Source organism: Xyrauchen texanus, chromosome 41, assembly GCF_025860055.1.
Source record: "Xyrauchen texanus isolate HMW12.3.18 chromosome 41, RBS_HiC_50CHRs, whole genome shotgun sequence".
NCBI classification, from domain to species: domain Eukaryota; kingdom Metazoa; phylum Chordata; class Actinopteri; order Cypriniformes; family Catostomidae; genus Xyrauchen; species Xyrauchen texanus.
In genome coordinates this window covers 5,556,536-6,108,953 of record NC_068316.1, presented here as the reverse complement: position 1 = coordinate 6,108,953, position 552,418 = coordinate 5,556,536, and the positions used below count along the sequence as shown (strand labels likewise).

General features: G+C 37.4%; 7 protein-coding genes and 1 pseudogene across 13 annotated transcripts; 6 read left to right on the top strand and 2 right to left on the bottom strand.

Moving 5' to 3' along the window:
* Positions 1–3,758: 3,758 nt before the first annotated feature.
* Positions 3,759–107,456, bottom strand: LOC127634454 (acid-sensing ion channel 1C-like). 2 transcript variants are annotated; one of them, XM_052114029.1, is made up of 10 exons: positions 106,902–107,456; positions 21,624–21,774; positions 19,347–19,474; positions 16,649–16,799; positions 16,051–16,107; positions 15,535–15,688; positions 13,572–13,663; positions 13,321–13,400; positions 13,126–13,197; positions 3,759–5,030 (listed from the first exon to the last, which is right to left on the bottom strand). In XM_052114029.1, the coding sequence occupies exons 1-10, from the start codon at positions 107,454–107,456 to the stop codon at positions 4,926–4,928; spliced, it is 1,545 nt and encodes a 514-aa protein (XP_051969989.1). In that variant the 3' UTR covers positions 3,759–4,925. The 2 variants fall into 2 exon arrangements, with proteins under 2 accessions (XP_051969989.1, XP_051969988.1); XM_052114028.1 differs by lacking the exon at positions 106,902–107,456 and adding an exon at positions 33,151–33,783.
* Positions 107,457–138,325: 30,869 nt separating this feature from the next.
* On the top strand, positions 138,326–139,064 carry LOC127634535 (late histone H2B.L4-like). The gene is made up of 2 exons (XM_052114139.1): positions 138,326–138,442; positions 138,828–139,064. Exons 1-2 carry the CDS (start codon positions 138,326–138,328, stop codon positions 139,062–139,064), a joined length of 354 nt encoding a protein of 117 aa, XP_051970099.1.
* Positions 139,065–168,397: 29,333 nt separating this feature from the next.
* On the top strand, positions 168,398–179,427 carry LOC127634583 (ankyrin repeat and SOCS box protein 10-like). Its single transcript, XM_052114199.1, has 5 exons — positions 168,398–168,829; positions 172,012–172,279; positions 174,085–174,589; positions 178,644–178,757; positions 178,979–179,427. Exons 1-5 carry the CDS (start codon positions 168,517–168,519, stop codon positions 179,162–179,164), a joined length of 1,386 nt encoding a protein of 461 aa, XP_051970159.1. The 5' UTR covers positions 168,398–168,516; the 3' UTR covers positions 179,165–179,427.
* Positions 179,428–182,770: 3,343 nt separating this feature from the next.
* Positions 182,771–184,832, top strand: LOC127634663 (homeobox protein GBX-1-like). Its single transcript, XM_052114293.1, has 2 exons — positions 182,771–183,227; positions 184,318–184,832. Exons 1-2 carry the CDS (start codon positions 182,792–182,794, stop codon positions 184,830–184,832), a joined length of 951 nt encoding a protein of 316 aa, XP_051970253.1. The 5' UTR covers positions 182,771–182,791.
* Positions 184,833–196,072: 11,240 nt separating this feature from the next.
* LOC127634269 (arf-GAP with GTPase, ANK repeat and PH domain-containing protein 3-like) lies at positions 196,073–413,667 on the bottom strand. Of its 4 annotated transcripts, none has more exons than XM_052113740.1 (18): positions 312,506–313,829; positions 303,374–303,432; positions 301,138–301,225; positions 291,426–291,511; positions 284,427–284,568; positions 280,502–280,636; positions 278,716–278,843; positions 277,106–277,261; positions 272,069–272,152; positions 264,233–264,337; positions 260,343–260,514; positions 245,041–245,193; positions 231,034–231,195; positions 216,842–216,996; positions 216,560–216,650; positions 215,813–216,035; positions 197,956–198,211; positions 196,073–197,636 (listed from the first exon to the last, which is right to left on the bottom strand). In XM_052113740.1, the coding sequence occupies exons 1-18, from the start codon at positions 313,827–313,829 to the stop codon at positions 197,433–197,435; spliced, it is 3,723 nt and encodes a 1,240-aa protein (XP_051969700.1). In that variant the 3' UTR covers positions 196,073–197,432. The 4 variants fall into 4 exon arrangements, with proteins under 4 accessions (XP_051969700.1, XP_051969701.1, XP_051969702.1 ...); XM_052113741.1 differs by having other exon boundaries at positions 231,034–231,192; positions 312,506–313,588; XM_052113742.1 differs by lacking the exon at positions 312,506–313,829 and adding an exon at positions 412,854–413,667 and having other exon boundaries at positions 196,078–197,636.
* Positions 413,668–418,802: 5,135 nt separating this feature from the next.
* LOC127634103 (craniofacial development protein 2-like) lies at positions 418,803–420,185 on the top strand (annotated as a pseudogene).
* A 7,531-nt stretch (positions 420,186–427,716) lies between these two features.
* LOC127634438 (RB1-inducible coiled-coil protein 1-like) lies at positions 427,717–450,602 on the top strand. 3 transcript variants are annotated; one of them, XM_052114006.1, is made up of 23 exons: positions 427,717–428,035; positions 429,329–429,456; positions 430,123–430,249; positions 430,606–430,776; positions 432,064–432,266; positions 432,929–433,364; positions 434,437–434,607; positions 434,696–434,880; positions 435,149–435,335; positions 437,421–437,502; positions 437,608–437,672; positions 437,776–437,879; positions 438,125–438,251; positions 438,869–440,790; positions 442,168–442,345; positions 442,752–442,860; positions 444,131–444,413; positions 446,037–446,085; positions 446,190–446,252; positions 447,255–447,313; positions 447,395–447,522; positions 448,891–448,961; positions 449,593–450,602. In XM_052114006.1, exons 2-23 carry the CDS (start codon positions 429,386–429,388, stop codon positions 449,668–449,670), a joined length of 4,869 nt encoding a protein of 1,622 aa, XP_051969966.1. In that variant the 5' UTR covers positions 427,717–428,035; positions 429,329–429,385; the 3' UTR covers positions 449,671–450,602. The 3 variants fall into 3 exon arrangements, with proteins under 3 accessions (XP_051969966.1, XP_051969965.1, XP_051969967.1); XM_052114005.1 differs by having other exon boundaries at positions 429,325–429,456; XM_052114007.1 differs by having other exon boundaries at positions 429,325–429,456; positions 446,190–446,237; positions 449,593–450,599.
* Positions 450,603–495,243: 44,641 nt separating this feature from the next.
* LOC127634491 (suppression of tumorigenicity 18 protein-like) lies at positions 495,244–549,678 on the top strand. The gene is made up of 22 exons (XM_052114078.1): positions 495,244–495,397; positions 511,256–511,371; positions 513,719–513,767; positions 516,985–517,015; positions 518,846–519,039; positions 523,770–524,468; positions 526,132–526,266; positions 527,508–527,598; positions 528,045–528,137; positions 528,392–528,591; positions 530,906–531,105; positions 534,654–534,899; positions 536,773–536,879; positions 537,092–537,154; positions 540,028–540,096; positions 540,479–540,541; positions 540,956–541,036; positions 544,743–544,964; positions 546,183–546,271; positions 546,505–546,608; positions 546,705–546,848; positions 548,499–549,678. Exons 3-22 carry the CDS (start codon positions 513,719–513,721, stop codon positions 548,637–548,639), a joined length of 3,021 nt encoding a protein of 1,006 aa, XP_051970038.1. The 5' UTR covers positions 495,244–495,397; positions 511,256–511,371; the 3' UTR covers positions 548,640–549,678.
* The last annotated feature ends 2,740 nt before the right edge of the window (positions 549,679–552,418 follow it).

Below are 552,418 nucleotides of genomic sequence, written 5' to 3'. Positions count from 1 at the left end.
TCCATCCATCCATCTAATGACATAACACAAAATCAACATTATGGATGACCAATATGTATAGTTATGATTTTTGTTTAAGGTTATTATAAGTTACATTTACATTTATGCATTTGGCAGACGCTTTTATCCAAAGCGACTTACAGAGCACTTATTACAGGGACAATCCCCATGGAGCAACCTGGAGTTAAGTGCCTTGCTCAAGGACACAATGGTGGTGGCTGTGGGGCTTGAACCAATGTCCTTCTGATTACCAGATTACCAGTTATGTGCTTAGACCACTACTCCACCACCACTCCATCTAAGTTAAAGTAGCTCTAACCCACACCTCCAATCTCGTTTTATTAATTAAATGCCAGGTTTGCCAACCCCTGACCCTAATTCTATGTGTCATAGAAGCACCACAAAAATGCATTTTTCATGTCACATTTGCTTTTTATAACACTATCGTTTAGGTTTAAGGCAAACTAAATTCTTAAAACTTCATCTGTTTGGGGTGAAATTCAGCTTGCTTTTAGAGCCACACAGTGGACATTTCACCTCAGAACTGCAGCTACAAGTGTAATGAACCATGTAATATCATTTTGCAAAACTTTTGCCACAGTCACATCATTTTCATGAGATACTATTTACTCAAAATTGGTTAATTCATTTTATTCGGATTAGAGATACACTTTAGTTAATCGGCCAAGCTGATACAGGACACATTTATCAGTCGATGCTGATAATCTCAGTACAAATGGTCAAATATTGACTCATTAATCTGCGTTAAGTACATGCATCCATAATAAGTAGACACAGACAACTGGTAAAGAGATGGTTAAATATATTGTTTATTATACTGGATAATTTGCATGTCACAGCTCTCTGGTTTAAAATTGTGACACATGTACTAGAAATACCATTGAAGTTGATATAAAACAATACAATAATACAGTGCAGCCGAGTACAGATAAAACAAGTTGATGGAAGTTGATGTTTTGTGATACTAGCCTATAATGTAATAATGCACTGAAGTGATGCAGAGTAGCCATAAAAACGTATTTGGACACTTAAGCAACACTTAAAATGTTTTGAATGTCACAGCATTAGATGACAAAATATCAAACCAAGTCTGCAAACAAATGTCACTTTTGTAATTAATTTACCAACTGATGCCAAGATGATTTTTAGTGAATAAATGTTCACACAGGTGTAAACACAAGTTTGGTTCATCACATTAACAATGGACATGTTCCAGTAAAGCTGGACAACCAGAAAGTGTCTAAATAAGTGTCAAAAAATGTTGCTTAAAAAAAGTGTGCTTATGCTTTCTTTCTTTAAAATAAATACCACTTAATATATTTTTATTTAATGCAATAACATTCATACATTTTGAATGGCTTAAGAGTCTAAATACTCTTTGGGACCACTATATGTTGTCATTTGTATATTTTATGTGTATGTGAGTGTGTGTGTGTGTGTGTAGTAACTCAGCAGGTGAGGGATCCATGCAGTAAATAGGAAGACACCTGTTCAGTTTCAACCTAACTAACAGGCAGGCCTAAACAAAATCTAAATTAACAAGTGATGGTCATGTAATGTATCAATATTCAAGAAGATTCCAAAAAATCTGTTCTACACTGAATTGTATCATCTAAAATTATTTAATATGGGAAACTGTGATCTGTGAATAGCAATTTAGGGACAGTTCAAGGAAAAATAAAGATTCTGTCTACATTTACTCACCCTCACGTTGTTCCAAATCTGTATGACTTTCTTTCTTCCATGGAACACAAAAGGTAGAATGTTAGGGATTGGTAGCCTCAGACACCATACACTTTTAGTGTATATATAAAAAAAATTATAATAATATCTTTGTTTGTGTTCCATGGAAGAAAGTAATGCGTCTTTTGAACAACACGAGTTTGAGTAAATGATTACAGGATTTTCTTTTTTTGGTGAACTAACCCTTTAAAGGAATATTCTGTGTTCAATACAAGTTAAGTTTAATCGACAGCATTTGTGACATAATATTGATTACCAAAAAACATAAATAAAACAGCAAAAGTCTGGTTTCCAGTGAGGCACTTACAATGGAAGTCAATGGGGCCAATCTGTAAACGTTTAAACACTCGCTGTTTCAAAATTATAGCCACAAGACATAAACAATATGCGTGTTAGCATGATTTTAGTATGATATAAATGATTACTAACATTTTCTGTGTAAAGTTATATACAATTTTAAGACTACGTAGCCATGGTGATGTAATGTCAACAAACCCTAAATCCCTAAAATGGTGATTAAAACAACTTGACAGCTCAATTAATACACAAGTTTTTCCAGAAGAATTAATGTAAATGCTTTTATAAAATTATAACCTTCACATTTCTGCCTTTAAACCCTCCAAATATTGGCCCCATTCACTTCCATTGTAAGTGCCTCACTGTCATCATCATACCCCTGTGTTTTTATAACCTCACATGACTTTCTATCTTTTTCTTAACACAAAGGGAGAAATTGTGAAATAACATTGTGCTCAGTGATGTCATGATGTCAAACAATGGCAGTTTATGGTGACTACCTCAACAAGCTTCAAAAGGACACAAAAGTATAATCCAGAAGTCTATTAAATAATGGTATACGACTCATGTCTTGTTCTGAAGGAATACGATAATGTTTGGTGAGAAACAAACCGAAATCGAACATATTATTAAGCTAAACTCTTGACCGACATTTGATCTCCTATGCGAGTGCATGAGTCTGCACGCGAGCTTTAGAGCTCCTTGCACGAGAGCAACAGTTACACTGCCGCTCGCGAGGTGGACCGTTCATGCGAAAACTCATTTTATTTAGCTTCAACGGGACCAACAGCGTTATTATCAACAGAAAACACAACATAGCTGCACACAAGAGAGCAGAACTTACAAAACATGTCTGAAGAGTTTGTAGTTGCAAAATAGATGCATTTCTATGCCCAGCCTTATTTGTTTGAACCGCAGTCCTCAATCAAACAGTGTCATGTGTCAGTCGGTAAGTGTACAATTCTCGGCCAAAATCAAGTAGTTTTAACTGGCAAGTGAGATGCTGGCTTCAATATAATGTTACCAGAATGATTTTTGTGCCAGTTCATAGCGGACAGGGGTACCTGGCGCGATGCCAAATATAGAAACCAAGCGATTGACAGAATGTCCTGTCAGCTGCTTACGACAAAAACTCGGATTAACATAGGAAAGATAACTTTTATTGCCTGTAGTTTGGCAGCTGAGTAGGACACGGTGTGACTGTAGCTACTCTCAGCCCCATCTCTCTGTTTGATTGAGGACTCAAACAAATAAGGCTGGGCATAGAAATGCATCTATTTTTCGACTACAAACTCTTCAGACATGTTTTGTAATTTCTGCTCTCTGGTTTGTGTGCAGTTATGTTGTTTTCTGTTGATAATAACGCTTGTGGTCCTGTTGAAGCTAAATAAAACGAGTTTTCGCTTGAACGGCCCACCTCGCGAGTGGCAGTGTAACTGTGGCTCTCGTGCAAGGAGCTCTAAAGCTCGCATGCGGATTCATGAACGTACACAGGAGATCAAACGTCAGTCAAAAGTTTAGCTTAATAATAATACGTTAGATTTCAGGTTGTTTCTCAGCAAACCTTTTCGTATTCCTTCAGATCAAGACATGAGACATAATTTATTAGACTTTTGAATTATACTTTTGTGTTCTTTTGAAGCTTGAAGAGGTAGTCACTATAGACTGCCATTGTATGACATCACTGAGCACAGAATTTTCACAGAAAAGAAAGAAAGTCATATGGGGTTATAACAACACAGGGGTGAGTAAACAATGGCTGAATTTTTATTTTTGGGTGAACTATCCCTTTAATGCTGAAGTGCTCATGTTTTGCAAATATGAGATAGGAGTTTATAACTCTTCAAGATCTCTTCCATGACTGTGTTGATAGAATTTCTACATCAACACATTGCTTACAGTCTTTGCCACTTAAATAATGAACCAGCTCTCATGAAACCATGTAGTTACAACAATTTGATTGACAGACTCAATCCTTGTATTCAATACATTATAGTTTGGATTTGAATGAATCCAGACAGTGAAGCTTCCTTGAGAACATTACACTTATAAAACGCACGATTCATACATTTAAATATCATTCAACGTCCTGTCTTGTCACTGTCTAGTGAGGTTGAAACAAATAGATAAATAGCATAATATTAGCCTGTCAAAATCAAATACTGAGAATAAGCAATTTGCTGGTCACTCAGGTTGTATTGAAAGCGTCTGTCTGTTTTCCTGACAGCTAATAATTAAGACTTGAAGGTAATATACGATATACATTATGCATATTATTGCACTAATATACACAAAATATGAATAGAGACAAACATTCTTAATGATTACACATTTGAGTACTATCATAGGGCTGAATTTAGTCAAACCGCAGCAAGTTCATAGTTAAAGCTCACGAATATTGTACAAAAAAAAAACCTTGGCTGAGCCAACTGTATTTATAACAACTTTTGTGCAATATTAAAATGATTTTTATATCTGTTAAAGGCGGCTTGATCAAATTAGGCCCACAGTGTTCATACAGTAGTCAAAGCACAAAATACTCTCTTGGATGAAATACTGTCACAGTATTTGTATGTTTTACATCATTTGAAAGATATGGCATGACATCTACCAGAATTTTCACAATGTCAAACAAACAATGGCCGTGATGTTGAGCTACAGTATGTTCATAAAACCTGAGTTTTGTTTTGGAAGTGTTGACTATTTGTACTTCATGATAATATCTACTTCTATTCAGGAGTTGATCGATTATTTATGTCATCTAATTAACATACATTTCGTGAACTTACACTTCTTTTGGAGTCTATTTCACAGTTTTCCGTCATACCCTAAACTGTCCCATCGGGTTCCCGCCAACTGTGCCATCAACAAGCGAATTCCTCAAAGTTGCCTATAGTCGAGTGACTAGGTAGGACGTTCGGCGCGAATCCGAGACTGTCCGAGTGACTCCGGAGTGTGTCGCATGTGCTCTGGAAAACAAGAAGTGGAACATTTGGGGGATGGAGATGAATTTTGGAGGTGAGTTTATGCCAATAACACATTTATAACAGAAAAAGACATACAGTATGAGCATGGAAGTAAACAAATGAGTGAAATGAAAAAGGAAAGGGAATGTGAATAAATGGGAAAATCGTGAACATAAGCCGTAAAACAGAACATCAACAGATGATGCGGTTGTGAAGAATCCATGTCAAATTGTATAAAAAAGGAGGAAGAATTTATGGATAAAGTTTGAGTGAAGGGGGATGGAGGGGGAAGAGGTATTCTTAGTCTTGATTTTAGATGTTTGGAATGTTGCAAACGAAGTCTGGTGCAATCACAGCTTAATGAAGCAGGAATGAGCATAGAAATAAATAAGAGCTAAACATCCCATTCCAGTGAACTGAGCCTCATGTGTTTATCAGTGGATGCACACTCATTGTATGTAGACCTGTTATGGCACAACAAATAGATGCATGTTGTGGTGTTATTGGCCACAGTTTTCATTACAATAACACAATGAAAGCCATTTTAGGTCTTTAGGCTCATTTTTTGGAACAAAAACAGTAAACCTGTGCATTGCACAATGTCCTTTTCTCTTGCAAAGCTTTAAAGGGAAAGCTCATAAAAATAAAAATAAGAAATTAATTTACCCTTGTTATATTGTTCCAAACAATGACTTTGTTTCTTCGGTGAAACACAAAAGGAGATGTTTTGCTGAATGTTCACGCTGTTCTTTTCCATACAAAGAAAGCATACCAGTGGCTCTTCAGTTCCAAGAAGGACAATAAAATGTGCACTATACACCAATGGGTGAGGAACAGACATCACTGTCAATCTTTTTTATTTTTTTAGTTAGTTTAAGCATGAACTTGAAAATATTTAGTAAATTCCACATTTGTACTAATTTAATTTTTTTTTTTAAAAATAACACTCTAGCTTATAAGTATATATTATTTATGATTATTTGTTATTTAAATGCATCATCGTGTATCAATCCTAAAGAAGAAAACCTTGTCATATTTATTCGCTAATTAGTGTAAATTTCACAGGTAAATTAAATAAATATATTTTACTAAACTTTTCAAAGCTGGTATTCCCAGCATGCACCGGGCTTGAATAATGAAAAAGCATAAATAGTTTCACTGTTTTCAAGTTGATTTACACCATTTTTAGGGGCCAAGCACCGAAAGTGCTGTGGCACATATTGTATGCGTTATTATTATTATTATTATTCCTCTCCAATGGGAGTCTATGGCAGCCCATAGAACCATTTGTAGGAAAATTATTACATTTGGCATACTGATAGGGGTAGTCATGGAAAGTCCCCATAGCAAATTTGGGACCCCTAGGAAAAACTCCACAGCGCCACCACCAGTTAAAAAATTGACTTTTCTTCTAAGAGACACCATTCTTTATTTTTTGTCTAATTACTCTCCTCTTGATTATTTAAATAGACCCCTTACATTAAAACTTTGCCCATTCTTTGATTATGATGTTTACAGTTTAAAAGTTTCACATCCTTCAGACTTTGTCCAAATTGTCCGAACAATGTCTTGAAATATTTATTGTTGATTTTGTTGTTATGTTTGGTAACTTCTTGTTTGGTGAAGCCTGAAGTTCATTTTCTTCTCAAAATAACCTGTTCATGATAAAAAAAATTATAATAATAATTAAAAAAAAGATCTGTTGATTGTTACCATATTGTTTCTATTGCAAGTAAAGCAAAGTGATGATGTCTAACACATATCATGCATTAAGCTTCTCTGTGGAAGGCTTTTTTCTTTTATGTAGATCATGTCTAAATAAGTGAAAAAGCATCGAAAAAGTAGCACACTTTTAAAAGCATGGCTCAATTCAATGCTACACCATAAAATGTACAAAGAGTGAGTAAAATTGACTTGAAACTGAGTTTTGAAAAGTAAAATTTACTTGAGAATTTTAAATTAAAGCCACCAAGAATTTTGTGTAGCCTTTCCCTGAAAATATGGTCTGTTAAATAATATGGTTACTAACAATTTCTACGTTTCCTAGTTTTTTGTTTTTAAGTAAACCTCACTCAGCTCAGCAAGGAATACTGGATACTGGATTTGTTCATATAAAAAAAAAATTGTAAAAAAAAACTGTATTATAGACCCTAAATTAGACCTTTTAATATTACTTGCAATAAGAAACAAGCGATAAATCAGTTTTTTTTTTTCATATTTCATGAGTTGAAGCTTGCAGACAGACTTACGAACAAAGTCTTTGGGTAAAAATAATTGCCCTGTCTGAAATTACCAGTAACCAATAAACTTGGCACCTTCCTCTGCTGAAAACTTTGGGTCTCTTTTTTCCTTTCCTTTTCTTTATGGCTAAAATATTCAAAGTAGATTCTAGATTACAGTCTAATACTTTGTGACTACACACAAATCTTTTAGAAATGTATTTGATGTGGGCATGTTAAAAATGTATGCAGTGAACAGCATTTCTTGGGAGAACAGCAGGGAGCCATAAAAAATGGAAACTTTCCATTTTAAGTCATTCTTTTTCATCATATTTCCACCTCATTTCATCATTTCTTGTCTTTCAGAGAAAATGAAGGGCCTTTCATCACAAGCTCTTGTATTACTTTCACCAAATGTACAGTATATTCTAAAGCCTGACCTTTCAATATTCAAACCATTCAATATAGCATGATGTTCTTGCAAGACGTACGAATAACATTGCAAGTTAGCTTTACAGAATAATTACAAAAGGGGCAAAAATGTATTCAGCATCCACCATAAAATCATCTAACAAGTCCAATGTACCATATAGGTCCTTATATGTATTAATTAATAACTAAAAACTCTAAAATAACAAGCATTACCTGTCTTTGGATCAACTCTTTACTCCAAAAGCCATGCCTATGTTCAGAGTGGAATACTACTGCTTACAGCTAACTATTTGTTTTTAATAGTATGCAACATAGTATGCAATATGCAAAAAATATATAAATACAAAAATAAAAATATTTTTTAAATAATTGATCCAATCAAATAATGAGTCAAGAAAATGATTTAAATTAATTACAAACTGCGTATTCTGGTACATTAATGACTGAAATATTAAAGAATAGCATACAAACTTTAAATGTAAAATAATACAGAAAGAAGATTATATAAGAATAATCAAAGCTCCGAAAGTATTGTTCAATGTAAATGTAGGTTAACTATTGCATTAACTAATAGGTCGACAAAAATATTGAATTTAATTACAAAATTCAACTAACTAATTATTTCTGTTTCATTCATCATTAGAATGCATTACATTGTGAAATACAGTGCCCAGCAAATGTAGTTGTAGGTCATATTATGCAGAAGGTATATTTGCATACTCTGCACAGTATACAGTACAAACTATATCCTGCAGAAATTGAAGGAGATAGCATCTCATTCCAAACACAGCTAATGTGATTCTGTTGCAACCATGATTAAATGACATCTAAGCCAATGAAATCCATGATAAATGCTCAAAAAGCTTCCCTAAAGCACAATTCATATGTGCTGTGTAGCTTTAATTGTTTTGGGGAAGCATATTCATAATGAACACACACAAAAATAGAATTAATGACAAAGGGCATCATTCAGGGGAAGAAGGATAAAACCATGAATTTCTGAGGAACAGAAAGAAAAAAACAAGTAAAAATAAAACAAAACAAGTGAGAGCTAATTCATACAGACAGGTTTTATTTTACCTGAACTTCTGCAAAACATCATCTCCATCTTGAAAGCTACAGGGTTTTGAAAAAGGTATCTTAGAATGCTTAAAAATGACATGGTTTCCCTGTCGACATGTAAAGTTTGTTTTTACACTTCTAGAACAACTAGGATACGTCACAAATGGAAAAGATTCTAAATGGTGTGAATAATGTAATGTTTATAGGAATGATTTTTAAAGAAGAACACAGTGAAATGTTTCTGCAATATTATTTATGACGTTGCTACCTGGGGACATGGTTAGGCGTGACACCAGGGCTGGTGGAATTCTCTGGGAAATCCTGGAATAAACATGATGGAAAGAGATGAAGATGACCAAACCCAAGCTCAGGCCAATTCAGTTCCAGTTTAGTCAAGACTGAATTTAAATAAGCGTGACATTTTTAGCCTATATGCCATTAATGAATGCTTTTGATTTGTTTTGAAACTGAATTGAACTTGACCCTGAAAAGACTTATGACAAAATAATACAGTGTTGAAAAGCAATGGTCCAACTGATTTTCGAAAATGAAAATTTCAAATATATTGTTTATTCTAATTGTTAATCATTTAATATATTATACTGGCTGTAAATAACAGAATATTAAAACAATTGTTAACACATTTTATGCTAAATTTGTATTTGTTAATATAAGTTAATGCATTGGGTAACATAAACAATTTATTTATATATATATATATATATATATATATATATATATATATATATATATATATATATATATATATATATATATAAATAAAACATGAAACAATATTGTTCATTGTTTGTTCATGTTTTGAATTAACTACAAATATTACTCCAGGTTCAATACAAGTTAAGCTCAAGCGACAGCATTTGTGGCATAAATTCGACAAAAAATACAAAATATGGCGGTTACAGTGAGGCACTTACAATGGAAGTGAATGGGGCCAGTTTATAAACGTTAAAATAAAATAAAAAATAAAAAGTATTTCCATAAGACTTAAACATTATATGTATAATGTAGAAAAGATTTTAATCATACTAATATATATATACTATACTTTTGTATGTATTTGAATGTTTATGGATTGGCCCTATTTCCATTGTAAGTGTTACTGTACGAGTCAAAGCTATTTTCAGTGGTAATCAACATCATAACCCAAATTCTGTCGATTGAGCATGTATTAAACCCAGAACATTCCTTTAATGAGACCGTGCACTTTTAACTGCATAATGTTAAATGCAAAAAATGTATTAGTTAAAAGTAGTAGGTAAAATTCTTTGTTAGTTCATGTTCCCTACTGTGTTAACCAATGTTAACAAATCCCATGAAAGTACTTTTACTTAAAAGTCACGTGCATACTTTACTCTCAAAGCTGAAGGTCAAATATCAATCAACCAAACTGACTTATTTTCTAAAGGTAAAGTTTGCGTTAATATTAGGGATGTCCAGATACAGATATTAGTATCGAAATCGGGTCCAAATGCTCATGAACTCGTCCTCGTAAAAATGCTCAGATACCAAAAACACACACCATCTGACGCACGAATGTCATTACATAAACAATCAGCACACAAATTCTAATCACATTATGTCCTAGTGAGATTATTTAACTGTAAAAGCTGCTATTTAATGAGATTATTTAACAGAAACACTGTATATAGTTTACTTTGCATATGCGGCACGCTTCAAATGTGAGCAAAGCACTAGTGAACTATGTGGAGAGGCCGGCTGCACCACATGCACCTTTAAAGCTCCTCCTTGGCTCATACTGGGAAAACACCATCTTGAGCATCAAGTACTCTGTTTGTTGCAAATGACAGCAAACAGAGCACAAATGCTTTGTAGCGCGAGGCACATACATAGTACAGACTTATTTAATTAAATAGCAGACATTTGCAGTTCAATAATCACTTTGAGTCAAGTAGCGCCCGGATTTTTGTGACTGAAAAACTACAGTCATCACGCAGAAACACGTCAAAATAAAAGCTCTGTCAAAACAAATGCTCAATTTAAATGAAAAAAGTATGACAGCAATATATCGCTACTGTAAAGTTATATAATATTCACTGTATTATTACTACTACTACTACTTGTAATAATAATAAATCAATTGTAACTGTATAATTATATTTTATATTTGTATATTTATATTTAAGCAGTAGCTCACATTTGTGATGTTCTGTATTTAAGCATTTTATATTATAAAAAATAATACAACATTACATTGCAAATTAATTTTTATATTTTCATTTGATTAAAGATTTAAATAATACATTTATTTAAAGACCATTTTGATGATAAAATTTAAATAATCTGTTGATATGGAGTTCAGTTTGCTAGCAGTTTGCAGTACAAATGTGAAGGTGCTCATAATGCAAGAAGATGTAATGAGTCCTAACAAGACAGTGACAAGAACTTATAGGGTATTCCATGATCTGAAATGCACAATGGTGTAGATTTGATTTGGGGGTTGCAGCGTGAAGCATTTACCCATGTTTCTATTGATCGTGGTATAAATAATGGGGGTGTACTTACTTGTTTTGATTACTCGGGGGGAGGGTTTATGGGGGTATATGGAAATGAGGACACCAATGGAAACACATAAAACTGTGTTTCTGGATAAAATATGAACCTGTCATGGAAACAAAATTAATCCCAGACAGGGTGAAAGCTGTTGATGATGTTTGGAAACTAGTAGAACCTAATAAAAATACTTATTTTTTTGTACTCAAGAGTTAACGTCTAACCTCTTCCTTTCAGATGTAGAGAGCCACTTCTTTAATTTAATAGGGGAAAAAAAGTCTTTATATCAAAATATAGAGGACATTCCAAGGGTGATATGCATGTAGCTGCATTTTTTATCTGATCTTTTGTGATCTAAAGAAATGGGTCTTACATACAGTAGAACAGTTACATTTAAAATAAAATCTTTGAGAAGGAAAACATATTCTAAACAGTCAATCTAATCCCTACAAGCAAACAATTACCATGTAACCCTGCTATAGTTATGTTGTGTATTTCTACTGATTAAAAAAAACAATAAAAAAACAACAGTAAATGGCTCTTGACTAATCATCTACGATTTGGGATTGTTGGACCCAAACCTGATATAAGGTTTATCACAAGAGAAGGGTGGTAAAAATGCTTAAAATCTCTAAAAGTTCCCTATGTTCAGCCCATTGGATATTTCTAAGGGTTCTCAGGATTTCAAAGCCTTCTCTGCTGGCGTAACGTGCCTAATAAATAATATTTTTTTCCTCTTTTCATTCTCATTCACCTTTTTGCCTATGTATTTTCAATCGCTTTCCACTTCTAATTAATCTACAAATGAATAGCAAAAGAAAATCAACTAAACATTTATCCAATCAGAATTAATCCCTCGATGCTTACAAGCAAAGTGTGACAACTGTTTCACAAATCGCATGCTCCTTAGTCGAAGTAGCGCGTGAGCTCCCCCCCGTCAAGCCTTCAGAATTTCCACAGAATCCCTCAACATTGCAAACGAATGAGCATCTAAAGTCAGATTGTCAGATTCATCAGCCAATCAGGTTGATTTATTTGTTCTTGGTGGGTGTGGTCTTTAGGATATGTCCCGGTCCAAGCCTTGTAGCTGGCCTTGAGTGACGCAATCACACTTTATGTGATGTACGTAATTTGAAAGCGAAAAGTGCGAGATCTTGCTCAAGAGACGTCCGTCATCACTGCCACTATCGACATTGAGAAAGAGATCCTTTTGGATTTAAAAACCTGAGATGTTCTGCATGATCGTGCGAGTGATTAATTAAACAGGAAAGGAGGACTGATTTTCACTTCAAGCTAATTGGTAAGTGTTTTTTGCATTGTTATAGCAACATCAGGAGTTTTCTAAGTGTAAATTAGGCTGCTGGAGCATTCAGTGTCGGATCAAGTTTTGAAAAGTAACCATGTAACCTTACAAAACAAAATTTATTGCAAGCAACATTTAAATTGCAAATATTAGAAGAGAGCTTTTTCTTCGTATTAGACCTTCTTTGTTTTGGCTTTCGTGTGTTTTTAAAATTTAAATTGGTATTTTTAGTCAACTGCTACGTTATGTACACAGTGAAACTGTGTTTTCTTAATGGCATGTATCGCACAGAAGGCCTAGACTTTGCATTTGCCTTTATTCAAACACAGGCCTATGTCTTTTGAGGAAAGGGCATCTTCATCAATAATTTCCCTTAATTCCCTTCTCCCAGACATAAAGCAGACTGGAAGAATGCAACACTCAGAAAAGCAATCCAACTGAATAGAAATAAAAAAAAATGGATAAAAAAAAAATATTTCAAACATATTATTGTATCATCACAATGAAAACATTATATACACATGCAGGGAAACAGAGGAAGCACAATTACCAGATTGTCACTAGCACTCCGATGTGGCTGTCTCTTGCGTAGAAAATAACCCAGTACTTTGTCCTTAAAAACCTGTGAAATGACAAAATGGTGCAACATTCAAATAAATTGTTAGAAAATTACTGTAATTATTTGGAGCTATTTCAGATGAAGGAATGTTCAGGAAAATTATACAGAAATAAGAATGCAACATACCTCATACAAGTAATCAAATATCTCCAATATTGTTAAGACGCTGGCTCCTATAAACAGACCCATCTGTCCCCCAATATCACCTGAGAGAATGCAATACATATAAATATATATACAAACAAATAATCAAATATATCAAAGCAGAATGACCCGCTTTAAAGAAGATAAACCTCAAACATGGCTTTACAATACAAGTAATATGGAGGGCAATTAGTGTCAATTCTCTAAATTGGTTGCACTTTAGATCTTCTTACCAAGTAATCCAGCAACTTCATATGCTTTCTTTTGTTCAATTTTCTCATAGTTCAGAGCCTCAAAAAATATATCCAGAACCAATATGTTGTCCCTGTAAAATTAGACAAATAAAATAAAAAATTGTTTGGGAAAACAATTTTTTATGTGATTTCAGGTTGAGGGATGGAGAGACATTTCAGAATTAATTCAAAGATATCAGAACAGAAATATGAAACACTAATACAACAGTGTCTTTTTAGAAAATACTGGAAAGTTAGATAATCTTTCAAATAAAAGCAAACCTTTAAAGGTGAAGTTTGTAATTTTTCAGCCACTAGTGCCGAGGAATTGCAAAAATAATCACTGTTTGCAATTAGGATCTTGAACACGCCCCTTCATCTACCATTGTTCATACAGACAGATGTATAACACCAAACTCACGCCATTGGAGCCAATGTTGCTGTGAATATCTCGTCCAACCCATCAAACAAACAGAGCAATGTTCTAATTAAATAGAGAAATGTTTTGTGCCACAGACCCACATTGTTTAAAATGGCTTAATTATAGTTTACTTTGTGTATTAAGCTGGGACACGAGAAAGTATTTTACAACCTTTATACATTAAGGTGCCAGTAACATGTATGTCATCTGAGGGGTGACTGAGGGTCTGATTTATATCAGGAATGCAATAACAGTGAATATTCATTTAACCCGGCTCCTGGATGATATGCATTCATATTGTACTGTATTTATTCACAAAAATATGTATCTGTTATAATTATAACATAATTAATCAACTATTCTATAACCATTTGATTCTATTTTAAGTCAACCATTAGAAATTGTATATGAGAGAAATATATATTTTAGTTATGATTTTATTATTATTGATTTTTTTATATGGTTCATAAAATCAACCATGATATACAACATCTCTACCTCATGTAATCATTTGAACTGGAACTTGAAGTTTCTTTATGTGAATATTTTCAATACAGGTGACAATGTGCTGCGTTTAGCCTTGTGTGTGTGTGTTCTTTTTGCTTTTCTCCTTGCTCTTTCCTAATTTTCCACAGATGGCAAGAGGCCCTGAATTCCATCAAAGATTAGGGAGAAAGACTCCTGTCCTAGAGGTGATAGCGCCTACCTATTGCAATGTCTAACTCATTCAGGATTGTTTATGGTGCCCTTTAACACGTGACTGCCATAGTCAAAAACCTCAAGGATTTTAATTGTTCTCCTTGATACTTTCTTGATAAAGAGAGTCATAACTTATCATAAAAAGTTGTTGTCATAACTTATCACTAACATTTGACATTTGCACATCAGGGGCCGGATTCACAAAATGTTCTTAAGAAGAAAATTCTTCTTAACTACCATTTTCTTCTTCATTTCTAATTTCAGAAAAAAGTTACAAATAATTTGTATCCCCGAAAAAACTTCTTCTAAATTCTACATATTGTTTTTCTTTCCTAAGATGGAAATAAATGAATTTTGACAATACAAGAAGAATATATAGTCAAGTTTTAGCACTAATATTTGCGATTACTCGCGATTAACTAAAGAAAATATGCAATTAATCGTGATAAAGAATTGTAATCAACTGACAATACTAATTTCTACATATTGTTTTTCTTTCCTAAGATGGAAATAAATGAATTTTGACAGAAAAAGAAGTATATATGGTGTCAAATTACAGCATTTTCAAAATCTGTTATTAATTATGATTAACAACAAAAAATAACGAGATTATTTGCGATTACAAATTTTAATCAACTAGCAGCACTAATTGTAACATTGAGAAAATTACACACTTCACCATTAACTTCAGGTTTAGGGATGGACAGATATTCTGGTATATCAATTAAGATATATTTGAACTATACTAGAAATTACATCAAAAATTGAGTCCCATTTGCAAAATGATGAAAAATATTTCAATACAGATATAAATTAAAAAATACAATTTAAATGTAAACTCACCCGATATACTGTTCTGTCTTGTTGAACTTCTTGGCAAGATATTTAGCAGAGGCCTTGCTGGGTATTTTTACCATGGACAGCTCTTTACCATAGCGAGTCATGTTGCAAGGAGTCTCGCAAACACAGTAATCATTGTCCTTCTCCACTAGAAAATCTGTCAATTATGACATCAATAATTCAGTTCAGATATTTTTTATGACACATCAAAGTGATCCAGCACACCCTATCCCCAGAATCCTCTATTTGTTATTATTATTTTTATTGAAGAAAAAAAAAGATCAATATCAAACACATTACAGTTATATATATTGGCATTCCATGTAATTCTAAAGTTTATTATAAAGCCATTATATTTATACCTGCAGGCAGTGGGATAGAAATTAACTGCAAATAATCTTGTTTAATCCTCTAGCAATGCAAACTGTGTCAGACAGTACCAAACTGCAAAAGTCTGACATATGATTACATTTTATTCAGTAGTAATTACATAATAACAAATAGTATTAAGAATCTTACCTAAAGCTGGATCAGCACAGTCTTTGTACTGCTCTGGTGTACAGACAGTAGAGGTGCCTTTGCCAGATATTAAAAATGAAAAAATATAAAATATAAATCTCACTGCTCAAAGTTTCAACTGGTAGTAAAACCAGGAAATGGAAAAAAAAAAAATCAAGCAATAAAGCAGTTACGAGCACTCTACATCTAAGGAAGCTATCAAAGAAAAAAATTAATTGAAGATTGAATTGGTGAAAATCGGATCAACACTTTTCATAAAGCAATATTCTCATAGGCTTTATGCAATAAATAATGACAATGGCATCCAAAAGCCTACTACTGAGACAACTACAGAAAATGCGTGTTATACAAATTATATTTTTGGTATAATTTGAGTGATTATTATGGCATGTTGCCACATAAGGTCAATGTGTGTTCAATGGGCAATAACAGTGAAACTTTCCCTACCCTGAGAAATATATTTACTGGAGTACTTAACTCACCCTGTTCTCCACAATATTCAAACTTTTAACATGGCAAGTCTATCTTCATGCTACATTCAAAGGGATGGTTTAAGTAGTAAAGGTAAAAAGGTATAAAAAATGGTCAGTGTCCGCACCTGGCATGTGCACCATTCTGCAGTTACAGTTCTCTAACAGATAGCGGGTCTCACAGTCAATGCGACAGCCCGTGATGGTGTATGTGGAGAAGAATTCAGAGTTCATCGGGGTGGATTTGCAGTCGCCCCATGGTGGAGGAAGATATTGAAGCTGGAATATAACGTTTTATTCATTAATGGCAGGACAGAGCTGTTCAATATCAAATCAAAACATACTGAGCCAATCCATAAAAGAGGGTGTAGCAATCAAAGGACTAACAGAATAGAGCATTAACTGAATATAATAAAACCCAGAGTGCAATAAGCCGCTTTGACAGTGAATAAATATTTTGCATTAGATATACAGCACACAAAGAATGTAACGAGTGGACAACCTGTTGGAAATCCCTGCTACATTAAACCTGAAGAACAATTTTCAGTGAAATGTGTTTTTAAGTGGTAAAACATTAATAGATGTAATTCGTACATGGGCTGGAATGAAGTGTGTCATTGCAAAGCATTTTTATCTGCTGTTTTTCTTCATGCCAAACTATCCAGAAATGTGATTAACAAGTGTGGAGATTAGAATCGAGGCAATTGCTCACCACAGTTAACTGCAACCCAGTCTTATAGAATGAACATTACTATAACTACATTTTTGCAAACCAAGTTTTATGAGCCACTTTCTACATTTTGCTGCAGTTTCCTGGTGAAATGAATACTAGGAGCACTACTACAATTGTGTGTTTTATTCACTTTGTTGCTCTGGACATGACCACTATGCACACAAGTCTACGAACACACCAACCTTCTCCACGCTGCAGTCCGTGCCAGGTTCCCTCTCGAAGCTTTACCAGCCTAGCTGTGTTTATTAAATACATTGACCATTGTTCTCCTCATTTGGATCTTCCTTCATGACAATGCTATTATATCAAAATACTTTTACTTTAACGAATCATTTGCAAAACGATACATTTTGAATGCTTGTACTGTATGACAGACCCACCTACATTTACACACTTACTCGTTATGCATTTAACTTCCGCTGTAACTCACCTGATAAGAAGAGTGTTGGACTCGGAGACCCAGCTTCGAGCCCAGCCAAGGATGCTCGAAACAAAAGTGAAGCGAATGTGCCATAGAAGCAACACGAAATTAGTGGTTGCTTCGGAAAATTTGCTTATCTAGTCGAATTTGCTTTACAATCAATTGATTAGGTTTAGGTGCAAAGATGCCAGATTTCATCACCTCTTATTTATCTTTTTGTACACTATTGGTCAGGTTTAGCTTCAAGTTTTAGGTTAGGGGGATACGTTTTACTCATTAAACATCCATCTGATATTGAGTTTAAAAACATCATCTGATTACAACATCATTTCACTCCTTTTTGGCACCCCCTGCTGGACATTTGACAGGTAAACTGCAGCAAAACGTTTAAGGAAGCACGTCATTTTGGTTTGCAAAAATGTTGCCAATGTCGTATACATTTCATGAGATCAGGCTGGTTAACTGATCAATAACTGATATAAATTGCAACTGAAAACATTAGTGTAAGTAAACAGAAATGTTCCTAACGTTTCTACAACATACTTACAATGGTACTGTGCTACTACAATAAAATTAAAATATAAAACGTTTCAGTCTATTTTTGAGATTTACACATTTATATTGCATAACAAATTTCCATGAAACTGAATTGAATAATCTTAATAGTGTACATATTATGAATTTTTAAACTATGCAAAGTTATATGCATATTTAAACTCGTCTAATTCAAACCACTTGTGTAAATCTTACTTTTGCTAGGAATTTTTATTTTTTTTTAGTCATGTCTAGTACTATGACATGAATAGATAAATAAATAAATTACCATTAAGTTATAAAACATAACCAATAATTTTTTAAGCTATTCAAATACACATGACTTCCATAGACTTCCATTGGGAAAGAGTAAAAGCTAATATGGTGAATGACAACAATTGAAAAGGAAGGACTGATCAGTAGTGTTTTTTAACAAGTGGCTTAGCGAGGCGGCAATTACTGGAAGCGATATTGATGCTCATTTCAAAGGCCATTATAATAATATTATATGCTTCTGATTAAATTTAAGAGCCAATTAATATGATAATAAGAATTGTATAAAAATAATAGAATTTTATATCATTTTGCATATCTAATGGAGCCAGTGGAGAAGAAATCCTGCTATAAAGTGAAGTATTTTTTTTCTGGTTGACTGCTAAAAGCATCATATGATCTAGCGTGTGTGATGGTTTCAAAGCCCTTTGATGTTAAAAAGGAGGAGGAAGTAGAACAAATGTAGGTCAATAAGTTAAGACAGTGAGAGCAAAGTTGCTTCCAGCACTCTATTATTTCATCTAATTGATCTATTGCTAAGAGTCGATGAATGAAGACATTGACCTTGGCCATAAGCGCTGCCTTTGATCCACTGAAGGCCACTTAAATAAGCACTTTTCTTGCCCTCCTGACAACTAGTACTCATGAGGAGTCACGTGACTTTAGTATACAAAAGCATGCATAAAAATAAACATTGCTTCCCTGGTTGTGATTAACTCAATAACAAATGCATGAATCTAAACTAGCTCTAAATATCCAGAAAAGTGTGCATGAGATAGATATGATGTTATAGAGTTAATATGTTAATATGCAGGTCAGCTGATATAAAAAATGTTGAATGAGCAATATGTTTAGCATTAGGTACCAGTTGTTGCTGACAAGACACAAAAGTTTGAAAACCAGGGGCCACTCCAAATCCAAGCTGATCGATGAAGGGTGGTTCATCCTGGCTGTGGATCTGAACTTTGATGCCTGCTTCATACGAAGTTTCATCTGTGGGAACAGCATTAAACAAGATTATTTACAGTTCATTTCTTGCCCACTGCCTGCAGGTATAAATATAATTACTTTATAATTACATGGAATGCCAATATATATAACTTTACAGCCTACACATTGCCTCTGGATATAAAGTCTCCTCCAGAGCCATTAAAAGAGCATGATTCATTTTTTATACACAGATGATATTTTGTAGCATATGGTGGTGTTACACATGGACATTAATTCTAAACAATGACATCATTCACAGCCGATTAAATCACATTTTGTTATTCATTACTCTTTTTGCTTCATACTTATTTTATGTGTTATGGTTATGCTAAAAAAAATTAAAAAAAATAAATACAAAACACTTGCCACAGACAATAAATCAGGCAGCTTGCATGGCAGAATGGGGGAAAATGTACCAAATAGAAATGGCCAAGAAAGTGACCTAATCTTGTTATCCCAGAATCTAAATGTTCTATCACATGTAAAATAATTTGGTTGTGACCTGTTATGGGAACATTATGCTAGTTCGTCAGTGCTGATAATCAATTATAAAAATTATTTTTCCAGATATGCTATACACTGATGAGCCAAAACATAATGACCGCTCACAGGTGAAGCAAATAATGTTGATCATCTCCTAACAAGGCCACATGTCAAGGTTTGGGTAGATTAGATGGTAAGTGAACAATCAGTTCATTCATGTGTTGAATGTAGGAGAAATGGGCAGAAGTAAAAGATCTGACTTTGAAAAGGGTCAAACTGTTATGGCAAGACGACTGGGTCAGAGCATCTCTGAAACAGCAAGGCTTGTTGGGTGCTCCTGGTCAGCAGTGGAGAGTACCTAACAACAGTGGTCCGAAGAGGGACAAACCACAATCTGGTGACAGGGTGTTAGGTGCCCAAGGCTCATCGATGAAAATTTTAATGATTGCTACTGGAGGAATGTGTCACAGCACAGTGCATCGCACCATGCTATGTATGGGGCTACAGACCGGTCAGAGTACCCATGATGACCCCTGCCCACCATTGAAAGCACCTACAATGGGCAACCAAACCTACTACGGAACTGGACCTTGGAGCAGCGGAAGAAGGTTGCCTGGTCCGATGATTCCAGTATTCTTTTACATCACGTGTACGGCCGTGTACATGTGCACAGTTTACCTGGGGAATTGATGGCATCAGGATGCACTGTGGGAAGACGGCAAGCCAGTGGAAGGAGTGTGAAGCTCTGGGAAATATTTTGCTGGGAAACCCTGAGTCCGGCCATTCATGTGGATGTCAATTTGACATGTGCCACCAACCTAAACATTGTTGCAGATCAGGTACACCCCTTCATGGCAATGGTATTCCCTGATGGCAGTGGCCTCTTTCAGCAGGATAATGTGCCCTGCCACACTGCATACATTGTTTGGGAATGGTTTGAGGAACATGTGAACAGTTCAAGGTGTTGCCCTGGCCTCAAAATACGATTGAGCATCTGTGGGATGTGCTGGACCAACAAGTCCGATCCACGGCAGCTCCTCTTTGCAACTTACAGGACTTGAGGGATCTGCTGCTAATGACTTGGTGCCAGATACCACAGGACACCTTCAAGGGTCTTGCAGAATCCATGCTTTGGTGGATCGGCAATGTTTTGGCGACACAAGGAGGACCAACAACGTTTTAGGTCATAATGTTTTAGCTCATCAGTGTATATCCCATATTTTGTATTTTTAGAATTCAATTTTCTGACTTAATGGGAACATAATTCAACCAAATAACTCATACTGTAAATATCATAGCTTATTAAAAATGTGGTAGCATTTCAACCCTAGAGTGATGTATCTCATCATAAAGTTTTCAATCACAAGAGTATTCACTTAAAGCATCATGCTTTGATATGATGTAACTAGCAATAATACACCACTGAAGAAACACCTTTTTTTGTGTCAAATGAATACATTTGCGTTATTTCATAGTATGGCTACTTTATTATTCGAAAATGTGTAAAACAGCAATAATAAAGAATGAGTAGATGAGAATTTGACTGGTTTTGTATCTTGAGTTATTAGAAGCTCCTAATAAATTGAGAAAAACATAAAAGTTTTCATGTAAGGAAGTTCATTTTTTTATTTCTTTTTAACATGCATAACACATTTACTGTATTGTTTACCTGTGTCACCCCAAACGGGCAAGTACTCATCCTGTTGAATATCCAACATGATTTCCAGCCCGTTTCCAGTTCCACCTTTTAAAGTCGTCAGCAATGGGTTTCCATCTAAACCAGAGTTGAATGTGTAACATTTCCCATATCTTGTGTAAATCTGTCAATGGAAAAAACATAAAAACATAAAAGCCATAAGTATACAATTACATAAAAAAAATTATATATAAAAGAGCTTTTATTATAAATTAAGCGACCCAGCACACTGGTCAAGCTCCGACAGTGTGGCTTTCGAACAGTGCTCACAGATACTGTGATATCATATATCAGTTTCTGTGAGGATATTTGCATTCCTACTAGGAATTATTTAATGTTCGAACCATGACAAACCATGGTTTACAGCAAAACTCAGGCAGCATTGTCTGGCCAAAGAGGATGCTTACAGAAGTGGGGATAAAATCTTGTACAATAAGGCCAGAAACACACTGACAAAGGAGATAAGAGTGTCTAAAAGAGCTTCTCTGAGAAGTTTTCAGCTACCGACCCAGTGTGGAGAGGCCTGAAAGACATTACTAACTACTAGACACAATTCCCCAACACCAAAAGGGAATCAACAACTGGCTGATGACCTGAATGTATTTTAATGTAGATATGAAAAGCCCAGTCTCACACCCACACCTGCTCTGACCTTCACTTCACACAAACATCAACACCTCCTTCAACCACCCTCCTCCCCCCTCCTGCTACTCAACCTGCACTTAAAATCTTTGAAGAGGATGTGTGCCAGGTCTTCTGGAAACCAAAGACAAGAAAAGCACAGGGCCAATATGGTGTTTCAACCACTTGTCTAAAAGTTGCAGTTCAAAGCCTTCACCATCATCCCTGTTCCAGAGAAACCCAAAATCACAGGACTTAATGACAACAGACCCATCGCTCTGATGTCTGTGGTCATGAAGTAATTTGAGAGACTGGTGTTGGCCCACCTGAAGGACATAATTGGACCCTTTCTGGATCCCTGTCAATTTGCTTATCAAGCAAACAGGTCTATGGATGATGCAGTCAACATGGGATTGCATCATATCCTGCAACATCTGAACAGACCAGGGACATATGCAAGGATCCTTTTTGTGGAATTCAGTTTGGCTTGCAACACCATCATTCCAGCTATTCTACGGACTAAATTAAACCAACTCTCTGTTCCCACCTCTATCTGTCAGTGGATCACCAGCTTACTGTCAGATAGGCAGTAGATTGTGAGACAGGGGAAATTCACTTCCAGCAACTGCCAGATCAGCAGGCACTGGTGCCCCCCAGGGATATGTACTCTCCTCACTACTCTTCTCCCTGTACACAAATTGCTGTACTGCCAAGAACCCCTCTGTCAAGCTCCTGAAGTTTGCAGATGGCACTACTGTCATCGGCCTCATCCAGCATGATGGTGAGTCTGCATACAGAAGGGAGGTTGAACAGCAGGCTGTCTGGTGCAGTCAAAACAACCTGGAGCTGAACACACTCAAAAGAGTGGAAATGTTAGTGGACTTTAGGAGGAACACCCCAACACTGACCCCCCCCCCACCACCAATCGGAACAGCACTGTGGCAGCAGTGGCATCATTCAGGTTCCTGAGCTCTACCATCTCACAGACCTGAAATGGGAGACCCACATTGACTCCATTGTGAAAAAGGCCCAGCAGAGGTTGAACTTCCATCGCCAGTTGAGGAAGTTCCATCTGCCACAGGTGCTGCAGATACAGTTCTACTCAGCAGTCATTGAGTCAGTCCTCTGTCAATGATTCTTGAAATAAGGGACAAAACATGTCCCCCATCAAAATGTTGCAATTTGCCTTAAAAAACAATAAATTACTTCATTTAAAAAGGCTTTAAAAGTTGGATATGAAAGACTTGTGTATGTTTAGAACCTTAGTTTTATGTATATGTATATTATTTCATAGTAATTTTATAAAATATCAGCACTGTACTATAAAAGCCCATGCAAATGAACTCGTCCTCCGTAGAGGTCACAGTATCAAAATGCAAAAAAAAAGTGCTTTAAAATGCCCAAAATGTCCAAATATGAATATGAGGTAATTGGATGGCTTAATAAAATATCACAAAATACTTAAAGTGAACATTGCATTATTTTATACATTAACAACAGCCTTTCAAAATCTGTCATCAATTCATGTCAACTCCGTCAGATATTTTTCAAATTCTAAATAAATCAGGCATATTTCGGCCAGCTTTAACCCTGAGGACCCCCTTTGACTTCTTTTTGTTGATGGATGCAGCAGTCCAACACCTGCTCTCATAAGTATTACATTTTTTTAAATATTTAGCAAAAAGTTGAAATCCCTGTGGTCACAGCTTTTATGTGTCAACACTGTCTTCAAAGTAGGGATGATTTTAATCAAGAATTTTGAAAAAGAAGTTGGTATTATGGTTTAGTTTAGTGACAGCTGGCAACTGAGGAAAATCAAAATGGCTGCCATTTATTAGACATGATTAAGTTGAAAAAACATGTTGTTTTGTCAACTCCGTCAGACGTCAACTCCGGCCAGATATTTTGTCTGACGGTGTTGACATGTAAGCTGACGGAGTGGAAAAGTGCTCCCAAATACTCATTAAGTAATGTATAACAACTACATAACATGATAATATGATCTAAGTATACATGTTGATTGACTTAAAATATCTTAATATACCCAAATGCCAAATAATAACTTTAATAAAAAGTATTGTTTTTATCTGTACTGTAGCCAGACATGGCTAGACAAAAACTGTCAGTGGAGGAGCAAAGAAAAAGAAACAGAGAGTACCAGAGAAAAAGGAGAGAAAGAATTAACAGTGACACAGAAAGCAGAAGAGACCAGTTAGAGAAGGAGAGACAGAGATGGAAGGACAGGGTCAAAACAAAAAAGTAAAACAAGTAGGAGAATTAGGACCAAGAGCAAAGAGGCACTGCAGAAAGTATTGGAGGAAAGCAAAGAAAAGGTCCAGAGCTATGCAGAATAGACTGCTAAATGAAATAAACACCCCACCAGAAAGTCCTCTAGAACAGACTGTTGAGGAGCCTACTTCAAGCAGGCGTGCCCTTGCAGCTGAGAGGGAGAGGAGAAAAAACAGGAAAAGACACGCAAGGGAGATAAAAGCATTGAAAGAAAAGGTTAAGAAATTAACAAAAGAGCGACACAAACTAAGAAAGAAGGAATGGCGGAAAAAGAAGGCTCAAATAGAAAAGTCAAATGTCAAACTAAAAGATAAAGCAATTGTAGATTCTCCACGAACAGAAACAGAGAGGATGTTAACGGGAAGCCAACTTCGGAACCCCAACATTAGGAGATCTCTTCTTTTCCACAATGTTCTCTGCCAAGAGCTGGTAAGGAATAATACAACTCCTGTGGCACAGAGACGAGCCATTGAAAAATCAGGTCACAGACAACTGGCATTATCAGGCAAGGTTCTAAAGAAGTATCGGCTTCTTCATAGGCTTCGCCAGTTTGGTGTTAGCTACAAGTTAATGAGTGACAAAAAACAGACGACACATAAGAAGGCAACATATCTCCAACGTATCAGCCAGACTGTTAAGGAGTTCATTGTTAACTCATCTCGCATGACAACTGATAAAACAGACACCATCACCAGGAACAAGATGAAACATCAAAGGATGATTTTAACAGACTCAATGCTGAACCTCCATAGTGACTTTCTCAAGAAGAACCCGAGTATGAAGCTGAGTTACTCATCCTTCTGTACTCTGAGGCCTTTCTATGTTACAACACCTAAGGCATCTGACAGAAGTACATGTCTGTGTCGTCATCATGAAAATGCAGACTTGATGCTTCAGGTTCTAAGGTCATCGGGTGGTCTAAAGTCAACCAAACTGGAGGATAGTTTTCAATTAGTTTGTTGCACTCCAGTAACTGAGGCCTGCCTTCTTCGCACCTGTTTACGGTGCAAAACCAAGCATACAGTTCTGGCTCCAGAGATAAGTGGAATCAGTGTTCAATGGAGGCAGTGGGAGCGAGTTCAAGACCAAACAGCCAGTGGGATCCACTTCAACATGAAACTCAACTTGCATAGTGGGAGTCTTTCAGAGTTGCTTCATCTGTATGAGGAGAAACTTAGAAGTGAGACAACAACACATGTGTGCCTGGTTCACAATCAGGCAAAAGCATACAGAGAATTGATTAAAACATGCAGTGAGAACACAGTAATTGTACATGTTGATTTTTCAGAATCCTGGAAGTGTAAATATGCTTCTGAAATTCAGGCTTGCCATTTTGGCCAAAACTTACCTCAGTTAACTCTTCATACTGGAATGTATTACACAAAGGGTGAAAAGGGGGCATTTTGCTCAGTGTCAGAGTCTAAGAGACAAGATGCAGCAGCAATCTGGACTCACATGGATCCTGTCCTTAGAGATATACTGGACTAAATATCCATCAGTTACTACTGTGCACTTCTGGTCAGATGGCCCCAGTAAGCAGTATAAGAATAAGAAGAACTTCTACCTCATTTCTGAAGTACCACCCACTCTGGGCTTCAGCAGGACCACATGGAATTATTTCCCAACATCCCACGGTAAAGGTGCCCCAGACGGCATTGGAGGAACAGTAAAAAGAACTGCAGACTCCTTGCTTCTGTGGGAAATGATGTTGTGGATAGTAAAGATTTCTTTGAGAAGATCTCCAACAGTTTGAATGGTGTTCAACTGTATCATATTTTGGAAGAGAAGTTGGAGACATATGACACACTTGTTACACTACACCTCAAACAGGTTCCATCAACAAGACAAATACACCAGGTAATCCCACATCAAAATTACATCTGCCACAGACAGCTATCATGCTTTTGCAGTGAGCCATTGGATTGCCAATGCTTTTCTCCAGCTACTCTTTGTATAAGAGACTGCTCAGAGGAGCAGCAGACTGATGCAAGGGCCAGGAAGAGCCAGTCCATTGGCCATGTTGATGGAGGAGATGGAAGACGAGTTGGGAGAAGCAGGGATTCAGTCGATGAAATGGAAGATTTGGTAGATGAAATGGAAGAGGAGCCATTGAACGAGGGTGCTATTGTTGATATAACTATCAACAGTATTGAAACAGGGGATTGGCTGGCAGTGGTGTATGATGATCACTGGTGGTTAGGAAAGTCGATTGGTGTAGATATAGAACACCAAGATGTGAAAGTTGAGTTTATGCATCCTCGTGGTCCCACGGCCAATTTTCACCCAAAACATGGGAGGAGGGATGTCTGTTTCTGTCCAGTGAAAGATGTCCTTTGAAACTGACAGGGACAGCTTGTCCCCTCCAAGCAAGCCGGACCAGGGAGCTCTATGCCATAGCCCCTGATGTTATGGACTTCATAGAGCATAGGCATGTTCAACACCTCTTGTCCAATGCCCAAGTCCCGCAGGTTAGACAAACTATCATATAATATTTAATGCTTGGCTCTACATCGAAGGCAGTAATGACAGATACAACTCTCTATATAGTTACTTACTTGTTGAGAGAAATTGAAGCAAATCATATAACTTACCTGTCTGAGGCCCTGTAGAAAAAAAGATGAATTACCTGTCTCAACCCCTGTGTTAAAGTATAATGTATCTAGAATTACAGCAGACATTTCAACCATTTTAGTATACAGAAACAATGACATTATGAGTCTGATTTTTCACTTTTAATTTTTTCAGTGAGCCTTTGGAAGGAGTTAGAAAATACATGGGGAGAATTCTGGATCCTGTTACACTTCAACATTTGAACACTTTTAACACTATTACATAACTTTCTTAGTTAGTTCTCAGCCTATTGTGTCCTCTTGCAAATCAGTTGTTAGATTTACAGTTTAGTTCAAATATAGATGACCAATAGAGGACCTACAGATACATTTAGCTTTTTTCTTTTGAAATACCAGGAACATTTTGAAATTTTCATGTGTGCCTTAAAGATCCTGTCAACAGGTACTCTTTGTTTGAAGTTTGATACTCTCTCCCTTTGCCATGTCAAAACTAGGTAAATATCTGTAATCAGTTTGATTCTCGATTAGTTTGTCAACACCGTCAATTGTGTGTCAACACCGTTAGTTGTGGGTCAACACCGTAAGATGGAGGTTTTTCATTTTTATAAAAAAATGTATGTTTCTTTTGTTAAATTGAGTGTGTTCATTCATTAAAACACCAACTTATCTACATTCATCAGTGTCTTGTGTGCCCAAAACCACTGATTGTATATATTAAAAATAAAAAATGTGTAAACTAAATGAAGGTAATTTAAAATGGCTAATTCGAAACAATGTAAAATAATATTAAAAGTGCATACAATGCAATTTATCACTTAACCTTGCTAAGACACACCATTTCTACCCACCTAAAGACTTTACAGTGTTGTTGAATTGATCAAACACACAAAAAACTATTTTCATGTGTCAGACGGAGTTGACAAATGTCAAGGTACTAAGTGAGTAAATGTCAATTTTTATAAAAAGTGGTTAAATAAAAAACCTGTTCCTTTTCATGGTATGATAGATGAGACCCGTGTTTATGAAGATATCCCATTCAAATTAATGTAGTATCGATTTTTTGTTTGTCACTTTTCAAAAGTACTTTTGTCCCTTATCTCAAGAATCAGTGCTGTACTTCTATAACTGTCTGGTTTGGTTCAGACATGAAATCAGACATCAGAAGAATACAAAGGACAGTTTGGACTGCTGAGCGGATTATTGCTTGCCCCCTGCCCTCCCTTCAAGAACTATACACTTCCAGAGTGAGGAAAAGGGTTGGAAAAATCACTCTGGACCCCACTCACCCAGCCCACTACCTTTTTGAACTGTTGCCTTCTGGCTGGTGCTACAGATTACTGAGCACCAGTACCGTCAGGCACAACAACAGTCTTCTACCTCTTTTGCCATTACATTCCCTTGCACTATCTGTATATAACAGATTTGTATTTGTTCAAATGTACACTGTTTGTCTTATTGTGTATTTCTATATATGCTTATATCTTCTATCCACTTTTTATTTGTATTCAATTTTTTATTATCTCTTGTTTTATTGTTTGTGCACTGAAAGCTTCTGTCAAGAAGACAGATTCCTTGTATGTGTAAGCATACTTGGCAATAAAGCTCATTCTTATTCTGATTTATCATACATGTTTTTTTTTATGTATTTTTCCCCTGAGATCAACTTATAATGTTAGCAAGGTTTACTGTGCTAAAAACAATAATATTTCAGTTTTTCCAGAACATAATTTACCCTATCATTGACCCTTAGAATTCAGCTAATCTTTTAATGTTGAAACTCTTTCTTTTATTCCAACTCAATAAGCAGAATCTATTATACGTAAACCATTTTCAAACCATTTCACCACTCGTAAACTGATACTAGCAATACATACAAGCCATGTAAAAATTAACTAGTAACATGATGCTATGAGACCATGAGCTCTATTTTCATGCCAGCAATATGCGCAATGCTAAGCACAATATCCATGTGCTACATCTTATCCAATTTCGTGAGAACGCTAATTCGAAGGGCAAAGCGCAAGTGGGCGTGGGTGGGAGTGTCTGTGCTATCTGTGGGTGTATGCACACAAATTGTGGGTGGATTCTATGTTAATTAAGCAGTGCAAAGCACAATTTGCTATTTTCCTAAGAAATAGGTCATTGTTTGAGAAGCACGTCTAATCTTGGTCCAAATCTAAAATCAGTTCCTGCATTTAAAGTTGTGAATTCAAAAATTCAAAGACACTGTATAGAAATTAATCATAAAGCATTAATAGAAACATATAACAATGGGAGAGAAGAAAAACATATTTCAAGCAGGTGAGACACAGGTGAACATAAATCACATACATCACGGTCCGAAGCAGTGCAGATGACAAACAGAGCAAAGGATGCATTGCATACAGCCCACTTACACTACCAAATTCTTATGAATAGGCTGTCTTCATTTATGTCGAAATTGCTTGGCATAAAATGGAATAAATAGTTGGACGCAGAGGGTGCAATAACCAGAAAAGAACCTCAGAATTAAACCCAGCCCATTAGCGCTTTGCGAGTGTGGATTCGCCAACCCACTTGCGCCTAGACTTCATAAAAACTCCATGGCCATGCCCACTGACTTTTTGCATATGGCGTTGCACATATAACGTATCGCATAGTACTGCGCTTGAGGCATAGTGCTCTTAAAATAGGGCCCCACATTGGCAGAATTGAAAGGATTGTCACTAAAAAATGGCAATCTCAGTTGACGTTGACATCATCTCACTGAAGGAAATTCCATATACCGACAGCAATTTAAGAATGGCCTTTATCCTTCTAATAGGTATTAGCTGTCTGAAATATGATGGTCTTGGCAGTGTTTTGACAGTGATGTAGAGAGAGAGACTGGCCACACAGAGGAGATCAGTCATGGCTTCATGATCCTGCTGTGCACTAATGAGCAGAAGACCTTTCAGCTCCAGCACCGTCTCGACTCACACTCTCTGCTTAGCTTTGAAAAAGCAGGAATCAAGCTAAACCTTGTCACCGTGCAAAATACCAAAATAACAGGTGAGGCAACATTTTGTCTGCTGCATTCCTGTAGGTTTGAGGAGCTTTAGCATGAAAATGATATATACAGAAAATACAGAATTACAAAGGACAAACAATGCAGTTAAAGACGACGTGGTTGGCTCTCATTAAGTAAAGGTGAAGATATTCTTTAGATTTTAAAATGCTTTCTCATATCCCAACTTAACATGCAGAGACTACTATACAGTAAGCCATTCATAAATGTATTTATGGACTCACAGAGCTTTTTTTAACCAATCATATGAGCTGTAAATGTCATGTGACAAATCACTCTATTGATTATCAATTTCCTATGGTTCCACTTGTGATGAAGAAATTACACACGTCCCCTTTAAAAAGGGACACGCCAGCCAACTAATCAGTGTGACACTATCAAGGCTACAATCGCAATGTTCTTTTCCTACATTTCTATCAACCATATGAATAGAAAGACGCAAGGCTAAGATTTATCTGATCTGAAAATCATAATTAACATGAAAGTGCTTAGACCCAAAAATTATACATTACTGTCAGCATGCGGAAGAAACAGAGGCATCGCATTGCTGTGCAGAGTTCACGGTTTTCCAAAACACACCGAATGAGCACATTGTGTAAGAACAATAATTTAAGCCTCTCTCTTTTCCTTGTTTCCAAAGTAATTAACTTCATTCATTCTACCGGGAACACATGACGCCACAGGCGAGAACTAATTTGAACTGTTATGATTCAAAGCAATGTGAATGTATAATCTGGAGGCACACAGTTTCATGGAAAGTAGTCATGTTGATATCAAATCAGTCTTTGGCTATGAATTTCATATGCTTAAAGGAATAGTTCATGCAAAAATGAAAATTCTATCATCATTTACTCATCCTAATGTTGTTCCAAACCAGTATGGCTTTTTTTTTTTTTTTTACTTTTGTGGACTATTAAGAACTCACAACCTCATTCACCATTCACTTTCATTTATACAAAAAACTGCAATTAAAGGTGACTGAGATTGAACGTTTTGCCTTACATCTCCGTTTGTACTCCACTGAAAAGAGAAAGTCATACAGGTTTGGAACAACACAAGGTAGGGTGAGTTAATGATGACAGAATTTACATTTGTGGGGGAACCATGACTTTAAATGCTGTAGGTATCTTGGGATCATACAAAGCATATTGGTTTTCTGTGTGATAATGATAAAAAGAGTATCAAGAGCAGCTTTGGAAGAGAGTTTAACTAAAGGCAGATTTTAAGCACATCTCGGCATTGAGCGCTTTTTAATAATTCATGCGTCTTCTACCCAGAAATTTGTCAGAGTGCAGTTTCAGTGCCAGTTGATGTTACTGAGATTTCTAGCCTCAGGGCTTCTTTAAACAGTCCTCAGAATCTGTCACACATACCTAAGAAAGAAAATAAGAATGCAGAAGTATGCTGCTGCTTCAGAGCAAATACTGAAAGACAAAAGCAGTTTAACATTTTGTAAATAAATGATTTGAACTGAACATTTCACTAACTAATACATGAAAGTTAAACTGGGTGAATCATGTATAAGAACATGTTTGGGTGATATTTTAACCCAAAATATAAAGAAAAGGACTAATACATTTTTTTGCATTGCGACATTGTGTTTAACACATTTTCCTTCACACCCAAAATTCATCTTAAATGGGTGCACCAACGTGATATGCTAAACAAAGCAGTTAGACACAGCATAATGGTCAAAGACGTCTGTCTATATAGAAAAAACTATTTAAAAACAGCACAGATGGATGCAAAAACCCAATTAGTGCAAGCAGCCTGGTCTCATAGAATCACGATACTGTACCAACCTTTTTGCAAAATGATTTTATATGGATCGTTTTACATATCACAGCAGTTTCCAGGAGAAATTGACACTAGAGGTGCTTCAACGGCGACTTTTATTCCCTTTCACCAAATCATGAGTAAAACGCAAGATTATCAGTTTATAAGTGCTTTCTTTTCGCCCTGGTCCTCACACAATGCTATTTTACGACAACTAAACACTTTTACTAAAGCACATGACTTATATGGTGATATACATTTTACTGTTTGCATTACATAACCAACTACATTTACAAACTTGTTCAAGTGCGGTCAAAATGTGCGGTCGCTCAACTGAGAGAGCATTGCACTTGCGATGCAAAGGACTGAGATATGAGTCCTGAAGAGCACTCAAGACAACACGTGAGCTAAAAATGTCATAGAAGCACCACAAAATGACATGGTTGCTTCAGTTTTTCATGTCATATTTGCTATTTATGACTTTATCGATTAGGTTAAGGTTTAAGGTTTAGGGTTGGGAGGTAAGTCTTGTTCATTTAAAAATTTCAGAGCTTCAACCTTAAAAACCTTATCAGTTTATTTCACCTTGAAAGTAAGGAAAGACGTAATATAATTTAGCAAAAATGTCACCACTGTCACGCAATTTTCATGAGATCAGATCGGATGTGAACGGCTGCTGACACAGTACAATACACAGTAATTAGAATCTAATGAGAATTACCATTGATAATAAGGGGAACTACAAAAATGGTCCTCAATGGTCCTGAAAAATTCACTTTATGCAAAAGTTTCTTTTGACTTTGTGGTGAAGTGTAAACTGGACAGGCTTTCGTGAGTTTCTGCCACACAAACACACAAATGATATTCGTTCTAATCTATTTCATGCAGGGAAAATGGTTTCGAGATCTCTTTTAGTAGCACCTAAACTGTTAAAACAGGAATCATCTAATTTGTAATCCATTTAAATACCCTGTCCTGCACTTTTCCAATTGCATTGATTAATTAGAATGCCTGGCTTGATTTACTTGCTTTATCTTGAGCAATGAATGTTGAAAACAAGTGGTACCTTAAGCAAGTACAATAGTTGACAATGCTGCAATTGTTTACACATTAGATGAGCTAATTAGTGTCTAAAAAGTCCAAAGCATGACCGATTTTCAGTACGTCCAAGGAAATACATTCATGCATGTATACATACAGGCGTGAAATTCTTGTAAGTGCAGTTTTCACCCCGAAACCTGCATGCCAGGAGCATGTCTTCTAATTGGTGGCCCAGCCTGTCAATCATCTCTGTCGTGTTGAGCCTGTGGTTAGGAGGTGGTGTGTAGTTGGAGAAGTCAAGAAGATGCAGCAGTCTTTCTCTGTGTCGACTGTGTTTGAGCATTGAAGCGCTCTCTCGGTTAACCGTATGGTTCAAGTGCATAATGTCCATCCAATAGCCACTATAGTAGAGGTCAGTTTTGGTGAGACTGGACACCCGGAAGAAGTTCTGGTTGCAGAACGTTACAGCTGGAAACGTGACGTTACGAGTCCAAACCATGTAGATCTTGGTCACGGCTGGGAAGGAGAGAAGATAAAGGATTCGATTCCAAGACCATGTGAAAAGAAGCCCCAAACAAACAAAGAGAGCCAGCAGCCAAAAACACCGTTGGATTTTGGATTTGTGTGGCGAGAATGCGTATTTTAGCCCGTGGACCTTGGTCCTAAGCACAAATGCCGTTGTAATGTCCCCTAAAGTCATTTTGAGTCTTCTCTGGTGGCTTCTTAATTTGGTTTCATCGATCAAAGAATCTTTGTTTATTGACTCCTGATTGGATGCTGACTTCTCCATTTTGTTGCTATATGCCTCTGAACATTGGCTGCAAAGTTTCAAAATGCATCATACTTCAATATATTCTCAATCATGGAGAAATATGCTGCTGTAGTTCACGATAACCAATCAATCAACCAAAGTAGTAGCAAAAATACCTTCACAAAAATGTCATTAATATTTTGCTTGTCTGTATTTTTGCCAGCCCATGCAAAAAGAAAAAAAAACAAGTAAATAAAGGACAAAGGATTGTACGTTACCAAGCTCTGGATCCAATAAAGTAAAAACCTAATTGCAATCTCAATTGTAACAAAGATCGTTTCTTTAGTTATCCTCAGGTTCTGTTGATTCAAGGTTCAAGTGAGCCCTTCAAACAAATCTGGTTGTTTTTGTGGATGAAAAGAGATCTTTCCTCCTCTTCAGGCTTCATTTTTTTTGTACAGAACAACTGTGTGAGGCTGGCTGCAGATTCCTATTGCTTTTCCCTTTGTGCGAGAGCCCAACCCACCCCGTTCCACTCAAATTATTCTGTCGATAGATTTGCAGCGGGCATATAGATTCATTTTTTCTCTGCTTTTTGCGTTCTTGAAATGAGAATCCGAAAGATTTTGATATTCTTCTTGTATTATAGTAGACAAACGATATCCTCCAATGCTAAGAGAGCACAGGAAATTCTCACAGGCATGAGTTTCTGAGATGACATTTATCAGGCACCATGTATCTTTAATGTCTTTACTTCACTGATTATTCACTACATTGATTTTAGATTAAGATTAATAGTCTTCTCAAGTTTCATGTTTTATTGTATGAACTCGAATAAATTTACATGGTTCAAAATATAATTTTTTTCTCATTTAATACATACACAGTTTCATCACTTGTGCCGACAACCATATTACGCATATCATAATCTACAATTTGATTTATGCATGATATATATGATCTATTACAGTATGCATTTTTAAGACAAAAGTCCCAGTTCTTTAGTTCCAGTTTTAGTCCCAGTTTTAAGATCTAATGTAATGGTTTGTAACATTTACCCACCTTTCCAGCCATTAATGCATCAACAGAATTATTTTCTCATCTGTAAAACCCACATTAAATCTTTAAATATTTATTTAATTTTTTATTTTGTTGTTGTCATTATTTTTTTTGCTATGTTCAACTTCCTTGCCTTCCTGCGAGGAAGTGTCCATAATTATGATCTATAAAATGTAAACTTAAATTTAAAAAACTTAATTTGTGTGGTTAATTGAGTGGTGTTGGCATAGTGGGCTAAAGCATATAACTGGTAAGCAGAAGGTTGCTAGTTCGAACACCACAGCCACCACCATTGTGTCCTTGAGCAAGGCACTTAACTCCAGGTTGCTCCAGGGGGATTGTCCCTGTAATAAGTGCACTGTAAGTCGCTTTGGAAAAAAGCGTCTGCCAAATGCATAAATGTAAATGTAAATGTAATTTCAGGCATCTATGACATTATCAGCTTTAGTTGTAAGTGTTTTGTTAAAGCAGTCAAATTCTCAATAGTCCAATTACTTCAAAAAGGGCATTTTGAAGGACTCTACCAAGCCTAGGAACCCTAAAAAACTGACTTCTTTCCAACTATTGATCACAGTGTTTTTGGCCACATATACGAATGTATTCGTGTCCACTCACCTTCCATTAAATCTTAGCAGAGCCAGAACACCAGCCCAATTAAAGATTACAATTAGTTCTTCCTAAAGAGCGCTCAGAACAACCCAGTGCCTAATAAACACAACAGTTGTCCAGGCAGAATGGTAAAAATCTGTGCACCTTAACTCCTGGGAATTGTGTATTAATTCAGGCAATCTGATAGGATCTTGAGAGTTTCACAAGTATTTTTCTTTTTTTTGTGTGTGTGCAATATGCATCAGATGATCAATTAACAGACAATGAGTGGTCTATAGGTGTGACTATAGGGAGGCCGAGACTATAGATTTTTAACATATAGCTAGAAGGCAGATGTTTGCCTAGACCAATGGTTCCTAACCCTGTTCCTGGAGGCCCCCCCAACACTGCACATCCCTTTTCTGACACACTCAATTCAGGATATGGAGTCTCTACTAACGAGCTAATGAGTTGAATCAGGTGTGTTTGATTAGGGATATATCCAAAATGTGTAGTGTTCGGGGCCTCTAGGAACAGGGTTGGGAACCACTGGTCTAGACCAATAACTAGTCACTGATCAAGTTGCCTCCGAATCTCCCTGTATACTCATTACATACAATCAACTGTACTGCCAACAACTCCGCAATCTAGCCTGCACGCTCCCACAGCTGTGGAACTAGTTAAATTCCTAAATCTTGAGTAGATTAAGCCTGACGAGATGAACTCTGTCATCTAATCAATAAAACTTTCAGCTGCTTTGGAGTTGATTAAGGTTAAGACACAAGACAAATCTTTATTCCATACAATACCAGCTGTGACTCTCCATTGTTTACTTTCGAGACTGACAAGGTATTGATTTCTGTCTTTGTTTCTTGGTCAGGTAGCAGGGTTTAGTTCAGGCCAGTCACAGTATAGATTCAGCTCCTCTCTCACTCAGGTGGGACTAATTTTTTAAGTGTCATTGGTCCTACAGTGAATGTTTTCTCATTCTAGGGTCATTAAATAATAGATTAACCTGCATTTCAGAGGGAAAACTGCAAGTAGAGATAAATTACGGTCTTTATCTTTTCTAGTGAGCTCAAATTATAACTTCTGAATTACTCCCAGACAGAAAAATTTCAATCATTAATATATATTAGGCTGTTAAGGAGCAAAACTAATGCAAATTGACCTGCCAAACTTATTTCCAGCTGGAAAGTAATTACGTTTTCCAACATCTTTGATGCCATTAGACCAAATTGCATTGATGATACCAAAAGCCATATAGCATACCATGGCCAGCCAATTGAAATGTAAGTGCAGCGTAGTTCTAGCGAGAAGACTAGCGGTAACCCCAAGCCAATCACATGTAAGCAATTGCTTTATAAGTCTGCTCACAATCTATCACATTGCTGTTTCAGTGCGCTAACACGGCAACCTCCACCACGCCACCACCACCAGTTGAGTCCCATCCTGTACGGGGGAAGGCTCCTCGCCCCTGAGTACTACAACTTCGGACCGCCAGACCAGGCTTACGCCAAAGAGAGACATTACATTTCTGTTTTATATTCATCAAATAAATGCCATCTTAATTTCTCTCAGTCTGCGGGTCTTCCTGCTAGAAATGACTTTATAGTACATTTCTATAGCTTTATATATAGTTAACCTTTACTACAGGCACAATCCGTTTGGAACAGCTCAGGGTTCAGTGCCTTGCTTAAAGATCTCATGAAATCAAAAAAGTAGTTTTCTTTTATGTCTATTACCTTTGAAGTCATTTTAATACAAGTCCAACTTTTCAAAGTTGACAAAATTGACTTCAGATATACACATTTAAAATGTTCAGTCGTCTGGCAAAACAGAACAAAATTATGACTTATCTTGTTTGCTGTGGCATACAGAAATTTGTATACAACAGAATGTTACAAAGATAAAGTCCATTCTCAGCAAATCACACTGTAAAATATGATTCACTGACCTTAGTTTATTTTTAAGGCAATCGGTTTGCATGCTTTTTAAAGTAAATGTACTCATTTGTCTCAAGTAAATTTATCTTAATTTTTTCTAAGTACCGGTAATGTTAACTACTTACAAGTAAACTTACAATTTCTGTGATTAAAGTATCATTGATTTTATTCAATTATTTAAATTGAGTTACAGCACGTCTTTTATAGTGTAAAGAAAATTATGACTGGGATCTCAGTTAGCCATATTGTACATTGGATTCTCCTCAGCACTTCTTAGTGCATATAAGTCTGCACATTTGTAAAGTACAAATGAGTAAAGAAGAATGGCTCTAATTTAACAGTTAACATTGATCACCCTGGTGACTTCACACAAATCACAACTATCAACCAGCTACAACAAAACAACAACAATTGTCATAATTATTAAGACTACACAGATGATCCAAAACATTATGACCACTCACAGGTGAAATGAATAATGTTGATCATCTCCTTACAAGGCCACATATCAAGATCTGGGTTGATTAGATGGTAAGCGAACAGTCAGTTCTCATAGTCAATGTGTTGAATGTAGGAGAAATGGGCAGGAGTAAAGACCTGAGTGACTTTGATAAAGGGCAAATTGTTATGGACATATGACTGAGTCAGAGCATCTCTGAAATGGCAAGGCTTGTGGGGTGCTCCCGGTTAGTAGTGGTCCAAGGAGGGACAAACCGGCAACAGGATGTTGGGCACCCACGGCTCATCCATGCACGAGGGCAACAAAGGCTATCCGTCTTGTCCGAACCAACAAAAGGTCTAATGTGGCACAAGTGGTGGTGGCATAGTAGACTAAAGCACATAACTGGTAATCAGAAGGTCGCTGGTTCGATCCCCACAGCCACCACCATTTTGAGCAAGACCCTTAATCCAGGTTGCTCCGGGGGATTGTACCTGTAATAAGTGCACTGTAAGTCGCTTTGGATAAAAGCGTCTGCCAAATGCATAAATGTAACTGTAAGTCGAAGAAAATTTTAATGATGGTTACAGGAGGAATGTGTCACAACACACAGTGCATCGCACCCTGCTGCGTATGGGATTGCGTAGCCGCAGACCGGTCAGAGTTCCCATGATTACCCGTCCACTGTCAAAAGTGCCTTTAATGGGCACGCAAGCATCAGAACTGGACCTTGTAGCAGTGAAAGAAGATTGCCTGGTCCAACGAGTCCCGTTTTCTTTTACATCACTTGGACGGCCATGTACATGTGCACCGTTTACATGGGGAAGTGATGGCACCAGGATGCATTGTGGCAAGATGACAAGCCGGTGGAGTGTGTGTGATGCTCTGGGCAATGTTCTGCTGGTAAGCCCTGGGTCCGGCCATTCATGTGGACGTCAGTTTGACACGTGCCACCTACCTAAACATTGTTGCAGACCAGGGTCACCCCTTCATGGCAATGGTATTTCTTGATGGCAGTGGCCTCTTTCATCAGGATAATATGCCCTGCCACACTGCATACATTGTTCAGGAATGGTTTGAGGAACATGATGAAGTGTTTGAAGGTGTTGCCATGTACTCCAAATTCCCAAGATCTTAATCCGATTGAGCACCTGTGGGATGTGCTGGACCAACAAGTCCGATCCACATCGGCCCCACCTCGCAACTTACAGGACTTGAAGGATCTGCTGCTAATGTCTTGGTGCCAGATACCACAGCACACCTTCAGGGGTCTTGTAGAGTCCATGTCTCTAAAGGTTGACACTGTTTTGGCGGCACAGAGCCCCAACATCATATTAGGCAGGTGGTCAAAATGTTTTGGCTCATCAGTGTATACACATTTTTAAATAACAATTATTATTTTTCTACATAAGTTCCTTTGTTTTGAACAAGCATGCATAATTTATTCAAGCTCAAGGGGTTATGGGTATTGCACACAGATGCAATTTTGTACTTGATAATTAGATAGTAGTGCTTGAAGCCAAAGTTTAAAGAATGTACAGTATATATTTCTGTTATGATTCCAAAATGTGACATTTCAAGTACTGTTTAATTAGGACCACTTAAATGTTTTTATTAATTACAATTTTAGGGTTTAGACAGTAATGGCAACTTTATTAAAACTAGTAAGAATAGCAAAAGATTAAGTTAACAATTTGAAATAAATATTAGTATTTATAAGCAAATCAGACCCCCCTAAATTAACCTTGGAGAGTAACATCAATACAGATTTATAGTCCTCCTTATTGAAGGTAACTGTACGAAATATAATGAACACTGATCAACAACCCCTTTTCTAAAGTATAAATGGATGTAAACACAGGCTGTGTCTTGTTTAGAAGGCTGCGTCCTCCCGAGGTCACATTTGTCGTCTATATATGTCATCGAGGCTGTCTCGTTTCAGAAAAGCAAGTAGGACACTTCAAATGCAGCCTTCGAATGGGAATTCGAAATCAGGGGAATTCGGAGGATGCATGAGGTGTATACTTCGTGGTCACTCACAACCCACAATTCTTTGCTTCAACAGAAATGTCTAAAAAAAATATTTGCCCATAAATATGATGTTCAAACACAAGGAATGTTATTTCCCAAAGAACCTCAGTAGATGGTGCAGAGTATATAATATGTATAATTATATTAATTTATAATTAAAATAAAGTGTTAGACTAAAAGTACACCATTATAACTCTCCTAAAATGTACCTCATGCGTTCCCTTCTCACTCAAAGTGCTCGCACTTGTTAAAGAGTGGCGTGCTGTCAAAGCAACCATGTTACGTTACGTTTCCGTTTGTTCTTGGAAGGCTGCCTCGTTTAAACGAGACTTGTTTAAAGGAGAACACTCGGTGTACTGCAGCCTTCAAAGAACGCGTGCTACCTAGCACGCGTCCTTTGAAACGAGACACAGCCGCAGTCTCATTCTGTCCTGATAAAGTAAGAAAACTTGTATTAGCTATATTTGCATTGCTGGCTCTTGTAAAGCAAATCAGTCTCTATTTCAATCAATTTCTGTCATTGCTGATTGTAAATATTTATCACGGTACTGTGCAATTACAGCAGGAATTTAGCTGAACTCCACTGGATCAGTGAGTGGCAAATGGTTCTGTTACATGGTGTATGGAACACTTGAGTTTTGATTATTTAACAAATCAATGCTCAAATTCCAAGTGCATAATTGACATATTTATAATCTGTCAACATATACAATTTATGACTGTTAGGTAATAAGCCACAGCTGTGCTCTTAAAAAATGCACTCCAAACTTTAATTAGACTGTTCGAGAATAAAAGTCCAATGATCTACATTTACAGAGCATTGTTGAGCTGCGATCTTCATTTGCTATTAAATTAACATCTTTTCTCAGGGTACGTTCTTCTAATGCCCCTTAAGAGATATGCTTGCTCTGTAGTGCATAATTTCATTTAAGTGGCAATTTGAACTTTATATGAGGTTTCATTCAATAAAACGCATGTGGTTAAGCGCTAATTTGAAAACAGAATTTAAACGAGCCTGAATGCTCTAGCAGTGAGTAGTATGGGTGCATCTCTAGAGAAAATGGCAGTATTCGTGTATGCAATGGTTTATAAATGTTTTAAAGGGGACCTATTATACAAAATTCACTTTTACATGGTGTTTGTACATAAATGTGAGTTGGCAGTGTGTGTACACAACCACCCTACAATGTTAAAAGTCCTCTTTCTTATATTTATATTAATCAAAAATTGTGTGTCAAAATGAACGGTTTTCGTTTCTGCTCTAAAGTGACGTCATGTTAGAGCTGGCTTCACCCACGACTGGTGACGGACTCCACCCTATTATCATAGAGATCCTCCCCTAAGTGATCTACACACAGTCCGCCATTTTTTCCAAGCTGGAGCAAATACAGTGAGAAGAATAATGTCTCAGCTTCGTAAGCATCATAACTATTCTGTTGTTGGCTGTAAAACGAACATAAGTGTCTTCATGCACTCCCGGCATCAGAGCCACTGAAGACGCAGTGGATAAGTTTTCTTATTGAAGGAAATGTGCCCCAAAACATACATTGTGTATGTTTGTGCAAATCATTTTACACCTGAAAATGGTTACTGTCATGTACTATTGTCTCTGATTGTATTCACAGAGACCAGATATACATACATACATACATATATATATATATATTCATAAATAACATATGTTTTGACTGAATGCAACTGCAATGTTGACCTACAGCCAATGAGAGGGCAAGAAACGGGGCACGGGAAGTTTCAGTGGGAGGAGTCCTGATGTACCTGCAATGGAACATCAACTAGCATGGCTGCGGTATCAATAAAGTCTCATTGGACTGAAGAAATGGAGGAAAATATAGTGGAACATTGGCAGGAGCACCAGTGCCTATTTGATGTTTCATCTTAACTGTATCACAACTGGTGGAGAAAGAGAAGAGTTGGAGAGAAACTGCAAATTATTTTGGACAGTCAGGTAAACAAATAGGTAGATTTTTCAGTAAGAGGTTATTTTTCATATTTAACCAATAAAATATATGATTAAAACATACATATTATATTCAGAGATGCATAACATATGATCATGCATTTGTTTTCGTATCTCGTATCACTTCTCGCGTGTACTCTGTTTTGAAACGTAATTTGGAGTCCAGGCAGAGTCGTCGGGGATTCGTCAATAGTGAAATGGTTTGTAATGTGTTCTCCCCTATCAACGAATCATTGTGTAGTTTTAAAAAGCTACGACTTTAATGACAAGACAGACAGTTGTGTAATATGAACTGTACCTGTACCTGTAACTGCAGTGTTTAGGAGGCATATGTTATCTCAACAACTGTAAAGTTTTGAGTTAAATGTCCATTTACACAAATGTACGTGGAATTCAAACATAGTTTAGAACTCTCTTAAATTAGAATCTTTTTCAAAAGCTGTTGGGTATCCAAGTGAACACATAAAGCACACTGGCATACATTCAATACAAGGGTATTTTTTTCCTAAATTTGAGCAAATCATCACATTTACTTACCCCCATAGTGTGTGCAATAATAGTGGACCTGTTAAATAGCATTTGTTTTTTAAGCTAAGACTTTAAGGTATGAAGAAACTGACCTTCACAAATAAACCTATTATAAGAAATATTTACTGGAGTAAAATGTGGGACAAATAGCCCCGGGCTTCAATGTATTACAGTTAAAGCAGATAGCAGTTTTTTCGGCCCAAGCTTCCAAATTTCAATAATTTGAAAGAACTAATAATAACAGTTTTACTGAGCCAATCAAAATAGTGCACATGTGTAATATGAACATTTTGATAGAAGCACCACTGCTTGCATTTCAACAGAACAGTCTTAAATCAGATCTGCTGGGACCACACAATGAGCTGAAAGAAAAATGTATTTTGAGGCAACTACTGATTTTTGCAGCTTAAGGGATTTTCTATAGATAGAAAAGGAGTTTTTATTTTATTCAGTTTTCATTTAAAAATAAAATCTGGAAAAATATAAAATAATAATAATTATAATTAAGTACTAACCCTCAACTAGCCTAGGGCAGTTAGCTGGTCTTATCTGGCCACCACGCTGGTTTCAACTGGTCAGGCTGGTCTGTTTTGATGGTTATAAAGGGTTTTGGGCAGTTGTAAACAGATCTGCCAGCCAAAACAAGATTGGTCAAGCAGGGAGACGAGCGAAACCAAGTAAGAACAGCAAAAAATGTGGCCAGGATTTTTAATATTTTTTTCTTTTTCTTTAGCCCAAACAACCAGTGTTTGTGCAACGTATGTACAATTAGAAAGGCTATTGTTAAAATAAATGTCATCTCTTTGGTGATGGTGCCCTCTTGTGGCCATAGTTCTCAACCATTACACGAAGACAAGCAAAGACAAGCAACTTGACACATTTGTGGTCATAAAACACTAATTTAATATGCCTTGAATATTCTGTATGCTGTAAAATATATATTTACCAATAAAATGTCATGCACACAGGGGTATAGTTTCCAGAGGGGATGGGGGGTGGGGGGTGGGTGGGTAGGTCCCCAATGTTTATACCATACTCAATAGAAACATGTAGACGATTCATGCTGAAGCCCCCCCACCCCCCCACCCCCAATATTCAAGCCAAATCTACGCCCTTGCATGCACATAAGATACAACCCAAACATTATCAGCAAGCATGTGTGTTCCCCAAGCACCATATACTGAATGTTAATTACTGCAATACACCATCTTTAGTTACAAATACAAAAATCAATGCAAATGCATATTTAAAAGATGCAAATGAAAGAACCAAGGAGTTCTGTCCAAATTATTTTGCTAGATAGAAGCCAGTGAAGAAATCATATGGTCTACACAGCGGCCTGGCAGCTCATGTATTCCCTGATTGCCATCTCTGCTGGGAGAGAGCAGTGTGTCTGTATCAGTAAATAACAGATGCTGTTGATTCTATGGCATACAGCTGTCATTACAATGCTTTTTTATGGTTTGTTCAGTAGTTAAAGGCTTTAACACAGCAGACATTTTAATATAGTAGAAATTTGTACATTTATCTGCATCTGTTTGGGAGATAATCATTTTATTTAACACAACGCATGGATTAAAGGAATGTTCCAGTTTCAATACAAGTTACACTCTGTCAACTGTCAGTTACTACAGTTAATAATTCAGATGCATCCTATTTACACTGGAACTTATTCACAGTAGCGCATCTTTGATTTTTTTGACAGGAATGACAACGAGCCTTTGAAGGATAAACTTACAGTCTCTACAATGGGTTGTATTATTGTTTCAAGCTGTTTCAAGCTAAAGAACCATTAAAAATTAGATGTGATTTACAAGCTTTACACAATTTTATATACACTGAAAGAAAACAAAGATAATTGTTCATGCTGTTCTAAACTAAAGTGTCTATTAGTGGTTACTGGCTTCATTTTTAAAAATTACATATGTTAGCCAGCAGGTGGTGGCAAAAGATAATTTTTGTGTGTAATATGAGCCAGTTGGTGACGTAAAGTGAATCCATTAGTCATTGTTTACATAGAACTGCACTCCATGATCACTCGTATTACTAATACATTACCAAAACTAAGAAATATCTTTAAACGGCTTTAAATGGACAACTTCAGGATTAAGGCTCATGCTGAGAGAAACGACTGACTGATTGATTGCAGAACTCAAGTGATTACCTTTTATCAGAGTTTCCACATTGGATACATACTGTTTAAAATGGTGAATGACTCTTGCGGACCGGCTACCGCGAAATAGAGAGGAATACCCCACTTGGACGTCTATTTTCCACTGAGAAAGCTGAGAGCATCTCTGATTGGGTGTGGCAACAGGTGATCGCACACACTCTCTCTCTCTCTCTCTCTCTACACACACACACACACACACACACACACACACACACACACACACACACACACACACACACACACACTCCCCGGCCTGAGAGAATGAGGGAGGAATGTGACAGGGCAGAGGGTGGGGCCGGGTCATGATTCCACACACCTGGTTCCTAATCAACTCGAGAGGGCTAATAAAAGCTGCCCGACACCTGTCTGTGTTTGTCTTTTTGGTTAAGTTTATAATTAAAATATTATTTATATTGTCAAGCCGGTTCTCGCCTCCTCCTTTCCATTAATCCCTTTACACCCTATTACTTTCTTTACTCTGTGGAACACAGAAGAAGATATTAAGAAAAATATTATGGAATCATCAAACTATCTTTGTTTTAAATAATCACATATTGGTATCAGCAATCATATTTATTGTATCGTATTTATCGTATCCCTAATTGTAACATATATCTTGGTGCAATGTCTTTCCCCATAGACTTCCATTGTAAGTCTATTTTTACAAACCAAAGGACAAGTTAAAATAATTTTCTGTTTTTTGTGGTAATTGCTAGCATGCCACATATGATGTCGACAGAGCTTAACTTGTACTGAACCTGGAACATTCCTTGAATGCGGTGCATTAATGTTTGTGTTGGCAAGCTGAGAGGTTGGCAGATCATTACATTAGTGTGTATGCCAGCACATAACACAACATCATGACAAATGTTCAAGAGGGCAATACTATTTTATTGCTCAAGAAATAGCTATTGATCAAATTAGGCTAGTGTCCATTGAATCTTATAGACCACAGCTGAGCCTTGCGGTATTAATATCAAACAGAAACAGAGATGCAGAGAATGGCCAATATCCGGCCTATTACCTCTGTACCCAGGGTAGCATTACCATCCTAGCTGCACCAAACACAAATTAAACGTTGTTAGGTGAGAACATAATCGGCAAATGTTCGACTCAGAAGTATTCATCGCAATCTAAATTAATTATAGGTATTTTTAAAAGGGATTTAAATGTTTGCCAATGCAATTGTTTTTAAAGCACTTACTGGTGATTAAAGATTTTCATACCACACTACCATTACAGTAAATCAAAAGGAAGTTAAACATCGAAAAGGAAATTAAGTTTTTAATCAGGCATATAAGAAAGGGCAAGCTGAATCCATAACATGTCTTTCGGGGAAATCTTGATTTACACAGAAGTGGTAACTGAATGCTGGAATGATGTTGAAGCTGCCTTGATAAGACTAAGCGATACTTGGTATAGATCTGTTACAGCATTATGGGAAATAGAAGCCCAGCACAGACAAATGTAATACGAGTCACAAGGTCATACTGTTTGAAAACTTTGGGAGAGCTAAAATCTACTACATTTGTTATTCAGAACAAATTATGCGGCATTAAAATCCAGAATACAATGATGAATGGCTCTATGAAAAAAGTTTTGAAAATTAACAATTGCCAAGTTCCAAATAGTAAAAAAAATTTAAGACGCAAGTAAAAATTACCTTGCTAAGTTTGAATATTTGATTAAATTTTGGTCTGTTACGGTTTGACAATTTTTTTCATTTTGCACATTATTTTACTTGTATTTTTTTTTTACTAAAACTGTTTACCATTTTAGACAGTAAAACTAATTAAAATAAATAGATATGACAATAAAATATTGACTAAATTTAAGATACATTTTTGTCAAAAGATGAAAAACTTCCATGCATGATTTTAGTTGAAATTTAAAAGCAATAGTCTAGTGGGTCCTAGGTAGCTCAGCGAGTAAAGACGCCAACTACCACACTTGGAGTCGCAAGTTCGAATCCAGGGCGTGCTGAGTGACTCCAGTCAGGCTTCCTAAGCAACCAATTAGCCCGGTTGTTAGGGTGGGTAGAGTCACATTAGGTTAACCTCCTCGCGGTCACTATAATATGGTTATCACTCTCGGTGGAGCATGTGGTGAGTTGTGCGTGAATGCCGTGGAGAATAGCGTGAAGCCTCAACACACGCTATGTCTCTGCGGTAACGTGCTCCACCCCCCCGGATTGAGGCGAGTCAATATGCCACCACGAGGAGCTAGAGTGCATTGGGAATTGGGCATTCCTAATTGGGGAGCAAAAAGGGAGAAAATCAAAAAAGAAAAAAGCAATATTCTAATATTCACTAACCAACACAAACAATTCTAATATCATACTTACAGTTCAATTTAAAACATATACTTTGTTGTAGTTACTTAAAAAGTTGGATTGTCGGTTTTAACTTAACTCACAAAGCCAAATTATACTTGCTTTTGGCTCTTGACGAGTGTTAATATACCGTAAAAAAACGTCTAAGCAAACAAAGTGCAACTGGCAAGCCTTCTAGCAATTTCAATCTGGAATATTCCCAGCAGTAAGCCACCAAAAAAAAAGGAACAAAAATTTACATTTGTGACAGGTGTGATTTACAGAGATTGGTGCTGCAGGTGACACGATGGTATGCGCTTTTTATTCCACAAATTTGCAAGAAAATGTTAAATAATAATAATAATAATACAAATTATTATTTTTTATATAAAATAATTAGTAGGGTTCTCAATATTATTTAACGCATTAATTCAAGGCAATTAATTATATACAAAATAACACTTCTTTTTATTTGGAGCAATTCAAGATTAAAGTACAACCTGTTTTCAGCAGGGGGCAGTAAGCAAAACTCCATCAGAAGAGTCAATGCGCAGCTGTACAGACAACAAACCACACTCACTCAGGCTTTGCTTTACACTGGCGACAGCACAAGATGAGATCACGTTCTTCCGTTTAAACAGCTGGATGAAGTGCAATTTTGAATTCAGGTATCTCAAGACGTGTTTTTCTAGGTTTTAAACTATGTTTAACTTGACACAATGACCTAAAAACATTGAGCTTCTGACGCGGTGCAACCAAAGTGAGAAGATCCAAAAGCATTCATCTGTGACGCATGTGTACATTGACATGTCCTTAAAAAAGCCCTTATAATTTGCATTTATAAAATATATTTTTATATTTATAATTATTTAAATATAATTGGTTATTAAATTTTTATATATGAAATTATTGTTATTTAAGGGTCTTTCTCAGTAAATATTAATACAGTATGTGTGATTAATTAGCTTAATTTATCAGCATATCATGTCATTAATTTGATTTAATATTTTAATAAATTGAAAGCCCTTAAAATAATGCAAAATATATTTTCATGTCCGGAAAGAAACATTAATGGGCAGTCCATTTTCTTAATTTGCTCGCCATTGGCAGGTGCGACAACATGCACATTTTGTACACTGTCTGAAAACTGACTGTAACATTCATTGGTGGTGAAACCAGTTCTCTGATAAATGCTTTTCTTTCCTGATGCTTTGCGGAGGCAGCACAGAGATATACCAGTCTATTTTTCACTTCTACGTATATAAACATATGATACTATTTTAGGTACAGAATGAAGAGAATCCATCATAATGATCCAGTTATTTATAACTGAAATTTTGCAATGAGGCATTAATAAAATAAACATTCTCTGACAATTTAACATATGGGTAATAAACTGGCAAAGGAAAGCCCTGAAACACAGTATTTGATTTTAAATTAGAATGATCAATCAAGATGTCTGGAGGCAGCGTTTGACGCATTGATCTGTAAAATTCAAAACTTTTACCAAGAGTACTTTACCTTTTAATTTAAGATTTAGAGAACATTTAATTGGATCAGTTTGAGCGCTTTTTGATTGTTAGATTAAGGCAGTATTTAAAATTCCAAACATATATGTGTGTGTGTGTGTGTATATATATATATATATATATATATATATATATATATATATATATATATATATATATATATATATATATATATATACAGTATAATGTAAGTATTTGTGTATACTCTTTTCAGACCGCATGAAGAAGAAATGCATTTTTGGTCAAATAAATCTGTCTTTCTTGGTGCAATTTTGCCATTCATCAAGAACTTGTAAATTGAAAGCGATTAGAAGAATCATTTAGTTCAGAAAAAACATTTGCCTGGTCTGGGAAATTAGCCGCATTTGTTTCACTGTATCTGTTCAGAGTGATTCACATTCCAGACTGGCAGATACAAGCTCATTAGTGTGGGCAGCTGTTGGGTCTGTGACTTAGATAGAAACGACAAACGAACTCACTAAATCTGCTTTTTATCTGCTCCATCTCTCCCTACACCACAAAATCAATGCCACATCCATTTCCTCCCGAAAACAGTCCATCTCAGGCCCATTACACTATGCCTCATCCTTATGCTACTCAATCGGAACCGCAGTGGCATTTTACCTCATCTTTACGCCTATTTCATCCCATAATACTCCATCTGGTACCCACCAACCTGCTTTCATTTGCAGAGCCACAGCTACAACCTATTATTGTGAGTTCCGATCAGACATGGACAGTGGTGGACAGTAACGAAGTAAATGTAATTCGTTACTGTACTTAAGTAGCTTTTTTGCGTATCTGTACTTTACTGAAGTATTTAAATTTGGGGAGACTTTTACTTTAACTCCACTACATTTCAAAGTCAAATATCTTACTTTTTACTCTACTACATTTTCAAAATCAGTCGTTCCTTTTTATTTATGAGTGGATAAAAACGTAACTGGTCAAACGAGCCACCAATCACAGAACAGCGCGCGCTTTGTTTTGAACTTGCCTTGGCGGCATCTACTAAGCCGAACCAGGGGTGCGTTTCCCTAAAGCATCGTTAGCCAACTATGGTCGCAAGTTCCGTCATTATCATCATAGTTCAACGAGTCGGTGATTCCCGAAACCATCGTTCCAACGAACATTCGCAAACAGCATCGCAGAGTTGTGTGGTTGGACCGACAGCTCTCGACCTGTGGTTATGAAGCAGAGTTTCTTGTTATTATAACATGTGGGCTTAATAAATTATTATCTTGAGCCAAATAAGCAAGATGACATTCAGTACAATCAGTATCTTTTATTTAGAAGACATACAAATGTCCTTTATGTCTTTTAGTTTGCCAATAGATTTAAAGCACCGTTTTTGAAGAGTGCGCATGTGTGAACGTGCTCTAGTGCGTAAGAACGAGCCTATGATTGAATCTGGAAATAAAGCAAATAACTGAGAAAAATATGAGATAGTCCTCAGATGACATGTCCGTAATTTATAGCAAAACATCTAGCATTAATTCGATCGCAAACAGATTCATTAAAAGTAGTTTTTACTCCACCACATGTGTGACATCATTAACCAACGTGGTTGAACAACCAATTTGAGACAATACGGTTTCGGGAAACAGTCGTGACTAGCAAATTGATTTCTTCAACAGTGCATCGTACTATGGTAGTGGAGCAGCAAGTTACGTCGTTGTACGGGAAACGCACCCCAGAGCCGTTAAATATGAGAGTTGCGAACATAGACGGTTGCAACAGTGATCTCGCCGCCGCGCGGTCACGTGATTCATGTAGCTCTCAATAGTTCCAAACAAATTGCTTTGCCAATGATTTTAAGCAGGGCAGAGAGCAGCAGCTATTATTGCAGCAATTATCGGTAAATATTGACGCATAATGTACATTGCTTATTATGTTGCCACTAAAATGACTTGCATATAATAGCATTTGTTTTTTTCTGGGGAGTAGCAGAAACACTGCATTAATACGTTTTTGTGTTTAATTTTGGAGGGAAATTGGCTGCTCCCATAACATATACACAGCATTTATATATATTCTATGTATGTGTGTGTGTGTGTGTGTGTGTGTGTGTGTGTGTGTGTGTGTGTGTGTGTATTTAATGGCGTTGTGCAGGTTTATGTGAATGTATCATAACATTAGGATGTTAATAATTATGACCATAGACACTCGAGAAAAATATATACAGTAAATACTGTAAATGTATTATACCTTATGGGAACAGTCCCCTTCCCTCCATGTATATATATATATATATATATATATATATATATATATATATACATACATACATACATCTGACTAATTAATGTCATTTTATTAATAGATTGATGTGCCAAGAGTGACATTAGTCTTCATGTAGACTGAGTTAAGCACGAGTCTTGTGACAAATTATAATAGGACATTATGGCCATAAAAAATCATAGTACTTGGATACTTAAGTATATTTGAAGGCAAATACTTTTGTACTTTTACTCAAGTGAATGTTTAAAGGCAGCACTTCTACTTTTACTTGAGTAATATTTTACCTTGAGTATCTTTAACTCAAGTACATGGTATGTGTACTTCGTCCACCACTGGACATGGATTTATCTCATGTCATACTATCTACGTTGAAATGTTTTTTTCATTCTAAAATATAATGAATGGCATCACCCCCTGAATTCAAGCTAAAAAGTCTACATCACAGTGCCTGAAGGTTGCAAGCACAAGAAAAATTACCATTACATTTTGTTTGTGAAATATATTCCATGACTTTTCTTTGGAGGTGTTGTGTGTCAGGCAAATAGTGTGTAAAAAATGTCTGTGGCTTATGTCAATTTTGAAATGAAGTATAAGAAAAGATGACTATTTAGACTAAAAACAGCAACATTAAACATGTCATAGTGCTAGTTAACCAGAAAACCTTGCATACAATAGCTTGACCAACATTAGTAGGTTAAAATCCGTTTTGTCATTGCATTGAATGGTGGTTTTTACGTATTTGGTCCACTGGGAACTACTTCAAAGAGTGCGATGGATTTACCGTGGTACATGTCCAGAACACATGGTACTCCGATGGTACATGTCTAAAAATAATACAACATAGTATTTTTGGTACCTTTTTGTTAGTGCTTTAAGGATATAAACATTGATTTTAGTGCCTGAAGAAACCAGAGCATCTAACTGTATTATGAGCCAAACAGTGCTATCCCATTATTAGTTGGCTATAATGCAGAGTGATGTGGCTGTAAAACAGCTTATGTGTCAGTTGAGCTGTACAGTCATACTGTTTTCCTTGCAAAATTACCCTGCAGTGATCAGAACATAAGCCATAATACTCTTACCACTGTTGCCTTGGGTACGCTCAGCTGGCAGGGAGCTAATATTTTGAGCCATTCTTAACTGACTAGCTCATTTACACATGATACAAACAAAGAATCCTGCTGGGCATGAAGTTTCCCACTGAAGCAAAGACGTAAACAGAACTATTCACACCAACATGTATTGCAATGACAAGTCTTATTTTGAACATACTACTGTTGGCTGAGTAGCTCTAAAATGCTATGTCATGCTAAGCTGGCTAACTAGCGCTTGGTGTGATTTGTGTTTCTGTTTTTAGCCTAGTAGTTTTTAGTCAAGTAGTTTTAGCTTGCCTAGCACACACATCTTTTTTCTAAAAGTACCCCCCAGTAGCTGGTTTGCTGGCTTTAGCTGTTCTCAAAAACTGGACCGGCTGGTCTGTTTACTAGCTTTAGATGGTTTTGGGGACTTGTCAGCTAGACAGGCTGGTAGACGGTCTGTGTGGGTCCTAATGCCCCAGTATAGTGACAGGGACACTATACTGTAAAAAAGGCACCGTCCTTCGGATGAGATGTTAAACCAAGGTCCTGACTCTCTGTGGTCATTAAAAATCCCAGGACACTTCTCGTAAAGAGTAGGGGTGTAACCCCGGTGTCCTGGCCAAATACCCCCCATTGGCCCCTATCTACCATGGCATCGTATTAATCTCCATCCCTGAATTGGCTACATAACTCTACTCTCTCCTCTCCACCAATAGCTGGTATGTGGTGGGCGTTCTGGCGCACTATGGCTGCCGTCGCATCATTCAGGTGGATGCTGCACACTGGTGGTGGTTGAGGAGATTCCCCCTATACTATGTAAAGCGCTTTGAGTGCATAGAAAAGCGCTATATAAATGCAAGGAATTATTATAATTATTATTAAAATAAATCTTTTAATAATCGAAATTTTTTTCGCAGCAGCAGTCAGATTGCTGAAAGCAGTCCCATTGAATTGTTATGGTTATACCATGTTATAATTTGAAGAACTTTTGAGGCTGATTAACTGAATAAATCCCTGTAAAAAACAAATGGTGAGCTTAGGCTGCTACGTTTGTTAGGCTGGTCTCTTATTATGGCTCTAGAAGGCTTTTTGCCACCAGGCCGACTAGCTAAACTGGTTGTACTAGTTCAGAGACCAGTTAAGACCAGCTCAAGCCAGCTAAAGGTGGTTTGTTTCAGCAGATATGTGAATATGGTAATCATTGAGTGAGCCTAAATATCGAAGTGGCATGGAATTTCCATCTGACACCATGAATGCACCATTGTACGAAGGTTAGAAACATGAAAAATCTCCACTGATCATGTGTGAACTAGATCAGTAGTAGCTGATGCAACTAATTCTAAATGTATTGCAACTAATTGCAGTAACTAATTCTAGTAATTATCAGAGTGTTGTCCTTTAAAAACATTATGGGACAACAGTCTCGTTTGCTACATTGATTAGGCTGCATCATACACTGTATATTGAAAGATATACAGCAGTTGCGCAACTCCACACTCCTAGATAAAACACGTTATGTAGACATGGTGAGTACTAGCAAAACACTTAGTCTCAAGTCTGGACGGCAACTTGAGAGACAATTTCATCAACATACAAGACTGCTATTGATCAATTTGTTTGTTGTGCTTTTGTCTGGCAAAAGTAATAGACACTAGCCACTTCAAACTTGGTATCTAATACAAACAGTTCTAAACTAATTTGGTATAGAAATGCTTCAGACTTTTTCTGATTGTTTTACACAAACCTTATCGACTACTTTATTGATTGGTTTAGTTGCATTTTATTTTAGTTTCTGAAAATGAAATGTTGGAAGGTGTGCATTGCAGTTGATTCAAACTTGCAAGATGAAAAGTATACAAAAAAAACATTGTTTCAATTTTGTTAATTTAGACGGTATCCAGCATTTCTGGCTCACTTCCTTGCTTGGTAATTTGTGCTTTGTTGTATTACTGCAGCAATTAAAAGTTCTATCAACTCTCATCTGCATTAGTGGTGGAATGATGGATATATTTTGTGCTAATGATCCCTACCAGAGTTTTAGACCCCCTTGCCTAATGCTTGGGAAACATATGCACTGGATGAAGGCATTCATACATATTTAATCAAATCCCTCTATACTTAGAGCTGACCGGGCAGCTTAAATTACCGATATTGAGCCGAAATCGAAAGTCCAGCTTAAGCAAGGACATGCAAAATCCATCATATCTTGGGTTCAAGCCCTAGACACAAAAGAGGAAAAGTTATATTTTGGTCCAAATTTACCAGGTGTTTATAAAAGTAACCCATTTGATCAGTTCTGCTGCTTCCGTCATGATGAATAAGATGAAGTTTTGGATAAAGCACATGAACAACTGATCAGTGCAAAAAACAGATTATTTTCAGAGCAACAGACCCTGTGCGCAGCTCCACTTTCATTACTAAAATCAATGGGCCGTATCATTGAAATGCAATCCTTCTTCTCTGGGCTTTGCTTGTGGTGACAATCACTCGCTGGCAGACTAAGATGTTTTCTAACATCATTTCCTTCAAAATAGAAGAAAGATATTATAATGTTACATGTATACACTTTTTAATTGCCTCAAAAGATCTCAGACAACCATCTTGATAAAGTCAGCGCACGATTTTGGTGAACTTTGGTGAAGTCTACACTGAATGCATATTTAAATGGTAGCAATGAAATCAATGGTCTTGTGAGTTTTTTCCCCATTAAATAGCAATTAAGCCAAACAGAAATGAACGAAACATGCAATGACCAAAGTTTGAAACTACCAAACAGCTCTACCAAATATTATTCTCTCAAATCAATAGAGGTTTAAAACAGATACTGTTGTATTTATATGATGATTGAACCCCTTACAGCAAAGGACCACATTTTTGAAATACAAGCCAACAGAAGTGGTTAAAATGTAAAACCCCTGTCCATTCAGTAGATACCTCTCCACCTAAAAAGGTGTCAACCCCTTTTACTCACAGTCGTGAAGTTCTCTGGACCACAATCTTTTCCACGATATTTGCAATCAAGCAGCATTTCGTCAATGCTGTGGCTCGTCCTCTGCACAAACTCCAGCATGTTAAAAGTCTGGCTTGGAAAGAACTTGCTCTCATCTGGTGGCTGCCCCAGGGCGGTCATGAAGTCGTCGAAGTCACTTTGCTCCACACCAAGCAATCCTGCCATCCAGAACAGGTCATTCCTTATCATTTTGGAGCGCCTGAAGCTGTTGTAGTTGCAGAGAGTTATGGCCGGAAAGTACATAACCGGACTGTCCATTTCATCCAAGATGGTAACGTGAGGATAGCGGTAGTATTCCATGATGGCTCCAGCCACCTGGTTGAGGAATATGGACAATGAGGATAGAAAGGCTGCTGCCCAGAGTAGACGCCTAAAGGTCACTCCTCCAGGCAAGAAGATGTGGCTCAGGCCATGGAGCGTACAATTTGCTCCAAACACAGTAATGTCTGATGGCCGCGGCTGCTCATCATCTTCGGTGTTACCCATAATTGCTGTGAGCAAACCTCCCTGCGAGCTAGCACTCTTAGAAGACCCTTTTTCAGGATTGTTTTGAACTGTGGGTGGTGCAGTCTAAGCAAGTTCTAGGATCATAACACCCTCTTCCATGTGGAAACACGAGATGCCCTTTTTTGCTGACAGTGTTTTCCGTTTTGTGCATTCTTGTAGGGCAAAGAGGGCCAAAGATTAGGTTTCATTGGGATGAAAGTTAGTTGGTGGATAAGGGATGAGGAGAAGCCCATGAGAAACCAGAGAAAATAATCAATAAAGAACTAGTCAAATATCCAATAGCAGCATAGAGGCAGACAGGAATGTCGGGCAATGGGGCTGAGGGTAATTAGTAGCTATTTGTTTTAAACCCCTAACACCAAGTATTAACTTATGATTTAATATACAGTATGTCTTTTGAACCGACGCAATCACTTTGGGTGAGAAACAGATCACTATTTCAATCCTTTTTTACAATAAATCTCCACTTTCACTTTTCAGAATGTGAAAGTGGAGACTAACATTAAAAACATATTTAAAATGTATCTATTTCCCCCCCTTACACCTATTATATCACTTCAAAAGATATGTATTTAACCTCCGGAGTCTAATTGATTACCATTATGCTGCCTTTATGTTGCCTGACAGGTCTGGTCACCATTCACTTGCATTGTATGGACCAACCGAGCTGAGTTACTTTTCTAAAAATCTTAATTTGTGTTCTGCAGAAGGCTGGGGTGTTCTGGAATGGCTTGACGGTGAGTAAATGATGAGAGAATCTTCATTTTTGGGTGAACTATTCCTCTAATGTCAAGTCTATTGTGTTGTGGAACGACATAAGGGAGAGTAAATGATGACAGAATTGAATTGGTTCAATTGTTCCTTTAAACATTAATCGTTCCTAAATTGTGTTCTATGAATGATCTATGAATAGTTTCACAAACAAACACACAACAAATTCACAATGACAGGATCAGAAGAGACAAAGGAGTTCGTATGTGAGAATGAGTGTAAAGATTGTAGAAAACGTTTACTTCGGCCAGGCGATTTCAGCAATTAATCTCCTGCTCTGCAATTCTGAAATCAGTGAAGCACAGCACACTCCCTCATATGCAGGCCGCAATCTAAATGTTTAACACACACATATCGGGGCCCAAATGCTTCTTCACCCCTTTCAACACCCAGAGAGCTGCATGCACACGTGTCCAGATTACTGATCGCAGCCGGCATGCTCTTTCACACCCCACAACCTGTTTCCCAGATATGCAAGAAATGTCAGCATTAGTATATGAAGACTGCTAAATCCACTTAGCATCTATAAAGGGGAAGTCTTAAACTGCTGGAGTACGGAGGAGCCAGGGCAGAAAATCTGTCAAGCAGAGGAACTCAAGAGACAGCAAATTTACAGTATAAGACTATGTAAAAGATTATTTAAAGAGATAGTTCCTCATCTTTAAATCACCCTCATGTATGACTTTCGTTCTTCCATAGAACACAAAAGGAGACGTTAGTCTCAGTCACCACACTCAGTTTCATCGCATCTTTTTTCCACACAATGCAAGTGAATGGTGACTGAGGTTGTCATGGAAGAAAGAAAGACACACACACAGGTTTGTAAAAACTTGAGGGTGAGTAAAGGATGACAGATTTTTTATCTCATCTTTAACTACTGTGTAATTTAGGAATGCTACTCTAAAACATATACACCAGCAAGGCCCATACAGAGAATCAATAAGACCCAGATGTTAATTATCCTCAAATCCAAGGATTTTTCAGCTTAAAAATGTGACATTTAACATTATGATCCGGGGACGTTCAATACTGCCTCCTGCTGGTAATCATCCCTGCTGAGTCTAGCATTCATTTTAATTAGAGCACAATGAGTTCACTCCAAGAGCATGAAAAAGACTTGTAAAGCCATATAAACACTGACCTGAATAATGCACATAGTAACAGGGGCCTCAAAAAGTATTCGGACACTTTAGATACAATTAAAAAGTATTTTTGTTATTGCATTAGATACAATATCAAACCAAGATGACTCTATAAACAAATGCTGCTAGACATTTTCTCAGAACTAACTTCACTTTATGAGCCATTTTTTCATTTCATTTAATCAAATGGCATCAAGGTGATTTTTAATGGGTGTATGAAGTCCGTTAACGACAGATGTAGTGCATCACATTAACTAAATTAATTAATGTTTGACAGTCTTAATTCTGAAGAGTATATATGTTGTTTTATCATTTAAACTTGATTGCAAAATGGATTGTTGTGGATTGTAAACCAGCGATAGGTTTAATTTAAATGATGTAGAAACAACAAAAATAATATATTGACTTCAAAAGCCACCTTTTGTATTGTCTATTCAATGATTTACCCGTTAGTTACAATAATATCTTTGAAAATCTTAATTTGGGGTCTTTTCTCAGCATATACTGACATTTCTGTTATGATTATTGCACAATTAATTACGATTAATCAGCATATCGTGTAACTATTTTGATTTCTTCCATGGATCTTTGACAAGTTTCAGCAACAGCTAGATGGAAGATGAGCCAGAACTGAAACGGATGAAAGAATCCCTTGGGCAGGAAGTTGAGAGCTTGTTAAAATAAAAAGCAGGTAGGTGTTAATGTATTCGCTCTACTGTACCTCACTGTCTACAGGAGCATGAGCCAAGAAAACAACCCACGTTCTCATTCAGTACAACCAGCAAGGTTTCAAGGCCCATCAAAACAAAGCCATATGCCCTTGAGCGTTATGAGCGGGGTGTTAAAATTCAGCCAGAAACCAAATAATGTGTCATAAATAACAAAACATGGTGAGTAAGAAACTCTTCAACAACAAATGGTGGTAATTATGAACTTCAGATTTGAAGTAATTCAGGTGTTTTAACAGAGGGCATAAATCTGCATTCATAAATGCTTAATCATTTACATCCAGCGTCAGTCTTTCTAACACAAACTCCCGTCGAAATATGCAAATGTACATTTAAAGCCCACTCAAGATGGAGGCTTTTTTGACTTCTGACTCAAGGTCCCAAAGGACGTTTAGACTAATGATTGTATCAAGTGGTGAATAATTTCTGACCTCTTAACTCTTAAAAAGAAAAGATAAAGTCTTTATTTGCATGTCTGACCATGGGAGATCACTCAATGTGAGTTACGAATGTGGCTATAAGTCAAAAAGTAGAGGAAAAAAAGTTATTTAATGGTTAAATAGTTGACAACTTTTAACGAAGTGAAGTAATAATGGATTTAGAATAACATAATGGTGAGAAAAGGATGACGCAAGAAGAATAAAAGATCTTTACAACCACATGTACATTTTGAAATGCATAGAATATTGTGACAGGGCGGAGGGCGGGCCGGGTCGTGACTATACACACCCGGTACATTAGTCCCTTATCAGGCTAATTAAGCCTCCGAGAGGGATAAAGGCCGACTGCGGAAGGTGGTGTGACGAGAGAGAAATCGTTTACGGTCAGCTGACCGTCATGTGTGTGTTTGTGTCTTTTGTTCAAGTTTCTCATTAAAGTATTATTTATATTGCCAAGCCGGTTCTCGCTTCCTCCTTGCCCGTTGATATCCCTTTACAAATATTTTATAATAAGAAATTGCTGCGTTAATTTCAATAAACTCCTGGTTGAAAACCCTGGGTTTGAGCCTTTCTTTTTCCCTCTTTTATGAAATGATGACCTTTGCAGTTACTTTGACTCAGAGTGTCTCTATTATAAGACTATAATACATACTGTGCATGAATGTTGCTGATTTATTGCCATGCTGCATGAAGTGAGCACCATTTTAACATGGTTCGTTTATCATAGAATTCCTGCATACCTTTACACTTACATTTAATCTTAGCAGGTAATTTCTTACCAATGCCATTTTACATTGACTTATATGAACAATCACGCAAGTGCCAATTAGTGTCACACATTATGAATCCTGAGGACACCATTAAAATGATGCCATTACATAAAAACTATTAGTATGGCATTGATACCACCAAAGCAGTAGTCTATCAGGTCAGGAAAAATAAGTTGAGTCACAAAACCCAAAAATAGCACTTTTACATTCATAGCAACCAGCATCAACTCTTAGTAAATCTTTACCCTCTTAAATATTTGGATAAATGTTTTGATAGAATTTTTTGATAGAGGTTAATCAATCAGAGTATATAGTTTACCAGTCAAAATAGTTTACTGTCACCAAACAGAAATCCTAAACTGGTTTCCAGAACAATCTCCACATCTGCCATTGGTTGGCAAAACAAATAGCCCCACCACAAACTTGTCACTTGTCGAGTCAATATTGCTCTGTTGGGCTGGGTGTGCAAATTTAATGATTATTCATCATGAAGTACTAAACAGGCTTCTCCTCTGAATCATGCGAGTGAAGCCAGGTTTCATGTGAGTGTCGCGCGAGCCACATAGTGATTAGAAAACAGGAGAGAGATGCGAGTGAGTGGGTATTTGAGGAGACAGACGAGACCGTGTGTTCTTCACATTGCAAGGGCAAAATAACAGTTAAAGGCAAGAACTTACAACATAGCACTTTAACAATGGATGACTGTAGTGTGGTTATGTAGTTGTATCCAGATAACAAAAATGCATTTTAAGTTACACCTTCCGTCCCTGACCACCTCCAAATGTGGTTTCAGTGATCCGATCACAATGCGTCTTGGGTGTCATTTAATGTGGTCAAGTGCATTCCGATAGAGATCCGATTACCAAAAACGCATGTTAATGCAAGGTGTAAATGGGGTCAAAGTTGTCTCTGCATATTAAGCTGGGATAGAAGTATTTTAACTAGGGCTGTCAGTTGATTAAAATTTGGAATCACGATTAATCGCATCTTTTTCATAGTTTTTAATCACAGATTTTGAAAGTGCTGAAATTTTACGCATATATATATATATATATATATATATATATATATATATATATATATATATATATATATATACTCTTTTTAAATGCACAATTTCCTTCTTGGGAAAGAAAACAAAACGTAACAATAATGCTTTATTAACATTTTCCAAACGAAGCCTTCCACAGTATAAAGAAATAATTGCAGTAAAATAGTACAAATTCAAGTAACATCAAATGTTTCACAAAGTGGGGGGTTGACAAGTTAAAAGAACTAGTTCCCCCATAGGCTGCATTTTCATTGCAATGCACATTAAATCTCTTAAAATCTCACCCTACACAATATTAATCAGCTGGCAGACTGTGGTAATCATGAAGCCGCGCTCATGATTCGCATCGGGGCATCAACACCAGTATCAAGCGCCACTTTAAACACTTTTAAAGTCTTGTTCTGCAGTTAAGACTTGACATGCTTCTGTGGTAATTAAAATGTGCCTTACAGAGACTGCAAAGTACTTGATTTCTGTCACAAGTACCATCTGGGCTTGTTTTGTACAACAAATAGCATTAAGAGGTCAATTCCCCATCACAGTGGTTCCCAACCCTGTTCCAGGAGGCCCCCCAACACTACACTTTTGATTCAACTCATTGGCTCGTTAGTGGAGATTCCAAGACCTGAACTGGGTGTGTCAGAAAAGGAAGATATACAAAATGTGCAGTGTTGGGGGGCCTCCAGGAACAGGGTTTGGAACCACTGCCCCATCATTTAATCACTGAGATGGCTGTTGTGTGGGTCGGATGTTTGTAGTGTGTGCATAGGGTTGGGGAGTAACAGAATACATGTAACAGGATTACATATTTAAAATACTAAATATAAGTAACTGTATTCCACTACAGATACAATTTAAATAATTGGTAATGAGAATACAGTTACATTTCTAATGTATTTTGATAACTGAAGAGGTTACTTAGAATTCTATTGTCATTTGTTTCATTTAATATTTAGTCCTTTCAGATGGAAAACATTTATACATGTAAATGATGTGATCCAAAGTGCATTTGAACAGTGGTGAAACACTTTCTTATGATGTGTTACATTCATATGAGCAGACAGAGAAGTACGTTTGAAGTAAGTTTGGAGCAGAAGAAATAGAAATGAACTTCGTGTAAATTGTTAGCGTTACGCTAAGCTAAAATGCTATTTCTAGCCATTTTACAAGCACATGTTACCAGACACGATCATATTTTTTTATCAAGAAAATTCACGTTGGATCATAATTACTTTTTCCTAGTACGACCTTTGATATTAGGGCAAAAATCATATTCTTGATAATAATGTTTGTATTGTTTTCCTGTAAAAATATCTAAACATCCTTAAAACAAGATCAATTTGATGTACCTTGTTTTAGAATCAACACTGCATAAGATGTTTAGGTTTTTCAGAGAATATATTTTTAACATGTGTATTTTGTCTTACTGTACTGGCAGAGTTTTTATAGTCATAACAAGTGAAAAAATTCGAAGAAGTGCTGAAGAAGTAATCCAAAGTATTTAGAATACATTACTGACCTTGAGTAATCTAATGTAATACGTTACAAATTACATTTTACAGCATGTATTCTGTAATCTGTAGTGGAATACATTTCAAAAGTAACCCTCCCAATCCCATGTGTGCATAGGTGTCCGGGCGGACAAATCGCAAAGGTTCCTTCCTGCTTTATTAACGATACATGCATTAATCGCGATTAAGAACATTTAACGAGTTTTTAATTAATCGCATGCAATAACTTTGAGAGCTCTAATATTAACATTAAAAAACACACAACACCTGTAAACATTTAATGTACTTTCTGTATTACCTGTAAAATATATTTGTAAATAGTCAAGCAAGCATTTGCAATAGAATGAAGTAAACAAAACGAAAATAATGAATGCATAGAAAAGCATGGATTGACTACAGTGCAAGTTTGTCTTGCTGCTGTGCCCCTCTGACTGATTTTTCAAAGTAAAAAATAAAAAAAAGAGAAACTGCAGAGGAAGCATAAAAGTCTGTAGATATGAAAAGAGAGCTGGGACCACATCACAAAGAGCAACACTTGAGTATTATCTAGTGCTGAATAATAATTTAACTTTATTTTCAAACTTATGTTGTTCTTAAATGAGTGCTGATCAAACAATATCTTGAACAACAAGGTTTTTCATTGTGTCTTAATCTCTGAGGAAAGTGTATTTCAATGCCAATTGAAGTATTACACACTACACTGTGAGATGAATATGTAAGTTCTAGGGGGAGAAATGTAAAAAAAAAAAAAAAATACTTTTTCAGCTGTGATGAGTCACCAGAATGAAACTGGTTCTTATCTGCAATTCTCAGTAGGCACATAATCAAGAAGGTCCTTTGGGGCCAAGACAAAGCTTTGTTTGATTCAAAAGAAAGTTCTGGAATAAAATCTCCTAAATACAGGGAGAAGCAAATGACAACGACAAGCATTTGGCACTAAGGTTTCATCAGTTTGTGAACAGGAAGCATTGAAAGAAACACGGACTGACAATCAAATTAAATGGAAAAAAATGGAAATGACTAAATCAAAACCAGCCATTCGTATCTTATTGCTTATAAATCTGAAGTGTATTACTTTTCCGATGTTAAAATACTTTCTCCTTTCCAACCTATACATATAAAGCACATATATAGCATTTAGAGCACATCATCCAATCAAAGGCTTACTTACAGATGTCTTTGCATAAAAATCTGTAAATATGCATAAACAACTATAAGTAAACAATTTGTATGTTGATTTACTCAAAAACTGTAATCACAGTGTTTCTGTGGTGTTATAAATATTGTTCTATTTGTTTGAGCATCTGACTGGCTAACACAGCAACATAGGCTTAGTTTGTAATCTGATTACAAACAAATTAGTTACTGTAGTCTAATTAATTTGAGCACAAAATATGTGTACTAACACTACATTATAAATTATAATCTTTTTGTGCTAAAAGTTGCAAGTTACAATTAGTAATCCACTATAATTAGTAATCCACTAAAATTAGTAATCCACTATAATTTATAATGAAATGTTACACTTCTTTTTGTGCAAAAAATAAATCGATTACAGCAACATAGGTTCAGTTTGTAATCTGATTACAAACTAATCGATTACTGTAATCTAATTACTGTTAGCACAAAAAGATGTGAAACTCTACATTATAAAATTTTGTAATAAGATTACAATTACTTACTCTTAATTAAGTTAATTACTTGAAGTATATTAATTAGGTGACACTCAAGTATATCATTTTATTTCTAAAATAATAGTTGTTATGTTTAATACATATAAAACATGACGTTTTTGAGTTTTGTAAGGGAAAAACATCTAGTGCTGAGTGTATGAATTGCGTGCAACAATAAGGAGAAAATATATAGACATTATTTAAAAAAATCTTGACTGGAAAAACAACATTTATATAAAAAAAAAGTGTTTTAGAAAGCAATAAGTAAAGTGATTACTTCACAATTAAGTGATGAGTAAAGTCAGTAATCTCATTACAATTTTAGAGAAATAATTATTTGAAGTGAATAAATGTGCAACACTGGGCATGAGTTTGGGGCGGTAATCTCCATTTGTTCAGTCAATGGCAGACGGGGGAAGTAAATGGGAAAGCTGTTAAAAACCAATGTTTATTTTTTAAATAAATAGTTTCTCAGATTTCTTGAAACTTCTTTGAGGTATCAGAGTAAATATGCTCACTAATATTTGGCTAGATCGGTTTCCTTTTTCATTTATATGGTCTGTGTAAAGGTTAAATGGTTTGTTGAGGGGAATATTGGGAGTGTCAAGGGACTTCCTTAAATCATAAAAACCTCATGACCTTCACCAGCTGTGTGCACACATATCTTTCTTCACAATAGAGCACAACAGTCTGGTTCCAGAAGTAAAAATCCCAATTATTTATCCCATAGAATAATTTATTTTCAACGATGACTTATACAACTTTTAAGATGTTGTTCGTCAATGGTATATGCTTCTATTTAAGCCATACATCTGTGTTATCTCAACTTCATTGTTTAAAAAATCACATTTGATAGTGATTGACATTACCCATGGTACATCAGAGAAATATCCACCAATCAGAGAACCGCAGGCAATGGCTAAACATTTCATCAGTATAAATCAAAAAACTTTTTTGGAATACAAGCCTTGACAATCTGCATAAGATGTTCACTTTAAGAGACATGCAACGGTGAGAGAGCACAGGACTCTGATCTGATTGAAATACTGTTGCATCCTGGGCTCTTTGTGCACAGTGTTGGCATGGAGGATAAATGGTCTTCATAGACCACTAGCTATCAGTCCTTTAACCGGCATTTAGAGGCATCCATCAAGACCTGCTTAGCCGCAGCAGGGTTACGATGAGTATATTTAGTGCCGTGGGCTGCTATGAGAGAAATATTTCCCCAACACATCAGATAATGGGCCCTGCAGATCAAACCTGCTGAGGCACACACATGAATAGATGAATATATGGGCATTTGTGCTAAAATGCTTTATTTCTTGTATTTTTTAGACAGCTAATGTTAGTGACTGTAGTAGAAGTAATAACCTATTTTTACCAATTATTAGTCCAATTTGGATACATTTCACAACTTTACCATAAAATAAACGGTAACAATGTAATTCTCTAGTTGATGAGATCAACTTGTATAGGGATACTTTACCAAAACATTTTTACAAATTCTCTCATCACCCTCATGACTTCCCAAACTCATATACATTTCCTCTGTGGAACACAAATGTATTTTGAAGAATGTATGAGGTGTTTTTTTAAAAGTCAATGGGGTCCAAAATGTCAAGCTTCATAAAGGACACATAGGCAGCATAAAAGTAATCCATAGGACTTGAATGGTTTAATCCATGTCTTCTGAAGCGATACAATCACTTTGGGTGAGAAACAGATCAAAATTGTTCTAAGAAAAAGGAAGTAAGACAAAGTAAGAAAGAAAGTCATATGAGTTTGAGACAGCATGAGGGTAAGTAAATTCCTTTAAAGACCCAATGAAATCAATTCACAAGCACAGTTTTATTTTCTTTATTGATGTATTTCTTATGAAAACAGGAAGTTTGGATAGGACATATTAAGAGGATAACAATAAGTCACAGCCATGACCCATGACTAGCGAATTGTTAGTCTCTGGAAGCGTTATTAGGGGACGGATGTCCCGTCATAATATGATGTCAAATGTTCTAGAGGGTATTTGATTGGACAAAGAATTCCAGTAAGAGTCAGAGTGTACATTTACATTTTTTTTATTATTATTTTAGGAGTACACTATCATATAGATGGATTCAAAGCTAACAAACACAAAAAAAGAGCCTTATTCCTCACATTTTTATTTCATGAAGTTACGTTTAACTGAGTGCAATGCTTTTCATTCACATATATGATGTGTAACTGTTGTATTTTAGACATTTTTTCCATGGTGACTAGGGACAGAGTAGCATGAAATATCTCCTTTTGTGTTGGAAATGTTGCATCTCAAATGATGCACTATACTATATGTGCACTTATACGCTATGTAATCGCCCATCTAGTGTATGCATTTGAAGGGTATAATGTCCCAAAAAGAACACTAAAGTTGTTGTTTTATTGACTATACAAAAGCATTCAAATGTCAGTTGATGGAATTGATGTTTCAAACATTTACGATGTGTTGCTACAAACTGTAGGATCTTATGGGCAGAAGAATTAACGATTTCTATGCAAAATGATTTGAATCCAGGGTTTAAACTGATATTTTCCTTCCAAGTTATTAACTAAGAAACAGAGGCCTGAAAAGAGTCCATTAAAAGCTGCCCTGTTGAGTGTCAACCATCTTGAGAACAAAGAGTTCTGAGGACAAAACCAAATTCCTCCTAATCCAGGTTGTAAATCAGGAATGCCCTGAATGTAAATGGTCATCACATGACTTAAAGACTACTCTTCTGAAGAAACCCAATGCCAGAAATCTAAAAGAAGTCCTTTTGTTTCATTCATTTAGTAACTCACGAACACTTACAAATTAGACATTTCCTGTGTCAAATGCTCAAAACGTATTACTGAGACACAGAGCTAAAGCAGACACCCTTATGAGACCCTCATGTTTGCAATGGAAAACACAGTTCCAATACTAAGACATCTCATCTTAATACACAAACATTTGCTGACTTAACCCTATAAAATGCACAGAATCTACCTTTTTGTACCAAAATGTACACAATACTTAGCCTTGCTAGATAATTCTGAAAATTATGTTGTTATGACCTGTAATCACTTTGCTAACTGACGAATTGATGATTATAATCTTAATCTTGTTTTATTCATGCCATATTACTAGAATGGTAAACATTCATGAAAAAGCACATAATGTTTACTATCGTTGAGATTCTTTCTGCATTTTAGGAATGTTTAAGGAATAGTTCATCCAAAAATGAAAACTTTCAAGTGATTGTACTGTCCAAAATGCATTTATAGGGTGCATCAAAATAATCCACACAACTCCAGTCGACAAAGAAAGTTCTTCTGAACCCAAACGATTAATACTACAAATGTTCACTTCTGTACGTCTCTGTGATGCGCACTCATGAGAAGGAAGACGTAAGATCGTTGGTAAGGTCACATGTCATGTGGAGGTGGAGGCAGGAAGTGCGTCACTGTTTACAAAATAATACAAATAAAACATACATGATCATGAGAAATTGATGCTCTGGCTTATCATGCTGAAGCTAGATATCAGTACACACCTACATTCTCTCAAAAGTTGGAGGGTGTACAGTAAATATTTTACCCATGAGGATTTCAGCCATCGAAAGAAACAAAGGGTCAGTATCTGAATTCATCGCTGTGCTCGTGCTATTTTTCCAGCAAACTCAAGTATGTGCGAAAACTTTGTCATATAGACTATATATTTCTATATATTAACTATAGTGAAAAACAAAACATGATACTTGCTCTACTAATAGGGTATCATTGGGTCTTTCTGGCCTTGAATGTCACTTCCAGTTTATTCGTGGCAAACTGAAAAACCCCTCTAAAATGCTGGGGCTCAGTAGTGGTGGAAAACCATTATGTTTGGTAATGCAGCTAGGACTAGGAGTGCTCTCACCGGCTGCATCGCTAATTATTTCCAACGTGGGATTGGTATGGTCCAATCGTGGCAGCACAGGCTCTCTGCCTCTGTTGGCATTTACTACATGTGCACCACCATGTCTCTATAGATCTCTGCCTCCCGAGACTTGTGATTGTGTCGCTGCTGCAGCCTCCTCCATCTCCCTCAGTTCCTCATCAGTGTATTCAGGCTCAAATAGGTAGGGTTGGGCAAAAAACTCCATCTCCTCTTCTCTTCTAAAATCAAAATCCTCCGACATCCTGTTTGAAATTGTTTTGGACTGTTCTGATTTGTGAACGGCGCTTGGTCTGTGGTCTGTGCAAGTTTCTCTTGTGAACGATGACCCACTTCCTGTCTCATCCTCCACGTGACGCGTGACCTTACCAATGAGCTTACGTCATCCCTCTCATGAGCGCGAGTCCCAGAGATGTACGGAAGAGAACATTTGTAGTTAAAAAGTGTATAAGTATTATTTTGTTTCTAAAAATATTCACTTGTTTGGGTTCAGAAGAACATTATTTGTCTTTATTGAGTCGTGTGGATTATTTTGATGCACCCTAAATATGCATTGTCAAAACATTCACTTGCATTGTTTAAAGAAAGAGACCTAAAATTAAATCCTAAAAATCTTAAATTCTATTTTGATGAAAAAAGAAACTCATACATCCATCTTGGATGGACTGAGGGTTAGTCAATTCTCAGCAAAATGAGGAACAGAAATCACCATGTGAACCCGCAAAAGACACATCTGATTGGCTCAAGACCCTTTGGGGTGCAGCCAACCACAATAGCACAAAGACTCCCCACCAAGGAAGAACTCTCTCTTACTTATGCTCCCCTCTTCATGCTCTTCCCTCTGGGCTCTTTGCCCATCTGCCCAGGATCCACACAATGTAGAGTCCAGAAAGGCTCAGAATGCAAAGTTCAGAGGAATCTTTTCTCTTCTCTGCGCTACAACTCATACACGTGACAGGGAGTAGCGAGTCTCCATTACTGGAGGCCTTGTTTCAAAGCCCCGCTTGGTCATTCTATCACCCATACATAGATGCAATAGACAAAGAACTATCCGACGTTCACAATATTAACAGATGTCCAATACATTGACAGAACAACCAGAACTTCCTACAAAGAGCCAAACAATCAAAGCAACACAAGGAAATGCAAGTACATCTCCAACTTTCGCTGAATGTATTGGTGTCTCTTTAAAATTATTTGAGTAACCCAATTGCAAATAAAGGTATTTATTCTAAATTAAGTATTGCTAGTTCTCAAGGCATTGTCTATAGACTCCATAAAGATCAATTTCTCTGCACAGATCATTTCATTCACCTGTTACAATTTACTCACCAACCTGTTTGTCACATTTGTCTATGTGTTTAGATTAGCAATAAAGTATTGTTTGTATTCAAAGATAATTTGAATGTGGTATATTTTGATAAATAAACTCGTAACTTCATTTTTAAAAAAGATCTGCACTCCAAAGCTCGAACCATATCTATATCGAACAATATATAACCATATATTTTCAATAGCCATGAGAATAGTATTTCTCTAAAGAGTTCAAAGCTGCGTCATATCAACTCAGTGTGGCCGAGTGATTAGAAGTATACAATACTTCATTCAATGAGTGACTTAATCATAATTCCCATGAGATAATTCCTTGCATATTAATTGTGACTGGATACAATGAGATTGATGTATTAGAGTTTAAATGGTGGAGAATCTTTATTCAGATTTCTAATCTGATTATTTGTCATTTATCCTTCTTAAAATGGTGGTTGAATGCGGCTAATTCCATTATACAATGTCCTTCATATTATTAGTGACGGTATGCAGGTGCTTCAATCCATACATGTACATTTATACTACCAAAGTTCCCTACAAAACTTTAGCACGTTAGCCAACTTCTGTCCAACACTTATATCTCAGATAATTCACATATTCACACAGCGTGGGATTATGGTAAATCTTTTAACTCACTTTTGTAAGGTGTTGTCTTCACAGAAGTTTCAGTGGTTGCCACTTTCACCATTACATTTCAATTGTTTGGTCAGCACAGCATTGCAGCCAGCTAGCCCCGCCCCTTTCCATTATACAAGGCAAGCCGCAGATGCCAAGTGCACAAAATGTTCCCCTTTCCACACTCTTTAATATTGGTTGAAGAAGTACATCATCTGAAAACTCTTAGTACACTTCTTTCAGTTGAATTTTCAGTGTGAATACACTACTTACACTAATAATGGCATAGAATAGTTCAGAAGTATGAGATTTGGGATGCAGCTTAAGTCACATGGATTTGGACCACATGAGGGTGAGTAAACAAGGAAAGCATTTTCATTTTTGGGGTGAACTACCCCTTTGAGTGAATGTAAACTGGTGGGACAAAAAAAAAAAATCTAGTGTGTTGGGAATGTGAAAAATATTTCCCTAACAATCAGGCAATGGCCTCCACAGAAAAATCTGCCAAAGCACAAAAATGATGGCCATATGTGCTAAAATGCTGTATTTCCTGTGCTATCAGAGGCTATTTTTAGCCAGCTGTAATGCTAGTGACTGGAGTAGAGGTAATTACAGCCATAGCAAGGGGCTCAGGTCTGCACTGCAATAATAAAGGTGAATGCTGCGTTTCTCTCGTGTGGCCACCGGGAACGGCCCCAGCCTGCGAGCGAGTGACTCATCGCCTATGACAGCTTGAAAATGGGAAATGCGTAATACAGCACAGGCCAACTTTCAAGAAAAAAAGACCAGATCATTAAATGGGATTGGGATTGAGCAAGGTTATGGATAGATTTCTCTGTCAAAAAGTTCTTAATCAAATGATCGACTCAAATATAGATCTCAGGTCTAGCCTTCATGTGTTGCATTATGATGTTTGGATCATGTCTAGACGTGGCTTAGGTGGAGAGGAATCGAATCACCGTGACTGAAAGAGAAATGTTTAATTAATCAAATGCAATCCTGGCTTCCAATTGTCATCTCTAATTTTACTATAATTTAAATTTTTTTATATTCTTTTTAATTTTTGCTTTGAATATCACAAGTTAAACTCAGTCGACAGCATTTTTGGAATAATGTTGATGATTACCACAAAAATATGTTATAGTGAGGCACTGTAATGGGGACAGTTTTTGGAGTTGTTTTTTTAAAACTTATAATTTTATAAAAGCACACAAATCTATTCTTCTGTTAAAACATGTTGTGATTAATTTGAGTTGTAATTAAACAGTTGATTAAGTGTTTTCTGCGTTATGTCGTAATGGCAACAAAGTTGTAAAAAACTTTAAACAGAAAAGTTAGTAAGTGATTTTATCACACTAAAATCATGTTAAAACACATATTGTTTATGTCTTGTGGCTATACTTTTGAAACAATATTTTAGCGTTTACTAATTGTACCCATTCTCTTCCATTGTAAGTAACACTCTGTAACCTTGACTTTAGCTGTGCCTCGTTTCTAACGCTGCATGCTAGCTAGGACACGTCCTCTGAAGGCTGCAGTATACCGAGCATCCTCCTTTAAACAAGCCTTGTTTAACGAGACAACCTTCATAGGGCAAACGGAAACAGAACTTATCATGGTTGCTATGGCAGCACACCACACTTTAACAAGCGCAAGTGCTTTGAGTGAGAAGGGAACAAAGTCCCTTTGTAAGGGAATGTATGAGGTAACTTTTGAGATATAATGATGTAAGTAGAAAAGAAATTATACATATTATATACTCTGCACCATCTATTGAGGTACTTCAACTTGGGAATTAACATTTCTTGTGTATGAACATCATATTTATGGGCAAATTGGCATCATTTTTTTTTTTTACACATTTCTGTTGAAGCAAAGAATTGTGGGTTGCGAGTGCCCACGGATACACCTCATGCATCCTCCTTCCGGACTATTGAGCGCACCTGAATATAAGCCGCACCCACTGAATTTAAAAAAATATATTATTTTGAACATAAATAAGCCGCACGTGTCTATAAGCCGCAGGTGCCTACCGGTACATTGAAACAAATGAACTTTACACAGGCTTTAACGAAACACGGCTTGTAACAAAAATAAATAGGCTTTAACGAAACAAGGCTTGTAACAAAAATAAATAGGCTTTAACGAAACACGGCTTGTAACAACAATAAATAGGCTTTAACGAAACACGGTGTGGCAGCGGGGGCGTGGTCAAGCGCCCTGTCCGGGAGAGAAAAGCGGTAAGGGCGCTTACATCAAGTGCTGAAAACTGTCACACTGGTGCCAGTGTGACAGTTTTCCCAAGGAGGACACGTGAAGCAGGGCACTTGACGTTCCAGGTAAGGCTTTTAATGGCCACAGCAATGTTTACAATCAATTTTATAAAGTTTCTCAATTCTTGGTCTTCTATGCGCCAACACTAGACTGACGTGTGTCACTCACTCACTCACTGTCTCTCACTCTCTGCTGCCTTTTTATGCCGCTCTCCCCATACTTACTGAAATTAGACACAGGTGTTAGACATTAGCTCAGGTGTAAGCGCCCTTACCGTTTTTCTCTCCCGGACGGGCGCTTGACCACGCCCCCGCTGCCACACACGGCTTGTAACAAAAAATACAAAATTAGCAGTAAACAGTAGCCTAGCAAGAAAGTCATTGGTCACAATCTTCCTCCTCTTGTGCACATGAAACCACTGAAGTCATCTCCTTCGGTGTCGGAGTTGAATAGCCTCAGCTTTAGTTGACTTTTTGCACTGAGTCAAATCCTCACGCTGCTGTTTCCAACGACTCATTAAGACCAAGCTCCCGTGCAGCAGCTCTATTTCCTTTTCCAACTGCCAGATCAATCGCCTTCAACTTGAAAGCAGCATCATATGCATTTCTCCGTGTCTTTGCCATGATGAGGGTGACAAAATGACTACTGTAATCAGAATTATGGGAAGTTTGAGCGCGCTCGATTTAATCTAAACAGTAAACAAAAAAGTTGTTTGACCTTAACCCGTTCGGCAATTTCATTGGTCTAATGAAAGCTTCATGCCGCCAAAAAACTGAGCACATCACAATGTTTTTTTTTTTTTTTTATAAAATTTGAAATATAATTTTATAAAAATCCATATATTAGCCGCGTCGTTGTTTAAGCCGCGAGGTTCAAAGCGTGGGAAAAAAGTTGCGGCTTATAGTCCGGAAATTACGGTAAATAATATTTTGTCTCTGCCATCTTGGAATTACACTGCCACCTAGTGGTGTGGATGCAGCATCATTCAAACACAATAGTTTTCAGTTACCGAAGCCATTGTAAAAATTCACTATTAACAGTCAGCCATGATAAATTTAATCTATGAAAGTGTCCAATAACAGGTGACTACTGAAATTAAGCGAGTAGTATTCAGCTAGTCATGTGATCCTAACATGATGGCCCCAGTGAGGTGACCCTCTCTATGTAGATTTAAAAAGCTTTTATGAAGTTACTCATACTGTAAGACTAATGCGTTCATGTCATGTGAATTGTCATGATTTTATACATATGTTTCAAAATGACTATACATTTTTTTGCCATACATTTTTTTTGAATATTACTGAATACAGTCTTCTTATTTTGTGTTTACTGTATATTGTATATTATTAGGTGTATATTGTGTTGTTTAACAGACGTGTAAACTGTGTTATGTTTAAATCAGATGTAATTACACATCTGTAAGGGGGTTAAGATGGGCAAGGAGGAGGTGAGAACCGGCTTGTCAATATAAATAATAATTTAATGAAAACTTAAACCAAAACACACAAACATAAACACACACATGACGGACATGGCCGTAATTCTCTCTCTCTCAAACTGTCATCACCGGCCGCCTTTATCCCTCGCGCGCCCAATCAGGCCAATTGGGGACTGGGCGTGTGACATTCCAGCCTGGTCCCGCCCCCGTCCGCTCCACACTCCTCCCGGCGTTACCTCAGGCCGGGGTGCCACCGGCATGAAATACACCCCCCTCTCTTTCCCTGGGGAGGGGCGTGCTTTGCGCCCCGTCAGGTCATCCCCGCCTTCCTTGACCTGGGAGGAGACAGGAGGGAAAAATAACAACAAAAAAAACAAAATAGGCGAGGGAAAAGTCCAACCGGTGTAAAAGAGAGAGAGAGAGAGAGAGAGAGAGAAAAAACTAACTCACCGGTTCTCTGATGTACCGCCGCGTGGTCCTCGAAAACTCCTCCGCCCCTGGCAGCGGCCCTACCACTCCAGGCGGTCGGGGAGTTGCTTCCCTCTTCCCCTCGTGGACGGCGGTCTTCCCTCGACCCCTCCACGTCTCTGGGGACGGCAGGGCACTCCTCCGCCCCCGGCAGCGGCTCCCTCACTCCAGGCAGATGGGGAATCCAGTCCCCACTTTCCCCGCGTCCGGGCATTCCCGTAATTCTCTCTCTCTCGAACTGTCGTCACCGGCCGCCTTTATCCCTCGCGCACCCCATCAGGCCGATTGGGGACCGGGCGTGCAACATTCCAGCCTGGTCCCGCCCCCCTCCGCTCCACAACATCTTTCATTGTATTTTATTTTATTGTAATTGCCATACTGCTATGTTGCTTGTAACCACACCCAAGACTTTCACCCACTGTTTGAAATTGTTGCACTTATGGTAGAGTGACAATAAAGGGATTTGATTTGATTTTTAAAGAGGGAAAAATGACTAAGTGCACCTTTAAAGAAAAAGAGGGACAAGTTGAAATATTTTTTTAAGGTTATCAACATTATGCCACATATCCTGTCAATTGAGCTTTGTATTGAACCCAGAAAAGTATTTAGGAATGCTCTTTGGAACGTTTTCGGGCAGCTCATATCATGCTAATAAAATGTAATTTTTCAGGCCGGTCCAGATAATGTGCATGCGTGCTCTCGAATTGAATGACAGCTGATACATGTATCTAAAAGGTGATTTGCTCTTTTACCTGTTAGAAGAGACTTTCTTTTCAGTATCCTCCATATTGGGCATTCCAATTTCTCCCATTCATTTTAATAAAAGTGCTTCGACTCAGGGCTAAATAGTCTTTGATAGCATCCAGGATGTTTTCAGAGAGATTGTAAATGACCAGTTTTGTTGAAAAGACCTTCAACTAAAGGCAATATTTGACCCAAAAATGTTTCATCTTCTCACCCCCATGTAGTTTCAAACATGATTTTCTTTCTTCCATGGAACAGAGAAAAGTTTTGATGTTCATGCTCCAAAATTCTTTTAAAGTTTGTCTTATGTGTTGAAGAAAAAACTGAAGAAAAAATATTAGGTTTGATATTTTTCTATTCCTTTAAATAGGCTTATACATTGATCTCCACCATATTGTGTTGGGAAAATGAAATGTTGTACACCCACTGGAAACAATCCCATGTCGGTTACGGCACATCTGATGTGCCCATAACCATTCATAACACTTTTACAGTTAACCTGAAATGAACAGATTCAATTTAAAGATGCAACATAACCTCTAAGGGCACTTCACAGTGGTTTCCAAGAGCCAAAACTATCACTATGAAGTGCAGACATTATATTCATAAAAGCGACTGCGTGAGACGGCACTCACTGAATAAAATCTCATCCTCCCAGCAAGAGCATTTTTCTACAAGTTTTCATTAAAGTGAACATTGAAGAACAAGGGCACTAGAGATGTTTTGAAAGGCGTGAGAAAGATACGGCAAGATGAGTAAAGTAAAGCGAGAACTATCAGGAAAACAGAGTGAGCTCACAGGGCTATATTGGCAGTGTAATTTGTTGGCTACAAGGAACCAGTGTCGCTCGTTTGACAGACTCATTTCCACATCTCAACATGAATCAAAACAAGTTACTTTATTCATTTAAAATATCTGTAAATATGTATTCATGTCTAGACCTAGTGCTTCTAGGTGGATGCATGAACATTATAGAACTTTATAGTAACTTATTACATGGCTCTATGTAATACTTCAATACCTGCAGCACAAGAGTAATGACTTCATTAATTTCTTTACTGTTAAAATTGAAATAATCAGAAATAAAATTTTAATGATGTAATCATCTGTCATAGCACCTCAGAAAACAGTGTCTCATAATATTCCTCAAGTGCAACTTCAATCCTTCCCTGTCATAGGTCATGAAGAGCTAATAAATCTTATTGAAACATCAAAAGCCACAACATGTTTGTTAGATCCAATACCAACCAAGCTCTTAAAAGAGGTATTCCCTGTAATCTCAGAACCTCTTCTTAATATTATGAACTCCTCGCTATCCTTAGGACATGTCCCAAGAAACTTGAAAATGGCAGTTATCAAAACGCTTATTAAGAAGCCACAACTGGATCCTGAAAAACTGGCTAATTATAGACCGATTTCAAATCTCCCGTTTATTTAGAAAATACAAGAAAAGGAAGTGTCCTCCCAACTATGTTCAATTCCACAGAAAAATAGTATATATATTAACAATTTCAGTCAGGATTTAGGCCTCAACACAGTACAGAGACTGCACTTATCAGAGTAACAAATGACTTGCTCTTATCATCTGATTGCGGCTGCATTTCAATTCTATTGCTTTTAGATCTTAGTGATGCATTCGACATGATAGATCACAACATTCTCTTAAATAGGCTAGAGAATTATGTTGGCATTTGTGGAGTTGCATTAGAATGGTTTAGGTCCTATTTAGCAGACTGCTACAACTTTGTCTATGTAAATGAGTAATTGTCAAACCAAACAAAAGTAAAGTATGGAGTGCCACAGGGATCAGCTTTAGGGCCTCTGCTTTTCTCCGTGTATATGCTTCCCCTGGGAGATATTTTCAGGAATCGTGGACTAAGTTTCCACTGTTATGCTGATGATACCCAACTTTATATTTCTTCAAAACTTGATGAGATGACTCCAAGACATTATAGATATTACAGTTGTATCGTCTGTTAATGCTGATCTTCTGTAAAGCTGCTTTGAAATGATGTGTGTTGTGAAAGGCGCTATACAAATAAAAATGACTTGACTTGGCTTCAATATCCCTAACCCTAACCACCATTCAGTATATAAAAAAAAAAAATGCAATGAGAGTACATGGTAACTGAGGCTGTCAGTCCGTAACCTTCTGCCTAACATCTCTTTGCGTTCAATAGAGGAAAAAAATAAGTGGTTTGGAACAAGATGAGGTGAAACTATACATTTTATTCTTAATTTTTTAATTAATTCTTAATCACTTGAATGCCACTTTGGTGAATTAAAGAATTTCGGAATTTCTTTCCTAAACAGCAATATCTGTACATTATTTCAAACCTTTGGCCACCAGTGTATTTGTTTATTTCCCTCTCTTCTCAATGCTCCCTTCTTTTTCTGCTTTCCTTCACTCTTTTCCATTTGCAAAAGGAAATATTTTTTAGTTTTTGGTTTCACACGCCTAGTTTCAAAACCCTCTAAAATGTTTTATCATTTTTGTGTATTCCGTCCTCAAGTAAAGTTTCTCTATGATCATATTTGCGTTGTAGCTCTTGGGTAAACAAGCAAACATAATCAAACCACACTGACATACATCAAGGCAAGAGTCAACTATATTATGAGGGCATATTTTAACCAAAACGTCTGTGTTCTTAGGACATGGAGCATTGTCCTGCAGGAAAAACCAATCCTCTGAGTTGAGGAACCGAACATTGTCAGAGCAGAACGAAGCTTCCAGGAGAACCTTGTGCGTGGCTTGATTCATATATCCTTTACAAAGACAAATCTGCCTGATTCCAGCCTTGCTGATGCACTCGCGGATCATCACCAATCCTCCACCTGGTCATCTAATGGTTAGACGGAGAACTGGAGAGGCCTTCAAGCCACTGTGTCTCACACCCACTGTGAAATTTGGTGGAGGATCTGTGATGATCTTGGGGTGCTTCAGCAAGGCTGGAATCGGGCAGATTTGTCTTTGTGAAGGACGTATGAATGTGAACATGATGTGAACCACAAGATGAGAACACGTTCATGCGTACAAACAAAGATTGATGGAGCACAAATCCGAATGCAAATATCTCATGACAAATTTTGTTTAACTTGACAATGCAACTTAAAAATGGTAAGTTTATGATGCAACACAACCAAGACATTCCAAAAGAATGTGTCCGATGCAGGTGTACACTGACACATCCTTTTTTAATTTTTTTATTTAATGACGTGTTTTATTAATGTATTGTAGATTAATCTGTACTTGCCATGTTTGTTTTATTTTAATGTATTGTATATTCATCTGTACAGCACTTCGGTCAGCTTTGCTGTGTTTGAGTGTGCTTTAGAAATAAATGTGACTTACTTACTTAAACAAGCCCTTATAATAAATCTCGGACTGACTGATGAATTCAGTAACAAAATGGATTGCTATGGACTGTAGTGTACACCAATGATAGGCTTATGTTCAATAATAACAAAGCAAACAATATATTGCATTCTAAAGCCACTTTTTTATTGTCTTTTTTAATGCTTTACTTGTGTGCCAAAATAATGCATTTTAATTATCTGTATTATTTTTTTATAATATATATTTTATTTAGAATTATTTAAATATAACTTTATTTAATCATTATATATTGAATCATTGTTATTTGAAGGGCTTTCTCAGCAAATATGTATGTATGTGATTAATTGCACTTAATTTGATTAATGAATCAACATACCATGTAATTAAATTAATTAAAAATGTTTAGTTCATAGACAGAGTATATTTTTTATGCTATATGGACCAGAAATACCAATATATTTCTGCCCTCAGCCTTTGTTGTCGCAAAATCAATACAAGTATATTTAGGATAATTTCAGCATGATGCATGTAAAGGCAAGTAGTCAGTGGTAATTTAACAGTCCTCTCGTAAACGGATACTGTGACTTTCAGACCCACATGTTTGTCTCATCGATTTGCGTCAGGCTCAAAGGCTTGGCTCACTCCCCACGGCATCCCTCCTTCCCATTCTATCGCCTCCCCTCAAAAGCTCACAGACACACGATGCAGAATACCAATGATATTTGATATTCAAATAGTCTTGATATTTGCACAATTCAAACAGGCTTCTATCTCGCAGGGGTCATGGTGGTGACAAATACATGCAAATTACCAGTGCAGAAAAATGTCAATTGAACGGGATCTCTACTATTCACTCATGCAGTCTACTGTTCTGCAAACCCCTGAATCCGATATCTGACAGAAATGAATGTACGCTCTTCAGTAGAACAATCAACAACCAGAGCTTTTGAGATAATGGATTAGGAAAAAAACAGACAAATGCACCACTAAACTGATATGTTGCTATCCTGTATAAAACAGCATCATATCCTGTTTGATTCCTTAATTGTCTCTGCTAGATAGGCTAATTGTTCTGTAAAGTAGAGTGCATGAATGCTTTCCTGTTGTTTGATGGTACAAGATATCACTTTATAGTCACTTATTACACAACTCCCTGGAATACCCCATTCTGATGGTTGAACATTAACTGAAGCTCCTGACCAATATCTGCATGATTTATGCATTGCATTGCTACAAGATTGGCTGATTAGATAATTGCATGAATAAGTAGGTGTACAGGTGTTCCTAATAAAGTGCTCACTGAGTGTATCAACTGTATTTTTTTAAATTGTAAAATACTAATATCACGATTTTGCTTTCTGGCGGACTGATAAAGACATGTGTACCCAGACTTTCAGAAATGGTGTCACAGTCATCTTATGGTATCTTATTTAGTGCTTGCGACTTTCACAAGTTCTTTCCAGTTTTGTGCATCAACAGTCCTCTTCATCCAATTGCAACTTGGGTTATTTTTTATAATTAATACATTCATAAATACCTAACACATCTGAATGACCATCATTAGCACTTTGACACAAGCACTGTTGCATATACTGCATGTTACCCGGTTAATGGCTTTCAATACTTCAGAAAATGTAGCTGGAGGAAGTGAAGTCACTGCTTAATTTACGATCTGGAAAATATCTCCCTTTGGACCTGAGTCAGCAACTGGTGAAGCATCGACTCGTGCAGTTTATTCTCGTACTAGCTACACTGGAACTGGAGGAATCTCAAAGCATGGTAATGTGATAAATCTGGTGATAAATTTGTTCTAAAAGTATTTAGTACCAAGTAGTAAATTACACGGTTTACATTTGGAATCCACTACAGACTTGTGAAGATGTGAATCTGAGAGGTTTTCACATGCTCCCAAGAAATGTAAATGTGTGCAAAATGAACTGTATCTGTATTCCTGGGTAATAACCATGCAAATGTTCAATTGCTTTTTAGTAGCCATTATCTTAAGGTATGTGCCTATAGACTTCAATGCAAGTTTAGCTCAATCAACAGCATTTGTGGCCAAAAAATACAATGATTTACTCATCCCTCATTTATTTATGTTTTTTAAAGGAGGGACAAGGCGAAAGTCATTTTTTTGTCAATCAACATTATGCCACTAATGCTGTCGATTGATCTTAACTTGTATTAAATGTCCTTTATATTCCTTTAACAATAAACCTAAGATGAGAATACTCACTCACATGAACTGTGACAACTAGATGCAATCTAGCTTAGATTTTTATACAGTACAAAGACAGTATCTACTGCAAAACCACAATGTTATCTTTGGAAATACTCTTTTTATAAACATCTTTCCATGGTTACTTCACCTGTTTCTGTTTTTTATGATATTCATTACTGGAAAATCTTCAGATGTCTCTGACAAACATAAGAACATTACACCAAAATACACTCACCTAAAGGATTATTAGGAACACCATACTAATACTGTGTTTGACCCCCTTTCGCCTTCAGAACTGCCTTAATTCTATGTGGCATTGATTCAACAAGGTGCTGAAAGCATTCTTTAGAAATGTTGGCCCATATTGATAAGATAGCATCTTGCAGTTGATGGAGATTTGTGGGATGCACATCCAGGGCACGAAGCTCCCCTTCCACCACATCCCAAAGATGCTCTATTGGGTTGAGATCTGGGGACTGTGGGGGCCATTTTAGTACAGTGAACTCATTGTCATGTTCAAGAAACAAATTTGAAATGATTCGAGCTTTGTGACATGGTGCATTATCCTGCTGGAAGTAGCCATCAGAGGATGGGTACATGGTGGCCATAAAGGGATGGACATGGTCAGAAACAATGCTCAGGTAGGCCGTGGCATTTAAACGATGCCCAATTGGCACTAAGGGGCCTAAAGTGTGCCAAGAAAACATCCCCCACACCATTACACCACCACCACCAGCCTGCACAGTGGTAACACGGCATGATGGATCCATGTTCTCATTCTGTTTACGCCAAATTCTGACTCTACCATCTGAATGTCTCAACAGAAATCCAGACTCATCAGACCAGGCGACATTTTTCCAGTCTTCAACTGTCCAATTTTGGTGAGCTCTTGCAAATTGTAGCCTCTTTTTCCTATTTGTAGTGGAGATGAGTGGTACCCGGTGGGGTCTTCTGCTGTTGTAGCCCATCCGCCTCAAGGTTGTGCGTGTTGTGGCTTCACAAATGCTTTGTTGCATACCTTGGTTGTAACGAGTGGTTATTTCAGGCAAAGTTGCTCTTCTATCAGCTTGAATCAGTCGGCCCATTCTCCTCTGACCTCTAGCATCAACAAGGCATTTTCGCCCACAGGACTGCCGCATACTGGATGTTTTTCACTTTTCACACCATTCTTTGTAAACCCTAGAAATGGTTGTGCGTGAAAATCCCAGTAACTGAGCAGATTGTGAAATACTCAGACCGGCCCGTCTGGCACCAACAACCATGCCACGCTCAAAATTGCTTAAATCACCTTTCTTTCCCATTCTGACATTCAGTTTGGAGTTCAGAAGATTGTCTTGACAAGGACCACACCCCTAAATGCATTGAAGCAACTGCCATGTGATTGGTTGATTAGATAATTGCATTAATGAGAAATTTAACAGGTGTTCCTAATAATCCTTTAGGGGAGTGTAGTAAATATCATTAGATATTCTGGAACTCCAAATAGAACAGAAGGGATATGGCAACACTTCCAAAATCTGGAAATCAAAAAAAATGCCTCCAATTCCCAATTGGATTCCATAACCTTCCAAAATATTATTTTCTTATGCACAATTAAATAGACGGAATTGATATTTTTATTTTTACTGCCAGCAAGAACTGCACATCATTTTAAGCTTATTGTAAGAACTTCAGAATCCAAAAGCAAGCTTCTTGTTTGCCCTTGAATGTGAGCCGAATACACTATGAACTACAGTATAACCCCCAAAGCTAGCTGAAAAACACCAGTCAAAAAAGCAAATGTGTGACATTGACCATGTAAACTTTTTGCACAAAAGGTCACATTTCCTTGCTGCCATTGAAGCACACGTGATGCTCTTTTGAACCTTCACAAATCACGTTGGATAACACATGCATCAGGTTTTGCACCAATTTAGTTTAGTGGTTTATGCCAGCTCAAGTGCATGTTGTCATTAAATCAAAAGGGGAACATTTCACTTGAATTGTTGATAATGTCCTTTGCAATATGAAAAAGCTGCATTACATTAGAAACATTCTAAATAATAAAAGCATTTAAAGTCTCAGACTTTAGGTCCTCACTGTATAAAGTCAATTTGATAGGTATTTGCAAAACAATTCAGCTGAAGTAATTGTAATTGCACATTTCTTTACCTGGGACAAACATAGGACAGAAATCACTGTAATGCGTTCTACTGTTCTCATGGCAACATTATTATATAAGCTGTTCAGTGTGGTCTCAACCACAGAATACAAGGTACTGATATGCTCTATTTTGATCATGTCATGATCTACAAGACAGATTACAAATAAATGCTTGCTTTAAATACAAACAGTTAAGTTAGAAACCCATTTAAAATATTAGTCACATTAAAGGCATGCTTCAAAAAATATTCAATGAAAGTGAATGGTGACTGAGGCTGTCAGTTTTTTGTGTTCCACTGAAGAAGAAAAAAAGTCACATGGGTTTGTAACAATTTGAGTGAGAGTAAATAACAGAATTACATTTTTGAATGCTGAAGTATGTCATTTCTGCGACACTAGCGCCACTGGATGGAATTGCAAATATAAACAGTGTTTTCAGAACAGCTTTCAGTATACGTCTTCAGTTGTGCAAACAGTCAGGTTGTCCCACCCCCCAACTTATGCCATTGGTCGAGTAATGTTGTTGGGACGGGTCTAAGCTCTAAACAAACAGGAATTTTCATAGCGCCACAGAGACACAGTTTTTACAGTTTTCGAGTAAATAACCTATGAATGTCTTACTTATAGTTGTCTTTGCATATTAAGTTGTGAAACAAGAAACTATTTTAACACTGAAAAAGTTACATACTTCAGCTTTAAGTGAACTATCTTTTAAACATCTGGTTGAGACACTGCTATTCAATTGCTTTCATTTATACAGCCTAACTGATTCATGTGGAAAGATATATATGCCCTTTAAAGCAATCTGCCATACAAAAGATCCTATTGATAGGGGACCATTAGTACTGGTTTTAACTGTGCTAGAATGGCAATGAATGAAGCCCATTGCCAAGTACCTTTAGCCATGTGTCGTTACCAAGACAACCGTGTACCTCAATGTACTTCCTTGATTGAACCATGGGGATGCTACATGAGAAAGCAGACCAGGTTATTTCTCAAATTTAAGGGCTTTGAGCACAAAAGCCTGTAGCTTGTTCTACATATCCACAATTCGTCCATGACCTCTCGGTTTGCAAGCCGACGTGCATAATTAGTGGTCTCGATTTGATACACAAAAATACATTTTCAGCTATTTCTAATGGCAGCCACTTCTTGTTAGTCATTGTCGTGTGTTTACTTGTGATAGTGCACAAAACATCAAATGAATTTCATGAATAAGCATATGAGCAGCACTCAATACAGAGCCCAGTCTAGACTGTCGGATTAGTGTGCTTGTTTATTTGCGTTGCATTTATCCAATGTGTTTTCTGAGATAAAGACATTTGAGTTGAAATCCTGTCTTTTAGCAGGGTTAGAGGTGTTTAAAAGTGTTTTTATTGTGACAGTTTAAGCACTAAATAGCTTCAGGTGTCAGAATTAGTTTCGAGTGCAAAGAACGTGGAATTCACTAAACCTGTTTTGGGGTTTCTGTGTGTTCAAAAATGGATTTGAATGCATTCTGAAGACCTACCGCACATATTTGATAACAAGATTTGTTAAGTGAGCACGAAATACCTCCCCGTCCCCTATAACCATAAAAAATCACACTGAATTGTTTATAATAATTTACATGAATTAAATGTCCATCTAGCATTAATGTGATTAAAGAAATAGATATCACAAGGACAGATATTGCCAGCATTTCATATTGCCTTTTACAACTCCAATGTATTAGGTTTATATCTTTCATAAATGCTTTTTACCGTCTGGGTTCACACAACCTTTTACCAAATAATTTCCATAACTTTTCCACAAACCTTCTAGTCATTTGAGATAACTGGAATAGACATTGCCTTCACAAAATGCACATTTTAATATTACCCACATTTATAATGCATCGTAAAGGCATTATAAATGCATTATACAAATTTACAATGTCTCATAATATACCTTATATAGGTATAACGTCTCATAAATAATTTTAACTACAGTTATAATACTTCAGAGTATAATACATCATAACACAAGCAACATCAAATTTTACTGCAGCAGAATTTTTAAAGTTAATTGTATAAGTGCTATGTAGTGTAAACAGTCAAAAGGCTTTATGACATGATCATATTATAAGAGGACGTTGCCTGCTTTATGTAAAGTTACAAAAGCAATATCTTCTTAAAAACAGGCATAACATACAAGTCAAACTTATAATATATGTTATTAAAGAAATAAGTCTCCAAATATGATGAACAAACATTCAAGTTTGTTGAATAGAGTCCAATTTATTTTTCATTCTTGGGTGTGTTAACACCCCAATAAGATTGACTACATGTGTGTATAAGCTCAGAGTTACTGACCACAAGGTCAGGGGTTCAAGCCCCAGCACCGCCAAGATGCCACTGTTGGGCCCTTGAGCAAGACCCTTAACCCTATCTGCTCCAGGGGTGCCGTATTATGGCTGACCCTGCACACTGACCCCAGCTGGGATATGTGAAAACAACTAAATTTCACTGTATTTATGCAAAAATGTATGTATAATGTGTGACCAAAATAAAGGCTTCTATTCTATTCTATTCTATTCTATAACTTCCAGCATGACTTGTAATGTCTTATAACCACTTAAAAATATCTTATGGATATTTATAAGACATTGTTTTTGCCATTTTACTTAAGGCATACCTATTTTATGTATTATAAATCAATATAATATATTATAACTTATGCAGATAAAATTGAATGTTGCTTGTGTTATTATGCATTATACTCAAGGTATAACAATGAATAGGTAAGTATTATAATGTATTATAAATGTGGATACAGTTATTTATGAGAAGTTATAACATATTATAATGTGTATTATGAGACATAACTAATGCATTATAATGCATTTACAATGCATTATACAGTAAATATGGGCTTCATAGAATGTGTTAAAGAAATATTTAGCAGAATAAAACAAGAAAAAATAATAGTCCCTATACTGTATAAATTTTAAAAACTTTTCAATAACTTTTTAGAGCCTTTTGCAAAAAGATATTACGTAGGTCCTTAAACGAATGGCAGCATTTCCGAGGTGAACTGTCCACTAAGTGGTGCTTAGAGTTACAATTTCTCCCAAACAGATGAGATAAAGGATAATGCGCTATCATAGTTTTAAATCTACAAAATTGACTCCCTATTTTTGCTGATTGTTCGATTTACTTAATTAAAATGAACTAAAGCAACACAATTCTAAAACATTTTGTCACAACTTGATTTCATTGCATTCTATTCATTTACATTTGTAAAATTTTAGTTTTCTTAATCCGTTTAAGTTGGGACTACATAAATACTTTTTGTGGTGTTAATGTGGCATTGATGAAACTGGGCAAGGGATTTCTATTTTAAAGCACTCTATGGGACTCCATAGGGAGAGTAAATCTGCATACAAAACTGCATAATGTCACATTATTGAAGGACGCACTTCGTTGAAGTACGCACTTCTCTGCTGGCAAAACAGTATGTTCTTATAAGTATGCATGCGATTAGTATGAATAGATTTTGTACATACTTCATCCAGGGATGTTGGCATTGTCTCGTACCCCGAATATACGATGTAATAACAACAACCGCGAAAACTATGTGCTTTAGTTTTGTTAAACAAGCACTATGTAAGCACAAGGAACAATTATCTTGGTATATACAGTTGAAGTCAGAAGTTTACATACACTTAGGTTGAAACTAATTTTTTAACCACTCCACAGATTTCATTTTAGCAAACTATAGTTTTGGCAAGTCGTTTAGGGCATCTACTTTGAGCATGAATAATTCTTCCACAATTCCAGTGGGCCAGAAGTTAACTGTGCCTTTAAGCAGCTTGGAAAATTCCAGAAATTATGTCAAGACTTAATTGGTTAATTGGAGTCAATTGAAGGTGTACCTGTGGATGTATTTTAATGCCTACCTTCAAACTCAGTGCCTCTTTGCTTGACATCATGGGAAAATAAAAAAAAATTAGCCAAGACCTCAAACAAAAAAAGGGGACCCCACAAGTCTGGTTCATCCTTGGGAGCAATTTACAAACACCTTAAAGAACCATGTTCATCTGTAAAAACAATAGTATGCAAGTATAAACACTATGGACCACGCAACCTTCATAATGCTCAGAAAGGAGATGCATTCTATCTCTCAAATAAATGGTGTGAAAATTTCAATCCAATCCCAGAACAACAGCAAAGGACCTTGTAAAGATGCTGGAGGAAACAGGTAGACAAGTATCTATATCCACAGTAAACCGAGAACTGTATCGACATAACCTGAAAGGCTGCTCAGAAAGGAAGAAGCCACTGCTCCAAAACTGCCATAAAAAAAGTCAGATGTGCCATCGTTATGTTTGGAGAAAAAAGGGTGAAGCTGAAGAACACCATCCCAAATGTGAACCATGGTGGTGGTGGGGGGGGCTTTGCTGCAAGAGGGAGTGGTGCATTTCACAAAATAGATGGCATCATGAGGAAGGAAAATTATGTGGATATATTGAAGCAGCATCTCAAGGAATCAGCTATGAAGTTAAAGCTCTGTCATATATGGGTCTTCCTAATGGACAATGGCCCCAAGCATACCTAAAAAAGTTGTGGCAAAATGGCTTAAGATCAACAAAGTCAAGGTATTGGAGTACCCTGACCTCAATCCAAAATAAAATTTGTGGGCAGAACTGAAAAAGCGTGTGCAAGCAAGGACTACAAACTGGAGGAATGGGCCAAAATTCCAGCAACTTATTGTGAGAAGCTTGTGGAAGGATACCCAAAAATTTTGACCCAAGTTAAACAATTTAAAGCCAATACTACAGAGTACTAACAAAGTGTATGTAAACTTCTGACCCCCAGGGAATGTGATGAAAGAAATAAAAGCTGAAATAAATAATGCTCTCTAGTATTATTCTGACATTTCATATTCTTAAAATAAAGTAGTGATCCTAACTGACCTAAGACAGGCAAGTTTTTCTGGCCAGGACTTGTGAAAAACTGAGTTTAAATTTATTTGGCTAAGGTGTATGTAAACTTCTGACCTCAACTGTAGCACTTACAGTTAAGATGCGCCGTCCACCTCATGATTCACTAGCATTCCTTTAAATTCAGTGTTTTGAACGTGACGTCGCCTCAGCTCCTGTGGGATAATGGGATCATTAAGTGTACAGTCGATCGCACTTCAGGATCTCCCCGGGTATTTCTCACTTACTGCTTCATGAATACTGTGCATTACGACATACTATAAATGTTAAAACTAAGTGTTATTTAATGTGTTTTTGTGCAATATGAATATAAAGAGGGATACTTGTTAGCATTTAATGTTTTATGCTGAGATTTGGAAGAGTTTCTATTATGTTGGAGTTTCAGGGGTTACCATTATGGAGAAGTGGAGCTTGAGCTAACAATAAGGACCGGCAGATATTTCACATAAAACTACACTCTGTAGTGCTTCCAAACAGCAGGAATTTAGCATGCTAACATGCTTTAACTTGTATGTACATAAATATATAAAAACAGATTTATTTGAGTTACATTGACACATCAAATGTTTTGGGGGGTATAGCTTATTCAACTAGGTTCTTTGTTAACATACTATTTTTAAGGTAAGAGAACTCATTAAATCAGGTTCACTTTTTAGTGCCTTACCCTAACTGGCAGTGTCATAAAAAGCAAATGTGAGATGAAAAAACGAAATTGTTGAAGTAACCACTCCATCTTCTGACACTTTCGACTCATGTGCCGAGTCATATTCTTCAGGATTTGTACCCTGGTCCTTTGTAGCGTAAGTGCAACACTCTGCATGTTGGGCTACTGCAAAATTTGATCACATTTGAACAAGATTATAAATGTAGTTGGTTATGCAAACATCAAACTGTATCACTTTACAATTCAAGCACTATCGTATTATGAAAATAGGGGGCATCAAGTAAATCTTAATGAATTGCTAGCTCTGCCCTTTTACTCGTGATTTCTGTGAAAGGAAATAAAAATAGTTTTCGCGCTTCATTCTAGTCTTCATTTAACCTGAAAACTGCCATGACATATACAATGAGTGACATAAAAATCATTTAGCAAAAATGTTGCTACAGTAGCACAGTTCCAACATAAAACATTTCGGCAGCAAGCAAGAACAGTGGAACTAACGATAACTGTGAGTCATTCAAGAGTGTGCGGTGTCAATGAGTTTAGGAAGATGTAGCTTCATCAGCATAGTGACAACTGCTGGGAGAGCGTGTACAGATAAGCCTGGCAGAGAGACGATTTCAGATGTCAATTATTCCTTTATGTTCATCTGCACGCCCACACTCCTGTCCTCACAGAGAAAACGGACTGTCTAATCACAGTAAATACTATTGATGGCATCAATGTGACGTTCTTCATACCATAACACATTTTCATACCCTAACAGCCTTAAATCGCTAAATCTGCAGCTAGAGCCACTCAGTAACCCCAACAAAAGAAGGTCGGCATTATTGCATTAAATAACACACTAAAATATAGAGGTGGGCAGGGATAATTGTAACCATTTTTTTTTCATTTATTCAGAAAATGTTTAGCTTAAAGCTTTGACATTTTGCCTTAAACATCTTTGATATGTCAGCAGTTATTACCCATTTTAATTACATTTCTAACTTAATAATCGGATACAATTAAACTGGAAGGCAAGATATGACAGGTTCCCAGTTAAAAGTAATTTGTCCATATTGAAAGCACTGGAAAAAATATTTAATGTTTAATATACATTTACTGTGAGTGAGATTTCAGGCTGTGAGCAGGTCTACCCAGTTTGATGTCACAGTAATAGAAACCAAGTGATTGACAAAATGTCCTTCTGTCATTACTGTTCGCAGCAAGTTAGAATAAATACACACAAGTACGAGGTTTATTCCTTGCCACTTCACGGGTTAGGACTCGTGTCACATTGAAATACATGACATATACGGTTGGGAGCTGAGACTCAGTTCTTATTCAGATCTGGTTCCATTTGTCAAAAAAAAAGGTATCCTGATTTCATGACTTTTAGTTCTGTTCAAGGATCTTGAATGTAAATTTTTCCGCAGATGCAGACAGAATACTGTACAACATACTGTAACAGAACACTGTTAATATGATAAGTATTGAAGTCCTTTTTTTACTATAAATTCTCCTCCCAGCCCAGTAGGTGGTGATTTGCATGAAGAATGTGAATCGCCAAAAACACAAGAACAACGTGAAAGTGAACGTGGAGACTGATAGTAAAAACGACAAGAATATTGATATGTTTCTCACCCACACCTTTCACGTCGCTTATGAATATATAGATTTCACCACCAGAGTCTTATGGGTTGTTTTTAAGATGCCTTTATGTGCTTTTTGAGCTTCAAAATTTTGGTACCCATTTACTTGCATTGTGAGGACCTGCAGAGCTGAAATATTTTCTAAAAATCTTTGTTTGTGTTCTGCAGAAAAAGAAAGTCATACACATCTGGTATGGCATGAGGGTAAGTAAATTATGAGAATTATCATTTTTAGGTAAATTATCCTTTAAAAAGTTTTGGAACCAGAATTGCTCAAATCATTTCAATTTCTATTTTATATTATTAGTCAATCCAAAATATCCTCAAACAGTACTGTAGACAGAATTTTGTATATATTACTAATTTAGACCCAAAAACAAAAATAACATTGATGGGGCATGGGTAGCACAGTGGTGTGACTCCAGCCAGGTATCCTAAGAAACCAAATTGGCCCGGTTGCTAGAGGGGGAAATATCACATGGGTTAACCTCCTCATGAGCGCTATAATATGGTTCATTCTCGGTGGGGTGCGTGGTGAGTTGAGCGTTGATGACGTGAAGCCTCCACAAGCTATGTCTCCATGGCAACCTGCTCAACAAGCCATGTGATAAGATGTGCGGGTTGACGGTCTCAGACGCGGAGGCAGCTGGGGTTCATCCTCTGCCACCCGGATTGAGTGACTACGTGACACACTTAAAAGCACATTGGGAATTGAGCATTCAAAATTTTGAGAAAATGGGGGAAAATCCTCAAAAATAAAAATAAATAAATTGTTACATGATTTTATTCACTGTAAACCCAATCACGTCCCTACTGTAACTAAAACTTAAAAAGGGTGCATTAAAAATTAAGTTATTAGCAATGTACCATTTTACTGAGTCACCAAACTGGTCCTCTCCCATGTTCAGATACTGTATACTGTACACATGTGAACGAAATTCTATTGTGATCGCTCACATGCTGATCTAAAGGGAGTTTTACCATTATGTTTTTAACACCTCAGGATTGAATTTGGTTTGCAGCTGCTCCTAGATCAAAAGTAAATGCTCAGTCTGTTCCCAGAACATTATGTTACCAAGACACATCTGTCTTCATGTTTTCATGAACAGTGACAGTACCATATAATAATAGTACCAGATGGTAAATACTATGGTACTTTGACAGTACTGAACGATTATGTTATGATTATGACACTTCAAAGTGGCCCCTCTTCCCCATTCCTCTGGTCAAAAAACAGATAACCCCACCCAAACTCTCACCACTGTTTGAGCCAATGTTTCTATGGCTAGGCCAGTCGTGTTGCTTAAACCATTTGCAATACTGTTTGGTCCCATTAGTGCTGCAGAACTCTACCTCTTCAAATCCAATCATGGAAGGGTCCAAGACATTACAGCTAAACCTTATGATACCATTCATGTTTTTTCATCCCTCATTTATATGCATGGTCTTACACTGTTTATGCATAATAAACCAATAATGTGTGTGGACATGTAAATGCATTGAACACTTTCCTTTATCGGTGTAAGATCATAAACGGCGTAAGGATATACCGATCTACACAGTCTGATTTTCTGCCTATTATCCTGATTTTTTGTTGCATATAAACACCTTTAACAGCATTCTTACAGGCTTATACAAAGTGTGCAAGATTTGGGGGGGGGGGTTGTTATCAGTGTATTGCTGTGCATGTAAACAGACTCATTATTAGCTCACCACTTTCAATGTTTTACCAATGATTTTTGTTTCATGCACTGATGGAGGAGAGCATTTTGATACATGGTTTGTTGAGAATTACTAGGTAGTATATTGAGATGACAATCTTTATGAGAGAAAAGATTCTCACCGGAGCCCAGGGAGCATTTTTCATATCACTGGTGTGATATGGACAATAATTTGTGCACTCACGTCAATGATTCTAAATGTGGTCCCCTGACAAAATATTATGTCTGAACCTTCAGTTTAAGAAGGATAACAAGTCTCAAGAGAACACAATGTAATAGCTGTCTTACAGTAAATAAAACGAGTAAAAACAACACATGACATCTCAATGTCAGCAATAAACAATATTTCTTCACTTAGCTTTATGTAGTTCTAAAATTCACAATTCGGACAGAAAATAAACAGGATTTCATACATACTTCCTGTAAAAAGGGTTTAAAGTCAACTTGAAATTAAAATGGACCCTATTTCCTTATTATGTCCTGGTCTTATTGGGATATTGTGCATGTACTATCAAAGAAAATACATGTTTGTCTTTGTGATGTTTCATCAAAGTGTAATAACTTGCTTTGCCTCTGAAACAACTTAGCTTTTTAGCTGAAGTCACCAATCCATTTTATCTCAATACCTGCCCTCCAACCACCTGGTTCAATGCACTATGTTGTTTACCTGCTTTTTATAATCCAATCAATTATGGACGGATAAAATTAATTCCCAAACTAATTTCTTTTTAAAAAAATGTTCATTCAATATCCTGTTTCGTTTGGAAATATGTAGGATATTGGAAGCAAAATGGGTAGAAAACACAGTACATGTTGACTTCAAATACGCATATTACATAGATTTCTGGAATACTTGATTCCGATTGGTCAGTCCTTATATTTAGTTAAATATTGCTGTAAGTACAGTATAATGATGCTAAACTGTATAACTGACCATTTTCCCAGGCAAGAAATGTCCTCAACCTAGCCACATAGAAGGAACGTTAGGATATAATCACAAAATTTTGCAAACTGACTTTTACGTGCCGAATTCTACTTTTCGCTGCAGTTTCCTGGTGAAATTAACACGCCAGGCACTACAACAAATTTGCGTTTTAATTACTACAACAGCTGATTTTATAAATGCTTATTTTTTTGCTCTGTTACTCAAACACTGCTATGTTATGATATCGAAAAACTTTTACTACACTCAAGAAAATATTTTAGCCTATTTTCAAGATGTATCCATTTCAACTGAATAAAAAATTTCCATCTAATTTAATTGCCTAATCTTTAACAACATAAAATGAACAAATCTTACAAAATGCAAGTTTTATTAATAAAATTTTCTTCAAGACTATTCAATTCAATTAGATGGAAATTTGTTATTCAATTGAAATGGATACATCTTACAAATAGGCAAAAAATATTTTTTGAGTGTATAACGCACATTTACACACACACATTCCAATGTACCGCTTCTGCGGTAGCTCGTCTGATAGAGTGTTGGACATTGGACTTGGAGGAATGAGGCTCGAGGCCAGACAAGGACACTCAATATGAAAGTGAAAATTAAGCGAAAGTGCCATAGAAGCAACATATGTTGTGGTTGCTTCAAAAAATTTGCTTTTCATAGCATATTTCATTTTACATCTCTATCGATTAGGTTTAGGTGTTGGTTTAGGGTATGGTTGTCGGTTTCGTTCACTTCTCATTTGCTTTTTAAAACACTATTGGTTAGGTTTAGTTAACTGTGGCAGGGCGGAGGGCGGGGCTGGGTTGTGATTATACACACCCCGTCCCTTATCAGGCTAATTAAGCCTCCGGGAGTGATAAAGGCCGATGGCAGATGGTGGTGCGACGAGAGAGAGAGTGTTTACGGACATGTCCGTCATGTGTGTGTTGTTGTCTTTTGTTTAAGTTTATAATTAAAATATAATTTACATTGCCAAGCCGGTTCTCGCCTCCTCCTTTCCATTGAACTACGTTACATAAAAATGTTTAGGTTTGGGAGGTAAATTTTATTCATTAAAACCCCAGTCTAATATTCACCTGAAGCACCTTGTCTGATTACATCATCATTTCGCTTGCTTGTGGTGCCCCTGCTGGATATTTCACTAGGAAATTTCCAACATAGATACTTAACAGTATTTCATGTCCTTTTATTGTTATATTTGCCAAGTGGGTGTGTAATAAGCATGATCATGTCCAGTCAGCCCATCATCATCAATAAATAAGTGCCTTCAGGGTGATACAAGACCTATTTGTGACCTTGTTGGGGTTTATTTTTCAATAATGACTGGCTACTGTACATTATTACATACATATTTTGCAGTCACATCTTGCATCTACAAACTGCTGACTTCGCTTAAGTTTCTAAAGGATTTCACAATAACTTCTCGACTTAATGGCTGACTTTATCCATTTGAAATTTAAGCAGATTGGGTTTTAACATGGGGATTGTGACATGGTCTCAAAAATGTACGATTTCAAAACCAGCCTCTTTAATGTGAAATTCACTAACTCACTTCAAAGCAGGTCTCTTCTTATCACATCTCCTTCTATTTTCTCATCACAACTTTGTCCCAGAGTGGCCATAGGCCTCTACAGCAGACAATAGACGTTAGATGCTGTCTCCATTCAAGCGAGACTGGATCACTGCCTCATCTAATATGATTGGCTACAGCTTTCCTGGCAATGGACAAGTTCACAAAATCTTCAGATCGCTCTATTGTGAGACCATAATCCAAACACTCTCTTCAAATTGAGCAGAGATTTCACTGATTGAAACAAATGACTAATTCCACACTCCACTGGACACAAATCATCCAGAAAAATATAAAGATAGAGACAAGTCGTAGCTGAATGCGTTGGTCAAAAAATTGACTTGAATTGATAAAAATGGGCATTTGAAGTAATTGTTCACGCAAAAATGAAAATTCTGACATCATTTACTCACCCACATGTCACTCACGCACATGTCAGTTTCTTTCTTCAATGGAATTGGTCACTCATTTCCATGCAATTTCTAGCGACTGAAGTTTAAATCTTCAAAGAGGACGCAAAAGCATCATAGAAAGATCATAAAAGTGGTCTGTATGACTCATGCGTTATATTTTGTGCAAGTCTTCCCTAGAAATACAAAAGCTTTGCGTTAGGAACAGACTAAAATGTAAGCAATTTTCTTAATGAATCGTTTGATCCAATTCCCAAAACCAATCTGAACGATTCGAGGCTATCTTCTGGATTCAGAAAATGTTTAAAATATCGCAGAAGTGATACAAACCACTTTTATGATACTTTTATAATACTTTTATATCACTTTTACATTCTTTTTGAAGCTTCAGAGCTCAATTCCTCTTCATTGAAAGTGGAAAAGAACGGCCAGGGTATTCTTGAAAATTTCTGAATTTTAATTACTTAAATTTATGGGCTAAGCCCTGCATGTCATTTATGTCTTTGCCAGTTTTAGAAATACACAAGCTTGGTACATGATTTCAAGGTAAGAATCAATTAAATACTGCTGACTTTTTAAATTAATATCATCCCAATGTTTGAGCATTAGACACAGTAACGGAGAGTATCACCATTATGTCTTAGCAAGAAATCCATTAATATAACCATCATGAGTTTTTGAGTGAATAGGGACACTCAAAGAGTACAGCAAGGCGTTCTGCGAGCAGGATGGATGAATTGACGGAGGGAGATTACAGCAGGCAGTGTGAGCTGCAGGAGAGGTGGGCTCATGGAGTGTTAATGCCAATGAATATAAGGACGTGGATTTAACAATGTCTATGAGGCAGCATTTATGGTCAAATTGTGACAAACATGTTTAGAGGAAAACATTGTGCATCCAGCAAAAATTATTTTCTTGATCTTTATATATATATATATATATATAAGTCTCATTGTCTTATTTTTTTAAACTTTTTTGAGAAAAAATATTGTGAACCAAGTTATTTTTCTTACAACAATGGAAAATAGTTTTTTCAAGCATTCACCTCATTTAGATTTATGACTGAAGGAATGCTCCACATTCTATACAATAACGTTGAGCTCAATCAACAGCATGTGTCATAATGTTGATTACCATTTTGTAAAGGTAATGATTTTTTTGTTTAGTTTTTGAAGCAATAATAGCATTTATAGTAAGGCAATTACTACCAAAAAGCACCATGGTATTACCATATTTTTTGGACATGTTACAATTGAAATAAAACCATATCCATGGTCAATCCACCTTTTTCCTGACTTCTCCATGGGCGGTGCCACATTGACAGATGATTAAAAATACTGTCTGTCATTTTGAAAGATAACAAAGATGAAAAACATTAAAAGCCTTTGTTTTATTAATCATCTTTACAATGTTGATATCTCATGTCACGCTGTGAGTGCATGTGAATGAGGGAGAAACCATGTTGTTCTCGGCAGATTGCGTGAGAAGGCGGCACTTTTTAATGCAGAAATAATGCAAAGGTACATGCATCAAATCTGAAAATTTTTAAATGGAACCCATTATGACCATGTCCTCTTTTCACGAACCTTAAACAGCAACCAGTCGGGATTTCTAGATTCCCTAAATGTCCGCAATTTGGCTGTTTTCATATTGAACTGCTCAACAAAAAACTTTATTAAATCTATCGCATCATATACGTGAATTCTCTCTCTCTCTGCGTGCTATATATCTCTTTCACTCACACACACATACAGGGAGCGTGCAGAGAGCGCTTGAGCCCAGTCATTTTACCATGTAAATGTATTTGATTGTGTACTTATCTATTTAGGGATTGCCATCGAAACGAAGTCCACACGTGGTCTTTAGTGACAAAGGGATTTACATTAAGTAAATACAGACTGTTCACTCGTTTTTGACTGTTGTTAGTGATATTTCAGTGCTTGGTAATGGGAATAAGCTGCGAAGTGGAAGTTTGTAGCATCCGCATTGGAAGAACATGCTAAGCATAATGGGTAATTTCGCCGCCTGTGGAAAAATTGGATTGCACCATGCTAAAAAGAAGGGAAGAGAAAATAGCTCTCCTTCACTTTTTTCAAGCTGGATGTGGTTGGAGTCTTGTAAAGCTCAATAAATAAAATAAGACTTTCAGCAACAAACAGTAAACATACTTGAGGCTACCACAGCAAACCATCTACAAGCTATTCCCCTGACATTCAGATAAACACTCATCACTAACAGTACTGGCCAAATGTAACTGAGGGCACATCCTGTATAAAGTGTTTGGGCAAACAATAATTCTACCCTTAGCTGGGTTAGGGATTTGAACAAATCCCTACATCCAAAGAATTTTCAGCACGTATTTCATCTCGCACTGTTTGTGCTAGAGACATGTACAGTGTATGATAACTCCAACTGTGCGACTTGTTGAGAAGAGTTGTGCTATTACTGTGCTTTTCTAATCCAATCAGATTCACTGTTTTTGCCTGGTAGATTATAACACAACCTAAAAAAAAACAAAAAAACAACAACTTCCCTTATAGACTTTAAATGATTTTGAAGGAAGGACCCGAGTGATGAATTTCATAGTGACTTGGAGATCTTTTGATTGGGCCAGTAAACAACCACCTAACAACCACCAAGAACACCTTAACAATGCCCTAACAATCACCCACAACATCCTATAAACAATCAGAATGCCTAAGCCACCACATAGCAACACTTAGCAACCATTTACATTTTCTTAAGAAACACAGATAAATTATTTCTCATTATTATTAATAAATGTGAGGGATTTTTTTTACATTGATATTTGTCACATTGCTTTTTATAAAAAAAATAAATATATATATATATATTTTTTTATATAAAGCAATGTATAAATATCAATGAAAATATATATAATATATATATATATATTTATATATAAATTGTTTTGTAAAACTATAATTTTTTCCTAAAAATAAGGTTATCTGCGGCAATATAAATGTGATATATTTGTAAAATGTTTTTAAAATATGTGAGAAGTTCTATTTATGTCATACATTTAAATAAAAAAAAAAAAATGGTTTAATGACTTAAAAATGTCAAGTGGTATAACCTTCGAGTAAATGGTATTAAAATACTTTAACTGCACCCTGAATCCACGTGAGTGTACATAACTTATTATAAAGTTAAATTAACAATTTCATGCATATTTTTCAAATAAAAAATATTTATGTGTTGCACTCCCTGTCAGCGGTGGATTGTGCTTTAGTGCGGGCTCTTAAAGGCACCTCCGCTTAAATCTCCCCCCAGGGAGTGTATGAAAGGGGAAGAGGCAGAGGCTTGTTCCCCTGTAGACCGCGTTCTGTGCATGTCAGTGATCTCTAGGACAATATAAAAATTACTTTGAACTAAAAATTGAAAACAGGTGTTTTGAAGTAATTTCTTAGTTTGAATTGCATTTTTAATGTATATTTGAATAGCTTAATGGATCTGGACAAAAAATGGCCTTCACAGCACTGGCACAAAAGCAACTGAGCCACGAAAATGCATAATAATGATTTTACCACACTTAAGCTCTTTTCTATGCCCTCTCTCGGCTTGCTGCTTATTTTATTTATTCACAAACCAATCAAGAACACTGTAATAAAACTGGGAGAATGATTGCATAAAACGGTCAAATATGTGGGGATTCATTCACTGTCAGTATCAAAGAAACATTAGGCAACGTCTGATTGTGTACAGCTAAGCACCACTTTCTAAAATGCACTGCAAACATATTTTAAGTCAAGCTGACCTAGCATTACCTTTAATGGTGGTGGCATTCATTTTGCAGCCAGAAACAGTGGCCTTTGACTCTCATGACTCGTTTATAATGCAGCCCTCACACGTTAGAATGATCACTCCAATAAGATTCCCTACAAAGTGTCAGTCCTGTTTCCGAAAAACATAATAAAATGTATTAATGTAGTGACTTCACTTCTGGCAAATCATCCTCAAGTAAAACTATGACTATCATAAGGTGTTATGATGGAGACAAGTGGCATCGCCTTTGAGGAAACGTTTCTTTCGTCAGTGTTGAAGCAATAACATTTGTCCTTTATAGTTATAAGCCACTTCAATCCGTTGAAGTCCCTGAAGCACAACAGCAGATGCCTTGTGAAAAATAAAAATGTGAGGCAAATCTCTTCTCAAAGACGGCTGCATTAAGCAGCAGGTCAAGATGAATATTGATCACAAAGTTGAAGAACAAAGGGACTAAGCTCAAAGACAGAACCTGATTAGACATTAGTAACCACCATCATTCTCAAATGGTAAAAAGCAACTGCGTGTATTATTCAAGTTTAAAAGACAAAGTTTGTAATTGCGACAAGACGCCATTAGCGGTACAACAACAATAAATAAACCAAAAGAATCAAAATGTTCCCATAAAGTTCTTTCGATACTCTAGACTCAATTTGTTTATGAACACAAGCTAAATGTGTTCTTTTTGAACATGATGATTGTACCATCCACATACATAAGGATTGAATTAGTCAAAGCAGTTTCCTGGTGAAATGACCACTAGAGATGCTAAAACAATGACTTATTCTCTTTTCACAAATCACGTGTAAAACGGCAGATTTTTAGTTCATAAACACTTATATTTCACCGTGTATCGCACGCAATGACATCAAAACGCTTTAACTATAGCACATGAAACATTTTAACGTTTGCATTACATAACCATCTACATTTACAAACTTGTTTGAATGTGATTAAATTGAGCGGTAGAGCATTGCCCTTGTGGTGAACCGTGGTACGAGTCCTGAAGAGCATGCGAGTCGTCACGTGAGCTGAAAGTGTCATAGAAAAACCACAAAATATCACGGTTATTTTAACAATTGAGTTTTTCATGTCACAGTTGCTTTTTATGGCACAATCGGTTAGGTTTAGGTTTCAGGTTTAAAGGGGCCCTATTATGCAAAATTCACTTTTACATGGTGTTTGAACATAAATGTGTGTTGGCAGTGTGTGTGTGTACACAGCCACCCTATAATAATACAAATCTGCCCAGTCCTTTTTTTTTTATCCCCATTAATCATAAGCACTGTCTCAGAACAAGCCGTTCGCTGTGCGTCACTTTGTAAATGCCCCGCCCACGACTCTTGACGGACACTGCCGCACCTGTACACCAATTAATAAGTGAACATTACGCAACATGATCAACATGTTTGTTTGTGTATGTTGTTTCATTATAGCTCATAGCGAACATTGTAACGGTATTTGTGTGTTACTCATCCATCGTTGAAAAACAGCTGGAAAATCTCTACAACAAACAATTACAATTATCAAATAACCATTCGGAAATTTCCTGGTTCATTCTCAAAGTTGTTACTTCTGACGGAGTCTCTCCCTCATCAGTGTCTAACTCCGGTTCAAACATATAGGGCTGAACATCACTATTTTTGCTGTCAGTCATATTGCTTATGATGTCTAGTAGTTATCCGAAGCACAGATGTCAAAACTCCACCCTATTCTGGATACGGGGCGGGGAGCACCAGCTCATTTGCATTTAAAGACACACACACAAAAACAGCTTGTTTTTATTCCCACCCCAAAATTTGCTTTTCAACATGGTATAATAAATTATCTGTTTGGTATTTTGAGCTGAAATTTCACAGACACATTCTGGGGGCACCAAAGATTTAAATCACATCTTATGAAAAGGGGCATAATAGGTCTCCTTTAATGTAGGGAGGTAGATTTTATTGATCTAAAACTTGATATCTTATTGATACTATGGATGTAACTAAAGATTATTTTGATAATCGACTAATCTAACGATTATTAGAACGATTATTCGACAATTCAGGCGATTGTTGCAACGATTACTCATTAGCTCTTAACCAACTATTCAGCTTGTGCCTCGACTTTAAAGGTTGTATTAAACGTGCTTAATAACAAAAAAAAGGACAAAATAATCCTTTAAAAAATACCTCTAAATGAAATTCACTGAATTACAAGGGGAAAAATATTTTTATTAAGTGTAATTCAGTAAAACTAATTCACTGCCAAAAAAATATATATATATATATATATATATATATATATATATATATATATATATATATATGTAATCAAGAGTTTTGTTTTGTTTTCCATTTAAAAGTATAATTTACTTGAGAAGCAACATATAAGATATTTATAAGATATTTAGACATGATTTCAGATAATGTATTTTGCATATACGTGTATTTTTTTAGATGTTCATACTTCAGCCAGTGCAGTTAAAAAAAAAATAAAAAAAAATAAATAAATAAATATTCAAAATATATTCCCTGAAAGCAAGTCTAAATATCTATAAAAAAGTCTATATATGTTTCTTCTCTGGTAGATGTTTCTTATTTTAACTTTAATAAAGGATTTATTAAAGATATAACGCCAGGTGTGCTACCTTTTTAGATGCTCTGATTGCCAAGTTTTGCTTAATCTGAATGCTGGATCCGGCTCTGCTTTTTTCATGATGACACGATGACATACTTTGCAATCTACATAGCCTTTTAGTATGTTTGGAAAGTTTGGCGTGCATCTGGGTTGTGAGCAGTTTTATTCCTCTCCTTAATCAGGCGCGAGCTGCAGTGCTGATCTCGCGCGTCATCATTAAAGTTTCATTTGATCTCATGTTACGTTTATTGTCAATGCTGTCGATGACATCAACTAAACATTTCAACCCTAACTTATACCATAACCTTAAAACCTGTTTGGGAGAAAATGTAACTCGCTTTTAGTGCCACTCACTGGACGTGTCGTCACAGTCACTTTATTTTCATGAGATAAGTCTTACATTTTATTGTATGGCAACCACATAGCCACACAATAACAACCACTCAGTAAACCTTAGCAACCACATAGCAAAGCCTTGGCAACCACCTTCCTAGCATCGTGGTGGCGAGTTTTGCAATCCCCACATAAAGGAATATTCCAGGTTTGAGTTAAGATCAATCAACAGCATTTGTGGCATAATATTAATTACCACAAAAATGTATTTGGCTTGCCCCTCCTTTTCTTTAAAAAAAGTTACAGTGAGGCACTCCCGAGAATCCATAAATGTTACAATACTCACTATTTCAAAAGTATAGCCACAAGACGTAAACAAAATGTGTTAACTTGATTTAAGTGTGCTAAAATCACTTACTAACAATTTACGGCCATTTTTACAACATTGTTGCCGTAACAATATAATGTCAACAAAACCTTAAACCCTGTAAAACTGTAAAAATGAGGATTTAAACAACTTTAAAAATAATACATTTTAACAGAATAATTAACGTTAGTGCTTTTATAAAATTATACATTTGGCCCCATTCACTTCCATTGTAAATGCCCCACTATAACTTTTTTATTTATTTTTTTATATTTTTGTGGTAAATCAACATTATGCCACAAATGCTGTTGACTGAACTTAACTTTTATTGAACCCGGAATATTCCTTTAAGACCTACGTTTTCTTCAGGAAATGTAAAAATCCAATTTTCTGATACAGTCTCTTTCAATGCATTGTATCAAATCTGAAAGAGAAATATGAAAAATGTGAAATCATCATGTCAAACTGAACTTGGGCATTTACTGTAAATGATCATAATTACAATTAATTTAAGAGTGCTTATGAATAATTAAGTTGCTTTGCTACTTTGCCTCTTTTCCGACATTGACTGGAATGCAGCATTGTACAAACGGAAAGACAGTGTTCAAAGACTTCCATTATGTGACTTTTAAGACTATCCTCTTTGTATTTTACTGACATCGTATGAACAGGGCAATTAGATAATGTGTTCTTGCGTAGTGCAAAGTGCCTTCTTTTTAATGTGAAAGAAAATGATGGAAATATGGAGCATTACATCAGACAAGAGTGTGTGTTAAACCACACCTAACCACACTTGAACAGTTAGACAACACTTTAAAAAGATACTGAGGCTCATTTGCATTTTGGATCCACAAGTAAACATATCTTGATTTTGAGACCTTGGTTCAGGGCAAATATAAAAACAGTCACTGTAACATTTTGTCCCAAATTTTTGAGCCCAGATTAAGTCTAGTGCTTATAAAACTGTTATAATAGCGACCATGACTTAGACAAGTATAATGTGTTCCTGGATTAACATCTTTTGTTGGTTCTGGAACAAGGTTCCTGTCAAACATTGTGATGTAAGCAATTTCTTTGGACAAATACACATACACATGCATATTTCCTGACAGATATCCCTGAAATAGGCATCCTGAGACATTACACCTGTCCTATGGTTGTAAAGAGAGAGAGAAAAAAAGAGGAACTTAACCAAACTTAAGTCTTCCACAGTTCAAGGTGACAAAACATGTGTGCTAACAACAATAATTATACAGGTCTGGAACAACATGAGGGTGAACAAATTTAATTTTTTAGGTGAACTATCCCTTTAAATACAGGCCATTTAAGTGTTACAATCATTATCACAGCTGCAAAACACAGCAGAAAGATTTTACTCTTGACTTACAACATTCAGGACTCTCTGTTAGTGTAATTGATTTATGTTCGTACAATACCTTCCGTTTCCACATACGGACTGAAACAATGTTTCAGTGGACTAAACAAAATTGTTTCATGAGCGTTTGGTTTTCATCTCTTGCATCTTAATTGTCCAATCAAGGTATGCACAGGAATACATAATCATCTGTGCATATACAACGAGAATACAAAATGTGATAATCTGTTTCAGCTCAGATATGAGTGCATGCACATCAGCATTGTTGTTTGTGACCAATCATAATCTGTCAGCTATTACAGGTACTTTTACAAAATAGTTTAAACACACCCGCATGCACAAGTGATGGCCTTCGAGTCATCTCAACTACCTAGTGTGTGTGTTTGTCATTGCACATAACAATAGCAATTACCCACAAATGATTTGCTGTGGCAATGCAATGCCTTGTTGCCAGGCAACACTCGTGTTAATGAAGAAAGCGGTTTCTCTAAGTAAAAAAGTATAGGGGCAGTTATTCAACAAACAGAAGGAGGGCTTTAATATGAGCCGGATGATGTTCAAGTTATTAACAACATGTATGTAAGGTAAGAAGGGGTTGTCCTTTTGAATGCTAAAGACCAGGATAAGGATCCAGCCATTGAGGGTTTCAAGCAGGGGCGTGGCCATCGTTTTAAAAGTGAGGGGGATGTTTAGCACAAACATATTGTAACATTATTTTAATTATTTATGTTCAGAATCAACTTAATAACTTAATATAATCAGGATAATTCAAATCATATTAAATGATGGTTTTCTTTTTCATAAAAAAAACAACAACAAAAAAAAGTTCATTTAGGTGTTTCCACATAAAGCACATTTTTACCTGACACAAGCTACAATTTTTTTTAAACTGGATAAACTTTGCTACTTTAGGTAACAATACAAAAAGATAGTTTTGGTGTTTAGATCATGTAGAAATAGTTCCTTCCACGTTTTACCATGATCTGTCCTGTGACAGACTAGTTTGGCACAACTAACCAAAGATTCAGTGTTTCTTGTGCGCATAATTAAGCTTCTTCCGCTATCCATGAACTATAATACCATAATAATATCATAGATCCTTATCAAAAACATCCAACAGATGCCAAATGACAACTTGCATTGCTTGATGTTACAGTAAAAACATGAGTGGAGAATATTTTGCCATGTTGAGTGACCAATGACCGGTGGCTGATATCCAGCTCGGGTGATTGACATGGCCACAATGGAAACAACGCTACATGACGAGCACATGCAGTACCTGGTTGAGCAGCTATTGTCTCTTATGCGATTGACCAGAGAATTTAAACGTTTGGATTTGCACATATACACATTTGCTGTATGAAACACAATGTAAACAAATTTGTACCATAAAAAAGTGCGGGGGACGAAGTTTGGTTTTATTGAAAGTGTGGGGGGCACATCCCCTACATCCCCCTCATATTCTACACCCTTGGTTTCAAAAGCGATGGCAAATGTTAATAAAGTGCTTGGATTTTATCTAAGTATATGCTTAATTCTCATTAAGCACTAAATTCTTCCTAAAATATGCAACTACATAATATACAGGTATAGGGAGACTGGAGGCAGTTACTGTATAACACATCTTTCTTCATAACTCACAGGCTACAAAAAAAACCTACCTTTCATCTTTTGGTATAAGAAACATTTATATGTGCCTAAAGTAAGTGTAGCATTAATAAACTTAAAATAAAAAAGGTAATAATATTGAATTTAATACAAGAAAACAAATTGTTACGTTTAGCCACCTTACGGTAATAGTTACAGTTGGGGGAATTTTAACACACAAAAAAAGGTAATATATATATATATATAACCCTAAATCAATAATAAAAATTTTAAAACTGAAATCATATTTTGCATAAAGATAATTAAGCCCCATTTAGGACCATTAAGATATTTTGTATTGTGACATTATTTTCAGGACACTCAAGCACATCTTATCCCCCAATTATAATTTGCATAATGTGTTTCAGTTTTACAATTCTTTTGGTTTTTCATGGTGATTTTCAATACTGCAACACAGTCATTTTTGGACTGCATAACAGTACAAAAAAAAAAAGATTTATTTGAATCTTTCAAAAAATGAAAGGCAGTAATGAAATAAGTTCTACTGTGATGTATAAATACTTTGCAATTTAAATAATACAGTATATACTTATTCACATTTTTGTATATAATTTTTTGCATTGCAGTCATGAAAATTGGGGGGTCAAATGTTCATAATGAAAATAAATTCACTTTGTAATGTCACAATTTATTTAAAAAAAAAAAACAAGCTTAATTTGCTATATGAAAAATATAATTTATTGTTTGTTTCTTTAGATTTTGAAGTAAAAAAAGGACCAGGATATTTTATTGAAAGGTTTTGTTAGAATCAGCCTTTATGATTCTAATAATACTTGTTAATGTTACAGAATAGTTTTCACATTTATACACCAAAAATATACATTTTTACACATTTCAATTTTATAACAAAATTCTAACTAACTGAATTGAGTAATGTTTATTAAAAATATATATATGTTTTATTCTTTTGATTTTGTTAAACATTAAACCATTCAATTTGATTGAATTTTGTTATGAAATTGAAATATGCAAATCTTAAAAATAGGCAAAAATATTTTTTGGTGTTTGCAACTAAATATTTTAGCAATCAGGAATAATATGTGATTAAAGTTAAAGATTTACAGTTTAAAAAAGTTAGCTTAAGCCAAAGTTAAAATATATTTAGTAAAACATATTGATCAGCTGATGAGTCAAACACTAAATATATGTCTTCAACTAAATTTCATATTTCAATAATCTATTATTATAGATTACACTTTTCAGTTCATCTTTACAATGTTTATGTCCTACCTAGTGTTAGAATTACACCCAACCTCACAGCCATGATGACATTTTATATGGAAGCTGACAACAACAGTGTTAAATAGATATAAGTTTAAACAGAAATGCAGCAAAACATCAGACAGCAGAAAAAAATACTGGACATCGAAAAAATTGTAGCTCAAATATATATATATATAAATTTTTTCTCAGGGACCCAGAGACCCTTACTGGGCATGTGCATGAGCATCATCTACAGTATAGCTTATTTATGATTTAAGAAATGTTTTGTGTTGCTACCCTACTGAACATTGATGTAGGCTGTCTATTGTCTGGAGGCTACATTGTTGTTACCTGATCAAAACACTTATTTTCATTACAGTCAATCAAAACCCACTTAGTTTCAAATTAGTTTAATGTTTGCACTCAGAGTTTATTGCACTCATAGACTAGTTAATGACCCCATTGTACCTCATATACTCATTTGGTCACTTGTTACTGGAATTAAGGCAAATGAATACAATGTAACAAAATGAGAAGGTGGATGTGTTGAACACACAAAATAATCACTATAGCTTCGTCTAAGTGCCTTTAATTTTAATACGCCACAGCGCAAATAAATGAAGACTAAACGTGTGCAAATGTGGAGGATTCCCCTGATGAAAATACTTTTCTACTAGTTTCCTGAAAATTCCCATCCTATTCATGCTTAATACTGTATCCCACCAGCAAAAATCCTATTATGATTATCTATTCTGATTATTAAAGCATGCATGAAGGCTCCTTGTATGAGGCGAGGACCTACATTAACCCCAATGTTAAACATCACCCTAACTTTGACTATAATGATAGCTAAGTAATTTGTTCTGTCCAAACCAAGATCAAAGAAGAAATTAGCTTCTGTCACACAATTTAATAGCTGGCATATAACTGGCATAACTAAAATGCAAAACCTACAAACAGAAATGGTACCCCACTGGTTCAAACCACCTGTACACCATTATGTACATCATTATACCAATTCATACACAGTATATTGCCCTCTCTCCTGCATAACTAATTTTCTCTAGAAATTGCCCATCTTTGAGGACTAGTCATTCACTCCCCCTCATATCATTTCAAACCTGTATGACTGTCTATGCTCAGTTCAGTCTCATTCACTTTCATTGTATGGAAAATGAAGCAATGTAAGTGAATGGTGACTGAGGCTAACATTCTGTCTAACATCTCCTTTTGTGTTATATAGAAGAAAGTAAGTCATATGGGTTTGGAACAACATGAAGTTGAGTAAATTATTACAGAATTTTCATTTTTAAATGAACTATCCCTTTAACATGATATGGGTTCGTAGTCATCCTGCCCTTTCTGTGTAATAATTAACTGTTGGAACGGTTGGCATTTTACTTTTGCTTTTATGTAATTATCTTATATCAGGAAGGTATTTATGCTTCTGTTCAGAGTAATGAGCAGGATAAAGATCCAGTTTAAATGCTTAACATGTATTAGTCCATACATGCCACATAAAAAAAAAAAAAACAGTTTTAATACAAAGACAGTTTTGATGAAATCCCTTAATTTGAATTTCAGAACATGCTCATTAAAAGCATTACTTTGTATATTCACTATTAATTTGAATCAATCTGCCATCCTTATTGGCTTTACAAGGAGTTGCGTTACAAAGAAAGACTTCTATATTAGAACTGCTTACTTGTCTCATTGAATATTAAATGGCAAAACTTGCCTCAAACAAGTTACGTGGCTACAGGACTGCATGTTCTCGTCTCAAAGTTACAATTCTAAAGCAAGAAAAGATTTAGTCAGCCATGGAAACATATTTTGTTTTAGTTATTTGTAAAATGCGGTAGAAAAATATACCACAATTGCAACTTACTGTGCTGAAGTTCAGAGGGAAGCATTCTTCCCCTCTAAAGGTGCACTGTAAGAGCATGTCGTTGATATCATGGCCTGTACGGTTGTAGAAATCTGTCATGTTGAACAGTTTGGGCTTGAAGTTGGCAAAATTAGCCTTCTCTTTCAGTAAAGCGAGAACTTCTGGCTCAGCCAAGTGCGGGTTTGTTATCTGATAGTTCTCGTTGAGCAGAGCCAGCAACTCCCCGACATGGTACAGATCGTTCTTGGAGATCTTAGTGAAACGGAACTCATTGAGGTTACAGAAGGTAATAGCTGGAAAGGTAAGGTTGGGTGCCGCCACCTCGTCCAGTTTGGTGACATGGGGAAAGTCAAAGTAGTAGTAAACTCGGTCCATGCACACAAACATCAGAAGACCCAAAGAGCCCATGAAGGACAGTGTCCAAAGAAACCGACGAAATGTCATGTGCCCATATGCGAAAATGTGACTCATGCCATGTAATGTAGAGCTGTTGGCAAAAATTTGCAAGCTGGATGGCCTGATGCTTTCGATACTGTCTTCTGAGTCTCCCTTCATGGCTGTATCCAGTTAAAACTAGTTTTAATGCTTGGACAAAAAGTAGAAATTTCCTCCCGTATAGTGTGTGAGGAGGCAAATCTAAAGGGGTTTAAAGAAGGAAGTCTTTGAAGAGACTTGACAACAAAGGTTCTTTACGATTTCTCAAGGAGCTTTCAGTTAGTGATGGCTTCATGTAGTCCTCACCCCCTCTAAAAAACAGTTGTCATTCCATGTAGAACCAAACAGAATGACAGCCCCCAAAAAAGACCCAAGGCGCATGAAAAGACCGAAAATCCGTCCAGTTTCAGAGGGACAACGAAAAGCACAAAGAGAGAAGGCAGATCAAAAGACAGTGATGAAAAAGAGCAAGTGTGGCAATGGGTTCGTAATAGAAAGATCTTGCATGAAGAGAACAGATGTGCCTCAGCAGTTGATTGGAGCCTGCCTCCTCCAGTCAGAAGAGAATGGCTTTACATTGCAATGACAATGGCATGGAATGGATTCGTGAATGGGAAGATCACAAAAGCCGGGTGTCTGTTGCTTGTTGGCAGCTACGTCCCTCCGTGTGCCACTCCCCTGCTGAAAATCAAGGGTCATAGATCTCCTCCCAGCCCACCTCTGTGCTTGACAGCCGTGGGTTCGCCGCCTCACTGGGTTTCTCGTCTCTCTCCTAGATGCACAGCAAGCTGCGGAAGCACTCCTTAATGTCTGGAAAAACCAACGTGGTGGCAGTCTCTCCCGGACAGCAGATGTTGCTTCCTCTAGATGTGAGAATGAGGCTTTATGCACCTTTGCCACTGCTTTCCCTTTTTCTCTCTTTTGCAAGCTGGCTGTGCACCCCCCCCTCCCCCCCTCCCCTCTGCTGCTCTTTAGTAGTCAGGATCCATCCCACTGCTGAGCATCTGCCTAGCCACGTCGTTTGTGTGTGTATGTGTGTGAGACCGAGAGAAACATTGGGGGATGGTTGTAAAGGGGCTGGGGGTTCTCGACTCACAGGTTTTGAATGAGAGAATCACACAGCCTTAATATGCAATGCCGTATTTCAGCTACAGGTAGTTGCAGGGAAGCAAGCATGCATGGCATGCAATCATATCAGTCCATTTTGCAGGGAAGCACATCTTCAGCTCCAATTCTGAGGATTTAGAGCAAAAGCTCCATGTACAATTAAAGGAATATTCAAGGTTCAATGCAAGTTAAGCTCAATCCAAAGCATTTGTGGCATAATGTTGATTACCACAAAAATATTTTTGACTCGTCAATTTCCTTAAAAAAATTAAAATATCTAAAACCTAAATCACAGAGAGGAACTTACAATGGAAGAGAATGGGGCCAATTTTGAAGGGTTTAAAGGCAGAAATATGAAGCTATATAATACACATTTAATAATATAATTATTTGTAATTTATCTTTCTTATAATGGTTGTCGAACATGACTAATTCCATTATAAATTTCCTTACATAATAATGATGTAGAATGCGGACAGTTTAATTTAATTCCTAACATATATACTGTTCCTACATATAATGATGGAGATATGTGGGTACTTTAATCCATAACGTGTACATTTATATTAACTGAAATTCCTACAGCTATTCGGATGCACAAACAGTCAGCGATCATAAACACAGGAAGACTTCTTTGGGCTTATGCTTCTGCTATGTTATACCATGAAAATGTGTGTTTACACACTTTTAAAAGCAGCAAAAATGAATCAATTGCGAGAATCAAATTATCACTTACCAGAATGTTACATTTTTGACAAAATGTTGCCTTATGAGAACACATTTCTAAACTCTTGCTGTGATTGTCATGACAAATGCAAAGTTTATGATGGCTGCTCATTTAAGCTCCAATGCACAAAAAAATAAATTGCTGCAAACGATGAGTATGAACTGGATTCCACTGAAGCGTTCAGATTTACATTCCTTTACCAGCAATATTTTGCCATTTTTAAAGCATAAATCTCAGGGTGGGCTAATAGAAGAGTTCTTGTGCTCTGCCCATCGCTGATAAGCATGGGTCATACTCTCTACAACTAGTACAATATCCATCATGCGCACACTACAATGCCCATCATGCACACACATACTACAACTTCATTGAACATCTCTAGTAAGCCTCTCACTCTCTAAAACTACATTGCCCATCATGTCCCTCCTCGAAGTTTGCACACTTTTACTCCTGATTAATCACAATACGGGGATAGGAGAGGGGTACAAAAGCAAATCTTTACTTATTTTAAAAGATAACACAGATATTATGGTCTAAAATAAAAAATATTGCATTACTTTACTTGTTACTTGAAAAAGTAATCTGATTACATAACACTCGTTATTTTTATTGCATTACCCCCAACACTGTTTACAACCGAATGTATTTTAGCATTTATGGATTGGCCCTATTCACTTCCATAGTAAAAGCTTCACTGTAACTGCAATTTTATTTAAATTTTTTTAACAAATGAAGGATGTAAAAATATTTGTTTTCAGAAATCAACATTAAGTAAGAAAAGTAAGCAAGATGGCACCGCAGATGGCTGCTTCCATGTGGAGCTCTCTAGGTTTTTTGTTTCTTTTGTTTGTTTTTCATCACTCTTTCCCAATCAGTTTCACCAGGGAAGAACTATGCTATGTATTCGGCAGAGCATACAGTTGAAGTAAGATGTTTATATACACCCTTGCCAAATACATTTAAACTCAGTTTTTCACAATTCCTGACATTTAATCGTAGAAAACATTCCCTGTCTTAGGTCAGTTAGAATCACTACTTTAGTTTAAGAATGTGAAATGTCACTGGGGCCTGGGTAGCTCACCAAGTAAAGATGCTAACTACCACCCCTGGAGTCACAAGTTCGAATCAATGTGAAATGTTAGAAAAATAGTAGAGAGAATAATTTATTTCAGCTTTTATATCTTTCATTTCCAGTGGGTCAGAAGTTTACATAATATTTGTTAATATTTGTTAGCATTGCCTTTAAATTGTTTAATTTGGGTCAAATGTTATGGGTAGCCTTCCACAAGCTTCTCACAATAAGTTGTTGGATTTCGGCCCATTCCTGCTGCCAAATGCCTCACCCTTTTTCCTCCAAATATAACGATGGTCATTATGGCCAAACAGTTAAATTTGTTTCATTAGACCAGAGGACATTTCTCCAAAAAGTAAGATCTTTGTCCTCATGTGTAGTCTGGCTTTTTTATGGCGGTTTTGGAGCAGTGACTTCTTCCTTGCTGAGCAGCCTTTCAGGTTTTTTCGATATAGGATTCATTTTAATGTGGATATAGATACTTGTCTACCTGTTTCTTCCAGCATCTTAACAAGGTCCTGTGCTGTTGTTCTGGGATTGATTTGCACTTTTCGCACCAAACTACATTTATATCTAGGAGGCAGAATGTGTCTCCTTCCTGAGCGGTATGATGGCTGCGTGGTCCCATGGTGTTTATACTTGCATACTATTGTTTTTACAGATGAACATGGTACATTCCAGCATTTGTAAATTGCTCCCAAGGATGAACTAGACTTGTGGAGGTCCACAACTTTTTTCTGAGGTCTTGGCTGATTTATTTTGATTTTCCCATGATGTCAAGCAAAGAGGCACCTAGTTTGAAGGTAGGCCTTCAAATACCTCCACAGGTACACCTCCAATTGACTCCAATTAGCCTATCAGAAGCTAATTGGCTAATTGCCTAAAGGCTTGACCTCTTTTCTGGAATTTTCCAAGGGGCTTAAAGGCACAGTTAGCTTAGTGTATGTAAACTTCTGACCCACTGGAATTGTGATATATTAAATTGAAACAATCTGTCTGTAAACAATAATTGGAAAAATGACATGTGTCATGCACATAGTAGATGTCCTAAACGACTTGCCAAAATTATATTTTGCTAATATGAAATCTGTGGAGTGGTTAACTTCTGACTTCAACTGTAGCTGATCATTTTTGCCAGTGTTTGATTATTCGGACCTGTTGTTAAACATCTTATTTGGAGGCGCAGCAGTGCGTTAGAGATGCAAACGAGGAAAATGCACCGTGCTTGTCAAAGTGGCTTTAGGACTCTGCTGTCAAGTATTCATCTGGCAAATGTCTGCTCCCTTGCCAACAAAATGGACAAACTACTTCTGCTCACTCAATCAATTAAAGGACTTTCCTAACTCTCCTGCTCTGTGTTTCACGGATAGCGCGTTTCATCTGCTGGGCTTCTAGCTGTTCAGAGCGGATCGCGTTACAGAATCATCAGGGAAAATGAGAGGTGGAGGTACATGCTTTTACATCAATGAAAGTTGGTGTACAGATGTAACCGTGTTGAAGAAGAAATGTTGTCCTAATTTAGAGGTGCTCTTTGTCAACTGTAAGCCTTTCTACTCACTGCTGGAGTTTTCCTAATTCATTCTGGTGAGTGTTTACATCCTGCCACAAGCATGCATGAACACAGCACTGCAACAGCTGGCTGATCAGATCACAGACACAGCAACAACACTCGGACTCACTTATTACTATTTTTGGGGATTTTAACAAAGTAAACCCCACACATGAACTACCCAAAAGCAAACATCACATGCCCCACCAGAGACCAGAAATATACTGGACCATTGCTACACCACTGTAAAGGATGCATATCAAATTCTGTGAGGATATGTGCATCCCTACAAGGACTTGTTTATCACTCAATAATGAAAAACCATGGTTTTCTGCAAAACCTAGACAGCTTCATCATGCCAAAGAGGATGTTTACAGAAGTGTGAAAAAATATTGTACAGAATCACACTAAGGAGATTAGAGAGTGGCTAAAAGAAGCTACTCTAAAAAGATGGGGGAAAAAAGCCAGCCAACAATCCTACATCTGTGTGGAGAGGCCTGAATGACATCACAAAGTACAAGACACCATCCCCATGCTTTATAGAGAATCAACAAATGGCTGATGACCTGAATGTGTTTTACTGCAGGTTTGAAAAGCCCAGTCTCACATCCCTCCCCCGCTCAGATCTTCACTTCACACACCCACTTACACCTCTTGTAACCCCCCTCCTGCTACCTGCACTTATAGTTTGTGAGGAAGATGTTTGCTGGGTCTTCAAGAAACAGAAGACTAGGAACGCTTCAGGCCCAGATGGTATTTCACCTGCCTGTCTGAACGTCTGCACTGACCAACTAGCCCCCATCTTCATACAGATTTTCAATAGATCACTGGAGCAGTGTGAAGTTCCCTGCTGCTTCAAATCCTCCACCATAATTCCAGTCCCCCCCCCAAAAAAAAAAGAATCACAGGACTTAATGACTACAGACCTGTCCCTCTCACGTCTGTGCTCATGAAATCGGCCTACGTGAAGGACATCACTAGACCCCTGCTAGACCCCCTTCAGGCCTGTGGATGATGCTGTCAACATGAGACTGCATTATATCCAGCAACACATCGACAGACCTGGGACATATGAAAGGATTTGTGGACTTCAGTTCTGGCATTATCGTCCATAGGCTCCCTTGGTTTTCAAATTTTGTTCACACTACAATGCCCACCAGTGGATTTAATCATAACGTTCAAAAGGTGCAATGCTGTTTTCAGAGCTGCAAACATAGCCCAGATGGCTCTGTGAGTCTGTTTATATGCACATCGATATTCTGACTTTCTCAAATATTGTAATGTCTGTAGATCCTTTTTAAAGGATCTCTATTATTGCAAATATGCAGAGTCTGAGAGAGAGGATTAGCATAAAACAATATTATCCTGCATATTTCTACATGTAAATTACTTCAAACACAATAACATTTGAATTAGTCTCATGATTAGTCTGAGATTTCTGCATATGGATAAAGCATAAAAAGAGGTAGAGGGTTAATGCAATAACCAAAATCTGTTTAAATTTCACCCACAATTCATGATAGATTGCAACAAATTATTGGATGTGGCAGATGCCGTTTAGTATTATTAGCTATTTGTTTGCAGGGCAAACAGTGTAACATCAAGAAAAGTAGGCCTAATTCTCTTCAGACACTCTATGATGAAATTCAAGAATGTTAAGCAATCAGCTGGCAAAGTACTGGAATTTGTGTTTGTTAGAGTGTTGGCCTTATGGTCAGAGCAAGTGCTCTGACGTATTGATTGCTTTGGTGCTCATGGGAGGCCTGGGTTAGAGTCTGGCCTGGGTCATATTTCCATATTGTTACCCTCTCCCTTTCCTTGATTTTCTGTCTCTGCCAAAAAGCACCCCAAAAATATATTTGTGGATGAAATATCTAACTGCACAGTTCCAGGGATAAAAAAAGATCCAATCTCAAGGCATGACTTTAAAAGCAGTAGCAGCACACTGTCAGAGAGTGGGCGCTGCATGACATGTCTAAACATCACCACTGAGCTTTCGAGATGCCAACGGCCTGACCATATGTGGTTATTTTCACCATACAATTTGCTGTGTTGACTCTCAGGGAGTGGGTGATTGCTGTTTTGAGCAGGCTCCCATTTTCACCTGAGGGCTGAATGAATAAAAGATTTTACATATCACACCTTGACTCAAGCAGTCTTGCCAAGAAACCAGGGTCATAGCAGTCATTTTAAAGGTGGGGGGACACAGCTGTCAGTAGGTGGCACGCACAGACCCAATACATACATTGCAGTATTAATATATTACAGTATATAAGAATATACAAGTATGATATACGTATTATATTAATATATACGTATTATATACTTTTAATATTTGTAGTATTTTAAAAATTCATGTATTGCAAATTAATTGCAAAAATTTGCTAAATTTGCTGCAAAAATAAAGGACATCTTGTGGAGTACTTCTGTTTCACACATGACAATAAAAGACTGAGCACAAGCTGGTCCTGAATAAATTATTTAATCAATTACAATAATGACAAAATTGTGCATGTGCACAATTTACGATTTAAATGTATCTAAGTAGCTTGACTGAGAGTTTTGACTACGTTCACCAAAATTAGTTCAGATCAATTTAATAATTCTTTCAGTGACCATTTCTGGTGATGCCAGAAGGTGGTGACAAATGAGTGTCTTGTGTGAAATGAGTTAAGTCACTGAATCAACGATCAAAAGACATTTTTTTATCCTTAAAAATTGTTGTCTACATGACCTACAAAGAGGCTTTAGTAGAGGATTTAAGAATTATAAGAACAAAGCAAATCTATAATTTACCTACAGTTTGTGAGACACTGAGCATGATTTTTATTTTAAAAAAAAAACAATAATAGACATAGGTAAAAATGTATAAAACATTGAAAAAGTGTTTTCATGTATAAAAAAGCATCTCTACAAATCTATTCACTTCAGTAAAATGCAGAAAAAGTTTTCTAAGAACACAGCAGATCTATCTATTTTCTTAGTTTGTCGACTGCACACCAACATAGAGGTAAAAATCAGGAGCTGATATTAAAAATAGCTTTTCATATTTAACACAGATCTAGTAATCTGCTCAAATTGGCAAAAACATAACAAACATAATGTAAAAAGCATGACTTAATGAAGACTCAGGAACTGATATAAAATCCTCTTAAAATGTGTGCTTAAAAGAAGTATTGACCTTTTTTTTCTGCAGTGCATTTAATGTAATGCTGCCAAACATGAAAAATATGCTGGTAAATGTTTGTGTGTTCTCATCTCTAGAATATTAATTTAGATAAACATCATTGCAATAAAAAAACATGGATACAGTGCATCCGGAAAGTTTTCACAGCGCTTCACTTTTTCCAAATTTTGTTATGTTACAGCCTTGTTCCAAAATTGATTAAATTCATTATTTTCCTCAAATTTCTACAAACAATACCCCATAATGACAACATGAAAGAAGATTGTTTGAAATCTTTGCAAATGTATTAAAAAACAAAACTGAAAAAAAGCTTGGTGGAAATCCAACATGTATAAACAATTACTTCTTTTATCACTCTTAATACATTTACATTTATGCATTTGGCAGATGCTGTTATACAAAGCGACTTACAGTGCACTTATTACAGGGACAATCCCCCCGGAGCAACCTGGAGTTAAGTGCCTTGCTCAAGGACACAATGGTGGTGGCAGTGGGGATCGAACCAGCAACCTTATGATTAACAGTTATGTGCTTTAGCCCACTACGCCACCACCACTCCACTTAATACAATGATAATATTACCAAAATTGCATATGCATGTGGTTAGAAAAAAAAAAAAATTAGCTGACCTCAGAAACATCAGTATCTCGTGATGTTTCTAGTGTCTGGTCTACTATTACATTTTTGTTTTGTTTCTAATCACATGTATATGCAGTTTTGGCAACAACAACATTAAGATGAGCATGATAGTGTGTCTAAGTGGTTAGATAGTATGTGTGAATGGTTTGACAGTGTGTAAAGTATGTGAGGAACAGGCACACTGTCATTCAAACCTTGGTTCACTTCAGTACTTGAATCATTGTCACTCTATTCACCTAATTCACCCTGGCTCCTTTTCAGCATTCTGCTTTTCCGAATTTTGTCATCCAACTTCCTGTTTGTATTTAAGCTACTGAGACTAGTCGATCTAAATCGATTAAATGTGGGAGCACAAAGTATTTTTCATCAAGAGTTGATGTTGTGAGTCTACACTACCTCTCTACTATGTGAAAATGCTCGTGAGGTGTTTTCTGTCGTTGTACAAGTTTGTTTTCAGACACTCACGAAGGTAAATTGGACCTGGCAGATCCCATTCAGACAGCTGTGACAAACTGCACATGATACAAGCATTTCATTGTTATACATGTAATTCTGCTTAATTGTTTAGGGTTTCAACTTTGTGTTACACAATTAGTTCATCATTTGTGTTAAAATGTGCAGTTGAAATGAATTTCCAAACAAAATGGGAGAATGACATTAGAAGATTGTCAGAGGAGTCATACAGTGATATTTTTAATTACTTTGTGTTGTCTTGGAGTTTCATGAGCACGGAGGCAAATCAGTACGTCCACAGCGTGAATGTAGGATCTTGTGCGTTTATGAATGAATTACTCTTGTTTTAAAATCTCCCGCTCTGCTTCCAGTATTTATGACATCCCTTGAACACTTTAAAATACTCATGATAACCTTTGGCTACTATACAACTCATAAATCCACTAGCTAATTACACTTAGATATCAACACCATATAAATCGATATGTAATACGCTACACCAGAAGATCAAAGACAACATTAAGATGGATGCACGCTAGTTTCTCTGCTGCATAAGGTGAATACCCAACCAGATTTTACTCTTACTTTCTCTTGTTTTAGGCTACATCTATTCATCTATGTTAGGCTACCTGGAACAAACTCAGTGTAAGAACCAGAAAACTAATGATTGCTCAGGCTGTGGTGAATATGATTGACAGAAGCACATCACAACCCTTCACCACAGTGGGTGCCTCTCAATTAAAAGTGTTAGTTCTACACAAGAATTGAGGGATATGAAGAAGCACAACAGATGTGCAGAGGACTGCAATAGAGGCTATGTGGATTTCCATCTATATAATATAAACATACTTATCAGACATGTGTCATTTAACAGATAAAAAGGATGAACTACCCATTCTATTATGGGCTGTGGTAAAATACTCCAAATCTTGTTCAGTTGGAAATATTGCTGCAGTCAGCTCAAATGGAGGAGTAAGGTGTGCACACTTGAGTAAGATGTCTTAAGACTGATGCCACTGCTTATATGAAAGTGCAGCAGCTTCAAACTGAGACAGATGATGTGTATTGCTCTCATTTCACAGATGGAACGGTACCAGGGTCACTCTTATTCATGCTCAGACTAGGTACCACATTTGCACAAGTGAAGTACTCATTCTGCACTGACTGATCAACTATCAGTACTTGAATATCGCAAGCAGATTTTCCTCTGTGCCTTTGTCTGCTGTCACAGCAATGATAAAAATACATACATTTTTATATAGACACAGAGTTTGTATATGTGCATTATTGTTATGGTGGCAGTTTAATATTCATATTAACCCATTTTTATTGTTTTTAATGCAATGTTGCTCATTTAAAGCTCAAGCATGTAATTTTAGCGCCACTAGCGTCATCAATCGGAATTGTAAAAATAAACATTGTTTTCAAACATTTTACGGATAAACCCTGCATCTTCCATTGGTTCGAACAAACAGATTGTCCCACCCCAAACTCACACCAATGGTTGAGCTAATGTTTCGGTGTCATGCTGGCTGGGCAGCTCAAACAAACAAAACAATAATGATAGTGCCATAGAGCCACAGTGTTTACACTTTTCAGGAAATCAACTTATGAATGGTAGTTACACACAGCTTAATTAAAAAAAAGAAAGCATAGGTTGTAAAGATTTGCTTGTATGTGAACAATACAATAAACATTTCAAGCATGTGTCCAGACTGATCTCACTGTGACGAATTCGACGACAGTAGGCAGTAGGTCAGAAGATTTCTTCCTAAAATCGGTCTGTGCTTACTGAAATGACTCAAATCACTGCCTCCCAGTGGCCTAAGATGGAAGTGTTGTTTTGGGTGTAATGTCCACAGAGTGGCGCCAAAAGCGAGCTGTATTTTTAATTGTAACTGATGTAATACAGTCAAACAGGAATGCATATTTCATTAACTCTACCCCCTAACCCAAACCTTAAACCTATCTGACAGTTAAGTAAAAATGTAATTTTAGAGTAAAAAGCATCCTCCGAATCATGACTTTGAGGTTGCTCGCATAATGTGCTGTCAGTCATGCTAGAGGGAAATGTGTTCACGCAGGAATTGATGCAAAAATATCTGATGGGAGATGGCGCTTTTCAGGAATTTCGATGAATGGTGTTGATTTCAGGGTACAAGCAACATGTGCAGTTGATCATATTGATGTGTGTGTGTGTGTCTCAACTAGAGATTCGTTGTAATGCCCATCCCTAGCTGAGATACACTGTAAACATCTAAGAACCATAAGAAAATAATAAAGCCTTGCAGTTTTACAGAATCCTCCAGAGATTGCTCACTGATTAAAAAAACTAAACTGTGAACATAATGACACTGGCCACACTGCTTGACCCAGGAAATAAATCATCAGACATCTGCAGATAATGTAAACCAAACTAAAGGCTTTGAAGCTCACGAGGGAATGTGGTACGATCATAAGGTTAGTGGATGCCCAAAACACAGTTAATTTACCTAATTCGTTGAGGATGTTGGGTCAGTATTAAACTGATTAAGGCTTTTGCTAAAGTGTTTGTGGCTACAAAGGTAGATAAAGTGGCATTTTCCTCAAAGCTCTGAGAAATTTGTAATTACATGGTATTAGCAGCGCTGGGGTCAGGATTTGGCGGGTTAACTTCAGCAGTTAATCCCTGCTGGAAGATGTCATAACTACACCATTATACAGGCAAAAAGTGCATTTTTCCATTGATGGCAATTAAAAAGTAGCAATATATTTTGACTACAGATAACTTTTTTTTTAAGCAACAAAATTTCTTTGTAATCCCAAAAATGACATTGTAAAATAGTTGATGTTTTAACCAATGAATGGCTTTTTAAATAACCATATATGATTCATAACATATTGCGAATTTCAAGACACAGGTAAACAAAAATAGATTTCGTAGTTGGATAAAATAATAAAATAAAAGATCAACCTCCTTTCTTAGAAGGGGAGAAAAGCCTGAAACCTAAGTGTGCGTATCAATCCTGTTGTACAATGAACTTGTCGAATCGGAGGGACTGTGAAATTGAAAATATCAAAAGGTCTTGTCGAGTTACAAAAACGTGAAATTGAACAAGCTGGAATACCCTGCAGCACACACCTTGCACACAAACCGTTTGTCACATAAGCTTGAAAGCAGCACCAATTAAAGCAATCTATATTTACACTGCACTTAAGACAGGCAAAGGATGTTAATTGGATGAGGAAAAGGTAGAGAAGTCAAATTGCTGCAGTATAATTAAATTGAAATAGTTGTGAAAATAAATGGATAACATAGTCAATAACTTGAACTAGTCTGCACACTCAAAGCCACAAAACAAATGACTAAGTAGAGACATAGACACCTACAAAACAAGTTTATATTTTAAAGCACTGTATTTTTATGTCTATAGGAAAAGATAATAAACAGATGTCATTTACGTTCAACAACATAGGCATCATTTATTGGCAGGATGGCTTGGACATGTCCTCACCACTTTTTTAAACAGCTTTTGTCAGGTACAACCCTAATGGAGATTAAACATGTCCAGTTCTTGAACTTGATCTTGTTATTTTGAATGTTATGACATTGAAGTAACAGCAGCAATATTCTCTCATGCACAAACACGTGTGCTGTACCTGCTCCGGTTTTCCGCTCGTGCTCCTTATCGTGCAAAGCAAAATGCAAAAAATGTGTCCCCACTCATATGCATCCACTGATGTACAAGTGCAAACTTTGTTTATTAAAATAAAACTAGAGGTGAAAATGTCACCACAGTTATTTTGAAGTGCTGGTTCGTGTATTTATCCACTGACTAAGGAAATCACAGGATGGACAGTGGCAGATGTAGAGATTAAAAAAGTTTAAAAAAAATAATTTTTTGAATTTAGTTTTGAGTGCTTCAACTGGTCATTAAGAATCATTTATTATCAAAACAGATCATGTAAAATTCTAGAATATCAATAATATATAATAAATTCAGTTTCTTCAATTTGCAGTCCACCATGTGACTCCTTTGGCATTTGAGTCAAAATCACAGATTTGATCAAATGGCTGTCACTTCAGATAGGCCTAATAAGTTACTACTGTACTCTTTAAGTTTTTTTTGTCTTTATCTTTTGAGTTTATATATGAAACACACAATTATTAAGTTTATGAATAATTTGTTATTTCAACTTTAGCGTTGAGGGTGACTTCTATTGCTTCAACATGTTGTCAAATGACCTGTTGAAGAACAAGATTTAAGTTGTGTAATTTCTGCGCAACTTAGGTCAGCAATGGAATTAAAAAAATGATCACCTTCCCAACATTGCATTAGTTCATCACAAACAGCCAAACTAACACTATTGGTTGAGCCAATGCTGACGTGTTGGACAGGAAACTCAAACAAACAGAGCAATGTTTTGATATCGCTACAGAGCCACAGTGTTAAACTTCAGGTCAAATCAGCCGATGAATGGCTTAAGGTGCGGTCACACCTATGTTACACGGCAAAGTAAAATACAGTCATCTCATAATGAAATATAGTCATCTCATAATTAAATATAGTCATCTCAATGGGAATCTGCACAATCATGAATTTCCCATGATGGACTTCCCCTAGCGGATATCGTGTGGAGTTCAAGTTTGGTGAACTTTGCGACTATTTTTCAGGATGTTACTTAGTTTGGCAGTGACCTCTGAGTGGGCGTTGCTTCATAAACAGCTACTCCGAATATAGACAATGGACAAGGATATCATTTTAGCAGCAAGTTTCTTTACAGCTTCACTCTGCAAGAGTATGAAGTGCAGCATTAAAAAGAGGCTGCTTGGCAGTTGTTGTTTTTTTATTTCACATGTGCTCAGCATCTACCCACGCCATCTTCGCCCACAGAATTTCGGCGTGCAAAGCTATGTGACTGCGACTTATAGTTGTCTCTGCATATTAAACTTGGGTTCAAGAAAAAAACAAATAACAAGGAAAAAAATTACATCAGCTTTAAAACAAGTAGCTGTAATGGGATATAGTGGCTTTGTATGTGATGTTATCTATTTGACCACTAGATGGCAATAAAGTGTAGAAAAGCTTCGAGCATGCAGCCATTAAGCCTCATTAATTGAGAAAGCTTAATTTCACACTCACTATTTAAAAGGCTTAAAATGTTAAACACTCAGGATAAAGATCATACACATGCCAAGTTTCCCCAAGTTCAAGCTAAAATCAGCACTACCTTATAAGTATTTCAATGGCACATGAGTGACAATACTTGCCTGTAATGCACAGTAAATTAAGTTTTTGAGTATGCTCTCCTGACAACCATTCAGTTCAAAACAGTAAATCTAGCCAATGCATTAGCCTCTCTCTTAATTTGCATTGCTGCAATAGGCATCTGCAGGTGCAGCTCTTTAACATAATTGGCATATTCTGCCGGAAGTTAATTAATTGTAGGCATGACATGTAATTTGATTACTTTCACCACTTGAACCCTGTGTCTCATCTGGGCAGGTGTTTCATGGATACAAAACACATGTTCTGCTTTCGATTTGATGTCAATTGTAGTTTAATCTAAAATAATGAGCAATCTTAAAACAGAGGTTTGGAAGGAGTCCTGACCACCCCATTAATTTCTATTTGTTTGGAGTGAAAAAATGTAATTTCAAAAAATGAATTGTACATAAAAGACATGATTTAATGTGTTCTTATGTTCTCAGCAGAAAACAACCAACACTGCAACAAACCAATAATGATTTCCAATCATTTGGACCACTAACTGTACTACATACTGTGCACAATACTGCATGTTGCCTACTGTTTTTTTTTTCTCCATCAAACAGTATGCTACACTGTTGTCGTATTACCAAACTACATTTAGTTTTTAACTCCACAAGTGCCGCCCAGTTACTAGGGATTTGTCCAAGTAATCAATTAATCGAGTACTCGTTCAGCTTTAAATATTAGACTAGTAAAAACACTAAAATATTGCAATTCGATTTTTCTTGTTGTTTAAACATAGTGCTAATTTTTTTATAAGAACAAAACAGTTCAAAAGTTTAAGGCTGAACTTAAATTCTAAATTTCAAGTAAATGATACATTTGTGTTAGAGAAGTTGACAACAAATGTACTCAAAATGCCCATTCTTTCCAGTTATGGTATCATCTCTGAAATAAAAATTATTTTGTATTTCTGAGCCAATTTGTGGGTAAAATTATTGTCTGATGAAATGAGTTAAGAAAAAGAATTGACTGTAAAAATGTACAGTTTATCTTTATGTTGCTGTGGGTCATTTGCCACGCTGAAAAGCTGTAATGCACTGTATTGTGAGATACAGTAATCCTCACAGTGTGTCTGTATTAAAAACTGCACATTTTAGCACATGAAGAAGGTCATAAAGGTATTCCATGCATAAAGAAATGTATGCACTGTGCACAATATACTTCTGTATACTGCAGAACGAGTATGAGTAGTATGACAGAATGCTATTCCAGACAGTACATAGCCATAGTGTTTTGTATTTTGTTTCATTTCCAGGCAACTCATTTATCCAACCCCTTCCCTCACAAACATAAATGCAAATGTAATCTGCTTCAAATAGTGCAAGAAATTTTTAAAATCTGTGTCAATCTGTTTGTTTAATTTCTTTTTGATGACAGTGGTGATTAATACCAAGTTAACACAGTTTTACCGAAGCAGCAATAACTGTAGTAACATTTACATTTATGCATTTGGCAGACGCTTTTATCCAAAGCGACTTACAGTGCACTTATTACAGGGACAATCCCCCCAGAGCAACCTGGAGTTAAGTGCCTTGCTCAAGGACACAATGGTGGTGGCTGTGGGGATCGAACCAGCGACCTTCTGATTACCAGTTATGTACTTTAGTCCACTACGCCACCACCACTCCTAGTAACTATCGTATTTTGGTAGAAACTATGGTTATCGTGTAATTTATCATTTTCTTATGACTACTAATGAGAAATTGGGGGGAAATTAGCTTAATGGTCACCAACATAATGTCAAAGCAAAAATAAATAATTAGTCTAAAAATAAATAAATAATGGACTAAAAAGGCTTAATATCCTCTAAGCAAAATACAATTTCTGGTGAAATGTTTCCTGGAAATGGTTACAAGAGATTCACCCAAGATGAAAAGCAGGTGCGCAAACACCATTCCTCTGAATTTTCTGGCTGAGGGACAAAGAGCACATCGCTCGCACCTTAAAGAACTCTTGTAGTGCGGGCAGCATTCTCAATGTTTCGTTACTTTCGTCTCAGGGAACTGAGGTTACGTAAATAACCGAGATGTTCCCTTATCCCATCACGCCACACTACATGACATAACCTCCCAGAGAAAAAACATGACACCACAGTCTCACGGGATGGTGACTGACATGAGTATACCGCAGTGAGAGACCCTCATGTTGGGTCAGGAGGGGAGCACTAAGAATGGATATATGAAATATAGTCATATAATATGAATTAACCCCTTCACAAACCCAGTCAGGAAGGAAGTTAATTTATAATAAAAGTTGCATGGCAGCTCTGCCGCCATTGGTGTGTGAATGTGAGTGTGAATATGTGTGTGTGAATGGGTGAATGGGACACAGTGTAAAGCGCTTTGGTAACCTCTAAGGTTAAAAAGGCGCAATATAAGTGCAGACCATTTACCATTTCGTCCATGCCCATGAGGAGGCCATGCCTCTAGATGAGTGTGCTTTAACATCAATTGGGCAAATTACCCTGCGACTCATAAGCCAGGGCAATTGCATCAACGATCCAGTGAGAAAGTCTTTGCTTGGAGATGGACATTCCTTTCGTGCATCCTCATAGCACACAAAAAGCTGATTAGACAGTCTGAACTGGTGGGTGCACTCAACGTATGCGTGTAGTGCCCGCACAGGGCATAACAAATGCAAGGATTGTTCCTCATCCGAATTAAATGGAGGAGGGAAGAAGGCTCATCCCCACCTTGCTCGACCTGGGAGGAGGCAGGAGGGTAAAAACAACAACAAAACAAAATAGGCAAGGGATAAAGGCCAACACAGAGAGACAGATAGAGAGAGAGAGAGGAAAAAAAAACTCACTCACATGTTCTCTGATGCACCATCACGTGGTCCCCAATCACTTCTCCACCCTCTCAGGCAGCCTGCAGCTGCTCTTCCCCGGGTGGACCAGAGTCATACCTATGACCTCCAGTGGACAGAACGCCCCTCCGCATTCTCGGCGACCCCTGGGGACTCTGCTCCACCCCTGGCAGCGGCCCTACTGCTCCAGGTGGTCGGGGAGTCGCTTCCCTCCTACCCTCGTTGATGACGGTCCTCTCAAACCCTCCGCGTTTCTGGGGGACGGCAGGGCACTCCTCTGCCCCTGGCAGCGGCTCCTTCGCTCCAAGTGGTCAGGGAGTCCCATTCCCCACTCACCTCGTGGATTATGGCCATTCTCAGAGTCCGGGCGGTCCAGCTACTCCGTTCCCCGGTTGGAAGTGGCACTCCCCTGGGTGGACATCAGTGTTGAGGACTCCGCGACGGGCATCCCTCCTCCTTCCCGGGTTTTGGCACCAGTGTAAGGGGGGTTAAGGGAAAGTTGGAGGCGAGAACTGGCTTGGCAATATAAATAATAGTTTAATGAAGAAATAAATGAAAAACACACAAACATAAACACACAGAGCAGCTGCCTGTAATTCTCTCTCTCTCTCTCGAACCATCATCACCGGCCGCCTTTATCCCTCGCCCATCAGGTTGATTGGGGACCAGGCGTGCCTTGTTCCAGCCAGCCCTCCTCCACTCTACACAACTGTTTGAATATTATATGGAAATACTTCATTCTGCTTTATCTGATAGTTGATTTAAAGTGAATATGTGTATAAACCTGAGGAAATTTACATCTGCTGGACTTATATAAATATGTCCTTTATGCTGTTGCATTATTACTTTATATTGTTCAATTATTACCATTTCTGTCTTATGATCGTATCTATATAAATTATTGTTATTATTGTTCATTTATAGAACCACACCAATACTGATGTATGAATCAAATGGGAACAGTAAAGAACTTTACTGTGGACATGGACCAAGTAATTTATTGTTCTGCCTCAACAATCTGTAGCGGTTGCCACATAGTTTAAGAATTGCACCTTAACAACTTTCATTCACTCTCAAAGTAAGAAAGACAGCCAGCAGCTCTAGGCTGTTGACATGTCACGGCCATTTCGCACCTGTTTCCAGGTGTCAAAAGTTGGGCGTCCATTACACACTGCACCTCAACCTGTGTTGGAGGAATTTGTGGTCAGCACTTTCTTTCTGAAAACTTGACCCAACATAACACCCTGTTGGTAGAAGGCTGGCGCTGTCCATGGTGCTAGAGCAGCCAAAACGTGGCGAGTTACTGCGATGCACATGAAAATTAAATGACTTCAGTTGCAATGTTTTTTCAGTTTGAACTGTAACAGACACCTAAGAATGGTCTGTACATGCTCGTTCATGAGGTACTCATGCATGAAATCCTAAAAAGGAGATTTACTGGCTGGGGAAAAGTATGCTTTTTGCCCAGTTGACATTAGACCAGAGTTTACATATGGCAAAGCAGCAAGTCTCTGTGTTCACTCAGCAGTGACTTTGATTGGCTTGTAAAAAACAATTGCTGAGGTAATTCAAAACACACACACACACACACACTCAGCGCCACAACGATACATTTTGTGAATGTGCGGAGTCAGAGACAGACTGAAATCAAGGACTTTAAATTGATTCGCAGTTCACTCGAACAAATCTAAAACCGTAGAACACAGAACTCGGCTGAAACGGGGCAGCCGACATGCAAATTGGAATACGGAGTTCAACCATGTTTGATCATTTTTTAGCACCCAGTCGAAATGCCAATAAAAGCTCACCACACGTCCGTGTTAAGGGACAGAGGGCAATTTGGTATGTTCGTAACATGATATAATGTGCCACTCACCAATGTGAAGCAGATGCGCATAATGTGAGGCTTAGAAGAGGGAAAGATCTTTATTGAAAAAATGTAAACGTCTTGTGAATGTGCAACGAGTTCTGTAATCTTTTTGCAATCTTTGTAATTCATTACAAGATATAATGTTCCACTCACCATTGGGAAGCTGTTGTGCAAAATATGTTGGCTTTAAAGTGGGGAAGCCCTTAATTGAAAATTTGTGAGCGTCTCGTGAGAGCGCTGTACTCTTTTTACAATCTTTGTATGTTCATACATGTTATAATGCGGCGCTCACCATTGGGAAGCGGTTGTGCATAATGTGCAAACTTTATTGCATGTGATTAATGTGAAACACAGAAAACAACATATTGAACAACATTTTGAACAAAAATATTCCTTTACTGACAAACAGCAGTGGGGAAGAAGGGAACAGTATTGTGTCAGGAGCGCTTTACTGCACAGGGTTTTTTTCCCGTCGGCACAGCTATTGAGGTGCCTTCGTTTGGGCCAAGGCTTACGTAGCTTTACCAGCGACTCGGCAGCGATATTTGGTGGCGCTGAGGCAGCTGGTGTGGGGTTTTTTGCTGGGCGCTGGACCGAGAGCCGGACCCATTGTGATGAATTACTGCTTCGTTTTGGCATAAAATGTCTCATAGCCTGTGATTGTTGTAGAGTCGTGACATAGAGCTCAACAATTCTATTCACAGAGCCTCCTAAAAGGCTGGCTGGAGACACCAGAGCATCAAATAGAGTGGCTTTTCCCATGTCTTGCAGTACGACGTTAGTCAACACGGTTTAGAAAGATGAATGGAACATGAGTTCCACGCCCTGCTACTCGCCAGGCAGAGATGAGCCAGTACCGCTTCTTTCAGATGGAGTAGTTGGGCATAACCATTTTCTTCCCCATGATCAACATTAGAGAGGATATAATCGCTGTGCAGGCAAGCTGAACAGGTCAAGCACCAGGATTATGACAATTCATTATGAACTTCAGGAAAGAACAAGGCAGATCTACGTGACATGTTGCTTGATGGCATCCAGACTGCTGGAACCATTCATCAAGGCGAGAATATGTAGGTTCCTCTGGAGGAGACCACTCTATATCGAGCTTGATACTGTCCTTGAAAGGACAGGAAGCATCTCCTTGTCAGTGGTACATACATGCTCCTCGCCTTGCTGGGGGAAGGGATATCATAACCACTGAACGGGATGTGGCCGTGCGCTCCTGTGGAGGGCCAGAGCTCGTCAAGCACATAATGTATCGGCATAGATGCGTTACATGGAAATCGAGGGGCTCTCGGGGCATGTGCCAGCAGGAGGACCCCGCCATACCTCCTTGTGTGATCCCTCAGGTGTCACAGAACAGGCGGTTGGGAGGGCGCAGGATGCTGAATCATCCCAAAGAATGAGGGCTATTCACGAGCGAAGTGTTTTGAGACTCATACCCTCACAGTGAGGGCAGTCTGTCTCCATGTGTGCTGACTCTGTGTGGGCACATCCCAGACAGTGAATGCAGCTCTCATGCTGATCTGACAGCGGGATGTGCCTCTCACACAATGAACACTTATGGAACCACATCTTTCAAAAGTCGCAACAAATATATATATAGGAAAAAAAAGCAATAAGCAAAAAACAAAAAAAAAAGGCCAGCTTATCTATGAAGGTCTACATATTCTCCAAATATTCAGATCTGTGTATTGCAGGATATTGTAGATTACCATGAAAAATATATGGCGAATACATGCCAGTAAATAATTGTCAATGCATTGTGTCATTGTAGATGCTTTTGACTCAAGTCTTCCCATTGCATTTACATGCCTGTCATGCTTAAACTCATTACATGGCTTTTAACATCACGGCTTGAATTTGTGTGATCAGAGGCAGTTTGTAGTGTCCAATGTCTTATAAATCAGGGCAATAATACCTTAATTTACCCTGTGGAATCTATGAAGTGCATCTTTCTGTGGAAGTGGAAGTCTGAAGCTGTTTGTGTGATCTACAAGTAGTGTTGTATTTTCGTCACTAGATGGAGTTGTTTTAACACTATTGAGATTGAAGCAATATTCATGGAATGTTTTTCTCTTTTTAATTGTTTTTATTAGTATTCTTTGTTTTATACATTTTAAATATAATTTATTCTCCTATTTTCATTTTAAATTATATTTTTGTATGTTAACATATGTAAAGCACTTTGTGTTTTAAAAGGTGCAACAGTTTATAAATAAAGCTTTACTTTCATATTGTAGGACACTGTAATGTTTTTCAGAAACAAATTAATTAAATATGTGCAGATCAATGCTTAATGTGCCATGTGAGTGCACATGTGCTCTATTGTTCCACTCTGAACAGCATTAAACATCATAATAAAACAATGCTTTTGTAAAGAGGACTCCCAATCAAAACAGATATTTATTTTAATTAATAAATACATAAAAATTACAGTAAAAGTACTGACACAAACACAGTGCTGTTAGGATGACTATATTTTCAAACAGAAGAAACCCAACCCAATCATGAAGAATCAAATTAAATGAATTTAGAATTTTTCAATTAAATAAATACATGAATTCTTATTTTAAAACAGCTACTGATGTAACTATTGTAAATAAAACTATTAATTTCAAGCATGTGCTCAGGCTGATCACACTGTGAAATCGACAACAGTACAGGTCAAAGTACTGCTGCTGACATTTGTGTGTGCTTACAAAACTCACTGCAACCTCGTGGCTGAGTAGTAGTAGTATGTTTTGTTTAATGCCATGTCAGCAATCTAAAAGCTATTTTCATGGCAAGAATTCAATTACAAAAATACAGATATCATATAAATACAATAAAAACAAAACAAATATAGATAGCAAGTCATATTATACAATATTTTTTTTAAGATTAGCATATGGCAAGAAATCCAAAACGTTTTCAGGCACAATCTCATTAAATAAGTCTTTTAACGAGGTAACTTCATAAAAGAGCATTCTACTTGCGTTAAGACCAGGACAATCTAGTAAAATATGTTTGACAGATAAGGGAATATTACAGAACACACATAGGGTTGGGTCTTCACCTTTAAGCAAAAAGGCATGGGTCAGATTTGTCTGACCTATACGGCATCTGGTGTAGACCACTTGATCAAACCTAGTTTTAAAATTGATAAAAAGTCTGTTTGAAATTTCCGGATGAATTACATACAACTTATTGTTCTTGCACAAATTCCACTCTTCTTGCCACTTAATTAAAATGTATCGGTTAATAATCGGTCTGATATCTGAGGGAGGGATTTGACATTCGTTAACTTCCTGATTAAGAGCTTCCTTAGCAGCTGCATCAGCTTGTTCATTTCCTGAAAGACCAACATGTCCTGGAACCCAGCAAAAATGCAGTCCACTAGAGGATGATACATTTTTAAAGTGTCCATTGCTTGAAGGCAGGATTTAGAGTCAGTGAAAATTATAAAAAAATTTTGCAGAGAATTTTCAATGTGCTCCAGAGCTAAAAGTAAAGCACGTGCCTCAGCAGAGAAAATTGAGCACTGTTTTGGAATACGAATTCCATAGCGTTGATTTCCAGTCACCATTGCTGCCGTTACACTGTTTTCCATCTTAGAGCCATCTGTGCATATAGGTACATGGTAGGGGAATTGGTTTCTTATATCCAAATATTGCTGTCTATATACATTTGGATGGGTCACCCCTTTCTTCTGATGAGTCAAGTCCAAATTGATATTAGGCTTCTTTCATTTCCAGGGAGATATAGAATTGAATTGTATTTGGTTTAAAATGCTCAAATTTATATTCAAGTTCTCCAAATGAGGTTTAATAGGAATACCAAAGGATCTGATACTTTTAGGTTTGCTCTCATACAAAGGAGTAAATTATGGGTTGAAGACTGAAGAATAAGCGGGGTTGGTTTTATTTGCCTTTATTTTGATAGCATATTGGAGTGAGAGCTTCAATCGTCTGATTTGAAGTGAAGGTTCATTGGCTTCGATGTACAAGCTTTGCATCGGCGAAGTTCTAAATGCTCCCAAGGCGAGTCGTAAGCCCTGATGATGTACTGAGTCCAACATCTGCTTATATGATTCTCTGGCAGAGTCATAAATTATGCTTCCATAGTCCAGCCGGGAACGAATTAGTGTTCTATAGAGTCTCAAAAGAACCATGTAATCTGCTCCCCATTTTGTTTTTGCCAGTACTTTCATTATATTCATAGCTTTAAGACACCTGTTTTTAGTGCTTTCAAATGGGGAATGAAAGTCATTTTGTTGTCAAAAAGAAGTCCTAAGAACTTAATTTCTTTAACGACACTAATCAGTTCTCTATTAATGAAGAGTTCTGGGTCAAGATGAAGGGATCGCTGGATACAGAAGTGGGTACAGACTGTTTTTGATTTAGAGAATTTGAATCCATTTTCAACTGACCACTGATATATTTTGTGAATACATAACTGCAGTTGTCTTTCAATTGTACTCATGTTCTTCCCTCTATAGCAGATGCAGAGATCGTCCACATATAGGCTGCAGAATATATTAGATCCAATGATGCTCTCAATGCTGTTTATTTTAATACTGAAGAGAGTGACAGAAAGAATGCTTCCCTGAGGAACTCCAATTTCTTGTTTGTGAATATCCGACAAAGTGTTTCCTACTTGGACTTTAAAATATCTGCTAGCCAAAAAATTGGAAATAAAAATGGGTAATCGTCCTCTAAAACCCATGTGGTAAAGATCTTTCAAAATCCCATATCTCCATGTTGTATCATATGCTTTTTCCAAGTCAAAAAAGACGGCAATAACATGTTCTTTTCTAATGAAACCATCTCTAATATAAGTTTCCAGTCGGATTAATTGATCCAAGGTGCACTTTCCACATCTAAAGCCACATTGATAGTCACTTATTTGTTTCTTCGACTCCAGAGTCCAAACGAGTCGATTATTTACCATTCTTTCCATCGTTTTACAGAGGCAACTGGTAAGAGCGATTGGTCGATAGTTATTTGGATCTGAATGGTCTTTTCCTGGTTTAGGTATAGGAATTACGGTTGCTTCTTTCCAGGAGGGTGGTATTTGTCCAGAAGACCAGACAGAGTTGAAATTATCTAAAAGAAGAGATAATATGCTTTGGGGTAAGTGCTTTAAGAATTGATAGTGAATTTGGTCTGGCCCTACAGCAGTGTCATGGGAACATTTTAAAGAGTGTATTAATTCATCCATCTTGAAGGGTTGATTATGTACTTCTTTGTTATCAGAACAGAAGTTCAATTTTTCCCTTTCCTGCTGTATTCGAATTGACTGGAACTCAGGGAGGCAGTTTTCTATGGACGAATTCTTTTCAAACGATTCTGCTAATTTATTTGCAATATCCATTTCCTTTGTCTGGAGAATATCTAGTTTTTTAATATGTTGGATATTAAATCTATTTCCAATGCCCTTCATTTTGCGAATCATGTTCCAGATCCCCTTCATGGGAGTATAGCATGTTAAACTTGATACAAATTGTCTCCAGCTTTGCTTTTTTGCTTCATTTAAAATTCTGCGAGCTTGAGCTCTACAAATTTTAAAGGATATAAAATTAGCCGTTGAAGGCTGTTTATTAAAAAGTCTTTCCGCCTTTTTCCGTGCCCCGATAGCTCCTCGTGGCTGAAGATGGAAGTGTTTTTGAACATACTGGCACTTGTGAGCTCCGATTTCCTGGTGAAATGTTCACATACTGTAGTTGCAGAGAAAGTTTTTAGTACTTTTAGTTTCACAAGATGTAATACGGTAAACATCAGTCTAGGGCATAAACCGTATGCCCCTATCTTTCTTCGGATTTTGCGTATGGTCACCTAAAATAAGTGATGATACTTATGGCCACCAGAACGAGTAGTCTTCACAGTACACCCGGAACATTTTCAATCTACAAACGTGATGACGCAGCACTGTTGAGTGAATTGCATTTTTATTATTATTATTATTTTAAAGGGTAACTAAACCCTAAACCAACTTTTTTTAGTTAATGATCTGTAAGAATGGGGCTTTATTAGTACTGGTCATTGATTCAAGTAATTTTTTTGACATTTGTGTATAAAGTGTTTTAATTCTACAATATATGGTGTAAAAACGTCTGAGTGCTGCCCTCTTCAGGTTGAACGGTGGCTACTGCAGTTTAATTTTCCTATTGGCTGTTTGTGGTACTTCGTGACGTAAGCGGTGACAGCTGACGTAAGCAGGTTCCAGCTCACCACGCCCTTGGTACGAGCTACCACGCCCATGGCAGTATAAAAACCATCTCGTTTCGTCAAAACCACTGTAGCGAGTCAGGAGTTGGAATTGTGAGTATTGAAAACGATCAGGATAGAGTATTTTAGCATCTATTTAGCATACCATTTATATAGATTTTAGATTATTTCGTGTAGCCTAGGTAGTTAATTAGCATATTTGATAGTGTAGTATTGTTAGAAGCATAGTTAGTTAGTAACATAGTATTGCGTCAGTTAGGATAGCTTCAAGTTAGCGTAGATTATCTGTATTTAGAACAGTGGTCAGGATGGTAGGTAGGTGTAATGTTGCTGGTTGCAACAGCACTGCTGGACTGTATTGCTTTCCATATAGACTTGGAAATTAGGCGCCAGGGGTTGCACGTCCTTGTTCTGGAAGACCGCGAGTTCCCGCCTAGAGCTGGAGGAGTGTGCAAACTGCATTTTACACGGGATTGCTTCTCCAACGCAATGGAGGTGGAAATGGGCTTCTCCAAACAGATCGCGCTGAAAAGCGACGCAGTGCCAAACGCTGCTCCTCCTGCATGGACTCCACCACCTCAGCGACGTCTTGAGGTGAGTGATCATATATATTTGAATCACAATTTATGGTTAGGCTAAAGTTAATCCTCTGGGGTCGACAAACGCGCGTTCGCGATGCGGGAGTGTTAAACGTATTGCACCCTTATACATTGTATTACGGTATTGACTACCTGTATAGTTTTATTTGGAGGTATACGGTTTTGTACATGATGACGTTACGCTTTACGTCACATTCTTCTAAGTTGAGAGAACAGCTAACTGATGTTATGTTCAAGTGAAGCTTACTAAATAAAAATCCTGCTAAAAGGATAAACATCACTGAACAGCGTTTCGTTTGTTTTTCCTGCACGCGAGTGAAGGTGAATGCGCACTTGGATGCTCAACAGGGAGATAAAACCGCAGTTTGAGCCAGCGGCTCGAATTGATATGGCTCCGGCCCTGTGTCCACAGACAATTCACCCTCCTCCACTTCAGGTGAAGGTGGGGGAGAAAGGTCCTCGACTTCCAAAGACCGCTCCGTGGCAAAGCTACTTGCGTCACTCCAGTCACTCTCCATTTTAGAGTCTGACAGCAGCTGTCAATTAATCTGTCACTACGGGTCTCAGGTGCATACCCCCCCCCGCTCAGCCCCGCCCTCGGTTCGTCCCCTCTATCCCCGCTGGGGTCTGCCCAATTTTCGAGCATTTTTCAAATATTGCTAGTGGGTGGAGTCAGACTCTGAGCAGGGGTTTAGTTACCCTTTAAAAAGGGTACCGAGATTCGACTGATGCATTGGTAAGACTAAGCTGATCCACCAATCAGAACGTTTATTTCAGATGCGATTGGATATTTACTAACCAATAATATTTTCCGTTTATACATTTCATTACCTAATGATGTACAATAAGGACAGTCTAAATTTATCTTCCCTGAGGTCGAATGATAATGTAAAAAAAAATGTTGGCATCTCATGCACAACTGTTAACACAGCACCGTAAACTATCAAACAGTCACGATTTTTTAAATATTCATGAATGAAATGGTTTACTTACATTTTTGAAGTGCTTTTATCTGTTCTCTCCTTCAATAACAGTTCCTTTGCAAAGCTTGAATTGTATTATGACTGCTCACATGCAATTCATGCTGACATGAGCTGAAAAAAAAAAAAAAAAACATCATAGTCCAAAGAACTATGAAATGACGCACACACAAACTGTAGGCGCACTGAGGTGCACATCACCGGAAACACATCGAAATGGTCAAAGAAGTCCATCGTCAAAGACGTCCTATGTTTACATACACAAATTATTCAAATTAGACGCATTTGTGCTCAAAACAACAAGAGGCAGTAGCTGAATGAAAGAAAATGGCTTCTCCCTTTCAGAGTTGTAACTTGACACCGCATCTTTTAAAAGCAGCGAGATACATGGCAGCTGTCAAGGTCTGTGAAATTCATGTTCATAAACAAAGTAATTAAAAATAGTCCAGATGGTTCCCCTTAGGTGTTCAATATTATTGGTTTTGTGAATTGTTTTCTGAGGTTTCCTACCAAACCTTGCTGTTGAGCAGATGGATGAATTAAATAAAATTAATAGCAATTTAACTGTTCATGAGATGGATAGTCTGAGGGAAAAAACTCTACCTGTGCCTGTCGGTTCTGGTGGTCAGAGCTCTGAAGCATCGGCCAGAAGTCAACAGTTCAAAAAGGTTGTTTCAAAGGGCTGGTTGGGTGGGATCCAGAGTTCCTCAATCTGGAAGTGTATAGATCTTGAAGGGGGGGCAGGGGACAACCAATAATCCTCTCAGCAGTCCGAATTGTCCTCTGTAGTCTTCTGATGTCTGATTTCGTAGCTGCACCAAACCAGACAGTTATTCTGCCCTGCAAAAGCAAAAGACCTTAACTCACTAGAGTGTGAAACTGAGAAAAATGACTTTAAAGTTTCTGTTTTGTCCAGACAAAAGTATTATAGGTAGGACTCCCAAAATTTCACAACTAGTTGCTATACTGAAGAAATGTTTGTATGCAAAAAATCTTGAGCTCAAAATTGACCTTTGACCCTTGTTTGGCAGTTACTGTACTCTGCCTTTGTATCATGTGCCAAAAATCAGGAGTCATGCAAAGGCAAAAGGCAGTAACTGACATATAATCAATATTTACTTGCTGTTTACCATACTTACATCCATTATAAGAACACCTAACCAAGGTCTAGTCATCATGGTATTTGTTTTAAATTATATAGAAGACCTTTGGTTGTTCCTATTTAGTGCTATAATGATCAGGATAGTGCGGCAACACTAACACCGTTAAACAGTATAACAGGTAAGTTACTTTGCAGTACAGTATGAATAAATACAATAAATATTTTCACAATAAAGATAATTTAATTATAATTGAATACAAAGGTATATGTATTTAAATGCAAGATATAGAGTAATAATTAATTAAACATTAGACCAATACATTAGAGATTAGAGACTGCTCATTCCAAGTTTTTTACTGCGCCCAAATAAAATCTTACTGAAAGCTAATTTTTTGAGATATCAACCTAAAATTTGGAACACAACTTGTCCATAGGTATATATGACAAAGCATTCTTGAAATACAACCATTTAAGTTTGGATAGTGATTTTCATGTCTATGCGAAAAAAGGGGGAGGGGTGACAGTTAAAGGGTTAAGGGTTAAAGGCCATCAAACTGCTCAAGATGCTCAGTCAACGAACTCGACTTGGATTACTACTTTTTAATTCTGAGATAATATAGACAAAGTATACCGAAAAAAAGTTGGAATTACTTTTACTATTTAGGTTAGCCTACTTTGTACAGACGTTAGCGATAACTAGCTGTAAATTCTGACGTGAACACCTGCAAGAAGGAAATATGGCTCAAACACGTATGGATTGTTGTGGATACAGCAGATGACGTGCATTGCTATGGATTATATCTTCTATGGATTATATCGGATTGCATGGAAAGGTAGGATGCCTCTGTATTTAATATCTGGTTTTCAGCATCTGATGTGAGGCGAGTGTCAGCGTCAACGTTAGCGCTAATTTACGTGACACAGATTCAATTTAGCTAGCTCCGGGCTGTCACTGACATTGACAGATCTGAACCATCGCCCTATCACATCGCAATAATACAAACAAGCAGTCGGCAGTCTACGCTTTAATTCAAAGATGTGTCGTGTGTATGTTACGCGGTTTGGTGACAATAAAAGAGCGGTAATCTTTGACAGTATGACAAAGCCAGAGTACAGTAACATCACAGCGGCACCGTAACATCTCTCTTGATGCCAGGCGAAACAAAGTCAGAACACCTTAACTCAACTTCAGCATGCCGGAACAAAGGCTAAGAGCCGTAACAACTGTTACGGCGTTCTGCTGTGGTTTCTCGTATGGTTTTGGATGTTACGGTTGTCATAGCCCTTTAATTTCTCATTAAAACAGTCAAATTGACTCACAATATTTATTCACATGATAAAGGAGGTCTTGAATACCCCAAAAATGACATAACTCATTTTTGACCAAACATGATGTTACGGCGTTTTGCCTTTGTAGGGCAGTATTGAAGTATAGAGGACAGACTCAATGACTGCTGTGCAGTTGGTGAAGGAAGTTTAAACTCTGCTGGGCCTTTTTCACAATGGAGTCAATATGTGTCCCCCACTTCAGGTCCTGTGAGATGGTCGTGCCCAGGAACCTGGTATTCAGAGGAGTTTTGGGTGATCCGATCACAAATTTAAAAGTGAGACATCCCATTACAGCTGGTTGTCTCTTTTGACATTTTGTGTTTGGATTTCGAGGAGAGAGTCTTTGATTTCATGAGGGCATACAACAATCATTACTTCTGTGTTTTACTGAATGATAATAAAGTGCAAAAAAGAAAAAGATGAGAAAGAAAACTGCTAAAACAACAACTAAAATTAATTTTTTTTTAAATCTCTTAAAATTCCCAAAAATTTAGAATTAAAGTTTAGAATAAAATTTATTTAATTTTAGTGCAATACTTAACAGCTTCTGTTATAGTACTTAACAGCTTAATAACAGATTCTAGTGTGTATGCTGCTCATATCTGTACCCCTATTGTACGTTCATACGTTCCCCTTTTTTGATTTTTTTTACGATTGTACGCTTATTCCCTTGAAATCCGCACCTGCCCTTAGCGTTGTCCCGTTTCAAACGGATTGCCAAAAATGCAAGATAATTAAATTAATCCACAAACTTGTGCAGTTTATTCTTGATACATTGATACACATGAGTGGAATCATCAATTTCCGTACTTTATTGGCACCATTTGCGCAAGACAAAATCATAAAAAACAGCAGGTAGGGAGATGTGGGTGAGGTTTTATTTTATTTTATTATTATTTTTGTCAATTCACCCAATACCTTGCTCTTCTCTTTCAATAAACATAAAACAGCAGCTCGCTCCTGTTTTACACACATTTCACTCATTTAAAAAAGGGAAAAAAATTATAAAAAGAGCTGTAAATAATAAAAATAGTTTGTAAGAAGATGTGGATGATTTATTTATTTTTTTCTAATTATTTTTGTCACCTGCTAACCAAATCTAGCAGGTGTGCTCCAGGCTTCACTGACAGTGATTGAAGCCGGGGAGAGTGAGGCTCCCTGGCTTGAGGCAGTGGTTAAAGACCCTGGGTGAACAGCAGAGCAAAACAATTTCATTTTGAATTTGTATGGGGGAAAAAATGAACAGAAGCATCTTTATTGTATGTAAAAGTCTATTTCCATTGCAACATTCCAAATTACAATATTATTTTCACATTGTTAATAAAAGTGCATAAATATATATGGAATGCATTATAATACACTCCCAAATAAAACAAATTTAACAATTATATCTGCATGTATATTTTGGTTTGTGCTGTATTTTTTTTTTTACATTGAAATATAAACAAACAAATTGTGTGTTTTGAACCACTTTGATAATTGGTTTAGGGAGTTACTACAAGTGGTCTATTGGCACCTCCAAGTGGCCTTTATTTGGAAGTACACTTACATAAATCATTGTGGAACTAAGAGTTTTGGTCATATCGATTTCAAAATAGACAGACCTTCATCAGACATGTGGCTTTGTATAATTTCCAAATCAAACATTGAGTAGCCTAAACAATCATATATAATGTTTTATTTCTTGTATGGTGGCCAGCAATACATTTTACAGTCAATGATCAGGTGTCCTGGAATTTTACAGGGCCAAGGTGTCAACCCTGGACATGTTTTCCTGAGATTCCTCCAAGAAGCTATGAACTGCTTTATAGTTCTCTTCATACTTGAATAATTTACTCATTTACAGTCTAATAACTGACAAATTAAGCAACTTGGGAAGAAAAATATACACCTTGGTAAAAACTTACCTAAATCCTAAAGACTCGTCTGTTCTGACCTTTGCCCCTGACGTGAGATTGAACGCAGCCAGAATCCAATTAGTGCGCACTTCCGGCCACGCCATAAATGGCGGATGAATAACGATGAAGATCTGCCCGGCGGCAAACACGTATAGTGAGTTGAATAAAATATTAATCATCATAATTATTAGTCTAAAAATTCAATATGTCCAATGATGGCCCTAAAAAGAAAGGGAAAGTTCCAGGAGACAAAAAAACGTCTAAAAGGAAAGCAAAGAGGAGGGAAACGTACGCTGTTTACATCTACAAAGTTTTGAAGCAAGTGAGTGGGCGAATTTCTCACACCTGTGTGACTGCACTTTAGTGATATATTAATCCGCCAGTTTGCTTGTCAACCGTGAACAGCCAGTTAGACTGAGGGACTATATTACCTGGCGGAAGAATAATTTATTCTAAATAGTATTAATGACGGCTTTTGTAATTTATTAAACACTGGTGCCTGTATCTAAGGCCGTGCGTAACATTTGTAGCCACATTTAAAGAGTCCCACGATATGTATTTTAAGTTTGCCTATATTTGGGTCTAAAATGTAGGCTACTCATGGAATTTATATACTAGTCTCTTTAATGGTGTATTTTTAAATTATTATATATAATTTTTTTTTTTTTTTAAATAAAAAAAAAAAAAAAAATGCCATGATCCTATAGGTTCATCCAGACACTGGCATCTCCAGCAGGGCGATGAGCATCATGAACTCGTTTGTGAATGACGTGTTCGAGCGCATCGCGACAGAGGCGTCACGGCTCGCGCAGTACACCAAGCGCTCGACCATCACGAGCAGAGAGGTTCAGACCGCAGTCAGACTGCTGCTGCCCGGAGAACTCGCCAAACACGCCGTGTCAGAGGGAACCAAAGCCGTCACAAAATACACCAGTTCAAAGTGAACACCAGTGAGCTATCCACACATTTGGGGGAGAGAGAAAAAAAAAAAAGTCCTTGTTTGTAATCTCTTTTCAACATCATTAATAAATGCACACAGAAAATTCAGTGCACCTGTGCATTAATCGTATGTTATAGCAGCAAGAAATGGTTCAAGCATACAGCCTACTTGTATGGCCTACTTGCTGCTGAAGCTTAGATAAGTTGCATGTACATAAAGTATAATTTCCTAGTGTAAAAGGATGCTATCAGATGGTAATCCCACTGCATTTTCTTTATACCATGGCATTTAGACAGCTATCTTCAATGGTGATACCATGATGGCCTAATTTTTGGTAGGCTACTGTTTATTAGTGAAACATGGTAATTTAGTAAGTGATTGAGAGATACTGTTTATTGTTACAGAGTATTAAATATCAGTTGCAAGAGTAGTTTTTAAAATGTGGATTGTGGTACAAACTGAGAAACTATACTAATTAATAAAGGTCAAAGAATGAGGTTTATTGGTAGCTTATGTAAATATGACCAATTTGATTATAATATTGACCTTCCTATAGGGTTTAAAGGCATAAATATGAAGCTTACAATTTTATGAAATCACTTTAATTCTGTTAAAACATCTATTATTTGAGCTGTGGAGCTGTTTAAATCACTGTTTTTAAAGTTGTTTTCAAACATGGTTTGAAATTGTGTGCTCCTGCAGTTTGGATTGTTGAGTGTCTTGTAGATCAGGGCATGAATGCCTTAATTGACCATGTATCAATATTACAGTGTAAATTAAATGCATCTACTTGTCACACACTGCATGCGAAGACTGAAGCTGTATGCAAAAATAGGATCCACACCAGGCAGCGTTGTCTTTTTGTCACTAGATGGAGTCGTTTTAACAATATTGAGATTGAAGCAGGAATATTGCTGCAAAGTTCACATGATACTGAAGCCAACAGTGACTTTTTTTGAAAGACGTATTGAATGAAATGGAGGCCCCTGTGGACCAGCATTTAATGTGCCATGTCATGCGTCTTATTATTCCACACTGGACAACACTTAAAGGCATAGTACTCCCAACAATTACAATTCTCTCATCATTTATTCACCCTCATGCCATCACAGATGTGTATGACATTCTTTCTTCCTCCAAACACAAAGGTTGTTAGAAGAATATCTTCACTCTGTTGGTCCTTTCAATCCAAGTTGTTGGCTGAAATATAAAGGTTCAAAAAGCAGCATAAATGTAATCCATAAGACTCCAGTGGTTAAAACCATGTCCTCAGAAGCGATATGATAGGTGTTGGTATGAAACGGATCAATATTTAAGTCCTTTTTCAATATAAATCTCCATAGTTGAGATTTAGAGTAAAAAAGGACTTTAATATAGATATATTTAATGTGTGTGTGTGTGTGTGTGTGTGTGTGTGTATATATATATATATATATATATATTATTTTTATTCCGCTTTTTACACATCTGGGATGGTATAAGGGTGAATTGAGAGAATTTACATTTTGGGTGGACTGTCCCATCATAATCCAATTGTTGCTTTTATGTGGAGGAATCCCAATCAAAATAAATTTTAAATTTAATAAATGCATGAAAATTAGTAAAATTACTGACACAAATGCAATGTATGGATGACTTCATATTTTTAAACCGATACACAATCAAAAAATTTTATTTAGAAAAAATAAATGTTATGGTTCTTTTAGGGATTACAAGCAAAGGTTTATTACACGCATATCTCGACAATTTTTTTATGGATCTTTATTTTAAATAGCAATGTAAGTTTATGCTTCACTGTGTTTGTGAATGACTTCAAGATTGTATTTGAATATATTTTGCAACACTTCCAGCGTTATGTCCAATGAAAAAATATTGTCATAATGGACAAAGTCTTTGTTTAGAATACCTCAATGTAAATGTCCTATTCGGTCCCATGTTAGATTTTAGAGAGCTGGTCCAATTTTCTTTTTTTTTTATTATAGACATTCTGAATATATTTTATATAATAAAAAAAAAAACATTCAGATATAAACATTCATGATTTATAAATGTAAATGCTATTCTACACCATTATCCAATTAAATATGAGACATGCAGAACTGTAACCACAACACTGTTTACATATCTCATAAGGTGTCAAGCAAGTTGAAAATAATAAGTCTTAGATAGTTAAAATTAAAAATTTGTCAGCATGTGCTTTGGATGCAGTAATTGGATTTTCCGACATGACGCCTTGTCTCAGTAAAGCTGATTAATGGGCACTAAATTATATTTATGGTGAAAGATACAAAGCTGTGGTTTAAAAGCCTGCAGAGATGCATGTTGCTCTATTTAATTTGGAAAAAAGAACAAGATAAGAACTTTGAATACAATTTTAAAATGCATATTTAAAATGCTTATTCTGAAATAATAATTTGTCCATTTTACAGTCTAGTTGTTGATCAACGGTGTATTTCAATGAGGAAGCTTTTGGTGAAAACAAATCATGCTTTTCCCTTCATCAATCAGAGAAGTCTTGAGGTACACTGGGCCCCAACATGGTTTTCTGTATTCCCAGCCCCACAGTCCAGAGCCTTACTGACGATCTTATACATGCTAATGATGGGCTGTCTGTGGACATATTACAGTGAGGGTGATGGTGTCATTAATGACAACGTCTTAAGCGTTATTGCCATCATCACTATGTTCTCCTTGATCTTGCGGTCCCTCATTGATCCCCATGCGCTCATTTCATTTTTGTGCACAATCTCTGCCTCTCTCTTTCTCTCTCTCTCTTTTGGGTGACATAAGCACATTACGAATGGGGACATTAGTAACTAATGCAGGAGCTGGGCCCCGCATTGTTTTGGTGCACAAGTACATCATTAGAAAATGTTCTACTTGGCAGGGAAGCATGTATTAACTCCGCTCGCAATAAAATGAGGTTGTGATCAATTGTTAAAGTTATCGAGAGCTATTAGGTTGAAATATGAGCCTCTCAATTGCCATAATGAAGAGGGTGCCCGATCGTACACAATCAACAGAGCAACATATGCCATACATTGCAGGTGCTGAAGAGCTTTTTGAAAGAAGAAAGAGAGAAAGCAATTTTGCAGAATGAAAATGCAGCCACATAGCTCTAACCTCATTATTAATTTCAACAATCTACTCAAAATGTTAGGACCAACCAACTATAAAACAGAATTGCGAGCTTTTTTGAGCAACCAGACAATGTAGCTCTCATCAACACTATTCTCATGAAGAATTATATTTCATTATTCCAACTAACTTTTGATGTCAGCTAATGTGAATTTACTATTTTGGAGAACTCGTGACATAAATGGATTTTTATAATGTTCTCTACTGAGGCATATTGAGTCTCAAACTCTGAAATTAATTCAATTAATCCCTCAAAGTTAATGTTTTGGAACTGAATAGAGCCCAATCTTGTGGCTCGCAATAGAAGACACTTTGTCTGTTCCTCACATTACAGTTGCCATTGTTATATCAACTCCGAAATATTACAATTTGTATAGCCTATCTACGTGAAATGCCCTCAGAAGGTATAATTTATCTTTGAGTACATAGCTAGTTGATGATTTTAAAAGTTGTGGTTTGTCAAACATGACCAATATTTGCTTATCAGGACATCTTATGATGTCCGTGTGTCCATCATCATAAGCATTAGCCATCCCTAAGCAGTGTGTCATGATGAAGTAAAAGTGTTGGATAATGATCATGTAGCTCAGCTGGTAGAGGATGCTGATATAGCAACGCCTTTATTTGGTTTAATTCCCAAGTAACGCACAATATATATCCAATATATATCCAATATATATCTTGTTTCAAGCAAAAATATTTCACTCAATATTGCTAGATTTCTTTGATATTCTTACCCCATTCAAAAATCTTTTTTTTCTCATTTCAAGCATACATTTATCACTGTGCTGGTGGGGGCTTGGAGAGAAAGCAGTAAGGTGCACACACATGAGTGCTATAATGTCTAACACCTGTTTCTGACTGCAGTAAGCACTGAGGAGAGTGATACAAGGAGAAACCATGCCAGAGGCGAGGAGAGAGAGAGTCACGCTTCAACCGCCGAAGTTGTTTGTTTATGTGAAAGCTGAAAAGCTATTTTTGAGTGATATCTGATTAAAGACCAGCCTTTTGAGTAAAAGCCCCACGTTTCCCATTTCCTCCTTTCATCCCACAATTAACTCCTTTACACTGGTGCTGAAACCCAGAATTTTGGAGGAAATATATGCCAGCATGGAGTCCTCATCGTTGGCGGAAGTCATCAAGTCCCTCACCAGTATGCATCACGCTCAACATCAGGCCCTGCTTGAGCTTGCCATGACCAGGATCACCGATACAAGGAGGTGCTCCAGGTTCAAGCAGAGCCAGGAGAAAGCCTCGGATGTGACCCCCGGACACAGAAGCCCCATAACCGGTTGCCCTCATGAAAATGGGGGCAGAAGTTGATCCTGAGGCATTCTTGGACCTGTTTGAGAGGACGGCCGAGATCTGGAGCTGGCCGTCTGCTCAGTGGGTGGCCAGACTCATCCCACTGTTGTCCGGGGAAGCCCAGCTTGCAGCGTAACAACTTCCAGCGGCAAGTATCCTGGTGTACGATGATCTGAGGAAGACCATCCTGCAGCAGATGGGTCGTATTCCTGAACAACACTGACAACACTTCCGTTTGATGAAGATGGGAATGTATGTTGTAAGTTTGCCTTCACTTAACAGCTCCGGAACGCCTGCTGGATGTGGTGCCTGGCTGAGGACCGTGATGCCGAGGGAGTCATCGATTTTGTGGTGCTGGAACAGCTTATCCGTCTCCTGCCAAAAGGAATGGTGGAGTGGGTCAAAGTGCCACCGGCTGGCGTCCCTGGAGGAAGCCTTCCAACTAGCCTTCCAAATAGCTGAGGACTATATGTCACCGTAACAGCGGAGGAGCCCTCTCACTCTATCTCCTCTCCCTCTCTCTTTTCCCCTTCTCTCATTCTGTCCCTTTGTTACAGCCAATCCCGGTTCCCCGGAGGTGTGGAAATGTACTGCCAAAGCTTGCTCCCCATTCCCGGGGGTTTTCTCTGCTTCCAGTGGGACCAATGCCAAGTGATGGACCTGGGAACATTTGGTCTGGATCCCCAACACTCCGCGGGCTGCCCTGATCGAGCTAGAGAGTACACATCAAGCCTTGGTGGATACTGGCTGCAATCAGACCACTATACACCAATGTTTGTTTCAAGAAGATGCTTTGGGCAGTGGTAAAAGTATGAGGGTGAGGTGTGTGCATAGGGATATTCAACATTATCCTGTTGTGACACTGAATATAAAATTTTGGGGGCAAAAACATAGAGTGGAGTCTGCGGTTAGTTCCCGACTCATTCATCCACTAAGTTTGGGAACTTATTGGCCAGAATTTAAAACTCTATTAAAGGAAATATGTGTGGATGGGTCCTGTGAGAAATGTACTATTTATGAAATGTGTGATGCCTTGGCGGGCTCCTCGTCAGCTTCACGCCAGGATGATGTAAGGAAGGGGGAGGCTTCGGCCACTCCCGTCCTTGCAGGATTTCCCAATGCGTACTTCCCTCTAGAACAGATATTCGAGGACATGCCATGAATGTCAGCTGGTGAATCCACCGGCCACCCCAAGAGCACTGTTGTGCCCCCTTCCGTTAATCGAGGTTCCCTTCAAAAGAATTGGCATGGTCTCCGTTGGGCCATTAGAGCGGATGGCAGGTGGGCATCACTTTTTTATTGGTTCTGGTGGACTATGCAATGCGATACCCGGAAGCAGTGCCTCTGTGCAACATCTCAGCACATAGTGTTGTGGAGGCACTCTTCAAAATAATCTCCCGAGTGGGAATTCCAAAAGAAATCCTCACTGATCAGGGCACTACGTTCATGTCACGTACACTATGCGAACAATATAAATTGTTGGGTATTAAATAGATTCGCACCAGTGCTTACCACCCACAGACAGACGGGTTGGTGGAATGGTTTAATGAAACCCTGAAAAATATTATTTGTAATTCATACATGGGGCTGATATAATTGGGATAAGTGACTCGATCCCCTGTTATTGGCAGTTTGGGAGGTCCCCCAAGTGTCCGCAGGGATTTCACATTAGAGTTTCTGTATGGGCGGTGACCACACGGTGTGCTCGACATCATGTGGAAAGCTTGAGAGGAGGTACCTTCAAATGGTAAAAATTCAATTCAGTACATTCTTGATTTTAGAGAAAAACTCTACACTTTGGGTCAACTAACACAGTAGAATTTGCTCCAAGCTCAAGAACGTCAAAACCAACTTGTATGACTGGGGCACTCGGCAACTGGAATTTGCACTGGGAGACAAAGTGCTTGTATTACTCCCAATATCGAACTCTAAATTAGTTTTCCAAGTGGCAAGGGCCCTTTGAGGTCACACAACATATAGGATATCTCGATAATGAGGTAAGGGGAACAGATAGAGGTGACACGCGTCAAATATACCATATCAACCTTCTGAAATTATGGAGGGAGGTGGTCCCTGTGACGTTGGCAATGGTTGTGCCAGAGAGGGCAGAGCTCGGCCCGGAGGTGAACTTAAAAGCCAATCATGTTACCATTTGTGGGGACCACCTCTCACTGTCGCAAGTCACAGAGGTTGCAAGATTGCAAAAGGAATTTGCAGACGTGTTCTCCCCTCTGCCTGGTCGGACAAACCTCATTCAGCACCACATCGAGACTACAGGTGTAGTGGTATGTAGCCATCCCTACCGACTGCCCGAGCAAAAGAAAAAAGTAGTTCTGGAAGAATTGGATGCAATGCTCGATATGGGAGTGATAGAAGATTCCCACAGTGATTGGTCCAGTCCGGTTGTTCTAGTCCCTAAGAGCGAGGGGTTAGTATGGTTCTGTGTGGGTTATAGAAAAGTCAATGCGGTGTGTATATTTGACGTATACCCAATGCCTCATATTGATGCTTTGCTAGATCGGTTGGGCACAGCTCATTTTTACTCAGCACTGGATATGGCAAAGGATTATTGGCATATCCCCTTAATGACAGTGTCCCTCGAAAATTACCTTCTCCACACCGTTTGGCTTACACTAATTTGAGACTCTTCCGTTTGATTTTTTCGGGGCCCTGGCTACATTTCAGTGCTTTGTGGACAGAGTCCTCATACTGCACAATCTGGATGACATCATTATACTCAGTAATGATTGGCAGCGGCACATGCAGCATCTGAGGGCTGATCTGATATTTATATATATATATATATATATATATACAGGGTTGGGAAGTATCGAAATACATGTAACAGGAATACTTATGTAAAATACAAAATATAAGTAACTGTATACAACTACAGTTACAATTTAAATCATTGGTAATGAGAATACAGTTACATTTGAAAAGTTTTTTCATTACTGAAGAGAATACTACATCCAGTGTTATTAGTGAGTTCATTTACATGTCCAGAAATTGAAATTCATTTTGAAGAATTTATATCTGAGGGGTGTTATACAGTATAAAGTGTTTAAAATTCTTAAGTCTTGAAGATTTATAAAGGTTTTAAGACAAATTCAGAGAACCTGTTATTTGTTTTATTTTTTTATTTCATTATTTCATTTAATTGTAACTAATCTTTTCAGAAGAATTTCCAGTTTCCTAAAAAAGATTGATTCCAGATTACCAGTCCACTTTTTCCATTTCACTTTTCCACCCATTTTTAGGATTTAGAAAATTAGGATCTAAGAATTTAGAAAATTAGTTTGGAATCAACTCTAGGAATCGATCCCATTTATTCTGAAAACCTGGAATCGGAATCGATTATACACATTTCTGGAATCATACAGTTCTACTAAAAACCAGATTTCATATCTCTCAAGTTTTGCTCCTCAAGTAAATTTAACTTGTTTTAAAGATCTTTAGACCAGATTAAGGGGGAAAAATGCAGTTGACCTTAAACTATGGCTGTACTGTCCTGTAAAGCTATCAAGCCTGAACATGAACCAATGGAATTATACATCCATGAATGGAACTTTTGCGCTGCCCACACCAAAGTTTGAGAGGTGATAAAGAACATTGATTGTTCCTATTTCCTTGCCACAGCTCACCTTAAAGGTCTAATGAGCTACATCTTATTGCTCCAAGAGCTTAGAGCTTGTTTAATTTTTAACACCATTTAGAAATCATTCAAACATCTCATAAGCATGTTGATTATTTCTTTATAAGCATTCATTGTTATCTTATCAATTAGTCTCAACCAATTAGTTTGCATTTCTAATTCCTGGTCTGCTTTTTGTTCCTTTAATTAGCAAATTAATTTGTATAATCTTGCATATTGTATGCCAAGTAGATGAGCCCCTGAATGTTTCAGCTCTGTATTTTTATGATTTTAATGTGAGTCACAGCAGTCATGACTGTATTAAGTGGAAGATAATCAGCAGGAACTAATTGTCTAATTGCACTGATGAAGGTTATGATCATTAGCTTGTTTTGGAAGTCCAGCAAGTGGATGTCTGACCAGACGATCCAAGCCTGTAGATGGCCTCAATGTTAAGCTCTCTGCAGGACAAAATGATAGACATCTTCTACCCAGGGAACAAGACAAACGAGTGTGTTTGTGTCTTTGTATGTGTTAGTTCATATGTAGATGTGTGTGTGAGTGTGTTTTGTCCGCAGGGAGTAAGATGAATGAGTTGAGGGAGTGCTGATTCAATGCACTTCTTTCTGTTTTCTTGGTTGAGAAAGTCCCTGCCTCCACAAAAATTGAATGTCCACCATTTGAGAAATGAATTCATGGAAGTCACTGTCTTTTTTCCCCATTAGTAAGTGTTTAGTTCAACGTTTTAAATAATTGCGTTACAAGGAATGATATTTAAAATACATTTGGGAGGCAATGGGGCGGGAAAGTGCCTACATGTTTTGCTGATGATACCCGGGCCATTTGGAAGACATCAAAGTAGCGAGGAGGTAGCCCAGATGCATATTATAAACTCATTATGTGTATCATTTAAAAGGATGTACTGCAGCAGCAAAACAATCTTCCCATTCTCTGCCTTGACTGTAATGTGTGTTCGCAAAGTCGCAACTTTTTGATGCCTTCAGTCAATGTGACAGCTATTACTGCACGGCAAAATGGAATAAATGTCATTTATAGTCCTATTGGCAGTGTTGTTAACAAATGGATAAGTCAGTATCTTTAGAGGAAACCAGAATCTAGAAATTTCAGAAAAAGACACGGTTGATTGTTTTGTCAGTAAGTGTCAATAATTATAATCATTTTTATTGCATTAAAATGGTATTTCATCAGGTTTTATATTTTTTTGAAGGAAATAGGCAGACAGACGGAACAATGGATGGATTGATGGATGAATGGATGGATGGGTGTACGGATGAATGGATGGATGGATGGACGGACAGATGGATGGATGAATGTACAGAGGAATAGATGGATGGATGGATGGATGGATGTATGTACAGAGGAATAGATGGATGGATGGATGGATGGATGGATGGATGAATGTATGTACAGAGGAACAGATGGATGGATGGATGTACGAAGAGATAGATAGATGGTGGATGTACAGACAGATAGATAGATAGATAGATAGATAGATAGATAGATAGATAGATAGATAGATAGATAGATAAAAATATTTAACCCACATCGATGTATCTGTTTAAATCTACCACTGTCACCTGCTGGATAAATAGAATACACAGGGCCATGACCATCTGGACACTGGACAATTCTATAGAAGGTATCGCCTTAACCCAAACAGATAAAACGAGCATTCCACCAACACTCAAGCAACCGTCTGTGCTGTCTGATCCTTTGTCGGTATCGCTTGTGTATACTTAGAAAAGACTTTCATAATCAGAAACTTTTTTGTCCCATTGGAGGATGGTTCCAACAATGTAAAGTCGATAGCTAGAATATCCAAGGGCTTTTCTGCTCCAAAATGACCCTTGACACTCTGAACATTGTTGTCAGTCCGCTTTCGCCAATATACAACTCTTGCATCAATCTTCAATGGACCCATACTTCCCTGGCCAGTAGCAGCGTGTTCCAACCAAGCTTGCTGTCCACTCTACCCGTTGATGTCAGTGATCATCATGCAAACCGGTCAGGGCTTTATCCCATAGAGAACGCGGCAGCATAACCTGGCAAAACTCTTTAAATACAACTTGTGGCTGAAACCTTCAGAATAGAACACCATCCACATTTACTAAACTCTGCCACTGGCAGACTAATTCAGTTACTGCAGAAGACTCAGAATTCCTTTCCTGTCATGTTGGGGGCCTCTGATGATCCCAATTTAAAAGAAACCAACGAATAACTGGATCAGCTTTCTGGAACTATCTGATGTTAGCTTTAGATTGGAGGGAAAGAGCAGATATTGTATCCACAGTTTGTACAGATTTATGGTTGGCAAGTGATCTTACCTTCTCAGGAATAGCTGTTGTAATGGAAATCTCAGTCAGCGAGGCTGCATACTGACGGGACAATGCATCAGCATTACCATTAGAGCAGCCTGGCTCATACTTCACCTCCAGGTCAAATTCTGCAAGCTGGCCCACCCAGAGTTGTTTAAATGCTCCAAGTTTAGCTGGCTGATAAGGGATTAGGGATTGTTTTCCATATAAACAACACAGTTTTGGCCCAGTAGATATTTCCTGAATTTCTCAGCTACTGCCCATTTAAGAGCTAAAAATTCTAAGTTCATTGAGCTGCAGCTCTGCATATTTCACTCTGAAGGTCGCAGTCCTCAACTTGTGAAGGCAACAGGTCTAAGCTTGCTTTGATGTTATTGAGACAAGACTGCCTCTGAGCCCTGATGGCTTGCATCTACTAAGACAAATAGTCTACTAAAATCAGCATAAGCAAAAACTCTGGCACTGGTTAAAGCCACTCTCTGTTCCTCTGTCCAGCTATTTCTCAGACTTAACTTGATGATTTGGCTTTTTAATTATGGGTGACTTCTGGTATGAACTTGTTTAAGGGTCCAGCAATGCCATAAAACCCCTTAACGAAATGCTGGTAATAGCTGGCAATGCCAAGGAATGACTTGGATATACTCAAGTTTTCTCCAGATTGCCACCGTAGCCACTTTATCTGGATCTGTTGCAACTCCTGTGGCAGAGACAACATGACCCAGGTAACAAACTTCAGAAAGGAAAAAACAGCACTTACTGAGTTTAATTTTGAGATTTTGTTGGCACAGGTGATGCAACACTAATTCCAGATGCTGCAAGTGCTGGTCAATGGAAGATGAAAAAAAGAATCACATCATCAAGATATAGTAAGCGACTGGAAACTCTGATCACCAAAAATCCTCTCCATCAATCTCTGAAATGTACTTGGCGCATTGCAAAGTCCAAAACGAGTACAGAAGGAAGTCTTAGGAGGAGTACAGGAACTTAATTATATCCACTGGCTAAATCAAGTGTTGAAAACCATTTCGCCCCAGTCTGGGCATCTAAGGACTCTTCTATCCTTGGCAAAGGGTAAGCATCTTTATGAATCTTTACGTTCAGCTGACGGTAATCAACACACATCCTAAGGGAGCCATCCTTCTTTTTCATTAGTACCACAGGGTATGCATAGGGACTACATCTCTCCCTAATGATTTGGCCATCCAACAGCTGCCTAATATGTCTTAACAGCCTCAAACTGACTTGGGGAAATCCTAGGATATTGCTGACGCACTGGAGTATCATCTAGTAGAGACTTTCAAAGAAGTGCACCCCAGGTCACCATCATGCTTTCCGAAAACATCACCAAATTGGACTATGTTTTTAACCAACTCCACCACAGATTTGGAAAGCCCTGGCAATTCTAGCTCAATGTCTAAATTTTCCAGCGAAGTAGATGTCTGAGACTGGACTACTACCGTATAAGGCTCAAAGCAGATACTCTGGTATGGTGAAGTAATTACTGTTGCTCTAACAAGTTCCCCTAATCTAGTTTTTGGTTGCAAAATCACAGCTATGGTGCTAACATTCACCACAGGAACAAAAACTGTACCCCGAGTTAAATAAAGCAAAACTGGGGAAATCAACGTTCCATAGGGCAACCCTTGAGGGGTTTCTATGGTATTCCTATGGTTCCAGTAAGGCTACTGTATTGTCATAACCGAAACCTTTAAAGCAAAAAGCAGGTACAAACCTCAAAGTTCTCACAGGAATTTGCACTGGGTGGTCGGACTGCACTCATAGAGGAGTTGTTAGCTCTCTGGCACTACAGTAAGATGTCCTTACATCCTTGCTCTGCTTCTTGAACTGATGGGGCTGAAAACAGTGCTGAACGATGCTGTTCAAATAAACCACTATAACACTGGTCAATTACGTTCATACCCAACAGACCTGGGGTGAGTTCTCTTATTATATACCAGTCAAAATTAATGGAATCTTTAACTACTAGGACACCCTGCTTGGGAATAGTTTGTCCTAACACTGATATGTCAATCTCAAAATATCCAACATATAGGATTTCTAAACCATTGGTAGCTTTCAAATGAAGCCAACTACACTCTTTAAATACATTATCCCCTAGTAGTCTAAAATGACTGTTAAAAAAGATTTGGTCATTGTGGTCAACATGGACCTGGTGTCCAAAAGGCAAGGGACAGCAACTCCACCCATCTGAACCGTTACCTTAGGGCATTTGCCAATGAGGTGCAGTAAAACAGAAGGACATACAGAAACAGAGGCTTTTGAGCCCTTACTACCCTCTTCTGTTGTTAAAGGCTCCTCAGTGGAGATTTCACTCACATCAACTGTTGGTGACCTAGGGTTGGTGTCAATAGGTCAAGGCTGTCTACAGTATCTGGCAATATGACTGAGCTTACTACAGTGCAAACATCTTTGTGTATTATTCGGTCGAGGAGAAACAGGAGGAGCATTCACAGGCTTTGGCTTACGGTCATTAATGACCTTAATAACCATCTTCTAGATTGGAATCTAGAAGATGGCGGCGCGGTAGCATGCAGCGGCCACTCCGGATCCACAATGGTGCTATTTTTGTTAAAAAAGCCCGACTTTTGCAACACATGGACATCGGAGCAACCGGTGTTCGTGTCTACCATCGCCAGACACTACTGAAATATAAGACTCATGCAAAAACCAAGCTGCATGATGACCTGCAGGAGGCGCTACGCGTACTCGGCTTGCTGCGGAGACCAGGCCTCCAGCCCTCGGCGTCGCCTGATGCCGGTGGCTGGGGAAGAGGACGTCGTAAGCGGTGTCGCGAAAGCGAAGCGCGAAAGAGGGCGGGGTCCATGCTAGGTTAAAAACAAACCCTAGCCGGCCGGCTCTCCCGTCTATCCTGCTCTCAAATGTTTGCTCCCTGGACAATAAACTGGACTATATCCGACTCCAGCAGGCTACGCAGCGTGAGTTTAGAGACTGCTGCGTCTTTGTTTTCACGGAGACGTGGCTCAGCGACAGAGTTCCGGATGCCGCCATTCAGCTAGATGGGCTCACCTCGTTTCGTGCCGACAGAAATACAGCTCTCTGCGGTAAGACTCGCAGTGGTGACTTGTGTGTTTACATCAACACGGAATGGTGCAAGAACTCTATGCTAGTCTCTAGTTACTGTTCATCGCCGTTGGAGCTTGTGACTGTTAGATGCAGACCTTTTTATCTACCACGGGAATTCACCACTGTTTGCATAACCGGAGTTTACATTCCCCCAAGCTAACGCTAAGGAAGCGCTCTGTGAACTGTATGGGGCTATGAGCGAACTGCAGAGCGCTCACCCGGCCGGACTGTTTATTGTCGCCAGAGATTTCAACCATGCAAATCTCAAGACAGTGCTCCCTAAATTCCATCAGTATGTGGACTTTGCAACGAGAGGGGCGAATGCGCTTGATCTTGTTTACACAAACATCCCAGGCGCGTACCAGGCGGAGCCCCGCCCCCACCTCGGCTACTCAGACCACATCTCTGTTATGTTAATTCCAGCATACAGACCGCTCGTCAGACGCACAAAACCGCTTCAGAAGCAGGTGAAAACCTGGCCAGCAGGAGCCATCTCTGCTCTTCAGGACTGTTTTGAGTGTACTGACTGGCACATGTTCAGGGAGGCTGAAACATATGGCGATTCTACCAACTTGGAGGAATACACAGCATCAGTGACCAGCTACATCAGCAAGTGCATTGATGATGTCACTTTCTCCAAGACCATCACCACACGCTCCAACCAGAAGCCGTGGATGACTGCGGAGGTGCGCACGCTGCTGAGGTCCGAGACTCCGCCTTCAGAGCAGGCGATAAGGCAGCCCTAAGAACAGCTAGGGCCAAACTGTCACGGGCAATCAGAGAGGCAAAGCGCGCACACGCCCAGAGAATCCACAGTCACTTCCAGGACAGCGGTGACACGCGGCGCAAGTGGCAGTGCATCCAGGCCATCACCAACTACAGGACAACATCAGTTGCCTGTGACAAAGATGCCTCCCTTCCAGATGCGCTGAACGACTTCTACGCTCGGTTTGAAGTGCAGAACGACGTGATGGCGAGGAAGTCCACCCCTCCTCCCAACGACCAGGTGCTCTGTCTTACCACGGCAGATGTGAGGAAAACTCTACGTAGAGTCAACCCACGGAAGGCTGCTGGACCAGACAACATTCCTGGCAGAGTGCTCAGAGGATGTGCAGACCAGCTAGCAGATGTTCTTACCGACATCTTCAACATCTCTCTGAGCAGCGCCGTCGTTCCAACGTGCTTCAAGGCCACCACCATCATCCCCATGCCAAAGAAGTCTTCAGTGTCCTGCCTCAGCGACTACCGTCCCGTCGCACTTACACCCATCATCATGAAGTGCTTCGAGAGGCTCGTCATGAGGCAGATTAAGACCCAGCTGCCCCCTCACTAGACCCACTGCAGTTTGCGTATCGTTCAAACCGTTCAACGGACGATGCCATCACCACAACCCTCCATCTGGCCCTCACCCACCTAGACAATAAGGACTCATACGTTCGAATGCTGTTCATAGATTTCAGCTCAGCATTCAACACAATCATTCCCCAGCACCTGATTAGAAAGCTGAACCTGCTGGGCCTGGACACCTTCCTCTGCAACTGGATCCTGGACTTCCTGACTGGGAGACCTCAGTCAGTCCGGATCGGGAACAGCATCTCCACCACCACCACACTGAGCACTGGAGCCCCCCAGGGCTGTGTGCTCAGTACACTGCTGTTCACTCTGCTGACTCACGACTGTGCAGCAATGCACAGCTCGAATCACATCATCAAGTTCGCCGATGACACGACCGTGGTGGGTCTCATCAGCAAGAACGACGAGTCAGCATACAGAGAGGAGGTGCAGCGGCTGACGAACTGGTGTAGAGCCAACAACCTGTCCCTGAATGTCGACAAAACAAAAGAGATGGTTGTTGACTTTAGGAGAGCACAAGGTGAACACACTCCGCTGAACATCGACGGCTCCTCTGTGGAGATCGTCAAAAGCACCAAATTCCTTGGTGTTCACTTGGCGGAGAACCTCACCTGGTCCCTCAACACCAGCTCTATCACCAAGAAAGCCCAGCAGCGTCTCTACTTTCTTCGAAGGCTGAGGAAAGCACATCTCCCAACCCCCATCCTCACTACATTCTACAGAGGGACTATTGAGAGCATCCTGAGCAGCTGCATCACTGCCTGGTTTGGGACTTGCACCGTTTCGGACCGCAAAGCCCTGCAGAGGATAGTGAGGACAGCTGAGAAGATCATTGGGGTCTCTCTTCCCTCCATCAAAGACATTTACAAAAACACTGTATCCACAAAGCAACCAGCATTGTGGACGACCCCACACACCCCTCACACAAACTCTTTACCCTCCTCCCGTCTGGCAAGAGGTACCGAAGCATTCGGGCCCTCACGGCCAGACTGTGTAACAGCTTCTTCCCCAAGCCATCAGACTCCTCAATACTCAGAGACTGGTTTGACACACACGTGTCCTGAGTTGCACTTTAATTACTGTCACTTTATAACTGTCTGCTACCTCAATAACTGCTTTGTGCATAGAACATTATCTCATAGTATGTTATGTTTACATTTTTAGAAACTGTCATCTTTTTGCACTACTGAGTACTGGTCAGCGCTGCACTGTCTATTGTCCTGTTCATTGTCAGAAATTTGTTGTACTGTCCTGTACTTTTTGCACATGTTTGCACGTGCACTTTATATAGGTATATGTAGGTTTTTTTATATAGGTATTTTATTTCGTTGTGTTGTCTCATGTGGTCCTGTGTTGGTCCTTTGTTGTTTTTATGTAGCACCATGGTCCTGGAGGAACGTTGTCTCGTTTTGCTGTGTACTGTACTAACTGTATATGGTTGAAACGACAATAAAAACCACTTGACTTGACTTGACTAGTGAAGGCATCTATATGTATTTTCTGATGTTTAAGCATCTCTTTGATTTCATTTAACTCAACTGATTCACCAGTCCTATTAAATGTGCTATCAAATTGCAATACCATACCTTAAGTTTTATTACACCACGATAGCGGAAAGGATGTGGCCATCTCTCTTTCTTCTTCCTCCACCCACCTTATAGCCTCACTTTGTACATCAAACAAGGAACATGAGGGCTTTCATCTCAAAAAGCATTTTAATTCACATCATAGTGAGCACCCTATCAGCATGAGAGACACTTCCTGGGCCGCTGCTCAATACAGATTCCATTAGTGACATTAATGACTGATAAATGTCTGTCAACGATTCCCTGTTGTTTCCTCTCAAAAATCATCTTTTGTAATTGTACACATTTTTGCTTCCCCTGATACATATTTTTTTTAAATATTAAAAATGGATTCTGCAGTTGCTTGGTGCCATGCAATGGTTGGACGTGTGAATGGCGAGCTCTGCGCACTTTGCTAATTTATAATACTTTTTATGTCATAAACCGGTGAGATTCTATACACCCTGATCCATAACTATTCTATGAAGACAATATGTCAAAGAATTACACTTACATGCTCAAGCTGATACCTCAGACAGGGCCACAGACCAGGGACACTGTTTGGATGGTGCGGCGGGAAAGTTTCAGCATCAACTGTCGAGCATGTTGGCAATGCTGGCGAAGGTCGTAGTGGACTTGGAGGAGCTTGTTGTAATACGTCGATCGATCAGTTCCATAGAGACAAAATTCACTCAGATGTTTACAAGAATGGTGGATGTTGAGAAACGGATCTATTATCTGGAGTCATCAGAGAGGAAATGTTCTTCTAGCAACGTCTGGGAAAAGTTGGAAGATTTAGAGAATTGTAGCCGGCAAAACAACATCCGAATTGTTGGAATTCATGAAAAAGAAGGTTGTGATATGGTGAAATTCCTAGATGATTTCTTCTCGAGTCTGCTTGACAAAACAGGCCATTACGTGAAAATCGAGCGAGCTCACAGAGACCCGGCTCAGAGATCCGCTGAGGGAGACAGGTCCCGATCAAATCTGGCCAAATTTCTGAGATCATCCGATAAAGATCTTGTGTTACGCAAGGCGAGGAGTAAAGGAAGGCTTTCTTGGAAGAACTACAACATTTTCTTGTTCCCAGACTTTGCAAATTTGACAAGAGAGAAACATGATAATTTCAAGGAATGCAAGAAACTCTTATATCAACGGAAGGTCGCTTTTGCACTGATGTTCCCGGCCAAATTGAGAATAGATACTAAGGATGGCCCCAAATATTTACATGTCCACATCAAGAAATGTCCTTCATAAATTCAATGGAATTAGTAAATTAATGTGTGATACTGTTTATGTCCGAGTTGAACTGAGTCACTGAAAGTTCACTTGTTCATCTGAGGAAACCGAGCACCACCTTTGTTTCTTTTTGGCTGGTTCTGCCTAGCAGCTGTAGTATGTTTTGTGGAGTAACACTCCTTCGGAGTTTGTGGATGAATCCGCACGTTATGTGTCCTTATGCCGCCTATTGGTTGGAGTTTGTTTTCTGGAATATTTCTTGCGATCATTGGAGTGATTAATGCACTTGTTGCTCTCGTGTATCATCCGAGTTAGCCTGACTTACTCAACATTCACTTGACTGTCCGGGGAAGCTGGGTGCCTTTTTGTGTATTTTTGTGCTGGTTCTGCCTAGAGGCTGGAGTTTGTTTTGTGGAATAACACTCCTTCGGAACAGTTGTGAATGAATCTACACATCTTTGTGTTTATCCCGCCTATTGACTGGAGTTTTTTTTACAGATTATTTTCTGTTGTGTAATTCTGTCTTTGTATATAAGCACTGGACTTGAGCAATCCGATGGCAAAGTTGTCGCGGGGGCTCTCGTTAGGCATACATGGACTGTTTGAGTCTAGAGGGATGGACGCCGGTTGGCGCTGTCGTGCACGTGGTTTAACTTTTTTGGTTTTTATTTTTTCTGTTTTTTTTATTTATTTTTTTTTTTCTGGGGAAAGTTCAGAGTTTGTTTGTTGCTCTAATGTTAGTTGTGGTATTTATAATTGTATTTTTGACACACAATCTATATTTTCTAATATGTCAAAATGTCAAATCTTAATATGAGCTGATTGTCTCTCTCCACATGGAATGTGAATGGTTGGGACACCCCATAAAAAGATGGAAGGTTATTTCTTTTCTTAAATGTAAGAAATATGATATAGTGTTTCTTCAAGAAACGCATCTTTCCCTGCAGGAAGCTGAATTTTTTGGGAAGATATGGGGTGGACATATTTTCTTTAGTGCTGGCTCAAGTAAGAGCAGGGGAGTCATTGGATTGTCTCTAACAGATTAATGATAAATTAGGAAGAGTCATTATTGTTTTAGCAGAAATTCAGGGCAAATATTGATTTTGGCTAATATTTACGCACCTAACCTTGACTTTGCAAAAGTTTGTAAGCTCCCTAGAGCAACCGTGATGCTTCACAGATGTGTAAAATTCTTGGTGCCCATGGAGTTGGAAGTGAATATTAAAAGTGCCGAGGAGGAGTTTTGGATATTCAGGGCAAGACAGACATACTTTGAGTTGGGGGACAAAGCAGGGAAGCTTTTTGCTAGATATTATTTGCAGAGAGAGTCTTTTTCTATAATTCCCTAAATATTTACCTCAGCCATTGATATTAATAATGCTTAAAAAAATGATATCCTGATTTCTATAGCTCCCCATCTTCATCTACTGATGAAGATATTAGAAACTTTGGAACCATTAGATCTCCCTAAACTGATGACTGAGCAAAAACATTCTCTTGATTCTGAGATAAACTTGGAGGAGCTTGGCAAGGTAAGTAAGGCCTTGCCTACAGGCAAGGCTCCAGGGCCAGAAGGCTTTGCCATTGAATTATTTAGATCTGATGCTACAGAACTGGCTCTAATTTAGTTTTTGTAGAAGTTTTTACAGAATCCTTAAAGAATGGAAAGTTTCCGCCAAACATGACACAAGCTCAGATCCGTCTGATTCTTAAAAATCCAAGCGAGTGTAAAAGTTACCGTCCAATTTCCCTGATCCAGCTAGATGTAAAATATTGTCAAAAATTTGGCCAACTGATTAAGTTATGACTTCTCTTATACATATAGATCAGGTTGGGTTTATTCGGGGCCATAGCTCTGCTGATAACATTAGGCGTTTTATCAATATCATGTGTTTAGTGGCGAATGATCAGACTCTGGTTGCTGCCATCTCACTTGATGCCAAAAAGGCATTTAATGTGGTAGAATTGGATTATCTTTGTATGGTTTTGGAAATATATGGGTTCTGGAATACTTTTATTGGATGGATTAAGTTACTTTATAGACACCTCAGAGTCTTTATAGACAGATCAGAGTCTGATCAGCGGTGGTACAAACGAATGGATTCATTTCAGATTATTTTACTCTGGATAGGGGCACCCGGCAGGGTTGCCCTCTTTCCTCCTTATTGTTCTATCTTGCTCTGGAACCATAAGCAGCTGCAATAAGAAAGGATGATGATTTTCTAGGAGTGGTGGCGGGAGGTATGGCGCATAAGCGTTTGCTTTACAGATATGATATTTTATTATTCGTCTCCGACCCCACTAGATCTATGCCTTGCCTCCACAGAATTATTGATTCCTTTTTTAAATTCTCAGGATACAGTGACAGTTGGTCTAAATCCGAAGCTTTGGCTCTGACAGCATACTCCCAGTAAAGGCTTTTCAGCCTGGCGCCTTCCAATGGCCCAAACAGGGTATTAAGTATTTGGGCATCTGATTCCCAGCACATTTTTGTGATTTAATTTTGACCCCTTAATAATAAATTTGAGCGATGTGGGCAGGTGGGCTTCATTACATGTGTGTATGATTGGAAAGGTTAATGTTATTAACATGAATTGTATTCCAAAATTCAACTACCTGCTACAGTCTCTCATGTAGATGTCCCCCTCTCCTATTTCAAGTAATTTGATAATATAACGAAGTTCTTCATTTGGAATGGTAAACGTCCCAGATTACATTTCAATAAGTTGCATAGGCTGATTGACAAATGTGGGCTAGGCCTACCCAAGATTTTGTTTTTTATTATGCATTCAGGTACAGACATTTGGCTCATTGGTCGCTTCCACCTGAGAGAGCCCCTCCCTGGTTTTGTATTGAACAGAATGTTCTTGCCCCTAATTTGCATCCCAATTAAATTAAGTCACACCCCATTATCTCGCATATTTTGAGTGTTTAATTCGGACATTTATTTAAATGTTGCCTCAAGCATATGGCGGAACCCAAAATGATGTATTAATGAGTCCCCTTTCTGCTGGTCAGAGTGGATTGTGAGGGAGGTTAAGATGCTCAGTGACCTATATGAGAGTGGAGTGTTGAGATCTTTTGAAAATGTGGTTCAACATTTTAGGATTCACAGATCTCATTTCTTTAGTTATTTACAGCTGCACCACCTGCTCTGTACTATTTTTGTGAGTAGCATACACCCCCCTAAAGCAGCAGATACTCTAGAAGTGAGGCATCGGTGTATTACTCCCTGCTAATTCAGAGTATGGTGTACGGAGCTTCAACTTCTCTCGAGATTATGGGAGAAAGATTTAAACTTGGTTTTGGAGGAGGGAGTGTGGGCTAGGATTATAAAAAACTTCAAGTCTGCATTTAGAGATGCAAGGGTGTGTCTGATCCAATTTAAGATTTTGAATTGATTCTATCGGACACCATCTAAATTGTATAGGCTTAGTCTTAAAGACACCCACATGCTGGCGATGCCAATCAGAAGACGTGGACACAACCCATGTTTTTTAGGGTTGTGTTAAGATCCAAGGGTTTTGGTTGAGGGTTCAGTGCTTCCTGTGTGATGTGGTGGACACTCGGTTTTCGTCCCAACCCCAAAATAATAAAATAGAAGGATTAACACAAACAACAGTTGCCAACAAAAATTAGACCCTGCTGACGATGCCAAATGTAACCTACCTGCAGCGGGTGAGGAAATAAGAAATAACGGGCAATAATCAATAATAATCATAAAATAAAATAAAGAAATTATTGATAAAAATATCAATAATTTCCATAGAGGGAGACCATAAAGAGAGGGACAAGACAGAGAGAAAGAACTTGCAGGCCACGGCAAGCCACGGCAAGCCACAGGATTCCAGCACATCGCAACCGTAAATGTGAGGGTGAAAGATGACAAGTGCACTCAGCAAATAATCAGGATCCACACTCCATAGAACAGGAACTTCACTGCAATCCACTCATCACAAAAGGTTCACTGACATCTGAAAAAAATAAAAGGGTTAAGTGCACAACAACCACACCAAAATCCCCACCACCTCACCAGTGCCGGTCACACTCATGGAGGAGTTTCTGTAGTCACCATGGGATCAGAACAGCTGTAGGGCCTTAAGCTGAGGATGAGGAAACAGAAGAGTCAATGAGGCTGTTCTGAAATAATATTAAAACCTCTGTATAGCAGTAAGAACTCAGAAATCATCCTACAAATCTAAAATCTAAAAAGTTGTGCTTGACCTGCAAAAATAGTAACAAACATAAATAGCTGGAAGAAAACACTTTCCCCAGTAAAAACCCTAGTTTAATAAAGTACGTTAAAATAACCTGACTTTCATAAAGGATTTGAAATGATGGAGCATAGCGTTTCTTCCATTCAGGGACCTACAAAATACAAACTTAATATAACTTAAAATAAATATAAATTATAAATGAAAATAGGTATTTACCATTAATATATCCAGGAGGAAAAAAATTATTAACTACTCAACTCAACTCAATTTTATTTATATAGCACTTTCAAAAACGTACTGGATACCAAAGTGCTGTACATGGAGTTACAAAAAATTAAATCACATACATACAGCTTAAGAATACAACAAGCATTTAAAAACCAACAAAGACAGGATAAGAGAAATTGACATAGTAACATTTATAATGCAATTAACTAAAAGCTAGGGAAAATAAATACGTTTTTAAGGCCCCCTGGAAAGACACTAGACACAAAGATGATTTCATGGCCAACGGAAGCTTGTTCCAAAGTCTATGGGCTGCCACCGCAAAAGCTCTATCACCTTGAGTTTTAAGGCAAGATCGAGGAACCGACAAACACAGCTGATCACCAGAGCGGAGAGACCTTGAAGGTTGATACAAACTTATTAAATCAGAGATGTACTCTGGTGCTAAACCATGGAGAGCCTTAAATACATATAGCAACATTTTGTACTGGATTCTTTATTGGATCGTTAACCAATGTAGGGAAATCAGTACTGGGGTAATATGCTCTCTTTTCCTGGTTCCAGTTAAAAGCCTAGCAGCTGAATTCTGGACCAGCTGCAGGTGAGAGAGAGAGGCCTGTCTCACACCCAGATAGAAAGCATTACAATAGTCCAAATGAGAAGACACAAAGGCATACACAACCTTCTCCAAATCATCAAAAGAGAGGATGGACTTCAACTAGCTATTTGTAAAATCAAATTGGAGCTCAGTGTCAAAAATAACACCCAGGTTTTTCACATAGGAACATTTTTTCCCTGCAATCAATGACATGTTGCCATCTAAATTTACCCCACATCCCCTTTGACCAAAAAGAATAAACTCTGACTTTGCCAACCAACACTTCACATCGGCCATACATTTATACAGAAATTCAAAAGATTGTTGCTTTCCATGTTTAATAGGAAAGTAAATTTGAGAGTCATCAGCATACAGATGGTAGTGTATGCCATGCTTATCAAAGATCTTTCCTAATGGGAGCACGTAAAGGGAGAATAAAACAGGTCCCAAGATGGAGCCCTGAGGAACCCCAAAAGTTAAAGGAACAACTGATGAAGAACAGTTCTCTAAACAGACTGAAAATATTCTACCCTTGAGATATGAAGAGACCCAGTCCAATGCTGACCCCTGAATACCAACGTGGTCTCTTGTATCGAAAGAGGCACTAAGATCCAGTAGCAGAAGAGCAACAGGATTACCAGAATCCACACCTAATAAAATATAATTTAAAACCCTCAAAAGCGCCAACTCTGTACTATGCCCAGCTCTGAAACCTGACTGAAATTTATAGAACAGATTATTGCTAGCTAAAAAATCATTTAATTGTGCAAGCACCTTCTCTAATATTTTTGACATAAAGGATCATTTTGATATAGGTCCAAAGCTGTTCATATCAGATGAATAAAGATTTGCTTTCTTAAGAATAGGCTGAATAACAGCATGCTTGAAGAATGGGCTGGACTGGTAATCTGGCATACCGGGCATTTTCCCAGTGGGCCGACACACAGGGACTGATCAGTGGCAGACTGGCCATCTGGAGAACCGAGTGGGCCAGTGGGTCAGCCACAAAATGGGCCGAATGGGCCACGATAAACAAATGAGCTGCCGCGTTATGCAGAACGGACCACAACACGGCGCCATGAAATGCAGAAAAGGACTGCGAACACCCCCCGCTCAACTTTTGGGCCAGTTGCTATGTAAAATCAGGGGCCGCTTTCTCTTTCCAGTCCAGCCCTGGCCTGTCAGTCATATAGATTCTTATTTGTTGTTGCTTTAGTATCCAAAGCGCAAGCTGTAAAGGCACAGTCCTCTTTCAGAAAGAAAAGCATTTAAAGAGACACACACGAAATCAGCGTGTTTTTGATTCCACCCAAAAAGAGGCATTTATAACATATTATAATAAATGATCCGTGGGGTATTTTGAGCTGAAACTTCACAAACACATTCTGGGGACACCTGAGACTTATATGACATCTTGTAAAAAGGGGCATAATAGGTCTCCTTTAAACAAAGCGGATGGGATAACATCACACAAAGAACCAGTAGCCTTTATATGTGCAATTATGTGTTTGAGTTGAGACAGGGACACGGTTACAAAACAGGTCAAAAGATTTTGCGGAACAGAATAGGGAACAGGATTATTACTAACAGGAGTATACCAGCAATTTTAACAGTAAAACATTAAAAATAAATTCTCACATGTATCCACAAAAGGGAAGATGGAGGTAAGGACAAGTGGATGATGAAATTATGTAATGGTAGAAAAAATAATTATGACTTCTTTGAACTGATATTAGAAAAAAAGCTTGATCTGGCTAATTTAACTGCTCTTTGAAATGTATTCAAACAGTCTCTCAAAATCTCATAGGAAACTTGTAATTTATCATTGAGCCACTTACGCTCAGCCCTCCTGCAGTGGGGGAGTGTAAGTGGCAGAGCCTTCACTTTTTCATCCTAATTTTTAACAGAGCCACAATGTTTAAGATGCCAGAACATGACGACTTGAACTGGGAGACTAACATCTCAGGCCCCATACCAGAAAATGGAGACTCCAGCAGTGATTTCAGTGGAGAAACATTAAAAGCAGCTGAAAAACTACTAGCGGTAGAAGGAGAGATTAAACGAGATGCAACAACAACAGGGCCATCATTAGCCTGATCATTGCATGAAAATATAGGGTTAAAAATAACTGTCTTATGGTCTGAGAACACCGTGTCAGTAATTTGCACATTGCTAATGGAAAAAGAGATAAAACCAGATCAAGGGTATGACCACATATCAGAACCAGAATCAGAATCAGCTTTGCCAAGTATGCTTACACATACAAGGAATTTGTCTAGGTGACAGGAGCTTCCAGTCAACAACAATACAAACAATACTAAAAACAGCAGCAAGACATAGGTAATTAAAAACAAAAAAGAACACAAAATAAATAATTATACATATACGTACATACATTCACCTTCATACATACCCACATACACACACACGTAGTGCAAATCTAATACAATCTGTTATATAAAGAACAAAAAACTGTATATTATGTACAGAGCAAAGTAAGTAATGGCAGAAGTGGATATGTTGGATAATATAAATTAAAATTAAAATTAAACTGTGTATTGCACATAATTATTGCTCAATGGTGCATTTTAATTGTTCATTAGATGGATGGGAAAAAAACTGTTCCTGTGCCTAACGGTTCTGGTGTTCAGAGCTCTGAAGCGCCGGCCAGAAGGCAACAGTTCAAAAAGGTAGTGGGCAGGGTGAGTGGGGTCCAGAGTGATTTTACCAGCCTTTTTCCTCACTCTGGAAGTGTATAGTTCTTGAAGGTGGGGCAGGGGGCAACCAATAATCCTCTCAGCAGACCGAACTGTCCTTTGTAGTCTTCTGATGTCTGATTTCGTAGCTGCACCAAACCAGACAGTTATTGAAGTGCAGATGACTGACTCAATGACTGCTGAGTAGAACTGTTTCAGCAGCACTGGTGGCAGGTTGAACTGGTGGCAGAGGTTGTACTACAAGGAAGTACAACCTCTGCTGGGCCTTTTTCACAATGGAGTCGATGTGTTTCTCCCACTTCAGGTCCTGTGAGATGGTAGTGCCCAGGAACCTGAATGACTCCTCTGCTACCACAGTGCTGTTTAGAATGGTGAGGGGGGACAATGTTGGGGTGTTCCTCCTAAAGTCCACAATCATCTCCACTCTTTTGAGTGTGTTCAGCTCCAGGTTGTTTTGACTGCACCAGAAAGCCAGCCTTTCAACCTCCTTTCTATATGCAGACTCCTCATCATCTCGGATGAGGCCGATGACAGTGGTGTCGTCTGCAAACTTCAGGAGCCTGACAGAGGTGTACAGGGAGAAGAGTAGTGGGGAGAGCACGCATCCCTGGGGGGCACTAGTGCTGATGGTACAGGTGGTGGAAGTGAATTTTCCCTGCCTCACAAGCTGCTGCCTGTCCGTTAGAAAGCTGGTAATCCACTGACAGGTAGAGGTGGGAACAGGGAGTTGGTTTAACTTAGTCCGGAGTATATCTGGTATGATTGTGTTGAAAGCCGAGCTGAAGTCCACAAAAAGGATCCTTACGTATGTCCCCGGTCTGTCCAGATGTTGCAGGATATGATGCAAACCCATGTTGACCGCATCATCCACAGACCTGTTTGCTCGATAAGCAAATTGAAGGGGGTCCAGAAAGGGTCCAGTGATGTCCTTCAGGTGGGCCAACACCAGTCTCTCAAATGACTTCATGACCACAGATGTCAGGGCTGACAGGTCTGTAGTCATTAAGTCCTGTGATTTTAGGTTTCTTAGGGACGGGGATAATAACTGAGCGTTTGAAGCAGCATGGGACTTCACACTGCTCCAGTGATCTATTGAAGATCTGAGTGAAGATGGGGGCCAGTTGGTTAGCACAGGACCGAAGGCAAGCTGGTGAGATGCCATCTGGTCCTGGAGCCTTCCTTGACCTTTGCTTCCGAAAGACACGGCACACATCGTCCTCACAGATCTTGAGTGCAGGTAGTGTAGCAGGAGGGGGGAGGAGGGGGTTGCAGGAGGTGTTAATGGTTGTGTAAAATGAAGGTCCGAGTGCATGTGGGGTGTGAAATCGGGCCTTTCAAATCTGCAGTAAAACACATTCAGGTCGTCAGCCAGTCGTTGGTCCGCCACAGGGTTGGGGGTAGGGCCAGCGACACTCTGAAATAAACCAAATTAATCTAATAAATTAACAAACTCTTTGACCAAGGGTCTCAAAGGACAACACACATAAATTTTAAAATTCTCCAAAATTAAAATGTTATCTGAACAAGGAATAATAGCATATTAAAAGTCAGAGAACTCATTTATAAAGGAGGTCTGTAGATGAGAGCACATAATACAGATGTAAATGAGTTTAGCATAATCAACTGATCATCAAACGTACAAAACGCCTCAGTAGAGAGAAGCCTGCATTAAAACTTCTTTTTAAAAATAACTGCAAGGCCCCCACCCCTACCGTCGGGAGGTAAAAGTTCTGAAAGAGGAGCCATGTCACCGTTGCTGAGACAAGTCTCCGTAACAAATAGAAAATCCAATTCATGAGAGAAAAAAAGATTGTTCAGAATAAAGGATTTGTTAGAGAGAGAGATCTTGCATTGACAGAGCCATTGTCATTGAGATAGAGTAATACGAATGTTGAGAAGTACCATGTGTATTTCCCGACCTACCGCTACCCAGGGAACGTAGATGTTTTAAGTTAGCGCCACGGTCTTCATGCCGCCACCTCGAATCCACAGCCCACGATGGCCTGATTCAGTTGAAAATGTAAATATAGGCACTAGGTATGAACCCCTCAAAGTCGGCAGCACTTCAACACCATGCAGCACTGAGGCCAAAGAGCAGGAGAAAGTAATCCTATGAGACTTCTTTGACATCAATAAGCGCCCAGCCCACTTTCAAAGCTTCCTTCAGCATTTCCTACTCAAGCACAAGCACCCAGGCAGGTGGAAGACTTGCGTCAACGTGACTGGCACAGCATGGGAAGGGAGACGCCAATTGACGCTGGGATCGCGTATCAAACAGTCAGTTACCTTCATTCTAAAATGTAATAGAGTCAAACGATCATAGACCAGAACAGAGCAAACCGTGCAAGAAATAAAAACGATAATAAAGATAGAAATTAGAGTCAAAACTGATAAGAAGGATAAGTCACGATGGCCATATGACTTGCAAGCCGGTAAAAAACCTGGCACCATCATCGTTCCATCGACCAGCCCTAGTGCTTCTGTCCTGAAACTTGGGGTGACTACAGCCATTACCTCAGCGTAAAGTTCTCTCACACATCATTTGTGAGAGTAAAGCTTGAGCTCAAATTACCTACAATTCTACAAAAATCAACAAATCGCACTACATTGTGCCCATGATTATATGAGTGCAGGTGACCTAGGGACACACAAACAAACAACTCTCTCTTTATCACTTGAGCGAACGAAACAAGTCACCAGAACAGCGCGTAGTAAGTGGCATTTCTGACAGATTTAGAGTTTTTTCATACATTCATCTTAACTAAACTGTTTAAACTAATCATACACACAAAGAAATTATGTAAACATTACCTGAAGTTATCCAGCACTCGCTTAGAGAATGAATGAATGAATGAATGAATGATGTTTTTGGGGGCAGTGGCGGCTCAGTGGTTGAGGCTCAGGGTTACTGACCAGAAGGTCGGGGGTTCAAGCCCCAGCACCACAAAGATGCCACTGTTGGGCCCTTGAGCAAGGCACTTAACTCCAGGTTGCTCCGGGGGGATTGTCCCTGTAATAAGTGCACTGTAAGTCGCTTTGGATAAAAGCGTCTGCCAAATGCATAAATGTAAATGTAAATTATGTAAGAGGGTGCCCTACACTACCTTGCATCTATTTATCCACCTTTTTCCTGAATGTGGAAGTGTTCCATGATTCACCTGTTTTCAATTTTGTGATGTTTAAAGTATTAGAGTTGTAAACATTTTCAAAAACATGTGGCTTTAAAGTGCCGATACTTAACAGGGTCAAGATGACCGCTTTGATTTTTTTTTTATAGTGCCTCACCTGAGGATGTAGATGTAATGAAGTGATGGTCTGAGGCATGCTATGTTGATATCATACTGAGAAAGTTGTTTGCCATCACTTTGAGTTGATATGACGGCCAACAACTTTACAAGTTGAGCCTGAAATTAATGTTTACTCCAAATAACACTTAAATGGTTGTTGTTCTCCATCTGAATCGCTAGTTTCTGTAGTTTTTACATAGTGTCTTGAGACTAGAAACACAAAACTGGCAATTAGAATCATCATGGTGCCGCCCAGTGGTTGCTCAGGAAAACTATGGATAACATGCAGAAACATGTCTCATCATACTGCACAGAATCAGTACCAAACTCATAGCCACCCCATTACAACCAGATAGATAAATGGATGGATGGATGGATGGAAGGATGGATGATGTAGAGAGGAATAGATAGATAGATAGATAGATAGATAGATAGATAGATAGATAGATAGATAGATAGATAGATAGATAGATAGATAGATAGATAGATAGATTGATTCACTGCCTCCTATCTGTAGCAGATATACACACTCCAAAGTTAAGCCCCACCCATGTGACTCTGTAAAAATAGTCCTGTGTGTACATGTTCCTTCTCAGAAAACAACCCCACAGAACAGAATCAGAGGACTATTTAAAAGAACCCATGCAGGCCTGTTGGTGTCTTGACCAAAAGGCTTCTAAAAAGCTGAGTTAAAAGCAAGAGTCAATCTTCTCTGTGTTGCTATTCCTGTCTCCAAAATGTCTAGAGGGAGTTCATTCTACACTCCAAGCACTTTGCGTTCTTTAGAACAAGAAAGACACCAGATGAGACTAGCTGCCCCGGTTATCAGTGGCTACCTGTTGAGAAAAGAGGCCAGGGAGAGAGGGACATCTACGAGGCAAACTGTAGCAGAACCTCCAATGGTGTGCCGGGACCTTGTTGTACAAAATGCCTTGTACACCGGAAATTTGGAAGCTGTAAAAGAGGTCTTCTCTAAAGGCTTTCCAGCCGACCTGGTCATTCAACCTCAGGGAGGAGCCATGCGCTGGGTCACAGATGGAAAAGTAAGAGGTAAGAACAAGTGGTATGAGTTATGTATGGCTTGAGTAACATGTCAAAGTATTCAGATTCCTCCTAGAGGAACCTCAAGTGTCCTAGAGGTTGGAGTATTTGGAAATGCTCAAGGTATCAAGCAGGGTCATATCATCTCAAACCAGATCTAATTCGATTTTCAAGTTTACCCAAACTGGTTACTTCTCACATCTAGGTGACCAGACAGCCTCGGGTTTCTGGGCTCTTCTAAATGTCACGCCAAGCTATCTTAAAATAGCCCATCTCTGAAAACAGGCCACAGACTAAGCATGCGTATTCAGAAAAAACAACTATAACATTGTGTCCAGTCTGAAGAAGACCCTCCAGGCAATAGCGTCAAAGTAAAGGCTAGATACGCAACTGCTAGTAGCTTTTCCTGTTCTCCTCACACATGGGACCAAAGATTAAGTACCATAAACAAACGCAGCGATGTAAATGAAACTGCTCAAGCATCAGGATTTATTCTTCAGTTCTGGAATGCACTTCTATTTGGAGATAACCAGTATCACTGTTGACCACATTGATGCTATACATGACACCAGCAACATAGAGGAATGGACTCAGGTTGAACTACACAGGGCTAAGAATGTTACAAGGATATATATGACCCAAGTGTAGGCCTAATTATGTGCTTGTTATGATGGTTCCTGCTATGATATACCAAGGGGTTAGCACAGCTTTTAGCCCTGGGTTATGAATCCCCGCTCAAGTATTGCTATGCCAGAGGTACAGTAGTGTGCAAAAGTTTTAGGCACTTATGAAAAATTTTGCATAGTGAGGATGTCTTCAAAAATAATGCCATAAATAGTTTTTATTTACCAGTTAACATCATAAAAATTCCAGTAAGCATAAAAAAGCTAAATCAATATTTGGTGTGGCCACCTTTACCTTTAAAACAACCCAATTCTCCTACTTACACCTGGACACAGTTTTTCTTGGTTGTTGGCAGGTAAGATGTACCAAGCTTCTTGGAGAATTCACCACAGTTCTTCTATTTAGTCTGTCTCAATTTCTTCTGTCTCTTTATTTAATCTCAGACTGATCTCTTATGTTCAGTGGGGGGCTCTGTATGGGCAATGCCATCTCTTGCAGGGCTCCCTGTTCTTCTATTCTAATATTTTCTGTTTACAGAAGTAATGTTTGGGAGTCTAAAATGTATTTTTCCTATTGACACACTAAAGCTGAAGATATACTAAATAACCATCTAAAGACAAATGTTTTGTGAAACATCGTAAGTGCCTAAAACTTTTGCACAGTACTGTACTTGGTGTGAAATACTAACCGTGCATAGAGTGCAGTGTGAAACATAAAATAAGATAGCCCAAAATTATTTTAACTCAAATTAAAAATGACCCTGACTGGACAATTTAAAGTTTGAAAAGCCTATTAGTTTTTACCTTTAATTTCTATCTTTTGTGCATGAATTCTCCAACACACCATCTAATTTTTGTAATGGCAATTTGGATATGTCTGATGAGTATCAGCTCTGGATGCTGGGGTGAATACATTGCAAGCAGTCAAACTTTCATACTCCCATTCTCACGGCTTTGACGCACTAGCACATTTTCATTTTCAGTACTTGCATGTCAGACACCTGCTGTCAGCTATTTGTTCCCCTATGTGTTTCGGTTACACATAGATTGCTTACTCATATTGCACCCACCCCGACTGTTTCATTAAGGTTGCCTTGGAGTCTTTTATGAGTTTTTGTTTATGTTTGTTTATAGGAAACTTGACAAAGTATTGTACACAAAAAATATTGCATATGAAACAAATGTTTCTACTTTTCTTGGTGTTTTACATTACAAGAACAGCCATTGTTTCCTTTTCCTGTTATACACATATAATTCAACCTTGGCACACTTGTTAGCATCCACACAAATAGAACTGCAATGACATCAAAGGAATTAAATCTTCAAACTCTCCATTACTGTTCATAATCCATTCCTAATTTCCTGACCTAGAATTTAAATAACAGTCACCATTCACTTTCATTGTTTGGAAAAAAGATGCAATAAAAGTGAATGGTGACTGAGATTATCATGATGTTTAACATCTAATTTTGTATTGCACAAAAAGACTTTTGACCAACATAAGGGGTGAACTTTGGGTTGAACTATTTGTTTAAAGACCCCATGAAATCACTTGACAATGGCAGTTTTATTTGCTGTGTTGACATATTTCCTATTGAAACAGGAAGTTGGGGTGGGACATATGGAAGTGTCCCTTTTTATTTTTAAATAGTCAATACTCTTTAGTTACATCACAGCCATGAAGCATGATTAGTCATTGATATTTTTGGTCTGTTTGTCAGCATGAAAGACTGTAAAACTCTATTTTGATTTCATGGGGTCCTTAAAGGTGAAGTGTGTAATGTCTTTTTTATGTTATTTGTTTTTTCTTATCCTATCTTATTATGCTGAAACAACTTTAAATAGGAGTGGGCTATATAAGCAAAAATATATATTACAAGATGCTTGATTTTTCTGGTCAATAAATATAGAAATACACCTTAGGATTAAAAAATGTCTGAAAGGTTCTTTTTTTATTATTTAAAATATGTCCAAACTAATGGACCTTTCCATTAAAACATTTTAAAAACTTAAATTTTTTTTGAGCAGTCATGTACAATGCAATGAAACAACTTCAGTAAAGAACTAATGATTAAACATGTTATTTTATCTATTCCATCTCATCAACATAATTTTTTTAATCGAAGCAAATAATTAGGTTTCTTTAGCTTTTGCTTTGATTCTGAAGCAAATTAACCTGTCACGTTAACTCCTATCCATCATTGTTTGTAGAGCAAACTTATGGTTGGAACATACATTTTGTACCATGCGGCAATCGCCCAGTCCTAACTATAAGTAATCCATTCACTGGCTGAGTAAACACTGTGTCTCTATCAAAATATTGCTCTGTTTATCTGACCAACATGACACAGCAACATTAGCTCAACCAATGGCATCAGTTTTGTGCAGGACCATCTGTATGCCTGACCAGTGGTAGATGTAGATGATGGAAATGTACAGGACAAATATACTCACCTCGATTGAAAATATAAAAAAAAACACAATTCTTGCAATTCCGTTTGGAGCTTAAAAACACTGTAATATTTGTAAATCCAAATTGCTAATCTTGTAACTCCGGTCTATTCTCAGGACTGTGGTCATTGACATATGAACAGGAGTTGACCACACCGCTGCACATCACTGCCGGCAGGGGTTTCACCGAGTGTCTAAGACATCTTCTCCTGAGGGGTGCTCAAGTGAACCTGGCACCTGGGGGCACCACCGCTCTGCATGAGGCCTGTGAAGAGTGCCAGCCAGAGTGCGCCAAGCTGTTGCTGCAGTACAGCGCCAATGCCAACGCAGTGAACGAGGATGGGCAGATGCCCCTGCACGTGTGCACTGAGCTCGAGTCACTTGAGTGAGTGCTGCTTCAGTACTGTGATTACAGGAAGTCATGTGGTGAATTTTGTGAGTTCAAATGACTGACAGGTTGACACTTGAAATTAAGGGGCCTAATGTTAGTTCTTCGACAGAAATAACTCAAGGAGAATGCAGTAGACATTTAACCACGATATCCACATTACTGAACAACAGCCTACCAACAAAATTGACAGAGCTAATATACACAATCTAACATAATCTTGCATAGCCAGACTTTTGATTAGCAGCATAAAGTCATTTTTACACTATCGGTTTAGCTACCATACAATTTGATTGTGTCTGAACAAGTTTGTAAATATAGTCGGTTATAAAAATGCAAACGTTAAAATGTACCGCCTTACAAGTAATGCACTGTAGTAAATGTGTTTTGATGTAATTGTGTGAGGAACAGGGGGAAAAGAAAGTGTTTCTGAACTGTTAATATAGTGTTTTACTTATGATATATTTGTTGTTGTAGCTCCTCTAGTGCTTATTCCACCAGGAAACTGTTGCGATATGTAAAACTAGCCAGGTAAAAGTATTTAGCAAAAATGTAGGTAGAGTATAACATGATTCTATGAGACCAGGTTGCTACTCTGGCCAAGAACTGGCCAACAAAATTGCCAAAAAAAAAGATGGGTGCAGTGCTGGTCCTGCTTGCGATGCTGAAAAAACATTGAGATGCGGCAAAGTTATCGAAGACGTTCGTCACGTGCATATTTACATAGGACATCAATTGAAAAATAGCATGGACAGACGCAAAAGCACGTTTGGTGTCAATATAATTGACTGTCTTATAATAGTGTGCCAGAACACCAGCTATTGGTGGGGAGGAGAGAATATAGTGATGTTGCCAATTCAGGGATGGAGATTAATGATAGATAGAGGCCATTTGGGATTTTTAATGACCACAGAGAGTCAGAACCTCAGTTTAACATCTCATCCAAAGGATGGTGCCTTTTTACAGTATAGTGTCACCTGTACTGGGGTATTAGGACCCACACAGACTGTAGGGTGAGCACCCCCTGCTGGCCTCCCTAATACCACTTCCAGAAGCAACCTTAGTTTCCCCCAGGATGTCTCCCATCCAGGTACTGGCCAGGCTCAACCCTGCTTAGCTTTAGTGGGCAACAAGCACAAGCTGCAGGGTGATATGGCTGCCGGTAAATGGCAATGGCAACCACAGACTACTCAAATCTGACACAATAATAGACTAGCACTGGAAAAAAAAAAATCTAATTCAAAATATGGAATGGCATTCTCTGAGAACGGTTGTACAGAAAACACAGACGAAATGAGCAGATATGTGTGTAAACTTTTTTCAATTCAAGCCACAAACCTAGCAAGCTTTGGAAAAATCTGTAATAGTTCTACCTCAGAAGTGCTCAAAATATCAACCTGGAACCTTATAAACACAATTCTGGGCAATCTGAAGTTGTACAAAGTAACATTTATCTCTAACAAAGTTATCAAAGTTAATAGAAGGCACAACAACACCGCTACAACACAGGCCGCCATCTTGGTTGTTTTGGGTTGAATGGATCACATGACTGCATCACATGACTTCATTTTCAGATATCTCGACTTCCCCTGACCACGCTACAACTTGAAGATGGCATTTTAAAATGTTTCTACTTGGGAGAGAGTTTTCAAAAAGCTCAATTTTCAGTGTCTCAGTGTGGATGGAAGGCCAAAACGTAGAGAAAAAGATGTGCTTTTTAATGAAAACGTATTAGTGTGGACATGGCCTCAAACTCTGGCATTAAGTGTCCATATTAAACAAAAATGTGTTTGTTTTTTCAGGTGTGCCAAACATCTAATCGCATTTGGTGCTGTTATTAACAGCCACAGCTTGGATGAAAATAACACGCCCCTCCACGTGGCCGCCCGCCATGGCCTTCCAGATCACGTGGATCTCTACTTACGTCATGGAGCGGCACTAAACCTACAAAATGATGAAGGAAACACGCCGCTCAATTCTGCCTGTTCCCAACCACAGGACCACGCATCTCTAGAACGCTACACTCGTGTGTGCCACCTGCTGGTGGCTGCTGGGGCAGACATACATATTAGTGACACGGACAAGCAGACGCCACTGCACATGGCATGCAAAAACGTCAACCCTGATGTGGTAGATCTACTGCTTCAACACAATTCCTTGGTCAACGAGATGGATTATGGTGGTGAAGCACCTATGCATAATATCCTGAAGGGGGTGGCCTATAAGGTAGACCATGAGCCCGAGAGGATTGTACAGGCACTACTCAATTACGGATCCATCAGAGTGTGGCCTGTAGCTCTGCCGAAGGTCAGTACTGGAGAAGAAAGTGTTTGTTACAAAAGTACTTAAAGCTGAAGTATGTAATGTCTGCGCCAAAGGGAATTGCAAAAATAATATTGCTGTCTTTCATTGGTTTTACAAACAGAGAGTCCTGCCCCAAACTTGCATCATTAGTTGAGCCAGTGTTGCTGTGCCGGGCTGAAAAGGATGCTCATAGAAACATAGGAATGTTTTGATAGTATAAAAATGCCACAGTGTTTAAACTTTGAGGTTAAGTTAACCAAGAGAAAGAAGCAAGAAATTACTGGTAAACTGTGTTTACATGAGATTTGAAATCATAGGATTACTGTCTGGTTTTGACATCAAAATGTAAACTGGCACGAGCATAGCACTTGGATAAGCTGGTAAGAATGCCAGGTAAGAAAGGTGTTTACATGCAATGTGAAATCGGGGTAATGCTTTAATAGTTTTTAGTTTTTAATAAACCATTTATTACCTTTCCCCGAATAGGGAAAACCTGTTAAAGCATTTACATGCATAATCAATATAAAAACATGCATGTAAACGTGCTCATTAGCTGTGTCCAAACACATGTACTGCAATTGACGAAGAACTTCTCAACTGTTAAGATCTTCCGGTATGCAGGTATGCAGGTAAGTAATATCAGAAACAATTTAGCTAGAACAACAGCCTGATCCATGAACATTACGTGACCATGGCAACATTTATGCAAAACTAAATTACGTAAATGTCCCACAAGGGGGCGCTAAAAGTGAGTGAAATGCTTTCGTAATCAGATAAGGATTTCCAGGTGAATGTGAGATGGAGGTTTTAATGAGTAAAACGTTCCTCCCTAATCTAGAACTTTAACCTAAACCTAACCAGTAGTGTTTTAAAAGCAAATGAGAGGTGAACAAAACAGACATCCTTAAACTTAACCAACACCTAAACCTAACCGATAGTGTCCTAGAAGCAAATGCAGTATGAAAAGCACATTTTCTGAAGCAACCACGTCTTTTTTTGTGATGCTTTTATGGCACTTTCCTCTCATGTGTCAGCTTGCGTGCTTGGCTGAGCTCAACCCTCTTCTGAGTCTAAAGTCCAACACTCCATCAGGTGAATTACCGCAAGCTAATCACATGGGAATAAGTGTGTAAATGTAGGTGGGTCAGTAATACAAGCATTAAAATTTTTCATTTTCCAAATTATGTGTTAGAGGAAAAGTTTTGATATCTTAACATAGCAGTGTGTGAGTAATAGAGCAAAAATAAGTGTTTATAAAACCATTATCAACAGTTGCACTCATGATTTGTGTGAAAGTGAATAAAATGCAGTTGTAGCGAATCTAGTGTAAATCTCCCATGGAAAATGGCGAAACGTAGAATGCGGCACATAATAGTCAGTTTGCAAAAATGTTATTTTATTGTTTATTCTGTGGGGCTAGGTTGCAAAATGGACCACCTAAATTAAAATGAATGGGAGAAATTGGAACGCACAATATGACCGGTGTATAAAAGGTAAAAGTGTCAATTATCTTTCAGATACTGACATCAGTTAACTCAAATATGCGCATGCACATTGAAAGGACCAGACTGAAAAATAGCGTTTTTAGCATGATCTTTGTTGTAAGATTTTACTGCTGATTTGATATATGTTATTTGATCGTAATATTGACCAACCTTTTAGGAAATTTCAAGTATAAGGAGCTGTACTTGTATGCCGCTTGTAAAATAGCTGCCCAGGTGCATTTCTAACATGGCCACCGATTGAACTGACTTGAAAAGGATTTTGGCTGTATAAATTCATTCCTGGACCGTGGCGGATTTAGGCATGGGCGACATGGGCAGTCGCCCAGGGCAGCATCTTGCAGGAAGGGGGGTCAACAACTTTGGGCTGCGTGTTGAAGTGTGTTTCACCCAGAGCGCCAAACAAGCTAGAATCGCTCCTGTTCTTGGACATACTTCATCCTGGAACATGACCGAAATTAATAACATTAACAACAACCATTAAAATAATCTAATCTGGTTTTGCTAAACAAGTACAATTTAACCACAAGAAACAACTTTCTTGGTAAATATAGACCTAACAGTTGAAAAGAGCTACCCAACTCGTGGTTCTCTGCCATTTTTTGAAAGACTTGGACTTTAAACATTTATTTGCCAAGTATAAAATATACAAGTTTCAGATGGAGATTTATTGTAGGTATTTCTCTCTTACTCTTTGAATACTAACTGAATGAATACTGAGGATTCGGACACCCTACTCCATTGGCATACTTCTTTTGGCATTCTATTTATTGACTCGGGGAATGACTTAGCTCTGCCATAAAATTGTTACTGAACAGTCCTACATTTGGGATTGGAAACTAACTTTTAGATTTTTTTTATTTGTAAGGAACCAAACCAAATTTAAAAAGGCGTGTCCATCTGCAGACTGTGGACTACAATTTTTTTTAGTAAACTATTTAGATATTCTATACTAACTATTTTAATACATCGATATGAATTAAGTTGAAAGCAATCATTAAAGTTCAACACAAGCTACATATGATATTCTAGTTGTCACAAATGCAGAAAAAAATCTTTTTTGATGGGTTTATTACTGTCTTTCAAAAGCTAAAAACACTTGATATCACGCATCCAATGAGTCCCACTTGTGCCAAATAAATTGCCTGAGTCTTAACGAGGCAAATGTTAATAGGAGATTAATTAACACTAATTGCAGAAATTCCCTACAATCCCCCAGAGGGAAGCCCAATCTGTTCATCAAGCCAAGTAGTTAATTATTCTGTGCAATGTTCCCCCCAAAATACAAATTTTAACCTTTGACCTTCACTACACAGGTGTGGCTGTTGCTCCAGGTGCAAACTGACACAATTCTGCTCATCTATAGTCAGCTTCTCATGTTGGAATTACATTTGTATTGTGAAAGATACGTTAGAATTTAAAGTGATTATTATCAAAACAGGATCTTGCCACTTGACAGCTAATTATCAAATCTGAGCCTGTTAGTTTCTAAAGAATACTACGTTCAGTTCAGGGATTCAGACTTTGTCCAAAACCTGAAAAATGCTGCCACCTTAGGTACATAGTACAGATATCCAGTAGGAAGGCATCAAGTCACATCCGAATTCCAATGTTTCCAATAACATCCTGTCAAAGGCTCCACAGATGTGTTCTGTTTTTCAAAGTATGAATCTGTTTCTACAGCGAGATCAGTGTTTTCTTAAAGGGTTCCAAAAATGAACCCCAAAAAATTTAAATTGTCTCATCATTTACCTCATGCTGTATAACTTTCTATCTTCTGGTGAACACAAACGAAGATTTTTAGCAGAATATCTCAGCTCTGTAGGTCTATAAAATGAAAGTCAATAGGATAAAAAAAACTTAGGAGATCAAAAAAGCACATAAAGGCAGCATAAAATTAATCCATAGGAATCCAGTGATTAAATCTATGTCGTCATAAGCGATATTTGGTGTGGGTAAGAAACGGTTCAATATTTAACTCTTATTTTTACTATAAATGTACACTTTCAAGCCACTCTCATAAGCGCTCTTCTCTCCTATAAGTTATTCTTTTGTTTTTGCAGATTTGCATTCTTTATGCACATCGCCACCTACTGGGCAGGGAAGAGAATTCATACTTAAAAGGGACTTAAAAATTTATCTGTTTCTCACCCACATTTATCATCTCGCTTCTGAAGACATAGATTGAAGTATTTTGGATTACTTTTATGCTGCATTTATATGCTTTTTTGAGTTTTAAGGTTTCAGACCCTGTTGAATTGCATTGTATGGACCTACAGAGCTGAGATATTCTTCTAAAAATCTTAATTTGTGTTCAGCAGAAGAAAGACATTTTTACACAACTGGGATGGTGAGTAAATGATGAGAGAATTTACATTTTTGGGTGAACTATCCCTTTAAGTTTTTGACTCAATGAGCAGCAAGGCAGATGCCTTTGGTTATGGGCACCCTCAGTTTCAGGTCAAATACAAGACTTGATCTATATTTGGTAGCTTCATTTTGTACAGTTTTTATCTATAATGTAAAGGCACCGTTCTCTAATTTATCTGGCATAGGTGCTTAAATATTGCTGCACATCTCCAAGAACAATAGAGGCTCTCTTAAACGCCTATGACCGCCTCAAAATCACTGACGCCTGGGTAGAGGCAGTTCCTCCTGAGGTATTTCAGGTAAGATTTCAATCATTGATGTCAGAATTCCAGCTGGATGTTTCATACATCTACTCTAACCAATGCTAGTCAACGGTATGAGTAAGTGGTAAACATTTCAAGACAACAATCAAGCACTGATTGGTGTTATGTTTTGCTGATTTTGAGAATATTAAAAAGCAGTCTATTGCTTTTGTATTGTTCAATTAAAATATCTTCTCTATGGATTTGTTTCCACACAGAAGCACCGCAAATTCTACGAATCCCTGTTTGCACTGACCCAAATGCCTCGATCTCTACAGCACTTGGCTCGTCACAGACTCCGAACATTTCTGGAAGGTCGCTTGCACAGGGTTGTCCCTAATCTTGATCTACCGCCTTATCTTAAAAATTACCTAATGCTGGCATTCAAAGGATATATTCACTGAGAGAGACCATAAACGTGAGAATGTCAAATATGTAAGTGTGCAGTTATTGAGTTTTATACGGTGACCTCTTTCCTTTGGCTATATTAATGGATAATATGGATGCTGAAAGAGATATGCAGTGGGTATTGTGTAAGATAAAGCAGTGATAAATCTTGTATTGTGTGTGATTTTTAAGGAATTTTGTGGAAAATGGAATTGTACCCGGTCTGTTCAGAAGTTCACATGAATGGTGATTTTAGGAATTCATTAAATGGAGGTACTGCTTAAAATTAATCTGTTTTTATGACTTTTTGTAAATCATGACAATCACTGGAATGTGTTTAACGAGAATAGTATAATTCAGTTTTATCCTTGCAAAGAAAAGGAAATAAGATGAAAAACTGTTTATGAAGAATGACATAATTAGGAAGAGAATACAAGAGGTCAGTATAAACTACTTAAATTCAGTGCAACACAATACAATTGCAATAGTTACCACAAGGTGGCGCAATGGAGCTCAAATAAAATACTCCCCTGAACTTGACAGTTCTCAAACCACTGAAAGGAATTCAAATAAACATGTCAGTGTCTGAGAAGAAATTTTACTGTAACTCATTTTGAATTTTCACGATTTTCTTTTCTTTTAACATAAACCATTTTAAGTCAAAAATTTATTTTTTCTGAATATTTTTTTTGTTATATATTTTATTGTATTGAGCTTAATAGTTGTACATCACTTCCCAGATAGCACAGGAAGGCCTACATCTCCGAGATGTCTTTTTTCACGTTCTAATTAACATCTGCTAAACATCTTAAAAAGGTCAGATTTACGAACATTCTAAATCACAAACGTCACAAAGACATCTGATGCACGTCATATTGGCCTCTGAGAGGAAGCATCTCACAGACGTATTGCAGATGAGCAAACAACATAAAAATAATACGTCTTCCAGATGTAAACACACACATCAAATAGACGTCTGGTGATGTGTGTGTCAGGGTTCGGATCTGTAATTTTCATCCCCATTCTTTGCTAATTATAGCATTGCTTCATTATAGTAATTAATTTACTTAATAACATGAGAATCCAGAATCCATACTGAAACAAAACAAATAAATTAGGGTCCTCTTCAATGCATTTTATTCATTTTCTGTCATAGCCATTCATATACAGGATAGCATGTTTTGTCATTACAGATGATGACACTAAAACCATGCTTTACATCTCTCTGAACATATACAGATGCTTTGCCATCTTAAAAAGCAAAAAACCTCAAGAGTAGGCTATCACATTTCAATTCTAGTGGTTATCAAGATCCTAGAAGATAGACAGAGGATCACCTAGCCACATGTCAATTTTCTTCCAGAGCAACATTATAGAGATGGAGATTGTGTGGAAGTGATATGTGATTATGTTATGGAAAGGCACGCACTTGAATAATAACCAGTCTGAGGGGACAAGGCGAGGGTCTCGTGTTAAATGATCCTGTCACCACGCTATTGAAAAAGCACCAGTAACAACAGCGCAACGGATTTTGGAATAAATAAATACAAATTAACAAATTTAAAAATAAGGAAAATTGAAATTGTATAATTATATAGAATTATAAAACACACACACACACACACACACACACACATGTATGTATTAATGTCATACAAATGTGATATGGTATATTAAATATTTTCCTTAATGAGTATTATTCTTTTTTATTATTACTATATAGGTAATTATTATTCATAATTAATATTAATGACTATTTACTATTAATGACTATATATAAATACAGGGTTTGTTTATATCATTTTCTATATGTTTTCAATTATTTAGCATACTGCTCGTTAAAGACAATAACGTTTTGCTTCATTTTTTCTTGATGAGCAGTTTATGTAGTGAGGAATAAAGGTGCAAAGCAATTGATGGTGAACAGATTGCTATGAGATAAAAGTCTTATATGATGACCGGGGGTGTGTGTGTGTGTGTGTGTGTGTGTGTGCGCGCGAGGGAGGGAGAGACAGGGAGAGAGAGAGAGAGAGAGAGAGAGAGGGAGGGAGAGAGAGAGAGTCTGGTTTCAATAGATCAAAGAGCACTGCTCCTGAATGTAGTCATTTGCAATTATAAGAATAATTAGCATCTGTGGCTCCTCCATCGCTAATCAGAGTCGGAGGTGATGTGTTGATGTCCTCGCGCAATCAGACGGCCAGTTGGAGAACTCGCGCGCCCCGCAGGACTCAATAGCGCCTAATCATCATCAGAAGTGAATTGGCATTTAAATGGTCAAATGATCTGCGATTAAATTAATGCTTAGTGGGAAACAGAAGCCGCGCAGAGGGTACAATTTTAAACCTTTTTGTTTTTAATTTATATATATATATATATATATATATATATATAAAACTAAATTATATTCTCAATTAAAGTAGGGCCTACTTTTTTACAGTTAAGCTATTTTGCTTCCTAAATTTATGCTACACTAAAGATCTCGTCAAATTATCTCATGACAATTGACCAGAACAGAATTTATATAATTCTCCAGCAATGATCAGTCCTACGAATGAAGAATTATTTCAATTATTATTATTGTTATTATTATTATTATGATAAATACTATATACGTATATATATGTATATATATATATATATATATATATATATATATATATATATATATATATATATATATATATATATATATATATATATATATAGCCTATTTTGTAATAATAATAATTACTAGATTGTTTTTTATTGTTTAAAATAATATTTATTTTAATAATACACCCCATTTTTTAAGTGTTCGCACAGTGCTCTACATTCGCACGTAATGTCATCAGTAAGATCTCTCTCTTGGGGATAATTGTTGCCGCACTCCTAGAGCCCAGATTCACTCTTTATTCCAACAAAATAGAAAAGAGTCTCTCTCACAAGAGGGGCAAAACATCTGCCTCTCCGCCCTCACGACTCCGATGCCATCGGCCCCTTAAAAACCCAACAAAAGACCCGTTGTTGTATATCTTCCCTTGAATACAAAGTAATTACTTATCATCAATCAAAATTAATAATAGTTGATTAGGTTGGTGTGGTCAGCGCAGTCCCCTCACATTTGCTTTGCAGTCAATGTGGATCTGGCAAAAGGGGGGCTTGACCCGTCTATTGGGGTATCCACTGGGAAACTACACCCCTTCTCAACACGGCCTAAAAAGTCAGGGACTGAATAAGGAAATGAAGCGTAATTTGAGGAAGATGGATGAGTCTCCAGGGCAACTCCTCCTTCTATCCTCTTGTATTGATGATAACCGTTTGCGCATGGATGTGTGTGTGTGTGTGTGTGTGTGTGTGTGTGTGTAGAGAGAGAGAGAGAGAGAGAGAGAGAGAGAGAGAAAGAGAGAGAGGTGGGAAAGGGAGAGCGAGAGAAAGAGGGGTGAGTGTGTGTTTATGTCTCAGTATGTGACAAATAGAGGCTGAGATACTCTGAGCTCCAGACAACAACAAAAAACGCGTCAGGTCTCAGTCAGTTTGACGGCGAGGCGCGGGGACAGCGAGGACCCGTACAGCTCCATAGGGATAACTGTGGATCAACATTTGGGTGATTTGTCTCACACGGCCACTACAAGGAATTTATACAAGCAGACAACGCTCAGTTCACCATGCAGAGACCGAGCGGTCCGGGGACGGCGTTTTCCATCGATTCTTTGATTGGCACTCCACAGCCGCGGCCGGGCCACCTGCTCTACACGGGCTATCCGATGTTCATGCCGTACCGACCGCTCATGATTCCGCAAGCCCTGTCTCATTCGTCATTATCGTCAGGTATTCCTCCGCTGGCGCCGCTGGCATCCTTCGCGGGGCGTTTGACCAACACTTTTTGCGCGGGGTTGGGGCAGGGCATGCCCTCCATGGTGGCGCTCACCACCACGCTGCCCAGTTTCTCGGACCCTCCAGATAGTTTCTATCCCCCGCAGGAGATGCCGGGACTCCGGTTAAGCTCGGAGGGAACGGGAATCAGTCGGCAGGACAGCCCACACGAGGAGCTCAAGGGCTCCGATCTGCTGAATTTCTCGGAAACTTTTCAGGCAGTTGCAGGTGAGCACTGGAGACTAACTTTAGCTCGATGACAGGTGGTTTGAGGCTTAGTGCAAAAGTTCTAGTCGCACTTTATAATAACTTTCTTTAATAAAATGAGCAAATACCATTGCGTTATGTAATGCTTATCATTTGCTAATGTTCACTGATGAAAAATGCTAACCTAAAAATGTGGTGACATCTAAATGAACTGGTTTGAAGTCTCAAATATTTTTTAACATCACCTGAATAAGGTTACACTAACACAATCAATATTAATGGTTAGGACGGGTAGAATAGATCCTTAAGGTGACAATTGCAAAGCTTTTACAGTGAATGAAAAAGTCCTGAAACTTTGATTCATGCAGTTTCGTATAGATAATGTATAGCTACATAAACTCAACTGCTATATATTTGGTAATTAATTATTAATGAAAGTTAAACTCAAATAAGTTTGACTTAAGTTCTTAAAGTAGATGGTGCTAAACCGAAAATTCCCCAAGCTTTATTTATTGCTCTTTTATGAAAGTGGAAAGAAAATTAGCTTATAGTTTTCCACACATACAACCTTTATTAATCATATATTGTAATGTTCTAATGACGTCATTTTAAAGTAAAATTGTTAACATGCATCAAAAACAGAAATCAACCAATTTGAGCTCGAAAACTACAAATAAAATTTAATTTGATGCAGGTGGCAAATACAAAGTGTTGCTTTTTCTACCTGATCTAACCCTTACAATAAGTCTTGTTTGTGGCCAGGTTGATTCAGATATGTTAAATAATATTTTTTGACTTGAATCAAAGCAATAAATGTAGATGTTATCACATGAAGCACATTTTAGGCCTCCACTTGGAGAGGTGTTCAAAACAATGATATGCACCAAAGGGATGGAGTTTTATTATATGTTTTGTAATACTTCAAAAAAACTTCTTTAAAATCAAAGCTATCTTTAAGTTTAATATAAACAGTAATGCACATTATATGAACATTTTAGCATCTGGTGCATGAGCCAATTTGCCCCTTGAACTGTCCACTATAACAATGAGGCATTTTTGGTATAATATGTATATCTGTAATTATTTATATCTTGATTTTCGTTCCCCTCAGGTGAAACCAAATTATACAGTTCAGATGACGAGAAACTGGACCTGAAATCAGCGGAGGCAGCGTGCAGCGACAGAGAGGACAGTTCGGCCGACAGCGAGAACGAAAGTTTCTCCGACGGAAACACCTGCGGTTCAGCGTCCCAAAAAGGGAAACTCAAAGCCGGCTCACAGGACGCGTTACCCCCGGGCGGTTCGGCGGGTAAGAGCCGGAGGAGACGGACTGCTTTCACGAGCGAGCAGCTGCTGGAACTTGAGAAAGAGTTTCACTGTAAGAAATATCTGTCTCTCACCGAGCGCTCGCAGATAGCACACGCACTCAAACTGAGCGAGGTCCAGGTCAAAATCTGGTTCCAGAACCGCAGAGCCAAATGGAAACGCATCAAAGCCGGGAACGTCAACAACAGATCCGGGGAGCCCGTGCGGAACCCCAAAATTGTGGTGCCCATTCCCGTGCATGTCAACAGGTTTGCGGTTCGGAGTCAGCACCAACAGATCGAACAAGGCACCAGGCCATGAACTCAAACTAAAACCACATGAACCTGAACTCCAACAAATAACATTTACATGACCCACATGTTCCTGCAGGTCTTGGGTGAAACAAATGCATGAAGCACACCTAAAAGGAAATAATCCCTCTATCTAGAAGGATCTAAATGGACTTTATAATAACTTTCATTATGAAGTCATTGTCAAACATGAGGCCTAATGCATAACAGATCAGCGGTTCATGTACTTTCCAGTGAACATAAAATAAGCTATATGGAAAGATTTTTTAAGGGATTATTTTAATGCACATTTACAAATGATCTGTTAGGCATAATGTAATAATATTTGTTAATGACTCAGTGAAAGTTACTTTAAAGTGTTACCGACTTTTATATCTGGATAGACGTTTACAAACCGACATTATTTCCCCAGGTTTGTTCTTTTCTTCATTCTCTGCGCTATAACGTATTTCTCTTTAATTTATTGTTTTGTACATTTGTAAATATTAAATGTGTCTGTGTGACACTCATGTGCACTATGAAACGAGACTGTAAAGAGACATTTTTAAAAATAAGTATTTATAAGTTGCTGTCTAGTGAGATGTTGTTTTTTTTTTTTTTTTTTTTTTTGTCTTTTTTTGTTTTTTGCATGTGTTGCCATATGTTGTCTAATTTCCCCCACACGGTTTAAACGGGCTGTTCTCGTTGTTTCAATCATTTTGCATGTGCCCTTTAAAGCATTTTTGGCCCTTGGTGGCTGCAATCCTCCCAGTTCTTTGTGAAAAACGGTGATGGAAATAAACAAGCTAAAGAAGACATTGGCAGAGTGATGTATTCCCATCGACGTTGCAATAAAAACATAGAAATTCATCAGAGAAGAGTGTAATATTGGTTTACCACATTAAGAACCACTTGTCTAAAATATCTGTTTAGGGGTAATGTGAAGAAAAACATTTTATTGCATGCATGAATGAGTGTTTTTCAGCTTTATAAATGTATTAATTATAAATCATTGATCGACTCATTAATATATATTTGTATACAAAACATTAATCACTCGCAAATCTTTCCTTCTCACCTGTCAAATATCGAAACAAATGTGCGTTATGGTTGAACGCAACACGATTCAACAGTTTGGGGAAATGTGTATCACTTTTAATTAGTTATCTATTTGTTTCTTCGTTCTCAAACAAACACATTTAGCATGCATTTATAAACAACTAATTAATCATACAAATTAAATAATAGCTTATGGCGGAATTAGGGGATAGCATAATAACAATAACAGTAAAACGGATGTAAATGACTAATTTAGTACCTTTACATTTGAGTCATAATAAAAAGGTTAAAGGTCGGGTATTGCGTTATTTTCTAGTCTCTTTTGTGTTGCCTAGTAAGTCTGTTGGGTCGTCAAGACATATTTCAGGAAATGTTATATTTCAAATGTAGGCTATGTATTAAACCAGGGACGTTATGATTCGTGAGTCAAGAACTTATAAAAACATATTCTGTTTATCCTTTCTTCTGGTAGCAATATATTTAGGCTACATAGTTGTGGACACTTGGTGTCTAGACGTCCCGCAGATTTACTTTATTCGATGCATTCTGAACAGGTAATAGAGCACACCTGTCATCACGGTGCCAAGAGACCATGGGGTAAAATGATTATCATTGCGTTGGGCAAATATTTAGCTATATTATGGATTTATTATCATTATTATGCTATTATTATTGTAATGGCAAGTAATGTGAACTTTGAAGCTTGAGTTGGAAACATCTTTTCTTTCCTTTAAATCAACATTTTTGGTTTGTACAATTGGGAATGGGAAACTCGTTTCCTGTAATATCAAGTTAGCTGGAAAATTATAATCAAAGAGACTAAATGGCGTAAAAAGTTTCATGTGGTTTCCTGCAATATCCGTTGCGATATACGCCGATATAAACCGAATATACCTGTACGTCCACTGTATCGCCAGACCGAAACGTATCTGTTAAATCAACATCAAACCTTGTGCTGTAATTCAATTTGTGCTTTTAACCCCCGAAACTAAATACATATGATATCGTGATAAACACTACTTAGCCTATCAAGATACAAGACGTCACAATATGTTAACTTTAAAATCGGAAATACATAAGATGCTGCTAATTTTCAAATATATGGCACATACGTTCATAAATATTTTAGACTACACAATATATTCAAAATCTATATTCAAATGTGAACAAATCCTGCACCGTATCTTACTTAAAGCGTACTTATACGTGTGACTTAAAGGGCTCAATTCCCTTACGTCACGGAAAGTATGACTACTTGTATAGGAGGGGAACATAATGAAAACATACTTTTACAGCCAGATGCATCTGAAAAAGACAATTTTAACAAGCCAAAGTATGAATTAGACAACACTCTCTTTACTCGATGAGAGAGAGAGAGAGAGAGAGAGAGAGAGAGAGAGAGAGAGAGAGAGAGAGAGAGGGATTTTGAGAGTTTGTTAATGAGCATGGGAGTCATTTGTCTCTCTTTGGGAGGCCATGCTGTCTCAGATTAGACTGATGGAGCCCTATTACACTGGTCATATCCAACACACTGTAATGAACTTCAACATCAATCATTAAAGACCACGGTGGGTCTGTGACTTTCTCTCTGTTTAAGGGTTGAGGCACATTCACCAAGTGTCCCATTCAGTCACTATAGCTCACACACACCCTCGAGAAGGCCACCATAGATTAACGCTGGATAGCTGTTTTGGCCTTGAACAAACAATGGACACAAAGGAGGTCCAAAGTCATTTGAACGAAGGTAAACTTGACCCAGTGGGATAAAATGAACGAAAACGTAAAACAGAGACAAATGCATCCTCAGATTCAACAACATGCACATTGAAATCACTCAGAGGGAAAATAAATGTAGGTCTTTCAAGCAACTTGCTATTAATAGAAAATTCAGGCAATTGATAAATAAATATGTATTGAATATATATAAGCTACTTTATTATTATTTGTTAGTGGACCATCGCTTTAGAGTTAAATAATTATATAATGTATATATATCACTGTCACTGCCTTAATAGATGTAATTTTTATTTCATAGTTAGATACATAAAATAAAAATAAAAAAATGTATTGAGCCAGTGACTAAATTATCCATAACGTTTAATATAATTAACAATGGGTCATGCATTTCCTGCGTAAGTGTTACGCATGTCGTCATTACGTCATCGTTTAATTGTTAAAAGTTCAAATATGATAACAATGTACTTGCTCTTGGCTATTTCATTAGCAGGGAAAAGTGGCAGGAATATGATGGTAATTAAGGCGGCTGCTTGTCTTATAACAGCATTTAGGCTTGATTAAGTTTTAACCTTCAATCTTTAACAAATTTAAATATGGAGACAAAAATAACAGTGCTGCTTGTCTTTGCTTTTAAAAGAATAGTTCACCCAAAAATTCTCTCATTTACTCACCCTCATGCCATCCCAGATGTTTATGACTTTCTATCTTCTGCTGAACACAAATGTAGATTTTTAGCTACATCTCAGCTAAAATATCTCAGCTCTGTAGATTTTTACAATGCAAGTGAATGGAGATTAAACATTTGAAGCTCCAAGAAAATCACATAATGAAAATAAAAGTAATCCATGAGATTACTCCAGTGGTTAAATTGATATCATCATAAGCGATATGATAGGTGTGGATGAGAAACAGAACATTATTTAAGTCCTTTTTTACTCTAAATCTCCACTTTAACTTTCAGATGTGAAAGTGAAACTAAATAAGCACCACATGTGGCTTTCAGATGTAAAAGTGAAAGTGGAGATTTAAAGTCTCCAGGACTTAAAATTTAAAGGACTTAAATATTGTTCTGTTTCTCACCCACACCTATTATATTGCTTATGAAGATATGGACTATTAAGGATACATTTTATTTTCATTTATGTGATTTTTTGAAGCTACAAAGATCTGGTCACCATTCATTTGCATTGTAAGGACCTACAGAGCTGAGATATTCTTGTAAACAATTTGATTTGTGTTGTGCTGAAAAATGAAAGTCATACATCTAGTCAAAGTCATCTAGGCTGACATGAGGGTGAGTAAATGATGAGAGAATTTTCATTTTTGTGTGAACTATCCCTTTATCTTAGACCAACAAATCTTATTAATCAAAGCAAAATCTTTTAAAATTCTACCATTACATGTTGACCCAAAAATGTCAATTCTGTCATTATTTAAGCTACTCACCCTCATGGGTTGTTCCAAACCCACACTTTCTTTTTTCAGTGGAACACAAAAGGCAGATTTTTTATAGACGAATTGCCTCAGTCACCATTCACTTTCATTGGATCTTTTTTTTTCTCTCCATTCATAGAAAGCAAACAGTGACTGTGGCTGTAAACCTACCTAACATCTCTGTTTGTCTTCCATGGAAAAAAGAAAGTCATACAGGTTTGAAACAACAAAAGGGTAATTAAATAATGACAGAATTGTCATATTTTGTGTGAGGTATCCCTTTAATTGAACCCAAACTTAAAATGCTATCACTTCTGGGCAACAACAGCAACTGGGTGCCATTTGTAACCTACCATGATGTATGACACCAGCAATGTGTTTTCTCTCATAAGTGCTAATAGGGAGATGAAACTGGCATAGAGACGTGAAGGCACACCCTGGATAAAACTGCAGCTTGACCCTTTAAATGACAGCATCACAACCTGTTGCAAAGATGATGGGTTAATGCTTAGATGACTGTGATGCAATACCAAAAACACTGCCATTAAACCCGGTTTCTACTATGTTAAATGTATGGAGACACTGCCATCAATTATGTGCATAGAAAACAAACTCATAAACTATAATGGGAAATCCGTGAACTTTCTTGCCTCGTATTGTCAGCATGTTGCTCTGACATGAGTGTGTAACTTAATTGTTTCAGCCTCCAGTAACTGCTAGTGGTAAATGCCTATGAGCTGTTGCATTTACATATCCCCTCATTTAGAGACTCTGCTAATTAGCATTCTCATTATGCCAATTAAACTAGCTTTAATTATTATAGCACCGTTACGAAAAAAATGAATCGCAAACCAAATAGCCTACAGAGATATTCCACAAGGTGTTGTTCCAGGGACGCGGTGGTGGGAGTACCAGCACAGCTTGTCAAGAGCGGAAGACTCTCATTATGACAATCAGATTAATTGTTTAATTGATATCCGAGCATTGTTTCATTAACAGGTCGTTAGGAAAAACGCAAGGCACCGGCGATTCGCGGTCCTTTGCGCGCAGTTGGCCGGAAATGGAAGGTAACTTACCTTCTCCAAAGAGGAGGAGTCGGAAAGAGAGCGGCCTGAGTCCTGGGGAGTGTCTGGTGGACGCCCACGCCGCTGATGTATGGGCAGATGCATCAAATCACACAGGATAAACAAGCGATGAATTTCATCAGTGCCATCATAGCCTTAATTTGGCTGCCTAATGAGTCAGAGCTAGTGGCGGAGATAAAAGTTGTCAGAGGCGCGGCTCTAATGAATTTCTTGCCACTTGTAATCAAGGTTGGCTGTCTGAGGGGCCGTGATTAATGGAACCCTGGAGGATTCCCTCGGCCTTCAGCTCTCATTACAGCTAATGCATTCTCAGGCAAATTAACGCACCGAGGAAAGAGGGAGCGCGGGAGAAAGTATCCAAACAAGCAAGAGAGAAAAAGAGCAAGTGATAAGCACAAGATTGAGAGAATGGGAGAAAAGAAAACATAAAATGACATTTAAAGAAATTGGAGTGCTTGAGTGTAAAAAGAATGAGTCAAAGCTTTTTTATTGTCATGTGTACAGAGTAGCCTACCAAGTACAGTTCAATTCTTGGGTGCTTCTTGCAAAAATGAGACAACATGTATGTGCAAAGAAAGCAAGACAAACAGGGAGTGACAGCCAGCAAATTTACACAAGCTTACATAAAGCAATGTGAATTGAGAATGTGTAGTGCAAACATGTATAGAGCAGGGCTAGCCAGCCCTGCCCCTGGAGAATATGTAATATGAGTATGCATATATGCACTCATATATTAACGTGTAATGTAAATGTGTATATAAGTGTGTAATACATCATTATAAAGATCAGCAGTATGTTGAGGTAGCAACAATGTTATAAAACAAACAAACAGCATTTGCAGGCTAAACCGAAATAATAGTGCCAAAATGTTGATGGTAAGTGATCTGAAATAAGTGCAAATTATAATAAGCGTGTCTGTGAAGGGATCTATACATTAATGAATTAGATTTAAAGGTATGACTGAACAGTCTTATGCAGGGAGGGATTATGACTTGCAAATGCCCTGGGGTCAATTACCTTCAAGGGCCCCCCCTCCACCCAAAAATTGTTTGGGGGTTTGTTGTTCATGCCCAAAAATGTATTCAAGTGAGGGGATCACCTAACTAGATCGTGCAACCTTAAAGCCCAGAGCCCCCCCGGGCAGTCAAGGGTCCCCAGGTAGTCAAGGGCCCTTGGGCATTGGCCCCATTGGCCCGGTCGGTAATCCATCCCTGGTCTTATGGCATTGGGGTAGAAGTTGTTTTTGCATCTTGATGTGGGTGTGCTGATGCACCTGATCAGCTTCCCAGAGAGGAGAAAGTACAAAAATGGTTGTGTAGGGTGACTAGAGTCCTTCATGATGCATTCAGCTTTCTGAGGCAGCGTTTAGAGTGGATTTCCTGGATTGCAGAGAGACGTGTGCCAATTATTCTTTGAGCTGTTTTCAGCACCCTTTACAGAGCAGTCTTGTGCTGTATCGAGCAGCTGCTGTACCAGGATGTACCAAACGGAGACAACAGAGCGTAACAGTCTGGTTCCTGAAGTAAAAATCCCATTTATTTTTACATAGACGAATTGATCTTCAATGATAACTTATAAACCTTTTAAGACAGACTTACCATGAGCTACAGGGTTGTTAATCGATGGAATAAGCTTCAGTTGAAGTCACAAGTCTGTGTTATTTCAACTTCATTGTTTATAAATGGTCTTAGTAGCATTCCTGGAAAACAACTACAATACCCATGGTGCAGCAGAGAAAGATCCACCAATCAGAGAACCGTGACCGACGAAACCCACGAAAGGATCCCAGGAGCGACTGCCCACTCTAATGACACACTGAATGACTTAATCAGTGTCTTTTCACCCTTAAACTACTTACTGTCTATGTTTGTACATATCAGAATATTTTGCAATAAACTTAATATATTGTCTCTACAGGCCTGTTTATGATCAACAACTTAAAATCAACAGTTTTATATATTTCCATAGTTTTTTATTCAATTACATAATTCACAATGCTTGATGGGAATCGCAATCCTAGGGTAAGATGGTGCCCCCTAGGGAGTTGGTGCCCTACGCAGATGGCATATTCTGCTTATAGAGAGTGACAGTACTGTCTAGTACCTTGTCTTTTTGTCCAATTTTAAAATACTTTTTTGCCTCAAAACAAAGTTTGTAATGCTGTGATTCACATTGGAGCTGGTTGGTTTGATTCATGGCTTATAACTGTTTTATGGAGGATTATATAAGAAGCCTATTTGAAACATGATTGGGGGGGGGGGGTACTTCCGGTACCCAGATGGCTGAAAATGTGGGCAGGCACTGTTGGGCTCTATTATGTTAAAGAAGTAAAACACAAAGGTGTCCCACATCTTTTGACCAAAGTTTTTTGTTTTAACATTGTCTCATGACAACTCATATAATTTGTAAGAGGTGGCGAAATCATCAAAATCAAAAAATAGCTATAGCAGCCAAAATTTAGACTAATACTTTATTTTAAGATGTGAACATATTTGGTTACTCATTCCATATTTATTTTAGCAATACAAATGATTCTTGTGCGGTACACAAACTATATTATCCCATTAAAATCATTGCAATGTTTAGTTTTTGGGTAAGGGGTTAGACTTCATGGTTAGATTTGGGTTAGGGGTTAAACAAAAACATTGTTTGTTGGTTCTTTTATTTTTCTCTATGGGACTAAAAGTCGTATGTTTTGGTATGAGTCAACTCATTTGATTTCAATGGCATTTGTACTATTATAAAGACCGTCATGAGACAGCTTTATACAGTATAGCTTAATATTGAAACCAGGATTGATATTAAATGGCATGTCTCTTTACATAAGATTAAAAACAGCCAATTGCCTTTAGTTTACATCACAGCCGTGAAACATGAATTGCTACTTGACAATGCTGGTTAATGGCAGGTTAGGTGGTGGGACATTCTCATTCTAGAGAGCAACAAAAAATGCAAAATGAGTCAACAATATATCTGCTATGCTTTTAACTTAGGTGTACAATAGCTTTTATATGGCCTTAAAGGAATATTTCACAAAAACAGTTACATTTTGGTCTCTTTACTCAAAAGTAATTGGATTGCTTCAGAAGACATGGATTAAACCACTGGAGTCTTATGGGTTACCATTATGTGCTTTTTAGAGATTCAAAGTTTTGGTGAACATTCAAGTAGCATTGTATGGACCTACAGAGAGGAGATTTATTTTTCCCTAAAAATCTTAATTTGTGTTCAACAGAAGAAATAAAGTCATGCACATCTGGGATGGCCAGAGGGTGAGTAAATGATGAGAGCATTTTCATTTTTGGGTGAACTATTCTTCTAAAGCTAACAGATATGGACTAAAAGCTACAAGTAAAAGTACAATTTTGAATTCAAATGGATTTGTTTAATGTGACTTAATGTACAAATGAGAGCAGAGCATAATCTACCTGGAACAAATATATATATATATATATATATATATTTACATAATATAGAAACTTCCATGATTTTCCAGGCCTAGAAATCACCATTTTAAAAATCCTTCCCATTAATCTATTAACTTTTAACCATGAATACAAGGAAGACGTGTTTTTTTATATAAATTCCCTTGCATTGTGCATTATTATCATTGAAATAAAACATGAATGACAAACCTTCAGCACTCATGGTATAAAACATTTTATTGGAGTGTTTATTATGTCAACAGCAGGCCAAGCATCCGATCACACAACAGCTAACTCTCATAAAATCACTCCGTCATTTTCAGGAGGAGCATTAAAAACAATGGCAAATTAAAGGAACAACAAATAGTTATCAAACAGCTCAATAAAAGCAACAACAAAGGAATTATTTACATCCTGCTTTTATAAATATGTCAAATGTACATATAATACACAAAGTACCTTAATGGCCAAACAATGTGGACACACCGGGACCCAAATCAGGTACAAAAACAACTGAAGAAACGGCCTCTCTCTGGTATATGGCGACATAAGGAGCAGTGTGGGTACATCCCATAATTTAATACACCATTACAGGGAGGATGCATTAGTGTTTTCTAACATTTTGAATTGTCATATTCTCAAAAGCTCAACCAAGCAAGATCATGTCATACACAGAAGCCAAAACTCAACATATATTTATGAAGATAAAGGGGGTCACAAAACTTAGATTTTTGTTTAAGGGAAGTTATTTCGTTTTGGAAACTTTGCATGCATGCGTTTGCATTATTTTATCAACATGTATGCGGACCAGTAACATCTAATTCCATGTACCTTTTAAAATTAAAATTGGGTTTAATTTACAATTAAACATCATATGCAATCAACTGCTGATATTAAAAAGCCTAATTAGAAGTCCAATAATGCAAACAAAGTTTTGCACAGTAAATGTTACAATGATTATGCAGTTAACAAACGTTGCATTTGCGTTTTCTCCCAAAGCTTGTTAGATATGGGCTGCATGCACAAATCCAAACTCAAATAAGTGAGAAAACGTACCTGCTATAAGGTGAAACACCTAAAATGTAAACATAAAATACTGTCTGGTAAGGACGTATTTAAATCCTCTCTCATAAAAGCAGTTTTTGGATTTCTGCTACCACTTTCCCTTAAAGTGAAAAATCCATCACAGCCTAATTATGATTTTATAGTTTCAAGTAGGCCCAAAACTAATGCATGAAGAACTCTCAGGCAGAAAAAAGGCCTGTTTATTCTTTTGGTTTCTAAAAGTTTACAGCTTATACACTAGCAACTAAGGGGTTAAGGCTGATAGGGTTCACATGGGTAGGAAAAGGCCATTTTATCCATGATTAGCCCACACTACACACAGCTAGCTGCAACAGGGAGAGAAAAAAGCTATTTTATACACACACATCTGTAAATAATCCCTATCACTCATTTGTTCATCGCATTCGGTAAGAATACAACTCTTGTCTGGATTTGAATGAATACAAAACAGCCACACTTTCAACAATCTGCCCTTTTTCAAGTGTGGAGATTATTACACGCATAACACAACCAAATACTCTCACAAGAGTTCACAGAGAGAGTGTCTTAAAATAGTATGTAGGTACTGTCCCCTGTACTAATGGATGTCTTATTATACAGGAGTGCTTAAAACCGGAGAGTGACACAGAGCGTGTCAAACAGCAACAAGACCACTTCAGACCAGTCCTGAAATGATTTGCACAAGGCATCCATAATAACACAGTATCTGTAAGGTAATCAAGCCTCTGAAGGTTTTCATGTAAAAGGCTACATGTAAAATAGAAATGAATAGATGATTGGTGATTTGCTATCTTGAACCAATGCTACAAATCGTAATGCCTTATCCAGCAGTCTTTAGTGTCATAGTACCAGGCTAAGGGCACAATGGTGGTACAACTGTTAACATGTTAAGTTTCATGGTAAAGGAATATTCTGGGTTTAATAATAATACAGTTAAGATCAATCGACAGCATTAGTGTCATAATGTTGATTGTCACATAAACTCATTTTGACTCGGACCTCCATTTCTTTAAAAGAAAAGAAAAAATGTGTGGTTAAAGTGAGACACATACAATGGAAGTGAATGGGGTCAACTTTTGGAGGGTTTAAAAGACAGAAATGAGAAGCGTATACTTTTACAAATGCACTTCCTGGATATAACTTTACAAAGAAAAGTTTAGTAAGGGATGTTATCAAACAAAAATCACACTAACCCGCATCTACAAATTGGCCTTATTAGCTTCCTTTGTAAGTGTCTCGCTGTAACCCAGATTTTTTGCTTTTATAAAGAAAAGGAGGGACACGTTGAAATATATTTTTGTAGTGATGAACATTATGCCACAAATGCTGCCGATAGAGATAGTATTTAACCCGGAATATTCCTTTAAACATGCACATAATGTGTATATTTAATCCAATAATATGAAGAAAAGAAAAATCATAATATATATATATATATATATATATATATATATATATATATATATATATATATATATATATATATATATATGATTTAAAACATATATGATTTAAAAAATTAAAAAAATCCCATGATGTCCCAGGTCACTGAAATAAATAAATAAATAAATAATATATATGTATAAAGAAAATGTGTATATTAGACCCATTAAATGTTTTGCATTGTGACATTTTCATGACAAGCACATATTTTCTCCTTACTGTAATGCGATGACACATTTATTTTTATTACTATTCGTATTAGCTATTCCCAATGAAGATCCTCAATAAATGTTTATTACTGTAATACAGTTATTTTTATTGAATTACAGTGAAAAATTACTATAATAAAATGTTTTATTTAAATCTGCATAAATTAAAGGCAGTATAAAAAAATACTATGATGATGTCTAAATGCTTACCAATTTAAAAGCAAAAACTAAATGCCCAGATGCATTACAGTAATGAGAGTCTAAGTGGAAATGTGCTTAATTGCCATGAAAATGTCAAAATGCAACAACAACAATAACAAAAAGTAAAATAATGGCAAAAAATAGGTTACATTTTCTTTACGCAAATATATAATATATTTTCTCATTTATTTATTTTGATATAAGGATGAAATATTACCTGGAAAATTTCTTGACAGGTTTTCTGGGAATAACCCATTTAACATAAACAGGTTTCATATGCTTTGAAGGATGATGAAACATGTGTGCAAACTAGGGTTATTTAAAACAAATCCCTAAAAATAAAAACTTGTTTTGTTTAGAACCTGTTGCCAAAACATAAGATATTTTGTTCTATAGAGTACATACAATATAAGATTGTGGCAGGGCGGAGGGCGGGGCCGGGTTGTGATTCTACACACCCGGTCCCTTATCTGGCTAATCAAGCCTCCGAGAGGGATAAAGGCCGACTGCGGAAGATAGTGCGGGAGAGAGAGATCGTTTACGGGCATGTCCGTCATGTGTGTGTGTTTTTGATTTTTGTTTAAGCCCTGCCCTCCACCCTGCCACATTGATCCTTAAAAAAAAAATAACTTTGTCCATTTCTGTAGCTTAAAAGTAACTCACCAAATGAGCGTTGATAAGGTTAATACTGCTGTCTCTTGCTGTACGCTAACATCTGCCTCAACAGGAAGTTGTAATGGGTTTACATGACACACGCGTCACTATGCACAGTATTCCTAACAATGACAATATCGGATCTGCAACATACTGCTGAGGAAAGTGATGTCATTTAACGAGAACAGACTCTACATGAACATCAAAATCACTGGCGCCCACTGAGACACATGAACATTCAGTGAAGGGACACTAAAGACAGAGCATTAGGACACTGCAGGCTTATAGTATGGTGCATAGAATTATTTCCTGCACACTATTACATGATGCTAACACTACGGTTCAGCTCGCATTGAGCGTTGTTGTTGACGTTTTGTCTGGTGGCCGTGGGTGTCGACAGATCGCTTTCGCCAGGGCAGCCATGTTGGATGAGGACGTCGGTGCACTCCTGACTTCTTGCACACTGGGCGTATGACAGGGGGGTCTGACCACGGGCATCACAGCTCTTTACGTCCACTCCATACTGGGACAGGACAAGAAAGACGGAGAACATGTATAGGATACTTTGTGAAATCACACTCATTTACATTACATTTACATTTATGCATTTGGCAGACGCTTTTATCCAAAGCGACTTACGGTGCAATTATTACAGGGACAATCCCCCCGGAACAACCTGGAGTTAAGTGCCTTGCTCAAGGACACAATGGTGGTGGCCGTGGGGTTAGAACCTGTGACCTTCTGATTAACAGTGCTGTGCTTTAGCCACTACGCCACCACCACTCTCAATGTACTACTTTCATGCATACTGCAACCTAAGATTTGATCCAATAAATTCTTACCCATATAAGCAGTTGTGTGATGACCACATTCGCCATCGCGCAGGACAGATGCAGGGCGGTGCGTCCATCTCCGTCCCCGTACGTCTCATTGACCTCTTCCTTGGTGCCGTGAGCGAGCAGGAGAACCACCAGCCTCAGGTCATCCTCTACGACCGCCCGCAGAAGCTGCTGTCCCAGTGGCACGTCAGACTGAGGAAGCCCCACCAGGAACAACTTCTGCTCATACTTCGCCCGGATCCAGCGTTCCTTCTCTTCCCTGAGAGAGAGAGAGAGGAGACCCACAAGGTTCAGGTTTAGGACCTTGTTTATTGTTCAACTGGCATTCAAATCTATGCCAGTTGATCTAACAGAGAGTATTATTCCACTAAGGCAAGCATCACTATTAATACTGTTCAATACTTAAGGTTAGGGATTGGAATAAACTTATCCTGTATTGTTTCTGCTACGGACATGAATCATACCTCAAAATGTGCTGTTTGTTATGAAATATGTTGTATTACTTTGACTGGCAGTGAAGTGATTTGACTTAAAATGTTTACCAGACAGGTACCCAAGACATTGGGATGGGTTCTTCTGACTCTGCCAATAAGAAAACTACCTAGCAACAACCCAGAACATCCTATCATCCTACCACACACTTTGTGGTGGCAAATTAAGTACTGGTAAGCGCCACTCACATTTTCTTAAAGAACATTTTTAAATATAGTTGCGAATAATGGATTGATGTTAGACTCTTGTTTGAATATGTTATGATAAAGCTATTCTGAATTAGTATCAGCCCTGGTCTTCCTCCTATATTGACAAACTGCTTCTGAATAAACAGGTGCCATCATCTAGATGTGATTTTACTTGTTGGACCTTGATATATTTGATAAACTACAGTATGTGACATAGCAATATCTGACAATCCCTGAAGAGTTTGCATTTCTGACAGTAATATCAGTGACTTAAAGAAAGTCCAGAGTAATGCATTAATGGATCCATCATAGTGATGGTAGAGATCGCAAGGGATGAAGGTCAAATATACAAATCACACACTTATTCACAACTAGCTATATTGCTCGCTGGTTTTCCACCAGGATCTAGAGGGTTAAAGTCTGGCTAGCTATCGAAAGGTTACACATTGTGAACAGCATGTCTACTGTGGACAATACGGGAGTGTGTGCGTGGGGAGGAAAGCCGTGGTTTTTAATCGCTGCTGTCAGTGTTGTCAGTCCGGCCCGATGGATACCCACAAAGAAGCCCTCTCAACACTGGCCCCTCAACCCTCTAGGGGTCCGCCGGCAGCCCGCCAGATCGAAGACCCAAAGAAAAGGGCTGAAAGAGACACATTCGGGCGAGAGAATGGAGTCCAACTCTTCACCGCGTACCAGAGTTCTATCTGGTCCTCTCTATCACCCGCCCGCCCCCTCTTCTCTCTTCCGCTGGCATTCACTGACGATGGCGAGGGGTACGGTGCAAAATTAAAATCGATACGAGTGTATCTGAGCATGCTCAGTGCAGGTCTGACCTTCTGACCCCATGCGGCGGGTGATAAGACGAGCAGAAAGGAGCTGTTGTTTGCCTTGCTGGGGTGAGTGACAGACAGGAGAGAGAGACAGAGAGAGAGCTGATAGAGGTAAAGAGTGTCTAGAGAGATGTCGGGTGACAGGCTTCCCTTGGGACGCTACTCCACAAAGCCACCATAATGACACTGCCAAAGCTATCGCCAACATTTACAACATAAAACCAACAAAGTGATAGACGAGAATGACAAAATAGTGACAGCTAAAGCTATAGATTTGATTGGCAAGCAATTAATTATACTTATTAAAGTATGACTCTATACTTGCCAGTAATAATGTATTATTATTTGCAAGGCAGCACTGTATTGATGTTCTTCAAACATTCTATTTTTACAAATTTTGTGCAATTAATTCAGCTTAAACTACTTAACATGCAGACTCCATTCAAACTTTGGTTTGTAGATCATTTCAGACTTAGCCGTTCAGACCAAATGTATTCTTATGCTAAAAATCAAGAATGCGGCATAAATAGAACAAACACAGGTGCCTCAAGACACGTTTTTAAAGTTGTGAAAAAATCAGAAAAATGCTGCACTCCTGCAATGAGATACTGAAAACACAGTGAAGCGTGGCACAGTGGTCAATCACATCTGTCTAACACAGATAAACAAACAATCGAAAAACAGCGCAGACAGACACAAAAAAGCATTCAAAAAAGCATCATCATCATAATAAAAAAATAATTGCCGCTCATGCAAGACCCTCGATAAACAGCGAGAAGCAGCGCAATGGTCAAATATGTCCATCTAGAGCATGTTTATATAGAAAAACTATTTAAAAAAAAACAATAACATGGGCAGACATGAAAACGCATTCAAAACACAATTAAAAAACATCGGCACTCCTGTACAAAATACTGAAAATACACAGATGCAGTGCAATGGTCAAAGATGTCCATCTAGTGCATGTTAATATAGAAAAACAATAATAATAAAAAACAACATGGACAGACACAAAAACACATTCAAAACACAATAATAAAACATTGGTACTCCTGTGCAAAATGCTGAAAATACAGTGAGATGCAGCGCAATGGACAAAGATGTCCATCTAATGCATATTTACATAGAAAAACAATTGAAAACAACACAGAGAGATGCAAAAACTTTTAAAAACACGGCTTCTAAAAATGCTACACTCTTGAGCTAGGTGTCTGATTAATGCAGTTTAAAGATTAAAGCTTTTGCCAACTAAGAACTTTGGCAAAAGTCAAGCCATTTTTGTAATTTTAATTTTTGGAGAGAGTAATGCACGCATTTGTATCATCACGTTTGGACTACTGTAATTCCTTATATGTAGGGATTAGTCAATCAATGTTGACACGATTGCAAATTGTTCAAAAATGCTGCAGCAAGATTGTTGACAGGTTCTCAAAAGCGGGACCACATCACTCCAATTTTGTTTTCTTTACATTGGTGGCCAATCCGTTATGGATTGATTTTAAGATTTAGTTAAATGGTATGGCACCACCCTATCTCTCAGCTTTATTACAGATATACTTACTGTCAAGATCAATTAGGTCCTCTGACCAAAAATTACTGATTATCCCTAGGTCTAGACAAAAACTTTGGGGTGATCGTTCTTTTTCAGTGTTGGCTCTGAAGCAATGGAATATTCTGCCTTTGCATATTAGAACTGCATCCACATATCTTTTAAATCTCTTTTAAAAACTCACATTTTTTCTCTGGCTTTCTTGTCTAACTCTTACTGATATGTTGCCGATTTGTTAGTAGCTTGTTGTTTTTAATGTGAGAAGTTAGATGTATGTGTTGTATAATATTAGTGTTTTGTGTATTTTTGCTCTGTTGTACAGCACATTGGTCAACTACCCTGTGTTTTTAATTGTGCTATATTACCTAGGTGCTGAAAAAGCAGAAAGCCGCCTGTCTAGCGCACGTTTACATAAAAAAAAACTTATGAAAAAAAGGGGCATGGACAGATGCAAAAATGCTTTCAAAAACAGCGTGGACAGAAGCAAAAAATGTGGCATCAAAAAGACTTAGCACTCTTGCGCAAGACTCAAAAACAGCGAGATGCAACGCAATGGTCAAAGGCATCCATCTAGCACATGTTTATATAGAAGTTTGGTGTGAATGGCCCCTTTACATTTATTCATTTAGCAGACACTGTTATACAAAGCGACTTACTAATGAGGAATACAGCAAAAACGATTAATCCTAAAGAGGCAATAATATAAGAAATGCTGCAATACTGCAAAAAAAAAAAAAAAGAAATTGCAAGATAATTGTCGTTCCAACAGTAAGGTGGAAGTAAATGTTCAGAAGAGTGATTCTGTGCCTCTAAAAGATGGTACCACCTCTAAGTCTGCTATTTCTTTTCTTTATACATTTTAAGAAATTAAAGATTGACATTTAAGTCTGGAAATCTCCCATCATATAATTATTAGAATGTTCGGTATTGACATAACTGCATATTTGCATAATGAATTGTGACTGGTCTTCTAAACTTAGACTGCCTTATGTATTTATGCATACTCCATACAGGGGTGCTTATTACAAGATGATACATCTGAGCAGCATGCTTTCATTCACTTCATATCACATGTTAATTACAGCAGCAGTGATTGGTGGAACAATGGGAGTCCAAATGAACCCATGCCCGTTCATTATCCTTAGGACCAGAGCAATCAACAGACGCTTCCTCTGATGGGGACCGACTCACATGCCACGACTACATTCAGTAGCCTTTCAACTTGGACAAAATGTACAGAGAATAGGAAGGCAAAATAATAGTATAAAAGAGCATCATTCTTTTAATAATTTCAAAGTTGACTATTAGAATCCAAGCAAATCCACCTGACCTAACACTACCGGATTCCTCAAATTAATTAACAGTGTTTTCTAAGGCAAGCATCAGTATTACTAATGAAGTTAAGTGTTATGGATTTGTACTGTTACTTTTCAAAGCATCTGGACATTTGATTTTGACCTGGTGGAAAATAAAATATAAAAACAAATCCCACAGACTTGCATAGAGCCAGTAAGCAACCGCCTAGCAACTACCCAGAACACCTTAGCAACCAACCACACCACCTTCGCATTGTAGAGGCAAGTTTTACACGGTCAAGAACAAATGAAATATTTCCAAAAATGTATAAATCTAGGCAAAATCTGGTAACACTTTACAGTAAGGTTCCATTTGTTAATATTAGTTAACAACATTAGTTTACATGAACTAATAATAAACAATGCTTTAACAGAATTAAATCAAAAGTTGTTTATGATAACATTAGTTAATGCACTATGAACTGAATTTTAATTAACTAACATAAAGATGATTTAATGCTGTAAAATATATATATTGTTCATTGTTAGTTCATGATTCCTAATGCATTAACTAATGTTAACAAATTGAACCATATTGTAAAGTGTTCCTCAAATCTTCTAATAATGCCCTCAAAATAATCTCAACAATCTGTAATCAATGTCTTATGGGGTAAAATGCACCATGCCAAGGTGTCATTAAAATAATTATTTAAAAAAAACAACCAAACAAACTTGACCCAAAATACCAAAAATTAACAACTTAATGGCTAATTAAATTACTCAAGTCGGCAGTTACGTTACAGCTTTTTCAAGCATTTTAGATAAGCACTCAAAGACGACGAACAAAACAAGCTTTATGAAGCAGAACAAATGTTGTGGCATCTCTATACTGAAAATCAGTTATCTCATGCGTCTATTATCTTCCCCCAAAGACAATTCTGTGTGTACGAACAAGTGTTGCTTAAGACACTTTTGCAACAAAGGCACAAACTAATTAAGAAAGCCACATCTTTAATGACGGTTCCCTGAAAATCTTGACAGCTCTTTGTGAACAAGGCCGAGAGCAATTGAATGGACTCTGGGCACAGTGCATTTTTCTTCAGAGAGAGAGAGAAAGAGAGAGAGAGAGAGAGAGTGAGAGAGAGAGAGTGAGTGTTTAATTAGCCCCCTCTCCTCCTTCAGCAGTCAATCTTTCAAAGCTTATTTTTCTTCTGAAGAGACCCACCCTGTTGTTCTCCCTCTCTTCATTTGAATTTTTTACAGGAAATCCACCATGCCAACGCAGGGGTGTAAGAGGGTGGGCGACTCTCAAAACTTTTAGAGTGGACACTAAGGAGAGATGTTTGCAAGTGCATGGGATTCTGGGAAAGAGGGGGTGAGTTTACACTAATTAACGAGGGAGACTGACTTTGCCAAGTTGAAGGATAGAGAGGCTTAAGGCCCAGTCACACCGAACAAATTTTGCATCCCTTTGCACTGTTTTTTAATAGTTTTTCTATATACATACACACTAGACGGACACCTTTGACCGTGGCAGGTCATCTCCCTGTTTTTTCTACAGCAGAGCCACCTCTAAGTCTGCTATTTCTTTTCTTTATCAATTTTAAGAAATTAAAGATTGACATTTAAGTCTGGAAATCTCTCATCACATAATTATCAGAAAGTTCAGTATTGACATATTTGCATAATGTGCATTTTTAATGTACACTAGCGACTGACGCTAGAGGCTGCAGTCTTTAGCCCCCTCGTTTGCACGACCGCCTCCCATGCCGGAGATGCCGGTTCGAATCCCGTTTTCCGTGGGTCAAGGAGGACCGGTTACACCTCTCCACACTACAATGTGAAGAAAGCAATTTCAAATGTATCCACTTGGGAGAGCATTTTCGATAAGTTTTCATGACAAAAACGTAGTCTCAGTGTGGACGGAAGGCCATAATGTAGAGAAAAAGATGCGTTTTAAAACGAAAACCTATTTGTGTGGACAAGGCAAGATAAATAAAAAGGCATTTTTGTTTTGTAACGTGCCATTTACACAGTCGTTTTCGAACGTTTTTCAAAAGTGTTAATGCTTACCCCCCCCCCCCCAAAAAAAAACAAACTAAACAAACAAACAAACTTGTGGCCCTGAAAAACAACTCTCCTTGTTGTTCCAAAAACTTCCAGTCGCCTCTGAAGGATTGCAGTGTGAAGGATGTACAAAGTAACATTTATCTTTAACAACACTATCAATGTGGATAGCAGGCACAACAACACTTCTACAACATGGGCCACCATCTTGTTTGTTTTGGGTTGAATGGATCACATGACTATGTCACATGACAACAAATATAATTGTTTTTGAATATCTCAGTTTTCCCAGTCCACACTATAACGAAAAGCTTTCGAAAAGCTCTGTTTTCGCAAAACCGCTGTCTGAGTGTTGACCACTTTGAAAATGTACAGTATATGGATTAATGAAGACATAGTCTTAGATTCATTAACAGTGTTTCCAAAAACACCCAAACAAATCAAAATACCTATGATTAAAGATTCTATCATTATTTAACACCCTCGTGTTGTTGTTTCAAACCCATATGATTATATTTCATCCATGGAACAAAAGGAGTTATTCTGAAGAATGTTCACGCTTCCTGAGAATACAATGAAAGTTAATGGGTTCAGGGGCTGTTGAGTATATTTGAATGTCTGTGTACATTCAAATATTGCACAACAAATTATATCATGTAAGGTTTGATGTCAATGTGCAGTTATGAGACATGCAAGAGATAATGATGTCATTGACGTCAAACCTGGCGCAATGCGTCTTTATATGCCATATTTGGATGCATGTTATTTTCAGCAAATTATGGTCTGTACGGTAACGCAAAGCTATATTGTGTCTATAGAAGACTTGGAATATTCAGCACAAGTGGACTGCTTTTATGGTGCTTTTTTAGCTCAACAACCCACCGTTTTGTTGTATAAAAAAGATCAGCTTTTAAATTCTGGGTGAACTATTCTTTTAAGTATCTATAAAGGTCTCATATACATAAATATATATGTCCACTGCTCTTGAGTAAGTTTTTAAACACTCTCTCACTCTGTTTACAGTCACCTGCTTGGAAAAGGAAGGAGGAAGATTTCAGAAGCAGCAACAAGCATCTCAAATAGCTCCGGCCATTGCCACTTGAAAGGAGATGTGTGAAAGAGAGGAAGAGAGGGGCTGGTAATCCCGCCTCAGACTTTTGTTTGAAATGGAGACCCAATCCAAACACAGGGCACTGTTTGGAGGGTATATGGGAGAAAGCTGAGAAGCCATGAAAAGACACTTCCTCTCGGCAGGAGGAAGGAAAATAAAATGTGCAGCTTTAGCGTGTCAAAAGCGAGGGAGGGACGAGGAGGCCACGAAAGAGTGATGGGATGGAGAGAAGATTCTCTCTGCAGGGGGAGAAAACCACATTCAGGAAATAAGGCCCATGGCTGCCCCTCAAACACACACACGCACACACACAGTACACACATATTTGCAGTGAATATCAGGGTTGCTTGGGGGACTCTAGAATGTTAGAGACTACCAAGTTCGAAAAGGGGACAAAATATGAGGGATACTTTTACTATAGAACTAACTATAAATGCTGTTTACTGCTTCGAAGTAAGAAATAACTAAATTAGCACTTATTAATATCAATATATATTCTGTATTGAATCATTAAAGACAACATGAAATTAACCCCATTTACTTTCTTAATATTTTTTCTTTAATGTACATCATTTTATTAATTAATGTACATGTTTATTTACGAATGTATTCCGGTATAGGCCTCTATGTATTGACAAATGCAAAAAGCAACAACCTGGATGTAAGCCTTGTTGTTGTAATAAATAAAATAAATAAATGTTCAAATAATAACAAATGTAAATAAAAATATTAAATAAATGTAAATATATAATGTTAGTGTTTCCATGGCGATGAAACAACTTCTCTTACCTTATTATTTTCTCATTTATTTAAAATATTCATGTATACGTCTATTTACTAATGCATTAAAACAGCAAGGTGTAAGTCTAGTTGGGCAAGTAAATAAATACATTTCAAAACATTGTATCAAAATGTAATGAATAATAATAATAATACAAAATAAATAAATAAATAAATACATGTAATAAAAATACATGTAAATACTAATAAATAAATGTTAATAACATTTAATATAAAAAAAAAATACAAGTTAATACTAATAAATAAATACATAATTTTAATAAATAAATAAAAATACATATTTGTAAATATGTTGGTGTTCCCACACTTTTCTTCTGACATAGCCAAGGCTGGCAAGTAAAAACAATATTTTCCAATAATATTACAGCCCACTTTTAACAAACCAATCAAATTCCAGCTAACGTTTCACTCTGAAATGTGTAACATTATGTGTTGAGAATGTAATTTTTTCTTTTAAGACTGCCACAAATACAAACTAAATACTAAAGAGATAAATATAAACATAGATAATAGTGTTATTTTAGGCCAGATTACATTTACATTTATGCATTTGGCAGACGCTTTTATACAAAGCGACTTACAGTGCAATTATTACAGGGACAATCCCCCCGGAGCAACCTGGAGTTAAGTGCCTTGCTCAAGGACACAATGGTTGTGGCTGTGGGGATCGAACCAGTGTCCTTCTGATTAACAGTTATGTGCTTTAGTCCACTAAGCCACAACCACTCCAGATAGAGTAAATTGTAAAAGTAGAGAAAGGGATCCATTGATATTCTGGCTTTGTTCTAATCTCACCTGACCCTAATGATCATGAAAACCACTAAATGATTCCTCTCGCCCTGCCCAGAGTATCAGATACACATGAATGCACTCCAATACGAAGGAAGAAACAACAGGGTAATTACTCAACTCTGACTAAACAGCACACACCAGCCAACGAGGGACTTGGCTGAGGAGGTGCCATTCTGGGTCCCTATGTAGCGCACACTCAAGGGGAGGCATCTCTCCAGAAAGGCTGAAAAGCAATTGGGCATGCAAGTGAAAGTGGACCATCTGAGACACAAATGAGGAGGGCGTGGACCAAGGTGAATGGCCTCGGCATGAAGTGACCAATCAGCTGGCAGTAAAAGGAAGTGAATGAGTTCATGGAGGTAAGTGGGGCTCAGAGGAAAGAAAACTTCAGAAGGGGCTCGCCGGCACACAAACACAAAACAAAACCCCTGAAATTCTCAAAAGACACATCAAACAGAGGGGAAGGCACATTCTAACAGCCCTCTCAGCAGGGATGGAGTGTTTATAAAGGAGTGGGAGGAAGAGAGATAGAAAGAGGGGGCCGGGGTTGTGTTTGCAATGAGACAATGTATTGCTGTGGCATGCATATTTTGACTTCTGACAGCGGTAGTGTATGCAGTCCACTTTTATGAGTGACAAAAAGGGTTTTCCTTGTACAAGGCACTAAATGCACAAGTTTTTTTCACAAACAGAAGCCTTTGATTTTGTACTGTTTTTAACTGATAAAGCTCCGTTTTATAAAATGAATATTAAATACAAAAAATGTGCAGACCATACAAAACATTTAGCTTTTTTTTGGGATTTGCTGGCTATAAAAGAAAAACCACAACAAATAAATAATAATAATTATAATAATATATAATGTAAATAATATAATATTTTTTTTTACATTAATATATATATATGTGCGTGTGTGTATAAAATATATACATACATATACATACATACATACCTACATACATAACCTACATACATAATGAAATAGACTATTGTGGAAAAAGTATTTTGAAAAATTTCATGCAACAGAATGTACAATATTACGTAAATGAGAGAGAGAAGATAGTCACTAAATGTCAAGCATTTTCCATACCAATATTTCTGTCATACAAGGCAATATAAGCCATAAAAGGCCTATGGCCCAAATTAAAATATGTATCTTGTTATGGGGTGAAGTACAGTACATGTGAAATTTTTGATGCCTTTACTGGTATATTCTGTAAATATTCATGTTTTATTCAACATTCGATTTCAAACACATCCAATTATTGTTTAAAATTAGTTCATTTATTTGTTAGTTTTCTATTTGAACCTAATAAATACATATAATCAATTCAAAGTACAAATATGATCTGATTTTTAACCTCTTGTCCTGCTTTAAAATAATCTTACAAACAAATAGGTTAACACTCAGACCTTACTGCAATAAAAAAAAATAAAATGCTAAGAAGTTAACAATGCGAAGGGGTGAAATGAAAATAAGTCCTGCAAAGAAAAAAGAGGACAGGTGGGGAAAAAAGAGGAAGGATTGACACCATGTAAGAGAAGGAATGAGGTTACTGAAGTGATTTATTTGTATTAGTGCCACTGCCCTGTGGCAAAGACGCAACGGCAAATTATTTCAGAGTCAAACTGGAGGATCATCAGAGCTATTACCTGCTCTGGCCGAAGGCCACCATGTGTGTGTTTGTGTGTGTGTGCGCACATTTTAGAGATTGTGAAAGCACAATAGCTATCTCTTTCTGTCCAGACTCAAAAGAGCAAAGAGAGATAGAGTTATTAGTGATAAAAAGATGACATAGATATATATATATAGATATAGACAAAGATAAGAATGAATATATAGAATTAGCACATTAGTTTTAATGATACAGTAATATAACCCTAGGGCTTTTACAATTATTGGGGGCTTGTCCGGGATAACAAAATATATTTCTAACAATAAAGATTTGCATCTGTGCTAGGATTTTGTATGTGTCCAGACGTAAATCGTCAGTGTCCTGTCTCACCAACAACTGCAAAAATAATTTTAGCCTTGTAGCAGATGGGTGCCAGGAAATTACAGTATACACGAAAACTGCCAATTTCTAATTTAAGTCCTAAACACCCTCCAAAGAGTCAACCTCTGGAGTGTCTCTCTCTCTCTCTCTCTCTCTCTCTCTCGGATCATGATTTATTGTCACGCAAGAATTCATGACAAAACTGTGTAAATCTATCATAAATCTATCAATCTGTTTAATGGATTACCTAGAGAGCTCCTTGATCAATTGATGCTACTCAATAATTAAAACAATATTTATAATTGGAACTGCTGGAAACACATCAGTATCTACAGCAGGTGAGACGCATTCCATTTTCCAAGTGTGTCAACGGCTGCCAAATCTGTATTTTTAATAGGTAGGGGAAATTAAAATGGGCTGTTTAACATCAATCAGAGAGACGAAAAAAGATTATAAAACTGATTATTTTGACCACTTTTAAAGACACTGTATAAAGTTGATAAACAAATGACCACACATACTATATTATGGCCCGTTCACATCTTGTCATATTTACTGTAATTACTAGATGACAACTACTCAGAGCTGTTCATGTCCCGGGACCTCGGAAATTATTAGTTACTATGGCAACACTCATAATGCTAAAACGGACAATGTGGCTTTGTTGTTGACAACAAAAATATTTTATCTCTATTCTCTACATTAATTTATTACTTCACCTCTATGTTCTTGCAAAATAAAGAATAAAGAGAGCACTCCAGGTAACATTGGCTATAGTTAAATTTTAGGTCAAACAGAAATCTATGTAAACTACATTTAACTGTTGAGGCCGATGTCATTTTAGTTTTATTTACATAACGTCAGAATGGCCAAGTCGAAGCTTTCATAGAATCTTGTAATTAATGTAATTCCGACATTAGTGCACCTGGCACCTATCTTGCCAGGCAAATGTAAAAGTCTACAGTTAGCCTAATGAGCAATATTACATGGTGGGTGTTAAAGGGGTCATAACATGAGAAACCAAATTTGCCTTGATCTTTTGGTATATAAGAGGTCTTTGTATCATTAAAACGTCCTGCAAGTTTAATATTTTAAGACGTCCTCCCCATTCTAAACGAATCATTTATTTAATCAAGCTCAAAATACAGCTCGTTCTGGATTCATGGTTAGAAGTGACGTGTCGGTTAGAAGTGACGTACCAGCGTTTGCATATGACCGCCTCCAGCACAAGATAACTACGCTTTTAAGCGCAAAGACAACTACGCTCATTTCAGTATCGCCGTCGCCTCACAAGTGTTCAGTCGATGGACAGCGAGCTCTGACAGAGACTACTTGTGCACAGGAAAATTACGATGCCACACAGATGTGCTGTTCCTGGCTGTGGTCAAACAAAACCTCTGAATAAGCTGCCGAAAGATCCAGACGTCAGGGAAAAATGGATGCAGTTTATTTTTTGCGGACGTCCCAGTCACGGCAGTGTTAACTTAAGCGTTTGTTCTGTACATTTTAAGGATGACTGTTTTGAGAACAAATCTCAATATGATGCTGGCTTTGCCAGAAAACTGTTGCTCAAAGATAAGTCCGTGCCGACTATTCTGGGAACAACGACGACGCAAACTGTAAGTAATCTATTTTAAACTTTAAACTACTTTTTAAAGCGCAATTTCATTCATTATGAATAATCACAGTGTTTTTACTTAGTTTACTTGCATATTGTTCTGGCTGGAGGCGTCAATAATTGATACATAGGCACTGACGTTAGCCAATCATAACAGTGGGCGTTAACACTGAAGTCTTAAATGGAAAACGCCCCCAAAACAGACTGTTTGAATCAGAGGATGAGAAACAGGGTGGGAAAAGGTCATAAATCACTAGATTTTAAAAGTTTTTCTTAAAAAAAAATATATTAATACTATAATTGCACCTAAGGGAACATAATAATACAATAAAAAAAAACATGTCATGACCCCTTTAAATTTTTGCAAAAAATAAGCTTTTTATTTTTATAATAAGGACTTTGTCACCTAAGGAGCTGTTCAGACCGAACTTATCCTTGCGACAATGAAGCTAGATGAAACGCAACGCATTTAACAGAACACAGGTGTCGTTAGTTTTTACCTGACTAATGGAGTGGTGGTAGTGTAGTGGTCTAAGCACATAACTGGTAATCTGGTAATCAGAAGGACCCTGGTTCTAACCCCACAGCCACCACCATTGTGTCCATGAGCAAGGCACTTAACTCTAGGTTGCTCCGGGGGGATTGGCCAAATGCATAAATATAAATATAAATAAATATACCTGACACGGCATCTAGAACCACTAACACACATATCAGTTTGTCTAAAAACTCAGTTTTCAGTTCCCTAATATCATAATTTTCAAAGTATGCAATTATGAAGAGCGTTTATTGTATCTTTTATCGCCATGTGGATGACAGCCATAAATGTTGCAAAATCAATGCGTCTTCAAATGAAAACGTATTAGTGTGGACATGGCCTGAAAAACGTAGTGCTCCTGCGTGAGGCTCTGAAAAATGGCTGGACGCAACATTCACAGACTTTGCAGAGATGGACAAAGAGCGAGTACAGAGTAAGAGAGTACAGACGGACACAAAAAATGTGTTCATTGTGAACAGTCCTTAAAACTAGTACTTACGTTTTGCTCATGTGAAAGTGAATAAGCAATCAACCATTAAAGTACATTAAAGAAGCACATGGCTTGTGTTATGGGGTTTAAATTAGTCATCATGGCAGTACATGAGCTCAGAAAACATTGAAATTCATTTTCACCTTTGTGATGAGAGTTAAATCCATCTTGCCTGACCACACTATGTTAAAATGAGCCCTATTACTCATCTCACTGATGTCAAACAACATTTTGATGATACAAATATAATTGACAGACCAAATGCTCCAGTCATACCCATGTGTGAATTACCAACATGAACCAGAAACAAACTTTGGTAATGTGACTCAGAATAGGACTGCTGCAATTACACTGATCTTCTTTGGTAACAATGAAGGTTTTTATGAGTCTTTGTGTGCTTGACACAATTTAAATCCATTATGCTTTTCTCAAAGACCCCTTGAAATCATTTGACCGGGCGCAGTTTTCTTTCCAGTTGAAACAGGAAGTTGGGGTGGGACCATTTCTTAATTACTAATGGCCTTAAGTTTACATTACAGCTGTGAACCATGTATTTTGTTACTTGCTATTGCTAGTTAGAGGCAGGTCTTATTAGGGGGAGGGACATTTTCATTCTAGAAAGTGTCAGAGTCATAAATATTTTTGGTCAGATTTTCACTCAATTTTAAAACTAAAGTTTATTTTGTAAACTTTAAAGGTGATGTCTTTGCAGCTTTCTGTGCCACTAGACGGGAATTGCAAAATTAATGATTGTTTTCAAACAGATTTCACTGAACACTACCCCATAGGTCAGACAAATACATAGCCCTGCCCCAAACTCACACGATTGGTTGAGCCAATGTTGCTGTAACAGACAGGTGGGATTCTAATACAAACTGATTAATGTTTTCAAAGTGCTTGCACTTTTTTGGAAAATCAAGCTAAAAACAACTGCTTTATAGTCTCTATATATATTAAACTGGAATAAGAGGAAGAACTTTAAAATAGAAAAACGAACACCTATATGGAGAACACTAGCATTAAGATGGCCCCTAGTAAAACAGACATGAACTGAAAGCCATAAAACTCAAATTTTAATTTCATGGGTTGTTTAAGTCTTCATGCAATCAAATTACATAGTAAATATTGTCACTTTTAGGAAAAAACAAGCATATGCTGCCCTGATGACTATATATTGAATTTATGTGGAATCTCAATACCCACCATGTTGCAGCCATTATTCTTTGGCTAAGCAAAATCAGTTATGACGGTAATGAGATTTTCAGTTTTGTCTGAACGAGTGAGAGAGTGAGCAAGCAAGAGAACAGGAGAAATGGAGGATGCCGCGAACCATCAGATTCTCCTGACAATGAAAAACATTCCCTCCTCCGGTGGTGAGCCAGTCCCGACAACTCAAGTGTGAGGGTGGATATCAGCATCAATAATCTTTCATCAAGTCAAAAGCACTCGGCTGCAGCCCGCCAACCACTCAATAGATAACTGTGAGACATCACTTGCCTGTGAGTGAGAGAAGAATGAAGATGGAGAGGAGGGGGGAGCACCCCAGGTGGTGGGTAAATCGAAAGGGCTATCTCCTTTTACACGCTATCTCTGGCATGCACAATTTTGTAGGGCAGTTGTTACATCTTTGTTCAAGCTCTCCATTGAGGGAAAACCTTACATGGTCTTGTACACTACAACTAGATCACTTCACTCAGAATGTTTACATGCACTTTAAAAGTTTGATTTCAATCAGAATAAAATAATATTTGTCTTTCTAGAATGCCATTTGAATGCTTTAGCATAACTGTACTAAATAGTACAAGTCGGACTTTTTGCAAATTAGATAATGGGAGTTTCAATTGGCTTCGACCAGAATGTATACATATTAACCACACAACAACTGGCCTCGCTGTTGTGCGTATGCATGCACTGAAAGACAGAAGTGGTGCAAAACGTTAATTTACGTCACAAAAATGTGATAATGCATTTTGCCATGTATTCAGACTTATAGACTGTAGCTCGACTGTACTAAACTCTGATGTAGCTCGATTAGAACTGCGTATGTAAACGTACTTTCAATTTTATTGACAAATGCATTATCATTAAATCAAAGCAAATAGATACATGTATAAAAACCTTCACTATATCAAAGAACAGCACTATTAATAAAAGATGCATGATATGATTGGTGACCATATTGGTACAGGACTATATTAACCTGATTATAAATATTATATTCAATTATTGTAAGCAGATAATATAAGGGCTTATTTTAACAAATTCACACAGTATTATCTTTTGTGAAACAGTATAGATTTAAAGTATCAGCCATCATAACGATTATCAGCTATAGCATAAAAGTAATAATTGCCAAGTCTCTCCTCAGTGCAAGACACACAAAAACTCCTAAAGGACTCTCAGACTGCGAGAAAAAAGATTCTCTGGTCTGATGAAATGAAGATTGAACAGTCTGGCCTCAATTCCAAGCGTCATGTCTGGAGGAAACCAGGCACCGCTTATCACCTATGCAATATCATGCTGACGGTGAAGTATGGTGGTGATAGCATTATGCTGTGCGGGTGTTTTTCAACGGCAGGTACTGGGGGACTGGTCAGGGTTTAAGCACACAGCCAAGACAATGCAAGAGTGTCTTAGGTACAACTTTGTGAATGTCTTTGAGTGGCCCAGCCAGAGCCTGGACTTGAACCCAATCGAACATCACTGGAGAGACCTGAAAATGGCTGCCCACCTACAGTCCCCATCCAACCTGACAGAGCTTGAGAGGATCTGCAGAGAAGAATGGAAGAAAATCCCCAAATCCAGGTGAGCAAAACTTGTCACATCATACCCAAAAGACTTCAGGCTGTAAACGCTGCCAAAGGTGCTTCAACTAAGTACTGAGTAAAGGGTCTGAATAATTATGTCAATGTGATATTTCATTTTTTTCTTTTTAATAAATTTTCAAAGTTATCAAAAATCTGAATTGTGCTTTGTCATTATGGGGAATGGAGTGTAGACTGATGTGAAAAAAATATATAATTTAAAGCATTTTAGCATAAGGCTGCAACATGCAAATGAAGGGGTCTGATTACTTTCTTAATGCACTTTATAATATAGGCCTTCATATTGGTTATCAGCTATAGCATAAAAGTAATTATTGTTTTCTTTTATCAGCCAAAATTTTTGTTAGTGCATTTAACCAATTCGCACAGTATTCTCATTTGCCAAACGCTTTAGATTTAAAATATCGGCTATCATATTGTGGACCTATTGTGGACCTTCAGAATTTATGGCATAAATATATCGGCCTACCTTTCGAGCAGTGTTGGAAAGTAACAAAGTAACATCGAGACAAATGGACAAAGGAAAATGTTCTGTAGCTAATATGACTAGTATTACAATTCTACATTATGATGTATTACAACAAAATACAGGCCAGGTGGTGTCAAAGTGTCTGACTGGATTTATACCCTCAGGAGTGACTGATACACCCCCTCTGAGTGATGGATTGCTGTCAGAGCCACTGAGAGCTCTCAATTCTGCCCCAGGTTAGTGGTTTAGCACTGTAATGGTGTCCTTAATTGCCACCAAAAACACTCTTTTCTCCAGGTCATCAGAAAGATTGGGAATGTGAGCGTGTGTGTCAGGATTAAAACATGGGAAACACCTCAATACATTGCCTGAAACCAGAACAGGTGAACGACTACAGACAATGGCATATAGAGGCCCTATTTACTACAGGCAATATCTCCTGAAACATTTCTCATCTTCTTCAAAAAGCACTAATGGACCAATGATTGGGTGGGGAATTTTTTAACAATCCAGGCATTGACTAAGTTACTGACACTTCATGTAGTGCTTGCTTGAATAACACCAGGAACCCTTAAATGTTGTGGGCTTCCATAGCCTAAACAAAGAGCCAAATGTATACCTTATCATAGCCTTCATGCTCCAAGTCCAACTAAGCAGCTACTTAGCTTTCTTTGGAAATTTAATTGAGAAAAATTTACATTTATAGATTTGACAGATACATTTATTCAAAGAGAGTTTCATTTGTCTAAACATATGTCATTGACTTGACTTTGGTCAGGCAAATATGACTAGTGTCACCTGTTGCTGTCTACACCAGGTTTGGTGTACCCCTCCATGCAACCCTCCCACACACTGTTGGCCATGGTGTTCCCGATGGCTGTCATCACCATGCTGAGCTCCACCGGCCAGTCGTCTAGATCTAGAGATCGTACTCGGGACAGGTGCGTTCCAAGGTTCCTATGCATCCCGGAACACTCAATACAGATCAGAGCACCAAGATTTAGACTGGCCCAGTCTGGATCTGCAAATAAAAGGCATTCAGGGATGATTCGTTTTCAGTTCACAACATCAAAATGGATTTTATGCAATTCAACCTCTAATATATTGGTATAGTGGGTACATTTCGGCTTTGAGGTTTGATGTTATCGATGTAGCCGCATCAATATATGATTTTAGCACTTTATTAATGATTTGATTTGTGAGTGAAAGACAACTTGAATTTAGTTCGGTTCATCAGACAAAAGGATCGAATTGGCTATAGAAGACCTGGAATATAGTGCTTGAGTCATATCAGTTACTGTTATGGTAGTTTTATAAGATTTTTATCATGTCATTATGGCACATAAATCCTGTGAAAACCATATTTTGTGTTCCACCTAATAAATAAAGTCATACGGCTGGGAACGACAACAGAAATGTACTTAACATTTAAATCATACCTATAGGGCATTGAGTTATATTCTAAGGCAGCTTATGGAAAGAGGAAGGATAACTTAAACAACTGGAAATACTAACAAACATAACTGGATTTCACGTTTTACTCACTAGGGGCATCGCAGTCTGCACAGAAGCTGTTTCCCCTCACGTTCCTAATGGACTGGATGGTCAGCGCATCACTCTGACTTCCTAATCGAGACTGCACATGTGAAAGGAACAGAAATGAACAGCATGTTTATGTGTGTTAAACGAGCAACTGTTTCTCAATAACAGATGGTGCATTGCTTCCATCCACATTAGCAAACAGGAGGTGGAGAGATCATTCCAAACACAGCTTTCGCTAACTAACCCTTTTTCTTCAGGACCTTATTAAATGCAATATAATCTTACCTTATTCTTGCTGCTTTCACAGGACTGTAGACTGGCGAATATTTGGCTCTCGATGGCCTGCACCCAAAGTTCTCTTTCCTCAAACGTAGACGCCTCAAAGTGCCACATTTGACCCGTTAGAGACACAATGACGAACTCAAAAGACTCCTCTTGCTCTGAAACACACAAAAAAAGTGAAGTGTTATGCAAATAGTTATGGTTGAATTTTAAAAATCTCAAATCTCGTATTTGAAGTTTAAAGACCCTGTAAAATAAAAATGACAATTTTGCTGCTTTTAGTCCATATCTATATGCTTGTGTACTTCTAAAAGTTTTTTTTTTTTTTTTTTTAAGATATTGTATATTCATTAATTATATTTTTTTAAATAAGCATTTAAAATCTGCATTCTCTCTCTTCCAGCTTAAAACACTCATGAACATCCATGACGCCACATATCGGTTGAGAAAGCTTGTCCAATCAAATGCTTTCTAGAACAAGAATTCATACTCCCCCTCCAACATTTCAGCGTCTGGCTGTGCTCTAACTGGCGCTGATCATGCCTTTGCAGGGCACTTAGAAGGGAACATAATCCGTGCAGTAGGGTCGTTCCAAACAGATTTTCCAATACCAATCTCTTAAAAAGTGAGTTCTGACTGACCGTGATCACCATTCAGTCATCTGAAGCTCTCACACTGGAACGTAATTGACCAAGGAAAAGGGCCTAAGGATGATCACTTCTAAATGGGACGCGCCAATGCTGGAGCTAGACCCAAGGAAAGTTGCTGGAGTTCATTTATATTTTTTGTGCAGCCATTTCTTGGATTTCTTGGGATGTTCAGCTTGAGTAAGTGTTATTTATTGTTTATGCTAGTGTATTGTCATTCAAAACATGGGTATATAATCTTGTATTCGTTTGTTTCTCATTCTTCTGCATTGGACTTGCACAAAGGCTTCAGGCTCATAGCAGGCAAAGACTGCAATGTGCTGTATAGGCCAATTATGGATTAATGTTGTCAGTTAGATGATCGTTTGGTTCTTGTCTTTGGAAAAGAGGGCCGGTATTGTGATCGCTTCTCAAGTTTACCCAGTAAACAGCTTGACATGAGCAATATGGTGGAAAGGGGTATAATTTGTGTGTGTGGCTGTAAACTAAATCCTATTGGCTATTTTTTTTAAATGAAGTCGCTCGACACGCCCTGCCCCCACTTCCTGATTCAGTAGGAAAAACTGCAATACACCAAATTGAACGGCGCTCGTCAAGGCACTTGACGGGGACTTTAATATACAGTTATGAAGAGCGGGAATTCTGACAATAACATTTCAGTGTGGTCGAGGCTACTCAGCACAACACAGGGGCGAGATTTGATTTTATAAATGGGGAATTGATTGGAACAAAAAAGTGATGAGTATGACAGGTAGTTAAAATGGAGAGGTAAAAAAAAAACGAGGGCTTGGTGAAATCAGTCGAAAAGATAGTTGTTTCCAAGGTGGAAGTTATTACAATGATTAAAGATTACAAAAAAAACATGCATGAATGGAATGTGTATTAAGAAAGTTAAATGAGGTCAATTTCGATCAATGTTGACTTGTGATACAAAGTAATAAATTGCAATTTTTTTGTAAAATATATATATACATTAGTGAAAAATGGTATATTTTATATCTATTAGGGCTGTCAATAAATATTTATTAACATTTTTTTTTTTCATTTTTTACATGGAATGCAGATTAAAATCGCAATTAATGCGCCTTTTTGTCAGCTCAAACCAGTCTGGTCATTCTCTGTTGACCTCCCTCATCAACAAGATGTTTTCATCTACAGAACTGCCACTCAATGGTTGTTTTTCGCACCATTCTCTATACACTAGAGACTGTTGTGCGTGAAAATCCCAGGAGATCAGCAGTTGCCGAAATACTCAAACCAGCCCGTCTGGCACCAACAATCATGCCACGGTTCAAATCACTGAGATCAAATTTTTTCCCCCATTCTAATGGCTGATTTAAACATTATCTGAAGCTCCTGACACATATCTGCATGATTTTATACATTACAGTGCTGCCAAATGATTGGCAGATTAGATAATTGCATGAATAAGTAGGTGTACAGGTGTTCCTAATAAAGTGGCTGGTGAGTGTGTATATATATATATATATATATATATATATATATATATAGTCACATTTGCAAGTACTGGTTGAAAATACAAAAAATTAATCTGTGATCAGTTGCTGTTGTTCATCAGCATAGTAAAATTCAAGTGATTAAAAAGGTAAATACATCCATTAGTGTACTTATCTCATTACCAGTGAAGACTCATTATTATTGCAACTGCCTAAATAGAATATAATGTGGGTTAATCATTCTGGTCACAGTAATTTCTACACCGCAAAACAGCGTTTGAACAAAAGCAACGTTCCTACGGAGCTCAAATGAGGGGTGAGAGGTGAAAAACAGACCATCATTGCTGCAATTTGCTCAACATTCATTGCAAAACGATTATTACTTTGATATGTGCATGACGATGATGACACAAGTGAGTATTACGAGGATTAACAGCAAAAACAAGGCAGAAAGGCGTAAATAAGTTCACAAATTCAATCACAGCAGTTGTTTTTTTATAAAAAAGGCTGTTTTAAAAAAAAATCACAACATAACACCATTTATTCACACCTGCTGTAAATGGTTATTACTACATTATTGAGGTCTCATTATAAGAGAAATTATACATTTGTCAAAACCCTTAAATGATCATTTTATTTTATAAACTGTCCTCAGAATGTCGAACAACAGTGGGCATAACCAAAATCATACTACTATATGAATAATTTTACATCACGGTAATAGTATACGTCACATTATAGGCATTTTTGCAGGAAATACTATTTTTGCACAATCTAGTGAATTTAAAAAAATAAAGAGCTACTTCATATTAGAATATATTCATTTTTCAATGTCGCTTTATGCTTGTGTTTCTTGAATTATTAGTCAAATTAATATGTTTCATATTATTAGGATGAATCCGTTATGCGTTTTGAAGTCATTATTCGTGCCTTTCCGAATATGGTATTCGGCTTCGGGTGCATCCCCACTTCATATCATTAGAAACGTGATGGACACAAACCAAAAGAGTATTTATCAAATGCAACAGCAAACCTGTGACTGCACATCAGCTGAATTCTATATTAATTTGGCAAGTTATCAACAAAACTTGAGTTGCTTTGCTTTGTGTCTAACAAACAAACCTAACCCTTTTCCTCGTCTTGACTTGTTTGGGACACACCCCACTCTGCATAACTCTCTCATGTATAATTGGAGTGGTGGTGGTGTAGTGGTCTAAACCACATAACTGGTAAACTGGTAATCAGAAGGTCACTGGTTCGATCCACACAGCCACCACCATTGTGTCCTTGAGCAAGGCACTTAACTCCATGTTGCTCTGGGGGGATTGTCCCTGTAATAAGGGCTCTGTAAGTCGCTTTGGATAAAAGCATCTGCCAAATGTAAATGTATAATTAATGAAAGAATCCTACTAAAGCCACAAATCTACTGAGGTATAAACCATATTGCAAAAATGTATAAAGCTACCATTGCACGTTATATACTGTCATACCGCCCAGCCCTAAACAATTTTCAAAAGTGAAATAAGCACCCAACTTCAAATTCAAATGTATTTATGGCAAGTAGGGTCTTAAGGCAGTGGTTCATCTTTTATGTGAAGTATATAGATCTATGTCTATTATCTGCACTAATCAATAATCTCCATATGAAGACTTGAACTGTTCTGCTCAAAACATGCATCTCAATGTATTCACTTCACAACACCACATAGCCTCAAGCTAACGGCAACAATCCAATTAGGTTGACACCCTCTTCAATTATCCGATTTATTCACGGGACTTGACTCCAGGCCAGAGATCAATACAGAGCCAGGAGCTTTGTGTCTAAATCAAAGACTAAAGGGTGAAGGTCTGCTACCCCTGTTGCTCCCTCTTCTTTGTTTACATTTCATGCCTCTTTCTGTTGAAACTGAACCTCAAACATAAGACTGGGTTCACAACCCAGGATGTGACCACATAATGTATACGGCACAAAAGTCTCTAGAGGTCTTCAAAAAGAATAAAAGTCCACCTAATTTAGCGGGTTTAATCTCGGGTTGTGGTAATACTTTACAATAAGGCTGTATATGTTAACATTATACTAATACAACAATACTTTTACAGCATTTATTTATCTTGGTTAATGTTACTTTATATACTAATATGTTTAAACATTAAAAGTTGTGCAAATTAATATTAGTTAATGCGTTATGAACTAAATGTAAAATAGTATATTTATAAATTAACATCAAGATTAATACAGTACAAAAAGTGAATTATTAGGTCATAATAATTAATGCATTTAATAACACAAAACCTCGTTTTTAATCACATCACAAGTTATTTTGATGTATTTTTCTGATAAAGGAACATGTTTAATATGTCTAATGATCTCATATGGTGTTAATGAATCCTGAATGCTATATATTTGAATAGATTTATTATTTTTGACTTATTATAGAAGCAAACAGCATTCATTTGGAAAACATTTTGGCTGCCGTGATACAGTAGTCTTTCTGCGGTCTGTGATAATGTACACCAACATAATTATCTTGTTTTCCACTGTCCAATGATTACACACCTCTGCATGTGAACACAGGCAATTATTCTGTTGGGTGGCTATCTGATAAATAAGCCATTACAACAGGAAATTTCAATATGAAAAAATTATAATAATACAAACAAATATATATATATATTTATTTATTATTATTTATTATATATTATATATATATATATATATATATATATATATATATATATATATATATATATATATTCTGTTTCTAATGGCAGCAACTTAAAACCACAAAAAAAAAACAAGCCAAATTTACATAATGTACTTTAGTTAATAAGCAGCAAACATAAAGTAACATTTCAGTCAATCATTTTAACATGCAATTTTATTGTTTTAATTAATCTGCTGTGTGGGAGTTCTGAAATGTGATAGATCTCATTTCCTCTAAATTCAAAAGCATTTTACCAGTATGTTAAATTGATGCTCTACCCATGAATCTATCTAGTGACTATTCTGAGGAAGGTTTAAAAAATACAGTTTATGTAAATCTATTTAATACTAAAGACGTTCACCATTTCGTTATATTTAAGGCATTTTATATTGCCATTGCCATAACTTGGCATTTAAATCAGACATAACATGTTTGACACCCTGCCATTAATTAACTGCCATTAATGAGCTTTATTGTCCACAATCTTTGTGGATTCTGAAACAACAGACCTGTCAATCAAAATCGTAATGTCTTTATTATGAGCTCTTTCCTGTTTGACAAAATTTTGCAACTTTAAATTATTATATCAACCCCTTACATGTCCTGGATTACACAGTGATTTATGCAATATGATCATGTACTTTATTGTAAGAAAATAAGAAAAACACTTCATTGACCTAAACACTATTTCAGGGCTATGAGGTCTGTTAAAGGGATAGTTTGGCTAAAAATACAAATTCTGTCACCATTTAGTAACAGTACACTCATGTTTTTCCAAACCCTGTATGACTTTCTTTCTTCCATGGAACACAAATGGAGATGTTAGGAAAAATGTTATCCTCAGTCACTGTTAACTTTCATTGCATGTTTTACTCCATACATGAAGTGGTCTAATGAAATGTAATCCTTTTGTGTTCCATAGGGGGAAAAAGTATGGGATTTGAAACATGATCAGAGTGTGAAAATGACAGAATTGTCATTTTTGGGTGAACTATCCCTTTAATATATGACAATCCACTTGCTACCTTTTGTCTTAAGTTGTGATCTGCCATAAGGACACCTACAGCATCAATAATGTGACAGTTACGATTGATACTGGAAATTAAGTGGGAAATAATGTAATGTTCGACTAGAATTGATCTGTATTTGATTGGTTCCTTACATGTTAGTCTACAACCTTATTAACATTGAGAAAGTTATTACATTTTAATGAAAAATTGCAATTCTTTTTTTCTCAGAATACCTTGCAATGTTAAAGCATGCATAAAAATTTAGGCACATTCATTAAAGGAATATTGTTGGGTCAATACAAGTTTAGCTAAACTGAAAATATTTGTGGCATAATAGTGATTAACATAAAATAGATTTTGACTTGACCATTTTTTTCTTTAAAAATCTGAGCTACAGTGAGGCACTTCCAATAGAAGTGAATGGGGGACAATCGGTTAATGTTAAAATACTCACTATTTCAAAAGTATAGCCACAAGACGTAAACAATGTGCATGTTAACATGATTTTAGTGTGATAAAAATCACTTACTAACTTCACCTTTTCTGTGTAAATTTTACAACTTTGTTCCCATGACGATGTAATGTCAACAAACCCTAAAACCCTAAATTGACTGCAAAAATTAAAATGTAAAACAACTTTACAGCTCAAATAATACATACATTTTAACAGAAGAATGAATGTAAGTGCCTTTATAAAATGTGAAGCTTCACATTTCTGCCTTTAAACCCTCCAAAAATAGGTCCCATTCACTTCCATTGCAAGTGTCTCACAGTAACCTTGATTCATACTTTATTTATTTATTTCTTTTTAAGGAAAAGGACGGACGACTCAAAATAAATTGTTTTGTGGTAATCAACATTATGCCACAAATGCTCTCGAATGAGCTTAACTTCTATTGAACCCGGAATATTCCTTTAAGAAAGTAAATGTGGTCAATTTTGTCTTCATGTTGTCTTTACTTAAATATTCCTTTTGCAACAAAAGAAGGAAAACAATTCAAAGCGAATTAGCACAAAGCGAGAAAGAGAGCCATAAAGAAACAATAAAAAAGTCACAACATTTGTTCAAGTGAATCACATCTAATCAAGGCAGCTGCTTCAACCTGAATGCCCTCTGGGTCACACGCCTGCTCCAGTACCACATCTGGACCTACTAGTGTAACCCGATTGCTATCCCATCAGAGCACACGGCCACACAACGGCAAATCCATCAATTCAGCACCAGCCGCGAGGGCTCTAAATGAAGGTGTGTGTGTGCTTGGGTGATGCTTTACAAACTCCAAAAGGTGACAAGCACAATCTTGATTCCAACACATGTGCAATGATACACAGAACAGGTCTGGGCATATAGAGTTGCTTGCTGGTGTCTAAGAATTAACGGGCAGCTGGGAGGAACCAGGCCTGCCTGTGCCATCTGTAAATGTCAGCGGCGGTGTTTGCTCATTTTACACATCATTAAAGGCAATATTCCTAACCTGTATTAGAGAAATCAGCACACGGCCATTACTGACAATGGCCTGGGGGGATACGGGGCCAAAAACTGAGGAGGAGTAAATGCATTCAGATGCACAGACAATACAAATGATAACACCCCTTATATACACAGACGCACTTTGATGTTACAAGTATGAGACTTCAAAAAATGCATTGAAGGTAAATGCACCAAAACAATATAACGAGACGTTAACCCACCCAAACAACGATTTAATGCACATTAATTTACAAATATATGCACCTGCATTTGTATTTGTGTATATAATGCCATGCAAACACTGATATCGTTATATTTTCCATCAAAGGGGGGTCCCAGAAGCTGTTGAAAGAGCCAAAACCAAACGTATTTGATGTGCTTTACAAGTCGTATTGTATATATTGTTCTGATCAGCTTTATTGAAAATCCCATAAAGAGGGATTCTCACAAAACCTGTCATGAAAATGTCTTGGTCATATTTAACCGCAAATCAATATATATGGGCTTTAAGGGGCCATGCCATCTAATGCAGGGCTCCCTGTTCTTCTTTTCTATTTGCAAAAGTAATGTTTGGGAGTCTAACATTTATATTTCCTATTGACACACTAAAGCTGAAGATATAAATAACCATCTTAAGATAAATGCTTTTGTGAAACATCTTTTGCACAGTACTACACACACACACACACACTCACACACACACACACACACACACACACACACATTCATGTTTATACTGTATAAGAATAAAAAGAAGCTGTTGTAAAACATTTTCCTTATTAAAATCAGTGAAAATGAAAGGCAGTACCAAGATAGTAAAACTATAATTTATAAATAATTAAAAATGTAAATAATACATCGTTTTTCAGATTGCGGTTATGAGAATATCATTATGACAATCTTTTTTTCCCCTTCACATTATGTAATGAGAAATGGGGCTAAAATATGCTTAACGTTTATGAAAATAATGTCAAAATATAAGAAATCTTAATGGCCGCAAGAATAGGCTTCATTTTCTATAGGCAACATGGACTTTTATTATATATTTTTTTCTTTTGTTTTTGGAGTAAAATAGGGCCAGTTTCATGAGAATCACTTGAATAGGTCAACCACTAATCACCTGATTATTATTCAACCACCAAATATATAAAAATAGAACCCTTGTTAATAAAATAAAAATAAAGCACAATATAAAATCCTTTCTGAAAAATAGATAAACTGACTAAATGTTTAATATCTTATTATCACAATCCAATTCTGTATGGCTCCACATAGGGGATGCATGAAAAAAAAAAAAACACCCAATTAGGAGTTGCATATGGACGTAAACACAAAAAAAAGTAAACATGTTTTGCTTGATTGACAAGTACTCTTTAAAAACTAATCCAAAATCTGTCAATTCAGTAAGACCAATTCCAGGACATCATATTTTCACACCTTTGCAATAGTAGCTAAATTGTATTGAGAACACCATGGAAATTCCCAACCAACAACTACAGAAAGTCCAAATGAATTGACTTGCAAACATGCAAACATATCTTCATCGGCGGTTTAACATTGAGGCATGTGTACAAGAGTAAAGAACTGATGGTGTGGCCATTAAAGCTCTTGTCAGCTGTCTCAACAAAAAGCCTGCATCTTTTTTAAGCACCTGAGATGTTCATTATACCACTGTACATTCAGTGGGCAATCGAGAAAACGCTCCACTGATGCTGTTTGATGGAGAGGCACTGCATGTAGAAGAATTACTGGCCTGTTTGCTCTTGTATTGACCTGAAACTTAAGATAAGAGTCTAAAGTGTTCCAATGATTACATTCTGAAAACCCTTGACCCTTTTAAAAATGTTTTCTCCTTGCTTAATCCAATGTTTCCAGTGCATACACATTTTTGGTCTTTTTATCCCTTTTCTTTTTAAAGGTACATAAGAGAGAAAAGATGTGACTGGGAAATGTTGCAAGCCGAATTCAAACTCTCATTGTTTTACATGGGCACCATGGGTCACACCATGTGTGCTAACTGCTAGGCTGACAACAAGTAATAATGACCTATTCTCTTATAAGTTGTTCTTTTAAACTGATTATATAAAATGATTCATTCAAGCAGATTGTTGCAAAGTGTTTATAAATCACTCGACTAAGGGAGAAGTTTGGTGTACAATTGTGAAATAGCAACAATATTGTAAGGTTCAATAAAAGTTAAGCTCAATCAAAAGCATTTGTAAAATATTTGTTTTTCAAATACAATCGCAGTTACAATAAGGCACTTAGAATGAAAGTGAATCGGTCAGTCCAAAAACATTTAAATATACACTGTTTCAAAAGTATAGCCACAAGACGTAAACACTTTATATGTTAAAGGTGCTGTAATCGATTTTAGCCATTCTTCTTCCACAAGACTGAGCTGTTGGATTAGCCACGCCCCTCTTTCCAAAACCCTGCATATCAAAGGTACCAAATTTGCTTTATTGAGACCAACATTATCAAAGCAACAGCAGCAAACTAGCGCCTCATCTGAAATATTTTGTGAACAACATGGCTTAAAAATGGCAGTAAGCCTCAATAATTCACTACAACTTCAACACTATGAGAACGTGCAAAATGATTGACAGGCAGATGGTCCGCAGTTCACGGACACATTTTTGTTTGCTATATACAGAGTCTAGAGCCATCACAGAGAAAGTTGAAATATCTTATAACACTTATTTCAGTAATATCTCTCAGCGAGTAGGATTTTTTTTTCTCCATACTTTACCATGTAAAAAATAAATAAATAATAAAATTGCATACAGCACCTTTTACAGGATAATTGTGTGATAATATCAGAAATTTGCTGGTGTTATGCCATTTACCAGACTACAGGGTTTGTAATATTGGAAATACATTTACGCAGATAAGATTATCACACTAAAATCATGTTAACCAGAATTATGTTTATGGTTTGAGGCTATACTTTTAAAATGTGTGCATTTTAATGTTTATAGACAAACCTCATTGACTCCCATTGTAAGGGCCTCGCTGTAACCACGATTTTTCATTTTTTGTTGTAATCAACATTATGCCAGAAATGTTGTCGACTGAGCTTAATTTGTATTGAACCTGGAACATGCCTTTACTTGTTTTTTTTTATAATATCAATAAATGTTTTTAAAAATGTGATATTGTTGGAACAATAAATACCTGGACATGTGATACAATCTATATAATCTAATCGAAAAACATAATGTAATCCCCAATTTTCCAATTTTACACATTAAATGTCACACAGGGACTTCTAGGAACAATTTTGAGTGGCAACTGACAAGTGGGTCAGATCTTTGAAAAAGTTCACAAAACAAACCATCTGAACGAACCAATTCACTAAAATGAATAAAACTTCCCAATGCAAACACTTTATTTGTCAAAATATGTCTTAATTGTGGATTTTTGTTTAAAAGCCATTGACTACCTGGTGGTATAAAAAGATTTTCTTTAGAAAATGAATGCTGTAAAATATACTGTACAGTCTCACAAAAGAAGCCAAACAAAAAAAAGTTGCCTCACCGTCTTACAGAGTGACAGCACATTTGATTTATGATGCTTCACAACAGCTAAAATTCGATTTCTGCCAGCATTCAGATTGCCCTGTAAATGAGATAAACTGATAGCAATTTATTCAAGGATCCAACCACCCCTTTATATCTCCCCCACACTCCTCTCCCTTCAGCAGATACAACTTGCTCCATGTGAGTGATTTTCATCCTTAAGCAATATGTCTGTATTCGGTATGCACTCACTAGAACAGACAAGCACACACTAATAGAACACTTTATGATGGAAGTTTGTACGAAATTCTGACTGCACACATTCCCTCTCCCATTCAAAATATCCTGCTCATATCCTGTATTTGACGCCAATGTTATTCCACTTGATGACCAAGACAAGCTTAAGAAAATCAAAGGTTATACCTCATATTCTTGAGGAACTGTCAATTATTCCAACAGAACGAATGCTAAGAAGGGTGAACATCCTTAACTTGTTCTTTGATACAGTACAGCAATTGGATACGATCAAGCCTGTGATCCATTGAGCTTGTAATGTCAGAAATTTTTACACCTATAATACTAATAAAATAATCAAAATTGTAGAGTTGGATCATTGGAGGCAATTTTAGTGCCGGTAAAACTACAATCACATTTATGTCTGGGTGTTCATAGACGTTTGTAATCACCAAGAGCTATCGTCTGAGAAAAAAAAAAAAAGACAGAAAAGATTTCTGAGGAAAAACCACAAAAAAAGCTACTATGTTTTCACAGAATTTAAAAATGATTGGTCAAATACGGAGCCCATAGAGGACAGGGAGGGTATTTTTTTTTCTGAAATTGCTTTTCGTGCCTCGCAATAAGTTTTGCGTTCCTACACAATACATTTACCATGGTTTTACTACAGAAAGCATATTTTAACAATGATATTCATAGTGAAACCATAGTGATACAGGAAACAGGAAACTATAGTTACACAGGAAAACAAAAACTCTGGTAGAAAAATTATTGTGTGGTTATTTTGGTTTTACTATAGTAATATTGTAGTAACTGTGAAAAGTTAGTTAAGTAATGTTTTTTGGCAGAAACCATGGCTTTGATTCAGTATACAATATCCATATAGTTACCATGGTATTTGTTGTAGAAACCACAATAAAACCCAAAAATATATTTTTTTATAGCCCTAGTTTTCATTTTCCTGTATTTTTTACTACAGTTTTACTACAAATATCAAGATTAAAATAAGGTTACTATAGAAAACTCATGGTAAATTTATTGCAAGGCCATGCAAAATTTATTGCGAGGGAACAAAACTACTGCGAGTGCATGCAAAACTTATTGAAAATGAATGCAAATCATTGCAAAGGAACGCAAATTATTGCGAGGGCATGAAAAATTTATTGCAAGTGAACACAAATTATCATAAGGAAACGGAAAACGTATTGCAAGGGTATGCAAATTATTGTGAGGTTGTGTCTATTTTATTAAAAGGTATTGCGAGGGAATGAAAAACATATTGCGAAGGAACGCAAATTATTCTGAGGGCATGAAAACTTGTTACGAGGACACACAATTGATTGCAAGAGAACACATTATTATTAGGTAACGCAAAACTTAATGCGACGGAATGCGAAACTTACTGCGAGGAAACGCAAAAATTATTGCGAGGGAATGCAAATTATTATGAGGTAACGCAAAACTTATTTCGAGGGAATGCAAATTATTATGAGGTAACGCAAAACTTAATTCGAGGGAAAGCAAATTATTATGAGGTAACGCAAAAATAATTGCGACGGAATGCAAAACTTATTGTGAGGGAATACAAATTATTATGAGGTAACGCAAAACGTATTGCGACGGAATACAAAAATTATTGCGAGGGAATGCGAATTATTATGAGGTAACACAAAACTTATTTCGAGGGAATGCAAATTATTATGAGGTAACGCAAAACTTATTTCGAGGGAATGCAAATTATTATGAGGTAACGCAAAACTTATTTCGAGGGAATGCAAATTATTATGAGGTAACGCAAAACTTATTGCGACGGAATACAATTATTATGAGGTAACGCAAAACTTATTTCGAGGGAACGCAAATTATTATGAGGTAACGCAAAACTTATTGCGACAGAATGCAAAACTTATTGTGAGGGAATGCTAATTATTATGACGTAACCCAAAACTTATTGCGAATGGTTAACTATTTTAGAAAAAAAATTACTTCCTGCATGTCCTCTAAGGGGCTCCATAGTCAAACGCTAATAGTTCTCCCTTAAAATGAGATATTATGGCCTGTATACCACCTACTAACATTGAATTATCATTTTTGTGCAACTTCAAAGCAGAACATTAGCTTCACACTAATAAAATAGACACAACTGGAGGCAATTTTAGTTAATACAATTTTACTAAATTAACAACTACTCAATTACATTTTTTGTAGTTGCAAGGCATTCGAAATCACTAAAATATCTTTTGTCTGAAACTGTGAGAAGATCTGCAATGACAATTTGAGGGGTAAAAAAAAAACTTTAAAAAGTGGTAAAATTGACTGGGCAAACTCTAAAACTTCTCTCCAAAAATTAGCCTGTATACAAACTACAAACATGTTATTGTTAAAGTGCTTAGTCTTTATGTTTTTGTGCATCTTCAAAGTGTAACGTTAGGTCTTCATGTATGATGAAATGACTATCCAAAAAAAATACAAAAATAAAAATGAAATGTATTTAGGAAACACCTGTGATGAAGTCATTGATGGACAGCGTCTGTCCAGATGATGGATTTCCGCTATTGGCAACATTGGCCCCAGGGAAGTGCTTTTGTTTCCACAATAAAACCCAATTAAGAGTCTATATTTGTCATTGGGATGGGCAATGAAACCTATGTGGTAACGCATTCATGACATACAGTATCATCACTGTCCCATGAGACACATAGAACAATGGCTCAAATCAGAGTACTTCATATCTTACATCTTATCTTACTAACCATTTGATGATAACAAAGCAGTTACCGCCAATGGTGCTCAAGCAATTGTCCAGAGTGCAAATAAATTGTGAAGTTTATTTGTTAAGCTTAAGCTAACCTACAACTGATGAATTTGTAACTGTTGCCATAAATGGTTTTGATAATCATTTGGATACTGGAGATCCTGCACAGCAACACCATGCAGCGACTTTAAATGGGAGTATATACACTGAAGCTCGTGTGAACCACCCACCTGATACAGAAAAAAGAATGCCTAATAGCATCCAAAAGTACAACAACTGGGCAACTTATAGACTTACTTTGGAACAGTTATACGTTCTAGGAGGGGTATGTATAATACTTGATGCCAATTTGGATATACATTATCATTTCTTTTATAAGTCTTTGCCTGCTCTACCTTCATTCCCTGTAGAAAAGCCATCTGGTTTGGTGATACCCGTGCTCTTTTTCCGCTTGTGTTTCTTGCGGTTGGCATGTGGCGATGGTGGAGGCTCAAGTTTGGGACTGGTGGCACTGCCCATTCCAGGGGTGGAGCTGAGAGGATCTGCCATCCCATCTGCTGGAGGAAAACAAACAGACATAGAGTTCAGTCTCTATGCAGTTGACATCAAGGCAGTTGACATCAAGGTTTAATTTATTCAGAATAAACAAGATTTATCAATGAAATAGCATTGGGAATTTCATTTCTTAAGTGCAGTAAAAAAAAAAAGTCTAAATTCTTATTATTACACATCTTTTCTCAAAACTCCTCCTGAATATGAGTCATATTCACGCCCATACGGAATCTGCACACACAGAAAACTCTTAGAATAGAATTTAGTACACCATTCATTCATAAATATCCATAAATTCTCCGCCCCACCTAAATATGCATATTTTCGCTAATTTAATAGTGCTTTGAGCAGCCATTAAGGTTGCTATGCACTTAACTCAAAGTTAGCAAAGTTATAATATACAAAGTTAGCAGTATAGTCCCCAAAAAATATCCCATGCCTTCCCAACGGTTGAGTGAATCGAGAAAATTTACTGGCCATAAATATTTGTTATTTCATTAATAAACGTTACTTTCATTTTGGGTACTTGATGCCAAGAAAGTGTTGCTACAATGTTCTGAAATATCATCAAAAATAATAATAACATAAAAAAACGCTTGCACAATGTTTGATGGTAAAAAACACGATTGAAACCAAGTACTCTGTTGCAATAACTAAAAAAAGATACCAGGCAACTGTCCAGTTCTTCACTTCATTTACTGGCTAAAGACAATATGTACTTTTCTGGCTCTTGTCAAGAATTTATTCAATTAGAGAAGATCTACAACCACTGAGAAGAACAAGAGATGGACCACACCTCCAATCCAACCTCTATTACCTTGACGAGAAGGGTGTACACCCAAAGTAAAAAATTATGATTTGGTCTTGCCCGAGGAGTACTGCCGATGTAATGGGAGACGCCATGCAAGCAACCAAGCACACGAGAGGTTGGGTTTAGTGTAAGGTGATTTTATATGTAATATTAACCTGGTGCCCAGTGCCAATGTGTATCTGTGATGGTACAATTGGTAGGGGGGGGTCAGTAGTAGGGAAGCCATGACCATCTTTCTGCTCTTCATGACACTTCAACATCATTTTCAGGTGCCCTCGGGACACTATTACCCACAACCCCCCGACCAACCCTGAAGGCTTCGGCAAAGTGGACCCCATATTGTTAGCGGCTCTCAAAAAAACACGCTCACACACACAGAGAGTCAGATGTGGGCAGCCTCCTCCATTGTCTTGGCATCAAAAGCTCATTGTAGTGTTGCAAGCTCAATTCATCTCCACAGGCCTGGGGTGTATCAGAGTGTGTGTGTGTGTGTGTGTGTGTGTGTGTGTGTGTGACAGAGAGAGAAATAGAGGCAACGGTTGGGTCCGGGAGTGTCTGAAACCCATGGTGCCAAATAACACATATTCTAATGGAACCGACAGCCATTAGCTTGTGTAGAACATTAGCCGTAATTTGGGGTTTATCTTGAGGGAGCTTGAGACTGGTGTGCTCTTTAAAGAGAGAGAGATGGAAGCCGAGCAGGGGGTACAGGACGATAAACTACAGCCACGAAATCTGCCTTAGGCACAGACGAGTTTAGCGTGGGCTAGCGCTGTCGCTAATGCTGCCTTTAACACTTTGGTTTCCCTCCAAAATGTTCATACACCAAACGTTTTTACGTAACGGATAACATTTCACCTGAACCAAAAGGGTGTGAAACAACATCCATTTGTTGTTTTATTGATAAGACACGGTTAATAATTATGATTAAGCTGTTTAATAAGAACAGCTTGATAATGAATAAATTATGAAGCGGAGGATTAGTCACATGCACTGTGGGATTTCGGCTTAATTACACATGGCAAGAGACAAATTAGAGGGTTTCACAATAAGCCTAGTTACACAATTACAATAATTCTCAATCAATATTGTTGCTTTAGTCTTTATTAAAGACAACGTGCAAGAGAGATTCATGCTAATGATAACATTATACAAATCAATTTACTATTGATTAAAACAATTTTTTTTAAACAAACATTAAAGAATTGCGAGAAAGATAACGTTACTGTGGATATAAATGTACATTTATGGTATACAATTGATACAACTGAATTTTGTTTTGTCCTGACTAAATTATGAATTTAACAGACTTTAGAGAAGTTGAAAGATTCTTGCTAATGCTAACATTATCACAGCACTGCCTTTGCATCTATAGTAAATATAGTTATGTATTATTGATAAAAAATAGTAATCACTAGACTCAATTACGAATTTAACCAACACAAGAGATTCTAAGAATGCTACAATTATCGAATCGCGAGTAAGCTATTTTTTTTCTTTAACACTGACAAACAATTACTTTCAATAAACAATTAAAATCTAAAAATGGACAAAAGGTAATCAACAGAAGTCTATATATTAGGGTGCCTTTTTTTGAAAGATTACAGAGTTTACTATGAGTGCCGTTTACGCACTACAAAGCAGATATAGTGATATAATCTCGCTGGAAACACGGCAGGTTGGCAGTTGATGCTTCATCACTGACTCTGTGTTCAGCATTGATATTCATGACTTTAAGGGTCTGCTCTCCCTCCCTCGTACTGAATGGCGGAGTGGCGCTCCCAGCTGCCACACAGGTTGTGGCAGGGATGCAAACGTCTGTTTCAATTTCTACACTTCTCTTCGCAACAGCCCCCCTGGGAGCGATCATTAACTACACCAGACAGCTGGGGGTAGAAGAGTTCTCATAAAAAACTGATCACACACATACACGCATGCAGAAGGTCTGTCGTATGCAAACATACACACACAGTCTTTATAGTGCACTGAATAGCGCCAATCACAGTCTGTGACAGCAGTAGCATTGTGTGTAGGTTGAGGTTAATAGTGAAGAGCCACTCTTATCCCTCATGCAAGACCTTTGGAGACCTCTGACCTTTCAGAGTCATCACTACACTGAATGAGGTATGCTTAGCATTACAAAAATGCACTGTGGTAGTATCATGGTACAGTGATGGTGTCAAATGGTAATATCATATACTAAAAAAGTACCATCAGAGTACCAAAACCCATGACAATCCATTGTACAAGAGATTAGATGTAATTACAGAGTACTCCAAGGTACTTATGGGGAAAAAATAAATAAATAAACCGGTATTAGCATGGAACATGGTAAAAAACAGGGCATTACTTTGGTACCATGGTACAGTAATGTATGATATGGTAATACCATGACACTTGGATGTATACTATGGTACTGAACCCGCACCCTGTTTACACCTGTATTTAACTCTGAACACTTGAGATTGGATTGAAAATTAATCTTAATACCAGGTGTGAACGGGATCATATTCATACTGTACTGTATATCATCCCATACAAAACAATACCCTCAGAGTATTAAAATACCATGGTACCACCATGGTATGTTTGTACAGTGACAGCAAATTTTAGTAGGAGATGGTATTTACATGGTACTTCAAGGTAATTCAGAAAATACTAGGGTATTATCATGGTACATGTCCAAGAAAACATGGTATTACCATGATACATCCCCAAACAACATGGTTTTACCATGGCAGATGCCCAAATAAACATGGTATTACTATATCCAAATGGTAATACCATGGTATTTAGATATATACCATGGTACAGAATAATTAATGTATTCACATACATCATCTCTTACAAAGAATAACCCTAACAGTACCAAAACTACTTTGGTACTCCTATAGTACAGGTCCGGAAAACCAAGGTAATACAATGGTATTTTTATACTGCAAGGATTCATTTTTTTAAGACATTGCGTTTACATGGCACTCCAACGTACTTCAAATAATACCAGAGTATTATCATGGTACATGTCAGAGAAAACATGGTATTACCATGCTACATACCCAAACAACATGATAGTACCATGGCAGATGCCCAAAAAACATGGTATTACTATGATATCCAATGGTAATACCATGGTACATGGATATATACCATGGTACCGAATGATTACTGTATTCACATACATCATCTCTTACAAAGAAGAACCCTAACATTACCAAAAATACTATAGTACTACCATGGTACATGTCCGGAAAAGCACTTTTATACAGCGAGGGTAATTTTTTTGTAAGCCATTGTATTTACATGGTACTCTAGATACTTCCAAAGTATGGTATGATCAAGGTATATGTCCCAAAAACATGGTATTGCATTGGTAGATTCCCCAAAAAACATGGTATTACTATGGTGCTGTGATAGAGTGAAAGAATCAGATGGTAACACCATGGTACTTGGATGTACAGTATACCGTGGCACTGAATGATTATACCACGGTATAATCTTGGTATACAGTATGTCCAAAATAACCAAGGTATTATTACTATGGTAACATGTCAAATTATAACTACAATTATTTACATACTTATGGATAATTACATTTTCAAATCTTGAAAGGAGGAGCTTCCCAGCTAAACTTGAGCGAAGGATTATAAGAAACGCACTGTTGCACTAATATTACTAACATAGAAAGGCTTTGAAAGAAACCAAGAATTGCAAAGTCTGAGGTAAGGAACGTTAAGTATTCAAGGGATCTATTTTTACTGCTTAATCTGAGCTTAGCTGGAACTGCTCTTCAGGTAGCTGCAGGAAATAAGGTGGTCAGTTAACCTACGATTAGTGACAGTTAGCGTCCCCTCAGGAAATGGCACTTTACGCCACAGTTCTAGAAACGAAGGCCGTGGGTGAGTGTGAGAAGATTGGAGGGTGTGTACAAAGAACATGAACTCATTTCTTAATAGCTCTCAATTTCTGTTTCTTCCAGAAGTACGTGATTAGAAACTTCAATTTCTTGCGGCAGCCAATTCAAGAGCTACCATGCACGGACGGTATTATTTGACGAAGACAACACCCCCCGCCCTCCCCTTCTATCCCTTGACATGGCAGCCGAGTGAGCAACCCCCGTCCGTAATCAATGGCAATGGCTGCAATTAATGGTGAAAAAACACGCAGAACACAATCACTACTTCCTTCTTATTATTGTCAATTAGAGTGCACTAATCAAGGCATGGGCAGGCACACGCCGCTGCTCTCTCCAAACGAAATGTCAAACTTCATTACAGCCAAGAGCGGGGAATCAAACTGCCTGCGCTCGCTGCCTCCTCGAGCTCTGCAGGGGAGAAGTGATCTCTGCCCCTTAATGACGACTTTAGATAACCAAGAAACAGCATAGATGACACAGCGTAGCCCTAATCTAAAGACTATTTCTAAATTCTACACTAAGAGGACCTCAACAAATTTCTGAAATGCTATATTGATTGTTGTGATAATTCTATTACTGTGAGGATTCTATCATGGGGTGAGATATTTTAGGGGTTCTGTTTGTGACGTCGCAACATTTTGATATATCAAATAGGCTAAGCATTAATAATTTAACATACTGTTTTTGATCAATTGAAATCAGGTCTGTGTATTTTTTATGGCATGGCAGTGGATAAATGGAAAGGTTATAAGTTAGAAGAAACATTATGTATGAATCGTTGATTGAGTGGAACATTTTGGAGTACAAACGGTTCCAAACTGACCTAATATAACATTCTATTTTATGCCGTCAACCTAATTGAAATAATAATTATTAAAAAAAAAACTCATTGTTTTTGTTCCAGACAGTTTGATATTTAAAAATATATTTCCCCTAAAAGTAATGTTCCGGGTTCAGTACAAGTTAAGTTAAATCGATAGCATTTGTGACAATGTTATCTATGTACACCGATCAGCCACTAGATAAAACAACCTGCCTAATATTGTGTAGATCCCCCTCGTGCCACCAAAACAGCGCCAACCCGCATCTCAGAATAGCATTCTGAGATACTATACTTCTCACCACAATTATACAGAGTGGTTATCTGAGTTACGTTTGTCAGTTCAAACCAGTCTGGCCATTCTCTGTTGACCTCTCTCATCAACAAGGTATCTCCATCCGCAGAACTGCCCCTCACTGGATGTTTTTTAGTTTTTAGCACCATTCTGAATAAATTCTAGAGTCTGTTGTGCATGAAAATCTTAGGATATCAACAGTTACATTGTTGGTGCCCATCTGGCACCAACAATCATCCATGTGATTATCTAATCAGCAAATCATTTGACAGCAGTGCATAAAATCATGCAGTTACGGGTCAGGAGCTTCTGTTAATGTTCACATCAACCATCAGAATTGGGGAAAATCATGACATGATTGTTGGTGCCAGTTGGGCTGGTTTGAGTATTTCTTTAACTGCTGATCTCTTTTGATATCTATAATTGACTCATACTGGTGCCAAAAACAAAAAACATCCAGTGAGGGGCAGATCTGTGGATAGAAACGCCTTGTTGATGAGGGAGGTCAACAGAGAATGGTCAGACTGGTTCAAACTGACAAAGTCTACGATAACTCAGATAACCACTCTGTATAATTGTGGTGAGAAGAATATAATCTCAGAATGCTATTCTGAGATGAGAGTTGGTGCTGTTTTAATGGTACGAGGGGGACCTACACAATATTAGGCAGGTGGATTTAAACTTGTGGAAAATGTATACTGTATACATATGGAAGTTAATTAAAACATTAAACATTAACATTTATTTATTTATTTTATTTCGAACAATAAGACATATATATAGCATGACATATAACAATGGCAGTAAGAAGCATTTGATTTTTAACAACATGATCAGTCAAATGCTCGAAAAAGAATGGGAAGATGTCAAACTTAAAGATAGTTTTTTAATTTTCATGTTGTATAGTTTTAATCATGTATTTCTATAGATATTTAAAAATATTACATATTTCTTGTTGATCTAAAATCATTGTATGGGTTTCAGTGTTGGGGAAATTACTTTAAGATTGCTAAACTACAGTTAAGATGCTGTGTGAAAAAGTAGTTTTAGTAACCACACTACAAGCATCAAAAGTAGCTTCCAGTAAGGCAATTACAATGGAAGTGAATGGGGCCAATCCATAAACATTAAAATACACACTGTTTCAAAAGCCACAAGACGTAAACATTATACATCATAACATAATTTAAATGTTATAAAATATCTGTTCATCATGACTTTAGTGTGATAAAACAGCTTACTGAGATTACAGGGTTTACAGGCATTAAGTTGCATACGTAAAGTTGTAATATTGCATATATCTTTGCACAGATAAGGTTAGTTAGCAATTTTATCACACTAAAATCATGTTAAAACTTATAATGTTCATGTCTTATGGCTACACTTTTGAAACAGTGTGTATTTTAATGTTTATGGATTGGCCCCATTCACTTCCATTGTAATTGCCTTACTGGAAGCTACTTTTGATGCTTGTAGTGTGGTTACTAAAACTACTTTTTCACACAGCATCTTAACTGTAGTTTAGCTATCTTAAAGTAATTTCCCCAACACTGAAACCCATACAATGATTTTAGATCAACAAGAAATATGTAATATTTTTAAATATCTATAGAAATACATGATTAAAACTATACAACATGAAAATTAAAAAAAAAAAACTATCTATCTACACTAGACTGCATTACAAAGAGATGCTTGACCCAAGGTACGAATACAGTTCCATTACATGCACGCATTTACACAACCTTGATATGAATATTATACATGCACAGCGGAAATATAGTAAAGAGAAAAGCTTAGATTTAATCAAAAGCTTAGCTATCAGTATTCAGAGGTTGTAGCTAACTCAACTTCTCCTTATCCAGCACAACCTTTATAAATGAGTACGACACTTAAACAATATGGAAATAGTCACCTGGCTGAGATGCATTTGATCATTTGAATCTATGGCTTCTCATCTCATCAGCCCTGATCTTTTGTTTGACCTTCAACCCTCACCAAAGATAATAAAAATATTTTTGGGGATTGGAAATCTATTTAATGACAATGCGTGTGCAAGTTCATAGAGTAGAATAAGGAATAGTTACACATAAAATTACTATACAAAGCAAAAAGCTCATTCAAAGTTACATTGAAATCTCCATTGAAGTCTGTCTGAGGTTAGGACAGAGAAATAAATGGTGTTGAAACAAATAAATAAATAAAGTTTATTTATTTATTCAAAAGAAAGTGATGTTGAAGCCAAATGTCACTCTACAGTATGTCACAAGAAGAACATAAACAGCCTTCGCTATTTTACTTCTGTAATGTGAAACAGGATATACAATAGAAATAAAATTAGGTCAGAACAAGGTTTTATCCATCTGAAATTATTTTAGGTGTTATGTATAACCAACCAACCAAACAACAACTAACTAGCTAGCCAATGAAAACTAAACTAATTCAACAAACTAAATATCTAATCAATCTACAACTAAGTAGTTAATTAACTACCAACCAACCATCCAACCAACCAACCATTCATCAAAAAACTAACTAACTAACTAACTAACTAACTAACTAACTAACTAACTAACTAAACATTCAACAAATAACTACACTACTGGTAAACATTTTTGAAACACTTTATTATAATTTTTTTCCTTCACATTTTAGAATAAAATGTCATCAAACGATGGAATAATATAAATGGAAATATGGGAATTATGTTGTGACTATACAAAATCCAAATAAATTAAAACTGTGTTATTTTTAGCATCTTCAAAGTTGTCACTCTTTGTCTAGAATTTGCAGACTTGTACTCTTGACATTTTCTCAACCAACCTCTTGAGGTTTCACCCTGGGATGCTTTTCAAACAGTATTGAAGGAGTTCCCATCTATGTTGGGCACTTTTCTTTATTATTTGGTCCAAGTAATCAATAAAAAATTAAATAAAATGAATTACATTTTAGTTTTGTAATTAAATACATTTATATTTTTTAGATCATGAGAAACATTTCAGTCAAGTGTTTCAAAACTTTTGACCAGTAGTGTAAATACCGAAGTACCTTAACAACTAACTAGCTAATTAAAGAGCCACTGAACAACTAACTAACTAAAGAACTAACCAACTACTAACTAACCATTGTTCATTGTCTGCTTTTGATAAAAAAAGTCTGCTAAATGAATAAATGTAAAATGTAACCAACTAATGAGTCAATTAACAGCTAACTAACTAACTAACTACTAAGAGGTCTTGGTGGTCATCTGAAAAAGGAAGTAATTTCAGTCATTTACTTTAACATTTGCATATGAAAATCTATACAACAATAAATTTGGCTTGCACACTATGAGCTTTATTATGAGACCTGTGCAATTTCCCAAGATCTTTGATATAAAACTCTTCTCTCTGCTATGACCTTTAAAGCTGTAATACTCTCACTAAACAAAAGAACCAAGAGGCTGATTGTAACAGGTCATAGAGTAGATGCATTTACCAAATCCTGATACAGCTAAAACTCGGAGTATGTGTGCTTATGTGTGACTATAACTATTTTACACCAGGGCCTAATGAAGTGCTTTGTCATACAAACACAGCTCATTTCGGAGGCTACGGCCGCTTTGAGTAATTCTACTTTAGGATGTGGAGCTGATGGGTGTAGGCGGGGGGGCGATGGCGGAGCAGGGCTGAAATTGATTGTTCGACAAGTGGAGACGAGCAGAGAAGGGCGAATGTCGCGCAGCGTCATGTTCTGTCTGCAACACCACGGGGCCACACGGCGGGGCCTCCATTTGGCTCATAAAGAGCACTCTTTAAACTAGCGGGGCCCCTGGGACCCTAACAGACAGGGAGGGGGGAGGAGAGAGTGAGAGACAGAGAGAAAAAGAGAGAGAGAGAGAGAGAGAGAGAGAGAGAGAGAAAGGCAGGGCGGGGGAAGAACAGAGCAGCCGCTAATGAGAACAACGAGTGCGCAAACATGCATGGAAATGACTGTTATTCTGTTGATGTGCATTTAAGTGCTTTTTTACTGCCAGCCGACAAAGAGAAGGAAATAACCAATGATGAATGTTGTCCCTGTGAAGCATTCATTTTCCAACATGGGAGGGGAAAAAAATAAATTGTGAAGACAAAAGAAAAAAATGTGTAGCGTTGTTATGCCCGGCAAATATATTATTTGACTTCACTCAAGTGCACTGACAGGATGAGAATAAAGAGAGAGAAAGACAGAGAGAGAGAGAGAGAGAGAGAGCAAGAGAGAGAAAGTCTGGCAGAGGCGGAGAGACTATTTGGGGGCATTGTTGCCGTGGGTGGTGGTACCAGAGTTGCGATCAAACCACAATTACCGAATTATCCTAATTACCTATTAGCTTGTTAACAGCACAACCACCGATACAAGCATCAAACAGATACTAACTCCACAGTTCCCTTTTAAAAAATGCTTTGGCAACCAAAGTTTTTGGCAAAATATCATAGTTACTCCATCAGACAGTGTAAGAAGTTTTTATGATTACCATGATAAATTTTGCAGTTACAGAGTTGCGATCAAAGCCGCAGTTACTGAATTATCCTAATTATCAATTAGCTTGTTAACAGCGCAAGCATCGCAACAAGCTAGACTTGACTGTTTACCAAACGTAAACAGTTTCCATAGTTCCATGTACCATTACTTTGTTAGTATGGATTGCCTTCAAATAGTGCAAGAGTTTTTCACACTTTTTGCCAACTATGTTTACCATGGTAATTGTTTAGATACCACGGTTGTGATTGAAGCTGCTATTACTGAATCATCCTGATTAGCAATTAGCTTGTTAACAGCACAGTCCCTGATACGCAAAACCGACAGTTACTGACTTTATCCCTTATAAAAATGTTCCATGGTAATTAGTTTCCACCGAAGCACCATAGTACCTACAGTGTGTTACTCATAATCATAACAGCTTAATTAACTAGGTCCTGATTAGCGATTAGCTTGTTAGCACCACGTAACACAATATACTATTATTATTTGGTGGAAACTATGTTACCATAAGTTATGCAGTAACACAGTTGCGATCAAAGCTACAATTAATGAGTAATACCAATAAGCGATTAACTCTTAAGCAGCACAACCACTTTACACATGTAACAGACAACTGCTGAAATTACAGTTACGTTACAAAAATGTACAGTGAAAACCCTATTTTTCAGCAAAATACTGTACCATAGTTACAACAACATAATGTTACTACTGTAACATACTGTAAGACTTCCCAATAAGGTACTATTTCTTAACACTAGTTGATGCATTATGTATCTTCATGAACTAAACATCAATAGTATTTTTAACATCATTAATAATCTTAGTTTAATGTATATATCTAAATATACCGACCTGAATGTGTTTTACTGTAGATTTGAAAGGCCCAGTCTCACACCCCACACCCGATCTGACCTTCACTTCACACAAACACCTACTGCAACTCCCCTCCTGCTACTCAATCTGCACTTAAGATATGTGAAGAGGAGGTGTGCCAGGTTTTCTGGAAACAAAAGACAAGGAAAGCACATGGCCCAGTAGTGTTTCACCCACTTGTCTAAAATCCTGTGTTGGCCAGCTAGCCCCCATCTTCACGCAGATCTTCAACAGATTACAGGAGCAATGTTAAGTTCCCTGCTGCTCCAAATTCTCCACTATCATTCCTGTCCCAAAAAAAACTAAACCAAAGAACATAATGACTACAGACCCATTGCTCTGACGTCTGTGGTCATGAAGTAATTTGAAAGACTGGTGTTGGCCCACCTGAAGGACATCACTAGACCCTTTCTAGATCCCCTTCAATTTAATTACCAAGCAAACAGGTCCGTGGATGATGCGGTCAGCATGGGATTACATAATATACTGCAACAGCCGGACAGTCCAGGGACATATGCAAGGATCCTTTTTGTGGATTTCAGTTCAGCTCCCAGCTATTCTCCGGACTAAATTACACCAACTCTCTGTTCAGCATGTCTATCTGTCAGTGGACATTGACTCCATTGTGAAAAAGGCCCAGCAGAGGTTGTACTTCCTACACCAGTTGAGGAAGTTCAACCTGCCACAGGCGCTGTGGATACAGTTCTACTCAGCAGTCATTGAGTCTGTCCTCTGCACTTCAATAACTGTCTGGTTTGGTTCAGCTATGAAATCGGACATCAGAAGACTACAAAGGACAGTTCGGACTGCTGATCGGATGATTGGTTTGCCCCTGCCCTCCCTTCAAGAACTATACACTTCCAGATTGAGGAAAAGGGCTGGAAAAATCACTCTGGATCCCACTCACCCTGCCCACTACCTTTTTGAACTGTTGCCTTCTGGCTGGCGCTACAGAGCACTGACCACCAGAACCGTCAGACACAGGAACAGCATTTTTCCCTCAGGCTATCCATCTCATGAAGTTAAAATTGCCCCTTTGAGCAATAATTATGTGCAATACACAGTTTAGTCGATTATATTTAACATCCTAACTCTTCTGCCATACACTCCCTTGTATTTGTACATAGGTATATATATATTTTGCCTTATTGTGTATTATATATATATATATATATATTTTTTATATTCACTCTTTATTTTTATTCAATTTTTATATTATCTCTGTCTTGTTGTTGTATTGTTTGTGCACTGGAAGCTTCTGTCACCAAGATATATTTCTTGTATGTGTCAGCATACTTGGCAATAAAGGTCATTCTCTTTCTGATATATATTTGTTCATTGTTCGTAATGTTACCATTATGCATTAACTAATGTTAACATATACAACTTTTAAATGTATATTAACTAAGGTTAATGAGTGCTAAAAAAAATATTATTCATTGTTAGTTCATGTTAACTAACATAGTTAACAAATGCAACTTTATGGTATAGCATTACCGGATCTCCCTTAAATAGTCTGGGAAGCATTCAGAATCTGCTATTTTAATATTTTTTTTGCTGACAGTGGTGGCAGTATTACAGTAGTAACTATGGTATTTTAGTGGACAATATGATTTTGTAAATATGAATCTGGTACTTATTAAAAATAACATGACTAAAATTGCAATCAGTAATATAATCTCTTGGATTCAATTCTTGGTTATATAATCGGATTACATTTGGTTTACCTCTGACCTTGTTTGTTAGGTGATGTCATGTTTGTTAGATTTGATGTCACATGCATTTGAGTTGTATAATCCATACCATTTTGACATAATGTTGCTTAAATACATTTAAGAAAACTTAATGAATCAAAATATAAGAATTTATTTGATTCTATGTGCTTTACTCACTATTTGTGTGATATGAGTGAAATAAAAAAGCAATTACAAAGACATGAAACAGAAAACTTTTAAATGATCATTAAATAATGTGTTCATCAGGAGTTAGTTGGATATGAATGTTTAAGTTGAGAAAACATGCAAGCACACCTTCAAACGCTTATTTAAATAAGATATGAAATAGTTTGGGGCGGCGCGGTGGCCTCACAGCAAGAGGGTCCCCCGGTTTGAGTTCCGGCTCACCCAGGGACTTTCTGTGAGGAGTTTGTATGTTTTCCTTGTGATGCCGTGGGTTTCATCTGGGGCCTCCAGTTTCCCCCACAGCCCCAAAAACATTCAAGTCAAGTGAATTGGAAACTCTAAATTGCCTGTAGGTCTAAGTGAGAGTGTGAATGTCTGTGTGTGTTTGCCCTGTGATGGACCGGCCACCTGTCCAGGTGTTTCCCTGCCTTCAGCCCAAAACAGCTGGGATAGGCTCCAGCACTACCCGAGACCCTACATAGGACAAGCGGCTATACCAATAAATATTGTTTTTTAACAAAATGTGTCATATCGAACAGTGTCAAAATACATCAATAGATGTAATTAAGATCTCTGTGTCGGTTTATAATATGATTGTACGATTAGCCTTTTTTGAAACATCCAACGTTTTGAAGACAGGTTTGAGAAATAAATTACATAAGAGTCATCGAGAAGATTGAAAGATTGAGTAAAAAAAATGAGAGAGAGAAACTGAGGTTTTCTGAAGAGCTTCTGACCTGCTGCTGTACTGATAACTGCTTCACTCCACTGTTCTGCACTGGACACGGAGAACGAGCGCTGGTGCATTCCCTCTTTACTGTTCCCTAAAGCCACGCCGGCCACAGAGCCCCCGGACTGTAGGGAACTGCTGCTGTTAGAATGAGGAGTGCCTGCAAAAGACAATTTGAGAAAGGTTAATATCACATTTTAAAGTGCTACAAAGTTACATTTGCTGGTAGTTGATACAAGTACAAAGACCTTTTTGGCCTAGCAGTTAGATCTTGCACAGACCGAGCGGTGGTGCTCAGGCAGGCAATGTGGCTTCGATTCTGGTTTTCATCATTGTCTGATATTTCATAGTACTTAAGCGGAACACATGATTTTCTATACCAGTCCTGAATATACTAATGTTTGACACATGTGGAGAGTGCTAGATAGCGCTAGGAAGTGTAATCGAGCTTGAAATCATGATCACAAAGGAGACAACTGATGACAAGATGTACAGTGAAATGGAGTTGCATTTGGTTTGTTCTCTCCCAAAACTGATGGATCGTTTTTGAAAACATGGATTAAACCACTGGAGCCTAATGGATTCATTTGATGTGGCCTTTATGTGCTTTTTGGAGCTTCAACAATGTGGTCACCATTCACTTGCATTGTATGGACTTACAGAGTCAAGATATTCTTCTAAAAAAGCACATCGTTTGTGTACTGCAGAAGAAATTCAGTCATCTGGGATGGCATGAGGGTGAGTAAATGAGAGAATTTTCCATTATAGGTGAACTATTACTTTCAAGAGTACTTCAAGGAATTATATTGATTAGATTATATGATAAATCATATAAAAATTATAATTAATCATGATAACATAGTTTCTGCCTTAATGTAATATAAATTATATTATTATTCATAAGTTATCAAAAATACCAATGCACATATAAAAAACAAAAAAACATGGTAAGCAAAAATATGAGACGAGAACCATAAAGTACCAATCAGTGGGAGGTACTAATGAATTTGTGCTATGTGCATGATAAAGATTTTGCATATTTTTCTGCATTCAACTCTTCGTGCTACATGAGCAGTCAGTGCCTCACTCCCGTCTCTGTACCGCGCTCCCTCTCCGTTTCTGCCACTAATTAGCCCTTAATTAACAAGATACACTCGGAACGGTAATTAGCTCTCCCCCACTCCCTGCCTGACACATCCATCTCTCCCGGCGGTGGCGGCTGTGCTGAAGGCCCTCCCCGTCTCCAATCAGCGGACACCCCACGCCGCTTGCTAATTCACAGGCCTGGCCGTATGGCATGGGGTCCTCTCCTCCTGTTCCTGAAAAACAGCCTACTGTCTTGAAAAGAGGAAGGCTAATATATAAATCTCAGCATTAAGACTCAAGGCAGATTTGGACCGCTGATGCCTTTATGCGGTAAAAAAGACTTTTAGGAGATTAGCTCACTTTGGGTAATTGTCATTCTTTCCCGTATGCAAACTTGAGGTCATTTTACATGATCTTAACCAGTAGTCAAAACTTAAAGGTGGATCACAAGGGTAGGTAAAACATTTTTTGGCGAAATACAACTGAACATTTTAAGGTTTAATTTAAGGGAATTTTTAATCACTTGTGTAATAAACCATTTTGTGTTCGCAATTTGAGGCCCAATGTAAAATCTGAAAATGGTTTAAAACAAGTTGAAAATCACTCTTCTTAACAAGCTACCATTTCTTAAGTGTTTGGGACTTCTTCTGTTTGTTCATTTTCAAATCAGTTTTATATTGCAAATATAACCTTGTTATAACCATGTTCATAAAATGGCAAATCACAACACTACATTTTGTGCTGCTTTGTTCATGTTGTTCCTGATGAGTTGCCCCTGGGGCTTTAAAGAAGCAAAAATCAGTTTATTGTGGTCATAATATTTGTTTTTGACTATGCTAGGTAGCAGCTAGCAGCTATGCTATGAAACATTTGACACTACATTGCAATCCTTTTCTTAAGTGTTCATTTAAACTGCATCACAAAACAGTATTTCCACATAAATCAAACTGTATCACAAAAATAAAAAGCCATTTAAAAGTTCTGCACACATACAAAAATCATAGAATCATCCGTTAGTGCACGCTGCACGCTAACTCTACCAAAACTTAAAAACCACTCAGAAAACATTTATATTTTATTTACTACACTCTAATGAATTTCACAGTGGGACTAAACTTTTCTCTGTTGTTTTTCCTTTTATGCAATTTTGTCTTTTCTTTACACATTCCCTTCTCTCCCCTCCCTCCGCAGCGCTGATTTGAAGCATGCTAATTTAGCAAGTACTCCACAGCGTGTGGTTGAAGCTCGATCGCTCTCTCCCTGCAAGAGACGCCCTTCCCCTATGGGGACCGCAAGATTAATATTCTCGCACCCAACAAGATAATTACTGATACTAATTAGACATGATTATGTGAATTTGATACACTTATTACTCTCACTAATGGTTAGGAAGCATTAGGCTAACAAGAGTGTTCTTCGCAGTTTACTTTAGCGTCTGGCAAAAAAAAACGCCTTGACACAATCAGTAGTAATTCGTGAGTAATTGAAAGCATAAAAGGGCATTCTTATGTTTGTCTATTCACCAATATGTAAATCACCAGTATTGCTAAAAAGAGGATTTTATTAATTCTATCACAATATTGCCCCTGACTAGTTGAGTCGATGTATCACTACACATTTAAATGTGATAGAATTAACTAAGGCGCAGCTATTACTCGGATCAATGCCGTATAATATTGGCATCCTGCAGAAAAGGAAATTATTGTGTATTGTCATAAAGCAGATTGTTTTAGAAATCCATTCATAAATCTATTGGAGTATCATTTTAAAGTTAGCAAAGTATTTAAAGTTTGATATAACCAAAAATTAAAAGATAACATGTGTAATTTTCCCCCGATGCTAAAATACTACTCACAAATAGAATTTTTTTTCAAAGCTTTCATGCCACATGCCATTGTCGCTCGCATAAGATGATCAGTGAACAGTTAAAAGATGCAATGAAAATGGATGGTAACAAAGACTAACATTCTGTCTAATATCCTTTTGTGTTCCATGGAAGAATGAAAGTCATCCAAATTTGGAATGACACGAGGGTGAGTAAATGATGACAGAATTTTCATTGTTGGGAGAACTATCCCTTTAAAATGCTTTTTTAAATTTTTATTCATTGTGCATTCTCTGTCTTGGCTGGTATGAAAAAATTGAAAATAAGCCCCTAACCATGCCTCATCCCCATCAAGAATTCAACAATCATCGCTAATTGTCAAATTTGATGCTAATGATTGATGAATTAAACATGTCTCCATCAATTAGTCCCCAGAGAACAATTCTGCATAAAAAAGGGATAATGCAATTACAATGTGAAGGAAATCAGAGGAGAGTGCTGGGCAGAGACTGATCGCAAGATCTCCCGCCACTTCACACAACGACAGTGACACGGAGTGTAATTGTGAACACAGAGAACCTAGATTGGCACAAGGTGACCAAGAACATGTCTAGGGTGCAAATATACACACAATCACAGAGTTTGGTATAAAAGAGTTAAAAGAAAAAGTAGTTGGGTCACTGTGCAGAAACAACAAAAGTAAGCCCTTCATTGGTTGACTTTCAGAAGAGTGTAAACACTGACCACATTTACAGGCACTAAAGAAAACAGAGTTTTTGCAAAAAGCAGCGTACTGAAACATCATGTAAACAAGAACACACTGCATAAGGGATTAAGACAAAGTTGTTTAACACATAGAACATGGCTTAATTTGGCCATGTAAACACATAAATGCCATTATTACAAGATTTTAAGGAGCGCTCAGGTGCGTGAACTGACCAGATAAAAACAGGCAATTGGATGGAGCCCAACAACACAAGTCAACACAGCAGAAAGAATTCAATCTTTCTGGGAGTGCAGTGAGAAAAGCACCTGCACTAAAAACTATGCCAATTTTATATACAACAATGTAAAATATTGACGGTCCTTCACGTTTGCGTATATGCGCTTGTACAATGGGGGAATCCCAGAGTTTTATGTAAGCGGTAAACTCCATAATTTCAGCGCAATTCTGCTGTAGGGCGCGATGGAAAGTTAAGGAAACAAACACAGCAACAAGACTGGAATATCGGGAAATAAAGCAAAGCAACGGGGAGTAAAATAGCAAAGTCTTCCTCAGATGCCATGGTTGTAATTTACACAAGCGTCGTGTTGAAATTCCGTTCTTTGGAGAAAGCTGCTTACTGACTGAGCCGCATAAATACGGGAGTAAAAAGTACACCGCATATACAGTGCGTGTAAACAGGAATGCCACTTTCTAGCAATAAGCTGCTTTCTGGAGTCCATGTAAACGTAGTCACTGTTTGTCGAACAATGGAAGATGACGGAAGAGAGGTACGAGGTTTTGCGAAACCTGTTTGGAAACAATTATTATTACTGGGTATTTCTTAAACTTTTGACATTTGTCTCAGCGGTTGATGTGTTGTTTTTTATTTAAACAAACAGCTTTTAACTTTATAAAACACATTATAAAACAAAACTTTCATTATTTATGTTATGTAGTTTCCAAATTACTTTTATGTACAGATTTTAGTTTTAACATTGTCCCAGCCTAGTCTTTCGATATTAAACAATGAAAATCCATTATAGAAGAATTATTAACATTTTAAAACTATTATAATTTAAACAAAAAGTGACAAAAAAAAAACCCAACTTATTTCTGAACTTATATTGAAAATGATTTCTATCAGTTTATAAAAATTACGACTGTCCCATAGTTGTGGCGTCATTGCAAGCACACCGAACATTTGTTCCCGGAATAAAACGTTTGTCAGTGAAAAGAATGTGAGATTAAAGTAATGCTTGAAAAAAAAAAAATAATTATTTAGAAGAATATTATAGTATATATTGCTTGCAAACAGAAAAATTTTATTGGGTGTAACTTCTAAAAAAGATGTAATTTGGCCAAATTGTGCAAAAAGTGTTCAATAAATTTTTTTATAAATATAATTTCCCAACACCGCCATTTCCACTGCAGAATTCGAGGTACTAATTTTCATGACTTTCGGAAAACAAATGACAAAAATAACATCTGCTGTGATGCATGTACATACATGTTGGACATTAATATACAAATACAAAAATATTAATACTGTTACAAATAAGGTTCCATTTGTTAACATTAGTTAAAGCATTAAGTATCATGAAGGAACAATGAACATAATAAACTTTATAAGTGATAAAAATACAACTGTTCAATGTTAGTTTGTCAGTTCATAATGCATTAACTAATGTTGATATGTACAACTTTTGATTTTAAAAATGAATTACTTTGTTGAAATTAACATTAAATAAGATTAATAAATGCTGTAAAAGTATTGTTCATTGTTAGTTCATGTTAACTAATGTTTTTGACTAATGTTAACAAATGGAACCTTATTCTAAAGTGTTACCAAAACAAATTGTGAAAGTGTGAAAAAATGAAAAAATATTTTATCAAGACTTTTATCAAGACAAATTCTCCTCCCTATCCAGTGTGTGGCGATATGCACAAATAATGCGAATTGCCAATAACAAAAAAAGAAAAATGTGAAAATGTGGAGATTTACAGTAAAGAGGACTTAAAAATGTACATGTTTTTCTAATCAGCTTCTGAAGACATGGATTTAACCACTGCAGTCATATGGATTAATTTTATGCAGACTTTATATGCTTTTTGGACTTTCAAAGTGCATTGTATGGATCTACAGAGCTGAGATATTCTTCTAAAAATCTTTGTTTGTGTTCAGCAGAAGCAAGTAAGTCATACACATCTGGGATGGCATTTTCATTTTTGGGTGAACTGTAAACTTTAAAATCTATAATATTAATAACAATAATGGGATTGTACAATTTAACTGCACACATTTTTCGTTCATTTTCAGATTAACTTTGCAGAAGTCTAACAATGTTGTACATACGTTGATAAAAACATCCAAATCTTCTTTGCACCTTTTTTGCTATATCCATGCAAGCTATTATGCGAAATATTAAGGTCTTGGCAATGGCAGATCTAAGGTTGTGGTGTTAAGTAGAGGCGATGGATTAGCAGGGGGTGCCGATGATTTCTCCTCATCGCTCCTCGTTTCTCTCGCCGAGCGCTGTCAGATGGCTGATGAGCCGTGCAGCGAGCCCTGACCCTCTGAGCCACCGCTGCCATTATATACAAGTGCGGAGATAATGAAGCATCCATGCTAATGTTGAAGAGAGGGCAGGGGGAAGGGGGGATCTCTGTTAGATCATCTGTTGTTCAGGTCAAGGCGAAACGGCAGTGCGACGCCCTTACAAACTGACATCTGCCTGATTGAACCGCCTCAAAGTGTTTTTTTGGTGGAATCTCACTAAACCTGTCAAGAACCTTTACCGGTCATATGGTAACACTTTACAATAAGATTCTATTTCTTAACAGTTAAAAATCTATTAGGTATCATGAACTAACAATGAACAATATGTTTCAACAGCATTTATTAATCTTGGTTAAAGTTAAATTATAAAAATAATATTGTTAATATCAGTTTATTGCCGGAACAGGGTAGAGTTCCCTCTTCAGGTTGGAGATGAGTGGCTGCCCCAAGTGGTGGAGTTTAAGTATCTCAGGTCTTATTCACGAGTGATGGAAAAATGGAGCTTGAGATCGACAGATGGATCGGTGCAGCATCCGTCAGCAGTTATGCAGCATTGCACCGGTCAGTCATGGTAAAGAAAGAGCCGAGCCTGAGGGCAACGCCAGTGATTTACCAGTCGATCTACGTTCCTACCCTCGTCTATGCTCACAAGATTTGTGTAGTAAGAAAGGATGAGATCACAGATACAAGCGGCAGAAATGAGTTTTCTTCGTAAGGTGTCTGGCATCAGCCTTATGGTGCGTTCACAAACAACGCAAAGAAAATTTTCTCCTCGCCCTGCTCGTGTGAGTTTGACTGCTGGATTATAGATTTGTGTTTAAACTCGCGTTCGCGCGAGAAGTCGGCTTCTACGACTTGGTTCATATTAAAGTACAACCAATAGCTGGAATCCAGTAGCCGCACATATTTTCAGAATTTACCAGGTAATCTAACTTCCTCGCTCAATTTCCTTCAAGCGAAAGTCTCTGTACATGTATGATGTTGCGTCATACAATTTCGAGTGCCCACACAGCAGTGACATCCGGACAATCTCAATGCCGATAGGCTTTCGCGACAAAGCATCATGCGAATTTCTCGCTTGAGTTGAAAAATTTCCACCATAGCGTGTTCGAATCGCGTCATTCGCTTGAATTTACAACTTTGCATTGAATTTGTATGTAATCACGCTGTGCGAAATGCTCGCTTCGTGTTGTGTGTGAACGCACCATTAGAGATAGGATAAGGAGCTTTCTAGGATGCCCCCCGGACGCCTAACTGTAGAGGTATTCCGGGCATGTCCATCAAGGAGGAGATGTCGGGGCAGACCCAGGTAGGGCTGGACTGGGAAGAGAAATCAGCCCAGGATTTTACATGGCAACTGGCCCAACTGTTGAGTTGGGGGGGAGGGGGGGATGGGGGGTTGGTGTTCGCAGTCCTTTTCTGCATATCGCGGCAGTTTTGTGGTCCGTTCAGCATAATGTGGCAGCTCATTTTAGCTTGCCCATTCCGCATGTTTCGGTTCTCCCGATGGACAGTCCGCCCCTGATCGGCCCCAAAATGAGTCGGCCCGGTATGCCAGATTATCAGTCCAGACCTGGACCCAGGTCAAGCTGGAGAGTTTATATCTCTAGGCTGGCCTGGGAACACCTCGGTATCCTCCCGGGAGAGCTGGCTGAAGTGGCTGTACAGAGGGAGGTCTGGGTATCCATGCTCAGACTGCTGCCCCCATGAGACGGACCCAGATAAGTGGGAGATAATGGATGGATGGGTGTCAGTTCATGTTAGTTCATATTGCATTAACTAAAATGAAAATACACAACTTTTTAAAAATGTATTTGTATATGCTGAAGTTAACCAATATTAATAAGTGTTGTAAACGTATTGCTCATTGTTAGTTAATGTTAACATATACAACCTAATTTTAAAGTGTTATTGAAATTTAATTTTGCTTAAAGAATATAATAACCTATTCTAGGACCATTAAGCGGTTTTGCATTATGTTTTGTATTTGCATGAATCACAATAAAAAATTTTAAGCACTGTTTGCAAATAAAAAATACAAAATCTCATGATTCATGTAATGTGAAAAAAATAATGATATATTGTCTAAATTGTCTATAACATGGTTATGAGAATCACTTGTGAGACTATTGGGAATTACAAAAAACTCGAAGGTAAACTGTCTAGGTACATTAAGGATTTTCCTCAAAAATAACAATGCAAACATTTTTAATGTTTCTAAAAATAGGCTTTATATCTTTATGCAAAATATTATTTTCAAATTTTTGGTCAAATATAATCTGGACATGTTTCGACTTGCCCATTTGCAGTTTTTGAAAGAGACAGACATAATACAGTTTGTGTTTGCATAAATGGCAATGATCACATTGTCAAATGATTGGCGACATTCAATACGTGGCGGATAAAGGTCAAACAGAAATGTTACGACAACTAATAAACTGCTAACATCCAGATATTGTGCAAAGCACAATTTTTACTATTAGAAAGTATGACTCGAGCCCATTGCATACAGAACTAAAAGACTTCCATTCAATTCCAAGCCATGCATTGGATAATAAGCACCGTTTTAGAACGCCTTTCTACATTTTTCCATACAAACATCTTATTTCCTTCTTGCATATAAAAACACTACATCACAAACGATTGTGCCATTACTGAAAGAGGCTATCGTAAGGCTAATGTACATGGTAGAGAGTCATGAAAGAAGACACAATCTCCTTTCAAACACATTTTCATCATTACTAATTCAAAGGGATCTCCATGTTAGCGGTTTACCAATATGGGTGTCTTTAATGGATGATGATGATTCGATACCCAGAATGCATGGTGGCTGATGGGTTGGCATGTATAAAATACTACAGTATTTCATGATAACAAATAAGATTGATTGGCCTCGCCAATGTATTGGTCTATCACTACTAAAGATTCACTTAAAATATTTGAAAACACACCATGTGGACTATCCATTGAAAAGGCTGTCTGTAAAATTTGGAACCGACACGAAATGGCCAAATATTGGCCAACTAATCGGCTAGGCCAATATCAGGCTATCGGCTATCACTACTAAAGATTCACTTAAAATATTGAAAACACACCATGTGGACTATCCATTGACAAGGCTGTCTGTGAATTTTGGAACGGACACAAAATGCCCAAACTGGTTGATTGAATGGCCTGGCCGATATATCGCTCTATCACTACTCCAAGTAGTGCACAAGGAGAGGTTATGCATATCAAAGAAACGATTCATAAAACAAAATAGACAATATGCAAATGAATACAACCACCTCGGCATGATTCTCTCGGTCTCACACTTTTATACACACACCTAACAGCAGATGTCATTGATTAAACCTGATGGGCAGGCCCATTAGCGCTTTGATATTATATATCTGTCAGCGGTGACACAATTGAACGCACGCTTGCAGAATGTTCATATTTAAAATGGTTCCGGTGAGTACTTAGCAGAAAGATTAGACCGGGCCTCATCGAGACAGAATCTTTTACTTGCGGACACATGCGTTCATTCATTTATGCTCCTTCACTCCTTCTCTCTCTCTCTCTCTCTCACATTATCTTTATCTCATCCCCCCTTCTCAATCCTACACACCCCCCAGAGTTCCTAATGGTCTTTAGATCAGGGGGAAGTGTATGAATTACAGACTAAAGGAAAAGACAGGGCTCAGCTAGACCGCCATGAATGAAAAATTACCCCTTTGTTCCGTCGCATCAATTGCATGCCTAATGAAATCAAAATCAGATTGCATAATCAAGTGTTCGTCCTTCACTCGGCGGAGGCCCGCTGCGAATCGTAACCTTTTCCCTCTCGAGAGGAAATTAACACAATTTTCCTATAATATGCCACGGAGTGGAAAGGGGAACAAGAAAAGCAAGCCTTTTCAAAAATATGCTACGGTGCAAATTTGTACTAAACCGAAGGTCAATTTGCGTATCTGAAAAATAACACTGATAAAACTAATCAAAAACCAGCAAATATTGTCTTAAATGTGTGAAAACACAGCATCAATGGTTCACGTATACATGAATGCTTAAACATCAAAACAAATTGTTCAATTAGGTCAAAAAGTGGTTTGGGAAGAAATTGAATCAAGTCAAAACAGCAAAAGTTAAGTCGTTTAAATGAAAAAAAGTCACGTGCGCCGATGAATCGTTCACAATAAGACCATGAACGTATAGTAAGAACGCAAATAGTGTCAATTTTTATTTCATGACTTGTGATACATGCTAAAACATATTTTCTTTAAACAATAAATATTTGTCCATGTGTGCAAGCAGAACCTGAATACAAATGAAACCAGTCTTAACTACCGCTAACTTATGCATTTGCGGGCTGGGGCCATATTGGAAATGTTTACCTCAAAATGTCTATTGTCTGCTGCTTGAATAAACCCGGAGCCAGATGTTGTAACTATTTCAAGTCCAAATGCCCCCAAATTCACCTCTTTTCAACCTTACCTTCACCATTTCATCTGCAGTCAACTGAGGGTTAATTAGCTACCAACTGAAAAACAAACTCAAAGTTGGCTTATGGCTTTTGTGGTAGAAGCAACAAGATTCATTTGTTCCAGCAACAATGACAAATGTTCCTTATGTCTCTAAAACCTGCTCCCTATTGGGCACATGACTTTGGACATGGGCCAGAAAACTGCAATTCCCAGAAGTCCTTCTTGACCGGTGCAAAAGCAATTAGCCCAGGCTAAGTGATGCGGAGGCCCTAGTCGGTTATGTTTCCATTGCAGTCATGCCAGCTTGCAAAGCCTCTGGAGTAAGTTGCTCCTGCTTTTATTAATTACACTTGATCTCAGCTCTCTAAATCTAATTATACCTTCCCAAACCTCTACTCTTGCTCACTAAATCTCTTTCAAGTGGAAGGAGTAAATCGATTCTTGCTAGCTGAAAAGAAACGAATATAGATACAGCCAAAACGAAAACACAAATTAATATACTTTTTTTTTTTTTTTTTTTTTTAAGGATGTCAATGACAGCTTATGCCTCCTACACATTACATGACTTTCAAAGATGTTGGATTATGGTACTGTTCATATTACACAACTGTCTGTCTTGTCATGGAAGTCGTAGCTTTTTCAAATTACACGACGAATCGGGGACAGGGGTGAACACATTATAAAACATTTCACTATTGACGAATCCCAGACGACTCTGCCTGGACTCCAAATTACGTTTCACAACAGAGTACACGCGAGAAGTGATACGAGATACAAACAAATGCATGATCATATGTTATGCATTTCAGAATATGATGTGTATGTTTTTAATCGCCAAAAGGCATCATATATTTTATTGGTTACGATATGAAAAAGTACCTCCTACAGAAAAATCTACCTATTTGACTGTCCAAAATAATTTGCAATTTCTCTCCAACTCTTCTCTTTCTCCACCAGTTGTGATACAGTTAAGATGAAACATCAAATAGGCACTGGTGCTCCTGCCAATGTTCCACTAATTTTTCCTCCATTTCTTCAGTCCAATGAGACTTTATTGATACCGCAGCCATGCTAATTGATGTTCTGTTGCAGGTACATCAGGACTCCTCCCACTGAAACATCCCGAGCCCTGTTTCTTGCTCTCTCACTGGCTGTAGGTCAACGCTGCAGTTGTATTCGGTCAAAACATATTTCACATTGCGTAATTTGGAATCGCAGACAGGTCCAGATATTGAACATGCTAGATATCTCGCTGACATCGGCGACATGTCGGCACTTCTCTCAAATCGAGTCTTTGATAGTTCATACATTTCGATCGTTGCTCACAGGAACGTGCTCCGATTTGCCTACGATTTCAGGCTTTTGTCTGCGATCTCCACAAAATTGTCAGCGAGCGAAAATCGGGCTTAAAATAGTGTAGTGTAAACTCGGCAATAGTAACATAGCTGCAGACTTTTAAACAGCGATTATGCATTTGCCCCAAGGCTATGAGATGTGTTTTAATGAGGAATCAACTTGAAGTGAACTGGAAGTGTGATTTAGAAATGACTGTTATTATTTTTAATAATTATAAATGCATTACATTTATAGTTTGAAAGATGCCGAAATGTCTTGATAACTGTAACTGGCTCTTCGTTGTCCTAACAGATTACATTATACCCAAAACTCTGCAGCTACAGTTCTCACAAACACTGTGCAGTCTGCACACACTACTCCTAACTTGTTTAGTCTCTTGCCATATTATGTTCAAAATTCTTCTCTAAACCTACAAAGCTCTCCATTACCTGGAACCTTGTTATTTATGTGATCTGCTGCATCCATACACACCTGCACGTTTCTCTTCGTTCTTTTGATTCCAAACTGCTGTCTATCCCCAGATTTCATCTGTCCACATTTGGTGGGAGATTCTTCAGTGTAATTGCACCAAAACTATGAAACTCACTGCCTCAGAGCCTCCGTAACATCTCCTCCATTTCCATCTTCAAGTCTCAGCTTAAAACTCATCTTTTCTCAAAGTACCATCTATCCATTGCTGATTGCTGAATTACTTTTTATTTTATTTTTTCCTAACAGTGATTGTAACTTCTGTTAAAATGTATCTTGATTGTAAAGTGACCTTGGGCATTTGGAAAGGTGCTATATAAATAAAACGTATTATTATTATTACATTTACTAATCTTAACATTTGAATCTACATTTTGAAACAGAGACAATTCATCCTTTAAAATTAACATAAAATAACAATTTGCACTTTGCTATGTTGCAAATTCCTGGTTTTGTTGTGAACAATTCATCAGTACATGTTATTCAAAATATTTTTTTTTTTATAAAATAATATTTTATTAAAATAAATAAAACTTGCTCCACCTCTGAAATTAATTTTATGTTCGGATGACATTATGAAGCCCTCTTATTTTTCCAAACTCCTGTTTCCAAGAGACCACTTTTCTTGATCCAATCAACTCCCAATGGAAAAAATGTAAGTCTGGTCCCATTTTTGTCTAGTTGAATATCCTTTTTCACTCAAAAGTACAGCACATAACGGAAGTAAAATGGGTTACAAATGCAGTTTTTTATGCTGACTTTAAAGGAGTCATGACATGCTTTATATTATTTATTTTATTGTGTTCATTGAAGTTCACTTATAATATTAGTATGGGTTTTTTTTGCACAAAAATAAAAACAGTCATATATTTGTAAAACATGATTATTTTCCACCATCATTCTGACCCTCTGTCAGAAATGCTGGGTTTTGGTGCTGCTTCTCCTTTAAGACTTGACAGTACATGCCCACTGTTATGATTGGCTCTCTGCTCTCTTCTTGCCATCTCACTGCTCACCACCAGTGGGCAGGCTACGGAAGTGATTGAAGGTAAAGTAGGCATGTGTCTACCAGTGTGACACCACAATGTATTACTGGGAGGATGTCCAGCAAGATCAATAAATAAACTTCAATTTGTTCAAAATGCAGCAGCGAGTGCTGACGAGAACCAAGAAATATTATCATATTAGCATATTAGCCCCATTTTATCATCGTTACATTGGCTACCTGTTAAATTTCGTATTAATTAATACAAAGCTTTGAATGGTCTGTCTCCACAGTACTTAAGTGACCTTCTGACACACTATATTCCATCACGTTCATTATGATTGTAAACTTCTGGCCTATTAATAGTTCCTAGAATATCAAAATTCACAAAAGGAGGAAGATCCTTTCATATTTGGCTCCTACACTATGGAATAGTCTCCCTAACACTGTTTGGGACGCAGACACACTCACTCAGTGTAAGTCTAGACTAAAGACTCATCTGTTTAGCCAGGCATACACCTAATTTATCCTCCAACCCACAATTAGGCTGCTTTAGTGTGCCGGAACCAGAAACAGGGATCATGATCTATAACTCTGCAATAAATTAAATGGCATCTGTGCTAATATTATATTATTTGTTTTCCTGTCTCAACCTCGGGACTTCTATCCTGAGATCACTAGAACCGGCTTAATCCAGCTCCGTTCCTGTTTCGTGTTGGACTCCACTGCTACATGTCTCTGAGTGATGATGACTAACAGCAGCCTGTGCCAGCCAAACATCACTTCAGTCTATAACGATGGACTTCAGAGGATGAACCGATGCCAACTCCAACCATAAAACATGGGATACTTCATATGCCGTTGCCTGAACCTTGGATTTAGGATAGACCTCACCGAAATTACCGGCCAGGTGGAACTGCGATGCACCTCACTGATCTCTGCCTGCATCACCTCGGTCTAATGATGGACTACACTCTTAAAATGTAATACAAAGACTATCAATTAATTGCCAACAAAACCCTTCATCAGCCAACTAACAAAGGACAATTTCAACTATGTGAACTTCTGCAGTTAATCCAGGATGATCTTCAAAGACATTAGTCATTAATCTTACATTTCATACAAAATCTTTGTTTAAACACTAACCCTCAACACTTACTTAGTTTAATACATTTAAACCATGACTTGCGCTATACATAAGTAATAATGTCATTATATTCATGATGTTAGCCAGAGGGGAACTGGCCCTCACAGTGAGTCTGGTTTCTCCCAATGTTATTTTTCTCCATTAACCAACATCTTCTGGAGTTTTGTGTTCCTTGCTACAGTCGTCTTCGGCTTGCTCACTGGGGTTATTAATACAATTATTATTTAATTACTTATTTCTGAATACAATTCACCATCGTATTTTATCAAACTACACAATGATGACTCATAGACATTATAGATATTACAGTTTTATCTTCTGTTATGGCCTGATCTTCTGTAAAGCTGCTTTTAAATGATGCGTGTTGTGAAAGCGCTAAACAAATAAAAATGACTTGACTCAGTACAAGTTGGTGGTCAAAGGTTATGAAACCAAATTGACTTGACAATGTAGAGGAAATAGAGAACAAGTCATTTTGGCAGCTTGGTTTCAACAAATGCTCTTTTTGCTGTGAGGAGGAAGTTTTGAGTTCTGAAACTAACAGAATGTTTTATATTACAATGACCTCTTATTTATTTCAAAATATCCAGGAAAATGTGATTCCTCATGTCATGATCCCTCTAACTCTGCTATGTTGGTGTAAACAAGCATCTTCAGGTAAAGAAAATTGTTTTAATTTTAGGGGATTTTACTAATGAAGCTTTCACACTCACTTGTGGCCCCAATACCAAGTTGCAAGGTGCTGTGGTCCTTGGTCAGTCCATTGGTTTTTGGGCTGGCTGTTGGGGCGACTGTCACCACCGCTCTGGGCGGCCTCTTCCCAGGTACCTTCACTGTTGTCCGTAACAGATCGATTTCTTTACCGTGGACATTCTGCATGTAGTCCTGAAAAACAAAATAGGCCAATATGTAGTTCTAGACCTAACATGAAAAATCAGACCCACATTTGAACTGACATTTGAAGTTTCAATATATTTTAATGCAAATAAAAATAAGGTGCACAGTCCGTTCAATATGCAGTACGGTCTTAAAGCCCTAGGTCAAGACCAACTTTCACAATTCACATTTCCCTGCTAAAAAAAAAAAAAACACTTTTTAACCAGTTGATGATGGTTTGCTGGTCTTAGCTGGTTTAAGATGGTCTAGCTGGTCTCCCTGCCTGGTCAAGTGGACCAACTTATCCAAAACCCCTTTAAACCCAAGCAAACCAATCCTACCTGACAGGGCTGGGAGACCAGCTAAGACCAATAAAGCTTTTTTAGCTTATTTTCCCATCAAGTTTTGACCACTGGAAATTTGTTGACATATTATCAACATGTCTTTGACTGAATAATCAACACACAAGTACACATCAGTATAAAATATTAAATGGACTACTTATATCCCTCGCAGCCTTGTTTTCATTTGTGTCAAATTACCTAAGTGACTCAAGTCTATGTGGACAGGGCACTACGAATAGACATAGCTGTTCCATAAGCTATGGTCCTGTTTACACCTTGTAATAAGATGCATTTTGGGTGATCCATTTAAATGTAAGTGTAAGATTTAGTGTAAGACAGGTGTAAACAGAGCCCAAAATATGCTTTTGAGATGAGAAGTAATATTAAAGTATAAGTATAAATATAAAGTAAAAGTTGAGCTCAATCGACAGCATTTGTGGCATAACATTGATTACCACAAAAATGTATTTTGACAATCTGGGTTCCCGTGAGGCACTTTAATGGGGTCAATCTGTAAACGTTAACCACAATGTCAGCCACAAGACGTAAACAATATGCATGTTAACATGATTTTAGTGTGATAAAATCACTTACTAACCTTTTCTGAGAAAAGTTATAAAAATTGTACAACTTAGTTATAAAATTGTACAACTTCGTTGCCATGACGATATAATGTCAACAAACCTTAAAACCCTAAAATGACGATTTAAATAACTTGGCAGCTCAAATAATACATGAGTTTTAACAGAAGAATTAAAGCAAGTGCATTTATAAAATGATAAGCTTCACATTTCTGACTTTAAACTCTGAAAATATCCCATGCCCCATTCAATACCATTGTAAGTGCCTTACTCTAACTTCGATTTTTGCTTTTTTTTTTAAGGAATAGTTCACCCAAAAATTAAAACTCTCATTATTCACTTATCCTGATGTCATCCCAGATGTGTATGACTGTCTTTCTTCAGCAAAACACAAATTAAGATTTTTAGAAGAAGATATAGGTCTGTCAGGTCCTTATAATGGAAGTAAATGGGTGCCAGCTCTTTGACGTTCCAAAAGTCATACTTGGGCAGCATAAAAGTAATCCACGTGACTCCAGTCGAGTTTTAAACTTCACCGGTTATGGGCGGTTTAATTACCACTTCATAGTGCTTGAATCTGAATGCAAAATCTGAACACAAGTAGTCAAACGCATGCATATTATGACCAGGTGTAAACAACGATGTATCTTGCATGTCCACTTGTGATCAGATGACCAGGTGTAACACAGCCTAATTCATTTTTTGAAGTCCTGTAGCTTTAAAAACAGCTTTAAACAAACAAACAACCACAGAGCCCACGCAATCGATTTCACCTGTTTCCACATTGCCTCAGATTAGCTAAATTAGCATTAATGACTCAAAGCAGCCTCATTCCCATTTAAATCGGCTATTCCATTTTCATGTGTGTTTGAGAACAAGCAAATGGGTTAAGCCAAGGTGCAAATCACCCAGCTCAGTACAAAAGAGGCGAGTCGAGATTTTGGCCTCACGTGTCTCCTGCCAACTCCTCTTCACTTTTATTGTGCCCCATAAAGCACTAATTTCTTCAAAAGCCTCAGTACTAATTACCCAGTGAGCGCTCTCATTCCATTTTATTGCTGGAATTAACAGCCAGTTTGAGGCACAGAAAGCCATTAAGATGTGTGATTAAGCCATATTCAATTAGTTTCTACAAACAATTTAATTGATGTAGCAGACAGAATTAACAGAAGGGGATTGTGGGATAGCTTGGCTGGCTGCAGCGAAAATTAAACAGTCTTGCTCTCTCTCGCACACTTTAAGTCTCTCTTCGTCTTTCTCGTTGCACTAAATGCGCGACCCACAGGTGTCCAAACCCAAACGTCTGTAACGGTGGCGATTATGATGCCCGTGGCATTGTGTGCCTATTACACACATCACCGACATGCACATTATATCGCTAATAAACACACCATTGATTTGAGAGACATGTGTTTGGTCAAGGTATACATTTTGGTCATAGTCCGTGGAGACCACTTAGCATTGCAAATGTCTTGTACGGTCAAGGTATGCTGCTTTTTATCAAGTGGATATTAATAAGGAAGCCCTTATTATTCACTAACCTATGTCAAAACCGTTGTAGAAACATGTGAAGGGAAAGATAGACATCAAAGAGATGCGTGTATGCAAATGAGAAGAATTGAAAGAGAAAAAGCTAAGTGAGAATGCCATGGAACAAAGAGGGAATTGTGGGATGTACTGTATTAAGACCGCGCGGGAGTTCTGACAGAGATAGATAATACATGAGCATCGGTCTGTGGTGTTCCTGTGGCGACTGCCGTAAGAAATGCTCACTGCCGTAGCAACCGGAGAGCAGCTGACCTGCCCAGAACTCATCTGTTTTACTGGAAACCCAGAAAATGCTCAACTTCCCTTAAACTCACTTTAGCTCTGTTCCAAAAAAATCAAGTGAGCAGATTTGCTGTATAAAACCGACATGGCAGCTGCCTACTAGGGCAGCATCTTAACTTTTATCGAAACTTTTAAAGCAATATTCTGGGTTCAATACACTGGGTTTACCTCCAATTTGACACAAACACTCAGTGTCTGCTTACTAGGGCTGCCCCCTAATAGTCAACCAAACGTTAGTCGATGAGAAGAGGCTTGGTCGACCAAATTTCAATTAGTCTGTTGGTCACAAAAAAACCTCTACAGGAAGTGGCAAAGTAACGCAGTACAGCTGTTAACACAGCTGTTTCATGTGGTAATTATGTCGGGCAGGAAATCCAAACTTTCGCCTATCATTCATCGACCTCAAACATGGCTTATCATTTCAAACATGTAAGTAGTAGCCTAATGTTAGCCACTTTACATGGCCGCTCTCTCTAACGTTAACCTTGATAAATGTACGCTATTAATGTTTCATGGTTCATGCCCAAAATGGTTTTCATGGTCTTCACACAGCTAAGTTGGCACACAGTTACTTCCAAATCAATGTAATGAGCTCACCAAGAGACAAAAACGTGATGTTTCGAGCTACATGCTCATCATCAGACATGAGTACATAGCTGAAATATAACCAAATAAAATGGAATTTAAATTGGAATTGATTCGAAATCAATACCCAGCCCTAGAAAAAATGCATAAATACCACCTGCCTTTTGGAACATCCTTTGCTTTATGCAATTAAAAAAAAAAAATTCAAACAAGTTTGCAAAACATTCGTAAATCACTCAATTGTAAGGCAGAATTTTGTTTGGGAGTAAAACTGTGAGGAGAGTGATATGCTGACCCCATAAATAACATTTGAGTAATCTTAGAAATTATTTTAATGATTTAACGATTAAGTCATAGCATCAATATACACCAAAGACAGATACTCACATGTAAACTGGGGTGGTACGTGAGCAGACCATTGTCACATAGAGTGACATATTTCTTCTTCCACTCCTTATTGAGAGACTTTCCGCTTCTTTTTAACAAAATTCCCTGTTTAAGACAGAAAACAATGCAAGCAATGAGAGGAAAAAACATAGACATAGACATAAACATTAGTAATATGGTTAGAGTAATGCAAACTTATTTTAAGATTTCTATAGTTAACATATAGTATAAAACATACTTATTAAATGCACGCTGGATATACAGCTGAACTCAAAACCCCTCGTTTACATTCATATACTGTATGATATTATATCTATTTTTGGTGCATACTATCATGGTAATCCCATATTTGTCTGGACATGTGGTAATACAATGACATTCTTTGAAGTATCATTCAGTACCACACTTTAATGCATATCAAAGTACCACTGTATTATTTTACCATCACTGTACCATTTAGTAAGTGATAACCCTCAAAACACTGTTTACTTGACCTCTGAGATGTCAGTATACTCATACACACATGATCACACCCACATACAATGCCAGAAAGTACACATGAAAGTTTCCACACCTGAGTGAAAGCTTGTGTATACATTCAGCTAAAACGGATCACTTGAGCCATACACACTAATTCCTACTTTAAGGCCATTAGCTCTGTTTCCATCAACGTTTTTATGCATATTTTGGGTTATTGCATAAAAACTGCTAGATGGAAACACCAAGATGTGAATAAAATCTCCAAAATGTGAATAAAAACTATATATGTTCGCTTGAGGTGGCTAAATTTTTTATTTGATGGAAACTATGATGGAAACACATACATTTATACCGAATAAACTCCAACTGAATTTATTAGGAATAGAAGATCAACATCAAAAATCTATAATTTTGTTCTTTTCAACATGTGGGATGGAACCGCGGCTTTAGTCACACATTGTTTTTGTGATATTATGTTTTTTCTGCATAAAATAATTTAGTGACTTTGATATAGCTGTTGTGAATTTCAACCGCAACAATGCTAAAATGACACGGACAAATTTGGCACGGACATTTGTCCTGCATCAAAGCAATGTTAATTTCGCTTTGTAGGTCTATTTTTTGTTTTGTCTGCTGTAAATAGGTCTGGTGTAAATTTTGACCACTGATTTTTATTTGTAGTGTCACTCTTACAGGCTCATTTTCATTTATATTAAAATAAATATTGAGTCTAGCCAAACTAAGGTCCATAAGACATTACATGTATTCATCTAGCAGGCACTTTTATCCAAAGAAGCTTAAAAAAATGAAGGCTAGTACGAAGTTAACCAAAAGATTTGCAAGCTATTACAGAGACAGAAGTGCAAACAGTAAACAGGGTTTTTATTTATTAAATTTGTTATAATATATGTAGCTTCAGTATAGAAAGTGCCTCAACATTGAGTGTGTTTACATACATGCTCTTTTACACCCTTTATGCTTGATAAGCCGACAATGTGTAAGATCATGTAAACGCCTTAAACGGTGTTCCTTTATCAGGTTTTAACGGTTTGAGCAAAAAACAATTGACACAAGTTTTTTGCTCATTACCCCAATTTCCCATAGGATATAAAAGGCCTTTACCAGTGTTCTTAGCAGCTTATCCAATGTGCACAAGTGCTGTGCGCATGCCTGTTTAGGTTTTGACGTCAAAAGTTGAGAATAGTCGTAAACGGGTTTCTTACGTTGTCATTTTTAAAATAAGCAGATTTTTGATCAATAATCAGTGCATTCCTGTGCATGTAAACACGCGCTTTGACTTTTATGAATCGAGTATTGAAGTGCATCTACAGTACATTAATTCTTTAACACTAGCGAGGTACTCACTCTTATCCTCATATCAGTGCTTTGGTCTTGGGGGGTATGAGAGAGCAGAGGCTAAATCCAATTTGTGCAGAGACTCTGTGTGTAATCTTTAGCCTGTTGTGTTGGCGAACTCTCCCAGACCTTTGCAAGCACAAGGATTAGACCCTGTGATCCGGCGCTCTTCAAAAGCATCCAGTCTCCGTCCCAGCCCCTGCTCAAGGCCTCACCATCAATATCCCGCTGTTCTTTTAAAAACACACTCACTGAGCGCTTATCCCCTTATGTCCAGCCAGGACAAACACTGCCTGGCCAGGACTGAAAGTGCAGTGAGATGTTTAGAGGTGGGCAGCAGGGAATACAGGGGGGCTTGGATGGCCTGTTTTTGCTTAATTAGGGGATTAGGGAAGATTCCTGTGCTCTTTAACCGCTTCCTGTTGGGACTAAGGAAGTGGGGGGGCTCTGATGTGTTAACTGGCCAGCCCTGACCCGAAGGGGACTAATCCACGTGAATACACGACTTGCTAAACATCAGGCGCTGACCTGGGGTCAACTGGGTATCATGGTGTTTACCCGACAATCAAGCTCTAATCCTCTCCAAGCATTGATCTGATCTCTTCACGGATATTTTCTCCTAAAAACTGGACTCAACCGCTCCAGAAATGCAATTTATAACCTGTAAACTTTTGGTGCCCCCTCAATGGAACAGTTGTTTTAAAGGAGTGCTTTTAACGTTATTTTTACATTAAACATTAAAGGAATGTTCCAGGTTCAATACAACTGAAGCACTATATGGCAATAATGTTGATTACCACAAAGATAATTTAGACATGTCCCTTGTTTATAAAAATAATAATAATTGTGGCAACAGTAATAATGGAAGTAAATGGTAAAATAAACAATTTCAAACGTAAAGCCACAAAACATAAACATTATTGCGTTTACATGATTTTAGTGCAATAGAATAAGTTGCTAAACATATTTGTTACAGTAAAATTATGTTTAAATGTATAATATTTACATCCTGTGGCTATACTTTTGAAACCATGAGTATATTAATGTTTATGGACTGGCCCCATTCACTTCTATTGTATGTGTCTAACTCTAACAACAAAATGTTCTTTTTTTCTTCTTCTTTTTAAAAATAAGATGAGTTGAATTTTTGTTTTGTTTTTGTGGTAATCAACATTATGCCACAAAAGCTGTCGATTGAACTTGCACTGAACCTGAAACCTTCCTTCAATAACCAATTAACATTACAATTATTATATCATATAAAATGCATTTTATTCTACTATAACAAGTATAACAAACAAATACTAGTTTGTACTATAAGCTACTTTTTGTAAACTAATCAGCGCTTGCTCCAATGCGGCCATGTCACCATGAAACCAAGTTACACCTCCTTTTTACAGTATTTGAAGTTCTGTTCATTTGAAACCTGGCACGAATTTGGAAAGAACGTGGCGAAGTGACTAATCGAGTCAACAAACCTGAAACTACTTTATAGAGCACAGCTACAGTATAGAAAACGAATCAACACCTTAGAACATTTATCAACCAATCAGAATCAATAATTTAACAATGTTGTAGTATTAGCAAAAATAGTCACCACTAGCCTTCCATTATTAATTCAATTACTTCCATGTTCCAGAAGTCTAATTGGCTTGGTATATCAATAAACAAAACGTAGAGCTGGGTGACATCGTTGGCAATGACGTCTGTCTGTTCATGTACATGGATGTTTTGCAGTCATTTCTGTTTCCAACAGTCATGGATGCATAAACATGATCAGTTAAACAACACCCTACAGTGTTGAAACAGATCAATGCTTGAAAGAAAGAAATATGAACATCCTGCATCAATACTCAGAGGAAGATTATGGGGTATTAGCTATTTGTACAAAAATAAATCAATGAATTCACTCTGTGTAATTTGTAATTCAGATATTATACAATTTGTCATACTGTATGTGAGTTTGATATAATTAAGTCAGACTGTGAGATGCTGGGTTCAATATGTACCTAACCAAAAAAAGACCATGGTATTACCATGTTGTATTGGACATGTTTTGTTTGTTTGTTTGTTTGTTTGTTTGATTTATCGAAGATGGTAATACCATGTTTTTGTTGTTGTTGTTTTTTTAAATATGCATTGGATGAATGTTTATCCATCAGGAATATGGTTATCATATAAAGCACCATGATATTACCATCTGATACAATCACAGTACAGCCACTTTTTTGAAAGGGATAGGTTAAGGTTTGAAATTTGGATAAATGGGTGAATCTCATAAAAAATGTCAACACTTGACTGCAAAATGAAAATAATGAAATTATACTTCGAAATATTTTGCTTAAAGGAATAGTTCACCCAAAAATGAAAATTATCTCATCATCTACTCACCCTCAGGCCATCCCAGATGTGTATGACTTTATTGCTTCTGCTGAACATGAAGATTTTTAGAAGAATATCTCAGCTCTGTAGGTCCTTACAATGCAAGTCAATGATGACCAGTACTTTGAAGGTCTAAAAAGCATATAAAAGCAGCATAAAAGTAAATCATAAGACTCCAGTGGTTTAATCCAAGTCTTCTGAAGTGATATGATAGGTGTGGGTGAGAAAAAAAACTTTTTTTCCACTATCACTCTCCACTTTGACAGTCGTCTTTTGTTTTTGGCAATTCACATTATTTGTGCATATCACCACCTACATGGCAGGGAGGAAATTGTATAGTAAAAAATAACTTAAATATTGATCCGTTTCTCACCTGCACCCATCATATCACATCTGAATAAATGGATTTGCCCTCTGGAGTATTATTGATTACTTTTATGCTGCTTGTATATGCTTTTTGGACCTTCAAAGTACTGGTCATCATTGACTTGCACTGTTTGGACCTACAGAGCCGAAACATTTTTTTCTGAAAATCTTTGTGTTCCACAGAAGAAATAGTCATACACATCTGGGATGCATGAGGGTGAGTAAATGATGAGAGAATTTTTCATTTTTGGGTGAACTGTCCCTTTAAATAATATAATTTTAAAATGAAAAATTTGCATTGCAATGTTTTCATGACAATTAAAACAATTAAGCCCTACTGTAATTCAAACTGTAATATAACTATATGTAAAATGTAAAGAATTTACACATCATGGCAGTATATGTTGTGCTGCCTTTAATTTATGCTGATTTAAATAAACTATTGTATTAAAGTTTTTCCCCCTGTATTACAGTATTAAGAATCACCATTGAAAAATGAGAATAAACCCAAAAGTTAAACATTTGCACACATTACGGTAATTTGAATTTGGGTGTGACACACCTGTCTATTCCTCCATCTCTTAAACCTATAGACACACAGACACTGATCTCTGCCTTCCTGTAGCTCAAACTGACATGTCTATCAACATTATGGCCAGCTTTGTGGTCAGTAAATGAGAGGAAGGGAAAGGAAAGAGGAATCTTACTAGGATTAAACACAAAAGCCTTGTGTTGACAGTCACTCTGTGTCACTCCTGAGCTATCAGTGCTATTGTTGCTCTTATTTATCATTTTTACTGACTGGGAGGGGTATGGGGGGTCCACACTGTGTAATTTGCCCAGTGGGAGGCAATTATACTCCCACTGCACTTTGATCTTCCTGACTGTGCATTTGACTGGCCGGGCAATCAACTCCATTGAAAGGTATACCACCGTGGCCAGCGTCCCCCCTCTCTCCTATTCTCCCTCTGTGACTCTACACTACAGACAAACAGATTACAATGATTGTTCTTGAAGGGATAATCTTGAAAGCTAGAGTGTAATTGATGAACAATGAAGGAAGCTGACAGAGGATATAGACATGTGATGTGCTAACTCTGCACAAGACTCCCATTGTAATGGTATCACATCCATATATACTTTATATACTTTACATATGTTAATTTTTAGGGGAAAAGGAGTTTAGTTTATATAGGTTATCATTAGATTTAAATTAATTTACATTAGATTTATAGTTTAACAAACTAACTGTCTTGACCAATACAAATCCTAATTTATTTATGAATCAATTTTTCTCGAAGCGCACAATAGAAACTGCATTACACCTAACTATGTTGAATTACGCTTCAACTGAAAAAACATAGTAAACTGCTTCTAAGCTACTTTATTAGAAACCACTATTTGTAAACTATGTCTAAACTTTACTAAAGTCATTAACTACAATTTATATACTATTTCAAAAACACTTTCACAAACTTTTTAAACTACTTACAATTATTTCTAAGTTACTTAATTTGCAAACCACTATTTGTAAACTATGTCTTCAGTAATTTTGTCAACTATTTTAAAGTTATTTTATTTGTAAAGCACTGGTTGTAAACTACATTTAAAATATTTCTAAGCTACTTTATGTGCAAACCACTATTTGTAAACTATGTCTAAACTACTTCTGTAAACTATGCCTAAGATAAGATAACCTAAAATTGCTTTTGTAAACTATTTCTAAGATAACTATTTGCAAACTACTGTATTTCTAGAGTACTACGGTTTTTTTAAACCATTGAAAATTACTTTATAAACTATTTATAAATGATATATGATTTTGGGAGAACAATTTGTTAACTATTGTGTTAAAAGCATTTTTCGGGTCAGGGGTTTCATGTAGTTCTTGTCATAGGGATGGTGACTGTTTAATGTGATGGCGCTTATCTCTGACAGGGGTAAACGTTTAAGGGTAGGGTTCATTTAAAATTGAATCAGAGGCTTTAAAAAAATCTCACATCAATGAACAACTCTATAAGAAAAAAATAAATATCTGACAACTACCACATAAAGCTCTTCTGCTAATTACCCAGATAAAACCTTAAAACAACAATAGATCTTTCTGACATTCAAGAAGATATTGTGCTAAAAGTGTTCAAATTTGTGCATTAAAAACAAAACTTATTGTTTAAACACTTTGAGACAATGTTTTTACCCCCCAATACATTTCTGTACATTACTACAAACTGAAATGTATTATTAATTTTTTTATTTATTTTAAAGTACATGTGCGGATTCTTAGGCTACATCATAATGAAAGAAATGGACCCTTAATTTCACACTTTCAAAATGTAAAGTTTGGCCAAATGTAAACTTTCTATTCAGGAAGAATGTTTTACACATTAGCTATGCTTAAATAAGATGCTACAATCTTTTTAAATAATCATTCCTCGTTGATTAAGGAAATGTGTCAATGCACAATTCTCGACATGAATAACACCTACATTTTTCATTTTAAAATACATCCAAAATCAGATGTTTGAGGATTTTTAGACCGTAAATTTTCATACTGTAATGTTAATTTGTTAAACATGAAAAGAACCGAATAACAACTTTCTATTTCTTACATGACGCTGAAGTCACACACAAATTTTAAATAAAATACTTTAGCCTTTTCTTTGTTGCCAAATTATTATGTTATTAAGTACTTGAATATCTTTCTGTACCAACTGACATCACCACATACAACAGGTTAGATAGTACAACTGTATGTCAACCTAATAACAGTGTTACACTGACATCTGTTGGTTGTACAGACGAACTGACTGAGCAAGCCTAAAACAGTGGGGCCCCAAACAATCATGATCAATTTGATCAAAAATCTTTAACTGTTTAAAGACATATAGTTGACCCAAAAATGAAAATTATATCATTTACTCACAGTCATGTTGTTCCAAACCTGTAAGACCTTCTCTCCTCCATGGAAAACAAAAGGAGATGTTAGGCAGATTGTTAGCCTGTCACCATTAGCTGTCATTGAATGGAAAAAACATGCAATGGAAGTAACAATCTTCTGTTGTGTTTCATGGGAGAACGAAAGTCATATCGGTTTGGAAGAGCATTAGGGTGAGAATACAATGACAGAATTTTCATTTTTGGGAGCACGCTTTCCATTCCTGACATTTTAGTAATCCTCATAAGCAGCGTACATTCTCACCATAATGCAGTGTACTCACCTCATTTAATGAGAGTACAAATGAGGCCACGTACCTGTTTGATGGGTATGGCCCTTCCACTGCCTATACTGTCAGTTTTACTCTCAAAGCTCTTTGCCTGCTCACTGGCTTTCCGTGACTGCAAAGAAACAAGACAATCTGTCAGAACGAGGAACCGTCCATGAACATCCATGGAGGTAGGGAGGGATGTGAAGTTGTGTGGGAGTTGTACCTTATCTCTATTGTGTGTATGTGTGTGTGTGTGCAGTGAAGTGTGAGTTGGTATGTTGTGGGGGACAACATAAATTGCAAAATGGAAAATAAAATTCTCGAGAGGCCCAAATAACACGCAAGCAGAACAATGCAAACATACAGCGGCACATTGAGCGTGCAGTATATATAAAGAGAGAGATTACACGAAATATACAACAGACCAAACAGACACACAAAACAACAACGAATAATATCAAGTTCGACCAATAACAACACACAAATAAACCCCACCGAGAGCTCTCTTTTTAAGATCTCTGGCGCCTCCCTGTGGCTTTACCAACCACAGAACCATCAGTGCAAGAAATTCAAACAATGCAACAACAATATATGCAAATTTATAAATAAATACAAGAAAGTTAAGACAAGTTAGATGGGGGAAAATGGAAAGAAAGTATTATTACGCCACGTCTTTTCGACGGTACGAGGCCGCCACCTGTTGAATCCTGCAAATCCGCTATAAACATGTTTTTATGCATACAAGAAAATCTGCAGAATTAGGGTTAAATTTTCACAAAAGCATTTCAAAGAGCAAAAACAGAAGAAAATGCACAAGAAATTAATTTGCACATCCCAATTCTGGATTTGAAGACGTCTTTGCTTGAAAAAAGAGGCTAGAAAATGCTGTTATGGGGGGAAAAGAAGTCTTTTAGTTATCTCATTTTCTCATAAAACTTCATTTAAACCAAAAATGAACCAGAAACACTCACAGTACAACATGACTAAGCACTCATACCCGACAAACAACGTCATGGTCTCATACAAAACAGGATGAAACGCTCGCTCGCATATCATCAACTCAAATAAACTAGGCTGATGTATATTTTTCAACAGTTTATTTCGTTTTGATATATACAGACACCATACAAATCACAGGTTTACGTGGAAATAGTCAACAGGCAGAGCCACACATTGCAGTTCCCATAAGAGAGAATTTGACTAGAGGCGCTGTTTCATAATTCTCATATATGTATAGAATATACTTTTCTATAGAATACCATTGTAAATCAAATGAATACAAGATATACGGCAGTCTATATTTGTCCATTAATGAATGATATATATATATAAAAAAAAAAAATGAAAACAGTGTGCAATGCATGGAACAGTTTCATCTTACCACATCATCATGAAATAAAAAATGAATAAGCAAACAATTAAAAAATAAAACATTATGGGTCACAAATATATACTACATTCATACAGGTCGGTCGGTGCAACACGTCATTTCTTAACCGTTTTGTAAATACGATACTTTCGATACGTCCCTATGCTCCTCTACGTTTATGAAGGCCTTCATAATACATTTTCAAACTTAACACAGAGCACACAAATGGCACTTGGACATCGCTGTGACACCGGTACCAACTAAACAATGCAGCTTTATAAACGAATCATAACATAATGTGATTTTGTCAGTCAGCGTATTGGTCAACACAAACAAAAGCTATGTCACCCATATGGATTCACACATTTTGGTTGAGGGTTCCGTTGCTTAAGCTGCGTTCACACTACCAGCTACTTTGTCGCTGCATGTCGACAGTGGCTGGCGGTTAGGTCACTAGTGGTGTGTATGGAGAGTGTAAACATCACTGTTTATTTACAATTAATATTATTACTAAAATATTAGGATCACGTGAGCTCTACCATCTTCTCTCCTATTGGCTGTCGCTCCCGAAAGTCGCTCTTCATTTGCATAAAGTTAAACGTTTCTCAACTTTGTCGCGTCGCTGGACACGCCCACATCCGGTCGCCAACGGTCGACCGTCACCGGAAGTCGCGAGCTCTAATTGAAAATGAACGAGATGAGGTCGTTTTGTCGAAGCGTTTCGCTGGCAGTTTGAACGAAGCTAAAAGCAGCATCGAGACCTCGACTAGCATCGCATTTGAGTATGACTTGTTTTACAAAGCTGCAGTCTTGTTAATGAAGGCGAAACAGAGACGTTTACGAAGTTAACGAAGCGCCATTTGTTGCGTTCAGTATCAAGTGTGACTATCTGTCGCCCAGCTAAGATTTCACCCATGCTCAATGTCGTATCAGACACAGAACCCAAAACAAGAACAGCCAAAAATGAAAATAAAGAAATAGGAAAAGAAGGAAAAACAAAAAACAGAGAATGTCTTGGCAAATCTCCATGTGTTCGTGATTTAACATATATTTTGGTCAGAGTCAATCGAGTCCGTTAGGATCGGAGTTAAAAAGCATCCTGGGGTGGTTTTTGTTAACTTTTTTTAAAAGTTGTTGATGGCTATTGTCCGGGACTGTTCTGTTTAGGCCAAACAATTAGCAATAAAATGACTGATTATGATTCAGTTCAATGTTTCCATGTAACGCAAATTCGAAAATGGTCATTTTCTGTCCTGGAGGGGGCATTTGTCCAAGAAAGCCATAGTGACACCTTCAGTGCAATGTGGGGCAATTGGGGAAAAGCAGTGCCCCCAACCATCAAAGGGCTCGTCTAATTGAGAAGAAGCTGGAAAGCCCTTTTAGTTGAAGATAGGTTGGAAACAGAAGAACAAATCTGGAAATATTGACAAAAACAGTTTAACACTTTGGTCACGGGTGTGAATAGAAGAAAAAAGGGGCAAAATAAGAAGGACAATAGACCCCAAAAATTATAAGACATCTACATAAGAGATGATGGTAGATATGATTGTAGGTTTTTTAAATGATTATTAGCTTTTTACAGGGCAAAACAGTGAGGATGCGTGGAGAAATGAAATATAAACCTCTTTCTGTCTTCCTGTGCTTTTCATATAATGAAAAAATTAACAGATGCCACATCAAGACCAATGACAAAAATATCAGAATGGTCGTTTTAAGTATCATGGAAGCACTGTGCATGGTTTCCTGTCCTCTGCTGACATCTAGTGGCAAAGACACACTTATGAAATGATATTAATGAGGGCATTGGCGAGTGTTATGAATTATGGAGAGATAGGAAACATTACTAAATTTGCAAATTGTTCTTTTTATATTATTCAATAATTAAATTCAATTTTTTATTAAGTTAATTTTATTTCATAAACATAATAGTTGAAGGGATAGTTCATCCAGCAACAAAAATAAATAAATAAAAATGTGTGATCATTTACCTACCCTCGTGTCATTCCAAACCTGTACTTTCTAGCAAAGAAGACAAAAAGGAGTAGTCTGGCAGAATGTCCAAGCTTACCTTTTCCAAACAATGAAAGTGAATGGTGACTATGTATGTCCACGGTCCCCATCCACTTTCATTGTATGTAATAGATCAACTTAAAGTGCTTTGGAATAGGTTTGGAACGATAATAAAGTGAGTATTTGATGACAGAATTAGACATTTTCAGCTGAAAGATCCCTTTAAATGATGGCTTTCTTTAAAATCAATGTAAAATCAAATTTTCTTTTAATTTAGTATGTAACAAATACATTTGAAATGTGTCTTTGTTTTTTTAAGTGATGATCCAAAATCAAAATTTTAGTTTTGAAAAGCTAAATGTTGTAGTCTAGTAATGGTTACCCAATTTAAAGTTACTCATTCACTATAATAAAAAGGAGTGCATGATTATAAGGCCACTCTTGACTTAGAATAAAAACATAATATCTAAGAACATAAAAATCACTAAACGAAGGCTTTCCTCATTTTACGCATGCTATTTCTGAAAAGTTTCCTTGGAGTGGCTAAACTGATCCAATTTCAAATTAAATGACAGGTTAGACATGATGACGGGGGAATTAATGAACGATTCAGGCTGTTATCGGTCATCACATCTCTCCAGCTGTTCCGAGATGCTCCAAACGGTGTAGAGAGGCTCACTGGCCCCTCCTCTTTTCTTCAGACTCCTCCCACCGTCCCTCCCTCCCATTCTCTCCGCCCACCCGTAAGTCTGGTTGCCGGCTCCTCAGAAGGTCATGAGTTGAAACTCCCGTTCACTCTGCCACTCGGGCACCCAGACGGGGTAGGTGGCGTGCTTCGGCTCCATTACGCGCACCGGCAGAGCCTCGTGTCTCGTGTGGACGTGGTTAGACACTACCTAGCAGGGAGGGAGGGAAAGAAAGGACAGGGCAAGCTAGCACAAGAGCCGCCACTGCTGCAGCCAATCACCTTACGGGATCCTTCTGATTGGGGGTGGGGGGCAAATTTGATTGGTTATGGGGGTGACCTGATTTAAGGAGACTGGCTAATACACTGTGTGTGGCTGCCTCTCTGTCACGCTAGGTGAATGTCTGTTAAAGAGAAAAGGGGGTGGGGCTTGCTTGGGAATTTTGCTGATTGACACAGTGAAATTAGGAAAGGATGGGGGAAAATCTCAGCAAGGTCTTTTCGTAAAGAAGTATTGGGGAGGGCAGGTAGGCTATTCAAATTCATATATATATATATAAAAAGCTAATTTCCCTCAATGTAAAGCTTTGAAATTTACAGTGTATTGTAAAAGAAGTTTTAACAAATCAACACGCTAAAATAATTAGATGTAAATCAAAGCATTTTCCTTTTTCTAAACAGCCATCTTCGTTTTGTTTCTCGCTTCCCTGCATTTACTGAAATATATAGCTATAAAAGCATGTTGTCATGCGCTTCTGTGGTAGCAGAGGCAGGAGAGATTTGGTTACACTTAGCTCCATACCTCCCTCTTGTGGTCATAGATGGTATAACACTCTCTGGCTTTGCCCTTCACTGCCCTAAGGGGGTGATGGTGAGGGTACCTAAGGGCTGATCCATTCACTGCAGACCTACAAAATGCCTTCTCTCTAGCTTATTGGCCATCGTCTGCAGTTAGGGGAAGTCGAGCACTCTCAGTAGTGGGAATGCGGGGTGCTCTGCATTAGCTGCCTCATACTTACTGTGAAGATGTTGGAGCGCCGTTTGGACTGTTTCCGGATGGGTGTGGGAGTGTTGGAGGCGGCCACTGTCTCGATGCGCATCTCTCTCTGGCTTATGCTGGGGGTGGAGGGAACGGAAGAGGAGTAGTCGCTAAACGCGCCTCCTCCATTGGCAGCCTGAAAGAAAAAAGAAACAGAAAGAAAAAAGAGAGGGAAAGAGATAGATAGATAGATAGATAGATAGATAGATAGATAGATAGATAGATAGATAGATAGATAGATAGATAGATAGATAGATAGATAGATAGATAGATAGATAGATAGATAGACAGACAGATGGATAGAGAGAGAGGCAAAAAAAAAAATAATTTGGAAAAAGCAAATCAAGAAGAGAAAAACGAGAAGAGAGCAAGAGAGACACTATGAACATAGTATTATAAGCATAATAATAAACTGGCAGTTGGCAAGAAATCACTGTACATTTTTAGTTGTTTTTACCTTGAAATTTAAGTGTTTTGTATGGAGGACCAGGATTTCCAAAATACTAAATAAATAAATAAATACAGTATACATTTAAAGAAATAAAAACATGGAAAGTGTACATATAAATAAATAAATGTAAAAAAATCTGACATAAATGATTTTTTTTTACTTTTCTTTCCTTATTTCTGAATTATTGTATTTATTTATATCCACGTGTTTATTTTTTCAACATTAATTTATTTTCACATTCATTTATTTAAACATGTATATATGTCCATATTTATTAGCCTTAAGCCTCCTTGTTACAGACTCTTCCCAAAGCGGCAACTGTGTAGTGTTGTGGGCATTGACACATACCATAGAGTGGAGAGAGAGTAGAATGAAGGAAAGAAGTTTGGTTAGAAATAGTTTAATGATGTGTTGATCTGACAGTGACAATCCAAAAGCATAGCCACACATCTCTCCCTCTCTCCCCCCGCCCTTTTGCCACTCTCGCTGAACTGCCAACTTCAGCTATACGTGCCAGCCCTGAATGAAGGCAAGCTTCTATCGCCAACATCCGGCCATTTGCATAAAATTGGAAACTGGATCATTTCACGTGCACGCGCTGCTTTTTATCAAAGTGTCTGTTATCGGATTAGTTGAAGATGAGTTTCTGTTTAATTTATCTGCCAGAGTATTCAGCAGTGCCCCCCCCCCACCCCCACAGAAATTTAGAAATAAATGTGGATTTCTTTATTTTATTTTATTTTTATATAAATAAATATGGAAATATGTAAATATGGACAAATATACATGTAAACATAAATAAATGTAGAAAAAATACATTAGGAAATATATACATGTGGAAATACATTAATAAGGAAAAAAATTATTAATACTTTACATTTCAATACTTTTGAACAATACAATACTTTTTTTCATGCTTTACATTTCTTTAAATATATATTTATGTATTTCTTTATTTGGTATTTTGGCAGTCCTGGTCCTCCATAGTTTTGAGAGTAACATGAAACATTTCTACAAAAAAAATGCAAACTAATACAATGCTCTCTGAGATTAACCTTGCAGTTTGCTTACTTGCTGCTTCAGTTAAGGGATTGGCTAAGGAGACTAACCTCAGATCAGCAGAAATGTCCCAGACTCACCTGATTGAGGTGTACAGAGGGGATGGACGCAGCCGGGACCGATGAGTGGCTGGGAGAATTGGGAAGAGATTTACACGGACCGATCGAAAGCTGCTGTTTTTTCCTCAGCGCCACCACCTTCTGAGCAACTGCAATCACACACCACACGTTTAAACTTGTAAACTATATGTGTCATGTAATGTATTGGCAAACACATGTTTGAAGTGCCACATCAGTAACTGATGACACAAAGTACATGCATATTGCAAGTATTTTTTAAGGTACTGATTACTATTAATATTAGGGTTAAAGTCCAAAATGTACTTTTGGCCATACATGCTAATGGCAAATGAGTCTAAAATAACAAAACTTATCAGCCCTAAATATTATTTCCTAAATGACGCTATATTTTTCATTATATATACACTGTAGATCAGGGGTCGGCAAGTGCTTTAGTGAAAGAAAACCTGACCTTTTGCACAAAATGAGTTAAAACAATTCATTTCACAAATTTGCTTATTTGATTACTGATCACGAAATTGTGTGGATTCTTAAATGTTTCAATGCTGGCATAGGCGTGCCATAGGTTGCCGACCCATGCTGTAGATAGATCGACAGATACAGTAAATAGATAGATGAATGGACTGACACACAGACAGAACAACAGATAGAATGACAGAAAGATAGACAGACAGACAGATACAGTAAATAGATAGATGAATGGACAGACAGACAGATAGATAGAACAATAGCTAGATAGAATGATAGATAGATTATATATAATGACAGACAGATAGACAGAAAAATAGTTAAATAGAATGATGATAGATGGATAGACAGACAGATTCAGTAATAGACAAACAGAACTATAGATAAAACGATCAGACAGACAGATAGATCATTATAATGACAGACAGATACAATAATAGACAGACAGATAGGTAGACAGACAGACAGACAGATACAGTAATAGACAAACAGACAAACCTATAGATAGAATGATATATAGATAGAGCTTTAGATAGATAGTTAGACAGACAGACAGACAGATAGATAGACAATATAATGACAGACAGACGCAGTAATAGGTTGACAGACAGACCTATAGATAGAATGATATATAGATAGATAGACAGACAGATAATTATACTGACAGACAGACAGATATAGATAATTATATTGACAGACATATACAGTAATAGACAGACAGACAGACAGATAGATAGATAATGAGAGACAGACAAGACAGACAGACAAAAAATAGATAGAACAATAGAAAGACAGATAGAACGATAGATATAATGACAGACAGACAGACAAACAGATAGACAGACAGACAGACAGACAGATAGATATGAGAAAATGGCAGCCCTTGATACCCTGGCAGTAAACACAGCACTGAGAGAAATCCGTCCTGACCGCTACAATATTGAAGGAAACTGCAAGACTGCAGCGCAGTAAAGCTTCTCAAATTATTGCAGCCCATGCAACCATGGGAGAAAATCTAAAACGAATGTATAGAGCAGCTTTACCCCAAAACATTCAAACAGTTTTTTGAGATTGTAAGTAAATGCTTTAACAACTAGCAACATAAAAACACAATCGAATGAATTAAAGAACCTTTGTTAACCAAGAAGATACCACAAAATGAAGTCTCCATAGAGACATAACGTGTTGTTGTGTTGCAATTAACCCTAAAGGTCACGATGCAAAGAGAAGGCTAACTGCAAACCAGGATGCTAACCTCAAACCTGAGAGCTTCAAGTGGTATTTAACAGACACTGATTATCATATCAAGCCATCTCACCGTCTTGAAAAACTCTCTCCACATTAAGGCCATAGGTGGAGCAGGTTTCGTAATACGTGGAGCGTTTCAGGTCGTTGGACAGTTTGCGAGCTCGAGCATCATCTATCACTCTGGGATTGGCAGCACTGATGGCATCTAAAAAGGGAGAAAACAGTGAAACATGTGATGTCATAAGACATATATGCTTAACAAATGGTGGGGAGAGAAAATCTGGTTTTAATTTGCAAGGGGCCACTCTCATCAGATATCTTCTCTTATAGGACTGCTGTAACCTATAGTGTCAGCGCCTTTAATGTTAAATACAATGCATCAATAAAGGAAAAGGTCTCCCAAAAATAATAATATTAATCTTTGATTGTTCAAAAACACTTTGTCTTATGCAGAAGAAAGAAAGACGTAGGGGTTTGAGACCGCATAAGAGTAATTATGATTTTTGGGTAAACAGACCTTTGTGCGTTAAATGTCATCATCATTAAATGTACATTAATATCAATAAATAAAAAAGTGAATATAATAAAATGCAACAAAACTCTAAAAGAATCATTATAATAAGTAAATTAAAAAATATTTTTTTGTATTTTGCATAAAGAAAATAAAGCTTATTCTATGGACCATTAACAATTTTGGCATTACAAATAAATACTATCATGATGTAGGCCTATTTATACTATTGTACTTTACAAATTTACTTTACAGTTTAAATATAAAGTTGTTGTTTTTGCATACAGTAGGATAATGAGAAAGGGTGAAAAATGTGATTAATTGGCATGAAATTAATACAAAAAATTTTGCAATATACATAATAAATGAGGCCTGTCAATCGATTAAAATTTGTATTCAAATTAAATGCAATTTATCGCATACATAAATATTTTCTGAGCAAGCCCCTCAAATAATTCAATAATGATTAAATAATTATAAATAGTTCCATATAAATAATTTATATATATATATATATATATATATATATATATATATATATATATATAAACGTCTTTTCCTTGCTCCTTGGCAATTCACATTGAATGAATCTGTTGAAAAGTAAAATGATTCATATGCACGCGCACTAGGGTTGCAACGGTATGAGATTTTCACGGTATGATAACCGTCTCAGAAAATATCACGGTTTCATGGTATACGGTATTACACAATTACTATTATCATTGAAAACAGAAGGGTTATTTTATTTATTTATTTATTTATTTTTGAGCAAACACTTTATTATAATTGAAACTTGAAACCATTTATTTTATTGAAGTATGTGTAAAAAAAGTCTCCCTTTTGAAAATAAAATAAATAGAAAAAATAAGAAAGCTAACAGAATTATAAACATGATAAAAAATAGCATGTAAATATAACATTTTATATAACTAAAGCATGTTAGTTTACATGTTAGCATAGCATGTTAAATGAACTACTAAATTAAAAAAATAACATCAGCTGTGTGAGCTTTTAAAGTAATGTCCTATAACTGCTCCTGTCTGTACCTTTAACTCACTGGTTCTCAACTGGTTTTGGTTTTTGTTCATGGCTTTCAAGTACAAGGACATGCCTCACGTGACATTATTTTTGTTGTTGATGTCAAAACCTACAGGAAGTTCTCTCTCCCCCTTTTAAAAATTGAAGAGCATATTTACTTATATGGGCCCATTATTATCCCGTTTGTTAATTAATATTATATTTATACACATATTACACAGAAGGAAAGGCTCCTCATTATCATGGTTAGGTCAAGTGTGCTAGTCTTAAATAATAGTAATAATAATAATAATAAATTAATGTATTTATGAAAAATAAATATTAGATGAAACACATCTTGGCGGGTCACATTGTATTACTTTTGAGATACAATGTTCTACATTGATTTGGTTTTTGTATCTTTTAAGCCCATAATTAGTTGTGTACTCAATTTTCTATAGTGTATCTGTGACTAGTGAGACTATTCTGCAATTGCCTAAAGTATTATATTGCTCTACAAAGATAGATACTTTTCTATCAGGCATTAAAATACTGAATAAATTTATTTTACCATCTCTCCTTCCCTGTTAATTTATCATTCAATTTAACATTCTCTGCATCAGGAGTCTGCTTTAATAAAAAACCAATATATATTACTTTTAATGTTTGTCACATAGTGGGTGAGATTACTTATTTTTCTAAAACAGTACCCGTTTACATGCTTAAAGGGTCAAGATGCAGGTCTCCTCGATGGTTTGACTTTCAGCACACAACTGAATAACACAGGCTGCATGACTATGATAAATGAATACTGCAAGAGTTACATTAACATACAGGTGCGAAGGGACTTCAACATTTCTAAATTGCACAAATAAAAATACATATACATATTCATCTCTGGCTTGCTTTTGCTCGCATGTCAATGATTACCCCTACGTGCGTCAATGATGCAGAAATCTACTTTTTTATTTAATTTAATCACTGAGAAGGTTTACCTGCAAAGTAGCACCAAACATCACAAGCAGCCCCAAGAATGGACACAGATTAGCCGTATAACACTTTTCTTTGAGCAGAATATTGCACTACAGATCGCTAAGTTTGTTCAAAGGAGAAAGCGAGCCGTGCATGGTCTCCAGATTGCACAAAATAAGTATAACATTAGGCGGAATATTTCCAATTTGTGCAAGTATAAATCTCAAACTGGGAGTGTTTCGTCTCTTATCTGGCAACCCCGAGCATGTTAAACGCTTGTTGAGATGCGTGACGTCCCAATGCAAGTTAATATTTATCCAATGAAAAATAAAAACGCTTTTACGATTAATGAGCCGCGGGCCACATTAAACCATGTGTAGGGCCTGATCCAGCCCGCGGGCCGTATGTTGCCCATGTCTGCTTTAGCTGTTTGCGAGATTATCATTAAATCAGCCTCGTAAATAGTCTATCACTCTGGCAGCCGCCGAAATATCTTCAATGGGAGAACCATGGCATTGCTCTTTCCCTGCTGTCCGCGACCCAGTCCAAATAGACCAGTTGACAAACACTGCTTTAACTCACACACACACTCATGTCAGTCCCCCTCGCCTCGCTTCTCTCTGACATTTTCTCCGCTGTGCGTGTGTGTGTGTGTGTGTGTGTGTGTGTCGCAAGTTGACGAGTCTGACAGGCAGACAAGCAATAAAGGAGATGCGCACGTGCATATGAGATTCTCCATCAGGTTGCATTTTTTTCTCAATACCGTAGATAAGCAAATGTACATGTATGATGACAGTCAATTTTCAAACCGTGGTATAACATGAAACCGGTATACCGCTGCAACCCTAAGGCGCACATCCCCAGTTAACAATCCACAATGGTGGCATTCATTGGTTAGGCACCAACCAATAAAACGACTTCATTGCCCCTTCCCCCGTTGAACACTGATCTTACTCAGTGCTGCCAACTTAGCGACTTTTCAGACCTCTTTAGTGACTTCTATTCAAAAAAGCGACTAGTGACAAATCTAGCGACTTTTTGGACAAACCTTAGCTACTTCCGTAGAAGTTGCCAATAATGCCCCGCGAGCGTGTGGTCTTGCTTTCCTGCCCAAACTCAGAGGCACACCTCTCTCTGTGTCTACTCTGTTCAGTGAGACTGACAGAGAGAGAGAGGTGAGCAGGCGAGAAAGACTTCGGAGCCATTTACATCACATCTTTTTTGTGCCATCCACGCTGTTGGTCAATTGAGTTCCTATGTAAATATGCGGTAGACGTACATCTTTGTCCGTTGCGCTGTTTTTTTAGCGCAAGAACAATTTGAACAGTCCCTTAGTCTTATAGGTTTCTGCACATACAACTTCTTAGTCAGCTACTTTGGTAAATATACTTTATACCAGATTTAATAAAAACAAGTGCACGCTGCACATCAATTTTGTCTGTCCTGTGCTGTATTGTAGAAGAATAACTGAGTCACTAATTTTATGATGACTCACCCTGTGTCCCGACAAGCACCATGGGAACCTCTGCTGTGTTCCTGTAGCTGGAGAGACGCAGGAAGTAGTTATATACTGTCTGGAAGCTGATCTCATCCTCCAAGCTGAAGACGAACACCACAGCGTCCACCCAGGCAGCAAACTGAAAACAAGCAAACAGAACATAAACCATATGGGCATTTTTAAATAATATACTTTCAATTCGGCAGCAACTTTTGTTCCATTTTATATATTATTTTATCCCTGAAACTCAGTTGCATTGTGCATCAAAAAGTTGTAATTTAGGCCACACTTATCTGGATGAGGTCATAGAAAGCATATTTGAAAGTCCGTTTCTGAAAAAAATAAATAAAAATAAATAAATAAATAAACATAGAAAAGGCGTAAAGTAGCAAAATCGAAAATATAGTGTGGACGTGGCCAAACTGTATGCTGTTTACAGTTGGAAAGAAACACATTCATATAGCATGTGCCGTCACGGGTGTGTGTTTATCAACATTTTATGGCTTTGGCTTCAGAAAATGTGACAAACGAAGGCCATGTCCACACTAATAGTTTCCGTTTGAAAATGCATTGATTTAGCTACATTTATGCCCATCATCTACATTCAAACTGCATTTTTCTTCACCAAAATCTCTATTACAGCAGAAAATTGTAATAGGTGGTTTCCAAAGTCTACCCTTAAATGCACAACAGTGACAGCACACTCAATATTAATGCGTTGTTTTGCAGCCGTAAAAAGGTTTTTGCAGCCTTTTGGTTATGCCAAGTCTACATTAATGCATTTCCATTCCGTACATTTCATCCACACCGTAATGCCATTTTTCTCCACCGAAAACTTTCAAAAACGCTCTCTAGTGCTTTGGAAAACGATGACGTAAGAAAACAGACAACATAGTTTTCAATTGAAAACAGTTTTAGCATTAGTGTGGACGTCACCTTACGGTCATGAACTATATTACTTACGGAAGATCTGTTTATTGAATTATGTTTATTATTATTATAATGTTGTATAAATGTGAGCGTTTATTGAACATTTTACGGTATGTGTCAGTGATTTTTAGCAATTTTCACTGTTTATTGCTGAAGCCCGCATTTTTTCTTAATTTCGTCTTCTGTAGCTGTAGGAGAATAATTTGTATAGAGAATAACAGTTGAATTTCGTAACCAGGAATTGAATTGTTTCTGGGCCCTGAGATGAACACTCATTGATGTCTGCTTGAAATCTTAAGGGTTGTATTACAAATTCTTTGAGGTAATCTGCATTCTAATCAATTACACATTACCATAAAACCAGCAAAACGTAAAACACAAACTAACTGGGAATAATTACCATGGCTATTCCACTAGGAGCTACACTGGCAGGAAAGTTTCACTTGAAATCCCCATTCTCACAACACAGAAAGCGAGTACTCATCCCCGCTTTGCTCGGCTGAGAACTGACATGAGAACTATCACACTATAATTACACTGAGCCGCAGCAAAATGTGAAAATGGGGCCACCCAGAAAGGGGCCCCAGAGGGCATGTACATTCGTTCAAAATGAAACGGCAATCTACCATCGACTGTGTCAAATGGGGATTGGGTAACACAATTACGGAATATTTTAGCAGCTATTTGGACAATTCTTTGCTTTTTCGAACTTGCCAAAAATATCACTTTCTCAGATATCATAAATGATTACGGTGTCACATCAGCATGCAGTCCAGGAGCTGCAAATTGAGTAAGATAATTAAGGTGTTTAGGGTATTACTAGTACTTTTTGTATGGTGAAATGTAAACACTTCAGCATTTCTCTACATAAACTACATTTCATATCCATATGTGTACAGATTACATATACCTCCATAGTGAATATGTTTGAATATTAAATAGTTACTGTAATCTAATTACTTTAAATAAAAAGTAGTGTAAAAAATTTTTTTTTAATTTCTTGTAATCAGATTACCATTACAGAATTTCAATTAAGGTAATTACTTTTGAGTACATTACCAGTTGTTGAGTATAATCTGTAAAAAAAAAAAAACTGTAATCTAATTACTTTTGCAATCAAAAAGTAATGTAACACATTAAAATTTAAGTTAATGTAATCAGAGTTACTGACTTTAAGTAAATTACTTCAAGTACTTGGGTTACACATTTTTCTTAAATAATATTATGTAGAAACCAATTAAAACATGAATAGGGCTGCAACAACTAATCGATAGAATCGATTATTATTGATAATAGAAATCATCGACAATGAATTACATTATCGATTAGTTGGATATATGCCATGAGCACGGAGAAGCTCCATCCGTGACGTCACTTTACAGCCCGGTAGAAAATGTGTTGCATGATGAAACTCATTTGAAAAACACCCGAGACAAGCTGATGCACAAAAAACACAACCCAAGTTGTCCAGCGCACAAGAACACTTTATAAACATTCAAAGAAGATCATAATACAGTTTAATGTGGATCGGTTGCTGCATCAGGTGCATTGAAAGAATGATTGTGCAGTTTAATGCACTTAAGAATTGTTTCTCTCTAACACATGACTTGCTATTTTCTGCTTTATTATGTATACATGATATGAATGTAAATCAGGTGCGAATGTTTGTGTATTTTGTAAAACTGCTTGTTTATACCAAATGAGAGTCTCTGATAAACTTAAATGAGCAAGCGGCCACGTGGATCCACATCAATCAAATCAACAGCAATGGAGAAAGGAGCGCAATCACTTTGATTAAACTCATGCAACATCATACCAGTTTCAGTTTCAATGTAATCAACTGTGTAGCTTTCACTGATGTCAAGTCAAGTGGTTTTTATTGGCGGTCACAGTGATGTCTCAGAGGTCAAAGTGTGCAGTTTAAAGTGTTTATATAGTTTCTCATCATGTAATCACATGTAACACAAACAGCACAGGGATGAGACTTTTCAGCACAAGAGTGAATCTGCACTGTGTTTACAGATGATTGTACTATATTAAACTGTATTTAATGCTGAATATAATGTAAATAATGCTAAGGGTCCTGATATTTGATAGTGCTCCTAATAATGCCAAAGGTAATGTCTGATTCTACCGGTACATTTATACCATGGCAAACATAATTGTATTGGATAAACATACACATATTTTTTAAAAGAATGGTTAAATGGTCTGCACTTATATAGCGCCTTTTTAACCTTAACGGTATTCAAAGCGCTTTACACTGTGACTCATTCATCCATTCACACACACATTCACACACCAATGATGGAAGAGCTGCCATGCAAGGTGCTAGCCTGCCATCGGGAGCAACTTGGGGTTCAGTGTCTTGCCCAAGGACACTTCGGCATGTGGAGTCATGTGGGCTGGGATTCAAACCACCAACCCTGTGATTAGTGGCCGACCCGCTCTACCAACTGAGCCACAGCCGCCCCTCAAGTAATAAGAAATAATGCTGCAAGCAGCGATGATGAGCCAAAGCACAACGGCTCCATTTCCACCCGGGAAACATTGCAAGATGGACACATGCATTTGACATTATTATAAACGATTTAAAGCAATTAGAGTAAATACAAGAGGACTATTGTTGTAAGAGCCACACTTCCTATTGCCAGGTGGTTGCACTTTGATTGTGACCCAAAATAGTCAAATCTATGTGATTAGCCCCCAAGACTAAACATACATCTCAATTTTGATCTAAATCACACATTGCACACAGAAGATATGACACGCATCCTGTTTCCCATTTTTCGCCTAAATTTAATGACTTGCCATGGCAACACCGTTCGATATACATAAAAAATCTGTTCACAATTTAGCATCTTCAATGTATTGGCATAATGTTGTCTTAAGTCTGGTGACAGTCTCATGAATCCCCTAGGAGGAGTATATAAAAGTTCAGAGAATTCAGAGAATCAATCCATCCATCCATCCATCCATCTATCTTTCTTTCTTTCTTTCTTTCTTTCTGTCTGTCTGTCTTTCTGTCTGTCCATCTAGCTAACATCAATTTGTAATTGTTAATTTTTTTGCTAACGGATTAATATAACATCCATCCATCCATCCATCCATCGTCAACCGCTTATCCTGTGTACAGGGTCGCGGGGGGGGCTGGAGCCTATCCCAGCTAACATTGGGCGAAAGGCGGGGACACCCTGGACAGGTCGCCAGTCCATCGCAGATTAATATAACAATTTTGCTATAATTTAAATTAATTATTTATTGAAAAACTTTGTAGATTAGGTGTTAAGATAGTCTAAGTAGATTTTAATATGAGCACAGAAGTCATTTAGGCTTGTAATTTCATTGCAATTCTGTGGCAATAGGTTTGAATTGATTTTATTGTTGCATTTTATCTCTGTTCATTGTCAAAATAAATGAAGTATATTCACTTTGAGTCTGCATTTGTTATCCATATGCACAACTATTTAAATAGCCTCTAAATTAATGTTGGGCAAATGAGGACAAACTGGTTACCAACAAACAACTATTGATTCACAACGTTGACACAACGTCATCATGACGGACTGGTACCGTTCCAAAGTTATGATGCCACAATTAAAGTTTGGTCATCAAATTACGGTGCAGTTAGGAAATGGCTACATAATTTGTCTAGATGGGATTACAAAATGACTGAATTTGCTGCAGATTTTCTAAACTTTTATGATGCATTTGCTGCATTTTTTGGGGTTGTTTTACAATGAAAACTCACAAATCATCAGTATATGCCTCTATAATTGTGTTAATTACATTGCAAATGCAATTGCATGTAAATATTTTAGAGCATAATAACTGAATATGCAGTTAGCAACCAAAAAACTAAAGAAAATGCAAACAAAAATACCATACATTTAGGTGAAACCTGTGGTTATTGGAAGACCCTTCATTCTTTTTGTATTAACATTTTCTGCCTCAGAGAATGCAAGAAAACGTATCTAAGGTTAAAATAGTCATACAATAAATCTGTAAACTAAAAACACAAATAAGGATTCAATAATAGGCCTGTTGCAATTTTTGCAGTGTCTGATATTTTAATCTGGTATATGGCCATATACGAATAAATGCAATTATTCAGTTTGTATATGAGAGTTCATATATTTGAGCACTTATGCACACTTTTAAATTTCACAAATGTTTAAAAAAACATTACATAAATAAACACTTAAAAATTTTGTCATATGAAATCTACAGTATATTGCAAATATCTATATAAGTTACCTTTTATATCAGTAAAAACATTTACTTTCGGCATACAAGTTTTCAGCATGTATTGTCATTTTCAGTTTCGTAGCCTACTGTATTAACAGCACTTCAAATTCTAATCACATTTTATTACACAACTAATGGGTATTTTAAGTGAATGTTAGGGATTCTTTGTATAAACGCAGATTCAAGCACTAAAATACATATTTAAAATAATACATTTGATAATATCATCTCTATGTGTGCTTTTGTTGGTCATGAGATATTGTAAGTCAGTGGAAAATTACATCAATCAGCTCCGGTAAAAGGCATCTGACGGGGTGGTCTACTGGTAATTAATTTGTTAATAGCATAAGAGGTTAAAGGTTCTAATCCGTCCATATTAAACTATATATTTTAATTAACAAAGATTGCATCCACACCTCAGTGGATGTATATCTTGAGTGGGGACACATTTTTCTATGGGATTAAACTGGAAATGAGTGCAAACTGTGGAAATCGTAGCAACGAGGAGCAGTCGCCGCCCATTCTCGATTCCTCAAGTACATCACTGTGGCACATATATTGCTATCTTCTTAATACTGAATAAGTATTACCTATGTTGTTTAAAATTAAAAGCAGTTCATGAGCATGCCCTTGTTATTTTTGTAGCCATATTAAAAGGATCTCTAAATTTACATGTCTTTCTTTTGATAAACTTATATAACTGATGAAATTGGTTACACATACTGCCACTCAGAACTGGGTTAGACATATGGCTTTGATTTATTTGTATTTTTACATTTCAGTTAATATTTGAATTATATTTTATTTATATAAAAAAATAAAAAAGTTTGTGCAGTACATTTTCATTACAATAAACGTAGATTTCTATAGCTTTTTTATTTCACTTTAAAACTGCTTTCACTTGCACAATAAATTGGCAACAGTATTTAAGATATCAAATATCCCTTTAAAAATGTTTTACATCAGTAGTGTTGACATTATTCTAAAGAATTTTTAAGCAATTCATGTAAACACAAAAAGGCTATTTCAAAGTCTGTTAAAAGCGCCATACTTCCTGATGCCAGTTGGTGGCAATATGACCATGACCCATAATAACCGCATCGATGTGATCATCCCCCATTATCAAGCATACAGCTGAATTTTCATCAAAATTACAAAAAGCACACAGAAGATATGAGACACTTCCTGTTTTCCATTTTTTGCCATAAATGTATTGGTTCACCATGGCGACACCATTCAAAATATCAAAAATCTGTTCAAAAATAAAATTTGGTGCCACCAAAATCACATCCTCTAGGAGTATGTAAAAAAAATCCAAAATAGCCGACTTCCTGTTGTGCAGAGCTAATGACTGTGAGTATGAAAGTTGTTCGGCTTGATGAGAACTATAAATGTACCAATTTTGGTGACTGTAGGTGAAAATGGGGGTGCTAGAGAGCCTCCATTACATGCACATTTTCAGTGCTTGGGCCCTAAAAATCCTTAGAAGAAAAATAGGGCCTCTGCATTTTCAGTGCTTGGGCCCTAAAAAATTTAATCAGCAACAGTTCTATTTTAAAACCTACAATATTAATTTTAAAATGCTTAAAAAATGTTCAACACTGGTTCAGACAAAAGTTCTAAAAACACTTTTTTTTCTTAACATGCTCCTTTTTGTTCCTTTTAGCCAATATGTTTGCTAAATGTGATTACAATTGCGATTTCAAATGCATTTAACCAGTCACTGGCATGGTAGCTATTTTTGTTCTAGCAAAATGTTTTAGTAAACGTTTAAGTAATTCGAGGAAATATATAGTTTCTGTTGGCGTAGTTTCTTACCTGCAATTCTGGCGGGCCGCCTTCATCTCTGATCAGCAAGAGATAACTCTGTCCGTCCACCACAATCTCCTTTTTAAACCGCCCTCCTGCAAGAACGCAGAATAACATTAATTATGCCATTTTACAACATCTTTCTCTCTGCAGCTCATTTACCTGAGGAACCCCCTCCCAGCTCTGTCAATTTGTACAAAGACATTTCCAATTTTCAACTTGCGTTAGTCTTCTGGCAGTTGCGAAGTGTTAGGGAGAAATGTGGAAGACTGTGAGTGAATGAGTTAGTGAGCATGTAAATGAGTGTGTGGGATGTATGCGCGTGCATGTCTAAACATGAACTAATGCTTAATACAGCAGAGTGCTGCCCATGTCTCCTGCTTCATTAAACAGCACATGGAAACAATAGAGCAACTAGAGCTTGCCGATGTATTGAATATTGCCGATATATTTGCATTGATTTTGCTGCCAATACAAAATTAAGCAACACTGTGAATATCGCAATTATGTCAGTGTGCTTTTTATTTGGCCATTCATTTTCCCGAACAGCATGTAATATATTTGTTTCATAGGTATCTTGACTTGCAAGTATGATGAGTAAGACAGATGTCTTAATAGCATATTTGATTTCATTTTCAACTTTTAATTAGGTAAGTTTGATTCATGTCTTTGAATTGATTCAAATTGTTCGTTCAAATCTCTGATTCAACTTTTGGTTTGTCATTACCCAAAAATGTGAGCTTGATCCATATAAATCACGCGAACGTGGCAACATTTTAGCCAAACGATATTACATGTTGTTTACATGTATTGCGGCAGTTCCGAGGTCAAATGTCAACTTTGTGGTGCTAAAAGAGAGTAAAATTGTCCCCCAAACAGATGAGGTTTTAAAGGTTAATGCTCTATTGAGATTTAAATCAACAATACCTACCACCCTAACCTAAACTTCAAACCTAAACCTAACCAATAGTGTCATAAAAAACAATTGTTACATGAAAAACACAACTCCTGACACATTCGGCTTAAGTGTTCTTCAGGACACGTACCCCAGTCCTTTGCATCGCAACTGCAATGCTCTATCAGTTTAGGTACTGCACAATTTCACTGCACTTAAACAAGCTTGTTAATGTAGTTACTTTTGTAATTTAAATGTTAAAATGTATCGTATCACAAATCACACGCTACAGTTAAAGCGTTTAGATGTCATCATACGGTTCACCTTCATACCTTAAATACTGTATTGATAATAAATATTGATATACTTATCGAACATCTTCAAAAGGAAGAAACATAGTATGCAGATATCATTTTGATAGCTAAAGTGCATAGCCCACATGCAACTGATAAACATTGAATATCAGCCAACAAATGAAATTAGGCAAGCCGTATACAAAATCTGAGCTATTCCTACACCAACTGTGAATCTGAGACTTTGATTTTTCCCTCCTCAACAGATGTGTTTTTTCTCTGTTTCTGGCACTGAAAGCTGATGGAACTTTGATGCCACTGAGAGTTCTCCAAATAATTTTTTTTTTTTTTACATCAGCAAAGTTTGTGATTTTGTGGAGCCTCCTCCATGATTAAAAGTTGCTTTTTCTTCTAGTAATCTTCTAAGGGGGACAAAAGCATAGGGGTGGGATCCTCGAACATAACGATGGGTTGAAACGGCAGGTCAGTGTGTGGAATACATGAACAGGCTGGGGAGGAGAGGGTTGATTTGGGTGAACTGTTCACTTGGGAGCAAGAGGAATTAGCAGTGATTAGATGAACCAAAGTTATATAACAATTTTGTGACGTTAGTTATGAGAATAGAAATGTAAAAATGTATTATAGGAAGGAAATATGCAGGAAATATCAACATAGATTAAATGTCATCTAAGAGTGTGAATATTGCTCATGAGGGCACTATTACTTCACTACAATTACTGAAATTCTTGATGAACTATCATGCTACTACTACTACTCTACTACAACTATTTCTACACTACTACAACTACTACTACAACAACTACTACTACTACTACAACAACAACACCTACAACTACTATTACAAATACGACTACTACAACTACTACTACTCTACTACAACTACTACTTCAACTACTACTACAACCACTACAACTACTCTACTACAACTACAACTACTAATACTACTACAAGTACTACTACTACACTACTACTACTACTACAACTACTCTACTACTACAACAACTACAACTACAATACTACTACTACAACTACTACTACAACTGTTACTACTAAAACTACTACATTACTACTACAAATACTACAACACTACTACTCTACTACAACTACTACAACTACTACTACACCTACTACTACAACTACTCTACTACTGCAACAACTACAACTACACTACTACTACTACAAATACAACTACTACACTACTACTACTACAAATACAACTACTACACTACTACTACAACTGTTACTACTACAACTACTACATTACTACTACAACTACTACAAATACTACACTACTACAACACTACTACAACTACTATTACAACTACTACTACTACTACTACAATATATAGCATGCATATTGTGTACAGCATGCACATCTTCAATATGCATAGAATACCTGGATCAGATGACATATTACTTTGCCAAAATGTGCAGTACATAACAGATCACACTGCATAGAAAAGTGTATCCCACAATGCACTGTGAACTTGGACTTCCATTTTCAGTGTGATAAACTACCCGGAAGCAATTACGACTGGAATTTTCTCTTTTATCATTCACTATTTGATCGGAAAATGTATGATCATTTTACACAAAATTTAATTGAAAATGCAAAAAAATCAATTTTTATTTCAAAAAATGATAACTGAACACTGCTTACATGCAACGTGATGAGGTCATGTGACAACAATGTAGCATACTACTGTTGAAACGTTTATTGTTTATTGCACAACTCTTTGGAATACTCGATTCTGATTGGTCAAGTTATCCAGGGGTTAAAAGTAAAAACCTAAATACATTTTTCATGTCAATTTATTTATTTATTTGGCAAGTAGTCTTGTAAAAATCAGTATAATGAGCAATCAAACAGATAACCTACAGAACTCCGCCTCAAATCGGAGGTTGAATTCAGTGTCTCTGGAGATTCAGTTGTCTCATTTTCTACTCATATAATAGTGTACATTCAACTCAAATGATTATAATTTTAAGTCAATTTAATAGTAGCAATGTAATAAGCGAGATAATATACAGTCAGCCGGTCATCTTCACATAACAAATTGCTAAATAAATATGTATCACATACAAAATGCCTACTAACCCTAACCTAACCTAACCCTAACCTAACCTAACCTAACCCTAACCTAACCTAACCTAACCCTAAACCCTAACCCTAACCTAACCTAACCTAACCTAACCCTAACCTAACCCTAACCTAACCTACCCTACACTAACCTAACCTAACCCTAACCTAACCCTAACCTAACCTACCCTAACCTAACCCTAACCTAACCTAACCTAACCTAACCTACCCTAACCTAACCCTAACCTAACCTAACCTAACCTACCCTACCCTAACCTAACCTACCCTAACCTAACCTAACCCTAACCTAACCTAACCTACCCTACCCTAACCTAACCTAACCCTAACCTAACCTACCCTAACCTACCCTACCCTACCCTAACCTAACCTAACCCTAACCTAACCTAACCTAACCCTAACCTAACCTAACCTAACCTAACCTAATCTAACCTAACCTAACCTAACCTAACCCTACTGTTTCACTTAGAGACTACTATTTAACAAACAGTAGGCTATAGCTGTCACGGAAATGAAATTTGGATAAATGATTTCCTTTTAAGGCTTTAAAAACGAATGACGGAAAAAAATAACGTTTTAAATATCAAAATATTTAGAAGTACTTAAAATGTCTCTCTTTTTGGTCAACTTTAGTTTTGGTCAATTTATACTTACGCTGTTGTTTTTTGGAACTCATATTTTCTATTATAATGTTTTTAACAAAAAAATAAGAAATAATTTGTTTATATATTTGTATTATATAATATATAATATAATGCAATAATACAAATTTTCTGTCCCAATTTCGTCACCTTCACATGGTATTTTAATGTTCTTTAATTAGACCTTATTAAAAGAGATTTATTTCATCATTGCATCACTCCAAAGAAATAAAGCGTGCGTCTCCTCTGCATCACTGCGTGTCATTAACACGGCGTGTACCCGCTATGACCAGGGACATTTGTCATTACGCGTTTGTTTTAAGTGAGGCCGGAGCGCATTATATTTTGATCTATTTTTATTTTGTTTAGATTTTCGCGGGAGTTTGGCGTGAGCCTCTGCTAATGCCGTGCGCATTAGATCACACGAGAAGCGCCTCACACGCTCTTCCGGACAGGAGATGCCAGAGCTGCTCTTGTGGACATCCGCGGTCCGGCCGATGCTCGGAGTACAACTGAATGACACAAACGCGGCATTGATGGGATTTACATATTCACTTAAAAAATATATTCGCCTTATTCGCCACAATCAGATGATTATTTAATAATCACGACAGGCCTACAGTAGGCACAATGCAGTGTATAGTGTGCAATATGAAGTAACTAGTAAGCAAGTGCTCCATTTAGAACATAATATCACTTTGATACTTTATCTCAGGTCTATTTTAACTCATGTCCTGCAGAGAAAATTCATTAGGGAGCTTTGTCATCGAACGCCTCCTGGGAGAATTTTAATTTTGTAAACAGTGTGAATGAATGCTTGTAAATTCCCAAAACTCTAAATGTTAAAGCAGCTAAGTCTGAGAAAATCCTTCATGTAGTCAAAAACTGCTCTTTTGTTATGTCTCCAAGTAGCAATGAGCATGACCGAAAGCTGCTAGAATTCGTGTCACACTGCAAATCCTTACTTTTAAGTTCAGTGACCCCTGGAGTCAATTGTACTAGTTAAGAGTCATGCACAAGAGCACTGAAATAGGCTACTGCCTCACAGAATGTAAATAGCAGCTATGCATAACAGGTCCCTACATGGTATTAAAACTAATTTTTACATTTTCAGAGGAAAATGTGTTTGCCTCTGCAAAATTCGTTGCCATGATTGTAGGGTGATCTGTGTGGTTGCTAGGGTGTTGCTTAATGGTTACTAGAGTGTTCTTGGTGTTTGCTTAATGGCCCAAGTCAAAAACACGGACCTCCAGGTATATATCTACGATATTCTGGTCCCTATGATTCGGTTCCTTCCTTTGATGGAAGTCTATGAGATTTTGTCATCTGTTTTATTGACGACCAGGCATTTGTTTGAAACCAATGCATGACCAATAATATTAGTGATGTTTGCCTTAGCAAACACCACTAATAAAAGGTGGAAATGAACCAAAACATCGAATTTCAACAGGCAACTGTTTGGTGTAATTATAAATAATTGAACTTAATTGTGTTTCCGAGCACAATCACTGACGAATTTAAAGTAGGTGATAATTTCATCTGCTGCTGGTAAGGCATGTCCAAACATGTTATAAAAGACCAGCAAAAAATCCCTTAAGCAAAGTTTCCTGCTTATTCAAAGACTTTTGCAGATAGCTGTCCAAAGGTTTAGTTTTTTGAAGGAATAGTTCAATTGAATGCTGACTGAGGCTTAAAATTCTGCATAAAATCTCCTATTGTGATCCACAGAAAGAAGTCATACAGGTCTGAAACAGGTTAAGGGTGAGTAAATGATTACAGAATTCCCTTTAGCTTAGAGTTTTTTTTTTCCACAAAGGCTGTGATGGTAAAAAAGAAAATCTTACTGTTGCCAGCAGTGGTAAATGAGGCTTTTATAATGCAGTGATTCTTTTGAAATTCAGCTCTGGTTTGTCTTCAAGAATCCGAGGGCATGGCCGGGCCGAGAGGATTCAAGCTCGGTGCTGAGTTGCCCAATCAGATCAAAGATAAGAGGAGGAGGAGCCAGGGACGCCAGAGAGAGAGAGAGAGAGAGAGAGAGACGCATGCAGCAGTGTTTTGAGTGTGCGCTTTTGTTATGTTTGTGTCCACCAGTGTCTGCCGCACTGGTGCTGAAACCCGGGACTGGAGGAAGACTCGCTGTCAGAGAGCCCTCACCGCTAATGGAGCATCGCAATGCCGAGGAGAGGAGTGGTTCGATGGTACTGGAGCGGTCCACCAGGAGACGGAGGAGCTGCTGCTGTCCGCCAGGAAGCGGAGGAGCCGTTGCCGTACCACTCGCCTACCAAGGTACCCAGGAGGCGAGTGGAAGAGCAGCTGGCAACGGAATGGCCGAAGGGGCAACTCCTCCCCTCCAGGAATTTAGTAAGTCAGACCAGAGGTTTCCCAGGCCTGAATCGGGCGGTGGGGGTATGTGACGAGAGGATTCGCGTCTGGTGCTGAATTGCCCAATCAGTGGGAGAGAGATAAAAGGAGGAGCCGGGGAGAGAGAGAGATGCACACAGCAGTGTTTTGTGTGTGAGCTTTTGTTATTTTTCAGTTCAGTGTTTTATGTTGAATTAAAGTCTTTTTGATTGTTAATCCAGCTCCTGCTTCCTCCTTTCCGATGAACGAAAGACTTGTCTGCCACACAGTTGTTATGAGTCTAATCCCTATTTTAGACTTTAAGGGGGCAAAAGGGCATAAACATTTAATCTATACGCCGTCACACAAAAGTAAATGCTGAGGATTGATGACACGGTCCGGTGGTGGCAGGCCAGGCTGCCTGACCCGCTGTTGCCATAGCAACACCTGAGATATCGGAGGGGTGGGGCATCGGCATGAAAATGCAGAGCTTTGCCAGTGCAGTACAGACAGCAGCAAATAACAGATAACAAATTACGATTAGGAGACATTAGGGTCATTTTCACTTGAGCAATGCAGAAAGTCTGCCAACACTTCATGCAGTATGAATAACAATTGTATTAATCACTGGTGTAATGCAATTTCTGTGCAATCTTTGTTTTCCTTCTTACAGCCGAATATTTGTACAATTCTACAAAGCATGAAACTGCTCAATCTTTTGCATATTTCCTATCAGTTTACAGATATTTCTTACAATGTTTTTTGGAAATATACCATGTTAATACCATGGTTTTCTCTGAAAAACTTTGAAGTACCATGTATATACCACTATATATGAATGTGGTAATCATATATCACCATAGTATATGGTTACTTGTTACATAAAATGTCCATGGACTTTTTTAATCAATATCAATATTTAAGTTACAATTTATATGAAAAGTACTCTAGCAAAGTGTATATCTTACATCCTGTAATTGCTTTTTTTACATTTTAAATAAACTTTTTTGCTTTTTCTTGTGGTGAAAAATATATTTATATTTAAAATATATTTTTTTAAAGAACAAAAATGCCATGTAGCTTCTTAAAGTCCCCAAAGTTGCATGCATAAATAAACAAATTAACAAAATGCTGCTTAAAAGGAATATTCCAGTTTCAGTACAAGTTAAGCTCAATCGACAGCATTTCTGGCATAATGAGTCAAATATTTTCCACTCATCTAGTCTCTTTTTTTAAAGCAAATTTCAAGATTATGGTAACTTACAATGGAAAAGAACAGGGTCAGTCCATAAAAGTTAAAATACACACTTTTATATATATAGAGAGAGAGAGAGAGAGAGTACTGATCCCTTAACATTCCATTAAAATAGCTTCAAACAGAGTATAACATGTCCTACCACAGAACATGAACTTTCCAAAAGTATTTTGTCAACTATAAATCAAAGTTCTATGGTATTACTATTTAATTTCATTACTGTACCATTGTACAGGCCACAGGGAAGCCAGAGCATTTATAATAGAACACGACCAGCATTCATATTTAACGATAAATCAATATTGAAAAAATGACTTCTGTCAGAGCTTGTGCATAGAGTTATAACCATCTCACAGAGACACTTTCATATTTTGCCCTCGAATTTTGGAACATTTCGTAATACAGAGTGGTTTAGCCTTGTTATATTTTGCTATATATGTGAGTGTTAACATTAATCTTAGGAGGAGCAATTCATCACGCATTTATCAAGCATTATTCCACTGTAACACCACAGTCGAGTAAGAGCGAGAGGCAGAGAATTTTATTGGGGGGCTGAGCAAACCACATTCAAGTCACAACAGGTTTCAAAGCCTATTTTCTTCCACTGTGGAACAGGATGTACAGTTAAGCTTTCGACAAAACCTACTGGGCCAGAATACTGCACATACTGCACATTTAAGCAATGTGACTTTTATCTACTGTTAAAAGCACATTATTGCCATGTTCAATCCAAGATAAAGGCATAGTTAACTCTGCCATAATTTATTCACACTCATGTTGTTCCAAACCTACATTACCATTGTACTGACTCCCCGTGATATTCATTAATGGAATGTCCCAGGTTTTTATTTTATTTAAAAATTGTAATTCCTGCAAAGCACTTACAATGGAAGTGAATGGACTAGTCCATCAACATTAAAGTACACAAGTATAGCCACGAGACAAAGAGTACATTTAACAGATTTTTTTCAGATAAACAAGAGGCAAGTCGAAATCATGTTATGCCACAAATATTGTCGATTGAGCTTAACTTGTATTGAACCCAGAACATTCCTTTCTATACAAGTTAACATATGTATATGGACGGCATCTGTTACATGCATGACGATTATTTACTAGCAAAAATAATTCTGACTCGTTTGGCTTTACTTTCAAAATGGTGTATATTGTAAATTTGGTAACATTAGTCAACAATAATTAATGAACAACTGTATCATCATTTACAAAGATTAATACATGCTTCAAAAAATATATTGGTCATTGTTAGTTCATGATACCTAAAGCCCTGTACCATCATATACATACACACACACACACACACACACATACACATATACATACATATACATATATATACTTACACATATACATATACATATATATACATATTCATATACATATACATACATATATATACATATTCATATACATATATATACATACACATATACATACATATATATACATATTCATATACATATACATATATATACATACACATACACATATATATATATACATATTCATATACATATATATACATACACATACATATATATACATATATATATATATATATATATACTATATATATATATACATATATATATATATATATATATATATATATATATATATACATATCATATACATACATACATATATGTTCTAATTGTTGATGACCACTGTAGTGCATGTTTGTGTTAGGTAGAGCGTGTGGGGAATGTTTGGGGAGGTGTTTAATGTATATAATTGATTCTGTATTTTATGTAATGTTTGTATGCAATCAATAAAAACTGTATAAAAATAAATAAATAAATAGGAATATTTGAAAAAAAAAAAATATATATATATATATATATATATATATATATATATATATATATATATATATATTATTCTGTTTGGTGCTACTAGTGGCACAGAAATAACACACTTTAATGAATTATCATCTGGCACTATGCAGCACCGTGACATGCTTGTGTCTAAACTTAGAATTGTAACCACTGCGTTGACCTAAAACAAAGCAGCTAAAGTAATTTGTTTTTTAAATAAATTAATAATACAGGCCACAGATGACCACAGAAGATGATACAAATTCATGGACAGCAAAAGTCTGCTCCACAGCAGGAAGTGTTGTTGGATGACTGACCCTGTCAAACACTCAGCCTAACTCACCCTCAGGCGACTCCTCCTGGACGTATGTTCCTGTCAGATACCGGTGAACTAATGCTGACTTCCCACTGGACAGGTTTCCCACGATGCCCTGCATGGGGAAACAGACATGAGTCAGGACACATATTAGCAGCAAATAACAGAGTTTGCACAATCCAAAGGCACATAAGACAGAAAATGAGACATAATGTTTCCAAAATAAATGGCTACTGTAGGTTCACATAGTGTGTTCAGGATTCATGAAACCTCAACCAGAATTTTAAGAGTACTTGTGCAAATGCAAAATATATAAAATGCTACAAAAGTGACCTAAAATATGAACAATAGTAATAGTGATGCCTGCCATGTCATACACCGACAACATCCATTGCTTATCTCTTGGTGAGAGAAGCAATTTACTTCTCAATGAGAACACGGACGACAGCGACCACCCCTTCATTTATTGAGTAACCCCCTCGGCATGAAAATCTGTTTCATAAACTATTCACCGCCAACAGATGGATAACTTCCCTACAGCATCCAGGATTTCCCTCTAATGAATCGGCATCCCTTCTTTCATAAAAAACACTCTCTCGAGCATGGAGGAAGCAACTTCAGGAGTTTCCTCACACCTGGTGCAACACTCTTCTGCCTGACAGTCCATGAGAGGACGATTGTTCCTGCACAGCGAGATAATAATTCCACCCAGCTGTGTACGGACAACTTTCCAAATATAATGAGGACAGAGAAACCCCCTCAAACTGAAAGAACTGACTGGGAAGGAAGAAATTCTGCAAACACATTTTGAAAGTGAAACACTCAGGTGTGCACTGGTAATGAAAATGTGGACAAATTTCATCCAAGCACAGGGAGTTGACTTGAAATACTTGAATCGACTTGAGGCACCAACAACCATCCATGTGATTATCTAATCAACCAATGGTGTGATCATGCAGATACGGGTCAGAAGCATCAGTTAATGTTCACATCAACCATCAGAATGGGGAAAAATTAGATCTCAGTGATTTTAATCGTGGCAGGATTGTTGACGCCAGATGGGCTGGTTTGAGTATTTCTGTAACTGCTGATCAGGCATTAAAATATTTGAATATACACTATCATAGATAAATACTAAAAACTACCTCTGATATACTCGGCTTCAAAATCATAACGTTAATTATCAGATCGATGCTGATAATAAACCAAATGCTAACTGATAGGGTCACTGATATATCATGCATTCCTGGGAACAACCTAACCTTCAGAGAAGGACTGAATATTGCTTTTCCTCACGAACATGAAAAGTCTCAATCCATTCCATCCCACAAAGACCACAAAGCAGGCACCTCAATATCCATACAAGAATGCTCAAGAATCAATCCACCTTTGTTCTCCAAAGATTCCCATAGAGTGAAGTCTAATGAAAGGATTAAACTAATCAAAAATCCTCCTCCTCCATCCTTTACATTAGAGGAATTAATTAAACACTGTTTGGGTTTATCACAGGGTGATGTGCACCGTTAACAGATTTCCAGTCCTTTTCTATAATGCAGACCCAGACGAGAATTTAATTATACAAGTGGACGCCACATGCTTCAGACAGAAACGTCCTTACAGGGTATTGGATGTAAAAGTTTCATAAGCATAAGGTTTCACGATGTTGCGTCATAATGAGCCATTACAATGATGATCTGAGTATGTCTATTCATACTGTACATTAAATGCTTTAAAAATGATCCATATACACTGGCTTTAAATGCTTTTAAATTATCTATTTACTTTTACAATGAAAGTGAATGGTGATTAAGGCTGTCCATCTATGGACATTCTGCCTAATTTCTTCCTTTGTGTTCCACGGAAGAAAGTCAGTCAAATGGGGTTGAAATTATTGGAGTTAATGTTGACAGAATGTTCATTTTTAGGTGAACTGTGTCTTTAAGAGAATAATATACTGTCAATTATGGGTTTGGAAAAGTTATTCTGGTCATGTTTTGACAGTGATATTGTATATGAGGGGCCAGTGAATACAGTATTTTTTATTTTTTTTGGTGGGTATTCCGAGGGGATGTCAGCAGAAAAAAACAAAAGTGACACTCCAGAGCATGTCAAAAAGACATATTGTTACAGAGAGTGACAGAGTAGTGGCACTGCATACTGAATAACAACAATGGACATTTTCTGGGGAAAACTGTTCCACATAATTTAAAGAGATCTGAGCTGAATAGAAATGACATATTAAGGGTTTTAAAAGAACACTTACCACTTTGAGCTCTGGTACTGATCGACTCAATGTCCATTCCTGACTGTTGACAAAGGAGTCTGGAAAGAAAGAGATAGCAAACTTTAGTAAACTAGTACATAATGATTTTCACTTGATAAATTTGAAAGATTATTGTGACAGGGTGGAGGGCGGGGCTGGGTCATGGTGCTACACACCCGGCCCCTAATTAGGCTAATCAAGCCTCAGAGAGGGATAAAGGCTGACTGGAGACTGCAGTGGAGATATTTTCTGAGAGAGAGTTTTTCAGGCAGCTGCCCAACACCTTTGTGTGTTTGTCTTTTTGTTTCAGTTCCTTATTAAAATATTATTTATATTGTCAAGCCGGTTCTCACCTCCTCCTTTCCCTTTGATCCCTTTACACTGGTGCCGAAATCTGGGAAGGAGGAGGGATGCGCCGCAGTTGAGTCCTCGCCACTATTATCCACCCCAACAGAGCAGCCGCGGCCATTTGCCGGAGGAGCCCGGCTGCCTGAGAGCAGACAAACGGCCGCCTGGAGTGGTCAGGGCCGCTGCCTGGGGCAGAAGAGACCCCTATCAGGTGCGAGGTATGAGAACGGCGACCACGAGCGGAGAGGTGCTCCTGGCCGACTGCCTGGAGAACCGCTGCCAGGGGTGGGGGAGACCCCTTCTGTTTCCCGAGAACGCAGCGGGGCGTTCCGTCCGCCAGGGGCCGGAAGACTGTCTCCAATCTGTCTGGGGAGTCGTGGCTGTCGTCCGTTGGAGGTTGGAGGCGTGGCCGAGGACCAAACTACGGCGTATCGGAGAACCGGCGAGTATGTGTTTTTTTTCTCTCTCTCTCTCTCCCACTGCAGCTCCGTGTTGGCCTTTCCCTCTCTTTTTTAAAATGTCTTTGTTAATATGGCAAGATCGCTGTTACGGCATGTAGGTGCCACATTTTTTTTGCTTCCCTCCCCTAGTCCCCTCCCTCATCCAGGTAGACGGGGATGACCTGCCTGCAGATGGCACGCCCCTCCCCAGGGCAAGGGGGTGTACATCATGCCGGGGTCACCACGGCCTGAGAGAATGAGGGAGGAATGTGACAGGGTGGAGGGCGGGGCCGGGTCGTGATACTACACACCCGGCCCCAAATCAGGCTAATCAAGCCTCAGAGAGGGATAAAGGCTGGCTGGAGACTGCAGTGGGACAGTGAGAGAGATTTTCAGGCAGCTGCCAGACACCTTTGCCCGTTTTTCTTTTTGTTTAAATTCCTTATTAAAATATTATTTATATTTATTCTCGCCTCCTCCTTTCCATTAATACTTTAAACTAATGTATGCAATTTCTTAGACACACAGAAGAGTCCTTCATGTCCATCATTCAGGGTTGCTATACAGTAATTCATGAACAATAATTCGGCAGAAAATGTGTATGTGGGTTGTGGAAAAAGCATTTCTATGGCCTTGAAAAGGTATTTTGGGTTGTTGCTAAAGTGTTTTGGGTGGTTGCTAGGTGGTTCATTACTAGCTCAAGTCAAAAATTGTCAACCCACAAGTCTCAATGACATTTGATTGCTAGATATGACTCAATCGTTTGGAAAAGTAATAGTCCGGCTCTCCTAAGTAAGCCTCATCATTTGAGGTACAGTATCACTCATGTCCACAGCACAAACAGTGGGTTAGTGGTTTGTGTTGATATACTAGCGTTACACTTGATTTTAGATCTTTGATTAGGCAAGATCCACGAATGTCATCTGTTGTCTTTATGGGAGTGCGAGCTGATTCAGAAAGCCTGGTGTTCCAGTTACCATTAATCCATTAAACACCCACTGTGTCTTGGCACTAAGCTTCGAAACTCCATTAAATACTTCTGTTTTCAATCTCATGAAAGCAAATGAACAGAAGTAAAAAGATACTTGGGAACATGTACACTGCAGTAACTCACAATACATTTGTTTGTTTTTTTAGTACAGATCTGAGCAAAACTTTACAGAGTGATCAGTTATCTACATGCTTTTAAATTGTATTCTTTTTGTCAATTATTAACATGGTACATGTAAGGGACTCCTTAAAAATGACAACTCAATGACAACTGAATCCCCAGTAAGAGCAAATATTACAAAACATGACTAGAACATGCCCAGGTGAAATTTGGGGAAAAAAAATCAAAAAGAAAGAAAAAAAATAACTATACTTTGCTTACAGAAAAAGCTTGTTTTTATTACCGTTATGTTTTTTTTGTATTGTGACATTATGACAATTAAGCACATCCAATTCTTAGAAACGTAATGCAAAATATTCTCATTCTCAATAATGTAATGCAAAAACTTCATGTATTTCATATAACATAAAAATCATTATACATTTGGGTAGTATTTTTTTTGTACTGGCTTCAATTTATGCTGATTCAAATAATAGCATAGTTTTCATAGGTTTTTGGGATTCTCAATGCACAAAATCGTATTCCCAATCCTATAATTAAAAATTAATAATTATTTATTATTTATAAATGTAAACATCTTTATACATCAGAGTTGTATTTATTGTACTGGCTTTAATGTATGATGATTAAAAAATTGTTTTTGGACTCTTAATTCACAAAATAGAAAACAAAAAATCAATAGTGTAATGCAAAAATAATAATATATAATTTAGAACAAACATCTTTAAAAATAAGCATTGTATAGTTGTATTTATTGTACTGGCTTAAATTTATGCAGTTTTAATTAATTTAATGATAATAACTGTTGAGAATAGTACAAAAATTGTGCTTGATTGTTATGGAAATAATACCACAGAAGGGATGTCAATATATCGATTATTGCTCAGCATGTTATTTTACCAATATATTTTTGAGGCATCGATATATTAACGACATTTAAACTAGAAGCCTAATTTGTGTGCTTTCAATTCCCTGCCAGTTGCATTCCATCCAATGTAGTCTGGCATAATAGCTTTGGGAGATCACAAGTGAGCGACATAACATTTACTGAAGCCAGATAATACACACGCATTACGAGCTTATGGCAATCCAAAGTTAGATAGGTTTTTGTACTTCATGAATGAGCAAAGTGATGTTGGTGAGTTTGCAGGTTAGTGTATGAAACTGGTGAACTGAACGATTAGAAATGGCGACTTTTATTATGCAATTTTCCTGTTCGTAGCATTGAATAGGTCTTTCATTCAAGCTGTCAAACAACAAAAAGACATACTTGTAACTGAAAATACATTGTGTAGGCTCTATGAAAGATACTTTTACACAATTTATCATCCAGTTATGACTAGAGTAAATAACCTATGTCCTTTGATAATTATTTGGGTTGAATTTAATGGAAAACTATATATATATATATATATATATATATATATATATATATAATATACTGTATATGTTTTTATGAGACTCACCCATGTATGCAGTGGAAGATCAACCATTTTTGTCATGATGGCTACATGAATGACAGTGAAAATGCAAGCAGCTCATTGGCTCAGCAGAACCATGATCTTTAGTGTGGGGATTATTGCATCATCACAGTGAATACATGGGCAGCCTTGTTTAATGCACTACATAGATGTGTGGCACTGCATTGTTCTGATCAGTTTTCACTTTGATGCTCTTGTCCAATTGAATCAAAATTACAATTCAAAGCTACAGGGAAGAGAAAAATAACTTCATTGTGGATTCAGAGGAAACATGGGACAGTACGAGGGAAAAATACACCTCGAAATGGGTTTTCTATGTGCTGTAGGCAATCAGCATACAAGTACAGAATAAAGCTCCTATATTTGAATTTTGGTCTGTTCCTCACAAAAAGCCATCATATGACTTCAGAAGACTTGGAATAAAGTGCACAGGTCATCTGGGCCACTGAACGGTGAACTGCAAACAAAGTGCTTTTTAAACTGTCATATGGGAGCAGAGGCAAACTTTTTGTTATGAAATAGAAGAAACCATGAGTCAGAGTTTTGCAGAGAGACAAGGCTGTCTCAATCACATGGGATTTGAGAGCATTTATAAGCCGCTGAATGCAATTTCAGGCCCTCTTAAAGACTAAAACTCAGTTTGAGAGGTATAGAGCAGGGGTGGGAACAAGTACCAGAGAAATAACCATAAACAATAAAGAAGAAAGCAACGATCGATCAAGAAAACACAATAACTGACTCATTGCTAAGCTCCACCCCATCTGGTTGCTGTTACTTGCTCAAACAAACAGTAAAATTCAATTTAAAACTATCTAAACACTTACGTTAGAAAGGAGCAAAAACCTTGACTTGTAATATGGCAGATGGCAACAGCTGCTAAGGTAAGATTGTTCAGTAATGTTTTTAAGGATGAAAAGATATCTTGTTTGGAGTATTACAGAAGTGGTTGACCCACATTGACTCCCACATTCTGAAAAAGGTCCAGCAGATGTTGTACTTCAGCAGCTGAGGAAGTTCAACCTGCCGCAGACGCTGCTGATACAGTTCTACTCAGCAGTCGTTGAGTCTGTCCTATGCACTTCAATAACTGTCTGGTTTGGTTCAACTATGAAATCAGACATCAGAAGACTACAAAGAACAGTTCGGACTGCTGAGCAGATTATTGGTTGCCCCCTGCCCTCCCTTCAAGAACTGTAATTAAATCACTCTGGACCCCACTCACCCAGCCCTACTATTCTAGCCGGCACTACAGAGCACTGACCACCAGAACCATCAGGCACAGGAACAGTCTTTTACCTCAGGCCATCCATCACATGAACAGTTAAAACTGCCCCATTGAGCAATAATTATGTGCAATTCACAGTTTAGTCAATTTACATGTATCCAACATAAACTAGCTCTTCTGACATACATTCCCCTACATCTGTATATAACTTAATACTCTTTTGGAGCATACAGAGCATTTCTGAGTGTTTGTTAATCGAGTGGTCAGAAAGTGGTGTATAGCGTATGGCCTTATATGAGCTAGTATATATGCAAGTGTAAATGGCCCTACATAAGATAAGCCATGTCTATATGGTCCTACATGAGCTAGTGTATAGCAAAGTGTACATGGCCCTACATAAGATTAGCCATGTCTATATGGTCCTACATGAGCTAGTATATAGCAAAGTGTACATGGCCCTACATAAGATTAGCCATGTCTATATGGTCCTACATGAGCTAGTGTATAGCCAAGTGTACATGGCCCTACATAAGATAAGCCATGTCTATACGGTCCTACATGAGCTAGTGTATAGCCAAGTGTACATGGCCCTACATAAGATAAGCCATGTCTATATGGTCCTACATAAGCTAATGTATAGCCAAGTGTACATGGCCATAAGATAAGCCATGTCTATATGGTCCTACATAAGCTAGTGTATAGCCAAGTGTACATGGCCCTACATAAGATAAGCCATGTCTATATGGTCCTACATGAGCTAGTGTATAGCAAAGTGTGCATGTCCCTACATATGCTAGTGTATAGGTAAGTCTACATGGTCCTACATAAGCTGGTGTATAGCCAAGTGTACATGGTCCTACATATGCTAGTGTATAACCAAGTGTGCATTGCCCTACATAAACTAGTATATAGCCTACATAAGCTATTGTATCCCTAAGTGCGTGACTCTTTATGACCCTACATAAGCTAGTGTACAGTATATCCAAGTATATCAGAAATCCAATTCTTTTTAAGAAGATCCCATTTCTGTTGCACCTTCTAAAGCGGACCACCCTCTTTTATAATGTACATTAAAGTTCCTTTCAAGCTACCCATGATGCAATTTTCTAGCTTGGCAACCTTTAAAGTGACCTCACACACCATTTCCTTTATCTAGCTATTTAAACTGAGCTGGCACTGCCCCAAGACCCCAAAAAGTAATCCGAATCCCATCTGATTAGAACTATAAGGAGAGTCTGGAACTTTTCAAGCAAATAAAGTAATGTTAAGTTTTCAGGACTTAAAAGGATAATTCACCCAGAGACATCAAGTTAAAGTCATACACTTAACCTCTTGTTGTTCCAAACCAGTATAACTTTCATTGCATGTTTTTCCATATGATAAAAGTAAATGGTGACACCTCCCTTTGTGTTGCACGGCAGAAAGCAAGTCCTACAGGTTTGGAAAAACATTAGGGCAAGTGAACTATCCCTTAAAAGCTCAAAGAACTCAGAGCTGCAGAAAACAGTCAAGATCCATAAACGACCTGAACGTCAAGCCGCTAAGGCATGTAGAGACAGGTACATACAATTCAGTCTTCCACAGAACACACCTAAGCTTTGGTCCAAAAAGCTCTCAAGTTCGACAAACACACCTACATTCCGGGTTGCCAGTCACCTTTGCAAAAAAAAAAAAGGCCAGTTAGAGAGTTTGGGAAGTATAGTTTCCTTAGTAACCAATGAAAATAAACTCGAAAGTACAGATGACCAAGAGTGTAAACACAGTGCTTAGTTGGTTATCTTCATTTCAAAAGTGACTAATGGTACTGCCTAAAAACAAGCCTGGCAAGTCTTTCCTAAGAGCTTGTCATGTTAAAAAGAGCCTTCCCAGACATATTAAAGAAGGTAGATGTGAGTAGAAAGTTAAAGTTATCATAAAAAGAACACTATTGATTGGATGAGGGCTATATTACTGGTTATGTTCAAACACTGTATGTTAAAATATATAATGGACATCCAATCACAATGATTACCTGACAATCAGAGGAAATAGAAAAACAATTACAATTTTTACAGTATATTTAAAAAATCTGTAGGCATGCCTCTCAAAGATCGAACAACTTCTGTGCAAATTTTTTTTCCGAACAAATTTTTATTAGAATACCTAAAAAGCAACTAGACCCTACAAAAGCAAGTGTATACTCAAGTGTACAGTAAGGCCCTAGATAAGCTAGAGAATACCCAAGAGTATGGCTCTACATCACTTAGGGTACACCCAAGCATATAGTTCAACATAAGGTTGTTTGCTATACATTTAGTGGCTAATGTGTAGCCTAGTGTGTAGCCAAGCATATGGCCCTACATAAGCCACTGTATACCCAAAATTACAGTAAGGCCCTACATAAGCTAGAGAATACCCAAGCGTATGGTTTTACATACGTTAGAGTATATCCAAGAGAATGATTCTATGTTAGCTAGTGTACACCCCAAGCATATGTCCCTACATAAACTAGAGGGTATCCATGCATATGGCCCTATATGAGCTAGTATATATGCAAGTGTAAATGGCCCTACATAAGATAGGCCATGTCTATATGGTCCTACATGAGCTAGTGTATAGCCAAGTGTACATGGCTCTACATAAGATAAGCCACGTCTATACGGTCCTTCATGAGCTAGTGTATAGCAAAGTGTACATGGCCCTACATATGCTAGTGTATAGGTAAGTCTACATTGTCCTACATAAGCTGGTGTATAGCCAAGTGTACACTGCACTACATAAGATAAGCCATGTCTATATGGTCCTACATGAGCTAGTGTATAGCAAAGTGTACATGGCCCTACATAAGATAAGCCATGTCTATATGGTCCTACATGAGCTAGTGTATAGCAAAGTGTGCATGGTCCTACATATGCTAGTGTATAGGTAAGTCTACATGGTCCTACATAAGCTGGTGTATAGCCAAGTGTACACTGCACTACATAAGCTAGTATATAGCCAAGTGTACATGGTCCTACATATGCTAGTGTATAACCAATTGTGCATTGGCCTACATAAACTAGTATATAGCCTACATAATCTATTGTATCCCTAAGTGCGTAACTCTTTATGACCCTACATAAGCTAGTGTACAGTATATCCAAGTATATGGCCATACATATGTCTGTGTATACCTAATAATATGGCCCTACATAAGCTAGTGTGTATCCAAGTATATTTCCCTACTTAGGTGGTTTGCTATACATTTAGTTTCTGCATCCAAACACAAGTCAGATGCAATCTAAGGGCCTTGGACAAAGAGTTCCTCTTCATCTATTTTAATGTTGAGAGAAGCACTACCTTATGCAGTTGACATTGTTCTTGCTGTTCTACAGTGTAATGGGTGCTCAAAACTTAGCATTGTGTGCTCCCAAGAACATCATCTTCCTTCTGGCAAAAATGTTGCTACTCCTCATTGACATTTCAGTTGAAAAATAACATAACACCCGAAAGTTTATGAAAATGTTATGCCTTAAATTAAATGACATAACATATTTGACATAGCATTTGCCAGCCAGGCTTCACTTATTTAAGACAAAACAGACCAATATCATGATTTGTGTGAATCCTGTGAAATATTGTTAGACTGCACACATGCCTTGAAAATATTCACATCTGATGAGAGCAAAAATGCTGCAAGCAAAACTAATCAATTACTCTTAACCAAAATATGGAGTACAAAGGAGATGAGGTTATATGGGGTTAAGAGCACAGGCCTGTATACAGCAATTTGTTGCACTCTTTGCAATCAAATGCCTTTTCAGAAATTACTGCGTAAAGCTTTACAGCTGCACTTTTTGTTTACACTAAATTTGCGACAATACATGAGCTCCAGGCAAAACAATAAAAAAAGCAAGGATGACAACATGTTTAAAACTTATTTTTAAGAGTATTTTCTGCATGCTGTATCATGATTTAACATTCAGAGTTCCAAAGGTGAAAACAAACTCCTACTTCAATCCTATTAAATGAGAACATTGTTCCATATAAAATATTTTCCAAAAGGTAGACATTTTTAAAATAGTGAGGCTCCCCTACTTAAGAGGGCTACAATAGTATATATTCATTATTAATTCAGTTCCTCTCTTTTCTATCAATGTCAATCATTACTCCAGCCTTGATTTATTCATGCAGTCCATTTGATTACCTTGAAAGCATTAATGATGGAGGGATTAAAAGAGATTTGACTGGCACTTTTTTGCTTCCTAATTCAATTGCAGTGCAGACTTTCACTAGAAGAAAACTCCTCTTGGAGCCGATTAACAGCAAGCACACACACTCCAACAAAGACGAAGCATTCAGAGTGAATAATGCATTTAACCTCTTATTATGCCTGCTGCTGCAGCCCAGGCCAACCCTTCAATATCACTTTAATATTTAATCAATTTGCCTGCTCTCCGGGCTACGTTCATACACTCTGGGTCTTTCCTCTCCAGACAAAAAGCAGAACCTTCTGTGGTTGCTGCGTCAGAGATGTGGAATGAAATTTATGCATTTTAAACAACTTACCTTGACCTTTCCTGAAGCCAATGCCAGCTAGAGTCTCTATAGCAACAGAATCTGGCTTTTTATTTCTCCCAGTGCAAAGCTCAGATTTGTTGCTGGACGACAGGTCCTTCCTCTTAAAACGACTAGCAATTAGCTGCCAAAAACTAGTGTCTCCCTGAGTTTGTTTGGTGGGCTTGGTAAGTTTGGCAGGAAAAAGAGGGACCTCTAAGACTGCTAACTTCCCTCGAGTTTGGTACTCTATGTTCTGTGGGGCCCCTTGGTCCTCATCTTGCTCACGAGTTGGGGTTAACGTCCTGCCTGTTAGGTAGGAGAACGGGTGAGTGGTTTGCATAGATTTTTCTCCAATGCTTGCAGTGCGTCTCCGTTCAGTTCTGTCCTTCTGCTCTGGTTGATTACGATTCCGCCTGATCCGGAGACTCAAGCTCCTTTGTAGTGAGCCAAATGTTCTTTTCGGTCTTTCTGCCTTGGTGACAATTAATTCCTTTTGCTTCCCTGACATTTGTGTGGCCACCACTTCCTTTCCATGTGCCTGTCGACTAAACCATCTCCAATGGAAACCTGAACGAGGCAAGCTACCAGTGTCAGTGGCAGTATGGCTCACAAGCTCATCCCTGGAACCATTGTGCGCTTTAAGCTCAAGAACAGTCATGCTAACAGGCCGTGGTCTGCCCCTGTTGTTTAACGTTTGCCGTATTAATGGTTCTTCTTGTGGATGAATAGGAATGCTGCCATAAGGCGGCATGTCAGGTTTAAGACCATCTACTACACGCAGCTCGGCACGTCTTGTCCTACACCTTTTGACCGGACAAACTTTGTTATTAAAAGCAAGTGGTATAAGGCTAGAGTTTGTAGCTCCCAACATGCAAACACTGTGGGGTCTCCCAGACCTCTCTTGGTGGTTGGTTGCTGCAGTTTGCTGTGTCCTGTGATCATCTGGAAACACAAAAATGCTCATCGCCCTCCGTCTACCCAGGAGCCGAAGCCCATGTGAGGGCCTTCGCAAGACCACCACATGAGGAACTGTTGTATTCTCCAGAGAGTTAGCATCACAGCTTAGTTCCTTGTGAATGTGGCAAACCTCAACACCAGCCCGGAGTTCTTTGTTCCATTTTGTTTTCTCTTCCCCAGCCAAGATATAGTCTCCCACAGACAATTGTTGCACGTAGCTATCTTGCCTTGGGCTTTCTTGACGTTCCTCCCTCTGATCCGCCTCTTGCTCTTCGTCGTCCTCTCCCACGTTGTTCTTTACGAGTTCAAGCTCAGCCTTGCCTCTCATCCCTGCCCCTCCTGTCTGCATGGCTGTCACCTCCTCCTGGAGTCTCATTTGGGGTACCGGCAACTCCGTATGGATTCTTTCCAACCTGATGTTCAGAACATCAGATCACACATGCAGTATAGCTGCCTAAAACCAGCATGATATCGCTAGCACACCTCCACAAGCTTGTTCTCAACAGCTATACACTCTCTCTGTCTTTAATACAGCCACTCTCTCAGTCTTTCACCCTCAGGCCACATTCCAAAAGCAAGCATAATCCCTCACCTTTGACTTTTGAGAGAGGGAGACAGAATTAGGGGGGAAAGGGGGGGGGGGGGTCTTCAAACAAGCCCCAGCACGACCTCCCTACAACTTTTACCTTGCAGGGGATTATAGGGGAAAGTCACAGTGCTCTATGAAACACAAACCTGCGTCTTCTCCTACTGTCAAAAATGGGTCTGTGCAATCCTACAGTCCTGTAATGTCCCAGCTCTTGGCATGAACAAGAGGGTCTGTTTGAACTTCAAGCTGCTCCCACATATTTCAGGGATAAAAGCAAAATAAGGAGCAGAATCCTTTCTTTCCTTAATGCGGAGGCATTGCCAAAGCACCTAGAGAGAAGACACTTTGGCAGTTGCTACTGTGTGTGTGTAGATTAAAATGGGGGATCCTGCCGCTTAGGGTGTCAAGTGTCTTCAGTAAGGTTACCAACAATTGCACCACCCTAAATCCATCCAAGTGAAAGGGCATTTTGTAGAGCTTCTCTCTCCCAGACCGTCCGTCTTTCTCTAATTCCCTCTTTCCTACCCTCCCTTCACAAACATCCCTCCCTCAAAACTGCATTTTCTCATCCAATTTAACAAGCCAGAAATTGACAAACAAAAACAGAAGGCTCATTGCATAGGGGGTTGGAAGCCTGAAATGCCAAACAATTCCCTGGTTTTCTCATCCAGGTTTTTGCCTATGCTAATGGAATGTCATTTACAGAGTTCTCACATGAACTCCTCAAATTAAACTACATTATGAAATATATATGAAGTAGCTCAACACATCCATCTGTAAGCAATACTTTGCCTTTTTTTTTATTGATGTATAGTTCACTCCTATGTTGTTCTAAACTCGTAAACTCTTTTGGTCTCTTTTGGTCTCCTGTGAAATTCAGGCAGTACGTTAGCCCCAGTACGTTAGCCCCATTTTCAGATGTTTCTTATTGAATACAGGTTTATTTTTTTCATTACAATTTATATCAGCAGCATAAAATTTTTTGTGAAAGGTAGATTTTTTAATCCTAGATTTTCAAAGTGGATTTAAACTTTTAAATCCCACTGGACTGAATAGGTAGATTAGTCTTGCATTTAGTCCAAGTTCCTTCATGGTGGTAAATTTGACTGGTTATCACTCATGCTAGTAAATGCAATTTGTATAAGTAACATAAGAGTTTAAATTTTGTGCTTGCAAAGAGCTCCCACAAGTGGTTCCAATGAAAACTACCCCACCAGCCAGGTAATGCACTACCATAGAGAAAAATCATTAGGCTAATCCAGAAACTTTCTAAACAACATATAAACAGCATTCCTGCAGTGGTAAAAAACAATTTATGACATGCAATCTTTCAGTTTCACTGCAGCAAGGCTATGGCTTTCATCTAGAGCTGCATTGATACCAATGTTTCTGGATTCCATGTTAAATGTTTTAATTAAAAGTTATGGTCAAATTTTGTTTAATCAAACACATACTGTACAGTATAGCTGTCAAAAGTACCGGTACTTCGGTACTTGGGGGGGGGGGGTTGAATTCGCCCCTTGGTAGTCAAGGGACCCTGGGCACTGGCCCCATTAGCACAGTCAGAAATCCATCCCTTATTATCAGCCATAACTTTCATGACAAAGACTCTCAAAAGAATTTGAAGCAATATAGCAGAAACAAATACCGAATATCAGACTCTCTTATTTCTTTCTTTCCCGCTTTCTGTCCACTGAAGAGAGGACACCAGTCTGAGGAAACCAGTTTGAAGATCCAGACAATATGTGCTCTAATCCAGCTAACTCCGTTATAAAAGAATGTCCACCATCTGACAAGTATGAGTCTCAGAGCACAACAGAAGCTATTGGATGCTGATCTTAGATCATTGCTTATCTCTTCTGAAGTACTCTATTAGGAATGCCACCTCTTGACAATCGATCACATCTATCTTTAGCTTGTACCTACGAGTCTATTTCTGACTTTAATATCATAATGTCAATTACACAGACACGTCTGAAAACATAATGCTTGATGTTTACTTTAAAGCCATATTTTGCTTAGAAAATGAATCAGTTTCTATATTTAGCACTGAGATGCTCATTAACGCCGGAACTAAAAAGATACACCATCATGCTGTAGTTGGTCGAAATAAGATGTACGAGTCTAAACATAAAATGTCACTGATGACTCACTGTATCAGTCACCAAACTCGATGCCTAACATACCTGAAACGCAAGTTTGTACAGCCTGCATTGTCGACAGCATGTCATTTGAAAGTTAAAAATAAACACTGAATGATCAAAAATAATTCTTACATTGAAGCCACATGTTCTAATACTTATAAAAGTACCCCAAAAAGGACACTGCAAAAAAAGACAAAAAGTTGTAATCAGTATTGCCTTTTTTCCAGTAAAGATCTTTTCTAAACATCCTTAAAACCTGAGAATTAAATTACAAGCACAGCTGCGTAAGACTTTTTAAGACTTCTTGAAGATATCTTGAATTAAAGTTTATTTTTATTGTTTTTACCCCACTGGCCACTTTTTTAAAACATAATCCTAGGAAAATAACCCAAAATTTAACACCAGATTTATGCTTAAAACTATGACAATGGGGTAAGAAAAATAAAGATATATTCTATGAAAACTAGACTTTTCGCTTCTCAAATAAATGCATCTTCTTTTCCGAAAAACAAGACAAAATATACCGATTTTAAAAGAAATTGCTTTTTTTGCTGTGTAAACTGACAAAAACAAAGATGTTGCCATTTTCAAACAATTATTACATCTGAATATTGCCTTTAAGCCAAAATAAAAGTGTCCAATGATTAAGATAGCTCCAAAATTCTGAAACGGTATTTGACGGTATTTTGTATTCAACTATGTAATTGCCAACTGATAACATCTCAAGCAAGTACAAGCAAAGCGAGAAGAAATTATTACATGCTTCTTTAGACGAAACAGTGCATGTGTCGAGTTACCACCTGCTTGTTTGCCTTTGATGTAGGATTTATTACCTGTATCTACAGCGTACAAGTTAGTCACCCCCGTCACCTCCTCTGAGATCAAACAGTAATCTTCACTCCACTGCAGGGGGTTGTGTTTTGGCCGTCTGCACCCCCCAAAACACATCATCGTGACTTTCCAAAAATAAGGGAATATCCTTCAAACAGAGGCATCATCTGCCTAAATCCAACGAAAGAATCTAGCTGAGGGTCCTAAGCACAATTGAGGTACTCATCTGTGATATATAAATCATATAAGTCTTGGACCAACACTATTCATACAGTAATGTCCTACGACTGCTTTTGACACGGATTGACTAATGTCATGTTTCTGTCTGGCTTCGTCATATTCAAAATGCTTCGGCATAAGAGATGAGTAGGCGGACAGCTTCAGGTACATGAAGCATGTCTAACCTCTGTAATCCTTTACAAGAAGGAGGGGTCAACTGTCTGCCTGGAGTATCTGAATTTAAAGCAGGATTAGTCTAACCCTTTACCCCAATAGGAAGTCATTGGTGTATTATCCATCCCTGCATACCTTTGCAAATGCACACACACACACACACACACACATCAAAATGATGCCATGTTTTAGAGTCCTTTACAGTTGCCCCTATCAAACTAGTTAAACACATCTTGGTATCTGTGCAATGCTCTGACGCAAACTGCCCCACTGATATTTCAAGTCCTACCACAATGTAGTCTATAATGAGACATTCCAGTTGTTTTAAAGTCAACATGAACCTTTTTCCAACCAAAACATAGATTGTGTAAACTATGGCCGCAGCGTTCCAAAGGTTGACTCATTACAGAAAAGCAAACGTTTGCCCAACACACAAACATTTCCGAACGAAACTTCAAACACTTCCTCAAACACTTTCTATATAATGAAATGTATTTAATTGACGAGGCCCCATAGAAATGAGAGCGAATAAAGACCATATCGACTCCCCATCTCATTACGTTTTCATTAAAAACTACTGCGCCAACGGCAGTGCCGTCTGCGTAGCCAAATGAACGCAATCTCAGACGGATGAGAGAAAAAACACATTTTGCCCTTGCTAGATGGTGATGCTAACACAGAGCATTAGATGTGCCTTTCATTTATGCCGATTTAATTATGCAGACCATCAGAAATTATGTTTCCAAACGCTTTCTTTCTTCACCAGCTGGGCACACATTTATTAAGAAGAACCCTTTGGAAATTGGCCTGCCAGTCTAATTAAAATAGAGAAACTGATTATGGTCAGATAATTAGGGCTCTCTAGCTTTTATTTTAAACACTTATAAAATAGCAAGAGAGTGACGTCAGCAGCATGCCGATATACCTTGGCTTCTTTATTGAAATGCAGATATTGTTTTAGGACTATCACTACTGTCAATGGTGGATTAGCCAGCCCCAGAATTTATTGCACGTTGCAGAGTATAAATGTGGATCCAGGATTGGTTTGTAAACAATCATTTGTTTATACCGAGAAACATCTGGTAAGAAGAGCTGTGATACAGGAATAGCAAGACTGCTAGAAACCTTAAAATCCTCCAAATTAGCATCATTAATTTGGTAAATCTCATGAAACCTGTCAAGAACACGTGCACAAGTTACATTTCACCCCAAAATAAATAAAAGAAAAGAAATTTAATTTTGCATAAAGAAAATTAAGCTTTTTCTAAGACCATTAAGATAACTTGCTTTGAGAATTAGAATATATTCACTCACTGAACACTTTATTCGGAACACTATGGTCCTAATAAATTTCCCCACGTGGTCTTCTGACGTTGAAGCACGTTCGCCTTGAGGTTTGACGTGTTGTGCATTCTGAGATGCTATTCTGCTCACTACAATTGTACAGAGGGGTTATCTGAGTTACCGTAGACTTTCTGTCAGCTCAAACCAGTCTGACCATTCTCCATTGATGTGAACATTAACTGAAGTTCCTTTTGCATTGCACTGCTGACACACGATTGGCTGATTAGATAATCACATGAATACATAGGTGTACAGTTGTTCCTAATAAAGTATTCTGTGACTGCATATATAGTTTGTATGTATACACACACACACGCACACACACACACTAACACTCAAACACAGACGCACAGATGCACACACACACACACACACACACACACACACACACACACACACACACACACACACACACACTCTAACACACATGTAGTGTTTCCATATTTTATGGGGACTTTCCATAGACATAATAGTTTTTATACTGTACAAACTTTATATTCTATCCCCTAAACCTAACCCTACCCCTAAACCTAAACCTCACAGAAAACTTTCTGCATTTTTACATTTTCAAAAAACATAATTTAGTATGATTTATAAGCTATTTCCTCATGGGGACCGACAAAATGTCCCCACAAGGTCAAAAATTTCGGGTTTTACCATCCTTATGGGGACATTTGGTTCCCACAAAGTGATAAATACAAGCTCACACTCACACACACACACACACACACACACACACACACACACACACAGACAGACACACACTAACACTCAACACACACACACACAGACACACACTAACACTCAAACACACACACAGATGCACACACACTAACACACACACACACACACACTAACACTCAAACACACACACACACTAACACTCAAACACACCCACACAAACACTCAACACACACAGACACACACTAACACTCAAACACACACACAGACGCACACACACACTAACACACACACACATTAACGCTCACACACACACACACACTCAACACACTCAACACACACACACACACTAACACTCAAACACACACACACACTACACTAACACACAAACACACACACAAACACTAACACTCAAACACACACACACACACACACACACACACACAAACACTAACACTCAAACACACACACTAACACTCAAACACACACACACACACACACACACACACACTCACACACATATACACATATATATATATTTAAAGAATTACTATATTTTGCAAAAAGAAAATAAAGCCTTAATATATAATATGTATATATTATTTTGTGATGAAATGTACATGAGATTCACTCAATGTCAAGATCAATGTGACTATTTGTTAATCCAGTTTTATTTTAAAATATAAAACCTGTACAAATCCACAAGAGCAACATTCTAAGAGCTACAAATGCATAACCTTTAACCAAATCGTAACCATAAACGTTACATACTGCCATACTACACCACCAGGGGGCAGTCCATCTTCTCTCACAGCAGACCAGTGAACCCATTAGTTTGGTTCATAAATCAGTCCCATCATTAAAACCTTATTTTGTCTGTATAAACATTACAAACAAAGTTTTCAAGTAGCTGTCCTAATAGTTTTCAGAATTATACATTTGTTAAGCCAACCTGACACATTTAGATATTGGATATTGAAATGGTTGTTTGACGTGCAACAAACTGTTCCATAATTATACGAATAGACAGAAAAAGCTTCAACACATTGAATTCCATTCCTCTACTTTCAGTAGACATTGTAACTAGGTCTCACTACTAATGACTAATACTAATTAAGTTATGCTAGGTTATGTAATTTTCAGAGCTGCATTGCAGTCCAGGTCACCGATCCATCACCAAGCAGGGGTTTCCTGCAAAAATGTGAAACACATATATGCGTGGAGTAGCATGGTGCAGTACAGTCTTGTTATGTAAGTTAAGATGCTCCCCAAAGGGCGAGAGCCAAGAATGAATCATAGAATGTATGTAGAATCCGCTGAGATGCAGATAGACAATTAATGCCAGACTGAAGTTTAATGAGGGTCCTTAACAAGTTGTGAATGCCTCGATCCAAAAATAAAAATTATGCCAGAGATATATTTGCGTGTTTTATAATCCTCTCATATAACACATCATTGAGCTCACTTTTCATTGCTATCCAATTTTTAACTGATTATTTGTAAAAGTGTACTTCCATCCTCCCAACTTAAAAGATATTTGTTGTAGATTTAGCCATATGTTGTGATTTGTTTTTCATACTATGCACAGAAATATGTTTTATAACAACATGATATAAAAGTCAACATGTATTCTGAAAATTCCCTACACCTACTCTGCAGAATAACTCGCTTTGTAAAGCTATCATAATGATAGTTTCCAAACAAGCTTTCCAAATGCTTCGACCGCCCCTTCTGCCTCACCTTCCATCTACAGTCGATTGGCAAAACAAAAAGTCCTGCCCCAAACTAACAACATTGGTTTAGCAAGAAATTGACAGAGAGCTCAATCAAATAGAGCAATGTTGTGAAAGTGCCGCACTTTCATCAAATCAGCCAATGAATTAAACACTGATCAGCCACAAAATAAAAACCACCTGCCATCCGCAGAACTGCCCCTCACTGGATATTTTTAGTTTTTGGCATCATTCTGAATAAACTCAAGAGACTGTTGTGTGTGAAAATCCCAAGAGATCAGCAGTTACAGAAATACTCAAACCAGCCTGACTGGCACCAACAATCATACCACAGTCTAAAAATCAATTTTTTTCCCCATTCTGATTGTTGAGGTGAACATTAACTGAAGCTCCTGACCCGTATCTGAATGATTTTATGCACTGCTGCCATTGGCTGATCAGATAATCGCATGGATGACTGTTGGTGCCAGTCGAGCTGGTTTGAGTATTTCTGTAACTGCTGATATTCTGGGATTTTCACACACAACAGTCTCTAGAATTTACTCTGAATGGTGCCAAAAACAAAAAACATCCAGTGAGGGGCAGTTCTGTGGTTGGAAACGCTTTGTTGATGAGAGAACTCAACAGAGAATGGCCAGACTGGTTTGAACTGACAAAGTCTACGATAACTCAGATAACCACTCTGTACAACTGTGGTGAGAAGAATATCATCTCAGAATGCTATTCTGAGATGCAGGTTGGTGCTGTTTTGGCAGGACTAGGGGGACATACACAATATTATGCAGGTGGTTTTAATGTTGTGGCTGATCGGTGTAGTTGTTAGTGCACATTTAACTGGAATAGAAAAAAAATAAACACTTCACCTTTAGTAGCAGTTTCCAGAATTGATTTCCTGGTCACTTCCTGAATTACGTACCTCTAGCGGGGGCCCAGCAGCAGCCACATCATTGTGATATGTCCTGGGTTCCGACACCAGATTTAGCCCCACTACTGTCAGCCTGCTATTTGGGCCACGCTGATGACTATGTGTCGACTGAGTGACTAAAGTGCTGGAAACGACATTAATGGAATGGAATGACTCAGCGGAGGAGTGAACTAGCGCACTCACTAATGTGAAATCATCATGGCTCCCGTTGCGAGAATCACTATCTACCTCCTTATCGTTATTGTGGTTGCAATGAAAGGCCACATTTGGCCTTCTTTCACTTTGTTCTCTATATTATGATAAGTGGGTCTGTATTACAGTGAGATCACTAGCTCAAATCTACCTGATTCTTGACTGATATTAAAGAAAAATAAACATTAAACAGACAAATACATTCACATTACTTCAGGCAACATTGTATGACAACTAAATATTGTATATATTATAAACTAAATATGTTATATAATATATACATACAGTGTATATGTGGATGTGTGTAAATGTGTGTGTGTATGTGTGTGTGTGTGTGTGTATACTTTGCACTTTGTGCATGACACATGTCATTTTTCCAGGATTTGTTTACAGACAGATTGTTTCACAGTGCCTTGAAGCAGCATGAACCATTCCAGAAAATGTTGTCAAGCCTTTAGGCCAATTAGCTTCTAATAGTCTAATTGGAGTCAATTGAAGGTGTACCTGTGGATGTATTTAAAAGCCTACCTTCAATCGCAGTGCCTCTTTGCTTGACATCATGGGAAAATCAAAAGAAATTAGCCAAGACAATAAATTGTGGACCTCCACAAGTCTGGTTCATCCTTGGGAGAAATTTCCAAATGCCTGAATGTACCACGTTCATTTGTACAAGCAATAGTATACAAATATAAACACCTTGGGACCACGCAGCCTTCATAATGCTCAGGAAGGAGATGCATTCTGTCTCCTAGAGATGAACGTGGTTTAGAGCGAAAAGTGCAAATTAATCCCTGAACAACAGCACAGGATCTTGTGAAGATGCTGGTGGAAACAGGTAGACAAGTATCTATATCCACAGTAAAACAAGTCCTATATTAACATAACCTGAAATGCTGTTCAGCAAGGAAGAAGCCACTGCTCCAAAACAGCCAGAATACAGTTTGCAAGTGCACATGGGGACAAAGATCTAACTTTTTGGAGAAATGTCCTTTGGTCTGATGAAACAAAAATGTAACTGTTTGGCCATAACGACTATCGTTATATATCAAGGAAAAAGGGTGAGGCTTGCAAGCCGAAGAACACCATCCCAACCGTGAAGCATGGGGGTGGCAGCATCATGTTGTGGGGGTGCTTTGCTGCAGGAGGCACTTCACAAAATAGATGGCATCATGAGGAAGGAAAATGATGTGGATATATTGAAGCAGCATCTCAAGACATCAGCCACAAATGGGTCTTCCAAATGGACAATGTCCCCAAGCATACCTCCAAAGTTGTGGCAAAATGGCTTAAGAACAATAAAGTCAAGGTATTGGAGTGGCCATCACAAAACCCTGACCTTAATAAGGCACAATTGAAAAAGCTTGTGCGAGCAAAGGTGTCAACAAACTGGAGGAATGGGCCAAAATTCCATCAACTTATCGTGAGAAGCAAATAAACAATTTGAAGGCAATGCTACCAAATACAAACAAAGTGTGTGTAAACTTCTGACCCACTGGGAATGTGATGAAAGAAATAAAAGCTGAAATAAATAATTATCTCTATTATTATTCTGACATTTCACCTTAGTAGTTAACCTTACATAAATGCAATCTACAGTTTAAAGGTTTAGGTGTTGTTTAATAGGTTAAAGGCATATAGTTAGCTGGAATAAGTATATATACTCAGGAAAGTGAAAAACAATAAATAAATCGCTGCGAGGCCGATTGCCGTCAGAATTATTAATGATGTTTCATCTGTGTCTAGATTATAGCAGCTGCCTCACAAAACACCTGCTGACAAGAGCTGACGTTATTTCTTTAACAAAGAGCAGCACATCTGCAACATATGTTGTAGCGAATGACATGCAAATCTCATCAATGCTCTCTCATTGTCACCCGACACAAAGCTATTTTAGTGACACGAGTACTTTGCCCCATGAATGTCTGTGTTTATGCGAAACATTTACTTGAAAGCGGTCTCGAAGATAATTAATTTACACAGAGCTGTAATCACACAAATTATAATTCATGGTGAAATAAAGTTTAATAGCAAATGTTAATATAATTTAGGAAATTTTAAACAAGTGGATCCTGGTAAAAACTGCGCTGGTATGCAGTGGCCATTCTGGCATGCGCCCAGTCCCTCCATTGGAACATGAGCATCTACTTGAACGGCAACTTTACAAGAATAATAAAACACACCCAACAGAGAGTTCAATTAAGCCGTCATATTTCCTATATTAAGCATTGTCTCCTCTCACACGCACTGCTGCAATGGCGTCTTGCGTGCAAATTCAGAAACTCCCGCTAGATGGTGCCAGCTAACGGTGGATCCGATATTACAAAACGAATCGTAAAAAATATCGTAAAATCCGATTATCGGTCGGTTTCTAATTTTGATTGACAGCTGAATGGGCTAGTCACACCGACAATTGCTATTATCAAAGGCTATGAAGGAAAAACCTACACTCAAACTGAAGGATATGATATGTCCAGAAAAATGTCCCCGCAAAATAAGGTACAACTATAACAATAGTGTTTTTCTATGCTAAACAAATCACCTAATGCGGCGACCATGCACAAAGACTTGAGACACAGTCAAAACACATCTACTGTACCTGTATATATCTCTGTATATATGTATATATCTGTATATATCTCTATACCACAATACAATAATGTTGTCTGCGTTAACATTAGTTAACACAACATGAATGTTAATTTCTAGGAATGCACTGATGTATTGCCTACCAATATTTATAGGCCAATCATTCACCTCAAATTTCAACAATCTGAATATCGGCTATAAGCATGAAAATGCCAATATGAAAAACAGATGGCTTTATAATTAATTCGTAACATACTTTGTAAAAACTCTTTGAATTTAAATGTGCAATCCACAAACAATAATAGCCACAATATGTAGAAGGTTTGGCACTCCTAAGAGCATGAATTACTTCATTTGAATTCTTTATCGTTCTTATGCTAATTCGGAAAAACCTCCATAAACTGACATGACAGTTGTGAACGCAGCATTAGCCTATAGGCTTCATGATATGGGAAACCATACAAAACACTTTGTAACCAAAAGACTTTGACTTCTGAGACATCGTATGATATCCATTAAAGCTGGCTCTACACTAGCAGACTCAAAACAACTCGTTTTGGCCGAGGGTGTCACACATGCAGACTGTTTTGCTGAGATCTCACTCTCTTCAGTCAGAGCTATTACACACTTGCCGATAAAAATGGTGGAGGGATGACACACATAACGACTCACCGCCAATATCTCTCTTTAACAAAATAACACCTTGAGCAAAATTGCAATTGCAATAGAGTGATTTGGGGCATTTTCAGACCTGTAGCTTGCTTGATTGTACTGAAACAGGGGCTAAAATAGATACAATGTTGCATTTTCTTCATGGTTCGGTTGGCTTTCACAAGATTATATTTTAAAATGCACAAAAACTGTCAAACGTCCTTCAAGGTTATTTCTATCTGTCATTAGTTGTTACTGTATTATTTCTGCAGAATGACAGAATCACTGTGGATTTTAATCAGTGTTTGTGATGATATACATCTCAGTGTGATAAAAAAAGTTCAGTTACATTTACATATTTGGCAGACGCTTTTATCCAAAGCGACTTACAGTGCACTTATTACAGGGACAATCCCCCCGGAGCAACCTGGATTAAGGGTCTTGCTCAAGGACACAATAGTGGTGGCTGTGGGGATCGAACCAGCGACCTTCTGATTAACAGTTATGTGCTTTAGCCCACTACGCCACCACCACTCCACTAAATATAGAAAACTTGCTGTGAAGTGTTACCTATATATCTATATGTAGACGCACACATAGAGAGTGGTTATATATAAGACAACATGCTAAGGGAGGTAAGTAAAGAACAAGGCACATTGGTGATGTCGCATTTTCAGTTTGTCACCGGTAGTTGTGAAACAGAGCTTGCAGTAGTGGTCTTGGGAGCTCGTGGGTGTAAAGCTTTTTAAAATGCAGCTGCTCCACCGACTTGCATGCGTCACAATCCCTCCACTGCAGAGTAAATCATAGGTTTGAGGAGATCCGTGGGAGTTGGGGTAGAGAGAGGAATATTATCTCTCCTTTATCCCCCCATTCTTGTGGATGCACCTCACGTTTATGTACAATTAAAGGGATAGTTCACCCAAATATGAGAATGCTGTCATCATTCCCTCACGTCATTCCATACCTCACAACGAATCAAAGACCCAAAACATGGTCGGAGATGTCTGCATAGACGTTACGCTGACAGATCACTATTACTCTGAGAGTGAGAGAGAAAGAGAGAGATCTAGAGGGAGGAGAAAGCATTGGGAGCTCAGCCAGGGGAACAAGGAGGAGAGGTGCAGAGCTGAAGAGCATTAGCAGGCGAGCGTGGGCTCACAGATCGCTCCTCTGTGCTCTTAAGGAGCTGTAGGCTGCTCCACTGATCCAGTAAGAGCCCCCATAAACAAACAACACCCTGCATCCATACATGACATTACTTCAAATCAAAAGCTTCCTCTTGAAACGACAAGTGCACAATTTTTTAGAAACATCATAAATGTCAAAGTACTTTGAAGGTACTCCACGTTGTCTCTAATAGGCCAATAAGACAAAAAGTAGATCTACAACTACATCCGAGATGACATTCCAGGGCAGTTCAGGCCGAACACGTTCTTGCAGTAAAACAGCTTGACACAGCACAATGAATATGAATGCAGATGTCTCGAGATAGACATGCTTTCAAAAAGTTGATGTTCCTTTTAACCTGACTAGGCGTCAAAAACCCTACTGTGCAAGACACAATGGTTGAAAAAGTTACATAGAAAACTATTTTAAGCTATTTATAAGTTCAGTGTGAATGGCTCCTTACACTATTTTTGTGCATTAACCAGATGCAACACACCAGTCTTTCCACACTGAAAGCGAAAATTTTGTATGACGCAACAAAATCGCATCCAATCAGAACATATTTGATGTTTAATATGCATGTGGAATGAGATTTTTTTACTGTGGGTAGGACTAACAACATACGTACATATCCTATATCCACTCATTTACTATTTACTACAGTGTGAATGTAGAATAGTTCATCATATGGGGGTGTTCTTGTGCTAAATATTCTAGTCGCAGCACAGCAAATATAACAGAACACAGTTGTCTCGAAAAGTGCTTTTAAAAGTTGATGTGTTTTTCAACCTGACACAACGTCTAAAAAAATGTGGCACTCCTGCGCGAGACGCACCGTAATGGTTAAAAACATCAGTCTAGTGCATGTTTACAAATGGAAACAATTGAAAAACACACGGACACAATAGCACGTTTGGTGTGAATGGCTCCTTACAAAAAATCTGATGCTTGTCCTAACCAGACACAATGCGATACATTACACCTTCAAGTAATTTGTCCATCTACACTGAAAGTGAAATTGTTGTTTGACGCCAGACAATTTCAGCCAATCAAAACATATTTGATGCTTAATATGCATGCAGAATGGGATTTCTGGACCACTGAGACGTCACTGTGGGTGGAGCTAACAACTATGGGTTTACACATGCGCACACATGCTACGGAGTGGTGGTGGCGTAGTGGGCTAAAGCACTGAACTGGTAAGCAGAATGCTATCGGTTCGATCCCCACAGCCACCACAATTGTGTCCTTGAGCAAGGCACTTAACTCCAGGTTGCTCCGGGGGGATTGTCCCTGTAATAAGTGCACTGTAAGTCGCTTTGGATAAAAGTGACTGCCAAATGCATAAATGTAAATGTAAATGCTATGTCCAGATTTGCTTACTTAAACACACATTTCCTATTTACTACATGATAAATGCAAAATAGTTATTTATCAATTAGGAATGAGTGAGCGAAAATAAGTTAATTTAGACAGCTATAGACATTATTGCACATGGTGTATGCCACATCATGAATAACAAAAAAATTTAAAAACAAAACACTCTAAATGAGATCGAATCACTCAGATAAACACAATTTGAAAGATCTGATTGATTTCAATCCCCATACGATTTGGCTTGGATTTTATTTATTTATTTATGTACAAACTACAAACAAATAAATGGGTTTAAATTGGGTACATAAATCCGATTTATACTGCCTGTCTGAACAAAGCCTGTAGGGTCTGAATGTGGCATTTTGAACCATTCTTGAAATGGTAGTTTGGTCATTCATCTTTGGAGTTTTTAAGGTCATTGTCCTCATATAGCCCTAAGGTACAATGTGAGCTGCTTGGCTATGATGACAAGTCAGCCCTGGGGCATAAAAGTGTCTTCAATCCACAATACTATCAACCACCCTGCTTTACGGTTGGCTATGAAGTACTTTTATGGTCTGAAACATCATCAGTCACCAATTGTAACGTCTAAAACTGTGGCCAAACACTTCTACAATATGTATTTATCTACACATCAGATGTTGACAATCAAACATGTATTTTCTTTCTTTTCTTCATTATTACTTAATAATCGTTCTCAATTGGTATTTTGGAAATTATTATGAATTTTTGGACATCTATCATGGTAGTACCATGGAAATATTTAGTACTTTGAGGTTAATATTTTGTAAGTGAAAGAAAATTACCATACCATATTCAAGTATCATGGTATTTACATGGTTCTCTTAGGTATTTCAAAGAAAACTATGGAAATGCATGTCCAAAAGCCATGGTTTTACCATGGTACATATCCAAAAAAACATGGTATTAACACAGTAGATGATGGTACCATATCCAAGACACGTAGCTCTATATGTACCTTGTACATTTTGGCTAGAGGAGACAGAATTAGGCACATAACTATTAAATTAGATATTAAATTCCTTTAAAACATTCAACAGCAGTGACTGGTAAATAGCCATGTAATCGGGTACAGGCAAGAGTGTAATTTCGGCCGTGTCTCTCAAATCCTATTCCGCCCACATGTATTAACACAATGAAAATGGGAACCTCATTGTAGGCCTCAAGACAGCTTTCATACGCCACAATGTAGCTGAATCCAGCAGGCAAAGCTAATTTTACCCTTAGCAGCGTAGCAGGCCTGTACATTTCAGACCATTCGCAAGCCACAATTGATGCTATTTACCATTTTATATATAAGGCGTCTGTGATTACTCTGTTTTATTAAATAAAATACACATGATGGTACTTTATACTTTTGTTAGGCTCTAAATGTTCTTACAACACTTGAAATGTCCTGCTGCGTAAACATAATCACATTGTGTAGGCTAATTATAGTGCAGCTGTAGTGTACTCATAGCGTAATGAATGGCGCAGCAGTACGAAATAAGCCAACCTCTGGGGGTGAAGTTCTGAAATGCAGAGTCTGAAAGGAAAGTTTGCAAAATGGGCTAAATATGACAAAGCAAAGTAGTATTTGAGACAAGGTGCAGCAGTTAGCACACATGCTCCTGACCCGTAAAGCTGAAGTGCTTATGCGGCTGACCCAAGTTTGAATCCAGCCTACAAAGTGTTTTGACCCAATTCAGGCCTCAACGCTTCGGATTTTTACTGGCCCCGCCAAACTTTTCACTGGCCCCAGCAGTGGAGGAGATTATGTGTTTTTGGTCACCTGTTTAGTCATGCAACTTTTGGCCATATGTAACGTTTTCACACACGGGATCAAAGATTAAAGTTAAAGATTTGATTATTGGCTGAATGTAATAAACATATGAATCCCTGAGAGTGAAGACTTGCTACTAAATTGGTTGTGACTGTGTAATATACAGTAGGTAGATATGCCTAACGTGGATATACACGTAAAATAAGACAACCCAAACAAGACCAACTCTGACTGATATACAAGCACAAAAACTAAAATACCTGTATGGTCCAGAAATGAGACATGTAGCAGGTGTTTTATGAGGATGATATGAAGTAGACTGTTTTAAATATTCATCTTCAACCTGCAGCTGAACAGCTCTAATAATAATAGCCTAATAGCGGTCTAATGCCTCTTTTTATATGAAACACCATATTTCATGTCGAATTATAATCATCACTTAATTAAATGGATCCTTACATTTTGGATACAGAGCAGCTTGTGATTTCCAGACACGTATATGATCAGGGTTTAACAAAGCTTCATCTCTAAAGGCGAATTAATGATGGCAAGAAAGAAAGAAGGGAATACAGTGGGAATAAAACTAGAAAATAAAAGGTAACTAAAACCCTTTACGAGAGCGCATATGATAATGAGACGTGCATGGAGAGACATGGATTTTCAGTCCTATAGAAAGAAAACTGTTGATTTCTTGTTTTCCCGATGTGTGGATTACTAATTTTCACCAACATGTAAAAATGAAAAATGTGGGGATTTCGCGCACTGTGAACACGGAATGTGCGGGGATACTTAAAATGTTGCAAAACATGTTAAATCCCACTACGAAATTCATTAAGTGGGGGTTTTTCCAGCTATTTTCTAGCTGCTGCTAAGACAATTGGAAAAGAGCAAGGACAGTGCTAGGAGTGTGCGCTCGGTGTCTGCACGCTCTTATGCATGAACGCAACTGTGCCTTGGTGCGTCCAGTGTATTATACTCTCATAAATCTTTGCAAGCAAAATAGAATCACACTTGCTCATCGGTTACAATACTTTGTTTGCTCAGTGTAATTTTTGTGCTCTCTCACTTGTTGTTTTGCTTGCACTAATGCCTGATTGGGCAAGTGACAGTTCTAGCAACCTGCCGAATCCATATTGACGAGCCCTGCAATTCCCTCTCTCTCTCTCTCTCTCTCTCTCTCTCTCTCTCTCTCTCTCTCTCTCTCAATAATGTCCAGTTACTTTCAGTCACATCTGTATAAATAGGTAATATCCCCAAAATAAAATATAATACTACTAATAATATTATATAAATATTATATTAAAATTAAATAACTCAATTTAACTAATAACTGAATTAAAGCTAATTTTTCAGAACAAAACAAAACAAAACAAAACAAAATGAGCTCAGGGGCGGGTTTACCATTTCTGAGGCCGCAAACAACAAACCAGCCAGGGGCCCCACTCACTTCTTTGCAGCCTGAACTTGTTCAGAACATTCAATCTTTGTGACACCAGCGCTAACAACAGTCTAGACACAGCGCAACGACTGATTGCAGGTGTCTCGACATGCATTTTTGAGAACTGCTGTTCTTTTGAACTTGACACAGTGTCTAAAAATGTGCCGGTCCTGCTTGAGACACTGAAGAAATTGCGAGATGAGGTACAGCAGTCAAGGTTGTTCGCCCAGCCTGTGTTTACATAGAAAAACAATGTAAAAACAGAGTAAATGCACGCAAAAACAGGTTCAGTGTGAACAGCCCCTCATCCTTTTCCTTATCTGTGTGAGTGAGCATGCGTGGGCGAAACAAGTACGGAAGGCCTGTATGTTTTTTTTTTCATAAATTACAAACCCAAAGCAAAAGTCCTACTGACCCGAACCCGGCAGCTACGTGAACCGCTCTGAGACGCAGATAACAGCGTATTCGCACGTGTACCCAGAACGACATTTACCCCTCCTACTCGGGCCGGGGGCCCCCCCGACGTCCGGGGCACCACGCAATTGCATGGTTTGCATGGTGGGTAAAACCGCTACTGGCCACACCAAAGACTTCAATTAAAATGTGTTTACCAACTCAGAAAAACGATGATACAGAGCTGAAACCTGCAGATATTTCAGTGAGAGGACATGGCCGGTCTAGACAGATGTTTAGTGATCATGACTGACTTTACAGTTGACAACTAAGATTATATTACAATTATTGGTCGATCGATAAATCGCCAAAGTCGATATTGTAACTTTTTGACTATCGGCATTGGCAGATACATTTTCCTGTTTGGCCGAATAGATTTGAAAGCCGTGACAGTGCTGAGAATCACCTGTTTGCATGTGAAGGAGCCGTCTGAGGCATGTAAAGGACCAATATGTTTTTAATATTATGTGCCTTTGCGTTATAATAAAAGCCGTGCAACACAGTCTTGTTTAAACAATACCGCCGGCTCAGGAGGCACAAGCTAGTTTACCAAAGCTTAACTCAACTGTCTTGTCTAATGACAAGACATAAACTTGTACTAAAACTTGTAACATATACTGTCTGCAAATCTGTTTGTTAACCCTCCTGTTTTATTTCGGGTCTTTTTTGACCAGTTTAATTATTTAAGTTAAAAACTGTAAAAAATAAATAAATAATAAATACACTTATCTTAATCTTAAATTTGGTCAAAATGTCTTTGTTTATTCTCGACATCGATTAAATGACTGTTTACAAAATGTTTAGGCTTTTATAATATTTGTTGATGTTTATGGAACTTTTCATTGCAGGTGTGAAGCTTCTCGAGTACAAAGCATCACAAGGTCCTCTCTCTCTCTCTCTCTCTCTCTCTCTCTTAAAGAGACAATAAACATTATTGTTACTTTTACTACATCACCACAAAAGACGTGTATAAAGTGCCATTGTGATTTAATTAAATGAATACGTAGTCTGAATGTCCTGAATGCTGGGCTTACTGTATGTGTGCAGCTCTGTTCTCTGTAATGTAATACACATGATAGTGTTTTCAAAGCGGTTCTGTGCTTAAGAATACACAAATTCGCTCTCATGCTCGGAGTTAACAGATGTGCTTGAGTTTTGGTGTGCCAACATGCATCTTTAAATTCAAAATTTACATTTGTTGTTTTTTTTTTGCACATTTGCGTAATTCCAAACATGCTTGGCCACTACATTTACTACCAAAATCTAAAGAAACCCCATAACACTGGGCTTTTGTGGATAGAAGATTAAATGAGGCATTTCACTGCATTAAAAGGCCATTGTCATCTAGCTACAAACAGAAATGTAAAAAATAGTTCATTCAGTTTTCTGTCAAAATTAAGGCTTGAGGGTTTAACTGGACTGCACAGAAATATATAATAATAATAATAATAATGATAATAACAACAGGAACAAAAATAATGCTAATAATAATATCTTTTATTTTGTTTTTTGTGAGAAAATGCACTTTATTTATAAGCATACCGTCTGTAGTTACTGAAATACAATGTGCACTGTTGTTATTTCCTTCTTCCATTTATTAATGTTTGAACAATTTCTTTATATATACGGGGGATGACTAAACAGAAACCTGGAGAAGCCGCTAACTACTATCTAAAACACACAAAAATCTTTTTTTTTTTTTTAAGTTTTCAGTGAAATTGAGTAAATGTTATGCTAACTAAATATTAATTTAAATTGTAACATGTCGGCATTAGCTTACATTAGTCAATCTGTTCTATATATCACCATAGGCGATAAAAATACCCATATCAGTCGATCAATACTTACAATGAATCATATCTCCCAAAGGGGACAAGCACACCACAGACTGTTCATGTTCTTATCAGACTAGCATTACACAGTAAAGCCAGCATCTGTCTACATTAAAAACCTATTCTCTTATTCATGACTAAAGTTTCAAGAGCCACTCAATACAAATTGCATCATTATTGCACAAGTTTCCCGAAAGAAATAAAATCCATAAACAGAGCAATAAGACTGTGCAAAATAATGCATGGGACAATAAATACTATTAATATAACAAGATTAACACAACAAGAAAATCCAGTATATTGCATAATAAACCACAATATATGTACGCAACAAAAGTGGCCCATGATATTCTGGCTCTGTATACAGTATGGAGTAATTCATTGGAATAATTTGCATAACTCTCCAAAACAAGTACTATTTCAGGCATCATTCATGATCATAGCGCAACAGTACTCAAAAAGTCACACAATGAAGATCAATACTTTAGGGTTGGGAGTTATTCACACTCTAATATGAGCAACAGTAATACTTGCCTTAACTAGACGATAAAGAACATAGCAGTATTTACAGGATCATGAACACTTGGAAATGGATAGATATAGTTTCTGGCTTGTCTTGCTTCAGGAGGGACTAATGTTGGTTCAAGGATATTGTATTTATAACACTTGAGTCTCTATGTTACCTACTGAATGCCAACAATAACAGACAGTCCCATGCATTATTCAGACTGTTTGTATCTTATTACCAACTGCTTTTCCTCAGGGAGAAAGTGAGGGGGAAAAAACACTGAAAAAAAGTAGCTGTAGCCCATGGCAAGTGGTACAGGTGCTACACTTGGAAAACGTTTTTTAAGAGCTATACAGAAAACCTCCAAAGAACTAAATCTACACCTGCTTACAACCTTTTATATCTATATCAAAAAGGTTTTAAAACTGTTCTTGGCTCAGCCTAGGGACAGTGGGCGGCTTGGCCCGACCAGACTGGAGATGCTTAAGCCCAGACGGATGGTGAGAACTACAGGTAGAATACCCTGGCAACATATAATTCCACTACCATGGCAAAACCCTGTTTATATGACATATAACCATGGCAATACCACAGGTTTTGGATGCTACAATGAAGATAATACCATGGAATTTTTTATATTGGAGTGCCAAGTAAATACTATGGTACATGAATATGGTAATCCTAAAGTACCATCTGAACTACATTTTGTTTTCTCAAACACATTCATAAGTTGATATTCATGAATTTGGGGATGTTTACGTTCTATGGAGTTGGCACACTGGGTAATACCATGGTTTTTGGACACTACCAAGTTGAAAATTACACAGTATTCTTTAAAGTGCCTTAAATACCAAGCAAATATCATGGTACAGGAATATTGCAATCAGACAATACCATAATATATACAGTATCACTATAGTATTACCATATGATACCAACACTGTACCATGGTTTTGTAAGAATCTAGAGGTCTATATTCACAAGTTGATATATTTTCTGAATTTGAGGATGTTTTCGGCAATATGACCCCAAAACAGATCATTTTTTATCCAGATATTCAGAGGCAATTTCTGCAATCACTTTAATCAGCAGGGTTGAAATTGCCTTGGGATGTTGATAACACCACATCGATGTTTCTGATGTGTTCCTCTCAGCTGTATTCTTCCGCCTGGTCTAAACATCACTCATCAGGAACATCATTGCCAATTCACTTCCCCTTACACCTCAGCGTTCGTCATTGGCATGTGCGGACACACATGCACAGCAGGACCAAATGTCCATGAACAATCAAAGAGGATCATTAAACATAGTAGATATCCAACCACCACATGAGCCACACAATAAGTCAATAAGAACAATTCATCTTTCAAATCCCTCCATTCAGAAAAGAAAATAGATGGGAGAGAAAGAGGAAACTAGGGGAAGGAGATAGAGAAGAAATGAAGGATAAAAGAAAGAATGAAAGAAAGAGCTGAGTGACTCCAGCCAGGTCTCCTAAGCAACCAAATTGGCCTGGTTGCTAAGGAGGGTAGAGTCACATGGGGTAACCTCCTTGTGGTCACTTAATGTGTGGTTCTCGTTCTTTAAGTGGATGTCGCGGAGAACAGCGTGAAGCATCCACACATGCCATGTCTCCGCGGTAGCACTCTCAACAAGCCACATGATAAGATGCGCAGATTGACGGTCTCAGACGTGGAGGCAACTGAGATTCGTCCTACAGATTGAGGCGAGTTACTACGCCGCCACGAGGACTTAGAGCGCATTGAAGAAAAGGGGAGAAAAAAAAAAAAGAATGAAAGAAACAAAAACATGGACAAACAGATAGATGGGCAAACGGATGAACAGATTAAAGAAAGAATAGACAGACTGATGAAAACAAGAAGATAAGGTGATATGGAAAACAGATGAAAGAAAGAAGGGGCAACTAAAAAAGAAGGATGTACAGAAAGATTGAAGGAAAATAAAATAAAGGACAGAAAAATTAAGAACAGGATAACATAATGGAAGGAAGGATCAAGGGAGGGAGAGAGAGCATGAAAGAAAGAAAGAAAGAAAGAAAGAAAGAAAGAAGGAAGGAAGGAAGGAAAAGAATGAACAAAAGAGAGAAAGCAAGAACAGAAGGAAGGAAGGAAGGAAGGGTAAGGGAAAGAAAGAAGAGAAGGAAGGATGAGAAAGAAGTGAAGGGAAAAGAATGAAAGAGGAAAATAAAGGAAGGAAGAGTCAAAGGGAGGGAGAGAGAGAGAGACAGACAGAAAGAACGAAAGCATGAAGAACAGCAAGAAAGAAAGCAAGAAAGGACAGAAGGAAGGAAGAGTAAAGAAAAGAAAGAAGGATGAGAAAGAAGGGAAGGGAAAAAGAATGAAAGAGGAAAATAAAGGAAGGAAGAGTCAAAGGGAGGGAGAGAGCGAGAGACAGACAGACAGACAGAAAGAAAGAACGAAAGCATGAAGAACAGCCAGAAAGAAAGCAAGAAAGGACAGAAGGAAGGAAGAGTAAAGGAAAGAAAGAAGGAAAGGAAGGATGAAAAAGAAGGGAAGGGAAAAAATGAAACAGGAAAATAAGGGAAGGAAGGAAGGAAGGAAGGGGAAAGAATGAAAGAGGAAAAGGAAGGAAGGAGGGGTCAAGGGAGGGAGAGAGAGAGAGACAGACAGAATGAACGAAAGCATGAAGAACAGCAAGAAACAAGAAAGGACAGAAGGAAGGAAAGGCTGAAAGAAAGGAGAAAAGGAAGAGAGGAAATAAAGGAAAGAAGGAAGAAGGAAAGGAAGGGAGAAAGAAAGAATGAACGAAAGCATGAAGAACAGCAAGAAAGCAAGCAAGAAAAAAAGAACAGAAGAAAGAAAGGAGTTTCATATCAACCCTCATAAAGTGAGGCTACTTAAAAACCCGAGGCAGCATAAGAATCAAACATATTTCAGACTCTTCTGTCTCCTGATAATGCAGTTGGGAGTCCTTCTCTCCCCAGACTGCTGAATACTGCATTACACCACAGTCTTAATAAAGAATAATAACTCACGGTGTGCCTTGCAAACATCCAGGGGGAAGTCCTTGTCTTGCCTCTTTTGGTCTTCATTATATCAATCCGAACAAAATTACACTTTGAAGAAGCATCTACTTGCATTTTTGTGATAATAAGAACAATTTTCTTGTTTACTCGCAAGTAGTTCACAAGAAAAGTCCTGGGAATGTTTGCATACTTTGTGCCTTCTCTTGTCTTTAAGTTTTTAATACAAAAGATCAAATGACCTACTCGTTGAGGGACAGATCTTACATTGAGAGACTGACTAGATTCAAAGGCTCCATTCCCCAAACTCCCAAGCCTGCTTGTAAACAAGAAACATCTGCTACATTATTTAAAATTGCCAAGAAAAAAAGGGCAAGTACTGTATCCTAACTCCCAGGAAGGTCAAATCTTTTGAGCCTCTGACGCTATGACTTTTTTCCCTTGTTAATACAACACACCAAGAAAATAACACAGTTTCAACCAAGTGAATACTTGTACCATGTCAGGGCAAATCACGGACAGATATTCCAGCCACTATGAGCCATCCCATAGTGCTTTTCTCCACAAGAGCAGACTATATTTGGCCAACGGTGGCCAGGGAGAGAGACAGGTGTGACAGCCAACACAAAGTGAATCATTGCTCGTCTTCAGCCTGCTGCCATGTCTGTAAGAAGCGAGACAGAAATATAGAACCGATCTGGCGATGACAAAGAATCAAACACATTCGAGAGGTTGGGCTTAATAGAACACAATCTGGAGTGTGTCCTTGACGTTGCTGTACTATCTGTAACCGCAGATTGGCGGAATTCCTCCCGGATCACGTGGCATGAGACAAAATGACTATTGGCGACAAACCGTATCAAAGAAACTTCAGTGGGACTGCTTTGAGGAATGGGTCTATGATGTGACACACTTTTCTTTTTCTTTTTTTGTCCGGAACTATTAAGTTACTAAAAAACACATTCAAATGCAATTTGCCAATAACTAAATCATTTTTTACACCTTTAAGGCATTTTGATATTTTTCTGGGCCTTAAAGTGAAAAATGTGGTGTAACTGTCTGGAGGTAGTAAAAATAATAGTATTTACAAATACAAATAATCATAAAATATCAGTCTCATTAAAAGATTAAAAGTAGCGTGGAATAATATTTTATTATTATTTCTTTAAAAAAAATAAGCAGTGAAACTATTTTGTATTAAAATTGTATTAATATGTAAAATAATCAGATATTTTGACATTTTTATGAAAAGACATTTTGTTTAGGTCAAACAAAGTAACCCTTCATTGATATTTATGACTACTGGCAAAAACAGGGGTGTAGATTCGAGGGGGAAGTGGGTGAGGTAACCCCTCCCAATAATCAAAACAAGTAAGTACAACTCAAACCAGCCCATCTGAGACCAACAATCATCCATGTGATTATCTTATCAGCCAATCGTGTGTCAGAAGTGCAGTGCATAAAGTAAAAGGAGCTTCAGTTAATATTCACATCAACCATCAGAATGGGGAAAAATTTGATCTCAGTGATTTCCACCGTGGCATGATTGTTGGTGTCAGACGGGCTGGTTTGAGTATTTCTGTAACTGCTGATCTCCTGGGATTTACATGCACAAAAGTCTCTAGAATTTTCTCTGAATGTTGACAAAAAAACATCCAGTGAGGGGCAGTTCTGTGGATGGAAACGCTTTGTTGATGAAAGAGATCAACAGAGAATGGCCAGACTGGTTTGAACTTACAAAGTCTACGATAACTCAGATAACCACTCTGTACAATTGTGGTGAGAAGAATATCATCTCTGAATTCTATTCTGAGATGCAGGTTGGCACTGTTTTGGCAGCACTAATACGACAATATTAGGCAGGTGGTTTTAATGTTGTGGCTGATCGATGTATCCAGAACAATCGTAGAGGGTGGGTCATTTTTGACCGGGGACACAAAATGTGATAGTTACACCGCAAGTCATTCAATAATTTGTTTTATTGAAAATCCAATAAGCAATTTTTTTTTAAAGTTCATAAAACCAACATGGACACAAATATTACAGTTCTACGAATAGGACAATTTTTCTAAAAGATGTGTCATTTGCATAACCTCAGAGGCAAGAAAACATCAACACTCATGTTCAACAGTAGACGTTCTGCTAATTGGACGCTACTCTGAACTGATGTTCTAGTATTTTACAAACCTCCACCTGTTGAAAACCAAATGAATCTAGCTAATTTGAATGGTTTCTCTCTGTCTAATTGCTTCGCTGATGCTGCGGAGGGAGCAGGTGTTGTTTTAATGATGTGCGCATGTTCCGGCCAGTGCTGTGCTTTATTTCGCCAATCTACATTCACCTTTCATTTTCCCTTTCAGCGCTCCATGAGAAATACTAATGAGTCAAGCGCTGTGCAGCTGTCAGCACTAACTCTCAGAAAGACAGAGTGGGTTAGGGTGGAGCCAGATATCCCTGACCACAAGAAATCAATGCAAAAAAGGGTGCAATGAAATTGAAAAGCTATTAATATAAAGATGTGTCCTAAACAGGCACGGAGCGATGCAAAAGTAATAATAACATATTGTCCTAACCTGATACGACCACAATAAGCAATGAGCCACATCCTTTGTTGGTTCTTGTACAACATTTCTTAGAACCAATCAGAAGTTGCTTTGGATAAAAACAAAAAAAGTGTCCACTTACTGGCTACTTCCATGCTGGAAAGAAAAAGACAGCTCACTCCAGCCTAAGCGGTTTTGCTAAAAATTATTTTAGCAAAGCTGGTCTAAAGGGGTTTTAGCTAGTCTCCCCACCTAGCCTGACCATATCTGGTTTAAGCTGGTCTAAAGGGGTTTTAGCTAGTCTCCCCACCTAGCCTGACCTGGTTTTAAACTAGTATAGCTGGTCTTCCCAAAACCTCTCTAAAACCAGCAAACAGACCAGCTTGACAAGGCCGGGAGTATATTTAATAGCAGCACACCAGCTTAAGGTGGTTTAAGCTGTTATTTTTTTATTTAATTATTTTATTGACAGTTTACTTAATCCATTTGAGTTGGGACTACATGAACAATTTTTGTGGCATTGCTGAAACTGGACAGGGGATTTCTATTTCCCAGATGCTTTGCACGGGACACGATAGGGAGAGTAAATGTTCAAATGAAGTGTTATTTTACGCATTTTTGTACAAGATGGCTATGAAGGGGGATCCTTGTTAGTGCTTAATGTTTTGATATGTTGAGATTTAAAAGAGTTTCAGTTATGTTGCCATTTTGGGGGTTACCAATATGATGAAGAGAGGAGCTTGAGCTAATAATGAGGACAGGTAGACGTCACACATGAAATTGACCGTTCACTTCTAGGGTTGGGAACCGAGAACCAGTTCTTGTTCATAACCGGTTCCATTCTTTACAAAATACCAGAATGGGATGATCTTCTTGACTTTCGGTTCTGTTAACGGTTCCCCTGCGTTCATTTTACTCCAATGCGGCTGGAACACAGTACTGAAATACTCTGACATTGTTTCCAGCAGCGCATTTCTGCAGCAGCGCTGGATCAAAACTGGGTGAAAAACACACAAACAAATGACTCCGGTTCTGAGGAATCTACAGCATGAAACAGACAGTGCTTCCGGTATGGTCCGATTCCTGAAAGAACAATTTAGATGAGCCGGTTCTTTTGAATCTACAGCGCGAAACATACAGCGCTTCCGGTCTAGTGCGGTATCGTGTTAATCTTTCATTGGTGTGGATGTTAAAATGCAAATGAGCAACACGACAAAACTTAAACGATCCCGTTCTAATCAAGGCACAGACGCAGTGTAAATAATTGATTTATTATGCCGATTAGACAGCTTTGTTTTTAATGAGAGCTTTGTGTGGAGCAATAAAGTAATTCAGTGTGTTTTGGAGGTGTAGCCAACATAAAGAATATGATATGAATAGCATATTTCAGGAATCACCATCACTGTTATCGTGTCTGTTCTAATAAGACCCCTTTGCCACGCAGTTGGTATTAGTAGATTCAACATTTTCACGAATCGCACAAACTCCGATCGCATATCATCGTTTTTAATTTCCAAAGTGCCACCACTGAGGCCAAAAATGATCTAACGGTGATCTTACATGAACAAGATCACCATTGAAGATATAACGGGATGAATGGTCCCCTGTCTCGCCACCAGAGGTGTTACTGAACAGAGTCACTTGGTCGATTTAAATCGGCTGTTAATAAATTTGAATATTGAATATGCCATATTATTTACTGTATGTGGACTAATAATTTAAGCAGTAATTTAGCAATAATTTAATTGATTCTATACAACAGATATCAATTTAAAATCATTAGTATTTTGCCTTACCTTACCCTAATGTTACAAACATTATTACAATATAAAATACATTACAATATAATGCTTAAAATGAACTGGAGCCCAGCTGAAATCTGCTACTCTGAAGAACCACATGGTTGCTTACTTTGTGACATCATAGTAATTTAATATTTTAATCGACATTAATAATTGCGATTACAATATCAAGGGCAATAATCGACAATTATGAGTTTTGCTATAATCATGCAGCCCTAAATCAAGTTCAACCAAAGAGCTATTATTTGAGTCTATAGTACATACTCTGATAGTACATACTTCCAGAAACAAAAGTCTATTTACACTGATGACTTTTTGCAACCAATCCTTAATTTTCAACATTCACCCCATGCTAATTCCAATAATCTCTGCTAATCTTTATTTATATCTAACCTGCATTTACCCAGAAGAGAATTATACGAAGATGTGAAATTATCAGTTCCTCAATAAACGCTAATGTAATCAACAGCAAATAAAAAGAAACCAAAACCCAATTTACTTCACAGCTTCCGCTTTTAAATAAACTGCCAGCTAATTTAATCTAGCAACTGTTCACCTGAGCCAGTTTTACTCTGTCTGTGACCAAACTGCATCACGTATTCAGACTCAGACGGCTTTAGTGATCCTCAATGTCTTCATCATATGCTAATAGCATGTTGCTGCTGCAGTTTGAATGGGGGTAATCAAACTCTGGTTATCAGGGGTATAATAGCAGCTAGGGGTGGCATTTGTCAGCTAATGCAGTGGTTGTCCAGAGCCACAGTCGCTCAGAGGATAATGGCAGGTCATGGAGCTTATAGATGTCAGTGGAAAAGACATTCCACTCCCACACCGCACCATCAGAGGTAATTGAGAAGAACTGAATAAAGGTCTGATTTCTTACTAAATAACACATTTTTTGAGTTGGCTTCTATAAAAAGCTACAAACGAAGAGATTTGACTTAAGATCTAGCTGAATAGAATAAATAACATATATATATATATATATATATATATATATATATATATATATATATATATATATACACTGACTGGCCAAAACAAAAGTCACTGTTTGGATTTAAATAAGCAGATACTTCAAAGAGTCTATGATTGGATCATTATTGCAGTGATTAATATGTTTCAGCCGGCAACAATTCTTTTAACCCTCACTGATGCAGTGTGTAGCTTCTCATTTCTTACCCATGTCTGAAGACATATTCTGTGGTCGTGGAAATGATGTTACTGTGTTCAGAAGAGGCAAATTTTTGGCCTTCATCAAGCAAAGAAAACAACTCAAGGAGATTGCTGAAATCACTGGAATTGGGTAAAGAACTGCCCAATGCATTATTAAAACCTGGAAGGATAGTCGTGAACCGTCAGCTTTCCAGAAGCAATGTAAAACAAAAATCGACAGTAGGCCATGCTTAATAGTGAAAGGATGATTATTTCCACATGCAAAATGCAACGAGCACTTACAGGATTGGGACTAAACAGCTGTGTGGCCACAAGAAAGTCACTTGTTAGTGAGGCTGATCGGGAAAAAAAACATCAATTTGCTAGGGAGCATAGAGATTGGACTGTGGAGCAATGGAAAAAGGTCATGTGGTCTGATGAGTCCAGATTTACTCTATTCCAAAGCGATGGGTGCGTCAGAGTAAGGGAAGTGCATGAAGCGATGCACTCGTCATGTATAGTGCCCACTGTACAAGCATCTGGAGGCAGTGTTATGATCTGGGGTTGCTTTAATTGGTCAGATCTAGGCTCAGTAACATTATGCGGCAATAAAATGAAGTCAGCTGACAACCTGAATGTACTGAATGACCAGGTTAATCTTTGAATGGATTTTATCTTCCCTGACAGCACGGACATATTCCATGATGACAATGCAAAGGTTGAATGTTTCAGGGAGCATGAGGACTCATTTTCACACATGAATTATTCACTACAGAGTCCTAACCTTAACCCCATTGAAAGTCTTTGGGATGTGCTGGAGAAGACTTTACGGAGTGGTTTCACTCACCCATAATCAATACAAGATCTCAGCCAAAAAGACTGCACAAGGTTGTCGAAACAATGTCACGACGAATGCGTGCCGTAATCAAAATTATAGGCAGTCCAACAAAAGTATGTGACTCATTTTTGACCAGGCAGTGTATATGCATATGTGTGTGTGTGTGTGTATATATATATATATATATATATATATATATATATATATATATATATACATATATATATGTATATATATGTATCGCTTATGATGCGATGCAACTGAGATGGTCCAAAAGCACCTGTCTGATGCAGGTATACACTGATAGGTCCTTAAACAAGCCCTTATAATAAATCTCAGACTGATTAATTAAATCAGTTTTAAAAGGGTTTTCAATGGACTGTAGACCCATGAAAGGTTTATGTTCAATCATATGGAAATAAACAATATACTGCCTTTTTGTATGGTCTTTTTTAATGCTTTAATTGTGTGCCAAAGAAATGTTATGCATTTTATTTATCTATATTTTTATATATAATTTAAATATAACTATTTAATCATTATAAATTGAACTGTTGTTATTTGAGGGACTTTCTAAGCAAATATATATGTATGTGATTAATTGCTATTAATTTGCTTAATTAATTTGTATACCATGTAATTAATTTGATTAAAAATTGTAATCAGTTCACAGTCCTAGTTCATTTCAACATATACTAATGCAGTTTTAAAATTAAAAGTTGTATATAATAACAATAGTAAATGCATTATGAGCTAACACAACCTAACAATGAACAATTTGTTACAGCTACTGGAGAACGCATGACATACAGCACATATACAGGAAAGTCACATAATTGCAAAATGTGCAGTTTGTGTTCTGTTGAAAATGAATGACCCTTGTAATAGTGCTACAGTAGATTCACACATGTATTTGTGATAAATGTTTCAATGAACAGATATATCATTTTCCAAAATGAACCTCTTTTCATACGCTTTCTATAAATAGGATAGACTTAATAACAGGTATACCATACAACTGATATAGACATGCTAAGTTTGTAAAATGGCTCCAATCACAATGTTGAAATGACTATGCATATCATTTATCCCACAATACCGATGCTGACAAATATAAGAGAAGAAAGGATTAAATTGGCAGCTTATTATGGGGATCTTATTTGCATACTAATTTCATAACAAAGATAGTGGTGTCAAATAGTGCCGTACTTAATTTGATTATGTAAATTTAGTTTCAGATGAAGATAGAACAGCCCACTTCTAAAGATACCTGGAGTGGCACATACTGTAGGCACTCAAGTGTCTATGATCACATGCACTTTTTTGTGAATTCTTTCTGAATTCAAACCATAAGTGGAGTGCGGCTGTGCTTGCAGAATGGGATCAGTAGGCCTTCTGACCCTCAATGGTACTTTGTTGAAAGTAGATCTCGTGACTAGACATCAATCACATCATCCCAACTACACTCATTTTGTAGTATTCATATAGTAACCTATGGTTTTACTGTAGTAAACATGACTGTAGTAACCATGGTTTATTTTGTGGTTTAACTACAAATACCATGGTTAATCTATGGTAACTACTCTATGGTAACTATCATCTATATTATATTTACAGCATAAAGATCAGTGGTTACTGAAGTAAAACCATGGATAATTTCTGTAAGGTTAAACAAAACAGAAGTCTAATAATGTTCCATTTTAGGCCTAGAAATGTAAAAAAACGACCCATTTTATCCCAAGAATTTGCAAAATAAATCAATTTAATAGAGGTATCGTATCGGTGATATTGGCTTTGATAGTACTTGGTATCGGATTGAAAAGAAAATAAGTGCATTGCCCATCCCTAGCCAAATCACCTCATCACCTTCACCTTTATGCTACATCACAGCCTCAGTCTCTATCACGTTTCTCAGAAATTGGCTACAATCAGATAAGCCCCCCCACCTCATTCACACAGTCAAACCAAACAACCTAAAAATATAGGCAGGTAAAGCCAGAACTCATTATTCAATCACCAGGCACTGGGACTACCCGCTCACTTCTCTCGAGGTGGAAAGTCACGAGTCTGGCACAAGCCTACCTAATTAGCAACCACGACAGTGTAGAGGCTAAATTTAAACAATCACACAAACAGGGATTCTCCACACCACCAAAAACTAATTGTTTAGCACACGCACATCCAAAAAAAGTTAAAAAACCTATGAATACAAGTCTGTTTCGATCCAGTTTCCTTTCAAAGCTACAAGTGCTAATTAGCACAAGCTAATCTAAAAGGTAATGGGTTATTGACATTCTTTGAATGGCGACAAGCTCGGGTTTTCACAAGCATGTCATTGCCTTTTTGAGATTAAGGTGCCGACAACATCAAAACGTATTTGTTTGGAGCTAAAATAATTAACCCGTAGGGGCGTCGTTTATACAAGAGGCTAAGGCAATAACTGACAAAGACACAACGACCAATTACTGTTGATGGTCAAGAAGGACTGACACTAGAGAGGGATCACAATAACCCTGCTGGTCTTAGCTAGCTTAAGTTGGTTTAGCTGGTTTTCCAGACTGGCTAAGCTGGTCTTGGTGGTTTCCCAGCCTGGCTAAGCTGGTCTTGGTGGTTTCCCAGCCTGGCTAGTCTATTTTTAAACGTGTCAAGTTGGTTTCTTAGCCTAACCAGCAGAAAAGTGCCCAAAACTGTATTTAAACCAACAAAAAGACCAGCCAGACCACTAGGAGACCAGTGACTTCTTTCACTTCAAAAAGTCTGGTCTAGTTGGTCTCCTAGCCATACCAAGCTGGAGTTTAAGCTGGAGCCCAACTTGTAGTGGTTGGGAGAAATCAACTAACCATAGCTAGTTAAGACAATTAAGAGAAGATATAGGATGTCAGATATTTCCTCAAGGTAAGACTGTACGCCTGCCTCCATTCCAGCAGGGGCCTTTGTTATCGTGGAGGGTTTACGCATAGGATAAATTCTACTTCTAATAACATTAAGGTTTAAAAATATAACAGTATGATATATCACAAAAATACAATTTAGATAAAGTGAAGAACTCTCTGGAATTTGAGAACCAGTTTGCAAGAATTCAGCTTGAGTCCTCTTGACGGTAAGAACGCTTCAGTTTCAAAATGAGCCTTTAATAAAATCAGATCCCTCAAAGGTTTAGGGTAGTACACTATAGCTGGGCATGATTAATGTGTTCCTCTGTGTAGATGCTTTTTTGGGGGTTACTGTTTTCATAGAGTAAATGGTAAAGGCACACAAAGCCTTTAGCATGTGGTTGCATCTTCAAAATAGTGGTGCTGGCTAAAAGACCATTTACACCGAATGTGTCCTTGTGGCAAAAAGCTAGACAAAGCACCACAAAACATAACGCAGGTGTCTTGAGACATGTTAGGGCTGTCAATTTAACACGTTAATTCAGTGCGATTAATTATATAGCGCGTTAAAAAAATTACGCAATAAATCATGTTCCTGGAACGTAATGAGGAATGCAGGAGGTGTATCCATCGTGGACACTCACAACCCACAATTCTTTGCTTCAACGGAAATGTCTAAAAAAAAAAATGTAATTCTCCAAAAGCGTCCCGATGCAGGTGTACATTGACGCTTATTTAGAGAAGCTTTATAATAAATCTCGGACTGATTTGACGAATTCAATTGCAAAATGGATTGCTGTGAACTGTAGACCAAAGCTAGGCATATGTTCAATAATATGGAAATAATCTATATTGCATTCTAAAGCCACTTTTTGAATGATCTTTTTTTAATGCTTTACTTGTGTCTAATGTAATGCATTTACATTTTCTGTGTTATTATTTTTTATATATATATATTGAATATACTGAATTAACGTGTTAAATGGACAGCCCTATATATTAGGGCTGTCCATTTAACACGTTAATTCAGTGCGATTGATTTTATTAAAAATAAGGTGTTAAAAAACATTTACGCAATTAATCGCAATGCCACCGGACAATAAATAAGGAAGATTCCTGAGAAATGCAAGCTTGTAGTACCACCTGTTTACTCCAGGGGGCAGTAAGTGAAACTCCAGCGGTATGAGCAACGCACAGTTTATACAGTGAAGAAAACAACCATCCAGCAGACAGATAACACAAACATGCGTTACGTTCTTGCATTCAAAACACTTGATGGAGCGCAAATTCGAACTTTAAGGAATCTCAAGATGTGTTCTAAGTATTAAACTATATTTACATTGACACAGTGACCTAAAACATTTATGTTTATGACGCTACACAAGTATGTCTGATGCAGGTGTAAACTGACGGGTCCTTAAACAAGCCCTCATAATAAATCTCCAACTGATTGACAAATTCACTTGTGTAATGGATTGATGTGAACTGTTGCCAATGATTGTCTTATGATCAATAATTTGGTAGTAAACAATACATTGTATTCTAAAGTCGCTTTTTGTATTGTCTTATTAATGATGAACTCTTCTTTTAATTATCTGAATATTTTTTATTTATGTATATACATTTTTAATATTTAAAGATAACTATGTATAATTATTCATCATTATATATTTAATTATTGTTATATGAGGGGCTTTCTCAGCAAATATTTGTATATGCGATTAATCTCGATTAATTAATCGGGACACCATGTAATTAATTCAATTGAAAATTTGAATCGATTGACAGCTCTAATATATAAATATATATATAATTATTTAATCATAATACTGTATATTGAATTATTGTTATTTGAGGGGCTTTCTCAGCAAATATTTACTTATGCAATAAATTGTGATTCATTCATTTTATAAGCACACCATGTAATTAATTTGATTAAAAATTGTAATCGATTGACAGCCCTAGTTTTTAACAGTTGAAGTTCTTTTTAACTTGACACAACATTCCTGCACGAAACGTGGAAAAACTACAAGATGTGGCAAAGACATCCATCTAGTGCAAGTTTATATAGGAAAAACAAAGGTTAAAGTTAAGGAATTTGTCCAATCCCCTTAAGGTCAAGAAGTGCGTAGTATTAGTACATTTTAGATTTAATATTTCCGTCCAGTGGACAATAAAACATGAGCTTATAATGGCATATATTTACACCTTGGCATATAAATGCTCAAAACAGTTCAAAGATGCTTCTATAACTCATGTTTTATCTCACTGATGGGGTACATTTATGCTTCCCTTTCATTTTGGCATTGTAACATATGGCAGTCATCATGAAGAAATGTTTGCTTTGCTCAGTAATGACACGATTTGATGAAAATTATGTTTCGCATTAATCCCCAAAATAAATTTGCCGCTTTAAGGAAAGAACAGTTGTCATCTTCAGTGAAGCTCACAGCGGTATTCTAGAGAGAATACTTTGTCATTTCTACAAATGTATCTTCAATACACACTAGGGGTGGGATGCATGACCAAAATATTTTGTTCCATAATAAGACATTTTATATTAAAAGGTGATTTTTTTTGTTCATGTCCTCTTGGAATTACACTGACACCTAGGGGCATGGATGAAGCATCATTCAAACACAATAGTTTTGAGTTATAGATAGCATTGTAGAAAATCAGGGGCAGTTACTGAGATTAAGCCAGTAGTATTCACCTGGTCATTTGATTCTAACATGGCAGCCCCCATGAGGGGACCCTCTCCATGTAAGGTTACTGATATGACTAGGAACTTCATGTAAAGTGAGTCAGCATGATAATATACAATTGTCTTAAAATACCTATTAATTTATTTAGGTTGGCACGTTCCACCATTGCATGGTATATACACACAAATCGAGAGTTCTGGCAAATTTGCATCCTCAAATTCACAACTCATTCTTTTCACATTTAAATGAGCTTTGTGGCAAACTCTTCATTGTTGCCAAAGGTTTGCTGCATGTTCTCCATTACCTGTGAAGCATTGTAAACCGCTGGCAAACATTCACAAGCTCATTTGCATGTGAAAATGATTTGTCAAGTTTGTCATAACTCTAGATTTTTTTGTATGGTCAGCCCTAATATACTGTATGCTATTGTAAACAGAGAAAACAACTTACATTTTGCACATTTCTTAATTCCTTTGGTCATTTATCCCTATGCACACACAAAATCTGAGCATAGCCAACCACCTTGTCAGAGCGGATTACTACAATGTCAAAAGATTTTTCTTTGTGTATGTGGGCGTGTGTTGGCATTATGTTACATAACCACCACAGCGTGGAGGAAGCCCTACCGGTATTCATGCCAACCCAACATACTCCTGCCATTCAAAAACAAAGGTGAAAATCACAAAGTTTTATCCTCTAAATTGCGAAAAGAAACGTGCAATTTCCGCTCAATTTTTCTATTTATTACTAGTGGTGTTTGCTAAGGCATGGGTCAGGGATTTTAACAACCATTTACCCCACTGTTTTAAACTTCATTGCCTTTATGAGGAGAGGTCTGCTAATACTTTTTCAAGCAATTAGACTTACAATTTTCTCTTGGTGGAGGATATAATGGGCAAAAGAATCCAATAAGAGTTTTGCATGGCCAAGAACTACTCACATTTAAAAAAAGAAAAAACAAAACAAAGAATCTAGTCTCAAGTAATTAACTTTGCACCAACGTGATAAGACTGTAAAATGCCTTAAAGGAATATTCCGGGTTCAGTTCAAGTTAAGGTCTATCGACAGCATCTGTGACATAATGTTAATAACCACAAAAATTTATTTCGACTTGTCCATATTTTTCTTTAAAACAAAAGCAAAAATCTGGGTTACAGTAAGGCACTTACAATGGAAGTGAAAGTGGTCAATCAATAAACCTTATAATACTCACTGTTTCAGGGGCCTGGGTAGCTCAGCGAGTAAAGACACTGACTACCACCCCTGGAGTTCGCTAGTTCGAATCCCAGGGTGTGCTGAGTGACTCCAGCCAGGTCCCCTAGGCAACCAAATTGGCCCGGTTGCTAGGGAGGGTAGAGTCACATGGGGTAACCTCCTCGTGGTCACTATAATGTGGTTCGTTCTCAGTGGGTGTTGTGGTGAGTTGAGCATGGATGGTGTGAAGCCTCCACACACACTATGTCTCCGTGGCAATGCTCTCAACAAGCCACGAGATAAGATGCACGTGTTGAAGGTCTTAGACGCGGAGGCAACTCAGATTTGTCCTCCACCACCTGGATTGAGGCGAGTCACTATGCGACCACAAGGACTTAAAAGCGCATTGGGAATTGGGAACCCCCCCTCAAAAGTATAGCCACAACAAAATGTAAACAACATGATTACAGTGGTTAAATCAATCTCTAAATTTTTCTGTGTTAAGTTATACAATGATACATCTTCGTTACCATGACAACATAATGGTGTAAACCCTAAAATGACAGATGATTTACACAACTTTACATCTCAAATAATATACAACAAGTTTTAACAGAAATATTAATTTAACTGCTTTTAAAGAACTATAAACTTCACATTTTTGCCTTTAAACCTTCCAAAAATGGGCCCCATTCAATTCCATTGTAACTGCCTCAGTGTACCCTTGAAATGTGCTTTTTTGTTCTTTAAAAGGAGGGAAAAGTCGACATAAAATGTTGTGGTAATCAGCATTATAACCAGGGTGACTCAGTGGGTAGCAATGTTAGCTCACAGCAAGAAGGTCCCCAGTTTGAGTCCCCGCTCACTCATTCCGTGTGGAGTTGCATGTTCTCCCCATTTTCATGTGGGTTTCCTCCGAGTGCACCGGTTTCCCTCACAATCCAAAAAACATGCAGGTTAAGTGAATTGGAGACTGTAAATTGCCCATAGGTGCGAGTGTGAATGTGTATGTCTGTGTGTGTCCACCCTGTCCAGGGTGTTTCCCTGCCTTAGGCCCGAGACAGCTGGGATAGGCTCCAGCACTACCCGCGACCCTGCATAGTACAAGCGGCTATAGAGGAAGGATGGATGGAACATTATAACCGCAAATACTGTCAATTGAGCTGAAGTTGTTTTGAATCTAAAATATTTCTTTAAAACGAAAGCATAAAAAAGATTTGGTTGCTGATTCACTTTGTAACAATACAAGGAGAACACCAACTCCATTTGTTGCTTGACATCTCTGGCTTGACAGATGGGGAGGAGTTTACGAGTTGCTTGTAAAACAAAGCAGACATTTGTTGACAACAGCAGCTCAAACACCCTGACAAAGCTCACTGGATTACACTACGGCCCTCGGACACAAACAACACTGGAAAAAGCTTGTAAAAGCTCAGTCAGGGTTTGTTTAAGGGAAGTCTTCAAATTGTCTTCAACAATTTCCAAAGGAAATATTCAGTTCAGAGGTGGATTAAATCCATTACTCACAGACATAGTACACTGTTATTCACCTCTATACGAAGGGCTGTTACATTATAAAACAGCAGGGAAGTTAGAATGGCAATTTACTGGAATTTATAAAGATCAAAGTAGAAAAGATTCAAAGTGAACTACTTCCGTCGCAAACTGTCACTCAGGCTAAGCTGTAAGCAACCAAATCTTAGGGCTGTTTCTCCGATTAAGCGGACTAGTAAACTTATTTTCACAGTCTGTCTTGATTCACCTTCCAATATCTTTCATAATCCGACACTAGACTTAATTCATTCCTGACAAACCAGCTCTTCAATCATCTTAAATCACTGCTGACATGTGGAGGAGTCATCTAGAAAACCATGTGCATTTCAAGTCCTGTTTTAATACCTCTCTGTATCCACCCACATGATACAATTCACCTTAAATGGAAAGGTTAATCCAAAATGAAAATTCTGCCATCATCTACTCACCCTCGTGTCGCCCGAACCATATAATGAAAGTATAGGGGGACTAATGCTGTCATGCTCAAAAAAGGACAAAAACAGCATGATCTCATAAAAATTACATGACGGTGGCGATTTTCTTTTGCAAAATGACATTACGTTGTTAATTACACTTATTACAGAAGTTCCAACTGTCCACTGAGTGGCGCTAAAAGCGATCACCCAAAAAGATAAAGTTTAAAAGGCTAATGCTTTATCGAGTTTTAACTTTAAAAAGCCTACCTCCCTACAATAAAGCCCTAAGTATACTTCGGTCAGACTCATACGGGACACGTGACGCAAATCTCATCATCAGTCATCCTCGAGCAATGAGCGTGCAAGGCCCAATTTTTCTACATGGATACTTGAAATACATGGAGTTATTTGCACTAATTAGTGGGTCCACAAGGTGGCAACACTTATTTTGAGCCATTGCTGTCAAAAGAAGATAGATGCTAGAAGAAGACGTAATAGCTGCTAAACATCAGGAGATGAAGGTAAAAACAACAACAGTGGATGTGCACATCAAGACAGCGAGTGTGAGGAGGTCTGGAGAAACCTGTATTTGTATAACTCAAATCTGATGGAAGATAAAGATATATTCATGAGTGTAAACTCCTGAAGAGAAAGTCTGGTGTCTCATAGCAGTGGTAGCTCACATGTGCCAACTGCCCGTATGTGCACGCACAGTTAAACAAAGTATACTTTGACAGGCTCGTGCTCAACTGTACGCTGAGAGTTTGCATTAAAATGGAAGTATACTGTACCTACGGCTTCAACCTTAAACCTAAACCTAACCAATAGTGTCATTCAAGGCAAATGTGACATGAAAACACAATTTCTGAAACAACCACGTTATTTTGTGGTGTTTTTATGACACTTTCGGCTCACATGTCGACTCGCATGCTCTTTAGGAATTGTAATCCGGTCCTTTGCATCGCAAGGGCAATGCTTTATCAGTTGAGCTGCCATGTACTTCACTCGAACAAGCTATTAAACGTAGTTGGTTATGTAATGCAAATGTTAAAGTCATGCGCTATAGCAAAAGTGATTGAAAACAAGTGCTTATGAACTGACTATCAACCCTTTTACTTGTGATTTGTAGGAAAGTAAATAAACGTCTTGGCTGTTTTAGCACTTCTTGTGTTTATTTCAAGCTGCACTACGTAACTTTGTGCTCTCTAGCAACATATGTGGTTAAAAGTTAAAATTAAATGAATCGACATGTGAATACACATGTCAATTTAAGAGGTGATACTTGTGATATGGCTGATACAATGGAAGAATTAATTATTTTTATATTATATTGCACAGCCTCAGTTGATAATGCAAGTGAGCCGTAATACTACAATATTATGTCTATGCAATACACACAATAACAATGTAAACTGAAAACACAAAACGAGGATTCAACAATTACACTGATACATCGGTTAACACACAAGTAATGTTCGATTCATACAAGCATGGCAAGCAATATAAGCTAAAACAACCCCACCAGAAATAATATCCAAGCATTATAGCAGGTAAACAACTTCCCCAAACGTATAACTGAAAAACATCAATCCAGATTGCTGCGATGCCAAAATGCGTGAATGTGACTGAACTGAACGTAGTTTCTCCAGTCGGAACACGAGACAGCGGGTAAGTCTTTCTTGTGTTTAAGGACATGATGTAATGACGCAAGGATGTATGTCGTAAGCCAGCGATTTCGTGCCAAATCCGACCCGACAGCTCAAAATGCAAATCATTTTTATAGGCTTACAGAAGTGAATCAACACTGTTTTGAACACTGTTCGTTTATGTACTCGATCAATAATGGCAACTTGTTCATTTTTAGCCAACAAATCTTACATAGTGCAGCTTTCACTAAGAAACTGTCACGATATGTAACATTAGCAACATAAATTTAGGTGACAAATGGTCAAAAATGAATTCTAAAGGACATTTAATAGTTTTGTCTGAGGAACAGGCTGAAATAGAAGTTGTTATTCACTGAAAAAGAACAGCTTATAAGATATCTTTTATTTTTGCCGTAACTACCATACATAGATGTTCAAATTAAGGGTCAACCAATATAATTTTTCTAAAGGCCAATTCTTAAAACTATGCATTTGGTCCATCTATTCTTGAAAAGGGGGTTACAGTCTTGTATCTTACTAGTAAAGGAAAAGAAAGTGCGATACGTGTAACAGCCAGGGTCATTCATTGAGGGGAGTTGATGAGAGAATTTTCATTTTGAAGTGAACTATCTCTTTAAGATGAACGGAAAACAAGCAGCAGTCGAACTATTTGGTCGTATTCAAATTGCTCATGTGCAAGTTACAGAAGCACAAAGAGACGTTGGTCAGGTGAGGTGCTGTTTTTCACAGTGTACTGCAAACCATCAGCCCTTTTTTGAAGAACAAGTGTGAAACAAGTTGTCACAGGGATCCTATTGGCCTTTGAACTCTGTCATCTTCCGTCGCCACAGTGAGTGACCATATGTGTGCATGCAAGAGCGTTTGAATGCATGTGCGTGTCTGTGCCTGTGTGTGTGTGTGTGTGTGTGTGTGTGTGTGTGTGTGTGCCTGCCTTCTGCCCACACACTCCCTCTCTATCTTGTTCTGCAGCAGGCAGACTGTTGCCTTGGAAACCCAACCTGCTCCTGTCTGTTGAAAATGAAAAAAAAAAAAATGTTTGCTTTATTTATTTATTTGTCACATTTATTTTCCTCTTTTCCTTCTGAGGAACTAGCGAATGCTCCACATGTCCTCTCACATCAGGAGGTAAAATTTGTAATGAGTTCAAATTCAACTAGGTTAGATAATTATTCTATAGGACTATTTATTTTTATTTATGCATCTCTCACTTTTATTGAACCTTATTTTTCAAGACCTATCCATCATTCCATCTAAAAAGTATAATAGCGGACTGTTAATAAGAACATTAAAAAAAGACAAAATTAAGTGTGCTTGATAATATTTGGCCAAATATTATTTACCTAGATATGTGACATCTTTTTTGAAAGGGATGGTTTACCCAAATATTTTAATTCTGTCATAATGTACTCCCAATTATTTTGTTCCAAACCCACATGACTTTCTTTCTTTCTTTCTTTCTTCTGTGGAACTCAAAAATCAGAACGTTAGCTCAGTCACCATTCACTTTCATTGTATGGAAAAATTGGAAGTGTCAAAATGTATCCTCCATACAAGAAAGAAAATCAAAAGGTTTGGAACGACATGAGGGTCAGAAAATTAAGTCTGAATTTTCGCTGACCAATTTAGACATCCAGAAAGAGGGATATATAGACAAAAGGGTGCAAAAGAGCATCATCAAGCACAAATACCTCAAAACACTGTGTAGGTGGATCATTTACATGCCAAGAGGGAACTGTACTTAAAGGGATAGTTTACTTAAAACATTTAAATTATGTCATTGTTTACACCTTGTTAGTCTTTCAATAGAACACAATTGGAGATGTTAGAATGTTAGCCTCAGTCTCCATTCACTTTCATTGCATCCCCACCCCCGCCCCATGTTTGGGTGAACTATCACTTCATAAATGGACTGAATGATCTTCCAGTTTGCAAACAGCTCGCCATGACGCATCTAATGAAGGAAAACATTGATTTAACCTCTGAATTGGCTTCTGAAAGAGGAGAATTAATAAAAGATGGAGAACGGACCAATGCAATGAGAACAGATTTCGAATTAATTCACTTCAGTAAGATTAATTGAGTGTACTTATCGTAAATGTAGAGGCTCAAATTGAAAAGCAGTAGTGAATAATCTACTATATTAAGAACATGAAATGCCCAATGCATTAACAACTCAACATATTCAACATAAATACATACATACATTCTACACAGTCACATAAACATTGTTTAATCTTGGCAGGGGGGATATAGCTGTGGCTTGTAGAGAGGAAGGAATCCTTCAAAAAACCAACAGTATATATGATGGGCTTCCTATGGACATGAACTCCAGCTGTCTGTTGTTGTTAAAGGAATAAATCACCCAAAAGGGATCATTCTGTAATTATTTACTTGTACTCAAGTCATTCCAAGCTCACATCATTGACTCTTATGAACCGGTTCTTTTGAATCTACAGTATTAAACGTACAGCGGGACCAGTGTAGCCTAATTCCCGAACTAATGACTCTTATGAGCCAGCTCTTTTGAATCTACATAGAGAAACTCACAACACAACCACTGTAGCGTGATTACCAAACAACTTACTCTAATGAGTTCGCTCTTTTGAATCTACAGACAGAAACTTACAATGAAACCAGAGCAATTACCAAACAAATGACTCGTATGAGTCGGTTATTTTGAATCAAAATCGTTAAACATAGTGGAACCAGCATGATTCCCAAATGAATGACTCTTACAAGCCGGTTCTTTTGAATCTAGACCATTATACATACAATGCAACCATTATAGCCCGATTACCGAGCGAATGACTCACACGAGACGTTTTTTTAATCTACAGTGCAAATCGATTCCTGAACAAATAACTCTTACAAATTATTTTTTAATCTACACCATTAAACATACAATGCAATCAGTGTGGCATGATTACCAAACAAATGACTCTTTTGAGTAGTTTTTTTAATCTACACCGTTAAACATACAATATGAACAGTATAGCCCGAATCCCGAACTAATGACTCATGCAAGCCACTTTTTTTTATCTACACCATTAAACATACAATATGAACAGTGTAGCCCGAATCCCGAACTAATGACTCTTGCAAGCCACTTTTTTTTTTAAATCTACACCATTACACATACAATATGAACAGTGTAGCCTGAATCCCAAACTAATGACTCTTGCAAGCCACTTTTTTTTAAATCTACACCATTGAACAGTGTAGCCCGAATCCCAAACTAATGACTCTTGCAAGCCACTTTTTTTCTAATCTACACCATTAAACAAACAATACGAACAGTGTAGCCCGAATCCCAAACTAATGACTCTTGCAAGCCACTTTTCTTTTAATCTACACCATTAAACATACAATACGAACAGTGTAGCCTGAATCCCAAACTAATGACTCTTAAAAGATGTTTCTTTTTTATCTACAGTGCAAAGCGATTCCTGAACGAATAACTGTTACCAGTTGGTTCTTTTGAATCTACAGTGTGAAACATACAGTGTGACTAATGTAGCTGATTCCTGAAAGAATTACTCTTATGAGTTTGTTCTTTTGAATCGAAACCGTAAAACATAGTGATTTGGAACAGCATGAGAGTGAGTAAATGATGACAGAATAAAAAATTAGGTGAAATATTCTTTAAAATATGCAAGTACAGGTATGGTAGCTCCCACAGATTAAAAGAGAAAACAGAAATATATTCAGAGAGAAAGCATGTTGTGAATTCTAATGAAATGTCTTTCAGATTGGCTCAATGCACATATTACTGTCAATCATGAGACTAAACAGGTCAATATGTGGTTAGAATATCGTTATGAGTGTTTTCATGACGCTTCAGTGTAATCAAATGAGATGAAAGGGGCCAATGGGAAACGTTTGAAGACATATACAGAAAAATATCAACAGAAAGCAAGATCATACACGCGTCGAGCAATGCTCACCACAGGGATTTTATCCAGCACACACACTCAAAGATAACATTCCTACTGCACTCCAGGAGGTTAGATACAGCACCTCCAGGTATTTTCAGAAAAACACATGCTCACAAGCACACACACAAACAAACAACGCACTCAAACATACATATATGACCAACATTACAATACCCTCTTCTCACCAGTAGATGCGCAAATGCATTTTAACACACACATAAACAAATGCACACACAAGCATGGATGCAAACAAATACACATACAGGCTCAGGTGTGTTATGGGCTTTGTGACGCTCATTAGGCAACGATGTTGCAGGTACACGCCGCGTTCCCATTAAATCTGCCAAATTTGCTGAACAAATATGTCAGTGGAAATCCACAAGCTATTTTACATGTTACCTTTGACAGCACTAAATTATCTGTAAACAAAAAAACAAAGCTGATATTTGCAGATATGATCTAAATATGTTTATGCTGATTTTGGGGAGAAGAAATTTAATTCATACTGTAGAACAAATACTGAGAGTACTACACTATATAATGGACCATTTACTGTAACAACATTTAAAGCAAAAAAACCCTCACTATTCTGAGAATAGCAAAAAATTCAGAACAAGTACTTTCCCCACATCCGAATATGTATACTTCCTTACTATAACGAATGTGAAAAGTGGGGGCCTGGGTATCTCAGCGAGTATTGACGCTGACTACCACCCCTGGAGTCACGAGTTTGAATCCAGGATGTGTTGAGTGACTCCAGCCAGGTCTCCGAAGTAACCAATTTAGCCCGGTTGCTAGGGAGGGTAGAGTCACATGGGGTAACCTACTCCTGGTCATGATTAGTGGTTCTCGCTCTCAATGGGGCGCAGGGTAAGTTGTGCATGGATCGAGGAGAGTAGCATGAGTCTCCACATGCTGTGAGTCTCCGCAGTGTGATGCACAATGAGCCTCATGATAAGATGCGCGGATTGACGTTCTCGTGAGGTGAGTAACCGTGCCACCACAAGGACCTACTAAGTAGTGGGAATTGGGCATTCCAAATCCAAAAACGGGATACAAATAATACAAATAAAAACATAAAATAAAAACAAATGCGAAAAGCAGTATGAATATCATGTACACAAACGGCAAGATTCTGAAGTGCACATCCACTGGTAGAGTTGCCCCGCGATACCAAACTGTCATTACCAGTAAAATGATATAATTCTCAATGCCAATTTCAATACAAGAGCAAAAAACTAAAAATACAAATAAATATAAAAAATTCTACTGAACACACTTTTTAGCCTATTTAAAAAGCTTAATACTAATGTAAATAATAAATTAAAACAACTTCACATTTTATTTATTTTTATTTAATTCCATGTTTTAAAGTTTAATTCAAATTAGGCTTCAAAATTGTGTCTAATCAAATGAATTCACAAAACAAAACAAAAAGCCACATTTAGGCAGCATAAAAGTAATCCACACAACTCCAATCGATCAATTAATTTACTCTGAAGTAAATCGATAGGTTTGTGTAAGAAACAAATCAATAATGAAAACATTTTTAACTTTTAAATCGTTGCTTCCGGCCAGCGCTGGATTGCAGTTTGAAATGACCTAACGCTCACGTGACGTTCGTTCCACTTTTATAAACAAAGCGCACGCTTGCGACTTCTCGCGTGAACGCGCCATAACGCTTACGTCATGCGACAGCGCCATGATGCGTCAACTGCTAGCAGAAAGTGTTTTTTAAAAGCTAATACATTTTTAATTATCCATTTATTTAATAAACAAACCTATCGATTTGCTGTGTTATGGACATAGAGAGCTGAAATTTGCTTATAAAAATCTTTATTTCAGTTCTGCTGAAGAGGGAAAGACACATCTGTCTTAAAGGGGAGTCAATTTTGTGTGAAGTATTGCTTTAATGCTTCATTTTAGTGGCATCACATATTCACTAAAAGGTGCGCAGCACATGCAGACAGTATATTTATTTAATTACATTGCATCCTTTTGCTGTGTAATAGGCACACTAGGACCTATCATGATTTTAATTAGACTAATTGTGTATAATTTGTTTCCCCCAATTACTGAATGTCAAATTCCTGTATGAGCATTCAGACAGCACGCTGGTATCGAATTGAGTCCGTGTTTGGTAATACCGGTACTCCATAAACACTGGTATCGTGACATCTTTTTTCAGACAGTAGCAACATTTTATACACATTTGAAAACAAACATACCAAACAAAACAAAAAACACTTTAAAATGTTACCTTAACTATTTCAATTTTGTCAAAAGCACAAAATCGCTTTGGACATACATATATACTTCACATATGACTCATAAGCTTTTTATTTTTAAGATTGTAAAGGAATAGTTTACCAAAAAATTAAGTCCCCATTCACTTACATTGGATGGAATAGATGCAATTAAAGTGAATGGTGACTGAGCCTAACATGCTGCCGAGCATCTTTTGTTACTACTGAAGAAAGTAAGTAATACAGGTTTGGAACAACATGAGGGTGAGTAAATGTTGAAAGAATCGTCATTTTTGTGTGAACTATTCCTTTATGACCTCAGGACAGATTCCTAATATCCAAGACTGACCATCCAAAATACCTCTCTCGATGAGTTTGACCCTCCATGGTGAGATGCCGGACTACGAGTGCATGCCCTTGAACTGGCACAGTTCCCGGTTCAGGCTTCTAAATTCAGCGAATGGCATCCTCTCCAGATGGCTGAGGAGAGTGTGTGAAGAGGATTTTGTTAAGGGAAGCAACACTAGCCCCCTCTCTACATCCGGCTATCTCCGTCCAACCATTCCTGGTGAACAGGTAGGTGCTTTTCATGCCAGCTGCCCGAACAGGATATGAATGTATGGGCCACATACGTCATGGCTCCATGGATCGCTTTGGGTCACATTCATAAAGCTTTGGCTCATACCGTGTGAAAGCTGAATGAAACAGCAGAGGTGAACAAATTACATCAATATGAATGGAATAAATGTGTGCACATGGTATTATTACTACAATAGTGGTGGGCAGTGGTGGCTCAGTGGTTGAGGCTCAGGGTTACTGACCAGAAGGTCGGGGGTTCAAGCCCCAGCACCACCAAGATGCCACTGTTGGGCCCTTGAGCAAGGCACTTAACTCCAGGTTGCTCCAGGGGGATTGTCCCTGTAATAAGTGCAATGTAAGTCGCTTTGGATAAAAGCGTCTGCCAAATGCATAAATGTAAATAAATGTAAATGTACAATCTGCAGTTAGCGCTGCTAGCAGGCGAAGAGAAACAACATGCAAGAAAGCACTCTAGCGCCGCCCTAGAGGAATATTTCAACAATCCCGGTTCCAGATCAGAATCACTGAAGGTGCTTCTGAAAATAGTGGGAGTGTTCTGTGTATCGTAATTACACATTGTTTTATAGATTAAATCATGTTTAAATGCTACTAAAACAAAGACGTTTTTTTTTTTTTTTTTAAATATACAAAACATGTATTGCTTCATTTTTTGTTTTTAACACATGTCAGTGAAAATGACAGCAAAATGCTGCACCTGCAGATTAGGACATACTGGTTTGGACAATCATACACGTTTATACGTTTTTTTTGATGTAGGGATTTGTATGTGTTTGCTGGGATTCAAGGAAATCCAAGGAAATTTACAGTATTAATCTTCCATATTCAATTGAGCAGATGTGTGCAATTATTTTGGTACAGGGGCCACTTCAGCCATTAAGGAGAACATGAAAGAGAGAAGATAAAAAGTTCTGCATAGCTGTATCTTTAAAGCCCAGAAGTACAGTAATAGTGCACTCTTGCACTCAATGAATGATGCACAATTTTCTGAAGTGCATACAGACCGATGGGAGCATCCTTAATAGGATCCCTGCCAATATTCATAACCCCGTTTACAAGACAATCTTATTCTAGAAAGCATTTTACTGGCTATTTTGTTGGAAGAGAAAGGCTGTAAATTTGAAACGTGTCCACCAACATATAGACAACCTGAAAGCTAATAGAAATGGACTAAAAGCCACCAAACTCCAATTTGGATTTCTTGAAATCTTTGAAGGTGAAAAGTGTGATTTCAGTGGCACCAAACTGATTTGCAAAAATAAGGACTGTGAAACAAGCCGAAATGAAAGATATTTTACAGTGAATATCATGAAAACCATTTTTTCTGCTCTCACTGTTTCCTCATGAACCTACAAAAGAGAGCAATGGTTGAAGTCAAGATTTTCGCAATAAATTAACCTAAATTTCGACACGTTTCACACCAAAACCTACGGCATGCCTTCAGAAAACCTGAAATATGACGTACTCACCACATGGACTACTTTAATGACACTTTAGGTGCTTTTTTAAGCTTTAAAACAACTTACTATCAACTTCCAGTGTACTGAACTCAGTGAACAAGAATCCCTTTAAAACACACCGTTTTGTTGTCTGCAGAAGTCAAGCCTATGGGTTTGGAACCACATGAGGGTAGGTAAATGAAGCCAAGATCTTCCTTTTTGGGTAAACTTTTCCTTTAACATCAAAAGGAGTTCTATACATAATCTTTAAGGGCATTTTCCTGTACATACATACGTGTGCCACAACACGTTTTTTCACTCGGTCCTGCAGTGCTGAAATGTAACAAGCGTGGAAAGAGTTGCGTCAGGTCTAAGGTTTGGCGGATCTTCAAGAGATGCTTCAAGCCAACCCATGCTACACAGCATAGCCTTCCCAAGAGCACACAGAAGCTTTCTTTCTGCCAGAGTTACAGTGAAATAGGCTGCAGGGTACGTGCAACAAACTCCTGCTTACAAAAATTTGCTTTCAATACTATAGGCTAGTTAGCTAAATATGGCAAAACAGAAACTATCCTCAAAGCTAGGGCTGCATAAATAACCATAAACAATAGGGGTGTAAATGACTCATTATAATACAGTATATGATTAATCGATTAATTAATCGCTAATTTCCATGACAATCGATTATGAAAATGTCATTATGCATATACACCTAATTCCAGTCCCAACCGCAGACATGTCTGCTGCTCAATTCTGTGCATAAATTATTACACATCTTTATAACAGTTTTGGTTTTCATGCCAATGTAAAGTTCACCATTTAGGTACTTTCTTAATTTTCGGATGTTTTGGATGTGTAGTATAAATATAGAACATGGCATGCAGATGCAACACATAAAATAAGCATTTTATTGCAAATTCTACTAATCAAATTAATTGCAATTACATCATCAAGGGAAATAAATGTACAATCATAATTGTTACGTAGATGCATTAAACCCAACATGAAATAAACACCGACCCTATTCACAGTACTTTCTTAATATACCTTAAACCCTATACATGCCAAAAAGATGTGTCGCGCACGTGTTTATAATGTTGACATTTTACAGTTAAATGTTATTAGTGTAATGCCACATCAGTCAGTTAACACAAGTCAAATGTTAAACCGTAGGTAATGTAGACAATGTTCTAACAGATCAGTAGAAAAGATATGTGAGGTTACTCGTCCTCTTAAATAACCTTTTCTCAAACCCAAGGAATGAACAACCAGGGTGACATGGAAGGGCAAAGGGAGAGAAACGCAAGAAAAACAGGGCGAGAGAGAGAGAGAGAGAGAGAGAGAGAGAGAGAGAGAGAGCCCTAAGGCAGAGGTATAAGTAACAGAGAGTGTAATTTATGATGTTCGGCACCTGTGGACATATATGCTAATGCACCTCGCATGATAGGCTGCTGTGGTAATATATGCAATTCTGGACAAATTTAGGCCCTAAAAAAAAAAGTACATGAACGCAACCTATCACTAGGGATGCACCGATCCGATACCTGGATCGATATTGGCTCCAATACTCAAGCTTTTAGACATATCGGGTATCAGTCCGATGAGCCCGATCCAAAACACTGGTTTCTTTTCTACTGAAGACTGGAATTACTGTTAATTTTGCTGCTACATTATCCAGTATACTAGTTAATAATAAAGTGTTTCTTAATAAGCTATACATTTATATTGAAATAATGTGTAGTTAGAGGTTTGTGATTCTTTACATATTTATGAGTACTCCCAATTAGTTCCACACAATAATGTAAAGATATTGTAAACTGATTATGCAAAAAACAATATTGGTATCGGCTTCATGTCTGCATTATGTCCCACATATTTGTCATCGAAGAAGCTCAGCAAATGCGATTCGAGGTAAAAAGTGTTTCCAAACCAGTTTTTCACGACATTTGAAGTATCAAAAATAGAGTTTATGTGCTAGAGTTAAACAGAAATATATTATGTCGACACTTGTGAAATTTTTGCGATAATTTGAATTTCCATCAGCTATATCAGTAAACATTTGCCGCAAAAAAAACACTTGGAAACAAATTTATTGTAAACTGTCTTCTATATTTCATCTATATGTTTATATTTCTCTTTCAGGTCAACTACTGTCATGGTGGAGCAACAGTTAAAAAGGATTCTTGTTAAAGTTAGTTAAACTGGGGTCATATTTTTAGCTAGCTTTTTGTATACCGGTAATTACATATTTGAAGATCTTTGAAGGTAACTATCACCCCCCTCGGGTACAGAGTACCTTTATAGTACAAAAAAGCCTTTATAAAGAAGTACTATGAAAACGCTGACCTGTTACAGTATATAACTCAGTTAATTTATGTATTATGCTCCCACAAAGCTAGCGAGCTATAATGTCTCAACCTGTAACAGGCATGGACACTGAAGAAACCATGAAAGTTGGAAACTAGAGCCATTAGAGGCGAAACAGCTAACGATGTGAAATGATGTGCACCAGACAGTAAGAGCTGAAAAGAAAACTGGATTAAAGGCACACCTATGACACAAGAGAGTCGACTAAAATTGCTCTTAATAACTTTTTACCATTACGATGCTTTGATGGGTGAAAATGGCCATTTTAGTGCCAGAACTGAATGGAAAATAGGAGGACATGAACATTTCACGAACCATTTGAAGGAAAGATGAAAGGCAACCAAAACTATCTCCTAAATAATTCTTAAGGTGAAACATACCGTCTGGCACCTAATACAGAATCTGAGTTCCATAAGGTGTCGCACAGCATGATAAATTATATTAAATATTCATGCTTGTATCAATCAATTAATTAATTTGACTGACAGCACTCAAGACAGAAGAGCTAATCAACAAATGATTGCTAATGGAATATTTAAACATGTTAAAGTATACCTGTGAATCCATTATCTGATTGCTTTCCATCAAGATTGCAATCTTAAGTTATAGTGGCTATGCAAAATTCTAGTATGCTGAAAAGTTAACATAAAAATACATTAACAACCAATTTTACTTTTGTGCTTGACAGAATATTCAAAGAGAATTCAAATGTATGGTGGAATTTCATTTTATCAATGAATTTTCATAAAAGAGTTCTAAGCCATGAATCAAAGAAACCAAATATATGAGACTCTCAGCCTAAGTAACTGCTGAAAACATGAGCCAAAAATTAAGCTTTTTTTCTTATTTTTCTGATTTAAAATGATACATTTCAGGGTGTAAATAAGGTAGCTTCGAAAAACTTTTGTTAAAGCTACAGAATACATTTTGTGTTGATATGATCAAAAGTTATAGCATTACAAAAACAATTGATCCTAGTGTCCAAATACATCTTGGAGTGTCCAAATGCCTCTCCAAACAAAGAAAACATAATTATTGTACATGAGAGCTAGTAACACATGCAAATTCAACAATGACTAAAGGTATGCTATCTCTCCAAAGAATGCCGGCATGAATAATGAGATCTCATTCAGTTCCATTCTGTGTCATTTGAGCCATCATTGAACCTGTGGTGCCATTCCCTGGTGGCCATTTGCAATTAGTGTGAATGATTCTCTCTGCCCATATTTGGATGACTTCCACCTCAGGTTGCAGAGATCTGAAGCTTAATAAGATTGGTTAAGCAAAGCATGACCTTTCATTCATTATTGCTTAAGTACAGCATAAAAAACTAGGGCTGTGAAATTTAACAAATTAATTTCTGGGATTAATCGGTGACTGTTTAATACGTTAAAAAAATTGTACGCAATTAATGCGGTATACATTTTTTTTTTTACTTAAAGCTACACTATGTAACTTTTGACCATCTAGCAGTTGAAGGATTAAACTGCAGATTACTTGGGGATGAACATTGTTTTGGAAAATACTTGAGTTGTGCTTCGCCTCTGCTCTTGTGCGTGGATGAATCTGATGGTTTGAGGAGTAACCATGGTTACAGGTGATCATCTTAACAGAGCATATGTCTCTAGACACCAAAGCTCACCCCCTCCACTCAAAAATAAATAACAAAAGGAAGAGAAAGATGAATATCAGAAAATACGTCTTATGAGCAGGTAAGAGAGCAAGTAAGTAGTATCTTCCACTGTTGTTTTGACTTATTGAAAACAGTTGTTTTCAAATAAATAGCATTTCAAAAGTTAGGCAACGATGACATAACATTTGCAATTAACAGTTAAGTTTATCTTGCCAATTAAACTTGTAAATTGAATCTGCCCATTTGATCCCATTATTAAAAAGGTCCACTGGAAAAAGCCAGAAGATTTTTCCCAACTTTTAATTAGAGCATGTCCACTGATTTTATAGCATGTATAACATATACTCATATCAAAGAATTGTACCTGTAAAAATATATTTTTAACATGTATATATTTATATAAAAAGTATAAAGTAAATATATTTACACTCACTGAGCACTTTATTAGGAACACCTGTACATCTACTAATTCATGCGATTATCTAATCAGCCAGTTCTGTACCTGCAGTGCAATAGATAAAATCACACATATATGGGTCAGGAGCTTCAGTTAATGTTCACATCAACCATCAGAATGGGCAAATAATGTGATCACAGTGATTTGGACCATGGCATGATTGTTGTGCCATATGGGCTGGTGTGAGTATTTCTATAACTGCTAAAAGCACAACAGGTCAAACCTTGAGGCAGATGGGATACAACAGCAGAAGACCATGTTGGGCACTTTATTAATCATATTGTTCCTAATAAAGTGCTCAGAGAGTGTATGATTATTTGTTTCTGGTTTTTTTTATTTTACCATGATTAATTGTGATTAATCACAGAAAACTCTGTGATTTATTAGTTAAAATTTTGGGATCGATTCACAGCCCTAATAAAAATATTTTTTAAATATTTAAAGTTATATTTACGTTACATAAACCATGACCAGTCTGACAACTAACAAATGACATACAATTATAAGAAGCTCACAATAAGACTTGGACCGTGTTCTAAAAACAAATAGGGTCCATTTTGATTTCATGTTGACCAAGGTTAATTTCATATTTACGTTTGGTTTTTGAGAATTTAAGGTTTGTAAATCATAATTGCTTTCTGCAAAAACACATGTAAACAGCTTTAAAGTGTTTGTAACACGAAAACAGTGTGAGATGTCACTAAATATCAATGTTACAACAGGATTGCAACCATTTCAAGTATAAGAGCAGGTATGATTTTTATATAAAACAAATCACACAAATCTCAGCAGGGGTTAAACCCAGACAGTAACCGTTCTAACAAAAAACAAGACTGATCTAAAGAAGATTGCTTCATATTCACTCTTGAGAATTCACACAAACACACACTAAGCTAACAGCTGTTAACCCTGCAGGTGAGACTTGAGGCAAGAGACCTTGCACACACATGTCGAAAATCACTAGTTCTTCATTTCAGATACAGGTCATTCTGCTTTATATCATACAAAACGCATAACTGTATGAGAAAGAATGCCATTTACATTCATTGTGGCTATTTATTAAGAGTCATAGTGCCTGTTAACAGCCAAACCTTTTCTCTGTGTGTGTGTGTGTGTGTGTGTGTGTGTGTGTGTGTGTGTGTGTGTGTGCATGACAGAGACACCCATTGATGCACCAGCTTAAAGTGGCAGGTTCGACTACACCCTATATGCCACCCTGCTTCTTCCAAAAGCGCATTCACACAAATACACACTAGCAAGCTAACATAATTACATGCCTGACTGCAATAGATAGGGGAGAGAGGGACACGACTGATTGCCGTGAAAGGTGGAGAGAAAGAAAAGTGGGATGGAAGGAGAAATGAAAACATCTGGCCGGCGAGCTCAAGCAATCACAACACGTGAGTTCAATGACCCCTTTGGCTTTCAAATCTCAGTCACTATAACAAAAATCCCTCTAATTTCGATGCTTCATGAAATTTTCATGTGCACACACTTGCATATTGGAAATGTATGACACATACACTCACCTAAAGGATTATTAGGAACACCTGTTCAATTTCTCATTAATGCAATTATCTAATCAACCAATCACATGGCAGTTGCTTCAATGCATTTAAGGGTGTGGTCCTGGTCAAGACAATCTCCTGAACTCCTGAATATTTCACAATCTGCTCAGTTACTGGGATTTTCACGCACAACCATTTCTAGGGTTTACAAAGAATGGTGTGAAAAGGGAAAAACATCCAGTATGCGGCAGTCCTGTGGGCGAAAATGCCTTGTTGATGCTAGAGGTCAGAGGAGAATGGGCCGACTGATTCAAGCTGATAGAAGAGCAACTTTGCCTGAAATAACCACTCGTTACAACCGAGGTAGGCAGCAAAGCATTTGTGAAGCCACAACACGCACAACCTTGAGGCGGATGGGCTACAACAGCAGAAGACCCCACCGGGTACCACTCATCTCCACTACAAATAGGAAAAAGAGGCTACAATTTGCAAGAGCTCACCAAAACTGGACAGTTGAAGACTGGAAAAATGTTGCCTGGTCTGATGAGTCTCGATTTCTGTTGAGACATTCAGATGGTAGAGTCAGAATTTGGCATAAACAGAATGAGAACATGGATCCATTATGCCTTGTTACCACTGTGCAGGCTGGTGGTGGTGGTGTAATGGTGTGGGGGATGTTTTCTTGGCACACTTTAGGCCCCTTAGTGCCAATTGGGCATTGTTTAAATGCCACGGCCTACCTGAGCATTGTTTCTGACCATGTCCATCCCTTTATGGCCACCATGTACCCATCCTCTGATGGCTACTTCCAGCAGGATAATGCACCATGTCACAAAGCTCGAATCATTTCAAATTGGTTTCTTGAACATGACAATGAGTTCACTGTACTAAAATGGCCCCCACAGTCACCAGATCTCAACCCAATAGAGCATCTTTGGGATGTGGTGGAACGGGAGCTTCGTGCCCTGGATGTGCATCCCACAAATCTCCATCAACTGAAGATGCTATCCTATCAATATGGGCCAACATTTCTAAAGAATGCTTTCAGCACCTTGTTGAATCAATGCCACGTAGAATTAAGGCAGTTCTGAAGGCGAAAGGGGGTCAAACACAGTATTAGTATGGTGTTCCTAATAATCCTTTAGGTGAGTGTATGCTCGCACAATCTATTATGAATACTGTGTATGGTGAATACTACTTGCTAATCTCACAAAATATGCCAAGAATAAGTCACATTTCACGGCAAAACCAAAAGAAAGAAATAAAACATATTTTGCATAAAGAAAATTAAACCAGCCAACCCGTCCCATTCTCATTACTGCAATGCAAAAAAGTAATACAGTAAAAAAGAACTATATTAAAGTAATGAGAGTAACCATTGAAAAGAATGGCAGTTGCAAAAATCATTAAAAGTAAAAGAACATTAAATTACTGTAATTGATTGGAGGGCAATATGCTTGTGTCACGATGGAAAAAACCAATCATAAGGGTCCTACAACAGGCTTAATTTTCTATATTAAATTAATAATAATAGTAGTAGTAGTAGTAGTAGTAGTAGTAGTAGTAATGATAACATAATAATAATACTTTCTAATAGAACCACTACCACTAATAATTAATAATAATAATAGTAAATTATTATTACTACTGTATAGTATTATTATTATATCCTACCGCTGTTGCTACTAATAATAATAATAGTGATAATCATTTAGTAAGTAGTAGTAGTAATTATTATTATTAGTAGTAGTAGTAGTAATAGTAATAATTATTATTAGTAGTAGTAGTAGTAGCAGTAGTAGTAATAGTAGTTATACTTTTTTTAGTAGTAGTAGTATCAGTAGTAGAAGTAGTAATAGTAATTATTATTAGTAGTAGTAGCAGTAATAATAATTGTTATTATTATTTTTATCAGTAGTAGTAGTAATAATAGTTATAATTATTATTATTATTAGTAGTAGTAGTAGTAGTAGTAGTAGTAGTAGTAGTAGTAGTAGTAGTAGTAGTAATTATTATTAGTAGTAGTAGCAGTAGTAGTAATAATAATTGTTATTATTATTTTTATTAGTAGGAGTAGTAGTAGTAGAAACAATAACGGTTATTATTAGTAGTAGTAGTAGTAATAACTGTTATCATTATTTTTATTAGTAGTAGTAATAATAGTAGTAGTAATAGTAATTATTATTAGTAGTAGTAGCAGCAGTAGTAGTAGTAATAATTGTTATTATTATTTTTATTAGGAGTAGTAGTAGTAATAGTAGTAGTAGAAATAATAACTGTTATTATTAGTAGTAGTAGTAGTAATAACTGTTATCATTATTTTTATTAGTAGTAATAGTCATGATAACTGTTATTAGTAGTAGTAATAGTCATGATAACTGTTATTAGTAGTAATAGTATGATAACTGTTATTAGTAGTAGTAGTAGTAATGATAACTGTTATTAGTAGTAGTAGTAGTAGTAAATGTAGATAGTAATAATTGTTATTACTACTATTAGTAGTAGTAGTAGTAGTAGTAATAAGAATAATAATTGTTAGTAGTAGTAGTTGTAGTAGTAGTAGTAATAATAATAATAACAATAATTTTTAGTAGTAGTAGTAGTAGTAATAATAATAATAATAATAATAATTGTTAGTAGTAGCAATAATTATTATTATTGTTATTATTAGACCTAGTTATTGTCTTTTGATTTTGTGACCCGGACATGTTTTATTTTAAGATTCATTTAAGATTTTTAATCTCAACAAATGAAATAAATATTAAGAAATATTTGTTTGTTTTTAATTAGCATATATCGTTTTTTAATATATTTTTTAATTGAAATAAAATTCAATTGGTGACACTTTTTATAACTGAATAACTGCAATTTAAGATGAGTCTCAGTCAAAAGTGTATATAGAACAGCTACTCAAATTGACACCAGTTTCTATACTACAGAAAGCATGAATAAAGATGGAATTTTAGTATAACTAACCTTTATTCACATTGAAAGCAGCAAATTAGAGCTTTTAAGATCAAAATATTTAGGGACCATCTTGTCATACGCAATCATATGCAACTATGCATCTAGCAAAAAGCTGTAATTACACGTAAAATAAAAGATAAAGCATTTCAAACTCTAAGGATTTATGACACCATTCGGATAATGCGAACGAGATGGAGAAACTTTGAAATTATTTAAAAGGAGGCTGTTACATGATAGCAGCTACACTATGATATTGCACTCAAGAGATTGCAACAAAGTTTGTAGGTAAACACAGCATCTGTTATTAAAGACATTGAAAGAGAAGTTTCTCACCTGAATATGAGTAGATCAAAACCATATCAGCATGATAGCAGAGGATATAAAACAAAGAAAAAGATGAGTTAAAACATGACATTCATGTGACATTTAATTAGAAGTTTATTTAGCATAACTAATTAAAAGTGTATTAGTATTTTTAATTTAACATACTTAAGCCAAACCATGTAATTCATATTTAAAATCAAATAATAAAGACTGCTAAAAATGAACAGATGTTAAAGATAACAGAGTATTTTAAAAATAGATTATGCTTCAACCAGCTGAAATTACAACTGACATACAGTACCAAAGGCTGTCAAATTTAAATTCCTAATTCGAATATTCATCGAATTTAGGATAAAAATGTACAGTTTTGATGTGTGCCAGGCACTGACGATGATGGGCCACTGATGAAGCGGGTGTCTCGAGACATGTTTTAAAGGCTAAATTATCTTTTAAATCGACACAGCATCTTAAAAAATGCATCGCTTCAGCATGAGACACTGAAAAAACATTGAGATAAGGTGTAACAGACAAAGACGTCCGTCTAGCGCAGTGGTTCTCAAACCTGTCCTGGAGGCCCCTCAACACTACACATTTTGGATGTCTTCTCAAACAAATAAACCTGATTCAACTCATCAGCTCATTAGTGAAGACTCAAAGATTGAAATTGGATGTGCCAGAAAAGGGCAACATGCAAAATGTGCGGTGCTGGGGGGCCTCCAGGACCAGTCTGAGAACCACTGGTCTAGCGCATGCTTATATAGAAAAAGACGGCCATGTTGGGAGTCAACGACCCCTTAGGTGGAGGTCTTTGGCAGTTGTGTCTTGACGTGCCTTTATGAGCGTCTCGCTGCATAAGCATTAGGTTAGTGTTTTTAATGAAGAGTCCGAGAAGCTTGAGGCAGTACTATGGCACTGGTATAGGCTACTGTGCAACACTAAGTTAAAATAGAACATCTATTGAAGCTGAAGTTTCTTAAACTAACATTTTTAAATCCGATATCATGTAAATGTTTCTCCCTACCTGAAATAATTTCTGTAATATTTCAGTGAAAAATGTGAACTTAGTTACTCTGCCCTGTTGACAGCCCTAACAGTAATATATGACATAATACTCATGCAACATGGAGCATGCCACTTTGAACTGTACACGGATAAAAAAAACAGCTGCCGCACTCTGTATACACCATGACCTCCTAACCCAGTAATTAACCTGTCCACACTTAAAGTGAAAATGCTGTGTGATGCCACACAATTTGTATACTTTGCAGACTATACAGACATATGTACATCCATAGTCTGTATATAGTGTGGAAATAGTAAGTAGTATGCTAGTGGTATGCCATTCCAAAGATGGAAAAAGATGTCTAACTAAGAGCATTTTGCTCCTAAATAGCTTGACAATAAATATCAGGACATACAAAACACACAAAATTAATGATTTTATGACCAATGCCTCCTTGTTTAATGCAACTAAGACCAAAGAATGTGTGTGTTTAGAATAGCATACTGCATTACTACACTTACTACTGCTAAAGTGTCTAGTATGGCACGTCATATGCACATTTTCTGTATGCAAAGACTACTCAAATGACCTACTACATTTGTCATAATAAGCGGCATACAAACGTGTTTACTGTAATACAATGCAATAAATTTGAACTTCCACTTTCAGTGCGATGAATGAACTGGAAGTAATATTAGCCGCAATTGTTTTTGTTTGATTGGACTGCCAAAAGTAAAGACATTAATACACAAAATGACCAGGGTAGCTCAGTGGTAAAGACACTGACTCCCACCCTTGGAGTTCGCTAGTTAGAATCCCAGGGTGTGCTGAGTGACTCCAGCCAGGTCTCCTAAGCAACCAAATTGGCCTAATTGCTAGGGATGGTAGAGTCACAAGGGGTAACCTCCTGGTGGTCGCTATAATGTGGTCCGCACTCGATGGGGCGCATGGTGAGTTGGGCATGGATGCCGCGGAAGATGGCGTGAAGCCTCCACACGTGCCATGTCTCCATGGCAACGCGCTCAACAAGCCACGCGATAAGATGCACGGGTTGACGGTCTCAGACGCGGAGGCAGCTGGGACTCGTCCTCCGCCACCAGGATTGAGGCGAATCACTACGCGACCACGAGGACTTAAAAGCACATTGGGAATTGGGAATGCCAAATTGGGAGAAAAAAGGTAAATAAAAAACAAAAAAAAAAGAAACTAAAATGCAATTTAACTATTTTCATTTGGGAGATAATTACTGAGTGGCACTTGCTTGAGTTATTGAGGTCATGTGAGAACAATGTACCATAGTGTTGTTTGAAACGTTTAGCGTGGAATAATGCATATTGTTTCATTTACTTAAAAAATTAAAAATAGTATGCAGTATACAGTGTTAACTGGAAAGTATTCAGTCAGTCATAAGCTAGGATTCCATTCTGAACATAGCCTGTAGTGTTTAAATCTACTGCTCAGCATTATAGATGTGCCGTCTGACAGTGCATGAAAAATAGCTCATCCAGGAGAGCAAGAATGGATCTGCAGTGTTTAATGCTAATTGATCACGTGCCCTGTTAACACACTTGAACTACAGTTGCAACACATATAGAGTCATAAAAGTCAATACACACACAAACACACCCACACAATGATCTTAAGAGAAAGATAAAATATAATGCTTCAAGAAAGGCAGTATTTTCGATGTCTTTACTTGTTTATTTGATCTGATCAGCCCTTTTTCTTAGTTACGTAACTCTACCCCACCACACACACACACATCCGCCCACCTCTCCACTGCATCTCTCAATGGGCGCACCAACACAGATCCACAAGCGAGATTCACATTACAACAACGTGTTGGAATTTGTGGAGAAGATGCACGGCAATATATGATACACACAGAAATGGACTAGAATCGTAACCAAACACGTGCCAGATTTCTGCGACATAATTCTCCTCTCTCTTTGCCGGCTATTTTCTCCTCCTCTGTGAATTCTTCATCATTTCAATTAGATTTTTGACCTTTCAACTGAGGTGTTCCACATGGGTGCAGAACAACGAAAAATGATGTATGATATAAGAAATGAGTCACTGCAGTGCAGGAGAAACAAGATAGACTGACTAGCCAGTCTTATTGCTAGATATCAATCTGTAATGCTCCATAATTGGATCACAGGCTATAAAGCTCACTGAAGCTATTTAGAAAAACTCAAGACTCCACAAAAAAGGGCCATATTTTAAATGTTTTTTAGCATTTTACTTTTCTTCCATTAAGTCCATATATAGTGTTAATTAAGGTTCCTTTGTCAAAAAAAAAGTGAATTTAGTAATTGACCATTTTTACCTGCTCTCTGACCTCTAGAATTGAACAGGTTGTTTTTGCTACTGCACTTTTAAGACTTTTATTTGTAAATGACCTCTGTTATGATTGGCTAACCACTGTCATTTACTAGGGTGGGACAAGTTGCTGAATACTGAATAGAAATCATCATATTTCACCCCAAAAATCAAGACAAATACAAACAAATTACATTTTGCTTGACCATTTAAACTCTTATTACTGTAATGTGTTCGGACATTTCATTAGCATATATTAAAGGCAGTACACCAAATACTAACATAATGTATACATATATAACTGATATAATATAATATAATGTTATAATTCTCTATTGATTTTGGGGTGAAACTAGGGCTGCACAATTAATCGAAATATAATCGAACCGCGATATGACCTTGTGCGATTATTAAATTGCAAAGGGTTGCGATTTAATTAAATAAATAGTCTGCTCTCTTCAAAGTTTATTTGCGCTGCTCTGTCCGGTCTATATTAAGTCAGAGCATTATTACAGTGTTTTCAGAGCGGTTCTGCACTCCACAACTCCCTTTTTAAGCAAAACTTCACGTTTTATATTCACTAAACTGGCGCGTCCTGCCTGAAGCGGTTTTATTATTATCTGCGGTAGCAGCATTTCAGTGTCCGCAAGGCACAGGAATCATAATAATATCGCAGAATACAAGATGAGGTATAGTTCAAACATCTTTATGAAATGGTTGTTGAGCAAACAGCATTAACAGTAACACCTGTTGAATCCAGAAACATGCGCTCTTCATTCTCCTGTCATTTGTTTACCTCACGAGAGAGCGTGTCGCCCTTATTACACTCCCCACTGAAACATGTGAAAGCGGAACTAATATTACCAACATCCAACAAAATGAAAAGGAAGGAACATAAATATAATAAATCTATATCAAATATTTCGTTACTATAATATAATGCATTTGTAAATTAAATATAATAAAATAATGAATACAAATAATTAAATTAAATGGTGACAAACTAACCAAAATTTTCACTTTAAATTGAATTACACAAATGGGTTATCAGTTCAACTTCAGTTAGACATTAAGCCTCATTCTTTAGGACTATCTTATATACAGTAAAGAATAGTTTGTATAAGCCTACTAGTTTTTAAGGCCTAGAATAAAGAGTAACATTTATATTTTGTGTATGCTGAATTATTCAATAAATCAACATTATTTTTGACAGCAAAATCTAGGCAACAACTATGGTTTTACCAACAGGGAAATGTAGTTAACAGTGACATTGAGCAGACAGCTTACATATAACCAGTTTTGACAGAGCTGCTGATAAAAGTTAAATGATCAGCATCGATTGATGAGATGAAAATTGGAGATTGGTGTCGGATGTTAAAATCCTGATTGGAGCATCCCTAATATTCAAGTTGACTGTTTCAAAAACTAATGTTGATGATTAGTGGGATGAGATCCTGTCACAAAATGGACAAAAACAGGTACACAGTGGATGGTAACATTTGGATATGAAGAAGACCTTGTTTCACTGTTTATATATTTATTTGTTTGTGGTTGAACTGAAAAAAGTCTCAGTTTGGTTCTTTTTAAGAGGGCTCAAGTGTGAAAACCCCAGCAGCCTTTTTGCAGTTGAACATGTGGAAAATATTACCATCATAATCGCAGCTCAAATCACAATATGACTTTTTGTCCAAATCGTGCAGCTCTAGGAGAAATATAAATATTCTCAATGATAATTCTCATTAGAAAGACAACATTAACTGTAATTTAATAAATAAATTAAAGGCTCTACACCTAATACTACAATAATGTATACATAAATTAAAAACATTCACATTACAGTAATGATAATTCGGGATGAAAGAATGCCATAATGCAAAAAGTTTTAATGGCCCTAAAAACAGACCTAAATAAAATTTGAATTAATATAATATAAATGTATTATTTCTCTTTTTATTTTGGAGTGAAATAATTATAATTTTTCAATAATAATTCTAATTAGATAGATAACATTAAAGTAATACACTTGTTTTTTTGTTTTTTTTTAAATAAGTATAAATAAAGGGTGGAACAACAAATGCTACCATAATGTATGGCAATACTTTATTTTGATGGTCCCAAGTAGATATTTAACTGACTATAAGTGACTTATTGACTGACTTGCTATAGCTAGTAAACAGTGTTTCAACAAACATTCAGTAGACTATCAATAGCCTGTATAAGAGCAACACAATAACAGCTTATCAACTGACTTGCTATAGCTAGTAAACAGTGTTTCAACAAACATTCAGTAGACTATCAATAGCCTGTATAACAGCAACACAATAACAGCTTATCAACTGACTTGCTATAGCTAGTAAACTGTGTTTCAACAAACTTTCAGTAGACTATCAATAGCCTATATAAGAGCAACACAATAACATCTTATCGATTGACTTGCTATAGCTAGTAAACAGTGTTTCAACAAACATTCAGTAGACTATCAATAGCCTGTATAAGAGCAACACAATAACAGCTTATCAACTGACTTGCTATAGCTAGTAAACAGTGTTTCAACAAACATTCAGTAGACTATCAATAGCCTGTATAACAGCAACACAATAACAGCTTATCGATTGACTTGCTATAGCTAGTAAAGAGTGTTTCAACAAACTTTTAGTAGACTTTCAGTAGCCTGTATATCGATCTTTATTAATGACATTTTAATGAACTGATGTTCTCAACAATAATGTAAGTAGGTCATTTATATACAGTATATATTATTTTGCTGCTGTTATACAGGTTATTGATAGTCTACTGAATGTTTGTTGAAACACTGTTTGCAAGCCAGTTGATAAGTCACTTATAGTCAGTTAAATATCTACTTGGGACCATCAAAATAAAATGTTACCCAATGGATACATACTGTTCATTACAACTGAAATAATATGTAATTTTATTCACATTGTAATAATGATCATTTTGGGCAAATAATGCAAAAATTCAAAAAGTTTGGACTTGGACATAATTCTTATTTATTTAATTATATTAAATGTTTCACATGAAAAGTGTGTATTTACAAGCTTTTTAAAAAATAAATAAATGGCACTTGATGCAATATTTTACCATCAAATTTATTGACACTTTTAAGCATAGCTTAAGTGTCCAAATACATTTTTGGTCCTCTGTGTTTTGAGCAAGACAATACTCAAGGTAATTTTTTTTCCGTCACATGCTGCTGGCACTGTCCCAAGGCAATGACAGAACGATTAATAACTTTGCAGTACTGCGCATCTTTGTACTTGCGTTTATTTGCACTGATGAGGTCTCGATAACCCTTGTTATCTGTACTGCCAACACAACATGGGGGTAAAGTAAGAGTAATACAATACAAAATAAAATATAATACAAAATATAATACGGTATACACAAATATTATAAACCTAATTTATTATTTCTCTGTTGATTTTGGGGGGGAATACCCAGACATGTTCTTGACATGTCCAGATATTTCAGGTTTCGTGATATTCACACAGGCATGTGTGAATGTGTCCTTGTGTGTGACATAAAAACCATGATGATTTCTCAACAAGCTATTTTTGCAGATTATTTGCAGATATGATCTGTGTGGACTAGAGATAAGACCTCTGTGAAGTGATCATTAGCTTTGTCTACGTAGTACATACATATCTTTAATTTTAAAAGAGCAAAATTCCTGTTTTCCATTATAAATCCCTGTGAATTGCTGATGTCTGGCACATGATGCTTCATACTGTATATTAGACTTCCTGTTCTCTATAATAAGATGTATTCTAAGCTCACTGGACACTCTTCAGGTCGAATTGACCCTGTGATACTCTCTCTCTCTCTCCCACATGAGCTATCTGGAGGAGTGTCTGAAGAAACCACGCCGACGTTAGCACCACCGATTCTTCTCATTTCCACTCACCCACGTCCTCCTACACATCCTCCATCACACACATGATCTCGCTCACTCCATTGTGCCAATTCCAACAAGCTCACCCACATTCACAACGAGGCGATTTCCACATCACAGCATTGTGATAAAAATGGTAACATCACTGCTCTGTGGGACATGCTATAGATATCGCTGCTTCGCCCTGACACCTAAATGAGGGACCAAAGTTGTCAGCTAGTACCAGAAAATGTGTGATTTAAACAGTGTTATGGAACATTTTCTCAACAAACCCATTCATCCGAGTTGCCTCACTGACGTCCAAAATGTGCACATTTGTCAGCAAACACACATGGTAAGGTTCTCCTTCACTCAAGAGCTAGAAAGAAGGTCGAGACACCTGAGGAATGGTATACTGTTTGTGAACATTCAGACACCACCTTCGCTGCTTGGGCCGGCATTTTAAAAAACATTTAAATATGAGACGCACACTGTTCTGACAACATACTACATTGAATACAAGCCTCATTCAGAGGCTGTTTTAACCGCTCGATGATGTAATTCTTCCTCTTCTTAGTCAGGCGTGAACTGCAGTGCTGCTCTTGCGTCCCATCATTACAGTTTATTGTGATACCGTGTTATGTTAAATTACATCAAACGACTATTTGGCAATTCTTTTATTGTCAATGTTACCGATAACGTCAAATAATCAGTTCAGCCCTAATTTAAAGTAATATACTGTATATTTAGTAGATAAGGTGTAATTTGTCATGTTTAGATTTTGCATTTACAGAGCTAATACTAATGCTAACATGCTATACATGGTCATAACATGCACTGGTTATCATTTGTTATTGTATTTTATGAACTTATGTACACTTGATCTGAAAAACACACACACACACACACACACACACAAACACAAAACATACATGACATGGTCTTGGAAAATGTCTCTACATAAACGATCATACATTTGAAGTTAAGTTTGCACTAGCTCTACAATTCTGCATTCCATCGGGTCACATCCAACAATGACGTGAGACAATGGCAGTAAGAAAGTGTTTAAAAGTCAGTACGAAGGTTTCCTTAAATTTTGCACTGGCAAGTCGTTTCAAACAACAGGAAGAACACAAAAACACCTTCTAATTTGCCAGATTTTGATCTAAATTAAGCCATACCCATCTGGACTTTGATTTCCTGTAAGTACATATATCGGGTCACCAATAATGTATATTCAAGGTATACATATTTAAACTGTGCATCATCCCTGGGATTCAAACAAATGTCCTTGGCGTGGTTCTTAGTGCAATGCTTTATCAGTTGAGCTACAGGAAAATAGCACAACTTTACTTTAGATATTGTGGTCACTGAATCTTGGTGGCTAGCAAAAATAAAACATTTCCATGTTTTCATTTCCATTAAAATATTACGATACTAGTATGTTTCATATGCAACACGTTTTGTACACCAAATATTGCACACAATACCAGATAAATGAGTATACTCACTATATAATTAATACAATAAAACATATAAAACATGGTTGCCAGGTCGTGTCCAAAATTGTGCAGAATTCGATTAAAAAAATTTCATAGCATAGTTTTCATTGCATAGTGAGTTGTGCATTGATGACACGGTGGATGGCGTGAGGCCTCCAAACACGCTATGTCTCCGCGGTAACGCGCTCAACAAGCCACGTGATAAGATGCATGGTTGACGGTCTCAGACGCGGAGGCAACTGAGATTTGTCCTCCGCCACCCAGATTGAGGCGAGTTACTAAGCCACCGAGAGGACTTTGAGTGCATTGGGAATTGGGCATTCCAAATTGGGGAGAAAAAGGGGAGGGAAAAAAAGGTGTCAGTGTCGCTTGGCTGTGCAAAACTCGCCATCATGCTACAGGAGTGTTCTGGGTGGTGATTGTTAGGTGATTATTTAATGGCTCGAGTCAAAAGATCCTACTTCCAAGTCTGATAAATATGGTTTAGGGTACCTCAATGAATATCTTCCCATTTTATGCTCCACCAGGCAAAATTGTTCTTTTTGCAGCACATTTTGAGGAATCATTCATGTCCATAGCACAAATGGTGCAAGACTAATTACTAGGCAAAGTTTTGTTAAAATTCCTAACATCAAGTATGAGTAACAGCAATAGTGATTCACTAATCAACACGAGTTTCAGAGTTGAAGGTAAAGTCCTCTATTTTCATATTCGTTCTTTTCTCCCAGGTAAGCGCTTTTAGGTTGTTTTTACAGTTAGAGGATGAGGAAAGGAAGCGCATATAATGCATTTATAAAAACTCAAGGCTGACTTTGCTGAATGCAGCATTCTGCCTGCCAGCTTCCTGCAAAGCTGAAGTCATGTCCATTCATTCCAACTGCTACTACTGAAAAACATCACTGCAGACACAGGAAGACTCATCAAAAAGAGAGTGAGTGCGAGAGAATGCTGACACAATGGAAGCTGGATTAGATTTTTTTTCCTGTTTTGGAAGATGAGAGGTGGATATTTCACTTGCAGTTCAGGTAATATAAAACATAATCAATGACATGGTTAACGTTTATTAGCTTTGAATATGTTCTATTTGATGATTGCATGTAATTAATTCTTAACAATAGGTTGATTAGGAAGTAAATATGCATGTTTGCGTTATTAGTATTCTGTATTTTCTAGCTTGCATCAACAAGTCACAATTAAAATCCAAATTTGCCTTATTGCTTCCTTATAACGTGCTACTGATCGTATTTTGCACAATTCATTGGTCAATGTTGCAAAGAAAACAAGACAGATGCTGAGTGTCATGACAAAGGCTACGTGGCTCTTATGCAGCATTTAATTTACACTTATCCAAGCCTGAATCCTAAGCTTACCTAAACATTACTTTCACATTTATAATGTCTTACATATACTAAATTACTATCCTATCCTATTAGAGGTCGAACGATATATTGGTTTTACCAATTAATCATGCCGATAGTTGCTTTTAGTAGCTGATAATTAGTTCCTCTGGAACTAATTGGTCATTTAAGGGCAGATTCAATAAACAGATGCACTACTTTTGCGTGTGGTACTTCAGCGCAAACTCCTGCGTCGTACGCAATGACCAGTCACAATCATGTTTAGCGGGTGCAATCAGTGCTCTAATTGCAATGTGTCTTCAATATTTATATGAAGTCATTGTCATTCCTTTCTGTGCAAACACACCATGTTTCTATGTAAATTAGGCTCATTTAAGATTCTGCTCCATTCACAAAATTCTGTGCAAATTTGCCCTATCGAGCTATTATCATCAAATGTAGGCGGTAAAATTAATTTTATTTAAGAAATATTTGAGAACATTTTCAACTGATCATTTCATCATTAATGAATCAAATGATGTTGAAGAGCATTATAATTCGGCATATATCACGATGCGTAGTGTCGTAAAGTGTATGCTATGCATGTTTAAGAGATGATCCAGGTGACTGGATCAAAGTGATGCTGTTTAGTCCCGGCAGTTTGGGTCAAATACGATGGTCTGCGGCATCCTCCGCTATATAAGATAATTAATAAATGTATTAGTTAATTGCGATGGTCCTCGTGCCGAGCCTGTGCTCCGCTGGTTCACAGATGGTGCAATCTGTCGTACCTATCGTAAACAGGCCACGCTTTTCCATTGACCTGAGAGCCGAACGGTGACGTAACAGGTTACTGTCTACGTAGAAGTTTCACGTGACTACCTCAAACATAATCAAACATGGTGCTTCACAGTGTGTTTCAATACAGCTTTTACTCTTGTTTTTGAGAACATATTTAAACATACAGATGAAGGCAATCCATTGTTATTACATTGCTCAACAAGATCAACACTAAAGACGAAAGGTAACGTAATTACATAATATTGTATGAACTATGGCTTAACTGGCTAAGTTCCGTAAACTTACAGTGTTAATAACATTTGGTGTAGCAGATGTTGTATTTGGATTTTTGCCATAGCATATAATATTATTGATTGAGAATCCCACCGTTTTATTTAACAGTTAGCTGCAATCTTCCAAACTTGGTGAGCAGCTGGTCAAAAATCCATTAACAGAACAAAACAATGCACAAAATAAGATGACAACAGTGTAAGAAAAGCTAACAAAGTTGTCAAATATTATAACTTACTGTGATCACCAGCAGAGGACACGGCCATTCACAGAGGACACGGTTTATCACAAGCTTTACTGGCTGAATTCAATACCCCGGTTACTAGTAAGCAGGCTGGTTGTGTCAGAGTCCAAAACATTGTTGCTTCCTCCACTGTCGCTTTTGTTTAAGTCCTTCTTATGGTCCCTGTACTCCCTTAAGTGTTTTTCAATTTGTTTATGATTTGGTTAATTGAAGCCGGCCTGCATCATTTCATGCTGTATCTCCATTCTCTTAAGAGTATTTTTTTTCCTTTGCTAGTTTATCTCGGATATTCGTATACCATATCACAAGTAGAGTACTTGTTTCGTTGTGTTACTTGAAACCTTTTGATGTCTGGTAATTTTGTGTTTTTTTACTGTCGTTATAGCGTGAAGAAGTACTCCTTGCTGCAGATGGTAGCTAATGTTGTTGTTTGGGAAAACTTTGACGAAACTTTATCCCATGCTTCACCCCCTGATGTAATCGGTTTCTGCTTGGAGACCAGCAAGCTTTTGGGGCCGGTATCGAACTAGGTTTCTTGCCCCGGAATGGCCTTTTTTGTGGTGGAAATGCTTGTAACTAGGGCTGCAACTAACGATTATTTTGATCATTGATTAATCTAATGATTATTAGAACGATTATTCGACTATCCGACGATTATTGCAAAGATTAATCATGAGATCTTAACCGATTATTCAGCTTGTGCCCCAACATAAAAGGTATGATTAAACGTGCTTACTAATGATAAAGAGGACAAAACTGTCTTTTAAAAATACCTCTAAAAGAAATTCACTGAATTAACAGGAAAAAATACTTCATTAAGTTTAATTCAGTTAAGAAATTCACAACCAAAAATCCTATTGTTATCAAGTTTTTTTTTTCTCTTGTTTTCCATTTAAAATGGTCTAAAAATCATTTATTTAGATTTGCTTTAAGAGAATGTCGCTTAAATATAATGTATTTTGTATATACATGTATTTTTTTCACTTGGTTATAATTCTGCAAGAGCTGTAAAGACAAAATCTAGTTCTATTCAAGATCTATTCTCTAAAAGCAAGTATAAATATCTTTGGTAAGGGATTAATGGAATGGAGGAGGCGAGAACCGGCTTGAAAATATAAATCGTAATTAAATATAAAACTGAAACAAAAAGACAACACACACAAAGGTGTAGGACAGCTGTCCGTAAATCTCTCCCTCTTTCTCTCTCTCTCTCGCATTGCATCTTCCAGTCGGCCTTTATCCCTCTCCGAGGCCTGATTAGCCTGATTAGGGACCGGGTGTGCGGAATCATGACCCGGCCCCGCCCTCCGCCCTGTCACAATCTTATATGCTGCTTCTCAGTTGAATGCATCTTTTTTTTTAAAGAATTTTCAGATGTTATAAAATATTATAATTTTTTATATTATATTCAAAATTCTCAGTTAACCGTTTTTTCTTCTGCAGTATAGCTGCTAATCAAATGTACGTTGTTTTAAATGAGTTTTAGATATTTATATTGGAAAACAAGCCAAACCAAAAACAAATCAAAAACGTATTTTGTTACAGTGTGTAACAGGGCGAAGACTTCCTCTCTCACCTTCCTGTTCACTTCAATCCATCTTTAAATCACAAAAAAACAAACTCTCTGTTATTAATAAAGCTGCATATTACCAATTTTCTTCCTGATAAGAAATGCACAGTGACATATATTATGATTCAATAAGTCGTGAGCCATCACGTTATAATCTAGCTGCATTAAGCATGCACGCTCGAGGGATGAGCATCCCCATGACAGAGTGTTTATCAGACGGATGCATTTTCAGTCGCTCCCCCCTTAGGTCAGGACATTTGGGCAACTCATAGAAGAGGTGCTGAACGCACAGAGAAATGCCAGATTCGGCGTTTGTAGTTATTTACATGATCTGCTTCCGTATTATTTGAACTTTAATAAAGCTATAACGCATTAAATATAACTGCATTTAAGATGTAACACCTGGAAGTTTCCTTTAAAGAGCTCCGGCTCAGCTTATTCCGGCTCAGCTTATTCCAGTTTTTTTTGTTGTATAATTCCCTCATACTTTGCAATCTACATCATCTGAAACCGTTTGGAAAGTTTACAGTGCATCTGGACTGTGAGTTGTGCAATTCTTCCTCTCCTCAGTCAGGTGAGAGCTGCAGTGCTGCTCTCTCTCCATCATTACAGTTTAATGTGATCCCATGTTACGTTAAATTAGATCAAATTACTATTCGACAACAAACATTTTTGTAGACAATTTGTTTTTATTATTGTCGATGTTGTCGATAATGTTGACTAATTATTTCAGCCCTAAACGGAACAGTTCCTGGCCCAGGAAGCCGCACCCAAACCATGTCAGTGGAAAAGGGCTATTGGTGAATCTGCCCCTCAGTATATATATATATATATATATATATAGCCCATATGACAATGATTACTTTTTGTGTTTCTATTGTTATACATTGTATATGATTGTAAGAGTCTATGCTTTTTTTTCCCTTTCTGTGTTTATGAGAGCTGGATGCACAGACTTTTCAAAATAAGAGTCGCCGGTGTATTTCGGGCTTGTTTATAGTTAAAAGTCCCGCATTATATCACAAATCTTAATTTTTGCCTGGATATTACTGGGATTTTTGTTGCAACTACATCTGTAATTTTATTCATTTAGGACTTATTGCCTCCATGCCTGTGGCCATTACAGTAATTATATACTAAAACATTTTTTTTACATTCACATTAAAGGCCAGAAAAGGCATGTACACATTGTAACCTTCCTTTACTAAGTCAGAAATCCCTAGTGCCCTGCACACAGTCCAAGCCTACAACCGTCTGGTTATTTAAGAGAAAACTTGACCCACTGAGTTCCTCTTTACTGTACATGATGCCTTCTCATGGATAATTGTCTATGTTGTTAGCTTAGGATGAGCTCTTCCCTTATATAATAATTGCCTGTTATCAAAACCGCACTGAAATCAGAATAGTTTCAGTCATTTGAGCATTGCTTTCCATTCAATGATTAAGCTCTTTAATTAAGCACTGATTAAATGGAATATATTTCACAGCTACACATATGAGACATATTACACAATATCTAGCCATTTATATTGCCACAAATTGTGTTATAATGGAACCCATCTCAATAGCCACAAATAGATACAGTCCTTCCCATTTAAAATAGGACTAAACATTCAATGCAACTACAGTTTTACATTTTCAAAAGAAAATCTGAGTGGTGCTTGACCATGCAAAACCCACTGCCATGTTGCTAAGATGTTGCAGGTGGTTGCCAGGGCTTTAGTATGCGGTTGTTATGGCTAAGTAAAAAGAGCCCACCTCCAAGTCTCCATGATATTCCAGTCACTAGATAGATTTTTTGGCTACATTTCTTGGCCACATAATTTGAGGTATCATTCAAGTAACAGTAGCGATGCTTGCCTTAGCAAACACTACAGATTACTTCTTACAGAGAAAAAAGACACCTTTCTAAAAAGTCATGCTCTATGGAATATGATTTATATAACTGGCAATCTAATTAGTCCACACTCACTCAACGAGAAGTAAATGTTGACTGATAAACTGCTCCAAAGCCACAAATGTCACTACAACGGCTGACGGCATGCCTCAAGAACCGACACGCACATCAGCAATGCAGCTCTCTAATGACCTTCTTGCAACAACGTCGCAATAGTATCAGTTTCCCCAAACAGAGAACCATCCGAAACTTCATTCATATTTATGACTGCAAACATTTGCACAATGTCACTCTTGATACACTTTTCAAGTTTGAGAAATGCCCCCCCCCCCACCTCGTCTATCTAAGAGTTGCTGATTTCCGTATGCCTCTCAGCGTGCTTTTTGTGATATTGTTGTTAGTTTTTTGCCAGTAGGTATTCTTATATAACATGTTATTCTGCCTTTTCATAACTAGACACGTTTGGAGAGAAACAAAAAACAGAAGCATTTGAGCAGATAAAACCAACCTCTCTTTCAATTCCTTAATAAAATGTTCTGGGCCAATTTGCGTAACAGGTTTCCAACACAACACATTTATTTCTTGCTTTTGAAAACATGAAAAACGAACAAAGAACTAATTAAACCGCAGTGCTTTTAAACATAATGAGGCTGATGGACTATAATGGATTAGCCAGCCAATCTTACCGTAATACATTTTAAAACTTATTTTCAAAAAACGGGCAAAATGACAAGGTTCCTCTAATGAACTTATTCAAAATTACACATCTTCAGTGTACCTGTCATCAGTTTGAGATGTGTATACAGTATGCTCGGAGTGCTGACTCAGGATCAAAATCTTCCCTAGTCTACACTTATATGACTAAATGTGCTGATACACAATCAGATCTTATGTTCTGTGTGGCTGTAAAATCCTAATGATACCTCTCCCAGCATGCATTAAATGGCTTTAGCTGTGAACGACGAGCAAAAGGGAACATTACAGCTGTGTATGCACAGGGACTAAACTTCCTGACGTATGTAAAAGCTGTGTTTCCTACAGCATTCTGTTTGGTGGCAACCATATAATTGGTATCCTAAACAAATATTAATTTCTGTGGCTCAGGTGGTAGAGCAGGTTGGTAAATAATCTCAGGGTTGGCGGTTTGATTCCTGGCCCACATGACTCTGGCCCACATGCTGAAGTGTCCTTGGGCAAGACACTTGAACCCCAAGTTGCTCCCAATGGCAGGCTAGCACCTTGCATGGCAGCTCTGCCGCCATTGGTGTGTGAGAGTGTGTGTGTGAATGAGTCACAGTGTAAAGCACGTTGAATACCGCTAAAGTTAAAAAAAAGTGCTATATAAGTGCAGACCATTTACCATGTTGTACAATATTTTTATGTTTATTATTATTATTATTACTATTACAAAAAAAACTTTTGTGAATTTAACTTTAACTAGTCAGTAATTACAAATTTAAATGTAAATCTCACAAATCCATTCATGATTCAAGTACTCATTACACAGTAACAGTTCTAGGTGCATTCCAAGTCGGACATAAGTGAACGATACGATGAATTAGATGTTCAGTTAGTGAATCCTACACTGGGGGCAGCTGTGGCTCAGGTGGTAGAGCGGGTTGGCCATTGGAGGTGGTTGCCAGGGCTTTAGTATGCGGTTGTTATGGCTAAGTAAAAGGAGCCCACCTCCAAGTCTTCATGATATTCTGATCACTAGACAGATTTTTTGGCTACATTTCTTGGCCACATAATTTGAGGTATCATTCAAGTAACAGTAGTGATGCTTGCCTTAGCAAACACTACAGATTACTTGGCCATTGGCAGTTCGATTCCCGGCCCACATGACTCCACATGCCGAAGTGTCCTTGGGCAAGACACTGAACCCCAAGATGCATGCCAGCTCTGCGGCCATTGGTGTAGGAGTGTGTGTGTGTGAATGGGTGATTGGGACACAGTGTAAAAGCGCTTTGGTAACATCTAAGGTTAAAAAAGTGTTATATAAGTGCAGACCATTTACCATAAAAAGAATTGTTGAACAAACTTAAAAAAAAATCAAGGCAACATGATACAGTAAGATTTTGGAGTTCTCTCAACAACTGTCTTAATAATTGTCCTCAGTAACATTGATTTGTTATGTCAATGTGAATTTGTTTGTTTACTAAATGCAAAAATTCTTGTTGAGAGAATTTCTTGTTCAGCTAACTATCAATTCGCAATACGAGAACTTCCATTTTGTCACCATTTCGATTATTTTTATGTGAAGTTAACGGCAATCTTTCCCTCTGAAGAGAGGCAAGTCTTGCAAAGCAAAGCAGTACGTACAATTGTTTGACATACACACACACAAAACACCTCAACCCTTAAGACACAAACCTCAATAACAGTGACAATCAAACTAACCTCATTAAGAAAAAAGATGAGCTCCTCACATTACCACACAACAATTGACTAACAGTGGCAACAAAAAACAACAATAACAGTATATATATATATATATATATATAAAGAATAACAGCTAAAGAAATAAGCCTATAAGACTAACCACATAATTTGTTAATGTTGCAATGCATGCCAGGAACTCGCAAATCAGCTAAATTGTTTAACATGAAATTGTTTGTTCAGACAACTCTGTTAGGCTAGTTGAGACAACATTTGGGGTAATATTGTTGGTATGACATGTCATTTTATGAAGATGAAATTCACATTTCATAGTATCTGTGACTCAAAAACTCCCATAGCTGGATAAAATGCTATTTCATTTTTTACAGCGCATGTTCACTTAGTAACTTCTTTGACAGATTCAGTGAACGATTTGTTGGAATGATTCAAACAGATCACTCAGTAATTTGTGAGTCCGGAAATAGGGAAGTAAACAAGATCATACAATTCCCCTATAGGGATGGGCTTTGTTCTCTGATCTCAGTCCAGTTTCCAAATCCAAATATTAACCAAATCCATAGAAAAACTAGACATAGGAATGGCCTTAGATCAGATTCAACACTGATTTGTACATTCTACTCCCAACAGAGTGGTCCCCAAAAGTGACTAGCAGTGCGGCTTTCCAGGAAAAGAGGATTTGTAAGAAGCCAAAAATACACATCAGCTGTGGGACAAGAGAGCAGCCCCCATAAACTCTGTGACATTGCATGGGAATATCAGGATTTCCATATTCACAGGGATGGGGCTGATCGCTTGTGGAGTTCAGGTTACCATACAGAAAAGATACAGTATATAGCCATAGGAACAGATATACCTATACAATGTAAGTTAAAGCAGATCACTCAATTAAAACACATTGGGCCGAAGCAATTTTTTGTAAAACAATTAAAAAACAAATCTCATATTATTTTGTGTATGCAAAAAACAATCTTCTCAATAATACATTTGCAAATGGTTTAGGCAAAAACGTATTGTGCAAGCACTTCATGAATGAGGTGCTCATAGTGGCGTCACTAGTTTGAACCCTGCACGCAAATCATTTCTGCTCGAGTACAAACAGTTCAAGCATTTCAATCGCATTTGATTTCAAATATTCTTTGAAAATCAAGTTAAACTCAATCGATAGCATTTGTGGCATATTAATTACCACAAAAATCTATTTCGACTTGTCCCTCCTTTTCTTTAATAAAAGCAAAAATCAATGTTACATTGTGGCAAAGGAAGTGAATGGGCCAATCTGTAAATGTTAAAATACGGTCTCAAAAGTATGGCCACAAGACGTAAACAGTATTCATTTTAACATGATTATAGTGTGATCAAATTGCTAACTAACCTTTTCTGTGTAAAGATATATCCAATTACAACTTTGTTGCCATTATGACATTACACCCTAAACCCTGTAATCACGCAAACACGATGATTTAAACAGCTTCATTTTTAAATAATACACAAGTTTTAATAAAATAATTAATGCAAGTGCTTTTATGATATTATACGCTTCAAATTTCTGCCTTGAAACCCTCCAAAAATTGGCCCATTCACACCCCTTGTAAGTATTTCACTGTCACAAATATTGTTAATTGAGATTACCTTGTATTGATTTTAACAGTTGCACATAACTCTCCTCTGACCGTACCCCTACATTTTTTTATTATGTCCCACTGTCCCTAAATGAAACATTTTCAGGGTACAAATGCTCCAATACATATATGTAAGCATAGAGCCCTGACAACAAATTAACACTCATTTCAACAGCAGTAGACTTAGTCATAACAAATAGGGATGTCCCGATACCGATAAAAAATCTCGTAACGTTTTGTATTACAAATTAAATGGGAGGAATGATGAATCCGCACTCAAAAATGGGCTAAATCTTACATAAATGTATCTATACAGAGGCCCCAACAGAGTAAACAAAATTGGCAAAAAGTGCCAAATGCTTTTTGCACATTTTTGTACTCTGTTGGGGCCTCTGTATAAATAAATTGATGTGAGATTTCACCCATTTTTGAGTGCAGATTCATCATTCCTCCCATTTGCATATTTTTGGATCTACAAAACTAGATAATTGGATTATATCTGTGTATACTTGGACTGGTGTTTGGCGCAATATTGTTTGCCACATTCCTGTATTACAAATTAACACAGAAATTTGTTCTGCCTCGATTTCATTTATGAACAAGTTTAAATCCTGCTTATAACACATTTCTATATGTAATCATATAAATGATTATGTACATTGTTGCTATGAAATCATTGTAACAATTTGGTCAAGAATGGTTTTACAAACAATATACACAAATTCCTTGTGATCTTGAGTCATGAAAATGGCTTCCTGTCTTCTTTTTACTATCCACTTTCAATAAAACAACAAAAAGTACAATTCTAAAGCAAAAATATTAATTCTCCAACCAACAATTTGAAGTCCACATTAAAAAACTTTCCAAAGTCACTTTCATTACACTGTACCGCAAATAGCTTTTCCTAATACACATATAGAGAAACAAGAAAACAAGTACACTTAAAATGTTCACAATCTGCCATCAAAGAGAAACAAAGAGAAGGAAGACAATGAGTGAATTCACAGTGAGGTGCAAAACGTAACTGACTCTTCCTTCAACTCCAGTTAATTCTGCCAAAGGACGCCATTCTTCTGCAGCCATCCACGGAAACCGACCGGAGAACCACCTCAAAATCTCTACACAAATATGGCCATTATCGGGGGGCTTATACAATAACACGTGTCCTTTTGGATTGTAGACACGGATATGTTTCCAAAAGCAGTCTTTAAAATGATTTCAAAATCTGGTAGAGAATTGCTGTTCAGGCCAGATTTTGGCTCATAAGCAGATCCATTCATATAGGCTCAGTGGGTGATAAACACATGAATCTTCTGTAATGTAATATCTTACAAAACTATCAGTTTGATGCACATTACTGTTTAGTGCTGAAGGCGGACACCCACAGTCATCAGCACAAGCTGTAAACTAACCGAGCCAGCACTCAACTCCAGAGGCCTCCACTCCACCCCCTCGTGACACCCACAAAACAACTCTTGGAAAATCGCTGTTAGATTTTACAATCTCTACAACTATGTGAAAATAGTCTCCAATTCACACTGAATTGCATTCAACAAAGATCGATCAATCTTACCCACGCTACTGTATACCCCTTGGATTTTAAATGATTTTAAAAGAACTGACAAATTTATCTACAAAAACATTTCAGAGATTAAAGGAACAGTAAATGATCTTGCACAATTACTGGCCTCCACTTACGAAGTGCCTCTTTTGATTGTGACCTGTTATGATAACATGCAAGCGTTCTCTTTGTGTAAAAGGTTTGACCTTGGTATAACCTTGGTTTCTTCAAGAGTTGGACACTGGCAAATTAAGTTATGCAGGAACCAGGCTTGTGCTAAACATGATAACCCAATCCAAACTAGTTTACACATAAACATACAATACCTCGTCATATATATAATCAGTGACATCCTACAGTTTGGTATGAAGTGAAATATAGACTGCACATTCACTGACCACTTAATTAGGAACCCTAAAAGTGCCCAACGTGGTCTTCTGCTGTTGTAGCTCATCCACCTCAAGGTTTGACATGTTGTGCATTCTGAGATGCTATTCTACTCACTACAATTGTACAGAGTGGTTATCTGAGATAACGTAGGCTTTGCCAGCTCGAACCAGTCTGGCCATTCATTTTTTTGTTTTTTGGCACCATTCAGAGTAAATTCTAGAGACTGTTGTGCGTGAAAATCCCAGGAGATCAGCAGTTACAGAAATACTCAAACCAGCCCGTCTGGCACCAACATGCTCGAAATCACTGAGATCAAATATTTTCCCCCATTCTAATGGTTGATGTGAACATTAACTGAAGCTCCTGACCCATATCTGAATGATTTTATGCACTGCACTACTTGGCTGATTACATAATAGCATGAATCAAAGTGTACATGTCTTCCTAATAAAATGTTCAGTGAGTGAATGTACAATTCCATAGTTTGTTTTTATAGAAACCATAATCTCAGCTAACATAAACATCTGAAAATCACTGGCTTTATTTGTTTTCAGAGATTTGAAATGACTGTATTTTAATCATTAAGACCCAGATGAAAGGAATATGTTTATATTCATCCATCACACTGCAGAATATTTTATAATTATAAATTAGATGTTAACTTTTGTGCAGATGTTATATTAATATCAGTAAAATGACAGTATCCCAACTTTAAACAAATGCTTTACTGTCAAATGTGCATTTTAATGGGAAACATGCAATAATATTCATATTTGCACTTATCTGTGCAACCACTCCCAGTGCTTCCAAATCAGGTGCGTGTGCCACCATCTCAAATGTTAATCTGAAGCCGTGATCTGGGCTACGCATCATCACACCAGTAGGAATGAATGAGTGCCCTAACCAGCTGATTGAAAGGCAATCATCCCACTCTCTTCTGTTTACTGTTAAAGCTGTAACTGGCACACGGTGGCCTAAAGCCGCGGTCATTCACAAGAGTATCACTTTACGCTAGTGCTTCTAATGGAACTGTGCATTGAAAAGCAAGTGTGAGTGTGAACCATGAATTTCTAAACACAACGTCACCTTAACACACACATCCTGTCTCGCTGAGAAGACACAGTAGGTTCCCCAGCCAAAAAAAATACATCCTTGAAAGATGATTGATGCATTACCATAACACTGTGACATGGCCTTGTTCTATAATTGCCATAAACAAAATCCATTTAACTTTGGGAGGTTTGAAGTCCCAAACAGATCTTGCAAGTACAATTAGCTCTTTGGAGTAGGAGCTCTAGGCAGTGAATCTATATGCTCCGCATCACATGCTGTGGAACTACTCTACATCATGCCCCCACATATGGCGTGCTCCATTTATCCAAGACCGTATCACTGGGGGACGGGGGAGTGTGTATCTGCAAAGAGCAGCCTGAACTGTGCGTATATCCTTTCCAGACTTCACGGCAGTCAAGCCCTTGTGGTTTAGCCTGCGTCATTGAGATCCATAACCAACCAGTTGGTGCCCACGGTGGGGCTAACCAAGGGACCTGTTGGGGTACACTTGTTTGTGAGCAAAATAATCCCCAAGGACTGAGAAGACTGCATGTGTAGATACAAATAAGAGGGTCTGCATAGTGTTGGGAGTGTTTGTTTGAATGTGCCGGTTCCAACAGCAAGGAGAACTAGGATCTTTGGCAGGCTTCACTCCCCGCTCTCCAAACCCTCCTCTCATGTCACAGACCATCTGCTACTCAGCAGCCACGCTGGCATTGGAGATGAGGCTTACCGTTCTGGTCCAGATGCCTTTTCGGCTGTACTTACAGAAAGTCAGATCCATCACCTCCATCCTCAGTGAGAAGATCTCAGAAAGCTGTGTCATATCCCACACTGAAGATGATCCAAATCACACATAGCGCAATGCATCAGAAAATTATCTCTCAAATCTAGTAGTCATTTAGCAGACACTCTTATCCAAATCATCTTATATTCAAGCCTGGCTCCAGTTCTAAGATCTAGGTGGGGAATAGGGGTGGGCCATATAATTGGTTCTAACAAAAATCACCATTGTTCAAGCCAGTTATCAGCCAGATATGGTACCATGGCAATACCATTGTATTTTGTAAAGCATCTTGGAGTACTATAAAAATGTCATGGTACATGAATCATTCAGTAGCTTGATATATATACACTGGTGGCCAAATGTTTGGAATAATGTACAGATTTTGCTGTTTTGGAAGGGAATTGGTACTTTACCAAAGTGGCATTCAGCTGATTGTACAAAGTATAGTCAGGACATTATTGATGTAAAAAAAACAAAACACCATCACTATTTGAAAAAAGCTATTTTTGATCAAATCTAGGCAGGCCCCATTTCCAGCAGCCATCACACCAACACCTTATCCTTGAGTAATCATGCTAAATTGCTAATTTAATTAACATTGTCTTTGTGTTTGTTTTTGAGTTGCCACAGTATGCAATAGACTGGCATGTCTTAAGGTCAATATTAGGTAAAAATGGAAACAACAAAAAAAAATTCTAGAAAGCTTTCTCTAGAAACTCTAAACTCTAGAACCAATCACTTTTATGAGGAATGAAGTCTATTTAGTGCTTGAAATTGCCAAAAAAACTGAAGATTTCATACAAAGGTGTACACTACAGTCTTCAAAGACAAAGGACAACTGGTTCTAACAAGGACAGAAAGAGATGTGGAAGGTCAGATGTACAACTAAACAAGAGGATAAGTACATCAGAGTCTCTAGTTTGAGAAACAGATGCCTCACATGTCCTCCGCTGACAGCTTCATTCAATTCTACATGCTCAACACCAGTTTCATGTACAACAGTAAAGAGAAGACTCAGGAGGCCTTATGGGAAGAATTGCAAAGAAAAAGCCACTTTTGAAACAGAAAAACAAAAAGAAAAATGTTAGAGTGGCAAAGAAACATTGGATAATAGATAATTGGAAAAGAGTATTATGTATCTTAACCCCATTGAGCTTTTGTGGGATCAGCTAGACTGTAAGGTGTGTGAGAAGTGCCCAAAAAGACTACAGGAAGTGTGGGGTGAAATGTCACCTGAGAATCTGGACAAACTGATAGCAAGAATCTGCAAAGCTGTCACTGCTGCAGATGGAGGATTTTTTAATGAGAACTCTTTGAAGTAGTTCTGAACATTTGTTTTCAAATTGTATGTGGCAGGGCGGAGGGCGGGGCCGGGTCGTGATACTACACACCGGTCCCGTATTAGGCTAATTATGCCTCCGTGAGGTTTAAAGGCTGACTGCAGAGGGCCGTGCGGGAGAGAGAGATCGTTAGCGGACATGTCCGTCATATGTGTTTGTGTCTTTGTTTGTGCTTTGTGCTTTGAGTTTTGAGTTTAATTAAATATGATTTATGTTGACAAGCTGGTTCTCGCCTCCTCCTTGCCCATCCTTTAACTGTTTTACATTGGTGCCGAAAGCCGGGAAGGAGGAGGGATGCCCGTCGCAGAGTCCTCGACACTGCCGTCCACCCTGGGGAGCGCCGCTGCCATCTGCCAGGTGACGGAGTAGCCCGACCGCCCGGATGCGGTGAACGGCCGTCGTCCGCGGGGCAAGTGGGGACGGGATACCCCGACTGCCTGAAGCGAGGAAGACGCTGCCGGGGGCGGAGGAGTGCACTGTCGTCCCCAGAGACGCGGAGGGGTCGAGGGAGACCGCCGTCCGCGAGGGGAGGAGGGAAGAAACTCTCCGACCGCCCGGAGCGGTAGGGCCGCTGCCAGGGGCGGAGGAGTGTCCCCATTTGCTGCCAGGAAAGCGGAGGCGCACTCTGCCCGCTGGGGGGGTCGAAGGTTTCACTCCGGTTCGCCCGGGGTTGGAGCGGCTGTCGTCCGCCTGAGTGTGGAGGAGTGTTCGAGGACCACGCGACGGTACATCAGAGAACCGGCTTGACGATATAAATCATATTTTAATGAGAAACTCAAAACAAAGACACAAACACATATGACGGACATGTCCGCTAACGATCTCTCTCTCCCGCACGGCCCTCTGCAGTCAGCCTTTAAACCTCACGGAGGCATAATTAGCCTAATACGGGACCGGTGTGTAGTATCACGACCCGGCCTCGCCCTCCGTCCTGCCACATTGTAATAGTAATTTTTCACCTTATTAATGTCCTGACTATACATTGTGATCAGTTGAATGCCACTTTGGTGAATAAAAGTACCAATTTTTTCCATAAGAGCAAAATCTGTACATTATTCCAAACTTTTGGCCACCAGTGTACCAAAGGTACATTTCTTCTAGTTGTAAATTTCCAAGTTGGCAGCAATAGTTCTTTGTAAAAGAAAGAAGCAATAAATCCTTATCAGTCAAAATACTCTCTCCAGAACTGCTGATTTATTCAGATTTATTTATTCAGCATGTACACCAGGACCAAGGAATGGAATGCACTTTAATATGAATATTAAAAGAATAGCAACTATTAGTTTTGAAGCTCGGTCCAGTATTTGGGTTTGAGTGCATTTAAAGACATTATTCAGACACAATATTTTTATTTTGAGATAATGTGGGGCATAGGAGGTCTTGGGGCTGTGAAAAGATACCATATGGGGCATCCCATTTCCCGGACAAAAAAATTAGCAAATGTGAATATAAATGAACCATTTTTTTATATCAATCTTAATGTGAGGATCTACCAACAACAAACACAACCACAATTTACACCAATACTGCTATATTTAAATAAACTGACAAATAATCATTTGTTCTCATTATTAAGAGTTGAAAACTCTATTGGCCTATTAATAATTTTAAATAGTGTCATGCCAGAGATGATGTCATCTCTGAATGAATTTCACAAAATCAAACAAACTTTCCATTTGTTTATTATGAAAACTTGGTTACCTGCGGCCTAATAATGCAAATTTGACAAAAACGATTTTTTTGCCAAAGGGCGCTCTGGCACCATGTTAACTTGTCCTTTCACAAACCTTGTTTTCCTGGCTCAGCTGAACCATCAGCGTTGGCTGTCAGACATGCGTAGATAGTTTCACTTTAATTCATTCTCGTTATCCATATATATTGCTGCTTGTTGTGTGCTTGTCTCCACTACGGTCTGTTGTTAACTCCCTATTCACATTAATATGAGGGAGAGAGGCGACTGTAGTGCAGTGAGTGAGAAAGGATATAAAATTGAGTATCGGTGCAAAAGAAAAAAATTATTTGAAAATATATTGTATGGCCCCGAAAGCCCAGAGCAATCTAGCCCCCGAGCGCTTGCGGTGTATCTCCATTCATTATAACAGGAGAGCCGCTCGCTTAAAACACTCTCTGTCTGTATGTCTCACAGCACAGACCGGATGAAACCTATTCGGGATCCTGTTCGCCAGGGTGGGCCAGACTCACCGCACCACTAAAATAAGTTATTTTACATTCCAAAAATATCCTAAGTGGTGCTTTCTTAAGACCGAAACATACTCTACACAAATACGTGAATGCAGTTGTGATCGCTTGGCCACCACATTGCTTCAGAATCAGAATGAGCTTTAATGCCAAGTGTGCTCACGAACACAGGGAATATTTTTTGACAATAGGAGAAACCAGCAAGCGCACACAAAACATTACAATGAGACACAGAATATAAAACAATGAAAGAATGTGCGTTCTTGCGTTACTGTGGTGGGAACAAACCTCAGTACCCTTAAGTAACCTTCGAACATCTGCGCCATTAAACTGGATGTTTATTTATTCAGGTAGGTTGCTTTAAATTTATTGACTTACATTTACTTGCTCAGCAATGTTCTCTTCGAACTATGATAGTAGTTGACTTAAAAGAGAAAACTCAGCATAGAACAGGACAGTTCACACTAATCTCACTATAGCGCTCCTTGTGGCAATGCGGAGAATGCAATTGGTACATGCGTTAGGTTATGAAACCTTTCAGAATGCAACAATGTGTTTACGTACTTGTGTAGAATATTTTTTGCCCTTAGTCAAGCATTTTATTACAAAACTTTTCTGTGTATAGTTATATCCAGTTATACAACATCGTTGCCATGACTTCAGAACGTCCATTCACCCCTAAAACAACAGTAAAAAATATGATTTAAACAACTTTACAGCTCAAATAATACATGAGTTTAGCAGAATAATGAATGTAAGTGCTTTCATAAAATTCCAGTATAAGCTTAACATTTCTGCCTTCAAACCCTCCAAATATTGGCACCGTTCGCATCCATGGTTACCTCACTGAACTTGATTTTTGCTTCTTTCTTTTTTTAAATAATGTGGTAATCAACATTTTGCTACAAATGCTGTTGATTGAGCTTAACTTGTATTGAACCTGAAATATTCCTTTGAATTACATGAATGATAAATCAAATCATGTGGCTTGTTAAAGAGAGATGAGCTGTTACTTTTCTAAAAATCTGACTTTTTGTCTTCAATAAGCGACCAGAATATAATTGATTACGTGATGAGCTTTTTGACTTGAGTCAATAAGTAATGACCTTTCACCTACCCAGAACAGTTACTTTAGATTGCACACTCAATAGTGTGAAGTAAAGGTGCGTACACACTGCCAGCGACTTTGTCGCTGCAGGTCGCCAGTGGCTGGCGGTGACGTCGCTAGTGGGTTTTCCCACTACTGGTTGCCTAGTAACGTTTATAAATGACATTCACGGATGTCATTCCATTGCTGTTGACAGCGAATCTCTTTTCTTGCCACTAAAAACAAACATTTTGGAGGGAAAAGACTAAATATAAATGGAATCAGTACATAAAATGCTTTATATCAAAGATGAATGAGAAACAAGGCGTGGTATTTGCCATAGCGGCTGTTTATCTGCGGTGAAAATGCAAACGCCGGTCTGTCTGGGTCCATAAAATCCCCGCGATCTCAGATACACATTTCCATGCAGTATTTTTCTTAAAAATGATATTGTACGTGGGAAGAGACATATCATAAAGCACTGGAAAATTTCTAACAGCAAGAATTAGCCTTTCATCCATCTTTCCGTTACTGCAGGAGCTGAGAGAGAGAGAGAGAGAGAGAGAAGGATCACGTGAGCTCTCCCGTCGTCTCTCCTATTGGCTGTCGCTTCCGTTAGTCGCTCCAAAGTTGAACTTTTCTCAACTTTGTTGCGTCGCTGGACACGCCCACATCTAGCGCCAATGGTCGCGACAGCTCGTGTCGCCAGAAGTTGCTGTGCTCTCATTGAAAATGAATGGTATTGAGTCGCTGTCGCACGTGATGTCGCTGGCAGTGTGTACGCACCTTAAGGAGGATTTACAAGAGTGCTTCTCATATAACAACATATACTCACTTGACCACAACCAAAACAGAGTCCTCTAGTTGCTTATGTGGACCAGAACATGTGTGCTCACTTAAGAGTACAAAACAAGCAGAGAGAGCACCTTTGTCTAGCCAGAACAATAGCCTATATTCTGTTCCAGAGATAGGCAGTGGTTTCAGATTGTCACAGCTCTGGAGTCGTACTATGAAAAGAGCTACTCACAAGTGACCCGTGACCTCTTGCACTTATGACCTCTCTTGAGCTTGGACTCTTCAGAGTGTCCAGAATATGCCAAGTTCAGGACGGTTTTGAACCGCTGATTGAGAAACTGGAATTTGAAGCAGCATCAGAAAATTGCACAAATAGCTTTTGAGATTCAACCGTGTGCAGAGTCTTCCCTTAGTTCAGGGATCTGAAAAGTCCACTGGATTCCGAAGAGACCGCCATACTGAGCAAAGTATTATGTTCTTGTTTTGGATTTTCATTTGATGTTTTCACGTCAGCATATCTGGTTCCAAACAATCTCTTTGGTGAAAAGCCAAAACAGATGCACAGACTGAAACAGCGATCACTCGCAATTAACAAAAGCCAAAGATGAAAAAACAAAGACAGAGATTCCCAGTGGTTCCCAACACTGTTCCTGGAGGCCCCCCAACACTACACATTTTGGATATCTCCCTAATCAAACACACCTCATTAGCTCCTTATTAGAGACTCCAGGACCTGAATTGGGTGTGTCAGATAAGGGAGATATAGTGCAGTGTTGGGGGGGCCTCCAGGAACAGGGTTGGGAACCACTGCTCTAAACAATGCTAACCCCTCCATGCACAGTACAACACTTCTATATAGAATTCACATGTTTTCAACCTTAAAATCATGTTTTAAGAGTACATTCCTTTATGTCGCTTCAGGCAACAAATGTGTCTTTATTATCTTAAACATAAGCATCAATATAACAAACACATAAAGAAACAAGATAATGAATAAGAGTTATCCATGCATTTCTGTCTTTCAGCATTATTGATTATCCATTCACATCTTAAATGGGAAACATCTGTGGCAGTGCAATTCATAAAACACCATCCCTCAAGCTCTCAAAAGCGGAGCAATTTTTTTTAACTCCTGTTCTGTTCAAATCTTCAACAAAGCAATAAGGCTCTCGTTCCTAAGCAACAGGCGCGCTGCAATAACGTAGCATGATTGCAGTAGTATCTGCAGTCCAGAAACAGATGCATATTCACACAACTGTTTCTGCAGCAAGAGATTCACAAGCCCTGCTGCAGTCAAAATATCTGCACTAAGTCCATTGTGATGAATTGCATGCAATGTATTACATGCAAAAATTGCTTTAGTGCAACTTAGTAATGCACATGACATAAGCAGTAAAGTAAATCTTCAATGTGCCTCAGCTTAACTTGGGGTACTTAAATGCAGCCAATCAAAATACCTTCACTAACTCCAATGTAATGCAATACATGTGATGCATACATCCAAAAAATCTAATCGCTTTAGTGCAACATAAGAATCAATTGTACTTGTGTAGTGGAACATGTCTTCAATGTGCATCAGTGCAATTCAAGGGACTGATATGTAGTCATTAAAAATACCTGCACTAACTCCCAATGATGCATTGTATGCGATGCATTAGAAAAATGTCTTTAGTGCAACTTAGAAATGCACTAAACTAGTTAAGTGGATTATGTCTTCGATGTGCATCAGCTCAACTCAGGGTACGTTTGTATGTGATGCATTACGATTCAAATATTGAATTGCTTTTGTGCACCTTAGAAATGCAATATGAGTGAGCAGAGAAATATGTCTTTGATGTGCACCAGCTCAACTCAGTTAAATGCTGTCAAAATACCTGCAGTAACTCCTAACGATGCATTGTATGCAATGCATTACATGCAAACAAACAAATCACTTTATTGTAATTTAGAAAGTGAAATATGTCTTCAATGTGCTTCACCTCAACTCAGGGTACATAAATGCATGCACTAACTCCCTAGCGATGCATTATGCAATGCGTTATATGTAAACAAAAATCTAACATAAAAGCACGAATAATATGCAATATTAACAAACAAAAATCATCGATGTTTCTTATTAAGGCATATGGTGTATGACTATGATGATTAAAAACTATTAAAAAACTAACTGCAGGGATATAACAAATTTGCATAACAGTTCAAGCAATGACAACAAGAGAAAAAGGTCACAAAGCTTTCAAAATGAGAAACATAATATAGCAACTAAAGATCTAGCATTACTCAACTAATGGCACTTTTGAAGAAATAATTTAATATTAATTGTCCAACCTCAAAACACTATCTTTATATTCCCTATGTTTTCCATCAGTGGCCACATTTACATGCACGTTTTTACAATTATAGGGATAGTTCACACAAATAGTACATAATATTACAGAACATTTACTCACGCTTATTTCTTCTGTGGAGCACAAGGGATTTCCTTATACATCTACACATGGTAAATGACTTCAGGTATCCCAGCTCTCATATTATCTGAATCTCAAGAGCTTCTACATATTGCTCTGTGGTTTCAGTCAGTTCTAATGACAATGAATTTAGAATTGTTTATACCAAAGAACATCTGCTGAAGGTCGTTCAGTTATTGCTGACAAATAGAATTAAATTGAAAGAGAGGCCAAACCATTGCTGCTGTAGAGATAAAGTCACAAAGCTGCTGATATGTCATTGGTTGGAGCAGCGATGGCAGCATAAAAAGAACAGCAATTAAATTTTCACTGTCATATGAACTTGTCCCAAAGGACGCTGATGGCCAGAAAGCACTTAAAGCAAAATACACCAAACAAGTTCAGACATTAAGGAAGTTTAACTATATTCTAAACCATCCACAGAATTACACCGATGAGTCAAATCATTATGACCACCTAATATCCTGCTGGTCCTCTGCATGCTGCCAAAACAGCACTGACCCGCTAAGGCATGGACTCTACAAGACCCCTGAGGGTGTCCTGTGGTATCTGGCACGAAGACATTAGCAGCAGATCCTTCAAGTCCTGTAAGTTGGAGTCACCGTGGATCGGACTTGTTGGTCCAGCACATCCCACAGATGTTCAATCAGATTGAGATCTGGGGACTTTGGGGGCCAGGGCAACACCATGAACTCTTCATCATGATCCTCAAACCATTCACGAACTGTTTGTGCAGTGTGGCAGGGCACATTATCCTGATGAAAGAGGCCACTGCAATCATGGAATACCATTGCCATGAAGGGGTGTACCTGGTCTGCAACGATGTTTAGGTAGGTGGCACGTGTCAAATTGACGTCCACATGAATGGCCGGACCCAGGGCTTACCAGCAGAACATTGCCCAGAGCATCACACACCCTCCACCAGCTTGCCGTCTTCCCACATATTCAGAGATGCTCTGACCCAGTCGTCTGGCCATAACAATTTGGCCCTTGTCAAAGTCTTTACTCCTGCCTATTTCTCCAGCATTCAACACATTGACTACGAGAACTGATTGTTCACTTAGCATCTAATCTACCTAGACCTTGACATTTGGCCTTGTTAGGAGATGATCAATGTTAATCACTTCACCTGTGAGTGGTCATAATGTTTTGGCTCATGAGTGTATATGCTAAAAATATACATAATAATCAGATTTTCACAATTTCTAAAGAAGATGTGAGTAGTGCTAGCCCATAAAAAACATGCTGCCACAATGTTTGCGTGTTCTGGGTGGTAGCCAAGGCGTTGATATGCCATTGCTAAGGTTCTGAGTCATTTATAGCATGTTTCTATGCATGTTGCTGTTTAGCATGTTGCTATGGTGTTCAGAGCGGTTTTTAGCATGTTGCTATGCAGTTGCTAAGGTGTTCTGAGCGTTTTTAGCAAGTTGCTATGCGGTTACTAGGGTGTTTCACGGCAAGCACCACTAAGGAGAAAGCTAAAGAGTGGCAGAAAACAAGCACACATCTCTCTTTAAGACATCCCCAAAACTAACACTAATGTAGATATAATGTGATAAAAAAGGGGGAGGAGCATTTGTCACAGGTGGCCAAAACACATTCAATATATTTAGCATGTGATGTTGCTTTTAACTTTTCAGGTATTGACATAAAATGGGTGAGGATTACCAAATATTATAACCAAAGGGGCCTGATGGGGGTGTACGAATAGAGAAAGAAACAAATATCTATCTGTCTAGAGACCTCTTGTGCTTGAGTGTGTAATTGCTTTGATGAATTGCCGATAAGCCTCATCACTGCATAACAGAAACACAAAATTAGACAGAATTGTGCTCTCTTACAAAACATGTTATTTCATATTAACTTTCTCTAATAACTCTAATAACTAAAAGGCACAAATACAAGAGAAAGAGACAAATGGGGTTGGATTTTTCATTCCCAAAACAGAATGCACTTCACAGCTTAATGTCTTAAAACTAGTGATGCACCGAAATGAAAATTCTGGGCCGAAAACAGAAATTTTTAAAATATATATATATTTTTTAATAATTGTATTAATATTATACTTTTTAATTAATTTCATGAATTTAATTAATCTGAATTGAAAAACTACAAACCAATAATATGATCACACTTTTATTGAAAGTAACGCACCAAAATTGGACAGAAAATATATTAAAACTAGGGCTGATTAAAAAATGTTATCGAATTAATTACATGGTGTCCCGATTAATTAATCGCGATAAATCGCATATATAAATATTTGCAGAGAAAGCCCCTCATAAAACAATAAATCAATGTATAAAGATTATACATATTTATATCAATATATAATTATACATAGTTATCTTTAAATATTTAATCATTTATTGTTTTATAAAATGTAATTATTTTATATAATTTATAATAAAAAATATTCAGATAATTAAAATGCATTACATTCCTGTAGCAGAAGAGTTAATCATTGATAAGACAATACAAAGAGCGGCTTTAGAATACAATGTATTGTTTACTACCATATTATTGATCATAAGTCAATCATTGATACACAGTTCACAGCAATCCATTTACACAAGTGAATTTATCAATCAGTTCGAGATTTATTATGAGGGCATGTTTAAGAGCCCATCAATTTACACCTGCATCAGATATGCTTGTGTAGCATCTCAGGTGTGTTGCATCATAAACATAAAATGTTTAGGTCACTGTTTCAAGTTAAATATAGTTTAATACTCAATATTTAAACACATCTTGAGACCTCTTATTTCGCATTTGCGCTCCTTCAAGTGTTTTGTACACAAGAACGTAACTGTTCTGCCTACTGAAGTGTTTTCTTCACTGTATAAACTGTGCGTTGCTCATACAGCTGAAATTTCACTTACTGCCCTCTGGAGTAAACAGGTGGTACTACAAGCTTGCATTTCTCAGGAATCTTCCTTATTATGGTGCGATTAATTGCGCTAATTTTTTTAACGCGTTATTTTTTGTCAAATTAATCGCACTGAATTAACGCGTTAAATCGACAGCCCTAATTAAAACATTATTAAATATATTATTCTTTAATAAGTTCTTTAACATTCAAAGTTAACAGATTTTTTTTTTACCAATTATCCAAATAATGTAACGTTCTATAAAACTATAATGATATGCAAAACTGCAGTCAAGTAATGAACTTAGCAGCTCTAAGCTAGCATCTTGCAAATTCAAAAAGTTTAAATATGCTACACAGTCATTTTAATGAAAACAACAGCCAAAACACAAAACGACATTTCTGTTTATGTAAACGTATTAATACTTTAATATAAAATTATTGTGCAAAACAGCAGTAATAGAACTAAAACCAAACTCAACTGTAAACGACAGATGTAGCCTCAAGTGAAGAACAACGTTTTGCAGGGCTAAACCTATTTTAATGTAATTGCTATACACATAGCAAATTGGACTGCTTTCTATTTAAGTAAGTGTCAGGTTTCTCTTCAAGAACTAAAGTTACATTTACATTTATGCATTTGGCAGACGCTTTTATCCAAAGCGACTTACAGTGCAATTATTACAGGGACAATCCCCCTGGAGCAACCTGGAGTTAAGTGTCTTGCTCAAGGACACAATGGTGGTGGCTGTGGGGTTCGAACCAGAGACCTTCTGATTAACAGCCCTGTGCTTTAGCCACTACGCCACCACCACTCCAAGTTGCACAGCTTTCTGGCAGGAGAGACGATTCCCCTTCTCATCAAGAACATGAGATGCCGCACTGAATAGTCTCTCTCTCTCTCTCTGTGCTGGTGCTTGAGCAGATAAATACCTGCATGCAATCCGCGCAAGCAATGGAAGGTGATATTTGTTCATGTACCATTAGACAAGAGGATTGTCACGTTTGTGTTATATGAGCGTGAAACGATCGTCTGTGTTCAGCAACTGCTTTCAGGTCCTTGGATAACATAGAACATGCGAGTAAGGGCAGCCGGTGGACTTTCTGGTGCCCCCCTAGGGAGTTGGTGCATTGGTGCCCTATGCAGACTGTGTAATATGCGTATAGGGAGCGGCGGTACTGCTTTGAAGTATTTCCACACCGCTGACATCGGCCTTTGCTTGGTAGCGCCATGATAATGGCTAGATCGATCGAGAGTGAAACCTGAGCAATAAGGGGCGGGGAGGCATATATTTTCTGCCTTTTTTCTCTTTCGGCCAAAACAAACATTTTTATTTTCGGCCGAACATTTTCGGTGGCCGAAATTTCGGTGCATCCCTACTTAAAACATTCTGTACTAGAAAGCATTGTTATAGTTCCTTAAATCAAGGTTAAATCCAATTTTTGACTAGTTTAAAATACAAGATATTATTTAGACCTGTATGTGGGATGGGGTAAGGGCTTATCTCTGTCTGCGGGAGAGGGAGAGTGGTAAGGCTCATCACCTGAGCTGTCACTATCTCTAACACCTGTGTCTTGTTATAGTGATGGTGGAGGGAGACCTGAAAATGCTGACAGAAGCATCAGTATGCAGAGAGAGACAAGAGAGAGGCTGCTCCTGCATGCGTGATTGAGTTATGACTCATTTGTGTGTAAATTTGGCCAAGTTTTTGTGAGTGATGCTGAAGAGTAATAAAATATTCAGGTTGACAGTTCGCTGCCTCCTGACTCCTCTATTGCTCAAATTATGAACTTGTTAGGTTGGTGCAGAAATCTGGGAAACACTGGAGGATAACGACGTTATGGAATCTTTTCTGCTGGCCGAAGTCATCAAGTCCCTCGCTAGCATCCAGCAAAATCAACACCAAGCCCTCATGGAGATATGCCTGGAGCAGGAACAGCATTACCAACTCCTGCTCCTGGCTCAAGTGGAGGACCGGTAGGTGTTCTTGAACCTGATCGACAGACAGGGGGCTGTAGCTGCAACCCCAGAGCCTTCATCACCAGTGACCCTCATCAAAATGGGGCAGAGCAATGAGTCCAAGCCTACCTCGATTTTTGAAAAAACTACCGAGGTGTGGAAGTGGCCATCCGGCCAGTGGGCAGCCCGCCTGTTACCTCTGCTCTCCGGGGAAGCACAACTAGCAGCCCAACAACTTCCTGCCACCAGCCTCCTCAAATATAGAGATCTGAAAAGGTCATCGTGCAATGGGTTGGCTGTAGTCCTGTACAGAACGGCCAGCGCTTTAGGTCCCTGAAGTTCGGGAATCTCGGCCACCCATTTGCTTTTGCACAACAGCTCCGGAAATGGTTGTTGACTGAGTGAACCGTGGATATCATCGACCTGGTGACACTGGAGCAATTCATCTCCTAGCTTTCTCGGGGGATGGCCGAGTGGGTTCAGTGCCACCACCCAGTGTCGCTGGAGGAGGCAGTCCAGCTGGCAGAGGACTACATGATGCCGTTTCCAGGAGGCAACAATCCAGAGTCTCTTTCATCTCTCTCTGTCTCCCTACATATCATACCTCCATCCCCTTTCTGTCCCGTTCCAGCTCCCCGGAGGTGGGGAGGAACCCCGCCCAAACCCCTTCCACAAACAAGGGGCTCCACAGGCTGTCCACGATACGGCAGGGTATTGTATACCTGCCTAAAAAGGGATACATATCAAACTTTGGTGGATTCAGGCTGTTCTCAAACCTCTATCCACCAACGCTTGAATTGGGCAAGGATAAACGGGTGAGGGTGCTGTGTGTGCACAGGATATTCACATGTATCCGGTGGTTACCAATGAGATACTATTCAGGGTATACAGTAGAGGCCATGGATAATTCCCACCTCACCCATCCACTGATTTTGGGAACGAATTGGCCTGTTTTTAATTAAGGGAAATATGTGTGGATGGGTCATGTAAAATGTAGTGTTGGTGTGTGACGTAAAATGCTATGGCTGGAGAGGCGGTGCCAGGGCCATCTATATCTACTCCACATCAAGATCACAAGAGAGGGAGTTCCCGTCCTCAGGGGTTTCCCTGAGGGGGATTTCCCTCTAGAGCAGTCAAGTGATGAGTCCATCAAATGCATATTTGTCCAAGTGAGAGTCATCAATGGTCAACAGCTTCAGCCTGACGTTGCACTCACATACCCATATTTTTCAATTATTATAGATCAGTTGTATCGAGTGACACAGGACACTCAAACAAAAGAAAATACAACTCAATTATTAGTACAGAAGATCCGTCGGGAAACCCTCTTCCAGGCGGCTCACCATGATCCAATGGCTGGCCATATAGGTCACAAAAAATGCTCAACCGAATAATGCCCCGTTTTTTAGGCCGGGCATTAACAAGGATGTTCGCAAATGGTGTGTGACATTGTGCCCTCTACCACTAATCGAGGTCCCCTTTGAAAGAATAGGCATAGACCTCGTATGGCAATTAGAACGGACCACACATGGGCATCGCTTTGTATTAGTTCTAGTGGACTATGCAACATGATATCAGGAAGCAGAGCCCCTGCACAACATCTCAGCACATAGTGTTGCGCAGAATTATCTCCAGAGTAGGGATTGCAAAAGAAATCCTCACTGACCAAGGCACTACATTCATGTCATGAACACTATGCAAACTTTGAGAATTGTTAGGTGTTAAATAGAATCACACCAGTGTTTCCGGGAGATAAATTGCTTGTATAGCTGTCCACCTCAAGCTCTAAATGACTCCCCAAGTGACAAGGGCCCTTTGAGGTCACACAGCGAGTCGGAGATCTCGATTATGAGGTTTGGCGAATGGACAGGGACAGGGCACGTCAAATTTAACACCTCAACATCCTAAAATCGTGGAGGGAGGCGGTCCCTGTGGCCTTGCCAACGGTGGTCCCGGAGAGGGAGGAGCTCGGGCCAGAAGTGGCTTTCAAACCTAATTAATTCACCCCGGTCCGGTGGAGACCACCTCGCACCATCGCAGCTCCCAGACATGGCCAAGTTGCAAGTGGAATTCTTAGACATGTTCTCACCTCTCCCCGGTCACACAAACCTCATAGAACACCATATCGAGACCACCCCGTGTGTGGTGGTTTGTAGCCAACCCATCACATTCCTGAAGACAAGCAAAGGGTTGTTCAGGAAGAATTGGAGGCAATGCTCGAGATGGGCGTATTAGAAGAGTCGCACAGTGATTGGGCCAGCCCCGTGGTTCTGGTACATAAGAGCAAAGGGACGGTCCGGTTCTATGTAGACTATCGCAAAGTGAACGCAGTTTCCAAATTTGATGCGTACCCAATGCCTTGGATTGACGAGTTGCTTGATCGGTTGAGCACGGCTCAATTTTATTTGACACTGGCTTAACAATGGGTTATTACCAGATCCCTTTAACTCCAATCTCCCAAGAAAAAACTGCTTTATCCACACCATTCGATTTACACCAATTTGTGACCCTTGCGTTCGGTTTGGATAAAATTCTCAGACCAGACCAGAACATGTTAAGAAAGCAAACAGGGTACATTTTTTATTTCATGCTGATTTTAATCTGGTCTTCATATGTGACTCATTCACAAAACTCATGGTTTTAGACCAATTCAGTCCTAAACAGAGGATTTGCCTCGCACAAGGACAATCACTTCGACATTAACTAATCCCAAAACACCCAAACACAAAATGTCCCTTGTCATCAGCTCTTAATTGACATAATATGATTTATAACTTTCAATAAAACATCCAGTATAAGGGCACAGATTTGCATGCTAATAAATACATTCCATCTCCTGTGAGATTTAAACCAATCCAAATCAGATACCGTCATGGGACAAGATATGTTGCACACTTTGACTATGGTCAATGAATTGGAAATGAATAGCATATTCAGTTGCTGTCATATAAGCTAGACTTTCTGCCAGTGATACATCACTAATATATTTACCATGGCAACAGCAAGTAAGGCTTTACTCAGGTGTAACAGGCTTTCTGATGACATCTTTATAGACCGGCTGAGTCAACATCAACCAAAGGTGATTGACACTGGTCGATACTGACATTTACGATAAAAAAAGGCTAACTACTGTTTGTCTGAGAGGGCAAGGTTATTTCAGTCTGGAAAAAAGAGAAAGGTGAAGCCTGGTATTGTCAATGGGGATGCAAGCTGGAACATTTGAGAAAAATGCATCTAGTACAGTTAAAGAGTTTAGTTAACTAGCAAAACAAATAAGAATTACTCTTAAAGGTTTAGTTCACACAAAAATTTAAATTATGCTGTTATTTACTCTATGTTCTAAACCCATTTGTCATTCACTTTCTTGTATTGAAAAAAAAAGCAGCATTAACATTCTTTAAAATCTATTCTCATGTTTCATAAAGAAAGACAGTCATATGGGTTTCGGACCAAATGAACACATTAAAATTTTTAGGTGAACTTGTATTTAGTTGAAATCTCCGGTGTGCTGTTTCAAAGCCAGGGTTGCTCCTTAACCCTATCCTAAGCAAAGAGGATTAGTCGGATAATACTATTAAGACAGATTATTCACACCCTAAACACTACAAGATGCCTACCAACACTAATTATGTGCGATAGACATTATGCACTGACTGTACACAGAGGTGTTGGAGATCAGTGAATTACATTCAATCAATGCTTGTGAGCTACAATGGATTTGATATTTGGCTACCTTCAACACATCAGCAAATTCTACACTCGCTACCACTTCTACCCACCTACAAGCCCATTGAAGGGGTTCCTTCTCGTCCAGAAATTTCTCGATCTCTCAATGCTGGAATGCACTGCAAGTTGCATCAGAACACCTCACCAGTTCATTGATTCACCAGTTACATTTATGAAACCACAAGATTCACCACATCACTCTAAATCATCTCCTCTTACATGAAACTAGAGATAATAATCGAATACTAATAATCGGTTTGTCCGATATATTGTACAGATATCCACACTGTTCTACTTAATCGATTAGTGGTTCCTTAATATCGAGTCTACTAATAAATGGCAGGATTTTATTTATTATTATTACTATATTGTGATATAATATAAGTGAATATATTGTTTTTATTGATGTAGTGTCCAGATAATTTTTTTATCATTGTGTCAAAAAGCAGAAATATAACCATTTTAGAAATTGGTTCTAAATATCGGTTATAGGACATTAAAATAATCGGTATTGTAAGTCGATCTATATGAAAGCATTATTATAAAGACAATGTTCTACTTAATCGATTATTGGTTCCTTAATATCAGGTCTACCGATAAATGACATAAATGTAATTATTATTATTAGAACTTTCAAAGAGCATTTTAGGCTTTTATTGATGTATCCTAAAGATTATTTAGTAATCATTGTATCAAAAAAGCAGAAATATAAACATTTAAAAAATTGGTTCTAAATATCGGTTATCTGACATTAAAATAATCGGTACTGATCATAACAAAAAAAAAACATTTTCACTCGATCAATATGAAAGCATTATTTTAAAGACACTGTTCTACTCAATCAATCATTGGTTCCTTAATATCTGGTCTACCGATAAATGGCATAATTTTAGTTATCATAATTCTAATTTTCAAAGTGCATACTATGTTTTTATTGATGTAGTCTAAAGGTTTAGTTATCACTGTGTCAAAAAGCAGAAACATCAAAATATTAAAAATTGGTTCCAAATATCGGTTATAGGACATTCAAATAATCGGTATTGTAAGTCGATCTATATGAAAGAATTATTATAAAGACACTGTTCTAATTATTGGTATTCAGACATTAAAATAATCAGTATTGGTCATATTAAACATTATTGGTCAATCTCAAAATGGAAGCATTTTTATAAAAAAGTTAATTCATTACCTCTATAAACTGACAATTTTGAGGTTTTAAGGTACTTTAATGAGAAATTCTAGGAAATTATCAGCCAAGAACATTAAATGTGAATGTCTTATAAAAGTATTCACCTGCTTTGGACTTTCTCACATTTACTGCGTTTAAGCAGGGAACCGTTATGCTTTTAACCATGATATTTCATTATAAGCACTGTGTTATGTAAATTCTGAAACAGACCACATTAGCATGACATGTATGCTGCAAAAGCTATTGAAACTTCAGGATTTCAAATCTTCGAAAAATAATTGAGAATAGAACAGAATAAGAATAAGGCATTTTAATATCCCGCGGTTCTGCAAGAACTGTGTCTTTCATATGACTAAAGCAGCAAAGAGCTCGATTTGCATATAAATAACCTGTGACTAAAGCTCAACTAATCTGAACTTTCGCCCTGACCGTAAATGTGGAAGTCAAGAGGTCAAGCCGTGTCGTGGAAATTAATAAACTGTGAGTCGGAGTCAGTGTCTCTGACATAATGATGTTTATAAAACCTAAAAACTCGCTTCATTCAAGATGAGCAACTGATGCTGACAAACAAAAGATCCCAATGCAGCGATCACTTCCAGAAGAGCTGCAGATAATGGAACATTTGTATTCGAATTAGAGTCCACTTTGAGAACAATCACCTCCGCCTGGCATGCCAATATTCATACAAAGTGCCACAAAACTTTGATAAATGATTTGATGCATATTTACTTCAACAGCTACTTCACATAGAGAAGTTATTCTGGAATCTCATGTGTTATGTAAGATCCCAACTCTTCATTCCCAAACAATCCAACAAAGTTGTCTAAACATCAGTTGTAATTTATGGACAAAACTTGACTATCTCAAAGCAAAACATGAAAAATTATTTTTGGCAACATAGATCTTACCATATCTTTTACATAGAACCATCAATCACTATTGAAATAAATCTAATAAATAAGTAAATAAACAAATACGAATGACTATTTCAGAATAAGCCATTTAATTGCATTTTATTATTTAGATTTTTTTATCAGTAGTTATCTTGGTGGTCCCTAAATCTCAGAAGCCCCTTAATTAGAATGATCATTCACTACAAGGGTTGGAGATAAAGGATGACCAGTCCTCTAATTAGACTAGTTTGTGTTGCCTATTTTGCTTGCACCATCTGCATATGTCTATGCATTGACAGAAAGATAGACAATACAATGTTACATTGTATCAATGAAATGCAACGGCTGCCTCTGATCTAGCCTTGTGCTTACCTTCAATAGAGATCACATGCTCACGGATCTGGTTCTGGAGGGACAGGTCATCGATGCGCTCGATCAGGTCGTATATTGCATATATGTTCGGGTGGACGGACTCAAACCGATGGATCTCGGCTCTGATGGCTGCTGAGTTGGACAAAACGAATTGGGATCCCGGCTGGCCGGACTGCGTTGCAGGGCCCGATACGGTTCCCGAGCCAAACTGACCCGCCCCGGAGCTCCCGGACGATCCGGATCCGAACTGAGCCGGAATTGACTGAGGGACGGGCACCGGCGCGGGTCCCGTGCCCGGGGTGGGCATGGCGGGCTGGGACTGCTGGGAGATACCGGACACTGACACCGGGACGCTCGATTGGTAATTCATCGTTGAGAACTGCTCTCAGGAATAAAAGAAACAGCCGTTATTCGCTTTTTGGAATTATTCGGAGAGCGCGCGAAGAGGAATCCGCACTGCACACTCTAATCTGATGAGGAATGATAACAACTATTGTGACGCATCAATCAGCTATTATGACGCATCAATGGGTCTCCGACAATCCGCGCGGCTTGCTCATTATATCAAAACTTCAGTGTGGATCATTGTGTGGACAATTCCCAGCGACGAGCTCTGTAGCGTTTGTCCTGTCCTTCTTTTTGTAACAATGAATGTCTTTCAACTGGACACGCCTTTGTTTTTTGGGGCGATCTGCGCTGTCTTCTGGACCGAATCGCTCTCTGTTGTGCTTCCCAGCCTGAAGCGCACACAATGAGGCCGGTTATCGCAATGCGCCCGAGTCCATTGACTGACTGAACGCGACGGTTCTACTCTAAAGTCATAAACACGTTTGAATTCCCTTTTGGTCCAAGAAGTCCCTCCCCGACCCCCACCTCCATCCACCAGTAGTGGGAAGTCAGCATCGTTTGAGCGAATCGGTTCATCGATTCAAAGAGTCAATTCTTCCATTCTTTTGAGGTATCGCTCAAGTGTTCCCAGAAATGCTCGCGCGGCACTTACGTCCCATTTTTATGATACAATTGGCCTTTATATGCCTATTTATTTTTTTAATTGCGTCATATTCCAAACAATAGGCAATTATTTCCAATAATTTTTATCATATTATTCGTGTTGATTACTAATAATATTACTAATAAATAATAAAGATATAAACCTTATTCAGAGTAGCGTAATTTTACATTTTTGGCGCGAAAACGAGTCTGAGTGCGAGGGATGTTTAGCCTGCCCTGCAGTGTGCAGTCTCTTCAATGCTACCTACCTACTGTAAAGGTTCTAGATCAAATGTAATTTTATCACTGTAGATTTTTGTCTACTGATTTGTTTTAAATCTATATATTTTCAATGCTTCATCAGAACTATCAACAGCAATTTAAATAGTAATATTGAAGATATTTTGTATCAATCCCTCACAGCCTCTCTTTAATTCCCATCATAACTACTTCGAATACGGTCTATTGTTAACAATATTGTTCCAATCTCACAGTTTTGCCTGAGGTCAAAGTAATCGCTGACAAATCGTTCAATTGAATCATTCAAAAGAGTCGGTTCAAAAGAACGAATCGTAAGCGAATCGTACATCACGAATATCCACTACAACGTCATATATCACGTAGCTGCGTTTGAAATGGGGGAGTGGGGGAGGTGAAATTCGATTGGATGTTTTGGTGGTGGTAATAAAGGGATTGATGCTCCACTATTATGTAACCAGATATTTTGCTTGACAGTGTAATGCTTATAATTGCTCACTCCTTCGCAAACACATGACAAATAGCCTATATTCAGTGACTAGGCTACCGCTCTTATCAAAGGTTACATCCAGCATTAGGAATCTAAAAATAATTATAATTTGTAGTAGCTAAAATACACATTACATCTCAAGCTTGACATCCCATTTTGTTGGGTTTACTTCAAACATAGCTTTATAGATGTAATACTCTGTCCACTCGAAAAGCAACATTGGAGCATTCTTCAGGAGTTTGGGAAGATTAAATCAGATGAAAATTCCATACTACTTTAATCATGAACGATTACTGTATTTATTTACAATGGTATTGACAAGGTACTTCAGGGTACTTCAAAGAATCTCCTGGTACTACCATGGTACATGGCCAAAACCACAGTTTTACCATGGTTTCAAAAAAACTAAACAAAAACTAGGTATTACTGTAAATCTCCAATTTCACTTTCACATTCTTTTTCACTCTTTGTGCATATCACCACCTACTGGGCAGGGAGGAACATTTATTGTAACAAGGACTTAAATACAGGTCTATTTCTCACCCACATCTATCATCTGAAGATCGCTTCTGAAGATATTGGATTACCCACTGGAGGTTTATGGATTACTATTATGCTGCCTTTATGTGCTTTTTGGACCTTCAAAGTTCTCGCCACCCTTCACTTGCATTGTATGGACCTACAGAGCTGAGATATTCATGTTAAAATCTTCATTTGTTTTCAGCAAAAGAATGGCATGAGGGTGAGTAAATGATGAGATTTTTGCTATCTTCATGAGCGTTCTCCATTCATTGTACAGTTGAAATCCTCACAATGTTATACGTATATGACATGATGTTCTTGTAAAATGTGTCAAAACATTTACTTCAAAATGTAAATATAGTCATAAAACTCAGCAATACATCATACATAGTACTGGGGTACACAAGTGGAGATTCATATAGTGGTCTAAATGTTTTTTGCTTAGTATGCTAAATTAAATGTGCAAAATCTGCACTCTGTGCAATTCTTTTTTTAATAGCATAACACTTTAAATGAACCCTTTATTCAGAAAAAGCTGTTTTTCTTTTCGGTCTTATCATTTACAAACATTCCCAAACAACTGGATGTCTTTGGGTATGTGTGTGTGTTGACAAAAATGTCATAATTTTATAAGATCTGATGTGGGCTTTATTCACATACCATCTTATCATGTATCTTTACTTTAGTCTTGTGAGATAAAAAAAAACACTGGCAGCATTTAATGATTTCTTCTCCAGCCTAATGCGAACATATCTCATGAAACCGTATTAATTAAGATAAAAGAGAATCAGTGTGGCTGAATCTAAGAGAAAGAAGAAAAAAAATGTGCTTATTGCTTTCAGCATTTTAACAGCCGAGAGAAGTGCTGATAATGCACTGGTCATGCAATACTATTGAGATCCAAACAATGAGAAACGTTATACAGTATTTCAGCTTTATTTAAACTCAAATCAACATTGTTCTGAGAGAACATCCTGCTATATATCCCTTTTCTAAATCATGAGCTTCATAAACTCTATAATGAAGATGTTAATATCCTTTCTGACTGTCATTAAGGGGTATCCCAGAAAATAAGTTATATCCAGAAGCCGTTTTAAAAGTTATTGGGTACTTCAGAGGGAACGTTTATGGTCATTTTGGATTCCAAAGATTCTGTACTATAATTTAACAGTTCAGAAATGTATTTGGGATTAATCTCTATAGATATAACCATGGAAGAGGTCATGACATTTTAGGACCATACTGGTGCTTTCCAATGTAGACATCCTTCCAGACCAAAGACTTGTTTAACTGGGAGTGATTTTAAACTTGTGTGTCTCCATCTGTTGGTCAAATATAGAACTGGAAGATGTGTTCCGCTTATTTATTCCTCTTTTTTATTCTTTTTCTTTTTATCATACATAGGCCTACTTGTTGTGCTTCCCTTGCCTTTGGCTTATTATGTTAGTAGAAGGGAAGGGCGTAACAATATGTGTTGACATTACTTATGGAAATAGCTTGATTCCATCATTTGTTTCTATAGATCAAGCCTCTGTCTTTGTGTACAGTATGTATAAATACTGTTGTAAAAACAAGTGTAGCATCTTAATTCAGCAGAATTGCTTTTGAAATCAACTCAGCTCTGTGCATCAGTTATATTACTGTTCACTTGATCTGTTTTGCTGTGAGATATTAACCCCTTAATAGCATTTAGATTGCCTGGATAATGCAGTTGAAGAGTTCTCTGCCAACATTCTCTCACCAAACTTTCTGTATTGGAACATAAATGTACTGATGGCTGACTTGTATCATGCATATTGTATTTGTAATACTGCAGTTCTTATGTGTGTGACACTCACTTGATCTCTTTGCCATTTTTTATTGCAGCAGATGGCATCACTGGCACTTGGATTAAAGACATTTTAAATGTTTGGGGGAATTGACTATCGGCATGGCTTTCCTGATCAACCTGCATGCAGCGCACCACCTGTCCTTAAAACAGCCCTTCCCAACTCTCTCTCTCTCTCTCTCTCTCTCTCTCTCTCTCTCTCTCTCTCTCTCTCTCTCTCTCTCTCTCTCTCTCTCATTGCTCATGCAGTTAAATTAGATTCCCCATCTCTATTTAAAAAAAAATCCAAACTTAAAGGGATAAGTTATCCAAAAAAATTACAATTCAGTCATTATTTACCATATTGTCATAAACCCATATGACTGTCTTTCTTTTTCTTAAAGCAAAGGGAGAAATGTTGTGCTCACTGAAAGTCATATGGGTTTATAACAACACAGGGATACAAGTAAACAATTGCTGGATTTTAATTTAAAACCTTTTTAGGAGAGCTTTTATTTGATTCCCATGTTATGTTACATGCATATTGTTAGTTGATTTTACTGTATATTTATGTGTTATTTCTTTTACACTATCAGTCAAACTCAATATTTATTATTGATTTTCCCCACTTTAGATTAATAGAGAAGCCATGAAACTATGAAATAACACAAATGAAAATATGGAAATTATGTAGAGACCAAAATGTTAAGCAAATAATAAAAACAAAAACTAATGCAAGCATTTATTCAAAAACCTTTTAACATATTTTTTTTGTGTTTTGCTTTTAATCTGAGAACCAATAAATACAAATACAAATATATATATATATATATATATATATATATATATATATATATATATATATATATATATATATTTTTTTTATCAAGCTTATATAAAAGTTTATAATAATAATAATTGTCTACAAAAATTAATGCAAACATTTATTCAAAAGCCTTTTAACATAATTTTTGTGTTTTACTTTTACTCTGAGAACCAATAAAAACAAATTTATAATAAATTATAAATATATATATATATATATATATATATTTTTTTTTAATTATTTTTATTTTTTTATTAAGCTTATATAAAAGTTTTAATAATAATAACTGTTAATATTATTATTTACCATAATAATGACAAGAACAACAATAATACAAATAATATTAATAGTAATAATAATATGCGTACATAAATGTGGCAGGGCGGAGGGCGGGGCCGGGTCGTGATCCTACACACCCGGTCCTGTATTAGACTAATTAAGCAACCGTGAGGGATAAAGGTCAACTGCAGAGGATCGTGCGGGAGAGAGAGATCGTTAACGTACATGTCCGTCATGTTTGTGTTTATGTTATCTTTTAAGTTTATCATTAAAACTATTATTTATATCGTCGAGCCGGTTCTCGCCTCCTCCTTTCCATTGATCCCGTTTCACTGGTGCCGAAACCCAGGACCGGGTGTGTAGGATCACGACCCGGCCCCGCCCTCCGCCCTGCCACAATAAGTTTCTTATATTTATCATTTTTTATAACTTCTATTTGTATATTTCTGACCAAAATATTAAACAAATCAAAACTATCTTTGTCTACAAAACTCATTTCAATTATTTCTTCTAAAGTGTTTTAAGATAGTGAGTAACAAATTCAGTCAATTGTGCCTAAATGTTTGACTGGTAGAGTAAATATAATATAATGTATTTATTATTATTTATCATAATGTATTTAACTCCGTCTTGCCAGTCCCAAGCCCAGATGTGAAAGGAGGAGGATGGGGCATCGGGCTAGCAACCCATCCAGGTAAAACAATCCAGCCTGCTATGGAAACCACAAGAGAAAATAAATTGAGTGCAACTGAACACAGGACTTCGGATTTGTGTAATATGACGGCAGTGGAGGAAACACATTGTGGTGTCCAATGCCTGATGATGGATATGACATTCTTTGCAAGAAAGATTACCTGGATTGGAATCTGGAATGTTCGTACACTTCACCAAAGCGGCTGCCTGAAGCAGCTACTAAAGGAATTCGATCGATATCGACTGGACATGCTGGGCATCAGTGAATTCCAACTGAATGGAAATGGGGAGATGACCAGTGATGGAAAGAAAATTTTGTACTCCCGTAACGAGGAGAAGAAGTGGTACGTGCCCTAGTCGGATGGAAGCCAATCATCGATCGAGTCATCACGGCCTGTTTTGTATCAGCCCACGTTCGAACAACTGTCATCCAGGTTTACGTCCCAACTGAATAAGTAGGCGAAGCCAAAAAGGATGAATTCTGTGACATGCTGCAAGCCTTGATGGAGGAGACGCTGAAACATGACCTCAAGCTCGTCATCGGGGACATGAATGCCAAGTTCTGCCATGAACGCCAAGGCTTTGAAAAGATCATCAGCCCTTTCTCACCTTCGGAACGACTATCGGATAATGGGGAACGGTTGGTCTCCTTCTGTGATTACAACAACCTCTGCATCAGGAATACCTTCTTCCAGCATAAGTTCATGCATAAGAAGACATGGTGCTCAGCGGACGGACACACACTCAACGAGATAGACCATGTGTGCATTAGCTGGCAGTGGAGGATTCCGAGCGGCCGATGTGAGATCGGACCACTACCTGGTCCGGATAAACCTTAAACTCAAGCTGCGGCGCCATGGAAGAAGATCCGGGACCATCCGACCATTTGCCATCGATAAGCTTAAAAACCGGGACATTAAAGCTGCCTTTGCCCTTCAGCTTCGAAACTGGTTCGAGGCCCTGGCTGATACAGCGGAGATCGAGTCACAAAGGCATGGCTTCAAGGAGACGGTGGCAGCCTGCGCGCAGGATGTGATTGGTCACCAGAGGGGGAATCAAAAGGAAGAATGGATACAAGATAGGCCATGAACCTTGACTGACCAGAGAAGGAAGGTGAAGATGGCGACATCATGGCACAAGAAGTTCAAATGTCCATCAAAATACAAAAGTCAAGTTGCAGAGGATGGGCACCATCTTCAGGAGCAAACATCAAGCTTGCATCAAGAGGCCATAGTCGGACAGCAGATTAGCACTGAGAAGTCCAAGGTCATGCATGCTGGTGTTCGAGCCGGAGTGCCAAAGATCCGGGTCGATGGGCATGATCTCGAAGAGGTTGAAGAGTTCACATACTCGGCAGCGTCACTGGACGGGATGGAGGTGCAGAGACAGACGTCAAATGCTTGTTTGGCAAGTCTTCCAACAAATGGGCAATATATGGTTGTCTGCATACCTCTAGCTTAACATCAAGCTACGCCTATATGCATCCATCATCCTCCCGATGGCACCCAACGCCGCCAAAATGCAGAAAATGTCAGCCAGTGCTATCCGGAAGGTGAATGTCTTTCACCAGCGTTGCCTGAGACGGATACTGCATATTCAATACCTTGACCACAATACCAACGAGGAGGTCCTACGATGAAGCAAGCTGCCAAGCCTCAGTACGGTCATTGCACGCCATCACCTATGACTAGCCGGACATGTTATCCACATGGAATAACGGAATCCCCAAGAAGGCGTTTCTATGGGTTCCACCTGGAAGCCAGCATGGTAGAGGCCAACCATGACTGACCTGGCACCGGACTTTCATCAATGACCTTAAAGCACTTAATGTCTCCTGGGGTGAAGTCGAAGACCTCGACACTGATCGCAACCGCTGGAGAACTCTCGTTATTATTAAAATTATTATTTTAGGAGTGGTGGTGGCGTAGTGGCTAAAGCACAGGGCTGTTAATCAGAAGGTCACAGGTTCTAACCCCACGGCCACCACCATTGTGTCCTTGAGCAAGGCACTTAACTCCAGGTTGCTCCGGGGGGATTGTCCCTGTAATAATTGCACTGTAAGTCGCTTTGGATAAAAGCGTCTGCCAAATGCGTAAATGTAATCATCTTTATAGTAGATTTTCATACTCAACAGTGTTTTGTGGGAGCACTAAATAGGAATTTCCCTTTATAGTGGAACCTGTTTCTCTGTGCATCTGACAATAAAGTACTTGACTTGAGTTTCAGCACCTAAGACATTCAATGCATTTGCTACCTATATTTTAAGTGCTCTGCATACCAATCCACTTGTAGTAAACATACAGTAAGTCTTCAACAAAGTAGCACTTTGTTCATTGTGATCTTGTGGTTAACCCCAAACAGGTTGTTACATGTGCTAAAGTGCAGTATCACGCTTACTGCCACATACAGCATTTTGTACTGACACAGTTGCTGCATTCATTTCCATCATAAGACCTACAGCCGTTTGCACATCTAGGAAGGAGTACGCATATCAGGAAACACATCCCAGTAAATATTTGACTCTGATTATGATTGCTCCATCTGCTACATATTCTTGGTGTGCTGAATACAAAGTAATGTTTTATGGGTCCTCATCACTCTAAAAATGGCCTTCATCCTGTTGTTGTTCAGGAAACCAATTGAAGTACAAGGCAGATGAATTCTCAATGAATATACATGTTGTTCTCAATTTTTCTCAATCGCTTTGGCTCATTTTTTTAAACTGTCTTAACATTCTCTAAACTGTAATTGCAATTGTCACAGCTGTTTTATGGGACATCACAATGTCTGCAAAATGTAGTATCTCACACAAAACATGGTGCAAAATAAAATAAAAAAATTGTCATTGCGGGAATCGTACTGGTCAGAAAGTTTAGATGTTTTTTCACCATGGCTGTCAACCCTGGAAATGTTTGTTATATACAACAAAAAAAATAATCTACATTTTTGTTGACACTGACTGCTTACTGTACTATACAAGAATGTCAGGTTTGTCTAGCTGAATGCTATTGTGTATCACACTGAGCTTTTTAGATACAGATTTAAAAAGTAGGTAAAAGTTTACTGGGAAAAGTCAATAATATGGTAAACAGAAAATTCACATTTACATGTCAGTTTTTACGTTAAAAAAAAGCATGTAAAGAAAATTGCCACAAAATGACATCCATGCAAAAAAAAAAGAAGAAAAACCCAGCAACAATGAAAAAACCTGCGGTACTTCTGCAAAGAAACAAACAATTAACTGTACCTCCTCATAGTTTGTAACACTACGATTGAGCAGAACTGTAATATAATATAATATGATCCCATAGCTATCAGCTTTTCACTGACCAAAAGACCTGAAGGCCCAGTGATTATTAAATATTTCTGTAGAATATTCATTCTCTTGTCTTTCAGACAATTTAAATTAGTCCATCTAAAATTAAAAGAGATTTTGTATAGATAGATAGATAGACATACGGACGGATGGATAGGTAGGCAGATAGGCAGGCAGGCAGACAGACAGATAGATAGATAGATAGATAGATAGACAGACAGACAGACAGACATATGGGCGGGCGGGCGGACTGACGAATAGGCAGGCAGAAAGACAGGCAGACAGACAGACAGATAGATAGATAGATAGACAGACAGACAGACAGGCAGGCGGGCGATGGGCGGACGGATGGATAGGCAGGCAGAAAGACAGGCAGATAGGCAGGCAGACAGACAGATAGATAGATAGATAGACAGACAGACATATGGGCGGGTGGGCGGACTGACGGATAGGCAGGCAGAAAAACAGGCAGAAATACAGGCAGACAGACAGACAGACAGACATATGGGTGGGCGGGCAGACTGACAGATAGGCAGGCAGACAGACAGATAGATAGACAGACAGACAGACAGGCAAGCGGGCGATGGGCGGACGGATGGATAGGCAGGCAGATAGATAGATAGATAGATAGACAGACAGACAGACAGACAGACATATGGGCGGGCGGGCGGGCGGACTGACGGATAGGCAGGCAGAAAGACAGGCAGACAGACAGACAGATAGATAGATAGATAGATAGATAGATAGATAGATAGATAGATAGATAGATAGACAGACAGACAGACAGACAGACAGACAGGCAGGCGGGCGATGGGCGGACGGATGGATAGGCAGGCAGGCAGAAAGACAGGCAGATAGGCAGGCAGGCAGGCAGGCAGGCAGATAGGCAGGCAGGCAGGCAGGCAGGCAGGCAGGCAGGCAGGCAGGCAGGCAGGCAGGCAGGCAGACAGACAGACAGACAGACAGACAGACAGACAGACAGACAGATAGATAGATAGATAGATAGATAGATAGATAGATAGATAGATAGATAGATAGATAGATAGATAGATAGATAGATAGATTGGAGTTTTGTGTCTTTTAGATCATGTCTGTTAGCTTTGAGATCAACTATATGCTCTATATCTATTTATTTAATATTATTTTAAGCAGATATATGCATTTACTGTAAAATTTTCAGTCTTTCTCTGCCAGAAAAAAGGGCCAAAATTGTTAATGAGATGCCAAACTTTGGTCAAATAAAGTGTTCACTAGAGCAGGGGTTTTCAAGCTATCTGAGGGCAAGGACCCCAAATATGATGATTCCTTTGCGAGATATTCCTATGTAACATATCAAGACAGCTAAAACATTTCCATAATTTTAATGGTAAAAGAATGTAAAAATGCTATAGTAAAAAAAAATATGATATATTTAACAAGACAACACATGTAATTTTAAGGTATAATAGTTTTTTTAGATGTTAAAAGTATGATTTTACCATATAATTAATGGTAAAACTGTATGCTGTGTTTAACAAGAGAGTACATGTACTTTCTATGATAAACCATTGTTCAAATTATGGTGAAAAACAAAACTTGGGCGCTCCAAGATGTCCCTGCGTGTTCTTTATATTTTATGGGAATAGTTATGTTTCTTCTTATTTTTCATATCAGTTATGTACATTGGGGTGTTCTGTGTCATATTTTATGTGGTTTAGTTCATATTTGTTGCATAATTTTAGTGTCACATGTGTTGCCCTGATGTTGTTCTGTGTTTGTGTGAGTAACACTGTGTACTGTTTAGATGTGAATTAATTATTGCTCCTGGAAGGGCCACTCTTCATGAACTTTAAGTCATCATGTGGTCTTTTGTATTATAATGGTGATTGACAATACATTTTTAAAGTGAAAAGCAGACTTTAATAGTTTCAGAAGGTTATATCAAGTTTATACACTTTATTAATATAAACAGCAGTGAACCGTAAAATATGGTGAAACATGGTTACTGTGTTTTTATGGTACATTTCAGGCAACCGCAGCTGCAGGAATTTTACAGTAAATTTAACAGATTTGTTTTTACATTATAAATGTGTACACTATGTGTAAGGACCCATTTATACTGTGTAAGAAATAGTGTGAGATGATAAAGACAGCAGCTTGTTTTCAAAATTGGATTTAATTTTGGTATTATACTGTCAAATGAAATTATTAAAATACATGGAATATTTGTACTTTGTATTTAGTTGACTGAGCATGTTTAAAGTACTCTGGTATAGACCTGAAGAGATAAACTTTTAAAGCCCTTCAATACGTTCTGCTCCATTGTCCTGTATCAGTAGGAAATACGTCAACATAGGACATATATATATATATATATATATATATATATATATATATATATATATATATATATATATATATATATATATATAGACTCGTCAAGGGATTTTATGGGGTCTTAGAAAACAATGAGCATTGACTGACAAACTGCATATTTAGACATGAGTTTAGCATGTACAGGATGATAATCCATCAATATGTTACTAGGGGAAATAAATGGTTTTGGTCAAAACTTTTAAATCATGTAAAGCGGCATCTTATTCTACTGTTTTACCTTGAGGAAGAAGCCCCCTGGGGTAAACTTGTTCAATTGATTTTTACAGAATGTAGGCTACAAAGTACATCTATTATTATTATTATTATTATTACTAATACTATACTAATAATACTTATGATAAAAAGTGCATTTAATAAAAATTCCTTTTTTTTTTTTAACTAAAATGTTTGTCATAATTTCCTTACCATCATGTTGTCCCAAACGTGTATGAATTTCTTTATTCTATGTAATACAAAAGGAGACAAACAAATATTTATGTTCCAATCAGGGGCGGATTATGACTAGCAAGGGCCCCAGGGCCAATTTTCTTTAGGGCTCCCCCAGTCTAATTATCTTTTAAAGTTGAGATCTACACAATCTATTTTCATTGATTTAAGTCTATTTTAATACCTGTTCTGTTATGTACAATCAGATTAACTCAAACGCAGCACGGATGTGGTAAAGAAACCACATGAAAAATGTTCGCTGAACAGTCGCTGTTCTTAAAGAGACGGTACCATTTTAACGTTCCTTACATCATGTAAACTCAATGTAAATACTACAAATTATGCATTATGAAAAATTTCATCTCAAACACTTTAAATATTGATGAATTTAACAAATGCAGTAGGCTCCTACAGTCGCTACGCAAGGGTTTGGTGAAATTCGGCAAAGAGTTCAGGCAGTTCTGGCTTGTGCTGCAGTATCTTTTCGACTCATCTGAATGATAGGGTGCATTCTATTCAGAAGTGATGATCATCCCTATATCCTTCAAAAAAAGACTTTACCCTCCATTGTGAGAGCTTTGAAGTGTGGGGCTCAAAAATGGTGGTCATTTGGTCATTTGTTTTTGGGAAATTCTGTTTGGAATGACCCTACAGCTTGGCTACCATTATCATTCTTCCATCAAAAAGCCCTGCAAAGGCATAATTTAAGCCTTTTCAAATTGTCCAAAAATCCCCTAGACTACATTATATTGACAGAATGTTAAAATGAGCAATGAGTCTGTTTTGGAATGTTTTGGAATGATCATGATTTCAAACTTCAGCTCTCAAAACTTCCTTTAATCTTCTTTCTTTCTTTCTTTCTTTCTTTCTTACTGTTGTAAAAAACTTGTAAAAATGTCTAACTTCAAGCATTTAAAACTATTTTAAACTTTCAGACAAGGTTTTGTCAGACCAACATTACAGTTTTCTCAATAAACTTTACACATCTAGTTTAATTAGTACTTTTGAACCACACAATCAAACTTTTATTTTTCCCAACTGCCTAAGACAAGTTTTGTTTTGTAATGAAAGGCAAACATGCAGTTATACAATGACTAGTATACATTTTGACAGCCCTTTTATACAAAGAATAAAGCTAAAACATATATAAAGCCTAACATATGAAATAACATTCAGAAAATAATCTTTTTTAAAACCTTTTTTTCTATAAAATAATTACATTTTTAACCCGTTGCTTGAATTCGATAAATACTAATAAAATATCAGTAACTTTAAATATCAGTAACAATATATCGTTATTGTTAAATTGATCCAAATCAGCAAAGATTTCACATAAAAAAAGATGAGTGCATCAAAACATGAAGGTAGCTATTTTGGAAATTATGTTACAATGTCTTTTGTTTCCAGAGGAGCAATTCAACTTTCACCGGGAGCAGGGGCGTAGCACCAAATTTTGGGCCCTGGGTACAAACCATCTTGCTGGGCCCCCGTACCAAATATGTATGTATAGAAAACTGACTTCTAAGGGCCCCCCCCCCCGCCTCGGGCCCTGGGTACTCGGTACCCTTTACCCCCCCAGTCTGACGCCCCTGACCGGGAGACAGTAGACATCTCATACACATCGTAATGATGTAGAGGCTTCAGAAAGTCATGTATCAAATATGATATGTGTGGCATTATAAGGTTAAAGAGTAGCTCAAAAATGTTTATTACAAACAGGAAGGCAAAAGCGTCCTATAAGAGGGCTGGGGGCCCTCATAGTCGCAGGGACTTGTATAAGCTATGATGACCACATATTTAAGCATATATAAACATTTGTTTTCAAGGTTGATGGGATATGAGACCTTGCAGCCCAGCCTCATTGGCCTGGTCCGTTATTCACCTGTGGTTCCAATGCAGGAGAACCATGGATGTTACCATGGTAAATAATTGTAAGGGAAAACCACATAGTATTCCAGAATCCTTTATTTTAAGTAAATATGTGGATAAATACACTATAAAATATTAGATTCACAGTCTTAACCCTTGTGAGTCAATTTAAAAAAGTTAATCAGTCAAACAACTGCCATATTAATGTTATATATTAATATTATTTTCCACTTTCAATTAGTTGTTTTTTTAACCATCATTATTCCTGATCATAACTACCAATTATTCATTATTTTTCAGAATTTTAACCCTTTAAATGCCAGTTAGTTTATATAATACTACTGTTGTTTCATGAAAACCTCTATAATACATCAAACAGAAAATAGGAAAAAATTATGTATTTGCTCCATAGGCTAAACATGAGAAAAATGGTGCCAGCTGGTGGAAAATATTTATATATATATATATATATATATATATATATATATATATATATATATATATATATTTTTTTTTTTTTTTTTAAAGGGAATGATAGTATATCATAGTATTCATGATTTTATGCTTTAATGGCACTGGGATAAAATATTACAGTTTGAATTGGTTTCAGTGGGGACTTTTTTGTCCTTAAGGTCCTGAGTATAACTATTTTGTGTACACAGTGTATTATAGATGTATTATAGAGGTTGAAATATCAAAATTCCCCCCCAAAAATACACACCTTTGGCCAAAAATATGCCGTTGGCATTAACACAGCCAATTTCGAAAAAACGAAAATGAAAGAGAAAAAATGTCCCGAAGTTCGCACAAGGGTTAATATTCCAGTATATGAGTAACCTTAAAACATTTGTTTAGTTTGTTCTCTCAGCTGTCCATTACAAGTAGTCAGTCGCACTGATCTCAGAACACCCCTTCCGTTTCTCCACCAGCGGTTCAGAGCCACTCAGGGGCATTTATAGCTGATCCCAGATCAGCACTGTCCTGCAAACCGTTGCCCTTCCCAGAAGTGACGACAGGAACAAAACACAGCAGCAGCATTAGCGAAACACAACACAACCCTGAGAGCAAAAACCTCGATGACAAAACTCATATCCATACACCCAAACAAACATGTTTTTAAAGATGGACTACTTGTAAAACTCTTCAAGCTCATTCCGGGTGGATTTGTAAATTTTATGGGATTAAAAAATAAAGGCCCGTGTTTGGAGTGATGAGCGTTAGCCTGTTAGCACGACAGCTTCAACCTCTTAATGACAGAAACCTTCACGTTTCAGCCCAAAACAACCCCATTTTCGGCTGTAATACAGAGAATGGATTAAAGAGAGCTCAGGTAAGGATGCTCGGTATGAAAATGGCTTCATATACTGTAGGATGTTGCGGTTTAAGATCACATAAATTGGTCAATTTGAGACAGTATTGGTCAATAATGCGGATTTCAGACATAAACGTAATGTATACAAAAGCAGTTATATGTTGTTGAATGAGGAGTTTAGTTGAAGGTTTTGGTGGGTTAGATTTCATGTAATGTGATATTCATTTGGTCTTATGTCTTGGTAATGGTGTGACAGATATCTGGACATGGTTTCACCCTCCCAAAAGAGTGTTCAGTGTCTATTGAACACCAATACAAAGACTTACAGGCTTCAGGATTTTCCTGACAACACTTTAGTAAACGCATATGTTCAGGAAACAGGCTGTTCTAGATCGTATTATCACCTGCAGGATAAGGTTTCCACTTATCTCCCAAGAGGAAAGCCATCAGTCAATTTAAACACATAATAAGTTATGATCATCATAACTTGTAGATCACATTATTTTGGATGATCACAAGTTTGTTTACTCTGTTCAGCATGTTCATGACTCATTAAATAGCATTAGTTACCAATGTAGTCCACACATTACCCAGGCAAACACAAACCACGTGTTATTCCTAGTACACATGCCTAATTCTATGTATCTGTAGTAACTGTAACAGTTGTTACAATGTGCCCTGTTAAAGTTTTAGATTTGTTCATGGGGCATTAGGGAACAAGGGGTCTTTTAGCTTTATTGATGGTGTTTACCCACAGACAACAACATGACTCAGCCTGAATTTTTTTTAGAGTGGGTCCACATGATCATGCAGATCTATGTGACATTTTGCAGTTTTAACCACATTATAGAAGCACAAACAACCCAAGAGCTTTTCATAATCTTTACGTAACAATCTGACAAGGTTTCTTTTATGCCAAGGTCTAGAGTGAGGTCCCTGATCACTGTGATTAGCCAGTTAGCCACATGGCACTGGCTTTTCCAGCTTGTTATCTAATGAAACAGTTATGTAGGACTAGATGTGTCTTGTAGGTTGCGTGTGCTTGTACAGAGCCCTTTATAGGACATTTTGGTGCTGGGTGTAACCAGTTAACATTTTAATCTTTAGTGTTCATGGAAAGATTTTGTCTTCAAATGTCTATATATAAAATTACATCACGCATGTATACATCCATTGAGAATAATATATTATTTCCATTTAGTCTTTTGACACTAATGACACGTTCTTAACTTGAATAGCCTGCATTAGTCTCTGTTTCTTAACTTTTGTGTTATTTTCTTTGTGTGTTTGTGTTTTTTTTTGCCTAGACAGCCATAATTGACTAGATGAACAAATCAAGCGGGAGGGAGATTCAGCGGAGAATTCAACATGAAGTTGTATGTGTTTCAAGTCAACAATGGAAGCACATTGACGTTTGACACTGAACTTGCTGTCCAAACGTAAGGTCTTGAGTTTCCCTTGAGAGTTCAACATATTTTGGATGCTTTGAATGTCTTTTAAGTAAAGAAAAAAACAACATGAAAATTGTTATGGTCTTATTTGTTTCCACAATGTTTTATGTAAAGAATGTGGATGCATAGAGTGTGAATAAGTTTGATGACAATATTTATATCGTATTGAATTATTACATTGTTTTGACATCATTTGAAAGAGTTTTGCATTGCCCAAACATTTGTTTGTGTTTCTATTATGACAAATTTTATGAAAGGGGGGGAAAAAATTACTGTGTTGTAATCCAATGTGTATGCTTGTATTATACTGTTTTATGATGTATGTTTTTACTCCAGTATGTTTTATTTATTTTAATTGTAATAACTGCCCAGGAACTACAGTTGAAAATTAACTAAACTGGAACATTTACAGAAATGTTTATTGATGTGTGCTGTCCCTGTAAATCTAAATTGAATAAAGTAATAATTAGGGTGCTGGAATAATTAAGTTGCATATGTATTTGTCATATGTAAAGTGTAAATCTCGGTTATTAATATATAAGTTTAATTCAATTTCAGTGAGATGAAATATTGAATTTATTGTCTCAATTGTTGCCTGATTTGTTTTACTGTACAGCACAAAATCAGATGTTTTCTGCTTTGTGATCTTTATAGTGTTTTGGACCTTAAACATGCCATTCAGTCCAAATATAAGATTGCAATCCAGCACCAGGTGCTGGTGGTCAATGGAGGGGAATGTATGGTGGCAGAGAGGCGTGTGTGCAGCTACAGTGCTGGAACGGTGAGTAACTGGCATAATTACTCCAAAACAACACACCCAAAGTATAACACCTTAAGCTTTTCAATGCATGCAAATAATTAGTTTAATCAAAAGCTGAATTCATTGCTATAGACTTTGCTTTACGATTTGTTGCAACTTGGGTCATTATTCAGATTGCAGTGTAAACAGCTTTGATTGTGACTCCAATCGAATTTTAGAGCTGAAACGATTTACTTAAAATATTTGAATATTACATGTCACTTTGAATGTGTTTTTTTTAATCCCCTTGAAATATTGAGGATCTTGAAGTGGTAAATTAAATTGGTTGAAGCCTAAATTTTTATGTAAAATGTGTTTTTTGTCTCTTGCTGCCTCAGGACACCAACCCGATCTTCTTGTTCAACAAAGAGATGATCCTGTGTGATCGAGCTCCAACCATCCCCAAAACCACTTTCTCCATAGAAAATGAAATGGAGCTGAAGGTGGAGGAGTCGCTCATGATGCCTGCTGTCTTTCACACTGTCGCCTCTCGTGCTCAGCTGGCTGAGGTACTGTTTTGTTTCTGTTCTGACCTAATGATCAACTTCTGTCCTACTGGAATTACCCAGTATTACCTGTCTATACTTATCCATTTTCTGTTTTATCAGTAAAGTTCTTTACGGAAACGGCTTGTAGATGAGAGAGGTCAACAGAGAATAACCAGACTGGTTTGAGCTAACAGAAAGGCTACAGTAACTCGAATAACCACTCTGTACAATTGTATTGAGCAGAATAGCATCTCAGAATCCACAACATGTCAATCCTTGAGGTGGATTGGCTACAAAAGCAGAAGACCACGTCAGGCACTTTATTAGGAACCATAGTTTTCCTAATAAAGTGCTCCGTGAGTGTAAATGCTGATGCACTTATTAAAGTTGACTAAATTAACTTTGCAGATATACGTCTTTCTCTTCTGTGAAAATGGACCAAAATATTGATGACTTATATTGCACTAGACAGATTTTAAACCAATCAAATGCTCTCTTGAATGAGAATGTCCCCCCTGCCAACGTTTATTGCTGTGAGAACAAACCCTTCGATATGTCCTGCCCAAACTTCGAAATGTTCTGATTACATATTAGCAAACTATAGTTTGGCAAGTCGTTTAGGACGTCTACTTTGTGCATGACATGAGTAATGTTTCCAAAAATTATTTACAGACAGATTGTTTCACATTTAATTGACTATATCACAATTCCAGTGGGTCGGAAGTTTACATACACTAAGTTAACTGTGCCTTTAAGCAGCTTGGAAAATTCCAGAAAATGTTGTCGAGCCTTTAGGCAATTAGCTTCTGATAGGAGTGGAGTCAATTGGAGGTATACCTGTGGATTTATTTTAAGGCCTACCTTCAATCGCAAAAGTGCAACTCAATCCCAGAACAACAGCAAAGGACCTTGTGAAGATGCTGGAGTAAACAGGTAGACAAGTATCTATATCCACAGTAAAACGAGTCCTATATCAACATAACCTGAAAGGCTGCTCAGCAAGAAAGAAGTCACTGCTCCAAAACCCAACTACAGTTTTCAAGTGCACATGGGGTCAAAGATCTTACTTTTTGGAGAAATGTCCTCTGATGAAACAGAAATTGAACTGTTTGGCCATAATTACCATTGTTATGTTTGGAGGAAATAGGGTGAGGCTTGCAACCCGAAGAACACAGAAAAAAAAAACCTGCCAGGACCATAAGTACAAATTAAAATCTAATAAATTAACAAAGGCCTTTTTGTAAATGACAAAGGTCTGGATGGAAGTGTTTTATATGAGGTCTGATGTTGTGCCTTTTCTTTTTTTAGGAAATGTTTGAGGTTGCCATGAAGCTGTGCTCATTCTGTGAGCGTCTGGTTCATGATGAACACCTTCAGCACCAGGGATGGGCGGCCATCATGGCTAACCTGGACGATTGCACCCTCTGCTATCAAAAACTCCTCTTGAAATTCGACACTGCTTACACAAATTACCAACATGATATTGAAGACATCAAATTTAAACTTACTAAGTATGTAGATCTTTACTGGACAGTGACATCTTTGAAGACCCAATGAATTTAAAATAAGAGCTTGTGCTTTATGTATATTAGCTTTGTTTAAGGCCATCTATATGCTTGTGTAGCCATAAACTTTGACAAAATACACTTTTACAGGGATGCAAATAACTCCCCTTTCAGATAAAGTCACCTTTTATGAAGCTAATTTGTCCAAATTGTTTGTTTCAAAATGTCCTTTTTAAAATCACTTGAAAGTGTTACTTTAAGCCTGAACACTTAAAAAGAAAAACTTTAAATACAACAAACAAATCAACAGAAACTATACATCTGGAACACCTGCTTTGACTTTCTCTCCCTTTTTATTGCTTATGAGTTTGCATTGCTGCTTTTAGCAGATATATGCTTTTAAATATATCTGCTTAAATTTGTCTTTAAAATGTCTTTCTCCTCCAGGAAAATAGACCAAAAATGTTCATGACTTTATCTCCTGCTCAGGGGCATATACAATTTTTTCGTCCAATAAAATGCCTCTTCATCAAATAAAATTAACCATCATACTACTTCATTGGATCTTCAAGTTCATTGTATAGATTGTTTAGAGCTTGTATCCGATATTCTGTAATGTGAGGTATGTAGATCGCTGATTCTAACTCATTCAACAATTTATCTTGCAGACTTGGTACAGCTGTCTCAGTCATGGCGAAGATCCCGCTGCTGGAATGTTTGACTCGGCATAGCTACAAAGAAAGCTTGGAGAAATCAAGCTCCCCACACCCAAGAACCACTGATGAAGAGGACGATAATGAGGAAGATATAGGCGAAACATCCTCCCAGTCTGCTGTCCTCTGCACAACCGACAGCCAGAAGAATCGGAATTCGTCTTCGCCAATATCTGCATCAGGAGAAGCGTCGTCACATGCGTCTTCCTCTCCTCAGTACATACTGAAGGGCAGCTCTATTCTAAAAGCAGCTTTACAGGAAGAGGAGTTGTCTCCAGAGAAGGGAGCTGTGCCCTCGTTCAATGTTACGCTGTTGGATTGGATCAATGTGCAGGACAGACCTAATGATGTAGAGTCAGTTGTAAGAAAGTGTTTTGACTCAATCAACAGGGTGAGTAATACATCAATCATATTGGGAGTGATTGGTACAATTGGAAAATGCTTTTTGCATCGTGGTGCAAATAATAGCAGAAACTATTTGCACCCCTAATTAAATACTAACCGTATTACTGCAGTGTGTTTTTTGTGTTTATTTAGAGTCCCACAGATACAACACCCAGCCCCTACCCCTAAACCTAACCTTCCCTTACAAAAATTAATCATGGTTTTACTACAGTAACCATAGTGTATCACCATTGTTTTTTTCTCTCCAATTTGGTATGCCCAATTCCCAATGCATTCTAAGTCCTCATAGTGGTGTACTGGCTCGCCTCAATCTGGGTGGTGGAGGACGAATCTCAGTTGCCTCTGCGTCTGAGACCGTCAGCCCGCACATCTTATCACGTGTCTTGTTGAGCGTGTTACCGCGGAGACATTGCGCATGTGGAGGCTTCACGCCATCCGCCGAGGCATCCACACACAATTCATCACACGCCCCACCAAGAGCGAAACATTTTATAGCGACCACGAGGAGGCTACCCCATGTGACCCTATCCTCCCTAGCAACCAGGACAATTTGGTGGCTGATTTGCATCAAATCTATGGTGTCAAAAACATGGTTACGACAATATTACTATAGTACAACTACCTTAATATGTCGAAAAGACATGCTCTCACTGGCATTACAGTTCACGCAACTGAAGTGAGACACACAATACAGTTTGTTGTAAATTTCTATGTTTCCAATAAGCTATTGGGGTGTAAATAGCCATGCTGTGTTGCAGGTGGTTCGCAAGGTATTTACACCTGGGTGCAAATAGTCACTCTGTATATTATAATGGCTATTAGTGGACTCAGGACTGCTTAATATTATTTGCACAAGAGAGTGATTAAGAAATATTGAGAAACATGAAAAAACAGAGCGTGACGTGTTCTGAAAAAGGGAAGGACTTGTTATTAAGGGGTGTAATGCGAAGTAGAGTTTAGTTTTGAAGTATTAACATTGAATTTTCACAGGACACCCATTACTTTTACATATTTTATTTTCCATAATCACTAAGATTGTTGTTTTTTTACATTTATAGCTTGATCCCCGAATTATCCAACCATTTCTATCTGAATGCCGTGAGATGATTACCAAATTGGATAATCAGAACATGAAGGCTATCAAAGGTCTTGAAGACAGATTGTATGCACTTGACCAAATGATAGCAAGCTGTAAAAAGTTGGTCAATGAACAGAAGGAACTTGCTCAGGTAAGCATCAGTTTGAAATTACAGTCAAGTGTGCAAACTCTTGAATTTTCAGGAGGCTATAGGCTACTACAACTTTATGTTCCTCTAGGGATTTCTTGCCAATCAGAAGAGGGCTGAAAACCTGAAGGACACCTCAGTGCTGCCTGACCTGTGTCTGAGTCATGCCAACCAGCTAATGATCATGCTGACCAATCACAGGAAGCTACTAGACATCAAGCAGAAGTGTACCACTGCCAAACAGGAGCTCGCCAACAACCTTCAAGTTCGTCTCAAGTAAGAGCCACAGAAACAAATTTTTCTCCAAGGACAATGTTGTTAATTAGGGAAAAATTAAAACAATTATTAAGGCTGTAAATTTGGCTTTTTCAATTTAGTGTATCAATACTCAGCTTATTACTAGTTTATAACTGTTAATAACTAATATAATGCATACTATAGTGGAATTAAGTTACTATCAATGATCCAGAAAGATCACACAAATGAACTTCTTGAAAAAAGCAAACAAACGTGTCTAATCGCACTATTGTGTCTTCTCCATCAGATGGTGCTGCTACGTGATGCTTCACGCTGATCAGGATGGAGAGAAGCTGCAAGCTTTGCTGAGGCTGCTAACGGAGCTACTGGAGCGGGTGCGGGTGGTGGAAGCGCTCAGCACTGTGCCACAGATGTATTGTCTCGCCGTAGTGGAGGTGGTCAGACGCAAAATGTTCATAGGACACTACAGACAAGTGAGTATTAGCTGCTTTAGTTCATTGTTAATATGAAACTTTGGAAAGGATCTTAAGTGCACATTTTGCTGCACTCTAAAAATAACAGTCCGAGTCTCAGAGAAAATCATGCAGCATTGTGTCAGACATTTTTCACAAATCAAATTTTTTCTGATATGTTTTTTGATGGGCTCATAATAACGATATTTCACACTATTGTATTTTTTTTTCCTTAAAGGAATTTTCTATGTTCATACTAATTGAGATAAAACAACAAAATTTGTGGCATAATGTTGATTACCACAAAAACATATTTTGACTAGTCTGTCCTTTTCTTTAAAAACAAAAAGGAAAAATCTATTTTACAGTGAGACACTTACAATGTAAGTTAATGGGGACAATGTTTAGAGGGTTTAATCTCTCTCTATTTATTGTCCATGTATGTACTTTTGTTGTTAAGCGACCTTGAGGTTTTGGAAAGGCACAATATAAATAAAACATGTTGTTATTATTATTATTACGTCATCATAGCAACAAAGTTGTAAAATTGACCAAAACGTTACACAGAAAAGCGTAGTCAGCTTTTTATCACGCTAAAACCTGTTAACAGGCATATTGTTTACATCTCGTGGCTGTACTTTAGAAACAGTGAGTGTTTAAATGTTTACGGATTGGCCCCATTCACATCCATTGTATGTGCTTCATTGTAAAGAAAAGTAAAAATGTATTCTTGTGGTAATCAATATTATTTAGCAAATGCTGTCTATTGAGCTTATCTTGTAATGATCCCAGAATATTCCTTTTAAATTGTGGTGCCCTCATGAAATAATATGATCTAGAAACAAATACATTGAATGTGTGAAATTGCAGACCATTAAAGGGCACCTATTATGGCATTTAAAATGTTCCTAATATTGTTTTTAAACACTTTTGTTGTCTTATAATATGCATTTATGTTTACCTGATTTGCTCACCGACATTAGCAGACGCTAATCTGCGGTGATTGGTCAGATGACCCAGTCAGTTGTGATTGGTATACTCTGTGCAGAGATTGTCGGAAACGGAACGCCCATCACCGCTTTGTAGTAAAAAAATCAAAATCAGAGAAGGAATTTGAGTTGATTTATGTTAGCGATCATAGCCCAAAGTTCGGTGGTAAACACCCAATCAGTTATTGTTTGCGTTAGCCCAACGCATAAACATATTGATAAAGCACTGCATTACTACAAGTTATTGCTCTATTCTTTATGACAACTCCAATAACATCGACAAACATTTCACATATTTAAAAAAAATTGACATTGGAGACCTAGAAGCTGGGCTAAGCGTAACTTACACAACACACACAAATACTTATTAAGCATGCTAAAAAACACATAAAAGCAACAATTATTAATAATACTTACAGGTTGTGATTCGGAGGAGGAAGCTGATCCAAATAAACTTGGTACTGAACCTTCCTTCAGTATCAACCGCTCATGAATCCACACTTGAAAGCATTCATGTTTGTAAAGCAATCGTCATTAAAATGAGGCTGAACACAGCACAAGGTTCGGGCTATACTTGTGTGGTATAGTTGTAAATATAAACTCTAGCCACTGATTCTTCACATGCTCGTCCCTGGGCAGTGAAAAAAAGGTCGCTTTTGATATGCACTTCAGAACACAGTGTCTTGTTGTCGACATGATATTTTCAAGTTTTCCTTGGTGTCTTCGCGTGCAATGAGTTGGCGCGGCCAATTTGATAATTTTTCGTCTTGACGTCACAACGAAAAGGAAAATGACTCATTGGAAAAACGATTAATTAAATTGACTCAGAGTCGACTCCTACTTTTGAGAGACAATACCTTTTTTTACGGTGAACTTTCATATATAAAACTTTGCAGGATGTTTTTGTTCACTTAAATCTATGTTACACACTACATGAAAGGTAATTTTCAAAATTCCATAATAGATGCCCTTTAACTTGGACTGTTTACTATCAGACTACTATCTTGTACACAACTTTAAATTTTACTCTCACAATCTTTATTCATGTATAATTGTTCTTGTTTATATAAAAGCAACAGTACTAGCTTTGACATTTCTGTTAATTGTTTTAATTCAGTGGGCCAATGCTCTTGTCAAAGATGGGAAAAACCTCTATGAGGCTGAAAAAGTGAAAAGGGAAAGCTTTGGGAAGCTCTTCAGTAAGTCCATTATATAATAGTACTTAAATACATCCTGAGCCCACATAGATTCCCTGATGGTTTGAGGAGTTTGTTTTGAAAGCACTACTTGTGTTTATTTTTTAGGGAAATCGTTCCTCAGAAATCGGTTGTTTCGAGGACTGGATTCATGGCCATCTTCTTCATTTTGTGTGAGTATTTGTCTTTTTAATCTTTCAAATTGCAAACTCACCTTAACAGTCCTTATCAAGATATTTTAGCATTATTTAATTTCTCATTTGTTTTTGTATTTAGACCCGAAAGCCTCGAAAGTTTGACTTTGAGCTTCCAGATATTTCCTTGAATAATCTACAGTATCTCAAGACCTGTTGTCCTTCCGAGGTTCAACCTTACCTCAGGTGAAGTGCATCAGCTCCAGTCACAATACCATGTTTCTACCATCAAACCTCAGAACCAAATGTTTTTTTGTTTATTTCATGTTCCTGAAACTGTATTTTTATGTCTATTCTTGGAGCAAACTCTTACAATATAGTGTGTATATTTAGCTATATATTATAGCTGGAACATTTCATGATCACTGCTTATTACTGAGGGTGTTTACAAATAAAGGACATTGATTAATTATGTCTGTGTTCATCATCAGAGTCCCGACACTGTGTGACTTTGAGCCTCTCAACCATCATGTTAAGGTTCTCCATCAACTGGTTCAGGCTGCTCAGAGTATGGATGAGATGTCACAAACTATAACAGACCTATTAAATGAACAAAAGGTGTTTTGCATTCACATTCATTCATATTTTGTTGATTGTTGCTGTTCAATGCTTTGGATGAAACACAACATGTTAGAAATATCAAAATCATTGCGAGTGGTGGTAGCCCAATGAGTAAAGCTCTGGACTACATCCCGCAGACATGGTTATTTTGGGTCTGCTACAGATTTCGATATAAAAGTGGGAAGAATAACACATTTACAGTATTGTTTTTCATGAATGTTTTGCACTAAACAGTTTCTTCAGCTGTTTTCTTGTCATAAATTTAGATTACTGACACAATCATAGCTATATTTCCACTTGCAGTCCTTGTTTCTGCATTGGACTGCCTTGGACTGTCTTTCTGCTCCATGAAGGCACACGGAGACAGTCCACTTCATGAAGGCACACAGAGACAGTTCTACAGCAGGCAACAACCTGATACACACTCCGTTAATCCATGCAAATTTGACAATAAGTGCTAATTCACAAGCCTATCCAAAGATTTAGTTTAGGACTTACACAGCGTGAAATACTGAGAATGTGCCTTGCATTCTGTCAGTCAACAACTGTGCTGGTCTAATTTGACTTGGATAGCAATGTGAGTAGCCATCTAATTTGTTATATTGGCCTTGTAGGTTTCCTGTAGCCAGAGTGCTCAGAGATCTGTCGTATTAACGCCCAGATCTGAAAGCACATCAGAAATCGCCTCTACCTCCACCAAAATGTTGTCCACTCTTAGTCTAAAAGCACCGGACTGCCAACCCCTGAAAATTCCAGGTCCCCTGGAGGACCTGTCACCGGACAGCATAGATGCCCAGACCTTTGACTTTGAAACCATTGGGCACCCCAACATGGATCCTGTGTTACAGCAGGGCTCTTTGGACTTGGACTCATTGGCTGAAAGTCCAGAGTCTGACTTCATGTCAGCAGTTAATGAGTTTGTTATTGAGGAAAATTTGATGTCACCTAATCCAATCAGTGATCCCACAAGCCCAGAGATGATGGTGGAGTCTCTTTACTCTTCTGTCATAAACGCAATCGACAGCAAGCGGATCCAGGACACTACTACACTCGAGAAGGAAAATTCAAAGATTGCGGCACTCAAGCTGTCAGCAGACAGGTACCGTTCCACTGCCGAAGAGTCTCAGAAGAACTTGAGAAAAGTCAAAGAAGACCTTTACCACTTTCGAGGTCTTGTTTTAAAGGAGCAAAAAGAATTTGGATTTACCCTGAAAACAATGACCATTGAGGTCCGAAATGTTCTCAACAGTATCCGATACTGTCACGAGGAGAAACTAAGAGAAACTCAGCAAACCAATCTCCAGACTTTGAAGGATGGTCACGAAAAACAGATACAAATGCTCATGGAAGAGCTGGAGTGCAATCGAAAAATTGTCAGAGATGTTCAGAGGGCCATGCTGGACCTTGAGGGACTTGTAGAGTGCAAGGAGAAGGAAATATCCCAGCTGGAGTGTGAGAGGGAACGTACAATTCAAGATCAGAATCTTCACAAACAGACCATGCAGGACCTTGAGGAGAAGATCATGAAGCAAAGTGAGGAGCTGAAAACTGCTTTGCTGTCTAAGGATGAACTCGCAGGGCAACTGGAGAACCTTCACTTTGAGATTGATCGTAGCCAACAGAAAATCAAACATGAGATGGAGAATTCGGAGAAAACACACCTTCAAGAACTGGAGGCACGGTTGAGACAACAACACGAAACAGAGCTGGCATCTATCAGACTGGAAAAACAAAGTGCTCTTGATGACCTTGCCCAAGAGAACCTGGTAAAGCTAAAAGAATTGATTGATTCCCATTCGGCCGAGCTCAAGGAACGCGAAGGCCGCTTGAAAGACTTGGAGGCCCGTGTCACAGAACTTGCGGATACTCGCTGCAAACTAGAAGTTGAGTTGGCTCTTAAGGACGCAGAGACAGAGGACATGAGATTGCAGTATGAGGAGGCCAAAAGCTCCCAAGAGGAAGTGTTGAAGGCGGAGCTGACTACCCAAACAGCCGCTCTACAGACACAGATAGACACATTGAGCCAGCAACTCCAGGAGAAAAATGAAGAGTACGAGGTGGGGCTGACTGAGCTAAGAGCACTCTTGAGGTTGGAGAAGGACCACTGCATTTCCGAGCTCGTAGATCGGCACGAAGAGGAGAGCACCTTGCTTCGCCATGAGTTTTCAACGCTCAAACAAATGTCGCAAGATGCGGAGAAAAACTGTGAGCAACGAGTCCAGAAGATACAGCACGATTACAAGGACCAGCTTGTTGCCTTACAGATGGTTAGGGAGGATGAGCAGAGAGCTTACCAAGAGAAAGAACGAGATCTAAGAACTGTTATTGGTGACCTGCAGGCGGAAAATGCTCTTTTGTCGGAAAGACTAGATCAGGAAAGGACTGAAGCACTACAGAGGGTGGAGGAGGAGAAGGAGGCGGCACTACAAGAGGCCTTAAGAGACTTTAAACTCCAAAAAGAGGAGCTTGGGACAAGACTGTTTGGAAAAATTGAACTACTTGAAAATCAGCTCAAAGACAGACAATCCACTGACACGTAAGTGAAATCCAAAGCTTCCCTCTTTTTCCAAAAAGGTACAAGTTGCTAAGTTAGTAGTGTGTCTTAACAACAACAACATTTTATCACTCCCATTGGAAGAGCCCGTTTCAGTACCTTCTATTTTTCAGATTTTTGTCGTGCTTCACAGATACCACAGCTTGTTACAATAGATTTTTGTATCATATACAATGATTTCACTATTCTAACCCGTGCAAAGTCAATTTCTTTGACTATGGATTGCCGATTAAAATATTGTAGGGTTTTATTTTCAATGGATATCACAGCTGATTGGTCCTATGGTAGGTGAACATTCATAGGTGATGTACAGCTTAAATGATTCCAGTGGAGACTAAAAGGTCATTCACACTTTTGACTGTATTGCACTAAATTATTTTATTAGTGTCTCATAAAGGGGCGCTGTGTTTTTAGATATCATTTAAAGTAAAAAGAACTTCACCTTTCAAAAACACATCTCGAGACACAAGCAATTTGTTTGATCCATTTTTAAGCATACAGTTTAATAGAAAAATAGCCACTAAAATACACAATGCTTAGTTTTAATGCTTGTTAATGCAGTCATTAAAACACAGTGTAACTTGCACATTTGTGCAGGTGTCTTTGGTAAAGAAGTATCTGCCAATGGTGTGAATGAAATGACACTGGAACACTATGCAGTTCTAGTACATTTAAATGAAAGCTTTTACCTTTTACCTAATTTTACTGTTAATTAAAACCAGAAAGCTACAGTAACACGCTTCATGCATTGACTTACTCATTTTTATTTCATTCGCTCGTAAAAATAATTAGCACATCAAAAAGAACCAAAAAAACGGTTTCATTAAAACCTTTCTTAAGTAGAAAACAGCATGAAATTCAATAAACCTGTTACTTCCAGTAAAAATAGGGATTCATTAAAAACAGAAGTTCAAGTTAAATTGCTATTTTTATTTTTTTATTTTTTCTTCTATTCACTTATGTTGCATTTACACATTTAAATGCATATTATTTACACATTTATATTTCTTGAGATCTCTCCCAAATGTGCGACACAAAGTAAAAAAAAAAAAAAAACGGTTAAAGAGCAGGCAATTCTCATTTACACCAAAAAACACTTTAAAGCACTTTTAAAACTTTGATCCTGTTTCACTCAAAGATGCATCAGATTATGGGAGTAAAATGTTTCTTTTCTCGTTTTGTGTTGACTTTAACTCCAGGTTGCTTTAAGGGAACTGTATCTGTAATAAGAAAACTGTATTTGTTTTGAAAAAATGCTTCAGCTTAATGTTATAATTCGTAATTAGCAGTAGTAATTGGTGAAAAGGCAGGTTGAGCTCCTTGCTAAGATACATTTTCACATGTTCTTCTGTGTTTTAGAGTGGCAGCTCCTGTAGAGCAGACAGAGGCTGGTGTGGAGGCCGGCGCTGGTTCGCCGCTGGAGAGTGGCCAATGGTCAGAGGAGAGGGTATCCCTCTTGGCCAAACTTGAGCTCTTGGAACGCACAAAGAATGAGGAGATGCAGAACTTGAAGACCTCGCTCATTGCTGAACAGCAGGTCAGGACTATAGGCTAATTTGACCAGTTTTGTCAACAGCTCCCTTTGAATTGCCAAGACACAGTGACAAGTTAACAAACTGCAATTGAAAAGTGAAATCAGCTAAAAGTGGGCAATTTCAGTAGAGATTTCTTTGGTTTGAGATTATAGTTTTTGTATGTTTTAATCTTAGTTTCCTTCAAATGGAAAATGCAATGTTTTTGTCTTTGTGTCTTTTGAATTTGGTTTTAGAAGTTTTTTGGTTAACAATTTTGCAATTAGTCATGAGGCTGAAAGTTTTATTTGATCAAATCCTTTTAAGTTCAAGTGTTGGAAAAATTTTTTTTTGATCTAATAAAGTCTTTGTTATTAATTAAATACACATTTAACTGAAAGTAACCCATTTTGATGTCCCGCTCAACTTCAGACAAACTTCAACACAGTTCTGACACGAGAGAAACTAAAGAAAGAGCAAATCATCAATGATCTTAGCGAGAAGCTCAACAATGTGATGCAGCAACAAGAGAAAGATAAAGGTATAGAAGTTTTTATCAACATTTCCTTTTTTGTTGTTGTGAAAAAAAGTTTTTATTATCAGTGTCACTCCAGTAATTATTTTACAACCAATCCTTTTAGTAGGTTGTGGTATTTATTAGTTGTCACAAGAATGAAATTTCCAAGGTCTATACCAATACCAGTGATACTCTATACCAGTTCTGATACCAGCAAAAACTAAAGGCACTTTTCCACTGCACGTTACGGTTCGACTCGCCTCAACTCTACTCTCTTTACGTTTCTGAGCTTGCATTTCCACTGCAGTTTAGTCCCACCTCAACGTGAGTTGGATTATGGGATGATCGTCATAGTTGCGCCACCTCTACTGCCGTGACATCATCTTAAACACGACACAAACTGACCAAAACAATAACACGACCACTAGCTGTTAGCTATTAGCTCATTGTGCTGCATAAAGCAGTGGTTGCATGGAGATTTTACACAAGTGTAACAGTTAAATTGGTCTGGTTGTTTTAGAAGCAAGCTTCCAGTAGCTGGTGAACTAAATAAAGTGAAGCTTTCAAGCAGAGTATAGAGTTAACGTAACAAAACGTACCATCCTCCAACGTGGATCAACGCCAGTCCAGGGTACTCTCCCTCCCATTGCTTGCCAGTTTAGATAGCGTCCATTTTGTCAAAACACTTCCACTTTTCCTTGATGGTTCTGTTGTCACTTAAGTTTGTAACTTTTCCCTACACTGTTGGTAAGTGAGGAAAACAAATATTAAACATACCAATAGACTTTAAAAAAAGAGAAAATAGATTTAAAAAAAAACATTTTCAGGGAAGATTTTGCATAAAGATACATTATGTATTCTTAAGGAAATCCAGAAAGGGCTTCCACACTTTGAAATCGCCCATGTATGTTGTGCTCACAAGAACATTTCTCTTCCATTTGTATAACATGAAGCATTTTGTTTAGCCAAATTTTGAAGCAAGGAGTATCCGAAGATTTCCAGTTTAAGAGTATTCGCTTCGTATTTTGCAAGGATCATTCCCAACATTAAAGATTGTTGTTGAGTGCCTGGGAGAGTTTTCAACATATAGGAACATCCTAAAATCGCCAGGCTATGATCAGGCTAAAAAAATCCAATATGCTACTCCAAAAATGATGTAGTTTAGGACAAAACCAAAACAAATATGACAGAGAACCCTTTACATCTGTCACACATTGGAGAAACAGAAGTACTGGTACTTTTGACATCCCTGCTAGAGGCATTAAAATACATTTTTTGTTCTGTTACACTCAAGGCCTGATCGAGACGCTCTCTGAGGATCGCGCTAGAATACTTCAGGAGAAGAAACAGCTGGAGGAGGAGCTCAACCGTCTGCGAAACACCGTCCTCGTCTCTTCATCTTTCTTTCCACCCAATCCCGTCCCTGTCGCTCCAGAAACCCTTGGCGCTTGTGGCCCCGCCAATGCAGAAGCCCTCTCGCCATCCATCCCTGACCAGGAGAGGCTGGCGTCCCTGGCTGCGTTCAGGGATGAGGAGAGGGTGGAGTCAGCCGTGGAGGCCAGCATGATGACATTCCAGTAAGCGTCCATGATGAAGTACAAAGATAAACGTCACTGTAGTGCATGAAATGTGACATGATGCATCATTATGGTTTTGTGTTATGAACGTTTTGGCATTTCTGATTCAGAGGATGTGCACACTAGAGTTTTTTACAGCTTAATTTGCTAATTCTGAGGTCGACTTGCAAACCCCACATTTAACTAACAAATTATGAAACTTTATTAACACATTTTCTTTGTAAAAGCAGCATGCTAACTAAATGTCAGTTTATTGTGGCTATAAGAAAGTGTATTAAAGTACTTTTGAAATGATCCAGTTTTTATACTAACAATAAAACAAGCTGTCTTTTGTTGGATTAGTTTTAGTTTTTCATTTAGATTAGATTCATTTCTTAATTGTCATTTTTGCACGAACAACGATTTTCTTGTGTGACAATCCTAAAAGCAGCTCTTAGTAAAAGACACATTTATAAAATACAATAGATAAAAACAGAAAACATTATGTATAAGAATGTTATAAAATATTATATATAAAAACTATATGAAACTTAATATAAGATTTACTACATAAGAGCTAACCATACATTTGATTTCACAGCACAGTTGAACCATTTTGGGCGGTTCGGTGGTTAGCACTGTCGACTCGCAGCAAGAAGGTCCTGGATTCGAGTCCCAACTAGGGCCTTTCTGTGTGGAGTTTATATGTTTGCGTGGGTTTCCTCCAGGTGCTCCGTTTTCCCCCACAAGTCCAAAAACATGCAGGTTAAGTGAATTGAAGACTCTAAATTGCCGTGTGAGTTTGAGTCCCCCAGTCACCTGGGGTTGTGTCAGGAATGGCATCTGATGTAAAATGCGGACTATCACGAATCGGACCCTGCACCAAAAAGTGCTAACGCTAGGAAACAGAGAGTGCCTTGTTTCATAAGTTTTATACCTCATAGTTTATTGATCTTTTTATAACTTTTAAAGACTTATATGGACCAGTTCTACTCATGAGTGCAATTATAAACAACCAGGAGTAGTGGTTGCCCCAAATGGGTTTTACAATGGCCAATAGTGATATCTAGCTGATATAATATTGTGTGTGGTTATTGACTATAGCTGCTTATTTTAAAATGGTCAAATGTCACAATTAACTAGCTAGGCCGAGATATCATTCTATCACTAAAGGAGAACCAAATGATTGTGAGTAATTTTAGATGTTTCCAGAGCTTTGGAGGAACAGGCCCACAATGATTAACACCCCTTGGAAGATAATCGTGACCAAACTGAGAACCTGTGCGAGAATATATGATTGAAATTACTCAGACAGATAGACAGCCGCAAGACAATGAAGAGCTTTGTATGATTAAAAGAGTTGTTTTGTAACCAATGCGGATAAGACAGGACAGCAATGTAGATGTGAGCCGAGCACTCGCTGTAGGTGAGAACTCTTACAGCAGAGATGTCTTTAATTAGCAAGAAATGTTTAATGCTTTTTAAAGCAAAAGTAACAATGTAGCAGTCCTCAAAAGTGGCCAATACTGTAAATGGAGCGCTCAGTAATATTTTTGACTGTGGGAAAATGGCAATGTGCTTTTTTGCTAAGTTAGTGAATGATTTGCTCAATTTGTGACATTTATTTTGCATATTTTGTTGCAGTGACACTATGCTATCTGAAGAGAAACAGCGCATACTGATTTTGGAAAGGGTAAATCACTTTCATGGACTAACTTTGATGTTTTTGTATATCATGTGTTTTTATTAAATTTTTTGGGACGTTATTATCTGTAATAATTTGTTATTGTGTTTCAGACCTTACATATGAAGGAAGAAGAGAACAAAAGACTTAGTCAAAGACTGGTACATATAAATCCGGTATATTGTTTGTGTGTTTATGTGCTTGTTTACACATTTCGGTGCTTGTTTTGGCTTTTTTAAATATTGCATCAAAATATGTTAATTGTTTGTGAACATCATTAAACAGCATTGATTGCTAATGTTAGTGCCCCTTTTGCTTGTTCTCAATTTATAAATGACCACTTAAACAAGTGAAGCAGTACCATTAGTGATGGTTAATAGAACAATACACAATTAATGCAGGTCAGCGATAGGCACAGGAAGGTAGAATGTTGTGTTGAAAATGCATTAAAAAGACTTAATAAGTGTCTTAATACTCAAATAAATATCTTTGTATGTAATTTATAAGCAATATACGAGTAGTGTTCATGTAGTTATTTTGGTATTACCGTATAGTTAGCAGTTTTAGGTAATCACGACCACATTGTTATTGCAGTACGGCAATTACAAATCACTCATTATCAGTACTTAATTGAAACATGAGACTCTTTTATATAATTTAATTACATTTCCCCTGGGACGATTTCCGCAAATAGGTTTAATCTCTTTATGAAAATTACAATCCGCGTCTTAATGGGGTGAGACTTAGAGGACGCATCTTGTGAGATGTGTAACTCGCACTGTTTTGTGTGTCTCTACAACTTGGTGGAGATTCATGAGCTGAAATTCTGTATTCTGGACAAACTGCTCTGAAATCAGTTTTTTCAGCTAATTTCGAAATTGCCTGAAATTAAATGGAAAGGACTTTAAATAAAATCCCAAATACCTCATATAGTATCTCAATGCAGACAATGAACTGGGCTGTTCTAAAACTTCCTGCCACTAGATGGCAGACATATCACATTTGTATTAAGTACAAACCTCTCTCCTGTAAGCACAGAAGCAAATATTTGATTGGATTTTTTCTGCAATATATTGAATTCAGTTTTGTCTTAAGATGGTTGGAGAGTGTTTGCATGCACCATAACTCATTTCCAACTGTAAAAATAAATATAACCGTATAACTTTTTTTTTAAACAGATGTCACAGAGTATGTCGTCTGTGTCATCACGGCACACTGAGAAAATCGCCATCCGAGAGTAAGCATCCTTACATATTAACCTTAATGATCTAATCTGCTATCTTTCCCAATTGTATTGTTTCAAAGCCCTGTTCTGTAGTTTTCAGGTGGGCGACTTGGTTCTAATCATTCTGGATGAGAGGCACGATAATTACGTTCTCTTCACTGTTGGTCCCATCCTTTATTTCCTGCATTCAGAGTCCCTAATCGCACTGGACCTCAAACCAGGTCAGTTGTGCACACACAGGTTTATTTTTATACACATATTTTTTGCTTCAAAATAATAGTTTTGTCTGTAGTTAATCCAAAGGACAGATTACATGTTTTAATGATTTAATTATAATAACAGCAAAGGGGTATTATTATCATTACAGGCTGTAATAGGGCTGGGCGATATGTCTTAAAATGATATCTCGATATTCTTCAGCCTATTGACAATGTTCGATATATATCTTGATAATTATGTATTTGCTCTAAAATGGTGTTTTGTTTTTTAATCAGAGGAACCATCATTTAAGCCAAACAGCCATTGTAGCCAAGTAGATTCAATACTTTATAGACATTAAATCAAAATCGTATAAATAGTTTTTCATTAAATAAACACAAGGGAGATTGAAATTCAATCATTTTCATTAATATGCCCTTTATATTTATATTTCATACACAATGATACATAGCAGCTTAATAAAAAGTATTATTTACCTTCAAATGTTTTTACTGGTCAAAGCTACTTCACTGACGTATTTTTTAAACTCCAGTTGACCATTGCATAAAACTAAATTATTACTGTGTTGATTATTATAATATAATGCTGAATTATCATTATTATTCTGATTATTAGATTTAGGTTATACAAAAGTATTATATTTCTGTCCTGTTTACTTCGTCTTCATCTGGGGGCTTTTAATTTGACACTGAAAGTGCTGTCGTTTTTACTTCAACTTCACTTTTTTCAGCCTTTTTTTTTTTCAGCTTTTTATTTTGCCACAGAAATGTCAATGTGTTTTTAACAGTTTACAATGTTCTGCATTTCCAGAGGTGCTGTAATCTCCTCTTCTGTTGTTATGTGCTGCATTTGTAGATTTGTGTAATAGCTTGTAACTGTTACTAATATTTGGAATTGCACGAATGCCCTTGAACTGATCTGAGAGCGCCGCCATAGCACATAGATCAGCGCATCATCGGTTTGTTCTGAATCACACACAGACCATTTTTATCTGTCTTTAAATCACAGTCTTCTCTGGATTAACAATCACATATGACCAACTTGTTATTTTGTTTAATTGTGCAGCTCTTGAAGGATCATGAAATGAGTCTACTGATGCGCTCTTTATGAAACTTAATGGCCAAATGAAAGCACATTAAAATATAATACAGTATATCACGATATTGGTCAATTTGACATCGTCAGCAACATTATCTTGATTATATCGTTAATATACAATATATCGTCCAGCCCTAAGCTGGAATGATTTTTTAGATTACATAGATGATTACATAAATAGAGGAAGTGTTTGACTTCTGATAAAGTGTTTAGAAGAAGATTTTGTACAGTTAAAACAGGTATATTTTGTCACAACAATTTCAATTCTTTAGCTACAGGAGCCACACGGCGGCCTTGGGTCCTAGGAAAAGTCATGGAGAAGGAATATTGCCAAGCCAAAAAGGTAAACGGTATTATTGAATTATTTTATTATATTAATACAGTTATACATGCTGTTTGTACAGTGTTTTTTTTTTTTTTTTACATATTTTGTGTTATTTTAATTTATTTCACTTTTAAATGATAATTGATGATAATCTGCATTGAAACTTTTAAGTTTACTACATTTAAGTTTAATTTGGACTTGAATGGTGAATCATTCATGGACTTTGTGAACTCTCATCATATAAAATCCTAGACAGGTGCCTGAAATGTTCTGTAATATCAAGTGTGCCATGTGAGGTACCCGTGTCAAAGCAATTGGGGTTAGGGTTACCCTAACCTAACCCTAAACCTAAACCTAACCCTAATTAAAAATTGAAGATACTCCTCATCAATCCTGTTAGCTAAGTTCTTTCTTTGCAGACTTTATGCACATGAAGAAGAGTGCACAAATAACAACTTGACTATTTTCTATTTGATGTTGATTAAACATTGTGGATTAAATAGTTTTCTTCTTAGGGTAGATTTTGGGTAGAAAACAATGCATGTTTATAGGCATTAATCATTACTGCAAACAGTTACATAACAATAACTTATTAATTCACATTTTGTGTGAGCTTTGAACTGTCTCTTTTGTTATTGTTTATCTCCAGGCACAAAACCGCTTCAAAGTTCCTCTCGGCACCAAATTCTACAGAGTAAAAGCCGTGCCATGGAATAAGAAAGTGTAATATTGTAAAATTGTCATATTGTAATGAGCTCACTGTTTTTATTGCTTTTTGTTTTTTAAAGCTATTTTACCTATCATCAATCGTTTTGTCCGTATCATAAGACAAAACCATATCTCCCCTAATAATTTGTTTTGCCTCTGTTGCAACTCATTTTATCTAATTTTTTATATGCAGAGGATTTGTATATGTGGACCAAATGATAATAACTTTATTGGGGCATTGCCCCGTGTATGATGGCTCAAAAGCCGTTACAAGAAGTCTGTAAAATGAACAAAATGTATTTGGATGTTACATATTAGTTCATTATCAATATTATGGTTGACATAAAAAACACTATCACGATCATCTTAATTACTTCAGAAGGATATGAAAATATACATTTATTGTAAATGTTTCCAGAGGAATGGTCATGGCATGCATATAGATATATTTTATTTGATCATTTGCTGGTCTGGATATGCGTTGTAGTTGGAGGTGTCAGTAAAAAACTGTTGATTGTTACTCACAGCACAGTATGATCCACCTGTTTATTATGACATACATTTGGATGGCTCAGCGGATGACGGGCTTTGCAATCCTTCAGATGCACTTTCAAAAAAAAAAAGAAAAGACGATGCTTTAGTTGATTCAAAAGGGAGGTGCTTGTTCTGCGAAGACAAGCGTCAAAGAAAAACCACATATCTTCCCTCTGTTGTAGGATGAGATATAGAACGTAATATTTCATGTTTGTGAATGTGTGTCTTTATTGAATTAAACAACGACATTGTATATTATTCATCAAATCACACCGGTAAAAAAAAAAAATGACTGTATTGTAAAAGGATTTAGAGTTTTCAAAACAATAAAGGTTTGATCCCAAACTCCTCACAGTTGATTGCATTACCCACAGTTCAATGTTAGATGTATTCTGCCGTCCTTTTTTAAAAATGCACTTCGGGAAGTGTTTGCTTGTGTAAATGATATAAAACAATGTACTTTTAAGAGTGGCAACATTTATTTTGCTTATAGTTCTTTCATTTACAGCTGGAAGTGCTGACAAGTATATTGCAAAAAGTGCATCAAAACATAATAAAGCTTAAAACTTGGTACTTAATGTTATGCATGTTGGATACCTATTCCTGGACGTTTGTAAAGATTTGCCCATTTACATTTATGCATTTGGCAGACACTTTTATCCAAAGTGACTTACAGTGCACTTATTACAGGGACAATCCCCCCGGAACAACCTGGAGTTAAGTGCCTTGCTCAAGGACACAATGGTGGTGGCTGTGGGGATCGAACCGACAACCTTCTGCTTACCAGTTTACCAGTTATGTGCTTTAGACCACCACCAGCACCACCACTCCCTATTGACATCAATTCTCCCTGTGCCACAAGTTGAACATAATATAGTTTGTTAACACTTTATTTTAGGGAGCAGAAATTAGACTATTAAAACTGTGGTAAGCAATTTTGTATTTTTTTTTTTTATAGAATGGTATGGAGAAAAATGTGTAGTTGAAGCGGCTCATTCAGGTTTAATGCCATGTTCAGATTCATAACAGTCGTCAGTTGATAGTGCTATTCTGCTACTGTTGTGTTTGCCAACCCTGAGAAGATGCACTGCTGCTCTTCTGCTCGGTGACGTTCTCAACAGTACAACTGTGTCTTTGAATGGCGGGGTTTTGAAAAGATTCAAAGGTTCAGTTTTGCAGAATTTCCAGAATGGCTAAATTCACTTATTGCACCTTTAATGACTGTGATGAGGAGGAAGGTGTTGCCGTGCCGTAAAGATGGACGCCCGGCACTGAATCAGCCGGAAGAGGGATTAAGAGAATCCGAGGATGCCAATTCAAGAGATGGAGAGAGACGCATACAGCAGTGTTTGCTTTATTTTTTTTATTAAAAGTTTACGCTGTCTGTTCAGTCGGTTCCCGCCACCTCCTTACCCATCGTGTTAATCCGTTACATTGGTTACACAACCCTTGCTGGATCGGTTCGCCAGAGGGCGGAGGAGCCCCTGCTGTCTGCCAGGAGGCAAGGTCCAGTGCCATCGCCCAGCGTCGCGGAGGATCGCTGCGCAGCTGTCAGAGGACCAGTTGACAATGTGTCCGAGGACCGCCGAGGATGTTTTTCTCTCTCACTCTTTCCCTCTCCTCATGTCAATTTTCGTGCCAGCGCAAGTGGGCAAACTGTGGGTGTATTGTATGTAAATTAAGTAGCTATTCTTTTGGAGAAATAGGTCAAGACTTTTCAATACCACATCTGTTTTCAGTGCAAAGTCTACATTCAGTTCCTATATTTGCAGTTTGGAAATTCCACCAGCAGGTGGTAAATTCATATACAGACTCTGAAAATATTGTGGGAAATCAAATTATGTCCCTGACAATCACTGTTGTAGCCGCTTTATGAAACAAAAATGTATGAGATTTGTGTTAAACTATCTATAGGTCATGATTTAGTTTTCAGTTAAAAAAAAAAGGTGGATGTTGGAGAGGGTTCAGATGTTTGTATGTGTATAAAGGAGCATGTCTTATTCAACAAGGATGCATTTAATGCACAAAATAATGTCAGTCCATAATTCTATTCTTCTAATGCATTGCATACTGTCCATTTACACTACCAGCTTCTTATGAATGTGCTGTCTTTGTTTATATCGCTGGTGCTTGCGGGAATGTACTATTTAATTGGATGCAGACACTGGTATAACTGGTGAAGAACCTCCAAATTAAATTGCACTTGACCCTGCCTGTTAGCGCCGCGTGCGCGAGTGATTTCGCCAAACCCACTTGCACCTAGACTTAGCGCATGCTTGCACAAAAAATAACAAAACTTCATGTCCCTGCCCATTGACTTTGCGCATAGTGCTGTGCTTAGCGCTAGCACTCTTAAATTAAGACCCGTAGTGTGTTATATAAAAGTGTAGATAGTAGTTAGTCTAATGTTTTGTGTTTATAATTTATAATAATATACTAATTAATAAATTATTCTGCAATCCATTGTAATATTAATTTGTTGCGATTCCTGATCCATATATAAACACTAAACATCAAAAATAACTACTGTCGCCACTTTTGTATTGTGTTAAAACTATAAAGGATGTCATATGCACAATACTTGCTTTTGAAATCTTATGATGGCTAATACCTAAAATAAAGTGTTACCTATAATTTTAGGTAGGGGTCCATTTGTTAACATTAGTTAACTAACAATGAACAATATTAAGCATTTTTTTAATTAATGTAAATTTCAATATAGTGATACATTTTTCAAATCAAAAGTTGTTTTTGATAACGTTAGTTAATGGACTATGAACTAACAGTCAACAATAGTATTTTTATTAACTAACATTCGCAAAGATTTAGAAATGATGTTAAAAATAGATTGTTAATTGTTTGTCAGATGTCTAATGCATTAACTAATGTTAACAAATGTAACCTTATTGTAAAGTGTTAATGTTTTATACAGTAATTATTAATGGTGCGACCGTGTTCACAAGTTGTATGTCATTGTGGCTGTTTTAAAAGGGCTTTCTGAGTGGAGAAAAAATAGCTGTGAAAGGTTTTTCACAGTATATGCTTGTTCAAAAGCTCATCAAAGATTTTAGACCCAAAAATATGCCCCCAATTCCATTTCTTCCGCTATGAAAATGCGTGTATGGCGATGATTGTAAGTACTTGTTTACATAAGTTTTGCAATCATCGCCTATTGATGCTCTTGAGTCATTGGCACCACTTCCAACCAGGCAGAACGGAAGATCTTAAAAGAATTATGCCTCTATTGTAGCAACTAAACTAATGAATACCAAACAAGCCTGTACATGTCAGGAATTAATGGGATCCATTTTATTGCTATTGTCTATCACTTATGTAACATGTTCTGTCTAAAATTAAATCTCAGAGCGAAGGCAGTGCTGAGGTATCGTGGTTGAGGGAATTATTCTCAATGTGCCCAAGTTAGACGTTTTTCGCTTTCAGCTCGTTCCTTGTCGAATGTTGGCTTTTGTGGGGGCATTAGCTACTGTTGTGTGCTAATGTTGGCACACTGTGAAGGCAACAGACTTCAAAAGGGCTTCAATCAGGGCCTGGGAACGGTACTACCCTCATGGAGGAGCACGGCGCACCAACATCACTTTCCCAGTTCACAGCGGGGAGCATAGCAGCTCTCCGGCGAGCCTTCGGTACCATGTGGGCCTAGGGGTGTTTCGGCAATGTTTTGCTTTATTTGCTCCGTTTAGCATAAGTCGGCTGTCACATTTGGATGGCATTTTCATAAATTGATGGTGTGATTCGTAGTATCTCGGGACAGGCCTGAATGACTAAACGCGAGATGCTGAGGTTGCTGGTGAAAGAGAACCATGTGGAATGGACAGCCTCGCAGTGTAAATGTTTACAACCCCCTACTGTGGAGCTCCGAGTGTGACATCTTTCCAAACGGTGTTTGATGCTCCAAAAAGATGATTATATAAGAAATGAACAGTTTTATGATGATGAGTGTGACTAAAAAATTAAGAAATAATGATATATATTTTATTTTGACCTTATGGGCACTTTTATTTATACGCATTATAGATGGAGGGCAGGAAATGAGCTGGACTCGAACTTGTGTTGCTCACATGAGCACCATGGCTCAATGTGACATGCATTTACCACTAAGCCATTGAATTTATTTCTGCAAAAATGTGCCTAATGTATGAGTTTTAAAGGGAAAGTTTCATCCAAAAAATGTAAGTCTGTTATCATTTTCTTACTCTTGAGCAAATTGTTGTTCTGAACTCGATGATAGTGTCTTAGTCACCATTCACTTGCATTGCATCTTCCATACAATGATATCTAATGGTAATTGAGGCTATCTTTCTACCTAATGTCTCCTTTTATGTTCCAAAGAAGAAAGAAAGTCATATGCGTCTGGAACAACATGAGGATGAGTAAATGATGACATTATTTTTAGGTGAACTATCCTTTTGACAACTGATAACTAAATAGGGTTGATTCTGATTTCATGTCGACTTTAAAATAGATTAGGTTACATTTAATGCGTGTGAGTATCATAGAAATGATAAAAATATAAGCGTCTTTTAGAATTTGCATGTAATACATGTCAATTGGCCCTAGTGTGCATAGATTGCAAATGAATGGATGTTTGATTTCTCTTGCGTAAGACTTGATGCCTATAATAACATCTGTTACAAACCTACATTAAAAGACTGCCAATTAATACCCTACCATTGCTAGTTGTTGATAGAGATGACGTTTTTAGGGGTTAGAGTGGAAACCGATCTCGGCTCAATGTGTCAACAAATCAAAATGCAGAAATTTAACAAAATGTATTCTTTACCTAAGAGTTGAGACCTGTAAATAGCCATAATTCCATCAGATTTCCTTCTTTGTGTGTGAAAATTGAGCAACAGATTTTCTTATATTAGCTAAAGCTCTGTAATATACTGCCTGTCAAAACATTCATTTATTGCCGCACACATTCAAACCAACATGCTTGATTTGCCTTGTGCCACTAACAGCACGGAGGATTGTATTCCCTAGTAAGAGGTAAATGTTAAAAGCGGACATGTCATGGGTTATTTAGGGAAGAAGCGATGTTTATTTTCACTTGATCGTATGTGATATTCAGCTCTCTCAAATTGTGTTTAAGCACAAGTAAACACCTTTTGAATATTTTGAGACGTGTTGACAGACTTTGAGCAAAGATTAGGTCTACAATCAATCCAACCTTACAAATTAACTTGGGCCTAATTACCGTAAACATGTGCTACAATTGCCATAAGCTTCATGAAATCTCCCAGTACTTTAATTTAAATATACATTTTACCAACAGCACCATTTATGGTAAAGTTAGTGCTAAATTAAAGCAGTAAGCAATGACAGGTCGTGCATTACAGTCACATTACAGTTATTGCTTTTGAAAAGCAGCAGAAACTGTATATGATAAAAAACACCAATTAATTTACAGTCGTTAGTAGGCCTAAGCCTAACTTTTGGCTGCGGTCACAAGTGTGCGTTTATCTGTATCGTTTTTTCGAACGCAGCTTGTCCAATCAGAATTTAAAGCCAAAACCATCTGTATTATAATTGCAAATAATAAACCATGAATACTTATACAAACTGAATTTACATCCCAAATGAATGCTTAGTGATGGCATCAGATGGTAAGACTATAGTACTTTGATGTGTATACCATTGTAGTGAATGATTGCCATATTTATAAACCATGTTATTCACATGGTAATTCACGATATTTCGAAGATTACTATGGCATTACAATTACACATATCCATAAAGAACCATGATAACATCATAGTAATATATGTCCAAAAACATGGTAATACCATGGTACTTTTTTGAAAGTGTGACCCTCATTTGAAAAGCCAAAAAGAGTCTGAAGTTCATTGAAAGTCATTGAGTGCGTTGTTATATGTGCATGTCGCTTATGATGCACCGCTGCTGGTCACAGAGACGCCACATGATTCTCACCTTTTGCGTCTTGTGTGAACATGGCTTGTGCCCACATGCTGACAGAAGGTGTAATACTTCAGCTTTTAATAATATATAATTACAGTGTGCTCGTCAAATGTTGCAATATGTGCCACACATATTTATAAATTCACTTGGAGTTCAATATACTGCTCTATTTCAAATGTAACATTAATAGTGTTCGTATTAAGATTCTTTCTCATGTTGGAGACAAAGATCATTGTGTGTGTGTGTGTGTGTGTGTGTGTGTGTGTGTGTGTGTGTGTGTGTGTGTCAGCCAGATTGACAGACCGTAGGATATAGCATGATAGTCAGTGCCATGGAAGAGAATAGAATATGTATTCACACCACACCAGATGATTCACTTAATCAAACTCTCCAAAAAAGCTCATAGTTTTGTTTGGCAGCCAAAAGGAGTCTTTCGTTTCAGTGTATTCTTTACATTTTTAGTGTTTTTGCCTTTTAAAGAAATAAAAAAGGTTGTGTGTTACAGCCAAGAATATGATGTCTAATCTTAAATGTTTATTTGTACAGTTCACTTTATATTTCCCTCTATAATATACATATTGTAAACAAGTGAACATGATAAAACCACACTGGCATACATCAAGGCAAGGCTCAAGATAGATTTGAACTTAAATATTCCAGGTTCAATACAAGTTAAGCTCAATTGACAGCATTTGTGGCATAATGTTGATGACAACAAAAAATATATATATCCTTTTCATAAAAACAAAAAAGCAAGAATTGAGGTTACGGTGAGACACTTACAATGGAAGTGAATGGGGACAATTTTTAGGGGGTTTAAAGGCAGAAATGTGAAGCTTATAATTTTATAAAAGCACTTTCATTAATTCTTCTGTTAAAATATATGTATTATTTGAGCTATAAAGTTATTTAAACTGTTGTTTTTACAGTCATTTTAGGGTTTGTTGACATTACATCATCATGATTATAAAGTTGTAAACTAAAACTTTACACAGAAATGTTTAATAAGCAATTTTATCACAGTAAAATCATGTTAACAGGTTTATGTCTGGTGGCTATTTTTCTGAAACAGTGAGTATTTTAACGTTTACGGATTGTCTCACTGTAACCTCGATTTTCTTTTTTTTTATGAAAAGCATCGATGAGTCCAAATACATTTTTGTGGTAATCAACATTATTCCATAAATGCTGTTGATTGAGCTTCACTTGTATTGAACCCGGAATATTCCTTTAAAGTACTAGTAACCCTAAACCTAACCCTAACCTTAACCCATATTAAGTACATGTAGTTACCTATGCTAAATTGATCATTTTGTGCTAGAAAATCTCTTGCCATTATATCAAACACAGCTGAAAGCTATTTGGTTATAAAGCTTAACATTGTGTTTGTGTTTGAGCTGCCAAGGTACGCAATAGACTGGCATGTCTTGAGGTCAGTATTTGGTCAAATATGGCAAAAAAGAATCTGCTTTCTCTAGAAACTCATCAGTCAATCATTGTTTTGAGGAATGAAGGCTATACAATGCTTGAAAACTGAAGAGTTCATACAAAGTTGTACCTACAGTCTTCAGAGACAAAGAACAACTGGCTCTAACAAGAACAGAAATGTAAATGGTCTACACTTACATAGCGCTTTTTTAACCTTAGCTGTTTTCAAAGGGCTTTACACTGTGACTCATTCACACACACACACACGCATCAATGATGGCAGAGCTGCCATGCAAGGCACTAGCCTGCCATTGGGAGCAACTTGGGGTTCAGTGTCTTGCCCAAGGACACTTCGGCATGTCCTGTGGGCCGGGAATCAAACCGCCAACCCTGCGATTAGTGGCCGACCCGCTCTACCAACTGAGCCACAGTTGATGTGGAGATGTGGAAGGTCAGATGTGCAACTAAACAAGAGGATAAGTACATCAGAGTCTCTAGTTTGAGAAATAGACGCCTCACATGTCCTCCGCTGACAGCTTCATTGAATTCTACCCGCTCAACATCAGTTTCATGTACAACAGTAAAGAGAAGACTCAGGAGGCCTTATGGGAAGAATTGCAAAGAAAAAGCCACTTTTGAAACAGAAAAACAAAAAGAAAAGGTTAGAGTGGGCAAAGAATCACAGACATTGAACAACAGATAATTGGAAAAGAGTGTTATGGATCTTAACCCCATTGAACTTTTGTGGGATCAGCTAGACTGTAAGGTGCGTGAGAAGTGTCCGACAAGACAGACACATCTATGGCAAGTGCTACAGGAAGTGTGGGGTGAAATGTCACCGGAGTATCTGGACAAACTGACAGCTAGAATAACAAGGATCTGCAAAGCTGTCATTACAGCACATGGAGGATTTTAGATGAGAATTCTTAGAAGTAGTTTAAGAAGTTCTGATTTTTTTTCTTCACATTTTATAAAAATAAAAACAAAAAAAAAAAAATATATATATATATATATATATATATATATATATATATATATATATATATATATTATTATATATATATATAAATAAAAGTACCAATTTCTTTCCATAAGAGCAAAATCTGTACATTATTCCAAACTTTTGGCCACTAGCGTATGTATATGGATATATATTGGTTAAGCTGTCTCACATTTTTAAATGTAATAATAATTTTTTAATAATTTTTCATTATCATTACAATTTATTAGTTATGAAGTTTAAGTTGTTACACATTTTTTTTATTATTACAAATGACTTTACTAGCTCTGTTGGGGAAAATAATACATTTGTGTAAACTTTTTGCTGTTCTATGAATTGTTTATTGTTTCATAATTGATTTATTCCCATTGTGACAACTTACTCCATATATTTAATGTTATTTACATGGTACTCCAAGATATTTTGAATAGTTTGGTAATACCACAATGCATATACGAAAAGTATTTCTAAGAGAATTTAAAGCCAGATAAAGTTGTCACAAAAGGTCAACATCTGTCAAATAAACTTAAATAACAGTGGAAATGTTCAAATGTTTTATAGACAAGACTTAAAACGTATATTCCAGGATCAATACAAGTAATCGACAGTAATCCACAGCATTTGTGGTATAATGTTGATGACCACAGAAATACATTTTAAATGACCTTTTCTTTAAAAAGCTAAAATTGTGGGTTATAGTGAGGTACTTACAATGGAAGTGAATGGGGTCAGTCCACAAACATTCAAATACTCACTGTTCCAAAGGTGTAGCCACAAGATGTAAACATCATATGTGTTAGCATCATTCTAGTGTGATCAAATTGCTTAATAAAATGTTCTATGTATAGTTCTATACAATTTAACAACTGTGTTGCCATGACGACATTATGCCGTAATCCCAGCAATTAAGTAGGCCACCACAAATGCCACGGTTTAAACTAATTTACAGCTCAAATAATACACAAGTTTTAACAGAATAATTAATGTAAATGCTTTTATAAAATTATAAGCTTCTGATTTCTGCCTTTTAAACCTTTTAAAAAATTGGCCCCATTCACTTCCATTGTAAGTGCCTCACTGAAACCTTGGAGGAACGAGTCAAAAATTTTGTTTAATAATTTTATTTTTTTTTGTAATCAACAATATGCATCAAATGCTGTCGATTGAGCTTAACTTGAATTGAACCCGGAATATTTATTTAAGGTATGTGCCTACAGAATTTCAGTTGAAAAATCCCACTCTGAGAAATATTCCCATGTATTGTATGTATTACCTCTGTAATAAAAAAGTGTGACAACCAGCCACGGTATCCCCTACAATTATTTCTAGGAAAAACTCGATAAAACGATCTCATGTGTAATCCGTCTTAATTTCCCTTGCTCTCTTGACTGGTAAAATATAACCAGTTCCGAACCTTCCTAGAGGCTGAAGATATCTGGCGTTCGAAAATGGCCGCTAACAGCTTCGTGTTTTTGCATCTGCAGTGTCTGTGCTGAAGAAATGACACCAGCTTTGATGGACTCTATAGCTTTTTTAAGATGAGCCTCTTTATGCTGCTTGCAGTTCCATTATGGCTTTGTTGGAAAGCTTGTTTACCTGCTGATAACATACACTGGTGGATTGAGGAGCAGCGATCCAGAGCTCGCTGCCAGAATCACTCAAGTCTCATTGTATGGCGAGAAGAGAAGAATGCCGTGTTTACGCGAGGGGAGGCTGCAAATGCTAAATGTGAAATCAAACTATAGGACCAATAAGAGATCGACACAACTTTGCCAAGTTTTTATTTTTAGCTGCTGGGTTGCAGCGGCAGCTTACATTGAGGTGGCTGTGTACCTCCAATCGCCCTCGTTTTACAGTCATTTTATCTGTGTATGTCGACAGGTTTTCTGGCTTTTCAAATTGTCTAATTGAAAAAATGTGGAAAAATTGCAAATGTGATTAAAATGCGTCCTAGAACTGTTGTTCTTGGTTGTGGTTTAATAAATATAAAATTGCAGAGGCCAAGATTATTTCACAGCACAGACCTACATGACATGTTTTGTTTTCAGTAATATTCAGTGTATGAGCCCTGGCAGCAAATAGAATTAAATACTTATGGACGAAATACGATCATGAGGATTTTAAATCCACAAAGTACAAAATCCTGATCTCATGGTCACAATTTTGGATTACATGTTCCCCAAAAAGTGTTAACGTCAAAGTCAACATTAAATGGCATTTGCAACCCATTTAATTGACCATAACGTGACATTTTCGAGTGAAAAAGGATATTCAATGAGAATAAAAAATGTAGAGCAGGACTAAATTTTAATCCAATGGCAACAGATTGGACCGTGAAAAGTGGTCTCTATATGACAGGTGGTTGGAGGGCAAGGGGTTAAAATAATTTGGTTGGTGATGTCAGTCGAAAAGGAAAGTAGTTTGGGAGGCGGAGCAAGTTTTTACATTTTGATGAAAGATTACAAAGACAAACAATTCTTTCTTTGGAATAAAATGAACGGATGAATCGTTCACAATAAGACCATCACAGCTACAGTATTCCATAAATATTATTATTATTATTATAAAACAGTATTTAAATTTGTATGGACTGACTCCATTCACTTCCATTGTAAGTGCCATACTGTAACCGCAATTTGTGCTTTTTTTCTTTCTTTCTTTCTTTTTTTTTTTGGCTAATAACATTATGCCATAAATGCTGTCGATTGAGCTTAACTTGCATTGAACCCACAACATTCCTTTAAGAAAATATATATGTTAAATTTTGATTTCATGTTGACTTAAATGCATGTGGACAAGATGCGATTGTGCATTTTAAGTCAACAATGTTGTACGTTTTAAAAATGTACACCAAAAAGTGTTTAGACTACTACATTTTGGTTGATTCGAAAGGCTAATCATAGTACTACTGTTTCAATAAACTAAGGCCTCAACACAAAATACTGTTTAAATTAAATTGTTTAATTATAATTTCAATATGACAGTCCTCTGAAAAGTGGTAAAGGACGACCTGTGGCTTTATCTGTCACATGAGAGCAAAGTGGAGGAACCAAGCGTGTTTTAAGGGGTGTGTGTGAGTGAGAGAGAGAGAGAGTGTGAGTGTGGGGCTGGTGATGGCAGCTGCTAGTGCTTTGGATGTAGAAGCGGACAGATTGTGCGTTGTGTTGGTACAGCCAGTTCGCCACCTGGCACTCTGTTTCTTGTTAGAACTTCTTGCTGTTTCAGTTCTGCTCTGAGAGCGGATGCGAATGATGACAACTTTAAACACACACACACACCATACCCAACCGGCATCACAATTAAGGCCAAGTGGACTGTGTACAAAAATGTTTTTTTAATGACAACTAATATATAGTTAAACTTTCAATGCAGACCAGAATTCAATTGCAAACCACGTTTGGAGTGTTTTTGATATGTTAAATGTACACTGGTGGCCAAAAGTTTGGAATAATGCACAGATTTGACTATTTCAAAGGAAATTGGTACTTTAATTCACCAAAGTGACATTCAACTGATCACAAATTATAGTCAGGACATTACTGATGTTAAAAACAGCACCCTCTCTATTTGAAAAAAGTCATTTTTGATAAAATCTAGACAGCAGCATCACTCCAACAACTTTACCTTGAGTAATCATAACTGCCAAAAAAGAAAACGCTTTCTCTAGAAACTCATCAGTCAATCATTGTTTTGAGGAATAAAGGCTATACAATGTATGAAATTGCCAAAGAAAACTGAAGATTTCATACAAAGTTGTACACTACAGTCTTCAAAGACAAATGACAACTGGCTCTAACAAGGACAGAAAGAGATGTGGAAGATCAGATGTACAACTAAACAAGAGGATAAGTACATCAGAGTCTCTAGTTTGAGAATAGACGCCTCACATGTCCTCAGCTGACGGCTTCATTGAATTCTACCCGCTCAACACCAGTTTCATGTACAACAGTAAAGAGAAGACTCGTGATGCCAACCTGAAAACCTGGACAAACTGACAGCTAGAATGTCAAGTATCTGTAAAGCTGTCATTGCTGCACGTGGAGGATTTTTGATGAGAACTTTTTGAAGTAGTTTAAGTATTTAATATTATTATTTTTTTTAATCATTATAGTTATAGTAATTTTCACATTATTAATGTCCTGACTATACATTGTGATCAGTTGAATGCCACTTTTACCAATTTCTTTTCATAAGAGCAAAATCTGTACATTATTCCAAACTTTTGGCCACCAGTGTATATTTATACTGCCTTATGGGATGTTCACACCAACATTGTTTTGGTCAGTTTATGCTGTTTTTATAGTTGTTTTTCTATGCAAACATGTGCTAGACAGATGTCTTTGACTGTTGAGCCACATCTCACTCTTTTTTCAGTGTCACCTGCATTCTGTAACTCAACACAGGTACAGAATTCACACTAATAAACAAAACCTTTGAAGCCATTCTTAGATTCTGTAACAGCAGAGAGCAATCGGAAGGCCCAACGGTAGCCAATGGTCAACGGATGTAGAAAGGAAGTCCCACCTTACAGGTAAACAAGCCAATCACCTTTTAGGTGCATCGCCTGTCAATCTGTATAATCCGGGAAAATTGCATTTTCAGAGTAATCTGAGGTTAAAATGCACAATTTGTGAGACTAGTGTTGTCAGATTATACTGCTGATTTGAAATATGTTCTTTGATCGTAATCTTGACCAAACGTTTTGGAGATTTCGGTCTTTCCCTATTCAAGTAGATAGGATCTGCACTGTTATGACTGGAAATAGCCTCCCGGAAGCATTCCAAAGATGGCCGACAGTGGACTGACTTGCTAGAAAGACTTTGGAATGGCTTAAAATGTTCTGTTTATTAGTGTGGATTATGTAGTTACTTCAGTTTTCTCCACTAGTCTCACGGTTTTCTCTAAATCTGAGCATAGTTGAGGCAAAACTGTTTGTTACAATACAGATCTTAAGGTCACATCCGCACTAATCTGTTTTTATTTCCTAACGTCATAGTTTTACAAAGTATGCATTTTTGAAATGCTCAATTTTTGGTGGAGGAAAACGCTGTTCCAGTGTGGTTGATGGCCGTATATGTAAAATTATCTGTTTATTTTTTTAAATGTATTGATTTTGCTAAGTTTATGTCTCTCATTCACACTAGAAAAACATCTCGGGTTACATGTGTAACCCTTGTTCCCTGAAAAAGGCGGAACGAGATGTTGCGCTGCTAAGCGCTACGGGGAACAGCTTTCGCTGTGAGCCGAGCTGAATTATGTGTGGAACACGTCAATGAACATTGACCGGAATTTATAGCCTCGGTTGATGTAATCATTAGATGCACCTGAGGCCAGGCTATAAATGGATACATCACCAGGTGTCGTCAGATACTTCTTTTTGAAGAGCAGTCCTGGGACGTCCCAGTGCGGCAAAGCAGCGCAACATCTCGCTCCGCCTTTTCAGGGAACAAGGGTTACACATGTAACCCGAGACGTTCCTTTACAAAAGGCTTCACTTTGATGTTGCGCTGCTAAGCGCTACGGGGAACGCAATACCCACGCCGCCGCACTTGGGGCTGTCCGGACCCCTACGGTTGTGCAGTGTACTCACAAAAACGCGAGAGGTCTCAGACATGAGCTTGAGATGTCGACTCAAGGGCATAAGAGCCCGGAGTAGCATAAACATCTAAACCATTCAATTTTGATGAATGTGTGTGGAGAGGACCAGCCTGCCGCATCACAAACTTGTTCAGGCATGAGCTGAGATGTCGACTCAAGGACATAAGAGTCCGGAGTAGCAAAGCATCTAGCCCATAAAGTTTGATGAATGTGTGCGAAGAGAACCCTATCGCAACACAAACTTGCCATAAAACTGATGAATGTGAGCGGAGAGGACCAGCCTGCCGCATCACAAACTTGCTCAGGCATGAGCTGAGATGTCGACTCGAGGGCATAAGAGCCCGGAGTAGCAAAGCATCTAACCCATAAAGTTCGATGAATGTGTGCGAAGAGAACCCTATCGCAACACAAACTTGTCATAAAACTGATGAATGTGAGCGGAGAGGACCAGCCTGCCGCATCACAAACTTGCTCAGGCATGAGCTGAGATGTCGACTCAAGGGCATAAGAGCCCGGAGTAGCAAAGCATCTAACCCATAAAGTTCGATGAATGTGTGCGAAGAGAACCCTATCGCAACACAAACTTGTCATGAAAACTGATGAATGTGAGCGGAGAGGATCAGCCTGCCGCATCACAATCTTGTTCAGGTATGAGCTGAGATGTCGACTCAAGGGCATAAGAGCCTGGAGTGGCAAAACATCCAAACTAAAAAAGTCCAACGAATGTGTGCGGAGGGGACAACCTGCCGCATCACAAACTTGTTTAGGCATGGGCTGAGATGTCGACTCAAGGGCATAAGAGCCCGGAGTAGCAAAGCATCTAGCCCACAAAGTTCGATGAATGTGTGTGAAGAGAACCCTATCGCAACACAAACTTGTCATAAAGACTGATGAATGTGAGCGGAGAGGACCAGCCTGCCGCATCACAAACTTGTCCAGACATGAGCTTGAGATGTCGACTCAAGGGCATAAGAGCCCGGAGTGGCAAAACATCCAAACTATAAAAATCTAATGAATGTGTGCGGAGAGGACAACCTGCCGCATCACAAACTTGCTGCAGAGGGAGACCTCTAGCCAAGGTTTTAGAGGAGGAGTGCCCTCTGGTAGAGTGCGCCCTGAAACCTACTGGCGAAGCTTGACCGCTGCCTCGTGAGGCCCGGGCAATAGTGAGGATGCCTCTTTGAGGGCACCCCGCCCACCAAGCCGTGGGCAAACCGCAGTGGCCAAATACAGCCTGGCAGTGGCGAGGCAAGTGCCCGCTGACACTTCTTTCTACAGAAAATCCAGAACTGAAGCAAACTGGCAGTTAGCTGGTTCTGTAATAAGAACTTTAGCAGAAGGAAACGCATGCAGGCGCATTTGCGCTTCTACGCTCAGCCCCTCCCGAGGGGAGGGGGACTGGGCCACTCGGGAGAAGTAGAGGAGACATTGCGCTATCAACAGAGGTGAAGAGGTCCTCTTCTGCCCTGTAAAATCTACCCAGATCAGTTCCAAGTGGAGGGAGCCCTAGCACTTGAAATGCTCTCGATGACCTCAAGGATGAGAAGGTCCTCCTTGTTCGGAATCGCCCAAGGCGAGCCGTCGAGGAGAGGAATTAACTCCGAGAAACATATCCTGTTCGGCCAGCGTAGCCATTATTAGGAGGCAAGACCCTTGCTGGTGAACATTGCCAAGACTCCCGGAGCAGAGAAACTGGGAGAGAAACACATACAGACGCATTCTGGGTCATGTATGTGTCTTAACGTCCAGACCCAAGGGGGCTGGGTGATTTCAGGGAGAAGTAGAGGAGACATTGCGCTATTCATAGAGGCTAAGAGGTCCTCTTCTGCCCTAAGATCTCACCCAAACTTGTTCCAAGTGGAAAAAGCCCGGCATTTAAAAAGGTCTCGATAACCTCAGGAGAGAGCCCTGTGTCCCTCAGTTGGTACCCTTAGGGGCCAAACATGAAAGATTCCACAATTTGGGGCAGGGATGAAATATTGCCCTGTGCCTGAGATAGAAGATCCTTCCTGTTCGAATCTCCCAAGGCGAGCCGTCGAGGGAAGAGATTAGCTCCGAGAACCAAGCCCTGTTTGGCCAGCGTGGTGCTATCAGTAAGAGGCAAAAACCCTTGCTGGCTGAACTCTGGGCAACTACTACCTTAGGGTGGAGTTCTTAACTCCCCGTTGGTATTTCCTGTCTGGACCGTAAATCTGCTCTCAGTATACGGGCATCCAGGGATATAACTGACCTGAGTGACAGGAGCTTACCCTGGGCCCTAAGGAGAATCCGACGTGTCAGAAATACAGCTGACAAGAACGTGGGTCTCCTTGAAGATTTATGTAAGAGGCTACCGCTGTATTGTCCACCAAGCACCAAGACATGGCAGCCTCAGGAGGAGGTATTTCAGGGCCAGAAATACAGCCATCAACCCGAGACAGAGACTGTGACAACCGAGCTGATGACCCTCCTATCCCCTTAAGCTGGACTGACCACTTAAGGCCGCTACCCCGCCCATCAGGGAGGCGCCTGTCGTTAGCAGTCTGCGACAACAAGACGCACCCAGAGTGGGACCCAAGGCAGAAAACCGGGTCTGAACCACATAGGAAGGGAACGAAGCCTGAGGCGCAGTAACCCTATTTAGCCCAGGGGTTTTGGCCCTTGGAAGAAATCCCCTGGCTTTTGGCCACAACAAAAATGGTCTCATGAGCAGAAGGTCCAGAGGGATCACCGTGGACGCTGTTCACCCTGAGACCTGGAAATCGTTGGTACTGATAACAGTGCAACTTTGACCTAGCCTGACTTTGCTCAGGGTGATCTGAATGGACTCAATCCTAGCTGGAGACAGTTGTGCCCGCGATTGAGATTGAACTCCATACGATGCCCCGATAGACAGTGTTCTGAGTGGGAGAGAGGATGCTTTTCTTGGCGTTGAGCCTCAACCCCAGAGAAACAGATGAGCTAAGACGATGTCCCTGTGCTGAACTGCCAGTTCCTGGAACTGCGCTTAGGATCAGCCAGTCGCCTACGTAATTCAGAATGCAGATGCCCCGAGTCGCAAGGAGCCAGCGCTACATCATGCATTGTGAATGTGCGGGTAAAAAGGGCTAGGCTGAGTGAAAGAACCTGACCCTGGAAGACTTCGCCCCCAGAAGTGAACCTTCCATGTTGTGGCAGAACTTCTAAATGAAGTATAGAAGTGCGTCATAAGATCGATGGTGACCAGCCAAACGAGTTGTAGGGCTTGAGACACGACCGTCCTGACAGGCATCATCTTGGACTTGAACACCCACGGGTAGTTCAAGCTTTAAGATCTAAGCCAGACGCCACCCCTCACCCTCCATGGGAAACGGGAAGTATTTAGTGTAATAACCTAACTCTCTCTCTGGAAGGGGAACACATACCATGGCCCCTTTAACCAGGAGATTGAGTTTTTTGTTTTTTTTTTGTTTGTTTTTACAAAAAAGAAATCCGGTTTACAGTAGTGAGAACACACCGTTGAAACACGGAAAAGCGGCGAGAGAATTAAATCCTGATGCCCTTATAAGACCCACAGAAAAGAATATATCCGGCAGAAGTTTCCACGCTGCCAGGATCTCTGAGATGGGTATTATATTTTAACACTTCCTGTTGAGGGTTGTCGGGTGTTTCAGGCCCTGAATAAAAATGCAGGAACAGCGAAGACACCCGATTTTGACGGAAGCCTCTGCAACCCGAAACACCAAGAGGTGGCGGGAATGGAGGGGCTTCGAGGGGGTACCGGGAGGGGTGAAGTGAAGCACGTGCCTCGTCCCGAGGGAGCTACCCCTAATCTAGGCGCAAGACCGTCAGGGTTTTCTCTTACTAGAATTTATAGTCCTGAGGTCTTGCTCGGGGCTGGCGAGGGCAGCAAGACTGTCCCCAATCCCTGGGAGGAGGAGCACGACTCGCCACGCTTTGCTTTTGAGCCTCCCTTCAGTCAGGACCGAGGTGGGTCTGAGGCTTGCTTGTCAAGCGCAGAACCCACACTCAGGTCGTCCAGGAGGTCAGCCTGGTACGCCTGAAAAACAGCATAGTGTGCAGAGCAGCACCAGCCAGACCTGCTGCTTGATAAGCCCTTCCCACTAAAGTGGAGGTTGTCCTACAAGGCTTTGAGGGAGAGAGGGCTTTATGACGATGCCGAGCCCGGCGAGAGATAGCCCTCAGCCGCCTCTTCGACCGGGCGGCATCACTGAATACCCCGTGCCTCAGCACCCACGATAGTCGAATATAATGACGCCGAGGGTATGTGAACACGGGAAGAAAATATATATATATATTTTTTTATTTTTATTTTTTTATTTTTTTATTTAGGGTTCTCCATGAGAGAAAAAGCTCTTCATGGAGGTTATCAAAGAAAGGGAAGGGACCCATGAGGCGTTCCCTTTCTTAGACTGGAAGATAAAATCTATCCCCTAATTAGGAGCGTTTGGGGTCTCTTTTTCGCGTGGCCAGTCCAATCTGGCAACCGCACGAGTAACAACATCGAGCAATTCCTCCGTGATATTTTTTTATCGCGGACGGAAAGCTCGGAGGCGGAAGAGAATTGCGATCCACCTCATGATCCGAAGAAGCGCCGAACGCCGCCGAGATCATGTGAAGGACCAGCTGGGTTTGGGGAGAGAGTGAGAGAAAGGGATCAACCCGCCTCTTGCTCCTCAGCCAAATCCATGCACGAGCCCCACGAACGATCTTTTCGCGAGTGCTGACTCCCGAAGCAAGCGAGGCGAGCACGACGCACTCTGCCTGTTAAAGCAAATCACAGTGCTCGCACCGCCCTGCTGCAACGCAAGAGCAGCGTGCTCCCAAACAAACAGCAAAAACTGATGTGTGTCGCCTTCAGCTATAGAGCGAGAAGAGGGGAACACGCACCGCTTGTGGCTTTCAGTCATTCTCTCTTTTTTAGAAATATATATATATAATATTTTCTAAACAGAAGAGAAAAGAGAACAAAGAACAAAGTTCACTGCACACTGTTTAACTGATTCTAACTCCTAACAGAGGAAAGAAAGTTTTGACAGGGTGTGTGAAACACACAGAAACAGAATCGCTCTGAAAAAAAGAGTTTCTGACGACACCTGGTGACGTATCCATTTATAGCCTGGCCTCAGGTGCATCTAATGATTACATCAACCGAGGCTATAAATTCCGGTCAATGTTCATTGACGTGTTCCACACATTATTTCAGCTCGGCTCACAGCGAAAGCTGTTCCCCGTAGCGCTTAGCAGCGCAACATCAAAGTGAAGCCTTTTGTAAAGGGAACATTTTCTTTCATCGAAAACTGAGCTTTTGAATACACTCTCGAAATCCTCATACTTCTGGAAATTATGACTTTAGGAAAATGAGAACAAATGCTTGAATGGATTAGTGTGGACGTGGCCTAAGAGACATGTTTTCAGCCATTATTCAATTTTGACATGCTGTGTTGTTTCTGCACTTTTTAGTTAAGGGCAGTATGCAAAAAAAATCTATCCTCACTGAAGTCCCAAATTAGAGGGACACAAGGAACCTAACGTCCATGATTAATTGGTGTACAATTTAAACAAACCCCTAACTCAAAGTATTTAACTTAATTAAACAATTGCTTTTGCATGGGCAAGTAAAAATCAAATTATTAGTCTGCTTGTCTCAGAGTATCAAAATAAGTCTGATCTTGACAATTCTGGTCTTTGTGCAAATTGTTTAAACACCCGCACCCAAAACTAGCCCACCCAAACCCAACCCCCATCTCGTGATTTGATTGACAGCCAGAGTGCTAATGTCTCTCTCTGCTAACAGACCGACGCATCCTTCTCATTAGTTAGTCATTCCACACTATCGCACCCAGAATCTGTATCTGCCATTTCACAATTTAGCCCCGCAATGCATATGTACAGCGGCCAGACCAACGCTTTCATCTCCTATAATTATACTACCCCAAAAATTAACAAATGTATTCCTGTATTCTCTCTCACGCTCTTATTAGTATTACTTTATCCTGTGTGGTATTTTGCTGTGTGGTGTGTCATGATGTATTTGCATAGACAATGCTTTGGGATTTAAGCTTTAGGGGGGAAAAAAAAATCCAATTTACATATTATGACCCGAATTCAGTTTCTCATCCGTACTATGACTTTTGTTGAGAGAGAGTGTGATTTGAAATAACTAGTAACAACTGACTATTAGTAAAATAGACAAATATTCTGTACAAGGGCCTTAAAGGTGTATTCCGGGTTCAATTCCAGTTAAGCTAAATCGACAGTATTTGTGGCATTTTGTGGCAATAATTGATTACCACAAAAATACAATTTGGACTTGTCCCTCCTTTTCTTAAAAAAAAAAAAAGTGCAATAATCTGGGTTACAGTGAAGCACTTCCAATAGAAGTGAACGGGGCCAAAATGTTAACGTCTAAATACCCACTATTTTTACAAAATGTAAACATTATATGTATTAGCATGATTTAAGTGTAATTAAATCGCTTACTAACAATTTTAAAGTTATTGCCAATTTTACAACTTCGTTGCCATGTCGACGCAATTCCGTAAACCCTGAAATCCCGGCAATTTAGTAAACTAAAGTAAATGAGGCCAATCTGTAAATGTTAGAAAACTCAAATGCCACAGGATGTAAACAATATGTGTTAACATGATTTTAGTGTGATAAAATTGCTTACTTAGCTTATTTTGTCTAAAGTTATGAACCAAATAACTTAGCCAGGTGTATCTCTCTGCATCTAGCAAGATGACAATGAACACCCACTGCATGACACGGCCAAACAAGGATCACCACCCGCCCGGATCGAAAGAACCTTATAGCAATAGCTGTATGATTCATGTTTCCTCAACTATGTTAATATGACAAAGAGTTGCTTTTAAATGATGTCACATATCATATTATTAAACCAAAGATATAAATGGTGAAATTAAACATGTCTCTGTTCTGATTTTTCCAGTTAGATTATAAGCTTTCTGGTTAGCCTGTTAGCTTAGCATACCCCTAGCCAATAAGCCTGCTAGTTAGTTACACAGTGATACAGCTACTACTTCTCTTCATTTTCATCACGCTTCTCCTCATTGTCACCACCTAGTGATACAGCTGTATAATTGTATTCATTTGCAGTATGTTTAATAATTTGACTAACTTTTCATATTTTTTAACCTTTGTGGTATGGGTTAAGTTTAGGGGTAGGTATAGGTGTAAGTGTAGGGTTTCTGTAGGGCTCCAAAACAAACACAGTGTATGAATGTGACATCCAACTGTTGCAATTTTTTTGAAGGGAGCTAAAATCATAGTGGCCGTTGCCATGTTGTAGTCTTGCATGGCACAGACAGACCCTTCTCAGCTTCATTGCCATGTCGAGGTAACGTCATAATCCCAGAAATTCAGTAGTCTGCTGCAAAAACAATGATTTAAACAACTTTACAGTTTAAATACACACATTTTCACAGAATAATAATTCAACTATGGCGATAAGCCTAAAGGTTTACCCAACATGCTATGTGCATAAGCAAGGTTTTAATATAAAAAGTGCAATATATTGGACAAAATAGGTGAAATAACTGCCAAATCATTAAAAATTTCAATCAAGTCTAACCAAAATCTTCATTAGTTAACTGAAATGTATTTATGTGATGTTTAAAATAAAAAATAAGGTTAATTAAAATTTAAATGTCTAAGATTTGGACAAATGCTTTGGTCCTGTTATTACCTACACTGTAACCCCCTAATAAGTTGACTTTACTCAGTGGAATTGAGTAATGCGTCTCCAAACTTGTGTAATTAGGTTCCCTTAACTTGGTGTTCATATAGAATTGACTCAGCTAATTAAATGAAGTTAACTAAATTCAAGTAGACTAAACTCAGATTTGCTATTTAAATGATCCTGTTTCTACTTAATCATTTTAATTGTATGTACTGAAATTTAGATCAAACAACAGCACAGCTTAAATCAAGAAGATTATAACTGATTCTAGGTCAGTTTTTAAATAAACATATTTTCCGCAGAAAAGCATCGACACATGTTCTTCAGTTGCATATGCACAAGGAGAACTGAGATAGTGTTAAAAGGGTCCAACTTGACAAAAGGGGACACCGATCACCCTAATGGTGACATCACACAAAACAACTATTTGCAACAAAACAAGATATCTAATACTACAAAATAGCTAAAATATATATGAATTCTTAATAATAACTATTTAAATGCACCCATATGTTCCCTTTGACCAAGATTATAGCCTCAATCTTGCTCTTAATAGTTTGAGTTATTAAGACCTAAAATATGAAATCTATGGATTTTAAGAAAAATAGGTTCAATGAAAATAGATATTTGAGTTAGAGACCAAAACTTGACATTTCAAGTAATGTTTAAATAAGGCAACTTGATTTTTTTTTTCAGTAATGACAACATTAATGTGATAAATAATCAGACATTGTTGATTATATTTATGAAGTAAATTAAGAGTAATACATCAAAGATCATTGTTAAACACCCCATGATATGGTAGTTGTTTTTTCTGTGTTGACAAATTTCCTATCAAAAAAGGTTTGTGGGGGACATATCTCAGAGACAGGTGGTATTTATGATTTTGTCAATTTTGAGAGCTTTTACTGGACAAGAATTTGCATATGCCCCTCTTAGTGCAAGATGATGTCATTAATATTTAGTTTTATTTGTATTTATTTGTTGCTGAATTTTTAAATGTGTATATCTTTTATGGGGTACACTACCATATAGAAGACCTTAAAGCTGAAAGACACGACCTTATAACCACAAAGGTCCAATTTGTATTTTTATCAGGTCTTTAAGACCAAGTTAGGCCAAATTATGCTTAATTTTCAGAATTTTAAAAGTAATCATTTTAGCCTCTTGGCATTGCCAGCGGACAACAGACCCTATATCTGTTATAAATGAGTGGAAACAAAAGCTGAGGAATGCCAGCTGCTCAAATCAAAAGCACAACTGTACAAGTTTGGAGCCATTGGAGAAAAAAAAAAAACTAGTTGCAGAAGAAGACAAACTACTTAAGAGTGAAAGCGAGGCACAAAAGTTGTTCTGTTGGGGGTGAGTGTTGTGGTGTCGCCTGGTGCCAGTGCGGCTGTGCCCTCCGAGCTGTTATCAGGGCACTGATGGTCGTCAGGGACACGCCCCCTCTGTTCCCCTACCGCCCTGCCTGATTTGAATGGACAGCATTTTCCATTGTGTTCTCCATCAAAACAGAGGACAAAGTTAGTCAGCAAGTTGCACAGCTTTTCCGCATTCAGATTCCTCAAGCCTCTTTTGTATGACGTTTGACAATGTTTTTCACTGTGCTGGGCCTGACCGGTCTGCTGGAGGTATGTAAGCTACTGTTTATATTATGTTCAGTTAACACATGAGAATATGTACACAACCAGTACAAAGTTTGGACACACTTGAGTTATGTTTCTCTTGTTCTTAAGAACCTTTTGACCTAAACGCTCCTGCTTAAATGCTTGACAGCTTATAATTGTGCCTATGTATGAATTTCTTCTTTTTAAATGTGTGAGTTGGACCAGTTAGTGAAGGAAAGGCAGCCAACAAGTGTCCCGCATGATGGAAACCCCTTCGATACTGTTTAAAAAGCATCCCAGGTTACTATGACCCATATTTCATGAAGTTGGTTGAGAGAATGCCAGGAGTTTTCTTTGCAGAAGCTACATTTATAAGATCGTTTAACATTATTTGCTTACTATATAAGTACTATACATCATTTTGTGTTTTCATAAGTTTAAAGGATGACTTTACTAATGTTCTAGTAATAAAGTATGTGCAGGTGTGTCAGAACTTTTGACTGGTAGTGCAATACTGTAAGTTCTCAGTAATTCAGTAGTTCTCAACTGGTGGGTCAAGACCCAGAAATGGGCAACAGGTCACATAGCTAACATAGCTAAAAGCGTATAATTAAATGCAACTAGCAATATAATTGTGCATTATTAGGATAATAATAGCAAAATGAATGGGTTTAACAGCCTTTTTAGCCACGAGACAAGAAATCTCTTCTCTTAGTTTTTGTTGATGATGTTAAACTTTACAGTTTTTGTGCAAATTCACCTCTCCCATGGAGTGGTGGTGGTGTAGTGGTCTAAAGCACATAAATGGTAATCTGGTAATCAGAAGGTTGCTGGTTCGATCCCCACAGCCACCACTACTGTGTCCTTGAGCAAGGCACTTAACTCCAGGTTGCTCCGGGGGATTGTCCCTGTAATAAGTGCACTATAAGTCGCTTTGGATAAAAGCATCTGCCAAATGCATAAATGTAATGTAATACGGCTAATGGTAAAACAGTATTGGCCCAGTGTTTATTCCATGTGCTGGTAAATCACATTTAAAATCATTTTTGCTATTCAGCCTACATCATGGTAATCATTTTTGTATTTTGTTGGTCTTTGATGGATTTAAGGAATTCTTTCTTTTGTACGATAATCATTTTATCGTAGTTAGGTCTCTACTTGATGTCCAATGTAAAATCTGGTTCCTGTTGCAAAGACCAGTTGAGAACCATTGATTCGAAGATCAATAATGTGTGTTTTAGTGAGTAAACAATTGATATGACTTTTATCTGATCTCTCTGACTAAAGCAGAAGTGTTTCCTTGCAAATTCCTGGCACTTTTGAAAATTTACCTGAAGGCAAATAGTACAGATTTATACAAGTTATTTACAACAGCAGCCCAGCCATTGCTCCGGAAACTAGGATGCAGATCAAAGGATTGTTTTGATCTCTGCTTAGCATATTTGTTTAACCTAGCCAGTGATTCTGCAAAGTGCACAAGCTTTTCGGTGATATGCAGAGTACTCCTTTATCCGTCTTTCTCTTGTGTTAGCTCCGGATTTAAGTACTTTCTGTATTTAGGAGACAACTGGATTTGCCAGCTTTTGAAATTTAGTTGCCCACTGCTTGCAGTCTTGGCACTCCAAAATAGATAACTAGGTATGTAGCAGAGCTAATCCTGATCGGCCTTGTAATAGTATTTGTGGACTACACGGCACCCAATTAGGGCATAATGTGTTATTTTTGTTTCCGCTAAGTTGGATTAAATATGAAAATATGGTTGTTTTTCCTCTCTTCGAGAATGTTTACTTTTTAATCTGCATATTTATTTTTCTCGCTACCCACCCACCCCCACCCGTTTTTGTGTGTTTGCGGCCAAATTCGAGCAAGCTGCATTCAACTAGCAGTTAGTTGAGTGTCAATCGAGACGGCATAAGTGGGAAACCACTCTATGACAAATAGCCATAGAGACAAATAGGGTGAAAATGTGCAGAGGAAAGCCAGGGGAGAAAAAAAAAGTCTTTAGGTTGGCGAGATGAGTGTAGGTTTAGTGGCAGGAGGAAGAGAAAAGGGGTAGATGGCTCACAAGAGGGATAAACCTGGAGAGTCATGCTGCAAATGTGTTTTACAGAACACAATGAAAAGAGCGGACAAAGCCATTGTGCCAAACTCCTTTGGAAAATGGAAAAGCAGCTCTCCAAGGTCCAGGACCATGGAGAAGCCGGATGAGCCTTCGGAAGTGGCAGAGGAGGCGAGTCTTTCCAACTGCACCTGTGAGTCGCCCAAGAAAGGCAAGCAATGACCGCTGTGACTAGGGACGCACAAAACTACAAGTTTCAGAATTGACAAAGCAACTAATGAGTCTTTAAGGAATAGTTCACTGAGCAATTAAAAAGTCTGTAACAAATCCGTTTGACTCTCTTTCTTCTTTTGAACACAAAAGGAGATGTTATGCAGTTTGTTTGTCTCAGTCACCATTTACTTTCTTGGCATCTTTTGCCCATACAATGAAAGTGAATCATGGCTAAGGTGGTCATTCTGCATAACATCAACAGAGAGAAAGTCATACGGGTAATGGAGAGCGTTTTTGGTGGAGGAAAACGCCGTTCCACTGTGGATGAGAGGTCAATGCCTTTCTAACAACAATGAATTAGTGGATGTGGTGACAGAATTATCTTTTGTGTGAGTGAGGTTTACACACTGTACAGCTATCTACCAGCTGGCTCCCGTTACACTCACCCCCCTAAACCTCACTCCCATCCGGGTCACGGCACCAATGTGACGCTCTTGTTCTACCCACTCTGTACGGGACTCGAACCTAGGTCTCCGGCGTGGGAGGCGGGTGCTCGAACAAGGAGGCTAAAGGCTACAGCCTCAGTGTCAGTTGCTAGTGCACCTCTTGAGGTCAGGAGAGTGAGGTTTACACACTGTACAGCAATCTACCAGCTGGCTCCCGTTACACATACAAAATACATTTTTGTTGGAAAACGTAGCAAAATCAATGCGTTTCTAACAAAAACATATTAGTGGAAGTGATGACAGAGTTATCATTTTGGATGAAATATCTCTTTAAAGAAGCTCCGTATATTTAGGCTTATTTTGGGGTCACCTGACCCTGTTTGGACATGTTTCTTAGGGCGCGTTTACATAAGACGTGATTTTCGTTAAATCTCAATTAAGCCATGTCCACACGAATGCGCTTTCGTTTGAAAATTCAATTATTTCGCGACATTTACGCTTCATCCGAAAACTAAGCATTTAGAAAACACTCTCCATCACAACATTCTTTGGAAAACCAATGACGCGTTAGATAAGTGAAAACTGAGTTTACAAATGAAAACGCACTAATGTGCATGTGACCTTAGGCCAAGTCCAAACAAAATAAGCTTTCGTTCGAAAACGCATTAATTTTGTTACTTTTTCGCTTGTCATCCCCACTAGAGCGGCATTTTCCTCCACTAAAAATGGAGAGTTTCGAAAAACACTCTCTTTTGTGGAATACTGGGGAGAACTATGACATTAGAAAACTGAAAACAGAGTTTTTAAACCAACATGGACTATTATGGCTTTGGCTTTAGTACATGTTCACACTAATACATTTTCGTTTTTAAAAAACACATTAACGAATGTTTTTGCCTCTCATTCGCACTAGAACGCCGTTTTCCTCCACTGAAAACTGAGCGTTTCGAAAAACGCTCTCCATTTTGGCATACTTTGGAAAATTATGACATTCGAAAATTGGAAACTGAGAATAAACGAAAATGGATTAGTGGCTTTAGGCCTCAGATGGAGCGCAATGTAATAAAGTGGCCTTTCAAAACACATTATTAATGTTGGACACTCATTGCAGCACATTTAAAAACAATGTTACACGTGACTCAACAGCTAAACATGTCCATTTGAAGATGAATTGCTGTAGAAGCAATGCTTTTAAGTGGAGTATTTTAAAATCTAATTAAAGTTGTTGTTTTGACAATTATTGGTTAACTTGACGACCATTGTAGCCCATTTTTCTCGTCCGCTGGTGTTATTTATCGCATTTTTTGGATGCATTTGTAAGCCTGCCTCCTTTGGTAAATACTCAAATAGCATTGTCATTGTTGAGAATTCCTTTTGAAAGAAAGTGTTTCCCTAATGATTGAGCCCTGCCAAAAAAAAGCAAGGGAGAGAGAGAGAGAGAGAGAGAGACAAAGCCGGAAAAAAAATGGAAAAACACAAAAACAGTCACAGGTGCTTGGGAAAAGAGAAAACAGAGTGAATGGTCACTGAAGTCCCACAGGAGGTCTTTTAACGGAAGCCAGTGCGGTGGGTGGACCGCGTGACAAGGACGTTTGTTGCGAGCCAAGTGGAGCGATTTACCATGCGCGCTTCTGTAAGCTGTATTCACATGTTAATGCAGCTGCGATGTAACTTTTATTTGTCTCAGTCTGGTGCCGAGAGCAATAATTATAGAGTACTTTTGCCAACGTTAAGACCGACAACATCAGTAGATCAAGCAAATGTATCATTCCCAAATGGATGAATGTGAATGATTATGAACATTAGAGTGTGCTTGGTGTAGATGATATATTTTAGGCCTGTTTATGTGAAATATTTGTTCATCCAACAGCGCTGTTTACTACGTTCCCTTTATCTGAAGAGCATTGTATTAACGTCAGCTCAAATGGCAATTGGCAAGTGTCAAATAGTTGAGCATTTGCTAACGCTAACAATTGAGAGTGTACTGTTCATAAATCTGTTATCACTCACTCATATGGCACAAAGTGCACAAAGTTATAATGCATGAATATTTTGTTTTACTTATAAGCATCCACAAATTATAAAGATAAACAAAAGTAGGGTGTTTTATCACAATCTTAGTATCATATTATAAAGAAAAGGTGTTCTTTTTGGATAGCTATTGAGCTTTGATCACATAAATTTGGATCTTGGTTTAAAACTTGTTTTTGTTTGGGGTTTAGCTTCTTCTCTGGTATAAAATCAAGAAGAATCAAGGCACACTTGGTTTATGCATATAACACTGAATTGACCTAATTGAGATGTACTTAGACCTCAATCTGTTGTTTTGATTTTGCTTATTGCGGTTCGAATGTTGAATGTGCCAACAAAGTATCGTAAATTGGATATCCACTAGGACTGGTTTATATATATATATATATATATATATATATATATATATATATATATATATATATACAAGGTTGGGAGGGTTACTTTTGAAATGTATTCCACTACAGATTACAGAATACATGCTGTAAAATGTAATTTGTAACGTATTCCATTATTACTCAATTATTACTAAAGTATTCCACGATTACTCAAGGTCAGTAATGTATTCTAAATACTTTGGATTACTTCTTCAGCATTGGTAGATTTTTTTCACTTGTTTTGCAGTAAAAACTCTCAGTACAGTCAGACAAAAATACACATGTTAAAAATACATTCTCTGAAATACCGAAATATCTTATGCAGTGTTGTTTCTAAAACAAGATAAATCAAAGTGATCTTATTTTAAAGATCTTTAGATTTTAGGGGGATTGGGTAGCTCAGCGAGTATTGACGCTGACTAAAACCCCTGGAGTTTGTGAGTTCGAATCCCAGGGTGTGTTGAGTGACTCCAGCCAGGTCTCTTAAGCAACCAAATTGTCCTGGTTGCTAGGGAGGGTTGAGTCACATGGGGTAACCTCTGTGGTCGCTATAATGTGGTTCACGCTCTTGGTGGTGTGCGTGGTGAGTTGTGCATGGATGCTGCGGAGAATAGCATGAAGCCTCCACACGTGCTATGTCTCTGCAGTAACGTGCTCAACAAGCCATGTGATAAGATGCGCCGATTGACGGTCTCAGACGTGGAGGCAACTCAAGATTCGTCCCCACCCATCACTATGCCACCACAAGAACTTAGAGTGCATTGGAAATTGGGCATTACCAACGTGAGAAGCCAAAAAATTATAAAAATAAAGAATATGATTTTTGTCTTACTGGGAAAAAATAAATTATGATCTTGTCTGGTAACATGTGCATGTAAAATGGCTAGAAATAGCATTTTAGCTTAGCGTAAAGCTGACAATTTACACAGTGTTCATTTCTATTTCTTCTGCTCCAAACTTACTTCAAACGTACTTCTCTGTCTGCTCGTATGAATGTAACACATCATAAGAAAGTGTTTCACCGCTGTTCAAATGCACTTTGGATCACATCATATATATGTATAAATGTTTTCCATCTGAAACGACTAAATATTGAATTAAACAAATTACAATAAATGCAAAGTAATCTCTTCAGTAATCAAAATAACCTTTGAATGTAACTGTATTCTAATTACAATTATTTAAATTGTAACTGTAGTGGAATACAGTTACTTATATTTAGTATTTTAAATATGTAATCCCGTTACATGTATTCTGTTACTCCCCAACCCTGTATATATACAGTATATATATATATATATATATATATATATATATATATATATATATATATACAATTCACCAAAAACAATTGATTGCCACTTGTATAAGCGCTGGAGTTATTCCACAAAATCCGTTTTTTAAAATGTAAACAATTCTATCAGACAAATACTATCTTTAATTGTTATGAAATTGCACTGTGCAGTCTCAAGCTAAATTTGTAATTTCTCAAAGTCAGTGGGCATGGCCATGAAGTTTTGGTATTTTTGTGTAAGCATGCGTAAAGTCTAGTCAAGTGGGTTTGGCAAAATTACGTGCACAAGGCACTAATGGGCTGGGTCAAATGCAATTTCATTCTGAGATTCTTCTCCGATTATTCCACCTCTGCGTCCTATTATATAGACCATTCCCTGTCAAGCACCAGTGATATAAACAAAAAGAGCATATTCATAAGAAGTTGGGGTAACGCTTTAGATTACAACCCGCAATTTACAGTGTAAGTACCTTTTTTGTATTAATAATGTAACTACACAGTATGTACAAGCAGGGCTTGACTGGTAATCTGGCATACCGGGCATTTTCCCGGTGGGCCGATGCACTTTGGAACCGATCAGGGGCAGACTGGCCATCGGGAGAACTGGTGGGTCGGCCGAAAAACGTGTCGAATGGTCCGCGATAAGCTAAAATGAGCCACTGCGTCATGCAAAGCATAGTAGGTCATACATACCATGTAATATTTGAATAGTTACACCTTAGTTATAAAATACTTACAGTAAAAATGATTTGTAATTTTCCAGGTTGTTGCACCTTTATTCCCCAAACTTTGCATATTGTTCCCTTATACCTACACGGAAGTAATTTATAGGTACACTAAATTACAAAAAAGTACGCTGTAAATTCAGTGTACTTACGCTGTAAATTGCGGGCTGTAATCTAAAGCGTTACCGAAGTTGGTAAAGTAAAGGGACTGTATGAAATGAATTCGTTTTTACATGCAAAAGTGGCGCAACTGTTATTGAATTCGCCTCTCCGTCTTTTGTTGATACTTGGTTTATCTTGCTTTGTACGGAGCAAACTAACCAACTTACGAAATTAATTGGATTTCTCAGCTTCATTTTTATCCAAAAAAATGAAAGACTTCCATACTTGCGAATCAAAGTCTTTCGGAATCTTAAAGGTGAAGTATGTAAGTTCAATCGAATGTTATTGATGCCTCCCAGACACAGGTTCGGAAAGATGATTTGGGTTTCAAAAGATGTCCTAACCACTGTCTGTCTTTTTTTCTTTTCTTGTAGTTTTTCATCTGTTTCACTTCGTTTAAACTTTCATTGGCTTGGCCTTCATTTAGTCATTGGATTTACAGGAGCATATGTCCCTCCTATCACCTGGTATGTATGTTTCTCAAGGCTCTTTCTTGTAGCTCTGGGGAGGCCTGTTTCAATGGCTGTCTATCTGCTCTGCATAAATAGCAACAAAGCCATTGTCATCTGCACCTTTTGGATTGCCTTTCTGAGCCTATTGAAAACGACTGTCCCCTGAGACAATGCTCCAGTAACTGCCATCACCCTGCATTACCAATTGTTCTGTGCTTTCAGGAGAGTTGCCTGGTTAAATCCAGGAATGGATGGCACAAAGTGAACAGAGACCAGACAAACCTTGTTCTGTCAGGAACAGATTATTCCTGAGAATTTTATAAACTGGACCCTGCGTGGATTTGTTTTTTCACATTATTTTTCCATTATTTTTTTTTCATGAGGTTTCCAGTCCTTCATGATAGCTGCATTGTGATATATATTTTTTATATTCTTACAGGGGTTGGACTCAAAGATGCAAATAACAAAATGCAACTTACCAACCATAAAATCATGCATTTTTATGATAGCAAAGTAAATAGGTTTATCTAAATTTAAAAGGGAGGTAAATATACTTCCCATATCTTTTGTTGTTGACGTCAAAGGCTGAGCGTCCAATCAAGCTCTAATGTATTTGGCGCAAATTAATCTGTCAACTGGTAATATGGTATTACATTTACATGCGCAGTTATAATCAAGTTACAGAAGATTTTGTCTTCATCTAAACGCTGCTCGTCACCTTTCTGAGCATGTGCAACGGCTAGGCCTATTGTTGAGATTAACGTTTACACATGCTGGCTGATGCCGAATTACAATCAAATTATCTAGATCTGTTAGAACAACTTTGCAATAAACTGACTGGTGAAAATGAGCTTTCCGGCAAACTGTCCATTGTTGACAAAAGTTTGCTGCAGGTTCACCATCCCCGATGAAGAGCTGCCAATTTCTGGCAAACATTTTGTGGCAAGTTTGCGGCTAGTTTGCCAGAACACTAGATATTTTGGATGAACAATTTTGGAACTTGATATCAATGTAAATTCTGTGTCCTGAAGGGAAACCAGTTGAGAATGACTGGTTTAAGACACAAATAATCACTTAATCCAGTATGTTTTAGCATTTGGGGTGGCTGTGGCTCAGGTGGTAGAGCGGGTTGGCCACTAATCGCAGGGTTGGTGGTTCGATTCCTGGCCCACATGCCGAAGTGTCCTTGGGCAAGACACTGAACCCCATGTTGCTCCCAATGGCAGGTGAGCACCTTGCATGGCAACTCTGCTGCCATTGGTGTATGAATGGGTGAATGAGTCACAGTGTAGAGCGCTTTGAATACCGTTAAGGTTAAAAAGGCGCTATATAAGTGCCGACCATTTACCATTTTGCCATTTAAATAATTTAAATGAATTTTTTCTGATCTCTCTGACTAAAGCAGAAGTGTTTCCTTACGAATCCTGCCACTTTTTATACTGCTGTTGAGAACCACTTACCTACGGTATGGATTACAACAATGCCACTATGTTGTATAAGGCTTCTTGTCAACTGGATCTTGGTCTTTTTTGACTAATGGTGATTGTACAACTGCTTGCTTTGGTTCAGTTTATTGGGTGGTATCTCATTGCTGTTGCTCTTCAAAGGGTGCACAATCCAATTAGCTAACTCAAAAGTTACTTACCCAACATCCTTTAGAATGGAATATTTACAAACTGGAAGTAAGTGATGCTTTATAGTGTTTCTCCAGTTTTAAGCCTGTTTGGGAGATGCGACTGAGCAATCCAGTAGTGTGAAATCGTATCCGGCCCTGGTTCTGTAATCATTCTCTTAGACTCTTGTTAAATGGTTTACTTGCCACTTTTGGCGGCATTTGCTGAAGATAGCAAAAGCATAAAGACTGGCCTTGATCGGATTAACCATGCAACAGCATGATGTAACTCTTTGTTTGTGTGTTATCTGTTCTATGTATGTCACATATACACTAAACTCATGATTAAGGACGCTTTTGACCAGTGTGCAAAAAGCCCTCAGAGGGAATTTCATTGCTCAGAGGTTTCTCTTTCATTGCGCAGACAACTTAAACGGAGGTCTCAGTTATGTTTAACATGTCAACTTTTTCGGAGAAATACAAATATAGACAACTGTTAACATACAGTCATATAAAGCTATAAAATTATTACGGATATAGCATAGCAAAACACAGATATTTAGATCTTGAAAGAATTTGTAGATAAATGTTTGAGATCATATTGACATCTTTGACTTTTGATTGCAGACTTTGATGGAAAATATGAGCACAGTGCAACATTTGTGAGATCCTCTAAAACTCACACATTTGAAATTGCTTGTGTTGTTTTCTGAGGAGAATAATCTAAGCAGGAGATTTAGTAGATACTGTACATACAGTATATATGTTTGTTTTCAAGGGTCTTTATTCTTGGGATTACTGCCAATACATAATTTATTAATGTGTGCATGAGAATGCATGTAAAGACTTTTCTGCAAAGAGTGGGAATTTAGTCTTTCTTTTTCATGTTAAATTTCAGTGTCAGATTCAAAAATCCAGCCTACTGGCATTAGCATGGCGCTAGAGCAAATGAAGGCACACTACTGATAATAATGTTCTTAATCTGTATTTTTGGCTTGTTTAAAATAAATAAATTAAAACATTCATAAAACAAAATCAATTTACTTTGTCTGAAATTTGTTTTAGCATAATATATCTTGAATTACGCTTATTTTTATATCAATTTATATAATTGGTAAACATTTTTATCTTGTTTAAAGGATATATTCTCTCAAATATTGTAAAACTTTTTATTGCATTGTTTGCTTTTTCTCCCAATTTTCAATGTCCAATTCCCAATGTGCTCTAGGTCCTCATGGTGGCGTAGTGACTCGCCTCAATCCAGGTGGCGGAGGACGAATCTCAGTTGCCTCCGTGTCTGAGACCGTCAATCCGCGCAGTTGAGCATGTTACCATTTACATTTTACATTTACATTTACGCATTTGGCAGATGCTTTTATCCAAAGCGACTTACAGTGCAATTATTACAGGGACAATTACAAGTGCCTTGCTCAAGGACACAATGGTGGTGGCTGTGGGGATCAAACCAGCGACCTTCTGATTAACAGTTATGTGCTTTAGACCACTACGCCACCACCACTCCACAGCTGTGGAGATATAGCGTGTGTGGAGGCTTCATGCTGTTCTCCGCAACATCCACACACCACTCACCACACACCCCACCGAGAGCGAGAACCACATTATAGCGATTACGAGGAGGTTACCCAAAGTGACTCTACCCTCCCTAGCAACCGGGCCATTTTGGTTGCTTAGGAGACCTGGCTGGAATCACTCAGCACACCCTGGAATTCGAACTAGTGACTACAGGGATGGTAGCCAGCGTCTTTACCACTGAGCTGTGACTCTACCCTCCAAAGCAACCGGCCATTTTGGTTGCTTAGGAGACCTGGCTGGAGTCACTCAGCACGCCCTAGAATTCAAACTACTGACTCCAGGGATGGTAGCCAGCATCTTTACCACTGAGCTACCCAGACCCCCCTGAAAACAAGTCTTTATATATTATACAGTTTTTCTTCTCGAGTGAATTTATTTTGTCTTAATGATGTTTCGATATTTTACTGGAAAACGAGAGAAATTTGGAAGATTTTGAAGTGTACCTGGGCTGTACGTCAAAGATGTACAACAAGCGACTTCCCGTAAGCTGCGATGCCCAAAACCATCAGCAACAGTCCTAAAAAGTTTACAGCTGAACGTCGTGAATGCACAATAGTTTACATTTCATGTTGTTCCGGGCTGACAGCTGTGACCATAGCAAGCCCTATTTCACCTCTGTGTTCGAAAGAAGAAGAAATGTCTGCATTTTACTGGAGGTTTAGATGCTTGTTTATCACTTTTAAATACCATCATCTTTGCCGAAATCCCCTCTCAAAAGAACCTTTCACTTGCTGGAATAAATTCAAATTAAAATTTAAATCCCTCTTTGCATTCCTTCAGCCTCTTTTAAAATAGCTGGCTCCTTTTAGAAAGCTGTTTATGTAGTGATCTGTTCATAATCCAGTTTGTTTCTCAACAGCGAAAAAGGGAAAAAAGAAACACTGAAATCGTATTATCAGTGTCTTGGAGAGATGATGCGAGAAGTCAGAGAGACTCTGTATCTGTGGGTGAGAGTTTGCAAAGTACTAAATCTGAGAAATGTTGCAAATGCTCTTTGATGGAGTACTTTGATGGAACACGTGCATTTGACTTGCAAATGCTAATAGTACATTGTATGTGCGAAACTCTGCTGTATCTGATGCTTTTGTTGTGTTCCCTCAAAAAATGTGACAACGCCAAGCCTGAACAAATCGGTGAAGTTTATCTAAGAACTCTTTCTTCAACATCATGGAGATGATACGTTTGCCATGATTCCTCTCGCAAAGCTTGGGATCTGAACTTTGAACGCCATTATAATACCAAGCATCTTTAGTCACCTCGGCAGAGGAGCGATCTTCTGCTCAGTGTAGTTTTCCTGTATTAGACTCCTTTTTGTTTGGAAATACTGTTCAAACGCATTTCAAACAAACAAATCAACACTGTCAGGCGACCGAGCTCTTTTTTGTCACCGCTCTCTTCAGATGTATTCATTTGGCTGTTGAAAGGACAAATAACACGGAAGACCTTATTAAGGTTTTCTTTGAGTACACTAGATTGGATTTATTGTTAGCGAACAAATTATAATTGTATCTCCTGAAAAGTTAGCAAAGATCTAAACAAAGGGAAATCAATGGCACAGGCCGATTAATCACACCAAGCATGCTACTTGTGCTGAAGAAACTTACCTCATAATCAATGTCTTTGTTTTGCTCAAAGGGCATTTGCATGCTGATTCAGTGTGCCATATTGGATGCAATCAAAACATTGTCATCCACATTAATAAGAGGGTTATTTGGACTCTCAAGTATGCCATTGAATAGCGCAGGCAAACAACAGCATTATAGCGCTCCAATATTAAATAAATCTTGACATGATAGAACGACACATTTGATAGAAGAGTTTTGGGGGATTTGACATGTTTTTCTTAATTCCACAAATATGTTTTTTATAATGCATTTGTTGACCATGTGGTGATTTTAAAGTGCCATTATATAGGGGTCAGACATTCATGCGTTCATATGCTTCACATATGACAGATTTACCTTGTGATGTTGGTGCATTCTAAAACCTCTGTTATTCCAAAATTGAGCAAAATCCTACTGTAAAGAAAATCTTATCCCGTCCCACACAGTCAACATCAAAGTATTCTCATTTACATTTGTTAATCCTTGACGTCCATTGCGCTGACATCCACTCCTGTTATTTATTTATTTATTGTTTTAGTTCGGAAGGATACTTTGGGGGGAAAAAATATTGTTAGAGTTTTTTAGATCGTTCATTTAGAAATTGATTATGTGATAACAGTAACACTTGACAATAAGGTTGTGTTTGTTAGTTAACGTTAACTACATTAACATGAACTAATGATGAACAATACTTTTACAGCATTTATTAATTGTAGTTAATGTTAAAGGAATATTCCGGGTTCAATACAAGTTAAGCTCAATCAACAGCATTTGTGGCATAATATTGATTACTACAAAAAGCAATATGAACTCGTCCTTCTTTGTCGTTAATAAAAGCAAAAATCGAGGTTATAGTGAGGCACTTACAATGGGGACAATTTTTGGAGGGTTTAAAGGCATAAATGTGTAGCTTATATTTTTATACAAGCACTCACATTAATTTTACTGTTAAAAAAGTCTTCTGTATTATTTGTTTTAATTTTTATTTACCAGGATTACAGGGTTTATGGTTTTACGTTTGTCATGGCAACTTGTAAAATTGGATATAACTTCACACAGAACGGGTTAGCATGTGATTTTATCACACTAAAATCATGTTAACGCACATAAGGTCCTATTTTAAGAGCACTAGCGCTATGCTTTAAATCATACTCGCAATGTCAGTGGGCATGGCCATGAAGTTTTGGTGTTTTCTTGCAAAAATGCAATAAGCCTAGGCGCAGGTGGGTTTGGCGAATTGCATACGCAAAGCACTAATGGGCTGGGTCAAGTGCAATTTATTTCTGAGATTCGTCTCCGGCACCGTCTGCATCCTATTATAATGTATATAGTCCATTCCCTTAAGCACCAGTGATATAAACAAAGACAGCACATTCATAAGAAGTTGGTAGTTGTATCGGCCTTCCAGGTTAGGTTGTGGATTGAGGGATTTTTGCATGCACTTCACTTCTACAGATCATTTTGTGTTGGATTAAACCTTAAAATTAAATGAATTCAATGAAACTTAAAAAAACGTTTTAACCAAAAATATTTCTAAATTCAAATGATACTTCACACGAAACAAAAATATAATCAAAATAACAAAATGGTCAAAGAAATCATACAAAATCCAATTATTTTACCCTCTCCAACTTCTTCATCTGGCCCCTTTTGCAGTGACTTTACAATCACTCTAGCAAGTTTAAAACAAATCTCATAAATTGTTGTTTCATATAATGGCTACAAGTGATTGTCAATTTGATATTCTGTACTTGCAGAGTAAATTACCACCTGCTGGTGGAATCTCCAGTAGACGTGCTTCTCGAACCAAAAATGGGATACAATACTTAATTTACATACAATACACCCACAGTTTGCATGCATACACCCACAGATAGTGCAAACTCTCCCACCCATGCCCACTTGCACTTTGCGCTGGCACGAAAATTGCACTTAGAGTTAGCGTAAGACGTAATGAAAACAAAAAGTGGTCACAAATATAGAGCCCATGTTGTTTACGTCTTGTGTCTATACTTGTGATACAGTGAGTATTTTAGCGTTTAAAGTTTGGCCCCATTCACTTCCATTTTTCCTCACTGCAACCAAGATATTTTAAGTCTGAATAATTTTTTGTGGTAATCAACATTATGCCACATGTTCACACATTTATAATTGTGTGGTAACACCAGCAAAAACCTACCTCTGTGTACTTTTGTCCCATATATAGTTTATTCTGGAAACATGCTAGCTTTGGTCCAAAACCAATTGAGCTACCTACTTAGGCAACATTTTAAGACTTCATTAGCATGCTTCCAAAGTGAAAGCTGTTCCAACAACTACATAGTAAATTATGCTGCCTTCTAAAGGCCCTTTTCCACTGCACGTTACGGTTCGACTCGCATTAACTCTACTCGCTTTACGTTTCTGAGCTTGCGTTTCCACTGCAGTTTAGTGCCATCTCAACGTGGGTGAGATTATTTGCTGATCGTCATAGTTGCGCCGCCTCTACTGCCGTGACATCATCTTAAACAGGACACAAACTGACCAAAACAATAACACGACCGCTAGCTGTTAGCTACTAGCTCATTGTGCTGCATAAAGCAGTGGTTGCATGCTGATTTTACACAAGTGTAACAGTTAAATTGGCCTGGTTGTTTTAGAAGCATGCTTCCAGTAGCTGGTGAACTAAATAAAGTGAAGCTTTCAAGCAGAGTATAGAGTTAACGTAACAAAACGTACCATCCTCCATCGTGGCTGAGTCCAGGGCACTCTCCCTCCCGTTGCTCGCCGGTTTAGATAGCGTCCATTTGGTCAAACCACTTCCAATTTTCCTTGATGGTTCTGTTGTCACTTTTAAGTTTTTTTACTTTTCCCTACACTGTTGGTAGGTCCGGTGGTAGCCGTGTGCGGCCGACCGCTGAGACACTTCCTGAGAGTCTTTTTCGTTTCGCTCATCGCTAATGAGTGGACCGTCAGCACCTCGTTTATTGACCATGGCATGGTTTTGCACACAGCCATTTCTTTTTTCACAATTCAAAAGTCACGTGAACAAATGATACTGTTATTGCTGGGTTGATGTCGCGTATCGGAAATCCAATGACACTGGTAGTGACGATTCTCACTGACCAATCAGTGATCTGCAGGATTTTGACGTCACATTTAGTATCGGCTCGGCTCGCTTGGAACCTCGACCGAGGTGATACTAAAACAGTATCAGGTACCAGGTACTATCCACAGTGGAAACCCCAAAAAAGCAAGCTGAGTCGAGTTGTTACGTGCAGTGGAAAAGCCCCATTAGAATCCCTTTTGACCAAATCCTTTGGCTGCGTGACATGTATCCTTCAGAGAGAAGCCAATTCCAGAATGGACACATTTATGTATTTTTATGTTTATTAGAGTATCATGCTGTTAGCTTAGCAACATGTTAACATCAGACATCAATATTACCAATAAGCCTGTAGTGTGCTTTGTGTAGAAAGTGCTATTTGTATGATGCACAAAGTTGTTATGAAGACTGTTCCGAGTCTTATGATGAGGTTCCGTTTATGATAGAATGATCCCTTAGAAAGCAGCTGCCTATGTAGTCAGTAGGCAGCTTACTAAGTTTGGAAAATTCTTCTGACTCCTTTTTAGATTCCCTTTATTTCATGTATTGCTAAATTGTGATTCATTTATTAGTATGGCAGTATGTTGTGTCTTAGTCTTTCTGTGTAATTAAGTATTTTGGGCAGAGAGGAGGTCAAATACATTATATCAATAGACAAACTCTGTTACCCAAATATGTGCACACATCTGCTATTCTGCCCACAGGTCCATGGAGGGACCTAGTTAGGAAGGCATAGATAATCACTTGAGGCAGTGCTGGAGACCACCTTGTTAACAAGGTCTACAGCTGCAAACCGTATACATTCCTGGAGGACATGAGGTCGCACCTATGATTCAGAGTCCTATACAGTAGATTCCAAAAGGTATGGCAACTTGGAAACGCTAAAAACAAGGCAAGCTCATTTTCAGTGTCTATGACATCCGTTGATCTGTGAAGCTGTTTAATGTAATCAATCTGTTCTCCCAGTATTGGTCAGCATCCTATAATTAGCATTTGCTCAGGAGCGCTGATTGAGAGAGCAGGCATGGACAGGTGAGTCTCACAGGTGTTTTTAAACCATTTGATACACTATCAGTGACACAGATGGAGTCCATTCCACTTATTACGCGCCTTGTTATGACAGTTTGCACCACCTGAGCTTAGCAGAGTTTGTAATGACAATGACGATGGGCATGATACATTTCCTTCAAGGTAGTTTTCTTATTTGGAGGTCATTTAATAGAAATACCCCAAAAATGAAAATTCAGCCATTTACTCACTTTCATGGTGTTCCAAATCCATCTGACTTTCTATCTTCTGTCGAACACAAAAGGAGATGTTCTGATAAATGTACATGCTGCTCTTTTCCATAATGTGGATGGGTCTGTCAAGCTTAAAAAAAGACATAACGGCACCACAGAAGTACCCTAAAACTAGTCAATACTACTCAAGCACTTTATTACAAGTCTTCTGAAGCAATACGATCATTTTGTATTAGGAACAGAACGAAGTTTAAGTAATTATTTGCTAAAGATTGTGCCATCTGCTGTAGCTCACGAATCGCATATTGTACATGTATGAAGACGTCAGTGATGTCAAACGCCATTGGTTCTCACATGTCTCGAAACAAATCACGATGCATCAAGTATGCAGAAACATGCACATGAGAATGAGATTTGACAGCTGGTGGAGGAGAATATTTTCAGTGAATAATGACTATAATTTAGCTAAGTTCCTCACACAAAGCTATTGTACGTCTTTAAAAGTTATATGAACTACTTTTACTTTTACTCTTACTCTTTACACAGCCTCTGAAAGCAACATTTTCCAGCTTTTGGATGAACCCATTAATTCTCCATATGATAATGCACAGTGAATGTAGGATATTTTAAAGGAAAATGAGCATACAGTCCACGTGCGTGATCATTGTCTTTAACAGTGTGCCGTTTTGCTCAGATAAAAAATAAATAATATGTTGCGTATAGCAAAGGCAAAAATAAAACGTCTGTGCATGAGGATGCAGGGTCGCACGAGGCTAAAGATGCTTCAACAACCATTACTTTTATTCACTTTCACACACATCACGAGTAAAATGGCAGATTATTGCTTAATAAACACTTTTTGCCCTGTTCCTCAAATAATGCTATCTTATGACATCAAAACACTTTTACTATAGCATATGTCATCACAGTCGTGATTCGAAAGTGTCAGAAGCACCAAAATATTATGTGGTTGCTTCTGCAATTGTGTTTTTTTACTCTTATCAGATAGGTTTAAGGTTTAGGGTAGGCAAATAGGTTTAGTTGTAAGCATTTCTATCTGAAGTATAGTTTTACTCCTCATAGTGTGTGTAGGATTGACTAAGGCACATAAACAACAGGGTCCACATGCATTTAACTTTGCTTACATAATTGGCAGACTAATGCAAAAAGCTTTTAGACATTATGTGTGACCCAGTGTGATACTTTTATAAACATAATCAAACATTTTCTCCAAACATGCCGTGTACTTTGAAAAATGTGCTCCTTTGTGTGACATGTCAAGCACATTTAATTTCGCCCACTTTAGCTCTAATTTTCCCTCTAATATACACCTATTGTGGGATGTTTTTCCTCTCTCTATAAAACCCCAAATCAAACTCCCAGAATGCACTTTAATTCTCTTCCTGTTGTTCCAGACAACATGCCCTTGATGGAAGTGTATGTGAATGCATTTATATTTGACTTTAAAGTACAGAATATTCAAGGATTTCTTTTGTTTTTGTTGCTTGTGCAATGAGATTTTGATTCATCAAGACAGTTGTTGCAAAGTTGATCCACTTTAAGACTTATTTATTCTACATGTTCTTATCTTTTGCCAGCTGTCACAGCACATTACAAGAGATCAGCGACATCTTGACCAAATACACTCGAAATAAGATTTCTGCAGTTTGTGATCTTCAGCAACAACCAAGACAGGTTTTCCATTAAATAAGATGCTTGTAATGACAACTTCTTAGCTGTGTCGCGGGAGATTACGGAAGAAAGAAACATGTAGTTTTATGTTGTAAGTAGGTTTGACGGCCAACCAATCTGTCCGCTCACACATATAGAAGTGACAAACCTCCCAGAAAGCAGTTGCGGAATTAGACTTTCAAATGAAATCTACAACAAGATCAACCGCCAAACCTTTTTTAATGACTTGCCCTTCTGTCCCCGTTCCTCAAAATTCACGCTCTGCTGATGAAAAAAACTCTCCGGACATTGTGCTCGCACCTTATCCTCTAGAGAAAAGAACAAAACAGATATGAGCTTTCTCCGAACTAGGGAAGGTGGGGGGTTTGGCAGACGCGTACGCAGAGACACATCAGATGGGAGCATCTTGAGGGCCCCCTCATGCGTTTGCACTCATTTTGAGGACTTGGCCATGGGCGTCCCCCCTCACACCCTCTCCTCGCCCCCTCCGCCACCCACCACTCTCCCAAAAGTGTGGCACTCTTTTGTCATTGTAATCCATCCTCTATTTGCTAAAGGCTCACTCAGTGTTTGCTTTTGCGGACGGGTGTACGTTTGCGCGTGTGTTGTATTTACAAAAGTCAGCAGGCTCAAGAGCGAGGTGACATCATTAAGGCTTTTGTCACACTCTGTAAATGCAATATCCTCTAACCAACCCCCTACCTTTCCCTAGAGTGACAGTCTACAGGGAAGAATTACACCTCATCACTTGCGTAATTACTAGTCGTGCTTCTGTATGTCATCAAACAACATTAAACTCATGGGCGGGGTCATTGGACACAGTGGGTGCCATTTGTGTCCTTCATATACAAATGTGTAAAAGCAAGGGGGCTTTCTTTGACTAATGTATGACTAAAAAGACTTGAAGTTGTGTTGCCAGGTTATGTGTCACTGTTTGTTTAATAAAGCAATGGATAATTCCATAAATATTATTATTAATCAATTATCGTTTTGTTATGTCAGCAAGTAAAGACGCTGACTACCACACCTGGAGTCGCAAGTTCGAATCCAAGGTGTGCTGTGTGACTCCAGTCAGGCTTTCAAAGCAACCAGTTGGCCCGGTGGGTAGAATCACGTTGGGATAACCACCTCGTGGTCACTATGATGTGGTTCCCGCTCTCAGTGGGGCACATGGTGTGTTGTGCGTGGATGCCGTGAAGAATAGCACGAAGCCTCCACACACATGCTCAACAAGCCACGTGATAAGATGCGCGGATTGACGGCCTCAGATGCGGAGGCAACTGAGACACGTCCTCCGCCACCTGGATTGAGGTGAGTCACTACGCCACCACGGTGACCTAGAGCGCATTGGGAATTGGGCATGCCAAACTGGGGAGAAAAGGGGAGAAAATAAAATCAAAAATGACCATAAAATGTATATTCCAAATGATCTTAAAATGTTAACCCTGTTACCATGATAGTAAGCAATCGATAAGTACTACCATAAGTTGTAGTAAATTTGTCAACCCTATTTCTGTCAATGCTGTTACCTCTCAAAAGGTATAATTATGTCCCAACATGTATTCCATGGGGGGGCCTGGGAAGCTCAGCAAATTTTGACGCTGACTACCACCCCTGGAGTCGTGGGTTCGATTCCAGGGTGTGCTGAGTGACTCCAGCCAGGTCTCCTAAGCAATCAAATTGGCCTGGTTGCTAGGGAGGGTAGAGTCACATGGGGTAACCTCCTCGTGGTTGCGATTAGTGGTTCTCGCTCTCAATGGGGTATGGAGAATAGCATGAGCCTTCACGTGCGGAGTCTCTGCGGTGTCGTCCACAATGAGTCACATGATAAGATGAGTGGATTCACAGTCTCAGAAGTGGAAGCAACTGAGACTTGTCCTCCGCCACCCGGATTGAGGTGAGTAACCGCACCACCACGAGGACCTACTAAGTAGTGGGAATTGGGCATTCCAAATTGGGGAGAAAAGGGGATATATATATATATATATAAAGGAAAAGTTATATATTCAAAAGGATCTTAAAATTGCAACCTTGTAATCATGATAAACAATTACTTCTTAGAAAGCATAATGATGCCCCAACATGTATTAAAATTCATTCAAATTTAGATTCCAATCTTAAAATGTAATTCCTGTTACCATATTGTAAACAACTGGTGATTGAGAAATTGATATGTGCAGAAATACAAGCATTAAATTCTCTTGAAAACAAAGCTTTTTATTTCATATTAAACTGCATATCCGCTAACCCTATTACCTCTCGAAAAGCATAATTATGCCCCATTATATATTACAGTTTTGCTTGAGATGCAGGTGCACAGTTATACATCAATGTCGAAGGGGGTAAACGAGAAGTACAATGTCAATCTATTAACATTCCAGTTTATTGGCAACGTTTCAACACTTAATGGGTCTTCGTCAGGTCAAACAAACATCCCATGTTAAAAATGGTTAAACATGCAACATATTAACACTGAAACACATCATTTATCTTATAGAACTTTACTTATATAATATAATCACCATATCAAACTGAAAAAGGCATTTCAACCCATTTCGTAGAAAGACCCAGAAACACTTTTTAAGCACTTAGATCATAAAAGCAGCATAAAACCTTGTTGCAATACATATTAACAGAAAACAATGCAAGATTAGTTTCAAAAAGGCCATAAAGTGCAAATAAAGAAAAAAAAAAAAATCCACCAGGCCGACCTCTCATTACATATACTTCTGCTTGTTGTTTCCGTAGCAATAAAGTGGCAGACATTGGAACTGGTCTGTTGAGCCATTGTTATCATCTCTGACCATCTGCTACCGTAGGCTGACATTCCATCTCATTTGCATGGTAACTGATATGGGGGAGGAGAGATTGTGGGTGGAGTGGGATGGGGTGGATGGGGGAGGTTATTTGGAAGGGCATATACTCAAACGTTCTTAACAATATGAATGAAAGTTTTTCTTTTTCTTTTTTTATGTAAATTATGACATGCAAACATGCACGTGCATGCACATGCATGCATGCACACGCAGGATAAATCAGTGTAAACATGTACAGGCGACAGAAAAAAGGTCTGGTCCTTCCCCCTGTGTGCCTGTTTTTATGTTTTGTGGGAATGGAGTGTGAGTGTGTGTGAGGTAGTGGAGGGGTTGCTGTTGATGTGCAAATGTGCATCATATTGAGTGCTTGTGAATAGGGAGGTGTGACGTAGAAAGGGAGCAGAACGCAGGTGCTTATCTCCGGGCTGTCACAGACATACTGTGTCATATTCCTGGGGACTACCTTTCAAAAGCTACCGGCTCCAGCGCTACAGCATCAACCGAGCAGGAACAGCACAGAACCTGCAGCTAACTTTCAGCTTCAGTGAAGCAGGTTGGTGTACCGGATGTTTATTTTTTGATGTGACAGTAGCTGTTGCTGTGTGTTTTTTTGTAGTTGGGTATCACTTTGAGCTGCGTGTGTTTAAAATAAAGGAGATGTGTTTGTGGTGACAAGTTTTGATAGAATTGTTTTTTTTTTGTGAAATAAAAAAATATTTTTTAATTTTATTTTTACTCTTATTAATGTATAATTTTATAAGTAAAAAAAAAAAACATTAAATGTACATTTATTTTATTCAAAGTTGCCACAGTGTTTATATATTTGTTTTGTTTCTTTGTTGAGATGAGCTTTGTTAACTGAAAGTGAGATTCCAAGTGAGTTTTGTTCGATTCAGCCAGTGCGAGCACAGATTAGATCGCTCAAACTGTTTGTTGGAAGAAGAATTACCTATTTTTTAATCACACAGATAACATTTGATGTTGTCTACCTAAATTAAACGCCCTGTGCGTGTGGTGGAGGGTTTAAGCTTGTTAGCATTGTGTGTTAGCACAAAGCTTGGACGGGTTGTTGGGAGCTTTCGGTAAAGCAGCTGAGCACACACAGCCCTTCCTGTCCTTCATCTCAAACTTTCAGGCGTCAGGCTGCGATGCTGTTACTGCCTTCAATGTGGTGCCTTCAGGTTTTACAGCGTTTGGTTTCTGTGTGGTTTTGCAGTGGCAAACTAAAATATAAGCTTATATAGTGTTTATGGAATGTCAGAGATTGGCTTTAACATTGTGGTTTTTCTGAAACTTTGATTTGTGAAAGGGAAACTTTGATTGTAACTCGTTGAAAGCGATGTTACTGTAAGTATGGATGTAGTGATGAGGATATTCCTTTGTAAATGTTCATTCTCAGTAATTGGAAATAGTGCCATTTTAGATGTTTATGCTGTTCAGGAATAAGGCAGGTGACTTTATGACCTTTATTTTGGAGTCTCACTTTAGTCATTATGATGTCTTTGTGATGTTTTGAAAAGCAGATCTGTTATTATGCTTAAGTTGATATTTTAGCTGAATTTTTTAGAGGTAGGAATTGGTTGCCAGGATCATTGTCAACAGGTGAAATTTGAAAAAGCTTAAATATATATATATATTTTTTTTTTTGGAACAAATTCAAAACAATCGCTTGGATACATAATTATTGTTATTATTTTTTAATCTGTTTACTTTAGTGAATGTTACATTATCATCATTGCATTATTAACAACAATCATTATTAATACGTCTAATACTACATTGTGATTAATTAATCAGCAAATTAATATTAAATTACTGAATCTTTTTAAAGTCAACATTTTATAAACATGCCAGTAAAATAATTCATCAGAACATTTGCCTCTCTAGAAAATTGCTGTTTTATTGATAAGTACTGTTGTTTTTTAACTATTTCAAACTAAAAGTCCCATAGAGACGTCAGAAAGGTCACTAATTTGAATCAAACGGGATTTAAAAAACCTGTACTGTTATACATTTCATACTGCTAGTAGGACCTTAAGCCCAGACTGTATATTTAAACTGAGCTTTTGAGTGGATGTTGACATTCATCACTATAAAGTCAACAGAATAATGTGTTGCTGAGCAAACTTTTGATATTCTATGCATCTTCTGTTCTATTCATTTCCAATGTCAAGATTCAAGTTCAGTCTGAGCCCAACAGTTTTGTCCTCTAGTTTGAGAGGGAACTGTCCATGGTGCTGTTCAACACACTGAGTCCTTAACAAACGCTGGTTCTCAGATATAGATGCTCAAAACCAGGCCTCAGCGTTGCTTATTACGATGCTACTTTTCAAATCTGTTTGAGGTTAAAGGTCGTCTGGGGTCGGCTTTAACCTTGATAACCTTTGACCTGCTCTTTTATGCGCATTTAGTTCTTAGAAAGCATCTGATAGTGTTGAACTCTTTGTTTTTGCAACGGGATTTAAACTAGAAACCCGTATTAGAACATGATCAAACATTCAGGTTCAACATTAACTCGGGTTAATACTGAGACATCAACACACTAATCATCTGTGTTTGAAAATATCATCATATAAAACCACAATAAATTTGCAAACATGAAAACAAACATCCACATTGTAATTGTGTATCCATGTTACATCTTGTTACCTGTTTTTTTTCTCCTCAATCCCCCTTCCTCAAAACCATCCATGCACAAACTTCACTTGGTTAATCCAGGCAAATGAATTTTGTGGGTTTAATTCAACAAGGTTTTAAAAAAATGTTCCATCTGCTGTGGAGCAGCTGGTGATAGACTGAATGTAATTAATTACTTAACTTTTGAACAGTAGTCCAGGAAAACAGGGCTCCGTGTGTGTGTGTGTGTGTGTGTGTGTGTGTGTGTTCGAGAAATGAAACTGAAATCAGGAGCATGGCAAGAAGATTACACACAATAGAGTAACGTTTGATTTTTCCGTGGCTTGAAACAGCAACCGCTTGATGCGATGACTTCGGAATTATATTGCAATTAATGAAAAATGTGTTTTCAGAAATGTAAATGAAAACAAAAGCGCAAATGTACAAACAACATCATAAATTGACTAAATTGGGTATCGAAATCGCCTTCTGTTGTCAAATCCTCAACATCTGATTGGCTTAATCATTTGTAAGAGATTTGAAGTGATGAATAAATTGTTTCTTTGTGCTCCAGTCTTTAAGCAGATATCAGTGCGATCCCGGTGCAAGCTTTCATGTTACAAATAACCAAAATATGACTCAAAGACACGAAAGAGAAATAAAGTGTAAAACTCTCCTGAATGATTCCAGCATGAAGATCAATATATACTATATAAATATAATAAATATAAAGATGCGGGAGAAGATAACTGACTATTTGTACTCTATTCATGCAAAGAAAATGACTTGTAAATACAGAAGAAAAATGTGTGAAAAGAGAAAACTATAAGTTTTACAAAAGGTTTTAAGTAATTTCATTGTCATTCTTTTAAATTATGATCCAAATGTCTACATCAATGTCATCTCATATTATTTTAGGATGAACTTGACGTGAATGAACTTGAATTAAGCTAAAGCTTAAGTGTCCCACTTTACCTGTAATCACCCTAAACAAGTCAATAAATCTGAAAAATGTGTTAAAAAATAAGCATAACATATAACATAACAAACAAGTGGCTACATGAATGCATCTCATTTTTTCATCCCAACTAAGTGCACTTGTTAGTACTAGACAAATATGCACATAATAATAAGTTCATTTAAAGCTTAAGAGTACCACTTTACCTATATTCGCTTTTAATTTAAATGTTTTAAATTATTGTGTTTATATGCATCTCAGATTTTTAGTACTAGGCGAATATACACAATAATAAAGATGACTAAGTTTAGTTCAAACTTAAGTGCGCTATTTTACCCACAAAATAAATGGATTCTTATGAACAATGCATGCCTAGTTAAAATACCATTTTGTTAAGAAAATTGGTTTTGAATAATTACTTTTATTTAAAATGATCAAAATGTCAACATCAATGTCATCTCACATTAGTTTAGAATGAACTTAATGCAGGTTTTAAGTGATAGAATAAAATACACATAATGATAATGAAGATTAAGTTAAGTTAATGCTTAAGTGGACCACTTTACCTACTCACCTAAATAACCGTATGAATATGAAATATGTGTCAAAAGTAAAGGATTTAAGTTTTTTCCATGCCACGAAAAGGCAGGGAACCACGTTGTGTAATTAAAATTACACGGGCCTTTTTTAACACTCCTTTTCCCCCCCTGTGAATATATTTCAGCATCTACCTTGATAGCAGTGTTACCTCTTTGGCTGCGGGTGTGTTTGTTGGCCTAACTATAAAGGATCTGCCTGCACCCTTGTGGGTTGGGAAGAATTAGGATTTATGAATTTATTTCCTCTGTTGTATTGTTTAAACAGCTTTGGTTCAGTTTTGATCCTTTCCTCTTGCCTTTGAGGCTGTTCCATGGTGTCAGCTGTTGACTGATAGTAAGAGAACTGCCTCACAGTATGAATGAAAGCGAAGTAGCGGTTGGTAAACACTGATAAGGGATAAATAGAAAGCGGTCAGGCAGAGATAGTTCAGTGGGAGCCCAGATTGTGTGCGGTCTGGTAAAATGAGATTCTAAGCCTGTCCTTTTTTATTCTTCTACCCATGCCCCCCCCCCCAAACAGCCCCCTTAACCACACACACACACACACACACACACACACACACACACACACACACACACACACACACACACACACACACCATCCACCACCCCTCCGGATTGCGTTTGTCTAGAAAATCTCCAGTGACCTCACACGGCAAGTCATTGGCTTTAGAAATCTTTTTTTTTTCTCTCTGTGTGTTTTTTGCGTGTGTGTGTTTGTTTTGTATCCTGACATCGGTCAAGTTAGCCAATAGACATGTCCCTGCTGATTATGGACAGCTGGCACTGGTGTGAGTCCCACCTTAATGCATTTTACATGGAATTATGAAAAGAGAAAGACAATATGGAGTGAAGAGGACACAACAGCCTCTACTAGACATTGTCCTGATTTTCAAAGGTGATATTGAAAGAGGCTTTTTATTTATTTATTTTTTTAAATATGAAAGCAACTTTATAACTACGTATTTGGTTTGATCAGTTTGCCAATTATAACCAAAAATTAAAAAAGTTAAAAGATCTTTAAAAAAGGCAAAAATAACATAAATATAAATGACATTTATATTACAATTATATTCATATTTAATATAAAAAATGCTAATATTAATTACTAATAATACATTTGAATAAAAATGTGTTTTAATGTTTTCAAGTTTTATATGCTAAAAATATTATAATAATTGAAGTTATTTATAATAATTGAAGTTATATTTCAGTATATTTCCTTATACACTGTAAAAAGTTTTTTTTTTATTTTTTTTTATTTCATATTTGATAATATGTTTGACTTTTTTGATCAGTTAATTTAGATTTTGCCACATTTTTGTAATTTCCATTATTTAATAATATTTATTTTTTTTAGTGCATATTATTTGTAACTATAGTCCCGTTGCTTATTTAGTAACATAGAAATACATTTGTTTATTTAATTTATTCGATTGAACAACTGAATATTTAAAAACTCCAATGTATTTCATTTCCAATTCATATAAAAGCAACCTGCTTATTCTTTATTTATATTTTGACTTTTGCTTTAACATTTATTTTTTTCCAATCTGTCTTTTATAATATAAGATAGACCTTCAGAAGTTATACCTTGTGGGTCACCATGTGGTATATTTCTGCTGAAAATTGTGTGTCTCTGCCTAATGGGATTGGTCGTTAAATGAATGACACAAAGACTGAAGGGTGGGGGGGTGATGGGCAGCCAAAGCACTCAATTTCCCCCCTCTCGCCACGCGACACAACACCAAGACTAACACAACCCCACCTCCTTCACTCTTCTCAAACAAAACGTTTCATGTCACTGTGAAAAGCTAGCATGGACGGGGTAAGTCAGGTGGTCTTTCTCTGCCCTGCTGACCATGTCTGTGTCCATACGTACATCCATGTTTGATAAAAGAGAGAGAGTGAGAGAGAGACAGAGAGAGAGAGAGAGAGAGAGAGAGAGTGAGAGAGAGAGTAGGGAAGAGAAGGATGCTTTGGTGGATGGAGGGTTTGATTTGTGAAATGCATCAAGACAAGTGCTGTGCTTTTGTGAGCTGTCGTGTTTGAGAGCGCTGATGCTCGTGGAAACACATTTAAAAGTCAGAGTTGAGACATTTATCTTTGGGTTATCTTCTTTGGATTTTCCTCTGCACTAATTAATCCATTGTTTTTCTTGACTTGTGTACATTTTACTTTTGTGTTTGTTACACTGCTCTTGTTGTTGTAGAACTTGTTCATTTGGGAAGTTGATGTTTTTGTTTCAAGAACTAGTTTTTGTTTGGCTGGCTGTCATTCACTTTTACTCTGAGTTTTATGTCATTGAAAACTGAATGAGAGTTTTTAAAAACTGCAAGTAAGGAGTCTATATTCTATGTAGCTTTTTTGTCTGAATAATTTAGTGGACTTTATTCTATACAGGTTAACTTATTATTTCCACACCAATCTGACCAGAGTGAACCAGAGTGAACAACAATTAATTGAAAACTCTTTCACTTTTTCTCATTTTCTTCACTGAAAAAATTGTGGAGTTGTATTTTTTCAAATTTTTTTCTTTTTTTCTTTTGGTAAAAGTATAAAAAAAAAATGCTTAAATCCAAAAATTATTACAAAATTTAATTTATGGGGTTTATGCTTCAAACAAGAAAAAAAATGATTTGCCGACGAACTTGTTTTCACATTGAATAAAGTAATTTTTTTTTATTTTAATCCATTGACAATTAGTTTTTTCTTGTTAGAAGCATAAAAGTTTCTATATTTTGTTTGATTATTCTGAAAACAAGACAAAATATCTTATGTAATTTTGCTTTTCAAGTAAAATGATCTTCTTTTAAGAGAAGAGTTTAGAGCTTATTACTGGACAATAAGAAAAATAAAATACTTAATGCACTTTTACTTTATTAAATTAGTGTAATAAAGTAAAAGAAGTTAAAGATTTTCACAATTCAATATTTAATCATATGTAAAACTTTTCTATATATTTTTTCGTCTCTCAAAATTTTGCATTTTAGAAATTGCGTAAATGTACATTGTAGATAAACATTATGTTTACTGTATTCGGTCTTTGCTATTCATAAAATGATGCATGGTTGAGATGTGAAAACACGCATACTTTAAATGCGGCTACAAAGTAACATTAAGAAGAATATTTAAGTTTGTGGCCAATCACATTTGTGAATGCACATCTAAAGACTTTGAGATATGCATATTGAAATGGCTGTAATTTCTAAAGTACATGTTTATAGAACATTTGTTCCTTTGAAAGACACAGGATATCTTTGTCCCAGCTGTGAAAATATGGGTTAAGAGTGTTCAGAGTCCATCATCTTTATTAAATCCCAGGCTAAGTCAAATTTACAATTAGTTAAAGATTATTCATTTCATTGCGGCATATAATCATATTCAAATTCCATCTGCCGATCTGGCAAGCTTGTTTCAAACTCGTACAAACTTGCCTTTTTGACCTTTTAAGTAGTAAAAAGTCTGACCTCACTGTCAGACCACAGATGGGTGTGTTTGTGCTGTTCGGTGATATGCCTGTTTAAACCAGCATTAGTTTTATAAAATACCACAATTATTGAAATGTAAATGAAATGTTTTTCAAGTTTACTTCTAACAACAGACATTAATTCAAACACTCCACACCCCTTTTGGACATTTTAGTTAAATCAGAATTCCCCACTAGTTCTCTTTCTAATGCATAAAATACTTAGGCGCAACTCTTTCCAAAACAAAGCTTACTCGGACTGGGAATTCCTATGCCAGAGGTAAATCCGAGTTAACATGGATTTAGACTGGCATGAGTTAAAGGACTAGAGTTTGTAATCCAGGTGGCCAGGGGATTTCGCCACACACTGGCAAAAATCACTTAAAACTCCCCGAATAGCCTGAGCTACAGAATCCAGAGCACAAGCATATCTTCCTGAAATGATGACAACATAGGGAGAGATGTGCTGAAACAGAGGTCTGTGGTGCTTGTGTTTGTTTAGATGCCAAAGAGGACTTTCCGCTGTGTTATAGACCTGCTTATTTAGGTATAAATAGGGATTTGATGCCATTTGATGCAATTTGACTTGAGCTTGTAACATTTTTCCTTTCTCAACTTATTTATGAGCAGTGCTGGGAAGCTACTTTGAAACTTGGCAAGCTACAAGCCACTCATAATAAAGATTATATTGAAATAGTATTTAGCTACACTGCAAGCTACTAATTATAAGCAAGTTCTAGAGGGTGAGGTATGGAAGCTATTTAAATAAAAATTAAACACAGAACTATCAGAAGATTGATTAACATAATATTTTGTTACATCATCATAATACATATTTTAATATTATGTGTGTAATAATTGCTACAAAATAGAAGACTTAAAATGCTGCATAGGTGTTTGTTCAGTTAATAGCTGAATCTTTTATTAACCAGTTAATTTTAATGAACTGTCTGAACTAACTGATTCACTAAAATAAATCAGACTTCTCAATGCATGATTTGAGAAACAAAGATATGACATTTTAGGAGAGCATGCTTAATTATTACCCAAGGTCACTTGCCTGTAATGCAGAGTGTGCAATACAATATAGCCAGATACATAGTGATCTATCATTTTGTCACGCTACACCACTACTCATTAGAAAAAGTAGCTTGTCACTGGAAAATCTACTTTGTTTTGAAAACAGCTGAACTGTTGTCACAAAGCTAAGCAATTTATTTGTAAGTAACAGCACTATGTTCAGTTATTTACTACCAAACCCTGCTTATGAGGTAAAGACTTGTTTTGCTAACACACACACACACACACACACACACACACACACACACAATTTTAAATGTTTACTTTTGAGGAAAGCCATTTATGCAAGTGAATATAAATTTCCAGTGCAATTCACCCTCACTTGTATTGCCAGACTGTTTGGGGGTTACATTTTGTAATCCGAGCTCAATAGTGTCATTGGCCGCTAGTTTTCAAACATATGCCATGAAGGACAACCTTTCCCTTTTTCCCTCCATCTTTCCCCCTTGATTGGAATGAGTGAGCAAACAGGAGGGACAGTGTTTGTGGAGAATGAAGAAGCCATGGTGAAGTGGAGTTGTTTAATGGCAGGAACAGCTGACTCATTAGGCAAGTGCAGTGAAAGGTAATTAACCCTGGGTAAAGTACAGCTGCCATGCGAGCTGTTCATTTCAGTGCAATCTTATTAGGAATCAGGAGTTTAAAGGGTCTTCACCTTTTTAACCCAGCCCGTGATATACTTTTTACCATCTCTTTCCATTTTTGTTTTCAACCCAAGGGCTTTGGAGTATGGAGACCTGCCTTTTGTGCTCCAGGATTTAGCTCAAACGGTAGCCAAGGCTTCAACAAATTGCATGACCACCTGGTAGTACTCCTGCATCCTCTGTATTGAGATGCCTTCCCCAGTCTGAAACAATGACCCAGATCAGTGTGTGCTGATAACATAAAATAGGCGTGGTTGTGCCTGCTAACACCTGGTCTTGATTGTGGCATCTTATTCATTTATTTTTTTTTTAGATATGCTTTTATGCTTCCCTTAAAGCACATTAAGGAAAGAATATATGTTTGCTTTGTCTCAAACATAAAAGGCTAAGCAGTGGAGGGTGTAATACAATTGCAAAGGAAGTAGTTACTGTAATCGAATAACTTTTTAGTCAAGAAAGTAGTGTAATGCATTACATATAAATTCTTGTAATCAAATTACAGTTAATGAATTTCAATAATTGTATTACTTTTAAGTACATTATAGGGTTATGCTTATTTCTAATACATAATATATGGATTATGGCCCTGCAACGAGTCATTGTGAAGGAGAAATTTGAGGTGCGGAGTGTTTCACTTGTGTTTAATGAACAAGAAAGAAAAATAGATATTATTTTGAATTTGTTGAGCGGAAAAGTGTTTTAGAAAGTAAATGAAAAGTTAAGTAATTAGTACTGTTATTATGAAGTAATGAATGAAGTAATTAGTAAAGTAATCTAACTACAATTTTAGAGAAACAAATAGTAATTTGTTGTGGACCACAATTTTTAAGTAGCTTACACAACGCTGCACACCAATATGTCTTTGTTTCTTCTATATTAAGCAGAATGTTAGTGTCGGTCACCATCCACTTTAATTTTATAGGGAAAGGTGGATGGTGGTTGTTGATGTCTAGACTAACTAAATTGTGCCCAAGACAAAAAAATGAACAAAACGGAAATTGTGAGAACGGTGGCCAATGTGGTGGCCAGACTTCGGTCCATGGTAGCCACGGCCACCCCTAGCTCCGCCCCTAGTGTTAGCTTCAATCTCAAAACATTTAACTGTGTCTGATTCTGTTTATGCACTTTTTGACACAGGTTCTCTATTACAACACTGTTTGCCTTTTTTGTCTTTTGTTTGAGGAGTTCCTATTCTTATAAATCGCTAAAATGGCAAGGATGAGCCACAACTAACTCACAATTGAATTGACACTGTCCTAAGCAAATGATAAAAACTTGAGTTTGCCATCTGATTGGTCCCAAAACTTGGATGTACAATTTCTGCTGTTTTTAAAAAGCAGCTATAATTTATAAATCCTTAAAAAAAATCACATTGAAAATCTTTAAGTTTGTAATGTCTTTAGCTAGTTTTGTATTTGCCTTTTAATGAGTCAAAACAATCAGAACTTAAACAGTAAAAGTTGTGTTGATCTCACAGTGAATTTGGAAACAGTAGGTTGACTTCTCTTGAGCTAAACCAGAGACTATTTAGCACAAGATTGAGCACTTAGATATTTGAACACCCAATATGGCGGATGTAGAAAGGAATATGGCGGATGTAGAAAAGGAAGTCCCGCCTTACAGGTAAAAGTGCCAATCACCTTTTAGATACAGACATAACCTGTCAGTCAACTCAGGAAAATGGCATGGCATGGCATTAGCTGGACCAGCCTAAAAAAAATTGTTTTTAAGCGTGATCTGAGCTAAAAATGAACAATTAATGATACCATTGTTAGACTTTAGATTTTACTGCTGATTTAAAATATGTTATTTGATTGTAATCTTGACCTACTCTTTTGGAGATTTTGGTCTTTCCCCATTCAAGTAGAGAAGAGCTTTAATTTTATGCTGCTTGTATCCATAGACAATAGCTGCATGGAAGCATTCCTACTATGGCCGCCAAGTGGACTGACTGCCTTGAAAGTGACTTTGACTAAACTTGCTTACCAAAAATCAAAGCACTAACCTAGGTTGCCGAAGCAGGAAGTGTTTTTGAATGTAAGGACCATGTGAGCTCCAGTTTCCTGGTGAAATGCTTGCAACTCTACCCCCAAATCCCCACCCTAAACCTAAACGTCAGTGCAGAAAAAATTGAATGTTACCTCAGAATCATCACTTATTTTAATAACGCGATTACTTCCTAGTTTCAACATGGGAGTACCGAGTCTCCCATGTGGCTGACACAAAGTGCTTCCAGTCTCACCACAGGAGAAGCCAAATATGTTTGGACAGATGCAAAAACATCTTATGGGAGATAACACTTGTCAGGCACCAATAATGGGGTGTAGTCAGTGTACTGGAACATTTGGAAGCAGCATTCCAACTTCCTGTGTGATCATGTTGCTTGGGTGTGCCTTACCAAACATTTGTGCTCCACTAAATGATAGTTTATTTATTCATTTGTTTTATTGGGCCACTTTTGCCTAATTGTCTGTGCTGACTTTGGAGCCTTACGATTGCTTGTTTTTATTGCAAACAACCTTTATCATCCGTGTTGCTGGCAGATTTCTCATAGAATAATTTATCAGATGAGAAATGCTTTAAACAGTTGGAAACAACTGTATCTTTGAAGTTCCTCCCACATTAGACCTAGGGATAGATGATGTACTTTAAGGTAATTATGCTGAAACTAATTATGCTTGCCCTAGAAAGAAAACATAGCTCCATATCCCAGGAACTAAAAGAAGTTAAAATAGCAGCTTTTGAGTTTTCAAATTTCACAGTTTAAAGTCTCTGGCATGAACTACATGAAGAGTGAAATCTCCTATTTACACACACACACACACACACACACACACACACACACACACACACACACACACACACACACACACACACACACACACACACACACACACACACTCCCCCGCCTCTTTTAATCTTGTGTGCCTCTTTTATTTCTTTGTTTTTAGGCAGAAGGCCTATAAAGTAAACATGCAGATGTGATTTAACGATGTATGCGTATCATCACCCAACCTTTTGTAAACATCATGTTTTTGTTTAGATTTCATCAGTCTTGTTTTGACTGAAGCTTTGATGCCCATTAAATTTGTTTTCATTAGAGTTAACAATATTTGTAAACAGTGGAAAAAGCATCAACGCAATAATGTAATTGATTCGCCACGACTCCACCCAGTTCAGACATATCAAAGAACAGCCATGATAGGGGACACATTTTAGTAAATTTGTTTGTTTCACACCTTTTTATTTCAAAGAGAATGTAAACAAAGCCCAAACCGTCCCGCCGATGTGCATTCAATTACAATTATTTTCTCCTTTTCTCTCCTCTTTTTTGCCTGTTACAGTAAGACATTCAGCACGGGGGGGAATGAAAGTAAAGGCTGCTATCTCTTGCTTTGCACTTCATTATGGTGCAACAGAAAAACACTTAGCATGTAAAATGAATGTGGAAATTATTCCTGGGGTAAACTATAAACACACAAGTTACCCCTCCTCTCCCCCACCACCATCCTCCTAGATCAGAGTGTAATTGCCAGTAATCAGGTCTGTTTGCAGCTGATAAAACCTCTCTGAATGCGTGGAACCCTCTTTGTGTGATGACTCAATTACGCCCGAAGTGGCTCATCAAACCTGGACCATCAGCAGCTTTAATAAATAAGGAGGCACAAACTTGCTGCAGGCGCATTGTGATTCCATTCATTCCATAATTAAATCCATTCCTAGCTTAACCCTCTTCCAACCAGACGCTACAGACTAACAAAAAGACGGTGAGAGAGAGAGAAACAGAGAGAGAGAGAAAAAGAGAGGGAGTGACCTTGCGATGAGACCCGGTGTCTTCATAACTCTCTATGTGCGATACTACCCGAGACAGGTGATATAGAGAGAAAAGGAGCAAAGAAAACAGGGAAAGGTGATTGGAAGGAGGAGAGAGAGAGAAAGGGGAGGAATCTGGGTGGAGATACAGCTCAAGGTCTTTATTTATTCATTGTTTAGTGCCACGTAGTGCTTATTCCATAATTACACTCAAAGTACAATCTAATCATAACAGTCATTCTGGAAGGAAAAGGGCACTAAGTGTGTTTCGAACGTTTTCTTTTTGCTGTTTTTAACCTCAATTATTTTACAAGTCTTAATAATAACCAAAAGTGGCATTTTGACCATTTAATAGTAAAGACTAAAAAGTAGTACGCATTAACTTTTAATAAATCCAATCTAGCTTAACTTAGTGTATATAAGTTAATTCTAGGTTAGATACAAATTAAATACAAATTAAACAATTACAGCTTGTACATAGTGTGTAAGAGCACATAAAAAGCAGTGTACAGAAACTCAGTTACAATTGAAGTCCATTTGGCATTTGACTTGCAGAACTGATTGAATTTTAACTGCTATTATTATTACTATTATCCATTGTTTTTTTTTTTTTTTTTTTTTGTCTTATCTGTTGTGCCCCATGCAGATATTGTGCTAGCAAAATAACATACAAAATAAAGTGCCTTTAATGTGATAAATGTGTAAAGACACTTACAATAGAAGTCTATGGGGCAGCCATTGTACACTTGCCCCATAGACTTCCATTGATACTGCATAGCTGTGTACACATTTGGTTGTCTTTACATAGTAATGATCAGAGTACTAAGAATTATTTTCTGTGGCACTAGAGCTTAATTTTGCATGTGATTATAAGTATAAAGATAATGTTTGAGGTGTAATTATCAATAGACGTCCCTTGTTTTATTAAGTCTTAATGCACTTAAAAGAGCAACTTTTAACATTTAACAGTAGAAGGATAAAAAGTATGTTAGTGTGAACTTTTAATAACAAGTTCTCTTTTTTTATCCACTCTCATTACTGTATAACTTATTAACTTAACTTTAATAAGCTGTGAAATAAGATAATTCTGGGTTAGATGCAAATTAAATACAATTTCACCTTGCACCCATGCTAGTAAAAACAAACCAAAAAATGCTCATGTACATAATTTAACTTACACACTCCATGGGACAACTGTTGTACACTTGTATTTTACTGCATTGATTGAATTTGGATTGTAATTATTACCTTAATTCTATTATTTTAAACATTTGCTTTCTTTTTTACATTCTGAAGTTTTGCCCCATGCACTTTTTTTGCTTGAAAAATGACATCGAACATCAAATGCATTGTGAGTAAATGTAATACCGTTGCTTGCCCCATAGACTTCCATTGTAACTTATCCATTTTTTTTACATTCTGAAGTTGTGCCCCCATGCACACAATGTGTTTGCAAAATAGCATCCAAAATATAGTGCCTGCAGTATGAAATGTGTAAATGCACTTATAATGGAAGTCTATGGGGCAACTGTTGTATACGCTTGCCCCATAGACTTTCAGTGCAAGTGCATAACTGTCAACGCAATTTTTTATTTGGTTGTTTTTACAAACTGAAGTGGTCAAAATTATTTTCTGTGGTACTACAGCTTAATTTCATGTGTGGTAATATGACTAAAGATCATTTCTGTGGTTTAATTATCAGTTGCCGTCCCCTGAGCAGTTAAATTAGCGATTGTGACGCTGATAACTGCATAATTACCATATGCATTGTGTTTACTTTTTCCTTTTTTGAGGTTAGCATTCATGCACCAACATTGTGCTCTATCACAATGATTGTCTGTGTTTCTGCTGGGATTAACTTAATTATCAGAAATGTCATTCGTTTTACCATTCTTGTTTAAAAACAAATCTTCTTTGTATGTTTGTAAGGGTCACCATGTACCCATTTATTTTGAACAAGTCACGTCCATTGATGTTTAGAAAAGTGCAACTCGCTCTCTCTCACTCTCTCTTTCAGATTAGACAGGGCTTTGGGAAAAAGAGCAGATGGGTTAGGGCAAAGTGCACTGGCCGCATGCACACACACACACAGACATACACACGCTGCATCAGGAAGCACAATCTCCTTGGAGACCAAGAGGCCATGCACATTAGCGGCCCGACCCTCAGAGGGACACTGCCTGCGTGCAGAAGGGGCCGAGAAACCCCCTTATAATGATTCAGCAGATGACGGGCCGTTCGTAGAGTGGGCCGTCTTTCTTCTTATGCTAATGAGGGGGCCCCCTCCTCGTCCCAGGCCCTTGTGCTCGTGCGGTGGTGGGGGAAAAAGATGCTGGGAGTTTTTTTGCCATAATTAACACAAAGCGCTCTCTCTTTCTCTCGAAGCCAACAGGCATGAATGGCTCACCAATAGCAAAGTTCAGGCGTTGTGTAGCGCAGTGTTTAAATTGTCCCCGATGCGCACAATCACACAAAACTCTTCCCGGATTAACCATATTAATTACACACAAGCTATTTGATTTCTGTCAAGCAATCAATTTGCATCTTGTTAAGAAAGCCACATGAGGTCTTGTCTGTTAATTCGCTTCCAGGTTTCTCAACCGCACCATTCAGAACGTTTAGAGTTTTCACCTAAATGAATTGTTCCTCTTCAAACGGCGTGCACTGTGAAAAGTTTTGTAAGGTACTTGTAAATATTATTTAATATGACTGAAGCTGACTGCACTGAGTTGCATCAGCAAAATTCATTTTTAAAGGCAAGTTCACCCAAATATGAAAAATCTAAAGTTGTTTACTCATTGTTCCTTTTCTGTATGACTTTCTTTTTTCCTTGGAACACTGTATGGAATACCACCAAATGTTGGGTGGAACGGGCCTGACAGCCTCAGTTGCAGTTTTATTTTATTGCATGGAAAAAAAGATGCAATGAAAGTGAATGACTGAGGCTGTGTTCAATGGAGAGAAACAAAAGTCATATGGGTTTGGAACGACATGAGGGTGAACAACTAATGACAGAATTGTTCCTTTAAGAGTCAGATCTGGTATGCTCAGCTCTTCAGGGTAACAACTGCATATTTGTGAAGTTCATCACAAATGTCCATGTAACCACTTAGTGATCACGTTTTCACTCCAGGACACATTTGTGATTTAAAAGTTGATTTAACACTAATGAAACCCAAATATTCTGTAAACATCTGAAATGTGTTATTCTTTTGTCATTTTCTGCCCTCAGAGCATGAATGTCACACCCACGTCTTAGAAAAGCTGAAGAAAAGTGTGTGCAGTAAACGGAGCGGCCCGCAGGGACCTTTCAAAACATCTTATTCATTACAGGGTGAAGAAATAAAGGTAAAATTAGCCCTTTTATTCCTGCAGTGGATATACATTGATATACATTGGTTCAATCAGAGCATCATGTGCACTTCCGGTAGTTTATGCAGTCTTGTTTGTGGATTATGGATCAATTTGTGTCCTGACAAGAGGTTCACTTTTATTTTTTATGTTTATGGGTATTTACTTTCTGCATTATAATTTTAAGTCATTTTTAGTGATGTACCACACTGTAAAACATTCTTTAAACTCAAGTAGCTGGATACATCATTTCAGATTTAAGAAAAACTAAATATCATTTTTCGATATCATATACACCCGTAATATCTTTCTCTAGCTTTTATTTACATTCTAATAAAAATCTATATTTTTAAAAGGTAATACAATTTATGTTTAGCTGTTGGGAGTAAATTATCTAATTTTGCACTCCACTTATTTATGTTGTAGTTTCAATGTATTTTTATTTATTTATTTAATATATAAATGTTTAATATGTATTTTATAGTATTTGCTTTTTATATTATTATTTATTTTTATTTTATTATATTTTATTTATTATTTATTTGTATTATTTATTTATTTATTCATTTGTAACAAAAGTATAAAAAAAAACACATTCTGGCATGTTTTTCACTTAAGTTAAAATGTGCCTTATTTGGTAATATTAATATTTATTGATAAAAAATAAAAATTCTTTAATGTGACTGAATCAACTTTACTATATTAAGTTGCATGAAAGTCATTTTTAACATCAGGTCTGGTAGACCTCAGTTTTTTCACTTGAACATAAAGATTTCTAGTGTATTTTATAGACTATATATAATGGACGTGATACCTGAGCTATACAATACTTGTTGACATATGGTTTGGATTTGTAGGGTGGTAATAGGGGTAATTTAAGGATTGTCACTAGCCAGCTGTTGCCGGATCACACTGAAGTCTTTCCAGAACGTTTAAAATATATCAGATTACATAACCCTCAAAATCTGTGTAACCCTCATCTCACTTTTTTGGTTGGCAGTTTTCAAAATAAAACCTCATTCTCATCAGGCTAATAAAATAAGTCTTTTTACTCAACAAAATTGAAGGTAAACAATATGCAAAAAAACCAAACAAATAAACAAACAAAAAACCCTCTTATTCTCAGTTTTTAATATTTTCAGTTTCAAGTGGTAATCAACAAGAATCAGTACGGAAGTATCGAGCCACTTCTGGCGTGCTGCTCACGTTAGCGCCTATGTGTACACGACCGCGCGAGTGTAATGAACTAATCAGGTACATTAGTTTTTACAGAATGTAATCTATAGTGTTTGGGAGTTGTTTGTCTCAATAGGGACCCCCAGTAATCAAAAGTAATGAAGCTATTACGCGTCGGGAGCTGGGAGAGGGCCGGCGTGGCATTAAGAGTGGGCCACATAAAAGGTTTATTAAAGGAAATTAGGGTCCATCAGTGCCACACCTGCTCCCCCTATTATAAATGTATGACAGGTCAGTGGCTTCAATCACAACAGCCAAGCCGAGAGAAGGGGAGAGAGGAGTCGTGTTTCCCATTATAAGCGAAGTAACATCCCAGCCAGTGACTCACCGAGCTCACCAGACCCTCCGACCGCTATAGAGCGCCATCAGCCCAGAATAATTACATTTAATAGGTTTTATTTGGGATCAGCAAGGCACTGCTGGCAGAGGGAAACAGAGAGAGAAAGTGAGTAGGTACTGCAGTATTAACAACTCTTTTTGTCTGAACACACAGTATTGCACCACACTACTTATGTTTGTATTTTAGCATTATTATACGGAGTGACTGTCTCACCCTTTTAAAAGTAAAGCCCTGTCTATCTGTACTTGGCGGATTTTGTTAGTGTTGTTGGTGTAGTTTTGTGGCAAGCTAAGACAATTATACAGACAGCCCAGTGCGCACAATACACATAATAAACCTCATGCACTGCGTAAAATGCAGTGAGATTTCGCCATTGTATTTGTAAGACAGTTCAATGACCTTTCTTTTTGAGATCACACCACACTCCAGAACCGTCGAATTGATTGGATTTTGTTACTTTTGTTACTAATTTATCTATAGTAATCCTATCATTTTAAACTCACACAGTGTTTTTCACATTCTATCAAGTTGTGCCCCTGTGCAGAGATGGTGTTTGTGAAATAACATCCGAAATAAAGTGCGTGCAATGTGATAAACTCTTGCATCACACTAATCTGGCTTACTTATTATTAGTAACCTAAACTGAACAGAGCATGGCCTTTACTCTAATGATGAGATCCTTTAGAGATGAGTTATTAGACAGGATTATGCGTCTCTGAAATTGAAAACTGCTATTTGTTATTAACTTTTTGTCTGTGTTTTTTCCAGATGGAGTCTGACAGTGAAGAGAATCGAAGTGAAACATGTGATAGTGCGAGTAAGTACTATAACACAACTTTCGTTACTACTAAATCTATATATAGCAAATAAAGTTTAAATATAATATAATATGATATACATTTGTATTAATTACATTAATCAACATTTTTACAGTATAAAAAATTATTGTGTGGTAACCTAAAAATAATAATATAATATAATATAATATAATATAATAAAGTTTAAATATTTTTTTATATGGAATTAAAGTATCCTTAATGTAATAGATGCATGTCTGATATGTTAATGTATATTCAAATAGTTAAATGTCATAAATGTATTAATTATTTTCATACATGAATTACTGACATGCTGAGCATTATATAAAGTTTATCATGTGCCCCATAACTCTTATTTTTGCACTTATAAGGATTATATATTTTTAACTAAGATTATATTATATTATATTATATTCATTTTATATTATATTATATTATATTATATTATACTATATTATTTGATATTATATTATATCATGTTAAATTATATTATTTTATATTATATTATATTATATTATGTTTTATTTTATTATATTATATTATACTATATTATTTTATATGGATTTATATTATTTTATTTTATATTATATTATATTTATATTATATTATATTATATGTTTTTATATTATATCATGTTTTATTATATTATATTATTTTATATTAGATTATATTTTATAATATTATATTATTTTTTATTTTATATTATATTACATCATGTTATATTATATTATATTATATTAATTTATATTATTTTATATTATATTATATTATATAATTTTATTTGATATTATATTATATTATATTATATTAAATACAATATAATATATACAATATTGAGATACAGTATGCAAGTCTCGTCAAATTCTGCTGTTTGGTGTTTCTTTGTTTTAAGTCTATTATTAGTGCTAATAAACATGTACAGTATTATGCATTATATTTGCCCTTTAATAGGTTCACACAAACAAGGAGAACACATTTCCCATAATGCCACAGTTCAGCAAATCATTTGTCACTTTGATGGCCCGCTTCCTCTCGTGACCCTCCTTTGCTCGTGTGCGCACCCCCTTTTCTATGCACATTTGATCTGAAGTGTTAGTTTAACAGTCACACGTCAGGTCTGTCAATTTTAATATTAATATTATGCTAGAGAAAGGCGCGGTTGCCACGAGTATGCATTATGCAGAGACAGTGACTTCATTATGTGGCAATATTCTTTCAAACGAGTTAAGGAGGCCGTTTTGAATGGAAAGCATGACTGGGGACATCATTATTCAAGTGTTTAAAACCTTGTACTGTACCTCTCATGTGCGCCTGGCCCTTTAATGTGCCGGGAAAAATTCATGATGGTTTTTTATTGAGTCCTCTCCGTGGGATTGAGGTGAAGCTGTGAATAAGATTTCTCTCAGGCTAACAAACATTCCTTCTCTCTGTCTCTCTCTCTTTTCATCTGTATGTCTCTTGAGACTAAGTTCACAGTCTGGCTTTGAATATATCACATTGTCAGAGTAATCTGTTGTCAGTTCAAGTGAACCAGCATTTGTTTCCATGCAAAATGTGTCTAGTCTTACAATACAAACATTGTGTTTGAATAAAGTTGCTAATTGCACCTTAATTTTGACCCAGGAGAAAATACTTACCATGCTGAACATGCTTTATGAGATATAAAACATACCTTGTAGAGAATTTTAATTCTCTCTTTAAGTCTGCGAGTGTGGTTTCTTGATTTAAAGTGTAAACTTCAACCAGAAATTCAAATTCATTCATCATTTGCTCATCCTCATGTTGTTACAAACCCATATGACTTTCTTATTTCTGTGGAATACAGAAAGAAAACATTTTCAAGAATGTTCATGCTGCTCTCTCCCATTTACTTCCAAAACGGTGTTTTCGCATCGATGCCATAGAATAACTATTTTGGAAAACTTATTTATATTCTATCAAACCTTTTTCCACTACAAAGAACCTTTGGTGCAATTAGAAGGTTCCATGGATGTTAGTGGTTCTTAATGGAATATTAATTACAGATGGAGAACCTTTATTTGTAAAAATACTACAATGAAAACAGACGGTGATCAGGCTGTCAAGCTCCCAAAATGAAAAAAAAAAGCACCTTAAAAGCACAATAGACATAGTCTATATGACTCGTGACATATTTCAAGTCTTCTGAAGCCATACAAATGCTTTGTTTGAGCAACAGACAGAAATTCATGTATCCTTCTCTGTCGTAGCTCTTAAGCAAGTATTCAGACTTGGCTTTACAAGACATCAAATGGCAAACGCCACTGATTCTCGCATGTTATGTAACTTTATATGTCTTTTGGAATTCAGCACACAAGTTTGAAGCTTGACAGCCCGCCCTCACTAAATGCTTTCACTGTATGGAAAAGAGCAGCGTGAATATTCTTCAAAACATCTCTTTTTGTGTTTCATGAACGAAAGAAAATCATAGGGATTTGTAACAACATGAGGGTGGGTAAAAGATGGAACAATCTACATTTTTGTTTAAACTTTTCCTTTATGAGGTAAAAATTGAAATATTTGACAAGTTCTCTCTCAAATAGATACATGTGAGATCATTTAAGTTTGTACTCTAATTGTTTACCTCCATAATTGGCCAAACTAATAATTAAAACAAGCAATCATTTTTTCTTAAAGAGACACATGACACGTGCTTCCTTCACGTTTTGTTATGTATTGAACTGCATGCAGTCACCTGGACGTTATGACTACAAACCCAGCAGCACTTTACAAACCCACTAATCTTTACAAAAAAAAAAAAAAAAAAAGGCCATCTGATACTGGACAAGGCCAGCTGTATCCTCTCATCTGGCTGTTTAAAACTACCAGAAGAGAGGCTTATTTGCATCCCTGTCAAAGGACGAAACTGACAGGGGTGTGCGTTTCTTATAGATTTGCATCCTTTTTGCCATTATCCGTAACCATATTTTCAAAACCCTGATCACACAAAAGAAGGTAAAGAAGCAGGGTGGGGGGTTATTTCGTTTTGAGTTTTGAAGTATTTTATTTGCCACAAGAGCTCTTTCATGACAATAAGTGTCTATCACAGAGTCACCGAAAGCCTCGCTGTGTCCGTTTGAGTGTGGCATTAAAGCGAGAGGTGTGTGAAGGGCCATAGACAGGTGGTGGAGGGGCCGGTCTCACCGGTGGAAATGTAAACGCGTGTGTTTACTCTTCTCTCTCTCTTTCTGTTTGTAGTTCTGCCTGACTGCATTGCTGAGGCTCCCAGGTAAGTCAGAGTTCACTACCTGCTTTTGAGAGTCGAGTTTACGGCTTTATTGACTCCCTCAGAGCATACGTGCCAAAACAATAGCAGACATCTACAGAGGCTCCAAAGAAGTATTTGGACACTTAAGCTGATTTAAAGTATTTACATTTTCTTGCATTAGATACAGAATATCAATGCAAATGCTACAATTCTACAATGGCAAAAAAAATAAATTGTAATCAGTACTTTTGTCTATTTTTGTCCTAAAACAAGATACATTTACATGCGATAAGTACTGTACGAGAATGGATGACGAGACTTGCTTTAATAGATTTTTCTTTGTTTAAAGTGTAAAAATGGTTAGATATATACACAAAAAAAGCTATTTGCCAATAGGGTAAGAAAAATACAATACACTCTAGATGTTGTGCGGGAAAATCCCAGGAGATCAGCAGTTACCGAAAAACTCAAACCAGCCCGTCTCACACCAAACATCATGCCATGTTCAAAATCACTGAGATCACAATTTTCCCCATTATGATGGTTGACGTGAACATTTACTGAAGCTCCTGACCCAAATCTGCATGATTTTTTTTCATTTCACTGCTGCCAATCCATTGGCTGATTAGATAATTGCATGAATAAGTATATATATATATATATATATATATATGTGAAAACTGTAATTCATTATTTAGATTTTATTATTGTTTTTTTGTTTTACATGTATCGTAGATATTTTCTCTGAACGAGCATTTTTGCATTCACCAACTGGTCTCAGAGAGCACATATGGAAATGATCCACTAATGTTTGACAACCAGAAAGTGTTCAAATACTTTTGGTCTTCGTTTTGAACAGTATATCTATTATGTCATCTCTTGCATCTTTTTGTGAAATGTTTTGCCTGAAAAGTGTACTTGTGCTTTTATCTGTAAAATAAATGCCACGTGGTTTGTTATTGTGCTATCTCGTCCAATGAAAAGTGATTTTCTCTTTTCAAGTATAGCCTAAGTGTCAAAATACTTTTTGAAGCCACTGTACTTGATGTGAATTGTTTGTTGCATGCCTGTCATGCAATTGGAATGCATTATCTTATATCATACAGTGATTTTGTGCATATCACAAATCATCAGCGTTTTTATGATATAGGCGTACAGCAAACATTTAATCCTTTGTATCATTCCTTATTATGCAGTGTAATAGCTGATAATAGCAACAGATTTCTTACTGAAAATTATGAGCCAGTTCGTTTTTGAGTGTTTTGGACTCACACATAAGTTCACACATGAGGATCTGTGATCTGAATTTCTTAGTCACATCTTGAAGGGAATTTGAGATGCTGCCCTGATGAGCTCTGTAAGAAACTCGTTGCATCAAAGTATTTTAAAGTAAACATGAGACGGCATTCGACCCATTTGCAAGAATTCAATGATGTGCTAAGGTTCCAGTTTGAATCAAAAAGAGTCTTAGAGTCCACACCAATCCATCCAAGTCCGAAACCTGTTTTTAGTTTCCTAACATCATCATTTTCCGACATCAAGAACCAAGAAGCCAACTCAAGAATCCTATAATGTGGAAAACTGTTCTTGATATGAAAATAGTTCTTTGCTGAACCTAAGTTGTAACAAAGGACCATTGATGAGGCTTTACATACAGTCCTTCATATGCTGTATATGTTAAACTCATTTCAAGACTTTGACTTTAGAGTTGACACCCCAAAACTTCAATCCATCACCCTTTGGGTCAGATTCATTAGAAATGTAAAGATTGAATTTGAACTGAACAGCTTAACTAAGTGTCTTTCATTTTTGACAAAATCCATCCAATAAAATGGCACCCCTATTGATCAGTTTGCATCTCGGAGCGGGTAAAAAGCGAGCGGCCGCGGAAGGAGCCCGTGGGGTGCCAGTCAACAAGAGGAAATCTCTCCTGATGAAGCCCCGGCACTACAGTCCCAGCCCCTGCCCCAGCGAGGGGGATGACGAGGAGGACCTGGCAAGCGCTCTGGACAAAGACGCGCCCAGGAACACTGACACTCCAGCAGGTAGACAGATGTCCTGTTGTTTTGTCTGTTTTGATGAACAATTGACGCTGAATTTTAAACTACCATCTGTTGCATTCATATATTTGTTTCCCTCCTCCTCCGTCTCCATCTCTCATCTCCTCTCCCCCTCCCTCACTCCCTCAATCCATCCATTCACCCAAGTCCACCATGTTTGTCTATCACATCATTCTTGTGAAGTACATGATGGGTGAACGGTCCATACTTTCCTGTCCGGACAATTTTGGCCATTTCGTTTTTACTCTGACGTCCCGATTAAGCCGATTTCCTCCTCGAGCATCTTGCCTTGTACGTGACTTCTTTGAAACCCGGATTAAAACTAGGTGCCGTTAAAGTAGCTACAGCCCAGTTGATTATGCAGCCTGCAAAAACTGCTTTTTTATAAGCAAGTGTGGTTGCTTGCATAATTATGCAAATAGAGGAACTGAGAATAGAATGCACCAAATTATATTGTGCCTCCTTTACAAAAGAGAGCGATCACACACTCCAACAACAAAACATTTTTGGCAACGGAGGCAACGGAAACGTTAAAGTTGATATTACGTTTTAAAGCAGTCTCTTTTCTGTGAAACAAAATGCTGCCATTTCCTAATGAATCAAATTATGAGCATGTTGGCAACAATACCCATGCTTTACATGTTTACCTCCACACCCCTATAATCTGCACTTATTTGGTATATTTTTAACAATGTAACCAAGCAACAAACTCTAATTGTCCCTTTCGAAAGCTTTTGTTAGACCATCGCACGCTGCCCAAATATACATAATTAGGCATAATGTGCACCGCTCATTATTGGACACATGTGGGTTGTTAAATGGACAACAGAATAGCTCAATAAAATGAAAAGCATCATTGGAAATGGAATTTATTTGTTTCCCTGTATTCATATTACCCACAATAATCATAACCTTTTTTTTTTTCTTTTCTTTTTTTTCTAATTTATTTTCAAAGTTGTGGAATGATTAAGAAAATCTTGTTTTTCATATTTCCCTGCAGTCTTGCATCATGTTTACTTGCCAAAGAGCTATGGAAAATTGATATGCCTTGAGGAGCTACCAAAAAAAAATAAAGAATTAGGGTGTAACGGACATTTCAAACAAGACAGGGAGTTGATGGCGACTGGGACCGTAGCAACAGAAAGTGACATAATTAATGGATCAGTATGGGGAATGAGTGGAATTTCATGGCAAAAAAAATTTAAAATGAGAGGAATTAAAGGGGTGTAAGGCTTCCATTTGGTGCTGTTGTGTGTGTGACTCCAGCCAAGCTTCTGGTCTCCATACACACAATGGTAATAATGGTTATTCTGGAGAATAAACCATTCACCTGTTCCAAAACACAAATCACTCACTGCATCCAAGTATTTTTCGCCCTTGTTCGCTCCAGTCTTTTTTTCTCTTTTTTTCACTGTTCGATATTTATTTATTTTGTGGTCAGGCCTGTGGTTCCATCTGGATGGCAGTGAACTCCTAATCGCCCGCACTGTTAATTGTGTCTTAGCATATCTGCCGAACTTTTCAACTGCGCTGGACCAGTTTTGATTTTCACACAAAGAATTCAAACTGCGGACCAAAGCAACACAAATCAGGAAAATCTGCAACTTTTAAGTGCGCTTGCTTAGGAATTCATGCTTGGGTTTGTTTCATGCATGCAGATGCTTTATATTCACTTCCATTGTAGGTACCTCATTGTAACCCAGATTTTTGCTTTTTTTAAAGAAAAGAGGGGAAAATGAGTTGAAATTAATGTTGTGGTGATCAGCATTATGCTACATATGCTGTCGGTTGAGCTTAACCCTCCTATTCTGTTCAAGTAGGGCTGCTTATTTTACTGCTCGCGGTCATTTTTGACCAGAAGCAAATCAGGTGTAACTTATTTTTTATTTTATTTTTTTATTAACATTTCTTTTTTCCTGAAGTAAAAACAATACTTTTGGGATTTTATGTTTTAAGATCTTATTTAAATATACATTTCTCAATGTCCCGATTCATTTGCATATGCAAATAAGCAAATGTATTGTAAAATATATTAACTTCACTACTGTAAAAACCTAGTTGAAACAGGAAGAAAATGTCTCATGTATTGGGGGTAGATTGCTGCCATCTAGTGATAAAAGAAAAATAACATGACTTGAAAATCATGCTATAACAATAATAGCCTGTAGATGGCTGCAGTGTTCTGTGAACCTAATCGTAAACTTTTCTGTAGAGGAATAGGTAAACTTGACTTTGTTCTCTCTCTTTCTCTCTTGTTTTCTCTTGTTCTTTCTCTCTCTCTCTCTCTCTCTCTCTCTCTGTTGTGTTCTGTCTTCTGGCTGTGTTAATCTTACCCATTTTTGTCTGTCTGTGTGTTTGCGTGTGTGTGCGCTGCATTGTGGGGGTGTCATCGACTCACCCCTCATTTATGTGTGTGTGTATTCTGCATTGTGGCTGATTTGTGTAGATTTTATTGGACAAAATATAATGCAAAATTGCTGTGTTACAGTATCACCAGTGTGTGTGTGTGTGTGTGTGTATGGTTTGCATGTTGTATAGTCTCATCCCTTTGTGTGTTTGTTGTTTTCTTTTTTTGTGGCTGATTTATTTCACAAATAAAAAAAATGCTCTGTATTTTAGATAAACTGCTCTGTATACTCAGATAAAGGAAAACATGTTTATCATATTGGAAACTTTTAATTTGGTAAAGGAAGATGAACTTGTATTGAACCCAGAATAGTCCTTTAATACTCTCTATACTCTTGCTATATGTCCAAAATGATAATTTTGTCATTTGTATTTATATTTATTTTTCAGGAGAAACACAAGCATTTGTTTTCTTCTGGTTATAGTAACATTCAAAATGCACACAATTGGGTGCCATTCCAAAAATAAAAACCGACAAGACTAACCACCCATTCTTCAAACAGCAAGCATAAAAACTATAATTATCAGCACAAACAGAATCAAAATTTAGTTTCATGTGCATGCATTGTGCCTTTGTTTTGTACAGCGCCAATGCAGACCTCTGCAACAATATGCTTGAGTTTGTCATGGTGTGAGCGAATCGGAAAGCGCACTCTAACCCCTCAAAGCCTAGTTTCCATTTGGCAAGCAACGGGTGAGATTGTAAATGCCACTGAGCTCTCTATCCCCCATTTAGGGATGGTTTTTGGGGGGGATTAAAAGCAGAACTACTTTATATGCTCTTTAAGACTAGCAAATGTTTAGTAAGGCAGAATGATCCCATTAGAAGCTCCTGAAATCGCATGTGGCGGGAGCCAAAATGCTCTAATATCTAATCAACTCAGCGGTTGCATATGGTTTGGAGGGTGGCATATAAGGATAAGAGGATAGATGTATCTCATGCTTATGGGGTATTTTGAACTTTAAACCCTAGTGCCCGTAGAGCTTTAACCTCAGAGGGTAAGTTTTAGTGAGATCAGTAAGGGATTGTAAATCAGTTCAGCTGATAGTTTTCTATTGTTAATCATTGACTCGATTACTTAATGTAATCGGGTCTGTTATGATTCCAAATAGTCATTTGAAGGTGATTTTAAGGGATAAAAGGTCTTAGATATGTCTGACCCTTTAAAAAGGAATTAACTATTCTATAAACCAGCCAAAAAGTCAATGAGCTTTATAGATTTTTCAAATATAGTGCTGTAGTACAGCAAATCATGCTTTATTTATATTAGCATCTACAGATGTATATGATCTATTCTTTCTTATATTCATTATGGATGAGCTGTTGGGTGTGGGGTGTTCATTTCTTTCCATTATGTTGGTTTGAAACACACAGTTGTGAAACTTTAATCAAATTAAAATGAAAGCTAAACTGGGGGTCCATGATTTTGTTTATTTTAAAATAGAAGATGAAGATAATTAGTTTTTGTTTGTTTCTTGTATTAACCCATACATTTATTGAATATCTCATATATAGTGTGTATATTTGGATGGAAATCAGATAAATTAGAAATAGATAGAAATAAGTAAAGCATTTTTTAAAGCATGTTGAAAAATGATACATTCATGGCATTTCCTGACCTTATGTCAAAAAAGTTATTTTTTATATTGTTAATTCTTATTTATATATTTTTATATATATCATTCAACATCTAAACATGGCAAATTTCTAGACTCCTCTCCTTGCCATATTGTGTATACACCTATTGATTTATGGATGTGTCCGGATTCATACATCATGTTTTCCCACTTCTACTACCAACCTCAAGTGGTCATATTGTACTGATATGAATTACTGATGTACTGATGTAATGTACTGATATTGGTACGTTAATGAATTACTTCTGGGTAGTTGTGGCTCAGTTGGTAGTGCTGGTCAGCCACTAACTGCAGGGTTGGTGGTTTGAATCCTGGCCCACACGACTCCACATACCGAAGTGTCCTTGGGCAAGACACTGAACCCCAAGTTCCTCCCAATGGCAGGCTAGCAACTTGCATGGCAGCTCTGCCGCCATTGGTGTGTGAATGTGTGTGTGAATGGGTGAATGAGTCACAGTGTAAAGCGCTTTGAATACCGTTAAGGTTAAAAAGGCGCTATATAAGTGCCGACCATTTACCATTTTACCATTTACTTCTGGGGGGAGATTTTTGTAGTCAATTTTCCACTCCATTCAAAGAATATACAAATTAGCTTTTTAACAGCTGTCCCCTCTATGGTGATCTCATAGGTCAGCATTGTCTTACAGCTGTCTCTTTTACCTGTGTCTCAGATGAGGACCTCAATGGTGATGATGTCCTAGAAGACACTATCTATCACAATGCAAAGTCCCACCCCTTGTTGTCATGGTCAGAACAAACGAGCGAGGGTTCACCAGACCTGGTGGCTCAAATGTCTGAACACCAAAACAAGCAAGAGGAGGAAGAGAGTCTAGATTTTGAAGACAAAAACCAGGAGGACATCAGAGTCGGTTATCCCCTGTCCCCAGACCAAGAATTAGATGATGAAGAATGGAGCAGTCCTCGATCCTTGACGAAGGTCAACAGCATCCATCACAGCCCCAGTTCACCTGCAGATGATGGCCTTATAAAGAGACTTCAACTAGGGCACCAAATCCACGAAGATGCCCTTTCTGCATACATAAACAGAAACAATGCAGGGTCAATGATGGAGGAGTTTGGTTGTCCAAGGGAGTTCAGTGATAGTGAGGAGGAGCTCCAGATGCCCAGGATAGAGGAGCGAGGAGGTGTCTGGGGTCCAGGTCTGGTGACAAGTCGTTTGGAACTGGACAGGGCCAGACTAAACCTCAGTCTTCTAGAACAGGCCATGATGCTGCAGTCTGAACATAGACAGGTCTTCCACAGTGCCTACAAAGACATGGACCGCTTTCTTCTGGAGCAGATAAACCATGAAAGAAGGCAGCAGAGGATACTGGAGATAGACACCAGGACCATGTACCACAGCAGCAAAGGTGAGATTCACAAGAGCTTCAGTATAGTTTCACTACGTATTCACTAGCGATTCACCACAGTTTCATCCCAATATCACTAAAGATGCATTACAGATTCACTACAGGTTTCCAACAACTTCGTTATAGTTTCACTACAGATTCGATACAGATTCACATCATTTACATTACAGTTTCATTCCAAATTCACTACTGATGCATTACAGATTCAACACAGTTTAACTACAGTTTCATTTCAGACTCGCTATACTTTCACCACAGATTCATTGCAATTTCATTACAGCTTCACTAAAGTACGGCTACAGATATAGCGTCACAGCAATTTCCCCATAGCGCTACAACAGCTTCACAATAGCTTGTATAAGAGACATTATTCTTTGTAGTGCCTCATGAAACCTTACATTTGGAAACTTACATTTTCCACTTAAAACAGAAGATATCTAAGTATGTTTCCATTTGTTTCTCAAAAACTCAAAATGTGTGAAATGCCACAAAAGCAACCTAAATAAGTTTTTCTTTTTACTGTGTTAGAAATGTAGATGGTGTGCTTGGGCGAATGAGAATCTCTGTGTAAAAATAGATGAGTAAAATCCTCTTAAGTGCTAAAAACATTTTGGCAATAAAATGTTTAATAGTAAATAACCAAAATGTTGCATTAAATAAAGACGCAGAAGAAGAAAATCATCTCATGACATCTCTGGAAAATGGAATGATGGATTTTGATTGGTATCAGCCAGATATTTGACCATGAGCATAAACTAAGTCATAAATCCTAGTAAAGTATCTCTGATGTGAGCTTTAAGCACTTTAATTCTTGTGATGACTGCTATTTATTGGGTAATCTCTGATGATAATCTCTCTATGGATCGACGCTAAGAAATCGGTTCCCCCTAGTAAGACCACAGCCTTAACTAATGTCTCAGATAAATACCCGCATCTAGTCTGCCCCAACATGCTTTTACAGCACACGCTTCAGAGAAATACGACTGGTTTGGATTAAAAGGATACAGTAGTTCACCCAAAAATAAAAATTTTGTAATTATTTTCTCACCCTCATGTCGTTTTAAACTGGTATGTCTTTCTTTATTTCTATAAAGGTGGTCCATAGGACTTGTATGCTGTATTCCAAATCTCCTGAAGCCATTTAATAGCTTTGTGTGAGGAACAGGCTTAAATTTAAGACATTATTCACTGATAAACTCAGGAAATGCTTCAATCAGACATGGAGTCAGTGAGTTGAACTCAAGCATCAGATTAGTGAACAATCCATTTGTTTGAGCCGGATCATTTCAGTTGAACCAGTTGATCCAGTTCACAAATCACACTGAAATATTTGTTCACAAATCAAACTGTGGTCAAACAATGATTCGGTCACAGCAGTTCTCTCTGAAGGGGAAGATTATCAGTTATTGATAAATAATGAGTCATATAGACCACTTTTGTGGTGCATTTTTGCTGCTTTATATTGTCACTTTTGTAGCTTAACAGCCATATTCTGAAACAGCATATATGTTTTAGAGCAACATGGGCCTGAGTAAATAATTACAGAATTTCAGTTGTTCCATATTCCATTAAATACACATTACTGAAGAACAATTGTGTGTCTGTGCATGTGTGTGTGTGTGTGTGTGTGTGTGCATGTGTGTATGTGTGTGCATTACTGTAGACTCTCCTCGGATGGAAAAGAAAGACATTAAATGTCCGACCCCGGGCTGTGATGGGACGGGTCATGTGACAGGTCTCTACCCACATCACCGGAGTCTATCAGGATGTCCTCACAAAGTCAGAGTGCCCCCAGAGAGTAAGTGTCTTCTCACGTTATGCATCACTTCCTGAGGACATTAGACACACTTCCCATTCACAGCGGTACAATACAAACAGAACAGATACAATTAGTGATAACAACACAGTGATCATTTTCAGTACATAAATATTCATGCAATTCTAATGATCAAGGTCTATTTGAACAAACACTGAGGGATAAAATGTTACTTAGTGATTGCTTAACTAACCGGCCTCTATTATTTTCAGCATATTATTGCATATCGACATGGTATGAACTGTATTCAGTTTAAGGTATATTATGCAATATATATATATTTATTCAAAGCGACATAGAAAAGAAGAATAATACTGTACATCATAAGCGATTCATCTTAAGGTGTTACGAAAAGTGCTGCATTAAAAAGTTCCAATTGCATCAGAATAATAGTATCCAAGGCAGATTTTATATATATATATATATATATATATATATATAGAGAGAGAGAGAGAGAGAGAGAGAGAGAGAGAGAGAGAGAGAGAGAGAGAGAGAGAGAGACTTCCATTGAAAGAGCATAGTTTAGTATCAAGCTCACAGTTTTGAAACTATGAAAGTTGTTAAAAAATAATTTTTCATCCATCAACAGCTCAACTGAGATTTGTTGTCCTGCAGTATGCAAATCGAAAGCGCACTCTGGAAATGACTTTTCACTTGATGTTTTCTCCATTTGAAAGTAGCACAACAAACATTCACCATTAAACAGTGATGCGACAAAAGGAAGAGAAAATGTAATTAAGTTTTTTTTCTTTTTTCCCCTCCAATATGAAAGCATGTACTCTTAAACCAGAGGCTGCATTCTGCGAATCAAAGGACCCGTGGATGCAGCCTCTAAATAAATAGACGAACACATCCCTCCAAACTAATTGAAAATTATGAACAGAGTGAAAAGTTACTAAGGATACTGAATAAGACTATAGCACACTATGTGTGGGTCTCTTAAATGGTAATCATGACTTGTTTGTAGTCATGGTGTGTTTGCACATTGTTATTTGAAGGGAAAGTAGAATTGAAAGTGTTTAGGGAGTCCAGACTGCATTTAAAAGTTTATTTAGCATGGAAAGTTTGAACGACTCCAGTTGGAGCTTATTTGGTGTATATATCTAGGATGTAGCCTACCATCTGCTGAATAATTATTGCTTATTTAATGACATTTTTGTCCTTTAGCTGGAAAGCTTCATACGATACGTTCTATTGTAAAACATTATCCCTTTGTTTCTTAGTACTTGCCATGCACGAAAATGTTCTGAAGTGCCCGACCCCTGGCTGTACGGGAAGAGGCCATGTCAATAGTAACCGGAGCACGCACAGAAGGTAAGCACAATGAAAACTGCTTCTTAAAATACGTATATTTTATATATATATATATATATATATATATATATATATATATATATATATATATATATTTGTGTGTGTTACTCTATTGTCCACAGTAACACTGAATTAAACCACCTTAAATAACCACACACATTCTCGAAAAGAGATGAGCATGCAATGAAAATGCAGATACGTTATAAAAAACATGAAGTTTGCTAATAACAATAAAGAAAAATGTTACTGACACTTAACCAGACTATAAAATGAGATGTGTCATGCATAGAAACTGTTGGGTTAATTTTAATTGAACAATTATCATTTAATGCACCCAAATTCAATTAAAATATAATGTTAACAACCCAAAGGAGGCGTAAAAAGAACTGACTTAGATGTACCATAAGACTGACTCCACACTTGTAATGTCTTTTGTCTTATTTTAGTCTCTCTGGCTGCCCAATAGCTGCTGCAGAAAAGATCTCAAAACCGCTAGAGGATCCCACGAAATGCAGAGAGACAGCAGAGAGAATGGCTAGGTAATAAACCTTTAATATCTTTACACATCTATAAGAGAACATTCAGGCAGGTAGTTGTTTTAAGGAGGTGCTGTCACACTTGATTGTACAGAAATCAAGCAAGATCCTAATCAGGTTCTAGAGATAATTCATCTCTAAGAGATTAAATACAATTTGTGAATGGCCAAATAAATCTGGCAAATTGTAATTCATACTCTTAAAATTGATCCTTTGATCCTGCTTTTCTTTGTTTTCTGAAATACTTATTTGTCCAGACCTTTAGGAAATTTGAAGAAATTTGACTTCACCTACAGATTTGCACATCCCATGGCAGCGTTACAGGCCAGTATGGCCAAAGACATGGACAAGTACAGCAAAGGCCATTTCGACTATGCCAGTTTTGACGCCCAGGTCTTTGGCAAACAAGCCCAGATGGCATCAGACCAGAACCACAAATCTTTACATTTTCCTGACTGTGAGTGTCTCTTTTGTTTAGAATTATAGGACATTAGTTTAAAAATAAATGTATAGTTTTTGGAACACAATCAACATTGACTCCATTTAAGCAGTATATGTACAATCCCTTATTCGCTCAATACCTCATTTTGAATCTGAACAATCTCGAACGTCTTGTTAGTGGTGTTTGTTAAAGCAAAAATCACTATTACTATTGCTCATATAGTGTTAGCTTAGGTTAGGTTAGGTTAGGTTAGGTTAGGTTAGGTTAGGTTAGGTTAGGTTAGGTTAGGTTGGGTTGGGTTAGGTTAGGTTACGTTGGGTTGGGTTGGGTTGGGTTGGGTTAAGTTAGGTTAGGTTAGTTTAGGTTAGGTTAGGTTAGGTTAAGATAGGTTAAGTTAGGTTAAGTTAGGTTAGGTTAAGTTAGGTTAAGTTAAATTAGACTAAGTTAAGTTTGGTTAAGTTAAGTTAGGTTAAGTTAAGTTAGGTTAGGTTAGGTTAGGTTTGGTTAGGTTAGGTTAAGTTAGGTTAGGTTAAGTTAGGTTAGGTTAAGTTAGGTTAAGTTAGGTTAGGATAAGTTAGGTTAAGTTAGGTTAAGTTAATTTAGGTTAGGTTAGGTTAAGTTAGATTAAGTTAAGTTAGGTTAGGTTAAGTTAAATTAGATTAAGTTAAGTTTGGTTAAGTTAGGTTAAGTTAGGTTAGGTTAATTTAGGTTAGGTTAAGTTAAGTTAGGTTCAGTTAGATTAGGTTAGGTTAAGTTAGGTTAAGTTAAGTTAGATTAGGTTAGGTTAGGTTAGGTTAGATTAAGTTAAGTTAAGTTAAGTTAGGTTAAGTTAGGTTAGGTTAAGTTAGGTTAAGTTAAGTTAGATTAGGTTAGGTTAGGTTAGGTTAGATTAAGTTAAGTTAAGTTAAGTTAGGTTAGGTTAAATTAGGTTAAGTTAGGTTAAGTTAGGTTAATTAGGTTAGATTAGGTTAAGTTAGATTAAGTTAGGTTAGGTTAGGTTAGGTTAAGTTAGGTTAGGTTAAGTTAGGTTAGGTTAAGTTCAGGTTAGGGTCATTAGGATTTTTCCAAACCCCTAGCCTTAAACATTATGATTTGATGGATAGCATGTCCCCCATCATTTGTGTTATGGGGTCTTTTTGAAGAGTAACACAAGCCCTTTCGACATACATTCATGTGCAGCATATGAATTATAGATATCTATTATTCTCTTTTTATTAGTTAAAATGCTAATTTTTGATATCAGCAATCAAATTACTACTAAAAATAATTTTTAGTACAAATATTAATTCCTGATAACAACAATCAAACAACAACTTTTACAAATACTAACTATTGATATCTGGAATTTGGTTTTCACTAGTAGAAATGATCATTTCAGATATTTGGAAATTAATTTCAGATATCAATTCATTGAAAAGTAATTAAATATGTATTTAAAGGCTTTCTTACAAGTTACAATCACATTACAAGAATCTCAAATGAACATCGCAACTATCGAAAGCCAAACTAAAACTTCAGATATCAGAAATTAGCATTCATTTACAATTTAACTGTTGATGTCAGGAATGGACATTTTCATTAGTAACAAATTAATTATTCACAATAAACATTATTATGTTTACTTTTAAGAAGCACATACTGTAGCTGGAATGTATATTTGGAATTTCTACTAGTACTAAATTATAGATATCTCTAAATGTATTTTGATCATTTATCACATCATTGTGAGATTCTACTAGTCAAAATACAGTGATAACAATAATTATGTTTTTACTAGTTGAAATTCCATTTAAGATATCAAGATTCATTTATGGTATCAAGATTTAACATTTTAACTAGTGCAAACCTAATTAATTATACAAAAAATGGCATTTTCACTAGAAGTCATTCCAATGATGATCTCAAGAATTAGCATTGTAACTAGTGAAAATGTAATTCTAGATATCTATATTTTATATTCTGCACAAATGTTTTTTTTTTACTTGGACTAATAAGCAATCACCAAGGAAGCAATCAAAAAGCAACCGCATTGCAACGTGCTAAAAACCACTCAGAACACCCTAGCAACTGCATAGCAAAGCCCTGGCAACCACCCACAATCCCTAGCATCATGACAAAGAGTTTTGCAAAAGCAAGCACCACATACGTTATATCCAAAAATATGAAAATCTACTTTAATGATGTTAAGTTGTTCATCTGCATAGTTGAGGGTTTGTACTTCCTGTATGTGTCTCAGCATAATATGATCAATTACAATTTATGCCTCTCTCTCTTTCTGGATCTGCCTCTCTCTCTTCATCTGAATACTAACTATATCTATCTTTCTCAGCCTCTGCTCAGTTCCCCTGTTTTCTTGGTCCTGGTGGTCATTTAGTCATGGCCGGAGACTACAGCCCTAATTGCCATAAACCCCAAAGCAACACCCTTCAGTCCAACATTGCATCTGCAGCCATCCTCAACCTCTCCACTCGTTGCCGAGACAACAGCAAGGCCCTGCCCCCCGCTCGGCCCCTGGCATCATCCACAAAGGTAATCAAATTAGACCACTCAGAAAAAGGTATTTAATGTGGTCATTTTAAAACAACTGTGATTTGTGTATGAAAAAGCGAGAGTAACATCAAAAGACACTTTTTGGCATGGAGAACTGTGTTGCCTCTGGTGGCACAACAACAAGAGAGAGGGAGAGCTTTTTTCTTTTTTCTTTCTTTTTTTTTTACCCACACTGGTCCTAAAGCTTTAATGTACACAAAGGAGAATTTGTGTAATCACATCAAAAAGAGTTGGGAGGAATACAATCACGGTGTCTTTCTCTTTGACAATTATAAGGCTTTTTGTAAAACATGTGGCCGTGCATTTGATTTCTACTTGTGCTAATGGTAATGTTGGAGGGGGTGGGGGGTATTCTCTTGTCTGTTTTTTCCACTGCAGATGGTCGAAGACATTTTGCTAAGTAATATATTATCCTAGATAAGCTCACGCAGATCCTTTGCCATTCATCTCTAACAGACGATCTATGAGAAGTTGGATTAAATCAATTGGTTGGGGGATTTATAGACACCACTCTTTTATTTAAATTGAATAAGAAAAGTCAGTTTGGGGCATCAGATTACGTATGTTACACTGTAAAAATGGACATTTGATTCAGATTTTCACTCTTTGGTGCTGATCCTTTAATAGAATATCAAGCTTTTTTTTCCCCTCCGCATTTCTTCCCAATTTGGAAGTCCTCATGGTGGCATAGTGACTCGCCTCAATCCGGGTGGCGGAGGACAAATCCCAGTTGCCTCTGCGTCTGAGACAGTCAATCCACGCATTTATCAAATGGCTTGTTGAGCATGTTACCGCGGAGACATAGCGCGTGTGGAGGCTTCATGCTATTCTCCGCGGTATCCACGCACAACTCACCACGCTCCCCACCGAGAGCGAGAGCCACATTATAGCGACCACAAGGAGGTTACCCCATGTGACTCTACCCACCCTAGCAACCGGGCCAGTTTTGTTACTTAGGAGACCTGGCTGGAGTCTCTCAGCAGGCCCTGGATTCAAACTCAAGACTCCAGGTGTGGTAGTCAGCATCTTTATTCGCTGAGCTAAACTTTCCTTTGAAGTCAAGTCTTAGCGGTTAGTGCATATGCTTCAACACAATGAATTGGGTTGCTCATGTGAGTGATTTATGTTCAAATCCGGTTCGCAGCATTTCCAGTTTTGTTCCTACTCTTAAAAAGTGGCAAAAGGCCAAAACTAAAATAGTTAACTAATATAATCACAACTATCAAGTCTTGGTAATGTATAAGAACTGAAGTTAGAACAGTGTCATTGTAAGCCCTATGTTGCAATGACCCCACTTAAACTCAATGAAGTACACGTAATTTAACAGTGAAAATGCAAATACGAATCAAATTTTACTTCAAATTTACTTTACTTTACTGAATCAAAACAGTCCTTTAATAGTGTAACAAACCATTGATTTTTCCTTTATTCTTATATAAATATACAAGACCCTCTTATAAAAATGTCATTTAGAATGGTCATTGTAAGTTCTCATTATGCTGCAACGAACCGATTAAACTCACAAAAATAGAATATAAATGAAATTTAACATCTTGTTTGTCACAGTGAAAATGCAAATATGAATGACATTTTATTGTATTCTATTTTTGAGCCAGTCCTTTAATAGAATAACATAGTGTTGATACACATAAATTCTAATAAACAAGAAGAAAAGAAAAACATTTTCAAGAAGTTTTTAAATATCAAACCTTGATAGTGGATTTGTGACCTAACGGTTTGTGCATGTATCAATGCATTAATTGTGATGCAATGTGAGAAGTGTTTGTTTGAATAGGCTCTTAGCACTTTGAGTCTTGTTTCTTCTCTTCACTAAAAATAAAGTGTCAAAATGACACAAAAATGGTGAGATATTTTAATCATAAATATGTCTCATAAGTATAAATAAGTCTTCTGCCTTTATACATTTGTATATGTAAGACCCTCTTATTAGAACTGAAGGTAGAGTCTCTTCAAGTGCTCATTGTTGCAACAACCCACTTAAACTCACTGAAATAGCAAATAAATGCTATTTAACAGCCTATTCGGTTGTATTAAAATGTTCATAATAAGAACAACAATACAGGATTGTTATGCAATTTATGGGGTAGTAGTAATTACATTATAATAAAATAGTAACTACATTGTAATGAAAACAAAATAAACATTTTAATCATAAATATCAAGTCTTCTGCCTTTATACATTTGTAAATATGTAAGACTTTCAAACTTTTATTAGAACTGCAGTTAGAGTAGTATAATTTTAAGCACTAATTGTTGCAACAACCCACTTAAACTCACTAAAATACCAAATAAAAGCAAATTAACAGCCTAGTCTGATGTATTACAATGCACTTTTCATAATTAGAACAACAGTACAGGATTGTCACGCAATTATCTTTTGGTAATAGTAATTACATTGTAATACAATAGTAATTACTTTGTAATTAGTGATAAAGAGAGACCATATAGTTGGATCCATTTAGTTTACCAGCTTTATTTTATAAAAATGAGGTCTTCCTCTCAAACACTGAGTGATAAAACAGAGAGGAACTTGCAGAAGTATGGTGTGAAATGTTTCATACACCTACACACCAAGCAGACCGTTCGTAGTTCCAGCATTCAGTGGGCAGAGAGCAGGTATACTGTATGAAATGAGCGAATGAATAAAACAGTGTTAGCCGATCTGTCATCTGCTGATATCTGCGATGAAATGTCTTTATGCATGTTAAGTATCTCCATTTCCCGGTTTGTTTCCAAGTCGCTTGTTTTTTTCTTCTTTTAAGAATACAGCTAATCGTCTTTCAGTGTTTCATGAAAGTGTGGGAGAAAGATGTCACCTCATTTGTTCTTAAGACTGTAGAGAATGGCAATAGACGAGAACAACTCTGCTACGTCATGTGCAGGGATTAACTCGATAGGTGTGCCGTTGGTTGGTTCCAGCTGGTTAGGGCGAGTTAGATTTAGTTCCATGTGTGGTTTGTAATCGGAAGAATTGTTATTAGTACCTTCATAAGCTCACTTTTGTTTGGTGAGCTTATGAAAATATGTGTGGAATAATTGGTGTCACACATTTTTAAGCAGTTAATGAGTCCCACAAAAACCTCTATTCGCTACTTAACAGACTGGCACATCTGCTAATGATAAAATGTATGATATTAAGCAACGCAAAGCGTTTCAGTTTCTGCCTTAATGGTAGTGACCTAAAACCACTATTTGTGTCATTTAGAAACCAGATAGTACAGCTGTCACTGGAAAAAAAAGAGGAAAGTAATACAGGATGACTATGCCTTATGTCAATAACTATGTGCATTACTAGAAGATCCACTTGTATTTATAATGTTAATTGTCATTCATTTCAATACGTAATACAGGTGCAACATTCTAAAGATACTATGATGAAGCAAAGATGCTAATTGTTTGAGTACAACTATAATACACTTTTTTCTAAGTTAATGAAAAAGAATCCTAGTTTGACAAAAACTCTTTTGTCAACTATTGATTTAAACTAGTTTGTTTTAAACTTTCAGGACACCCTCATTGAGGTAGATGAAAACGGAACACTGGATTTAAGCATGAAAAAGAAGAGAGAGAAAGCGCGGGACTCTCCTGTGATGCCAGCATTAGGAGACGCTCTCTTTACCTCACCTGAACCTTCGTTGGCCAAAGCAGCGGGTATCCAGATCTCTCCGGCCATCTACCGTGTCCTCTATGAACAGGACGCCTGGGGCACACCATTAAATTACAGCAAAATACCCATCCAACACGACAAAGAGGTGAGACAGATGGACTACAAGTTAAATTCAGTTTAATAACACTTATAGCAAATGAATGAGGGTCACATATAAAAATGTGTATATGCACAGAGTACAAACTGTATTGCTTAAAGGTTGCTAAATGAACTAAAGTTCTCGGTTATACTTAATTTAAGTGTCAACTTGGTCGCAGTCGAGATGTTTCCGCTAAATTGCCTCCAAAGAAGAAATAAAAATAGATACAAATGTCTTTAACATTAGTGTGGATGGCTCAGATCATTTGTCTTGGAAGAATTTGAAGAGAAATCATATTTTGAGAGAGTTCATATTTAAATGTATGTGATATTTTAAGATCAATCGACAGCAATTTTGGCTTATTGTTGATTACCACAAAAATGTATTTAGACTCGTCCCTTCTTTTCTTAAAAAAAGAAGAAGCAAAAATCGAGGTTACAGTGAGGCACTTATAATGAAAGTGAATGGGGCCAATTTCTGGAAGGTTTAAAGGCAGACATGTGAAGCTTATCATTTTATCAAAGCACTTACATTAATTCAAATTTGGGCACTATTTGAGCGATAAAGTTGTTCAAATCATTGATTTTGTGGTGGACTACTGTTCTAGGTGGATGAACTTCTAGTTATTTGTCTCAAAAAAGTTGTAAAATTGGATATAACTTAACACAGAAAAGGTTTGTAAGCAATTTTATCATACTAAAACCATGTTAACACATATAAAGTTTACATCTTGTGGCTATACTTTTGAAACAGTGATTATTTTAATGTTAATTGATTGGCCCCATTCACTTCCATTGTAAGTGCCTTACAGTTCTCCAGGATTATTTAATAAAAAAAAAGAAAAATTAAGAAAAGGAGGGACAAATCTGAATTATTTTGTGGTAATCAGCATAATGCCACAAATGCTGTCGATTAAGCTTAACTTTTATTTCAACCTGGAATCTTCTTTTAAGCTGCTTTCCATTTAATGTCATTGCCATCAAGGAGAAACAACTGAGATATTCAAATGGTCTTATTTGTGATTTGAAGTGTTGCAAACTGAGGAATAAATTGTGCAAAAGTTCAGGCCTTAAATGGACCTTATGCACTAAAAATAAAGTTAATAATGTTTTATTCCGGTAAGAAATACTATTTAACATCACAGAATAAACCTGAATATATTAGGCTACACAAACAAAACTAATTATATGAGTTGGATCAGGTAGAAATAGCATGTTACCACTTTTTACAATGTATAACTTTTGTAGTTGGTGGGTATAGTATCGCTCTGTTGGATGGAAAACTATTAATGCCTTGTTATGACCTGAGAAAGCCAAACTCAGTGTCTAAATACTCTTTTGCTTTGGCATGTACAGTATACAACCACAAGAACATATTCAACACAAAGCCTTTAAAAGAGCATCTTAACTTTCTATGTTTTATCACTTTAAGTCAGCCGCAGTACCTAAGGTTATCTGACTGTCTTTAGTGTAGTGCTGCTCCGACATGAAATCAAAATGGAAAAGAAATTACAGAAGAATGTTCCTGAAAAGCTGACCATTTTTGATCCTCTTTGGAATCAAAGAACAAACCCAGACAGTTCTGTTCATGTCTGCTTGTCTGATTCCCTCTCTGACATCTGGTGCTCAAAGATACTTAACTTATAAAAAAAGTAAGTAAATCCAAAGGTTTTACACCCAGCTCGACCACCATAAATACTACAAGGGATTATATGAGAGTTTAAATGGATATATGGTTTACTAAGTATACTTCAGCAGCATCAAACCCTCTCACAGACTATTAGAGCTTCTGTACTTACAGAATGCCATTTTTGAGTGACCTTCGCGATTTTCCTTTGATAATAGCACAACATTTTGACATTATGTCCCTTGTCTTGCAGGTGGGTCCATTGGAGAAGGCATCACTCGAGGACAAAGCATACAATGGGGATGTGAACATTACAAAAAACAAGATGCTCATAAGAGATGCCAAGAAAGAGCTAATGAGGTAATAACATTTTTTGGGAACTTTATTCTGTTTGGGGGTCTCTGCCTAACACTTATGCAATGATTTAGTGTGCATTACAACTTATGGTTTTAAAGACCTTATTAAAGTACAGTGTATGGCACATCAAGCAACCATAATCTGGTCCATGGCCATCCAGAGACATAAAGAAATGAATCTGTTATCAAGTGCAATGCATCTTCTTCTCTTTGCAGTTGTCCGACTCCAGGATGTGATGGTAGTGGTCATGTGACAGGGAATTATGCATCACATAGAAGGTGGGGAGCCCTGCTTACACCCTCTTTGACTTATGTTCCAATCAGTGTTGGGAAATAGTTAAGTTAAAGTAGTGACTCTACTAACTGAACTATTTTTCAGTAGCATGACAGTATCTTTGTAGCTTTTTCAATAACAAGCTTCATTTTCCAACGAGATGCGCTGCAGCATCACAAAACGCTACATTTGTTATATTGTTTTGCAAATGCAGTAACAGAGTTGAGAGAGTATTTAAAAATGCTCACCAAAACAATCCTCTCTCTCTCATTTAGTGCTGGGAAAACCAAATTGTATAAGTGTATTATTTTTTTCGGACAGTTCATGTAAATTAACTGGTTAAAATAAACTATTCCCTTATATATAGTGTTGGGAACTCTGATTCATTTTAGTGAGTCAGTTCTTTCGGATGGTTCATGTAAATGAACTAGTTCACAAAAGTGATTCAGAGCCCTGTGTAGTCTTAAAGAAATTTTCTGGGTTTAATACAAGTTCCCCTTCTGTCACGCACTCGACGTTGTGTCGATCGTAGTGACAAGCGGTCTCTTCTGAGAGCCTCACGTACCTCTGAACTTGAACTTGAGAAAAGGCCAATGTCAAGTTGGCAGACAGAATTTGCAAAGCACTTCACTCTGCATTTCTCGGCGGTGAAGAAACAGACGGAGGCCATCTCCCACATCACGCCGCACCGTCGTAGCGCAGGCCGTCCCCCGTCTGCTTGCCGTGGGCGTCCCCCTGCGAAAAAGCCAATGGCAGCTCCGCCTCAACCTGGGCCCAACTCTCAGCCCCAGCATCGAGCACCCTGCAGTTGGCGTATGCCCCCCGTCTCCAGGACCCCCTCTAGGGCCCCTAAAACCCCTAAACGTTCCTGAGTCGGTGCACCCAGGAAGCCATACGTTTGATCCGGAGCTGGTAAAAAGACCGAGAGCGAGAGCTTGCTCTTCCTCCCTAGCCCTCTGACCACAGATTCAGCAGATTAATTCGCTGCCAGACCCACCACGAGTCGAGTGCTCCGTGTTGGGCTTGGGCTCCACAGGCATAGTTCCCACTTCAGGCAACTCAGTGTGACGTATTTTCCGCGGTACTGTCCCCCCACTGTTAGGACCCGCGTCTCCCTGGGGCAGTCCTCGCTGCCCCCCGGTCGCCATGTCTGTAGCAACTCCTCCCTTGTCAGGCAGGATCTACCACCGCGCCATGTCCACGGGTGGCTTGACAGCCCCCGTGTGTATTGACCACAAGTTACCTCCCCCCAGTTTGGGCAGGTCATGGTCTCCGCAGGGCCTTTTCCCCCTGAAAGAATAGGAACGGGAAAGGACGCCTTCCCCGACGCACGGGGTACAGGGAACCTAAGAGCGGTATATGACACCTTTTATTGGGGCATTGGGGAGGGTTACGTGCACCCGACCCAGCTGCTTGCACCTGGCTCGGCAGCCACATAACACGGGTTAGTGCATGGTGTTTTTAAGTGGGACACCTTGTGTCACTTCAATCGACACAACGTCGAGTGAGTGACAGAAGGGGAACGTCATGGTTACTGTTGTAACTGTTGTTCCCCGATGTAAGGAATGAGACGTTGTGTTCCCCTTGCCACGTCACTATCCCTATCACTGTAACCGTAACCGTATTCTCGGCTCCTCAGTGAAAACCGTATGTCCGGGGCGGGGCATGCAAATTCTCTCTGTCAACAGCCTTTTCTCAAGTTCAAGTTCAGTGGTACGTGAGGCTCTCATAAGAGACCCCTTGTGTCACTACAATCGACACAATGTCTCGTTCTTTCCCTCGGGGAACGGAGGTTACAACAGTAACCATGACGTTAAGCTCAATCGACAGCATTTTTGGCATAATATTGATTACCACACATTATCCAAATACCAAATTATTTTGACTCCTCCCTCCTTTTCTTTAAAAAAAAGCAAAAATCGAGGTTACAGTGAGGCACTTACAATGGAAGTCAATGGGGCCAATCCACAAAGTATAGCCACAAGAAAAAAACAATATGCATGTTAACATTATTTTAGATTGATAAAATCACTTAATAAACTTTTCTGTTTAAAGTTAGACAATTTTATAATTTTGTTGCCATGATGATTTAATGTCAACCAACCCTAAAACCTTAAAATGACTGTGAAAATGACAATTTAAACAACTTTACAGCATGAGTTTTAAAAGAAGAATTCATTGAAGTGCTTTTATAAATTGATAAGCTTCACATTTCTGCCTTTAAACCTTCCAAAAATAGGTCCCATTCACTTCCATTGTAAGTGCCTCACTGTAACCATGATTGTTTATTTTATTAAATTTTTAAGAAAAGGAGGGATAAGTCGAAATAATTTTTTGTGGTTAATCAACATGCCACAAATGCTGTTTATTGAGGATAACTTGTATTGAACCTGGTATCTGCTTTTAAAGGGACTTTGCCTTCTATTTGGAAGCAAAATATTTAATAAATTGCAGCTGTTTATCACTATATTTCGATTCAGTGTTTTCTAGTTTTATCAGTATATATTAAGTATAACTTTATATTAACTGTAATGTTGTCACAATATTTGTTTAAGCCTTATGGAAATTAACCATTGATTTACTACAGTAGTAACCATGACTGTAGTTCATTTTATGGTAATATGTTTTTATGGTTAAACTATGGCTATTGTAAGGGAATGGCACCCTAATTAAATATATAACTATCTGACAACATTATAACATTTTTGAAAGCAGAACTCTAATTTTGGAAATGAATAATATCATCAAATTGTTATAAATCTAAAAATATGTTTATGCTTTAAATAGCGTCAACATATATGTGATGAAAATGGAAGAAAGAATAAAATCTACTTAAATGTTATAATTTCAAAGCAAGTTCTTGTTTTTATTTTTGTAGTGTGTCTGGGTGCCCATTGGCTGATAAGACCCTGAAGTCTCTAATGGCTGCCAATTCTCAAGAACTAAAGTAAGAATTATATAAAGTTTAAATCCAATAAATATTACGCACTGATTCCGTGTTCATAAAGTGTTCATGGAGTAATTTTATCAACATCAACATTTTAAGTTGCAATATATTTGATGTATTTTTCAAATGGTTATGTAGTACAATAACTGAATTTGTTTTTATGTGTAAAAATGTCGTCTCTCAATTATTACAATATCAATAGCTTCATGCTTAATATTATAAAATAATTAGCAAATTGCATCAAATATGGCAGATCATACATACAATACATATTGTTTACTTTGACATTATGATTTTGCATCATTTTATCATTGTATGTTATTATCAACATATTTATCACCAGCTTCATTTTTAATCTCATATCTAATTTTTCTGTAAACAGGTGCCCAACTCCAGGCTGTGATGGCTCAGGTCATGTAACAGGAAACTATGCGTCTCATCGAAGGTGAGATTAATAAGACAGGAAGTCTCGGTGTAGCATAATCATGGACTTCAATGGAAGAATCATTATAGTCTATGCTATGAAGTACAAGATTTCATGTAGATAAACTGTAAAGCTTGAATTACATACAGTAGTGTAATGTCTATATTCAAACATACAGTGATGTCTAATTTTAGACATGAGACCATAATAGACCGGACAGCACTCATAAGGTTAAAATATTCATATTTAAAACTGACTATATGCTTTGTGGCATTTCACGTCTGCAGAGATAAAGACCTCTGTTCAATACAAACACGACAGGTGTCAAAGACTGAAACATCACGCCGTAAACTCATTGACCATATCTTTCCCACGCACACGTCTGCATGCTTGAACTTCTGAAAGGTTCCTCACACGTGTCATGTTCCTTCCCAGTCTGTCAGGCTGCCCTCGTGCCAGGAAAGGAGGCTTGAAGCTCACGCCAAGCAAGGAGGACAAAGAAGAGCCAGAGACGAAGTAAGACAATGACGACTATATGTTTAGTGTTTATAATCAGACAAGTGTGAATCAACAAGGTCCTACTGCACATGAAACATCTTTTAATAGAGCATCACTTTGCGAAACACTTCTTTAAGGAATGTTCCGGGTTCAATACAAGTTAAGCTCAATCGACAGCATTTATGGTAAAAATTGTGGTTACGGTACAGGTACAATGGAAGTGAATGTGGCCAGTCTATATGCGTTAAAATACACACCGTTTCAGAAGTATAGCCACAAGACCTAGACATTATACGTTTTCATATATAGCTTTACACAGATAAGGTTAGTAAGTGATTTTATCACACTAAAATCTTGGTAACAAGTCAATGTTTATGTCTTGTGGCTATAGTTTTGAATCAGTGTGTATTTGTGAGTTTTTTTGGACTGGCCCCATTCACTTCTTTTGTAAGTGCCTCAGTGTAACCCAGATTTTTGCTTTTGTTAAATAAACAAGGTAAAAATGTATTTAGGTTGAAATCAACATTATGCCACAAATGCTGTCAATTAGATATAACAGATCAACTCGTGTCCATTTTTTAAATGGCAAAACCAACTAACTTTTTATTTGGAAAAACAGCATCGGTACTATCTGGGTCTGATATTTTGATGAAGGGGAAATATTTGACCCCTGCAGATCATTTTCATGGACATGTTTATTAGGGCATATTCTTTCTATCCATATAAAAATGGATTTTGTTATTCTTTTATGTCGTATAATCCAATTGTATTCAATTTGTTAAAAGAAATTGTCAATAAAATGTTACTTATAAATATAAATTAATATCATATTTTATAGAAACATTTATATAACTAGGCCTAGAGTAGAGGAATATTAAGAAATATATCAGAAGTTGCAATAAAAGAAGAAAGTATCAGAGAATTTAATTAAGGGGACATTTTTTGCCCCCACATATTTAATTTCAATGGCATTTTTGTCACTTGCGAGCCCACGTTAATTTAAAAAATGTGTAAAAGTGAAAAGTTGCATTGCATGTTTTCCAAAAAGATAAATGCAAATATATATATGCAGAGACGTTGCAACGGGGTAGGCAAACCAGGCAATTGCCTGGGGCCCCGAGCTGGAATGGGGGGCCCCTCAATGATGGCTGATTACATTGGACCACAGCAACGACAACATGGAACCACCTTAAATGTATTGATGGTACAAGACACTACTATGAGATGTCCAGAACCCCCTAAAGGGGCCCCATGATACAACCCTTTTAGTAGGGGTGGTTGTTTCTGGGGGGGTCCCTTCTGCCTGGGGACCCCAGAGTCTCTAGAAACACCCCCGATTATATATTTGATTAAGAATAGAAGGATTGTTGTATATTTCAGTATGTGGAACATAATTTCCTAGAAATATGGTACAAAAATATAATCTGTTTAATTCAGGGAGGTAAATGTTCATTAAAGATCACATATAATCCATGTAGCCGTTCACTATTTCAAAACATTATACTATGGAGAAAAACATTTATTTAATTGATTGCAGCCCTAAATCTGAAGTCTAACCTAGAGTGACGGCTTTACTACTTTTGCATCTGGGCTAGTATTTCATTTTTAATTACTAATGCAAAGACGAGAGCTTAGGAATTAGACAGTACCAGGTCCACACACATTAAAGAAGGACAAAGAGATGGATGGATGGATGGATGGATGGATGGATGGATGGATGGAGATAAATAGAAAGCAGGCTCTCGTTGCATTTGTTATGTTGCTAGATTATTGTAAATTGTCAGCCCTATGGCCCATCTCTTTTGTCCAGTGGTCTGGGCTGCCAATTCCAGACCTGGACTCAACAATCTGTGTTGGAGTTGTAATGTCCTCTTGTTTAGTCACTATATTAGAGCCAAAAACTGTTGTAACAATCTTTCCCATATAGGCCTGTAGACAAGCTATTTGTACTGTCCCAGATATCACCTCTCACCTTTTCCAATATGGGCTATCAAGGAAAGGGTCAGTCACCTCCAAATCATGTGCTTTTTTCCCCCCTGTGGAGGACGTGCAACAATTATGTGCAATTTATACCATTCCATTACTGCCCTGGGGGGAAAGTGAGCAGCAAAATAAATTGGCCAACTCCGCGCTGCTCTAGTCTTCAACTTTGTGGACACGTTAACCTCGCTGCCCGTAATTATTTATTGGAGTGTGCTTCTGATGAATAGTGACTTTCCATGTGTGTTGATAGAATTATTTCAGCCCTTTTTTCTAGTTTGAATACATTTTAATCAACATTTCAAGGGATTAATCTTCTTAATGGTATTTGAAAAGTCTTCCAACTCAGCAAATTGGGGGTGGGAGGTACTTACGGGTGTGTGCATGTTACGAAATCACAAATAGTGGTGTTGGGTGTCTAAGTTTTAGCCATCAAATTATCAACAAAATTTAGATGGTCTAATTTGTGTTTACGAGAGATGGGGGGCAGGGGTATGAGCACCAAAACTAGTTTCATTCTATCTGAAATAAGAGATTATCTTAGACAATCAGAGTGCCACTGTTTTGTGTTTTTGACAACAGTTGAGGACAACAAAAGGGGTCTGTGGGGGGGGGGTTAATTTAAGCAGGCCGAGGGGTCAGGTCGCATCTGTGTGTGTTTTGGAACCGTGACCCAAAACTCTATACTAAACAACTGTTGTGATGTAGATTACAACATAAAATAATGACCTTGTTCCCCTTGCCAACATTCAAAGTCATTAAATTGCAAAACATACATTCATTAAAGTGCATTCATACATTTTCATGAGCGCATACGGTACTGTGTGTATGTACAGTACTTTTCATTGTTTTATTATTTCTATTTTTCACATTTTAGATTAATAGTAAAGGCATCCAATCTATTGAATGACAGAAATGGAAGTATGAGAATAATGTTGTTAAGTTAATATTTTTTGACTAACATGCATTTGAAAAGGAAATGAGGAACCCCAATTAATTTCATATGTTCATATAATGTTACTTTGTTTTTAATGATTGTAACAATACCTTTAAATCTGCTTTATATATATATATATATATATATATATATATATATATATATATATATATATATATATATATATATGGAGTCAATCAGTCAGCCTGTTAAAAAATTAGGCTCTGTGTTTCCCACTGTTCACAATTGTGACCGCTTTCATACATGCTTACTTGTCCTGTTAGCATGATTTATGAGCCTGAGCAATCTTTTAATAAATTAATAATAGACCCTTCAACATTATATGTAACATTTATGGTAGTTGAATGTTGATGACTCGCTTTCTTTTATGGAGCGTTGACACAAACATCATCTTTCAGAGGGGCACAATGGAATTAAATGGCACTGATCATGTGACTATTTGCACCACCCCTTTAAAAACATGCACATAAAATCAAGACTGTCTGCATTTGTCATTTATAATTGACAACTTTGTATAAAATACAACTCTTTGCAGACCCTTAATTTTCAAACTAAATTTTGGTTACAAATGTAACCGGTGGGATTAGATGGGTTAAGAATAGGATCATATCAGACTTAAGGTCAAGCGGTTTCTAAAATGATAATACTTATAAATTAAGTGTGTTCAAACTTTTGATTAGTACTGTATATCAAATAGTTCACTAGAAGAATTCAAAGAGATCAGTATCGATTTTCCTGTCATTGATGAGATAGTAAATATGTATTTCCTCTTGTGTATGTACCCAGGTGCCCAGTGGCAGGTTGTGATGGACAGGGCCACGTGTCAGGCAAATACACATCGCATCGCAGTGCGGGAAGCTGCCCCATCGCCACCAAGCAGCAGAAGGAGAGTTCCATGAACGAATCGGCCTTCTCCTGGAAGGTCTGTAAGCAGGACCTGCCACACTGCCCCCTGCCTGGCTGCAATGGGTTGGGTCATGCCAACAATGTCTTCATTACACACAGGAGGTGAGCATCCTATATGATAACCTGTAACATAAATTATGACTTCAACAATAACTTTATCCATAATGACAGACCTTACAGTAACACATTGAAATGCCTCAAATGTTGCCGTTGTTTAGGGTATTAAATCATGTTTAATAGGGTAACTTTTATAAGAAAATTTCAGAAAGCATTGCTAGTTTTTCCTCACAAATACTTCTATGTTTTTGTCATTTCTGAGGACACCTGATATGTTATGAAGTATTTTAAGTTAACATAGTTCTTGTGGGTTTTGATCATGATTATGGTATTCAAATAGTATCTATTGAAGTTAAGGTAGCTAGTTGCAAGTAGACTAAAGTCAGATTTGCTATTAATATGTTGCTGTTTCTACTTCGAAACTTTAATTGAACTGACTCAAATTGAGATCTTACAATAAAACAGTTCAAATAAAGAAGACTATAACTGATTCTAGGTGAATCATAAAATAAATGTAATTCTACACAGAAATGAATAGACACCTGGGGCTGGTTGCAAACGTAAGTTACAACTTAGCCTAGTTGTGGTGTAAATGGGCACTAAGTCACAATTTACGCACTACTTATTATGTGAGTGTTGTGCAATCAAACTTAGGTAGAACGTAACCCTACATATAAACTAAATATTTAAGGAAGCCTCTGACCAGGAGTAATGGATGGAATAACAAAGCAGACTCAATTAATGACATCAGTGAACTCATGTGTACCAATGAGTACCCTGTACTTTAGTTGCACATGCACAAGGAGAACTGAGATGGGGTCCAACTCGACCAAAGGGGCAATAGATCACCCTAATGGTGTCATCACACAAAATTTAAATAATACTACAAAAGAGATAAAAACCTTTTAATAACAACTATTTAACATCCATAAGTTATTTTTGACCAAGGAAACATAATTAAATAATTCAAGGGATTAGAGGTATTCCCCATACCCTCAGTTTTTTAGTCAATCGTTTGAGTTTTTTATGATAAATATGTTGGAGCATAGAAATTTGAGTTTTGAATCCAAGTAATTTTTAAATAAAACAACTTGATTTTTCCAGAAATTACAATGTTAGGGTTTATAGTGTTCAGTTTTTCATACTTATCGTCTGCTTTTTTGTTTCTAAAGCTAGATATAATTTCTTTTGTGTTGTTATAATTAGGAGGATTACCAAAAATTGAAGGCACTGATCTGTGGTTTGTGTTTTCTCCCCTTACAGTTTGTCAGGATGTCCCTTAAATGCCCAGGGTATTAAGAAAAAACTCTCAGATGAAGAGATGATGACCATCAAACTGAAAACCAGCAGTGGTGGGTGATTCAAACGCTTACAATGAAACTAAATGCTGCTTTCTGACCTGCTAATATTATCATAAAAAGTTAGGATTAGTTAGGGTTAGGTGTTAAACATTGCATTTCTCTAATTGATTTCAAAAAATAAAAAGGCCTCCAAATTTCCTACAGGAAGTTTGCAAGAAGTGTCTGTTAGTCATGTTTATTACAAGTGTCCATCAACAATTCCTGGACTGTGTCTTGTCATACAGGTATTGAAAACAATGAAGACATGCAGCATTTGGATGATGAAATAAAAGAACTAAATGAATCAAATCTGAAGATAGAAGCAGACATGATGCAGCTTCAAACACAGGTAAACAATATGCAGTAAACAACTAGAGATACTCTTTTATTCCACCATGTCAGCGCACAGCTAAACCTTGTTTTTGCAACAATTCTGCCCCAACAGATTTCATCCATGGAGTGTAACTTGAAGACTATAGAGGAAGAGAATAAAATAATCGAACAGCACAACGACAGTCTGTTGAAGGAGTTAGCGCGTCTTAGTCAAGCACTTATCAACAGTCTCACAGATATACAGCTGCCACAAATGGTGAGAGCGACCTCATGCCGAAACAATTTCACTGACACACTTTTTCATTCAGATAAGTATGTAAAACAAACAAACTTTCTCATTAAACTGTTGTTTTTTAATCTCTGCATTCCATTAGTGTGATCAATCCATTACAAAAATGTACAATGATAACTACTGTACACTGTAAACAACATTATTGAGTGTATCTGATGACCAGTGCTGGGTAGTGACAGATTACATGTAATATGGATTACATAATCAGATTACAATTACTTTTATGGATTACATGATTACATATAAATCAGGCAAAGGTCGTACATTGTTCACAATTTATTGATCCCTTTTAATCTTCTTTTTAAATAATTTGCATTTGTAATTCTAAATTGCACCCACAGACCTTTTTGTTTGTTTTTTGTAATGATTCACAAATATAACTGGTCTGACCTGTTATCAAACATGGATGGCGTTTAAAATGCCAAAATTGTAGGAGCAAGAACGTTTTTAGTGCCTTTTTTTTTTTTACTCAGAAACGGACAAATGGCGAGTTCAAAACTTAAAAAACTAAAAATCATAGCAAGATATTTTGATCCGTAAGATTTCTTTAATGCATTCAAGCAATATTATCAAAATGGTTCAAGTTTATTCTACGTAAATGCATTTGATATAAAAAAAAAAACAAGAATAAAATCAGAAGTAATCCAAAAGCAATCAGGTTAGATTACTTTCAAATGTAATCCAACAGATTACGTAATTAACTAATTTTTTTTGTCATGTAATTTGTAATCAGTACCAGATTACAATTCAGAAGTAATCTACACAGCACTGCAGATTACAAAGTAAGTAGTTATTGTAATATAATTTATTTTTAGTAAAAAAGTAGTGTTAGACATTACAATTTAAATTATTGTAATCAGATTACTGTTACAGACTTTCAAAGAAAGTAATTACTTTTAAGTACATTACTTATGCTGAAGTAATATGTACTGTATAATACATTTAAAATATGAATTCATATGTACTTCTGTTAGCATTTCTGTGACAACAATGAATGAGGAAATATAGACATTTTGAATATATGAATTTTCTGGGAAAAGTGGTTTAGAAATTAACTTAAAAGTAAAATAATTAGTAATGTGATTACTTTTCATATTAAGTAATCAGTAAAGTGAGCTCATTACATTTTTAGAGAAGTACTTAGTAATTTGTTGTGGATTACTTTTGAGTAACTTCCCCAACATTGGTAAACAATGTGTGCAGTAAAAAATGTGCTTAATGTGGTAGCATCTTAAGTCCAAATATGTATTTAAAATGTCTAAATCAACCTGAATGCATTGGGTTACACCAATGAAAGTAGTTTAAACAGTCAGATCAGGTATAAATATGTCCTACAGCTGTACTTTTCTGGTTTTTACAGTGGTTTCTGCCCATATACCATATTAACTAAAACTGTGGGAACTTGGTATTAGCCACCGTTGTTATCAATATATATATACATTTAATGGTAGAAGCTGCCTTCGACTGTTTGAAGGAGATTCCAAGTTAATTTATGATGGTTTTAGTGTAGTAACAATAATTGTAGTAACTATGGTATATTGTATAAACTATAGTACATTTATATACTGTAAGAGGTGCTTTAAGTTTTCAAAATTGTTTCTTAATCTTTTCCAGGGTCCGATTAATGAACAGAATTTCGAAGCTTATGTGAATACATTGACGGATATGTACAACAATTCCGAGCACGAGTATTCACCGGAATGCAAAGCCTTATTGGACAGCATCAGAAAAGCCATAAAGGGTATTCATGTATAAGGCCAAACACTCTTTCCAAACAGTTTGATCATCTGTGGAGGGCTGGCTTTGTGATCTGTGCAAGAAATGTCTCGTTTGAAAAAACAAAAAACAAAAACAAAGAATATCTCCGTTCCATGACAAATTCATTGCACTGAAAAATACCAGCCACATTTTTCTAATGCTAAATGTTTTCACTTGATATGTTCTTTTAAGTGAGATTTTACCTCCTTTTGCACTTATTTATTTCCTATGGTTTGCTTGACTTAATTTCGTATTTGTTATTTTGTGTATTATTATAGTATTGCTACATATTATCTTTATTCATTGGTACTATTTATCGCACATAATCTTATTTATTTATTTATTTATTTATTGAAATCATAATTATTGCATTTTTTTGCTGCAACTCCAAAATGCAAGGCCAATCTTACATATTGTACATTTTATTTCGAGTTTATTTGCATTTGTTGTTCAATAACTGAGAGTTTTAACTGTTCAAAATATTTCACCTGCATTTGTGATTACTTTTTATGAAGAACTGATGTCAAATGTAAGAATTGTCCACTTGCGCCACCTGTTGGTGAGCATCTGTTATTGGTCAATAAGAGCAGTATACACCTAGAAGTTATTTTTTAATTTATTTATTTTTAAATGTGTCGTAAGCCCTTAATTAATTCACACATGTCATAATTTTTTTTTAATCTTAAATTTGTGTTCTAATTGCTGATCAAAAGAAAATATTTTATCTGAACTCTCCAAACGACTGTACAGTGACACTTGACTAGAGCAAAAATCACATCATCAGCGTTAGGCTACAGAAGAAAAAAAAATAATGATAATTTATTACCTTTTCTGTTCATATGAACTGCCTTTGGTGTGCACATCCGTGTGTGCATATATGTGCCTAAATGTAAATGAGTACCTGAAATATGATATGTTTTGTGGTAGAGCAGTATTACGTGAATGGTGATTCATTTTACTCTGCAGTCTATTTATTTTCTAAATGAAAATCAGCCTCTAACTCTGTTTACCTACTGTTTATACGCCATTTGAAGTATGTAACGATATTCTTGTAAAAAAAATGGGGAGGGGGGTCATTGTTTTGTGATCAGGTACAAGGGTTTTATTCTTTTCATTAGCCTTATAGGCTTCAGAACTCCTCAACCTTTATGAGACAAACAATGTGCTCTAAAATGTCAAACATTCCTCCAAATACATTCGCGTTCATTTCGTTTAATGAATTGTATTTTCTCAGATGTTTCTCAAAGTGCTTCACTTTATTACACAACCGTTTACGCCCAATCTGCACTGCAAGCGAGTGACGCGAGGCGACGCCACGAACTACATCACGCCCATAGAGAAGCGCCATATTTGATTTTTGGCGGGAATGTAAACGAGGCTAATTTTCATTCAAATTTACTCTCTTTTTGGAGATTTTGGCAACTAAAATTGTAGGTTAATATGTTTTTTTTTTCCTCTCTCTATGTTGCGACATCTGAATGGTCAGCACCACTTTAAAGAACAGTTGTAGCTACAACATTAAACAGACTGTTTATCCATTGCACTAACCTGCACAGAAGGGGGCAGCAAGCAAGGGCACAAGCCCCTGACCCTTTTGATCACAAATCTAAAGGTGCCCTTTTGGTCGTCCAGAAAATTGTAATAATGAACTTAATATAGTTAAAACAAAATTAAAATCTCATCATAATCTCACAATAACAGTAATGTGTTATTATGAGCTTTATTTGTAAATCGCAGGCGTATTAAAGAACATTAAGCGAAAGTGTCTTTAAGAGCACGTGCTACTGCAGATCATGGGTGGATTCCAATTGCAAGTGATCCTCCCTATACCCTATACTCACTCTGAACTGCAGAGCCCTTAAAGTGGGTACTCTGAAGGAAACATGGCATTACTGAATGAATGTACCCTGTGCTAGCAGTCTTGTGGAAAGGCCCTCTGAGAAAAGATTCATTTTCTCACTATCTTTTTGAAGAAGCTTTAGAGTGGCTTCCCCTCCCGCAGGAGTGCCCTTCAAGGAAACAAAAATTCTGTTTTGAAGCATCAAAGTGCCGTTACCTCAGACGAGTAACAGTCCAGATAAAAAGTCTGCAGATAAAAAGTCTGATGTCCATGTATTGTGTTGTATGTTCATCAAAAGAATAATGCTAACTTGCGACTGCATTTATTTATTCATTATAATGGGACCGGTTGCGTCGCTTTCAGTCATATAAATTCAATTAATCTTTTATTGAATATTGACATAAACTGAAGGAGCTGTCTGAATCAGCCGAAGGAGTTTGTCTTTGTTGAAATTAAGAAGCCATTAGACTAATCACTTTCAGAGAAACACCATTAGTCTACCACAGTACCGCAGCTCCCTATACTCATATTACGCAGTCTGTTTAGGGCTCCAACTCCCTAGGGGGGCACCATCATACCCTGAGGGACACCAGAATCTCCACCGGCTCCCCTTACTTGCATGTTATTCAAGGCCCCTGTAGCATTCGCGGAACACAGTCGATCTCCTCAAGTCCTCACGTTAGCACTTTCTCATGCACCACGTTACCAGAGTAATGCCATGGTACTGAATGATTGATCATGTTCATAATTCATGATGCTGTCATGATACTCCAAGGTACTTTAAAAAAATACCATTGTTTTACTATGACACATGTCATAAACATGGGTTATCATCTCATCAGATGGTGTCTGACAATAAATAAATAAACAAGTGTATTACCATGGTGCTTTTTGTGAGTAATATAACAGAATAGGCTATTATTTGTGATGGAAAATAAAAATGGAAAAAATTATGTACAGTATATACAAGAAAATGGTTAAATACTCAAAAAGCTAAGAAATTAGTGAAGTGTTTATAATAAAAATAAAAAATAAAATTATGTTTTTTTTCCTTCCGCCCTTGTCCCTGCTAAGGTGTGTGCACATCACTGAGCAATTTCATTCCTGCCAAAAATAAAAAATGGAGCTACTCTGACAAAGGTCTTTTCTAATCAGCGGTGCAGTCTATACTGTAATTGTGAATCAAAATTGCTTTGATATTATATTTCTTAACATAATACCATTATGCCAACTGAAGTAAATACATCACAAGGGAGGAAGATTTACAAATATCAACCAGCAAAATAACTTTAAGCGCAACCTGCTACGATCCATAATGAATAAATCTAAGAGTAGTTTTTAAATGCTTGAGCTGTGGCATCCCAGATGATCTGAGTGTTGTTATTGGAGGCTTTCTTATTACCAGTGGCCTCATAGTTGCAGCACTTTTAATAATTTATCTAAACATATGAACGTGTACTCTACCCCTTTGCACTTTTTTCTGTTAGTTTTTATAGCAGAACAGGCTATAGGTATACTTCATCCATTATAATTTTTCCCCTAATCAGTACAGATTAATAATCATCAGGAGTCTCACATAGTTTTACATTGTTTACTGATGATGTCTAAACTGCTCAAGCAAATTTACAGATTATTCAAAAGGAATAAAATCACTATATTATCTGACCAAATGAGCATAATGAATTGTATCCTTAGTAAACTTAATCAAATATTTTTTGTCAACATCCGAAATAGTGGTATAATTAATTGTGTTAAATTATTTGTGATTCCCTCATTTTTAATTTGTAAACCACAGATTGTTTGCTCAGGAAGTTTTGTGAGGAATATTTATTTTTTTCCTTTTTGAATTTGATGTTTTGTAATGTGATATGACTTTTTTTGTTTGTGAAAAAGAAAAAGAAAATATGTATTACACATACATTGTACTGTTAATGAT

Excerpts from the sequence above, each read along its gene's own strand:
- LOC127634583 (XM_052114199.1), top strand. The coding sequence starts at position 168,517 with ATGTCTAGAGGGAGTTCATTCTACACTCCAAGCACTTTGCGTTCTTTA. Across the intron at positions 168,830-172,011 it reads CACAGATGGAAAAGTAAGAG|GACTGTGGTCATTGACATAT; the intron begins GTAAGAACAAGT and ends GTCTATTCTCAG. Across the intron at positions 172,280-174,084 it reads ACTGAGCTCGAGTCACTTGA|GTGTGCCAAACATCTAATCG; the intron begins GTGAGTGCTGCT and ends TTGTTTTTTCAG.
- LOC127634535 (XM_052114139.1), top strand. The coding sequence starts at position 138,326 with ATGTCCAATGATGGCCCTAAAAAGAAAGGGAAAGTTCCAGGAGACAAA. Across the intron at positions 138,443-138,827 it reads TCTACAAAGTTTTGAAGCAA|GTTCATCCAGACACTGGCAT; the intron begins GTGAGTGGGCGA and ends ATGATCCTATAG.
- LOC127634454 (XM_052114028.1), bottom strand. The coding sequence starts at position 33,783 with ATGGAGAAGTCAGCATCCAATCAGGAGTCAATAAACAAAGATTCTTTG. Across the intron at positions 21,775-33,150 it reads CTTACAAGAATTTCACGCCT|ATTTACACAAGATATGGGAA; the intron begins GTATGTATACAT and ends TTCCATTGACAG. Across the intron at positions 19,475-21,623 it reads GCCCGTTTGGGGTGACACAG|ATGAAACTTCGTATGAAGCA; the intron begins GTAAACAATACA and ends CTGTTCCCACAG.
- LOC127634438 (XM_052114006.1), top strand. The coding sequence starts at position 429,386 with ATGAAGTTGTATGTGTTTCAAGTCAACAATGGAAGCACATTGACGTTT. Across the intron at positions 430,777-432,063 it reads CTCGTGCTCAGCTGGCTGAG|GAAATGTTTGAGGTTGCCAT; the intron begins GTACTGTTTTGT and ends TTCTTTTTTTAG. Across the intron at positions 434,608-434,695 it reads AACAGAAGGAACTTGCTCAG|GGATTTCTTGCCAATCAGAA; the intron begins GTAAGCATCAGT and ends ATGTTCCTCTAG.
- LOC127634663 (XM_052114293.1), top strand. The coding sequence starts at position 182,792 with ATGCAGAGACCGAGCGGTCCGGGGACGGCGTTTTCCATCGATTCTTTG. Across the intron at positions 183,228-184,317 it reads AACTTTTCAGGCAGTTGCAG|GTGAAACCAAATTATACAGT; the intron begins GTGAGCACTGGA and ends CGTTCCCCTCAG.
- LOC127634269 (XM_052113740.1), bottom strand. The coding sequence starts at position 313,829 with ATGAGACTCCAGGAGGAGGTGACAGCCATGCAGACAGGAGGGGCAGGG. Across the intron at positions 284,569-291,425 it reads GCGGCCCGCCAGAATTGCAG|TTTGCTGCCTGGGTGGACGC; the intron begins GTAAGAAACTAC and ends GCTTGTTTTCAG. Across the intron at positions 231,196-245,040 it reads AGTTATCAGTACAGCAGCAG|CAGATGGGATGGCAGATCCT; the intron begins GTCAGAAGCTCT and ends GTTTTCCTCCAG.
- LOC127634491 (XM_052114078.1), top strand. The coding sequence starts at position 513,719 with ATGGAGTCTGACAGTGAAGAGAATCGAAGTGAAACATGTGATAGTGCG. Across the intron at positions 537,155-540,027 it reads AATTATGCATCACATAGAAG|TGTGTCTGGGTGCCCATTGG; the intron begins GTGGGGAGCCCT and ends TTATTTTTGTAG. Across the intron at positions 546,272-546,504 it reads CAAACTGAAAACCAGCAGTG|GTATTGAAAACAATGAAGAC; the intron begins GTGGGTGATTCA and ends CTTGTCATACAG.